The sequence below is a fragment of the Bemisia tabaci genome, chromosome 3 (assembly GCF_918797505.1).
Source record: "Bemisia tabaci chromosome 3, PGI_BMITA_v3".
In the NCBI taxonomy this organism is placed as follows: domain Eukaryota; kingdom Metazoa; phylum Arthropoda; class Insecta; order Hemiptera; family Aleyrodidae; genus Bemisia; species Bemisia tabaci.
The window spans coordinates 13,808,358-14,231,514 of record NC_092795.1 but is presented as its reverse complement, the minus strand read 5'-3'; the positions used below and the strand labels follow the sequence as shown (position 1 = coordinate 14,231,514).

At 38.2% G+C, this 423,157-nt stretch overlaps 25 protein-coding genes and 5 long non-coding RNA genes across 75 annotated transcripts; 18 read left to right on the top strand and 12 right to left on the bottom strand.

The window, feature by feature from the left end:
* Positions 1-46,965: 46,965 nt before the first annotated feature.
* Positions 46,966-53,445, bottom strand: LOC140224144 (uncharacterized). The gene is made up of 2 exons (XM_072297565.1): positions 52,468-53,445; positions 46,966-49,689 (listed from the first exon to the last, which is right to left on the bottom strand). Exons 1-2 carry the CDS (start codon positions 53,443-53,445, stop codon positions 48,616-48,618), a joined length of 2,052 nt encoding a protein of 683 aa, XP_072153666.1. The 3' UTR covers positions 46,966-48,615.
* A 14,564-nt stretch (positions 53,446-68,009) lies between these two features.
* LOC109033264 (protein D3) lies at positions 68,010-127,518 on the bottom strand. 6 transcript variants are annotated; one of them, XR_011899470.1, is made up of 10 exons: positions 127,015-127,518; positions 124,754-124,883; positions 87,300-87,440; positions 86,576-86,654; positions 84,958-85,108; positions 84,134-84,278; positions 83,576-83,750; positions 82,187-82,318; positions 80,181-80,369; positions 79,146-79,377 (listed from the first exon to the last, which is right to left on the bottom strand). XR_011899470.1 is itself a non-coding variant. In XM_019045805.2 (5 exons), exons 1-5 carry the CDS (start codon positions 127,222-127,224, stop codon positions 84,976-84,978), a joined length of 693 nt encoding a protein of 230 aa, XP_018901350.2. In that variant the 5' UTR covers positions 127,225-127,518; the 3' UTR covers positions 84,945-84,975. The 6 variants fall into 6 exon arrangements, 2 of the variants coding, with proteins under 2 accessions (XP_018901350.2, XP_072153983.1); XR_011899472.1 differs by having other exon boundaries at positions 82,187-82,309; XR_011899471.1 differs by lacking the exon at positions 83,576-83,750 and having other exon boundaries at positions 82,187-82,309.
* Positions 90,389-92,379, bottom strand: LOC109033265 (fructose-bisphosphate aldolase-like). The gene is given in 3 exon segments (XM_072297537.1): positions 90,389-90,411; positions 91,349-91,580; positions 91,583-92,379. Coding segments are annotated over 3 exon segments (984 nt in total). The 5' UTR covers positions 92,312-92,379.
* On the top strand, positions 92,499-102,177 carry LOC140224206 (uncharacterized). The gene is made up of 3 exons (XM_072297875.1): positions 92,499-92,995; positions 99,933-100,089; positions 101,348-102,177. Exons 2-3 carry the CDS (start codon positions 100,055-100,057, stop codon positions 102,105-102,107), a joined length of 795 nt encoding a protein of 264 aa, XP_072153976.1. The 5' UTR covers positions 92,499-92,995; positions 99,933-100,054; the 3' UTR covers positions 102,108-102,177.
* On the bottom strand, positions 93,026-109,620 carry LOC140224205 (uncharacterized). 2 transcript variants are annotated; one of them, XM_072297872.1, is made up of 3 exons: positions 102,918-103,050; positions 95,820-95,976; positions 93,026-94,565 (listed from the first exon to the last, which is right to left on the bottom strand). In XM_072297872.1, the coding sequence occupies exons 2-3, from the start codon at positions 95,852-95,854 to the stop codon at positions 93,806-93,808; spliced, it is 795 nt and encodes a 264-aa protein (XP_072153973.1). In that variant the 5' UTR covers positions 95,855-95,976; positions 102,918-103,050; the 3' UTR covers positions 93,026-93,805. The 2 variants fall into 2 exon arrangements, with proteins under 2 accessions (XP_072153973.1, XP_072153972.1); XM_072297871.1 differs by lacking the exons at positions 93,026-94,565; positions 95,820-95,976 and adding exons at positions 98,799-99,745; positions 105,491-109,620 and having other exon boundaries at positions 102,918-103,886.
* On the bottom strand, positions 115,200-120,208 carry LOC109033263 (protein D1). The gene is made up of 6 exons (XM_072297874.1): positions 120,066-120,208; positions 119,512-119,684; positions 118,115-118,241; positions 117,044-117,184; positions 116,108-116,183; positions 115,200-115,808 (listed from the first exon to the last, which is right to left on the bottom strand). The coding sequence occupies exons 1-6, from the start codon at positions 120,073-120,075 to the stop codon at positions 115,541-115,543; spliced, it is 795 nt and encodes a 264-aa protein (XP_072153975.1). The 5' UTR covers positions 120,076-120,208; the 3' UTR covers positions 115,200-115,540.
* Positions 127,519-127,798: 280 nt separating the features above from the next.
* LOC109033261 (uncharacterized) lies at positions 127,799-132,451 on the top strand. Its single transcript, XR_011899474.1, has 2 exons — positions 127,799-130,861; positions 132,289-132,451. It is a non-coding gene; the product is annotated as an uncharacterized lncRNA (long non-coding RNA).
* Positions 132,452-142,107: 9,656 nt separating this feature from the next.
* On the bottom strand, positions 142,108-148,228 carry LOC109033278 (protein D3). Of its 3 annotated transcripts, none has more exons than XM_072297869.1 (6): positions 147,978-148,228; positions 147,351-147,580; positions 145,694-145,820; positions 144,355-144,495; positions 143,523-143,598; positions 142,108-143,048 (listed from the first exon to the last, which is right to left on the bottom strand). In XM_072297869.1, exons 2-6 carry the CDS (start codon positions 147,552-147,554, stop codon positions 142,865-142,867), a joined length of 732 nt encoding a protein of 243 aa, XP_072153970.1. In that variant the 5' UTR covers positions 147,555-147,580; positions 147,978-148,228; the 3' UTR covers positions 142,108-142,864. The 3 variants fall into 3 exon arrangements, with proteins under 3 accessions (XP_072153970.1, XP_072153971.1, XP_072153969.1); XM_072297870.1 differs by having other exon boundaries at positions 147,351-147,575; positions 147,982-148,228; XM_072297868.1 differs by having other exon boundaries at positions 147,982-148,227.
* A 299-nt stretch (positions 148,229-148,527) lies between these two features.
* Positions 148,528-150,999, top strand: LOC109033280 (uncharacterized). The gene is made up of 2 exons (XR_011899469.1): positions 148,528-149,008; positions 150,406-150,999. It is a non-coding gene; the product is annotated as an uncharacterized lncRNA (long non-coding RNA).
* Positions 151,000-154,848: 3,849 nt separating this feature from the next.
* On the top strand, positions 154,849-172,259 carry LOC109038444 (uncharacterized). 3 transcript variants are annotated; one of them, XR_011899462.1, is made up of 5 exons: positions 161,771-161,785; positions 162,557-162,703; positions 164,103-164,304; positions 168,030-168,228; positions 171,821-172,259. It is a non-coding gene; the product is annotated as an uncharacterized lncRNA (long non-coding RNA). The 3 variants fall into 3 exon arrangements; XR_011899463.1 differs by lacking the exons at positions 161,771-161,785; positions 162,557-162,703 and adding an exon at positions 154,849-154,863; XR_011899464.1 differs by lacking the exon at positions 162,557-162,703.
* Positions 172,260-172,828: 569 nt separating this feature from the next.
* On the bottom strand, positions 172,829-188,615 carry LOC109038443 (uncharacterized). 5 transcript variants are annotated; one of them, XM_072297826.1, is made up of 6 exons: positions 188,481-188,615; positions 183,376-183,604; positions 182,589-182,715; positions 179,363-179,494; positions 178,413-178,491; positions 172,829-177,225 (listed from the first exon to the last, which is right to left on the bottom strand). In XM_072297826.1, exons 2-6 carry the CDS (start codon positions 183,571-183,573, stop codon positions 176,421-176,423), a joined length of 1,341 nt encoding a protein of 446 aa, XP_072153927.1. In that variant the 5' UTR covers positions 183,574-183,604; positions 188,481-188,615; the 3' UTR covers positions 172,829-176,420. The 5 variants fall into 5 exon arrangements, with proteins under 5 accessions (XP_072153927.1, XP_072153924.1, XP_072153925.1 ...); XM_072297823.1 differs by having other exon boundaries at positions 188,361-188,485; XM_072297824.1 differs by lacking the exon at positions 188,481-188,615 and adding an exon at positions 185,975-186,132.
* Positions 188,616-195,859: 7,244 nt separating this feature from the next.
* LOC109033279 (protein D3) lies at positions 195,860-202,462 on the bottom strand. Of its 3 annotated transcripts, none has more exons than XM_019045833.2 (5): positions 202,421-202,462; positions 200,787-200,925; positions 199,597-199,734; positions 198,044-198,125; positions 195,860-196,486 (listed from the first exon to the last, which is right to left on the bottom strand). In XM_019045833.2, the coding sequence occupies exons 1-5, from the start codon at positions 202,445-202,447 to the stop codon at positions 196,321-196,323; spliced, it is 552 nt and encodes a 183-aa protein (XP_018901378.2). In that variant the 5' UTR covers positions 202,448-202,462; the 3' UTR covers positions 195,860-196,320. The 3 variants fall into 3 exon arrangements, with proteins under 3 accessions (XP_018901378.2, XP_018901377.2, XP_072153957.1); XM_019045832.2 differs by lacking the exon at positions 202,421-202,462 and adding an exon at positions 201,708-202,158; XM_072297856.1 differs by lacking the exons at positions 199,597-199,734; positions 202,421-202,462 and adding an exon at positions 201,708-202,165.
* A 487-nt stretch (positions 202,463-202,949) lies between these two features.
* Positions 202,950-209,910, top strand: LOC140224203 (uncharacterized). Its single transcript, XM_072297867.1, has 4 exons — positions 202,950-203,552; positions 204,606-204,818; positions 206,468-206,696; positions 207,845-209,910. The coding sequence occupies exons 1-3, from the start codon at positions 203,432-203,434 to the stop codon at positions 206,578-206,580; spliced, it is 447 nt and encodes a 148-aa protein (XP_072153968.1). The 5' UTR covers positions 202,950-203,431; the 3' UTR covers positions 206,581-206,696; positions 207,845-209,910.
* A 5,215-nt stretch (positions 209,911-215,125) lies between these two features.
* LOC109042935 (protein D3) lies at positions 215,126-227,636 on the top strand. 5 transcript variants are annotated; one of them, XM_072297862.1, is made up of 6 exons: positions 215,126-216,220; positions 217,061-217,206; positions 218,183-218,306; positions 225,262-225,405; positions 225,707-225,791; positions 226,810-227,636. In XM_072297862.1, the coding sequence occupies exons 2-6, from the start codon at positions 217,066-217,068 to the stop codon at positions 226,925-226,927; spliced, it is 612 nt and encodes a 203-aa protein (XP_072153963.1). In that variant the 5' UTR covers positions 215,126-216,220; positions 217,061-217,065; the 3' UTR covers positions 226,928-227,636. The 5 variants fall into 5 exon arrangements, with proteins under 5 accessions (XP_072153963.1, XP_072153965.1, XP_072153962.1 ...); XM_072297861.1 differs by lacking the exon at positions 215,126-216,220 and having other exon boundaries at positions 216,235-217,206; XM_072297865.1 differs by lacking the exons at positions 215,126-216,220; positions 217,061-217,206 and adding an exon at positions 217,323-217,607.
* A 765-nt stretch (positions 227,637-228,401) lies between these two features.
* LOC109042846 (protein D1) lies at positions 228,402-237,062 on the bottom strand. Its single transcript, XM_072297851.1, has 5 exons — positions 236,686-237,062; positions 233,841-233,988; positions 230,550-230,711; positions 230,065-230,143; positions 228,402-229,399 (listed from the first exon to the last, which is right to left on the bottom strand). The coding sequence occupies exons 1-5, from the start codon at positions 236,893-236,895 to the stop codon at positions 229,234-229,236; spliced, it is 765 nt and encodes a 254-aa protein (XP_072153952.1). The 5' UTR covers positions 236,896-237,062; the 3' UTR covers positions 228,402-229,233.
* Positions 237,063-241,119: 4,057 nt separating this feature from the next.
* Positions 241,120-245,536, bottom strand: LOC140224204 (uncharacterized). 3 transcript variants are annotated; one of them, XR_011899467.1, is made up of 3 exons: positions 243,132-245,530; positions 242,256-242,397; positions 241,120-241,420 (listed from the first exon to the last, which is right to left on the bottom strand). It is a non-coding gene; the product is annotated as an uncharacterized lncRNA (long non-coding RNA). The 3 variants fall into 3 exon arrangements; XR_011899466.1 differs by having other exon boundaries at positions 241,120-242,410; positions 243,132-245,536; XR_011899465.1 differs by having other exon boundaries at positions 241,120-242,397; positions 243,132-245,536.
* A 5,847-nt stretch (positions 245,537-251,383) lies between these two features.
* Positions 251,384-254,593, bottom strand: LOC109041478 (uncharacterized). Its single transcript, XR_011899468.1, has 2 exons — positions 254,106-254,593; positions 251,384-251,709 (listed from the first exon to the last, which is right to left on the bottom strand). It is a non-coding gene; the product is annotated as an uncharacterized lncRNA (long non-coding RNA).
* A 226-nt stretch (positions 254,594-254,819) lies between these two features.
* Positions 254,820-277,650, top strand: LOC109042852 (uncharacterized). 2 transcript variants are annotated; one of them, XM_072297840.1, is made up of 8 exons: positions 254,820-255,264; positions 256,865-256,985; positions 257,363-257,500; positions 259,540-259,624; positions 271,713-271,849; positions 272,878-273,021; positions 274,516-274,600; positions 277,530-277,650. In XM_072297840.1, the coding sequence occupies exons 1-8, from the start codon at positions 255,094-255,096 to the stop codon at positions 277,531-277,533; spliced, it is 885 nt and encodes a 294-aa protein (XP_072153941.1). In that variant the 5' UTR covers positions 254,820-255,093; the 3' UTR covers positions 277,534-277,650. The 2 variants fall into 2 exon arrangements, with proteins under 2 accessions (XP_072153941.1, XP_072153940.1); XM_072297839.1 differs by lacking the exon at positions 277,530-277,650 and adding an exon at positions 275,128-276,025 and having other exon boundaries at positions 254,948-255,264.
* Positions 263,668-269,734, bottom strand: LOC109042838 (protein D1). Of its 2 annotated transcripts, XM_072297849.1 has the most exons (5): positions 269,402-269,730; positions 268,496-268,625; positions 267,053-267,214; positions 266,024-266,102; positions 263,668-264,602 (listed from the first exon to the last, which is right to left on the bottom strand). In XM_072297849.1, exons 1-5 carry the CDS (start codon positions 269,612-269,614, stop codon positions 264,410-264,412), a joined length of 777 nt encoding a protein of 258 aa, XP_072153950.1. In that variant the 5' UTR covers positions 269,615-269,730; the 3' UTR covers positions 263,668-264,409. The 2 variants fall into 2 exon arrangements, with proteins under 2 accessions (XP_072153950.1, XP_072153951.1); XM_072297850.1 differs by lacking the exon at positions 267,053-267,214 and having other exon boundaries at positions 269,402-269,734.
* A 1,680-nt stretch (positions 277,651-279,330) lies between the features above and the next one.
* LOC109042848 (protein D3) lies at positions 279,331-320,931 on the top strand. Of its 3 annotated transcripts, none has more exons than XM_072297855.1 (11): positions 279,331-279,514; positions 308,414-308,617; positions 310,041-310,167; positions 310,711-310,848; positions 312,927-313,008; positions 313,783-313,833; positions 316,675-316,926; positions 318,157-318,289; positions 319,051-319,186; positions 320,376-320,457; positions 320,804-320,931. In XM_072297855.1, exons 1-7 carry the CDS (start codon positions 279,452-279,454, stop codon positions 316,676-316,678), a joined length of 669 nt encoding a protein of 222 aa, XP_072153956.1. In that variant the 5' UTR covers positions 279,331-279,451; the 3' UTR covers positions 316,679-316,926; positions 318,157-318,289; positions 319,051-319,186; positions 320,376-320,457; positions 320,804-320,931. The 3 variants fall into 3 exon arrangements, with proteins under 3 accessions (XP_072153956.1, XP_072153955.1, XP_072153953.1); XM_072297854.1 differs by lacking the exon at positions 279,331-279,514 and adding an exon at positions 307,291-307,553 and having other exon boundaries at positions 313,783-315,170; XM_072297852.1 differs by lacking the exon at positions 279,331-279,514 and adding an exon at positions 307,636-307,659 and having other exon boundaries at positions 313,783-315,170.
* LOC109042842 (phosphatidylethanolamine-binding protein 1) lies at positions 284,894-305,947 on the top strand. 4 transcript variants are annotated; one of them, XM_072297847.1, is made up of 9 exons: positions 284,896-285,136; positions 285,998-286,121; positions 295,425-295,562; positions 296,717-296,795; positions 300,053-300,180; positions 301,530-301,653; positions 303,010-303,159; positions 303,928-304,042; positions 305,592-305,947. In XM_072297847.1, exons 5-9 carry the CDS (start codon positions 300,154-300,156, stop codon positions 305,869-305,871), a joined length of 696 nt encoding a protein of 231 aa, XP_072153948.1. In that variant the 5' UTR covers positions 284,896-285,136; positions 285,998-286,121; positions 295,425-295,562; positions 296,717-296,795; positions 300,053-300,153; the 3' UTR covers positions 305,872-305,947. The 4 variants fall into 4 exon arrangements, with proteins under 4 accessions (XP_018915320.1, XP_072153948.1, XP_072153949.1 ...); XM_072297848.1 differs by lacking the exon at positions 296,717-296,795; XM_019059773.2 differs by lacking the exons at positions 284,896-285,136; positions 285,998-286,121; positions 295,425-295,562; positions 296,717-296,795 and adding an exon at positions 300,726-301,064.
* Positions 320,932-323,632: 2,701 nt separating the features above from the next.
* LOC109042906 (protein D3) lies at positions 323,633-328,789 on the top strand. Of its 2 annotated transcripts, none has more exons than XM_072297860.1 (5): positions 323,633-324,195; positions 324,646-324,769; positions 326,282-326,419; positions 326,889-326,970; positions 328,565-328,789. In XM_072297860.1, exons 1-5 carry the CDS (start codon positions 324,136-324,138, stop codon positions 328,701-328,703), a joined length of 543 nt encoding a protein of 180 aa, XP_072153961.1. In that variant the 5' UTR covers positions 323,633-324,135; the 3' UTR covers positions 328,704-328,789. The 2 variants fall into 2 exon arrangements, with proteins under 2 accessions (XP_072153961.1, XP_018915428.2); XM_019059883.2 differs by having other exon boundaries at positions 323,634-324,203.
* A 641-nt stretch (positions 328,790-329,430) lies between these two features.
* On the top strand, positions 329,431-336,608 carry LOC109042905 (protein D3). The gene is made up of 6 exons (XM_019059880.2): positions 329,431-329,857; positions 330,540-330,606; positions 331,582-331,641; positions 332,428-332,565; positions 334,887-334,968; positions 336,304-336,608. The coding sequence occupies exons 1-6, from the start codon at positions 329,669-329,671 to the stop codon at positions 336,416-336,418; spliced, it is 651 nt and encodes a 216-aa protein (XP_018915425.2). The 5' UTR covers positions 329,431-329,668; the 3' UTR covers positions 336,419-336,608.
* A 2,796-nt stretch (positions 336,609-339,404) lies between these two features.
* On the top strand, positions 339,405-359,490 carry LOC109041662 (protein D3). 3 transcript variants are annotated; one of them, XM_072297857.1, is made up of 6 exons: positions 339,405-339,770; positions 340,432-340,558; positions 341,513-341,650; positions 342,973-343,054; positions 358,906-358,983; positions 359,246-359,490. In XM_072297857.1, the coding sequence occupies exons 1-6, from the start codon at positions 339,588-339,590 to the stop codon at positions 359,358-359,360; spliced, it is 723 nt and encodes a 240-aa protein (XP_072153958.1). In that variant the 5' UTR covers positions 339,405-339,587; the 3' UTR covers positions 359,361-359,490. The 3 variants fall into 3 exon arrangements, with proteins under 3 accessions (XP_072153958.1, XP_072153960.1, XP_072153959.1); XM_072297859.1 differs by lacking the exon at positions 359,246-359,490 and having other exon boundaries at positions 339,408-339,770; positions 358,883-358,961; XM_072297858.1 differs by lacking the exon at positions 358,906-358,983 and having other exon boundaries at positions 339,414-339,770.
* On the top strand, positions 350,616-352,877 carry LOC140224202 (uncharacterized). The gene has a single exon (XM_072297822.1). The coding sequence runs from the start codon at positions 350,624-350,626 to the stop codon at positions 351,380-351,382; it is 759 nt and encodes a 252-aa protein (XP_072153923.1). The 5' UTR covers positions 350,616-350,623; the 3' UTR covers positions 351,383-352,877.
* LOC109042903 (putative odorant-binding protein A5) lies at positions 359,319-376,905 on the top strand. Of its 8 annotated transcripts, none has more exons than XM_072297829.1 (9): positions 359,319-359,459; positions 361,987-362,256; positions 365,333-365,414; positions 367,126-367,214; positions 368,011-368,265; positions 373,723-373,843; positions 373,967-374,104; positions 374,733-374,814; positions 376,112-376,905. In XM_072297829.1, exons 2-9 carry the CDS (start codon positions 362,032-362,034, stop codon positions 376,230-376,232), a joined length of 1,113 nt encoding a protein of 370 aa, XP_072153930.1. In that variant the 5' UTR covers positions 359,319-359,459; positions 361,987-362,031; the 3' UTR covers positions 376,233-376,905. The 8 variants fall into 8 exon arrangements, with proteins under 8 accessions (XP_072153930.1, XP_072153933.1, XP_072153938.1 ...); XM_072297830.1 differs by lacking the exon at positions 359,319-359,459 and adding an exon at positions 361,443-361,567; XM_072297831.1 differs by lacking the exon at positions 359,319-359,459 and adding an exon at positions 361,488-361,634.
* A 1,232-nt stretch (positions 376,906-378,137) lies between these two features.
* Positions 378,138-382,886, top strand: LOC109042934 (protein D3). Of its 2 annotated transcripts, XM_019059916.2 has the most exons (6): positions 378,145-378,567; positions 379,061-379,187; positions 379,762-379,899; positions 381,243-381,324; positions 381,685-381,795; positions 382,778-382,886. In XM_019059916.2, exons 1-6 carry the CDS (start codon positions 378,376-378,378, stop codon positions 382,794-382,796), a joined length of 669 nt encoding a protein of 222 aa, XP_018915461.1. In that variant the 5' UTR covers positions 378,145-378,375; the 3' UTR covers positions 382,797-382,886. The 2 variants fall into 2 exon arrangements, with proteins under 2 accessions (XP_018915462.1, XP_018915461.1); XM_019059917.2 differs by lacking the exon at positions 381,685-381,795 and having other exon boundaries at positions 378,138-378,567.
* Positions 382,887-382,891: 5 nt separating this feature from the next.
* LOC109042913 (cartilage matrix protein) lies at positions 382,892-398,350 on the top strand. 5 transcript variants are annotated; one of them, XM_072297842.1, is made up of 6 exons: positions 382,892-385,642; positions 386,880-387,003; positions 387,365-387,502; positions 389,161-391,658; positions 395,200-395,813; positions 397,086-398,350. In XM_072297842.1, the coding sequence occupies exons 5-6, from the start codon at positions 395,402-395,404 to the stop codon at positions 397,664-397,666; spliced, it is 993 nt and encodes a 330-aa protein (XP_072153943.1). In that variant the 5' UTR covers positions 382,892-385,642; positions 386,880-387,003; positions 387,365-387,502; positions 389,161-391,658; positions 395,200-395,401; the 3' UTR covers positions 397,667-398,350. The 5 variants fall into 5 exon arrangements, with proteins under 5 accessions (XP_072153943.1, XP_072153942.1, XP_072153944.1 ...); XM_072297841.1 differs by having other exon boundaries at positions 382,892-385,797; XM_072297843.1 differs by lacking the exon at positions 382,892-385,642 and adding an exon at positions 385,787-385,924.
* Positions 398,351-403,381: 5,031 nt separating this feature from the next.
* LOC109042911 (protein D2) lies at positions 403,382-410,596 on the top strand. Of its 2 annotated transcripts, none has more exons than XM_072297820.1 (5): positions 403,382-403,957; positions 405,708-405,834; positions 406,761-406,898; positions 408,373-408,448; positions 410,447-410,596. In XM_072297820.1, the coding sequence occupies exons 1-5, from the start codon at positions 403,799-403,801 to the stop codon at positions 410,565-410,567; spliced, it is 621 nt and encodes a 206-aa protein (XP_072153921.1). In that variant the 5' UTR covers positions 403,382-403,798; the 3' UTR covers positions 410,568-410,596. The 2 variants fall into 2 exon arrangements, with proteins under 2 accessions (XP_072153921.1, XP_072153922.1); XM_072297821.1 differs by lacking the exon at positions 403,382-403,957 and adding an exon at positions 404,676-404,735.
* Positions 410,597-417,154: 6,558 nt separating this feature from the next.
* LOC109042860 (uncharacterized) lies at positions 417,155-422,093 on the top strand. The gene is made up of 3 exons (XM_019059809.2): positions 417,155-418,035; positions 419,182-419,791; positions 421,495-422,093. Exons 1-3 carry the CDS (start codon positions 417,760-417,762, stop codon positions 422,073-422,075), a joined length of 1,467 nt encoding a protein of 488 aa, XP_018915354.2. The 5' UTR covers positions 417,155-417,759; the 3' UTR covers positions 422,076-422,093.
* The last annotated feature ends 1,064 nt before the right edge of the window (positions 422,094-423,157 follow it).

Here is a 423,157-nt window from a genome sequence, read left to right as displayed (position 1 = left end):
TGGCCGAATCGGCTGCCCAAAAAGCAAGCCATTTTTGAAGGGTTCTATGAGAAATTCGTGATATTATCGGCTCTCAGGAAATCACCTTATGGCTAAAACTGGTGGTATAAATGTTTGAGTGCTTAAAATAATCGTATTTAAGAAACTAAGGCATTAAACTATGGAGTCAATTTCTTTTTAATAATATAACGGGATTTACTACCGGTGATTTAGCTATTATAGCCCCAGAATACTTTTAAAGCGCCTTCACGTTCCCGAATCTCGACGGATTTTTTTTTATTGGCTTAAACGACTCAAGAGACACTGTAGTTAAAAATATAAAAAAATTTCGATTTGGATATATAAAACATGTTTAACTCGTTGAGGCACACTGTGTATTGTATGGAGTACTGTTGCTATTCGACCTTGTCTTCAGGTCAAAATTCTTACAAGGAAGCCCCTTGCAAGAGGCGAATTTTTTGTAATTACTCCCAATTTTTTCTCCGTTATATAATGGAATTGCTTGTCAAATTCTGAGGTCAATTTTATCTAATTGTAATTTATACATTTCTTTTTTTCCCCTTCATTTTATTTTTTGTTTGGAGAATTCGAGGTTTTGTTGATTTCTTCAGATTTCGAATACTGTAACTTCTCTTCTATTCGGCCGATTTTTATGAATGAGATCTCTTTTAATTCGTGTTTTAACGGAGAGTAAGAAAAAAATTGCTAAGTACACGCGAAACAATTTTTTTTGAAAATTGGACGAATCCTAGCGTGACGGTGAAATGGTTAATGAAGCGTAAGTAATTGGGCGAGGGGCTGAGGATCCGGCCTCGCTTGGCGACCGTCATTAGCTATTGTTCGTCGAGACGCCGACGCAGTGATCAGGAGCGTGGGGAAGAGAGGGCTAAGTGGATTCCTGTATGAGCCACGTTTAGCAAATGGTCTAATGAGTCTCGAGGCTCATCACAGATTGCACTTACACTGATCTACTTGGCTGGTATCAGAGCAAGGGTACCAAATTTTGAAAAGTATAACAGGGTGTGGAGATCTGTCAAAGCAACGTTTTGAACAAAACGGAGTGAGTGAAATTCTCATTCTAAGAGTGCCGAACTGGTCAGCCATCCTCGAATCAGTTCGCTTGCTTCTGCTTATATATGCATATTTTAAATCAGCGCGTCGTACTCTTAGGCTTTTTTTAAAAAAACCAAGTAACGTAGACTCTTGGTATTCACTGCACATAAACTAGAGAGCCCCAGAATGAGAAACAACTTTAAATCATAATTATTGACGGATAAATAAACTTTTTACACGCTTTGGAAAATCTCAGAAGTTCGCGGTAGTCACTTTTCGGTAAGGAACTAAGGGACTCGGTTATTGTATCGAGCAGGGTTCGAAACGATCGCAAAGGCGATATACTACGTATACGCGCCAATTCTTGTTTTAGAAAAGATACCGGTAGGTTTGCGTTTCTTCTTTCTCCCGACATGTAGATTCACATACATGTGAAACAAAACTTTCATTGCGAACACAGAAATTGAAAGTTTTCTTTTACAATGAGGTGTGCGGAGGAATAAAACCTTACACCTCCATCACTTAATCACCTTTCGTGTTTTTGGTTTCCTTCTTGCCAATTCTCAATACGCTCCTTGTCACTGTTACCTCGCGTCATTTTCGGGTTATTTCCCCGGCCTAATTATACCCACAATAATAGTACTACTCCCTTTAATATATTAAGTACCATCCCCGAGATTTCAGCCACTTCCGAAAATGATGATTCATTGGAGCCTTTGAGTTAATAGATCACGATATTGCTTTTCAGTACCCACAGATGCGGTGATTAATGTGTGTCAACGTGATGGGCCGTTGATAGCAAAGAGGGCAGTAAGTGCCAAAATGAAGTTTTGGTAAAACGGGCTCAGAGGCATGTGACCGGAAATTTTATTACAGAAGCCTCCGTTCTTTCTCAAATTATCACGAATCGTCCGAAAGATTCCTAGAGATCGTTTGGATGATTAAAAATCGACTGATTTAATTTCCATTACATAAAAAGGGTATTTTTCATTTTCATGCTAGGTTATTGTTAGGCAAGACAGCCGTAAGTGCTATCTTCTGCATGCTTTCGTGGTTGCGTTTTGGACGCACAACAAACACATTTTCAGGTTAGAAATTGGCAGAAGAGGGCGGCACTTTACTGGAAAGCACTGTTCTCATTGGCTCTCATGCATCTACGGCTGTCTTGAAAAAAAACTGTGTCATTTTTTGTGCACTTACGGCTTTTACATACGTCTCGTTTTCATTAAATTAGGATGAATTTTGCTGTTTTAGCTGTCTCAGTAATTTCATCTAAAAGAGTTTAGACGAATTTTGAAGAAAACTCGATTTCGAAAATTTTGCACTTACGGCTCTCTTCGCTATCACGGCAGAACTGCTACCTTGCCTGAAACTACGTCATTTTTTGCGCACTTGCGGCTTTCTCATATGTCTCGTTTCCATGAAAATAAGATGAATTTTGCTATTTTAGCTATTTCTGTGATTTCATCTAAAATGGATTAGACGAATTTTGAAGGAGCCTTGATTTCGAAAATTTGACCCTTACTGCTCTCTACGCTATGACAGCAGTGAGGAGAGCGTTAGACAATTTTGTTTTTACTCTTAAAGGATTGGGGCCCACGTCACTAAAGCTAGATAAGCAGAGGGGGAGGTTCGGAAACTCCGAGTTCAGCGTTACGTATTTTCTGAACAATCCCTAATCGCACAGTGATCAAATACACACAATTTTGGCGTTAATAGTACCACTGAGACTATTTCATGGCCCAAAAATGTGCAAGAGGAACTGTAGACGCACTTCCCTCTCGACGGCGATACCATATTAAATAAATTAGCAAAAGCGTATTAAATCGTAGATTATGACATTTTCTCTTTATTTTCTCATGGTGTAGTATTTTGATCGAATTTTTTGCTTCACAAAAAATCTATCAGACGGGTCCTCCATCAGATCAGCCCTCCGCCCCCATTACCGGACGTGATGCACTAATCTCTGAAATATCGAGGCATATCATATCGACGGCTAAAGTGTGACAGCGCGTATCTCCATTGCGGTGTCTCAAAATCTCCGCTTATAATTTATTTTTTCAAGGAGGAACAAGTCAGCTTCATAGCTTGATATCTATACAGAATATCCAAACAACAGAGAAAAAAATTAAAGAAGTTTTGTTAAAATTACGTTGACTATAAGTTTACAAGAAAAAAATAATGTATGACTGAGAGTCTAGAATCTCGCAAACAGATATATGCGGTCTCGCACTTTAGGCATCGATATGTAATCTCTGAGCAGGTGAACACAGAACAATAACAAATCTTAACTTAATTTATGTCTGGCAAACGACTAAAATATACAAAATTTGTGGTTGATCGCACAGCCAGTCCTTGGTTGATTTTTCTTAAACCATCGAGTTCAACGTGAGCTGCCTATTAGAAATTAGAATACACGTCAGCACATGACACAAGTTCGTGGATTTTCCTCTTTTTCGACAGTTTTTTTAAACAATAATTTGAGGCAACTCTTTTTTTCGAGAGCTTTTTCTGTTCATATTTTCTTCTTATGCTTAATTTAAACTTTTTGCCGGTACTGGATCGCACAATTATTCAAATATTTTTTTCTTGTTATTTTACTCTATATTATAGCTCAAGAGCTTGAGGAGGCAGCATATTTTCTGCGGCAGAAAGATTTTTAGGTATATTCCCCGACAGCTAAAATGGCAGTTCAAATTTGGATTAAAATGCACGATTTGGCTATGCATAGACGATGCATCGCTTGGCTAACATAGGGGCGTAACTGCACATTGAAATGAGCCCGAAAAAGCTTTGAAATGTATGGAAGACAGGGTTCATTGTAGAGTGTAATTACGCCCATATGTCAGGTAGGTGACGATATGCATCCCTTCAACAAATGACAGTGGCCGGCTGCTCATGTGTCAGTTTGTGCATTTAATTCCGCATTCAACCGGCCAGTTTGGCCTTTTAATTCCAGGCGAACAGCCACCAGCCCTCGATTGCTGAACGAGAGCTAGACACGGCCGAAATCTGGTCAGACGCCACCCTGGAAAACCCGTACGCGCGGTGGGCAATTGAGTCAAATGATCTTTGTCGCGACCCTTTCTCCGTGGCCCGTGGCACCGATCCCGCATACATTCCTCTTTCACTTTTAACTTTTCCTTTCCGTGTTTCCGTCGATCTTGATGAAATGACGGCCGCGAAGCAGTATGAAGTCCTGCCTCTCCTCTAATTGACGACGCGCTCGTGGACCATCCTCGATTTTATAGTATGTTCAATCTTTGGGCTCAATTTGGCGACTTGGTTGGTCAAGTCAAGGGGCCTGCGACAGAGCGACGGATTTTGCATCGCATGATCGAGAGATCAGAAATTCAGTTATCTAAGTTTAAAGAAATATTTTACTGATAATCATTTGCGACAGATCTTGGTTATTATAAAGACAGTTTATTTCATTTTAATAATTTTGTCAACTTCTCAGGGAGTGGAGGGGGCGCGGTGCGTGACTCATTTTATTAAATTACATCACGTGGAAGTATAGTGACTCTCATTCACATGTTGTGTAAAATCTCATGGTATTACCCGCTGAATCGATGACTGATGATAAGTAATTTTCGGGAAGATGGTTTCATGGAGAAAAATGATTATTAGCGGTGTCTGAGGAGTATCTTACAAGCAATTTTTGTATTTTTCGTTTCCGCAAAGTATGTTTCTTGAGAATTTGCCATAGTCTGTTATATGAATCGAAGATTTGTTTTGGCTGTCGATTAATATGCAGATATGTTTTGGCTATTGTTTGGCGTTAATTTTTGCTTAAAAAATCACTGGCTGATTCCTCAAAAATATACTGCAGTATTTTGTATGTATACAGGGTGATCCAAAAGTCCCTTCCACCCCCTCTAACTTTTTACCTAATTGAGATAAAAATTTGAAACTTGGGGGATATTCCTAGGTCAAAGGGAGCTACTTTTTGGCCCCCTAAAATTTTCAGGGGGCCCCCCTTGGGGGGGCAACGGCCCCCAACTTTGAATTTTCAAATGGGAAGACCCCCTTTGTGATAGCTCGTTCGAAAGAGCATAAAAAAAGAAAACTTTTCGCGCAAACCCGAAGTCAATATCTCAAACCGTTTCAAAATGGCGGCCGGTTAAAGTTCAAAATGGCCGAAATTTCACACCGGTTATTTGTCGATGGATTTGCGCGAAAATCGGTATGTAGGGGTATTTTGACACGAGAAAAACGAATTTGACGTTAGATTTTCAAAAAAACCAAAATTTCCAAAATGGCCGCCGGTTAAAGTTTAAAATGGCCGAAAATTTTCACCTTGGTTTTTTCCTGATGGATTTGCCTAAAACTTGGAATTTGAGAGTATTTTGGCATAAGATAAACAAATTTGAACTTAGATTTATAAAAAATAAATTTTTGGTCATTTTGAACTTTAACCGGCGGCCATTTTGGAAATTTCGGTTTTTTTGAAAATCTAACGTCAAATTCGTTTTTCTCGTGTCAAAATACCCCTACATACCGATTTTCGCGCAAATCCATCGACAAATAACCGGTGTGAAATTTCGGCCATTTTGAACTTTAACCGGCCGCCATTTTGAAACGGTTTGAGATATTGACTTCGGGTTTGCGCGAAAAGTTTTCTTTTTTTATGCTCTTTCGAACGAGCTATCACAAAGGGGGTCTTCCCATTTGAAAATTCAAAGTTGGGGGCCGTTGCCCCCCAAGGGGGGCCCCCCTGAAAATTTTAGGGGGGCCGAAAAGTAGCTCCCTTTGACCTAGGAATATCCCCCAAGTTTCAAATCTTTATCTCAATTAGGTAAAAAGTTAGAGGGGGTGGAAGGGACTTTTGGATCACCCTGTATGACAAGTACGCTAAATTGACAGGCAAGACTGCAACAAATTCCAAAAATTTTGAAAAGCCCGGCATCCGGCGGCGGGCAGAGTGGGCCAAAGCCAAAACTCCTATGCACCCTAACTTGAATTCGCGAAGAAAGCAGTTTTTCACTTTGATGCTTGCTGTAAGTTGATGATCATAAATGCTTAAGGACAGGGATACGTAAGTTTCGGTACAGGTTTTGTGGGCCCTAGCGCGATAACAGAAGGCAAATTCACAGATTATTGAGAAGCCCAATTTATGGCTCTTAAGCTGGCCAAGTGATGAAGTATAACAAAACTCAAATCGATATGGAATATGGATCCCTCGGCGTGACCTTTGCTTTGTATTCCAATGTATCAGCCAGAGCTGAATATTCACCCTCTCAGTCGTACACTGATACTCATTAAAGGTTCTCTTTAATGAAAATGTTGTGGAATTAATTTGACTTTGATATATCCATGCAGAATAGTATGGGCCCAGTGCTAATCTACAATGCACTATTCTAGATTCCCGATACTAACAGATCGGGGCACTTTTTTAAGTGCTTCCTTTTCCATTTGAAAAAACCCAATGACGTTGCAGAACGAGGTGTTAAGGTCATTGAAGATTAATAGTGAATTTCAAGTGAATATGGTGGGTATTTTCAATAACAACCTGTTAAAGATTACCTATGGAGAGAAGTTCCCCCACTACAAAAGTCAAAGTTGCTCTTGGCTCTCGAAAAAAAAAGGGATTTTCAAAAATCATGAAGATATTTTGTGGCTTCCGTGTGCGTCAATGTACGTGAGAAAATGCTGAAAAATTTCCTCTCTTTAGGTGATGTTTATCATTACTGAAAGTAGGCACCGAATGGCGGAAAATCATGAATGCCACCTAGCTTGTTGGGCGTACCTATTTTGTTGTGAGCCCAATTGAGAGATTATACACTAGGCTCGTTAAAAATCTGAGAAATTTTTCGTTGCTGTCACATAAAAGTTCGTAAAGAAGTGCACCCGAACACAACTCTCTGTTTTCGTGGGAAATTTGAACCATCACTTAGAGTGAGCACCAAAAGCAAAAAATTGCTTAATTTTGCGAATCAGGTTGAACGCATAGAATTTTCAGCCTACTTCATTGGTCGAGGCTTTGTCAACAATTTGAGAATTTTTTGGTCGCCTTCCCGTAAGATTAATCAAAAAAAGTTTTGCCCGAACACGCAATTGTGTCTGTCTAATCAGCGTCGTAGGCACATAACAGACGATGGCAAATCGTAAAGAAAACATAATTTGCGGAATCGCAATGAACCAACATCTCCCCCCCCCCCCCCCCAAAAAAAAAAAAAACCCTGAGGCTCTCAAAAATGATGTTAAAACCATTCTTTTTCTGTGAGGTCCTCCGGAAAGACATCAATTCAAGGGGAAAATTAGAAAATTTGAGTAAGTGGAAGATATTGCCGCTCCTCGGGCGGAAGGGCGTAACTCAATTTCCTCGTGAGCTGCGGTTCACATATAAGTTCATGCTTTCTGGGGCTCATATAGAAACCGAGGTACACCCTAACGTCAAAGAAGCGACGCTATAAGCAACCCAAAACTTGGTCAATACAACAGTGGTGAGACATTGTAAATGGAGGTCATGCCTCTAAAGGACTTATCAATTGTTACTAGCCCAATATAGGGCTGTCCCCGAACCGATGAAATCGCTCGTTGGTTCGTACGAAACGATCGAGCGATCATTTCGTAATCGTTCACTTCGAAAAAATCGTTTCGAAAGCCTGTTTCGATCGGAATCTGTTTCGATCGAGCCTGCTCGATCGAAATCTGCTCGATCGAAATCCGTTTTAAATTATTATTATTTTTTTTTTTTTTTTATTTTTATTAAGTAAAAATGTACTACTGGCCCTTACGGGACATTAATTACGGGGAGTTAATGTTCGAATAAAGCTAATCTTAAAACTAATGTTATAAAATTTTTTTTTTTTTTTTTTTTTTTTTTTATTTTGAACCAATTACATTTTTTCGATTCGAGCAATCTCATTAGGATTCCCGTGGGAGTTTCATGCACCGCTGATGAAAGCTCTAAAACGTCTTCCGAAGAAAGTTCACGGGATAAGGGATCCCTGGCTAAAGTCTTCCCAGTAAAAATTTTTTGGAAGGAACAAGACCAGGTTCCACATATTTTTACGCGGTGATTACCTACTTACTTGTATATTAAAAAAGCCAAAACGGGTAATGCTCGAAAAAAAAACAGGAACCCTTCTACCCGTTTTGTAACTTTCTCGGGAATCTTTGATCCCTTATCGGGTGAAAGTACTTTCGATGGATGTAAGATGCTTTGGATTGCATATCAATGCCATACTCCGTTTCGTATCGCTGCGCTGCGCTGCGCTGCTTCGCGCCGGCCGTCGACCGCGTTTTTCATCTCCCTCTGGCTTCCCTTCCGCGGAGGCTGCCTCACATTCAGCCCGCGCACATTTTAGACCTTTTTGACCGTTTGCTTTCAATCGGTCGTGTTATGACTTATGAGTAACAGCAGCCTCCTCGCGTCAACTGAAACCTAAGTGACGCCTCATTCACTTCTTATCTTTCGGGCAAGGCATTTTGTGACCCATTCTCCGTTCTCGCTCGTTCCCTCGCACCTGATCCTCCGCTCTGCTCCCGGTCCACGCCTCCACGTTCGCCGGCATCTCTTTACTCACTTTTCCCCCTCATATTGCTCTTGTTTTTCCTCGATCTCGGATACCTTTTCGATCGAATGTCACCTGTTTCTTAGCCGTTACCTTTGCCTGTCGATCGCCACCACTGCGTTACGTGCAACGTGCCTATCTGCTTCGCTTGGCGTGGCCACCGGTCGCTGCCCGTCGGCCGAGTTTCTTCTCTCTTATCTCTCTCTGACTTCCCTCCTCGGGGTTCACCTCACTTTCGGTCCAGCGTACATTTTGACTATTATTTGCTTGAAACTGGTTATCGCGTCAACCAAAACCTAATTGGCAAACATCACACATCTTTTTCAGGCAAGGAATTCTACGGCGCGCTCAGCCCCCATCCGCCCCCCTCCCCCGCTCATCGGTCTCTCTTCATTTACCTAGTTTTCCTTGTTGTCGATTGTCTATCTAGGTCTTCACTGTCGCCTTTGTCTTTGTCCGCCGATCGCCAATTTGCCATCGCCACACTATTCACCGGTCTCCACTCAGATTTTTATTCACTATCACTTTTTTCCATTCCTTCCGTCTCTCTCATACAAATGAACTCGTCGCGTTGGCTGCTCCAGCATGTTTTGATTACCTTACCCGCTTTTGCTATTTCGTCCAATGATGCCGAAGCTTTGCTAATAATATTTTTCAGCACTTTAGTTTTCATTTTTTTAATATTACATTCTCTACAGCAAGAGGGGTATCCTTCATTGGCGTATCATGTCTGGAACCCCGTAGCCCCCTCCCCCCTCCGTATGGTATCATTGAAAAGTCGTCTAGCAGAAAGAACTCCAACAATCAGATCAATCTCCAACGCACCTTATGGACGGGTTTTCAATACACGCAGCAATGCACTTTCTTCTAGAGACTAAAATTTATTTTTGGTAAAGAAATATGGACTCAAAAAATTCATTTATATCGAAATTGAGACAGAATAATGCTAGAGAACGAAAAATCTATAAACATTGAGTTCAAAAAACAAACAAACGAAAAACCTCATTTCGTTCTGCCGCGACTACACCTCTCCGCTCTAAACTTATTGTTTTAGAGATTAGCCCCCCTCCCCCCGAAAAAAATTATGAATCTGCGTGCATTAAACGTGTCTGCCAAGAATTCATGCGAAGTCACGTACAAGAGTTTTCAGATATTTATATATTTTCATTTTTAAATTTTAAAGGATTTTAAAGTTTCAACATTGGAACTTTTTCTGCATATCAGCATTTAAAATGAAAAAGGTTTTCAACAGTGAGCCAACATACTGAATTAGGAAACGCAAACGCCTACATTTTTTTGCGGAGTGTCATACGCTTTCATGGTGCAACTGTCACTTCGCATTCATTTCATTCGGGGTTTTTGGGCGCTATGTAGACGCCAACACCGAATTTCACTCCTCAATTTTTAACAGTGTGTACCGGCCTTTTCCCCGAAACACGTAATTTGATCATGTGTTTGATTTCGTGAAAACATTTTTTATTTTACTCAATCTGGCGGTCTGACACTTACATCTACATCGTGAATGAAGCTGTAAGTCGATGAAGGAGGGGGAGGGATGATGGGATTCTCATATGGGACTCCGTCTGGCGCAATGGACGGAGGACGCGCAGCGCACGCGGCGACGGCCGACGCGGGCACGCGTGGAATCGCCGTCCCTAGCCTGCCTGAAACCTAGCGATCTACGATTTTCGCATTTTTTCCCCCCTAATTTCCTTATCATTCCCCTCTCTTTCTAACCCAGCTGAAATGCGGCATCTATTTCAGCCTATGCTCCCTTTTTTAACACCTAACCTATTTCGACACGTGACACGTGCGTAGTTCAGCCATCGTCTGAAGCGCTGATTTTGTGCACTTTCTTGTACCTAAGAAACGTCTTCCCTAATTTATTAAAAAAAAATTAAAAAATGAAAATTGGTAAATTTTACGAGTACGCAAGATGCACGTAGAGGATCCCGTAAAAAATCAGAGTCGGAGAGCTCAACGTAAAAAAATTTTGATTAAAGATGTAAAAAAAACTTGAGGGATTAAATTGAAATCTTGACGTCAAAAATTCGCGATTTTTTGCGCAAAAAAATCCGAAAAAAATTTGGAAGAACAAAGTTTTTACGTGAAAAATCTTACTTTCCGTACATTAAAAGGAGGTCAGAAAGAAATGCAAAGAAGACAGATTGAACTACGATTTTTTACGTAAAAAATTGACGTCTCTGAATTTTTTCTCTGACTTTTTCACGTAAAAAATCACGATTTTTCTTTTTTACCTCTTCGAACATCTATTTTTAATGTAAAATTTTTGATTGCGAAAACCAAAAAATTGAGGAAAAATATCTGTACTGAAAATTCGCTAAATTGGCTAAATAGGAAATACCTTTGGAGTATTTATTACTAGAATGATACGCTAAAAATTCGAATGTCCCCTAAATTTTTTTTGTAAAAAGAGTAAGCCCGAAAACTGGATACAAAATTGTTTCGAAACCAGAGTTTTTAAAAATCTGAGAAGATTTTAAGAACTTATCTTTATTAGATTGGTTTTAAACATTCTTAAAAAAATTGATGCATTTTATAATAAAATTTAAGAAAAGGAGAATGTCATTTCACTTTTGGTTTATTTTACATCTTGTTTTACGATTTTTTTTCTTTTTTTGTACATTTTAAGTCTTTGTGCTAGTAGGAGAAGAATGATTATAATTTCTCTTTGGTGTCCAAAAGATTAAGGTCAACCAACATCCGTGGAAAGTTCTGAAATAACTAATTCCTTGGGAACAATTTAGTATACTTTCTTTTTACTTGAAATTATGGACTTGCATAATTTTCCAAGTACTAAGTGAATAAACGTACAGCCGATATGCATGTGCCAGCCTCTGATTACAATTTACACCTGCTGGGGATCAAAAATCGCGCATAAGCTCCTTCTAGTGATGTGTAAATAAATTGTAAAAGAGGGACGCAAGACCAGCAGCTAAACAGTGGTGTCACACCCCCCCCCCCCCCACCCCAGGTACTTGACGAGGTTCCCCTATTTCATTAATTGGGTGTGTGCGGACTCCTTCTAGGAGATGTGAAGGGAAGGGGGCCGGGGGCCTCCCCCGAACTATTTTGACACTTTGATGTTCTATAGAGGCAATTTGAGGCTATAATCAGCAGTTTTGTCTCCTTTGCCACTGCAGAAACTTGCTTAGGTTTTATGGGTAAATATATCCTTTTTTTTTTTTTTTTTTTTTTTTTTTTTTTACGAATTAAACGAAACTTTTTTACAGAAAAACGGAGGGGGGGAGAAGAAATATGTGGGAGGGGGGGAGGAGAATGAAGGATTGGAGAGAAAAGAAAAAGGGGGGAGAATAGAAGAAACGAGGGTGGAGGAGAATATAACCGAGTGAAAACAGATGACACTTTGGCGGATTTACGCAAACTGCCCATAAAAAAAGAAGAAAAAAAAGAGAAAAAAACTTCACACCCCCCTCCCCCCATTTCAAACTTGATGAGTTGCTTTTCTGTAAACATGGCTACTGACATCACTGCAGCTAAATGATGGAGTAGGCGAGGAAAAGTCCGAATGAATTGTAAGTCGTCCCAGACAAGAAGCAAGGGCTGAAAGATAACAGACAGGACGGAGCATTAGGTTACTAGTTACTTCCTAAAAGTTCGATCCATTCGATTTTATAAAGAGAAGTTGATGAAGAGCTTCAGTTGAACGGTGGCGTATATGTATAAAGATAGTGAAAGAGGAAGGAGACGCGGATCACGCAAACGACAAAGGTGAGGAAGGGAAGAGAGTGGGCAGTAGCGGCACCGCACCGATAAGAGCTTCAGTCAAACGGGAGCTAGGATTGAGATCTTGAAAGAGGAAGGAGTCACAGTCACAGTCATGGGCGGCAAGGGGAAACAGAGATACCTAGTCAGCGGTGCCGTCACCGAAAGGAGAGGTGCATGAAACAAAAGCTATGCGAGGTGTGAGGAGCACTGGAGCAGGTCAGGCGCCAGGGGTCAAACCAAATACCGAACCGAAGAAGAGTGTAATTGTGTGATATGAGGAAAACGAACGGGGACGAGATAAGGACGATTCGATGTAGGATGATGAGGGCGTGTGTGTGTGTGTGTGCGTGCAGTACGGGCCGACATATGTATACTGAGCGGATGCAAAATTCGAACGAAATGGTCAAAACTGTCTAAATGCAGCTAGTATCATTATCACTGTCGCGGCACAGCGCTGGCGAGCGCCGAGCCACACTACCAAGGTCCATTGGATCATTATTGTTATTGGTAATGGGCATTTGGGCTAGGAGCTAAAGGAGCATTGAGATCGGGAGGTAGGGTAGCGTAGCGGACCTCTGATACTTTACAAATAAATGGTTAGTAAAAAATGGAGTGAATGCGATAAGCGCATATATTTTGAATAAAAATTGATCTGATAAAGTGACTTTAGTAAATAGACGAGAATCGAGACCTGGTATTTTCATGGTTTGTGTGGTTAAATTAATTTGTTTTGTTGTGGGAGGGGGAGGGGGAGGGGAGAAGATTGAGCACATGGAATGCTTTTTGGTAATTCTATGTATACAGAACACGTACCGGTAATAATATAATTTGCGGACAGAACTGCTACGGTACTTAAAGCTGATGCTGTTATTTCAATCGAATTCGAAACGAAGAAAAAAATTAGAGGAAGAGGAATTCTTGACAACAATATGAAAATTCTGCAATTATTTGCTAAACATGGTAAATCTTATTTCAACATTTCAAAATAACATTTCGATCGAAACGGCTTTCAAAACAAACGTTTCGATCGGGCATTCCGATCGAGCACTTCGATCGAGCATTTCGATCGAACATTTCGATCGAGCAGTTCGATCGAGCAGTTCGATCGAGCAGTTTCGATCGAAACAGGTCTTCGAACGATCATCGAAATAATCGATCGATCGATCGATCGGTTCGGGGACAGGCCTAGCCCAATATCAAAAAACAGCAACGGCAACGGTCTAGCCAGAGATTTGGAATTGGATGAAGATGGAGTTTCCAATCGACATCCTCTCATCAGTCATTAGGGGATAAAAGTAATGTGTGAACAATGTGAATGGCAACACGGCAGGCTCCTCGCCGATACCCTTCGCAGTTCGCACCGCGGCAAGGCTCCATTCAGCCTGCCTCGCTTCCCGTTCCCGGAACTGCTCCTTGCACCGGGGTAACTAAAGTATAGGCTCAAGGAAAATTTTTTGTTTCTCATTTTCTGGGATTAACTTTTCTCAATGTATTCGGATTCTGCATAAAATTTCAATCAAAGTGATATAAAAAAAAATCCAAAAAGTCAATTATTCACCCAGGAGAAAAATGTTTGGTATTCTGAATATTTATAAGGAGAGCAAATCAATTAATTATCAGAACTGAAGCTGCCATTTTTTTTTGTCCTGCCACCACAACGCCTAAAGTGGATCCAAGTCTGGGAGACGATATGGCTTGAGGAAGTGAGTGTACTGTTGGGTTGGGAAAGGCACCAGCAGGGAGCTATTTTGGATTACCGGAGAGAGCAGTTAGTCCAAATGTTGAATGTTATCAAGGAAATGGGCCTAGTGCTGTTTAAACGGAACATTTCATTTAATGAGCCCACCATTTTCGTAAAATTCGCAATGATGATCAGAAAGTCTATTATGTCTATGTATAGAAAAAATGAACCACGGTGAATAGAAATGGTTTACCAAAGGGTTTGTCATGTCGCAGTTTTTCAATTTTTCTCAGTTTTAAATGCAACTTTGACAGCTGGTCGAGTGTATTTCGTGATTATACTACGGTTTTAGGGGTGCACGTGTACCAGGAAATTGTTGAGCTATTTAATGTTTTTACCTCAGTGTTCCGCGGTTATCAACATCCATAATGTAGGGAGGAACCCAGTAGATGTTCAACGCTCCTGTGCGTGGGAAAAACACGGTTATTAATTCCGCATAGCACTTACGGCTTTCTTGCCTAAAACTAGCCGAATATGAATATAAATAATACCCTATTATTATGAATTTGAAATAAAATCGGTCAATTTTTAATCATCCAAACAATTTCTGGGAGTCTTTCGGACGATTAGTGATATTTGAGAAAGAACGGAGGCCTCTTTCAGTACAGTTTTCTGGTCAGACGCTTCTGACCCCGGTCTATTAGTGGGGCCGATAAGCGTAACAATCGTGCACTTCTGGAAGAAAGCATGAAAATTTCAGGGATTCATCTCTACCCTATAGACTTTCGATTTAGACATAGACCCCAAAAATCTGAGCCCCCTGGGGGGCAGGGGGCCCCCAAATTTTGAATTTCGTATAACTACTGAACGGCTAATGTTAGCGTAATTTTTTTACAGCAGGACGATGGGAAATTTTATTAGGAACAAAAATGGTTCTTATGAATTTTTCTGTGGGATCGATATTAAAGGCGTGAAACGGGAAAAACCATCGGGGGACGGGGAGCCGGCCGTTCTGAGGCAGATCCGCGCGCTGCGCTGCCTGCCCGGGACGCGCGCGGCGGCGGAGTACGGTGTTCCCGACGAAATAGCCGCTTGTCTCGGTTTAATCTCAACGGTGCGCAGTTTTAAAAATATTATAAATGTATCGTACTACCTATAAAGCCTTAAAATAGGGCTTAATTTTTGCAGGTAATATATGTATACAAGTGAGCGCACGGCAAAAGAAGGAGAAGGAGAAGGGGCTAAGTGCTGGAGTTCGGGGATGTTTTGTTGTACGGGTTTGTCAATTTTTATTAAAGCATCCGAGATAACTGTATCAGACATCAGTTGAACGGAATAAAATCTGACGCACAGTTGTCTCGTGAAGGGGGGGGGGGGGACTAAAAATCACAAATCTTTTTTGTTAACCACGATGACCTGAAAAATTATTTTAAAGTGTTTTTTTTTTTCTCTCTCTTTTTCTCGGTGCTGCGCCACCAGAATGATATCTAAATATGCTTACATACCCTAAAGTTCCCGGGAGACGGCTTCCAGCCAGACTTTTAAGACAGGGAAACTAATTTTGTAAAAAATGAGTATACATAAAAACATGCTTATTCTCCTCTCTTTAAGGAACATATTGGTACATCATTGCTACGTATAGGCATTTTTTAAGAGGACCAAAACCACCTTCAAAACTTGCTCCGAAAAAACGCCAAAAGAATCTTGAGAAAGCTTGATAGGGATAAAAGACCCCCAAAAAACATTCGTTGGACTGCTTCCTGTACAGTACAAAGAATATTATTAAGTAATAAATAGCCGCCAATATCCGCTAATCTGCAAAAACGTTCCATTTGAGTCATAGGAAGTCGCGCCTACTGGGGACCTATCCTGTTCTTATGTCGTCAATTAAATCGCGCATCATTCGATATCCCGCAATCTCGGTAATTTTGCAACTGATTACTGATTACTGATTTTGACTGATTTGTTGATATTTTGACGAGAAATTAACCTTTTGATAATCTCTAAAGCTAATTCGATCAGTGTTATACTGTACGATAAAGTTTAAGGTGTACGTTTTGTGCACTGCATATTTTGCAAGTCCCGTTTCTTGACAATTTTCTCCGACATACTTACAAATCAAAAATCGGTACGAGATTTGGTGGGTTGAAAAAGAAGAAATGCAATGAATTTCTTCCTGACGTACTGGTCCTTCTCAAAGTTCTTTAAAGGATCAGAACCTGCATGATAAATAAATTTCCTCCTACATTAATATTTTTTTCAATACAAATGTTACCAACTCCACTCCAAACTCCGTAGAACAAAATGAAAAATAATATACATGGATTTTTTTACTACTCATTCCATTTTTTATGTCTCGTGGAAAGTACCAATAATATCTTCAAGGGTGACTCGATAAAAAGAAGCGATAGGATTCAGATATCTTCTTTTAGTGTATTTTCCGAAGGAAATACACTATTTTATTATTCATTATAATGTATTGTTCTATTTTTTGAAATATGCATATTTGTTGAATAACTGAAAGAGTGGGGAGTTCATGAAAATGAAAACTTCTATTGACTGGCTGGAGGAAAAAAGAGGAGAAAAGAACATTGTCGGAATGTTTCGTATGTAACCTGTGCAATTGCGAGAAACCAATTAACATGAACGAAAAACGATATTGGAGGAAAATGAAGGAAATCTGGTATCCTCGGTGGCGAAGGGAATGTGAAGCCCCCCTCTTTACTCCTCAAGTAATGTCTTAGCATCAAGTTTTGCAAAATTCTTGCTTATGTAAGCAGCTTATGGTCCCATTCGCTGAAAGTAACGTGGAAAATAAAATAAAAATAAGTTATCAAGGATCCGCCATTTCCAATAGTCATTAAAAAGTGGGTCAAAATCGTATATTAAAACTTGTTATTTCGCTCTAATATCTTAAAAAATGTAATCCTTTACAAAACTTACGTGAGGAAAGGGTAATACACTCTGTACTGAGATCGGAAAAGCTCTGTATTCAGAGAAAACAAGACGCGTGATGCGCGATGACCGACCCCTCTTATTGACTCGGCACTTTTGCATTGGAGTATTTCGCCTTTGGCTTGTTTTTATGTGTTACTAATAAAAAGTAGGGCTTATATCACTATGGAAAATTATTTAGGCAGTACAGTAAATTCATAATTATTTTTAAAACTGCGCACCGTTGAGATTAAACCGAGACAAGCGGCTATTTCGTCGGGAACACCGTACTCCGCCGCCGCGCGCGTCCCGGGCAGGCAGCGCAGCGCGCGGATCTGCCTCAGAACGGCCGGCTCCCCGTCCCCCGATGGTTTTTCCCGTTTCACGCCTTAAATATCGATCCCACAGAAAAATTCATAAGAACCATTTTTGTTCCTAATAAAATTTCCCATCGTCCTGCTGTAAAAAAATTACGCTAACATTAGCCGTTCAGTAGTTATACGAAATTCAAAATTTGGGGGCCCCCCTGCCCCCCCAGGGGGCTCAGATTTTTGGGGTCTATGTCTAAATCGAAAGTCTATAGGGTAGAGATGAATCCCTGAAATTTTCATGCTTTCTTCCAGAAGTGCACGATTGTTATGATATTTTCCACTTATCGGCCCCACTATATCAAAATTTCATGTTTGCAGTCACTATCTCTTCGCTATTAGGTACAGTAGAATACCAGAGGGTCCGCCTTTCGCCTGTTCTGCGGTCAAACGTACGGGGATTAGTGTCAAATGTGAAGTATCGAGAAATCATGAAGAAACGTAATGCAACAAACAAATCGAAAGCACAATGGTATGCGGTTAAGCGAAGAATATTGAACAATTGGACTATATTTTCCGATTTTTTTTTCTTTCTTTTTTCTCTTTTGGAACTAACATTTTAGGCTCTCGTCATATCCAAGTGAAGTGGTCTAAGTATAATTCCAATCCCTCTCCACATCAAAAAATTAATTAAAGTAACTCGATTTTCAGTTTTTTTTTTTTTTTTTTTTTTTTTTTTTTCAAATTCATTTCCTTTACTCTCTTTGGATTGGAAATATCCGAGAATATCCCGTGTTCTAACTTCCTGAGGGCTTTTCAGTTAATAAAGAAAACTCATCACAAATAAAATGACGGTACATAAACTAACTGAGATCCCTTTCCGAATTACCCCGATTGAATATGCGGAGCATATCATAATCGATGAATATACTTATGTACGAAGTTGGGTTCAAACCAAACATGCAACTACTTTAACTCTGCGGAGTGCCGGGTTGCATACGCTTGATTTTGCGGGCGAAATCTAAGATCTGCCCAGGCTTTCGCGATAAAGTTGCGAATGAGGGAAGTTGCATTTATTCTTTACAACCTCCTCTTTTAACTAAATTAGGGAAAATTTAAATGTTTAGTTCTTTTACGTGTAAAAAAATCAGGTTATCTGGTATGGTCATATTTAACGAATGGCGGATGAAAGACTGCCTGAGGAGGTACTGAAATGGTTTCCTCTTGGAAGGAAACGTATAGGAGACGCCCAGCAAAATCTTGGATTGGTGGACATTCAAAATGAAATTACGAGGATCTATTTACCAGATGACCTCTGTTCCGATAGACAAGGATGGCGATTAGGTGTAGCAAAGCGCCCGCCGGGAGCACTGTAAAAGCGACGGGTAAATAACATAAAAAAATACGTCATGATCATTGATCATTGATATTATGGTCGAATCAATTGAAAGCAATTTTTTGTAGATTGACTAAGTAGGAATCAAAACATTTGTTTAAAATAAAACAATGTAATGTTGTCTAATAATATTTTAGCAATTTTTTTTTTTAAATTGAATGAGCCTCAAGATATTCAATATCCGTTCCCTGCGGTAAACCCGTTTCACGATCGTGAATTTTTATGACACATAATAATTGTAAGGAGCCTATTGTGTAAAATATATGAAAGAAATGAGCGAGCATAAACAGTTAAGGTTTGAGAGGGAATAGCGAAGTATAGAAAAAGTAGATGTTATTGCTCTCATGCATCATTTCAGTCGGACGGGACGAAAATGAAACACGAGAGGACGAGGCCAAACCAGAGCCACCATCCCGTGCCTGGACAAGGCTTTGAAATCGCGGAGGTTGAGCGAATTGTCGCCGACCGTTGAATCAACTCGAAATCACTGATTTAGAGCGAACTATCCGGCCGTGGATAGTTAACTCAAGATTTCACTTTCATCGGAGAAGAGACCGATCCGAGGTCCTGATTTTAACCGCATGCGTTTCACATCCCCTCGCGCCTCCGAAGGGGTTGACAGCGCGGTACGCGTTCCGATCCCCGTCCAGATTTCAATACCGAGGGAATTCCCGGTACAGTTGCCTCTTGATACCTGAGGCCGAGGCAACTCGGATATGAGCTATTGCGGTCTCTGCTACGATGGCCTGCGCGATTTTCTTAAGCTCCTCTTGCAATTCAGCGGGAGGGTAGTTGAAATAGGTGGTCATCTTGAATCTCGTGCGAAAATGAATTCGTGATTTAAGATCCTTAAGTCCTAAAAATATTGTTGGGATCTAGACTATGCTAGTGTCCCAAAACAAGAGAGAAAAAAAGGTCCAACACGAAAGATGGATGTCTATGAATAAATAAAAATATATATTGAACGTGAATCAAACAATGCACAATAATGACAGAACGGAAGAACCAAGAATAGCGCCTTGACTCGTGGTCGCGGGGTAACACAGGAGTAATCGCTAATGCTAGAACAATCTCTTTTAAATCGATCGATCTAATGAGCTTATGGGCCTAGGTGTTTGGGAGAAAATGAAGATGAGGTAACCATCTGCAAATAGGTAGCCGGACCCGGCTCATGGCGGTCATTAGGCTGGGCCGCGAAGTGTCGTCAGACCGGACATGAACCGGATACGAACTGTATCAGGTGATATGACTGAGAATAGTCGTAAGAGATAGATGTAAGGTATGTTAGGTATGTTGGGCGCACAACACTCCTCCCTCCATGTGAGAAAAAAAAATTAAAATTTGGAAGAAATTTTAATTTTTTTTTTTTTTCCTTTTTTTTTTTTTTTGACTGAGACGTTAAGAAAAGAAAATTAAAGTGATATAGAAAAGGTAAAACATCGTTGAAAGTAAGCTGATGAAATATGAAGAAAGTAGTGTAAATAGGAGACATGGCGATTGGAGGTTAGAATTGAACATGTATGTGCAGTTGAAAGTGAAATTTGCCCTTACTTCCAGCGTTAATTTAAAAATTGGTATATATCTACCTATATTAAAAGTACGAACATAGTAATAAATAAGCAATAGGACGAACCAAATCGTCCGCATAATAATATAATTGAAGTAAATTACTAGAACTTCTTTAGCTGGCAATGTATTGATATTGGTATGAGAGTCAAGTGAATGTGTGATACTTGGAGTATCTTATCACTAGTTGAATGCGTAATAAGGCGTTGAATGCAATTACTTTGAGATTAGTGAAATACATAAGAAACGAGGGTGAATAAATTAGATGTGCTGAATAAACACGTTTAAGCAGACTATCAAATAGTGTAAAAAAATTAAATGTGGGTAGAAAGTTGAAGAAAATTAGGTCAATTGGTCAAAAAAAAATTCATAACAATCATAATAGCGTAATGTGACCAAAAACTAGAAGGGGAGTTGAATACTTGGGAACACCTAAAATAATACATTTATAAAGAGGCAGTGTAAAGATAAAATAAGAAAATGTTGGTTTTCTTTGTATAAAATCGTCAACTTTTGACAATAACTAATTTAAAAAGAATAAAACAATTAAAATTCAAGTTAGAATATTTAAACGTGTAAAAATAATGCAAAAGTATTGAGAAGAGAAAAAAAAAACAAACAAAAATGCTAAAACTGAGAATTTGAGTAAAAAGTTCGAGCGGACTTAGGAAACTCGGAAAAAATTCAGTTTATACTTTTCCACACGTTGTGATTGTGAATGTCAGAAAAATTTGGAAAAAAAAAATCAAATTATAAATACATAATAAAATAATAAAATAATAAAATAATAAAATAATCAATCTAAGTTCGGTTTTGTGGTGATATGAAAGTTAATTCGTAACTTTCAAAGTTTTAGGTTCTTATACCTTGAGACCTTGTATTAGATCTTCTAGAAGTGATCACTGGTCGGGTACTACTCAGCTCCACTCGTTCGAACTCTTCGTCCGAATCATTATAGTGTGAACGAGGGGTGCGATTTCTAGTTAAATTGATATTAGTGATACAAATTTTAGACAGGTCAACTGGAGCATTTCTATTTGATTCTGGCCAGAGACGTCCAAATATTGGTAACCAGCGGAAGTTACAACATTTACAACAAAAAATATACGCCATGATCAAAGCGAGAAGGAGAATGGTAAAAGCTACATAAAATTGATACAATATTGAATGAGAAACGATATGTGGCTTGTTTATAGTTGCTTCTAATGTTTCTTGAAACTGGTCAAGTTTATGTTTTGTATGTCTTAATTCTTCCATATTAAGACCTGTAATGCTTATAGGTTTCATTAGTCTTGGCTCTCTTCCGAGAAATTGACTTTTGTAGACGCAACAATTGTCCAATGAAATATTAAATTTAGGTATAAAATTAGTTACATTAGAAGAATAGTTGGATGCTGATGTCAATGTGGTTGAATATGTGTAGAGTTGACAGCGCGGCTGGAGTGTCATTAATCCAGAGCCATTGATTGACACGTCTAGGATGTGGTTGGGGTCATCCTCGCATGATATAGAAGCCGGTGTTGGGCTGGTGATCGTGAAAAGCCAAGTATCTGGTTGAATAGGGTGCCAAATCTCAAGATTCGCCTTCAAGGTATGCGTTAGGCAATCCTCCGGAACAGTGGGTGGGCTTGCGAGCAGCCTTGTTGCGCACACTGGATTTTGAGCGGTTGAGTAAGTCACCAGATTTTCGCAGATAAATTCTCCATCAGCTGTGCGAGTGCACCCGGTCCTATCCCTAATTTGACAATATCTTGTTCTTGCCGCATTAATTAAAAGGTAGGGGTACTGAGTGTCAATAATTGAAATCACAGTTTGATGTTCAGTAAAAGCTGGTAATGGCAAGAGGTGGTAAAAATTGAATTTAATTCCGGTAACCAAAGGGATTTTTATCGAAAAAATTAAAAGGTCTCTGTCGTAAAAGAGCGGCTATATTACAAATGGTAAAATACTTATGGATATCATTAAAATCATGTGGAGAAAATGGAAGTTCCAGATTTTGTTTTAATTTAATTTTTTCTAATTCTATTTTAAAGGATTTAGGGGTTATTATACTAGGATGAATAACTTTCTGTTTAATAAATAGAATTGACTCGATAAGGGTATTCAGCTCGTCTCGAAGTTGGTCGATTAACGTGTTCAGGAGGTTCAATTGTTGTAAAATCATGGTTTGTAGGCTTAAATTGGTTATGTTGGCTCTAGTTCTTAATTGTTCGTCATTGAATACTAATATATTACTGTTTAAGGTTTCTCCTGCTTTTTGTAACGAATCAGCGCTCGAATTATAGTTTTTAATTGTATCAGAAATTAAGTTAACTTGGCTTTGAATTAATGTTTGAGTTTCTTTATTCGTATGTAATAGATTATGGATTGAGTCGGAATAGAATTGGGCATCTTTGGCATCTGGGATACCGAATAGCCAATTTGCTACGTAACTCACGCCATCAAATATGCCGCGGCGTCTCCTAGAATTGTGAAAATTATGACCTAGTAAATGCTGGGCTGTATCGAATTTTGATTCGAGCGATAAAACGGATTGATTTATTTCTATTAAAGTTGAATTACAGTGAAGATCAATGTGTTTTTCCTCCGTAACGTGGCCACACATATTAGCGGTTTTATCGGCAGAATTTTTAATTAATAGTAGTTTTTCGCGATAAAATGTGACATTAGGGAATGATAATAGGGTATAATGATCATTAGAAATTTTGGCTGTCCCTAAGTTGTTGAAATAAATACCTGATTGGTCAAAAATGGGGGTTATTGTGTAAGGCGAATTTGGAAAAACTTGTGATACATGGAGAATGGTTAAAAGAATTAGAATGATACCGCGATTCATGATTCTTCTTCTTCTTCCTCACTTTCAGAATCTGAAACACACGGTTTGAGTAAATTTAAGTGATATACTTTCGTTTTGTTTTTACCTATCTGTAACAGGGCTGTCTGGTTATCAAAGAGTTCAAGAATTTGGTAGGGTCCTTTATATTTTGGTTGTAAGCTTTGTGGTACTCCTTCTCTCAGAGTTTTATTCACAACATAAACTGAGTCATTTACTTTTAATTCAATGGGATTCAGCTTCCTATCATAAAATTTTTTTGAAATAATTTTTGATTGGTTTAAATAATCTTTTGCTAACATGTGTGTTTGATTTAATTTTAATTTTAATCCATCGCAATAATCTTCATAAGTGTATTTAAAAGTAGGAGATCGAGAGAGAGTGTTAGGCTAGGGTGGCCCTTATTTTGGACTTTTTGGAATTTAATGAGCAGCACCCCCTAGATTGGTTCTATTTGATGTAAAAACACTGTAAAAAAAATTTGAGGCCTTTACGTCAAGGGTAAATGGTGCCGAAAACAGGGGAAAGATGCAGCGCGTAAAACTGAAGAAGCGCATTTTTACGCTTTTCGCCGATTTGACTGCCGTTTTTAAGGGAGTTGTAGATGCTCAACACCCATTATTGATGGTGTTTCTAACACAACTTTTTGCGTAGATTTAGGATATTTTAACAGATTTGGCCTCAGGTAATTACCTACCCCCCTTACGGTAGGCTAAAGTGGCCCCAAAACGTCATTTAGGCTCCCGAAATCGCTTTTTTCCGAAGTTCGGCGCTTGTTACGGGCAAATGCAAAGGCTTCAAGAACTACAATTTTCTTGTATGTGGTACAACTTATTCCGTAGATTAAGTATATTTTAACATGTTTGACCTCAGGCAATTACCCCTCCCCCCTCCCCCGCCCTGCGCACAGTAGGTTGAGGGGGCACTGAAACGCGATTCAAGCTCCTGGAATCAGATTATTTCAAAGTTAGGCGCTCGTTACTTGCAATTTAAAAGACTGGAAGAAGCATAATGTTCCTCCACGTATAAAATAACTTTCAAATGCACAAATTTTAGGAAAAATACTGAGGAAGGGTGTAAAAAAACTTACAATGACTTTGGTTAGTCCGCTCTACAGTTTCTTTCGTAAAGTTGATTTTTTAACATTGGGAAAAGCTTTCCGATAATCGCTAACAACCTGAAGAATCCGTTGCCGCTCTTCGTCCGATTTTGTGAGTTTCTGGCTGTACTCTTCAAACAAATTTAACGCCGCGTTCGGCTGTGTCGTTGACAACCTTGATTTTTTTCACAATTTCGCGATTTTTGAGGTACTGAGGATTTTCTAGCCATGTTGATGGATTTTCTTTAAGAAAGTCTGACGAGAGATGGAATCGCTCAAACAATTTATATGACGAACAAGAAATAAAATTGGAAATATCTTTTCCTGAAATGTCTTCTGCTGATTGTAGTTTTGTTTTCTTCTCACCATCTTCGAGAGGGTTTTATTTAGATAAAGCAGTTACCATTTTCCGTTTGCACTCAACAGAAATATCTCTGTCAAAGAAAGAAAACGCTGCAGCTTCAGGGATCAGGTACCACAAATGGTTCATGAGATTTGATACCGTATCTTTTGTAGCTACATACGGTATCAAAATTCTGTAGAGCGGGTAAGATTCTGTACAACTGTAGAGCGGACTAACCAAAGTCATTGTAAGTTTTTTTTTACACCCTTCCTCAGTATTTTTCTTAAAATTTGTGCATTTGAAAGTTATTTTATACGTGGAGGAACATTATGCTTCTTCCAGTCTTTTAAATTGCAAGTAACGAGCGCCTAACTTTGAAATAAACCTTGAAATTTAAAATTTATAAATATTTTAAAAACCTTTTAAATACCTCTTCTATTTGTTTCTCGTGATCCTCCCAACTTGAGTTGGCCAGTACTACGTCATCAAGGTAAACAAAGCATTGAGAACCCTGTAGTCCCATTAAAAGGCGGTCCATGAGCCGTTGTTGTGTCGCACATGCTGTTTTTAACCCAAACGACATGCGTAACCATTCAAAGTGACCGAAAGGGGTAGTGTATGCTGTTTTAGCAATGTCCTCGGGTCGAATTTTCACCAAGTGAAAAGCCGATGAGACATCTAATACCGTGAAAAATTTACTGTACCCAAGATTGTCTAAAATTGTGGAAATGGAGGGGAGGGGGTACGCGTCACCGATAGTGACTTTATTGAGCGCCCTATAATCTACGCAAAGACGCCATTTAGTTTGCCCAGAAGCATCGGACTTTTTAGGAACCATTAAAATAGGACTGCTGTAAGGACTGTTAGAATGCCTAATTATTTTCTGAGGCAACATTTCATCCGTTTGTCTCTTAATCTCTTCGTAATGCCGTTGTGGAGGACGGTACAATTTACTTTTGATGGGGTTTCGGTCGGTGACTGGAATTTCGTGTTGAACAAGATCGGTGTACGGAAGAGAGTCTCCCGGTAAATGGAAAATTGCATGGTACTTCGTGCATAATTTAAGTATTCCGTTTCTCTCTTTCTCATTTAAATGATCTAAGCGTAAATTCTCTTTCAAAAGTTTCAATCGTTCGTTACTAAGGGTCTTATTATTAGTTTCTGACTGCACGTTTAACACAGGCTTCGGCGGGGGAGAAATTTCATCAAGTACTAGATTAATGCGGTGAATGTTGACAGTTTTGTGCGTAGTATTGAGTACCGTTGTAATTGCTCGCTTATTTTCTACTTTCACCACGGAGCGGGCCAAATAAACGCCGTCCGAGATTTGCAGTTCCGGGGTTATACCAAATTTTAAATCATTTTTAACATCAAGTTGAATCACCGATTCCGACCTTGGTTTTAACATGATAATGTTTGATTGGTTTTCATTGAATTCGCGATGTAACTTGATTGGCGTGCAAATTGAGTCAATTTTCAGCGTATACGAGGAAAAATCAATTAGAGCATTTTCATTGGTTAAAAAGTCATTGCCTATTATGCCATCATGCGGAATATTACATGGTAATTTTACAACATGGAATTTTATGGTAAAGTTTTGGTTCTCAGCTTTTAGTTTGATGACTGATGTCCCCTCGGTGCAGATGGGACTATTAGCGGCTAGTCCATTTAAAGTAATTTTTTCAGCGGAATTAATTTTGATTCGATGATTTTTTATGCTTTCGTAACGCAATAAACTGACGTCAGCGCCGGTATCAGTCATAAATTTTAAGCATTGATTATTTAGATTAGCCATTACAAATACGGTATTTTTACTTTCAGGATTAAAAAGAACGTCTTTCGGGATCGGATCAATTTTTGGGTCAGAAACGAAATCACCATGAGAACTTGAATCAAACCCTCTTTTTAAATTTGTATTAAAATGACGTGGGTCAAGAATAGATGTAAATGCAAAAAATATAAACATAAATTTGAAAAATTTCCGAGATATTTTCGTGGCAATATTATAACCTCCTTTTGTGATAAAATTATGTGCGACTTTAGATAAAATTTTCAATGGATAATTTAGCATAACTAATAAAAATGATAATATCGGGTAAAATTGCATCATCCAGAACTTAAACTTGGTTGAGACACTTAAAGTAGAACACAAAATTTGTCTAAAATTAGAGTCTACGTGATCACTTTTTTGAAGAGATTTGCCATTTCGATATTTCCACCATTTAAAATAAGATTTAAAAGCTTTACTTTTAAGACTGTAATAAGACTTAAAAAGATTATTACCAAATAAATTTCCGGGTGCTTCTACCCTAAAACACGCACTGTCTTCCTTTTCGGAAGAATCTGCCCCAAAACTGATTTGTATGTCATGCGAATCGGGACTGCTAATAGAATTTTCAGTATGCAAATTTGATTCTTCAGAGGAACTTAAATCTGTATGAAGGGAACCTAAGCTAGAATTTTGAATACCAAATTGACTTAAATTATGATTTGAATTTTCGGTTTTAATTCGATTTTTCGTTGTATCAATTTGTGACTTACTATCTAAATTTTTATTTTCTTCAATTTTCATGGTAAGATCTTTGCTTAAAACTGGATTAAAAATACATTTTGCAACTTCAGTCTCTTCATCACTATAGTCTTATAAACGCCAGTCTTACAGCTGCTAGAATTATTACTAGGCTTACACACGCGAGGCTTAGAAATGCTAGATATAGAATGATCAAAGTTTATATTTGGATTTTTAACTTCATTTAAGTTTAGATCATCAGAATTTTTTAAACTAAAATCAGGATTAACAAGATCGCGGTCTGATTTCGCACTAGTTTCAATAGTATGTTGATCAGGCAAATTTGAACTTAATTCTAACGTTGAATTTGATTTATTTTTTAAAATTTGATTAATATTTTGTGGATCCTGCGTTACAGAATCGGCCGTAGAATTAATTTCCTCAAACAATTTCTGACAAGAGTTAAAAATAGCAATATGTCTCGTGTCAGAGGGTTCGACACGTAAATCAACCTGAGAATTTAATTTAAGATCCTCAGTATTTTGATTAATCATTGAACTCGAATTTTGAATGAGTGCCGGACTTGGGTCTTGACTGTCATTCAAAAGTGGATCAACCCTGAGCGTATCATGAGATTCGACCAATTGTTCAGGGGTCCGTTGACACGTATTCAAATCAAAATCAGAATTATCTTTTATATTATTTGAAATTTGAGCACTAGATACTAACTTAAAACTATTTGGAGATTCGTTAGATTGATTAAAATTTCGGGCATAGTTTGCCAAGTTCGGGAACCCTTCAGACTGACGTGGACAGAAGGGTCTCATCAGTTTAAAGGCTGCTGCTGCTCCGAGCAAACGCGAACGTTCGAACCAACTTGATTCGAATTTTGTCCTCTAAATTGATTTTTCAAGAAACATTCTTCAGTATTATGACTACCGTGACTATTGTGAATATTGCAATATTTTTGCTGCTTATCATACTGGTTATAATTAGCATTGTAATTTGGGGCGGCATTAGAATTATGATTAAAGTTAGTGGGCCTTTGCTGCTGTTTTTGCAACTTCCTGCACGTGTCGATAACGTGATTATGCATCCCGCAATACGTACATACTTTCTTTGGGACTTGATTCACAAAATTAGATTGAAATTGATTAGGATGATTCTGATTTTGAAATAAGTTAGGATTGTAGTTTTGATAATTAAAATTAGGATTTTGACCTTGGTATGAAAAGTTAGGATTAAGATGATTTTGAAAATTAGTATTATAATTAGGATTTTGATAATTAGGATTATAATTAGGATTATGATAAAAGCTAGTATTCGGATTCGATTGTTGTTGAAAGTTCTGACTGAAATTACTTCTTTGAAAAGGGTTACTGTTTGGCTTAAATTGATGTGCAGCATTTTGAGATGGATTAAAATTGTTATTAAATTGACTTTGATTACGATTATTACTAGAATATACTTCAGAGTTAAAATAAATATTTCCTTTAGAAAATTTATTTTTCCCGCACTCTGAGGTATCGTGATTTTTCATTTTACAAAGATCACACCATTTATTAGACGCCGCTCTTTGAGCACTTGATTTTAAAAATTGTTCTTCCTCCTCTGCCTTATTAAGTGCTTGGAGCAAATTTTTGAGCGTTTGACATCTAAGAAATCGTGAAATCTCTGGAACTGAGTGATAAATAAAACGGCTAAGCGCTAATTCTTCGATAATTTCTATTTTCCCGGTAGTGTTTGAATTTTCTGATGATTCTAAAGTAGCTAAAATACGAGTTTTAGTAGAATTAATTCGGTTATAAAAATCGATCACTGATTCGTTTGTTTTTTGTCTCAAATTGTTCATCTCTTCCATTAATTGGACATAGCTTTTCCTATCCAAGTAAAAGACGTCGAGAGCCTGTTTCAATTCTTTCCATGAGTTTAAACTTTTACCTCTTATACACGACTTAACTGAACTGCTCAGTCTAGAATAAATAATAGTTAATAAGGGGACTGATTCGTCGGCAATCAGTTCGGCATTATCACAGTTTACTACAAAATCATAATATTCACTTGCATTACCATTAAACTCACCGAGTAAGTTACGCAAAAATTTCAAATCTGTAATTTTACCGGTAGGGCGAGCCATTTTGGGTGGGGAAAATTGAATACGGCAAGAAACAAAAAAATTGATCAAATTATAAGATAGGGTAAAATACACTGCACACACCTTTTGGATTTGATGATATGACGGCAAGCCCCAGGAACAGCTCCAAAAACAACGGACTGCAAGTCGCGGAGTGGTTTAGCACGTAAAAAAAATGCGTTTCTAGGTCGACTGCGCCAGTGTTGGGATCTAGACTATGCTAGCTCCTCTTGCAATTCAGCGGGAGGGTAGTTGAAATAGGTGGTCATCTCAAATCTCGTGCGAAAATGAATTCGTGATTTAAGATCCTTAAGTCCTAAAAATATTGTTGGGATCTAGACTATGCTAGTGTCCCAAAACAAGAGAGAAAAAAAGGTCCAACACGAAAGATGGATGTCTATGAATAAATAAAAATATATATTGAACGTGAATCAAACAATGCACAATAATGACAGAACGGAAGAACCAAGAATAGCGCCTTGACTCGTGGTCGCGGGGTAACACAGGAGTAATCGCTAATGCTAGAACAATCTCTTTTAAATCGATCGATCTAATGAGCTTATGGGCCTAGGTGTTTGGGAGAAAATGAAGATGAGGTAACCATCTGCAAATAGGTAGCCGGACCCGGCTCATGGCGGTCATTAGGCTGGGCCGCGAAGTGTCGTCAGACCGGACATGAACCGGATACGAACTGTATCAGGTGATATGACTGAGAATAGTCGTAAGAGATAGATGTAAGGTATGTTAGGTATGTTGGGCGCACAACACTCCTCCCTCCATGTGAGAAAAAAAAATTAAAATTTGGAAGAAATTTTAATTTTTTTTTTTTTCCTTTTTTTTTTTTTTTGACTGAGACGTTAAGAAAAGAAAATTAAAGTGATATAGAAAAGGTAAAACATCGTTGAAAGTAAGCTGATGAAATATGAAGAAAGTAGTGTAAATAGGAGACATGGCGATTGGAGGTTAGAATTGAACATGTATGTGCAGTTGAAAGTGAAATTTGCCCTTACTTCCAGCGTTAATTTAAAAATTGGTATATATCTACCTATATTAAAAGTACGAACATAGTAATAAATAAGCAATAGGACGAACCAAATCGTCCGCATAATAATATAATTGAAGTAAATTACTAGAACTTCTTTAGCTGGCAATGTATTGATATTGGTATGAGAGTCAAGTGAATGTGTGATACTTGGAGTATCTTATCACTAGTTGAATGCGTAATAAGGCGTTGAATGCAATTACTTTGAGATTAGTGAAATACATAAGAAACGAGGGTGAATAAATTAGATGTGCTGAATAAACACGTTTAAGCAGACTATCAAATAGTGTAAAAAAATTAAATGTGGGTAGAAAGTTGAAGAAAATTAGGTCAATTGGTCAAAAAAAAATTCATAACAATCATAATAGCGTAATGTGACCAAAAACTAGAAGGGGAGTTGAATACTTGGGAACACCTAAAATAATACATTTATAAAGAGGCAGTGTAAAGATAAAATAAGAAAATGTTGGTTTTCTTTGTATAAAATCGTCAACTTTTGACAATAACTAATTTAAAAAGAATAAAACAATTAAAATTCAAGTTAGAATATTTAAACGTGTAAAAATAATGCAAAAGTATTGAGAAGAGAAAAAAAAAACAAACAAAAATGCTAAAACTGAGAATTTGAGTAAAAAGTTCGAGCGGACTTAGGAAACTCGGAAAAAATTCAGTTTATACTTTTCCACACGTTGTGATTGTGAATGTCAGAAAAATTTGGAAAAAAAAAATCAAATTATAAATACATAATAAAATAATAAAATAATAAAATAATAAAATAATCAATCTAAGTTCGGTTTTGTGGTGATATGAAAGTTAATTCGTAACTTTCAAAGTTTTAGGTTCTTATACCTTGAGACCTTGTATTAGATCTTCTAGAAGTGATCACTGGTCGGGTACTACTCAGCTCCACTCGTTCGAACTCTTCGTCCGAATCATTATAGTGTGAACGAGGGGTGCGATTTCTAGTTAAATTGATATTAGTGATACAAATTTTAGACAGGTCAACTGGAGCATTTCTATTTGATTCTGGCCAGAGACGTCCAAATATTGGTAACCAGCGGAAGTTACAACATTTACAACAAAAAATATACGCCATGATCAAAGCGAGAAGGAGAATGGTAAAAGCTACATAAAATTGATACAATATTGAATGAGAAACGATATGTGGCTTGTTTATAGTTGCTTCTAATGTTTCTTGAAACTGGTCAAGTTTATGTTTTGTATGTCTTAATTCTTCCATATTAAGACCTGTAATGCTTATAGGTTTCATTAGTCTTGGCTCTCTTCCGAGAAATTGACTTTTGTAGACGCAACAATTGTCCAATGAAATATTAAATTTAGGTATAAAATTAGTTACATTAGAAGAATAGTTGGATGCTGATGTCAATGTGGTTGAATATGTGTAGAGTTGACAGCGCGGCTGGAGTGTCATTAATCCAGAGCCATTGATTGACACGTCTAGGATGTGGTTGGGGTCATCCTCGCATGATATAGAAGCCGGTGTTGGGCTGGTGATCGTGAAAAGCCAAGTATCTGGTTGAATAGGGTGCCAAATCTCAAGATTCGCCTTCAAGGTATGCGTTAGGCAATCCTCCGGAACAGTGGGTGGGCTTGCGAGCAGCCTTGTTGCGCACACTGGATTTTGAGCGGTTGAGTAAGTCACCAGATTTTCGCAGATAAATTCTCCATCAGCTGTGCGAGTGCACCCGGTCCTATCCCTAATTTGACAATATCTTGTTCTTGCCGCATTAATTAAAAGGTAGGGGTACTGAGTGTCAATAATTGAAATCACAGTTTGATGTTCAGTAAAAGCTGGTAATGGCAAGAGGTGGTAAAAATTGAATTTAATTCCGGTAACCAAAGGGATTTTTATCGAAAAAATTAAAAGGTCTCTGTCGTAAAAGAGCGGCTATATTACAAATGGTAAAATACTTATGGATATCATTAAAATCATGTGGAGAAAATGGAAGTTCCAGATTTTGTTTTAATTTAATTTTTTCTAATTCTATTTTAAAGGATTTAGGGGTTATTATACTAGGATGAATAACTTTCTGTTTAATAAATAGAATTGACTCGATAAGGGTATTCAGCTCGTCTCGAAGTTGGTCGATTAACGTGTTCAGGAGGTTCAATTGTTGTAAAATCATGGTTTGTAGGCTTAAATTGGTTATGTTGGCTCTAGTTCTTAATTGTTCGTCATTGAATACTAATATATTACTGTTTAAGGTTTCTCCTGCTTTTTGTAACGAATCAGCGCTCGAATTATAGTTTTTAATTGTATCAGAAATTAAGTTAACTTGGCTTTGAATTAATGTTTGAGTTTCTTTATTCGTATGTAATAGATTATGGATTGAGTCGGAATAGAATTGGGCATCTTTGGCATCTGGGATACCGAATAGCCAATTTGCTACGTAACTCACGCCATCAAATATGCCGCGGCGTCTCCTAGAATTGTGAAAATTATGACCTAGTAAATGCTGGGCTGTATCGAATTTTGATTCGAGCGATAAAACGGATTGATTTATTTCTATTAAAGTTGAATTACAGTGAAGATCAATGTGTTTTTCCTCCGTAACGTGGCCACACATATTAGCGGTTTTATCGGCAGAATTTTTAATTAATAGTAGTTTTTCGCGATAAAATGTGACATTAGGGAATGATAATAGGGTATAATGATCATTAGAAATTTTGGCTGTCCCTAAGTTGTTGAAATAAATACCTGATTGGTCAAAAATGGGGGTTATTGTGTAAGGCGAATTTGGAAAAACTTGTGATACATGGAGAATGGTTAAAAGAATTAGAATGATACCGCGATTCATGATTCTTCTTCTTCTTCCTCACTTTCAGAATCTGAAACACACGGTTTGAGTAAATTTAAGTGATATACTTTCGTTTTGTTTTTACCTATCTGTAACAGGGCTGTCTGGTTATCAAAGAGTTCAAGAATTTGGTAGGGTCCTTTATATTTTGGTTGTAAGCTTTGTGGTACTCCTTCTCTCAGAGTTTTATTCACAACATAAACTGAGTCATTTACTTTTAATTCAATGGGATTCAGCTTCCTATCATAAAATTTTTTTGAAATAATTTTTGATTGGTTTAAATAATCTTTTGCTAACATGTGTGTTTGATTTAATTTTAATTTTAATCCATCGCAATAATCTTCATAAGTGTATTTAAAAGTAGGAGATCGAGAGAGAGTGTTAGGCTAGGGTGGCCCTTATTTTGGACTTTTTGGAATTTAATGAGCAGCACCCCCTAGATTGGTTCTATTTGATGTAAAAACACTGTAAAAAAAATTTGAGGCCTTTACGTCAAGGGTAAATGGTGCCGAAAACAGGGGAAAGATGCAGCGCGTAAAACTGAAGAAGCGCATTTTTACGCTTTTCGCCGATTTGACTGCCGTTTTTAAGGGAGTTGTAGATGCTCAACACCCATTATTGATGGTGTTTCTAACACAACTTTTTGCGTAGATTTAGGATATTTTAACAGATTTGGCCTCAGGTAATTACCTACCCCCCTTACGGTAGGCTAAAGTGGCCCCAAAACGTCATTTAGGCTCCCGAAATCGCTTTTTTCCGAAGTTCGGCGCTTGTTACGGGCAAATGCAAAGGCTTCAAGAACTACAATTTTCTTGTATGTGGTACAACTTATTCCGTAGATTAAGTATATTTTAACATGTTTGACCTCAGGCAATTACCCCTCCCCCCTCCCCCGCCCTGCGCACAGTAGGTTGAGGGGGCACTGAAACGCGATTCAAGCTCCTGGAATCAGATTATTTCAAAGTTAGGCGCTCGTTACTTGCAATTTAAAAGACTGGAAGAAGCATAATGTTCCTCCACGTATAAAATAACTTTCAAATGCACAAATTTTAGGAAAAATACTGAGGAAGGGTGTAAAAAAACTTACAATGACTTTGGTTAGTCCGCTCTACAGTTTCTTTCGTAAAGTTGATTTTTTAACATTGGGAAAAGCTTTCCGATAATCGCTAACAACCTGAAGAATCCGTTGCCGCTCTTCGTCCGATTTTGTGAGTTTCTGGCTGTACTCTTCAAACAAATTTAACGCCGCGTTCGGCTGTGTCGTTGACAACCTTGATTTTTTTCACAATTTCGCGATTTTTGAGGTACTGAGGATTTTCTAGCCATGTTGATGGATTTTCTTTAAGAAAGTCTGACGAGAGATGGAATCGCTCAAACAATTTATATGACGAACAAGAAATAAAATTGGAAATATCTTTTCCTGAAATGTCTTCTGCTGATTGTAGTTTTGTTTTCTTCTCACCATCTTCGAGAGGGTTTTATTTAGATAAAGCAGTTACCATTTTCCGTTTGCACTCAACAGAAATATCTCTGTCAAAGAAAGAAAACGCTGCAGCTTCAGGGATCAGGTACCACAAATGGTTCATGAGATTTGATACCGTATCTTTTGTAGCTACATACGGTATCAAAATTCTGTAGAGCGGGTAAGATTCTGTACAACTGTAGAGCGGACTAACCAAAGTCATTGTAAGTTTTTTTTACACCCTTCCTCAGTATTTTTCTTAAAATTTGTGCATTTGAAAGTTATTTTATACGTGGAGGAACATTATGCTTCTTCCAGTCTTTTAAATTGCAAGTAACGAGCGCCTAACTTTGAAATAAACCTTGAAATTTAAAATTTATAAATATTTTAAAAACCTTTTAAATACCTCTTCTATTTGTTTCTCGTGATCCTCCCAACTTGAGTTGGCCAGTACTACGTCATCAAGGTAAACAAAGCATTGAGAACCCTGTAGTCCCATTAAAAGGCGGTCCATGAGCCGTTGTTGTGTCGCACATGCTGTTTTTAACCCAAACGACATGCGTAACCATTCAAAGTGACCGAAAGGGGTAGTGTATGCTGTTTTAGCAATGTCCTCGGGTCGAATTTTCACCAAGTGAAAAGCCGATGAGACATCTAATACCGTGAAAAATTTACTGTACCCAAGATTGTCTAAAATTGTGGAAATGGAGGGGAGGGGGTACGCGTCACCGATAGTGACTTTATTGAGCGCCCTATAATCTACGCAAAGACGCCATTTAGTTTGCCCAGAAGCATCGGACTTTTTAGGAACCATTAAAATAGGACTGCTGTAAGGACTGTTAGAATGCCTAATTATTTTCTGAGGCAACATTTCATCCGTTTGTCTCTTAATCTCTTCGTAATGCCGTTGTGGAGGACGGTACAATTTACTTTTGATGGGGTTTCGGTCGGTGACTGGAATTTCGTGTTGAACAAGATCGGTGTACGGAAGAGAGTCTCCCGGTAAATGGAAAATTGCATGGTACTTCGTGCATAATTTAAGTATTCCGTTTCTCTCTTTCTCATTTAAATGATCTAAGCGTAAATTCTCTTTCAAAAGTTTCAATCGTTCGTTACTAAGGGTCTTATTATTAGTTTCTGACTGCACGTTTAACACAGGCTTCGGCGGGGGAGAAATTTCATCAAGTACTAGATTAATGCGGTGAATGTTGACAGTTTTGTGCGTAGTATTGAGTACCGTTGTAATTGCTCGCTTATTTTCTACTTTCACCACGGAGCGGGCCAAATAAACGCCGTCCGAGATTTGCAGTTCCGGGGTTATACCAAATTTTAAATCATTTTTAACATCAAGTTGAATCACCGATTCCGACCTTGGTTTTAACATGATAATGTTTGATTGGTTTTCATTGAATTCGCGATGTAACTTGATTGGCGTGCAAATTGAGTCAATTTTCAGCGTATACGAGGAAAAATCAATTAGAGCATTTTCATTGGTTAAAAAGTCATTGCCTATTATGCCATCATGCGGAATATTACATGGTAATTTTACAACATGGAATTTTATGGTAAAGTTTTGGTTCTCAGCTTTTAGTTTGATGACTGATGTCCCCTCGGTGCAGATGGGACTATTAGCGGCTAGTCCATTTAAAGTAATTTTTTCAGCGGAATTAATTTTGATTCGATGATTTTTTATGCTTTCGTAACGCAATAAACTGACGTCAGCGCCGGTATCAGTCATAAATTTTAAGCATTGATTATTTAGATTAGCCATTACAAATACGGTATTTTTACTTTCAGGATTAAAAAGAACGTCTTTCGGGATCGGATCAATTTTTGGGTCAGAAACGAAATCACCATGAGAACTTGAATCAAACCCTCTTTTTAAATTTGTATTAAAATGACGTGGGTCAAGAATAGATGTAAATGCAAAAAATATAAACATAAATTTGAAAAATTTCCGAGATATTTTCGTGGCAATATTATAACCTCCTTTTGTGATAAAATTATGTGCGACTTTAGATAAAATTTTCAATGGATAATTTAGCATAACTAATAAAAATGATAATATCGGGTAAAATTGCATCATCCAGAACTTAAACTTGGTTGAGACACTTAAAGTAGAACACAAAATTTGTCTAAAATTAGAGTCTACGTGATCACTTTTTTGAAGAGATTTGCCATTTCGATATTTCCACCATTTAAAATAAGATTTAAAAGCTTTACTTTTAAGACTGTAATAAGACTTAAAAAGATTATTACCAAATAAATTTCCGGGTGCTTCTACCCTAAAACACGCACTGTCTTCCTTTTCGGAAGAATCTGCCCCAAAACTGATTTGTATGTCATGCGAATCGGGACTGCTAATAGAATTTTCAGTATGCAAATTTGATTCTTCAGAGGAACTTAAATCTGTATGAAGGGAACCTAAGCTAGAATTTTGAATACCAAATTGACTTAAATTATGATTTGAATTTTCGGTTTTAATTCGATTTTTCGTTGTATCAATTTGTGACTTACTATCTAAATTTTTATTTTCTTCAATTTTCATGGTAAGATCTTTGCTTAAAACTGGATTAAAAATACATTTTGCAACTTCAGTCTCTTCATCACTATAGTCTTATAAACGCCAGTCTTACAGCTGCTAGAATTATTACTAGGCTTACACACGCGAGGCTTAGAAATGCTAGATATAGAATGATCAAAGTTTATATTTGGATTTTTAACTTCATTTAAGTTTAGATCATCAGAATTTTTTAAACTAAAATCAGGATTAACAAGATCGCGGTCTGATTTCGCACTAGTTTCAATAGTATGTTGATCAGGCAAATTTGAACTTAATTCTAACGTTGAATTTGATTTATTTTTTAAAATTTGATTAATATTTTGTGGATCCTGCGTTACAGAATCGGCCGTAGAATTAATTTCCTCAAACAATTTCTGACAAGAGTTAAAAATAGCAATATGTCTCGTGTCAGAGGGTTCGACACGTAAATCAACCTGAGAATTTAATTTAAGATCCTCAGTATTTTGATTAATCATTGAACTCGAATTTTGAATGAGTGCCGGACTTGGGTCTTGACTGTCATTCAAAAGTGGATCAACCCTGAGCGTATCATGAGATTCGACCAATTGTTCAGGGGTCCGTTGACACGTATTCAAATCAAAATCAGAATTATCTTTTATATTATTTGAAATTTGAGCACTAGATACTAACTTAAAACTATTTGGAGATTCGTTAGATTGATTAAAATTTCGGGCATAGTTTGCCAAGTTCGGGAACCCTTCAGACTGACGTGGACAGAAGGGTCTCATCAGTTTAAAGGCTGCTGCTGCTCCGAGCAAACGCGAACGTTCGAACCAACTTGATTCGAATTTTGTCCTCTAAATTGATTTTTCAAGAAACATTCTTCAGTATTATGACTACCGTGACTATTGTGAATATTGCAATATTTTTGCTGCTTATCATACTGGTTATAATTAGCATTGTAATTTGGGGCGGCATTAGAATTATGATTAAAGTTAGTGGGCCTTTGCTGCTGTTTTTGCAACTTCCTGCACGTGTCGATAACGTGATTATGCATCCCGCAATACGTACATACTTTCTTTGGGACTTGATTCACAAAATTAGATTGAAATTGATTAGGATGATTCTGATTTTGAAATAAGTTAGGATTGTAGTTTTGATAATTAAAATTAGGATTTTGACCTTGGTATGAAAAGTTAGGATTAAGATGATTTTGAAAATTAGTATTATAATTAGGATTTTGATAATTAGGATTATAATTAGGATTATGATAAAAGCTAGTATTCGGATTCGATTGTTGTTGAAAGTTCTGACTGAAATTACTTCTTTGAAAAGGGTTACTGTTTGGCTTAAATTGATGTGCAGCATTTTGAGATGGATTAAAATTGTTATTAAATTGACTTTGATTACGATTATTACTAGAATATACTTCAGAGTTAAAATAAATATTTCCTTTAGAAAATTTATTTTTCCCGCACTCTGAGGTATCGTGATTTTTCATTTTACAAAGATCACACCATTTATTAGACGCCGCTCTTTGAGCACTTGATTTTAAAAATTGTTCTTCCTCCTCTGCCTTATTAAGTGCTTGGAGCAAATTTTTGAGCGTTTGACATCTAAGAAATCGTGAAATCTCTGGAACTGAGTGATAAATAAAACGGCTAAGCGCTAATTCTTCGATAATTTCTATTTTCCCGGTAGTGTTTGAATTTTCTGATGATTCTAAAGTAGCTAAAATACGAGTTTTAGTAGAATTAATTCGGTTATAAAAATCGATCACTGATTCGTTTGTTTTTTGTCTCAAATTGTTCATCTCTTCCATTAATTGGACATAGCTTTTCCTATCCAAGTAAAAGACGTCGAGAGCCTGTTTCAATTCTTTCCATGAGTTTAAACTTTTACCTCTTATACACGACTTAACTGAACTGCTCAGTCTAGAATAAATAATAGTTAATAAGGGGACTGATTCGTCGGCAATCAGTTCGGCATTATCACAGTTTACTACAAAATCATAATATTCACTTGCATTACCATTAAACTCACCGAGTAAGTTACGCAAAAATTTCAAATCTGTAATTTTACCGGTAGGGCGAGCCATTTTGGGTGGGGAAAATTGAATACGGCAAGAAACAAAAAAATTGATCAAATTATAAGATAGGGTAAAATACACTGCACACACCTTTTGGATTTGATGATATGACGGCAAGCCCCAGGAACAGCTCCAAAAACAACGGACTGCAAGTCGCGGAGTGGTTTAGCACGTAAAAAAAATGCGTTTCTAGGTCGACTGCGCCAGTGTTGGGATCTAGACTATGCTAGCTCCTCTTGCAATTCAGCGGGAGGGTAGTTGAAATAGGTGGTCATCTCAAATCTCGTGCGAAAATGAATTCGTGATTTAAGATCCTTAAGTCCTAAAAATATTGTTGGGATCTAGACTATGCTAGTGTCCCAAAACAAGAGAGAAAAAAAGGTCCAACACGAAAGATGGATGTCTATGAATAAATAAAAATATATATTGAACGTGAATCAAACAATGCACAATAATGACAGAACGGAAGAACCAAGAATAGCGCCTTGACTCGTGGTCGCGGGGTAACACAGGAGTAATCGCTAATGCTAGAACAATCTCTTTTAAATCGATCGATCTAATGAGCTTATGGGCCTAGGTGTTTGGGAGAAAATGAAGATGAGGTAACCATCTGCAAATAGGTAGCCGGACCCGGCTCATGGCGGTCATTAGGCTGGGCCGCGAAGTGTCGTCAGACCGGACATGAACCGGATACGAACTGTATCAGGTGATATGACTGAGAATAGTCGTAAGAGATAGATGTAAGGTATGTTAGGTATGTTGGGCGCACAACACTCCTCCCTCCATGTGAGAAAAAAAAATTAAAATTTGGAAGAAATTTTAATTTTTTTTTTTTTTCCTTTTTTTTTTTTTTTGACTGAGACGTTAAGAAAAGAAAATTAAAGTGATATAGAAAAGGTAAAACATCGTTGAAAGTAAGCTGATGAAATATGAAGAAAGTAGTGTAAATAGGAGACATGGCGATTGGAGGTTAGAATTGAACATGTATGTGCAGTTGAAAGTGAAATTTGCCCTTACTTCCAGCGTTAATTTAAAAATTGGTATATATCTACCTATATTAAAAGTACGAACATAGTAATAAATAAGCAATAGGACGAACCAAATCGTCCGCATAATAATATAATTGAAGTAAATTACTAGAACTTCTTTAGCTGGCAATGTATTGATATTGGTATGAGAGTCAAGTGAATGTGTGATACTTGGAGTATCTTATCACTAGTTGAATGCGTAATAAGGCGTTGAATGCAATTACTTTGAGATTAGTGAAATACATAAGAAACGAGGGTGAATAAATTAGATGTGCTGAATAAACACGTTTAAGCAGACTATCAAATAGTGTAAAAAAATTAAATGTGGGTAGAAAGTTGAAGAAAATTAGGTCAATTGGTCAAAAAAAAATTCATAACAATCATAATAGCGTAATGTGACCAAAAACTAGAAGGGGAGTTGAATACTTGGGAACACCTAAAATAATACATTTATAAAGAGGCAGTGTAAAGATAAAATAAGAAAATGTTGGTTTTCTTTGTATAAAATCGTCAACTTTTGACAATAACTAATTTAAAAAGAATAAAACAATTAAAATTCAAGTTAGAATATTTAAACGTGTAAAAATAATGCAAAAGTATTGAGAAGAGAAAAAAAAAACAAACAAAAATGCTAAAACTGAGAATTTGAGTAAAAAGTTCGAGCGGACTTAGGAAACTCGGAAAAAATTCAGTTTATACTTTTCCACACGTTGTGATTGTGAATGTCAGAAAAATTTGGAAAAAAAAAATCAAATTATAAATACATAATAAAATAATAAAATAATAAAATAATAAAATAATCAATCTAAGTTCGGTTTTGTGGTGATATGAAAGTTAATTCGTAACTTTCAAAGTTTTAGGTTCTTATACCTTGAGACCTTGTATTAGATCTTCTAGAAGTGATCACTGGTCGGGTACTACTCAGCTCCACTCGTTCGAACTCTTCGTCCGAATCATTATAGTGTGAACGAGGGGTGCGATTTCTAGTTAAATTGATATTAGTGATACAAATTTTAGACAGGTCAACTGGAGCATTTCTATTTGATTCTGGCCAGAGACGTCCAAATATTGGTAACCAGCGGAAGTTACAACATTTACAACAAAAAATATACGCCATGATCAAAGCGAGAAGGAGAATGGTAAAAGCTACATAAAATTGATACAATATTGAATGAGAAACGATATGTGGCTTGTTTATAGTTGCTTCTAATGTTTCTTGAAACTGGTCAAGTTTATGTTTTGTATGTCTTAATTCTTCCATATTAAGACCTGTAATGCTTATAGGTTTCATTAGTCTTGGCTCTCTTCCGAGAAATTGACTTTTGTAGACGCAACAATTGTCCAATGAAATATTAAATTTAGGTATAAAATTAGTTACATTAGAAGAATAGTTGGATGCTGATGTCAATGTGGTTGAATATGTGTAGAGTTGACAGCGCGGCTGGAGTGTCATTAATCCAGAGCCATTGATTGACACGTCTAGGATGTGGTTGGGGTCATCCTCGCATGATATAGAAGCCGGTGTTGGGCTGGTGATCGTGAAAAGCCAAGTATCTGGTTGAATAGGGTGCCAAATCTCAAGATTCGCCTTCAAGGTATGCGTTAGGCAATCCTCCGGAACAGTGGGTGGGCTTGCGAGCAGCCTTGTTGCGCACACTGGATTTTGAGCGGTTGAGTAAGTCACCAGATTTTCGCAGATAAATTCTCCATCAGCTGTGCGAGTGCACCCGGTCCTTTCCCTAATTTGACAATATCTTGTTCTTGCCGCATTAATTAAAAGGTAGGGGTACTGAGTGTCAATAATTGAAATCACAGTTTGATGTTCAGTAAAAGCTGGTAATGGCAAGAGGTGGTAAAAATTGAATTTAATTCCGGTAACCAAAGGGATTTTTATCGAAAAAATTAAAAGGTCTCTGTCGTAAAAGAGCGGCTATATTACAAATGGTAAAATACTTATGGATATCATTAAAATCATGTGGAGAAAATGGAAGTTCCAGATTTTGTTTTAATTTAATTTTTTCTAATTCTATTTTAAAGGATTTAGGGGTTATTATACTAGGATGAATAACTTTCTGTTTAATAAATAGAATTGACTCGATAAGGGTATTCAGCTCGTCTCGAAGTTGGTCGATTAACGTGTTCAGGAGGTTCAATTGTTGTAAAATCATGGTTTGTAGGCTTAAATTGGTTATGTTGGCTCTAGTTCTTAATTGTTCGTCATTGAATACTAATATATTACTGTTTAAGGTTTCTCCTGCTTTTTGTAACGAATCAGCGCTCGAATTATAGTTTTTAATTGTATCAGAAATTAAGTTAACTTGGCTTTGAATTAATGTTTGAGTTTCTTTATTCGTATGTAATAGATTATGGATTGAGTCGGAATAGAATTGGGCATCTTTGGCATCTGGGATACCGAATAGCCAATTTGCTACGTAACTCACGCCATCAAATATGCCGCGGCGTCTCCTAGAATTGTGAAAATTATGACCTAGTAAATGCTGGGCTGTATCGAATTTTGATTCGAGCGATAAAACGGATTGATTTATTTCTATTAAAGTTGAATTACAGTGAAGATCAATGTGTTTTTCCTCCGTAACGTGGCCACACATATTAGCGGTTTTATCGGCAGAATTTTTAATTAATAGTAGTTTTTCGCGATAAAATGTGACATTAGGGAATGATAATAGGGTATAATGATCATTAGAAATTTTGGCTGTCCCTAAGTTGTTGAAATAAATACCTGATTGGTCAAAAATGGGGGTTATTGTGTAAGGCGAATTTGGAAAAACTTGTGATACATGGAGAATGGTTAAAAGAATTAGAATGATACCGCGATTCATGATTCTTCTTCTTCTTCCTCACTTTCAGAATCTGAAACACACGGTTTGAGTAAATTTAAGTGATATACTTTCGTTTTGTTTTTACCTATCTGTAACAGGGCTGTCTGGTTATCAAAGAGTTCAAGAATTTGGTAGGGTCCTTTATATTTTGGTTGTAAGCTTTGTGGTACTCCTTCTCTCAGAGTTTTATTCACAACATAAACTGAGTCATTTACTTTTAATTCAATGGGATTCAGCTTCCTATCATAAAATTTTTTTGAAATAATTTTTGATTGGTTTAAATAATCTTTTGCTAACATGTGTGTTTGATTTAATTTTAATTTTAATCCATCGCAATAATCTTCATAAGTGTATTTAAAAGTAGGAGATCGAGAGAGAGTGTTAGGCTAGGGTGGCCCTTATTTTGGACTTTTTGGAATTTAATGAGCAGCACCCCCTAGATTGGTTCTATTTGATGTAAAAACACTGTAAAAAAAATTTGAGGCCTTTACGTCAAGGGTAAATGGTGCCGAAAACAGGGGAAAGATGCAGCGCGTAAAACTGAAGAAGCGCATTTTTACGCTTTTCGCCGATTTGACTGCCGTTTTTAAGGGAGTTGTAGATGCTCAACACCCATTATTGATGGTGTTTCTAACACAACTTTTTGCGTAGATTTAGGATATTTTAACAGATTTGGCCTCAGGTAATTACCTACCCCCCTTACGGTAGGCTAAAGTGGCCCCAAAACGTCATTTAGGCTCCCGAAATCGCTTTTTTCCGAAGTTCGGCGCTTGTTACGGGCAAATGCAAAGGCTTCAAGAACTACAATTTTCTTGTATGTGGTACAACTTATTCCGTAGATTAAGTATATTTTAACATGTTTGACCTCAGGCAATTACCCCTCCCCCCTCCCCCGCCCTGCGCACAGTAGGTTGAGGGGGCACTGAAACGCGATTCAAGCTCCTGGAATCAGATTATTTCAAAGTTAGGCGCTCGTTACTTGCAATTTAAAAGACTGGAAGAAGCATAATGTTCCTCCACGTATAAAATAACTTTCAAATGCACAAATTTTAGGAAAAATACTGAGGAAGGGTGTAAAAAAACTTACAATGACTTTGGTTAGTCCGCTCTACAGTTTCTTTCGTAAAGTTGATTTTTTAACATTGGGAAAAGCTTTCCGATAATCGCTAACAACCTGAAGAATCCGTTGCCGCTCTTCGTCCGATTTTGTGAGTTTCTGGCTGTACTCTTCAAACAAATTTAACGCCGCGTTCGGCTGTGTCGTTGACAACCTTGATTTTTTTCACAATTTCGCGATTTTTGAGGTACTGAGGATTTTCTAGCCATGTTGATGGATTTTCTTTAAGAAAGTCTGACGAGAGATGGAATCGCTCAAACAATTTATATGACGAACAAGAAATAAAATTGGAAATATCTTTTCCTGAAATGTCTTCTGCTGATTGTAGTTTTGTTTTCTTCTCACCATCTTCGAGAGGGTTTTATTTAGATAAAGCAGTTACCATTTTCCGTTTGCACTCAACAGAAATATCTCTGTCAAAGAAAGAAAACGCTGCAGCTTCAGGGATCAGGTACCACAAATGGTTCATGAGATTTGATACCGTATCTTTTGTAGCTACATACGGTATCAAAATTCTGTAGAGCGGGTAAGATTCTGTACAACTGTAGAGCGGACTAACCAAAGTCGTTGTATCAATTTGTGACTTACTATCTAAATTTTTATTTTCTTCAATTTTCATGGTAAGATCTTTGCTTAAAACTGGATTAAAAATACATTTTGCAACTTCAGTCTCTTCATCACTATAGTCTTATAAACGCCAGTCTTACAGCTGCTAGAATTATTACTAGGCTTACACACGCGAGGCTTAGAAATGCTAGATATAGAATGATCAAAGTTTATATTTGGATTTTTAACTTCATTTAAGTTTAGATCATCAGAATTTTTTAAACTAAAATCAGGATTAACAAGATCGCGGTCTGATTTCGCACTAGTTTCAATAGTATGTTGATCAGGCAAATTTGAACTTAATTCTAACGTTGAATTTGATTTATTTTTTAAAATTTGATTAATATTTTGTGGATCCTGCGTTACAGAATCGGCCGTAGAATTAATTTCCTCAAACAATTTCTGACAAGAGTTAAAAATAGCAATATGTCTCGTGTCAGAGGGTTCGACACGTAAATCAACCTGAGAATTTAATTTAAGATCCTCAGTATTTTGATTAATCATTGAACTCGAATTTTGAATGAGTGCCGGACTTGGGTCTTGACTGTCATTCAAAAGTGGATCAACCCTGAGCGTATCATGAGATTCGACCAATTGTTCAGGGGTCCGTTGACACGTATTCAAATCAAAATCAGAATTATCTTTTATATTATTTGAAATTTGAGCACTAGATACTAACTTAAAACTATTTGGAGATTCGTTAGATTGATTAAAATTTCGGGCATAGTTTGCCAAGTTCGGGAACCCTTCAGACTGACGTGGACAGAAGGGTCTCATCAGTTTAAAGGCTGCTGCTGCTCCGAGCAAACGCGAACGTTCGAACCAACTTGATTCGAATTTTGTCCTCTAAATTGATTTTTCAAGAAACATTCTTCAGTATTATGACTACCGTGACTATTGTGAATATTGCAATATTTTTGCTGCTTATCATACTGGTTATAATTAGCATTGTAATTTGGGGCGGCATTAGAATTATGATTAAAGTTAGTGGGCCTTTGCTGCTGTTTTTGCAACTTCCTGCACGTGTCGATAACGTGATTATGCATCCCGCAATACGTACATACTTTCTTTGGGACTTGATTCACAAAATTAGATTGAAATTGATTAGGATGATTCTGATTTTGAAATAAGTTAGGATTGTAGTTTTGATAATTAAAATTAGGATTTTGACCTTGGTATGAAAAGTTAGGATTAAGATGATTTTGAAAATTAGTATTATAATTAGGATTTTGATAATTAGGATTATAATTAGGATTATGATAAAAGCTAGTATTCGGATTCGATTGTTGTTGAAAGTTCTGACTGAAATTACTTCTTTGAAAAGGGTTACTGTTTGGCTTAAATTGATGTGCAGCATTTTGAGATGGATTAAAATTGTTATTAAATTGACTTTGATTACGATTATTACTAGAATATACTTCAGAGTTAAAATAAATATTTCCTTTAGAAAATTTATTTTTCCCGCACTCTGAGGTATCGTGATTTTTCATTTTACAAAGATCACACCATTTATTAGACGCCGCTCTTTGAGCACTTGATTTTAAAAATTGTTCTTCCTCCTCTGCCTTATTAAGTGCTTGGAGCAAATTTTTGAGCGTTTGACATCTAAGAAATCGTGAAATCTCTGGAACTGAGTGATAAATAAAACGGCTAAGCGCTAATTCTTCGATAATTTCTATTTTCCCGGTAGTGTTTGAATTTTCTGATGATTCTAAAGTAGCTAAAATACGAGTTTTAGTAGAATTAATTCGGTTATAAAAATCGATCACTGATTCGTTTGTTTTTTGTCTCAAATTGTTCATCTCTTCCATTAATTGGACATAGCTTTTCCTATCCAAGTAAAAGACGTCGAGAGCCTGTTTCAATTCTTTCCATGAGTTTAAACTTTTACCTCTTATACACGACTTAACTGAACTGCTCAGTCTAGAATAAATAATAGTTAATAAGGGGACTGATTCGTCGGCAATCAGTTCGGCATTATCACAGTTTACTACAAAATCATAATATTCACTTGCATTACCATTAAACTCACCGAGTAAGTTACGCAAAAATTTCAAATCTGTAATTTTACCGGTAGGGCGAGCCATTTTGGGTGGGGAAAATTGAATACGGCAAGAAACAAAAAAATTGATCAAATTATAAGATAGGGTAAAATACACTGCACACACCTTTTGGATTTGATGATATGACGGCAAGCCCCAGGAACAGCTCCAAAAACAACGGACTGCAAGTCGCGGAGTGGTTTAGCACGTAAAAAAAATGCGTTTCTAGGTCGACTGCGCCAGTGTTGGGATCTAGACTATGCTAGCTCCTCTTGCAATTCAGCGGGAGGGTAGTTGAAATAGGTGGTCATCTCAAATCTCGTGCGAAAATGAATTCGTGATTTAAGATCCTTAAGTCCTAAAAATATTGTTGGGATCTAGACTATGCTAGTGTCCCAAAACAAGAGAGAAAAAAAGGTCCAACACGAAAGATGGATGTCTATGAATAAATAAAAATATATATTGAACGTGAATCAAACAATGCACAATAATGACAGAACGGAAGAACCAAGAATAGCGCCTTGACTCGTGGTCGCGGGGTAACACAGGAGTAATCGCTAATGCTAGAACAATCTCTTTTAAATCGATCGATCTAATGAGCTTATGGGCCTAGGTGTTTGGGAGAAAATGAAGATGAGGTAACCATCTGCAAATAGGTAGCCGGACCCGGCTCATGGCGGTCATTAGGCTGGGCCGCGAAGTGTCGTCAGACCGGACATGAACCGGATACGAACTGTATCAGGTGATATGACTGAGAATAGTCGTAAGAGATAGATGTAAGGTATGTTAGGTATGTTGGGCGCACAACACTCCTCCCTCCATGTGAGAAAAAAAAATTAAAATTTGGAAGAAATTTTAATTTTTTTTTTTTTCCTTTTTTTTTTTTTTTGACTGAGACGTTAAGAAAAGAAAATTAAAGTGATATAGAAAAGGTAAAACATCGTTGAAAGTAAGCTGATGAAATATGAAGAAAGTAGTGTAAATAGGAGACATGGCGATTGGAGGTTAGAATTGAACATGTATGTGCAGTTGAAAGTGAAATTTGCCCTTACTTCCAGCGTTAATTTAAAAATTGGTATATATCTACCTATATTAAAAGTACGAACATAGTAATAAATAAGCAATAGGACGAACCAAATCGTCCGCATAATAATATAATTGAAGTAAATTACTAGAACTTCTTTAGCTGGCAATGTATTGATATTGGTATGAGAGTCAAGTGAATGTGTGATACTTGGAGTATCTTATCACTAGTTGAATGCGTAATAAGGCGTTGAATGCAATTACTTTGAGATTAGTGAAATACATAAGAAACGAGGGTGAATAAATTAGATGTGCTGAATAAACACGTTTAAGCAGACTATCAAATAGTGTAAAAAAATTAAATGTGGGTAGAAAGTTGAAGAAAATTAGGTCAATTGGTCAAAAAAAAATTCATAACAATCATAATAGCGTAATGTGACCAAAAACTAGAAGGGGAGTTGAATACTTGGGAACACCTAAAATAATACATTTATAAAGAGGCAGTGTAAAGATAAAATAAGAAAATGTTGGTTTTCTTTGTATAAAATCGTCAACTTTTGACAATAACTAATTTAAAAAGAATAAAACAATTAAAATTCAAGTTAGAATATTTAAACGTGTAAAAATAATGCAAAAGTATTGAGAAGAGAAAAAAAAAACAAACAAAAATGCTAAAACTGAGAATTTGAGTAAAAAGTTCGAGCGGACTTAGGAAACTCGGAAAAAATTCAGTTTATACTTTTCCACACGTTGTGATTGTGAATGTCAGAAAAATTTGGGAAAAAAAAAATCAAATTATAAATACATAATAAAATAATAAAATAATAAAATAATAAAATAATCAATCTAAGTTCGGTTTTGTGGTGATATGAAAGTTAATTCGTAACTTTCAAAGTTTTAGGTTCTTATACCTTGAGACCTTGTATTAGATCTTCTAGAAGTGATCACTGGTCGGGTACTACTCAGCTCCACTCGTTCGAACTCTTCGTCCGAATCATTATAGTGTGAACGAGGGGTGCGATTTCTAGTTAAATTGATATTAGTGATACAAATTTTAGACAGGTCAACTGGAGCATTTCTATTTGATTCTGGCCAGAGACGTCCAAATATTGGTAACCAGCGGAAGTTACAACATTTACAACAAAAAATATACGCCATGATCAAAGCGAGAAGGAGAATGGTAAAAGCTACATAAAATTGATACAATATTGAATGAGAAACGATATGTGGCTTGTTTATAGTTGCTTCTAATGTTTCTTGAAACTGGTCAAGTTTATGTTTTGTATGTCTTAATTCTTCCATATTAAGACCTGTAATGCTTATAGGTTTCATTAGTCTTGGCTCTCTTCCGAGAAATTGACTTTTGTAGACGCAACAATTGTCCAATGAAATATTAAATTTAGGTATAAAATTAGTTACATTAGAAGAATAGTTGGATGCTGATGTCAATGTGGTTGAATATGTGTAGAGTTGACAGCGCGGCTGGAGTGTCATTAATCCAGAGCCATTGATTGACACGTCTAGGATGTGGTTGGGGTCATCCTCGCATGATATAGAAGCCGGTGTTGGGCTGGTGATCGTGAAAAGCCAAGTATCTGGTTGAATAGGGTGCCAAATCTCAAGATTCGCCTTCAAGGTATGCGTTAGGCAATCCTCCGGAACAGTGGGTGGGCTTGCGAGCAGCCTTGTTGCGCACACTGGATTTTGAGCGGTTGAGTAAGTCACCAGATTTTCGCAGATAAATTCTCCATCAGCTGTGCGAGTGCACCCGGTCCTTTCCCTAATTTGACAATATCTTGTTCTTGCCGCATTAATTAAAAGGTAGGGGTACTGAGTGTCAATAATTGAAATCACAGTTTGATGTTCAGTAAAAGCTGGTAATGGCAAGAGGTGGTAAAAATTGAATTTAATTCCGGTAACCAAAGGGATTTTTATCGAAAAAATTAAAAGGTCTCTGTCGTAAAAGAGCGGCTATATTACAAATGGTAAAATACTTATGGATATCATTAAAATCATGTGGAGAAAATGGAAGTTCCAGATTTTGTTTTAATTTAATTTTTTCTAATTCTATTTTAAAGGATTTAGGGGTTATTATACTAGGATGAATAACTTTCTGTTTAATAAATAGAATTGACTCGATAAGGGTATTCAGCTCGTCTCGAAGTTGGTCGATTAACGTGTTCAGGAGGTTCAATTGTTGTAAAATCATGGTTTGTAGGCTTAAATTGGTTATGTTGGCTCTAGTTCTTAATTGTTCGTCATTGAATACTAATATATTACTGTTTAAGGTTTCTCCTGCTTTTTGTAACGAATCAGCGCTCGAATTATAGTTTTTAATTGTATCAGAAATTAAGTTAACTTGGCTTTGAATTAATGTTTGAGTTTCTTTATTCGTATGTAATAGATTATGGATTGAGTCGGAATAGAATTGGGCATCTTTGGCATCTGGGATACCGAATAGCCAATTTGCTACGTAACTCACGCCATCAAATATGCCGCGGCGTCTCCTAGAATTGTGAAAATTATGACCTAGTAAATGCTGGGCTGTATCGAATTTTGATTCGAGCGATAAAACGGATTGATTTATTTCTATTAAAGTTGAATTACAGTGAAGATCAATGTGTTTTTCCTCCGTAACGTGGCCACACATATTAGCGGTTTTATCGGCAGAATTTTTAATTAATAGTAGTTTTTCGCGATAAAATGTGACATTAGGGAATGATAATAGGGTATAATGATCATTAGAAATTTTGGCTGTCCCTAAGTTGTTGAAATAAATACCTGATTGGTCAAAAATGGGGGTTATTGTGTAAGGCGAATTTGGAAAAACTTGTGATACATGGAGAATGGTTAAAAGAATTAGAATGATACCGCGATTCATGATTCTTCTTCTTCTTCCTCACTTTCAGAATCTGAAACACACGGTTTGAGTAAATTTAAGTGATATACTTTCGTTTTGTTTTTACCTATCTGTAACAGGGCTGTCTGGTTATCAAAGAGTTCAAGAATTTGGTAGGGTCCTTTATATTTTGGTTGTAAGCTTTGTGGTACTCCTTCTCTCAGAGTTTTATTCACAACATAAACTGAGTCATTTACTTTTAATTCAATGGGATTCAGCTTCCTATCATAAAATTTTTTTGAAATAATTTTTGATTGGTTTAAATAATCTTTTGCTAACATGTGTGTTTGATTTAATTTTAATTTTAATCCATCGCAATAATCTTCATAAGTGTATTTAAAAGTAGGAGATCGAGAGAGAGTGTTAGGCTAGGGTGGCCCTTATTTTGGACTTTTTGGAATTTAATGAGCAGCACCCCCTAGATTGGTTCTATTTGATGTAAAAACACTGTAAAAAAAATTTGAGGCCTTTACGTCAAGGGTAAATGGTGCCGAAAACAGGGGAAAGATGCAGCGCGTAAAACTGAAGAAGCGCATTTTTACGCTTTTCGCCGATTTGACTGCCGTTTTTAAGGGAGTTGTAGATGCTCAACACCCATTATTGATGGTGTTTCTAACACAACTTTTTGCGTAGATTTAGGATATTTTAACAGATTTGGCCTCAGGTAATTACCTACCCCCCTTACGGTAGGCTAAAGTGGCCCCAAAACGTCATTTAGGCTCCCGAAATCGCTTTTTTCCGAAGTTCGGCGCTTGTTACGGGCAAATGCAAAGGCTTCAAGAACTACAATTTTCTTGTATGTGGTACAACTTATTCCGTAGATTAAGTATATTTTAACATGTTTGACCTCAGGCAATTACCCCTCCCCCCTCCCCCGCCCTGCGCACAGTAGGTTGAGGGGGCACTGAAACGCGATTCAAGCTCCTGGAATCAGATTATTTCAAAGTTAGGCGCTCGTTACTTGCAATTTAAAAGACTGGAAGAAGCATAATGTTCCTCCACGTATAAAATAACTTTCAAATGCACAAATTTTAGGAAAAATACTGAGGAAGGGTGTAAAAAAACTTACAATGACTTTGGTTAGTCCGCTCTACAGTTTCTTTCGTAAAGTTGATTTTTTAACATTGGGAAAAGCTTTCCGATAATCGCTAACAACCTGAAGAATCCGTTGCCGCTCTTCGTCCGATTTTGTGAGTTTCTGGCTGTACTCTTCAAACAAATTTAACGCCGCGTTCGGCTGTGTCGTTGACAACCTTGATTTTTTTCACAATTTCGCGATTTTTGAGGTACTGAGGATTTTCTAGCCATGTTGATGGATTTTCTTTAAGAAAGTCTGACGAGAGATGGAATCGCTCAAACAATTTATATGACGAACAAGAAATAAAATTGGAAATATCTTTTCCTGAAATGTCTTCTGCTGATTGTAGTTTTGTTTTCTTCTCACCATCTTCGAGAGGGTTTTATTTAGATAAAGCAGTTACCATTTTCCGTTTGCACTCAACAGAAATATCTCTGTCAAAGAAAGAAAACGCTGCAGCTTCAGGGATCAGGTACCACAAATGGTTCATGAGATTTGATACCGTATCTTTTGTAGCTACATACGGTATCAAAATTCTGTAGAGCGGGTAAGATTCTGTACAACTGTAGAGCGGACTAACCAAAGTCATTGTAAGTTTTTTTTACACCCTTCCTCAGTATTTTTCTTAAAATTTGTGCATTTGAAAGTTATTTTATACGTGGAGGAACATTATGCTTCTTCCAGTCTTTTAAATTGCAAGTAACGAGCGCCTAACTTTGAAATAAACCTTGAAATTTAAAATTTATAAATATTTTAAAAACCTTTTAAATACCTCTTCTATTTGTTTCTCGTGATCCTCCCAACTTGAGTTGGCCAGTACTACGTCATCAAGGTAAACAAAGCATTGAGAACCCTGTAGTCCCATTAAAAGGCGGTCCATGAGCCGTTGTTGTGTCGCACATGCTGTTTTTAACCCAAACGACATGCGTAACCATTCAAAGTGACCGAAAGGGGTAGTGTATGCTGTTTTAGCAATGTCCTCGGGTCGAATTTTCACCAAGTGAAAAGCCGATGAGACATCTAATACCGTGAAAAATTTACTGTACCCAAGATTGTCTAAAATTGTGGAAATGGAGGGGAGGGGGTACGCGTCACCGATAGTGACTTTATTGAGCGCCCTATAATCTACGCAAAGACGCCATTTAGTTTGCCCAGAAGCATCGGACTTTTTAGGAACCATTAAAATAGGACTGCTGTAAGGACTGTTAGAATGCCTAATTATTTTCTGAGGCAACATTTCATCCGTTTGTCTCTTAATCTCTTCGTAATGCCGTTGTGGAGGACGGTACAATTTACTTTTGATGGGGTTTCGGTCGGTGACTGGAATTTCGTGTTGAACAAGATCGGTGTACGGAAGAGAGTCTCCCGGTAAATGGAAAATTGCATGGTACTTCGTGCATAATTTAAGTATTCCGTTTCTCTCTTTCTCATTTAAATGATCTAAGCGTAAATTCTCTTTCAAAAGTTTCAATCGTTCGTTACTAAGGGTCTTATTATTAGTTTCTGACTGCACGTTTAACACAGGCTTCGGCGGGGGAGAAATTTCATCAAGTACTAGATTAATGCGGTGAATGTTGACAGTTTTGTGCGTAGTATTGAGTACCGTTGTAATTGCTCGCTTATTTTCTACTTTCACCACGGAGCGGGCCAAATAAACGCCGTCCGAGATTTGCAGTTCCGGGGTTATACCAAATTTTAAATCATTTTTAACATCAAGTTGAATCACCGATTCCGACCTTGGTTTTAACATGATAATGTTTGATTGGTTTTCATTGAATTCGCGATGTAACTTGATTGGCGTGCAAATTGAGTCAATTTTCAGCGTATACGAGGAAAAATCAATTAGAGCATTTTCATTGGTTAAAAAGTCATTGCCTATTATGCCATCATGCGGAATATTACATGGTAATTTTACAACATGGAATTTTATGGTAAAGTTTTGGTTCTCAGCTTTTAGTTTGATGACTGATGTCCCCTCGGTGCAGATGGGACTATTAGCGGCTAGTCCATTTAAAGTAATTTTTTCAGCGGAATTAATTTTGATTCGATGATTTTTTATGCTTTCGTAACGCAATAAACTGACGTCAGCGCCGGTATCAGTCATAAATTTTAAGCATTGATTATTTAGATTAGCCATTACAAATACGGTATTTTTACTTTCAGGATTAAAAAGAACGTCTTTCGGGATCGGATCAATTTTTGGGTCAGAAACGAAATCACCATGAGAACTTGAATCAAACCCTCTTTTTAAATTTGTATTAAAATGACGTGGGTCAAGAATAGATGTAAATGCAAAAAATATACACATAAATTTGAAAAATTTCCGAGATATTTTCGTGGCAATATTATAACCTCCTTTTGTGATAAAATTATGTGCGACTTTAGATAAAATTTTCAATGGATAATTTAGCATAACTAATAAAAATGATAATATCGGGTAAAATTGCATCATCCAGAACTTAAACTTGGTTGAGACACTTAAAGTAGAACACAAAATTTGTCTAAAATTAGAGTCTACGTGATCACTTTTTTGAAGAGATTTGCCATTTCGATATTTCCACCATTTAAAATAAGATTTAAAAGCTTTACTTTTAAGACTGTAATAAGACTTAAAAAGATTATTACCAAATAAATTTCCGGGTGCTTCTACCCTAAAACACGCACTGTCTTCCTTTTCGGAAGAATCTGCCCCAAAACTGATTTGTATGTCATGCGAATCGGGACTGCTAATAGAATTTTCAGTATGCAAATTTGATTCTTCAGAGGAACTTAAATCTGTATGAAGGGAACCTAAGCTAGAATTTTGAATACCAAATTGACTTAAATTATGATTTGAATTTTCGGTTTTAATTCGATTTTTCGTTGTATCAATTTGTGACTTACTATCTAAATTTTTATTTTCTTCAATTTTCATGGTAAGATCTTTGCTTAAAACTGGATTAAAAATACATTTTGCAACTTCAGTCTCTTCATCACTATAGTCTTATAAACGCCAGTCTTACAGCTGCTAGAATTATTTTTTTTTTTTTTTTTTTTTTTTCCTTTTTCTGGTGGGTTGCCCCATGCACTGCGACCTCTCGATCTATTGTGCCCAGTTGTTGGTTCCTGGTTAGTCCCAGAAGCCCTCCCCTTCAACAAGTTGGAGGAGAGTGCCCGCAACTAACTCAGGTGCTAGACAGTCATCCCAGGAGTTATCTCCTCGGATGTCCTGTCTTTTCTTTTCCAGAGCTTCACAGTCGAAGATGATATGCTCTGCAGTTTCCTCTTCTACCTCACACAGCCTACACTTTGGTTCATCCTTGAAGATACCCATCCTGTGCATGTGTTTCCGCAGGAGATTGTGTCCTGTCAGTAATCCCGACAGTATACCTAGCTGCTCCCTGCTACGATGCAACAGGTTTGCAGTCATTTTCCTTGAGTAGCCTTCCAGCATTTGCTTGGAATGTCTCATGCCTTCGGCATTCTGCCACTCTTTGTTCGCCTCTTCCATCACCCAGTCCCTCACTGTTGTTCTGAATCCTTTTTTGGTCAGTCCAAACACTGGTTCTGGTCCGATGTAATTTTCCTCTGATGCCTCCTTAGCTAAGCGGTCAGCAGTTTCGTTCCCCCTCACACCTGTGTGCCCACGAACCCACACCAATGTGACGTGGTTGTCGTTGGCCAGTCTTGTGAGCCTCTGTATGCCCTCCATGGTCAATTTTGAATTGACCTTGAAGTTTGATACCGCTTTTAGAGTTGCTTGGCTGTCCGAGAAAAAGGTGATCCTTTTGTCTCTCCAGCCTTTGTCTATAGCGTTATTCGCTGCCATCATTATGGCGTATAGCTCCGCCTGGTTCACCGTGGTGCTCCTGCCGAGACTCGCCTTCAGTTTGCAGTTTTTGTTTCCGTACACCGCTGCTCCTGTCTTATCTCCTGACTTAGATCCGTCAGTGAAGTAGCTAACTTCCGAGGCAGCCAGGGCATCGTCTACCATTTTCTGGTTCCCCTCGCCTTCGCTGATGCGGAGCCTGTATGGAATGTCGAAGTTGTACGTTGTTTTCATTTGATCAGAGACCATGTGTAAAGCCGGAGGGAAGCTTGGACTCTCACAGAGTGACTGGTGTCTTGGCCGCAGTTTGCCATCTAAGCTGTTGGTTTTCAGCCTAAAGGCTCCTGCTACTGCCTCCCCCTTCACTGCTAGGTGCAGGGGTGGCAGGCCTAGCATCACCTCCATTGCCGCTGTTGGAGTTGTTCTCACTGCTCCTGTCGTGTACAAGCATGCCAGTCTTTGCAGCGAGTCCAGCTTATTCCGAGCTCCCTTTTGCTCCGTTTTTTCCCACCATATGCATGCTGCATATGTTATGATGGGTCTTACTATCGACGTATAGACCCATTTGGTTATCGCCGGTTTCAGCCCCCACCTCTTGCCAACCGACCTTCTGGCCAAATTCATGGCCCTTTTTGCTCGGTTTATGATGTGCTCTAGGTGCTGGTTCCAGTTCATTCTTTTATCTAGGTAGACACCTAGATATTTGACTGTGTCAGCCACCTTAATTTCACTTCCAAAAATGCTTGGAGCTTGGATGTTACCTAGGTTGTATTTCCTTGTGAATGGGACCAATGTCGTCTTCGTAGGATTCACCCTGAGGTTCTTATCTCTGCACCACTCCTCCACGATCCTGAGAGCTCCGCTCATTAGGTCTGAGAGGTCGTTGCAGTGTTTTCCTCTTATCAGTATAACGAAGTCATCTGCATATGCTTGCGCATAGTATCCAGCCTCATTTAGACGAACCAGAAGTTCATCTGCTACCAGGTTCCACAATTTGGGAGAGATGACTCCCCCTTGTGGGCAGCCCCTGGTTGCGCGAACCCTTCTCGATTCTCCGAACAAGTCTGCATTTACATGACGACCTCTAAGGAGGGCCTCTACCCATCTGTATGTGGTGTTGTTCAGCCCTTTTGTCCTGGCAGAGTTTAATATCGCATCAATGGATGTGTTGTCGAACGCTCCTTCGATGTCGAGAAAAACAGCTAATGCTACTTCCTTGCTCTTCATAGCTCGTTCGATTTGCTCAACAAGGGAATTCAGTGCTGTCTCCGTGGACTTCCCAATCTGGTAGGCATGTTGGTGGCTGTGCAATGGTGCTACCCTCAGTAGCCCCTCACACATCCTTCTGTCAACTAGCCTTTCCAGTGTTTTAGTTATGAATGAAGAAAGACAGATAGGCCTATATGCCTTGGCCTGGTCGAAGTTCTTCCGGCCATGCTTGGGCAGAAAGACCACTCTGACCTCCCTCCACCCTTGAGGTATGTAACCAAATGCAAGGCTGGCTCTTAGGATCCTGATAAGCGCAGGTTGCAATATTTCAGCTCCCTGTTGTAATAGTGCTGGCAGTATTCCGTCAGGTCCAGGTGCCTTGTATGGTTTGAAAGATTTCACCGCCCACTTTAGTCTGTTGACCGTGACAGTTTCCCTCGCCTCGTGCCAGTCCAGTCTGCCCGTCCTCCTTACGAAGGTCTGGGTCCCCCTGGCCTCATTCGAGTTTTCGTCCTGTAACGGTTCGCATTCGGGGAAGTGTGTTTGCAGGAGCACCTCCAGTGTTTCCGCCTCCGTCTCCGTTAGCGATCCATCTGGTTTCATAAGGTTGCCTCCTTTAAACGCTGGGTCTTTTGCTAAGAGTCTCATGAGTTTAGCTCCGTCTGAGTATGTATCTATCTCTTCGCAGAACTTCCGCCAGGACTCTTTTTTCGCCCTTCTTAACTCTCTGTTGTAAGCGTTTAGTGATGTGTAGTATTCGTCCCAACTTCCATCTCTTCTCGCTTTATTCCAGAGTTTCCTCGTTTCCTGTCTTAGTTCGCCCAATTTAGGGCTCCACCATTCCAGTGTTGGTTCCCTTCTCTTGATCTCTGGACAGCTGTTGTGATATGCTGATGTGATGACCCCCTCTAAGGCGAGGGCTGCTGCATTTAGCTCCTGAATGTTGCCGTACCTCAATTCTACTTCTCCTAGTCTCCTGATGAGCTCTTTTCGATAAAGGTCCCAGTCAGTACGTCTAGGATTCCTGTAGAAGTATGTGCTTTTGGCCTCTACATTCAGCTTGAAGGTGATATACCGGTGGTCTGACAAGGAGACCAGCTCCTTAGCCACCCTCCAGTCTTTTACCCAATCCTCTGCGTTGCTAGATGCAATTGTGATGTCTATGACCTCACTCCTGTTTCTAGTCACAAAGGTTGGTTCGTTACCTAAATTCAAAACATTTAAATTAAAGCTGCTTATAAATTCAAGTAGTTGGTTACCTCTACCATTTGTGTCTGTGCTGCCCCATGCGACGTGGTGGGAGTTTGCGTCTGTTCCTACGATCAGTCTGCTCCTCCCTCTCGTTGCATAGTCTACCAGCCTCTGAAGTTCCGCTGTTGGTGGTTCTAATTCGTAGGGGAGGTAGGACGATGCAAGTATAAACTCCCTCGCCCTGTCCTCCCCTTCTCTTTTTACATTCACCTTCACCGCTGTTAGATCTGCAGTTATGAGGTTTCTTAGCGGCATAGAGTTTATTCCCTTCCTCACTAATATGCAGGTTCTGGGTCTGTTTTCCCCTGACAAGTCATAGACTAAGTCAGCGCCAGCCCCACCGAATCCTGCAGGTTTCCCTTTGATGGTCCAGGGTTCCTGGATGAGTGCAATGTCCAGTTTCTTAGTGAGGAAGTTTTTCACAAGGTTTGCTGTCGCAGCCTTGCTTTTATGCAGATTGATCTGCACGATCTTCATTCCCTGCTTTCTTTTTGTCCAAGTTCGTTAGCCTCACTGAGTTGAATCCGATGTAGATAACCATCTTCCTCGCCTCCAGGACTGCCAACGAAGCCATGTCCACTACGCACACCAAAGTTTGACCTTTCGTGGTCTCCTTTGAGTGTATAACTTTCCAGTCTTTGGTAAGAAGTCCACCGTTCTGTCCCTCGATCTTTTCCAAGATCTCGGACGGCTTTGCCTTCTTCAACTCTGCTGGTGCTTCGAAGATGACCCTGCAGCTTACGATGAGGTCCTTTGCAAGGACCGCCTTCAGCTCTGCCCCTTCCCAGGGTACCAGAGTAGCCGTCTTATCCTGCAGCCAAATTTTGGTAACCAAGTTTCTGCAGTACAGCATCAGTGCTCCCTGCTCGAATTTGGTTCCCTGAAATTGTGGCTTACTTTCTGAGTCTGGTTCTATCCTTGCTAGAAGAGCCTGCTGTACCAGCTCCATTTCTTTTTCGCTGAGCCTGCTCTTTGGATAGTCCTTCGGTACCACTGCCATTTTAATGCTGGTGACTACGCCAGAGAACGAAGGTCCTGGTTGGTCTTTCCAGCGTTTGTTTGGCACAGTGTTCTTGGCGGAGTCCGGTGTGCTGCTGTCCGATCTCCCTCTCTTGGAGGTTTGGCCTTTCAGCTGCAGCTCCCTTAACCTATCTGTTTGCGGCTGCGAGGAACCAGCTTTTTTCTGTTTCCGCTTTGCCGCTCCAGATTTCTTATTCGAGTTTGCAGGTTTAGAGGGGGGTTTTCCCTTTTCCTGCTCCCCGGTGGTAGCTGTGGGGGTGCCGGCTGAAGTCTGCGGGTTGGTTGTCATTGCTGACTTCCCCTCCGCTGCCTTCTCCTGCTCCTCCCTCAGTTTTCTTTCCCTTCTTCGCTTTTTGATTTGGGCTCCAGAAAGTTTCCTCTTTTTCGTTTTGTCCTTTGGCTCGGTCTCTCCGGTTCTGGCTTCCGCCACCCCGGTAGTTTCCTCTGAGGTTGCTGAGTCTTTCGGTTCTCCCAAAAGCCTCTCCTCCGTCTCAGAGGAGACTTCCATCACCTCGGATTCTTGCAGTGCGGCATTTTCGTGCCCCCCGCCTGTGCAGAGTTCTGAGGATGTAGCAGTGTGTTGCTTCTCCTCATTCCCCTGAAGTACCATCTCTAGGTCTGAGTCTGGTCGACTCTCCCCTGAGATGTTCTGGTTTTGTGGTGTTTCAGAGTGAATGTTATCCATATGAGTCCCACGAGATGTGAGGAAGTGGTGTGGTCCACCCTAGCAGAGCCTCTTACCAGGGTAAGGCTACATACGCTGGGAGGTCGCCCGGTATCCCAGGGCTCCGTTAAGGCACCATTTGCCCCTGGTGCCATACTCCCAACGCACGGGTCGCTTTACACGCTGGGTATTTGGGGCTTGGAGCGTTTGGTCCGCGACCTTTTATTCAGTATATTCAAGGCTACCCTACACAAGTATTACACGACGGCACTACCTACATAGGGAATCCAGCTATCCGCCACCTGCTGACGCGCCCACTAGGTAACGCCCCCAACCCGTGGGTGCTAGAATTATTACTAGGCTTACACACGCGAGGCTTAGAAATGCTAGATATAGAATGATCAAAGTTTATATTTGGATTTTTAACTTCATTTAAGTTTAGATCATCAGAATTTTTTAAACTAAAATCAGGATTAACAAGATCGCGGTCTGATTTCGCACTAGTTTCAATAGTATGTTGATCAGGCAAATTTGAACTTAATTCTAACGTTGAATTTGATTTATTTTTTAAAATTTGATTAATATTTTGTGGATCCTGCGTTACAGAATCGGCCGTAGAATTAATTTCCTCAAACAATTTCTGACAAGAGTTAAAAATAGCAATATGTCTCGTGTCAGAGGGTTCGACACGTAAATCAACCTGAGAATTTAATTTAAGATCCTCAGTATTTTGATTAATCATTGAACTCGAATTTTGAATGAGTGCCGGACTTGGGTCTTGACTGTCATTCAAAAGTGGATCAACCCTGAGCGTATCATGAGATTCGACCAATTGTTCAGGGGTCCGTTGACACGTATTCAAATCAAAATCAGAATTATCTTTTATATTATTTGAAATTTGAGCACTAGATACTAACTTAAAACTATTTGGAGATTCGTTAGATTGATTAAAATTTCGGGCATAGTTTGCCAAGTTCGGGAACCCTTCAGACTGACGTGGACAGAAGGGTCTCATCAGTTTAAAGGCTGCTGCTGCTCCGAGCAAACGCGAACGTTCGAACCAACTTGATTCGAATTTTGTCCTCTAAATTGATTTTTCAAGAAACATTCTTCAGTATTATGACTACCGTGACTATTGTGAATATTGCAATATTTTTGCTGCTTATCATACTGGTTATAATTAGCATTGTAATTTGGGGCGGCATTAGAATTATGATTAAAGTTAGTGGGCCTTTGCTGCTGTTTTTGCAACTTCCTGCACGTGTCGATAACGTGATTATGCATCCCGCAATACGTACATACTTTCTTTGGGACTTGATTCACAAAATTAGATTGAAATTGATTAGGATGATTCTGATTTTGAAATAAGTTAGGATTGTAGTTTTGATAATTAAAATTAGGATTTTGACCTTGGTATGAAAAGTTAGGATTAAGATGATTTTGAAAATTAGTATTATAATTAGGATTTTGATAATTAGGATTATAATTAGGATTATGATAAAAGCTAGTATTCGGATTCGATTGTTGTTGAAAGTTCTGACTGAAATTACTTCTTTGAAAAGGGTTACTGTTTGGCTTAAATTGATGTGCAGCATTTTGAGATGGATTAAAATTGTTATTAAATTGACTTTGATTACGATTATTACTAGAATATACTTCAGAGTTAAAATAAATATTTCCTTTAGAAAATTTATTTTTCCCGCACTCTGAGGTATCGTGATTTTTCATTTTACAAAGATCACACCATTTATTAGACGCCGCTCTTTGAGCACTTGATTTTAAAAATTGTTCTTCCTCCTCTGCCTTATTAAGTGCTTGGAGCAAATTTTTGAGCGTTTGACATCTAAGAAATCGTGAAATCTCTGGAACTGAGTGATAAATAAAACGGCTAAGCGCTAATTCTTCGATAATTTCTATTTTCCCGGTAGTGTTTGAATTTTCTGATGATTCTAAAGTAGCTAAAATACGAGTTTTAGTAGAATTAATTCGGTTATAAAAATCGATCACTGATTCGTTTGTTTTTTGTCTCAAATTGTTCATCTCTTCCATTAATTGGACATAGCTTTTCCTATCCAAGTAAAAGACGTCGAGAGCCTGTTTCAATTCTTTCCATGAGTTTAAACTTTTACCTCTTATACACGACTTAACTGAACTGCTCAGTCTAGAATAAATAATAGTTAATAAGGGGACTGATTCGTCGGCAATCAGTTCGGCATTATCACAGTTTACTACAAAGTCATAATATTCACTTGCATTACCATTAAACTCACCGAGTAAGTTACGCAAAAATTTCAAATCTGTAATTTTACCGGTAGGGCGAGCCATTTTGGGTGGGGAAAATTGAATACGGCAAGAAACAAAAAAATTGATCAAATTATAAGATAGGGTAAAATACACTGCACACACCTTTTGGATTTGATGATATGACGGCAAGCCCCAGGAACAGCTCCAAAAACAACGGATTGCAAGTCGCGGAGTGGTTTAGCACGTAAAAAAAATGCGTTTCTAGGTCGACTGCGCCAGTGTTGGGATCTAGACTATGCTAGCTCCTCTTGCAATTCAGCGGGAGGGTAGTTGAAATAGGTGGTCATCTCAAATCTCGTGCGAAAATGAATTCGTGATTTAAGATCCTTAAGTCCTAAAAATATTGTTGGGATCTAGACTATGCTAGTGTCCCAAAACAAGAGAGAAAAAAAGGTCCAACACGAAAGATGGATGTCTATGAATAAATAAAAATATATATTGAACGTGAATCAAACAATGCACAATAATGACAGAACGGAAGAACCAAGAATAGCGCCTTGACTCGTGGTCGCGGGGTAACACAGGAGTAATCGCTAATGCTAGAACAATCTCTTTTAAATCGATCGATCTAATGAGCTTATGGGCCTAGGTGTTTGGGAGAAAATGAAGATGAGGTAACCATCTGCAAATAGGTAGCCGGACCCGGCTCATGGCGGTCATTAGGCTGGGCCGCGAAGTGTCGTCAGACCGGACATGAACCGGATACGAACTGTATCAGGTGATATGACTGAGAATAGTCGTAAGAGATACGAGGGGCGTTCAATAAGTAAGTATCCCCCCCCCTCTAAAATCCATAAGAATGGACCAATTTTAAAAAACTTGGGCTCAAAATCTTCCTTAGGATATTTTGAGTTCAACAAAACAAACCGCAACAAAATCGGACCATGTGCGGCCGAACGCGAGCCGTTTGAACGCGCCGAGGTGCTCGACGCTCCCGCCGAATCTGCGAGGATTTGAAGTCCGCTACAGGAGAAGAGCTTCTCTGCCAAAGCCTCAGTCGTTCATCACTGACGAAAAATCAAAGACATTTTTGTAGAATAAGGGGCTTACCTCACTTCTCCACATAACCAGCTCGATCCAAGCAAGTCTGATACTGAGACTAAGACTAAGAGAACAGCTTTTGGATGCCTCGTGCGTGGAAGTCTTTCAGCTGACTGCGGATGAAAGAGTGGACGGCTTGTTTGACCTCTTCCACTGATTCAAAATTAACTCCTCCAAGTTCAGATTTCAGGAACGGGAATAAATGGTGGTCTGGTTTGCCATTTACTATCGTATCTGAAATCTGAACTCGGAGGAGTTAATTTTGAATCAGTGGAAGAGGTCAAACAAGCCGTCCACTCTTTCATCCGCGGTCAGCTGAAAGACTTCCACGCACGAGGCATCCAAAAGCTGTTCTCTTAGTCTTAGTCTCAGTATCAGACTTGCTTGGATCGAGCTGGTTATGTGGAGAAGTGAGGTAAGCCCCTTATTCTACAAAAATGTCTTTGATTTTTCGTCAGTGATGAACGACTGAGGCTTTGGCAGAGAAGCTCTTCTCCTGTAGCGGACTTCAAATCCTCGCAGATTCGGCGGGAGCGTCGAGCACCTCGGCGCGTTCAAACGGCTCGCGTTCGGCCGCACATGGTCCGATTTTGTTGCGGTTTGTTTTGTTGAACTCAAAATATCCTAAGGAAGATTTTGAGCCCAAGTTTTTTAAAATTGGTCTATTTTTATGGATTTTAGAGGGGGGGGGGGGATACTTACTTATTGAACGCCCCTCGTAGATGTAAGGTATGTTAGGTATGTTGGGCGCACAACAATATCAACTCAGGAGCAGAGATCAACTTACATTTGAAGATCCTCAGTCTTCTATATGTTTATAAGTAATCTTCTTCGTTTTCCTCGGAATTGTCTATTGACTTGTCGTCGAGGGAGGAGGGTTGGGTCGCATCGAGGTTTGGTCCTGTTATATCTTCGGTTTTATTGAGGGCTTGCTGTTTCTGTTTTAGGATGGTGGTTTCAAAGTCTTGTATGATTTTCCATTTGCTTTTTGATAATGTCATCAGATATACGGCATTCTCTGGTGTTAAAGGTTCTTTCAGTTGATTTTGTAGTTGTAATCTAAGGGGTTTGTCGGGGCGAGGCCCCTTTTTCGTTCTGTGAACTAGCAGTTAGTTCTTTTGGGTGTGAAAAACCCTGATTTTTCGTATCGTTTTCATAGCATTTTTTCTTGTATGATTTTTTCTCGCACCGCGTCAAGGACGGCGCATGCGGCACGTGCTGGGCCACGTGCGGTCCACGAAAGTTGCATAAGCGGTTATGCAACGGAACTTTCCATCGATTCTCGGCACGTGCGCCTCCACGTGTCGGCCACCTTCGTTACATAAGTGCGTTATGTAACGGAATTTTCCATCATCTCAGCGGTTATGCAACCACTCTTATATATACTCGGCCACATCAGTTGGTCATCGCCACTCTGCCACTCTCAGTCCCTTGGACTACACGGCACTCTGCCACGCTCTGTCTCATAGACTTCACGCTAGTACTTACTGTCTCTCTGCAGTTTTGCTACACTCTCTCTCCCTCTCGAGCACGCCTGATTGGATGCTCATTTCTCTCACTCTCTCTCTCTCTCGAGCACGCCTGATTGGATGCTCATCTCTCTCACTCTCTCTCCCTCTCGAGCACGCCTGATTGGATGCTCATCTCTCTCACTCTCTCTCTCTCGAGCACGCCTGATTGGATGCTCATCTCTCTCACTCTCTCTCTCTCGAACACGCCAATTGTGGATGTTCATCTCTTTCTCTGACTCACTCTAGAGCACGCCAAATGTGGATGCTCTCCTCTTGCTCTCTCTCACTCTAGAGCACGCCAAATGTGGATGCTCCCTTTTCTTTCTCTCTCTTTTTGAGCACGCCAAATGTGGATGCTCCCTTTTCTTTCTCTCTCTTTTTGAGCACGCCAAATGTGGATGCTCCCTTTTCTTTCTCTCTCTTTTCGAGCACGCCAAATGTGGATGCTCCCTTTTCTTTCTCTCTCTTGTTGAGCACGCCAAATGTGGATGCTCTCTTCTCTCTCTTGCACGTTTGAGTACACCAGATACTCCCATTCTCTCTCTCTTTTCTCCCGGGCGCTCGCTGATGAAACCCGCACCGACTGTCTTATGACGTCATCGCGACTCTGAGAGCGCCCACAATCCCTTCGGTAGATTGGCCTGGTCCTCCGAGTTCTCTCTCTGGCTGGGGCCGCGACAGGGTTGAAATGTATTGCAATGATAGAAGGTGTGTTCTGCATTGTCGATGGATTGAGTGTTGCATAATGGGCAAAAGGGGTTGTCTCTTTTTTTAATGTGTGCTCGATAGTACAAGGGATTTTATTGGTCTGATTGCAAGATATCGGTTAGAATAGTCTGCAGTGATGCCAAATCTCTCTCTTAATGCGCATGCGCAAGAGAGAAAAATTCGCGTGAGTTTAACTAGATCTGGCATCTATTTCACACACACTCTCTCATTCTGGCCATCACTTCACATAGTTAGAGTTATATAACATTGCAAACATCACAAGAAAATCCGAGTTTTCGTCCCTTAAGGGGACGAAAAGTTAATGAAAACACTGTCAAGGAAGTCCACACTATCGCGCACTTCTTTCAGATCACTTTCATAACAAAGTTCAAACAGTTAGGTTAGTGAAAAACACTACTTTCGCGGAGAGAGAAGGAACGTAGGTCCGAAAGCTTCGACGCGCAGTTGCCGGGGCCCGACTTCGCGGTTGCGTGAGCCCTGAAAAGCGTTAGGTTGTTCGGCTGAGAGGGCTCATCTTGACGGAAAGTTACGTCCTTTCGCGGTGCCCTTGTCCTTCGATTACTTTATCCCCCGAGGAACGAGGGAAGAGAAACGAGAGGAGAGAAAATAACTTGAAAGATCGCGAGTTCCATGTTCTACGCGGTAGGAATTAAAGCGTTGGAAACTGAGGAGTCACTTGTTATCACTCGAACACTGTCCGCAGGGCTGCCCAATGGAAACTCAGAAATAACGGAGTTGTAGGAGAGCAAGAATTGAACGAATTGGTTGAATGAAAGAGAGATTATATTAGATCGAATTTGAAGAGAAGTACAGATTTATGAAAGTTAGAATAGTCACACAGGGATGTGCTATAAGGGCGAGAGTGGCACAACGTACTAGTACGGGTCAGATGGTAAAAGGACCAAGAGAAACAGGCAGCACAAGATTTTATAGACTTGATGACGTCACGAGTGGCGAGGCAGCAAGTCTATACGCTATTGGCTGGCTATAATCAGTGGCGTTATCAGTTACAAGTCTAGTCATTAAATTTATAGGTGATGGCTGGAAGATAAAGACGAAAAGTTGAGAAGTGGACTAGATCCAGCCATCCTTAATGAGTATGCAGAATTTCAATGTAAAATTTAGAAGTTTGAGTAAAAGAAAGTTGCAAGTAATGCAGTGCCTGTGACAGTAAGACTAAATACATATATTGGAAAACCCACAAAAAATGTGTCCGATACTTAATGTTATCCTTGACAGAAATGTAATACTCAGTGATAGAAAATATTAATTACGAATGATGAATTATTGGAATTAAAAGAATTTCGAACGATGCTTGAAAATAACTTGGAAAAATTAATGTTATACTAGGAATTTAGGTCTTTGGTCATGGTTTCATAAGGACAACATATAAGCAGTCGTATTGCACTCGTAATCTTTGGCTTCTTCATCTAAAGTTGTAGAGTTATCCGCTTCAAACTACTTGGTGACTCAGTTTTGGGGAAGAAGAAATGGGATCATAATTCATAAATCTCTACAATATTTGATTCGGCATCTTAATGATTTGATAAGGTCACGTGTGTAGTACAGTTCTGATATTCATTCACGGAATAAGAGCACACTGTTTCAATCTCTCTGACTGCGAATGGAGGCAACCATGTCCAAAGCTCCACGCCGTATTGCGAGCCATATTAAATTACTCGTAAAATTTTCTACCGCCAAAAATTATATTGTTACAGAACTTAATGACAGTAGTATAGCCACTACTTGCAGATAAATATAAGGAGGTAATAAAATGAGATGTTAGAGAAATTTCCCAAAATTAGTCACTTTCAAGTTTTTAAAGTTATGCAAGAGTGTGGTCGAATTTCATCGGTTCAGAATGTTCGGTAAAAGTGTCGAGTTTATATTTTGTCAAATCTGTTCAATTTCAATTTTGTTTTTCTTGCATGTTTTAGCTCTTTATAAAATATATTTGTCTTGCCGAACGAGTTGTATTCAATTGTAGGACCAAATTCTCGTTTATAATTTCTATATTTGCTGTAAAACCTATTAAAAAAACATTATGAAAAGGAAAACATACTAGTCGTTATTGAAGTGCTGAAAGGTCCCCTTTCCGTTAAACAACTCGAGCCTGGTCGTTGTCTTCACTTTACTACTAACATTTTTGTTTCGAAAGTAGGTAATGTTTCTCAAGCGCAACTTAACTTTCAAAACTGAGTATCAGTTTTGACGTTTTCATTCGAGGCTTCATTATATTTACGTTTATTTAAAAAAAAATGTATGGGGGACCTTTTTTACTTTTACTGTCTGTTTTTTTTATTTTTCTGTTGTCCTATTTAAAAATAAAATTTGTTTTTTTACAGTTTCTTTTGTTTTTTTGTAATTTTTTTCATGTGTTTTTAACATTTTCAACCTTTATTTATGCTTTTTCTCATTCTTCTTTAATTTCTTTAGTTTGTTTTATTTTCTTTTAAGCATAATTTTTTAAATCTTTATTTTTTTTGTATAGAAGTTTTTATTTTTATTTTTCTCTTGTGTCTAACATTTTTTAAATTTGTTTTAAAGTTTTCATCCTTTTTCCTGTATTTTTATTGATTTATTCATTCTTATTGTCATGAGAAATTACAACGGACAAAGAAAAGTAAATAATGAAGAAAGTAATAAAGTAAATAATAAATAAATAAAGTAGATAATGGTGTCTCTGTCTTTTACACGTGGACACTAATATTGTTACTTAAAGGAAAAAATTGTTGGGATTGCTGTGGGAAGTATCCCTGAAGGAGATTTACGATGGGTTCGTGGAAACGGCAATGTTTCATTGTATTTGGATAAAAAGAAGTTTGAGGCCCATGGTGTTAGATTATAGTGTGTCCAAAACTTCCTCGTCGAGAAGCAAGTTCGGCGAACATCATTGCGACTAAAACAGATAAAAATATTGCACACATTTTTAGAGCGTTCTCACTGAATTATCAAGCATTTACAAATGTTCCTTCGCAAATTTCGTATTTCCGAAGTGGAGCGGAACTGTAGGAGATGTTCAGTTAGTTTTAATCGGATTTCAATGTTTTAATCGGATTTCAATGTTTTAATCTCTGTGATGGTTGCCTTACAAGATGGTTTTAGACTTACAATAGGCTAATTATTTATCCCTTCCGTGCATAAACCAACGTCACTGTGAATCCATCCCGTAGGAGCATATCAAGGGTGAAACTACCAGACCCCGTATCTCAGTTTGCAACGTTGTAGACGTTCTGTCATACTTTATTTTTGAAAATGAACACTACTAAATGTTAACTCTAGAAAACTTTCATGTTTTTTCTTCTTTGTGCTGAGAAAACTCAGTCAAATTTTCAAGAACTGATATTGACTTACTCTCCTTTAAAAAAATTAAGAGGCAGCGGAGATTTTTACATACAGCAAACGAAATACGTGGTCTGGTAGTATCACCGCCGATCTATGATATAGGAAGAGCTAGACGTTTCATTCGATCTTGCCCTTCAAAATTGCAAGTAAAAGACGATGCACACACTTATCGCGGAATTTTTTAAAATTGTTTCCAATGCAAACATGCGTCCTCCGATTTCTAAAAACTGTAAAAATTTTACCGTAGTTCATTACAAGCCTCATCCGAACATCAGAATATTTACTGCATGTAAACAATGCGTGAACGTTAGCATAGATGACGGGTAGATCTACCTCAATAGATGACAAGGTTACTGAAAATGACATGTACTTATTTTGTAAATCAATTGTTTAGTGCCTTAGGATCATGTTAAAAGCTGTAAAGGTATACTTTGTTACTTATTAATTCAGAGCACACTCCGGCAGTCCAACGCTCAAACCGGGATGTAGCGAGTCAATTGTTATTTCTTACTATTTCACCCTTTAATGCTTCACTGAAGACACCAAAATGATAGTATCAATCATTGATGATGAAAAAAACTTACCTTTGACAATACTGATGAGATGAGGAGACCGGTATGTTTTAGCTGGAGGCAAGGAAAGTAGACGTAGGATCCAGGGATCCTTCTTCGGTTACCAGACTTTATCGATAAATGAATCACATATTGCAGAAAGGGCACTATTGCAGAAATGTTAACTGTTCAGAAAATGCAAAAAACTGATTTGAGTAAACTATAAGCTTTTGGAAAAAAATTTTTCGAGGTTTTCTTTTGTCCCCCAAGTAGACTGACAATTTCCATAAAAAATTTTACATGATACTCTTTCTGGATTGTAAATAATGACACTTGAAGGAAGAGCATTAGTGCCCTTTCTGTAATACATGGGGGAAGGAGCCATAAAGAGTGATAGAATGAAGCCAGAAAATTATTTTAGCCCTTGTTTTTCATCTCAAATGTATGGCAATGATGCATGTCTATAGCGAAAGTTGGAAATTGTATATCTCCATTGCTACGTTTAAAAATTTCTGCTCTCTTTTTATACTACTTTTTTAAAGAGAACTAATAGAGATTTCCCCATGAAATTTTCAGAAAACAATCTTGATGGTGTGAATAAAATTTACACAAAATTTCAATAGAGAATACTTAAGAACAAAAAAAAGAAGACGAAATAAAATTGGCAATGTCGCAATTGATGGTATGCGATTTCGAACTTTCACCATGTGGTTTGCCCACAGCTCTGTAAATTCTAAAAATATTTCTGGCTTATTTCAAGTCAAGAAATTTAAAAAAAAAAAAATGTATCCTTTGAAGTTCAATAGCGTAGTAATCTTCTACCTACTTCCTCATCCAACCTGTTAAGGGCTCCTCTCACTTCCTACACTCAAGGTTCAATTCTCACTCCTTTCATTTTCAGCGTGAGTGAAGCGTGTAGCGTGATCACTGTCGTTTCGAAACGCAAAACTAACGTCTCAATCGTATCAAAACAAAACAAACGACGAGTTGCCGCTGCCGATGCGCGCGCACCCAGTGGGCATGTACTGCAGAAACGGCACTATATTGCTGCAACAGTGCCCTTTCTGCTCTACGTGAGGAACTTAACCCCTGTCAATAACACATAAAAAATGCGAATATAGTGCCCTGTCTGCACTACAGGATGTGTCTACATACACTAATGCGAAAACCGCAAAAAACTCAATTTCGAAAAAAATGTCGATTGTGCCCTTTCTGTAATAGCTGATTCAAATGTTTCTGTATAGTGTTACATTTAAAACACACGGGATTTTAAAATAACATACGTTTATAAAACGTGGGAACGTTCTGAATGATATTGAGGTGTTTGTTGAAGAGTTAAGAATGATTTACACGCATTGAGGAACATCCATGGTTTGAGCGTTGGACTGCCGGAGTGTGTTCTGAATTAATAAGTAACAAAGTACCTATACCTTTACAGCTTTTAACATGATCCTAAGGCACTAAACAATTGATTTACAAAATAAACTTACCTCCAAATAGTGACAAAAAAGTAAAAACTCATGAAAATGGCCAAATATTGAGCTAATGTCCATGTCTGTTATCACTAAGCAGATGTAAACAATCCCCATTGACTACGACAGTCTTCCTTAAAAATAGGGTTTATCCCGTTGGTTCTTATTTATCTAATGAAGGTTTTAACCATTTAAACGTACGAGGAATCCATTTCTGATTTCCATTTTGAACAAAAAATTATCGATTGACTCGATATTTGCATTTGAAAAGCGGCTGTCATTTCCTTACGGGAAAATACATTGTAAGTGATGAAGAAACCATATGGCTGTCGAACCATTTCACGTCACAAGCACAGAATATATAGGCTCCACCAATCACAAGTATGGCGGTTGAAAAACGACCGTTTTGAATGGATCGGTTCCAAAAACAGCTTTTTTTGAGTTTGAGAGGTCATTTCAAGGTTTTTTAGTAGCGCCATCGTTCTTTTCGTGAAATTTGCCATAAGAATCAGGCATCAATTTGCAAATCCCCGCACCTTGCAACAAGCCCATTGGTTCGGAATTTGATGGTCTATCCAGGGTTATATAATGTCAGTCCTGAACTCCACATACGTCCCGGTGACAAATACATAATGTTGTCTTGGATACATAATATTTTGATTTAAATGCATTTAAGTGAATGAAGCTGGCAAATGAGGACAGTAACTTCCCTAAGCCGACCAGAATCAAGTAAATGATGCCAATCCGTCCAGTGGCAAGGTGTGAATTATCTGTTATCTATATTAATCATTTGAAGCTATGGCAAAGAATCGATTATTAAGGTGTTCGTTGCGAACATCCTGTTTATCGATCATTTTTCATAGGTTCAACAGGCAGCTCAATCGATAAATCGCAAAGCACGCCACGCCACTGAATTCGTCGCCTCCCACACTAAGGCACTCCAACTTGTTTTCTGCAACTCCATTGCAAAACAGTTGGTTGCAATATCTACAAAAACAATTCAGTTTATCCAAGGATATGCTCAAGTGCAATTTCATTTATAAATGTAGCTTCTTTTTGCGTGCAATCACGGGAAAAATCATCCAGAAACGCCAAACCTCTCATCAGTAAAATTAATATTTGCTATAGTTTTTACAACGTTCGCATGCAGTTACGCTCTTTCATGTCGGGAACTACAAAATGAAAGAGGGACAACCACCATTATTCCAAATTAACAAATTTTATATTTAATTATCTTAAGTATATACAACGAAAAAGAAGTTATTAATATACACTGTATAAATATCTCTACTGGCAATTCAAAGGAAAATTATCAATGTGAGGCTGTTGAAGAAAATTGGTAAAAATGTGGTGCTAGATTGCATCAAGCTGAGGAATAAGTCCTTTCGAGGAAGTGCAGGACTTAATGATACTTTTTACGTTGTGCACTTTAAGTTAAATGGAAAATATCGTAAAATAGATGAACTTACCTATACACAAAAAGCTATCTTACAATGCTGATCTGGGAAAACAGATCATACACAGAGTTATTCAAAAGTTACGCACCACTGGCCATAACTTTAGTTCTAATTATCATATCGATTGGCGGTTTGTGGCGTCCTTCCTCATATCGAGGGGGAAACTTTTTGAGGTACTTTTCAGTACTTCACCCCGCCCCCCCCCTGTAACGAGGCAAATCCCGTTTCTTCAGAGGCACATACGTCCTCTGGTATAAGATAAGCCAACGTTACTGTAGTTGCCGGAATGTGCTCGCCGGCATCCCGGATTCGGGCGCCAATTTAAAAAAAAAAGTTTGGAAAAGGGGAAGAATGATAAAAAATCTCGTGTCTCAAATTTACAAAAAGAATGTCCTTTTATTAGCTAAATTTGTGAGGATCCTACTCAACCTACACTCAAAATGAGGATAATAATAATTTAGCCGAAATGCCACTCACTAACGTGCACCTCAAGGCTTAAAATTGCAGGATACATGTAAGAGAAGAGGAGGAGTGAAGCTGGGCGAGATGCTACTCACTAACGTGCACCTCAGCACAGAAGAAGAGAAAAGAGGAAAGTGAAATGGACAGAGGGCTCGACGAGATGCTACTCACTAACGTGCACCTCGAGTCGAGAAAGAGTTAGACAGATCAGAGAAGAGGTGACCCTCCGGAAAGGGGAGGGTGATGAACAATGTTTGGCTTAGAGGGCTATCAGATTGATTTGAAGCTATTGAAAGACGATCTCGACATTCGTTGCAAAATTTTTGTTACAAGAAAAATTAATTAAAATATAAAATTTACAGAAATGGATGTAGGAAAATTTCCTACAGAAGTTTATAGTAGTTTAGAATTTTTTACAATTTTTCGTTATGGGTAAATCTACGGAAAACCCTGATTTCGCAGTTATCTTCGAGAGAGAAAAAAAGGAGAAACAGTATTCCATTTCTTTTCATTATTCAAACAGCTGATGTACCGTCACCGGGCGTCGTGGCGCGGTGTCGCCAAGCCGTGACACATTTGTCGCTATTTTGGTCTACAAAAGAAGGGGAAAAACTTAAAACGGAGAATGAAATTCTTCGTTCCACCCCCCAGGGGGAGGGGGGCGGGGGGCAACTCAAAAATTTCAAATGGCAACCCCCATCATGTGATACATCGTTAGAAATAGCATGAAAAAAGAAAATTTTTACTAATCCTTTGTTTCTTAATCGGGAACTACGTGATTGACACTTACTTTTCTTTTTCGCCCGATGAATTTTTTCCTCGGTTGTCACTCTTACACAATGGCCATTTCGACTTCTGTAGAAGTCATCATCAGGTGCTTAAAACTAAGAACGAAAATAAAAATAAAAACCGAAGCTAAAAAATTGACGTTAGATTCCCCCGGTTTGTGGCGTCCTTCCTCATATCGAGGGGGAAACTTTTTGAGGTACTTTTCAGTTCTTCACCCCCCCCCCCCCAGGGGGAGGTGAAGCAACTCAAGAATGTCAAATGGCAACCCCCATCATGTGATACATCGTTAGAAAGAGCATGAAAAAAGAAATTTTTGGCGCAAACTGGAAGTCGATCTGACCCCCCTGTCAAAAGTTAGGGGGGTCCAAAGGTTATTTAGGGGGTCCGTACCCTCATTTTTTAGAGTAGCTTCGGCGGCTCTTGGACATACCGTTTCTCTTTTCAAAGAGTCCTCGAATACTCCAAGTCTGATACCGAAGTCTTCATATTGCCCCCGGGCCACCACAGCCCCCCCGTAGGGGAGGATGGGCCTGTTACAATGAAACATTGCATTAAAATGCGAAAAGTCACAGAAGAGCTTCAAACTTAGCATCAAATCCAAGTGGAACTTCTTGCCAATGTTAACGCAAACGCAGCCTGCGACTTTAAAGTGAGTTTTCAAAACTCTTAGCCCCCTGCCCCCCCCCCTCATTTTTGGTTGCAGAGCGGGTAAAAACCGGGAAATTCACTACAAATAATGCCCGAAACTATAATGTCCAACTTGAGGAGGACCCTTGAAACGTTGCGATCAGTCGGAGCATTGAAGTACAATGACTGCCACCCCCTTAAAGTACGGAAACATCCAAAACTCCCCCGCTGCCCCCCTCATTTTTCGTTGCGGAGCGGGTAAAAACCGGGAAAATCGCCAGAAATGATGCCCGAAACCACTGTAGAACTTGACGAGAACCCTTGAAACGTTGCGCTCAGTCGGAGAACTGCAACACAGGAACTGCCGCCCACTTTAAGGACGGAAACATCCATAAAACCCCCGCTGCCCCCCTCTTTTTTCGTTGCAGAGCTGGTAAAAACCGGGAAATTCGCCAGAAATGATACCCCGGTTCCTACCAGCTCTGCAACGAAAAAAGAGGGGGGCAGCGGGGGTTTTATGGATGTTTCCGTCCTTAAAGTGGGCGGCAGTTCCTGTGTTGCAGTTCTCCGACTGAGCGCAACATTTCAAGGGTTCTCGTCAAGTTCTACAGTGGTTTCGGGCATCATTTCTGGCGATTTTCCCGGTTTTTACCCGCTCCGCAACGAAAAATGAGGGGGGCAGCGGGGGACTTTTGGATGTTTCCGTACTTTAAGGGGGTGGCAGTCATTGTACTTCAATGCTCCGACTGATCGCAACGTTTCAAGGGTCCTCCTCAAGTTGGACATTAGTTTCGGGCATTATTTGTAGTGAATTTCCCGGTTTTTACCCGCTCTGCAACCAAAAATGAGGGGGGGGGGCAGGGGGCTAAGAGTTTTGAAAACTCACTTTAAAGTCGCAGGCTGCGTTTGCGTTAACATTGGCAAGAAGTTCCACTTGGATTTGATGCTAAGTTTGAAGCTCTTCTGTGACTTTTCGCATTTTAATGCAATGTTTCATTGTAACAGGCCCATCCCCCCCTACGGGGGGGCTGTGGTGGCCCGGGGGCAATATGAAGACTTCGGTATCAGACTTGGAGTATTCGAGGACTCTTTGAAAAGAGAAACGGTATGTCCAAGAGCCGCCGAAGCTACTCTAAAAAATGAGGGTACGGACCCCCTAAATAACCTTTGGACCCCCCTAACTTTTGACAGGGGGGTCAGATCGACTTCCAGTTTGCGCCAAAAATTTCTTTTTTCATGCTCTTTCTAACGATGTATCACATGATGGGGGTTGCCATTTGACATTCTTGAGTTGCTCCACCTCCCCCTGGGGGGGGGGGGGGTGAAAGAACTGAAAAGTACCTCAAAAAGTTTCCCCCTCGATATGAGGAAGGACGCCACAAACCGCAAATCGATATGATAATTAGAACTAAAGTTACGGCCAGTGGTGCGTAACTTTTGAATAACCCTGTATAAGCTTTTGTCCTTGCGTAACATTCTTCATCACACTCAATTTCAACACAATATTACAGGATTTCTCTTATTTTTTACCTGTCATCTGTTAATTAGGGTGAGTCCGGATTCCGTCCCGAAGACTCCGAATTGCGTCCGGCGGGACTCTCCGAACTGCGTCCCAGATCACGTCCATTTAATTCTTAAGGAAAAGGTGTAAATGACAACGCTGCTCACCTTTTTCTCATGTTGATACCAATGTCCGGAAAGCAGAATAAAATAAATAGGAATAGAGCGGTGAATGGTAGGCTTCGGTTGACATAAAGTTCCCATATTACAAAAACGGTTTGGCGAATGGTGATCAAGAGAGTCTCGTCTTAAACTGGAAAAGCAAATCATCCAGGGTGTAAAGGGCCCTTTTGTCTCTGTAGTTTCACTTGAAAAATTACTTTCTTACTGGAAAAAAATGTCTGCTGCTGCTTTCTTTCAGAGTTGCTGACTTTTGGTCCAAAACGTTGTCGTCAAGTTTTTTGGTGATTGTGTTTCGTATTAGATTTAATAATTTAGCCATCAATACTAACTTTTAAAAAACACCGGGAATTTTTCACTGAACATGTTCGATCATTATCGATTGACATCGCCTTTCAAATGCGGTGTTGCCACCTTCCCGATGTATGCGCCGGACGCATTTCGGATAGAGCTCGGGACGCAATTTGGAATGTCCAGGGACGCAATTCGGATACAGCCGTTAATTAGAGACACTTTGATCTACGTAAATTCAAAATAGATCCACATGGAATTTTCGAGAAATGCGGTTGGATCATCCGTCTTCCTCAGCTTGAAGAATCGAGATCCTCATCCTCACCGTCATTCGTGGTCATCATGATGATGATAATCATTATCATCATCATTATCATCACCATTTTTATCTTTGTCAAAATAGGTTAAATTTTTAAACTGGTGAGGTAATTCTCCGTTCACTCGATATGCATCGTAACTGTAATCATCACTACCCGTTGATGAGTTTTGTCTCCATTCTGCGATAAAAAAGTTTATTGCGATTGGATCTCCTAACTTGTATTTGTTCGCAAATTTTCTCGTTGAAAAGTGTCCCCTTGAAGTATTGTTTCGTCTGTAGGGGTAAGCAAAAGCAGGGTTGCGTCATCACATTCTGATCATTAATAGACATCTAAGTAATAAACACACTCGTTGTCTCATCAACTTGCAACGCTGAACATAGCCAACACTAAATAAGTAAAACAGAAAACAACCACGCACTATTTCCTGGAAATTATATTTATATCGTAAGAATGTGTCTTGGATAAAAAACTGAGATAAACCACTAACTCATCATTTCGCTTCTTTTCACCCTTCGGAGTATTAAATATCTACAAATTAAAACAAAAAAGGTATAATATGAAATATACCTACTCATGCTTCAAAACTGGTTCGTTGAATGTTAAATTTCCCGGCTGTTTGAATATGAGAAAAATATATCTGTGGAATCCTGCAAGAATAAAATTGAGATTTTGGATCAATGGTATGGATAGTGATCGTTTTGTTGCCCTCAAGTCGATTAGCATACCCTTAAAAAGTAGCACTCCACATTCAGGAACCTCAGGTACATTATGACGCCGACACTCACACAAACAAGGATTAATACCTCGGCTGCTTGTACAAACACTTTTGATGATAGGGCAATCTTTTAAGTGCTCAGCCGATAGGCAGCGCTTTTTGATTTCGACTTGCCTCTAGAGTACTAGTATACTAGTGCTAATTCGTTTAAATGGCGCACCAGCTCATCGATGTGTAGGCTTTTGGGGGGGGGGGGGGGGTCCAGTTTTAAAATAAATAAAGCTGTGAAAACTGTATTTTACGCTTTTAACGTAATGCGCAGGTAGTTTCGATCGTTTTTCTATAAGAAAATTTCTTAGCGGTAGAGTAATTCTTATCGAAATTGATCGTTGAACTCAAATGAAGCCTAAAAAAAACGCGCCTGATAAGCTCAACGGTGACTATCATTTTCGGGAAACGAAAAAAACGCGTTTACGGTTTCCTTGGTAACCTTTGTTTGCTATCAGCTGATGTTTTATTTCCATTACCCAGCCAAGTCGACGGAGTTTATACTTCCTTTCTTCACTAAATACATTGACTAACACCTGAGCGCTTTTCTAATACGACAGTATTAGAACTTTCCCGCTTGTTTTTTTTTTTTTGCTCGATTAGACATTTTTCTAAGCAAACAATTCGAATGAAAATACCATGAAAAGTGGAAAGAGGTTTTTTTTTTTTTTTTTTTTTTTTAAATCAATACCTATTGACTGGAGAAGCAGATTAGTATTGCATCTTGTTTAAATCGAACCTGTGCCCTCCAGAGGATCCGGTCCTACATATTCTACAAGCGTATCCCCGAACAGCATCAACGGATACGCTGGCATGTTCACGAACATCCAGTGATTCCATTCTCGCAACGTGTGGTTTTTCCTGGATGGTACGTCAGGATCTATGAGAGAAAAAAGAATGCAGATGCATATCGACGGTGAAACTACCAAACCACGTATCTCGTTTGCGGTGTTTAAAAATCTACGCTCACATTTTATTTTTTTGAAGTAGACCAAATCAATATCATTCCTTGAAATTTTCACGGAATTTTCTCCGCACAAAGAGGAAAAATCACAGAAATTTTCAAGACTGGATGTTAAGTAGTTTTTCATTTAAAAAATAAAGTATGACAGGAAGTCTGCGACGTCGCAAACCGAGATACGTGGTTTGGTGGTTTCATCGTCGATAGTTACTTGGCCCATTCAAGGGTATTTTGCCATGAGCATCTAGAGTTTTAAATATAGTATCGTCTAAACCCAGCCTCCACCCCGTAAATTTACACCACAGGAAATCCTTCAAACTAATACACTGGCTCGCCTCATTGCATAATGCAATTGAAAAAAGAAAACAAGAAGAAAAAATCCAACATGAGTATGTTGGAAAAGCGTGCCGAATAACTGAAATGTTGGACAAATACCTCTTATTTTCACGTCTTTGCTTTTTGCATCAATTGGTACTTTTTGCTAAATTTGGGAGAAAATATTGATTCATGAACGTTGAATGTAAATTAATTTTAAAGATTCCGTCCAATTATCTTGATTTTAAGCTGATATGCGGCATTTGCGCACGACCGTGATTTGGGCGAACTGCCGTGCATCGAAATCGCGTTCAGTTAATCTCTTTGGATTTCAAACTGTAACTTCTCTCCTATTCGGCCGATTTGTACAAATTAGGTCTCTTTTTATTTGTACTTCAACGGAAAGTAAAGAAAAACTCGCTAAATTGACGGAAAACAATTTTTGAGAAAATTTGGTGGATCCTGGCATCACGGTGAATGGTTAATCGGTTAATCGCCTCGCCGTCTTTTATTGCCTTGCTCGAAACCGGACACCCAAAGCTATATCGCGAGATAACTGTAGTGGTTTAAGTGGATTTCGGCAGGGGCCATGGTTAATACATAGTATAATGAGTCACCCGTTGATGAGTTTTGTCTCCATTCTGCGATAAAAAAGTTTATTGCGATTGGATCTCCTAACTTGTATTTGTTCGCAAATTTTCTCGTTGAAAAAGTGTCCCCTTGAAGTATTGTTTCGTCTGTAGGGGTAAGCAAAAGCAGGGTTGCGTCATCACATTCTGATCATTAATAGACATCTAAGTAATAAACACACTCGTTGTCTCATCAACTTGCAACGCTGAACATAGCCAACACTAAATAAGTAAAACAGAAAACAACCACGCACTATTTCCTGGAAATTATATTTATATCGTAAGAATGTGTCTTGGATAAAAAACTGAGATAAACCACTAACTCATCATTTCGCTTCTTTTCACCCTTCGGAGTATTAAATATCTACAAATTAAAACAAAAAAGGTATAATATGAAATATACCTACTCATGCTTCAAAACTGGTTCGTTGAATGTTAAATTTCCCGGCTGTTTGAATATGAGAAAAATATATCTGTGGAATCCTGCAAGAATAAAATTGAGATTTTGGATCAATGGTATGGATAGTGATCGTTTTGTTGCCCTCAAGTCGATTAGCATACCCTTAAAAAGTAGCACTCCACATTCAGGAACCTCAGGTACATTATGACGCCGACACTCACACAAACAAGGATTAATACCTCGGCTGCTTGTACAAACACTTTTGATGATAGGGCAATCTTTTAAGTGCTCAGCCGATAGGCAGCGCTTTTTGATTTCGACTTGCCTCTAGAGTACTAGTATACTAGTGCTAATTCGTTTAAATGGCGCACCAGCTCATCGATGTGTAGGCTTTTGGGGGGGGGGGGGGTCCAGTTTTAAAATAAATAAAGCTGTGAAAACTGTATTTTACGCTTTTAACGTAATGCGCAGGTAGTTTCGATCGTTTTTCTATAAGAAAATTTCTTAGCGGTAGAGTAATTCTTATCGAAATTGATCGTTGAACTCAAATGAAGCCTAAAAAAACGCGCCTGATAAGCTCAACGGTGACTATCATTTTCGGGAAACGAAAAAACGCGTTTACGGTTTCCTTGGTAACCTTTGTTTGCTATCAGCTGATGTTTTATTTCCATTACCCAGCCAAGTCGACGGAGTTTATACTTCCTTTCTTCACTAAATACATTGACTAACACCTGAGCGCTTTTCTAATACGACAGTATTAGAACTTTCCCGCTTGTTTTTTTTTTTTTGCTCGATTAGACATTTTTCTAAGCAAACAATTCGAATGAAAATACCATGAAAAGTGGAAAGAGGTTTTTTTTTTTTTTTTTTTTTTTTAAATCAATACCTATTGACTGGAGAAGCAGATTAGTATTGCATCTTGTTTAAATCGAACCTGTGCCCTCCAGAGGATCCGGTCCTACATATTCTACAAGCGTATCCCCGAACAGCATCAACGGATACGCTGGCATGTTCACGAACATCCAGTGATTCCATTCTCGCAACGTGTGGTTTTTCCTGGATGGTACGTCAGGATCTATGAGAGAAAAAAGAATGCAGATGCATATCGACGGTGAAACTACCAAACCACGTATCTCGTTTGCGGTGTTTAAAAATCTACGCTCACATTTTATTTTTTTGAAGTAGACCAAATCAATATCATTCCTTGAAATTTTCACGGAATTTTCTCCGCACAAAGAGGAAAAATCACAGAAATTTTCAAGACTGGATGTTAAGTAGTTTTTCATTTAAAAAATAAAGTATGACAGGAAGTCTGCGACGTCGCAAACCGAGATACGTGGTTTGGTGGTTTCATCGTCGATAGTTACTTGGCCCATTCAAGGGTATTTTGCCATGAGCATCTAGAGTTTTAAATATAGTATCGTCTAAACCCAGCCTCCACCCCGTAAATTTACACCACAGGAAATCCTTCAAACTAATACACTGGCTCGCCTCATTGCATAATGCAATTGAAAAAAGAAAACAAGAAGAAAAAATCCAACATGAGTATGTTGGAAAAGCGTGCCGAATAACTGAAATGTTGGACAAATACCTCTTATTTTCACGTCTTTGCTTTTTGCATCAATTGGTACTTTTTGCTAAATTTGGGAGAAAATATTGATTCATGAACGTTGAATGTAAATTAATTTTAAAGATTCCGTCCAATTATCTTGATTTTAAGCTGATATGCGGCATTTGCGCACGACCGTGATTTGGGCGAACTGCCGTGCATCGAAATCGCGTTCAGTTAATCTCTTTGGATTTCGAACTGTAACTTCTCTCCTATTCGGCCGATTTGTACAAATCTGTTGTTCTCTTTTTATTTGTACTTCAACGGAAAGTAAAGAAAAACTCGCTAAATAGACGGAAAACAATTTTTGAGAAAATTTGGTGGATCCTGGCATCACGGTGAATGGTTAATCGGTTAATCGCCTCGCCGTCTTTTATTGCCTTGCTCGAAACCGGACACCCAAAGCTATATCGCGAGATAACTGTAGTGGTTTAAGTGGATTTCGGCAGGGGCCATGGTTAGTACATAGTATAATGAGTCACGAGGCTCATCACAGATTGCACTTACAGTGCAAGACGCTCATTGGCTATAGAGTTTTGGCGGGAAAGAAGGTTCTAGAGTTGAGTCCTCCGAGCGTAAGAAAGCTCCTATGAGGTTTCTGTCAAATTGAATAATACGGTTTTGACAGAAAAATGTTCTCAAGGGTTTCCAATTAGCAGTTCATTAGATTTTTTGGTAAAAGACCATCAGGGCTTGACAGTGTAATGGTTCAAAGACAAAGAAACGGGTGCGAGGAAAAAAGTATTTGGACGACCCGTTGAATAGCATTGGTTGATCTGTGTGCTGTACTATGGTACATCCGAGTGATTTCAAAAAGCGAGCCCTACTGGCACGCTTAAAAGCAAGATGAATTTCTGAGAATTATTGGTTAAAATTTTGGCTGCAAATTTTTCGAGGCCGTTTCCCTTTATACTGAGAAGACCCAGACCCTTCCCAGGAAAGTGGAGGTTAAACCATCCTTAGAAAATTGCTCTCATGCTCTTGTCGATCAACAAGTTTGCCTTAAAAAAAATTTAACAGATACCGGCAGACATTTTCAACCGGTCAGAGGATAGAGTAAAGCTTTATAAGGACAGCTCGCCCAGTATCACTTTACTTTTCGCAGCTTCCCATTTTTTGTCGATCAAAGCTCAACTCTATCAATGTTGTGAGCCAAACCGTGCAATTCCCACTGAAGAACGTACTTTTTCTCTCTTTTTTCTTGCTTTAGTAAAATGAGCTAATAACATAATGTTTGATAGTTCATATTCAATAGACCTTCTGAAAGTAAGAAACTAACCAACCATCATCAACAAATATACAGCACCCTTCTCGATTGGCCATTTGATGAGGAATGGTGATTTGCGAAGATCCTCAGGAACCAACGTATTTCCGAATTTGGCTGTGATTCCATGCAACCAGTGAACCTGCCAACACTAGAAATTAGAAACGCTAGGAAGAGGGAAAAGTCGATGAGGTCGAGTGAAAGTTGTTTTCTGAAGATACGATTCTGAATAAACGATGTGAATTTTAAAGAGATTTTTAAATCTCTCCTTTGAAAATTGCTGACTGCTAAGTAGAAGATTATAGGAATATATTGTTTACGGTTAAGTGTGAAAATATGAAAGTATTCACAGTTTGCAAGTGCGCTCAAAACGTTACTTACTTACTTTTATCAGTATCCTTCACTTAGTTGTAGCCTAATACTCCTAAAGGTTTAGAATCATAGTTTTTATGACCACACAGTGGATCGAGTCAAAAAGAGAGGTCGGACATAACATTTTTGGCTGAAGCTGCAACTTTTGATGTTTATTTCGTCACATTTGAAATTTTAAGAGGAGCCTCAAAATGAAAATTTCACGAGGAAACCAATGGAACCATTTTTAGAACCTCAAAATTGTGTATAAAACGAAGTTAAAGCTTTTTTAGTTTCCAAATTTCGTCCGACCTCTCCTATTGACTCAATCCACTGTGAGCCACCTGAATCTTGCAATGCTTTAGTGGGTAAACTGAGGCATTGGTGAATTAATTACCGGTTGTGTAAGTGTTTTGTGTAGGATTTTCTATTCTCCAAGGGTCATTAGTTTTCCATTAATAGCGTCTTTTGCCATTTGCTCGAAGTGAGGGCTCATTTCACTTCATATTTTTCAAACATTGATAGGTGTTTTATTTTTTGTGCCGTCTCTGTACAACTAATACATTAATTATGATAGGCGTGAAGCATGCTGATGTCATAGAGTACAATAGAGTTGCAATATTGTGGAGCGCCGATGAAGAAACTTTTTGAGGCTGTTTTGTCCAGTACTACTGAGACTAGTGTGCGGCGACTGGCGATTCCGTATGCGCGGGGTCCCAGCACTCCCAGCTCCGGTCTTCACTCAGAAAATACAGGTATAAAATTTATTTTATAAAAACCGGGAGTGTCGTACATTTTTGAATTTTTTATAACTTCGGTGAACACAATTTGCCAAAATTCGCGGGAATAATGATTGCTTTAAATGAATGAATCCCGAAAACCACTCGCAGCCAGCGATTATCCCATAAGCCGCTGTGTCATAAAATGCCGAACGGTTGGTTCCCAGATGGTTCTCAGGAACTCAGAATGGCCCGTTCATGGATTGACTTCATCGGCGCCTCAGTACATTGGGACTCTATTGTACTCAATGGCTGATGCGTATAAATATTCAACGTACCTTAATTGCATGTTTGGGGTGCGCAACATCGATCACATCCGGGACAATTTGTGATCTGTCACCAACTGTTTGATTGTATCGGGTTCTAATTTACCTACTTTGATTTCCGGGCGGGAAGTTCCCTCCGAGTAGTGACAAAGAAGTAAAATGCATAAGATTCCAGAAAGCATATTTTCTAAATTAAAATAGGTTCAGAGCAGGCGAATGAGTAAATTTTATCTGATCGAATGCTAGAAACTTTGCCGAAAAAAGGAGAAACAATTGGAAACAATCGTTCAATTTTGAACCACATCAGTGTCTCCGAAGCGGGAGCAAAAAGGTACCGAATTCGAATTTTTGGGAGAATTGATCCATTAGACTCTACGAAATTTCCAATTAAGGTTCCCAGTGAGTGATACTTTTTGTCGCCCCATCTTGCACATGTTATACGAGAAAAAGTCACAAATATTCTGAATTACATCGGAATCAATAGAGTTGACCTAACGCGCGATTTTACCAGATATCTCGAAATGGCTGAAATATGAAAAAATGAATCACAAGACTACAGAGTTGCCTTACCGTTGCCCATCAATGATGATTCCCACGTGTTTCTGGTGCGGACTATCGCTTCCTTATCTTTCTCTCTTTGATTGTGAGAGTTGAATTACTCCTGGCCTGAGAACAACTGTCGTCGCACTTGACGTCGACAATTTCTAGAATTTTTCTGTAATCAAAGGCTAAGTGTCTTATGCCCCCGTGGCAGAGTGTCTTATGGTTCATAAAGAATTCGATGACTATTTATTTTACGGTGTGCTGTCACTTTTCAAAGCTTGAAAACTACATGCCGTAGAATGATGTTTTATTGACTGCAAAAATTGTAAGGATGTATTTAAAGTAATAAATTGAAAGGCCATATGAATTTTTTTTTAAAGAATACATTACGTCTTCGTGTCACGGCGAAAAGAGAAAAATTTAGAGCGCAATGTATAATCGCTTGTCCATCTGATAAAGATATGCAACCACAGTAATACGCATTTGTCGAATAACTCACGAAAGTTGAGCATGTCATTTTCATTATCGTCTCCAAAAAACTAAGTAGGAATTATACTGACAATGAGGGTATGAGTGCAATCATGCATCGGCTAAGCAGTAAAGAAAGAAACTACCCTATATGTAATCGGGTCACTCATTTCTGAAAACGTGTTTTTTAAATTTTTTTTTCAAAAACTAAAGTATTCTTTTGTAGCATGATGTTGCAAATTTTTATCATTTTTTTTTTTTTTTAAATGTTTACCAACATTTTTTCGAAAGCCACGACATGGATTTTTATCCCCCGAATCCAAAATCCAACATAAATTAATGTCATAGAGGGTTAAATAAATAGTCTTAATGGAAGGACGTACATTTTTAATAGTCAGTAGTCAAGATGTTTGAGGGTCTTTGGATGATTTTGTGAATCCAGAAGTGAAAAAATTTCCAGCAACTGGTGCAGTTAAATTGTACTTTTCTATGAATTCTGTCGTATTGTGGCACGATCGTCTGCTTTCGCAAGCCCTGAAAGAAAAACGAAGGATCATTCAAACACACAATTGTGGGAGAAAAACGGAAGATACGTGCGATTATGCGCTGCGGAGGGGCATATCGAAGGATAGAATAAGTTCGTTGTCTATTCCATATTAACACAAGGAATATTTTTGTCTTAGACAGTCTCGCAAAAATAAAGGCCTGTGACTGTGAATGTAGTTGCATTAGGATTTTGCCATTTTAAGGAATCGACTACAACTCCACCGGGCAAAACGCACCTACCAATGGTAAAATAGAAAAAACACAAACATTTTGGATTCCCGGCTCAGCGCCGCAGAGTCTTCTTCAACTTCAGTCTCCAAAAATGTACAATTAATCAACGTCATTTTCTGGAATGCTCCGTGAGCTTCCAATGGAGACTATTTTGCAAAAAATTGAATGAAATGCACTGACGCGTTTTTATTTTTTATTTTTTATTTTTTTTTGGAGCAACAGTGGGAGCAGTCATATTGAAAAACAAAATTTTGTGTTAGTTTTTTTCTTTCTAATTTTATCCTCGTATAAACCCTTCGTAAAAAGAGAGACGACATCCAAATTGAATCGATGAGTTACAAAAGGGCTCAAGCGCCCAAAATGAGAATAACCGTTTTAATTGATCCCTTATACATCTCCGAGCTCTAAAATATTAAAGCGATGAATTAATTAATCACATTATTAATTAATCTGCAATTTAAAACGGGTTGGTTCATACAGTTTCTACTGTTTTTTTCGTATTTTTGTATCTGGCGCCTGAGCCCTTTTGTAACTGACCGATTCAATCGTGAGCTGACAAGTGATTTTGCCTTTGCAAGAGGTCCTAGGTAGTAGGTACTCATGAAATCGATTCCAATGATTTATTTCAGTTTTCTGTTGTATGGTATTTTGATGACTAGAAACCTTATCGAACGGGAAAAATCAAGCTTTCGAACGAGAGGGGTTCATCTACGCTAGTAGTATTTTTTTAAAAAAATCAGGCTATAGGACTCACAATACAAGTCAGATAGGGGCTTACTTCAAATACAAATCCTAGGGGTGGTGCGAATGGACTGCATGTTTAAATTAGGAGCTACAGTTTCTCACTATAATATTAGAAAAATCGTATGTGCTTTTAGTTTCCCTATGCAGACAGGTGATTTTATGAATGAGCCAGAAAAGGTAGTTCCTCATTAAAACATGCAGTCCAATTCTTCTTCGAATCATCACGCATTCATAATTGGTCCGTTTGTATTCACGCGGAAACTTTAGCAAAAATCCCCTTCAAGCTGAGTCTGTTCTTTTATTTGCTGAAGCTTCCTTCAACTGCAGTCCTAAGTATCAAAGCAAGCCCAAATAAACCTTTCAGCCCTGCTCCTAAAATCTTAGAAACCCTTGAACAGATAATTTGTCTTCTAAAATCTTCCAATTAAAGTGGACTCATTTTTTAAAGAGGTGCTAAACCTAAATTTTTGCAATGCTTACGTAGAGGCCAAGTGTTTCCCTTCGTATAGTACTCGCCCATCTAACTGCTCCATCAGCAAAAATACAATGCGATGCATGCCTGTGGAAAAAAAATTAAAATGAAATAAAAAATAATACAATTGAATAATCTAGTATCCAATTATATTTATTACTGTGGATTATTTTCCTATCGCCTCAAAGTTTTAGTATACTAGAGGATTTTTTTTCTCTGTATTTCGTCAGCAGCATTATACGCTGTTTGCAAATTGTCTAAATAAAAGGACCAAATAGTTTTATGCAATATTTGACTGACGTAAATAAAAAAAAAATAATGTTTTTTAATGGAATGTTGCAGGTTCAAAGTGTGCCGCCAAGTATTCTCCAAACTTTTACAGTTAAATAGTAAAAGTTGTGTTTCTCTGATAAAATAAAATTTGATGAGAGTTTTCCAGAGTCACAATATATCAAGACTTTTATAATCCCATACTTTTCATCTCTTAGTTCTGCAACCTTTAAAAACATAAAATTAAACAGAGCAAATTCAAATTCTTAGTCATAATCTGTGGAAAACGGTTTGGAACTGGTCTTCAAAATGAATTGAATACAGCTAAGCTGCATTTATTTTCCTACACCTTCGTCTCAGTTTTCGAGCAACGAATAAGCCAGCCTACGAATGGGAATCCACCATTTTAACACATACTCCGTTATATCCATGCCTGAATGCAGGTATTACTTATCGACGTACCTGAATGTATATTCATTTCATCGGGTCCTACGTATACCATGACATCCTTTCCTTTAGCTCCGGGCCCTCCTAACAAATCTCCAAGAACCCAGTACCACCATTCTCTACCCTCTGGCCTTTCTCGGGTCGGAAAGTCAAGTCCTGCACAATGCCATTAAAATAATCACCATTACTATATTTCTCTTTCGATGAAGCCATCCCATTGCCGTGTTACGCAAGAGAGCCGTAAGTGCATCTCTGTATGAACCATGGTTAAAACATATTCTTATGTGTTTTCAGACTCATTTCAGGCTATAAATATGCCTCTCTTCCGTAAAATGTCAGCGTAGGTAAAATTATTTGCTGAGTGCACATACCGATGACTTACGCACTCGTGTAAACAATACGGAGAAAATAACACTTTATGATATGTACTTACAATCATAATATTAGCGCGTAATACACAATGCCTGAGGCGCGAAGCGCCTCGGAGGGTTGGACCGCGCAGCGATGAGAGAGTGTACCCCTTAGTTTATGAATTAAAATCTCATAGTATGGTAAGATTCACACCAGGATGAATTTTGTTTTTGAACTTCAGAAGTCACAGTTCAAGAGTCACAGTGATACATGGGCTTAAGCAGGGTTGGACTGGCTCGCGCCTGAGGGCGTAGATCCTTGGCTGGTGAAAGGGGCATAATGTGATATTTCCCGGTAGGGAATCCCCTACGTGGAGGGGAGTTCAGACAATTTTGGGAAATCAGCACAAGTTTACGCTATTTTCATAGGTTCAAAATCGATTAATCGAGCAGAGTAAAATTTGCAATTTGAACGTATTAAAGTAATCAATAGGCTTCTGAAATTAAAGAAAAAATAAAATATGAAAGCCGCTGGACGCATCCAAGCACCATTATTTCCAAAAGAACCGAGCCAGTGCTCGAGCACGAGCTTGAGACGTGAGTCTGCACGTCTATCCTGAAAAAGAATTAGACATAAACCTGAAAAAAGAAGAAAGAATCGAGTATCAACACAGCCGAAGACGAGAGAGACGTATTCGAGCCTCTTTTGAGCGCGCTATGCTATAGCGGGCTCATTGGAATACCCCTCAAGGCGGCCGGTGAATCTAGATGCTAGTCCCATTGCATCCTGGGTTATTTTAAAGCCTCCTCGTGGCGGGAGCGTAGTTGAATTTTTGCATCGTTATAATTAAATGTGGAGACCGTATAGGGTACTGGTAACTGTTGTTCAATCAATCCCAAGAATAAAGGAACCTATTATGACATTTCGTGTCCTGCTAAAGCTCTGTAATATTTAAGTAGATACTGGTTTATTTTGAGGAAATGGGTGTTTGAAAAAGTAACTTTTGGTTACACGTGCAAGCCCCAGGCCGTGTACGTTTTATAAGCGTGTTTCTGATTGGTCGTTAATTTGGTATATTGTGCGCAGTGAACGACTGCGCACCTATTCACGTCATGATTATGTAATTTTTCAACCAAGTCATGACAAAGAGTTCATTGTGGAGGAGAATGTACTGCCTGTTTCAATTTTGGAATCTTGGTTGGGGCTGGGGAAAAGATTAGAGATTCAAACCTGGCGGGTTACCAAGCGGTCCACCCTGGCCCCGAGACGCTAGCGCACTCTATCGGTCAGAGCAGTGAATATCCGAATTTTCTAGTTCCAAACCCCGCTACAAGAGCGCTCTACTGCGCCACAATCACCCGAAATCGCCCACGGATTTTAACATGGGATCTTACGGAACTGCACCATCCTTATGCGTAGTATACAGGGTTATCCAAAAGTCACTGACCACCCCTGTAACTTTTTTCCAAATTGAGATAGAAGTTTGAAACTTTGGGAATGTTCCTCGGTCTAAAGTAGCAACTTTTTGGTCCCCCCAAAATTTTGGGGGGCGGCCCCCCTTAAGGGGGGCGGGGGCTAACTTTTTTTTTTTCAAATGGCAACCCCCCCTTTGTGATACCTCATTCGAAAGATAATAAAAAAAGAAAATTTTTGGCGCAAACCGCAGGTCAAAATGTTCATTTTTGACAAAATGGCGGCCGGTCAAAGTTCAAAATGGCGGAAATTTGGCATCTCCGTTGTTTATTGACAGATTGGTGTGAAACTCGGAATTCTAGGGTTTTTTGAGATGAGAAAAACGATTCTGGCATTGGTTTTCCAGAAAAGTCAGTCTTTTGCAAAATGGCGGCGGACAAAATGGCGGCCTAGAGCGGGAAGTGGATATTTAGGCTGCATATCGTTGGATTTGCATGAAAACTTGGTATCCGGGGGTATTTTGGCACGAGAAGAACGAATCTTTCATTGGATATCTGAAATTTTGACAAATTCCAAAATGGCGGCGGAAAAATTGCGGGAAATCAGTTTTACGGCTGTTTACCGATGGATTTGCATGAAATTCGATATCCTGGCGGTTTTTGGCTGGATTAAAAGGAATATTTCATTAGATTCTTGAAATATCAAATAATTTCATGCTAATCCATCGGTAAAGAGCCGTAAAACTGATTTCCCGATTTTTCCGCCGCCATTTTGGAATTTGTCAAAATTTCAGATATCCAATGAAAGATTCGTTCTTCTCGTGCCGAAATACCCCCGGATACCAAGTTTTATGCAAATCCAACGATATGCAGCCTAAATATCCACTTCCCGCTCTAGGCCGCCATTTTGTCCGCCGCCATTTTGCAAAAGACTGACTTTTCTGGAAAACCAATGCCAGAATCGTTTTTCTCATCTCAAAAAACCCTAGAATTCCGAGTTTCACACCAATCTGTCAATAAACAACGGAGATGCCAAATTTCCGCCATTTTGAACTTTGACCGGCCGCCATTTTGTCAAAAATGAACATTTTGACCTGCGGTTTGCGCCAAAAATTTTCTTTTTTTATTATCTTTCGAATGAGGTATCACAAAGGGGGGGTTGCCATTTGAAAAAAAAAAGTTAGCCCCCGCCCCCCTTAAGGGGGGCCGCCCCCCAAAATTTTGGGGGGACCAAAAAGTTGCTACTTTAGACCGAGGAACATTCCCAAAGTTTCAAACTTCTATCTCAATTTGGAAAAAAGTTACAGGGGTGGTCAGTGACTTTTGGATAACCCTGTATATTTATCCATGCTTCAGGAGTGTGCCTTCCAGATATAGATAGATAGATAGATAGATAGAATACTTTATTTTTTATCCTGGGGAGGATTTAACAAAGGGGGGTTAGGTTGGGAGATCATTTACAAACATGAGATTACTTCATTATGCTACACTTATCTCTAGGATATGCTGGGCTTACAATTATGTACATGAAATAGCAGCGTTCATGATAGGCAAACTTTGTTTTTTGGTTCAGTTATTCATTTATTATGAACGATCTTAGACTCAGAATTGTCGCAAAATAATTATAAATATCTGTAAGCTGTTGCTCGTTTGACTCGGTACTAAGAATTAGGTTTATGTCTTTGTTAAGGTAGCTGTGTAAGTAATATTTTCGAGTGTTATGGTAAATGGGGCAAACAAAGAATAAGTGGTGCGCATCTTCAGGTTGTTGAGTATTACAAATTGTGCAAATTTCGTTAGGGTTAATTCTATGGTTCATCTGATTGATAGTGATGTTAAGGGAGTTAACATTTCTCGCTCGTAGTTGGCTGAATAGTCTTTTTTTCGCAAAACTCACTTTACGATAAAAATAATTATGGTTGGCATCAATATTCTCAGTGTTAATTAGGTTGTAATGGGGGACAAACTTTGTTTCATTTAACTTTTCTTTGTCTTTTTCCATTGTTAGTTCTGATATTTTTCTCTGAACTTCATTTACCATTTTCCTGATCGCAGCTGGCTCTGTGGTTTCTCTAAGAAATTGATATTCTTGGTCAATTTTATGTAACATGGCTTTTAATTGAGAGAACCAGTTGTATAAATACAACTAATAATTATATTGTACCTACTTTCATCCAGTTCCTCGAGTCGGGATAAGCATATTTTGGGGTACCTTGACTCATGCATATTTTTTACCCTGTGAAACCAGTTCAGGGCAGATTTCAATACATTTGTTTCTAGATTATCTTTGCCAGTTTCTGCCTTCCAGATATACATGGTGGTCATTGAGTGCCTTGTAAACAGCAGCTAGAACAGTTTCTGTAACCTTCTGGGCGCGGTCCAAATCGTGCTCACCGTCGGGAAGAACCTCAGGTTCGACAATAGGGACGATGCGGTTGGCCTGACAGATGGAGGCATAGCGGGCAAGGACAGTGGCATTTTCAAGGATGGATTGGTATGAGGGTGTGTTCTTTCCAATTTTCAAGACACAACGCGCCATTTTGCGAAGTCAGCACCGTCCTTCTTGTATTGAGCGCAACGTTCAGCCAGATCATCCAAACCTTGGGTGGTTGTCTCTCCTTCAGATCCGAAAAGGTTGACAACACCCTTATCAACCTTGATTCCGGGAATAATTCCTTTCTGTTTCAATAGGACGGGGAATGGAGTGCCATCATCAGCCTTCTGGTAAAGAGACTCGTGGAACAAGATAACACCAGATTCAGATTCCAACATTTGGGTTATATTTGTTTTCTTTTGGATTTTCATTAACAATTCTTTTCTGGATTGTTTTCCATTTTCAATCGCTACTTGTGTGAGTCTTTTGTCTGCATTCTTCAGGTTTCCAGTCTTCAAAATCTTGATGTTCTTTTCTAGATTTTCATCTACGGTTCTCAGTAGATTTTCGAGAGTTTCCTGGGTTAGTTCTTCATCTTCAGGTTGATCTTTGGTTTTTTCAAGTATTGGTTCCGTGCTTGATACTTTTGGGATAATTCCCTCAATTTTCTGGTTCTCGGCTGCTGATGATGTTGAAGGGATCTTTGTGTCCGACTGATTTTCTCTTCCTGAGTTTGTCTCCATTTTCTGCATGCGGCGTTGATTTCTTTCACAATTTATCAGATTGATTTTTTCGCGAAAGCAATGGTCTTTATAGCAGTCGGTGACGTTATGCGGGATGCATTTACAATATAAGCAGTTATGTCTTTGATGTGTTGTACATTTCCTCATCTGGACTCGCGTAGGAAGTGGAGATAGGGCGAGCAGCTGGCGCTATGCGAGATTACGCGTGAGGATGCGACGACCGGCCGGTGCGGCGGCGCGGCGGCGCGGCGTGGCGGCGCGCGACGAGCGCGGCTGTAAAGCCGGGTTTTCCTCCAACTGGCGCAGCGCACGGCGATCGCGTCAAAAACGCGGTTCCTGGCGCGAATGGCGCGGCTCTGTTCTCCTCGGAATCTGTCAGGCGTCGTGCGCTGAGTACAGCGTCGGCGTTTTCACACTGTTTTTCGTGTTTTTCGATATCAGTGTGGCGTCTATCGCTAGTGTGCTCGCACATGCGTTCCGCTGTGTTTTTTTCTCCATTCCAATGGATAATAGAAGAAAAAGAAAAGCTCTTGCTCTTTACCATCTTGCCCTGAGACGGCAAAAGTTATTACTTCTGTTGCTACTGCACCAAGAGAAAGGCAGGAACAGTGCAAGCCCTCTCTTCCAAACTAGAGCAACCGAGGGAGCATTCCACATTTTAGTGAACCGCCACCTCGCGGAAGATGACCGGAAGTTTCAAGAATATTTCAGGCTAACGAAGGAGGAGTTTGACTATGTATTGTCGTTGATAGAAGAGGACTTAAGAACGAAGCCAAGTAATCGTGTGCGCAACCCGATTACGCCTCGAGAAAAATTGGCAGTAACTCTTAGGTAAGTTTTCGTCTCTACTATTCAATTTTTTCAAAAACTATTTTAAGTAAAGGGAGCATCTCCTCCGAAAAAAAAAAAAAAAAACAATGAATTAGATTGCATTTTGCAAAAAGGAACCACAAGCATTGCAATGATGCTAAGAATGTGCAACTTCATCCTTTGCAATAAAATTGCGGAAATTGTGAAAAACTATGAAATTTATATGGTAATTTTTGTCTCAAATTTACAGTTTTTAGCGAGTAAAATAGAAACTATTTAGGGATAATCGGGTTTTTCCTCCAAGACAAAAGAAGTTGCACAATCTTAGAAACATTGCAATGCTAGTGGTTCCTTTTTGCAAAATGCAATCCAATTTAGGCTCTACCTTTCATTTGTAGTAAGTGGTGAGAACTGGAGTAAATTCCTTTCTTTTTTTTCTTTTCTTTTTTCTTTTTTTACCTTCAATAGTCGGACATATGTTAAAGTCTCATTTACTAAACAGTATCAAGCAACATGAGCTATTGAAATGTTTTGGACAATTTGGGATGCAATCATTATTTTAGTTCCTTTTTTACGGTAGAATACAGGCAATTGTGATGAATTTGTTTAAGGAAAATAAAAGGACAATGAGTTCATATTATAATTTATTCTTTAGTCAAAATTTATTCAAAACTATATTGTTACTTGTATATTTGACAAAATATTAAATTTGGAGTTGAAATTTTAATTTGTAAATTTAACAAAGCACTGAATTTGAAAGTTTTACTGTAACTTGTAAATTTGAAAAAATATTAAAATTATTTTAAACGTGATGGTACTGCCCTTACGTACTCAATAGTTATCGAAATTTAGAACATTGAACTGAGTATCTTCCGATCCACATTCCATGGAAACGGATGACAAAAGAGTCAGAGGAGACAAGACGGATTGACTCGATTGTTCAGTTCCATGATTGGAGCTGTGACTTGGCACTGACAATGCCTCAATTTCAGCCCTTGAAACAATTGAAAAAATGGCACTTTTAACCTTTGCTTTCACTAGGGGAGGCAATGTTTTTACTGTGCTGGATATGCCTCTGAAAAACACGTCAATGTCACTTTCTTGTGCTGGTGGAGGTGGAGGAGCAGGGACTGCTGTAGGTTGTGTGGGTTCTTTCATGATATTTCGCAGATCCTCTTTTTCCTTTTCGAGCTTACCCAATTCGGACAAAATTTTGTCTGCCACACCAGAGTTCTTCTTCTTCTTTTTGGCCGGAGGTTGAGGAATTCCTTGGCCGACAGCTGAATTGCTATTGGCAGGGAGCTGAGAAGTTTCTTTACCAATGGCTGAATTGTTGTTGGCCGGGGTTGTAGAAGATGCATGATCGGTGACTGGATTTTGGTTGATGACAGGTTGACGATTTGTTGGACCAAAGTCTGAATTCTCGTCCTCCGATCCTTCTTGGTCACTATTCTGTGGCATCGGTGTGGGATCATCCGGATCAGCGGCATTGTCAAATATTTCGTCTCCAACACCCCCAGTCAGTTCAGAAGAATCGTCCGCCGCCGAATTAATAACGTGAGACTCAGTCACCGGGTTGTTGGATAAAATTCTGGAAGGAAGGGGAATAAACTTTATAATCGAAGGGCTCATGACTTTCTAAACCTTAAAATGAGTTGCGATTCGCCTCAGGGGCCGTTCAAGCATTACATAATGCACTTAGGGGGGGGGGGGGGTTGAGCCAGCGTTACGGTGCGTTACAAGAGGGGGGGGGGGTCAAGCCCGGCGTTTCGTAACAAATCCGAGCCGGAAAGAAAAACTTTGAAAAAAACGTGCAAAAAATTGAAAATCCCGCCCTTCCCGAATGAATTTTTTTTAAAATGGGGGGGGGGGGAGGTCAGGTCAGCGTTACGTAATTCTAAAGAGGGAGATGTAAGGCTGCATTACAAGGGGGCGGGGGGGGGGGGGCAAAAACTCAGAAAAAGTGCGTTAATTAATAATTGAACGGCCCCTTACGAGAAATGATAGAACACATTATAATCACATTAAATGCCAGTTTTTTGGACTCGTCAGCTGCAATTATTAATGTTTCTTCCCTCTATAGATGAATCGTGTAGTGATGCTTACAGATTTGTTTCGCAACATGCGTCTGTGAGGTCAGGAAAACGGATTCTCGCCGAAACAAAAAAATTCCACTGTAAAATTTTAATCTTTGCCCCCCCCCCCCTCCATCTCTCTTCCATTCACTGTTTCATGTATTGCAAGAAAAAAATATTGATAGAATTGACCGCATTTTCGTTGAAAAAACGGCACAGAAACGCAAGTATGGTAACTTTCACCCAAGTCATTTTCACAGTACCTAACTGTATCTTTGCTACCGTTACCGTGATAATAATTTGGGCGAAAGTTCCCATCCGATATTGCCACGCCTATGCCGTTTAGGGTATGGTAAAAATTGCACCCTTTTTTCCGTGAGACTCACCCTCACACACACACACACACCCTCGCGGTTACACATCACAACTCACATCTAAACTCTCCTTGCCAAAAAAAACTTGAAATCATATGCTTGACAACCTTCCCCTAAAACTTCCATTGCACACAAATCGAATCGTCCACGTCCTCTTCAAAAAGCCACATCAGGTCTCGTTTTGACAGACATCAGTTGGACTACATTTTGCAATTTGGAACTATAAATTCTAGCCCGGTTTAAAAACAACGCATATGCCATTAGTTTCCTTATGCACATAAGTGTTTTTCCAGAAGAGCCAGAATTTATAGTTCCAAATTGCAAAATGCACTCCAGTTCATACCTAAGCTACTCAAATAAATTTTCAATACTAGTATGAAGTGAAAATGAACTTACTCTCTCTCAACCTCGACAGTCTCCATAAACGACATGTGTTGTAAGATCGGATTAGGATTGCGCTTTAAAGCAGCTGATCCGGTTGGTCTTTTCAAACTTTTTTTGTGCTTGTTATAGCAGTCTCTTGCTGCCTTCCACCTCTTTTTGCATACGTCCTCTGGAAAAATACAAGTCAATCGGATATCAATAAGAGCGCCGAATGCTAAAAGTGATGATGTTGCATAGCCTCTCCTTTGAACGGTAACATATGAGAGCATTTTGCGACGTTGCACTACATTTTGTTTCTTTTTCTTTCTTTTCATGAAAGATACACAGTTTCGAAGGAATTCTCATTTTTTTTGCAGGTTTCTCGGAGCCGGAGAATCCTTCCGAACTCTTCGCTTTTACTACAGAATAAGTCACTCGTACATCAGCATAATCATCCCACAAGTTCTCGATGCCATCGTCAAGCATGTGGTACCGATTCATCTCCCTCCTCCTTCTGACATCAACTGGGAGGAAAAGTCGAAAGAATTTTGGGAGCGGTGGAACTTTCCTAACCTGATAGCGGCTATTGACGGAAAGCACGTCCGTATTGTCTGCCCTGACGACAGCGGCTCTCTGTTCTTCAATTACAAGCATTTTTTTTCAATAGTTTTGCTCGCCTTAGTCGACGCCAATTATAAGTTTTTAATTGTAGATATTGGCTCATATGGAAAGGAGGGCGATGCAGGCATTTTTGCCAAGTCAAAAACTGGCCAAGAAATTTATGGCGATACTTTTTGTTTCCCCCCGCCTAAACCACTTCCTAATTGCACGGAAAAATTTCCCCATGTCATTTGCGGCGATGAGGCTTTTCGACTCCACCATCGTGTAATGAAGCCTTTCCCAAAAGAGCAGTCTAAAAATGACCAGAGAAAAACCATTTTTAATTACCGATTAAGCCGCGCACGGCGAGTGACTGAGAACGCGTTTGGTATCCTATGCTCGGTGTTTCGAATTTTCTTCCAACCCATTAATGTATTGCCGGAAAAGGTGGATAAGATAATAAAAAAAAAAAAAAATCAAAAAAATTGTTTTTTTTTTTTTTTTTTATAGCATGCAGCTATTGGGGGCCGTACGCGTGGCAAGAGGAGTACATTCATTGAGAAAATTATGTAATAAATCCTGTGAATACATGCTCTTTCTATGAAACAAATCCGTTTTTTTCTCTGTATATATTATTCTTTATTCCCAATCAAAACACCTGACTTCGATGTCCCCTCCTTCTTTTACAGATATGAGGCAAGCCCTAGAAACCCTTCCTCTCCCTGAGTTTCCTACAGAATATTTGAACCACGTATTTGATTCACAATCAGTTATAATATTGTATATCAATGGCCGAAGTGGAAAACCACCTATCTCCGTATGCGACGTTGCGGACTTCCCGTCATAGTCGATTTTTTCTTAGTACTTATACTACTCACCGCAATTTTTCGAAAATTTCCTTGATTTTTCTTCTCTGTCAGCAGAATATATTCTCTTTAGATTTCAAGCTACAAAGTTGGCTTGCTGTCCTTTGTAAAAATAAAATAGGAGCGAAAATGCTGCAACACCGCAGTTGAGATACGTGGTTTTGCATCGATTCGGCGATCGATATAAGACGTAAATTGAAAAGAGAGCATTACACTATTAAAATTCAACCTAATGAAGCGTTTATCTACTACTCTCTTACTTATTACAGGTTTGAATATATTCTAGAAGTACTGATGACTCGTAAAACGGTCCATCAAAATATCTTAAGTTGAGAATGACTCGGCAACATTGCTGGAAGACACTTCGAGTTCTTGGAGAGTATTCAAAGCCATTGAAAAGTGGCAATGAAACTTGGATGGTGTTATACAAAAACGAACCAACTGTTCAGAGTTTCCAATCGTATCAGTGATTTTTAGATTAAATTAACCCAGATAACAATTTAATGAATGAAATATGCATCACATTCCAGTGTTCTATTGTTTTTGCTGAAGAGCAGACGTTGATTTTTATTTTAATTGATTGTGCACTTGCATCATGACTTCAACTGAAACGTTCACGCCAGTGGAGGACGAGGTTCTACTGAATGAAATTGGAAAGCACCCGTTGCTTTTCGACCCTAAATGCTCCGAATATAAAAACAATATAAAGCGAGGAAAAGTGTGGGTGCTCATTGCCGCAAAAACTAGGCAAGCCTCGTAAGTACTGCATATTTCATTCATTAAATTGTTTTCTGGGTTAATTTAATCTAAAAATCACTGATACGATTGGAAAGTCTGAACAGTTGGTTCGTTTTTGTATAACACCATCCAAGTTTCATTGCCACTTTTCAATGGCTTTGAATACTCTCCAAGAACTCGAAGTGTCTTCCAGCAATGTTGCCGAGTCATTCTCAACTTAAGATATTTTGATGGACCGTTTTACGAGTCATCAGTACTTCTAGAATATATTCAAACCTGTAATAAGTAAGAGAGTAGTAGATAAACGCTTCATTAGGTTGAATTTTAATAGTGTAATGCTCTCTTTTCAATTTACGTCTTATATCGATCGCCGAATCGATGCAAAACCACGTATCTCAACTGCGGTGTTGCAGCATTTTCGCTCCTATTTTATTTTTACAAAGGACAGCAAGCCAACTTTGTAGCTTGAAATCTAAAGAGAATATATTCTGCTGACAGAGAAGAAAAATCAAGGAAATTTTCGAAAAATTGCGGTGAGTAGTATAAGTACTAAGAAAAAATCGACTATGACGGGAAGTCCGCAACGTCGCATACGGAGATAGGTGGTTTTCCACTTCGGCCATTGATATACAATATTATAACTGATTGTGAATCAAATACGTGGTTCAAATATTCTGTAGGAAACTCAGGGAGAGGAAGGGTTTCTAGGGCTTGCCTCATATCTGTAAAAGAAGGAGGGGACATCGAAGTCAGGTGTTTTGATTGGGAATAAAGAATAATATATACAGAGAAAAAAACGGATTTGTTTCATAGAAAGAGCATGTATTCACAGGATTTATTACATAATTTTCTCAATGAATGTACTCCTCTTGCCACGCTACGGCACCAATACCGTTGAAAAATTTCATCAAAATATCACGGATATCATAACCTTCAACGCCTTTAAAACCTCCAATAGGCGCCAGGGGAATCATATTGTGCTTGGGAAATTCAGTGGGGACATCATCTACTGCAGCCCCATCTGGTACAGCCGTATCCCGTTTCAAATTATGTAATGCGCAGCAAGCTAACATTATCTTATCCACCTTTTCCGGCAATACATTAATGGGTTGGAAGAAAATTCGAAACACCGAGCATAGGATACCAAACGCGTTCTCAGTCACTCGCCGTGCGCGGCTTAATCGGTAATTAAAAATGGTTTTTCTCTGGTCATTTTTAGACTGCTCTTTTGGGAAAGGCTTCATTACACGATGGTGGAGTCGAAAAGCCTCATCGCCGCAAATGACATGGGGAAATTTTTCCGTGCAATTAGGAAGTGGTTTAGGCGGGGGGAAACAAAAAGTATCGCCATAAATTTCTTGGCCAGTTTTTGACTTGGCAAAAATGCCTGCATCGCCCTCCTTTCCATATGAGCCAATATCTACAATTAAAAACTTATAATTGGCGTCGACTAAGGCGAGCAAAACTATTGAAAAAAAATGCTTGTAATTGAAGAACAGAGAGCCGCTGTCGTCAGGGCAGACAATACGGACGTGCTTTCCGTCAATAGCCGCTATCAGGTTAGGAAAGTTCCACCGCTCCCAAAATTCTTTCGACTTTTCCTCCCAGTTGATGTCAGAAGGAGGAGGGAGATGAATCGGTACCACATGCTTGACGATGGCATCGAGAACTTGTGGGATGATTATGCTGATGTACGAGTGACTTATTCTGTAGTAAAAGCGAAGAGTTCGGAAGGATTCTCCGGCTCCGAGAAACCTGCAAAAAAAATGAGAATTCCTTCGAAACTGTGTATCTTTCATGAAAAGAAAGAAAAAGAAACAAAATGTAGTGCAACGTCGCAAAATGCTCTCATATGTTACCGTTCAAAGGAGAGGCTATGCAACATCATCACTTTTAGCATTCGGCGCTCTTATTGATATCCGATTGACTTGTATTTTTCCAGAGGACGTATGCAAAAAGAGGTGGAAGGCAGCAAGAGACTGCTATAACAAGCACAAAAAAAGTTTGAAAAGACCAACCGGATCAGCTGCTTTAAAGCGCAATCCTAATCCGATCTTACAACACATGTCGTTTATGGAGACTGTCGAGGTTGAGAGAGAGTAAGTTCATTTTCACTTCATACTAGTATTGAAAATTTATTTGAGTAGCTTAGGTATGAACTGGAGTGCATTTTGCAATTTGGAACTATAAATTCTGGCTCTTCTGGAAAAACACTTATGTGCATAAGGAAACTAATGGCATATGCGTTGTTTTTAAACCGGGCTAGAATTTATAGTTCCAAATTGCAAAATGTAGTCCAACTGATGTCTGTCAAAACGAGACCTGATGTGGCTTTTTGAAGAGGACGTGGACGATTCGATTTGTGTGCAATGGAAGTTTTAGGGGAAGGTTGTCAAGCATATGATTTCAAGTTTTTTTTGGCAAGGAGAGTTTAGATGTGAGTTGTGATGTGTAACCGCGAGGGTGTGTGTGTGTGTGTGAGGGTGAGTCTCACGGAAAAAAGGGTGCAATTTTTACCATACCCTAAACGGCATAGGCGTGGCAATATCGGATGGGAACTTTCGCCCAAATTATTATCACGGTAACGGTAGCAAAGATACAGTTAGGTACTGTGAAAATGACTTGGGTGAAAGTTACCATACTTGCGTTTCTGTGCCGTTTTTTCAACGAAAATGCGGTCAATTCTATCAATATTTTTTTCTTGCAATACATGAAACAGTGAATGGAAGAGAGATGGAGGGGGGGGGGGGGCAAAGATTAAAATTTTACAGTGGAATTTTTTTGTTTCGGCGAGAATCCGTTTTCCTGACCTCACAGACGCATGTTGCGAAACAAATCTGTAAGCATCACTACACGATTCATCTATAGAGGGAAGAAACATTAATAATTGCAGCTGACGAGTCCAAAAAAACTGGCATTTAATGTGATTATAATGTGTTCTATCATTTCTCGTAAGGGGCCGTTCAATTATTAATTAACGCACTTTTTCTGAGTTTTTGCCCCCCCCCCCCGCCCCCTTGTAATGCAGCCTTACATCTCCCTCTTTAGAATTACGTAACGCTGACCTGACCTCCCCCCCCCCCCATTTTAAAAAAAATTCATTCGGGAAGGGCGGGATTTTCAATTTTTTGCACGTTTTTTTCAAAGTTTTTCTTTCCGGCTCGGATTTGTTACGAAACGCCGGGCTTGACCCCCCCCCCCTCTTGTAACGCACCGTAACGCTGGCTCAACCCCCCCCCCCCCCCCCTAAGTGCATTATGTAATGCTTGAACGGCCCCTGAGGCGAATCGCAACTCATTTTAAGGTTTAGAAAGTCATGAGCCCTTCGATTATAAAGTTTATTCCCCTTCCTTCCAGAATTTTATCCAACAACCCGGTGACTGAGTCTCACGTTATTAATTCGGCGGCGGACGATTCTTCTGAACTGACTGGGGGTGTTGGAGACGAAATATTTGACAATGCCGCTGATCCGGATGATCCCACACCGATGCCACAGAATAGTGACCAAGAAGGATCGGAGGACGAGAATTCAGACTTTGGTCCAACAAATCGTCAACCTGTCATCAACCAAAATCCAGTCACCGATCATGCATCTTCTACAACCCCGGCCAACAACAATTCAGCCATTGGTAAAGAAACTTCTCAGCTCCCTGCCAATAGCAATTCAGCTGTCGGCCAAGGAATTCCTCAACCTCCGGCCAAAAAGAAGAAGAAGAACTCTGGTGTGGCAGACAAAATTTTGTCCGAATTGGGTAAGCTCGAAAAGGAAAAAGAGGATCTGCGAAATATCATGAAAGAACCCACACAACCTACAGCAGTCCCTGCTCCTCCACCTCCACCAGCACAAGAAAGTGACATTGACGTGTTTTTCAGAGGCATATCCAGCACAGTAAAAACATTGCCTCCCCTAGTGAAAGCAAAGGTTAAAAGTGCCATTTTTTCAATTGTTTCAAGGGCTGAAATTGAGGCATTGTCAGTGCCAAGTCACAGCTCCAATCATGGAACTGAACAATCGAGTCAATCCGTCTTGTCTCCTCTGACTCTTTTGTCATCCGTTTCCATGGAATGTGGATCGGAAGATACTCAGTTCAATGTTCTAAATTTCGATAACTATTGAGTACGTAAGGGCAGTACCATCACGTTTAAAATAATTTTAATATTTTTTCAAATTTACAAGTTACAGTAAAACTTTCAAATTCAGTGCTTTGTTAAATTTACAAATTAAAATTTCAACTTTAAATTTAATATTTTGTCAAATATACAAGTAACAATATAGTTTTGAATAAATTTTGACTAAAGAATAAATTATAATATGAACTCATTGTCCTTTTATTTTCCTAAACAAATTCATCACAATTGCCTGTATTCTACCGTAAAAAAGGAACTAAAATAATGATTGCATCCCAAATTGTCCAAAACATTTCAATAGCTCATGTTGCTTGATACTGTTTAGTAAATGAGACTTTAACATATGTCCGACTATTGAAGGTAAAAAAAGAAAAAAGAAAAGAAAAAAAAAGAAAGGAATTTACTCCAGTTCTCACCACTTACTACAAATGAAAGGTAGAGCCTAAATTGGATTGCATTTTGCAAAAAGGAACCACTAGCATTGCAATGTTTCTAAGATTGTGCAACTTCTTTTGTCTTGGAGGAAAAACCCGATTATCCCTAAATAGTTTCTATTTTACTCGCTAAAAACTGTAAATTTGAGACAAAAATTACCATATAAATTTCATAGTTTTTCACAATTTCCGCAATTTTATTGCAAAGGATGAAGTTGCACATTCTTAGCATCATTGCAATGCTTGTGGTTCCTTTTTGCAAAATGCAATCTAATTCATTGTTTTTTTTTTTTTTTTTCGGAGGAGATGCTCCCTTTACTTAAAATAGTTTTTGAAAAAATTGAATAGTAGAGACGAAAACTTACCTAAGAGTTACTGCCAATTTTTCTCGAGGCGTAATCGGGTTGCGCACACGATTACTTGGCTTCGTTCTTAAGTCCTCTTCTATCAACGACAATACATAGTCAAACTCCTCCTTCGTTAGCCTGAAATATTCTTGAAACTTCCGGTCATCTTCCGCGAGGTGGCGGTTCACTAAAATGTGGAATGCTCCCTCGGTTGCTCTAGTTTGGAAGAGAGGGCTTGCACTGTTCCTGCCTTTCTCTTGGTGCAGTAGCAACAGAAGTAATAACTTTTGCCGTCTCAGGGCAAGATGGTAAAGAGCAAGAGCTTTTCTTTTTCTTCTATTATCCATTGGAATGGAGAAAAAAAACACAGCGGAACGCATGTGCGAGCACACTAGCGATAGACGCCACACTGATATCGAAAGACACGAAAAACAGTGTGAAAACGCCGACGCTGTACTCAGCGCACGACGCCTGACAGATTCCGAGGAGAACAGAGCCGCGCCATTCGCGCCAGGAACCGCGTTTTTGACGCGATCGCCGTGCGCTGCGCCAGTTGGAGGAAAACCCGGCTTGATTGATACGCGTGACTCAGCGCGGTGCGGCTCGGTTGAATGAAGTCTCGGTCAAGGACAGCGTAGTTGTTGCAAGTGAGTAAGAGCTTCTTTGTGCCGAGATTAGCGAAAGAGTGATGGCATTTCGATAAATTCACTATCAGATTGAGTTTTGTTAAGTCTCGATTTCATTCCTATACAGAAATTTTTAAGTTCAAAAGAGTAGTTTTTGCCCTAAGGACAACATTATGAAATTTTGTGTGCTCGATAGTACAAGGGTTTTTATTGGTCTGATTGCAAGATATCGGTTAGAATAGTCGGCAGTGATGCCAAATCTCTCTCTTAATACGCATGCGCAAGAAAGAAAAATTCGCGTGAGTTCAACTAGATCTGGCATCTATTTCACACACACTCTCTCATTCTGGCCATCACTTCACTACTTCACATAGTTAGAGTTATACAGGGTGTTTCAGACCACCCGTACCAGGCCTTTTTCTCGGTTGGTTTAGGTCGTACGAAGTCGGAGACTGCGGGGTTGAATAGGGAATTGACCCCAAGGAATCCGAATTTTGTGGTCCCGAAACCCCCCCACCTCCCCTTGGGGGGTAAAGGGGGGGTCACGATGCTAAAAGTCACGGTTCCCGACCGAATTGCGGATCGATCGCATTAGAATTGAAAAGCACGGAAAATTTCACGTGGAATTGACCCCTAAAAATCCAAAATCGGACCATCCAAGGCCCATAAATGATCCCCTAAAGAGGGGGACAGTACCCCCCTCCATAATTTCTCTTTGGTCTCAAAATTGACGTAAATTCTCCAGAAAAGGACGGTTTCCCAGGTAATCGACCTCGAGAAATCCAAATTTCATGGTCCCGAAGCTCCTCCAGCCCCCCTTGGGGGGTAAACGGGGGGGCCCAATTTTAAAAATCGGGGCTCCTTTCCGAATCGCAAATTGATTGCATCCAAATTGAGGAGCAGAACACATTTACATCTTAAGTGACTCCTAAGAGTTCTAATTGACCCCCCTGAACGGCAGAAAGTAACCCCCTGAGGAAGGGGGCCTCGCCCCCGCCAAAAATTTCTCAGGATTCCTCTTTGGTCGCAAAATTGACTTCGATTCTCCAGAAAAAGACAGTTTCCCATGTAATCGACCCCGAGGACTCTAAATTTCATGTTCCCTGAGCTTCTTGGGGTCGATTACATGGGAGACCGTCTTTTTCTGGAGAATCGACGTCAATTTTGCGACCATTCAGGAATCTTGAGAAATTTTAGGCGGGGACGAAGCCCCCCTCCTCAGGGAGTTGCTTTCTGCCGTTCAGGGGGTCTATTAGAACTCTTAGGAGTCACTTAAGATGTAAATGTGTTCTGCTCCTCAATTTGGATGCAATCAATTTGCGATTCGGAAAGGAGCCCCGATTTTTAAAATTGGGCCCCCCCGTTTACTCCCCAAGGGGGGCTGGAGGAGCTTCGGGACCATGAAATTTAGATTTCTCGAGGTCGATAACCTGGGAAACCGTCTTTTCTGGAGAATTTACGTCAATTTTGAGACCAAAGAGAAATTATGGAGGGGGGTACTGTCCCCCTCTTTAGGGGATCATTTATTGGCCTTGGATGGTCCGATTTTGGATTTTTAGGGGTCAATTCCACGTGAAATTTTCCGTGCTTTTCAATTCTAATGCGATCGATCCGCAATTCGGTCGGGAACCGTGACTTTTAGCATCGTGACCCCCCCTTTACCCCCCAAGGGGAGGTGGGGGGGTTTCGGGACCACAAAATTCGGATTCCTTGGGGTCAATTCCCTATTCAACCCCGCAGTCTCCGACTTCGTACGACCTAAACCAACCGAGAAAAAGGCCTGGTACGGGTGGTCTGAAACACCCTGTATAACATTGCAAACATCACAAGAAAATCTGAGTTTTCGTCCCTTAAGGGGACGAAAAGTTAATGAAAACACTGTCAAGGAAGTCCACACTATCGCGCACTTCTTTCAGATCACTTTCATAACAAAGTTCACACAGTTAGGTTAGTGAAAAACACTACTTTCGCGGAGAGAGTAGGAACGTAGGTCCGAAGGCTTCGACGCGCAGTTGCCGGGGCCCGACTTCGCAGTTGCGTGAGCCCTGAAAAGCGTTAGGTTGTTCGGCCGAGAGGGCTCATCTTGACGGAAAGTTACGTCCTTTCGCGGTGCCCTTGTCCTTCGATTACTTTATCCTCCGAGGAACGAGGGAAGAGAAACGAGAGGAGAGAAAATAACTTGAAAGATCGCGAGTTCCATTTTCTACGCGGTAGGAATTAAAGCGTTGGAAACTGAGGAGTCACTTGTTATCACTCGAACACTGTCCGCAGGGCTGCCCAATGGAAACTCAGAAATAACGGAGTTGTAGGAGAGCAAGAATTGAACGAATTGGTTGAATGAAAGAGAGATTATATTAGATCGAATTTGAAGAGAAGTACAGATTTATGAAAGTTAGAATAGTCACACAGGGATGTGCTATAAGGGCGAGAGTGGCACAACGTACTAGTACGGGTCAGATGGTAAAAGGACCAAGAGAAACAGGCAGCACAAGATTTTATAGACTTGATGACGTCACGAGTGGCGAGACAGCAAGTCTATACGCTATTGGCTGGCTATAATCAGTGGCGTTATCAGTTACAAGTCTAGTCATTAAATTTATAGGTGATGGCTGGAAGATAAAGACGAAAAGTTGAGAAGTGGACTAGATCCAGCCATCCTCAATGAGTATGCAGAATTTCAATGTAAAATTTAGAAGTTTGAGTAAAAGAAAGTTGCAGGTAATGCAGTGCCTGTGACAGTAAGACTAAATACATATATTGGAAAACCCACCAAAAATGTGTCCGATACTTAATGTTATCCTTGACAGAAATGTAATACTCAGTGATAGAAAATATTAATTACGAATGATGAATTATTGGAATTAAAAGAATTTCGAACGATGCTTGAAAATAACTTGGAAAAATTAATGTTATACTAGGAATTTAGGTCTTTGGTCATGGTTTCATAAGGACAACATATAAGCAGTCGTATTGCACTCGTAATCTTTGGCTTCTTCATCTAAAGTTGTAGAGTTATCCGCTTCAAACTACTTGGTGACTCAGTTTTGGGGAAGAAGAAATGGGATCATAATTCATAAATCTCTACAATATTTGATTCGGCATCTTAATGATTTGATAAGGTCACGTGTGTAGTACAGTTCTGATATTCATTCACGGAATAAGAGCACACTGTTTCGATCTCTCTGACTGCGAATGGAGGCAACCATGTCCAAAGCTCCACGCCGTATTGCGAGCCATATTAAATTACTCGTAAAATTTTCTACCGCAAAAAATTATATTGTTACAGAACTTAATGACAGTAGTATAGCCACTACTTGCAGATAAATATAAGGAGGTAATAAAATGAGATGTTAGAGAAATTTCCCAAAATTAGTCACTTTCAAGTTTTTAAAGTTATGCAAGAGTGTGGTCGAATTTCTTCGGTTCAGAATGTTCGGTAAAAGTGTCGAGTTTATATTTTGTCAAATCTGTTCAATTTCCTTGCCACATGAAGGACTCAGCGAGGATGGAGAAAATTTCAGCCGAGACAGAAATGACCTCTGTTTTGTTTGAAGCAATACTGATAGATGGACAGCTTTATGCAATAAGGAACTAGGGACGGGAAACTCGAATTCCTAGCTGAGTTTCGAAAAATTTACATTTTTTCAAATTTTGACAATGAGCTTGTTCAATAATTTTTGATTTTTGCATTTTTTGAAGTATTTACTACGCATAAGCCACACTGGTAAAAAAAAACCTCTTGGTTTAAGAGTGCAGTTTCTTGTCGCCGGATTTAAGAGTCTGGACTCTTGTTTCAATGCAAAATCCGCTTGGATCAATGCAAAGTCCGCTTGAAACAAGAGTTCAAGACTCTTAAATCTGGCGACAAGAAACTGCACTCTTAAGTCAATGCACTGCGGCATTGGTCCAAGAGGTTTTTTCTACCAGTGCACAGTAATTTTCTCCGATATCTTTCACATTTCTATCCACGAAAAACAAGTTTGAGGTTGCGTCTTCTGAGCTCCCTTTTATACGCGTGTCTCCGAGGAATGAAAGATCCCCCAGGGGATACTTATTCAAGTAAGGTCATTTTCGGCCACATCCGTCATCTTGGATTTTTGAATTTTCAAAATTTGACCATAAATTCGAGTTTCCCGTCGAAAAATACCCCCTGATACCGAAAATCAGAATGATCGATCGAACAGGAGCCGAGATAGCATTTTAGGCCACATCCGCCATCTTGGATTTTTGAATTTTCGAAATTTGACCAGAAATTCGAGTTTCTCGTCGAAAAATACCCCCTGAAACCGAAAATCAGCATGATCGATCGAACAGGAGCCGAGATAGCATTTTAGGCCACGTCCCTAATCTTGGATTTTCGAATTTTCAAAATTTCACGATTCACGGGTTTGTTGACCTATTTTCGACCCCGGGTTTATCGATCAATTCACGGATTTTTCGAACGAATCACAGGGTTGTCAATCGATTCACGGATTTGTCGATCGATTCTCGGTCGTCAATCGAATCAGTGCCGATCAAATCACGTCAATCGGTTCACGTTCCAACTTTTCGATCGCGATTCATGTCGGTCATGTCGGATTCATGACACCGGTTTTTCAATAATTTGTCGATCATGTCTGATTCACGCTTCCATTTTTCGACCGATTCATGTCAATCGAATCTACAAACCCTCCGGTCCAAATGGTATGTTAATATTTGCCACCATTCTCGAAATATTAGCAAGTCGGTAGGTATCCATGTTTTTGGCACACCCTGTTTTTGGTAGAATATCTTTCCGCAGGGACAATGCACTCCCCCTTCTCGTTTGATGGGAGGAAGGGGTGTTTTCTCTGTCGGGGTTAACCCTCCAGTGTGTAATAGTGACACCAGACTCGTATCCCCTATGCAATCAGTACTAAAACAATCTACAGTTCCTAATTGCAAAATGAGCTTCCCCGGATTCTTCATTTTGCAATAAGGAACTATAGCCTTTTTTTGTGATTTTTGGCAACAGTGTGATGTTTTTTAAGAATCTATGAACACAGGGTGTTAAAGGAACTCCATAGCTATCAAATGAACCATCAAACCGCAAAATTGATCGTTTTGAGGAAAAACGCCAATGGTTTTTGCAAAAATTGCTCTCCTGAAAACCTGCCGTACTGCCTATAGTTCCGAATTGCAAAATGCTATCCAGATAATGGTATAGTTCCCGAAGTTTTACACGACTCCCCGAAGTACGTATTACATTCTTATACTTTTTTAGAGCTTAGGGAATAAATAAAGATCAGGGAGCACCAGATGTTAGCCAACTAGGAAATCTTTGAATTTTGTTTTTCTTGCATGTTTTAGCTCTTTATAAAATATATTTGTCTTGCCGAACGAGTTGTATTGAATTGTAGGACCAAATTCTCGTTTATAATTTCTATATTTGCTGTAAAACCTATTAAAAAAACATTATGAAAAGGAAAACATACTAGTCGTTATTGAAGTGCTGAAAGGTCCACTTTCCGTTAAACAACTCGAGCCTGGTCGTTGTCTTCACTTTACTACTAACATTTTTGTTTCGAAAGTAGGTAATGTTTCTCAAGCGCAACTTAACTTTCAAAACTGAGTATCAGTTTTGACGTTTTCATTCGAGGCTTCATTATATTTACGTTTATTTAAAAAAAATGTATGGGGGACTTTTTTTTACTTTTACTGTCTGTTTTTTTTATTTTTCTGTTGTCCTATTTAAAAATAAAATTTGTTTTTTTACAGTTTCTTTTGTTTTTTTGTAATTTTTTTTCATGTGTTTTTAACATTTTCAAACTTTATTTATGCTTTTTCTCATTCTTCTTTAATTTCTTTAGTTTGTTTTATTTTCTTTTAAGCATAATTTTTTAAATCTTTATTTTTTTTGTATAGAAGTTTTTATTTTTATTTTTCTCTTGTGTCTAACATTTTTTAAATTTGTTTTAAAATTTTCATCCTTTTTCCTGTATTTTTATTGATTTATTCATTCTTATTGTCATGAGAAATTACAACGGACAAAGAAAAGTAAATAATGAAGAAAGTAATAAAGTAAATAATAAATAAATAAAGTAGATAATGGTGTCTCTGTCTTTTACACGTGGACACTAATATTGTTACTTAAAGGAAAAAATTGTTGGGATTGCTGTGGGAAGTATCCGTGAAGGAGATTTACGATGGGTTCGTGGAAACGGCAATGTTTCATTGTATTTGGATAAAAAGAAGTTTGAGGCCCATGGTGTTAGATTATAGTGTGTCCAAAACTTCCTCGTCGAGAAGCAAGTTCGGCGAACATCATTGCGACTAAAACAGATAAAAATATTGTACACATTTTTAGAGCGTTCTTACTGAATTATCAAGCATTTACAAATGTTCCTTCGCAAATTTCGTATTTCCGAAGTGGAGCGGAACTGTAGGAGATGTTCAGTTAGTTTTAATCGGATTTCAATGTTTTAATCTCTGTGATGGTTGCCTTACAAGATGGTTTTAGACTTACAATAGGCTAATTATTTATCCCTTCCGTGCATAAACCAACGTCACTGTGAATCCATCCCGTAGGAGCATATCAAGGGTGAAACTACCAGACCCCGTATCTCCGTTTGCAACGTTGTAGACTTTCTGTCATACTTTATTTTTGAAAATGAAAACTACTAAATGTTAACTTTAGAAAACTTTCATGTTTTTTCTTCTTTGTGCTGAGAAAACTCAGTCAAATTTTCAAGAACTGATATTGACTTGCTCTCCTTCAAAAAAATTAAGACGGCAGCGGAGATTTTTACATACAGCAAACGAAATACGTGGTCTGGTAGTATCACCGCCGATCTATGATATAGGAAGAGCTAGACGTTTCATTAGATCTTGCCCTTCAAAATTGCAAGTAAAAGACGATGCACACACTTATCGCGGAATTTTTAAAATTGTTTCCAATGCAAACATGCGTCCTCCGATTTCTAAAAAATGTAAAAATTTTACTTCAGTTGATTACAAGCCTCATCCGAACATCAGAATATTTACTGCATGTAAACAATGCGTGAACGTTAGCACAGATGACGGGTAGATCTACCTCAATAGATGACAAGGTTACTGAAAATGACATGTACTTATTTTGTAAATCAATTGTTTAGTGCCTTAGGATCATGTTAAAAGCTGTAAAGGTATACTTTGTTACTTATTAATTCAGAGCACACTCCGGCAGTCCAACGCTCAAACCTGGATGTAGCTAGTCAATTGTTATTTCTTACTATTTCACCCTTTAATGCTTCACTGAAGACACCAAAATGATAGTATCAATCATTGATGATGAAAAAAACTTACCTTAGACAATACTGATGAGATGAGGAGACCGGTATGTTTTAGCTGGAGGCAAGGAAAGTAGACGTAGGATCCAGGGATCCTTCTTCGGTTACCAGACTTTATCGATAAATGTTTCTGTATAGTGTTACATTTAAAACACACAGGATTTTAAAATAACATACGTTTATAAAACGTGGGAACGTTCTGAATGATATTGAGGTGTTTGTTGAAGAGTTAAGAATGATTTACACGCATTGAGGAACATCCATGGTTTGAGCGTTGGACTGCCGGAGTGTGTTCTGAATTAATAAGTAACAAAGTACCTATACCTTTACAGCTTTTAACATGATCCTAAGGCACTAAACAATTGATTTACAAAATAAACTTACCTTCAAAAAGTGACAAAAAAGTAAAAACTCATGAAAATGGCCAAATATTGAGCTAATGTCCATGTCTGTTATCACTAAGCAGATGTAAACAATCCCCATTGACTACGACAGTCTTCCTTAAAAATAGGGTTTATCCCGTCGGTTCTTATTTATCTAATGAAGGTTTTAACCATTTAAACGTACGAGGAATCCATTTCTGATTTCCATTTTGATCAAAAAATTATCGATTGACTCGATATTTGCATTTGAAAAGCGGCTGTCATTTCCTTACGGGAAAATACATTGTAAGTGAAGAAGAAACCACATGGCTGTCGAACCATTTCACGTCACAAGCACAGAATATATAGGCTCCACCAATCACAAGAATGGCGGTTGAAAAACGACCGTTTTGAATGGATCGGTTCCAAAAACAGCTTTTTTTGAGTTTGAGAGGTCATTTCAAGGTTTTTTTGTAGCGCCATCGTTCTTTTCGTGAAATTTGCCATAAGAATCAGGCATCAATTTGCAAATCCCCGCACCTTGCAACAAGCCCATTGGTTCGGAATTTGATGGTCTATCCAGGGTTAATGTCAGTCCTGAACTCCACATACGTCCCGGTGACAAATACATAATGTTGTCTTGGATACATAATATTTTGATTTAAATGCATTTAAGTGAATGAAGCTGGCAAATGAGGACACTAACTTCCCTAAGCCGACCAGAATCAAGTAAATGATGCCAATCCGTCCAGTGGCAAGGTGTGAATTATCTGTTATCTATATTAATCATTTGAAGCTATGGCAAAGAATCGATTATTAAGGTGTTCGTTGCGAACATCCTGTTTATCGATCATTTTTCATAGGTTCAACAGGCAGCTCAATCGATAAATCGCAAAGCACGCCACGCCACTGAATTCGTCGCCTCCCACACTAAGGCACTCCAACTTGTTTTCTGCAACTCCATTGCAAAACAGTTGGTTGCAATATCTACAAAAACAATTCAGTTTATCCAAGGATATGCTCAAGTGCAATTTCATTTATAAATGTAGCTTCTTTTTGCGTGCAATCACGGGAAAAATCATCCAGAAACGCCAAACCTCTCATCAGTAAAATTAATATTTGCTAGTTTTTACAACGTTCGCATGCAGTTACGCTCTTTCATGTCGGGAACTACAAAAGGAAAGAGGGACAACCACCATTATTCCAAATTAACAAATTTTATATTTAAATATCTTAAGTATATACAACGAAAAAGAAGTTATTAATATACACTGTATAAATATCTCTACTGGCAATTCAAAGGAAAATTATCAATGTGAGGCTGTTGAAGAAAATTGGTAAAAATGTGGTGCTAGATTGCATCAAGCTGAGGAATAAGTCCTTTCGAGGAAGTGCAGGACTTAATGATACTTTTTAACGTTGTGCACTTTAAGTTAAATGGAAAATATCGTAAAATAGATGAACTTACCTATACACAAAAAGCTATCTTACAATGTTGATCTGGGAAAACAGATCATATACAGAGTTATTCAAAAGTTACGCACCACTGGCCATAACTTTAGTTCTAATTATGATATCGATTTGCGGTTTGTGGCGTCCTTCCTCATATCGAGGGGGAAACTTTTTGAGGTACTTTTCAGTTCTTCACCCCCCCCCCCCAGGGGGAGGGGGGCGGGGGGCAACTCAAAAATTTCAAATGGCAACCCCCATCATGTGATACATCGTTAGAAAGAGCATGAAAAAAGAAAATTTTTGGCGCAAACTGGAAGTCGATCTGACCCCCCTGTCAAAAGTTAGGGGGGTCCAAAGGTTATTTAGGGGGTCCGTACCCTCATTTTTTAGAGTAGCTTCGGCGGCTCTTGGACATACCGTTTCTCTTTTCAAAGAGTCCTCGAATACTCCAAGTCTGATACCGAAGTCTTCATATTGCCCCCGGGCCACCACAGCCCCCCCGTAGGGGGGGATGGGCCTGTTACAATGAAACATTGCATTAAAATGCGAAAAGTCACAGAAGAGCTTCAAACTTAGCATCAAATCCAAGTGGAACTTCTTGCCAATGTTAACGCAAACGCAGCCTGCGACTTTAAAGTGAGTTTTCAAAACTCTTAGCCCCCTGCCCCCCCCCTCATTTTTGGTTGCAGAGCGGGTAAAAACCGGGAAATTCACTACAAATAATGCCCGAAACTAATGTCCAACTTGAGGAGGACCCTTGAAACGTTGCGATCAGTCGGAGCATTGAAATACAATGACTGCCACCCCCTTAAAGTACGGAAACATCCAAAACTCCCCCGCTGCCCCCTCATTTTTCGTTGCGGAGCGGGTAAAAACCGGGAAAATCGCCAGAAATGATGCCCGAAACCACTGTAGAACTTGACGAGAACCCTTGAAACGTTGCGCTCAGTCGGAGAACTGCAACACAGGAACTGCCGCCCACTTTAAGGACGGAAACATCCATAAAACCCCCGCTGCCCCCCTCTTTTTTCGTTGCAGAGCTGGTAAAAACCGGGAAATTCGCCAGAAATGATACCCGGTTCTTACCAGCTCTGCAACGAAAAAAGAGGGGGGCAGCGGGGGTTTTATGGATGTTTCCGTCCTTAAAGTGGGCGGCAGTTCCTGTGTTGCAGTTCTCCGACTGAGCGCAACGTTTCAAGGGTTCTCGTCAAGTTCTACAGTGGTTTCGGGCATCATTTCTGGCGATTTTCCCGGTTTTTACCCGCTCCGCAACGAAAAATGAGGGGGGCAGCGGGGGAGTTTTGGATGTTTCCGTACTTTAAGGGGGTGGCAGTCATTGTATTTCAATGCTCCGACTGATCGCAACGTTTCAAGGGTCCTCCTCAAGTTGGACATTAGTTTCGGGCATTATTTGTAGTGAATTTCCCGGTTTTTACCCGCTCTGCAACCAAAAATGAGGGGGGGGGGCAGGGGGCTAAGAGTTTTGAAAACTCACTTTAAAGTCGCAGGCTGCGTTTGCGTTAACATTGGCAAGAAGTTCCACTTGGATTTGATGCTAAGTTTGAAGCTCTTCTGTGACTTTTCGCATTTTAATGCAATGTTTCATTGTAACAGGCCCATCCCCCCCTACGGGGGGGCTGTGGTGGCCCGGGGGCAATATGAAGACTTCGGTATCAGACTTGGAGTATTCGAGGACTCTTTGAAAAGAGAAACGGTATGTCCAAGAGCCGCCGAAGCTACTCTAAAAAATGAGGGTACGGACCCCCTAAATAACCTTTGGACCCCCCTAACTTTTGACAGGGGGGTCAGATCGACTTCCAGTTTGCGCCAAAAATTTTCTTTTTTCATGCTCTTTCTAACGATGTATCACATGATGGGGGTTGCCATTTGAAATTTTTGAGTTGCCCCCCGCCCCCCTCCCCCTGGGGGGGGGGGGGTGAAGAACTGAAAAGTACCTCAAAAAGTTTCCCCCTCGATATGAGGAAGGACGCCACAAACCGCAAATCGATATCATAATTAGAACTAAAGTTATGGCCAGTGGTGCGTAACTTTTGAATAACCCTGTATAAGCTTTTGTCCTTGCGTAAGATTCTTCATCACACTCAATTTCAACTCAATATTACAGGATTTCTCTTATTTTTTACCTGTCATCTGTTAATTAGGGTGAGTCCGGATTCCGTCCCGAAGACTCCGAATTGCGTCCGGCGGGACTCTCCGAACTGCGTCCCAGATCACGTCCATTTAATTCTTAAGGAAAAGGTGTAAATGACAACGCTGCTCACCTTTTTCTCATGTTGATACCAATGTCCGGAAAGCAGAATAAAATAAATAGGAATAGAGCGGTGAATGGTAGGCTTCGGTTGACATAAAGTTCCCATATTACAAAAACTGTTTGGCGAATGGTGATCAAGAGAGTCTCGTCGTAAACTGGAAAAGCAAATCATCCAGGGTGTAAAGGGCCCGTATTTTGTCTCGGTAGTTTCACTTGAAAAATTACTTTCTTACTGGAAAAAAATGTCTGCTGCTGCTTTCTTTCAGAGTTGCTGACTTTTGGTCCAAAACGTTGTCGTCAAGTTTTTTGGTGATTGTGTTTCGTATTAGATTTAATAATTTAGCCATCGATACTAACTTTTAAAAAACACCGGGAATTTTTCACTGAACATGTTCGATCATTATCGATTGACATCGCCTTTCAAATGCGGTGTTGCCACCTTCCCGATGTATGCGCCGGACGCATTTCGGATAGAGCTCGGGACGCAATTTGGAATGTCCAGGGACGCAATTCGGATACAGCCGTTAATTAGAGACACTTTGATCTACGTAAATTCAAAATAGATCCACATGGAATTTTCGAGAAATGCGGTTGGATCATCCGTCTTCCTCAGCTTGAAGAATCGAGATCCTCATCCTCACCGTCATTCGTGGCCATCATGATGATGATAATCATTATCATCATCATCATCATCATCATCATTTTTATCTTTGTCAAAATAGGTTAAATTTTTAAACTGGTGAGGTAATTCTCCGTTCACTCGATATGCATCGTAACTGTAATCATCACTACCCGTTGATGAGTTTTGTCTCCATTCTGCGATAAAAAAGTTTATTGCGATTGGATCTCCTAACTTGTATTTGTTCGCAAATTTTCTCGTTGAAAAGTGTCCCCTTGAAGTATTGTTTCGTCTGTAGGGGAGAGCAAAAGCAGGGTTGCGTCATCACATTCTGATAATTAATAAACATCTAAGTAATAAACACACTCGTTGTCTCATCAACTTGCAACGCTGAACATAGCCAACACTAAATAAGTAAAACAGAAAACAACCACGCACTATTTCCTGGAAATTATATTTATATCGTAAGAATGTGTCTTGGATAAAAAACTGAGATAAACCACTAACTCATCATTTCGCTTCTTTTCACCCTTCGGAGTATTAAATATCTACAAATTAAAACAAAAAAGGTATAATATGAAATATACCTACTCATGCTTCAAAACTGGTTCGTTGAATGTTAAATTTCCCGGCTGTTTGAATATGAGAAAAATATATCTGTGGAATCCTGCAAGAATAAAATTGAGATTTTGGATCAATGGTATGGATAGTGATCGTTTTGTTGCCCTCAAGTCGATTAGCATACCCTTAAAAAGTAGCACTCCACATTCAGGAACCTCAGGTACATTATGACGCCGACACTCACACAAACAAGGATTATTACCTCGGCTGCTTGTACAAACACTTTTGATGATAGGGCAATCTTTTAAGCGCTCAGCCGATAGGCAGCGCTTTTTGATTTCGACTTGCCTCTAGAGTACTAGTATACTAGTGCTAATTCGTTTAAATGGCGCACCAGCTCATCGATGTGTAGGCTTTTTGGGGGGGGGGGGGGTCCAGTTTTAAAATAAATAAAGCTGTGAAAACTGTATTTTACGCTTTTAACGTAATGCGCAGGTAGTTTCGATCGTTTTTCTATAAGAAAATTTCTTAGCGGTAGAGTAATTCTTATCGAAATTGATCGTTGAACTCAAATGAAGCCTAAAAAAAACGCGCCTGATGAGCTCAACGGTGACTATCATTTTCGGGAAACGAAAAAAACGCGTTTACGGTTTCCTTGGTAACCTTTGTTTGCTATCAGCTGATGTTTTATTTCCATTACCCAGCCAAGTCGACGGAGTTTATACTTCCTTTCTTCACTAAATACATTGACTAACACCTGAGCGCTTTTCTAATACGACAGTATTAGAACTTTCCCGCTTGTTTTTTTTTTTTTGCTCGATTAGACATTTTTCTAAGCAAACAATTCGAATGAAAATACCATGAAAAGTGGAAAGAGGTTTTTTTTTTTTTTTTTTTTTTTTTTTTTTTAATCAATACCTATTGACTGGAGAAGCAGATTAGTATTGCATCTTGTTTAAATCGAACCTGTGCCCTCCAGAGGATCCGGTCCTACATATTCTACAAGCGTATCCCCGAACAGCATCAACGGATACGCCGGCATGTTCACGAACATCCAGTGATTCCATTCTCGCAACGTGTGGTTTTTCCTGGATGGTACGTCAGGATCTATGAGAGAAAAAAGAATGCAGATGCATATCGACGGTGAAACTACCAAACCACGTATCTCGTTTGCGGTGTTTAAAAATCTACGCTCACATTTTATTTTTTTGAAGTAGACCAAATCAATATCATTCCTTGAAATTTTCACGGAATTTTCTCCGCACAAAGAGGAAAAATCACAGAAATTTTCAAGACTGGATGTTAAGTAGTTTTTCATTTAAAAAATAAAGTATGACAGGAAGTCTGCGACGTCGCAAACCGAGATACGTGGTTTGGTAGTTTCATCGTCGATAATTACTTGGCCCATTCAAGGGTATTTTGCCATGAGCATCTAGAGTTTTAAATAGTATCGTCTAAACCCAGCCTCCACCCCGTAAATTTACACCACAGGAAATCCTTCAAACTAATACACTGGCTCGCCTCATTGCATAATGCAATTGAAAAAAGAAAAAAAGCAAGATGAATTTCTGAGAATTATTGGTTAAAATTTTGGCTGCAAATTTTTCGAGGCCGTTTCCCTTTATACTGAGAAGACCCAGACCCTTCCCAGGAAAGTGGAGGTTAAACCATCCTTAGAAAATTGCTCTAGCTACGCATATGGTCGCTGCTAATCTATCTCTTGTATTGGAATATGCTCTTGTCGATCAACAAGTTTGCCTTAAAAAAAAATTTAACAGATACCGGCAGACATTTTCAACCGGTCAGAGGATAGAGTAAAGCTTTATAAGGACAGCTCGCCCAGTATCACTTTACTTTTCGCAGCTTCCCATTTTTTGTCGATCAAAGCTCAACTCTATCAATGTTGTGAGCCAAACCGTGCAATTCCCACTGAAGAACGTACTTTTTCTCTCTTTTTTCTTGCTTTAGTAAAATGAGCTAATAACATAATGTTTGATAGTTCATATTCAATAGACCTTCTGAAAGTAAGAAACTAACCAACCATCATCAACAAATATACAGCACCCTTCTCGATTGGCCATTTGATGAGGAATGGTGATTTGCGAAGATCCTCAGGAACCAACGTATTTCCGAATTTGGCTGTGATTCCATGCAACCAGTGAACCTGCCAACACCAGAAATTAGAGACGCTAGGAGAGGGAAAAGTCGATGATGTCGAGTGAAAGTTGTTTTCTGAAGATACGATTCTGAATAAACGATGTGAATTTTAAAGAGATTTTAAATCTCTCCTTTGAAAATTGCTGACTGCTAAGTAGAAGATTATAGGAATATATTTGTTTACGGTTAAGTGTGAAAATATGAAAGTATTCACAGTTTGCAAGTGCGCTCAAAATGTTACGTACTTACTTTTATCAGTATCCTTCACTTAGTTGTAGCCTAATACTCCGAAAGGTTTAGAATCATAGTTTTTATGACCACACAGTGGATCGAGTCAAAAAGAGAGGTCGGACATAAAATTTTTGGCTAAAGCTGCAAATTTTGATGTTTATTTCGTCACATTTGAAATTTTAAGAGGCGCGCCTCTAGATGAAAATTTCACGAGGAAACCAATGGAACCATTTTAGAACCTCAAAATTGTGTATAAACGGAGTTAAAGCTTTTTAAGTTTCCAAATTTTGTCCGACCTCTCCTATTGACTCGCGCGCTCCACTGTGAGCCACCTGAATCTTGCAATGCCTTAGCGGGTAAACTGAGGCATTGGTAAATTAATTATCGGTTTTGTAAGTGTTTTGCGTAGGATTTTCTATCCTACTAAGGTCATTAGTTTTCCATCAATGGCGTCTTTTGCGCGAAGTGAGGGCTCATTTTACTTCATAATTTTCAAACATTGATAGGTGATTTATTTTTTTCGCCGTCTCTGTACAACTAAATATTAATTATGAAAGGCGTGAAGCATGCTGAAGTCATAGAGTACAATAGAGTTGCAATATTGTGGAGCGCCGATGAAGAAACTTTTTGAGGCTGTTTTGTCCAGTACTATACTGAGACTAGTGTGCGGCGACTGGCGATTCCGTATGCGCGGGGTCCTAGCTCCGGTCTTCGCTCAGAAAATACAGGTATAAAATGTATTTAATGAAAACCGGGAGTGTTGTACATTTTTGAATTTTTTATGACTTCGGTGAACTCAATTTGCCAAAATTCGCGGAAAATAATGATTGATGTAAATGAATAAATCTCGAAAACCACACGCAGCCCGCGATTATCCCACAAACCGCCGCGCGTGTCATAAAATGCCAAACGGTTCCCAGATGGTTCCCACGTTCCGGCGAACAAGGAACTCGGAATGGCCCGTTCATGGATTGACTTCATCGGCGCTCCAGTACATTGGGACTCTATTGTACTCTATGGCTGAAGTGTATAAATATTCAACGTACCTTAATTGCATGTTTGGGTGAAACATCGATCACATCCGGGACAATTTTGTGATCTGTCACCAACTGTTTGATTGTATCGGGTTCTAATTTACCTACTTTGATTTCCGGGCGGGAAGTTCCCTCCAAGCGGTGAAAAAGAAGTGAAATGCATAAGATTCCAGAAAGCATGTTTTCTAAATTAAAAAAGGTTTAGAGCAGGCGAATGAGTATCTTATCTGTTCAAATGCTAGAAACGTTGCCGAAAAAAGGAGGAAAAAATGGAAAAAATCGTTCAATTTTGAACCATATCAGTGTCTCGGGAGCGGGAGTAAAGAGGTACTGAATTCGAATTTTTGGGAGAATTTAGCCTTTAGACTCTACGAAATTTCCAATTAAGGTTCCCAGTGAGTGATATATTTTGTCGCCCCATCTTGCACATGTTATACGAGAAGAAGTCCCAAATATTCTGAATTACATCGGAATCAATAGAGTTGACCTAACGCGCGATTTTACCAGATAACTCGAAATGGCTGAAATATGGAAAAATGAATCACAAGACTAAAGAGTTGCCTTACCGTTGTCCATCAATGATGATTCCCACGTGTTTCTGGTGCGGACTATCGCGTTCTTATCTCTCTCTTTGATTGTGAGAGTTGAATTACTCCTGGCCTGAGAACAACTGTCGTCGCACTTGACGTTGACAATTTTTAGAATTTTTCTGTAATCAAAGGCTGAGTGTCTTATGCCCCCGTATGATTCATAAAGAATTTGATGACTATTTATTTTACAGTGTGCTGCCACTTTTCAAAGCTTGAAAACTACATGCCGTAAAATGATTTTTTATTGGCTGCAAAAATTTTAAGGATGTATTTAAAGTAATAAGTTGAAAGGCAATATGAGTTTTTTTTAAGAATGTATTTCGTCTTCATGTCACAGCGAAAAGAAAGAAATTTAAAGCGCAATGTATAATCGCTTGTTCATCCGATAAAGATATTCAACCACAGTAATACACATTTGTCGAATAACTCAGGAAAGTTAAGCATGTCATTTTCATTTTCGTCTCCACAAAACTCTAACAATGAGGGTATGAGTGTAATCATGCTTCGGCTAAGCAGTAAAGAAAGAAACTACCCTATATGTAATCGGGTCACTCATTTCTGAAAACGCGTGTTTTAATTTTTTTTTTCAAAAACTAAAGTATTCTTTTGTAGCATGATGTTGCAAATTTTTATCATTTTTTTTTTGAAAAATGTTTACCAACATTTTTATAAAAGCTACGACATAGATTTTCATCCCCCAGAATCCAAGATCCAACTTAAATTAATGCCATAGAGGGCTAAATAAATAGTCTCAATGGAAGGACGTACATTTTTAATAGTCAGTAGTCAAGATGTTTGAGGCTCTTTGGTTGATTTTATGAATCCAGAAGTGAAAAAATTTCCAGCAACTGGTGCAGTTAAATTGTACTTTACCATGAATTCTGTCGTATTGTGGCACGATCGTCTGCTTTCGCAAGCCCTGAAAGAAAAACGAAGGATCACTCAAACGCACAATTTGGGGAGAAAAACGGAAGATACGTGCGATTATGTGCTGCGGAGGGGCAGATATCGAAGGATAGAATAAGTTCGTTGTCTATTCCATATTAACACAAGGAATATTTTTGTCTTCGACAGCCTGGCAAAAATAAAGGCCTGTGACTGTCAATATAGTTGCATTAGGATTTTGTCATTTTAAGAAATCGACTACAACTCCGTCGGGCAAAACGTACCTACCAATGGTAAAATAGAAAAAACACAAAAATTTTGGATTCCCGGCACCGCGTCGCAGATTCTTCTTCAACTTATTCTCCAAAAATGTAGAATTATCAACGTCATTTTCTAGTATGCTCCGTGAGCTTCCAATGGAAAATATTTTGCAAAAAAATTGAATGAAATGCACTGAGGCGTTTTTTTTTTAGCAACAGGGGGCAGTCATACAGAAAAACAAAATTTTGTTAATTTTGTCTAAGTTTTTTTCTTTCTAATTCTACCCTCGTATAAACCCTTCGTAAAAAAAGAGACGACATTTGAATTGAATCGATGAATTACAGAAGGGCTCAAGCGCCAGAAATGAGAATTCGAGAAAAATGGGAATAACCGTTTTAATTGATCCCTTATAAATCTCGGAGCTCTAAAATATTAAAGCGATGAATTAATTAATCACATTATTGATTAATCTGCAATTTAAAACGGGTTGGTTCATACAGTTTCTACTGTTTTTTTCGTATTTTTGTATCTGGCGCTCGAGCCCTTTTGTAACTGACCGATTCAATTGTGAGCTGGCACGTGTTTTGCCTTTGCAAGAGGTCCTAGGTAGTAGGTACTCATGAAATCGATTCCAATGATCTATTTCAGTTTTCTGTTGTATGGTATTTTGATGACTAGGAACCTTATCGAACGGGAAAAATCGAGCTTTCGAACGAGAGGGGTTCATCTACGCTGGTAGTATTTTTAAAAAAAATTCAGGTTATAGGACTCACAATACAAGTCAAATAGGGGCTTACTTCAAATACAAATCTTCGGGGTGGTGCAACCGGACTGCATGTTTCAATTAGGAGCTACAGTTTCTGACTATAATATTAGAAAAATCGTATGTGCTTTTAGTTTCCCTATGCAGACAGGTGATTTTATGAATGAGCCAGAAAAGGTAGTTCCTCATTAAAACATGCAGTCCAATTCTTCTTCGAATCATCACGCATTCATAATTGGTTCGTTTGTATTCACGCGGAAACTTTAGCAAAAATCCCCTTCAAGCTGAGTCTGTTCTTTTATTTGCTGAAGCTTCCTTCAACTGCAGTCCTAAGTATCAAAGCTGGCCCAAATAAACCTTTCAGCCCTGCTCCTAAAATCTTAGAAACCCTTGAACAGATAATTTGTCTTCTAAAACCTCCCAATTAAAATGGACTTATTTTTTAAAGAAGTGTAAGGCCTAAATGTTTGCAATGCTTACGTAGAGGCTAAGTGTTTCCCTTCGTATAGTACTCGCCCATCTAACTGCTCCATCAGTAAGAATACAATGCGATGCAAGCCTGTGAAAAAAAAATTATAATAAAATAAAAAATAATAAAATTGAATAATCTATTATCCAATTATAATAATTATCACTGTGGATTATTTTCCTATCGCCTCAAAGTTCTAGTATACTAGAAAATGTTTTCTCTGTATTTCGTCACCGACATTATACACTGTTTGCAAATTGTCTAAATAAAAGGACCAAATGGTTTTATAAAATATTTGAATGACGTAAAGAAAAAAAAATTAATACTTTTTAATGGAATAATGCAGGTGCAACGTGTGCTGCCAAGTATCCTGAGAACTTTTACAGTTAAATAGTAAAAGTTGTGCGTCTCCGATAAAATAAAATTTGATGTGAGTTTTTCAGAGTCACAAAATATCAAGAGTTTTACAGTCCCGTGCTTTTCATCTCTTAATTCCGCTACATTTGCCGCAAAAAACATAAAATTAAAGAGAGATAATTCAAATTTTTAGCCATAATCTGTGGCAAACGGTTTGAAACCGGTCTTCAAAATTAATTGAATACGGCTAGGCTGCATTTATTCTCTTACCTTCGTCTCAGTTTTGTCGAGCAACGAATATGCCAGCCTACGAATAGCAGTTCACCATTTTAACACATACTCCGTTACATTCATGCTTGAATGCAGGTATTACTTATGGACGTACCTGAATGTATATTCATTTCATCGGGTCCTACGTATACCATGACATCCTTTCCTTTAGCTCCAGGCCCTCCTAACAAATCTCCAAGAACCCAGTACCACCACTCTCTACCCTCTGGCCTTTCTCGGGTCGGAAAGTCAAGTCCTGCACAATGTCATTAAAATAATCACCATTATTATTTTTCTCTTTCGATGAAGCCATCCCATTGCCGAGTTACGCAAGAGAGCCGTAAGTGCATCTCTGTATGAACCATGGTTAAAACATATTCTTATGTCTTTTGAGACTCATTCCAGGCTACAAATATGCCTCTCTTCCGTAAAATGTCAGCATAGGTAAAATTATTTGCTGAGTGCACATACCGATGACTTACGCACTCGTGTAAACAATACGGAGAAAATAACACTTTATAATATGCACTTACAATCATAATATTAGCGCGTAATACACAATGCCTGAGGCGCGAAGCGCCTCGGAGGGTTGGACCGCGCAGCGATGAGGGAGTGTACCCCTTAGTTCACGAATTAAAATCTGATAGTATGGTAAGATTTACACTAGGATGAATTTGGTTCTAGAACTTCAAAAGTCACAGTTTACGAGTCACAGTGATGCATGGGCTTAAGCAGGGTCGGACTGGCTCGCGCCTGAGGGCGTAGATCCTTGGCTGGTTAAAGGGGCAAAATGTGATATTTCCCGGTAGGGAATCTCCTACGTGGAGGGGAGTTCAGACAATTTTCGGAAATCAGCACAAGTTTACGCTACTTTCATAGGTTCAAAGTCGATTAATCGAGCAGGGTAAAATTTGCAAATTGAACGTATTAAAGTAACCGATAGGCTTCTGAAATTAAAGAAAAAATGAAATATGAAAGCCGCTGGACGCATCCAAGCACCATTATTTCCAAAAGAACCGAGCCAGTGTTCGAGCACGAGCTTGAGACGTGAGTCTGCACGTCCATCCTGAAAAAGAATTAGACATAAACCTGAAAAAAGAAAAAAGAATCGAGTATCAACACAGCCGGAGACGAGAGAGACGTATTCGAGCCTCTTTTTTAACTATTCTCTCGAATCTGAGCGACGCGACACCTCATTGACAACATACAGCAGAGCATTGAGAGTTCACGCATCGCGTCATAGCGCCTTCAATTTTTCAGATGCAGCACGGACGTCCATCAAGTACGAATAGTTGTATCTCTGCGCCGTCGTAAACGCACATCCTTTCCCTCGCTCTATTTCCATATTGTGTTCGTTTCCATTTGTCCTCTTTGTCGTGGTGCGTGACTACGTGAGTAACAGTTACTCACGAGTATTTGGGCCTCGTTTTTCAACTTTTCTCCCGAATCTCACCTGCAGTATAGAGCAGAGCATTGAGAGTTCACGACTCACGACATCGCGCCTGAAATTTTTCAAATGCAATGTGGACATCCATCTTGCGCGGGTATTTGTATCGCGTTTAGATGTATTCGAATTCGAAAAAAATATAGTGCTTTCATGGAATGAGAGGATCAAATTAACGATTAAAAAAGTGCAAAATGTCTGTAGAAACGTATTACCCGTCATAACGAGAACGTACATGCGATCTTTTTTGGCTTCGGCAAAATGTACTTTTTTCGGTCTTTGTTTCCATGCAGCGGGCTCAATATAATTTCCGAAATCGACATGGTACTCCTTACTAAAGGTCACCTACAAGTAAAAAGGAAGAGAACTGCTGTAACTTTTCGTTTATAATTTGGAACATGGGCCTGAAAATTACCGTGAGATGCACCTCAATCGAAAAAGTCTCTCGGATATAAATCGAATATGCAATTCCTTTGATATTGTTCGTGATCACTGAGGATGTTGTCTTTTAAGCATTGAAACAGAAACAGAATAAATTGAATCAGTGAGAACAAAAACACTCCAACTCGGAAAAATGAAAATAGTCAAGACACACACAAAACTGCATAGTAGGTGAAGAAGTTAGTTTAAGAAAAATATTTTTTTCTGCCGAAAGACAAGTACGAGGGTCATCCAAAAAGTAAGGTTCCCTACCTTGTATCTTCCGAATGAAAAGAGATAAATCAAATCGGTAAAAAAGACATTATTAAGCATACTCTAAACTTTCAAACAAGTTCAAGTTTTTGAAAATCGGTTGAAGGGTTTCCGAGAAAACTTAATTTTACTGAGACAACCTCCTGTCGCCGCGTGCCCACCTCCGGGGTCAGGATGCGCGGAAAGTCGATTATCTCAGACTCGGGTTATCGCCTCTAAACATCAAATCAAAAAGGACTTTGAAAGTTTTCATTGAGTAGACTGTACCTTACTTTTTAACGTAGTCTCCGCATCTTTTTTGACATTTCTGTTATCATTACAGTAGCTTTTTGACGCCTTCCGCGTAGAAGCTCTCGTCTTGGCTACGAAACCAGTCATTGACAGCGAGCTGCACCTCTTAATCAGCTAGAAATCGCTTTCTACCGTGGAAGTATTTCAGCTCGGGAACAGAGAAGTCACCTGAGGCTAAATTGGAAGAGTTTGGAGGATTTGGGGAAACACACACAAAGCAACTGATTTGTATGTGCAGATCGCTGTCAATGACTGGTTTCGTAGCCAAGACGAGAGCGCTTCCACGCGGAAGGCGTCAAAAAGCTACTGTAATGATACCAGAAATGTCAAAAAAGATGCGGAGACTACATTTAAAAGTAAGGTAAAGTCTACTCAATGAAAACATTCAAAGTCCTTTTTAATTTGATGTTTGGAGGCGATAACCCGAGTCTGAGATAATCGACTTTCCGCGCTTCCTGACCCCGGAGGTGGGCACGCGGCGACAGGAGGTTGTCTCAGTAAATTTAAGTTTTCTCGGAGACCCTTCAACCGATTTTCAAAAACTTGAGCTTGTTTTAAAGCTTAGAGTATGCCTAATAATGTCTTTTTTACTGATTTGATTTCTCTCTTTTCGTTCGAAAGATACAAGGTAGGGAACCTTACTTTTTGGATGACCCTCGTACTTATGGACACTTCAAAGGTCCAAGTTGGAACAGATGTACTAACTTCAATGACCTTTCTGTAAATTAACTGTCTGCAAGGAAATTGAGTATTTTCGAGTTAGCGAGTTGGTGTGTTTTCGTTCTCACTGATTCAATTATGCAAGATCACCAAACTTGAGTTTAACTATATGCGGTACAACAGTTGGATCCACAGTATCAGGCCGATGTCAAAGCTAAAAGGTATAAGGTTTGAAATTAATGAATTGATTGAAAAGCGATGACACGACGGAGGTTAAAAATATGTAGCTATGATTGAAACGTTGCATATCTCCGCTCAATCTTAATTTTTTCTAAAAAAAAGAAAAAGAAAGCAAAACATTCTTCCCGAAATTCTCTTCTCACACCTCACAATATTCACCGGAAATTTAAAAACGATATTCTGATTGGATTATCGAAAGTTATTGTGATTTCTAAAGTTGTAAGGTATTTCTCTGATGATTCTGAGTTACTTTTATATCCATTCAGACTGAAAGATTTTATACTTTGGTGTTAATAGTCGACCCGACCCGAAAGCTTGATTTTTCTAAATATGTTGCTGATTTGTTTAAATGTGTCACTTATTTTGGTTTATTACGAACTGTTTCAATTTCATTTTCAACTTCTGACAATGACCTCCGCGCAAATAAAATCTTTTAGTACATTTTTGTATGTTCATGATTTTTATACAGCACACCTTCATGCGATATTTTGTCTTCTTATTTGGTTACTTTCCCCCTCTCTCTGTAAGGTCCAAAGGTATCCTCCCCTCCGAGTTGATCATAAATAATTATTATTGATTGAAAATTACTTACCTCGAGGGTGTATTTTGGTGCAATGGAAAGTAAGTCCGGAATTATTTTATGTCTTTTGAAAGCAGTTTTAATTCCTTCAAAATTTCTTGGTGGCGGAGGCGGCGGCAATTCCACGCTAGATCTTGGCTCTGCCAATGTTACGATAGGCACTAATGAAAACAATTGAAAAAGCTTCCTTCCTAATTGATTTAAGGGTGTCCGAGTATGCATTTTATCCTTACAACAAGAGTCAACATGCAGTAACTTTTCCCATGTAGAAACCAACCTTCCTGTCGAGGTTAGTGTTTAATTTTTAAACTCTTCCTGTCATAAATAAGATTATTGTACACTGAAACTGTAGGTGTAATGAGACTTTGCGTCTAAAAACCAAATGAAAGCAAAATAAAGTGGAACATCTTTCATGAAGTTGGTGGGTCACGTTCACCGTGGCCTTATTTTGTAGTGATTGATGCTAAAATATAAAATTTTGATGCCAGATTGACGTTTGTTCACAATTTGGAAGTGTTTAATAAGCCTACAAATGATGTAACATCAAATCGTCTTTCAGCTACGGTATTTAGTGACCCAGAATTGAATTCTCCTCATATCATTTGGAGTTATCATTAGCCAGTTATATTTGGCAATAGCTAATGTGGCTTGGTTCGTTTCTGCTAAACGCAGTTCAACTAATACCAAAAATATTCTCCCCTCCCAGCGCGAATAAACTGGCTCACTTCATTTTCCAAAAAACGCCCAGAATTCCGGGCATATATCACTCGCATAAAAAATTCGTACATTGTCTAGGTCAAGGAAGTGTCTGCGTGATAGTCTAATTTGGGGGCTTTATTTGACTGTCTACAACTAACATTAATAAATTCTCAACGAGGACCAAGTTCTCGGCAAGAGTCCGACCAATTGGACTACATTTTGCAATAAGGAATCACTATTTCTGGCTCATTTTAGAAACATCATTATGTGCCATTGGATTCCCAATGCAGTTAGGTGCTTTTATGGAAGAGCCAGAGATGGTGGTTCCTTATTGCAAAATGTAATCCAATTCATGAGTATGCTTCCGTGCCAAGGAAAAACGCCGTATGAACCTTCATGCGTTGCCAAAGTTCCTTCGAAAAAAACACGAATTTTCGGCTTGACTTATGAATATTCTTCATCTAATTTTCAGATAATTTTGCTCGCAATTTCATCTAATGTCCCCGAAAATTTCATGAAAAAATATTCATAAATTTTCTCAGTAATAAACATTTCGATGAGGGAAATTTGGCAACTCTCGAATGTTTATTCGGCGTTTTTCCTTAGCACGGCATCGTGGGCGTAGGGTGTAAGAAGATTCGAGGGGGTGCTCAAAGAAAATCCTGAGTCCGAATGGAAAAATACGTGAACTGCACAGCAGGTACGTAGCCACGGATACTCAACGCAAACTACGTCAACTCGCTAAATCGATATATATATCGACCATCGACAAACGATAGTAAATATGAGACTGGTACAATTTGTTCTTTTACTTTCAGCAAAGTATGCTTTTTGAATTGTTACTGTCAATTGATCCAGAATTTTTTTGAAATTATAACTCTATTTGGACGCATTTTGAGGCTTCCGTGATGACAATGTTAGAGGGTACTAACTGAATGAACACGGTGTTTTCATTTTAGAATCTACATTGAAAAAGATATTCATCCTCGACGAAGATTTTTCCGTAACGTCCAGATTTTTTTTTTTTTTTGGGGGGGGGGGGGAGGGCAGCTGATACTATTTCCAAATCTAGGTCGGCCAGGTCCCTTCCGAACCTCCCCTTCGTACGCAGTGGCGTGGCGTGAATTGCGATATATCGATTGTTATGCCGTTTAAACCTAAGGAAAAGTATCGATAAACAGGGTGTTCGCAGCGAACACCTAAATAATCGATTCTTTACCACAGCTTCGAATGGGGAAATATCAATTGATCGCAATGCACGCCACGCCACTGTTCGTACGCCCATGTACGAAGGTTATCACAGGAATGAAAAGCTTAAATACCCGTTCAATATACATTTAATGGAGCGAATTAATAAGGAAATTACGGTGCATTGGATTTTGCATTTTATATTATATTCAGAATCATATTCTCTCTAAATTTGCAGCCATTTGTGGTTCATGATAGATTTTGCGGTACAGCGCATTTTTTCGTTTCTTAATCGTTCCGTAACTCCCGAAAATGTGAATAAAAATGGCAAATTTACGAACGCTCATCTTAGAATGCAGGATACAATCGATTCATTTTTTCAGTCATTAGTAGGATTATTGTGGAAATCTTGAAACGTCAGCGCCTAGTTAGTCATCAAGGACTGTTCATCCCAAAAATTATCTTTCAAAATTACTCTCCAAAAATTCTCTACGTACACCGATATCAAGATCCGGATCTACCTAGATACACAGAAAGAAATTGACCGCCTGAATTCAAATTTTAAGTCATTGAGAATGACAGTTTCCTTAAACATACATATACGTATATTGCTCCAGTGATAAAACTCAAGTCTCCCAAAATAATCTCCCTCATCGCTAAAATCCAAAATATATTGCAGCGGTGACGATATGTTGACACTAAAATCCGAGCATTCGCTGCAGGCGACTTAATGAAAACGGAACCGTTAGAACCATGCAAAGGAAATTGAAACGTAATCTCTCTATACTATAAGCTCCAAGACCTCCTGATTTTGCGAAACTGGTAACGCTTAGTTCCAGCGTTCTACCGGGCCGATTTTCATGATTTTTGCGGCTATCGACGGGCAATTGTCTCTAGATAAGCCAACTCTTTTCGGATTTTCAAAATATGGTCCAGGTTTTTTTATATTACGTGGTAAAGTTGCGAATTCTCCCATTTAAACAATGTAAATTTATACTTTTTGTCATAGTTCGTTTGAGCGTTCTACCGGGCCGATTTCCATGGTTTTTGCGTAAATCGACAGGTAATAGGCCCTAGATGAGCCCGCTGTAATCAGATTTTGGAAAAAGGACCCAGGTTTCATTAAAATCACGTTATAAAAGTGAGTGAGTTTACAAAATGCTCCGGTACTGCTACCGCTATGCGCGGGAGGATGCGCAGTGGTCGAGGAGGTTGCGCAGTAGCTGTGTAGCCTGCGCATCAGCTCTACACTTATCTACACAAGATTCGTGCTATAATTTATAGCGATCTCATGTAGAGCGGTGGCCGAATCATCTAAGACGTCTGATGCGTCCACTTTGATCTCGGTGTGGGTTCGATCCCCGACTCATAGATGCTTAATTAATACCTGACTATCAATATGTTCATTGTTTTACTGCAATATTTCATCAAGCAGTCATTCCAAAACGCGTCCTTTTAATTTTAAAGTAATTTTAAGTAAAGTTTAAAATTAAAGTATACCTCATATCGTAATTATTTCTTAGAGGAAAAATAAAACTAACACTGATAGGAGGGTAAAAATAGGGCCGCGAAGCGGCCCATCGATGGCGCGGAGCGCCTTCAGGGGGTTGGGCCGCGTAGCGGTCAGGGGGCGTAGCCCCCTAGTTTTTCCTATTTTGTCGGGACTGCGTATTGTCGGGTTGCATCTGTAGCAACAATAATTGCCCTCGGGTTTAATTTCTTTTACATACCTTCTTCGTCACCATCCTCGTTCCCCGTGACTACGTAGTCATATTACTATCTAATGAAATTTTTGTAACAAATACGTGTGGAGGGGATGGCTAAGCGTGAGAAAGGACGGCTCTAAGATCGAGAATTGCCTCACAGTTAGTGAGTGATTAGATCTGTCGTCAGTAGCTTCCTAAACGTCTGTGAGCTCGTGTGCCCTGCAAGTACTCATCTATCTATAAAGAAAACACTTAAATACTTTAACGTGAGTGACACTTTTGACATTATTATTTTGATTTTTTTGAACCTGTGTTTTTCTTTTTTCAGGATATTTTCGTTTTTTATATGAGACTCTTTGTTCTTCCTTTATTTTATTTTATTTTTTGTTTTGCACGAGATGGTTTTAAAATTTTAAAGGAAACACCCTGATCTGTGGTGCATTTTTAATCTGTTTTTATCGAATAATTTTCAATCAAATCGATATTAAATTAAAACTAAACTATTTCTTATACACATTCTTTTTGTGCGGCAACAGCCGCACAAGATTATGAATGCAAAGATGACTTTGTGTTGCGCTTCGTTTCGTTTTATTTTTCTTGGAAAAAGTCTGGTAGAAGTTACTTTGGAGTTTCCTTTAAAACTTTACCCTTTCAATGAGAAAACAATTCTTAGGCATTGGCATTAACGCACACTTCATAGTTTTCGCAAATAATCAAAATGAACTGGCTTCAGAGTTCCTTTTCTCCACCCCTTTATCTTCCATTTCTAAAAGCATTAGTACTCCATTGCACGGATATCAATTTAAATCAAATCCTAGAAGACTTTTAGTGGACTTGAAACTTTTTGAAAAAAAAATTATGTCTTCTAATGGTGACAGTTGCAAAACGCATGTTTCAATCGTGTTATTTCCAAATCACAGCAGTTTTTTATTTGTTATACACATGGCGAATAAATGATATCGTTTGAAATTTTAACGTATATATTTTTCGCAGATGAAGGTATAACAATTTCAATAAAAATGAGCTCTTTTGAAAAAGTAAGAAATAATAAGAAGTCTGCAAAACTGAAAATCTAATTTTATGGTTTGCGGCTTCCACCACCATTTTTTTGGTTTCTAAATAGGATTAATGGAAATACATGATCAGTTTCAAGGAAAAGTATGAAGAAGAAACCCAAAACAAAACAAAAAAAACCGAATTTGTGGCACATGAATTTTAATAAAAATTGCATCTAAGAATTCCAAAGGAGTTGCAACATTCAAATTAGACGCTTCTGTTGAGGATTTTATTTTAAACCTACTGAAGACCAATGATTAATGGAAGCCAGTTTTGTCCTTTGCGTAGACATAAATTTCATAAAGAAATACAACATTTTTTGTCCATAAACGTACTGAGAAAAAATGATTGGAAAATGTAAATAATTTAAGAAAAAGTAACAGCAGATTTGACGAAATTATATTAGCCCAACAATAATTATTGCTATTGTGTTACAATTTTTCTTTTCAAAATTCAAATAAGTTTTTTTTTAATTTAAAGAAATGGAAATCATTCATCGATGGAAAATTTAATCTTCATCGAATCACAAAAGAAACTTCATTTGAATTCAAAACATTCCAACAAATGACGAATGCCCATATTTTAATCCATCATTTTCAGGCGGGGTTTCACTAATATTAGTTTTCTTCTATTTCAGATGGATGACAAATATTACGTTGACAGAAATAGGGGAAAACAACAAAACCCTAACAACCCCGCAGGTGGGGGAATCGGACACCGGCCTCGTGAGGATGCAAAAATTTCCCCAGAGCAGAATCGAGCCATGCAACTGAATCAGAATAACCAGCGTTACCAAGGACGGAAAAGAAATGAGCGACAAGGTAATTTTTTTTTTCAAAGTTAGTCGAGGTTTTTAGTTAAATTTTAGTGAGGCCCATGCTTAGGGCAACTGAAATGGACTTTTGGCGGAGGGCTGCTGGTATCTCGAGAAGTGAGAGTGTGTGCAATGAAAATGTGCGCGAGATAATGGGTGTGGAGATTGACATCGTACACAATATCGTGCATAATTTTAATTAATTATCCTTAAATTCGTACCTTGTCAATTCCTTGAACATCTTTCTCCGCTACTGGGACTCGAACCCGGGACCTATTGTTCAAGTCAGACGCTCTGACCACCAGGCCAACCTGGCCAGCAGACAAGGTAATTTATCCCTCAAGTTGATCAAATATATATTTTGAGACTTCCCCCTTCCCCCTCTGACGTCCAATCAATTTCAACAAGCAAGAAAAAGTTTACACTTACTCGGAAAATAACTCAGTTTCTCGCTTCTCTGAATACAGACCTAGACGCTCTTAAACATTTTGTGATACGATGGGAGCAAATTTTATTCGCAACCCGCACAAACTGTATTTTCCATTTTTCCATACGTGTTTTTCCAGAAAAGCCAGATTTATAGTTCCAAATTGCAAAATCCAATTCGTTGTTTCTCTAACGGCAGAACGTGCCTACATTTGGACTACATTTTGCAATTTTGAACTATAAATTCAAGCCCGGTTTAAAAAAAACGTATGTGCCATTAGTTTCCCAATGCACGTAAGTGTTTTTCCAGAATAGCCAAAATTTATAGTTCCAAACAAAATGCAGTCCAACTATTAGGGAATCGAGCGCCTTAAAAATTCTGCTACAGTCTCATCCCTCCATTTTCTAACTGGGCGCCCTCTGCGCCTTCTCGGAGGAGGAACACAATGCAGCACCTTTTGTGGCAACCTTTCCTCTGTCATTTTCTTCACATGATCATACCGTATAAGTTGTTTCGTCATAATGCCACGCACGATTGGCACGTATTTGGCATCCATAATCTTCCGCGTCGTCTCATATCTGACGCGATCTTTTCTGAAAATACCATCGGATCTACGCCAGAAGACCACCGCCGCACAGTGGATCGAGTCAATTAAAGAGATCGGACATGAAATTTTTGACTAAAACTGCAAATTTTGATGTTCATTCCGTCACATTTTAAATTTCCTAGAATGCTTTTAGAAGAAAATTTCACGAGAAAACCAATGGAACCACTTTTAAAATCTCAAGGTTTTGTATAAACGGAGTTATAAGCGTTTAAAGTTTCCAAATTTTGTCCGACCTCTCCTATTGATTCGATCCACTGTGCGCCGGTTGCCTCTAAATACTACCGGGTCCGCTGTTCATAACTCATACTTCTTACTCGTAGGCGACAGCAGCCCGTAGGTGTACTTTTTACACTCGGGACTAATCGAGACACAGCCCAGTGCATCGATGCGAAAAGGGAAATCTGAATATTTTGGTTTAGGACGAGCTCAATCGGTATAGCCTCTTAAGTCCCCACGGCAAGACGCCTTCCCATTTATTTTAGGAGTGCTAGAGATCCAGTGGCAAAACGACTTGCCGTTTCGTGTTCTGATTTGAGTCGCCAGAGCGCTGGCCTGACACCATTCAATAACTTATAGACGAGGTCTAATGCTCTATTTTACGCTGCGAAAGGGAGACTCATTAGTTTGTTGCGATTTTTGACGGCGTTGAAAAGTTAATATGTGGAAAGTTAAAATTGACTCAGGACTGAAGCACTGAAAAAATTATGAAATATCTGGTGTTGTAATGTTGGATGCGCTTAAAAATGGTGATCAAAGCATCCATTCACTAATATGGGTTCTTGAGAAAATGTTTAAAGAATTTCGGCACCAGTCAATCTTTTGAGTCAGGATTGACAAACTGACTAAGGAATGTTCGTTAAAAGATAAAACGAGAGTTCAGATGAAATAACTGTATTGACGTGGTGAAGGCACATATCACAGATTTCACAAATTAAATGTCACTAAATTATACAGCGTTAAAGTTGAAACAAAGAGTTGTACTATTGATGGAATAAAACCGATGAGAGAGATTTACACGGTCGTGGGTCATAAGGATGTTAAAAGACCTGAGAGAGAGACGTGGGCGTGGGTCGTAAGATGGTAAAAAGACCTCCATTTTAGGCAACCCAGCTTATATAGTCTTGCTGACGTCACGGGTGGTGAGACAACAAGGCTACGCGTGATTGGTTGGCTATAATCTATGTAGGTATCAGTTGCAAGTCTAGTAATTAATGTTATGTGACATTACTGAAAGATGTAGAGGGAAAAGTGACAAAAGTTGAAAATGAGGACTGGATTGACTGAAACTTGAGTTAAAAATGGGAATCGAAAAATGTAAGGGAAACATATGCTGAGGTGTTGACATCTGGGTCTCAGGAGGATAGGTAGATATGGATAAAAGGCGGTATGGATAAAACGCGGCATGCTGATCTTGCATGGTGAATGCTCGTCTTACGGAAAGTTTAATTGCTTTGCCTTTTCCAAAAAAAGCTGCGTCGGACCGTTCGTTAAAGCCTTTTTTGCACACACACACAAAGATAAAATGAAATTTTCGAGATGGGTCATTTCTCAACTGAACGACTGCTTAAATCTTGCAAAATTAATCCCGAAAAACTGCTAATCATACTTCTGCTAATGCTACTCATTTTTGTCTAAAATCAGCTCTCACACTTGGAGAAAGACCCCTAAAGTTTGTGATCGCAATGGTGACTTTATTTTGAACTAGAGAGCAGGAGAGTTCATCTTCAAACAGATAATCTTTCCATACCGCCGCGGCCCTTACTTTGTCTTCCATTGAAGGCCGCAGGAGCACAAAAATGAAAGATACAACTATTTTAACTTCCGAGTAGTTAATATTGCGTATCAATCGAATTGAAGGCGAATCGTATTTCTCGCTCTCAAATCACTTCTTCCAGGCTCGTGGAAGTGATACTCAAATATATGATGCTATTTTTCAACCTCCAAGCGTCTCTATTTGTATCGCCATTGGGCTAACATTAGCGAATGCGACGCACGGGCTGATTGCTGGTACTTGTATTCTTTACAGCTATCTTTTAATAAACCATTCATCTTCCAATTCCATACAATGCCTTGCCGATTTCCGCTCACTCAGCGAAGCATACGGTGAAAAGAATTTCTTGGTTATTCATGTTTTCTTACGTTTTTTATTAAAAAAATAGACTTTCTTTACTCAGTTTTAGTAACTGATACAACAACTACAACAATTTTCAATTCATCGTTATAAATCTTACACCATCACCTTTTAAATCATGTATATCGACGGTGTAAGTCAGCAATCACAAAACTCGTTTGCGGTGTCTGAAAGCTCCTCCTCTATGTTATTTTTTTGAGGAGAAAAATTGACATCATTTCTTGAAGTTTATGCAGAATTTTCTTCGCACAGAGAAGAAAAATCACGGCAGTTTTAAAGAATTGCCGTTGAGTAGTTTTCCGTTTAAAAAATAAATGATGACAGGACCTCTGCGACGTCGCAAACCGAGTTATGTGATTGCCGACTTACACTGTCGATATATTGTCGTTTTTTGGCAAACCGGTTTCTCAGAAAGTAAGTTGTTGAGGTAAAAGTGCTTTAAAATTTTGAATCAGCATTATGTTGATTCATTTAAACTTTCTAGCGCGGTGTGCAAGAGGAGATAATATGAGCCATGATTTTTTTGAAAGAGTTTTAAAAGGTTCTCATTCATTAAAAAGAAGAAGAAGAAAAAAAGACTCAGATTATGTAATCGAGCGTTTGATCTTCGTAACCGAGCTTTGTTCACTAGTTCAGATCAGAGTGAAAAATTTGGATGCACGCGCTGACATTTTGATTTGACGAATCAAATATCTTGGGATATATTGACTCCAAATATCCCATTTCTCTGGCGCAACATTTTCCTTAGGACATTATAACTGACAAGCAGGGGCTTAGAAAACAAGGCGTATAAGTGCAGTTTTTGAAAAAAGTGAGATATTCACGAACTCGACTAAAACTAGTTTGAAAATATTTGTAAATTCTGTGGAAAATTCACAACTAAGAATCAACTTTAAAGCATAAAAAAAAAAAAATTCTGGCATAAGGCTCTATGTAATTTTGAAACTTTAAACACGTATTTCTTGAAATAGCAAAAACTGCACTTATGCGCCTCGTGCTCTAAGCCCCTCAAATAATATCAAATCAACAAGGGGCCGTTCGAAGATTACGTAACGTACTTAGGGGGAGGGGGGGATTGAGCTAGCGTTATGGTACGTTACAAGAGAGCGCGTAACAAATTCAAGCCAAGAGGAAAAAAAAACTTTGGAAAAAACGTGCAAAAAATTGAAAATCCCGCCCTTCCCTAATGGATCTTTTTACACCAGCGGCGTGGCGTGCTTTGCGATATATCGATTGATCTGCCATTTAAACCTATGGAGAGGAATCTATAAACAGGATGTCCGCAACGAACACCTTAATAATAGATTCTTCAACGAGCTTCAAATGAGGAAATATCGAGAATCCATCTTTCACGCCTCGCCACTGTTTTACACCTTTGTTGATCTCTTCCCGTCGTAGTTCAGCAAAATATTTAAAAAAAAAACCAGGGCCAAATTTAGGGGGTGGCCACATCGGCCGCGGCCCATGGCGGCAATTTTAGGGGGCGGCAAATTTTACAATTTTTAAATGTAAGTATTAAAAAAAATTGGATTCAGAAAAAAATTACAAGCAAGAAAAGGCGACAAAATCTCTCATTTCCAGAGAGTATAGTAAGTTCTAATTTTGTCGTCTTTCGGTGATACAAGAGACAGAACCTTTAATTAGTCGAGTCTGGAACGACGCGGCGCAGAGAGCAATGATGACGAGGACTTGAGATGAAAAGGAGAAGCCCTCGGCGCAGCGGTCGGCATTAACACACATCTGCGCCTACAAAACTGCATGAATACTTCACGCATTGCGTCAAACACAATGCGGTGAGCAGCGGTCGACGTGAAACGCATAGCGCCTACAAGCGACTGCATGAATACTTCACGCATTGCGTCAAACACAGCGTGGCGCGGTTAGCAGCGGTCGACGTGTTGCGTGAAACACATAGCGCCTACAAGACTGCATAAATACTTCACGCATTGCGTCAAACACAGTGCAGTCAGCGCGGCGCGGTGGCAGAAGTTAAAATCATTAAACCACATTTATGTTTGTTCTTTCATAATTTTTTTGTTCATTTCTTATAAATGGAAGGCCTTGTCCACACAAAGATAGGTTCACGGAACTTAACTTTCGCGCAAAGTTCCGTGAAATTTTGCTAGTAGTGTCGACAGGGCTTTCGCAAAAAAATGTTTCCAACACGAGTAAACGCGTCTTATGCACCCCTCCCCCTCCGGCACTTCACTTGATAGTTTTTATTGATGTTTCAAAACGAATGAGAAAGGGGCGGCAAAATACAGGCGGCCCATGGGCGGCAAGTAGATAAATCCGGCCCTGAAAAAAACCTGAATTTTATCACGCGGTTTTCTCAACGTTTTCTTGATTTTTTTTTTAAATTGCGGGGGGAGGTCAGGCAGCGTTATGTAATTCAAAAGGGGGAGGGGTGTAAATCTGCGTGACGGGTGCGTTACAAGGGGAGGGGGGTCAAAACAATTTGAAAAAGTGCGTTACGTAATACTTGAACAGCTCCAAACAGATTTTTTAAGCATAGGAAACTTTAGTTCAATTTCTTGCTCATATCACGTAAAACAACTGAAAAGATATTTTACACTGGACCAATGAACGAAAATGACAAAAAAGGCCCAGCAGGCCGATTATGAACGATCGAATTCAGACGGAAATTCTGATCGATTTGGGGACGCTATCGATTTAGAAAAGCATTGCGCTTATGGGCCGGTCAAATCGATAGGACACAAATCGATGCAAAAATGCAGAAATACGGCCCTAAATCGATCAGAATCCCGAAATCGATGGAAATCCAAATCGATGGGTCCGGACCCATCGATTTGGATTTCCATCGATTTCGTGAAAAACCGAGTTTTCCATCGATTTGGGTCACGCTTCACGGGATAGTTTTAAAGATGGCGAATCTCGTGCTAGTCATTGAGAACTACGAAGATGTTGTAAATGAAGAGATAGAGGAGCGAATACGAATTGAGGAGAGAAGAATATTGAGGATATTACCGTGATAAAATTTAAAATTCATAATTAAATTGCCGTGATAAAATTTAAAAATTTCTAAAATGGAGCATACAAAATATGTAAAATTGTGAATGAAGTTAAATAAGTTAAGAAATAATTTTAAAACAACATATACCTACTTCCATCTAACGATAAATTGTCTATGAGCCCCATAAGAACAGAGAAGATTTCTCCATGACAGCAGTTTGAACTTTGGCCTGCTCACTATCCAATAAAGAATTTTAAATTCTGATTTCAACTACTTACACTTAAGAATTAATTAATTTGCCACTTATTTTTTCGCAAGACTATGAAGGAAGTTTGCACAAATATTATAGGGGAAAGAAGAACCCCGAAGAGTATAATATGAGAAGGATTTTAGCTTCATTGAGGCTGGCTCTACTGAAACAATGGGCTGTTGAGTAGAAAGCAACACGGAGATTTTTCATGATTTGCTTTTAAGAGGGGAAAAATATGATGGGAAATGTTCTTGATTTCAACCGCCTCAGCTCTAACATGTAAAAATACATACCCAGCAAGACTGCGGTATCTAGGGAAATGAATCTGAGAGAATAAGAACTTTACACAAAGAAACAGGAAAAGGCGCATAAAAATTTGTAACTGAAACACCGACTTAGATATTTTAATTGGGATGAAAGTGCAGGTATACAAAGAAAAATTTGCATGCAGCATAAAACTGAATGGAAGAGTAAAGATTATTTTGACACCACTATTAAGATTTAAAATATGAGATCTCTTGAAGACAGAATTGTTAAACCTAGCAAACAGTGCTGAAATGAGATGTATCATTTGAAAATTGAGTTCACTGTGCATGGATGGTTATGGAGATGTCCAAGGTTCAAAATAAAAATTGTATGAAACGTATAAAACTACAGCTAGATAGGTACTTACAGAAAATTTTGTTGCTCTTTGCGACATTCTAGTAGATTCAAGTGATGAAAAGGGAGTTGATGAAACTTGGTGGAATTAATGGCTGTTTACAATCAAGTTATAGTCTCCGCAAATCCTTAAAATGTACGATAGAACAAGCGGAAGCCATAATTCTGAGTGACACAGCTATTTAGAATTGGTGAAGTCCATGGTGACTTGCTGCTCTGGCTAGCAAGTGTTTTAAAACATTTTGAGTTGAACACATAACTGAGAACAACTGAGGATAAACTGACCGCTTGCTGCTGTGAGATTGGACTAGTTGAGCTTGTTAAAAGCTGATTATCCTGGACTTTAGTAACTATCAGGACTCTCAGAGCCCCCTCATGATTGCACAGTTATTATTGCTTGATAAATCAATCCATAAAGGGGCAGCATATCAAGATAAATAAACCTCTGGTTAGGCATGCAGTCATGTAGATATTTCTCTATAAGGCTCTCCTATGGGTTCATTGTCAATCATCACTCGGGCCCATCATGGAAACTCTTAGGGACAAAGATGAAAATCAATGACGATTCATTTAATCAGTAAGGAATGGTAAAACTTTCTTCTCAAATAGTTTATGGTATTTTAATACTACATGTGTTTTTGCACTGTTGGACCAATACGCTAGTACTGGTTAGCTACGCTAACCTAATCGCAACCAATGATCCGATGAATTACAGTTGTGATGTTATGCGCAACCAGAGGAATTTGGAAGTGAATTCCTTAAATGGAGAAGTGATATTATAAAATCTTTGACACATGGTACCTGAGGATGTGAGATATAATTACTAATGAAATCACAGATGATAAATGATTTGGAAGCTACCCGAAGAAGGTTATCATAAGTGGCGATGTCTATGATGATCACTCAGTATCCGGCACGAACTAGTTTTCGAAAATTAGAGCACGCACTTGCTAGGGATTACACTACAAATTACGGATGAAATATTAATGACTAAATGTGAATAAGGACCTCGTGTATCACCATTGAATAGCTTTGATCGGTATTCAGAGAGCGAACCAACATCTCGTAGATCCGTCACACACACCACTTTGCGGTTTGCTAACCATTTCTCCAAAGGATAGAATGTGATCCAAATTGACTGCCTTATAATGGAAGTATTGTAATGATCTAATTAGTTCGATAATATCTTCAAAAAGTAAAATAACTGACAAGAAAACACTCATTCACCAAGAGACTAAGAGAGAATGCAGGGATGAGCAGTACATAAACAAACCTTTCCGAATCAACCGTTCATCGCGCGCGCTTTCAAATATTTTGAATATTACCGCGAATATTTAATTTGACGGACTACAAATCATCTTTTGTACACTTTTCATTGTAATTCTTTCTTCATTTTCTTGATTCTTTTCTTATTTATTGGATCTGTTGTCCAAAAAACGGCGCTTCCACTTGGAAGCCATTTTTTTTTTTTGGAAATCGATCGGAAATCGATCGAAAATCGATAGGCCTTAAAATCTGTCAGAAGCTCCTCAAATCGATCAGAATTCGATCGTTCATAATCGGCTTGCTGAAGTCCTGATGGACGAACTTTCCTAATTTTAGGTCACTAAGTCCGAAAACGACCTCCTATTATAAACTTTCTCTCAACAAACTTTGACAAAATGAGAAAATTTAAAATGTTTAAATGGGAGAATCTACAACTTTATCACGTAATCTATGAAAACCGTGGCCATAATTCCAAAGTCGTAATAAAGAGGGCTCATCTAGAAACTATTGCATGTCAATTTCCGCAAAAATCATGACAAGCGGCCCATGTACAATAAAGCTAGAACAAATTGTTACCAGAAATTAAAATATAGGGGGTCTGAGAACTTATATTACAGATATGAACGGTAAAGGATGTCCTGTAATTTCTACACAACTGGAATGATGCATTTAGAGATGTAACTATTATGAATTCATCCCTTACTGATATAATTTATTCGTTTGTTTTCAGGTGAAGCTACAAACCATGGCAATCTCATCTTGCGTCTCAACGTAAATATTGCAAAACTACATATCATGACCATATGTCTATGACTAACCCAGTAAATTTTGAAAAAAATATGTCTTTGAACCAATAAATTTTCTAAAACATTCACTTTGTTGTTACCTACTCATGTTTTTCCAAACGTTTTACATTTGCGCTTCAATGACAGCAACCTATAATTTTCAAGTGTTGAAATTTTACTTATTTTTGGCGCTAAATACTAAATCATTCAAATCGACAATTTTCATCTAGGTTTTCAATGAAAACATTAAATAAATCAAGAGAAACTGAACCCCTTTTAAGTAGTTCTATGAATATCCATGGTTTCATATATATGTATATGCTTACATAGTTCATGTTAATTTTAGAAATGGTAAAATATGGGGGGGAGGGGGACCTTATAAGGTACAAATTGCAAATCCAAAAGTATCCCAAAGGTATTTGCGTTCTCCCGCATCAAGTAACCGTGGGAGACTGACTGATATTCTTCAATCCCACATTAAATCAGTAATTTCTTTTTTAAGAGAACTTTTATGTAAGTTCATATGATAGTAGTTGAACTAGTTATGATAATTTGAGTTTATTTCATAGATCCTCGAGCTAAAACTTAGCGGGAAAAACTAAAATTATTGTTTTTAAATCTAAAATCTTTTGGTCGCGGTAAGTGAATAAGACAATGGGTCAGTCGCGCTGGTCACAAAATCGTGTTTTGATGCTTGTATACTTGCAGATTAGCTAAAAATAATAAGATCCGTCCAAACAGCAACTCTCTACGTTCAATATTAATACAATATTACGTTCGATATAATTATCGTGCTTTGAAAATTTCGGTTTGTAACGTCATCTACCACAGTAGTGACACTCTTGGTTTCTTCCACATTTCTTTCATTTGAGTTTCACATTGAGTAACCAGTGCAAATGTGTGTATCGCCGACTGATGAATCCAAGGTAGAAAAGATCATGGTATGCATAACCGCGGTGAATGTCGGATTGTCCAAAGTGCGATATCTCGGTTAATATTGAAATTAGAGAGTTGCTGTTCGGACAAATCTGATTTAAAAGTTTTGACCAATAGAAAATGAGTTTGAAAAAGCCTCAATGTCGACAATGGGCCACTCTCTTCCTCAAATCACACTAGCCTGCTTTATTATGCTTTATGTTGATTTTTATGCTATATTGAACAGGACGGCAAGTTTTCGGAAGATGCGTTTAAATGCTACCATAACAAGCCAATCGTAGTTGCTTCACCTATAAATGCTATAAATTAAGAAAAAACGTTTATTTATTATAACAAATATGATATAGGTAATCTAAAGAAACGCTAATGTGCCAGATACCACCAGGGGTAGGCTGGAGTTGGTCTTGGCTTCAAAGTGGTCGTATTTTTAATCCGAGGAGGCTGCCATTTAGACACAAAAAAATTACAGGCAATTGGTGGATTTAGGTAGTACTTGGCAGCATATCTTTTGGCTGAAAAGTTGAATCTTCGCTCGTCACCATACTTCCTGGAAAGATGTTACCGTAAGGTGCAATCATTAGTTTTAGGTCAAAAACTGAAGACGATCTGTCACGTGCGGTCTTTTGAAAATCCCTCACGGCTAATCACGACTGTGTCCTGGTTCAGGTGTAGTATCAGAGCTGTTTGCATGCATGTAACATGTTAAATCGTGCGCAACGAATCGTGAAGTTTAATACTTCACACAGCACTATTATATTATCCCATCTCCACTATCCGTGTTGGTAATTTTTAAAGATGTTTGAGATCAGCTTTCTAAAAATATTAGGGAAAAATAAAAGAAATAAGTTGTTATTTTGAAATTGACGGAATTTATGGGAGTGTTGTGTATGACTGTTCTATGCAATTTGTTGTTCAGAAATTCACTGAATATTTTAAGTTGAAGAGTACAACGGAGGATAGAGACAGTGGCGCGTATAGGCTGAAAAATTATCTCAATAGGATTTAGAATGAATATACTCACGGCCAGGTTAATCGTTTCTCCGCAAACTCCAATTCATAAGGCTGTTCATAGATTAAAAAGACGTATCTATGATACCCTGCAAACATAACGTTTTTAAGGTGATTCGATGGATGCCATATTTTGTGTCAGAACGGCATGCGATATATCGCATCAATTGGTTCCATTTTTTCAGCTACTCGTCATTTTTCTCCAATTTTGAGATCGCAATTCTGTTGTCAGAAGACAAAAGCACTCACCAATTTTGACAAAGAAATTCAACGTAATAAAGGCGTGGTGTTCTCAGAGCGAAAATATCGCATTCGAGTGCAGTTTCGATATCAGTATGGCCCCCCAGGCTACGTGCCTGCGTAAGGGCATAACTTGATTTCCGCATGAGCCCTGAAAGGCACTGAGTTATATGGACAACAGGCGCACGAGGAAATTAAGGTACGATCCTTACGTCAGAGGGGCGATGAATTGCGTGTCCGAAGGCTGATTTGGGAGAAAAATACGGGGTGTTCAACCGACCCAATCGGAGGGCCAAACAAATTTTCTAGCATCACAATTAGAGCTGATGGGAGAGAATTACATAATTCGGCCGTAGTTTTGGCTAAAATTGAATCTTGCTCTCATAGTTGAGAAAAAAAAAATCGAAATTTTAAGATTTTTTTGCATTTTTTTTAAAAATGGCTTTAAGAGATGGGATCTTCGGATGAGAATTAGACATTCTTGGCGGAGTTTTTACTCGGGTAGTCAAAAGTTTCTTTTAAATAATTTCTCTTCATTTAAAACTATGTATGCCGTGCTGCTATATTTCATTGCCGGTGGATTAAAATAAATTAAAGTGACGCACCTGTGTTGGGCTGTGGATTAGGTCCATGGTAGTCCGACATGTATGTTCCTCGTTGCAGGTTTTCAAACTGTATATTTCCCACGACGGAATGTTCGTACTGCCCTTGCTGACTTGAATCATTTTGAGATGCATAGTCAGGATCTACGATTTTAATAGATAGAAACAACTAATACAAACGCTTACGAGACTAAGTCTGCCGTGCTAAGGAAAAACGCCGTATGAACATCTCGGAGTTGCCAAATTTCTCCTCCAGAAATATTAATTTTTGAGACAAATAATGAATATTTCTACTTGAAATCTTCTGATAATTTAGATCACATTCCGAAAAAAATTCTCTGGAAAATTGGACGGAAAATTCTCACAAATTTTCCAGAAAATTCGTATTTTACCGAACAATTTGGCAACGAACAAAGATTCATACTGCGTTTTTCCTTAGCACGGTAGTAATATCCATATCGACGGTGAAACTCCTAAACCACGTGTCTCGTTTGCGGTGTTTACAAATCTCCGCCCTTGTTTTATTTTTTCACAGGAGAACAAACTAAAATTATTCCTTGAATTATTCCTTTGCTTCGTACAGAGAACAAAAAATCCCGAGGGTTTTTACCAATTGACCAATTTAAATTATTAAACTGTCAGTGCGTCTGACTCTAGACCAGTAGGTCCAGGGTTCGAATCCCGGTGGTGGCGACACATTTTCACGGAACTGACGAGTGGATCTGCAGAAACAGATTCTACCTGACCTTAATCCCTGAAAATTTGAAAGCCGGAGCATGGATGTGCAAAAATCCCCGATGTCACTGACAATAAAATAATCTCAACGTTAAAACTCATGACTACAGATGGCTGTAGATTCCTAAGTTACGAAATAAACAGGAATAGAAGCCAAATAAACTGCAAGAGAGGGAAAAAAAAAGAAAGAAAAAAAATGCGGGAAGTCTGGAACGCCGCAAATCGTACGTGGCTTAGGAGTTTCGCCATAGATATGTTTAGTAAAATGTGTGATCAATTTGATTGTTGGTGAAAAAAATCAGATGTCAGTCAAGAGTTTGAAAAAAATGTGCAGTCATAAACTGAGATATTAGTCCCTTCCGCACGCGTCAAAGATTTTGGAAATCAATGAAGAGAACGCGACCACTTTTACCCACGACCCTCTAATCGTGTGGGCTCATTGATTACCTCGAAATCTATCATATCAGGTGAGCATCAGTTTAGATGATGACCAAAGAAGTCTGAAAATTCCCTGAATCTTGCGTTAAAAACTCGTAGATTCAAGGTTCTATATTAATCCTGGTTTTTTAGACTAAATGGTAAAATGTAAAAGGAATAATGAACTTACCAACCATAACGAGTAAGTAATACTTCTCTTCTTCTGCGCCCCATTCCATCATATAGGGTTCTGTCGCGCAATCCTCAGCGTTTAATTCGTTTCCAAAATCTGGGAATACTTCCGTCTCATAATAAATCTGTAATTCCAATCAAGAAATATTTTAAGAAACGGAAATTTTGGAAATCATGCTGCGGTGAACCCCTAGGCTTAGAGATGTCATTAAGTTTGGAAATCTTTGGCGAGTTTTAACAATTAAAATCATTAGGAGAAATGTATAGGGGAGAATAATTCCTATTACGTTCCACTATTTCGTAGAGGGAAATATCCATGCCTGAATGCAAAAAACACGTATCTCAATTTCAACGTTTGAAAATCCCTTACTATGCTTTATTTTTTTTTTTTACGGAAACCTGATGTAAACGTTACCGTGCAATTTTCTTCGTGATTTTTTTTTAAATTATAGGGAAGAAAATTCCAAGCAAATCTCACTAAAAACTGTTGGCTGGTTTTCCTCTAAAAAAATGAGACATGAGCGATGACTCTCAACGTCAAACTCTGAGAAACGCGTTTTTTACCCTAGCCGTCAATTAAAATAGCTGAAGCACTCCATTAGAAGTGAACGTGAGAGTGGTGCTAAATTCTAACTTTTGCATTTTATTTCAATGTTACTATTCAAATATTTTGTGCGGGGAGATTTGAGTGAAAGTTATTGGCGTTTCGCTGTGATGACCTTTAAAAAAACGCAAAGATTGGAACGAAATTCACTCGTTTGTCGAACATCACGTTAAACGCAAATACGTGATACAATCATTTCAACTCCTGTGCGACTCAAATTGCATCCATCGAGTTGAAGGCGAACTTGATTTCTCACTCCAGTTTTTAGATATTCAGACGTGACCGCGAGAGCGGTCAAAGCGGTGCTAAATGCCAAGTTTTCCATTTTATCTCAATGTCACCTTGACCCAGTCAAACAGTGCAGACTGAATATTTTTTTTCTTCTTTTTTAACGATTTGATTAGCAAATTACAAGTTGGAAATGTGGGATGCGTAATATTCTTCAAGGCAAGGAGGCCTGAATAAACAGACTAAATATACAGAAAAAGAAAAAAAGTTAATTTATTAGACAGTAAGATCAAACATAAAAACTCTAAGTGATGGGCTTGGAGGTCAAGGCGCAAAGGTGCAGCTTTTGATATTGCGAGAAATACGTGTTTGAAGCTTTGAAATTACATGGATCTTGATGGCGGTAAGAAAGTTCAAACTGACTTTTTTATGCTTAAACATTGGAATTTGGGAGCGAATTTTTCACAGAATATGCATTTTCATTATTTATTTTATTGTATTTGATTTTTTTTTCTAAAAACTTCCCGTTTGGTTGGGAATCTGTTGCTAAGAAATCGAATTCAGTCTAATCTGGTTATTTATTCATCCATATTGACCTAGCTTTGTAGGTATAAAATAAAATGTCTACATATTGTTAAACAGGTCTACAACGTACGTACGTGATTTTTTCATTTTTAATCTCGTAATTATTTCAATTACTCGGCGCTGAACAACGACTTGTGACAGAAATCGACTTGATGATCGAATGTTCCATGGAAACTAATGAAAATCGCTCTGTGAAACTACATAACCTCTTTCAGGTAAGTAAATTGCATAGACTTACCTTTATAGCTTTCTTTGGTGCTACATCAAGGACGTCCGGAATTATCTTAAATTTTTTTAGAGCACTCTCTATTTCTTGAGGTGTCTTTTTCAAAGGATCCGCTGGTATGATCTTAAGGTACAAACAAATTAGAAACGTGACGAGTATAGATGTCCTTTCGATGAAGAGCACATGATACGGGAGCTGCATTGTAATTTGCCTCATGGAGTCCTCTTTTGATTTTGTCTGACCTTAAAAACCATACATTTTTTATATTACAACTGTTTGTACATATACTTTTATGGGTAATAGTGATTGTTGTCCTCTCATTTCATGTGATTGCGAACAGTTGTAATGAAGTGTAATGTTTGAAATGACAGTTCGGAATGAAACTTGTGCGTGTGTATACCTTTGATCCTTATTAAGATAAATCAATTTAGACCATTTTTATGAAAATACACTCAATAATTGTAATTACCATGGCTTAGCTGTGCGCAGTTGATTAAATCAATTATTTATTTACGTTTTCTAATTCGAAACTAAAGCTTGTGAATTTTCAATGAGTATTGTGAGTAAATGCCAGTATGTATTTAAAAACGAAAAACCTCTAGTCTAACAACTATATTCGACTATATTTTTCATACATACTTACATTTTTCCGTCTTTGGACGTAGTTAGCACAAATACAGCACTCATGGATACCTAAGTCTCGAAAGCACACAATTCACAGTGATGCACAAAATTCTGCTAATGTGAAAAGTTATACGAAACTACACGCAGTTCATTCAGTCCAGACGTTCATGTTGAGGCCATGTTTTTGAATGTCACCTTTTAACTTTCACGGTAAGGGAGAGCGTCTTCACTTGTCATAATAATTAATTACTCATTCCGCCTTTCAACCAATATCAGATAATTTTTTGATTTCTCAGTCCGCACCTCCTCTCAGATGTAAATATGATAATCGTCATCCGTCGATTAGGCTGAAGTAACCTTTTTTTTTGCGTATTTAGGGAATTTAGATCAACAGTACTATTGCGGTGTAAGCTCTTTAATTCGCCACAAGTCGAAAGTCTCCACGCGAAAAATTGAAAGTCTTTTTTACTGAGACTCTTTTCCATTGTTGCTACGGGTCGACGTTGTTAAACAAGTATGTATTAAAACCTTTTGTGTCACTTCAATGATCGATTGAAAGTAAGTTGGATGCTTTGAATGTAGCCCACAGACTCACTAAAATTTTTTCTTTTAAGTTCCCTCACTTCCACCATTATAATTTTAACTTATAATCAAAGCAGAGTCGACAGATTTGCTGTGGCTGGATGATCATAATCTATGAAAACACAGCTAATAGTATACACTAATAGTGGGAGATAACTTACTCCGCCAGTATTTGATTTTAATCAAATTCATGTGACTATCAATGCCGAGACACGAAAATCTCGTTTTTGTCGGTTTGTCATTTGTGGTTTTGTCGGTTCTCATCGGATTGTCCCGTTCAAAAGTAGTCAATGTTCCAAGCAATATGATAACATGTGCGGATTAACTTGTTATGATATACTTTGTTTCTCTTCTCGAAAAAATAAAAAAGAATCAATTTAGGAAAAAAAATGAATTATAATGAAAAAAATATAACAAGATATCGGAAATTTTGAAAGAGTTCAATCAACACGATGAAAGTACAGGTTCTACATTGTTTTATTATTAATCTCATTTTATTTGGGACCATCTCCTCTGTAATTCTTCATTGATGAGAATGATCGAATGGATAGTTTTTACCACTTCTTACTGAATTAACGGTACCAATGTATAAAGCTTGGTCAAATAAACCTAAAAAAAATTACTGAGCATGTGTTTGAACATTTATATCCACCGCTTCTTAAATCATTCCAGGCTGAATTTAGGAGTTTTTGGCCTCCTTTCCCATTGTCATGTACCCACGTAGATCTACAACTCCCTGAATTTTACGTCATGCTTTGCATGATCATCTCTCCTCTCTACGCAAGAATCAGCATTTTTGTCGACTTTATCTACCAAAACTATAAAATAATATTCACGTCACGCAATATCAGACATTCTTTCCTCAAAGCATGATATTTAAAAGACCACACTCGTGCGAGGTAAAGTAGCATATGGTCGCATAATCTTTCTGAATTTTGATAGATGTTACCAAGGTTTTACGGCTTAAAATTTATCACTCGAAAAAATTTAGCCAAAAAGTGTGACAAATCCTCCCATAAAAGTTTCGAGGCTTACCTAAAGCTCGCAATCAGATTTCCTGAAGAATTACCAGACGTATACGGTTAAATCTACTAGAAGTCAGTACAATATTCGTTGGGGAGTACGTTTTCGTCTCGTGGACGCAAGAATGTAGCTCTGTATTTCGAACTTGCAAAATTGACCAGAGCAATTCAATTTTTCATAAGAGTACCTCCATGCAATTTCTTCAAAATGATGCTGATTTTAGCGTATAATTAGAAGAAAAATCTGTGTTTTAAAGTCAGAAATGTTCTTCAGTACAATACTTGAGTAGAAATTTTGCGGCGCGACGTTGATATATAGTCACGTTCTGTTGCTTAAATAGGGACGATATAAGCCAGCGGGCTTATTTTTGAAATTTATAGATAAAGCTTTAGATAAAGGAGACAAAGATGAAATGGAGCCATCGTATTGGTGGAAATGCGTAGTTGTAGCAGACTTTACCTAAAAACAACCAACGAGGGACCCCATACTCCTGCAGTCGGTCCACTATTTTCCCCCAGTTTGTTACAACCACCCGTTTTGACCAATATAGGATTGCTCCATTTTTCCTTTGGTTTCGTTGTCTATTGCTTTCTTTATTCAATAAAATGCGTTTATTTCTTTAGTGCGAACTACGGTTCGATTGTTGATTCGTTATCGAATGACTTCTTTATTTTGCTATACTATATTGCTTCTTGCTATGGTCTTTATCGATCGTTTCTTTCGATCCCGCAGATTTTTTAGTGCCAACCAGTAGTAGTAGTGCTTTTTATTACGCGCAGTTTTGTTTTTTCTAAGCTCGACTTCCTTTTGCATTTATACGAAGACTTCGTTGTTCAAGGTTTGCACCATTCGAAAAGAGACGAGCTGTCCTACCTTCTATCACCGGAGTGTTCATAACTTTTACCTGCCAGCCAAATTGAATGGAAAGTCACGAGAGGGACGCTAAAGGTAACAGCAGAAAGGTATTGCAAGATAATAAAATTCGCGTCGAACGAGAGAGCGAAGAATTTCAAGACAAAACTTCAACGTCCGATTCTCCTTGTTTCTGCAACCGCAAAGTGGCGGGGGTACACTGTAACCTTTGCAAAATGTTTACACCGAATGTGCGATTGAGGAAGATATGTCCCCGCCACCCAAAAACTGTATGGCTGATGGACTTGCAAGTCTGTCCGAAATGTTTCAAAGGAACAAATCTTCAAGAATTTTTGCAACTTCGAGTTGAAGTGAGACCAAAGCTAAGTTCAACCTCTAGTTCCTCTGATTCCGATCTGTGATATTGACCCTTTCAATTTTCAATTATATTTAGTTTTAATTATCTTCAGTTTAGATTGATTTTGTAAATTTATGAGGTATTTATTTTATCAACTTAAGGTAGTTTCTTCTTAATATCATTATTGTATTTTTTTTTTCTAAATAAAGTTTCAGAAAAATATGTATGTATACTTAATTAGGATGACCAGATTTGCAGGTGCTCACCCTCGATAAAATTGAGGGGTTTGGCAACCGTGAAGAGGATCGTTCTTTAACATTGAGTGCCAACGATGATACTTCACGAGTTCCGATAACTGCGGCTACACTTTCTCATGAGTCTATTTGATTATGAGAGTATAATTACTATCAGGAGGAAGTATTAAATGACGAAAAACACTGACGAGCAGACAGACTTCGTAAGGTGTATATTTCAGTGTTTTACATTTTAGATTTGATGACGAATTTATTTCACAGTATTGTTTCTGCCTCTATAAAACGTAATTTACCTTTTATTACACAAATTTAATGGATAAATGTAACTACGTTTGGCGCAATGCAAGAAGTATTCATGCAGTCTTGCAGGCGCTAATATGCGTTTAAAGCCTGCCCCTGCCGCACTGTGTTTGGCGTGATTATTCGAACTCGCGTTATAATAATCGCGGCATCGAAAAATGGGGCCTAAAAGGCTTATGCTGTGTTTCGACGCCGTATGAGCATTCCAACGTTGCCTCGTTTCTCCCGATGAAATATTTTTTTCCGAGAGAAGTTAGGAAGTTCTCTAAGTTTGCTTTTTAGATTGAATGGACCATTAAACAAGGGACGAATTTAAGCACTCTGATAAATGATTCCTCATCAGAATTTCACGTAGTCCACGATTCGTAAAACTAAAACTACTGAAATCAACTCCTTTAGCTTTATTCACGTTTTTATTGTACATTGGTTATGAGAAATTTGAACTGCCCAGTCACAAAAGAAACGATACCCTACGCGGGTCAAATCGTGGACTACAACGGCTTCAGCAGACGACGTAATCGAGCATTGCTTCTTTCTCACCCTGTGTTATTAAAAGTTTGTACAGCTTGCTATAAGCTGAGCCGAAGCGCCAAGATTGAGGTTGCCATATTTTCATATTGCACACTGGAAAAAAAACACATTGGATCTAAAGTCCAGACTCTTGAAAACATTGACAAGAAAAAATACTCTTGATTCAATCGGATTTTTGCTTGAATCAAAACGAAATCCGCTTAAATTAAGAGGCTTGGTTATCTTGATTTAAGCTAGATTCTGATTGAATCAAGAGTACTTTTTCTTGTCGATGTTTTTAAGAGTCTGGACTCTAGAAACAATGTGTTTTTTTTTCCAGTGCAGAGACTGTCATTGTGACGTTTAGCGTACAATTTAACCCAAGTAATCTATTATTTCTTCCATAAGCGGAAAATTTTAAATAATTAATAAGAAAACGTTATTACCACAGTCAGGAGTTAATCTAGGGTTAGGATTTTAATAGTTCGACGTCGAGCGATCGAAATCCACATTGCCTTTAGTGTTCCCTACAGGTGTATCTACCGCTTTAGACCTACTGCTCGCGGTGTACACAATATCCGATCAGTGTAAAGCCGCAAGCCTGCAACCCTAGGATCAAAGGATTTTGGGAATATTTCTGCAAAACTTTTTCCTGCTGTTTGTTAAAACATTTTTATCAATGTTTTTAAATGAGGAATAAGCTAACTTTATAGCTTGAAATATAAATAGAATATTATGCTGAAGGAAAAGAAAAATTGGGATGGTTTTAAAGAAATTACGTTAAGTAGTTTTCATAAGAAAAAAAAGTATGGCAGGGTGTCTGCAAATCACAAAAGGAGATACGTGACTTCCCACTTCGGTCAACGATTTGTTAATATCTTGTTCAAAAGTTGATCTTCCTTGAGTTCAAAAGTTGAACTTCCCTGTTGTATGAATTGTTTTTTACTTAAACTTTTGAAAAAAAAACAAGTGACGTTTACTCCTAGGTCAAACTTGGTCTAGTAGTCTTACGGAATTATATATTGTGATGATTATGATAACTGATGCTAAGTTTTCAAATGATTCAGCTTAAATACCCTTAGAAGACGAAATTCAGAGTAAACGACTCTTCCTCGAGCAACTACAATTTAAACCACTGAAAGAAAAAAAAAAAGTTCGGTAAATATGGAACCACGATCCTGTTCGGTACACACAACCGAATTATTCGGTCTGTTCAACCGAATTGTTCGGTTTGTGCAACCGAACCATAATAAATTCTTACAGTTCGGTTCAGTGGACCGAACAGTTCGGCTGAGCAGACCGAATAATTCGGTCGTGTGTACCGAACAAGATCGTGGTTCCATATTTACCGAGCTTTTTTTTTCTGTGAATAAAGCAATTTTTTTTTTTTTAAAAAAATAGTTGATAAACTGTGAAACTGTGATTCTTTAGGAATGGTACAGTATTTATACAATACCTTTCTTTTTTGTGAAGAATATGTATCAAATATCTCCGTTAGAATAACAATCCTGCGGTAAAAAAACGGAAACATTTTTGTGGAATATAGCAACCAGCAAGAATTCTGTTTTAAGAAAAATTTAAATCAAGTGCCGGGGTTTTTTAGTATGAGTGTTACTGTTACACGCGATGGCAAAATTGCTCAGCCCGCGAATCGAAAAACATTTTTGCCCCGTTCGCGGACTGGCCATCCCCGTTGCCAAGTCTGCAAACTGGTCGATGTTCTTGACCAGCTGGTAAAATTGGCGGCCAGTCCCCGGTCTGGTCGGTCAAAAGGCTGATAATTACGCGTAGGGGCAGTTGTTATTAATTGTAAATGCCGCAATCACACGCTGAATGTGGAAGTCATCGGCCCGATGCCTGGCGCAAAATTCAGCATCGATTCATCGACAATCGGATAATGTCGGATTTGTTTGAAATATTCGAATAGATTTGATACACATCTGGATGAAAATAACTCGAATTTGCGAAATTTCAGCTGGGTGATGACTGCTGACTTCCATATTCAGCTGCCAAATTCAGCACGTGACTTCGGCAAAATGCAATCTCTACGCTACCTGCGGGGAATGTCCCTCACGTGCGCTAGACTGAGTCGACTCCGGCGCCATGATACAACTATTCGTGTTTCACGAATGTGCGTGTTGCCCATTCAAAAATTGAAGGCGCTTCAACTTTTTTCACTTCTTCTCCAGAGACAAATATATAATCGAAATAATACCAGAACGGCTTGTCATCTAATAATCATTGATATGAAATAATAATCATTAATGGTGAATTTAATAAAATTATTCTGAAAGTTGCGTTAAAAAAATTTGAAAAACAAATTTCATTCTTGGGACTTCGGTCTTTGGTCATAGTTCCGTTCGGATCACATAATAATATAAGCAGTTGTATCGGGCTCCTATAATCTGTGGCTCCTTCATCTAGAATTATCCTCTTCAAACTTCATCGTAATTCAATATTAAGGAGCCATTAGAGGGAGCATAATTTAGAACAGTCTATAAAAGATATGGCATTTTAATGATTTGATAAGGCCACGTGTGTAGTCCAGTTTTGACATTCATTTACGGAATATGAGCATACTGTTTCGAACTCGTTAACTGCGAACGGATACAACCATGTCCGAAGCTCTGCGCCGTATGGTGCACCGTATTGTATAAACATTTTCTACCGCAAACTATAATAATGTGATATCGCTTGATGACAGTAATACAACCACTACCTGCGAAAAAATTTACCGAGGTGATAAAATGAAGTGTAAACGAGTTCCCAACAATAGTAAATTTTAAGTTTTCAAAGTTATGCAAGGGTGGTCGAATTTCTTCGGTTCAGAATGTTTGTTAAAAGTGTTAAATTTATATTTCGTCAAATCTGTTTAACTTCCCTGTGCTACATTAAGGACTCAGCGAGGACTGAGAAAATAATAGCAGCAGACAGAAATGACCTCCATCTTGTTTGAAGCAATGCCGATAATGGATGGTATAATGTCCGAAGTTTCACGCGACCCCCGAAGTTTGTTTTACATGTAAGTTCATGAACAGCATATCGACGGTGTAAGTCGGCAATCACATAACTCGGTTTGCGACGTCGCAGACTTCAGCTGCCATACTTTATTTTTTACACCGAAATCTACTCAACGGCAATTCTTCAAAACTGCCTTGATTTTCCTCTAATATCCTCCCAAAGCGTAGAGAGTAAAGTAGTCCAAATCTAGTCAGAAATCGAGGAACACTAATTCAGCTGGAACTAAACTTCATAATTTAGGAATCGACAACGACTTTGGCTGTTATGAAACTTGTCAGATGAATCCTATTGAATGTCGAAGTCAATCGGAAACCTATCAGGAAGAGAGTGAATTTGACCATCCTGTTAAGCACCATGTGAAGGGTCATGAGGATGAGGAGCACTACAACAGTGATGACAATCATCCCTCAGAACATTATGTTGAAGATAATCAGGATGAACCATACAATTCTGAAGCTGAGGCTGAAATTAGTGATGAGAATGAGCAGAGTCATGAATTCAAAACCTCGCCAGAACCTACTCTATTAGATAATGAAGAGGATAATTTTTCAGAAATTGAAACTGAAAATTATGATTTTTATCCAGAAACCCGTCATGTTCTAGTTGTAAGAAAGGAATTTCACCCAGAGTTATTTGGATTACATTTTGCAATAAGGAACCACTATCTCTGGCACTTCTGTAAAAGCACCTTTCTGCGTAAGGAAACCAATGGCATATATGTTGTTTCTAAAATGAGCCAGAAACAGTGGTTCCTTATTGCAAAATGTGGTCCATTTGATCCTGACAAGTTCATGGACAATTTTGGCTCTTCAAAAGACGATGAGTTTTTACCGTTTTTGAACATGGACCCAATATAAATCTTGCTTATAAATTTTATCAAGATAATTCACCTCGTCCCAAAATAGCTGTTAGTAAATCCAGGGACATGCTGCAGACCGTCCAAAGTGCAGAATCCTCACAAAGCCGTCAAAACGGCTGTGTCTCGAAAGAGGAAGAAGATGGAAGTTCCTCACCTACTATCTACTATCCTACTACTACTATCCTACTATCTACTATCCTACTATCGTAGATAATGAAAAAGATCTCAGCAAAAGGCCCCGTTTGCCTGGATCTGGTCGGTTAAAAATCCCACCAAAATCTTTTAAACCATCCATCAACCAAATCTCAAACGCTAAAAACTGAAACGTATTTTGAGTGGCACGGAGGAGACGAGTTGGCTGAAAATGCAGCGTCTGTTCCTTCTGACACTTCTGATTCCTAGAAATTTTCTCCATTGTTAAAACCAATCTATAAGGAAAAGGGTGCTTCGTCAATTGAATCAAATGAAGCCTTAAATAGTTTATCACTCGCCTGAGCACAATCCCTTACAAGCATTGGATTTCCCTGAAAGCTTGATTAAAGCTCTACCTGATACTGATAGCCTAATACTATGCTGAACTAAGAAAAAAAAACTCTCTTCAATCCATAATAACATAGTTGAATTTTTAGTTTTTGGGAGGTCAAGTTGGACAGTTTTCGTAGAATTGCCCATTTACGCTTGGAAACTATTTTGCTAAACATGTCAATATATTGTTTTATTTTGTTTTTAAAATCTTTATCCATACTTTCTTGGAAATTTTAAGGATTTATCTTGAAAATAGAAATATTAGTAAAAATTTCAAGTGATTTTGTTCATTACGTTATTCGTAAACAATTGTGCAAGTTTCAGAAGTTTGGCAACATAGCGTCTAAGTCCCAATGGTGCTTGCTTGTGATACTATGGCTGGAAGGTAATGAATCGTATTTTATCAATTTAATATGTATGTATCGAATATTTTTTGTAAAGAGCCTTGTTAAAAATGGGTCGAAATTCGCCCCTTTTTAGGCCCTCGATTTTGCAAACGGGAATTGTGCCAAATTGTTGCATATGATGCCCTAAGTCTCTGGTAAAAATTTCAGCTTGAGTTGAAAAGCGGTTTCGGAGATACAGGGGGGTGAAGTGGGGGAGTTGAGCGGCTGGCGTGCGCTATTTCCGCGGCTGTACCTCGTCAAATTTTTGTTTTGATGTCACCCGTTACATGTTTTTCTATGTAATTTTTTACGTACTTTTCATTTCTGACCTTAAAAATTACTTACAACCACTTTCCAAGACGCTAGGGGGTGAAAATAGGGGTTGAACGGCCAGCGGCGCGCTCTTTCCGCGGCTGTTCCTCGCCAAATCTTCGTTTTGATGTCACCCATCACATGTCTTCCTACGTAATTTTTCGCGTACTTTTCATTTCTGACCTTCAAAATTACTTACAACCACTTTTCAAGGCGCTAGGGGGTGAATGTGGGGGTTGAGCGGCTGGCGGCGCGCTCTTTCTGCGGCTGTCCTCGCCAAATCTTCGTTTCGATATCATCCATTACATGTTTTCTTATGTAATTTTTCGCCTACGTTCCATTTCCGACGTTAAAACTTACTTAAAACCACTTTTCAAGGGGCTATGGATTTTCCGGCAGTTGTTTTTTTTTCTTTTTTTCTCTTTTTTTTTGAGTTCTTTTAATTTATTTTGTATTATTCCCTAAGATCTATTCGGGCGGTATATTTTCAAGTTTTTTTCAGTGTACCTCACACGTCTAACGAGAAAATATATACGCATGATTTCATCCGAACATAAATGTTTACACGCCAAAATGACATAGCAAATATGGGAAAAAATCTGAGATATGCCTCGGGCAGTACATTAATCTGATTAATAAAAATTCTGTCAGTTAGTTCATTGGTTATTTACTCAATAGGTATCATCCATCACCAGCCTACATGTACAGCCATCAAGTAAACCTTTCATGAGGGGGGAGGCACATTTTTAAATCGATAACTTGCCATAGCTCTTAATTCTTCATGCTTTTCTTCACATAATTAAGGTGACGATTGGTCTTTAAGCGTGAACGTGTAAATGTATCTGTGGTCATAATATCCTTAAATACGATATGTAGGCTGGTGATGGATGATACCTATTGAGTAAATAACCAATGAACTAACTGACAGAATTTTTATTAATCAGATTAATGTACTGCCCGAGGCATATCTCAGATTTTTTCCCATATTTGCTATGTCATTTTGGCGTGTAAACATTTATGTTCGGATGAAATCATGCGTATATATTTTCTCGTTAGACGTGTGAGGTACACTGAAAAAAACTTGAAAATATACCGCGCGAATAGATCTTAGGGAATAATACAAAATAAATTAAAAGAACTCAAAAAAAAAGAGAAAAAACGAAAAAAAACAACTGCCGGAAAATCCATAGCCCCTTGAAAAGTGGTTTTAAGTAAGTTTTAACGTCGGAAATGGAACGTAGGCGAAAAATTACATAAGAAAACATGTAATGGATGATTTCGAAACGAAGATTTGGCGAGGACAGCCGCAGAAAGAGCGCGCCGCCAGCCGCTCAACCCCCACATTCACCCCCTAGCGCCTTGAAAAGTGGTTGTAAGTAATTTTGAAGGTCAGAAATGAAAAGTACGCGAAAAATTACGTAGGAAGACATGTGATGGGTGACATCAAAACGAAGATTTGGCGAGGAACAGCCGCGGAAAGAGCGCGCCGCTGGCCGTTCAACCCCTATTTTCACCCCCTAGCGTCTTGGAAAGTGGTTGTAAGTAATTTTTAAGGTCAGAAATGAAAAGTACGTAAAAAATTACATAGAAAAACATGTAACGGGTGACATCAAAACAAAAATTTGACGAGGTACAGCCGCGGAAATAGCGCACGCCAGCCGCTCAACTCCCCCACTTCACCCCCCTGTATCTCCGAAACCGCTTTTCAACTCAAGCTGAAATTTTTACCAGAGACTTAGGGCATCATATGCAACAATTTGGCACAATTCCCGTTTGCAAAATCGAGGGCCTAAAAAGGGGCGAATTTTGACTCATTTTTAACAAGGCTCTTTCATTGCTGGTAATGAGTTCGTTCACACCTGATTCCATAAGTGATTTCAAATTATTATTCCTCTCGGAGGGAAGGGAGCCTATGATTGCCGCCTTCTGACTTAGTTTTCTTTTATTTCTACAAATTGAGTATTATTTATAGTGTGCTTTATTTATTCTCTTTCCTTGTCGTCATGTTGAAAGACACTTACTTAAAGAAAAGGATTCACACCATTTGTTTTAAATTCTATGCGCTAACGTGGGCAAATGTTTATACCAATGACTCGTGATCTTAAATAACTTAAACAAATTTTTGTTTAAGTGTTTTTCTTTAATGCTCCAATTTGATTTTTCAAAAGTAGGGCAAATAAATACCTAATTTTTTTATATTTTGATCAATTTAATATTCTTTTCAACCTCTTTTACATCATCCATTTCAGAAAACCCACAAAATTTACACATTTTTAGTTTTCTGTGTTGCATGATTGCTTGAGTTGAGAAATGTGTATCTCCGATGCGACATTTCAAAATGTCTCTTTATACCAATTAATCCAAATATCTATTCAAAATTTTCTGCTAATGTTTTAAATAAGTGAAGCAAATTCCTAAGAAGCTTCTGTGAAAACTGTTAGGATCTTCTCTTTTAAATAAAAATAAATAAAACACAGGCGGATGTTTGCAATTATACAATCGGAGGTACACATTTTCAATTTCAAACTTTAGTATGAAATACATTTTACTCTACATTTTAAATCAATTTGAACAATTTTTAGAATTCTGCAAAATTTTTATATTACTTTTACATCCGCTTTAATTGAAAAATCCCAGAAAAGGTTTCCTAATTTGTTTTCCCAAGAGATACCTAGTTAATTAATTTTTGTTCCAAGTCCCAAATCTTTCAAGGCCACCAGGGCGGTCACAGTAATAGCAATGACTACTAGAAAAGCTTTCGCGAAACTCGTAAATTCAAGAGCCCCCTTGAGAACTATTAATTTTAGGAGAGAAAACTGTTTTCTTTTTTTTTCTATCTTTTTTTCGTCTTTTTTGCTGAATTGAAAGAGGTACAGTTTCAGTAAAAAAATGATCAAAAAACTCTTTGATGAAAAAGGTCTGCTACGATTTTCAAACAAGTAAATTGTTAAGAAGAAAAAGAGTGATTAATTAAGGTTCATAAATAATTAGTTTTCACGTCGTATTTTCTTCTGGACGTATTAATCGCTAGCGCCGACTTCATACATTGTTTTCCATGGGGAAAGATTAGGTAATTTAGGCGGCTTGGGAGGCGCCGCGCCGTGCTAGGCGCTGTCTTTCTTAAGTTCCCCTTCGATTTTGCCGCATAGGCAACGAATATACCAAGGAGTGTGAATCATCTATTCGAAAAACATTTATGTAGAACAAGAAGATTAATGCGATACGAACCGCCAACCGATATTGGTTAACCTATATATTGGTAGGAGGTAGGCGTTGCCTATCTGAAGTGCGCCTTCACTTTTTCTGCGTAGGCAACATGCCAATCTGAAAGCACGAATCGCTTAGTCCTTTTTTCTGCCAAAAGAGAGAATGAAAAGCCATTTTATTGATTCGACTTTCAACCCAGAACATGACAGGTTCAAACATTCATCCACCATCTTTTCCTCGAAATTTTATCTTCTGAACTGCAGGTATGCCTCAAAACGGCCCAATTCTATTCAAATGAAACATTTTTTCCCCTTCTCCCAACCAAAATATCCGCAAAAAAACTATTTAAATCATTTTGAGACCTACTATCGATAGAAACATGGAGGTGAACATTTTTTTAAAGATCAAATGCGGCCTCTGAGGTGCAAGACGAAAGGAAGAATTACTGCTGACAGAAGAAAACGAGAGACCTTAACCTTCAGATGCCCTAGCTGGGTCAGATTTGCCGTGCTAAGGAAGAACGCCGTATGAACATTCGAAAGTTGCCAAATTTCCTTCGATAAAATGTTTATATTTGAGGCTAATTAAGAATATTTTTCCTTGAAATTTTCAGACATTTTAAATCAAATTACAAACAAAATTATCTGAGAAATTGATAAACAAATATTCAAACATTTTCCTGCAAATTAGTGGTTTGCCACGAAAAATTTGGCAACACCAGGAGGCTCATACGGCGTTTTTCCTTACCACGGCAGAGATTTACTCGATGCTTTCTAAAAACAAGTGCCCTGCGGGTTGTATAGGTCCGGTGCATACAAGCTTTAGACATAGGTCTACAAGTAGGTACATCGTCAAAAATAATCAGGCATCAAATTGAAAAAAAGGAAAAATCGATTGTCAGGGAATTTTTCTGGACAACTACCCCTAGAAAATCCAAGTTGGGTCAAATTGACCCAACATCTTTTCTGGAGAAGTTAGTGGGCCGGTACACAGGAGCTTTACGTACAGATCTACAAATCGACGGTCTAAGTCCTCAACTACGTATCTCGTTTGCGGTGTTTGAAAATCTCTGCTCCTTCATTATTTATTTTAAAGAGAGACAATCGTCATCATTCCTTGAAGTTTTCGCAGAATTTTCTTCGCACAGAGAATATAAATCATGTCAGTTTTAAAGATTTGCCATTGAGTAGTTTTCCGTTCAAAAAATAAAGTATTACAGGAAGTCCGCGAAGTCGCAAACCTAGTTATGTGATTGCCGACTTCCGCCGTCGAAATACATCCTAGAAAAGACCTCATTAGCAGCATAGAGCGGTGGAGCATTGCAAATTCACTTCTCGCCCCATCACGCTTTCAATTTTGCAGATTCAACAAGGACATTCATCAAGCACGAATAGTTGTATCTCTGTGCCGTCATCAACGCGCCTCCTTTTCCTTGTGTGTTTGCTTTATTTTTAGTGGTGCATCAAGGGACGCGTGAGCAACGCAGCCGAAGATTGAAGACGTAATCCGGCCTCGTTTTTAACTTTGCTCCGGAATATGAGCGACACCTAATCATCATAGAGCGAAAAATTACAAGATCACGCCTCGCGCCATCGCGCCTTCAATTTTGCAGATGCAACACGGACATTCATCAAGTACGAATAGTTGTATCTTTGCTCCGCATCAGCGCGCATCCTTTCCCTTGCTCTATTTCCACATTATTTCAATGCCTTTCGTTTGTCAATGTGTTGTCGTCGTTTGTGGTTTTTGTAGAGAAGACTTCGAGTCAATTTGACCCGACTTGGGACTAGGCGTTTAAAAAAAGTCTGGGCCATCGAAGGGTTAAGAATTATTTTCCTTAATTTCTTATTTCGTTATTCATACACGACGGGAAGTACTAAAAATGCTAAAGAGTATGAGAGCCAAAAAAGTTTTTAACATTTTTGTAAGTCCTCCCCTGGTTCTTTTCTTAGCATTAATAGGGTGTTCCTCAAACCCTCTCTTACTGGGCCCTTAAATTGTTTTACATCACTTGAAAAAAAAAAGAAGAGAGGGGGGAGGGAGAGAGGGAGGGGGAGAGAGAGAGAAAATAAATCATAAATCTGGCACTTTAAGTAGATGACCTGTTCAGAAATTTTTGTAGAGGCTTTACCTACAGCGTTTTCCTTAGCACGGTAGTATGGCAGAAACAAGCGTCGCGTCGCATCAAGTTGTGTAGCATAACAAATGATCCAGAATAAGCGCGTGTCTGTATTGAATAAGCGTGATCAGGAAAATATACTTCCCAGAACTTGGTGCCACTAATTAGCGTTCGTTTTCTCGAGTGTTTGAACCGAATTAAAAAATTAGGTATTATTATATAGTATTCCAGGTTGATTTTTGCGCAAATTCACTTACCCACACATAATATATTTTTTTAACTTTAGGTTTTTTTTGGTCCGTCATCGACCGATTAACCTCATTTAGGAGCAACGGTCATCAAGGACTGTAACGGCTTGTTTGAACCGGCAGGACCACCATGAGCAACAGAAAAATGAACTTTATCTGAGATTACTGCCTGTTACCGAGCAAAAGTAGGTGTATTATAAAAATTCACCGTCCCCAATTTCTTAATATATTCGTTTTAGACATGTAAAACACGTTTAGAAGAAGAAATGAGGAAAAATCAAGAGGACAAGTTTAAGTCAAATTTCCGTTTCCCGTCCATGGATTCCCGCGCTCATTTACACACTCACACAAGCGCCCAGCGCCAAACCTGGCTTCACTTTTTCCCCATGCTTTTAGATACGAGCACTCCGTCTTTATGTCTTTGGTTCAGCTAAACTAATGTCATAACTCATAACGCCGCTAGTCGTTATGCGTTACAGATCTAGAACCTCTCGCAGCTCCGTATCGTTCAGAGTTCCTCTATGCCGTGCGGCCGATGATGCTCCATCTGCACCGGTCGTCCCTCGTCTTTCACCACGCGCGCTTGCTCGCTCGCGCTTGCTGTAGTCAGGTTTTGGAGGTCGGACCCAGGTTTTTTTATATAGAAGTAGACCAGGGAGCGTAAAAAGGGGGGCAAAATTTGAATTTCCCGCCAATGAAAAATGGCGGGAATTTCAAAAGCAGAAGATTGAACTGAGCGGAAATGTGGAATCGTTAGTAGGGTAAGGTAAGCGAATCGAAGATATGCTTCTTTTCTGCAGACTATCCAAAAGTGACGAAACACTTCTTTCCGTTTGTTCCGTTTCGTTTTAGTCTTGGCGTGAAGTTTGAAATAAATGCTGATTTTTTTATTTGGATTCTTATTGGTTCAATCGCTCCCAGTCAGAAGAAGATTGAACAAATGAGAGTCGAGTATAAAAATATTTTTATTTTTTTTTGGTCGTTCTTATGTCGAAGCGGGCTTAAGAGAGCGCGAAGCGCCCTCAGGGGGTTGGTCCGCGTAGCGGCCAGGGGGTACAGCTTCCTAGTACGATCTAGAGACTGATTCAGTTTTTCCAAACTAACCACTCTCATGGTCATAATTTATAATGTAATGAAACAGTGATAGTGCGTAGAACAAAAATCTGAACATTCCTCTCAGATGGCTGAATGACCATAGAAACATAAATAGTACTGGCATATCGACGGCGTAAGTCTGCAAGCACATATCTCGTTTGCGGTGTCTGAAAATCCCCGCCTCTACGTTATTTATTTAAAGGAGAACAAATTGACATCATTCCTTGAAGTTTATGCAGAATTCTCTTCGAATGGAGAAGAAAAATCGTTGTAGTTTTCCGTTTAAAAAATAAAGTATGACAAGAAGTCTGCGAATAAGTCGCAAACCGAGTTATCTGATTGCCGACTTACACCGTCTATATCTGAAAACGTAATGTCTTTAAAATTCATTATATTCATTTATTACGTTTGACAACAATGGAAGCTTTTACTTTGGGGTTGAATTTCTTTCCCACGTCCTTGTCCACGTCTACGTCAGTTGTTTTTCAGGTCTCCATACTGTTATGCGTGGAATTTGCGATAAAATTGGAGAAGAAAACTCGCGGGGCGAGGAGGGAGATTTCGTGACACCGAGACTCTCAGACTTGATGATCCACCAGAGACGTCCTGAACGTCGAACCGAGCACTTGCGAAGTACCCACATAGTCTAGTGTTGGACTTTTTCTTAATTCCTCCAAGAAAAGCAATAGACGTGAGTGACTTGTACTAACATTCTTATTCATTAATTTTGACTTATATTTTTCCAGGCTGTTTTCGTCACTTTTGTGAGTGTTTGTATTTACTCTTCGAGTTTTTTCCCAAACATAATATGAAATTCCAGATCAAATTAAAATCAAGCTAGGATATAAATATTTTTGCTATCAAGGGTATATGTGAAGGGACTTATCCTTTTTTTGTTGCGCACGAATTTTGATTGAAGTCCGATGAAATCCTATCGATCGGTTCAGATATTTAAACGCAGGGACGGATCCAGCAATTTAGCGACACAGGATTTTCTCCATTTAAACCTATGTTGAGTGATAGATTTTTTTCGGAGCACCTGGTCCCTTCAAGAATCGATACATCTCCATAGGTTTAAATGGAGAAGAAAAAATGTTGCTAATTTGCTGAATCCGCCCATTCTTAAATGCCTTCCTGATGAAATCATCTACTGACTCATAGCCTCATCTCGTAAATCTTACACAGTTGACAAACACCGAAAAAACATTGATGTTATTTTAACCTTCTGTATGTAAAAAGAGTGTGCGAGAACTCACAAAATGCTGAATAACCCACAACAGCAGTTAGTTTTACATCTTGACATTGCTGAAGTAACCGCTGTAAGCAGTTCATTCAGGATTTTCTAAGATCTCGCACCCTTTTTTTACATCCAGAATGTTAAATCAACTTAAATTTTTCTTCGGTGTATTCGTAATAGTTTAATACATATCGACGTGAATCACGACGTTTCATAATAGTGTGAGATACTTACATTTAATTTTAATTAATTTTTTCTTCGACATATTTACTTAATGTTTTTTTTAAAATCCGGAAGCTATTGCTGTTACATGGCAAAGGGAACAATCGAAATTTTTAGAAGTAATCAGGATCAGAAACTCTTTACGAAAATTAAAAACAGTGAATCCCATCGCAGATCGAGATATAAGTAATGTTTTTGCGTGTGCTTATTTCGCGTTACATTTTAAATATTTTTCTTATAGTTACATCTGTTAAAAAATAAAATTAAAATTACGGTTTTAAGATTTTATAGCATGCGTTTCTCTCTGAATAAGTAGATTACAATGCGGATTCAATATGAGTGCTTTATAAGGTTGTCGCTTATTTAGTTAAAGAGTCTAAACAAATCATTCTTCATTAGGTCACTTTTCCTGGTCGAGGTTTAACTTAAAGTAAATAACTGGATTTCATGTACAGCATTTCATTTTCATAAATTTTTCTAGCTTATCTTATTTTTTCTCTAAAATTGTTGACAAAAAATGCTCTTTTAAACCATTATCATGGTCACCAGATGGTTATTACTAAATCACCATATACCTCCATTATTTACGGAAAATAGGATACCTTAGGGTGGCCCAATTACACACAGCAAAATTTATTTTGCGAATTTTTTTGGTCTTACCCCCTAGAACTGTTCCATTTGATCAAAAAACACTCTCTGCCAAGTTTCAGCCAAAGCGGATAATATTAACCCGTGCCGACAGAGCCATCTTTTTTATATGGGATTTTACATTGAAAAACACTTTTTTCCAGAAAAATCCATTTTTCGAAAAATGTGTAATTTCTAGAAAAAATCTGAGGTCATATTCGGCTTCAGCAGGAAAAATTGAGTGGGAAATCGTGTATTGTGCACTTCAAAAAAAAAAAATTTACCCCTTGTTATAGCGGCGAAACAACTGAAACATCTGGAAAACGCTAAAAATGGATAAAATGACGGTGATAAATCCAAAATAATTACGTACGTCTGCATCCGAAAACAAAGCTAAACATATGATAGGTGATTCCTATGTACTTTTATACGCTGAGTCCGAAAATGCTATCCATTTTTGTTTATTCTATCAGGATTTTCCGGAAAACCGATTTTCTTGTATAAAAAGAGGGTTTTCCGGGGAAAACTCAAGTTTCAGGAAATAAACCTCAACATGTGACGGATGTTTTTTATGTGTTTTTCAACGCTGAGTCCGAAAATAAAGTCAAAGTTGGTCCATTACATCGAGGTTTTCCGGGGAAAACTCAATTGTCAGGAAATGAACGATCGACTTGTAATAGAGGTTTTTGATGTGTTGTTTAACGGTGAACTCGAGAATCATAACCGTTTCCCTCTATTCCACTAGGAGTTTCTGAGAAACTAAATTTTTCCCGTAAAAACGGTAATTTTCTAGGGAAAACTCGGTAAATCGATTTTCCGGAAAACCTCGATTTAATTAAGTAACTTTAACTTAATTTTCGGACTCAGCGTTGAAACACACATTAAAAACATCCGTCACATGTTGAGGTTTATTTCCTGAAAATTGAGTTTTCCCCGGAAAACCCTCTTTTTATGCAAGAAAATTGATTTTCCGGAAAATCCTAATAGAATAGAGAAAAATGGATAGCATTTTCAGACTCAGCGTATAAAAGTACATAGGAATCACCTATCATATGTTTAGCTTTGTTTTCGGATGCAGACGTACGTAATTATTTCGGATTTATCACCGTCATTTTATCCATTTTTAGCGTTTTCCAGATGTTTCAGTTGTTTCGCCGCTATAACAAGGGGTAAATTTTTTTTTTGAAGTGTCCAATACACGATTTCCCACTCAATTTTTCCTGTTGAAGCCGAATATGACCTCAGATTTTTTCTAGAAATTACACATTTTTTGAAAAATGGATTTTTCTGGAAAAAAGTGTTTTTCAATGTAAAATCTCATATAAAAAAGATGGCTCTGTCGGCACGGGTTAATATTATCCGCTTTGGCTGAAACTTGGCAGAGTGTGTTTTTTGATCAAATGGAACAGTTCTAGGGGGTAAGACCAAAAAAATTCCGACATTGCCAAATTTGGGCCACCCTAAGGATACCTTGAGCATAGCATGATGTGAGAGAGGATGAGAACAATATGTTTTAAGATAATTCTACCAATGCCAAAAAAATGGAAAAAATGCCGAAGGAAACTTTTTCTCATGAAGAGAGTGCAAGGGATTTTTTTTTTTTTTTTTAGTTCTAAGAAATAATGATTTTCGACCAAACCCGAGTTATACCCGCAAATGTAAATGCAATAATTGAATCAGTACGGAGTAAATGTTGCGTAACCTATATTATGCAGTGATGAACAAGAAGGTAAAAAATCTCGCGGTTATCACGAATTAACTTTGGGAGAACATATGGTGACTGTCATGTTTTTAAAATAATTTTTCAGTTTTCAGCATTATTTTTTATTCATGCGAGTCTCTTTTTGTTCTGCTTACTAAAACGATTGTTTTTCTTTTTCGTGTGTCTATGATCTTTCTCTTAGTGATTCTTAATGCCTCCAATAAGTTGTATGTATCAAGTTAGTTAGAGGTAAAGTTGTTATCCTCGCTTACTGATCATCCCAGAGGTTGCTTCAAAGCGTTCATTCATATCGGGACTGTTGCAAGGATAATTTCTAGAAGTCACAAATCGAGTGCTCTCCTTAGTGTGTCCATCATTATAGATAAATTATTTTGAAAAAAGATGAATACGTCATTTGAAATTAGTTTTTGTTGTGAGTCATGGTATTCTATTTTTATCTGAACTCATTTTCTTCCCTTACTTCTACTGCATTCATACAATCGTAAATGTTTTACAAACTGCGATTCTTTTTTTTTCTTCTTCCTCTTTTATTGATTTTACATGGGTAAACATTTGATCCGTATGTCTTAGACCATTTTTGCTGCATGAATTTTATTTTAATTTTTAGGAAAATGGACCAAAGACAAAGAGACAGAAGAGCCGACGATCTTAACCCGAACAATAAGGGGGGTGGAGGTTATGGAAGTCGCCCTCGCGCAGACGCGCAGCATTCATCAACCGAAAACCGGGCAATGCAGTTGAATCCAAACAATCCACGTTTCCAAGGAAATCCGCGGGATCAAGCCCAGAATAAATAAACGCCCAAGGTAATCCTTTGCATTTATATCGATAGAAAACACTGCAGGGGTCAATATTTTTCTCCTGAGCTTGTGGTTATTTCAATCACATGAACAAGCGCGGGAGGTAGTGCCGATCCCCAGAAATATTATTCACACTGCATGTGAGAGGCTGAGGCGAAGGGCTCCCGAATCACCAATGGAGATGTTGCATGTGTGAGGGATTTGCGATTCGACCATTGATTCTTATGTAAAAGTTCGCGAAAAACACGATGGTGCCACTGGTTTTCTCTGAAATCATCTCCCAAGCTCAAAAAAACTCTTAAAGTGAGGCCAAAATGGAGGGGATATCCCACGCTACCCTCAGAGTCCACCTCTACATCAAAACAAACTCTCCATGCAAAGATAGGGAGCAAATACATTAGCAGTGATGCCGTGTTTTCAGTTTTAGAGTCCCCAAATAAAATGGCATCACTGCTAATGTATTTTCTCCCTATCTTTGCATGGAGAGTTTGTGTTGATGTAGACGTGGACTCTCAGGGTGGGGTGGGATATCCCCTCCATTTTGGCCTCAACTTGAGAGCTTTTTTTGAGCTTGGGAGATGATTTCAGAGAGAACCAGAGGCACCATCGTGTTTCTTGCGAACTTTTACATGAGAATCAATGGTTAAATCGCAAATCCCTCACACATGCAACATCTCCATTAATTTATTCAAATCTTTCAAACTCACGGCATGTCCAAAGCTAGATTTTTTAAATATTCTTTTATAATATTTTTTTTTTTTGTAAATTGAAAAAGAACAGGGTGCAAAAAAGAGCATCCCGGTAATTTTTGTACATCCGCGACACAGCTCGTACTTTCCGCGCTTTTTTTCTCCTCACAAGACATTCTGGTTGATGCTACAAGATCCCTGGAGCACACATAAGAAAAGTCCAAGACGACCTTTTTCGCCACGTTACGTTTTGTCACGAAATTGTTTTCCGGCGCTTGGATAATTAAAACTAAACAGCTGTTACATCGGGCCAAATAAATTCTGCAATTTTAATCTGTAATTTTTTTCTGTAACTCTATTGAACTTATGATGTTTTCTGAGTTTGTTTCTAGACGATTAAAAAAAAAAAAAAATTGTGGACAAAGCAGACGGCGGACGTCATTTTGTATTAAGTATACGAGATTCGTTGTAGCCGAGCAGCTTTGCTCAATTTTCTCTCGTTCGGAAACTGTCCCTGGTAGAAGCAAATTTAAATTCATCAAAAAACCGAGTGAACTTGCCAAGGGAAACCGTTGACACTTTCCCGTCAAAACCGTATTATTTCATTTTACAGGAACTTCAAATAAGCTCCTCTACGCTAGAACGACTCAAATAGCTCGATGATTAAATTAATATACAATTTAAATTTAAATTAATAATTAGGCAATTGACCAGTTTCCAACTGTTTATCAAAAACATAGTCTAAAGAAAAAAATTTAGCAATAGAGAAGGAGAGGTAGAATAATAAATACATAAAGAAATATAGTTAGTAATATTTAAGTGCTGTACATAAAACAGCACTTCCCCGCAGCTTCTTTCCCGCAACAACTTTTCAGCCAATGAGCGTCTTGCGATGCTGTCGAGTCTACAATAACAGTCCATTTCACGAAACCTGAAACTTTGTGTTCGGCATTAAAATCCGTAAATTGGCAACGCATCAGTCGCCAGTCGCTCACGCGATGACCCGACCTTTTTTCTACGCGGCATCTCTTTAGTTCACCGATGAGAGGCCGGCAAACCCGTCCACTGTGAGGGTAGGAACATTAGCACCCTATATCCCTCCTTAATGACCCCTAGTACCGGAACAAAAATTTCTTTGCCGTTGAAAAGTTCATCTTACAGCGGGAAAATTGAGCTTTTGTACGAAATTATGATAAAAACGCATTCAAATTCCGTCCAATTTTCTTGATTTTAAGAGGATGGAATCGCGGTGGTAAAATCAAGATAATTGGACGAAATCTTTAAAGTTACCATAAATATTTAAAATTAATTTACATTCACTGGAAGAAAAAGTCGCTTGAATCTAGACTCCAGACTCTTAAAAACATTGACTCGAAATAAAATACTCTTGCGATTCAATCGGACTTTTCGCTTGAATCAAAAGGAAATCAGCCGTAATCAAGAGGCTCGGCTCTTCAATTCAAGGAAAAATCTGATTGAATCAAGAACATTTTTTCTTGTTAATGTTACCAAGAGTTTGGACTCTAGATCCAAGAGACTTTTTTTTTTACCAGTGTTCAACGTGCATGAATCAATATTTTCTCCCAGATTTAGCAAAAAGTACCAATTAATACGAATAGCAATGACGTGAAAATAGTGTGTGTCCAACATTTTAGTTATTCGGCACGCTTTTCCAACGTTTTCATGTTGGAATTTTCCTCTTGCCTTTTAGTTCAGGACCTAGTCTAATCGAATCGCCCATTTCTCAAACTCCTTGCTCTAATTATTTTGGGTTGATGCAAAGAAAGTTTACACCGAGGAAAATGTGTGTTTGAATCAGATTAAACTTGAAGGATCCTACTTAACAATTTTTGAATAATTAAATTAAGCACATAGAAAGTCAGTGTGCTGGCGGGTTCCGTATTTTTATGTGAACAAATTTGGTAATAGTAGGTATACGCTAAACGCGTGTGATGAAACCCTTAAATAAATAGCAAATGGCGTAGGACGTAGTGAATTCGTAAATAGTTTTCTAGTGTATCTCGATATGCGAAAATGTTCGGTCATGACCTCTCTACCATAAAATATTCATATATTATTTTCCTCAATAATTCCAATTCGTTTGAAAAATTCGAGTTGCTCTAGAGAAGAATTGAATGAAGAAGTGCCCAATTGTTTTGAAAGGAATGACTGTTGAAGTGTTGATTCGAGAGAAATTAGGTTTTTACAGAAGACATTAAGTAGAGCGTTTTTCTCAGCAGACGTGAATAATGGATCTATCCACCGATACATCCTACTGAATCGACCCTTCATCTATTACAAGTTGGCAACACTGTTTTTTCTCCATTTAAATGTATGTTAAACAAAAAAACTCTATATAGGTGAGGCAGCCTGGTTCACCTGGAATCGATATATTCGATGGCTTTGAATGGAATATTAACAGTGTTGCCAAATTGCAAAAATAGTCTCTGTTATCGGTGAAATCTAAAAGAACCCACAATGAGCACATTAAGAACGTCTGAAATGCGCTGCAAAAATCATAGCAGCTAGTAATCAGGGTTGCTCGAGAGATATCGTCGGTAAAACTGCAGAGATGCGCTGGACGTCCAATGATATTTTATTTACCGAATAGAAAACTTCTCAACAGATTTTTTTTTTTTTTTTTAACTTTGGTGATATTTTTTCTCTTTGTGGAGTATGTTCTACAAAATGGTCAAGCCATGACATTGCTTTATGTTCCTTTGAAAAATAATATTTGGAACACCGCCACCGATATACGCGTTTCTGCAATTACGCCGTCATAATGAGAGAAAATAAACAATTTTGCAAAATGTGCACTTTTTCTGATTTTTGAACCCCCTTTTGTGTAATTTGTACGTTTTTTTATTAGATTTTGAACATTAATTGTGATGTGTACCTTTTTTTTTCAGATGGACCTCAGCTTTTTAGCCACGGATAATTATCTGCTTCAATTTTTTTTTGACGTTCCATCAATTGACAACTTGTACTTGCATTATTACTGCTACTACTACAATTTTGCGTGAATATTTTCTAAATCTATAAATACAGCTTATTTGGATGACAATACATATTTTTTTAAAAAAATAAAGCACCTTGCAAATCCTCATTTTTTAATTTGGTTCTCACCTTCGTGGGTGGCATTCTTTTTCTGCAATCACAATTCTCGGCATCAGGTTTCAAATATTTTGGTTTGCTGCTGCCGGAATATCTTGAGAACAGATAATTAATAAGAGCAATGTAAAAGACACAGAAACCCTTAGCTTTTAGGAGTTACAATTTGTTTCCAAATTTATTCTAGCGCTTGCGAGCCATATCATTTTCTCACCACCCGCCGAAACTTTATATCATGTTGACGCGATAAAAGTATTTACTTAATATCTTTCAAACTGTAAATTTTGAACATGCGGTGGCAAAAGGTTGGTCTGGAAAATAAAGCGTTACTTGATAATTTGCTGACCAAAAATGGAAAGAAAAACAATGTATGCTTACTTTTCAAAACCCCTTTTTTTAGACTCACTTATTTTTTGAGATATAGTTATTCTAGAATTACTGATAATCCAAAATAGCTTTTGCGGCTTTTTTTTGTTTTTAAAGAAGAAAAGGAAATAATGAACACACACACACATTTACTAGGTGATCCAATAATCTATGACATTTTAAGAGGAACGATAATCCTTCGCCAAAATCAGGAAATCTCTTTCCTCAGGAGCTGATGAAAGTCTAGAGTAAAAAGCTTGAAGCTTGAGTGCATCTGAAAATACTTGAAGTGCGAAGTTCTGGAGGCAGGATTTTTCTTCTAAATGTTTCAAATCTCAAGCTTGTTTCATTGATGGGATACGATTTTTTTTTATTTATTTTCAGTTTTAGAAAGCAGAGTGAGAGATCAATCATAAGTTTTTTTAAAAAATTTCCAAATCCTGGTTCCATTAGTAGAGTTTAGCTACAATTGCCCCTCAGAAAAGTAAAATGACAAAACATAAATTTTCAGGTGAGAAACTTTTCAAGGAGTGAAAGAAAAACGTTGCAAGTTTACACTAAATATACAGTTAATGCAACCTAATATTTACAGTTACATGAAATGTGAGAAACATGCAATTGCTAGGTTGCCATTTACAAAGTAAGACTTAGGAATAGAATAGTGAAAAATACACACATCGATGGAAAAATACCTAGCCACGGATCTCGATTGCGACGTTTAAGAATGTTTTCTCATAGTTTTAATGTTTTCAAGATAATATATACTGCTTGGCATGTTTTTTCCGCGAATCCTCAGAGAATATATTGTGATCTTGTGAAGAGAACGAAGGAAAATGAAACGAAGTTCTAGGAAAAAAACATTATCAGGTCTTTAAGAAAATGCAAATGTGACTGAAGATTTACAACGCCACCGGTGCAAACTGAGATGAGTGGTTTAGTACATGCACCATCGATGTTTATAAACACATTTTGTGGTAAGGAATTTATTACGTCTGGCTCATTATATATACCTAGAAACAATTGATGTGCCATTTGATTCCCTGTGCATTAATTAATTTTACTGATGAACCAGAAATAGCAGTTCTCTACTGTAAAATGTAGTCCATTCACAAAATAAATGAACATATTACTCGAATGGACAGTTTGTATCTTGTCATTTCTCTGACGTAAAAACGACTCAATAGACTGACTTAGTGGCTACGCAATTCGATATATTATCAAACCCTTGGTTCAAATGCAAACATACATAGCGACGGTGAAACTACCAAACCACGTATCTCGTTTGCGGTGTTTAAAAATCTACGCTCTTATTTTATTTTTTTGAAGTAGACCAAATCAATATCATTCCTTGAAATTTTCACAGAATTTTTTCCGCACGAAGAGGAAAAATCACAGAAATTTTCAAGACTGGACGTTAAGTAGTTTTTCATTTAAAAAATAAAGTATGACAGGAAGTCTGCGACGTCGCAAACCGAGATACGTGGTTTGGTAGTTTCACCGTCGATAGAACTTTGCTTATGATTAGCGCCATTTCGCACTCATTCCCGCCCTTTGCACCATAGTGGTAAAATGCGTCCAAGTGTTTCTTACAATCGAAAGTTCTCGTATTTAATGAGTCTTTGATTGATTCAAGACCGGTCAATGACTGAATTTTAATAAAATGACACAATTAACTCATGAGGAATTTGCACATGACGTTATGTTAGTTTGTTTTGGTTCGAACCAAGAGCTCGATATTACATCGAATGACGCAGTCACTAAATCAGTCTATTTCAATATGAGCCCTGGAAAGCATAAAGTCACATGGATATCAGGGGTCATCACAATTATTTGTACTACTCCCTTACGTCTGACTAGTAACGATCTGCTAATCAGGAAACTTTAAGGTAGAACTTCATATACGTATCTTAAAATTTTCTAAAACTGTCACATGTTTTGCTTAGCACTCCTCACTACAGTGGCAAATGACGAGAATTTTTCTGCTCATAAGTACAGTATGTGAGCCATAAGGGCTAATATTTCTACGAGGAGAATATATGCTGACCATCAGTCATCAGCATGTCTACTTTGATCGGAATTGGTTCGGAATTCGATCGTCTATCCAGGGCTTTAGAAGGCTTCCAATCATTGCTTCAATATGAACTCACCACACAACGGTCAAAAGCTCGAAGAAAGTTTGGTAACTTGCAACACGTTAGTACAGTCACGAACGTTTCTTGTATTTTCTTTCTTTTTTATGAGCTAAGTTCGAGTTAGCGGTGCTCAACATTTTGACAATTAGATGTATTTCTATCAAATGGAGCTATGTGCATGAAGAGTTAGTTAGTTATTATAATTTTGAGACATGAGCCCTGAGACTCATAAGAATACATTCATAACAGGGCTCACTACTCACGTCATAATGCACATAGTTTCGTTTGACAGAAATACGTCCAATTGACTACTTGTCACGATTTTTCTCACCTTTTTCCTTTTCTTTTTTTTTCAACGTAAGGGAGAATAGGCAAGTCAGCTCGGCCTCACATGATTTATAAACGACAGAGGGGAGGGTTGGAAGTCCTTTATAAGTGCCAACGACGGAGAGTAAGAAGTCTAAAAACTCAGGAGGAAATGCCGTAAATAATTTGTGGGCTGCTCATCTTGAACCCTCATTTGCATAGCTATGGGTCGTTTACGCTTGCTGCAGAATATTGTTTTATGGTTTAAAATTATGGAATGATAAAAAATTAGTAGACTGGTGCCAAGCTCTAACGATTGCTCCAGAGATCTAGATTTGCTCCAAGTTTTTACATTCAATTTTATAATAGATTTGAAAAATGCAAATGATTGCTGTTACCCATCGCAGCATTGCTCATACCATTCTTTACTTCCACCTGGATTTTATCGATGATATTAAGAGCAAGCAGTGAGACTTTTCGCATCATTGATTAAAAAAATTAATGGAGAAAGAATGATTTGTGCTATACCTCGATATGTAACAACAATCACTACATTTTTTGAAGGACGATGCCGTTTGTCAGAATTATTGAAACCGGGCGTTTTGAGTTCGGATTTAATGCATTATTTGGAGAAATCAGAGTCAAATGGTCTTATTTGCGTTAAAACGTATTGCTAACAAGTTCCACGTTAGTAGCATGCTGAGAAAGAACGTAGAAACGTTAGAACATTTACTTTGAATTAAAAATAAAATTTTAGAAAAGTATTAACAAATGATGCCCTACAAAATGGGGGAAAATCTTGAAAACAAAATAATTCATCGTCATTAAAATGTTGCAGCGCAACTAAAGGACTTTGGCTCTCACTCCATATTTTTTACTGATCAATCAGTTTTACGATTAACCTGCAACCTGTTAAAATGACCCATTGTGTTTTTGATATTGTATTTATTGAAGATATTTTGACAGCTTATCTACCATCAAATTTTGACGGGCCGCAGTATTTTGTTCAAAGTAAGATCAGAATGGAGTGCCACCATTCATCATTCCCTGCCACAGGAAACATTTTTGCCAAGCTTTCATTTTAAAATGAAGCAAATTAATGAGTTTAAGACTGATGACTCCCGACACTTTGATGCTACTTTGATCGGAATTGGTTCGGGAATTTGATCGCCTATCCAGGGCTTATAAGTTCTTCCTAAAGCAGGGGCGCGGCGCGGCGTGGCAAGAACTTTTTCTTGGTGGTGGGAGTAATCCGCGGTTAAAAAATTCTCACAGGAGGAAAAAGGTGGACTCAAAAGATTAACAAATGTTTAAAATCACGGAAAATGACGTCTTTTCAGACCCTCCTGTAGCTACGCTGTGATCACTGGCCTGAAGGCCCTTCCTTTTTCGCGAGGCACCGGAAAGGTAATTCGAGACCCTTACTTCCCCAAAGCGCTATAACATAATTTATTAATGGCACCTTCTATTTCTTTTGGAAGGTCACCATCTCCTCCAACAGTCATGCCGAGCTATGTTTAAAAAAAACGATGTATCCCTCAGCCGACCATAGGGGGCACAAGAAGGTCAGATTTTCGATGAATGTGCTTTAGTGTCACCAAATGTAGCCAATCTCAATTTTGCTTGAATCCTCCACTGGCTGAGTTCGTCTTAAAACTGGTTTCTCACTACTTCTTTCATAGCGTGCTCTCACAGTGATGCGATTTTTAGCTGGTGAAATTGTTGACGTTGACTTGGGACTGCTTATTCTGAAGCAATTGCTTGCAGTGGTCCTGTTTTCATTCATAGAAATAATCGCCGAAGTTGATTTAGCACTAATTCGGTCATAACGTTCACTTACCGCGATGCTGTTTGCAGTTGGCCCCTTTGTCAGTGTAGACTTATCACTAGTTTCTTTAAATTTATCTCTTAAGGTGGTGCTACTTTCAGCCGTTGGAATAATAGTCGATGTTAATTTAGTGCTAATTCTTTCATAGCGTCCTCTTAAAGTGGTGCTGATTTCGGCTGGTGAATAAGTCGGCATTGATTCACTACTACTTTTTTTGAAGCTTCCTCTTAAATTAGTGCGATTTTGAGCTGGTAAAATTGTGGGTGTCGGCTTGTTATTACGTCTTCCGTAGTTACCTTTCAAAATGGTGCTTTTCTCAGTCAATGAAACTGTTGAGATTGACTTGGCTCCTCTCTTACCGGTACTTTTTTCATGTTGGAAAATCGTCGAGGTTGGCTTGACATTATTTTCGCCAATTTTCTCCCCTAAATTGGTGCTATTTTCAGCTGGTGAGTCCACCGAAAGTCGCTTTGGTGCGTCCACTAAGAAGAAGTTGCATGCGAACGGATCACCGAAGTTGTATTTTATTGCAAAGTTTTTTGACGAAAAGTAAGCTCTTGCAGGATCCGTCCTAAAATACAAGAATACAATTGATGTCTAATCCCAAATGAGGAGACATTATGGTAATTAAAAATATACATTTACACGCAGGGACATGATTCTTTGATGAAAATAAGCCAATAAGCATCTAGTAATTGTATATTTCCCATGAAATGCGCGCTCAGTGTTTGCCAAAGAGATGCCATGATGAGGATTATCAGAGTGAGTTGAATAAAATGGATGGGAACTCAGTATGAATGTATAGAACTTTACGAAAAAATTACGAGAGAGACATCTTTAAAGTTGTATGTGAATTGCTTTTTCTACAAGAACAGCTCAAAATTACTCCTATGACGTACACAGTGGTGATTTTTCAAAGTTGGCAAATCTGTTTTTCCTCCATTTAAATGTATGACAACAGGATTACATTTTGCAATAAGGAACCACTATTTCTGGCTCATTTCAGAAACAACATATGTGACATTAATTTCCCTATGAAGATACGTGCTTTCATGGAAGAGCCAGAGATAGTGGTTCCTTATTGCAAAATGTAATCCAACAATCGAACAATGTATTATGTTCAATTGTGTATGTGAACATTTGATTCTTCTCACCTAAAATCGATATTTTCAAAGGTCTGGTTACACGATCAAATTGAACCATCAAATTGGGCCTCCCATATATTGGTCGCATCCTCACCTTAGGTCTTTTTCCACCAATCAGAGCTTCAGTTGTATGGCTAAATTTGATCGTGTAACTGGACCTAATGATAATGGCTTTAAAGGTAGGAGAAAACAGTGTTGCCAACTTTCAGGAATCGTCTCCATTTGACTATTAAATGTTCATAATTTTACGGATGGGGGGGGGATCGGATCTCCCTTTGGAGTTGCCGCAGAGCCCTCATGAAGGGTGCTTTTTCATACGCCCTCCGCGAAAAATTCCAAATCCTGCCCATAAATGTCCCATAAGCGCAGTATCCTGTCCCGACTCCAGAATTAATTAAAGCCAAGACTTGACCAGGAGTGATAATTTTTCTAATCTAGTATTTACCTTTCATTAAATAAAAAGATACATTTCCAATGATATTCTATACGCAATGAATGGTGAAAAATATTTCTCGAATAAGGTGTTTAAAAATGTTAAAGGTTATTTTAAAAAAAAGCAACCCATGTTAGAGGGCTACGCGAAAAAATTCCGAGAAACAAGCTTAAAACTTACGTATACTGTAGTTTCCGCTCCTGAAAGTTGACTCTGCCTTGAGGTTGCTTATAGACTAAAAAAACCAGTCGATGTGTCCCTTTAAAAAAAGTAACAATGATAATAAATAGGTGTACTTCCAGATGAACGAATCAATCAATGATGCAAATGGCAGAGAACCTTTCAACATCAATTTTATTTCTATGAGATTTCGTTGAATAAACCATCTCAGTACCTAATTTATATTTCCCCGTAAACAAAGACAATGTATTGATTTCCCCTAAATTAGAATATATTTGAAAGCACATTTGACGAAATTTTCTGTCATCGCTTGGTTTTATCGATTTAAATTTCTCATGTACACTAATAAATAAAACATAATGAATCAAATAAATAAGGCAAATCCCTTAAAATTAAAAAAAAAGATATCATGGAAGCGTCATGTTTGAAAGTCCTTTCAAATTTGTCGCATTTTGTGCTCAAGAGCTTCAGTTTCAACGAAAATTAATCAATTAAAATGACGTGACATTTTCATAGATTTGGAAAATGACATTAGTCTTCATGGTATTGAAAAAAGTGTCGAAGTTTTTGTAATACCAAAATAATGTATAAAATTCCAACTTCCAGTTTCTTACATGTGACGATTTGATTGATATAGTTCTGTTGAGAAAAAAATCCATGCCTTAATTCATCCAATAATATCGATTGACATGCCTATTTTTTGGGTCTTTCAATAAAAAAGGTGCATAATGTATGAATACGACATGAGAGGTCAACAGTCTCACTTCTAGTTCTGTCATCGACTCATCGACCGTACAGGCGCAATATTGGATAATGGGTGACGCAATTTGATCAAAAAAGCTTAATCGGAATTTGAGCTTATTGCATAGGAATAAGAGCCCGAAGAATTGACTGCAAAAATATTTAAAAGTATCGCACATTGATTGCGGGCTTGGCTGAAAAATACTTGCCTTCTTCAGGATTAGGACGAATATAGGGAGCTAAGATTTCGCCTTGACTGATTGCTGGTCCCGGTATATTTCCCAACAAGAAGTGCAACCACTCCCTTTTTATCGGTGATTTTGGAGACGGTGCATCAAGATCTGTAATTTTACACCAAAAAAAAAGGAGAAGGAAAAAAAAATATAATCACCGACAAAAATTTAGAATAGTTCACATTTTAAAAAGCCAACTATATATTATAAGTACCGAATGAAAAAATATTGCATTTAGAGAGTGTCACAACACTTGAAGCATGATTCATCCATCCAAATCTGCATTGTGAGGCTAGGTAACCTTGGATCTCCATTGCAACGTTGAAAGTTTCCAAATAAATATTTTTATGCGGAAGAATTAACCTTTTATAATCCGTTATTTGACGTATACTTGTTAATGGTAGTTTGGAAAAATATATCATACTCTTATAACTAATTATCATAAGGGTTTTGCGTAATGCATAACACCTGAGGCTCTATGCGCTTTGGTGAAGTGTGAAGTTGTCTAGGAGCGGAGCCCTCTAGTTCTTCATAAAAAGGGTTGGTCTTCTTTTAAACTACCAAAAACATATTTAAACACCGCAATCAATAAATAGTGTTACGTACAGGCTCGGACTGGCCATAAGACCAATCTGCCATTGGCAGATACGCCCCCTTGGCACGCCAAACACGCGCCTCTCTGACAGATAGCAAAATAAGAAGAGAGAAAAAATTACGACCGAGAATATATGCGGAAAATTTCTTAAATGAACGGAAGAAGATAGAGTTAGGAGCGAAGAGAGGTACTTTTACGCATAGTGGTGAACAGAGGTCAAAGAACTACTTTCTGAAGCGGAAACACTTTTCTGTGAAATTGTCACCTTTTTGTTGACATACAGGCGCTTTATCCCCCTCCTTCATTCTCTATGTGTAACTCCCTTAGAAACGATAGCCGATTCGATTTTTAGACATACGCACACTTTATAGACATCATAAGAGACCTTTAAACATATTTCTTCCTTTTCAAAATGACTATTGATTTGGACATATCATAACATATCTCGGGCAAACTTAACCTTAATTCATTTCGAAATTCAAAAGTAAGAGACATCTAAAGTGTAAACGCGATGATGCAAGATGGCGTGAGTCGTGAACTCGCAATGCTCTGCTCTAGTTTAAAGCAACATTACAAATAAGACAAATGGAAACAAACACAACATGTAAATAGAGCGAGGGAAAGGATGCGCGTTAACGACGGCGCAGAGATACAACTATTCGTACTTGATGGACGTCCGTGCTGCATCGGAAAAATTGAAGGCGCGATGACGCGAAGCGTGAGTTCTCAATGCTCTGCTATGTGCTGCCAATGAGATGTCGCTCATCTTCGGGAGAAAAGTTAAAAAAGAGGCCCGAACACATCTCTTCTACCTTCGGCTGTGTTATTCACGTAGTGCTTGAAGCACCATTACGAATAAGACAAACGCAAGCAAATACAAAATGGAAATAAAGCGAGGGAAAGGATGCGCGTCAACAACGGCGCAGAGATACAACTATTCGTACTTGATGGACGTCCGTGCTGCATCGGAAAAATTAAAGGCGCGAAGACGCGAAGTTCTCAATGCTCTACTATATGCTGCCAATGAGGTGTCGCTCAGATTCGGGAGAAAAGTTAAAAAAGAGGCCCGAATACGTCTCTTCTACCTTCGGCTGCATTGATACTCGTTCTTTCTTCTTTTTTCAAGTTCTTGTCTGATTCTTTTTTAGGATGGATTTATAGACCCACGTCTTAAGCTCGTGGAAACCGCAGCACTGACACGGTTCTTGTGGAAAAAACGGTGCTTGAATGCGTCCAGTGGCTTTAATTTTTTTGTTTTCTTTAATTTCAGAAGTCTGTCGGTCATTTCAATACGTCCAATTTTACAATTTTTACTCTGTACGATTAATAAACTTTGAACCTGAAAATAGCGTAAACTTGTGCTGCTTTGCCAAAATTTTCTGAACCCCTCTCCACGAAGGGGATGCCCCATCAGAAAATATCACATCACGCCCTTTTAACCAGTCAAGGGTTTACGCCCTCAGTCGCGAGCCAGTTCGATCCTGGTTACCTACATAGTTTTATGATCGCAAATATAATACGTTCAGCCACAGGTTCAGACAAATGAGTATTCTTTTTTATATACGAATCTATTAGCTGTTTAATTATACTTCATTTTGCAACAACGGACTACAATGTCTGGCTCATCCAAAAAAGCACCTACCTGCGTACAGAGTAATTATTGGCACATGTTTCTTCTCTAAAATAAGCCAGAATGATTGGCTCGTAATGGACCACTAGACAAGGTACGAATTTAAGCATTCTGATACATGTATCTTAACCAAAATTTCACGTAGAACACGATTCGCGCAACGAAAATTACTGAAACCAACTCCTAACGAAGCTATTAACATTTTTATTTCACATTGGTTACGAGGAATTTGAACTGCCCGCTCACAAGAAACTCAAAGCTCTACGTAAGTCAAATCACGCACTACAACGGTTTCAGCAATCTTCTCAATCGAGCAATGTTCATTTCCCACCATGTGTTTTTCAAACTATAAGTAATTTGCTATAGCTGAGCCAAAGTGTCAAGATTGAGGTTGCCAGATTTTTTCATCGCAGAGACGTTCATGATAACGTTTACGAGCGATGTGAATCACGTAGAGCATTGAGTTTTCATGAGCGCGTGCTTTGAATTCACGCACCAAGAATCATTAATATCTTCGGAGGGAGTTGATTTCGGTAATATTCGTTGTGCGCATCGTGTTTTACGTGAAATTTTGGTAAAGAAACGTGTATCAGAATGCTGAAATTCGTACTTTGTCTAGTGGTCCATTGCAAAATAAGGTTTATTTATCTACCACTATTTATGGTTCATTTTAGAAACAAGCATGTGCTACTAAATGCTCTATGCAGGCGGTACGTGATTTCTTGGATTAGAGATGAAATCGTGGTTTTTAATGCAAAATGAAATGCAATTAGAATCTGCGGCAGCTGACTCATAAAAAAATGGGCACCTATTGAGTTTTGAGGCAACAGGTTAAATGAGAGGAGACGGAGGGGTATGAGAAAAGAACTTTTAAAAGTCTTTCTCACCGTATTTCTCATAGAAGCAGAATTTCACAAACATTTTGCATGATTTCATCTCTTATTTAATTACGAACATATGTTTGAGGGCAATATTACCTACTAGCAGAAGTGTGTAAAATTGGCTTCCTTCAAAAGGCCAAAGGATGGCATATGGATTGCTTTTCAAAAATTGAGCTTCGATTTTATTTCCGAAATTAGGAGAGTGACCGAATGAATATGTGGCCTGTAACAAACAAAAATACTTTTAAAACGGAGGTATATATTTTCTCACTTTTTCACATATAGACTGTTAAAGGAAGATAATAGCGATAGTGCAACGTATTTCGTTAAAGTCTACATGAGAGTCTCACCAGGATATGAGGAGGCACAGTAAAATTATCCAAAATTCCATCATGTGGCGATTTAGCGGTTTTGTCCTCAGGGCGGCAGCGGCACTCTCAATTAAAACGTTTAAAAAAGGCCTTATGAAATATTTGTTTTAGTGGTCAAAAGTCTCGCCGAAATTCTGTAACTTGTTTTTCTCTGGCGTGGGAATTTTTCAATAGACTTACGTCATGCTGTTCCTGCGTTATTCATTAATATGCAGACCTAGGTAAATTCATGCATCGGGTATCTTTAGTAACGGAATAAAGCATTGGAGACAATCAGACGATTAGTATAAATATGTATTTAAAAATTTTACCTCACTAATACAGAAGTTCAGAAAATACCTCAAATTCTTTCGATCTATTTCAAATTGTATGGTTTCTAATATTGGCCATTCGTCAAAATAATTTGGGTACCACTTAAAATACTTACGTAGTTATGTCGCAGCAAGCAGGAACGGTTAGACCTTTTAAACAAGATTTTTCTTAAGTCATTTTTGACGGAATTATCAACGAACCTTGATAACATGCGGAGGAGGTTTTTTCAATAAATCTGGAATGATTCCAAATTTTACTAAGGAAGTATTAATATCACTCGCTTTCCTGTTGGAAATTTTAGCCACGCTTGGTCTCAATAGAGTCAGAAAAATTATCGTAGCTGTAAGGTAACTTTCAGTGGACCCTATTGACACTGAGATAGTCGTGTGTTTGGCCATGATCAAATAAAATAAATTGCAGAGGGTAGATCTGAAAAAATATAAAAAAGAACTTGTATCAGTGATTAATGGCAGGGGTAATTAATGGGGTTTTGGATTCTTGTTAATCAGGGTTAATTAAAAATATAAAGGAAGTTTAAACAAGCAGGAAAGTCCAACACGAGGTGCTCCTACTTTAATCGACGATTTATGGGAGGAAAAGGAAGTTTAATCGATGAGTGACAACTTGAACTTTTTAATAGAGGGAAGCTATGAATTATATGGTTCTGAAAGGAAAACAAATTATTTTCTCTTGGTTCTTAAATTCAGGGATTTGATGAGTAAACCCTGTTTAATAACAATTCTGGGCCTAACACAATATGGATATAAAGCAAGAGAAACGACCGCGCGTTGACGACGGCGCAGAGATACAACTATTCGTGCTTGATGGATGTTCGTGTGGTATCAGCGAGATTGAAGGCGCGATGGCGCGAGGCTCCTAAGTGCTCCGCTCCTTATTGCTGCTAGTGAGTTGTCGCTCAGGTTCTTGAGAAAAGTTAAAAACGAGGCTCGATTACATCTCTCCTATTTTTTGCTTTGTTGCGCACGTAGCCCTTGAAGACCCGTTACAAGTAAGACAAACAGAACTAACGCAATATGGAAATACGAGGTCTCTTAGATTAGAAACCGGATTTTGGTCATAACTAGCCCACAATGCGTCCAAATTACGTTTTCTTGAGCTTTTCTGATAGCTGGAAATATACTTAAGAACGCTACGTTCACAGATTTTGTTTATTTTGATCAGTGTTTATTCTGTGTCATCTTGAATACGAGTAAGTCAGGTGCGTTTTGCGATTTTCATCATGCGATCACTGATAGAGCAAAGATTCAACATTAAATTTTGTTTTAAACTCGGTATACCTTGTACCAAAACTTTTGGTATACGCTAAGTAAAGTTTACCATGATCATTGTATGAGATGTTCCCACTGTTTTGAATGAGTTAAACGATTCAAAACTGGTCAGGAGTTCGTCAAAGATGAGGAGCATGGGAATCGACCCTCAACGGCAACTGACATTTGTCACGTGGAAGAAATGCGGGCAAAAGTGCTCGAAAACGGTCGTTTCGAGCTTGTTGAACAGAGTAATATTTCTGAAGGCTCTGTACATACAATTTTGATAGAATATGTAGACACGCATCGAGTTTCAGGTACACTTGCCCCTTGATTGTTGTCCGTTGAACGAAAATCCAACCAAATGTCAATTTCCCTTTAGCTGCTTGAACGTTCTAACAGTGATCCTACATTTTTGGATAGGATAATTTTCGGTGACAATATTTTAGTGTACGGCTACGATATGGAGACGAAACTCCAATCGTCCTTGTGGGTTGAAAAATGTAGTGCAAGACCGAAAAAAGAGAGACAAGTTCGGTGAAACATAAAAATCGCAAAACACCCTTGAGGTTGCCTTACTTCAAGCCACATACCAACGAAGCTCATTAGGATTTTTCAAACTTGTGAACGTAGCGTTCTTAAGTATATTTCCAGCTATCAGAAAAGCTCAAGAAAACGTAATTTGGACGCATTGTGGGCTAGTTATGACCAAAATCCGGTTTCTAATCTAACAGACCTCGTAAAGCATGGGAAACTACGCGCGTCAACGACGGCGCAGAGATACAACTATTCGTACTCGATGAATGCCCGTGTTGCATCTCCAAAATTGATGGCGCGATGGAAAATTCATTCTAAAGAGAAAATACAACTACATCCCCGCCACGGAGAGGCCTTAAATATAACCCAAGATGCAATGGAGCATTCATCATGCATCAGCCGCGAAGTTAGGCAATCAGACCATGAAACACGATATATGCATACCACGCTTGAATCTCGAACTTTATTAAGAAATAAAAAAATTAATATATTGTTAACGTTTAGAAGTTAAAATAAATACATTTTTAGATTAATTATAAATCAGTAACCAGTTATCAGTGTAATGGCTCGAGGATCCAGAACAACAAACCACAAGAGAACAATACGAATCGCTGTCCGATCGGGCCTCCGAGGCCCATCCGGATCGAGCTTCCAGTGGCGTGGCGTGCTTTGCGATATATCGATTGATCGGCCATTTAAACCTATGGAAAAGTATCGATAAACAGGGTGTTCGCAGCGAACACCTTAATAATCGATTATTTACCACAGCTTCAAATGGGGAAAAATCGATAGATCGCGAAGCACGCCACGCCACTGCTTCCTAGGCTCGATCGGAGAGGACGGTAAAAGGACTCAAGGGTAAGAAAAAAGAGAAGCCACTGATTTAGGGGGTCGCGGTGGCCCGCTAGCCACCCCCGCACACTCCGTCACATCACGGTAAGATTACTGATTTAAACATCCATCCCCAAAAGGAGTGAAAACTGAGAAAACTTACATTGTCTGGTTTTCAGGGGACGGTCTTCAGCTTACTGAATAGGGACTACCAATCAAGCGTCGTCCACTCCCCCTCTACCAGAGGCGCTGCTCTGGTGAGCGGAGAGCGGACGGAACCTGCCGGCGCGGCGGCTTTGATTTTAGCTGTTTGGCCTGTTACATCAGTTCTAGAATTCTTGCATAATTTTTGACTCATATCTAAACGGCACCCCCCCCCCCCCCAACCTGATAAAGAAAGGAGGCCTCTTCAGTGACGCTTAAAGGAAAGTTTTAAAAAACTCAGTGGGCATGGTTTTTAAGTTAACTTTTAATTCTTGAATTTCAGTGGAATGGCTATTTTTGTGCCAAGAATTTTGTTCTAAAAATTTGAAAAAGGTAGATACCCTTGGATTCTAGAATACTCTAAAATGAAATTTTTAAATTTTCCTATTTTTCTCACTATTTCCATAACTTATATATCATTCTTTTTCTGGCATCCCAAAGTATATTATTTTGTTTCCCTTTACTCCGAAAATGTATGAAACCATCTCTTGACTGCTTAAAATGTTATACTAAAACCGACCCCGGGTGTTATATAGTCATAGCCAAAAGATGTTTATGAAAATATTGAAATATTGAATATATTGAAATGAGAAATTATACTTCACTGTAAATCGAACGTAGGCCCCTTCATTTATGAGTGATGCAACAGTCATGACGTGTAAGAAGGTATGTTTAGCCCTTGCAGGAGCCTATTTGCATTTTTATCAAAAGTAAAAAAAAAATAGTCAGTATGGATTGATCTAAGCCTTCTATGTGCTCCAAAACAATATGAAATATTTTGTCGCACAAAGTCCAATATTTTTCGATTCAGGTCCTACAAACGCTTTTAAAAGAGCATGAAAAAAATACTCAATCGGCTGGCTAAAGCCCAGTATTTTTCTTGAGAATAGTCTCCTCCTTCAATGAGAGATGCAACAATTGCGACATTTGTGTGTGAAAAGCCCTTGCAGAAGCCTTTTCATTCCACTCAGCTAAATTTTGAAGAATCACTGACTTGTCCCACCCATGATGACCTTGTCTGTCCTTTTCTCCCTCATTTCATCTGTCTCTCTCTTAGTTTCTCATGACATGTATTTTAAGGCCTCAAGCCAATGCTTGCATACAATCAGACACACCATCTCACTTCTTTAATATCTTTTTTATCAGTGTAACGGATGGCTGATGAAATGAAGCCTAAAAGTTGCTCTCTCTGGCCCTGTGTGGCAACGTACTTCACTTCGCGTTTACCACCTCAGCTATGACTATCTGTCAATTCTTAAGATCTCGCAAGTCACTTTAGTATATTTTACCAAGTGCAGAATTTCCATCCAATGTAATTCGGTGACGTGAATAAAGTGTTCATCTTGTTTATCCAACAACTTCCAAGTGTTCCAAAACCGTTTAATCGAAGACATAAACTTAATTTTTGCTCTCCCATGAACTTCGCTATTTCTTGAGCGCGTTTGAGGATTTATTTAGATGTTTTCAGTCCGTCTAAAACTCAACCGACCCGCTTACCGTGACATGGTCAAACGTAACAAATCCTCCTAACGTGACAGGAGCCATCTCTACTTTTTGGAAATGTGTAGCTCAATCAGGACTGATGTCCGAGACGAACCCTCTGTACCAAGTCCAGACCTCAGTCCCTCTTACCTCGGAGATGGATATCCATCATCCACCTCTGAGGTGACTGGTGCTACACTTAGGTAAGTCTCCCTCCTGACATCAGAGATTCTTACGTTCAGAAACACCGATCACTTACGTAAGTCCTTCTCATGACCTCAGTGCGGCTTACCTCAGTGCGGCTTACCTCAGTGCTGACCTCTTACCTAAGTGTTGTGTCAAGTCCTCAACACTTACCTCAGAGCAAATTTCACTGACGTCAGAGCAAATTTTATTAATGTCACAGCAAATTTCACTGACATCAGAGCAATCTGCCACTGACCTGACACTTGCCATTTTTCCCAGGGTTTTTCTCACTATTTTCATAACTTATATGCATCATTCTTTTTATGGCATTCCAAAATGTATTATTTTGTTTCCCTTTATTTCAAAACTGTATGGACTGTATGGTTGTAAAACTGTATGTACCAAAAGTGTATGGTATCTCAGATCAGTAGATTGATTATTTTAGATGAAATTCCTGCCTGCGTTATATTTTACATCAGTAATTTATGATTTCCTCTTTAAGTTTGGAATCTTGATAAAAAGTCTATACAGCTTGACCGCTTAAAATGTTATACTAAGAACATCCCTGGGTGTTCCACATTCATAGCCAACAGATGTTTTGAAGCCGAATGCATCTGAAATGCTACTCTTACATTATGAGCCTCATAAAACAAGAATTGAGAATAAAATATACTCACTTATTATAATAATAGAGTTTAAAATTTGACTTTCTAAGTGGGCTGTAGGGCAAAAGAGAGTGTCTGGAACAAAGTAGGAAGTAAATGGATGAAATTGTACAAAAAATCATTCAAGCATACCTGTATTAATATTCAATTATTGCCAATATTATTAGTTCAATGGAAAACACGTATTACGAGAACAAACTGCACAAATTATTTGCATAATATTCACTGTTTCGCGGTCGAATGCGGTCACACGTGATGAGGCACGGTTATGAAGGCGTTTTGTTGAGAACCTCTTGCTTATCTCAGATCAGTAGATTGATTATTTTAGATGAAATTCCTGCCTGCGTTATATTTTACATCAGTAATTAATGATTTCCTCTTTAAGTTTGGAATCTTGATAAAAAGTCTTTCCTCTTGGATAAATATGAGCACAGTGAACACCAACAATGTATTGCAGCACAAGTTTATGGATGCGCTCATTGCGCTTGGACTTTAATCGGTCACTTCAGAATGTTGTCACTCAATTTTCTCAACTATTGAACATTTGAATGTAATCAATTCGTCTCATCGTCAAATATCATATACCACTCGCTCTTACGCCTGGCTGCGTCTGTTCCTCTCAGAAAACAATTTAAGAATATATAATGTGAGGTTACCAAATTTGTTATTTTTATGCGGACACTGGTTTTTTTTGGACACACCCGCGAAGATTTTTGTGTGATGAATCCCTTGATTTTTCAGAAATCAGCATTCAAAAGTGACTCACGGGTTATCTCCGGACATAGGTTCCACTGAATATCACTTACAACTAATCCGTGCTGAAACGTCAATTACTGCGTGAAGTATGTATCAGCTTATTACTCGTTCAGTATTCACTTTATAAAGCGTTCGCTCAACATGCTACTTTAACGACACATCACTTGACTTTCTCGATGTCTCCGAATGGATCCTCATCTTCATCTTTTCAATTGAAGCACAGATCCTATTCGATAGTGGTTCGGTGTATCGTTTCGTTCAAAACAATAGAACACAACCTCAAACAAAAATTTTAGGATTTCATTTGGAAAAAGCTGAAAATGAGAAATTTCCTAAAAATTTCACTTTTCATTGCCATTTGATACTTGAAAGAATAAAAATTGGATCACAAAAGACCCGTCACCTTAGATTTGTAAATTGACTTTTGAGGCTATGTTTACACATTGAACCAATCGATATCGATACAATATCACCTGTTTGATGTATCGAATACGATCTACTACCATTTGAGTTGTGCATTAAAAGGAGGTATTAAGGAACATTTGGTGTTTCGTAATAATCTATCGTAAGAAACATGTTTCCTATGAGTTTCTGTTCTGGCGCACTTTAACAGAAAAAGTCTACGTTTAAATCAAAAGATTTTTATAAAGCCGTATATGCAGTAGTTTGAGACTGGTAAACTTGTGCCAAAATTGGACGCATATAGAATTATTATTAGAATTATTTAAAAGAGGCTGACACCTTGAAGAGAGTGGTAAGAGACTGAAGCAAAAATCACCCACGACTTTATTTTAATGTCAAAAATCAGGTAGGGATTTTAAAATCTTAGAGAGACAGTCTCACTGGAAAAAAAGGTCGTGTGAACTGAGCGGTCGATGTTCCATACCATCTCAACTATTTTATTTGTCAAAACCGAGTACGGTTCGATGGGAACGTTCATAAATTAAGCAAACCCCCCTTAATTATTACGTAATGCACGACGGACCCCCTCTCCTTACGATCCCAAAAATTGGTGAAAACTGTTGGATAAAATTTGATGTATTTTCTCTGATAGTGTGACAAATAACTTAGAAGAACCATGGATAGTAAATTTTGCATGGATATTTTGTATTTTCATCATTGGAGAGGGGCACATTACGGTGGCACTGACCCCCTACCCCCTTACAACGCAGCGTATAGCAGCCCCCCCCCTCCCACAGCGTTACGTAATTCATGAACATTCCTTATGGCCGAACTTCGTTCGTCAGTGCACCTTACCACCGAAATCAGGCTGCACGAACCGCAAGTTCGGGTTGACGAACCGAATATTTGGGATCATGTAAAACACGAGCATTCGGTTCAAATGACCGAGCTGATTTTTTTAGTGACTTTCACGTGGTGTTATCGTCACAAATCACCCAATTCCATCAGCATGGAAGTTTCAGAAAAAACCCATATCTGCGCCAGACTATTGATGAATTATTTCTTTTGACCGCTCGAACCGTCACTTAAAGCAGCGCTGGAGCATCAAAATTCACCAAAAGTGGCCTCAGAGTTTCATGGCAACACTAAATCTACTCCTGTATGGACCCTCTAAAATCAATCAAAGAATACAAACTATTCGTCGCAATTACATGGGTTGAAAGTAAAATTGTCTCTTGCGGCATCTCACGCTTGATATACAATAGTATAAATTTACGACGATGGGACTATGTTTCTCGAATGAAGTAAAAAAATCGCCTACGCAAAAATTCACCTCTTAGTGGTGGAATATTGGACCAATTTTTTCCGGCATTCTTCTCAAATTTTTCACGATTTTCCCTTACAGATTTGAGTAAATAATTCGGCGGAGGGTAACCGTTCCAGCCAGTATACATTACTATCCTTACATCGGCAGCAAACATGATGGCTAGATATGCGAATAATACCAAAAACACAAATAAAAATTTATCGAGAAAAAAAGTCCGCTTCGACGAGCAGAAGAATGTTAGAGTTGAAGTCGAATCACACTCTCGATCCACCTATCTGGAGTATGACGTTACCGGCGCCTACAAGAAGCTTTCCATGGAAGATTTTCCGTGCATCTGTAACCGCAAAAAATCGGGGGTTTATTGTGGCTACTGTAAATCTTTTACACCGGATGTTGGTATAAGGCAAACATGCCCTCAACACCCTCTCACTCTCAAGCTTATGGATTTGGTGGAGTGTCCCAAGTGCTCTAGAGATGCGGACCTTCAAGAACTCCCTGCCGAGGAGAATGCGTGAGTAGTATACAAATGGGCACTCTGACGACTTTGCAACCTGGGGTCAACGACCGCACCCGCAAAGCTCAAAAACATTATCCAGACGCCGATTTGAAACATTTTTTTTCGAAAATCGGATTTTTACATAGCATACCTCTTTTTTCTTCATCACTACCTATATTTCTATGTGAATCTATTTTTGAAGTCAAAATGTCGATTTATCAAAGGCTTGCATTGATGAATCAAAATTTCTTAGGATATACACACAAAAAAATCGCTTTTCCGGACAAAGTATCGCAAGAAACGATATTTTAAATCGATATCTTAATTTTTTAACCACAAAAATCGATTCCTTGACTCAAATTATCTATTAAAACACATAGGGTACTTGTCAATTGTGTCTTTTCTATCATCCAGAAATTATCTTAGAAAAAAAAAACACGGTAAAAACGAAAATTTGAGATTTTGGAAGTTCGAACCTCATGTTTTCGATGAATTTGTTGTCTTATGGAGCCAGGATTTTTTCCTCGTCATTTGATGCCAAAAGGCAACTCACCTTCACTAGGTATCCGTTGTCAGATTTCAAAAAAAATGTTTTTTCGAATGATGAGTCATGAAACGCGATCGCTGCGACGCCGAGGATCCCGGCATTCCGGCCATCATCTAGTACTTACCCTAACTGAAGAATGGTCAGTGTACGCTGCTTTAAGGGTAAGTGCCTTGTGTAAAAAAGTTTACGTGAGCACTAGTTTACTTATGCATTAAAACTTTTGCCTATATATCACAAATTAATAGAATTTGATACAGTTAATGTTAAAAATTACTAAATTTTTCTCAAAAATCGAATGAAAAATCGATATATCGATTAAATACAACGATATATCGTTTTGAAAACCAGTAAAATCGATTTCTCGTGAAAAAATACGTAGGAAAACATGTGCTTGATGATGCAATTGCGTGCTTGAGGGCACCTACACCGACCCGAATGAGAAAAAACCTGATTTTTTTAGGTATTTTAATGATGCAAATATTCGAAGGGCTTGAGCGCCATGTTCCCGTTGGAATTACGGCTGCGGACAATTTTTCCCGTAATCTACATGCAATTTGGCCACCTTTTTTCCCTATCCGGATTGTATAGCGCTCAAGTCGGGAATTTCGATCACCCCTATTGTACAGTAACCTCCGATAAGCCACTTAATGAGGATATTATTTTAGAATCACAAGTGAAAGGATGACAGGAGAAATAAATTAAAACTGTCGACCCATAGTTCTATGTTTACTTAAAAAAACACATTTTTTAATGAGACTAATTTAGGTCACCACCTTTTCATACTTTGTTGACTTACTTTTAACAAAATGATTTTAATTGGTCGCACACACAAGCAATTATCACGTTGAGCTTGTCGTCACTTGTTACTTTAGAAAGTAGTTTATAAGTGAGGTTCTGACAGAATTTACAAGCTTGCCGTCGAAATACTTGATGCAGTGGTCAATGCGCATTCGAGTTTCCTCACCCCCAAGATACTTGTAGGAATGATTCTTTAGAGCAACGCGGATGATGATTTCGTCCAATGGAAAACTAATGGCTTTAGCGTGATCTAAAAGTTTGTTATTGTATAAATTGTTCCCTCGGGAATCCTTTCGAGTTAAATGGTAGGCTTTACACGAACTTGCGTACTCGCGCACGTGGTTTATACACAATGTCACCCTATTTTTAGTTGCAGCTTGCTTGTGGCAGAATTTGCAGCTACCCGTAGACATGATATGTCAGAAAAAAGGTGAGATTTTGTTTTTATTTATACGGGTACTTACCTGGAGAGGTAGAGGGGGTTACTGTCGAGAGAAGGAACTGGTGACTAAGTTCATCGACGGCGAACGCTTGCGCAAAACACATGATTGTCGGCACATGGGGTGACGTTGAACTTGGGAGGGTCTCTGAACTGTTGAGGTAGGACGACCTTGTATGACGTAGATGTCTAGACTAATTAAACAATATTAGCGACGGTTTGATGTCATTGTAAAAGATTTATTATTGTGGTAGGTTATTTTTGGTGCTCTTACGAATTTCGGTCCGTTCGATTGGATCATAATTCTTCGGGTACTTACCTGGGAAGGTAGAGGGGGAAACTGTCCAGAGAAGGAGGTGATAATCATCGACGGCGAAACTCTTGCAAAAAAGGAAAGAAAAAAAACACATGTTTGTTTAGTCTCCGAAATAGAGTGCCAGAGTGTGGTAGTTCGGTCTGCGGCTCTTCCCAAATTTTTCCCTCTCGATGTAGAAAATGACACCGTCATCGGAAGCCTCCGTTTACCTACAATCCATCAAAGTAAACAACAGACTTCGCGTCCGAAAAGTTTGCCAAGATTCGGAAAAGTTCAAAAAATACTCCATCTGCAGATCTGGCATTTTCAGAGATCTTCCTTTCTCGGAAATTAGAAGGTAAGTGGGGGGATTTTTTTTTTCCAAATGCAAAATTTTACGTGAATCCTAATTTTCGCGATGAAGTGAGGCCAGTTTTACACATAAACCCACGCTTTCTAAGGCTCATGTACGAATCGATGTACGCCCTCACATCATAGGAGGGACGATTTATTTTCATACTTCGAAAAATAATGTATGGGTTTCTACAGAGATACGCTTAAAGTCGTGTTCATACTATTGCGCTTTGGGGTAGTTGACCTCAGGTTGCAAAGTCGTCAGAGTTCACGTAAAACATGATTTTCCCAATGAACTGAGCCCAGTTTTACACATAAACCCACGCTTTCTAAGGCTCATGTACGAATCGATGTACCCCCTTACGTTATAGGAGGGACGATTTATTTTCATACTTCGAAAAATACCTAATGAATGGGTTTCAGAACAGAGATACGCTTAAAGTTGTGAACATACTACTGCGCTTTGGGGTCGTTGACCCCAGGTTGCAAAGTCGTCAGACTTCTCATTTGTATACTACTTGCGTGACGCCCTCCTTAATAGGTTTTAAATCAATTTTAGCCCATCCTGATTTTCTCTAATTAGTAATTTTAAGATGTGACACCAATTGAATTTTATTTTTTCTTTAGTTTGTAAAAAAACCCAAGGAACTATCGCGAAATTCCATTTATTCTTGTTATTCTTGTTAGAGTTTTACACTATTGGCACACACTTTTGAATTAGTCTCAAATTATTCTACAGGATTTAAAGTAAGTAACTGCCTGTGATATGTTATCAACGAATGTTCTAATTCTTTCTGCAATACAATGTTTGTTTGACCGATTAACATCATTTAATCTATTATCTCCATAACTAATAAATAACACAATCATTTTTCATACACTCTGTTTATTCAAAACTTGTAGAAAATTTCATTAATCCATAGATACTTAAATTCTACAAGCAACTTTTAGCATGCGCAGTATGCAGCCAGAAAATAAAGCGCGAATTGCGGAAACGAAAAGCCGAAAATAAGTCTAAAATGTAAAATGAAATATTCTCCTCAAGGCGCTGAGTTGGATTAAGGTTGGTCAGGAAATTAAACAAATTGAGTGACAGAGCGTCGAGTATCACAAATAGATGAGGACACTCATATTAGAATCGTGATTTTGAGGTCCTATGCCATTGAAACCTTCAGTACACAAAGTCCATCAAGGAGCATTCGTATATTCATTCACATTATGATTGCTCTCTCCAAAATCCTTAAGACAGTGACTACAGTTCAACCACTGTACAAAAATTATTACATATGATATACTATCGCCACCAGCTTCGGACTGATTCTTACCCCCAGGCAATGGGCGTTACTAAGCGCCAACGTTCATGCTGTATCAAAATTGTTGTTTTATGTGCGAGAAATAGGAAATTGAACATTTTAAATATAATGTTTTGATTAAAGAATCTCTAAAGAGCGAGGGTGTCGCTGTTGCAGACGAATAGTAAAATCAGGCATTTTGTCAAATGCCTAGGCAAATAGTCAAATATTCTAACTTAGATTGAAATTCTGATTCTTCTCTTAATTTTAGACAAAATAATGCATTGCTCCTGCGAGAAAAAATCTCGGTAAAAATCTGCATCACACAATAGAATTTTAGACAATTTTTAGCTCCTGAACAGACACTTATCCTGTTTTCAGCATGTCATAAAATACGGAATTTTTAGAATGTCAGCATTTAAAAAGTAGGAGAGGCGATTGAAGAGGAAGAGCCAAAAAGAGTTCGTAGGTTTGATAAGTTATTTTTCCAAAAATAGTGAAAACTCGTGAACTCTTCGCCATTAATTCATAAAATTTTGTAGACCGTCAAAATTTAACTATCTGCCGAGGCATTTGACAAAATGCCTGATTTCACTATTTGCCTGCGACATCGCTACCGTAAATATTTTCCCGACGATAAATCCTCAGAGATCTCAGATCCTCAGGAAAAGACGATGTGACTTGAAGCGCCTTCAGTTTCGTACGATACTCTACGCTTTGTTTCACAGTTAGTTTAGTTGCCGCGCCGATCTAAACCTAATTCATGTCAAACTTGAAACTGCTTAAAATAATAGAAAACAGACAATAGAGAAGCAATTTGAATTTTATTTGCGATTAGGCAGTGCTATTTTTGACTCGTTAAAAAACGATGCACTTTCAATTAGCTTCCTCATGCAGATGGGTGTTTTAATGTATGAGCCAGAAACAGCAGTTCCTCATTGCAGCACGTAATCCATTTGGCTTTATTATAAAATTTCTGGACAGTATGAACTTGTGCCTCATTCTGATTTAAAGTACAGTACGAATTATTAACCAAAATATAAAATAGGAAATAAATTAAAGAACCGAGCAATTGAAACTCGCACAATAAAACTCAAATTCACGATAAATTATGAAAACTAAAATTACTCACATAAACTTTATACACACTAATTCTATCCTATGAAAAAATCTCCACTCCCCCTCCCCCCCTAGCAAAGGATTATTCTCAATAAAAATATTGATTTGGTCCTCATCCTTGCTATTGTTACTGATATTTATTTTATTTCATAACCATTGGGCTTCATCCTCGTAAGATTCGTATTCGTCCTCAGGATAAGTCACTTTCGGGTTCCATTCAGTGAGGAAGAAGTTGAGAGCTATGACGTCACTCATACCGTACTTTTGGGTGAAGTTCTTTGAAGAGAAGCATTCACGAGATCGGTCTGAAGCTCTGTAATATAAAGAAAAAAAGATGCGAAAATTAAAACTAGTCTCATTTATTTATTAATTCACATAATATGGCGCGTATACCCTCATATAATCTGGATGTAGCTTTTTCAGTGAGTTTATACATATGCATGTTACAACGAAGTATAAATGAAAAAAGGACCACTGCTTTTCTAGCACAGAAATGGACAGTTATGCTAGTCCAGAATCGTGTTTTGATTATTGTGAGTTATATGAGGGTCGTCTGGATAGTAATCAATTTCTTCTATACTAAGACTGATGGAGGACATTTGTAAACAGCGTTAAGTAGTCAATACTCTCAGCTTTCTAACGCGCCATAGATTTTTAAATTTGGTTCATTACCACGCCCTACGACACCTAACCTCCATTGCCCTCTCTCTGGTAATTGAGCACCTTAATATTTTTGCTTCAATCCCATCCCTCCAACCGCGCATTGGCGCCCTCTGCGCCTTCTCATAGGAGGAACCCAATCAAGGACCTTCTTCGGCAATCTGACTCCTGCCATTCTCTGAACATGACCATATCAAATGAGCTGTTTCGTCATATGTCTTGCACGATGGTCTATTTTGGCATCCATGATCTCCCGTACCGTTTCATTCCTGACGCGTTAGGTCGCTCGAGGTCAGGGGTCATTGAGCGCCAAAGAATTCTATAATGCGACCCATATGTATGCGTGTTCATTATGACTCTAGAAAAACTCTAAAACTTTTTGAGCCCTCCTGCTCTCCTTGAGTTGACCAGGTGTAGCTTGACTTTTCCATGTACTGCAATCCAGAGAGTCCAGACCCACTAATTATCGAATAAAAGTGCAATTTTCTAGTTAAGAAATGTGTTTCCTCGTGCACGGAGAAAAAAACTTCGTGCATGGGACCCGAAGTTGAGGTCATATGGATCTCTGAAGTTTTCGGATCACGCATCCGAAAACTTGAGGTCGAGCTGCCGAGGTTTGGGTCAGACATCGAGGCACTTCGGTATGCACCGGAGTACTTCAGATGTGTGACCCGAACCCTTCGGTATATATCGAAGTACTTCAGATGTCTAACTCGAACTTTGGCAGCTGGACCTCAAGTTTTTAGATACGTGATCCGAAAACTTCAGAGATCCATATGACCTCAACTTCGGGTCCCACGCACGAAGTTTTTTTCTCCGTGCACGGTAGTGCATACTATGGTTTCATCCACTTTTCTTTCATCAGAGCTCTAAGTCGAGCCAACCAGTACGTGCAAATGCGTGTAACAGTATTTGACGAAGCTTGGAAGAAACCATGGTATTTGCCCAAATTGATCATACTCATTCTTAAATACATGTTTTTGCCAAATTGGACTGGCTAAGCTGTATGGAACATGGTAATTCATTAAAAAATCGAGCAACAAGCCAAAATAAACAAGTAACGCAGTCGCAACGTTTGCTTTGTTTCTTGTAAGTTTTGTATTATTTTTCATAAATGTTCATATAGTTTGAAATATATTACTTGTTTATTTTAGCTTGAAGCTCGATTTTTTAATCAATCCCCATGCTCATTCTTTAGTGTTTTACTTACTTTTCATAAAGCCGCGGTACCCAACTCCAGTCAATTCCAGGCTTATGCTGCTTGTACACGCTAACTTGCACTCTTATTTCTCCTGGGAGTATAAAATCTTAGTTAATTACATGCTTAAGTATACGGCAATGATTAACTATGAAATGCAGTTGATTGCATGTAGTAGTACATCGTAGGTATGGAGAGGAAAGTTAGTTTCATGTAGATGATGAAACCGCAGGAGCGGGTATCTTGGTTTGCGACAATGCGGACTTCCGTCCTACTTTATTTTTTAAATGGGAAAATGGTACTCATTTCTTGAAAAATTCCCTGATTTTTCTTATCTATGTGAAAAATACTTTGTAATAATGTTAATCACTAACGTTGGTTTGTTCCTTTTCGATAGTATAAAATGGGAGCAGTTACATTGAAAACACCCCAAACAAGATAAACGTTCTTGCAGTTTCAATGTCAACATGTAAAAATATCAATAAGCCCACGGTATCGGTTCAATAATGAATCGTTGGATTCTTCAAGAAGTGATATACATGATGCAAAAAATTGTTTTAGAAGTCACAAAATGTTCATTTAAAATTCACGCACCGGCTGGCACTAATTTGTTTACTGTGACAGAGCTTTCTGGGAGATGTTGAGCAAATAACTATTCGCGAACACTGAATTTTCATTCAGCACCACTGAGAAATTAGCAAAAATCGACAGTCTGATACTGGCAGGAGAATTTAACCACCTTAGATGAGCAGGGGAGGCTGGAAAGTACTAGTGGAAGAGCAAAAGGGCGGGAAAAGTTGTGTAAAACGCCATTTGGACTGCATTTTGCAATTTGGAACTATAAATGCTGGCTCTTCTGGAAAAACGCTTAAGTGCATAGGGAAACTAATGGCACATACGTTGTTTTTAAACCGGGCTAGAATGTATAGTTCCAAATTGCAAAATGTAGTCCATTTAAAGGACCAAGAATCCGAAGTCACCGTCTCCGCTTGAAATGGCTGGACCTTCTTCTGCCGCGGTATCAACTTTTTGCTCTCGGCCGATTTTTCGGTGGTGTTGGACGAGTGTAAGGTGTTCGAGCACGAATGTCTGTTAAAAACTTAATGCTGATATGTTAAGCCACGTCTAACACACGTCTAACTGTCAGTGTGATATACAAGATTAGTCAGGTATTTCAAACGCACTACCACCTGCAACACACCTCTCTTTCCGTCTTGTGGATGTAAGTGACATAGTACTCTGAATGATATCACACACCGCATTTTTCCCGAAAACAGTTACCTGCGAATGTAATTTTCTAAAATTATGACCTTAAAATTTCAGCCATGACAACTCACCCCAAACGTCCTTTAGTTTCATAGTATTTTCTCTATGATTTGAGTGTGTAACTACGGCTTGGAATTGTGACTGATACACAATGAAGTTGGTAATGCTGCAGTTACGTGTTTTCATCAAGTTTCATCGCCTGATTTTATTAGGTTACGGTTATCGGGCATATTTAACCCGAATATGGATTACATGGTCTATGTGCCTGGGCTGAAATTCCTTGCGAAAAATTATCGTACCTGAGTCTGCCCACGGTGTTGGCCTTGCGTAGGAGGTCAACGTTTTTCCTGCAGAAATGTTTGTCTGTGGAATGTTTACGACTAACCAAACTTGCTTCTCAACTTTATACCGAGAGGAACGGCACGGTGCATCGATTTCTATGAGAGGGGAACAAACACAACAAAACCATTTATTTTCACAGAGACCTAAAAAAATTTAGAATAGAGAGTGGTGGCCGAGAGGTAAATGCACAGCCCTTACACTGAAAAAAAAAAAAAGATTGGCAGAATATACCATTTCTTCACGCTGTATTTCACACAGTGTTAATTCAGAGTCAATTCTGCCAGAAGAAAGGTAAACGTTACTATATACTGGTACAGGTAATCATTCCTCTAGCAGAATAGACTTGAAGATCGGTAGAATTTACCATCTCTTCACGCTGTGTGAAATACAGCGTGAATGAATGGTAAATTCTACCAATCTTTTTTTTCAGTGTATGATTTTTCAAAAATATTAATGTAATGCAATTATTTACCCCTGTCAACCGAGACGAAACCTACAGAGAAAAAATACGAGCGGATGGATACGAGGAATGAAATCATTAAAAAATAAGAGGTTCATTACAAATTTCATACTCTTCTTTAAATACTAAGCAATACAAGGATTCAATGTAAAACCCTGGACATTTTATCCCTTTAAAATGACACGTAGGAATGCTGCGCTATATGACAAAGAATAAGGAGTTATTTCAAGCCTTTTCACTGATTAAATAAATGATATACTACGTGATTTTTACCATGCGACTATAATTATAATTTTAAACACACGCCCCTTGTTCACGTTTTTTTTTTCAAAATATTTTATGAGTAATTGTTTCTTCTCTACAATTTCAAAGGCAAAAGGTGAACGGTACGGGAGTAATTTATTCATGTCCTGTTTTTCATCCAATTTAAAATAGGTATACGTTCTCATTTGTGTTATGTGACAGATAAACATAGTTTTAATAATTTACTGTACCATGACTGCAGTCAGTCTCAATCTGCAAAAAAATGTTGTAACGCCGCGCCATTAAGCTACCGAAAACTGGAGTGCTCGTATTTTCTGCGTATAGTAATCGCGAGTAGATTTACGCAATAGGAGACCCTAGGGGGGAGGGGGGGGGTTGCTCCAAATTAAAATTTGGATTCTTGAAGTAACTTAGACAGTTTACCTGAAATTATTATTGTATAATTTGTGTTCGGCTCTGCTTTCCACTCAACGGTAGGTATGTTGATTAGGTCTTGGGGTCTAATGACATTGCCAAAATTTGATATAATCTTCTCACCAGTTTCATTTGATATCCACGTCACCTAGATTCAAAAATAAGCATGATTCGACCGGCCTCAAAGGCTGAAGAGCTTTGCGTAAAATGGTAAATCTTGGAAATTTCTAAAATATAATTTTTGGTTACTTTTAGGTCAAAAATAAACGATGGCACACAAGTGAAAAGGAAAACTTGGTTGCTCTTAGACTTAGGCTATGGTGGCTTTCTCTCTGATACTTCTCAATGTTATGCAAAAGTTTATGCTTCATTATGATCTCTATGTTTCTATTACGTAGAATTTGAGTAAAGAAAATTAGTCCGAGTCTGTGTATTGATGTTTTATAATTACAATAGCATTCTATGTACACAATAGAATTTTTTTAATTTTATTCATTGATATTATTTTTTCTGGTTACGTCAAACATATAGAAACTCCTGTGCCTAGTTGTCCGTCCAACGGAACAAAATCATAATAATTTAGTTGCTCTAAACACTTTAGTGCTTCGTACAAAATCAGAAAAAAATAGAAAAAGAAAGAGAAAAGTTTAATCATATTTTATGGATTTCCCGATATATAAGACAGAGATGCTAAGTTTCATGATGAATTCCGAATGCAACTGTTCGTGCTTAATTGGTACCCGTATTGCATACACAAAAAATGAAGGAACTTTGGTTTGATAGCCTCTGGTTACCTTAACTCAGAGATCAGTGGAGCGTTTGTTGGTCGCAGACTGTGTTCTTCTCATGTAAAATATACCCATGCAATTATAGAGCTAATATATGTTTGGTGAAACGTCAAGTTAAATAAGTACATAAAACAGGAGTTACCTTCAAAGTTTGATTTGGTACGGAACTAATGTAATCAGGAATCACCTCGTGTTTTAGCAACATAATTTCTCTTTCTAACTCGGTTTTTATAACGTGAATCGGAAATTGAATAATCGTAAAAGCAAACTTAAAGAAAAGCCATAAAATAAGAACTGAACGTATTCTTTGTAAATTGAAAGATAGGTCAAAAATGTGCATTGTTTTGGAAGATTTTTCTGATTTATAGAATTGTATCAATTATTCAAAAACACAGCAAAAAATTCGGAGTTTTCATAGTATTTGGGTCTTAAACGAAAAATAAAGAAATCCCCCATTTTACCGGAAAGGCAAGTCGGGTAGAGTAATTTATTCACAGGGACCATAATGAACACATTTCATAGACTCAAAAGTTTGTTTCTCACAATTTCTCTACAAAAAAGTGTAGGCGCAATGCACTGAGATAAAAGAATGGAAAAAATGAGATTACTTATCTGGAATTCTCGATATCAGTAATCAATGAATTTATTTCATACTGAGGTTGCTAAATGTACCAACAGATGTATTAATCTAATGCACATTCGATTTAAGTTTTAAACAAAAAATAATAACAAAAATGAACAAGAGTCATTGAATTTCACTTTGTGCTGAAACCCCTAAGAAAATAGATTAAATTATTACATTGTTTAATTGAGCAATTCGTAAAGAAGTTTGAGTGATGCATTTTTATCTCTTACCGTTAACTCATCAAAATGAGCGTACATGTAAAGTCTGATAGAAGTAAATTATTTGCTGGTATAGCCAATACTGCCGTGGTAAGAAAGAACGCCGTATGAGCCTTCAGGCGTTGCCAAATTTCCTTTGGTAAATCACGAATTCTCTAGAAAATTTGTCAATATTTTTCTTCCAATTTTTCACATAATTTTGTTCACAATATCACCCGAAGTTTCTAAAGATTTAAGGAAAAATATTCATAATTTTCCTCAAAAATAAACATTTTATCGAAGGAAATTTGGCAACTCTCGAATGTTCATACGGCGTTTTTCCTTGGCACGGCAGAATAGTAGGACAGATGAAACTAGCCTGCAGGACATCAAGGAAGCAACAGTTTTGTAATCGACGTTTCCTGTCACATTTTTGGCTCCTTACAAAAAATACAACATGCTCTTCATGTCTAATTTAGATAGGTGCATTAATACATGAAGGTACACTAATGTATTGGCTGGTTTTTAGGGAAGCATTCTCATGCAGAGTAAAGTTCCTACCTATGAAAGACTTGCATCTCTAAAAGCTTCAATGTAAGGATCCGATCGTCCATAGCAATTGTTACTTGGAAATCTTTTAATCTAAACAAATAACAATCAAAACAATTTCATAAGATCCTTCAAACTCGCAAATGCTTCTTCATCGATATGTAAAGCTAGTTTGTATGGAGTCATGGATTAATACCATTTTTGAGGAAGAAGACTAAGAAGTGAGAAATGGTATCATGAGTGAATGAACCTCATGTGAGGTAACTCAGAAAAATTAACACAGTAACACACCAAAAGTAACTTAAGAAACACAAATATTTTTATCAGTGTGTGTCTTAAAGCTCCATTAAAGTTTAGAGTGATAAATCTTTTCATCTATATAAGACTTGCATCAATGTTAGGAGACCTGGTTTGACGTTGCACTCCCAAAATTTTTAGTATGCAGTATAGTAACATGGATATTGTGCTTCCGTTTTAGTAAGTAAAATAGAAAACATGAACTACATTGTCTTATTCACCGTAGTATTTTGTGTTCTAAAAAATTCTGCATCTTCAAGAGAAAGCTTATTTCACCGAGTGCAAGCTGTTATTTTTGATATGGATGGACTTTTGTTCGGTAAGTTTGTATCATATAGTCGGTGCGTTTGTTTTACGGGGTTTTTTTTTGGGGGGGGGGTGGGGGACCTCCACTTAAAGACATTTTAAGGTCGTAAAAGTTCCTAGAAACGCTTTAATATTTTCTTCGAAAATCTTGAAATGAATCTTTTTTAACCTGTTCAAACAGGAAATAAACTAAGACGTTTTCTCCGCCAAATATAAATAGACAATTTGATTTTAGTTGCTCGATTAATGTTGAGTTTGTTTTTAGAAAAAAGAAAAATATAAGCTTTCCTCTTAAGCCTTAATAAACTTTGAAATATTTTGGTATGTGTGTTTGAGGTTGATCTGGCGTTTTCTGTACGAAAAAGGGTAACTTTATTTCAGCGTTGAAAATTTCCAATCGTGAATTTGTATTTTCACACAGAAACTCTTGGACATTTTTACCCGAAAATATCACTGATGTTTTGTCTGATTACACTCCAAAATCAAGAATATTTAGGACGGATATTGCGCTTTTATATGAATATGACAAAACGAATTGTTTGTGTCACTTCTAGAACCTTTCATTGGAGATACGAGTAAGTTTCTCTGTCTAGGAAACGGCGGATTGTCAATGCCGAAAGGGGTCCGGTGATTCAAATTACAATATTTTGCCTCCGTAAATTGTGTCCATAATCAACGATCAGCAGTAGTGTATGATAATTTGGCAATCGTGCAAATTTGCCACTTTTCGCGGATATTTGACATTAACTTTGCTTATTCTGTGTGCGCTAACTCTTTGAGTTCTCGTTTACATCACGTTGCGAAAGGCATCAAAAATCGTTCGATTGGGATTTACATTTTCTCTCTCTCTCTCTCTCCCCCTCTCTCTCCTTCTCTCTCTCTCTCTCTCTTTTCTTTTTCTTAAATCAAAAATGTTTAAGCTAATTTTGCTGCTCAGAAACGAGATGTTACTAGCTTCTTTGTAACATTATAACAGGGCGACTATTTCTTCCTGACTTCCTCTAATTTCGCTTTTCGATTAATTTTCGATGACTAGCTCATTTGTTTTAAATACGTTTTTTTCCAGATACAGAGAGTATTTATTTTAGCGTCCATTCAGAAATAATTGCAAGGTTTAATAAAACGTATACAAAGAGCATGCAATGGGATATCTCAGGAACAAATTTTTCAACCAAGTCTCTGGTGGATAGTTTCGGCTTAAACATTACACCTGAGGGTTATTTAGAAGAATATGAGAAATTGTGCATTGACAAGTTATCTACGATGGAATTCATGCCAGGTAAGTGGTAACTGCGATTGCCAGAGGAAAAATATTGTAGATACTAGCTGCTTCAGCTCGTGTCGCTCCCCTCTGCGCCTAGTCAGGGGGTCCGCCCCCTGAAACCTCCGATCACTCGCCTCGCGAGTGATTATTGCTCGTTCCGCGAGCCAAAAGGTCACCTCGCGACCTTAAAAAATGTTGAAAATATTGTACTTTTTAAAACTAGCAACTTACGAAAAACTTAAAAACAATCAATGAGAAGTGATTGCTGTTCCCATCGCCAACAATACTGCTCAGCTATGCGGGGAAAAGTTAGTCAATCCAATCTTTGTAATCGCCGATGAAGTTTTATTGTCGATGGTAATGCACAGTAACTTCAAAATCACTGAAAACTGACGAATATGAAAAAGATTGACAGCAGTTAGGAGCTAAAAGGCTTGAAAGGAGGATCAACTACGGGCATGGTAACTTTATAATCACTGAAAACTGACGAATATGAAAATAAAGTAACTGCAGTTAGGAGATAAAAGGCTTGAAAGGAGGTAAGACAGTCAACTATACCGCTCTTCGTCTCATGATTTTGGGGATGGATCTTTCAGAGCTAAGAAAACCACTTGAAGGCAAAAATAATTGCTGAATAACATCATCCAAAAAATGCGTCGAACATTCTTCGAGAAGGAGGAAGAGGGGGGGGGGGTTCTACCTATTGGCATCGGTCACTTCACTGCCTCTCTCTAGAGGAAAAATGTATCAGCCAAAAATCAGGAGTAGGATTTTCATTTATCTCGTACAGACGGATGTGTTACAGATTCTATCGGAAGGTCGGAACGGGGATGATGGGGGGTGCTTCCCACCAAAATGGGCCCGTTCCAGATTTACTGGACGAAAAGCTGGGGAAAACTCATCCAAACAGGACGGAGAGGTAGAATGTTCATGGAGCGTTAGCAGTCAGCTTTCAGCGCTGCTACAGAGTGATTGGTGCATGCTGACAACTCTCCCTTAAGAAGTGAGGAGAGATGGACCAATCAGCAAGTAGCTTGCATAGAGGGACGCATACACACAGAGATCACTCTCATGGGAGGGATTAGGGATAAAAGTTTGAATAGCTTCAAGAAAACTTTCAAGAGCAGATATTGAAAGTTTCGGATTTTCGGTATCATTTGGACACAAACAGCTTTCGTTTGCAACAAAAATCAAGGAAATCGGTCCGGCGGCCGGCGGTTCCTCAGAATTAAGGATCACAAGGTTTCAACCCTTACAATTTTATTTATATAGATTAGAAGGCGCAATTTAGGTTTTGTTCCCTTTTTTAACGTGTAAATCCCTCAGGAAGGTATTTTTTCTCTCGACATCACGAGTGATATGACGGTTAAAATTGTTGGAAATCTGACAGAATCCACCTACAGTTTGAACTATTAAATTCATCATAAAATGCCGAATCAAAATTACCCATTGGATCGTTTATAGCACGGTTGAGTCTTTTTAATGGGCACTTAGGGGCGGCCGTGGTCCTTTGACCGTTTCGCGGGTCAACTCCTCAAGCGCTTAGTTCCTCATGTGTTCTGCGTTAACGCAATAATCGTATGGTTACATATTAAAGGGTAAGATTAGTGAAACCTGAAATAGTCGGGTAACTTTTGACAGTAATTTTTTTCTGTCTTCTACAGGAGCAGAAAAACTCGTAAAGCATCTTTACTCCCATAAAGTGCCCATAGCCATTGCGACTGGCAACAACGAAAAGTTCTTCGATGTAATACCCACCCACTACAAGAATTTTTAAGGATGTTTCATCATATAGTTACAATAAGTGATCCTGCAGTCAAAAATGGAAAACCTGCTCCAGATATATTTTTGGTTTGTATGCAGAGATTCCAAATGTCACTCAAACCAGAACAGGTAAATTACAAAAGATGACGGTTTTACAGTTTATGTGATTGATTGACATGTTTTCCATTATTGTCTTGAGGTACAAATTATGATCGAGGCAAGATGCGTTGCGCGGTAGCATAAGCAGAGGTCTATAGACTTCTTTAGATTACCCATATAATCAGAGTATGGATACTGGAAGATCCACTCGAGATTGGTCCAGCCGTCGTATAACATTACGGAGCTCCTAGGCGAAAAAAAGGAGCGTTAGCATACTCACCCTAAAAAGATACTCTAGACTTTTTCTCATAATTTGTATGATTGCTTGTATATAAAAAAGAATGTATAATTTGATACATATATTTTACAATACTTAAAAAAGCTAAGCCAATTTTTGTGTACAAAGATTATACTGGTAGAGGAAAAATAGCAAAGAATTTTCTCTCAGTTTTATCGATGGTGGCAATGAGCAAATTGCTAGCATGGCCTCTGAAGGAACGAGAGAAAAAAGAGAATGGCGGGTGGTTTCACCTCTTGTTGGTCTCTTAACCTCTACGATTTTTACCCAGTCCACATCAAAATTATGAAAATTACGCAAAAAGGACTGGCTTGCAAAAGACAACTACATACTCTCATTGCGAGAAACCACTCAAAGATCAACCTTAGGATTTTGAACCTATTCCAATTGGAGTTTTGATGTACCTGAACATTTTTTAAAGACCTGACACGTTCATTTCAAAATTTGACTCTTCAAAAGCATGTCCAACCACTTCTTTTTCTTCTCCTTTTTCTTCTTCTTCTCCTTTTTCTTCTTCTTCTCATTTTTCTTCTTCTTCTTCTATTTCTTTGAAACTAAATACTGTTGTGAATAGAATTTTGAAACAATCAAGTACCGCGGCTTTTTATTGACAACAACAGTACTTGAAAACATATTGATTGCTTGACAGAAGTGAACATATTGAAGAAAATTGTGATGCGATATCTACTATGAAAATTTAAAAATTATTTCTTCGATTCGATGAAAATTTTTCCATGTAATGAATTTTACTGACGTCTGGATGAGTTTCGTTTTATCTTAGACGCTATTAATTTTCTCAATTCACTTCAATAATTTGAGTTTCGTTTTATCTTAGACGCTATTAATTTTCTCAATCACTTCAATAATTTGTTTTAAACAGGTATTAGTGATGGAGATTCACCGCAAGGTGTACTAGGTGCTCGTCGCGCAGGTATGCAGGTTGTGATGGTACCAGACCGAGTTGCCTGATTCTTTCGAATAAACGCAACAATTGTATGAACACATTGGAAAATTTTGAACCGTGTGAGATTAGACTACCATCTTAAAACATTTAAAATGTCTCATTTAACTCTCTAAAACTGTTTCAAAACTCCCTCTGGTAGCAACGAGTAAATAAACTTTCGATTATATAAATATTCAATAAATATTGAATCACTTTGTCAACACTTTCTCATATTTAATTCTCAAACTCCAAATTTTTATTTACTTTTATACTTCTCAATAGGGATGGCTGGATTCTGCTCACTTTTCGTCTTTTTAATCCTATCATCCAGCCATCACCTATAAAATTAATGACTAGACTTGTAACTGACAGTTCCACTGATTATAGCCAGCCAATTGCGTATAGACTTGAAGTCGGACCTACCGCGACGTCATCAAGTCTATAAAAGCGTGAGCTGCCCAATAATCTGGGTCTATTCCATCCCTGACCCATATGTACACATGTTACGCCTTTCAACCCTTGAGGCGTTTATTCTTAAAGTGAGACTTCTCTGTAAATTATTCAAAATTTCAATACAAAATTTTCGGCTCTCACAAAATTTCAAAAAATAAAAAATATTGAACAACATTTAAACATAAGTTGTATGGCTGAAAATAGCCACATTTCTGGTTTGCCTTGCTGTGATTTTGTCAAGCTCGTTTTCATCTTGAAAGCACCGTGAATGGTTGAAACACATCCCGTAATTTACAGGAAAACTATATTTAAACCACAACAAGATTTTCAGGTTTAATATTGCTTGGGAGTTCCGATTGCAAAGTTCTTTGTATCTTCCATGTGCATCGAGTGTTTTACGAGCCAGATCGATCTCAACAGTGAATACAGTGATTCTTCCATTGGTCACAAGAATGGCCAAAGAAATGGAAAACGAGGGAGAATATAAAGACCCCTTGAACTATTGTTGCATATGCGCCTCTGGATCAAACATTCTTGAGGAAAATAGTCTATTGTTCCACCTCTGCGCTGCATGGTAGAAACACTTTAAGTACTGAAACACACTTAAGCGGTATTGTGACATTCCTATAAAAATATATGAAAGTTTGAGCTTTTTTAACAAATCATAAAGATATTGACATTTTGTTACTTGAAGAAGATTAACTGGCACTTCTTTTAGAATACTTTATCTGTATAATAAATGATCGTTTTCACATTTTCAGATGCAGTGATTTCTCATGCAATAGTCATGCTTTTTTTCATAGCTATATACCCTTATTTATCGGTAGTTTTGGTAATTGACTTGTTCCTATAATAAATTTAGGATTTTGACCTCCTATTCTGTCATTGCATTTTCATTACATTTTTTGTACGTGTGTGCGTTTTTTAGGGGCACAGTTTACTGATTATGACTCAGCAAAAGCTTTCTTGGGACATTTTAAATGTCTCTATCATCTTACTATGCTTTGTCATGTTTAATAGACAAACAGATATTGGACAAGTAACTCAATTCTTGAAATACTTTCTCGTGAGACAACAGTTTTTCAAGAATAAGAAAGAAGAAGGGGCGGCAACTATAGTTGCCGCCCCTTCTTGTTCGTTTTGAAACATCGGTACAAACCATCAAGTGAACGTGCCGGAGGAGGAGGGGTAAGACGCGTTTACTCGTGTTGGACACATTTTTTGTGAAAGACCTGTCAACAATAGCAAAAGTTCACGGAACTTTGCACGAAAATTAAATCCCGTAAACCTATCTCTGAGTGGACAAGGCCTTTCATTCATAAGAAATGAACGAACAAATTACAGTGGACTCTCGATAATTCGAACCTCGATAATTCGAAAACCTCGTTAATTCGAAGGAAAGTCCGTTTCTCTTGAAAATCTCTCGATAATTCGAAGAAAATCAATGCATTTTTCTCCCCTCGTTATTTCAAAATTTTTAAGCTGGCGCGGCCCTCTATAATTCGAAATTGCAAAGAAAATTCTCTCTGTAATTCGAAGTGTGGGAAGTAAATATGGACATATTTCTATCAAACGGAACTAAGCGCCAATTTGAGTTCCTTTTGAGGAATTTAGAATCCTGGATAGCGCGTGCTGTCAAACGGACCTAAGCGCCATGGAAAAGCATTGCGAGTATAGGACGGAATAAGCTGGACGCCCGATTCCGCCTCCAGTCCAAGCACCCCTCTACCTTCCTCACCCTATGGCGCTTAGTTCCGTTTGATAGGAATACGTCCATATGTTCCTCCCTCTATAATTCGAAATAAGTTGGTACATTCCCTCTACAATTCGAAGTCAACTGTTTATGTACCTGGGTGTCTGAAAGAGCTGATAGGATTGTCAAAATGTAAACATGTAATTAATAGTTTTAAAATTGAATATAAATAATTAATACTCAATAATAACTTAGTGTAATTTTTACCTCCGTAAAGAAATAAACTGATATTTTTGGTTCCTTTTGACGTAAATCCGTCCATTTGCCTCTCTACATTCGAACCTCTCTAATTCGAAATTTCTCCAAATCAATCTCTTTAATTCGAACTCTCTTTATTTCGAAACCTCGCTAATTCGAAGAAAAAGTCGATTCCCTTCAATTTCGAATTATCGAGAGTATGTATGAAAGAATAAACATAAATGTGGTTTAATGATTTTAATTTCCGTCACCGCGCCAACCGCACTGTGTTTGGCGCAATGCGTGAAGTATCCCTACAGTCTTGTAGGCGCTATGCGATTCACGCCGACCGCCGATGCTGACCGCACTGTTTTTGACGCAATGCGTTAAGTATCCACGGAGTCTCGTAGGCCCTAATGTGTGTTGCCTGCGTGCCGAGGGCTTCTCCTTTCCGTCTCACGTCCTCATCATCACTGCTGTCTGCGTCGCCGCGCCGCTCCAGGCAAAATTGCGTGTTTGGTTTCTCTCTAAACTAGACTAATGAAAGGCGCTGTCACTTATATCGCCGAAGGATGAACAAATTAGAAATTACTACAATTTAACTCTCAGGAAATGAGAGATTTTTTCGCCTTTTCTCGTTTGTATTTTTTTTCTAAATCAGGTTTTTTTTTCTTGATACCTGCAAAAAAATTACACTGGAAAAAAAAAAAAAAAAAAAAAAAAAAAAAAAACGCTTTGGATCTACAGTCTAGATTTTTGAAAACATTGACAAGAAATAATACTCATGATTCAATCAGATTTTTGCTTAAATCAAAAGGAAATACGCTCAAATTAAGAGGCTTCGTTCTTGATCTAACAAAAAATCCGACTGAATCAAGAGTATTTTTCTTGTCGATGTTTTTTAAGAGTCTGGACTCTAGATCCAATGTGTTTTTTTTTCCAGTGTACAACATTTGCCACCCCATAAATTTGCCCCCATGGGCCGCGGCCCATGTGGCCACCCCCCAAATCCGGCCTTGAAAATTATACAACAAATAAGGTATTGCTCTCATCGGCACAATTAGATTTCCAATGCACTATGAAAAGCATATCGTCAAGAACCTTGCCCAGTTATATCGTGTCGAAATGAACTCATCAAAATTTGCAGTTTTAGACGAATATTCATGCACAACCACTCCTGAAAGCCGATTATTAAAATTTATAGACAAAGCTATAGACAAAGCAGATATAAAGAGTATAGAAAGATCCTTTTGGTTGAAATGAGTGGTTCTTAAAGACTAAGGGAAAAAATGATGTAATAACTAAATAGTCTCTCTTGGGTTGCCAACCTTCGTCTATTACCAACCTCATTTGTCCTTTACAATCACCAAAATCCACCAATAGGATTCATCCATATCCCTTTTGTCATCTTTGTCTATAGCTATGTCTATCATTTTCAATAATCGGTACAGTGAAAGCCTAATTTGTCGTTTCCCGCACGAAGAAACGTAACTCCGTTTCAATGTTGCCAAATGTCCCTTTGAGAAGTTGTAATAACCCACATAATCTTGGGCATCTTCATCTGAAAATTCCACTGATTTGTCCTGAGATTTTATGTCCGATAATTTTATGAACGAATTTAATTGAAGTCACGGGAAATTACGTCACGATATTATATTTAGTCCTAGTTTCCTTCTTTTTTTTTACCGATAGTAAACGACGGTCCCTATTTCAAAATCTTCGTTATTTGGATAGTTGTTTTTGTTTATTATGCTGAAAATGAGAAGGGAGTCATAAAAAATGACGCATCGTCTTGGTGTAGCAGCATAAGCGGTTCTAGACCTTCATGCTTGGGGGTGCCCAGAGGTGGAAAATGTCGGGGGGACGGTCAATCAGGAGAGGCCTAAGTTTCGGCCCTCAAGTTTTGACCCTTTCCTACCCTCCTTTCTCTTTTTCTCTCCTTCCTCTCTACTTAAATACCTATAAATTCAATGTAGAAAATTTTTAGCAAAACTTTCCATCAAAATTACAATCTTACCATAACAAAACAATAGAATCTTTGTAAAACACGGGTATCAATATTAATTCTGTTTAAAAAATTTTCAATTAATTGCTGAGATTTTTTCTCAGTGTCAGCAAATCTTTAAAAGCAGTATAATTTCACGGCTCCGATACCCGTACTGAATTTTTGCTTGGGGGTGCCTGGCACCCACTGGCACCCCCGTAGAACCGCCTATGTGTAGCAGCGATTTTAGCGTTCGTCCGACCCTTCAGAGTTGGCAGGGCGGTCAAGACATCTCCGCAGTTTGACGCGCCTTCAATCCGGCGAAGCTGCAACAAGCTTACACCCGTGGTCAAATAGTTGTATGTCACGCCTGCCATAAACGAACTGAAATATCGATGGTTCCACGCGAAAAGGAGCTTATTTCCCTCGATTGCAACGTTGAAATTCACAGATAGTGCTTCAATTTCAATCAATATTAATTAAAAGTACGAACAGATTCTCTGAAAAATTTACAATAATATAATAAACGATTTCAATTGAAGTCATTAGAAATTTCGTCGCGATATTATATTTAGTCCTATTTTCCTTTTTTTCTTTTTACCGGAAATAAACGACGGTCCCTGATTTGAAGTCTTAGTTATTAGGAGTGTTATTTTTGTTTTTATCGTGAAAATTAGATGGGAGTCATAAATAAAGACGCATCGTATAGGTGTCCCAGCGATTTAAGCGTTCATCTAACCCGCCAGTGTTGGCAGGGCGGTCAAGACATCCTCGCAGTTTGACGAACCTTCAATCCGGCGAAGCTGCGATATGCTTACACCCTTGGTCAAAAAGTTGTATGTCACGCCTTCCGTAAAAGAACTCAAATATGGATGGTTCCACGCGAAAAGGAGCCTCTTTTCCTCGATTGCAACGTTGCAAACTACAGTTAATGCTTCAATTTTAATTAATAAGAAAAGATACACACAGATTATCTGAAAATTTACAACAATTTTATGAAAAATTTCAATTGAAGTCATGGGAAATTACGTCGCGATATTATATTTAGTCCTATTTTTCTTTTTTCTTTTAAGCGAAAATAAACGACGATCCCTGTTTCAAAATCTTAGTTATTTGGATAGTTATTTTTGTTTTTGATGGTGAAAAATAGATGGGAGACATAAATAATGACGCACCGTCTTGATGTACCAGAGATTTTAGCGTTTGACCCACGTGATGGAGTTGGCAGGGCGGTCAAGAAATCTTCGCAGTTTGACGCGCCTTCAATCCGGCGAAGCTGCAACATGCTTACACCCGTGGTCAAATAGTTGTATGTCAAGCCTGCCCTAAACGAACTTAAATATCGATAGTTGGGGATGGCTGCCATAAACGAACGGAAATTTCGATGGTTCCACGCGAAGAGGAGCTTATTTCCCTCGATTGCAACATTGCAATTCACAGATAATGCTTCAATTTCAATCAATTTTTTTTATAAAATACGAACAGATTCTCTGAAAAATTTACAATAATATTATGAACGATTTCAATTGAAGTCATGGGAAATTTCGTCGCGATATTATATTTAGTCCTATTTTCCTTTTTTTCTTTTTACCGAAAATAAATAACGGTCCCTGATTTTAAATCTTAGTTATTAGGATAGTTATTTTTGTTTTGTACTGTAAAAATGAGAAGGGAGTCATAAATAATGACGCATCGTCTAAGTTTCGCAGCAATTTGGGCGTTCGTCCCACCCTTCAGAGTTGGCAGGGCGGTCAAGACATCTTCGCAGTTTGACGCGCCTTCAATCCGGCGACGCTGCAACATACTTACACCCACGCCTGCCGTAAAGGAACTCCAATATCGATGGTTCCACGTGAAGAGGAGCTCATTTACCTCAATTGCAACGTTGCAAACCAATGTTAATGCTTCAATTTCAATCAATATTTTTTAAAAGTCGGCGCACAGATTCTCTGAAAAGTTTACGCAGAATTTTTCAGGGATATTCTCCGAAGTTAAAATGCTAACCGGGATGGAGGAATCATTGTGTTCACCGTTGAGGTCGATCTGAGGCCTTGTCCTCACGAGCGCGGTTCGCGGAACTTATTCCCAGGGAGCTTGTTCCCGGAACAAGTTTTAGCTGAGCTAAAAACTTATCCCTCCAAAACCCGGAGCTTCCCCCGTACTCCGAGCTTCAATATACATATGTTTCTTTTGATGTGAATTTGTTTGTTTTTGTTTTTTACGTCCTTTACATGTCTTGACATTTATTTTTGTTACTTTGGCGGCCGTAATAATCTATTGTTTTGCGATAATTGTGTAGTTTGAAGTTCCGGTTTCAGTTCGGGCGAACTTGTGTGGACCGCATGCCTCGTTTCAAGGAATAAGTTCCGGGAACTGAGCAGTTCGTCGAATAAGTTCCCCGAACCGCGCTCGTGTGGACAGGGCCTGACTCGTAAAACACTCGATGCACAAAGAAAATACAAACAACTTTGCAATCGGACCCCCCAAGAAATATTAATTCTGAACATCTTGTTGCAGTTAAAATAAATAAGTTTTCCTGTAAACTTTGGGATGTGTTTCAACCACTCACGGTGCTTTCAAGATGAAAACGAGCTTAGCAAAATCACAGAACAGTAAATTAGAAATATGGCTTTTTTATACATAAAACTTAGTGAATGTTTAAACGTTGTTCTTTTTTTTTTTTTTTTTTTTTTTTTTTTTTTTTTTTTTTTTTGATCACAAAATTACTTGGAAAATTTGAGACTTCTTGTTTACAGGATGTGCGGCAATTTCGTTATGCAAGGGCCGCGTTACTGGTGATAAGTTTCATGATGTAATCAATAGATAAGATTAAAGAGCTATTTCTCATTCCATGTTTCAAATAAAAGCAACTTTGAAGCTTGTAATACGTGTCTTGCTGTGGTGAAAATGTGTTCTGGGTGATGCCGATATTTAAATCAATTGCACTTTTAATTAATTACTCTAAAATAACATGGTCAAAGCTGCGAGTCACTTAATTGTTTAATATAATTATTTAAACTGTTTGTTGTGATAGCCAATACATATTATTATAATTTTTCCGAAAATAATGATTCGGTTGTTGAAAATTGTCTGGTAAACATCGGTCGTGTATTACTTACAGTTAAACAAACAAACAAACAAAAAACAAAAAAACGCTGAGTGTTAAACTTTACGCGTTCTTAGGAGTGCTGAATGCAATACGTTGTTCAGAATGGCTCGATGGACTATAGAATGGGATTCCTCCCCTAATAAATGGATCAAAAGACCGATCTCAGTACTACACGAATGGATCAATAGAAACCACGGAGACACAGATTATTACCTCACTCAGTTTTTGTCCGGTCATGGAGCTTTTGCCGACTGCTTACACAGGTTCAAGATAAAACAGATTCCAAACTGCCCGTTTTGCCCAAATGAAAGGGATACACCAGAACACACGTTCTATAAATGGAAAACAAATTACAAACAAAGACAAAATCTGGAACCACAAATAAATGCCCAACTTACCCTGGACAACACCATTACACTAATGATCCAAAAAAGGCACCCCTGGAAAATTATACACAAATTTATTAAAGAATTTCTACAATGCAAACAACTTGCACTAAACTTGGACCAAGATGACAGCAACCACCAACCCCCTTCTTCCCTCGACGACACGCCTCAACTACGCAATTCGGAGGTCAACAAACACACTTAAATAGACAAATGGAGATTGAGGACCTCCAGCACTCCAAAATATTAGATTTAAGATACTTTTATGGGAAAAAATTTACAGGGGGGAAACACACTATATAAATGTAAGTAATAAATCAATATAGGCTCATATTAGAATGTAAAAGAGGCCTTCGAGTTAAGTTCTGTCCAACTTAATTCCACCATGTAATTATCAAAATAAAACAATAGGTTGAAAAATTTAAAAAAAAAGAAAAAAAAAGTTGTTCAGGCGTTATGACTGCGTTGTTCTGGCGTTGTGAGGCGTTGTTGATGATATAAAGTTTACACTCGGTCCTACATATGCTACGGTGTCTGCCGCGATAATCAAAGAGACATTGACAAAAACGCAGATTATTCCTGATGCGCTAGAAAAAGCTCCCGAGCATAATGCTAACGTGAGTATTGACGGATCACTGATCGCCGGTGATTGGCCCAAGCCTAATGATTCTTAAATTTGTCGCCAAAAAAATGGTTTTTTTTTCTTATCTTAATTAAAGCTGATTGTTTGGTTGATTGAGCTTAAGATTTTTTAACCGTTGTTCATTTTTTTTTTTTTTTTTTTTTTTTTTTTTTTTTTTTTTATCACAAAATTACTTGGAAAATTTGAGACTTCTTGTTTACAGGATGTGCCGCAATGTCGTTTTGCAAGGGCCGCGTTACTGGTGTTAAGTTTCATTATGTGTGCAATAGATGAGATAAGATTACAAAGCCATTTCTCATTCCATGTTTCAAATAAAAGCAACTTTGGAAGCTTGTAATAAGTGTGGTGCCGCATGAAAACGAGTGTTAGGTGATGCCGATATTTAAATCAATTGCACTTTTAATTAATTACTCTAAAATAACACGCACAAAGCTGCGAGTCAATTAATTGTTTAATATAAGTGCTTTAACTGTTTGCTGTGATTGTCAAAACAAATTATTATAATTTTTTCGAAAATAAAGATTTGGTTGTTGAAAATTGTCTGATAAACAGTGGTCGTGCATTCCTTACAGTTAAACAAACAAACAAAAATGCTGAGTGTTAAACTTAATACGTTCTTAGGAGTGCTGAATGCAATACGTTGTTCAGGCGTTATGACTGATGAGGTTGAAGATATAAAGTTTACACCCGGTCCTACATATGCTACAGTGTCTGCCGCGTTAATCAAAGAGACATTGACAAAAACGCAGATTATTCCTGATGCGCTAGACAAAGCTCCCGGACATAATGCTAACGTGAGTATTGACGGATCACTGATCGCCAAAAAAAGAGGTGATCGGCCCAAGCCTGATGACTGATGATTCTTATGTCGCCAAAAAATTGATTTTTTTTTCTTATCTTAATTTAAGCTGAATGTTTCTGAAAACAAGAAAAAGAATGCTCAGATTAAGCAACAAAGCATAGCTTAAATTAAGCAGCAACATTTTTCAGTCAAGAAAAATACTTTTTAGAGGCAAATTTAGGATCCTTGCTTTTCATATGATTTTTTTAAGCCAGCGATCATCCGTTATCCCTCGCACATTTCCATACAAAACCAATTGCGTGGTTTTGTTATGATACAATTCTCAACTCCAATTTTCCTAAGGACTCATTTGTCACGAGCATGCCCTCTGATTTCCGCTCATCTTTAGTAAAGGTCAATTTTAATCGTCTTTTAGATTCTCGCCTTATGTAGTTCACATTCTCTTCATCCTGCAATTCTATCGAGCGACAATTATAACATTAATAATAATTAGTGAAGTTGTTGATGAAAGGACTCATTTAACATGAATATCTCATGACAGTCCATCCAGCCTGTGAGACGCAATGTAATCGGTCGGACAAGTCTTACTTCTGGAGGTTGATAGGCAGACAAAGTCATCTAATCAGAAAAACTTCGCTATCGCAATGAATATTCGTAGGCATGCTCTGGATATACCTGTTCTAATTAAGGTTGCTGAATCCAAAATGGCTCTACATTACCTTAATTTTATGCTCCAAATCGTTAAAATGTTGAGTTTTCCCTGGAACAGCCACATTTTTTTAGTAGAAATTTTGGTTTTTTCGAGCTGATCAGGGCAAATGTAGGTCATTTTTGGGATGAACCTTAAAAGTCTACCGGAAAAAGATACTTACCTTCATGTTTCATATCAACGCAAAGTTTTCTTGTTGACCAGTGATATCTATAGAGAAAAGGCGATTAATAATCATTCTTTCCAATTCGTCTTTTAGATCATGTGGTACGATTTGCCGATGGGATTTGGGAAGACTCTGGCCCCGTTGCATGTCAAGTATTTTCCAACGTGGTTTCAATGGCCTCATGATCCCAACAAATTATACACATTCGTAATGACAGGTAAACTTACAATTGAAAAATTATTTACTTTTGCATGGTGGGTAAGATGCAGGCGGAATACCATACATTCCGCTCAAAGAAAATTCACATCTCGACCGAACCTCGTAGGCATATTATAGTGCACGAGATGAGGCTGAGATTCAAATGTTCGTAAAATATTACACGGTACAAACATTAGACATTCTTGTATTTTATGCAAGCGAATACAAAGATTCTAGCTAAAGTAAATTTTCATTTTATTTTTATTATCATTTCGTACAAAGTTGTTGAAAAACTTGTTTAACAAATATAGTTCCTTCATTGAGAGAATGTTCAATTCTGTATAATACTGTGCAACACCTCTGTTTTGAAATAGTTGCTTCAGGCGCCGCCGCACGTCGCACAGTGCAGTGTCCTTATGGCGCGTAGGGACAAAAATCATAGCTCGCAGACAAAAGCACATAGAGAGGTGAAATTTGGTATGAGAGGTCTTGAACATATAGACTATCGTCAGATGAGGCCAAATTTTGTTAATGACACTTTGGGGCGGGAGGAGGGGGGCGGGAGCACTGATACTTGAAGGCGAGTGTTTGGGCGGTAGAGACCGAACTCATAGCTCAAAGACAGAAAGACATCGAAAAGTGAAATTTGATATGAAACCTCCAATACATATGCGCTATTGTCGGATGGGGTCAAAATTTCATAATGACACTTGTGGCGGGGTGAGGGGGGGCGGAAGCAGTAATACTTGAAGACGTGCGTTTGGGCGGTAGGGACAGACATTTTAGTCCGAAGTCAGTAGCACATACAGAAGTGAAATTTGGGTGCGACCGCTTCTACCGATAGGCCATCGTTAGATGAGGTCAAATTTTTTAAATGACACTTGCGGCGGGGAGGGGTGGAGCGGTCGCAAAGTTACTAAATAGTGAGCGTTTGGGCGGTAGGAACCGAACTCGTAGCTCAAAGACGGATGGGCACAGAGAGAGAAAATTTGACATGAGACCTCCTATTCATATAGTCTATAGTTAGATGGGATTAAATTCTTAAAGCAGCACCTGGAGGGGGGGGAGGGCTGTAACAATTATAGTGAGATCCATTCTGGTCGGAAGAAGACGGTCATGGCACATTCCCCATAATTGGATCTGAAATTACTGGTTAACAACAGGCCCTGTTACCTTTACCCAGATTAAACCTTTTTAACACGTATTATAATTTTGTTTAAATTTTTGTGTGAGAAAAAAGTCGCAAAAACAAAAATTGCTCAAAAACTAAGATTATCCCAGGGAAAATCGGCTATTCCGAAAAACTGGAGGACAATGCGGAAAGACGGATAGAATTTTCGGGGGAAGGGGGGGTTGTATCAGAGTCTTGTATAGAATGAACATAATGTCTAATAACCACATGTGTATGTGACTTTTTTTTCTTTATCAGAAAGGAATCATGAAGTTCGCCCTGAACAGGGGCGAATGTGCAGTTCAACAAGTATACCCGATTCCCGACTTGAGGTCACAAAAATGAAGATTCCGTCGATTTGGGGCACTTTGGGGCTTAAAACTAAACATAGTCTGAATCTGGAGGGTACTCTAAACAACATATCAAAAAATTGCATTGATATATTTCGATATATTTTTTAAATCTATGTTTAAAGACACGATCATAAGCCAATATGCCGCTCAGTGCGCGCCTGAGCCCTGACTTGAGGTCACAAAATGAAGATTCCGTCGATTTGGGCACTTGGGGCTTAAAACTAACATAGTCGAATCTGGAGGTACTTAAACAACATATCAAAAATTGCATTGATATATTTCGATATATTTTTAAATCTATGTTTAAAGACACGATCATAAGCCAATATGCCGCTCAGTGCGCGCCTGAGCCCTGACTTGAGGTCACAAAAATGAAGATTCCGTCGATTTGGGGCACTTTGAGGCTTAAAACTAAACATAGTCTGAATCTGGAGGGTACTCTAAACAACATATCGAAAAATTGCATTGATATATTTCGATATATTTTTTTAATCTCTGTTTAAAGATATCATCACTTCTCATTTATCGATCACGTGGTTGATTTCTGACATGAAAGGACGGACGCCATATTTGTCGTTAAATTAGAAGTCCAATTGAGTAGAAATCAAATAGATTGTGGATTTGAAACATCATTCTAACAACTTATCAAAAAACACGGCTGAACTCATGCATGCACACTGACTCTCTTTGGTTTCACGTACGGCTGTTATAAAAACAAGCCAATATGCCGCTCATTGCGCGCCGAAGCCCTGACTTGAGGTTACAAAAATGAAGATTCCGTCGATTTGGGGCACTTTGGGGCTAAAAACTAAACATATTCTGAATCTGGAAGGTATTTTGAACAACATATCAAAAAATTGCGTTGATATATTTTGATATATTTTTTTAATCTACATTTGAAGATGCGTATATGAAATAAATCGAACTTTTGGCATCATCAACGGAAGACCGGGCTGAGAGGCCCTTAATTTAAGAATTTAAAATGATCAACATAGTTTTTGTATAGAAAAACATACCTTATACCTAAACATTCTACCTTGTTTCGTTCTGTGTAGGGTAATATCAGTTATCACCCGTCATAACACATGATGCCCGCTGCTGGATCTCTGCTAATTGTGCATCCGCGCAGGTTCCGTGATTTCCCCTCCCCCTCCCGGCCCTTTTATAGCATTTTCATGTCAAGAAACTACGAATTGTTTCTTCCCATCCATCCATTTCTTCAATCCAGCGGTCATTTTTATTATCCAACAAAGTCGAATTTTCGATTTTTGTCCATGGGACATGCCCTGTGCGGCGGGCGGGCGGCCAGCGTTAAAACGCGCATAGGCGCCTACAAACCTAAGTGGATACTTCAAGCATTGTAGCAATGTGTGAAGTATCCACTTAGGTTTGTAGGCGCCAGTGAGCCTCTTGCGCTGGCAGCACGCCGCATCGCTCTGTTAGGCTTTAATATTTATACTCGCATAGTCAGCGTTTTTTAACTCATAATTTTGAAATGTTTGCACACTCTGCATTGATTATTCTCATTTAAATTGATGGGAAAAAATATGTATCAATTTATCAACGGAGAATAATAATGTAAAGTGTGTTTTCAAATATTGGTGGTTCCGTGTCAAATTTATTGATTTCCAAAGCACTTTAATTTTTTCTTTTATATTTTGTGCTTTTATTGTGCTGCAGCGAGGTGTACGCGCAACCAAACGCTCAAAATTTGACGTATTTGACTCTATAAGATCGATGTACAAATGAGTTAAAACTAAAGATTGCGTGCTTTTTGGTTTTTTCCCTCTTTTATTCATTTTTGCGGTTTCTATCGGCACAACTGCGGCTCATCTTACTCTATAGTATAAAATCATAAGGGTGCCGTGTCACGCTGAGGGTGTCACGCTGAGGGTGTCACGCTGAGGGTGTCACGCTGAGGGTGTAACGCTAATCAAGTCACAAACCGGTTTCTTCCTCCACTCCCCGCTCCCCTCCCGCCGCGCACGCTCACATGACTTGAAAGCAATATTTTCCATTAGCAAAATGGTCTGCAATATAACTTGCTGCAAGTCCAATTTGATAACTTCCCGAGAGGGTGTCAAGATCTTCGCTCCTCCACTGTTCTAATTGTTTAAAATGATCTGTCGTCAGGTTTTCAAAAACTACTTTTTTTCGGAGCCATTTCTCGTCCTCAACAATTTGTTGCACAATATTCGGCTCATTTAATTTTTGGAGCATTTGAATGGCAATTTTTGCGTCGTCACCATCACTTTGCAGGCGTTGAAAATATAAATTATGTATCGCGGACACTATGCGATAGTCGTCAAACAAATTGCCGGATCCAGGTATATTGCTTCTCATTTTATAGAGCGTTTTCAATATAATTTTAATAATACTTGTACAACATAATAGCGTATATTGTGTGCATTTATCTGTTCAAATGATCATTAAAGGTAGTCTTCCTCGGTTTGCGTCGCGTGGCATGACGGGAGGGGGGTGGGAGTGAACTATCGTACTCCGGAGCGCTGCCCCGCGGAAGCGGACCCCGCCGCGCCAACTTTGAAGAAGCATAACTCGGAGACAAATCGTTTCCCCAAGATGATCTTGGGCTCATTTTAACCGTCAGAGAGAGGGCTATAAGTTGAACAGTTTTTTGTTCATCTGCATGCGATCGTCGCTGCTCTAAACTACAGAAATCTGATTTTTGGACTCATGGAAAATTTTTGACAGGCCATAAATTGGTCAAAAATTGACCTAACTATTAAACATAATATACCAAAAGAAAGCTCTTTAAACGACCTTTCATTTAAAAAAAAGTTCAAATCGATATCTTAAACCGTTCAAAAGTTATAGCCAAAAAACCGTTTTTCATATAACCCCCCGCCCCCCCCTCCCCAGGGGGGAATTTGGAAAAAATTCAACCATTTTTGGGTGTCCCTGACCATGCCCTTTGATACCTGAAAAGATGAGGAGATTTCATTCTGGGCCCAGTTTCAATGGTAGATGGAACAACCTCTTTATACGGGTGGCAGTTTTCATACAAATTTCTTGAAAACTGCCACCCGGGTGGCAGTTTGCCGTCGCCCCTCCCGCCGTCTCCAAACCGGGGTTTCCCTAACTCTTAATGATATTTTAACGATCTCACGATATCTGCTTATTAGAGGCGCGAAGCCCCTCTGGGGGGTTGGACCGCGGAGCGGCCAGGGAGCGCAGCCCCCTAGTTGAGATTAATGTCGCTTGGAAAATATTTTACAAATATTTGTAACGTTTTAAAAAAAATGTTTTCAAAATGAAGTAATAATTTCGTATAGAAAAAATTAAAAAAATAAAAAAAGTACATATACATATATAAGGTATATTGTACATCGAATATATCAAGGATAGAAATAAAACCATATATTCACCAATGGCAATTTAAAAAAATGATTCAAAAGGAGAAAGTAATAACATTTCAATTAGAAAATGAGCAACCATAACAACACCTCCTTCTCTCTCAATTTCTCATTTCCATATTGTCGATATAATTTTACATATCGACTAAAATATAACGCTTGGACCAAGTCACTGTTGCTTATTTTGCGTGGGCGTAAACTACTGGACAAAAAAGGTGTGCGGACAAAAAATCGTCGACGAAATGTCCTGAAACCTCTTGTTGATTTTCCGACGGTTACTTTGATATTTTAACGATGAAATTTGGAGTGACTATAAATTCAACAAGATCGACAAGATTGCGTGTGGTCACATCACGAACTATGTATAAAGACCAGCCAAGAGACGTCCACTCTCTCTGTTTTAATTTTTCACTGTAGTCTCTATTAATTCTTGAAAATAGAACTTTTTTGACTTTTGAAATTGTTTTGTTTAATCTAATGTCTTATGTCCAGATCATTAAAGAAAACTTACATTTTTTCCGTTAGAGAAGCTAGAACTTTTTCCCGCCCTAGATTTAGCAGGTTCTAAATGCGTGTTATTCGTTGTCATTAGATCAAATAGGCAAAAATAGATTTTATATTTTAGGACAGTCGCAACTTCAGAAATTTAGTTGCGAGCTGCCTTTCTCTTGTTAGCACTTAATATTACATTTCACCGATGCACAATCGCTTAAGCTATTCAATGGAGAGAGGGTCTTGTTTTGTTTTGCCTTATTGTTAACGTTTTCCATTTTTTGGATAATAAGTTTTTACCGCAGTTGAATGTACTACGCACTGCTTACTAAAACTAATCTCATTCAGACGTGCTGCCGTGCTATGCTAAGGAAAAACGCCGCATGAACATTCGAAAGTTGCCAAAAATGTTGAGGAAAATTGTCAATAGTTTTCCTTGAAATTTCCAGACTTCTTAGATTAAATTACAAACAAAATTACCTGAGAAATTGGAAGAAAAATATTCACAAAGTTTCTTGAAAATTAGTGATTTTTCAAAGGAAATTTGGCAACGCCTGAAGGCTCATACGGCGTTTTTTCTTAGCATGGCAGAATAATAATCAATACATCGGGCATTCAGATTCCCATAGGTTTTGGGAACACTTTAATACATTTATCGAGAATGTAAACTAAGCTATTAGACAGTACCAATTTCAGATCCGGATTTGTGTCAGCGAGAAAAAAAAGGAAGAAAAAAACGCATGAGAAGAAAGCAATTCTTAGTGAGGTAGTTTGAAGGGTTTTGTGTGTAAGTGCATTTGGATGTAGAATTTGAAAGTTATTGCTCCCGACGTAGCTGTTTTCTCGACGACACAATGGGCCTGTTGCATGCAAGAGATACAGCCGCGCGAATAGACTTTATAGAGGTTAAATGACACGAAAATTACGATGGTCACATTGAAAAAGTCTGAAATACACTCCTTACTGAGCAATTTGCGTTGTTAGGAACGCGCTTTTTCAAATTTCCCGCGTCTGGGGGCAATTTTCTAATCACCGGAAACGAGCAAATGGCGGGCTCGGTGATTTCCGGAAGATGCCGAGTCGTTGTTGTTGTTGTTGTTGTTATTTTTTCCTTCAGTTTGTTCACAAACCCAACGTGATCTCTTATAGTGGTCCATATACGCTTTATGCGGTCACCAAATCGATCAACTTTTAAATATCCAACGCAATCCTTCTACATTTCATTTCACGATATCACGAGCTCCGATTTTTAGGTTATGTTGTCAGTTTTAGTTGACCGGAAATAGCTGCGAGTTGCCGTTAATTGTTTCCGTAAAAAAACTGCCCCCCGACGCGGGAAATTTGAAAAAGCGCGCTCCTAACAACGCAAATTGCGCAGTAAGGAGTGTATTTCAGACTTTTTTAATGTGACCATCGTAATTTTCATGTCGTTTAACCTCTAAAAAATCTATTCGCACGGCTGTATCTCTTGCATGCAACAGGCCCATTCTCAAATATGATTCTTGGGTGTAAAATTACACTTGCAATCAGGAGAATGAACCTAGAAAGTGTGTAAATGTAGTTAAGAATGTGCTTTTTTTATAGATCTTGACTACCCCACAAAGAAAAGTCCAAGCGGGCGCGAGTTTTTGATATGGTTAATCGGTAATATTGGTGGAGATGAAGCTATGGCTGGAAAAGAATGTGTCGATTATGTTGGTTGGCAAGATACTTTAAAGCAGGATCGAGGTAAACAAAAAATTTTAATTCCCTCTTTTTTTAAAAGGAGACCATGCAACATTTAATCAGAGCTTCATACCTTTGTTTCCTAGCGAGGCATGTAATTTAGTGCCAACGTACTTTAGGCTATCGATTTTTGCGATTCCCATTGACTCATATCTATTATCAATGAACCATCACATAAAGATGTATGATGGAAAGTATTTTACTTTATTTTATTTTATTTTATTTCATTTTTTGTCCACTCTGATTTTATCATGAAATTTCAAAGAACCCAAATGCTATGAAAATCATACCTTTTCTTTTTCAGATCTGCATAGGTACATAGTAACAGTTTTTGAACAACCCGAGAAATTTCCTATCAACTTTACCGCAACTAATTATTTACAATCAGAGTGAGTTCTTAAATTGGATTGCTTTGTCATAAGGAAGTAAATTTGAAAGTCTGTAATACTTGTTGTGCTATCTGAAATACTCAATCAATTCAAAATGCAAAAAAGGCGTCGAAACAAAGAAATACGAGTCTTGCAATTAAATTATTACTTTATGTTAGAGAAAAAAAAAAAGAAAAAAAAAAAAAAACTTGCCGTATGGAGTTAGACTACAACGGCCGAGGTCATTTGAATGTCTCATTTCATTGTTATGATGTATGTTTTTTCTGGATTTTCTCGGAACGGATCAAGTAATGAACCTTTGACTTCACAATTGAATGTATTTTATTTCCGAATCGACCGTTTAGTCAGCACTCACCAATGGAATTATAATTAGGCGCGGGTGTTATGCATGATTTTTTGGGAAGTATGTGGATAATTCGATACAAAAAAGACCATATACTTTGAGAAAATTTGTTTGATAAAGATACATAGTTTCGATTCATATCGGACACCGAACATTTGCGGTGCAGGTAACTGAATTGTTCGGTCTTACGGATCCGAAATCGGTTTGTGTGACCGAAAATTTACCTATACGTAGAAAATCCACTCCATACAGATTTATTTTGCATCAGCACGTCCATTTATTAATAGGACAGAATAAAACTTTATTTATACTAGAAGAATGAAACAGAAGATTTATACGTTACTCCGCTGATGAAAAAAAAAAAAAAAAAATATTTTGACGGAAAAAAAGGGGATAGGGCTTAGGGACGCCCAGTGGAAGGGTGGCCACAGGGATTTTAAGTGAAATGAGGGAGTGCCAACTCTCTTAAAGGCTGTGCGAGGATAGGGTGCTGTGGCGGTTGGGTGTCGCAGAGCGCCAGAGAGCACTGGAAACGCGGATCTAGTGCGTGTAAAAAGGGTTTAGATTCAATACCCTCGTTACACTCTTAAATCCTTGGCGCTTTACTAATAATCGAAGCTGGTATTTTTTTTCTACATAAAAACTAATCTCCTTCGTGCTATATCTTTGTTTCAGGGGAGCAATTCAAAATAGAACAAAATTTTCAACCCGCAAATTTGCTACTTCATATAAATTAGGAGACCCCATCGCTGTAGATTTTGCGTTTGTGAATGTCTCGGGGCCTACTGAGTAAACTTATTATGCCTAATTTAGAGTAAGAAATTGATATCCAGATATACTTAATAAGATATTTTCATTCTATGTGGGTTGTAGCGCATTAATGCGAGGGAAAAAAATCATTTCTTGTGAGACAAGTGCCTATCTTCGGATAGCATGTCCTCAAGACACATAGGAACTTGACACTTAACTATTTAGATAGAGCAGTCGAGAAGAAACTAAGTATTTAATCAAGTTTATTTCATGACCTCATTGACACAATTTCTCTTCCTAACTGTCTTCCATAATATGAATTGGGTATTCAATAATCACGGAAGCGATTTTGAAGGAAACCCAACCAAAATCAGAACAGATTTTGTGAATAGAAGTGCAATATATTATTAAAAATCACATTATATATTGCAATATTTATTTTTAAAAAAGTATTCTTAACACTTAGTCACACAAAGCTTTGAATTTTCAAAATGTATGCGACTCAAACAAAAAAACAAAAAAATTATAAATGTATGTACATTTTGTCGAAAATAGTTTTACCTAAATTAACAAATGTCAATGAATATGGAGGCAATTTTTAAACCCATCCTAAAAATAATTTCGGGCTGAATTCAAATTATAAAAAATCAACATTAAAACTAGACATGCTTTGTGATTCAATGTAAGGATGATCGGTGCATTCTGAACAATGAAATGGAAATTCTAAATAAACTAAATATTGTTAATTTTTATACAGAGTGAGATAATCTAAAATTTCGATCATTTTCTTCGACTATTTCAATGATTTGACCTTTTCTCAAAAATTACTAACAAGATGCTAAAAGCTCAAATTTCAATCTCATGAGAGTTACTTCCCTTTTTTATGTTTGACACCTCCCTTCCCTCTTCATCATTTCAATAAGAAAATCAGTGCCTAGGTCATATGCTTGTAGGAGAAGAATATTGTTCAAATGTCGATTCTCACAATTTTTTTATATTTTCAAATGTATTTCACATCAAACCTGATCAACACGTTATTTCTCAGTCGTGTTCATATACGTGTGTATTTCTTTGAGCTCGGCTATTCTCTTGTTTTCGTATAAATGTGCAAATTATACGTACATTATAGTTTGCTCGAGGATTTGGCTGCGTTCAACTCAATGATTCTCCACCGTACATATGATTGATGTTAGGCTGATAAGCTAGTTGGATTCATTTAATTAGTTTGATTTATGGGCATAATTTGGAGAAAGAGAAGGAACATAACGTGGCATTTTTGGGCGCTTCTGGGTACCAGATGGGCCCTTTCCAGCCGTTCGACTCCCCCGATGTAACATGTACTATACTACATACCGTTTTGCCTTATGGGTAATGACGCCATTCTGGTACACCCGGGAAAATTTGATTTTCTTCTGCATCTGGTATTCGTAAAAGTTTTCGTGAAATGTTTTGCTTTTTAGCATAACAATCTCGCACGGACGTATTACCTGGTTAAACTATTTTGGGGCTTTTTATTTATTTATTTATTCATTTTGGGTCAAATTTGGAGAGCTATTTGATAACTTTTAGGGTATTGACGGAGATTTTTTAGGATCCTTCTCCAAGCAATTTGTTCCTCCTCCAGACAATTTTGCTCCCCCCCCCCCCACACACACACACTTACACACCCTCACTCACACTAAGATTTCCCTGAATTGACGCATTTGTACTTTGAAAAATGTTCTCTATAATTCAGTGAATATGTGATTTGAATTTTGAAAGTTAGAGCTGCACTGAAACTGTTTCCAAGTACCTAAGGTTTATTTAAAGTTGAAGAATAGCAAAATAAAAAACTTTAAACGACAGACCATCCTGTATAGAATCCAAGACAATTTACCCAATTCGATCACCGAACTTTTTCGAGCATATTCGCACAATTGAATCAGTGAGAACGAAAACACACCAACTCGAAAATCTGAAAATAATCAAGACACACACAAAACTGCACCCTGGGTGAATAAGTTAATCTATAAGAAAAATATTTTCGGTGCCGCCGAAAGACAAGTACGTAAGGACGCTTTAAAGGTCAAAGGTGGAGCAGAAGCGGTCACTCCTATGACTTTTTTGAAAATTGACAGTCTTTAATGAAAATTCATCATTTTCGAGTGCCGATTTGGTGCAAATTCGTTCTCACCGATTCAATTCAGAGGGTGCTTTAATTTGTGATTTAGAGAGAGATCTGCTTAAATTCATAGAATATACTACTCAGATACCAAGTCTTACAAGTTTTTTTTATTTTTTTATTTTTTAAGATCGCAGATCATCATTAGAAGAGTAACTAAAGAGATCTCTCGTAGTCAGGTTTCAGTATTATAAGTTCAAATTGAAAGTCGTCAATTCCGAAGGCTCCGATGTTGTCGTTGGTTGGAGCTTGACCCATTCACAAAGGGAAAAGCTGACCGCGATGGGGTCGCCTAAATTATACTTCTCAGCAAAGCGTCGAGTTGAAAAATTGCCTCTTTCGATGTCATTTGGCCTGCGAAAGAAATGAAACATTGATTTTGAAGTCGGCGAGTAAAAGTTCATTGTATTCTTTTTGATAGGAAATATTTCTTCATGTGCGTTTTCTTCTCTTTCTTTATTTGTTTTTACCTCAATAAGATAATCATGCACTCCACTTGAACAACCTTTTTGCTAATTATTTTCTCTCCACCATCAAAATATCCGAATATCATCTGATTTAGAGGCTGGCCAAAAAGCCTGCTCTTTTCATTTTTTTGCCAGCTAAAGTGGCATTGAAGATGCAGTATGCGTATAGTCTTAAAGTCCTCTGAAAGCCTTTAAAATGAGACATTTGACTCTGTATGCCAAAAATTATCCGACTGGCGGAGTTTTGAAAATAGCATGTTAAATCGTCTACTAGAGGAATCAACCTCTGGAACTTAGATTGAACAGAATCGTCAATTGAGTCAATATTTGACTTACAAAGGTCTTAAAAATCTCATTTTCAAGGTAATACTCGTAGTAATAAAAATAAAAACGAAGGTTTTGTCTATCATATAGGTGTGAAAGAGACTCTTCACCTAGTTATTTCCTACCCATCTAATGTTCTAATGATTTCACTACGAACAATTTCCTCAGAAAGTATGGTTGATGAAATATAGGTAATAATACTAAAATATCGCCTTCCACATCACTTACTCAGGAGGTAAATATTTTTCCTCGAAACGTATTCGACCCGTTGGCTGCTTGTAAACCAGGAAAATATAACGATGAAAGCCTGAAAAAAGGGATAACTTAGCCTTAAAAGTTTTTAATTTTTAATATTCACAAATGTATAAACAATCTTCTACAATGAACTAGAGAAAACTTCTCAGCGTGCCAATGTGACAAAATAGGCGAAGGTAGGATGTCTATTCTGATCCAACCAATCACTGTCAACTGTGACAACAAGTGATTCGTGATCTCTTTTTTGTTTGTTTCAAGTTTTCCACTTAAAAGGTAAAGACGACGCATTAAGTGATCTTTCGTTTTGTTTGTTCATGCATTTGCTGATTTTAAAATTATACGTAGAATTGCTCAGCTAAAGACTTTTTCACGGACAAAATATGTGCTTCTCTTTACCTCCCCAATGAGCGGAAAGTTTCTTATATACCTCAATACAATTATTATAGAACTACACTCACCAGTGCCATTTTGTGGATTTGGCGGAACGTATCTAGACATCATATCTGATTCAAAAATATCAGGTAAAAAGTTACCTTCCTTAACCACCACATGAATATTCCCAACCAACCAATGATGCCATTCTCGCATTGATGGCCTCTGTTTTGAAGGATAGTCAGGATCTATGTAACCAAGATAAATTGTCATGATTAATCTATAAAGCAACATCTATAATGGACCACTAGACAAGGTACGAATTTAAGTATTCTAATACATGTTTCCGAACCAGAATTTCACGCGAAACACGATTTGCGCAACGAAAATTACTGAAATTAACTCCTAAGGAAGATATTAACGTTTTTATTTCACATTGGTTATGAGGAATTTGAACTGCCCGCTCACAAGAAACTCAAAGCTCTACGTAAGTCAAATCACGCACCACAACGGTTTCAGCGAGCCTCTCAATCGAGCAAACGTTCATTTCCCACCATGTGTTGTTCAAACTACAAGCAATTTGCTATAGCTGAGCCAAAGCGTCAAGATTGAGGTTGCCAGATTTTTATATCGCAGAGACTGTCATGATAACGTTTAGCGCGCGATGTGAATCACGTAGAGCATTGAGTTTTCATGAGCGGGTGGTTTGAATTCACGCATCAAGAATCATTTAATTTCTTCGTAAGGAGTTGATTTCGGTAGTTTTTGTTGTGCGCATCGTGTTCTACGTGAAATTTCGGTTAAGAAACCTGTATCAGAATGCTGAAATTCGTACCTTGTCTAGTGGTCCATTCATTTAGCAACAACCACCATAATATTCAACTTCCCAGATGAGCCAACGAGAATGCTCCCCGCTGGATCATTACATTTAGTGATATCTCATTACCAAACTCAAAAGTTGCATAGGTCATTGAGCTCATACATTTCAAAGAGTTAGTGAATTAATTTTACGAGTATAGTTCCAGAAGAAATGTTTCACTGGAGGCGTGCTCGACACGAACACCACCTCACACACCTCAAACAAAACACCAACCTTACTTGCACTCTGTGCCGTATAATTCGCACGTGCTTCCTCCGGTAAATTAGTAAGGGACGCTGATATTCAAATTGCCATCTAATGCTATAGAAATATTACATCAATGAGTTTCGGCAGTCTAAATGCAGCTCACGCTACCTCGAAAACAGCAACATAACTGCGCATAGACGCTGACACTTCAAAGCGTTTCTCGCATATTCTGAATCCTAGGAGTAAAAGTTGCGCTCTAAGTGTGTCGTTAGTGATTAATGTTGCAAGAAGACAGTTCCGACAGGAAAATGGGCGATTTAGTCTTTTAGACTTCCAATTTAAAATTTTTCTGAACATAGGTTATAATAGTTAAACCATATTTTCCTCCGTATGCTGTCCTGCTGAAGGGAATCATATCACCAATTATTGACAGGCTTCCAGAGACTATAGCCTTTAACTTTTTCTCGATTGCATAGCGACCAATAACCTGGACTCGTGTTAATTCTTACTTTTCTGACGTTGATAATATTTGTGTTCATATTTTTTTCCCTCAAACGCGCAGAGCTCGGTTTTAAAGTAAAATGAAACAGATGGGTTTACATAACTGCAGGTGCTTATATCGTCACCTTCAGGTCAAAGTATCACAAACGCCATGCGACGTTTAATTTCCGCAACAATTTTATTTTTTTATAGAGAAACCTTTCAACGATACTGTCCGAAAATTTTACTGAATTTTCTTTGTGCTACCAATAAAATTCAGTGAAATTTCAAACCAACTCAACTAACAAATTCTCTGTAAAAAAATGAAATGACGGCTGAAATTTTTAAACGTCACATGGCGTTTGTGATACTTTGGCCAGGAGATGACGCGATATGCCGTCTTTTTCGCGATACACTGCTCTGTTTCAGCAAGACAGTTGTAACAACGCTCAGTGACGCTTCTTGAAAGTTGATAACACTGTTTTTGTCCGCAGTTTCAAATTCAGCATAAGTATCCATTCTGTGCGACGCAAGCTGCTTCATCAAGAATCTATTGTTTAACAAAAAATTTGGGAGAGTAAAATGATAATGCTACCTTGCTATGCTCGCCATTGCTGGTAGTGGCCTAATGCAGTCGGTTCTCAGCAGATCGAGAGCCATTTTAGAAGGAAACATCTCATATTGAGGACACGGTACGAATGGACGTATTTCTTCTTAAAAAGGAACTGAAGGTGGGTGGGAAATATGGGATGTGCTCTAGAAAACTGCATAAGAAATCATGTAAGATTGGACGTGATTCCTTTTGTGAAAATGGAATGGTGGGATTTTCCATTAAATGAATTGGAAATAAGCGCCAAAATGTCTATGCGGCTCTCATGAGCCATGAGCATGTGACAACGGGGCCGGATTTATCTACCTGCCGCCCACGGGCCGCCTGTATTTTGCCGCCTCTTTCTCATTCGTTTTGAAATATCAATAAAAACTATTAAGTGAAGTGCCAGAGGGGGAGGAGTGCATAAGACGCGTTTACTCGTGTTGGAAAATTTTTTTGCGAAAGCCCTGTCGACACTACTAGCAAAATTTCACGGAACTCTGCGCGAAAGTTTTGTTCCGTGAACCTATCTCTGTGTGGACAAGGCCTTCCATTTATAAGAAATGAACAAAAAAATTATGAAAGAACAAACATAAATATGGTTTAATAATTTTAACTTCCGCAGCCGCGCCGCGCTGACTGCACTGTGTTTGACGCAATGCGTGAAGTGTTCATGCAATCTTGTAGGCGCTATGCGTTTCACGTCGACCGCTGCTGACCGCGCTGTGTTTGACGCAATGCGTGAAGTATTCATGCAGTTTTGTGGGCGCTGATGTGTGTTAAATGCCGACCGCTGCGCCGAGGGCTTTTCCTTTTCATCTCAAGTCCTCGTCATCATTGCTCTCTGCGCCGCGTCGTTCCAGACTCGACTAATTAAAGGTTCTGTCTCTTGTATCACCGAAAGACGACAAAATTAGAATTTACTATTAATTTAGAAGAATTTACTATGATTTAAAAACTAATTAGAATTCTCTGGCAATGAGAGATTTTGTCGCCTTTTCTTGCTTGTAATTTTTTTCTGAATCCAATTTTTTTTATACTTACATTTAAAAAAGTGCAAAATTTGCCGCCCCCTAAAATTGCCGCCATGGGCCGCGGCCCATGTGGCCACCCCCTAAATCCGACCCTGTGGGACAAGAGCATGGACAGGACTCATGAGTTAATGCGGCATCGTTTCGATCCTCGAGCCCGGTCGCTCGTTCGTTTTAGCAGAAAAAATGATACCGATTGATCTCTTACCTGTCATTATTAATGTGTACATAGATGCATTATCACAAGGCCAGTTCAAATGATAAGGATACATCCGCATTACCTTGGGATCCAAAATATTTCCGAGCTGTGGCATCAAAAATTTGGCCTTTTTGGCTTCGCTTTCACGAAACGATGCCTAATAACAGAGCATGAATCGGATATTAGTACATTCAAAAATCACATAGAACAAAATAAGCATTTCATTTTTTTTCATAACCTACGTATGCTACTCTTTCCTCATTGTATCTTTCTGTCCGGAAATTATAGAATGGAGAATTTGCAGGTGTCTGAAATTTGATGAATTTCGTGTTTACGTGAAAACTACTGAGTGAACTGAACACAAGGATACCCTTGAATTGAGCAATTATTGGAGAAGATATGACAAAATGATCTAATCTGCTAAAATACGCGTGTTTAAATGGCAAATTCTCCATTACTGTAATTGTTAGTAGAAGTATTTACGACGAAGAACATGTCAGTTCACTGTTTCCTTACAAATTCAGAAGGAAAATATATTTTTGAACTCTAAGGCTATTGCCTGTTATGATCACTGAAGATTTAGAGGTCTAGGCTTGAGCTGGTCAGTTCCCAAGGCTTACACTTCTTAGAACTCCTTAACTTTTTAGAGTTGTCAAGGAACTCAAAAGTTTCCTCATTATGGTGAGAGTGAAGTCTGTACTCGCATCGAGTTACTTTTCTAATATACTAGACGACAGACTCTACTCCAAAGCTCAATGGATGTCAGTAAATCTCTAGTATTGTTTCGTTCCACGAATTTTTCCAAGGATTTTACTTTGGATTCTTTTTAAGTCTAAGTTGGTGTGACCATGTGACCTGTCATGTTAACAGCTCAATGTGCAAGAGTGAGTGTGAAACACCTCAAGATGATGCTCATAAATTTATGGCTACATGTTTACTTCTTAAGTATCATATGGTGTTCCCACTTTTTTTTTTTTTTTTGATCAAAATGACTTTATTGCAAAAAAGAATTTACAATTGGAGGGTACTAAAGCCCTTTGGCATACATCCCCCGGTAAATACAGAATTACAAATAAGTTCTTAAAAGATAGGTCAAAAAGCATTTGTCACAAAATTTGGGTCTAAAGAAGTTCAAATAATAAATAGTTCACAAAAATTGGTTCTTAAAAATGTTCTGGGAAAAATTTGTTCTGAAAGAATTTGTTCTAAAAAAGAAGAGAATTGCTCGATCTACCCTGACCACAAAGAAATCCAATTAATTATCAAGAAAAATTGTCAAAAATATTTGTTCACATCTCCAAAGGAGGAAAATTGTCGCCGAGTCCGCCGCACACAGGGGCCCGCCCCACGCAAGGGCAGAGGGCGCAGGCCACCTCTCCCCCCCGCCCCCCAGCCGTTGGTTTTTAACCGAGGGGGAGGCATGGAACCGTCTCTTCACCAACCCCCATCGCCTCTGGCTTTCTAGGAGGTGCTACTGGCCCCGGGAGGAGAAACCGGGGACAGCGCTCCAGACCAGATACTTAGGGGGGAAGGGCTGGGGGCTATAAGGTAAAGAGGGGAGGAACACGTCAGTACTTTGGCTCAAGCACAGGCCCCCCGGCAAAGTGCGGGCTGGGGACGAGGCAAGACGGCAGACCACAACCCCCAACCCCAGCGCAGGACCAGCCCCCATGCACCGCGGGCCCAAGGACCGATAAAAGGTTCAGAAAAAGTACAGAAAAGAAACTCCCAGCCCAACCCAAGACCCCCCACCCCAGAGGACCGCCCCCCTCCCCCCTGCTTAGCTCGTAAGCCTCCCTAAGGATATCCACTGGCTCAGGTGGTAAAACCTTCCTATGGTCAGTCGGAAGCTGAGAAGAAAAAGACGCCCGCCCCCCAGAAAAGAAAGCCCCAACGAGCCGAGAGTTCAAAGTGGTAAAAAGTCTAAAAATTAAAATTAAAAATGGTCAGAGTAGATCTTTGAAGGGTTCTAAAAAATGTTCAAAATATTGGATCAGGGTTTAGTTCAGAAAATGAAAACTGTTCAAAAATTTAAAATTTGTCAAATAACAAAAACAAAGTCTGATTTTACATCCGCAGATGAATTCCAAAGTCCAAATCGAAAGTGTGTCACTTCTACGCTAGGTAGGCCATTATTGTCCGGAGTTCCATTGTCCTTGATTCGTGTCACATAATTCCAGGCGGGTCTGGCGGGGTCTAGTCTCTCTTGTCCGTTCTCTTTCGGTTTCTTCCTGCTTCACTTCACCATGTCGTTTCTTCTTATCTGATAAATTCAGATTATCACTTGATTTGTTCACTACCGTGTGTCTTATCAATGAGTTTAATTACTTAGCAGCGTTGCAAAAGCAGAAATTTCACCGAAAAGGTCAATAAAATGATCACAAAATCTTCAATATCTTGAAGGATATTGAGGATATTAAAAAGGCACTTTTATAGAGAGGCCGTCTCCCTAAATGGAGTCGTTTCGTGTAGGTCACAAATTTATAGGTCAGAAATTAACGAAAATTTTGCACTTAATTGCCGGAGCGGTCACGCAAGTGACCGCCCGGCTTCACGGTTTGAACATGACTCCGGTGTTCCCACTTTGTACACTCTGTTTGTCACGAAAATATTTGTAGATGTGGAAGCAACGTCTAAGTTATTTTCTAAATTGTCAAAATAGGCGGAAAAATACTATCTCCAGTTTCCCTGCTTCAGTGGTTTACTCGCCAGGCGCGGGCCTATTTACGCCCCCACCCTGCTTCCTTTGCCTCATTCCCCAAAAGAAAATTATTTAGGTTTATTTTTCTTTTTTTTGAAAAAGCCATCTGATTTCCGCCCATTTGGTATTTTTGCTTAAGAAAAGTGGGCTTACCATTAAAAAATGTTTTGGGGCCTTATCGATAACATCAGGAATAACAGCGTGTTTTAAAAGAGCTTCCTCTATTTCCGCAGCTCCTTTTGTGACTAGAGGAGGTATTGCTGTTGTAGGTGTCAAGGCTCTAATTCGCAAAACCCATAAGGCACAAAGAGCGTTCAAACTATATTCGAGCCGGAATGCTCGAGTTATCTTTAAAGTAAACATCTCGAGAGAGTCAAATCATTTTTTTGTTTTTAAACTAAACTCTGAGCATATTTTCGTGGTGATTTCAAGAAGGAAACGAATTCGGCAAAATCACTGCACAGCAAAGAAGGAAAGTGTCCAATTTTTAACCATCATGAAGTATAATTAGTTTTCTGGTACAGTCAAGAGGTGCGAAAAATTTAAAAAAAAAAAAACAAAAACTTGAGACTCCTTGCATGCCTAAAAGCGGGACTTAACACGTGTTTTACCAGCCATAATTATTTGACTGAGATGATTACAGCCTCCTGTGCCTACTCCTGCAAGTATAAGTCACATCAATTGACTTAATTTGATTGTGATTAATGATACACTGACACAATTTCGTCTTGACGGACTCTGAAGTTTTCATAAAAAAAAATTCATCAGTATCACTATCATGTCACTTTTTGTATCCCTGACATGGCAAACTTTATCCTCGTTTTTCTCAATTTCATGACCCTATCGAACCGAGACACTTGCATAAAAAATACCGTTGATGTGTGAAAAATCAAGAGATTACAGTAGAGCAGGGCTTTCGAACTCACATTGCTCTTTAAGGATGTGCTTGAAGTATCATTAAAATTGAAGGCGAAATGAGACATCTGGTCTTGACTCCGACGCGCATTAGTACATTATTTAGTTAGTTAGTTAGTTAGTTAGTTAGTATAATTTTAAGACATTCAGCGTCTCAGGCCATAAACGTCTTTACAGATAATTTTGAAAATGGGAGTACAAACGAAAATTTAGATTTTTAAATTAAGAGAGGTGAAGAGTTTCAGAATTTTGGTGGTAATATTGGGTTCATCGCATGTAAGTGGGTTTGTATTTCTGTTGATTGTAGAGCAGTAGATCTGTGATTGGAGATATCGGAGGGCAGAGCAGTCCTTAAGTATGTGTTTGATGGTTAGAGGTGATGAATTACAGAAGTGGCAGATGGGTTGATTTTCTCTGGAGATGATTTGACTGTGAGCGTGAGTGAACTAGTGTGACCTATCCTGAGACGCGCAATTTGGACTTCACATGATCTTGTTTTGTGGTTAGATGTTCTTGGATATGGCATGGGGGCTCTACGGAGAGAGGGCCTCAACTGAGCTAACACCTGAAATATGAATTTGTGTTCCTCAGGCAAGATGTGCCCGCCTTAAAAGTGGTAATCAAAACTGGAGTCTGGCGAAGAAATGATCGGGGTCAAAGATTTCGTTTTTGCTTTTCAGTGTTAAACGCTCTTTAATGCACTCAAGACACGGAGTTAAAATTTCTGGTCATAAGAATCTACATTTAATAATGTAAGTGTGAGTGGCCCTATAACGCTTACAATTTAGCCCTACTCTGGAGCTGAGTCGTTTCTATAGCTGGCATCAGTGCCTACAAACTTTAACAGTGCTATGCTCGAATTTTCCGCTGTGCATTCTCAAATTCATGTGTTGCTACCAAGCTCAAATATTGGAAATTTTCGATATTTCTTGCGTTAAAGGCTGCAGACATAACTCTTTTAAACTGTGGTATGGACCGTACGCAATACATCAAATAGATGAGGTTGCATCCATAAAGATTGATTCAATATGTTAATATAACCTCAAATAAAGTCCATCGCGTAATCTGGCGTAACGGCTTTTTTAATCTTATGAGTACAATACGGCAATAAAAAGTGAAATTGATAAGAATTTTCTCGTTTTCAGCTTATCCGGCTTAAATCCTTAAATTTTTGTTTCAGGTAATGCTTTGAACCAAACAACACATCGAGCCATATCGAATACGATCCATAGGGTAATCTCACTTTTTCCCTCGCATCTAATCACATTTTCCCTGACTTCAACACGTTTTTCGAACTGTGTCTCAATACCTATTTTTCATTTTACTTTGTTATTGATGATATGCAAATAATAAAGACTGCATACCTATCTTGCAATTCATAAAAATACGGATCACAGTAAAACTGCCTTCAAGCGTTGCTCATCGTGTCAAATATCTACCTACGTAAACTTGTAAATGAAAAAATTATTTGTCTACTACGTTCTTATTCATTAATACAAATGCATTTTTACTTCTAGCGGTTCCTTCTGCCAGATTTTTACCAATCGCGGAGGTACTTACAGTTTGGCCATTATTCACAAAAGTAATCCAGACTTAAGAATGCCGTGTCGGAAGAATAATATGACTGATCGCGTGAAAAGAATCAGGTACAAAACCAAGAGAGTTTTAAGGAAAAGAAGGCGCGTTGAAGAGAAAAACGCTGAATTTCGAAACGAAAACTCGATTCAAGATTTCCCTTGCATCTGCAATCGAAAGCCGACAGGAATTTACTGTCATCTTTGTAGGAGTTTACACGCCAAATGTTCGGTTTAGACGAACATGTTATCGCCATCCACGCACTATCAATCATACAGATCTGCTGGAGTGTCCAAATTGTTCTGAGGTGACAGATCTCCAAGAGCTTCGGGAAACAAATCCTCTCTGATTTTTCGTTGGTATTGTTTTTGTCCCTCCGGTATTGATTTTCAACTTATCTTATCGTGTGTAACATGTTTAAGTTATGATTGATATTTCCTCTCGAAATTGTTGTTGATACTTTTTTTCTCAGCATGTGATACTATGATTGTTCTTTCTAAGTTAATGATTTAGCCTCAGAATCAAATATTATGTACCCAAGAATCAGCATTCTTGTTTCAATTGTCAAAAATAAAAAAAATAAAAAAAAATCGTTTTCCTAATATTATTTCGTAACAAATTTGTCATCCGTTTTTAGACAAAAGTTTTTCTCTAATCATGTATGAATAAATATAATCCCTCAATAAATGAAAGTAAAATGTAGAAGGAGGTGATTGGCTCATTCAGCGGCGTAAACTTCTAGGTGTTTAGGACGCTTGGTACCTCCCTTTTCCATGACCTGCGACTCTACCGAGGAAAATCTCATATTCAATTGCTCCTCATATATTTTTCCCCGTATTTTTCCTGCGAGGAATTTGTGATTCAAAGATGTAGCTCTCATGAGAAATTTCAGTCCATTCCACAAAACGTGTTGTTACAAGAAACTATAATGTTTTGCAAGGAGTTGGCTTAGTAGCTTTAGTGGAGAAAAATGAGTTAGGAAAAATAAAAGAAAACTGATCGAAAAGTGTAGTCTTTCATTTAATCATTATTATCATTATTGAAGCAGAATCAACGAAACTACATGAATAATGCCCAATTGCCGCTTAGTTTTTATTTTTAATACGTAGCAAAGTAAACAATGTAATCTTCCAAAACTCTCCTCAATTCTTCCTTAAATTATAAAGAGGAACTTTTCAAAAGGTGAAAGGAAAGTGTAACTTTTTGTTTCTTCCTCTTTAAGTAATAAATAAAGTATAAGAAAAAAGTAAGTAAAGTCTAAAGTATCCAATTTGAATCCGATCAAACCCGCCCAATCATACGTTACTTCACCCACCTTTCAAACAGAATTGCAGAGATCAAATTCCGCGCTTCGAAAGTACACCTCATAACAATCTCATATCAACCAACAATTAAAAAAAGGAATGATTGATTTGATTCGTTATAGAAACTTGTGTCCCATTAGCTTCCACATACAGATGGGTATTTTAATGTATGAGTCATAAACAGGTGTTACTTTTTGCAAATTGTAGTCCACTGGCTTTATCATAAAATCTCTGGACAGTATAAACTTATTGTGTCTTATTCTGATCCAAAGCACTGCACGGACTATTAGCCAAAATATAAAAGTAGGAAATAAAATATAGCACAGAGCAATTAAAACTCGCACAGTAACAATCATATTTATCCATATATTTTGAAAACTAAAATTACTTACACACGCTTCTTATATATTTTACATATCACATATTATTATTTAAATGCTGTATTTGACACTATACAGTATTAAAAAGTTCCCCCTCACTAGCGAGGGATTTTCCTCAACAAGAATATCGATTCTGACCTCGTCTTTACTCTTGTCATTTACATTTATTTTATTTCATAACCATCGAGCCTCATCTTCGTAAGATTTATATTCGTCCTCAGGATACGTCACTATTGGGTTCCATTCTGTGAGAAATAAGTTGATAGCTATGACACTATGACTGATAGACAACTACACCTGCTGAAATAGAGTGGGAGAGCGAAATTAACAAACTGAAAATAAAATATTGTTAAACATTCATGCAATCTACTTATATAATCTGAGGGTCTTGAGAATAAAGAATTGTAACAAGATTATTGGCATTTTCTTTACAGTTTAATCTGTTAATATAATTTTCATAAACAATAATGAGAGTCTTAAAATTTGAATTTAGAAAAAGAAAAGATATTTCAGAATGAGTGAAATTAGATATGAAAGGATTCACCAAGAGTCCGTGAGAAAAGCAGTTGAGTTGAGGAAAGATAGAACTTGATCAAGAAGAAAATCATACTTGAAGCCAGAGTATCCTTGAGACATAACAAACCAAGACCAAGAGATCCGATCGGGCCGAGGCTCCCGACGAGATTGAAAATGTTAACCGAAAGAGAGTAAGAACTGAAGCGTTATCAAAAAAAAATGAAGAAGATGATGTATGTTGATAGGAGATAAAGTGGATTTTTATCGGTTTATCAGATCTTGGAAATTCAGAAGAAAAAGATATGTTTCAACTCTTAGGCTATTGCCTGTTATGATCACTGAAGATTTAGAGGTTGAAGCCTGAGCTGGTCAGTTCCCAAGGCTTACTATTTTTGATCCCCTGAGCTTTTCAGAGTTGTCCAGGAACCCGAAAGTTTCCTCATTATGGTGAGAGAGAAGTCTGTACTCGCATCGAATTACTTTTCTAATAAACTAGACGACTGACTCTACTCAAAAGCTCAATGGGTGTCAGTAAATCTGTAGTATTGTTTCGCTTTCGGCCTTTTTAACCTTTACTCAACAAGTGCAGGCCCATTTACGCCCCCACCCTGATTCCCTTGCCTCATTCCCACAAAAAATGACTTGAGGTTTTTTTCCCCTTTTTTTTAAAAAGCCATCTGATTTCCGCCCATTTGGTATTTTTGCATAAGAAATGTGGGCTTACCATTAAAAAATGTTTGGGGGCCTTATCGATAACATCATAGTATAAGTGACAATTATTGAATTGACTTAATTTGATTGTGATTAATGATACGCAGACACAATTCCGTCTTGACGGACTCTGAAGTTTTCATAAAAAAAAAATTCATCAGTATCACTATCATGTCACTTCATGTATCCCTGACGTCTGGGCAAACTTTATCTTCGTTTTTCTCAATTTCATGACCCTATCGAACCGAGACACTTGCATAAAAAATACCGTTGATGTGTGAAAAATCAAGAGATTACAATAGAGCAGGGCTTTCGAACTCACATTGCTCTTTAAGGATGTGCTTGAAGTATCATTAAAATTGAAGGCGAAATGAGACATCTGGTCTTGACTCCGACGCGCTTAAGGACGACCTGTTTTCGATTGAACCGAGATAGATATCCCCGATATCCGATCTTCAGAGAAACTGCAAAATCAAGCTATTCACTATGCAACGTTGCAGATTTATTGTCGTAAATAAATTTACCGAAATATGATCAACCAACCGTGACACTTGGTCTATTTGTTTAGTTTTTTTATGCCGTTTTTAAAAGCGGCAAAATTTTCTCACCAAAATTTCCCACCTACGGAGGATCCTAAACGAGAATCTAAAACTGTTTTCTCATAAATTATGGGACCCCTCCCACCCGAATTCTCTAAAACAGGGCAGAAAATTAACTATTTTCTAACGATTTTTGGCCGATAACTCGAAAACCGTTGATATTCAGGGTAGCTATGTGGTATTTATGAGTACTTCAAAGGAGATAAAATTGCGCTTATTATCAATTCAACCCGTACTTTCTCTGATGATAAATGGGCCCAACACAGGGTTTTCAAAAAACAAAATTCTCAAACTTTCGTTTTTTGCTTGTAACTCTTTTCAAGAAATTTTAGAAGATAAGTTTACCTGTCTAAAATAAATTATACCCAAAATGCTACAGTTTTAAGTATCAACCAGACCGGAAGTCTGCAATGCTGCAAAGGGAGGTACGTGGTTTAGGACTTCAGCCAGGAATATACAGAATTACATTCTTTAAATGCTTAATACTAAAAGTTTAAATGTGTCTACAAATTCTAGAGAACTTAGCCATCGACTACGGAAGTCTTAAACCTAGTTATCAAAATACTAGCACCGCAAACTAATAAGTTTTGCAATAATACCTCACATACAACACAAACGATTCTTTTCAAACGTGATGGATACTTGATTTTCCAGAGTAGTTTTCACAATAATCGTTTATAAATATATAAGAAGCATGTTGCGCTGACTTTGATTAATTATTTTTGATGACTTGAATTATTATACTCCCTTTTTCTGATCGTGCCACTCTATCCTCTCTATCGTTTAAAATTCAGCTGTTGTTTAGAGTTTAGGTATTTCATTTTATTTACGTCATATCAATTCTGTAAGTGACCAATACATGCTGATGATTTTTTTGAACGATTGATAGCGGCTATCAGACATCTTGTAATATCATTGATCATGGCGTGATAAACTCTGCTTGTATAAAATCCTGGATCATTTTCCATCCTTTATCCGCGGACAGCGTGTCGCGCTTTTACAGTCTGCTTTAACATGCTTTAAATCTTACTTATTGGTGATTGTTATGATGTGTTAATATTTATAGCCGTGAAATATTTTTCTCTTTATTTCATTAAAATTTTCGGTCAGCATTTCACATATTTTCCATTTGGTTTCATCGTGATGTGATTGTTGCCTCTAATGAAAATCAAAGGCTCGATGAAGCATGGCCTACTGATGATGGTAAACTTTAATGGACTAACTTATTGCCCCGGATGACCCAAGCTGAAAACTTTCCCGGGAATATTTTTTGGGGGTTCTTTACAGCATAACACATTTTTCACTTTATAGTCAGAGTGGAAAGAGAAAAATACGTTGTCATGATAAATTTGATACTAAAGCAAGAGGCAATCTCATTTTTGGTTTTCATGAATGGTCTTCTCATTAATGCGACCGCATGCAATCATTCAGCCATCGAAGAGATACATACCATTGCAAAAAGACTTAGACTTTACCCTCATGTTATCAAAACCATTCCTTCGAATATCGTTGAGGTAAAAACTTAACAAGCCTCTTCCTATAGAATCAATGATAAGAGAAACTTAGCATTTTTTTTTTTTTTTTCATTCGTAAAAGTGACAGTCGTTACTTTCGTCGTTACTTAAGTCGTTACTTTTTTTTTTCTTTCTTAGAAGATGACAATACTTCCTCTCTACCCTATCGGAGCGAGAAAGTAACAAGTAGCTCCCGCTACCTGCTGGGGTGGGGAACTCCCCCCTAGGACCCCCCCCCCCCCTGCAATATTCTTTATCAGCTGAATGCTTCAGCATAAGAAGTCGTGCGGCGCCATTAAATCTGCCGTTTTTTATAACTCCCAACATGTACCGTGATACCTTCTTTTCAATTGAAATATTATAACCACATTCATTATCACCTACCTCGTATAGTGGTTAATTACATATAATTTTCACATTTCACATTTCTTTGAATTCAATCAATCTACTTCCATTGGCTCTTCCCCTAAAAAAAGATTAAGAAACATATATTAACACGACATCCTTAATTGTATAAGTTTGTAAAAATTAAACAATAACCCATATAAATAAGCCTATGAAAACGTTGAACAAATAGTCAGGATATATGATATTTTATTTAATTTTTACCATTTTTTTTTTACCTCCATATTGGATTGTTAAACGTTACCAAATTATGGCTAAATGACTAAAAAACTATTCCAAAAGAAGGAAGAAAATTCTACTCGTAGCATTGCTAGATTGTCTTGGCGCATGCATGCGAAATGTTGAAAATTGTTTCAATTCATTTTTGAGGATTATTTTTTAAAACAATATCATCCATACCAAAATGTGTAAATATGTGATGAATTTCGCTGTCACCAATACCACGATAAATAAAGTAAGTGATTAAAATTTCAAATACCGTGTTTTGACTAGTACCCTGTTCATTCTCAAATATGAGTGGTGTTGAATAAACATCGTCGAAATTTTTAGCCTCAGCTGTAGGATTGTAAAGGCGTGATTTTGTCCTCAAAATTTGAAAATGAGTTAACGCTGCTCAGCAGTATGTAAAATTTTAATCCTTCTAAGTCCCCCAATTCTCCATTTTCTTCAATTGAAGTGGGCGAGTTTTTTGCCTCTTCTGTTATTTAGAGAGGATTTTTTAATTTAAGGACTTTCGGAATTGAAAGTTGACCCATGAGACAACTCCTGTATCAACTATTTTTAAGTCTGTTAGGAGGTAAGTAAAAAAGCATGAGCAAAATGGCGGAAGAAATGAAGAGTTAATCAAGTTGCAACATATTCTGTGGTAGAAAAAAACCAAAAATTAGTCCAAAAAAAAAGAAAGGAAATAATCCTCAAAAACCGAAAATTTGAAAAACTCCAACCATTTGAAACCACACTGAAAACATATTAGTCATCCAGAACCATCTACGAAAAGCATCCACAAACGGAAAACCCATTAAAAAAAACAGAAATTAGAAAAATTGCAAAAATTCCGTATCATGACTAAGAAAACCGCGCTAAAAACATACCACTTATCGGGAACCATGTTGTGTTGAAACCAATAACTCTGAGCACACATTCATTCTCCGAACGTATTTCAAAGGAGCAAATTGACAATTTAATGAATTCTTGCAGCTGTGATGGAGCAGATGATCGACAAAAAGATTTGCCATTAGTATTTTCATTAGTAAATTCATTCTGTGATCAGGCCCGCCACAAGGGGGGGGGGGGTACTGGGTCTCTGGTACCAGGGCCCGGGCCCCGGCGGGGGCCCGTGTTACCCGTGAAAAACCACTACGAATTCACATGCAACCCTCGTTTCGTAAGAAAAAGTGAAAAATATACCCTAAAAATTTCGCAAAGGGTGAATAGATTTTCAGATATTCACGCTGGGACACTGTAGAATTCTTCTTAAATTTTCAAAGAAGTATACTTCTTGAAAAATTTCTATCTATTTTCAAGATTTTCAGTGCAGAGGGATATTTTTAGTAACTGCGTTTCATTTTCTTCCGTCGTCAGATGCTAAGAGTCTCCAGTCTGGGCATCCTCGACTTCAATGGCTCATGGCTCAACTCCCTTGCCCTAGACAAACGAAGGGGGAGTACAGGGGGGCCTGGCCCTCTTAGAACTGAAAATAGTTTCACACGCCCCCTCTCCCCTCGAAAAAAAATACACATTTTCCAGATGTTTTGAATGCAACAATTCGCAAGTATTTTGTGCTGAAAGTAGAAAAAAAAAACATGATTATTCCGCAGAAATTGATGGAAAAATTCTTAATGGAAGCTTCAAAATGCGTCCGATTAGTCGTATAAATTCTAAAATTTCTGGGGGGATGCCCCCCGGACTCCCCCCCCCTCCGTGCTTGGGGCTCGGACCTCAAATTGGTACCAGGGCCCGAGATGGGATGTGGCGGGCCTGTCTGTGATGAAAAAGTCCTAGATAATGTCTTCCAGAATCTACTAAGTCATTACACGTAACATGAAATTTATCATCTGTGTAATTGTCCAGCCAACTGATAAATGTGCCTCGTGGGACGGCCAATGTTGAGTTTCATCGAATTTTTATCCATCTGCCTTCTACTTATAACCCTTCAATAGCCAAAATATTTTTCTTGTTTTAAAATTTTATCACGTTTCCCTCCTCAAAACTACATGTTCAATCTAGTTATTCTAATTTCATTGTAATAGGGAAAGTAATTGATTTTTTGAAAATGAATGTAATGAAGAATTTGATTAAGAATTCAATAAAAACATCATCTTTGCCTTCAAGAAATCTTTGTAATCATTTCGAGGTATCATTCTATTCTTGCATTTTATTTATGGCAGTCCTTCTGTTAAGAAATAAATTTTCAATACAAACAAGATTAAGTACGTCTCTCTCTGAGCATCACCTAAGACTCTCCTATGAAAACAGTAGCGCCTAATGAGCCTGACAGGTCGGAAAATCGTCCCCTGAACTTGAGATTTTGGCCCAATTTTTCCCAAATGGAATTTCTGATCATTCAACCATAGTTTGGTAGCGTTTAGCAATCTTTTCCAGTTTTACGCTGATAACTTTTTCTGGAATGGAAAAATCGAAAATCTGTTTGCATGACATGAAACAGCATAAAAATTCAAAGAAATTTGTTTTTTATGTTCTATTCCAGCATCAAAATTGATGGATCTTTACGACCTGCTTGGGGGCATTGAATCTCTCGTTCGCGGAGACCACTGCGCGGCGCCCGCTTTGGGTGCTATCCAGCGGACCGATTATTGAAACTGATAGACAAAGAAGACATAGGGAGTATAGAGCGATCCTATTGGTTGACATGGTTGGTTCTCATAGACTAAGGAAGAAAATGATGGATTAACTGTCGGGTCTTTGGTGGGTTGCCGTTAGTTAGTCCATTACCTACCTCCTATGTCCATTGCCACCACCCGCTTCTACCAATAGGATCCCTCCAAATCCCTTTTGTCGTCTTTGTCTATAGCTTTGTCTATCAGTTTCAATAATCGGCCTGCAGCACGGTTGTCTAACATGCCTTCTTATTTTAAGGGGCCAATCGATTTGAAGTATTCGTTGCAGGTAGGTAAAAGATGGGTGCTTGTATAAATACGATTTGTCCAAAATCTTGTCAAGCAAGTTGCCTACTCTCCTCCTCAATACTTAATGAAGTGATTTTGAAGAGGCACCTTGTGGCAGGCATTTTTCCGTCTGAGAGTGAGCTGGAGGTCTGCGGTGTGTTTAAAAGTATGAAGAAATCCTTCTAACATCCAACAGAGTCGGTTTTGTACATTTTTGACTTAATCGATTAGTTTTTTGGTCATAATTGAAATATTTAATCATCAATTACCAAAATCAAAATTCCGGCTCTATTAGGTATAATAAATGATGCAATTATTGTCATTTTCAAAAAATCCCTAGATGTCCACCTCATTTAAAGCCTGAGAAATGATTGTAAAGAGATGAAAACATGGCGAAAACTGATTTATTTTTCAGTAGAGCAATACTAGTAAAAGTGAGTGGAAATAGTTGAAGGTGCAAGTGCATCACTTTCCAGAGGATCTTCATCTTATCCAATTTTTTCGAGTATTTTTTATCATGATAATTACAAAGTGACTACCTAATCTTCTTCATGAGATTTTCCTCTATAAAATTAGTGGAAAAAAAAATCTAAGAAACATTTTACAGCCTTTTTTAGATGAAGTGGCCCCTTAAATTTTTCACATATAATGGCCTTCTACCTTAGTCTCTGGTGATTTGTCTTTTGTGGCTTCTCTCTTAGAAAATTGAAAGTGGCACAGAGACCCCACAAGAAAAACTTTCCAAATGTTACTGAAATGCGGTTGTCCATTGTCGAAACATAAGATATATTTAATCATAAAAATCCTTCATCCATAATGTAAATTTTTGTTTTCGAGTCAACGTTGAAATATTTGACACGAAGGAACAAACTTATTTGGACAGAACTATTTAAATAAATCCTCATGCTGTTTAATGCAAATTCCTTACGATAACTTTATAATTGCATGGATACGTGGGAAGATTTAAACCGTGAAGAACACAGGGAATCAATTTACTTGGGAGACGTAACTATATCCGTGTCATTTTACTTTTTTAGCGATTTATCTCTGGTACTTTATCCTTAAAAAAGAGGAGTCCTTTACTATTAAGGAGGAAATAATACCGGAAAAAAATGGTTGTCAACATCCACGGGTCATTCAACAATGCTTATTATGAACATGATGAGAAACGGAAGATTGTACCACCCAGGAACCGCCTTTTTCCTGGTCGTTGATTATTCAGTTTACTTTTGGCCTTTCTATAACCACTGCGATTAACAGTGCCTCTCACGTTTTTTCTTTTATCATTTACTTGTAAATGATGAATCTAAACGCTACCCACCCACATTGAAAATACCAAACCTTTGTAGCGAATATTCATTGTATTAAACTCGAGTATCTCTTGTTTAATTGTTTCTTACTTTTTGATGATTTATCCAATTGTGTAAAATTAGCAGACGAAAGAAGATTTGATGCAATGGAAGGAAGATCACACCCTTCTTCATTTTCCTCAGTCAGACATTTGATGCGAAATTTTTCGGCAACTTTGAGAAAAGCCTTTAAACGGTTAGAGTCGATGTCAGCTTTACCTTGGTGCATGAAGTCTAGTAATGATAGCATCTCAGTAAATGAAATATCATACAACACAACGAGATTTTTATCTGCGTTTTCATTAAACATGTCCTGCAACACAGAGAAAATATATTATTATTTTTACACAGTTAAAAGTAATAATCCTTTTCCGTTGTCTAGAATATTGGCAGGAAAACAACAATCCATTGAGATTGATGTTACGAGACAAAAGTAGTCACATGTGCAATCAAGAGAGACCTATGCTGCAGATTTTATAGTTTGAGCTATTCTTTGCTAAATGAAGTAACTAGACCTTAAAAACCTTAAAAAGTAGGAGGGGTATGCAGAATTGAGGAATTCAAATATTATCCTGAAGTCTTTAAAATAACTTCATTTGAGAATTGACCGGACCAGTTATGGAATCATGTGAACAAGCTTGCGTGAAAAAGGTTATGTGAAATGAGTGTTTGGGAAGAATTTCTCAATGTCCTTTCATTCAAATTTTTTCTGCTTGGTGAAACTGCACTTGTGCGCCTTCTCTTTCAGCCTTTTCAAATGTGGGCATCAGGAAATCTCAGACATCTCTCTTAAGAACCGAAAAACTATATTTGCACCTCTTCTTGTTACCTCTGAATAGTGGCAATCTATGGAGCTGCCCCGATCTGAGCTTTCCAAGCACCTCTCGCACAAATCATCTAAAGAATTATTTTTCAGGTATGTGACTGTCTATGTTACACCCCTTACCACATTGATTTAATTTTTGTGCTTGTACTTTACGCCTGTACTGCAACCGAAAGCCGACAGGAATTTACTGTCATCTTTGTAGAGTTTACACACCAAATGTTCGGTTTAGACGAACATGTTATCGCCATCCACGCACTATCAATCATACAGATCTGCTAGAGTGTCCAAATTGTTCTGAGGTGACAGATCTCCAAGAGCTTCGGGAAACAAACCCTCGCTGATTTTTCGTTGGTATTGTTTTTGTCCCTCCGGTATTGATTTTCAACTTATCTTATCGTGTGTAACATGTTTAAGTTATGATTGATATTTCCTCTCGAAATTGTTGTTGATACTTTTTTTCTCAGCATGTGATACTATGATTGTTCTTTCTAAGTTAATGATTTAGCCTCAGAATCAAAGATTATGTACCCAAGAATCAGCATTCTTGTTTCAATTGTCAAAAATAAAAAAAATAAAAAAAAATCGTTTTCCTAATATTATTTCGTAACAAATTTGTCATCCGTTTTTAGACAAAAGTTTTTCTCTAATCATGTATAAATAAATATAATCTCTCAATAGATGAAAATAAAATGTAGAAGGAGGTGATTGGCTCATTCAGCGGCGTAAACTTCTAGGTGTTTAGGACGCTTGGTACCGCCCTTTTCCATGACCTGCGATTCTACCGAGGAAAATCTCATATTCAATTGCTCCTCATATATTTTTCCCCGTATTTTCCTGCGAGGAATTTGTGATTCAAAGATGTAGCTCTCATGAGAAATTTCAGTCCATTCCACAAAACGTGTTGTTACAAGAAACTATAATGTTTTGCAAGGAGTTGGCTTAGTAGTTTTAGTGGAGAAAAATGAGTTAGGAAAAATAAAAGAAAACTGATCGAAAAGTGTAGTCTTTCATTTAATCATTATTATCATTATTGAAGCAGAATCAACGAAACGACATGAATAATGCCCAATTGCCGCTTAGTTTTTATTTTTAATACGTACCAAAGTAAACAATGTAGGTAATCTTCCAAAACTCTCCTCAATTCTTCCTTAAATTATAAAGAGGAACTTTTCAAACGGTGAAAGTCGAATGCAACATTTTGTTTCTTCCTCTTTAAGTAATAAATAAAGTATAAGAAAAAAGTAAGTAAAGTCTAAAGTATCCAATTTGAATCCGATGAAACCCGCCCAATCATACGTTACTTCACCCACCTTTCACACAGAACTGCAGAGTTCAAATTCCGCGCTTCGAAAGTACACCTCAACCAACAATTTAAAAAAAGGAATGATTGATTTGATTCATTATAGAAACTTGTGTCCCATTAGCTTCCACATACAGATGGGTATTTTAATGTATGAGTTATATACAGCTAGGTGTTACTTTTTGCAAATTGTAGTTCACTGGCTTTATCATAAAATCTCTGGATAGTATAAACTTATTGTGTCTTATTCTGATCCAAAGTGCTGTATGGACTATTAGCCAAAATAAAAGTAGGAAATAAAATATAGCACAGAGCAATTAAAACTCGCACAATAACAATCATATTTATCCATATATTTTGAAAACTAAAATTACTTACATGGTTATGAAATAAAATAAATGTAAATGACAAGAGTAAAGACGAGGTCAAAATCGATATTCTTGTTGAGGAAAATCCCTTGCGCTAGTGAGGGGGAATTTTTTGATACTGTATAGTGTCAAATGCAACATGTAAATAATAATATGTAATAGGTAAAATATATATGCTGAGCCTCATCTTCGTAAGATTCATATTCGTACTCAGGATACGTCCCTATTGGATTCCATTCTGTGAGAAATAAGTTGATAGCTATGACACTATGACTGATAGACAACTACACCTGTTGAAATAGAGTGGGAGAGCGAAATTAACAAGCTGAAAATAAAATATTGTTTAGCATTCATGCATCTACTTAGGTAATCTGAGGGTCTTGAGAATAGAGAAGTGTAACAAGATTGGCGTTTTCTTTACAGTTTAATTTGTTAATATAAGTTTCATAAACAATAATGACACACATAAATTTTGAATTTAGAAAAAGAAAAGATAATTCAGAATGAGTGAAATTAGATATGAAAGGATCCACCAAGAGTCCGTGAGAAAAGCAGTTGAGTTGAGGAAAGATAGAACTTGATCAATAAGAAAATCATACTTGAAGCCAGAGTATCCTTGAGACATAACAAGCCAAGACCAAGAGATCCGATCGGGTCGAGGCTCCCGACGAGATTGAAAATGTTAACCAAAAGAGAGTAAGAGCTGAAGCGTTATAAAAAAGAAAAAATAAAGGAGATGATGTATGTTGATAGGAGATAAAGTGGGTTTTTATCGGTTTATCAGATCTTGGAAATTCAGAAGAAAAAGATATGTTTCAACTCTTAGGCTATTGCCTGTTATGATCACTGAAGATTTAGAGGTTGAAGCCTGAGCTGGTCAGTTCCCAAGGCTTACTCTTCTTTGATCCCCTGAGCTTTTTAGAGTTGTCCAGGAACCTAAAAGTTTCCTCATTATGGTGAGAGTTGAAGTCTGTACTCGCATCGAATTACTTTTCTAATATACTAGACGACTGACTCTACTCAAAAGCTCAATGGGTGTCAGTAAATCTGTAGTATTGTTTCGCTTTCGGCCTTTTAACCTTTACTCAACAAGTGCAGGCCCATTTACGCCCCCACCCTGATTCCCTTGCCTCATTCCCACAAAAAATGACTTGAGGTTTTTTTCCCCTTTTTTTTAAAAAGCCATCTGATTTCCGCCCATTTGGTATTTTTGCATAGGAAATGTGGGCTTACCATTAGAACATGTTTGGGGGCCTTATCGATAACATCATAGTATAAGTGACAATTATTGAATTGACTTAATTTGATTGTGATTAATGATACGCAGACACAATTCCGTCTTGACGGACTCTGAAGTTTTCATAAAAAAAAAATTCATCAGTATCACTATCATGTCACTTCATGTATCCCTGACGTCTGGGCAAACTTATCTTCGTTTTTCTCAATTTCATGACCCTATCGAACCGAGACACTTGCATAAAAAATACCGTTGATGTGTGAAAAATCAAGAGATTACAATAGAGCAGGGCTTTCGAACTCACATTGCTCTTTAAGGATGTGCTTGAAGTATCATTAAAATTGAAGGCGAAATGAGACATCTGGTCTTGACTCCGACGCGCTTAAGGACGACCTGTTTTCGATTGAACCGAGATAGATATCCCCGATATCCGATCTTCAGAGAAACTGCAAAATCAAGCTATTCACTATGCAACGTTGCAGATTTATTGTCGTAAATTCATTTACCGAAAGATGATCAACCAACAGTGACACTTGGTCTATTTGTTTAGTTTTTTTATGCCGTTTTTAAAAGCGGCAAAATTTTCTCACCAAAATTTCCCACCTACGGAGGATCCTAAACGAGAATCAAAAACTGTTTTCTTATAAATTATGGCGGACCCCTCGGGGTACGGATTCCCATCCTCAGAGCTGCTGGGAGGTTTAAATCCCTCCTGGCGGGGGTTAGGTACTCCGGAGGCAACGGGGTGCTCCTATGAGGGTGGGGTCCGGCTGGACACTGCTGCGGGGGGCCCTCTCGCCTGACGAGGTAATGGCCGTAGGCTGACCGTTGGGTGGGAATTAAACTCGGACAAAAGGGGATGCGTAGTGCGGATGCATCTCAAGGGGAGTGTCGTTAGTGTTTGGCGGGCCTACCGTCATAGGCCAAACCCACATAACCATTCACACTCCCGGACCGAGGTCCCCGGACAGCGATGCCCGGGGACGTTCCACTCGGACCGGGCCGCGATTGGTATCTGGTACCTGGGAGTGGGCCTGGAAAACCCCCCCGGGGCTCGCCGGATCTGGGGGCACTTCGGTTCCCCCTCAATCCAGTGCGGGAGAAAGCAGATTTTCACTTCCGTTTAAACAAAAAAAAAAAAACAAAAAAAAAAAAAAAAAAAATTATAAATTATGGGACCCCTCCCACCCGAATTCTCTAAAACTGGGCAGAAAATTAACTATTTTCTAACGATTTTTGGCCGATAACTCGAAAACCGTTGATATACAGGGTAGCTATGTGGTATTTATGAGTACTTCAAAGGAGACAAAATTGCGCTTATTATCAATTCAACCCGTACTTTCTCTGATGATGAATGGGCCCAACACAGGGTTTTCAAAAAACAAAATTCTCAAAATTTCGTTTTTTTGCTTGTAACTCTTTTCAAGAAATTTTAGAAGATAAGTTTACCTGTCTAAAATAAAGTATACCCAAAATGCTACAGTTTTAAGTATCAACCAGACCGGAAGTCTGCAATGCTGCCAAGGGAGGTACGTGGTTTAGGACTTCAGCCAGGAATATACAGAATTACATTCTTTAAATGCTTAATACTAAAAGTTTAAATGTGTCTACAAATTCTAGAGAACTTAGCCATCGACTACGGAAGTTTTAAACCTAGTTATCAAAATACTAGCACCGCAAACTAATAAGTTTTGCAATAATACCTCACATACAACACAAACGATTCTTTTCAAACGTGATGGATACTTGATTTTCCAGAGTAGTTTTCACAATAATCGTTTATAAATATATAAGAAGCATGTTGCGCTGACTTTGATTAATTATTTTTGATGACTTGAATTATTATACTCCCTTTTTCTGATCGTGCCACTCTATCCTCTCTATCGTTTAAAATTCAGCTGTTGTTCAGAGTTTAGGTATTTCATTTTATTCACGTCATATCAATTCTGAGTGACCATTACATTCTGATGATTTTTTTGATAGATTAATAGCGGCTATCAGACATCTTTGTGACATCATCAATCATGGAGTGATGAACTCTGCTTGTATATAATCCTGGATCATTTTCCATCCTTTACCCGACACAGCGTATCGCGCTATTAGTCTGCTTTAACACATTTTAAATCTTACTAATTGGTGATTGTTATGTTGTATTAATTTTTAAAGCCGTGAAACATTTCTCTCTTCATTTTGCTAAACTTTTTGGTCCGCATTTCACATATTTTCCATTTAATTTCATCGAGATGTGATTGTAGCTTTTAATGAAAAATCAAAGGCTCGATAAAGCATGGCATACTGATGATGGTTTTAATGGACTAACTCATTGCTCTAGATAACCCTAGCTGAACATTTTCCCGGAAATATTTTTTGGGGGTTATTTACAACATAACACATTTTTCACTTTATAGTCAGAGTGGAAAAAGAAAAATACGTTATCATGATAAAGATACTAAGGCAAGAAGCGATCTCATTTTTGGTTTTTATGATTAGTCTTTTTACTGATGCGACCGCATGCAATCATTCAGCCGTCGAAGAGATACAGACCATTGCAAGAAGACTTAGACTTTACCCTCATGTTATCAAAACCATTCCTTCGAATATCGTTGAGGTAAAACTTAACAAGCCTCTTACTTACAAAATCAATGATAAGAGAAACTGAGCGATTTTTTTTCGTTCGTAAATTTAGTGAAAGTCGTTACATTCGTTAAGATTTGAAATTCATTAGATTTTTTTAGAATTTAAAGAGGGTAAGAATTATATGAAACAGTAAAACTCATAATCATTAATGACAAAATCAATATAGTGAGCATATATTCTAGCGAATTTTAAATAGTTATTTATTTATTTACCTTGGAAGAGGGGATACTTCCGGTAGCCAGTATCACCGGTGGCCAATGCAACGTTAGCAATACATTAAAATATCCAAGGAGAGTTTTTTTTTTAAAAATGTATTGTAAACTTAGTTTTTAAGATTTGATTTTTTGGAAGTAAATAACACCACATAATACAAGTGAGTAATTTCAACACGCTTCCCGAAAATAATAAATACTTAACCCTCTATCGCATGAATTAATTTTGGACCGCAGATTTTGTAATACATTTTTTTTTCTGAAAGATCTTTGAAAAAAGTTGAGCCCCAATTTTTTTTTATTGGCGGGAATGGGCTCTCTCCCCCCCCCCCTCAAATGATCCCCCAAAGTGGTAGTTACATCTACGTAGGTCCATGCAACTTTGATTAAAAATAATAAAAAGAGAAGTTACATACATGTGGTTCTATGCAACTTTGGTAAAAACCCTAAAAAGGAGATGTTACACGAAAACCGTGCTTAAGTACATTTCATTGAAAAAAAAAAATATTAGTCTTAGCAGACATTAGATATAAATAGAACACAGTTTTCACCAGCATAAATTAAATTACTGGTGAATATTAGCCATATGTTTATTGTTATTGGCCACAATCGGTTGCTTGCGGAATGACATAATATGTAACTTGTCATTTTCGCCACCTGAGTTAGTTGCATGAGATCAAATACATGTTATTCGGTTTTAAATCAATTCATTAAAAACCTACTTTGCATCTAATATTTCCTGTTGTCACCTAAAAAAAAGTATGAGGTGTGCTGCAAATGCACATATTTTTTCATTGTCATACGACCTTTCTTACCAACCTAAATTCTTCGCAGAAAATATGTTGCCAGAGGCTCAGAGCCGACCTACGCAGCCCAAGGTTACCGAAAAGACACCTTGTTTAACCAAATTTAACAAAACTGGAGTAGGTTCCGTGATTTTCACCCAATTGAATTCAACCTTGGGCTTGCATAGATGCATTCAGAAACTTTGCTACGCTCGTGCAGTATTTTTAAAAAAAGAAAATACGTTTAATTACACATTCGTGTGCATATGCAATAGAGGGTTAATACCCATAAAAAATTAGTAAAAGTAGAAGAAAAGACGTGACAAAAGATGGCGGCTTACCTTCATCTACTTGCCGTAAGACTTAGTAAATGAATAAGGAAAGAGATTGTGAATTTCGGTAATTTTGGGGATGAAGCTCTGAATTTTTCGTACTCCTGTGCTGTTTGATATTTTGGATTCGCCCCTTCTCGTAAGGTTCACTGTGCGCAATCTCATTGCAATGAGGAAAAGGTATCGACCTGAACTGACTTTTTAATGTCTGTTAAAAAAGTTTTCATTTATTTTAACAACAGGTAACGTACGGTGGGCGTAAACTAGAATTAGGTGGGTTGTTGCATGCAGACGACCTTAATGACCCACCTCTTGTTTCATGGCCTACAAAGGAAGATGCCCTTTACGTTTTGGTGCTTTCAGGTAAGCGGCTCACTGACATTTCGTTAAAATGATTTTAAAACATGAGTAAGCACGGTTAACTGGAAAATATTTATCGGGTCCATTTTTAGCGATACAGTTCCGCATATTCACCGATTCATAGTTTTAGAAGTCGACAGTAGCATAAGTTTGCCCTTCTTTGAATCAAAATACTGAAAATAAAGCGAATGTGTCCGCTTTGTCTTCATCTCTGATTGGGATCCAACCCAAAGATTCGATACACCAATATATCAACACATGTATTTTTTTTTAGGAATTAAGACATGATTATGATGCTGAAAAGCATGCCTTAAATCTTTAGCCAAAACGTTGACGAATAATTCAAATAAGCACAAATTATTTTGATAATTGCTTTTCAGGTCCAGATGCTAGTGACTTGGACAGTGCACAAAATTCTTACGAGCATTGGTTAATAGGTAACATCCCTGGCACGGATTTAGAGAAAGGAGAGAAACTTTCTGAATATGTTGGACTGGTGAAAACCGCTTATAGACAAGGTAAGCCTCCTGCTATTCTTTTTTTGGACATTCAATTGGGGAGCGATTAAAAAACCAGGTAATTATTTCGGAGCGACTCACATCAATGATATGGGTTAACTTGACTTTCTGGACGCGCTTCGCGCGTCCGTCACGGCTGGCCGAGGGGCTGCGCCCCCTGAACCCCCGGTCACTCGCCACGCGAGTGATATTCGGCTCGCTTCTATGATCAGTTGAGCATCTGATCACTATGATGTATACATTTTGGAGACTCTCAAGACGAAAATGATTTCGTAACAAAACCTTGTTACCGGAGCGTGCCTTCACTTGCACATTAATAAATGTGGAGGTGAGGTAATGATGGGGATCGATCATTTCTTCAAAAACGCATTTGCTTGGGACGTCAGTCCCGTGGGGTGGAGGACAGTGACAACCGTGGATCTCCTTGCGCGATTTGACTTGCTGAAGTAGCAAAAGTTCATCTTTACTTCCTAGGAAGATTATCGGTGGCGTATAGGGGTCTAAAAAATGCTCAACGATAGTATGGTTCGAGTTCCGAATCGCTATGAGCCCACTTATGTGTGTATTTTTTCTAAGCGTGCCAGTAGGGCTCGCTTTTTGAAATCACTCGGATGTACCATAGTACAGCACACCGATCAACCAATGCTATTCAACGGGCCGTCCAAATATTTTTTTCCTCGGACCCGTTTTCTTGTCTTTGAACCATTATACTGTCAAGCCCTGATGGTCTCTTACCAAAAAACCGACTGAACTGCTAATTGGGAACCCTTGAGAACATTTTCCTGTCAAAACCGTATTATTTCATTTGACAAAAACCTCATAGAAGCTTTCTTACGCTCGGAGGACTCAACCCTAGAACCTTCTTTCCCGCCAAAACTGTTTAGCCAATGAGCGTCTTGCACTGCAAGTGCAATCTGTGATGAGCCTCGTGACTCTTTATACCATGTACTAACCGTGGCCCCTGCAGAAATCCACTCAAACCACTGCAGTTATCTCCCGATATAGCTTTGGGTGTCAGGTTTCGAGCAAGGCAATAAAAGACGGCGAGGAGAGGGTCGCCTCGTCGAACCTATTATCTTCCACGCCCGATTAACCATTTACCGTGACGCCAGGATCCACCAAATTTTCACAAAAATTGTTTTCCGTCTATTTAGCGAGTTTTTCCTTACTTTCCGTTAAAGTACAAATAAAAAGAGACCTCATTTGTAAAAATCGGCCGAATAGGAGAGAAGTTACAGTTCGAAATCCAAAGAGATTAACTCAACGCGATTTCGATGCACGGCAGTTCGCCCAAATCACGGTCGTGCGAAATGCCGCATATCAGCTTAAAATCAAGATAATTGTACGGAATCTTTAAAATCAATTTACATTCAACGTTCATGAATCAATATTTTCTCCCAAATTTAGCAAAAAGTACCAATTGATGCAAATAACAAAGACGTGAAAATAGTAGGTATGTGTCCAACATTTTAGTTATTCGGCACGCTTTTCCAACATATTCATGTTGGATTTTTTTTTTTTAGTTTCATTGCGTATAATTTTCTCTGATGTTTTTGTTTTATTCTCTCTGAGTACATAAGTAATTATATCCTCATTTCATTTCCTTTCCTTTCTTTTTTTCCTTTTATGTAGCATATGTGTCCATTTACAATTATCATTTTAAAATAGCTTTCCTCTAGTATACATTTGATGCTCCAAACGGAACCAATTTTTTTTAATGACATTTCTGACTAAACCATGGCTTTTCGCGGGAAGGCAGCCTCTCGTCCCTCTTGGACTCTTCTGTTGCTAGACAAGTTTCTTTTTCAGCACTTTTCCCAGGTCAAATCCATGTAAAATATTCACATTTATCGCACAATCTGGCAACCTCTCGAGTGAAATAGGAAAAGGTGGAACTGTCTGAAAGGTGGAATCCCTTGAAGATTATATTAATGATGACACCACAAATTGGTTACGATAAAGGTCACATGTTAACCATCTATTACAACCGTGGCATTACATCTTAGAATCATTATAGTGTGCATGTCTTCTATTTACAGGTGAAACTCATCGCCTCATTTTTTACGTCTTCGAACAGCCTGATGGGAAGCATTTACAGTTCGAGGGAGAGCGAATAAAAAAGGAGTGAGTCATTTTTTATAAAAAAGTAGAGGTGTCGTCAGCTAGGTTGACGGTTGTTTACTTTCGGTTTGCAGGCGTTTTTGCGTCACTACTATCCACATGAAAACATCTGGCTCTCTCAGAAGCAAGAACACAAGCTTTGATAAGTTTTCAAACACTTTCAAACCTTGTAATACTTTAATTTTTAGCCACACAGAAATCACAACCACAAAAAAGTCCTAAATCATAACTGATAAGTATTTTTTTTACGATACGATCATGAGACTGATGTTTTTAGTGTGGATAGTAGCGAACGCCGCTTTGTTCAGAGGCCCAAATTCGTCGTTGGCGCTTGCAACCCGAAAGTAAACAACCGTCAACTTAGCTGACGACACCTCTAGTAAAGAAGAAGATTCGAAAATATGTGCACGCACCAGACGTGAAGAATCATAGCATAGATCTCCCGTCTTCCATACTTGAAAGCATTTCAGTGTGGTATATTAGGCTAACGCTAACTGCAACTTCTCGTTTTGACCGGGTAAACCGAGGTCGGTCGTCTATGATCCCCTGAATTATTCAAAGCTGACTTATTTAGAGCGTCATGTCGATAGTTTGAGTGTCCCACGAGTTCTGCACAGTTTCCTTTTTCGGACGAACGATATAAAAATGCGGTTTATGCGCAGTAGTAAATTGATTGCAACTCTCGATAAGAGAAGACCAACCCGAGCTTTGTAGGTCAAAAATTAACCAAGTTACAGCGTTTTGAAAATGACAAGTCGAGATGAACCCACCAGCATTTTTAGCATTTTTCCTTGAAGAGAAAACAAAGATTTATAGATTCCCAATGGTTTTCTCAAAATTTTATATAACGTTACCATGAGCACCACCACTTCCTCTTCTTCACCGGTCGACTGAACACTAGTTTTCTCCTCGAAGTACCTCTATATAAGTACTCTCTACCTAACGCCGCGCCGCGCCGCGATCGTTCCTCCCACCCCTGCAAATATGTTTTTTCAAAATCTTCATTCCTGAAGTTGCTCAAGAAAGTTTCAGCAGCTCCCTTGATTTCATTCACAGAACTGGACCTTTTGCCTCCTAAGCCCCTCTTCAGCGAGGGAAACAACCAAAAGTTGTAAGGTGTGAGTTCTGATCTATGGGGGAATGCGGGTGACGGACAGTCCCATGTTTATTCATAAAGTCATAGGTGAACTGGGCCGCATGTGAGCAGGCGATATCCTAGTGCAGGGGCTTTATCCCCTCCATCTTTAGCGGCATCTAACGTAATTTCATCTGTACAGAGCAGTCACATTGATTGTCATTATGTCTGAAACTTCAATCGCAACGCTTTCTTTGTAGAGTTTTTGACTTTTTAAATATTTGGCTCCATTTGAGGAAAAAATGCTAAAACAGCAAAACATTTTTTCTAGCAAAACAGTCACATGTCTATAAAGAGTCTGCCCGAAGTAATCTGGTTATACGAATTAACTGCCACGTTTAAACGCTACGATGTGTAAACTGGTGTAGGAACGTTTAAACGCTACGATGTGTAAACTGGTGTAGGAACGCCTCGATTTTAATGCACTCAATAAAACCGGACCACTAGTTTGGGTGAGATTTTAAGCATTTCAAGACAGGTCTTCTCATCAAAATTTCACGTAGATCACGATTCGTGCAGAGAAAATTACCAAACGTTCTTACTAACTGAGATACTAAGGTTTTCGATGCATAAATTCAAACTATCCGCACATAAAAAACCATAATCTACCCGCGTTAAAGCGCACACTAAGCGTTACCATGCCAGTCATTGGAATATAAAAATATGACGATCTTTATCTAAGCGCACAGTGGATCGCGAGTCAATAGGACAGGTCGGACAGAATTTAGAAATTTCAAACGCTTAAAACTCTGGCTATACACAACTTTAAGGCTCTGAAAGTGGTTCCATCAGTTTTCTCGTGAAATTTTCTAGCAGACGTACCCCTTGAGAGGTAAAATGTAACGAAATAAACAACAAAATTTGCAGTTTTAATTAAAAATTTCATGTCCGACCTCTCTCACTGACTCGATCCACTGTGATGCGCCTCGGCTCAGCTATTGCAAGTTGTTCACGCTTTGAACACCACAGAATGGGGAAGGAAAACTTCTTTTTCAGAAACCTGCCGTGACCGTTAAATTGTGCGATTGTGTTCAAATTAGACTCTCGTTTTTTATATATTTCAATGAAGATTATTTCCAACCAATAATGCTAAGCACGATAAGAACGTTAACATCTTGATTGGGACTTGGGACTTAATTATGGTAATTTTCACTATGCAAACTGCTTGTTCTACGTGATATTCGTGACAATATTATACTTTCAATAGGACGAAAATTGTACGTGGCTAAGAGTATTAGTGTATGACAATTAATATTCTGCTCCCTGAAATATCAAGATTATTTTCTCCAGGTAAAAATTGAAGTTTTAATCTGTGCAGGTTAGAGGTTACAACATTATTTTATGTCGACATGTTTCAGGGACACTGGCAGTATCAGAAAAATGCTTTCTCTTGATGCTTTTGAGAAACATTATAAACTGGGAGACCCGTATGCGATCCATTTCTTTGAGATTTTCTTCAATACGACACATATGTGATGATGTATGATATTTCTGCAATGAAATCATTACGTGTGCGCAAAATTTGTTAAAAATTAATCTCCGTTTCTTTTTTTCTCGTTATCTTTAGTATCACCACTAATGATACTATTACTATTACTATACTTCTTTACTTTTTAGAGGGAGATTAATCTAACCCTTTGACTGTCAGCCATGTAACTAAACAGCTCTCTGATCGATGGGAACTCGACTGCCGTTCGAAAAATTAGAAAGTGCAATTGCATCGTGCAGGGTCGATCTTTCAAAATATGATCTAAACAAAATTGATTCTTCGAAGCATCTTTGAATACAGCCCTCTCCCTTATTTTCTCGCCTTCTGCACTTCTCAGACATGTATCCACTGGGCATACGTCCAGTTCCAAATTGCACGGTCTTCCAGGGTTGGCTGCACAACAGGGGCGCATTTTGTGGGTCGAGAGAAAATTGATTTCTTCCTCCAATAGTGTTTTTTGTCTCTTTTTTTTAAGTACTCTAGTTCGTCGAAACTGCAGTCTACCTCTAAAATTTTTATGAACGTTATCATCGAATATTGGCGACGATTATGGACCGTGACTGGTGTAAAGAGGTTATCCTCGCTTACTGTTTAGCGCTAAATGCATCCATTGCCTCAGAAATATTCAAAACTCAAAAAAAAGAAGAAGAAAAAAAGGTCAAGAAGAGATTTCAAGAGGTCTTGGTTCTTCCAAATAAGAGTACGCGGCTCTCCTTCTTTTATTTATCATTTGTATGCAGCATGAGGTGGTCTAAAAATGTCTCTTTCTTTTTAGAAGCAAAGATTCGTAGAAAAGTTTTGCTAAAAAACAAAATTGTGCAAGAAATTTGAAAGAGATTATTGAATTTAAAAATAAAATTATAAGATTTCACATTTTCCGTAAGCAATTGAGATTTCGATATTTTTCATGTTATACCTAAATCCAGCACTAAATATTACAGAAAAAACTCTTTATTACATGACTTTGGTCAATAATCGTCATCAAAACTAGGAAAAAACTAGGATTTTCTTTAGAAGAATTGAGTCCCGCAGTTCCAATTTGGGATATTCTTGGAAAAAATCTTATGAGGGAAAAAAATCTTATAAAGAGCATCGACGGTAAAACTACCAGATCCTCTATCTCGGTTTGCAACGTTGCAAATTTCCTTTCATCCTTCTACTTTTTTGAATAAAAAAGTACTCAACATCAATATTCTTGGAGACTTCCGTAATTATACTTCTCTGTGTAAAGAAAAAACTGTGTGTAGTGAAAACCTCTAGGAAAAATGATGGTTCGTTCTCCTTCAAAAAAATAAAAGGGAAGCGGAAATTTTTAAACATTGCAAACGAGATACGTGATGTGGCAATCTCACCATCAAGATGCTCCTATAGTGAGGCGTTTATCATAGAGATACAGTTAAAATATAAAACTCCACCAAAAAGTTTAAAAAAAATATGAAAAATTCAATATTAAAAACTGTGCAACACACATATAATAAACACCCAATAGTAGTAGGTGCAAATATAATTTAATACGCATGTCGGAAATGTTGGCCATCGGTTTGATTTTTAAACTCGAAATCATGAAAAATCAAATTCCTTACATGAACTGTTTCTATGTTGGATTCTCTAAATTACATAAGGTATGCATGTTTCAATAGCTATGGGTGCTTAAGCACCTTTAAAAAAGAGAGATTTACAAGAATGGGGCGCCAAGAACGGAAACGAGGAATTCATAAAATATGATCGAAGAGCAGAGGTCCTTGAACTCCCATTTTCATTACACTCTCCACATGACTGACACAATTTTGAGAGAATTCTTAACTGATAAAAATTTTAATGCTGTCACACATTTCGACGGTGAAACTACCATAACACGTATCTCGGTTTGCGGCGTTGTAGACTTCCTGTCATACTTTATTTTATTTCCTGGAAAACCACTCAACGTCAGTTTTTGAAAATTTCCGTGATTTTCCTTCTTAGTGCAACGAAAACTCTGTGAAAACCTCGAGGAATGAAATTGATTTGTTCTCTGTCAATAAAATGAAATGGGAGCGGGGATTTTGAAACACCGCAAACGAGATACGTGGTCTGGTAGTTTCATCATCGATTTGTATGTAATATGAGAAAGTGTTGTTAAACTGACTCAATATTCGACACGAAGCGATTGATCTTCTAAGCGTGGTTATCCCATGTCAGGATTGAGCATATTTCCATCGTCCCAGTATTCCGTGGGCAATTCCCAAGTTTCCGCTGTTGTCGTTGGCAGGGGTTTAACCCATTGACATAAGAAAAAGCTGACAGCGATCGGATCGCCTAAATTGTACTTCTTAGCAAAACTGCGTGTTGAAAAATTTGCCCTTTCGCTGTCCCGGGCCCTGAAAATGTCAAAAATCATTATCAGTTAAGAATTTACCGTATCTAGTAATATCATTCCATGAGAAAACCAGCACATTTCATTTCGAAGAGATATTTTATTGACTGATGATTGCATGAAGTGTATTGAACCTCAATCTTTGTGAATATGAGAAAATCCACTCGCCAGCACTGAAAACTTTTGCAAGGAATTTTTCTGATATTTTCTTTTACTTCTTTATTGTTAGTTACCACTCAGGTCTTTTTATAGACTTCATGGCTAATCGCTTATCTAAAAAAATTATATTTTGTCAAATGACGACTTAAGATAGGCAAATCCGTACTATCATTATGGTCGGTTGATCATGAATATCCACCATTCAGCGTTTGAAGACGCGAAGTTACCTCCTGAGAGCTTGTTTAATTTTAAAACGGCAATTAAGCTCTTTTTTTGTCAAAATTATGAGTGATACCTCCACGAATCACCATTCTTCTAAATGCTATTTTTCGCGACACTAAAATTACTTTCAAAACTTCGTTACTACCCTTATTCGTCACAGTAAACAGTTTTACGTTCAAAAAAAGAAATCAATACTAACGGTCTTCAGGCCTCATGCATCAAAGTCAAAAGTTTCATTACATTTTCAACTAATCAATTCGATAATTGCATTTTGATGTTATCCTTTATAATAATATATGAAAGTTTGAGCTATTTTAAAAAATCATAAGGATATTGGTATTTTGTATTTTATTTTTGTTACTTGAAGAAGATTAACTGGCATTTCTTTTAGAATACTTATTCGGCCTGAACTTATCAATATTGAATCTGTTTAATAAATGATCACGTATATATATTGTGGCAGAGGCGGGTCCAGCAATTTGGCAACACCGGATTCTCTTCATTTAAACCTATGCTACATAATCGATTCTTGTTTGAGCACTTGGCCCCTCCAAGAATCGATACATTTCCATAGGTTTAATTGGAGAAATTGCAATGTTACCAATTTGCTGGATCCGCCAATGTATATTGTGGTGATTTCCTACGCAATAGTCATGATTTTCTTTAAATTGTTCCTCTACAATTGGTGCTCCTGACATAGCTTTTCCTCAAATAAATAATTTATGATTTTGAATTCTCATTCCGTCATTGCATTTTCATTGCTAGTAGTAGCAAAATTTTAGTAGCCAACAGTCACTAGCCCCGCGAGTGACAGAGGGTCCAGGGAGCGAAGCCCTCGACTAGCGGCGCAAGCGAGCGTAGCGAGTTGAAGCAGCTAGTTACATTTTATGTGTATGCACGTTTTTTTAGGGGCACAGTGTGCTGATAATGTCTCAGCAAAATCTTTTTTGGGACAACTTAAACGTCTCTATCATCTTACGGTTTGCCATGTTTAATACACGATCAGATTTTGGGCAAGTAACACGACTATCTTGAAATACTTACTTGTAAGACAACAGCTTTTCTTTGAATTCAATTCGACCCATCGGTTGCTTGTACACCAAAAAGACAATGCGATGGAAACCTGAAAAAATAAACTTTAATTTATAACTTTGCATTTGACATAAAATCATACAAAAATGTGCCATTCCTCTCATCGGCACAATTAGATTCCCAACGCACTTTATGAAAAGCGTATCGTCAAGAACCAACAGCAAGTTATCTCCTTTCTTATATTATTATATCAAAATCGCAATTGCCGAGTCTGGCTCAGGAGTTGATTTTTTCATTTTTATGTTGTTCAAAAAATTGAACTAACTTGAAAAATCGCAGTTTTTCTCTTTAAAATAAAAATAAGATACCTACATTTTGGTGATCTATCTTAATGCACGAACATAAAGGTAATCTCAGATACACATTAGGGTGCCACCTAAGAATAATTTTTCCGACTTTATCCCCCCCTAATTTTCCCCTTGCATCTCTCTAATGAAAGAATAATTGTAAATGTATGTTTCAATTTTTTTTAATTACGCTCGTTTTTATAGTATGGCATTTTTCATGTATACAGTTCTGTATATATATTAAAAGAAAAAAAAGAAAAAAAAAGAAAAAAAAATCTGAATGGGATGAAGTGCGGATTCACATAATTTAAACTTATGATCCATACTTATAGTTTTAAGGGGCGAGGATGTAGAGACTGACTTGAACTTTTGTTGCGTATGCGCCTCTAGATCAAACATTTTTGAGGAAATTAGTCCATTGTTCCACCTCTGCGCTGCATGGTAGAAACACTTAAAGTACAAGAACACACTTGAGCGGTATAGTGAAACTCTTTTCAGTATAAATGCGAACCCGCGATCGTCGACAAAACTCAACAAATATGTTTAATTTAAAATTCGGTACTTTTGCAGTTTTATTTTCAGGCAAACTTTGCAGTACTTTTAATTAAATAGTAAAATGTCTAAATAAAAACGGGCTTGGGGGCCTTTTATGGGGGGATTTCCCCGTTCAAGATCAGAAATTAGCAAAGCTTACCGGTTCCCTTCTTTGGATACGGCGGAATGTACTTAGACATCATGTCGGATTCGAAAACATCCGGTAAGAAATCGCCCTCTTCAACCGCCACGTGGATGTTGCCAACCAACCAATGTTGCCACTCCCGCATCTTTGGTTTGTATTTTGAGGGGGAGTCAGGATCTGTGAAGATAGATAAATCGCTCACTATGTAGAAACGGTCTCGAAATAATTAAGCCTGCTCGGATCGCAGGAAACAGAGGGGAACGGCCGCCATTTTTAGGGAAAATGAGTGAATGGTTATAATCTGAGTGATGAGCCTAATCAGTTTCTTTGACGTAAAAAAGTGTTAGGACTTGTTCCCTAAAATTTTTGTCCTACCTGAATTTCTTAGATGAACATTTCCAATTAATTGTAGTAGTACTGCAACATGTGGATTGTGGGTTAGTAACCTTATTTATTGGGGCACTACCACCGTTTACTGGAAATGCCCGTATCATCCAAAAACAAACATACCTCTTGTTTGTTCATGTAACGTATCACATACCTTCAAAAACGATATATTTAATCCAGAATTTTGAATTTATATTAGGGATGCTTAGCTTTGGGCGTTTGAATTTCACAAAAGGAACCCAACGTCGCAAAAATTGCGTAACTACAAAAGAATTATTCAACTTCTGATGGTAGTGTCAAGCGGTGGCGTATTTATCAATACACCAATACGATTTTTAGCGTTTTCCTGTCGGACGCTAAGCATATCTAGGTAACTGTAGGTTAAAATTTCTAAAGCAATTAAAATTGTTGGTTACAATTTTTGGTAACTGTGGGCACTTATTCGCGATAGGAACCACGATCCCGCCTAATTGAGAACGGTTTGCACTGAAGGGGTCCAGTTCGAGTCGGTTTCCTTCCGTAAATTCACTTACAATCTTGAAAGAGGTCAAGACAAAAAAAGTTGTGAATTTGTTTTCCTCTGTGAAATGATTCCGTTCAATTCATAAAAACATAGAAAGGAACTAGCCTCATGAAATACTTAAAGTCATAAATATATTCAATTATTTCGGTCAGGTTCAAAAACGCTTTTCAGTCATTATAAGTGAAATTTCGAGTGTTTTAGGGGATTTGTAAACACGGGAGCGCTATAACTTTTGACTTGATTTTCTCAAAACGGCTAAAGAGCGGTTTGGCTCCTTCTTTTTAAATGTGATCAAATTTTGTTAAGATAGCGACGAAACCGAAGACGGTGAAAAGTTGGTCGCAGGAATTTCAAGAGCAATTCGCAAGCCTCTAAGAAAGAAAAAAGCGAGCTCATTCGGCTGAAAATTCACTGACAAATTACTTTAGATCAGTTAGGTATAGGTATTATTTGTCACAAACAGAGTCGGCCTCAGAGAAGTTTAAATCCTCGTGACTTTTTTCATTCCGTACGGGACACAGTAAAAATCAAACAACAATACTCCTTACCTGTCATTACTAATGTGTAGAGAGACGTATTGTCACATGGCCAGTTTAAAAGATATGGATACCAGTCCAGGTAATTGGGGTCTAAAACGTTTCCAAGCTCAGGCATCTCATCATTTTCTCGAAACAGGGCCTGTGCGAATAAAATGTAGAATTATTCAATACAAAATACACGATCATATTTATTATCAATTCCAAAATATTCAACTACTGCGATCTTTGTTGCGATCCAAAATGGCTATGAATGCGCGTAATAATTCCTATTCTCTTTGTTTACATCGGATGACCGGTCCCCTTGTATCGAAAACAATTGACTGTGTATCGAAAAAGTGACCCGGCGTGACAGAGAGGTCTCGGAATTCGGGACCTGGGCAATGCTCAAAAGTGGTGCCAGCTCTCCCATTTACATTACGACTATATGTACTCTATGTTTTTAAGAGACATAATACGCGGAATTTTGCCGTTCTAAGGAATACATCACATGATACTTTCTACGTTGTTAAACTTCTTCCAAGAAAGTAAAAAAGGTATGAGAAACTCCAGAAGTTCTTCATTTGAAATATAAATAGAATTCTTTCTGCAATCTCATTTAGTACTCCTGCGCACATTTCAGCTAAAAGGATTCAAAACTTTCATCAAATATAAACATTTTATCCGATGAAATTTGGCAATTTTTGAATGTTCATAAGATGTTATTTTTTAGGATTGCATTATTCTTGCTATTCATTTTTAAACAATTTAAACATGTCGTCGTATTTTTCAAGTAGGCAGCAATTCAAAACGCTTAAAGTCACTGAAGGAAAGGAATAATCATTACAATAACAAAAGCACAATTACGATAAAATATATCTTATTAAAGAAACTGAACGGAAATTACAGTTGTGTATGCAATTTTTGGATAAAACTTACCATCAAAAAGTGTTTGGGAGCCTTATTTATTACATCAGGAATGATTTCATGTTTTAAAAGTGCTTTTTCTATTTCTTTGGCCGTTTTTGTGACCAATGGAGGAATCACTGTGTTCACCGTTGAGGTTGATCTGACCGGTAAAACACTTGATGCAAAAAGAAAATACATACAATTTTGCAATTGGAACACCCAAGAAATATTAATCCTCAACATCTTGTTGTAGTTGAAATAAAGTATTCCTTTAAACCGCTAACCTTTTCTTGGACGACTGAATGAACAAATACGTGCACCATCAGCTTAGTAGTAATAATTTCTTATCACTCCTCTAAATAGCAGTAAATGCAAATCGTTTTTTTGCGCGTGTTTCTTGTTTCTGTTGAAGGGGTGGGGGGGGGGGGGGTGGGGCGTACAAATCGACGACGAAGCGACCCTTTTAAATTAATTAAAAGTAACATTTGTGATTTAGCCGAAGTAAGTGGGGGGGGGGGATATGAGTCGAGATTATAGTTTTCAGCTTGTTCGCATAGTTGCGATCGTGATTTAGAAAAATGATTCACTTTCAAATTTTATAGATGAATTGAATATTGTGGAATAATGTTTACTTAATCATTCAAGAGTGACGAAGAAAGAATGCAGCGTATTATTTCTCCACCATTGATGAAAAAAATATGTCTAATTTCTTGAGTGCACCGACTAGTGTGATATTTATTTTGTTCCCAATGTGAAAATAATACAACATATCCTGGACTGGTTAACCAGTCCAGGAGTTCCGCCATCGGATGCTCTAGTAGGATAAATTTAAAAAAAAATCAAGAATTGTGTTAGTAAAGGTAATAATTTCAATTTTTTGCAAGGATGTGATGTTACCTGGTTGGTTTATTTTAGAAGTGGACTATGGAATTCATAATGAAATCGGCAACCTGCAATTGCCTATATTGAAAACGGTGTACTTTCATTCTGAATCAGGTGCATGCACTTGTTGTTAGCTTTTCCTCTCCCACCCCACCCAAAATCGATTGCGGTGGAATAAAATGCATGATCGATACTGGTAAGAGGATTGATAGGTACACTTTTAGTTTCATTAAAATATTAAAAACCTAATTTTTCGCCATTGTGACTACCCACCGAGATAGGGACTCGAGTTCACGGAGGCATTTTTCTCAATAGAGCGATTTCTGTTAAGGAAGGTCCAAAAATCAAATTTTGAGAATTGAACGGAAATCTTCCTTTAGTATCCTGAGAAAAAAATTGTGTGCATGTTAGCTCACTTTAACGCCGATGAATGAAGTTACGCCTAATTTAGCAATTTTTTACTCCACACATGACATTGCGTCTTTTAAATTGTAAATTTCAAACTGGCATAACCCTGATTTTGTTCCACATTTTTGTTCTCAAATATTGGTAAACTGCTCCTTTATTCGTCGACACTAATAATTCAATTTTGTCCTCTGCGGAACACGGGTATTTTTTTTTTTTTTTTTTTTTTTTTTTTTTTTTTTTTTTTCGTAGACGGTCATGACTATTTTTACTGAAGTTTCAAAATGAATAGATCTCTGAAGTTGTCAAAATTTAGTTCAATTCTACGTTATTTAAACGTCAAAAATATTACTTATGTATATTTTGAATGCGCACTTAGTCAAGTCATGTATAGTATAGATTTTTTCTCTTTTAATTTTAAACTTACAGTTTTACAATCGTGTTTTTCTTTGAAATTATCAACAAAAATGCTGAAAATTAAAATATACATTGTTTTTGCGTTACTGCACACAATGAGTTGTACAAATGTCGTAACTCAAGATTTGGACAATATTGAGTTTTCACCTGGTCCAACATGGGCTCCTGTATCTGCAGAGGAAATTAAAGAAACATTAACAAGGACAAAGATAATCCCTGACGCGCTAGATAAAGCGCCTGACTATAATGCAAATGTGAGTATCATAATGAATTTTGAAAAATTTTAAGTGAATTGAATATAAACAGAATTTTTAAATGCATTAATTCTTCAGACGATTTAAATTCTTGGAGAACCTTATTTTTGGAGGGTCAGAGTGGGAGATGATTTAAAATGAGACTTTTGAATAATTGCACTCATTTAAGTTTGAAATATTTTGATTTACATGCATGTGTCAAAAAATTATAGATTAAAATCTGATTACTGTAATTATTGACCACTGTATGATCTACTTTAGACAATTTTTACAGGATTTTGAACATTAATTTTCCATTTTCGATCTGAAAATGATGTAATGCGTCATTTTAATTTGTCTTTGTGGAAACTAAAGTGATAAATTATTCATTTTCACGCTTTTAGATGTGCCTTTCAGATCTTGTGGTACGATTTACCTATGGGATTTGGAAGAACTTTAGTTCCATATGAAGTAATTTACTTTCCTTCATGGTTTCAATGGCCTCATGACAAAGAAAAGCTTTACACATTTGTAATGACAGGTAAAATACTCAATGAAAAAGCATTACTTTTAACAATGAAACACTGAGTAAATATATTACTGAAACTGTCACTCGAAAGTAAAGAGTTAAACAGAAGGCGGGTCCAGCAATTTGGCAACACCGGATTTCCTCCATTTAAACTTTTACTAAGTAATCGATCTTTGTCGAAGCACCTGGCTCCTCCAAGAATCGATATATTTCCATGGGTTTAAATGGACGAAATCACCTCGATGGGTCGATATCTGACTTTTAAGTGTGCCACTAGGCAAAACGTTTCCACGGATCTGGGTATTTCCTTGGAAATTTTAAAAACATCTAGTGCGACACACATAAGAAATAAAAATAAATAAATAAAAAAAAAAGTCAATTTGAAATTTCTCGAGAAGTTGTGTTCTTTGATTTTTATGAAAGTTCGTGATGATTGTTAAGGCAAAACGCAGTATTGAAATCTTTCGATGGTATGGTACATGTGGAAACTTAAAATTTGCCAAGCAGTGCTTTTAGCTGCAGTATTTTTACTTTGGTGCCTTCTAGTATTTCCGTAATATATATTAAGGGGTATCAAAGTGTGGAAAAAGAGGGAAGCTTTGATAAAAATAATCGGCATGCAACATTTACACAAATAACGGAGAGGAATATGAAGAATGCATTTTACGGCAAATTTGTTCAGGAAATGAATGCATAGTTCCTGCTTGCGTGCTAATTGTTCTCATAAATATTTGAGAGGGAATAAAATAGAGTCAAAAATAAGCCAGACATATTTGAAAAAGAAACACTAAGAAATGGCCTCGAACTGTATGCACCACCCTCTTCATATTTGAAAACGAAGATAAAAATGGACTGGGGACTCATAAATCTACTATCGAAGAAAAAGAATTAATTAAATTTTAATTAAATCAATTAATTAATTTAATCAAATTTTTCTGTTAACTGAAAAGTCGTGAAATAAATTAGTTTACCATTTTGCGCTCAGGAATGTAAGCAAAAGCTTCAAGTTTGAAAAAAAAATAAATTATATTCTTTTGCAGATCTTGACTACCCAACCAAGAAAACTCCCAACGGGCGGGAGTTCCTGATATGGCTGATAGGTAATATCCCTGGAAATGAGGGGTTGGCTGGCAAGAAGTGTGTTGAATACGTTGGATGGCAAGAGGCTTTTAAGCAGGATCCAGGTAAGGGCACAGGATCAGGAAGAGCAAATTAATTATGACTTTTTTAAGTATCCCTATTAATTTGAGAAAATCTCTCAATTATCTAAACGCGCCATGTTTCATAACGAGCTTATTGTAACGGCTGGCGTGCTGCAAGATAATTTGGGACCCATTGCTTCGTGTGTTATTTTAAAACCTCTTTGTGGCGGCGGGAACGCAGTTGAATTTTTGCACAGCGATAAATAAAACTGCACAACGTTTAGAGCGCTGGTAGGGCCGGATTTAGGGGGTAGCTATATGGGCCGCGGCCCATGGCGGCAAATTTAGGGGGTGGCAAATTTTACAATTTTTTTTTAAATGTGGGTATATAAAAAAAATCGGATTCAGAAAAAAATACAAACGAGAACAGGCGAAAAAATCACTCATTTCCTGAGAGAATAGTAATTTCTAATTTGTTCGTCTTTTAGTGATACAGGAGACAGCACCTTTAATACGTCGAGTTAAGAGAGAAACCAAACACAAAATTTGGCCTGGAACGGCGCGGCGCAGAGAGCAATGATGACAAAGGACTTGAGATGCAAAGGAGGTGTTCCCGGCGCAGCGGTCGGCATGTAACACATATTAGTGCCTACATAACTGCATGAATACTTCACGCATTGCGTCAAACACAGTACGGTCAGCAGCGGTTGGCGTGAAACGCATAGCGCCTACAAGCCTGCATGGATACTTCACGCATTGCGTCGAACACACTGCGCGCGGTATGCAGTGCTCGACGTGAAACGCATAGCGCCTACAAGACTGTAGGAATACTTCACGCATTGCGCCACATACAGTGCGGTCAGCGCGACACGGCGCGGCGGCGGCGGAAGTTAAAATTATTAAACCACATTTAGGTTTGTTCTTTCATAATTTTTTAGTTTCTTTCTTATACATGGAAGGCATTGTCCACACAGAGATACGTTTTTGGATCTTACTTTCGCGCAAAGTTCCGTAAACCTATAGTAGTAGTGTTGACAGGTCGCAAAAAATGTGTCCAACACGAAAAAAAGCGTCTTATGCACCCCTTCCCCTGTTCGTTTTTATTGATATTTCAAAACGAATGAGAAGAGGGCTGCAAAATACAGGCGGCCCATGGGTGGCAAGTAGGTAAATCCGGCCCTGGCGCTGGTAATTGATTTTTAATCAATGACAGCATGAAATGAATTCATTGCACCTCTTCATGTCTCACTACAATTAGATCTGTAATTTGGATGTAGCTATAAATATGCTCGGTGCAAATAGCTTTTTTGACATTTTTTTTTTCAATTACGCGTGCAAATGATCCGCCAATGGTGAGTTTTGTATAGCACCAGCCACCAGGAACGAAAATTAGATTAGGATGAAGAGTCGATTTCCGTGGTTTCGTATGGGACTCTTGAGGCGCGTTCAAAACCCCCTCTACGTATTTATTTTCATACTAATTTTATTGACTTACAATGTGCTGCGAGTTTCAGATTTTATTTTATGTTTTTTCAGATTTTCATAGATATATCGTGACAGTTTTTGAACAACCCCAGAAACTTCCAATAGATTTCAATTCAATAAAATATTTAAAATCAGAGTAAGTTATCTTAAGTTCTGCGTTTTTTTTTATAAAAAAAAATAAAAATCTGTAAACATCGTTAAGCAAAATTTGGCTTACCTCTGACCAAAATTTCGAGGAATAAAAATGAATTTCGGAGCCAAAAAATTTGAATAAGGGTTACACGGCGTGCATTACGATATATTGATTTATCTGCCATTTTAACCTATGGGAAAGGATCGATAAACAGGGTGTTCGCATCGAGGACCTTCATGATCGATTCTTTACCATATTTTCAAATGGGGAAATATCGTTAACTCTCCATGCCTCGCCACTGGTTGCACGGTGTGAAGTCTCATTTTTTAAATTTTGATTTTAAAGCACACATTTTTTTTAGTTCAGGTAAAAGCCGAAGGGAAAAGAATCACATCTTCTTTCGTACATTAGCTGAATATTTTTATCACACTAGCATACCAAATCTTCGGTAGGCAAACGGGGGAGTAGTTTTGAATGTACTCATTTATTTCTAGAAACCATACTGTTTAATTTTTGATCGTTTGTTTCAGATCAGCGATTCAAAATAGGACAAAATTTTCAACCCGAAAGTTTGCGACTACATTTAAGTTAGGAGATCCTATCGCCGTAGATTTTGCGTTCGTTAATGTTTCAGGACCGACAGAGTGAACAGCGCTACATGACTAAATGTAAACATGCACACGAAGACATCTAAAATTAATGCACCTGAGAAAAATCAAATTGTTGCGAGAAAGCAGCTTGGCTATTTCATCATCTGGTTTTGCAGTTTTACAATATTAAGACATTTCATGTTCCAAGACTTTAACGTGCACGTTGAAAATATGAAGCATGAGGAAGGAAGCATACACATTTGTATGAATGTAACAGCCCACTTGGAGCTTGAGGCACGAGAAACGCCTTCATTTTTCATGACAGGCAAAATATCCTTGGAGCAGATAAACTTGCATTTAGGCGCTACCATTGACAAGCAGTGAAAAGTATTCAATATTGAGGCTGTGTCGTGACACACAGTGTAACTTACACTTCGTGGTAAAAAAACTAACTTTTGAGACCTTTTCACCGCATTTGAATTGTACACTTTGCCTAATTTTTTCTCGAATGATACATTCTTAAACAAAAACTGAGGATTATAATGCCATTTATTTTTGAAGCGCCCCCGTAGGTTGTAAAGAATTTACTCATAAAATGGCAAAAGACAAGAAATTGCCTAAATTCATGTTAAAAATTATAAAAAAAAACATGAGAGGCTACTAGGCAACGTGCAATGCACGAAGTTATACTAATTTTAGTTTATACCGTTAGGATATGGTGTGACTTAAACAATTTGAGTCGCTTGATTAACTTCATTGCTTAAAGTTTGGTTTTTTTTAGAATATTTTGTCCCGCATTTAAAGTTAGATGAATATTTAACTGCTATTTTTTACAAACTTAATTGCGTTTTATTTCTCAATGAGGGGAGGGCGAAGGGTCACTCAACCTGCCGTAATGTAAGGACAGTGGGTCAACAAACTGGCAGGTATCTTGAACTAACGATCCCCTACTAAAGTAAAAAGAGAAGAAACCTGTTTAGAATTAAGAAAAAAACAGGGAGCTATCCTTTTGAAAATATTCTTTTTGAGTTATTCTGAATTGAAAAAGTACAAGAGATTGTTCTATTTCATGGAGAGATCTCGGCTGGTCTTAAATAATCCAAACTTTTAGATCTTTTGCTCGCTTGAATTTATTAAATGAAATTATTAATCCCCTGTACTTCCACCGCTCACAAGGAACTGACGTCAACTTACTTAACTTTGATTATCATTATAGATGGTGGTGACACAGTTCCGTATTGATAGGTAAGGTTTGATAAAGTGATTTCCCTCAATATCATCTGAGATTTCAGACTACTTATTCATTTCAACTGTGACAATTCCTTGTGAAGATTCTACTCAGGTGAGGTGACAAGTAATGCAACATAACATAACCTTTTTCATTGGGATTTAAATATGAGGCACGCAATCATAGTTGATTATTTTGCTTTACGACGAGACGCAGTATTAATCTTGCCTTTTGTGTTTGGTTTCTTGATCGATGCTATCGAAGGCAATCAGTCAGCCGCTAGCGTCGAGGAGATTCAGTCGATTGCAAGCAAACTACGACTATTTCCTCAAATAATCAAAACCATCCCGTCCAATATCGTAGAGGTAATGCCATTGTCACAAATCTTACACCCTCATCATTAATTAAAAAGTTTGAAAACTTAAAATGTTGCACACCGTTTTTTTGAGGAGTGTAAATCGACAGCTAAACTCGTAGGTACAAAATCAACATGCTCACCATATTTGTGGTAAGGTGTGAATGATCGATCAGCGATAGTTCCCCCATTTGAAGCTAAGGTAAAGAATCGATTATTAAGGTGTCCGTCGCAAACACCCCGTGTAAAGATCCTTTACGATGGGCTTAAAAGGCAGATCAATCGATATATCGCAAAGCTCGCCACGTCGATGCACCAAATAATTCATAGAGAAGTTTACTCTCCTACTCGATTACGGGATAAATCCTTTCGGAATATTGGGGGGGGGGGGGGCAGGTAAGAAGAAAAGAACCTGAAATCGGGCATTGTTCGGGAAATTTTAAAATTACCTCTCTTCCTTCTTCCATATGAGTTGCGTGGATCCACCCCCAATTACATGATCAACAATGGGACCGTTGGAAATGTCATCGCAATAAATACTTAAATGATTAAATAAACAATGATTTTTAAAATTGGTGCGATATCAATGCTGATATGAAAGGTCAGCCTGAGATTTTCACCGTGTAACTCAGCAAATACAAAGATTTTAAAAATAATAATTTACGAAGGCCTTTCAAAAGGAGAATTTACAGGCTAATCACTGAAAAGTTTGCCAAAACGAAAATGCTTATGGGGAAATATTTTTTCTTTCAATATCAGGTAACGTATGGTGAACGTAGGCTAAAATTAGGAGACTTAGTAAATGCAGACGATATTATCGACGAACCTCTCGTATCGTGGCCCTCAAAAGAAGGCGCGGTGTATATTATGATACTATCAGGTAAGAAATTCACGGATAAATCGTTAAAAATAAATTCAACTTCGGACTGAAAAAATTTCAATTAACTAGAAAATCACGAATCAGTAGCAGAATCAGGAATTCGATCTTACATTTTACAATCGAAATTTTAATTTGAAGGTGAAACTGCGTATCACGGTTGCGGTGCTTTGAAATCTCCGCCACTACTGTTTTTTTATCTTTTTATTTAAAAAAAAGGGGCCAATATAACATCATGACTTGAAGATTTCACTGAATATTCTTTATAAAAAGAAGACAAATCATAGAAATTTACACAAAATGACTTTCAGTTATTGTTAATTTAGAAAATAAAGTATGAAAGAAAGTCTGCAACGCCGGACACTGAGATATGCACTTCATCTATGGACTCACAATCGAATTATGAGTATCAAACCGCCTATCTCCGTTTGCAAAGTTGCAGACTTCCTGTCATACCTCACTTTTAAAATGGAAAATCCTTCAACGGCAGTTCTTAAAAAATGGCATGATTTTTCTTGTCCGTGCAAGGAAAATTCTGCAAAGTATTCGTGGAATGATATTGATGATATCCCTTTAAAAAAAAAAAAAACATAGATAAAAAACGAGCCGATATTTTAAAACACCGCAAATGAGACGTGGTTTGGAAGTTTGTCGATGTATGAAATACGTCTATTCTTCACGGGGTCGAAGTGACAAACCGTAGAGAAATTCACTTCGTTTACCTTTGTTTCAACGTTATGCTTCCATAATGAGAGCAGGCGAGAGCAGATTGAGAGGACAGGCTCAATCTAAACCGTAAACTGAAGAAATCAACTTCTTTCGTTACTCTTTTCACTCATTACATTCACATTCTAAGAATCGTTATCATCCGAGACCTCCTTACCTTCAGCATTACTTTAGAATATTTTACTAAAAAATACAGTTAGAAAAAGGTATAGTGTTCATCTTTCCTTTCAGGGCCAGATGCAAGTTACTTGGATAGTAAGAAGAATTCTTACGAACACTGGATAATTGGTAATATTCCCGGCACGGATTTAGAGAATGGAGATAAACTTTCTGATTATGTTGGGCTAACGAAAGCCGCTTACTGTCAAGGTGGAACATTTTGATTTTTCTTAATTGTGACTCCTTTTTTTGAATTTTGGTTTCATTGTGTCTTACTTTAAAGGAGCATTTTGAAAAAAAGAGTATAAATCGAACTTAAAATAAGATTGCATGATTTTATAACAGAGCATCAATCATAGATGATACCAACTAATCCGTTGCGAATGAATTAATGGAGATATTGCAAGATGCATTGTGCGACGAATTTTCGAGCTTGAAGAAGCGCTAATACGCTTTTCTGATTGAAAAATCGAAGCTTGTTATTGGCCCGAGATATGACCTTACATGAAACCAAACCCATAGTTTTAATCATCGTCATTCCAACCGAAATCAAACAAATATGTTAGCGCGATATTCTTCCGTTGGAAATGGGGTTTGGTTTTTTGGCGACTTCGAAAGCTATTTACTCAGATAAAATTTGATATTTTCCCTTTGTTTCGACAGCTTAACCAACAATTTTTTGACAAGTTTTGCTAATATTCTCTGACTTTTGGTCTAATTTGACAGTTTTTCGACGCCGTGTACTTAATTATGTAAATGTATTTCCGTAAACGCCGGCAGTTAGGCGTCGCAGAGCGCCAGAGAGCCCTTTGAAAGCGACTCTTATGTATGTATACCTTTCGGTTAACTTTCCTTTCCTTGCGTTAAAGTCTCCGCGGCGAAATATATAACCTTTTGTCGAAAGATTGAGATCGATAATATGACGTATTGTACGATATTTTTTGTTAATCAAGGTCACTATACAAACGAAGCTCTTATTCCTAGAATTCTATAATGTGTTGTTCTGTTTGTGTTGTCCTGGTTTCGGGACATTTTGTCAACGATTTGTTGTCCGCGCACCTGTTTTGCCCAGTTGTTTAAGTCCTTGTGTAAAATTGGCATCAAAGACTTGGTCCAAGCGTCATTTTTTATAGTCCGTGTGTAAAATTATAATGACAAAATTGAAATGAGTAAATTGAGAGAGAAGGAGGTGTTGTTATGATAACTCATTTTGTAAATGGAATGTTACTTTCTCCTTTTGACTCATCATTTCAAATTGTCATTGGTGAATATTTGGTTTTATTTTTATTCTTAAAATTTTCCATGCAACAGCATCGATACTAATCTCAATGAGCCGTACTTGTGTTGAAAGGAACTAAAAATATACAAAAATTAATCAAAGAAAAAAAAAAGAAACACACAATCTTTGGTTTTAACCCGTTTGTACATAGATCTATCAGAGTCAAATAAGTCCTATTTTGAGCGTTTGGTTGCGCGTACACCACGCTGCAGCACAGTAAAAGCAAAGAATATAAAATAATAATATAAAATGCTTTGGAAATCCTTAAATTTGACACGGAATCATCTGAATATTTACAAAACACACAGTATGTTTTCCTTTAATAAATATTCCCCCCCCCCATCGATTATTTAGATGAGGATAATTCTTCCAGAGTGTGCAAACATTGCAAAATCATGAGTTGAAAAACGCTGACTCTGCGAGTTCAAATATTAGATCCGAACACGGGTCGGAGCGTTGTGCTACCAGCGCGTGTCGCGCACTGGCGCCTACAAACCTAACAGGGATACCTCACGCAGTGCGCAATGCGTGAAGTATCCCTGTTAGGTTTGTAGGCGCCAACGCGCGTGTCGCGATGGTCACACTCGCCCGCCGCCGCGGGGCGGCGTACCACGCCCCTTGAAGCAACTATTTCGCAACAGAGGTGTTGTACAGCATCATTCGAAATTGAAGACGCTCCAACGTATCAAGCATGATAGGCATCCTTTGAGAGTACGGAGCTTTCCTCGCAAAATAAATAAAGATACTACGGCACAAAAAGAGAGTGGTAGTCACAAAATTCACTAAGTTCTCGCGTCCGTATTTAATAACGTTTGGCATAATTTTTGAATTTCATCAGAGAAAAAATGACTCAATTTAGGCAGAAACATTCTTGAGTATGCCGTAAAGAAGATTTTATTTTGAATTAAGAATAAAAACGCGGAATGAAAGCGGGTTTCTGCTCGACGTGAGTGACTTTTCTTTTTATGTAAGCGTATTTTCTTCTTCATACGAGCGTTTTTTTTAATGATTCATAAGAAAACCTTCAAGGCGGTAATTGAAAAAATCTCTATAAATTTTGAAGCACGCTTCCGACTTTTTAAGAAGTAGAGCGAATTAGTGGTGCGTGGTCTGAGCAGCATCAAATCGAGCTTTGCTAAATTTCCTTTTCCCTTCAATGTTTAAAAGTTTTGATTTCTCTCTCGTAATTTGGATTCCTTTCCATCTTTTTCTTTATGGCGCCCGAACCCAGGGTTCTCACTGCAGTTCATCCGGCACCGTTCCGGTACCGAAGTATAGCGACGGCGGATTTTTTCCCAAGGTTTTCTTGTTGAGGCCTCGAAGACCTGACTCTGCTTTGCGCCGAGACGAATACTTTTGGCCATGTGCACTTTTTGAACTTTCTTTTTACATAAGGGACCAATTAACTTTGGGTGTCAATAGGTACGTGGACCAAAACTCTCCCACCAATAAAACGCGCGGACGTAAACAACTGGAAAAAACAGGTTCGCGGACAAAAAATCGTTGACGAAATGTCCTATAACCGTGTTTCTTTAATGTTCATAGGCACTACTCACCGACTGGTTTTTTACGTGTTCGAACAGCCTAGAGGAAAGAAAATGAAGTTCGAAGGAGCTCTGATTAAAAAGAAGTGAGTCCTTATTTTATTTGAAAAGTAAGAAAAGTCGGTGTTCGTGCACTGATGTTAAATTTGCCAACTATTATTGAAGTTTCTCCTACATCGCTTTGCTACCGTGGATTTTTGTTTCCACCGAAATGACCAAAGGTGTCCATACTTTTCTGACGCATGACTGTCCTTACCGTATGCTGACAAACTTTATTAGACAGTTAATCATCACACATAGAGTGCAATAGAGTCGCAATGTTCTGGAGCGCCGATGATGTCACTTTATGAGACTTTTTTGTCCAGTACTCCTGAGACTAGTGCGCGGCGACTGGCGATGCCGTATGCGCCGGGTACCAGCTCCGGTCTTCCCTCAGAAAATACAGGTATAAAATGGGTCACTAAACCATGAACGAATTTTGACTTGCGAATACAGTTTTCTGAAGGAAAATGACGCGTATAAGATAATTAGAGATTAAAAGATTTTAATTAAAAGAACATTAAAAACGCGAACAAGTAACTCAATTACCGAGAAATGCGCAGTTCAAATCGCTCAACTTATACGCAAATTTCAAACGCCCCGGTTTCGCGCCGCACCGAATGATGTCATCCGGCACCAATTAGAGGCGGGCACGGGTTTCCACGACGTCCGTCAAATGTCTATCTACTCTTCGTATATGAGAACAATACGAAAGTCGAAATTATATCTTTTGAATTCAAGACTAGAATCTCATTCATATGTTAGCTGTAATAAACAAGCAACAACTCCACATTACAATAAGTTTTATTTTAACAAACATCAGAGGAAAATGAGAGAAGATCGCGATATGACTACCGCAGTACATCAACTGCGTCAGTCTCCCGCCATTCGGGTGCGTTTGAGATGTCTTGCAGTTTTTAGATTTTTCAAAAGCGGTTTTCTCCGCGATTTTGGCTCCATGCAAATGCGGAAAAATCACCGGGTTATCTCCTCACATAGTACTTTCAGAATATTCAATAAAATAAACAAGGTTTAGTGAGCCATTTATTTCATAGAGACCGGGAGTGTTGTAAATTTTTTAATTTGACACAATTCGCCAAAATTCGCGGAAATAATGATTAATTTAAATGAATAAATCCCAAGAACCACCCGCAGCCCGCGATTCTCCCATAAGCCGCCGTGTTAAAAAATGCCAAACGGTTCCCAGATGGTTCCCACTTTCCGACGAGAAAGGGGCTCGGAATGGCCCGTTCATGGATTGACTTCATTGGCGCTCCAGCACATTGCAACTATATTGTACACTGAAAAAAAAAAAAATATTGCTGAAATTGCCGTGCACGCGGGTATTTCATGGCATGGTGTAGCTAAAAAACGAACGTGCAAACCATGCAGGTAAAATCGCTACACAAATTTCAGCTAACTTACACACACGCGTGTAGCTGATTTTGCTCTCTGAAAAGCTACGTCTGTTACCTTTTTAGTTATTCTTCCGTAAATTTCGCTATTTTTCCGTAAATTCCGCTATTTCAGCCTAACTATTGAGCTATTTTTACTGTTCGCAAAGTACCAATACCAAAAAATGCAGTTACACTTCCAAGCCACTCGATGCAAGATTAACTGCATGAAGGCGCGCAGACGTAGCAATTCGTGCTAGTCGTTCACTTGATTCAACACCGTGCACGGATAAGAAAGCTTTACGAAGTGAAGCAAATTTTGCTCCACCCTAAATCGGTGAATTACCATCCTTTTTTCTCAGTGTACTCTATGTTAGCACAACAGTTAATGACAGAGTCTCAAAAGTAGAAGCTTCCGACGTTTGCATATACCGCTGGAGGGTGCCCACTTGCCTTTAATATTTAAATATAAATGGAATGTTTTGAATATTAGTTATGAAAAGGTACAAAAGTCCTGATTATTTGTTTCAGAGACACAGGAAGAATTAGAGGAATGCTTTCCATGGAGGACTTCGTGTTGCGTTACGACCTAGGAGATCCATACGCACTACATTTCTTTGAAGTATTCTTCAACAAGACAAAGCTGTGATCATCATATTTACTAAGACTTCTGTTTTTATTACAGTGACAGTCATGCACTAATATGTGCTCAAAGTCCGTCACGAATCTTGTTTTGTTGTTATTGTTTTCCTATTCCACCCTTTCGAAGAGGACTGTGGTTAAATCCTGCTTTCATCTTCGGTTACGTGACCAGATTGGCCCGAATTTGACATACTTAAAATCTGGAGGGTCAGACTTTGACGAGTGGCATCGATCTATTCAAAACTGATTGACGCAAAATTGATCCAACAAAAATCAATTTATTGAATGGTCTTCAAACGTAATCTTCCCCACACTCATTGTGTTTAGCAATAAATTAATTTAATAAATTAATTGATCTCTTGACTTCGATATTTTTCACCGTAACCTAAGATCAATAACCCCTATCCCCCAAAAATTGGTTTTCCGTTATTCTGGATGATGAGCAAAATTTAGCTTCTCCGAAAAATAACGCAAAATAATAATAAAAAATAATACTTGAATAAATATTTTATACAACTTATAAAAGGCGTTATTTTAGATCTATTATCTCAAAAAGTATATGCTAAATTGAAACTTACCCGGGATAGTACTGAACTTGTGTGGCATTTTTGCAAACGCCAACCAATAACGTAAATAACAATTGAGTTCGAGTCAACGACAGGGCTAGATTGACGTCGATGTACAGGATGCTTTGTGCACTCACGATACCATGGATCTCGTTCTGGTTCGTGTAAAATCTAGCGAAGTTGCAAATCTGTGGCTCTAGATTGCTTAGAAAGATCACAATGTCGATGAAGAATATGTTCTCAGAGAAAATCAACTTAAGACTTTGACCAGTCCCATGTTCATCCTCCTTTTTCACGCATTCAAATTTCAAATTTCAATTTTAGTCGTAATTTTGGCATGAAAATGTTCATCTAAACGCGTAAAGTGAGACTTAAAAATGAAACGACATACTTAATTGCCTATTTTTCCCTCACATACTGACCTCTTTTTTGGCCGGGCCCAGGCACAGTGAAGTTTTCCAAAACACTGAAAAATATATACCGCACAAACAACAAACTAGAGCTGCTAACACTTTTATACAGTTCCATGTATGACTAAAACAAAGATGAGATTGCATTGTTAAAAGGAAAATGCATCCTGTTTATGCATAAATGATCATCTTCAGAAATCAAAAACAATAAAAAAAAAATCTGAATGTCATGGACTCCTCGCAGCTGCCAAACTGTTTTTATTCATAAGTTTCTTCACAATTTTGAATATTTTTCGATGACTCAAGCTGCTTTGAAAGAATGGTGGGGGTAATTCTCACGTGAACTATAAATAATCGAAAATAGAGATCAATGAGCCCTCATCCTGCTTTCTCTTTTTAAATGACTGTAACGTTACGTTTTGAGAGAATGTTTAATTGATAAGATTTTTACTGATTTTTTGGCTTTCGATGAAAACACGGTACCATCACTTAAAAAATGTTCAGTTCTTATATCCAAGGTGTAATTAACCTGTTGTCCAATAGAATCAGTTCCAAAAGAAAAGGGCCAAGATATATTTTTTACCTGTTTGTATTCTCGTGTAGCGTAGAAATTGGTGTTATATCTGCGGAGAAAATCCCAAAATTCAATCCGGATTATATGAGAAAAGCACTGACCGAATATAAAATATATCCATACTTATTACCAGATTTACCGAAATATCCAATCGAGGTGAGTGCGATCATTATGCCTCTTTAGTTCTTACGCATTCCGTATGAAAACCTTTTTTGTTGATCAATTAGCCCTGTAGTAAAATGTATAACGTATAATGAGTATAATGTCCAAGTATAATGTATTATTACAAGCATAGTGTTTAATTATGATGCCGCTCTATTCAGGGGCCCGGTGCGTTTAGAGTTTATACGTGAAAATTTTGGCAAAGTTGACGTACTTGATTAACGTGAGTTCAGCCGTAATAACCATGTTTTTAAACAGAGAGGTGAAGGAGAGATATATTGAAATTGATTTTTAATTCTCTAAAGATAAGGTCAAACATTTTTTTATATCGATCCATTAAATTTTTGGCGTATACAACTCGCGTAATGTAACCCATGAGAGAAAATTTCCTGATGTAACTAATTCGACCTCCCAGTAGCTTGACCTGCATATTCTCTGAATGAATGAATGAATAATTACTGCTGCCTAAACCTTTTATTTCTGATCAATTTGCAAACAAATTTTCGGTTCTGTCCACAAGTTTTCTCATTATTCTTAGAAAGACCGCAATGAGGAAGATGGAAAGATGAGGAGGAAGAGAAAGAGAAAAATTTAAAATTGACGAGAGCAGTTAGACGAACGGATGGATTTTAAAAAAGGATAATTGAATATTTTGAAAGCTCACGATAAAATCAAGGAAATCATGTTTAACCTGCTTATGTTTTCGAGACTAGTGAATTTTAAAAACACTATTCTTATAATGAGGCATTTTTAAATGTATGAAAAGGCGTTACTCTAATTTCAATTGACATAATATATTGGATGTATTCCTAAAAAATGTCTAACTAAGTTAATAATTTATAGAAATCATTTTAGGTTTACTTCGGAGAGCACGAAGTAACTTTTGGGAACAGACTTTATTGGAATGATACGAAAGACGAACCAACGTCGGTCCACTGGCCTGCAAAAAAAGATAGAGAATATATTCTCGCGGCGATAGGTGAGTGAACTACTTCGAATGTTTGACCGAAACAAAAATGTCTATTTTTTGGAATTTTTTTAAAGCTCATTTAATCTACAAACCCTCCTCTTCGTATCCTTTTTTTCTTTAGACACAAATTATAGCTGTTAAAAGAATCGAGAGGCTAGAGCTCCCATACTGTTTCTACATGCAACAAGGACGTCGGATGGACAAAGTTAGTTGTATCCAGGTATTACTTACATCATAAACGACGTGTAGCACTCGACGGCATAATATCCTGCTTTTTTGATTGATTCTTATTACATTTTCCCCTAGTGAGATCCTCATTGTGATTAGGGAAGCATTTTTAATAAAATAATCGACATTTTTGAAAAACAATAAAAGCTGTAAAAACTTTTAAAACTTTTTTTTGAAAAACTCACGTTTTCACTAATTTGTTATTTTTCGGACGCGTTTCGGTATGATGGTGGCCCGGGTAGCCGCCGAAACGCGTCCGAAAAATAACAAATTAGTGAAAGCGTGAGTTTTGCAAAAAAAGTTTTCAAAGTTTTAGGGAAGCATTGAAATGATGTACCAATGGAAATATTTAAAAATTCCAAAGTTTTTTTTTTTTTTTTTTATTTATTTATGTAATCAGAATAACGATGTACACAAAAAGATTTTAGACCTGTGGGGTCTTTTAAATCTTAACTTTAACTTATATACTAGATATAAATAAACATCTGCTTTTACAATGGTTAAAGGTAGCTACAAAATATAAGGAAACAGAAAATTTAGAAAAATCAGAAAAAGGGAAATATTAAGGCAAAGAAGAGCAACGAAGAGTACTTTGTGGTAAGCGGGCCAGGGGCCCGAATTGAAAACTGTAAGAAAATGAAGTTACGAAAAATGATGAAGTAAGTGCGGTAGATTACTGAGGTTTAAAGAATGATAAGAAAAGCAGGAAAATAACTAAGTTTAGCTATGTCAAGCCTCACGGGCAACGTGAGAACTTTTGCTTTTAGCAAGCATGTACCCCTTCAGCCGACATAGGCCATCAGGGGTCAGAGGCAAGAGCCTAACACCGGCGGAAAAGGGGCGAGCTCAGCTCAAACGTTTTACGTCTTTTTAAACGTCGCGGGGCAGCAGACCAGTCCAAGAGCGATATCGCTTCCGGATTAGAGTGTCTACCCAGCCGATCTTCGTAATTCGTGTAAAGTCTAGAAATATAGACTTCCATGGATTCTATCCCGAGCTCGCCTCTAATATCGGCATTACGCTCGTACCATCTGGCCCCGGTCATTTGGCGCAAGATTTTATTTTGTGTTATCTCAATTTGATTTAAGTTAGAATTTGCTGCGCAGGCCCACATCTGACTGCCGTATGCCCAGATTGGCCTTATCATGGACTTATATAAGAGAATTTTATTATTTAATTTTAGTTTGGAACGCTTTCCTAAAAGCCATAACATTTTTCTATGCTTCAATTCAATTTGCTTACGTTTAGTTAGGATATGATCTTTCCATGATAATTTACTATCCATGATAAGGCCAAGATAAGGAGCCTTCGAAGAATGGGGAATAGCAGTGTTCTTTAGGATCAGAGGTGTGTGAACGTAGGGGCGTAATGTAAATACCACGTTGACCGACTTAGTGGCGTTGAGCACAGTACGATCGTTATCTGTCCAATCCTGGATGTCGTCCAGGCTCTCTTGCAGATTTCTGACCGTTTCATCGTATGTGGGAGCTGAAGACGCTACGGCTGTATCGTCAGCGAAAATACCCAGTTTGCCCTTTTTGGGCTTTGGAATATTAGCCGTAAAAAGACTATAAAGAAGGGGAGAGAGTACCGACCCTTGAGGTACTCCTGCTCTAATCATTTTAAAATCTGAGTAAGAGTCCTCGAAACGAACCCGAAAGAAACGATCAGAGATGTATGACATCAGCAGTTGAACATGGTTGCCCGGTAGTAATTTGGAAAGTTTAAATGACAGTTTCTGATGCCACACCCTATCAAAAGCCTGGGCGACATCCAGGAACACGACATTGCAGTATTGTTTTTCTTCTAACGCTTTTTCAATATAAGCGGATATTCTGTGTAGTTGCTCTATCGTACTGTGTCCAGGCCTAAATCCAAATTGTTCGTCTGGGAGTAAGTTTTTCTTTTTAACTATACTAAAGAGTCTCTTTATGTATAATTTTTCGAAGAGTTTGCAGATTAGCGGAAGGAGGGAGATGGGTCTGTAAGAGCTAGGAGCTGAAGCAGGTTTGCCCGATTTAAGGAGTACAATAACTTCTGCTTTTTAGCGGCTCTGGTGCTTGCACTAGAGCTGCTATTCCGGACGGTCCCAGCTGGGGAGTATCAATGCAGCATGTTACATTGTAGAGACCGCGCGTTGGTTGATGGGAATCGGCGCCATTTTCGGCTATGTTCCTTGTCATGACTTTATTTTATTGCATACTGTTTTATTGTTAGTCAATGCTATGTTGTGTATTGTATTTTTGGAATCATGGTGATACAGTCAACAATTCAAAACTTGTTTGTGCTTTTATCTCGTGATGGAAAAAATGTACTTTACGTTCAAAATTTGAAAATTTGAATTTTAAAGTTTTCGCGGTTAAGGAAGCTTTAACTACTGGGTTGGAGCTTCCTAGTCATATTACTTGATATCAGCTGATAGCAAACAAAGGTTACCAGGGAAACCGTAAACGTCTAAACAACTATCGTGGCCATTGGGGCGATTATTGAAATGATATCGACTGTATGTCGCCGCTTACGACAGGACATAGCCCTATCTTAACTGTGTAATATATCGCAATTCGATATTGTTTTGATTTTTAAAAGGAGCAATTCATTCATACAGTTCCGATTAGTTTTGGCGAACGGGCCCTTAACCTACGACACTCGGCTCATGGGAATTTTTTAACTTGTCCTGGACGGACTCGTCTGTAGCGCCTCGTTCTTCGTTGTGTGTGTGATTTCGTGAAGAAGTTTCTATGGCAATTTGCTTTTATTTGTGAGCTGTTTTTTCACGGGATTTTTGAATGTTCTGTACGAATAAATTCGGTGAGTACCTCATTTATCCCTCCTTCCAGTAAAATTATTTCAACTTTTCCTTCTCCCTCATTCTGGACCCACTCATGGGCTGATTATTTATGAAATTGATCTTCGAATACCTTTTGATGAGCTAGGGAAATGGAACCATCTGCATCTCATGGACAATAAATAGTTGCCGTAATTAAGGTCATCCCGTGATTAAGGTGCCGTGATTTAAGTCATAAATTCTTCATCTAATTCTTGATTCATCTCCAAAATGTCTGCTAAAGCTTTCATGCGCTTCTCCTTGTATGCATGAATGAGCAAATTGGGTATCGAACAAGCGGACACTTTTTGAAAATTTAGATGATTCTGGACAATATCGTACAGAAGTCCACGAGCTGCAGATAGAACCATTACCTCTAGCTCATCAAAAGTTATTCGAAGATCATTCAACAACCTCTTTGACAAGTTGCAAAAACTTTTCGTTAACAATAGTGTCACACGGTACTAGGAATATTTACTATTTAACGAACCTAATATTTCCCTGACTCAGTCCTAAATTATAGAAGTATGCGTTACTTTTCCAGTAATCCAAAAAAACAATTATACAAAAAACCAATACCTACACTTTCAGATATAAAAATGCAAATTTTTTGCAGCCTCGCTAAACGACTTATCAACCAGAGATTTTTTAGGAAGCGGACCTCCAAAGAGCTTTCAAAATTAAAAGTATACAACAAGTGATAATGCCATGTATTCGCCATATCAAAGCCCAATACACATTTATACACCGGCTACGTAAATCTGCTAAGTTACAAAACATGAATCGACAGTTGTCGGATTGTACATCAATGACAAAATGTGTCTAGGCCCTCATTCTTGACTACAACTACTGCCCCCAGAGCCGCTCTCCGACGCCAATGCGTTGGAGCTTCCTGCTTGTTTCCATTGCAGGGGTATGTATTTTAATTTAATTACAGCATTAAAAATGGCTGTTAATTTTTTTATAGCGGCAGGAGGAAGTTGTTTTAAAACCACTGCTGATATCAAGTCATATCCTGGGCTTTTTTTAATTTTTGTTTTATACTTAATTTCATTAAATGTATCCTCATAAGTAATTTTTTTGATTTTTTCGTCTGGAAGAAATTCTAAATTTTCTACTTCAGCTTCTAATTCTCTTTCTTTTTCAGGGCTTGAACTTGGATTGGGCTGAAAAACAGATTCTAAATGGGCAGCGATGGTATGCGCCTTATCTTGGCTGCTAGTAGCCCAATCGCCGTTATGCATTTTAATCGGAAAACTAGCTTGGAAAGGACGTTTTAAGCCTTTTGTTGCTTTCCAAAGTGAATAGTCGTTTGTTTCACTAGCGCTTAGATTTTTAATAAATTTTTCGAATTGTTCATTCCTATAAGCGTTTATTCTTTTTGAAACTACCTTATTTAGTTGATTATAATAAGTTTTGTCCGCAGGGAAATGGGTTGTCTTTTTCCTCCGCGCAGCTCCCTTTTTGTGGTCTATGAGTTTTAAAATTTCTTCGGGTAAGGTACACTTGGGGTATAAATTTGCATTATTCCTTGCAACAGGGGTAGAACTTTTGGCAGCCTCCTGTATTAGTGAAGTTATCGCTTCTGCCTCTTTATTGAGAGTTTCATAATTATTTATTTGAGTTGAATTATCAATTCTAGATGTGAGTAATTCTCTAAAATTATTCCAGTTGGTTTGAGCCGAAAAGAGGCAAGGGGGTCTTTTCGTCAAAGTGGGAGTAGCAAGAATGGATAATTTAACTGGAATATGATCTTTAGGTTTTTGGCCTTTTTTACATTCTAAAACATCACAAACAGTTTTATTGTTTAAAGAAAGATTATTAAACACAAAAAAATCAAGTATGTCAGGTTCTTTAATACCATCAGCCGGATAGAAGGTAGGCTTACCAGGAGTTATGAAGTCTCCACCAATTGAGTTTACCGCTGTTTCTAGGCCAACACCTTTAGGATTGGTGAGGCGAGATCCCCACCTAAGATTTTTAGAATTAAAGTCTCCGCCGAGGATAAATCGTGGGCCCATTCTTTCTAGTAATTCAGAATAATGGGTTGTTTGGCAACGTATACCTGGCGGTGCATAAATTGCACCGACATTAAAAGAACCGAGCGATGATTCAACCTGCACAATCACAACTTGAAATCGCTCCGTCTCAATGATATCAATCACTGAATGTTTTATGCATTCCCTTATAGCTACAGAGGCCCCCCCTCTCGCCTTATTGGAAGGATGACGAGCATTATAAAATCTGTATCCTTTAATGAATCCTCTATTTTCGTTTGCAAAATGTGTTTCCGAAAAAAGAGCAATATCAGTTCTCAGTTGAGACATGGTTTCACTAAAGGCTAGGGCCTTATCAGGAGTAAGGCCGTTAGCATTCCAAGTAATAATATTTAAAATACTTTCCGTCTTGTTATGATTCATCACATTAGTTGCGAGAATTTCTGTTGATAGCTTGACCGAGTAAGGCCGCCTCGTATTTCTCTTGTCTTTTGCTCATTTCCTCTATCTGTTTCCTGAGTGACTCAATTGTCATTAAAAGTTGGCTTATCAATTCCTCTTGATATTTATTACCGGATTGTAGTGGGTCGTTAGACGCCACTGCATTTGCAAAAGTAACACTCGGTTTGATAATATTTCTATCACTGAGAGATGGATTTGATTTATTAGAGTTCTTTTTATTGGGTTTATTTTTATCTGGAAGGGATGGAAAAGAGTCCCCAGGACCTGACTTTTTCTGATTTCTCCCCTTAATTGATTGAAGTCTTTCTTTTTGCATAGCTTTAGCGAATGGGCAGCCTCTGTAGCTAGCAGGGTGGCCCCATCCCCCACAATTCGCACACCTCGGGTTAGTGATCCTTTTAGCCCAGGGACTGGGACTATAGTTTGAAATTTTAGGTTGCACAGATTTAAGTTTTTTATTAGCTGGAGCACTGTCACTCGTGGAAACAGATTTATTAGCAGAAGATTAATTGTTTTTGAGTTCTTTGATTTGAGCTTGCATAGAGCGAAGAAGGTTATTATTTGTATTGTATTTTTCAACTAGATCACGTCGATCTTTGGATTGTTTTTGGATGAAATTATTTAACTCGGAGACAACGGTCTGTGCTTTAACCATGTATTCTTTTACTGAATCATGGATGTTAGGATTATTTAAAATTGGTTGAATGTTAGCTGAGAGAATTTCACTTGAGAGCACATTAATGCTTGGGTTGTAGCTTTCCGACGGGGAATTCTCCGAAGGAGGAGTAGTATCTGCTACCCCTGCCATGGCAGGGGTAGTTAAGATTTAGGTAACTAAATAAATTTAAAATGGATTTTATTCACTTTGTGAACACTAGGCCTATGGCCACGTAGCACCGAACAAAGCAATAGATTAGAGTTGATAAGGGAGCACTGAGAGAGTCGACGTCTTGACGGTTTCGCTTATCAAACAGCACTGAAAAAAATTCCAAAGTAAGAATATCGTCGCGTGCACCGCAACGCAGTTATCCATAGAGTTTTTCTATCTCACTTTCTCCCACATTTTCGGTCTCTCTCTATGAATTCCAAAACGGAGCATCGAGCAAGCTTCTTTCACTCCTTGCTGTGATCAGTCGACCGCATCTTTCTATATCATATTTTTATTGAGTAGCGGAACAAGACGGATTGAGTGATAGGGATTTTTGGACGCCTGACTCCAGGGCGCTGCTACAACGACTAGTTACTTCGGTCTTGACCATCGACATCTTTGGGGCCGAATTTTGTCGGTCCTTCCATACATATGAGTCGCTTTTATAGCGCTCTTTGGCGCTTTACGACGCCTAATCGCTACAAAGCTCGGTCTTCCCACAGGTCATCAGGGAGTTGACACTCCCTCATCTCACTCAACACCCCCTGTCGCCAACCTCTCACTGGGCGTCCCCTACGTCGGTCCTTCCACCGTACTTAAATATACTTAGGACGGGTCTCAACTGCACTAAAGTCCGGCTTAGCGCTTCTGATTGGCCGGTGGTGCGGTTTGAACTCATCGATGGCTGTTGCACTTCCGTGTGGAAAAGCCGACAAAATTCGGCCCCACACTGAAAAAAATGAGTTAGCGTCAGTTGACTAAAAGTGGTTTCTATACACTAACTCATATTGTGTGATTTGGACACACATGATTTTTGGTTTCTGTACACTAACCACTATTAGTGCTGGGAACTAATTCCGCTACTCTAATTCGCATTCGGTAGGGTTGGGTCAACCTAACCTCAAAACTGAGAGAGGAGAAAACGGCTTAGCGAATGATAACTGGACAATACTTTCAGGAAAAGAAGATTTCTTAAAAGATGAGAGGTAAAAATCAACTGACCGGTTCCAAATGAACGACAGAGGAAAGGAATATCCCATAGGTATGTGCAAGTAGACAGAATTATCCTTTAGAGAGACACACACTCACACATGAAACGGTAGCGAATGTTCACACTGAATAAACATATCTCGTCCGAACACTTGAGATATTCTTTTGAAATTACGGGAGAACACGAACTATAGAAGTAAGCAGTAAGTTCACAGATTTTCGTAAAATATAAACTGAACGCGGAACGCTTTAATCGCAATTTAATATAGAAGATTGACGACTCCAACGAATATCATGCTTGTTTACGTTTTGAATCGAACAGACGATTTCTAACCCTAACAGGTTTATTTATGTTGCTTTCGAACGTTTTCAAGAAAGAGAGGACACTATAAATCATACCGGGAGTATTTACATTGTCAAACGAGCCCGAAATTTCACATTTTAATTGATTTTCACGAGCTGACGCGATTGAGGCTGTTGTACCGACGCCACTTTTTCGAAACTAAATAAATGTAACGGACAATGTGGCAGTTAGTGTTGAGGGCGAATTAGTTTGACCCGAAGGTGAATTTGTCTTACCACAGCGCTAATTTTACAGCTAGTGCTGTTTTCCAATTCTGGTTCGCGCTCTAGTAAAGTCAAGTCAGCGTATGAAGCGAATTGATTGGTGCTTCAGTACAATAAATTAGTTCTGAAGCCTAATTTTGATTCTACTTGGCGAGAACTTACCAAATTAGTTCTCAACGCTAACTACTTTTTTTTCAGTGCAGGTCTTAAACCTCCAACTTCCATACGTGCTCCCGAAAGTCTTTCCTATTGTAACGATTCCATCTCTTAAATATATTCGGATCAAACGTCAATCTAAACAATCTCTTGTTCAATTTCTGCTCTCCCTCAAACCTCGCTATTTCTAGTGCGCGTTATGGGGATTTTTAGATGTTTTAGTTAGTCTAAAACTTAACCAACTAATCCCACCAACGTGACAAATATGTACCATGGTTTTAACGTGATAATTAAAAACCTGGTAAGCGCCATCAAATCCATGGTTCTTTTGCTAAGATTGTGCAACAGTTGCTCTCATTTTACACGAACTCAATAGCTGGCGAATAATAGTTATTGAATCAAAAGATCTCAAAGATGAGCACGCGTTTTACTATACATAAACGAGTTCTTCCAATGCATCGTTGCTGAAATGACAACCGCATTAACTTGCAAGTCAAGGTGAAAAGATTAGATCGGCCTATTACGTCCAAAGTGAATTCCAGGTCCAACCTTTTTTCCTGGTCATAGCTAGGATGTTACTTTTATGGTACCAATTTTTTGAATCCCGATGACAATACTGCATCGCCATCGTCCTATGAAAACCGAAATACTCACTAACACAAATGTAACATTGTATAACTACGGCTAAAAAAGGAGGTGAGACCTGAAATCCACCACGAGCATTTCTAAGAGGAATAATTGTTTTGTTTCCCTGCTTGTTTTGGTTTTATTTATTCATTTTTTATTTTAAAAGAATCAAACATTTCTGAATGCCAATAATTACAAAAGTACACAAGCATGTTCGTTTACTAACTCAAGTGCGCAGAAATGTAATAAATTGGCATATCAAGGGCTATAAAGTCAACAAAGTCGCATCTTTATTGCAACGTTTCATTTTTATAAAGGGAAATGAATCAAAATTGCTCCTTGATATGCACTCTAAATACTGTAGACGAGTAAAAACAACTGAGTTTCGTGACACTTTACAAAATACCGTCGTTGGTTTTTTTTTTTTTTTTTATATTCCTTAAATAGACAATGCGCAAAAATTTGCAACGTCACAAACGTAAATGATCATTCCAACCACAATCATTGATACGTAGAAACAGTCAGAAGCAACTAGGAGTCAAATATTTTCTGATAACTCTGAACGTGTGTTCCTATCTTGCTTTTTATATTAGGTCCGGATGGTACAGGCATATGGAATCTGCGGTGTTTTTTTGAGCACTGGCTAGTTGGGAACATTCCGGGAGATGACGTAAAAAAAGGAAATCTGCGAACAGAGTATCTCGGAACTGTCGGACATTATCATGGAATAGGTGAGGTAGCATTGGTGGATTTTTTGGATAAACGATTATAACTTTAATGACTTCATTTTTGCGACAGGTGTGGATGGTAAGCGCCGATTTTTGATGTGATTGTGGCTTGTTGTTGCTTTCCGGACACCTCCAGTGGACCATACTTTTTTAGGAAGGAGATGCCAAATATCTCTCTTTTAATATTCCACCGCACAGTGGATCGAGTCAATTAGAGAAGTCGGACATGAAATTTTTGACTAAAACTGAGAATTTATGTGTTTATTTCGTCACATTTTAAAGTATAAAGGGTGTATCTGGAGGAAAATTTCACAAAAATACCAATGAACCACTTTTGGGACCTCAAAGTTGTGTATGAACGGAGTTGTAAGCTTTTAAAGTTTCCAAATTCTGTCCGACCTGTCCCATGGACTCGACATACTGTGCGCCGTCCCAGCTCAAGTAAGAGCATCTGTGACCACTACTTGCATCACGCAGTGTCAAAACCGCACAACTTTCCTCTTTAAATTTAATAAAATTTTTAGATGAGATTTTTTTGCTACATTTTTAGTTACAGTGTGAAAATAATATTCATTGAATATTGCGAGCGATATTTTGCATGCTCATAAATACACTTTTTTATGAGCAGCAGTTTGCTTTAATTAAAATTGATATAAATATACGAACCAAGTGAGAAGAAAACACTAAGAAGTGGCCCGAACACTATATATAACAAGGTGGTGAAATGATGCTGGGTCCACACCATTTTCGCGGGGAAATCAAAGCCAAGAAGTTCTAAAATTTATAATTAGAGTCAAAAATAAATATTTTTAATTGTAATGAGTACCAGCAACAAAGTGACGGAGGAGAGTGTTCAGCTCAGGCAGTTTGCATTATGGAATATTAAATTGGAGTCACGGCGAGAGATCTATACCGGTTCCGGTGTTTTTAGACCTCATCAGCAGCCCAACTTAACATTGCTCAAAATTCAAAAATAAATCTTTTCAACTCTAATGAGTACCAGTACATAACTGGGGGGGGGGGGGGGGGGGAGTGCACAGCAGTGCATTCATAGGCCATTCCTTTTTATTCACATACTGATAATTTTTAACAATGGGTCTTTATTCTAATTTTATTTACAAATTTAATTAGAGAGTTCCCTTTACGTTTTGTTCCAGGTTGGTTCCGAATCATTTTTGTTGTATTTGAGCAGCTAGAGAAGAATCTTACCTTTGATGGTGAAGTGCTCTCCATATTGTGAGTTCATTTTATTTTTAAAAAAATAAAATAGTCCGTGGAAACTGGGTCTTTTCATTCATGATGACTGATGAAAGAACGACAATTTACGAATCCAAAATTATTACCACAACTCGGTAGAGTTGGAACTTATATATTAAATTCCTTGAAGACAAAGTTTAAGCGTGAGGGGAGAGGTGCCGACGACGACGCCCGGTCGGATGTGAGAGGCAATAGTCCGGGGGGGGGGGGGGGGGGTTAACTTTGGCCCTGTGCATAGCTCCGCTATACGACTCGGCAAATCACGGTGATTACGAATTTCTAGGTATTTTCGGAGGGATAAAATATTATAAAAAGGAAAAAAAATGCTGTACGATTAGAAGACAATGGGTTATAGGACATTTCGTCAACGATTTTTTGTCCGCGCGCCTGTTTTTTCCAATAATTCATGTCCATGCGTGTTTTCGGCACTGGAGTTTTGGCCCACGTGCCAGTTGAGACCCAAAGTTAATTGGTCCACATGGGAATACAAACGACAATTGCTCACGACGTTTGTGGATGACATGTATAATGTCTTTGAAGAATGATGATTTGCTTGTTTTTGTGTTTTGTCTGCTTGGTCCAACGGAGAATAATATAAAATTGAAATTTTTGGTAAAAATGAGGGAGCGTTAATTCCATGCTACAAAATTCACTAAAACTCTCTAAACCTCTTTGGTGTAACGGGACTTAATTATCTTTCAAGAAATTCCCACCTTGTTATACCTGAACCGGATGAACCTCTTGATTTGCCTTAGCTAAAGGCTCTTAGATTTTTCCTGTGTACGACAAGTATCTTGATTTGATTTGCGAGGAAAGATCTGTACTTTTAAAGGATGCGTATCATTCTTAATACGTTCAATGTCGTATAATACCGTGCAACACCTCTGTTGTGAAATAGTTGCTTCAGGCGCCGCCGCACGACGGGCGGGCGGTCATATCAGCGCGTAACGCGCATTGGCGCCTACAAACCTAAGTGGATACTTCAAGCATTGCGCAATGCGTGAAGTATCCACTTAGGTTTGTAGGCGAGAGTGGAGCGGCGTGCTGCCAGCATGAGAAGCTCACTAGCGCCTACAAACCTAAGTGGATACTCCACGCATTGCACAATGCTTGAAGTATCCACTTAGGTTTGTAGGCGCCAGTGAGCTTCTCACGCTGGCAGCACGCCGCTCCACTCTGCCAGGCTCTAATATTTATACTCCCATAGTCAGCGTTTTTAAATTCATGCCGATTTTGAGATGTTCGCACACTCTGCATTGATTATTATTCTCATTTAAATTGATGAAAAAAAAAAATGTATCAATTTGTCAAATGAGAATAATAATATAATGTGTGTTTTTTAAATATTGGTGGTTCCGTGTCGAATATAATGATTTCCAAAGCACTTTAATTTTTTCTTTTACATTTTGTACTTTTACTGTGATTGCAGCGAGGTGTGCGCGCAACCAAACGCTCAAAATTTGACGTATTTGACTCTAAAAGAGCGTTGTACAAATGGGTTAAAACTAAAGATTCCGTGCTTCTTGGTTTTATTTCTTCTCTTATTCATTTTTGCAGTTTCTTTCGACACAACTGCGGCTCATTGAGATTAATATCGATGCCATCGCTTGGAAAAGGTTTTACAATTATTTGTCATGTTTTAAAAATATACGTTTTTCAAAATGAAGTAATAATTTCGTAAAAAAATAAAATAAATAAAATAAAAAAGTACCAATACATATATAAGGTATATTGTACATCGAAAATTTTAAGGCTAGAACTAAAACCAAATATTCAGCAATGACAATTTAAAAAGATGAATCGAAAGGGGGAAGTAAAATTTCATTTAAAAAATGAGCAACCATAACAACACCTCCTTCTCTCTCAATTTCTCATTTCCACATGCCTCTATATAAAGCTGATGTTACCACTCACTCTGCCCCCCCCTCTAGCGAAAAATTGGCCGAAGCGATTTCCTTTAACTTGGTGCACACTTAACTATTGTTGTGAGGAGTTGATCAAAATTATTCTGATTCCAATCCGCTGCCTAGGACGCGCCTGCGATAGCGAAAAGTTGTTTCTCCCTATAGAATTGCATTGAAGATATGTGGTTGTTTACGCGCACCGCGCCGAACGGGTTCAATCCTGTCACGTGACGTCACAGCCTTATAGACGAAATTTCAGGTTTTAGGAGGTATTTTTCGACGGATTTTTGTGAAATCTGGTGTCAGGGTGTCTTCTAAAATTTCAAAATCCAAGATGGCGGTCGTGGCCTAAAATGCTAATTCGGCTCCTGTTCGATCGATCCTCGTGAAACTCGGTATTCGGGGTACTTTTCGAAGGGAAACTCGAATTTTTGGTCAGACTTTCAAGATTCAAAAATCAAAGATGGCGGCTCTGGCTTGAAATGCTATCTTGGCTCCTCTTCAATCGGTTTTCGTGAAACTCGGCATGAACAGGTATTTTTCGACGGGAAACTTGATCTTTTGGTCCGATTTCAAAAATTTAAAATCCACGATGGCAGCCGTGGCCTCATATGATGTCTTGGCTTCGATTTATTTTCGTGAAATTCGGTATCAGGGGGTATTTCTCAACGGGCCAATTTTTGGTCAGATTTAAACATTTCAAAACCTAAGGAGGCGGCCGCGTTATATAATGAGGTCCCGGCTCCTGGAACTGGAACATCAATTTCTGTAAAACTTGGTGAAAAAGAAGATGAAGACGAAGATGTTGTCTTCTCATCGATGTTAAAAAGAATGTGGGGCGGTGGCGGCTCGCGGAGCGAGTCGCAAGTTCATCGCGAAGCGAAGAACTGGGGTCCAGGGGAACTCCCCGGCTAGGCGTGTTAGCTCACGAACAGAGCTAATCACGGCTAGTTGTCAATATAGTTTTACATACGGACTAAAATATAACGCTTGGACCAAGTCACTGTTGCTTATTATACGCGTGGGCGTAAACTACTGGACAAAGAAGGTGCGCGGACAATAAATCGTTGACAAAATGTCCTAAACCGGACAATGTACCTACTTTCTGACAATGCCAGAACTTGAAACAGTTCAACAAAATCATTAACCAGAGGTCAAAAATAAAATTAAATGAGTTCAAATTTTTTGCAAACTTTAATTATTACTAATACACTTTGATAGGGCAAATTCCGATGATATACAAATGAATGATATATTAATCGTGAATTACTCGTAATTAAATCAAGCCTTACGGTTTATTTTCATAATATATTATTGTTCTTATTTTTCTAGCACATATGGCCCAGTTCGGGAGGCTTTCAACATTAAAGACTTCAGAGAGTACTTCCATTTAGGACCACCATTGGCAGTTAATTTCTGCGTCGTGTATAACAATGTCACAGATCTACCATACTGAGAAGGTAATAAATCCAGTAAGCTGGGATACAGGATAATTAGTGCGCCTGCATTTTCGTCTAATACTGTGCAATACTTCTACGGTGGTATAGTTGCTCCGAGCGCCTTCAACAGCATAACTTTGACAGTTTGGCTTGATGGCAGAAGATCACGATTACTGCTAGCTGAAATCACACTCTAGCGCGGGTGCAGTTTTAAATTTTCTCGTCACCAACGGTGATATCAAAAACATTCATACCTTGATTTGCGACGTTGCAAGTTTTTCAATGCCTATTTTATGTGGGTACAATATAAACGCTATTTATTGAATCTGCCGTAATTTTTCCAAGATTAGATGAAAATTGTTATTTTAACTTGAAAATTAAGTACGGCGGGAAGTTATATTCATGTAATCCAAACTACCTAGTTTTTAAGTTCATCCGTTGATGTTCACCACTATTTAAACGAGTGTTATTTTGAGGAAACTCTGTTTCTGATCGATTAATTATAAACATTTAGATAGACACTTTATTTACTTGGTTGATTTTTTACTGATGAGTTTTCTTTCTAGATTTAAAGTTTCAGATAAAAACCGCAGTTACAATCGTTGAACATGTTACGATTGTTACGCTCAAGAGTGGTCTGGATCACCATCCGAGTTCTGTTTTGTTTATTTGTAACTATGGAAGCGGTTGAAAGGAAGTCGATAAAACGGGAAAATACTAAAACTTCAAATTCTACTGATCAAAATTCGACCACAATTACTCCTTCCACTACTCTTAAAGGCATGAACGTCAAAAAAACTACACCAGCAGTGTCTGATTATTCAAAAGAAATAGAGACTGTTTTGAAAAAAGAAAAACTGATCGGACCTAAACTAGTTACTAGAGCACCAAAACATCTTCTTAAAGTAAGTAAGTTTCTCAAAGGGATGGATGTATTTTTATCTGTCTATTTATTGTCTTTAAGTAGATGTCATAAATCATGAATGAGCTAGGTATAGATTGGTTTTAGAGACGATCAACGGCCCCAAGTTATTATTGTCCCGGGTTTAATAGGATCAGCGAGGAGGTTATTTTACTATTTTCTAAGTTAGAAAACTACTTTCTACTATGGAGCAATTATCAAAACTTTCCACTTTACATATACAGTTGCTCTTACGGACATTTCTCTTATCCCCTATTATACTATCCATACTTTCAACATCTCTTTTTTGCAGCAGTAATATTATTAAGCTACGCGTTAAGTCGCCCTTTATCTGCAGAATGAACTAACAATTTAAGTGCGTATTTGTTAAGAAAAAATTCAGATTTGCCTCTTCTTCTCTTTAAAAACCTCATTTTTCTAATGAAGTTTTTTTTATAATACTTATCAGGTGTCATACGGTGGAAAACCAGTGCATCTAGGAACTTCATTTGACTCAGACGAAGTAGTGAATGAACCAACACATATCAGTTGGCCTTATGAAGACAACACGTACTATACCTTCATGGTGATTGGTATTTATTTTAATTCCTTTTAAAGTATTACTTTTTAATATTAATTGACCAATTCATTGTACACAAATTGTATGAGCAAATAAGATCGCACATCGCTCATCATGGTGGGCACAAGCAAACTAGAGTCGTCCCAGGTTGATTTTTGGAGATTGCTCCGTATGCTTTTCAAACAGCGCATGTTCGCTAGGGTGTACAAAAAAACCCCTTTTTTCGAAAACTTTTGCTCCTTTCAAAATTCTTGGTGCTGCTGGACCTTAGTAAATATGGGTCAAATTTTGGTCTCGCACATTTCTACGTAGATCTCAAGCCCCCTTTTTTCGAAAAATGGGCCGATTTTGAGAAATTTTTTTTCAAGCTTTCTAGTTTATAAGCTTACACTTGCGAGCGGTGAGCGAATTGGAGTATCACCGATGCGACTTGAGTTCAATTCTGGCGGCCGCCGAATTCAACATATCAACAGATTTTCAACATAAATATTCGGTCCTTTCAATCTAAAAATTTGGTCGACTTGACGGTGGGAAAACTAACACAAAAAAAATTAACCAACAGCTTGTGTTACTTCGTGTTTCACTTCCCATATTAACACCAATAGATTTCTTTTTCTTACTGTGTAATTTTTTAAGGCATATCTGAAAAAGGCATCAATAAATGAGGGAAAAAAGGAATGAAAAGTTGACAAAATCTTGATGAAAACACACAATAAGATGCATCCATTTTGAAATCAAGCCTCTTAAGCGCTCAGCCGATAGGCAGCGCTTTTTAATTTCGACTTGCCTCTGAGTACTAGTATACTAGTGCTAATGCGTTTAAATGGCGCACCAGTTCATCGATGTGTAGGCTTTTTGGGGGGTCCATTTTTAAAATAAATAAAGCTGTGAAAACTGTATTTTATGCTTTTAACGTAATGCGCAGGTAGTTTCGATCGTTTGTCTATAAGAAAATTTCTTAGCGGTAGAGTAATTCTTATCGAAATTGATCGTTGAACTCAAATGAAGCCTAAAAAAAACGCGCCTGAAAAAATGAGCTTAACGGTGAGCTCATTTTCGGGAAACGAAAAAACGCGTTTACGGTTTCCTTGGTAACCTTTGTTTGCTATCAGCTGATGTTTTATTTCCATTTCCCAGCCAAGTCGACGGAGTTTATACTTCCTTTCTTCACTAAATACATTGACTAACACCTGAGCGCTTTTCTAATACGACAGTATTAGAATTTTCCCGCTTGTTTTTTTCTTAATATGTAGTCCAAAACTTATTTTCATCAACACCTACATCAGTGACAATGATTTTTGCAGGATGTCTTAAATCGATGATCGAGTTTCACAGATTTTTTCTTTTACGTTTTCCGTTATTTGAATAGGGCCTGACGTACCATCAAGAGAGAATCCAGATCCTGAGTTCCTCTCTTCGTGGGAACATTGGATGATCGGAAATATTCCTGCGAATAACTTATCGGCAGGTGATGTGCTATCCGAGTACGTCGGTATCACTGGCCCCGAGTATGAAATAGGTGAGTGTACTTCGCCATCTTAAATGTTAAGTACATCAGAGGGAATATCCAACTGGGTTTTTACAGGTCACATCCATTCCCAAAATTAGACATAAGTTATTTAAAATCATCACTTCTCTGACGCCAGGGCGTATCTAGATTTCCGCATGGGCCGCAGAAAGCATGGAATTATACGGAGAACAGGGCTCACGTGAAAGTCGGTACACGCTCTTACTTCAGAGGAGCGACGAAATGATTGTAGAAACTTAAGCAATTTTGGTGGAGGATGGTTCACGTGAGAAATTGTAAAAAAAAAGAACCTGACTTTTGAAAGATAATATTTAGCTAAAAACTAGAAACTTGAAGCGTATTGAAACGGAATTAAATAGTTTAATAACGACAAATGATGTTTTCCGAAATCTGTCGTCGTTGATGCAAAAAGGAATATTTGATTTTAAGTTGAAAATTTCGTTTCAACTGTTTCGGGCTCCAAATTTTGAGCCTGATCGCTAAAATTACTAGCCGCATGTTGGCTCTCACTGGCCAAAGATGGAATTGGGTGTAATTTATATCTAATCCATAAATTTTAATCTGATCTCATGTTTGCGACTAAATGCACACAATTCATCTGAGCCTACGCTCTGTAAAAAATTCTTCTCACCCTTAAACAAAGTGAATTCCGATATAGCCGGCAAATTTTCCAGAGTAACATAAGACCGAAAATTCATCTAGGTATTAGGCTACAAATAAATTTGATACATTTAATCGGTGATTTCGTTTGTTTTTCAGGGACTCATCGATTGGTGTTTTTAGTTTTCAAACAGAATCCAGTGAGGCAATGGACCCTGGAGGGCATGACCGTTAATCAAACCATAATGTTCGAGGAGGGCTTACTGAAGAAAAAGTAAGCACACTTCCAAACACTGCTTCCTAGACTTTACAGACTATTATTATTGTTGTTAATGAGCTTGTTATCATCAATTTTAAGTCCGTGTGTAGGAAAATAAGGGGGGACGGAAATAATAGTGATATAGGTACAATCAAAACTTCAAAAGAAAATTGAGTTACAGAATTTGTCCTCTGGACATGGTTGCCATAGCATTGTTCGTCGTAGATATGTTCACCGTTTCTCCGGGGAATATGAGCCAGAACACAGAAAAGAAGTGTTAGGAGTTATCCCCTAAAATTTTGGCACTACCTTAATTTGTTGGGTGATATGGACATTTCCAATTAAACCTTAATTTTGCGATCCGAGACTACAATTTCTGTTTCAGCTTAGAAACACCGTTTCCCTATGTACATACGTGTCTTTAAGGTTGAGCGAGGAATTGTGGTTCAAAATTGCAAAATGATAGTACCACAAGATTTGGGCTATAACCTAATTTTCTGAATTTATTACCACAATGGGCTTCGGCTTCTAGACAAGGTATGAATTAAAGCACATCACTACGTATTTTCTCCTCAAAATTCTACAGATAAAACGAATCACACAACGGGTCTGTGAAAATCCATTCCTGAACCAGATAAAATTGTTTTCTATCAACATTGGTTAGTTGGCAAAAATACGATGACCTCATTTGTATAATCAAACTTCAACTTAATCAACTTAATCTATATTTAAAAGACTTGTTAATATCTCGTTCAAGAGTTGATTTCAAAATTTCTCGTTGTGAGAATTGCTTTCTATGTACGATTTTGAAGAGACGTTGTTTTCTTCTTCAGATCTTGTTGGGTGTCCCATTAATTGGAGTATCACCACAATTAATTAGAAATGCCCATGTCATCCAACAACCCCTACATCTCTTCTTCCATGAAACTCTTGGAACGTATGTAAATTTAAAAGATGTAATATATCGACGATGTAAGTCGGCAATCACATAACTCGTTTGCGGTGTCTAAAAATCTCAGCATCTATGTTATTTTTTCAAAGGCAACATAGAGCGGAGCATTGCTAGTTCACCTCTTGCGCCATCGCGCCTTCAAATTTGTGTACGCAATACGGACATCCATCAAGTACAAATAGTTGTATCTCTGCGCCGCGGCGCCACATCAACGCCAGACCTTTTCATTGCTCTATGTCCATGTTGTGTTTCTTTCCATTTCGACGGCTCAAGTCCGCAATCACATATCTCGTTTGCGGTGTCTGAAATTCTCCTCCTTTATGTTACTTTTTTAAGGAGAGCAAATTGACATCATTCCTTGAAATTTATGCAGAATTTTCTTCGCATAGAGAAGAAAAATCACGGCAGTTTAAAGAATTGCCGTTGAATAGTTTTCCGTTTAAAAAATCAAGTATGACAGGAAGTCTGCGACGTCGCAAACCGAGTTATGTGATTGCCGTCTTACACCGTCGATATACGTAATTTCAGCTAGAAACAATGCTAAAAAAAAGCGATTTGCAAGGTGGCAGACTTATCTCCTCTTATTAATTAACCATATCCTACTTATGGCAGGGTAATCGGTTTGATGAGATCGTCGTTTTACCCGAGGAGGATACCAAAGAAGTACAACATGGTGTTGGACCCAATTGCCGTCAACTTCTGCGTCGTGCACCAAAAGAAACCCGTATACGTCGAGCCAACTGAGCCTCCGGATGAGACCGAGACGCCGGAGGACTCGGAAGAACAAGAAGAACTGAGGAGGGCCAAGGCTGAAAATCGGACGGTTGTATTCAGTACAACAACCGAGGAAGTGGGATCCTTAATCTTGGACAGATCCAGAACTTGGTCTTAATGCCGTAGGAAATCATTAGGGAATACTGATGTATGCTTGTAAATCTGCAAATACATGTTTTGATTTTCTCGTTCTATGCAAAAGCTTAGTTTTTTCCCCGAAAATAGATCGCGTTAAGCAGAAAGGAACCAAGCCACATCGACTATTGCCAAATTCAATTGAGCCATATTTAACTTTTTTACATGAAAACGGTTGTGCGGATTTTTGTGCAAATTTTAGTAAATTTTCTGCTCAGTACGAAGTTAACTCTAAAAAAATTTCAAAGAGATCCGCACAAACGTTCTCTTGTAAAAAATCAGTGGCGGGGCGTGAATGATCGATTATCGATATTTCTCTATTTGAAGCTATGGTAAAGAATCGACACCCTGGACACCCTGATAATCAATCCTTTCCCACAGGTTTAAATGGTAGATCAATCGATATATGGATTGCATTTTTCAAAATGAACCACTGGCATTGCAATATGCTAAGATTGTGCAATTTCATCTTTTGCAAAAAAATTGCAAATAGATAAACACTAAAAATTTAGATGGTATTAATGTCTTAAATTTACAGTTTTTAGCGAGTAAAATAGCTATTAATGGATAACGGGGTTTTCCTCCGAGACAAAAGAAGTTGCACCATCTTAGCAGCATTGCAATGCTAGTGGTTCCTTTTTGCAAAATGCAATCCATATAGCAAAGCACGCTACGCCACTGTAAAAATCAAATAGCCCATTTTTTGGCAATAGCTGATGTGGCTTGGTTCTCTCTGCTAAACGCGGTCCAAAAAGAACTCCTCGGCTTACGAGCAAATCTCAAAAATGATGTTATGACAGAAAAGCATTCCTACCGCATAAGAGAATCTATCTCTTTTTTCAACCGAACATTGATATTTTTTTGAATGTGTGATAGGGTTCCACTGCTTCCCCCAAAGAAATTTAGGAGTGAATAAAGTAATTTTTATTTCCTGCGTATTTCGTCAACCATGGTTACATTGCACACGAACACACAACTAGCGTCAAAGTCATCAAGTTGATATTTGAAAAAATTCACTGCGAGGTAAGATATGTAGACAACACAAGAGCAAGAGACAAATTCTTGAACAGAAGACTCGAGACGCCTGCTTCACGAAGAATGCTCCCTGGCCTACCTCGGAAATTGAAGGCGTGATAGCAACGTGCGTAACCGTAACCTCCATTCTACATTCGAAGTACTTCTGCGCCCTGTAAATGTTCGATCAGTATACGCCGCTGCTCTTCAGCATATGTTTGATCATTTTGATGCCAGTCCGCAGCCAATTGTTTAGAATAGCAACATAGAGATAAAAAGTAGACTTTATCTATTATTAAATCTTGATACTGCATGAGTGACCATTTATGTACCAGTGATAAGTAGCACATTTCGTATGATCCGAAGCCACGATGTTGGCATTGAAAAAAAAGAAAAATGCGCCATAGTAGTAGCACTCTCTAAGACACAGTAAGAGCATGGGTTCCCTAAGAGTCAGTATAAATAGAGTGAGAAATATTCGACGAGTTCGGTATAAATTATTGTGTTACCGATAATCGTGAAATTTCTACCAAATAAGCTTCGAATCATCTACGTCTCTCTATTCCTGTAAGATTCTAAATTTTTGAAAAAGCTGTTGTAATGGGCGTGTCTAAAGAGATACAATTGTACTCAAGTTGACCTTATGACGAGGTGAAAAAAATATTCTTACACACCAAAATAAATTGTCAGAGAAGCCAGTCAAAAATTGAATAAATTGTAGTCATTTGACAAGTTAATTGGCCAATTGATGACCAAAGTACGAAACACGTATATCCGCTGCGGTGTTTCAAAATTTCCGATCCTATTATATTTTTTCGAAAAAGAACAATACAACCTTTCAGCTTGAGGTTAATACAGAACACTCTGCTAAAAGAGAGAGGCAAAATCGTGGAAATTTTGAAGAAATACGTTGATTAATTTCCAAGAAAAAGTGAAAAATAATAACAGGAGGTCTGGAACGTCGCCAATGGAGATACGTGGTTTCGCACTTAGGTCATCTACATGTTCATTACAGTGTCACCCCCATTGTACTCAACACAGTGTCGAACGTTTCCTCGAATTTGACGAAAAAATGCAATGTTTCCATAATACGCCTGCAATACAGTGATTCCTTTTTTCACATCCAATGTGACAGTTTCCAAACGGCAGAGTTGTCATTAAGTTGATCACAAATGGTTTAATAACCGCAAAATACCCTTTTTTACACGTTTGTCCGGCCACACGCACTAATTAAAGGATATCAAAGATGAATTCAACTTTTTGAAAGCACTCTATTATTAAAATTTTTTCGTGTGCCCAAATTTATTTCAGGATACACTCATTCAGAAAAAATATAAAAATTTTGAGGCTCATCATTTTTTTTTTTTTGCTTGAGATTTACGTTCCTTTGCGTCAAGAACTTTTAAATAATCCCTCAAATTGTAGACGAGTTTTTATGGAAGTCACAAACATTTCTATTAGCTCTTTCTAGATTTTACCCCTCTGTTACATCCGTTATATAATTTTTTCAGCTTCAAACAATGATGCGAACCTGTCAAATATTGATGGCTACAGTTGCTAGTATTACTGCTTCTTTATGGATATTCCTTGCTCTGACCCGGGAAGGAATCCTATGTATGCATGCAAGAACTCCTGAGGCAATTGATGCTGCGATGCTCAGAGATTACTTCATTCCGGATATACTCGATTTCAACTCTCCCAACGATTCGATATGGGTATGTTTCTCACGTAGTCATTACTTATAACTGAAGAATAAATCAGATATTGCAAACATTTTACAGGAATATGGAGTTGGTTGCATTCAATAAGTGTTACCTTTCGAAGACATTTTTTTATAATTTTAGGAAGAACAAAAGAGAGAAGCTTATGTCATGTAGTATTTTTAAAAAAAAAAATAAAAAAAAAAAAAAAAAAAAAAAAAAAAAAAAAACTTATTCATGAGAGGAAGTTTGAAAGCACGATATACATTTGTGTAAATGATTAAATATCGATAGTCTGCAACAATATTGCCGACTGATGTGCTGATGAGGCTCCGCAGAACGCATTGAGAAGTAGAATTTATCGCTAAAACTTCTATTCATGGAAACTTTTACTGTTGCGAACTGAATCATCTCTTACATGCAATTTGAATCTCAATTTACTTTCTGCTGACTGAATTGACCAAAATGTTGGATAATGGCCCCAGCTCCACCATGGTTCTCAAGTGAATTCATAAATATGCGTTTCTGTATCAGTGACGTGGCGTTTCTTCGATATATTATAGTTTGATCTGCCATTTAAACCCAAGAAAAATTATCGATAATCAGGGTATTCGCAACGAACACCTAAATGCTCGATTCTTTACCATGGCTTCAAATGGAGAAATATCGATAATCGATCATTTACTCATCGCCACTGTTCTAAAGGTGCACCAGAGGATAATTTTAAGAATTATCAAGAGAAGGAACCTTAAAGTCAAATTTTTCATGCTTGGAGAAGAAGCTATGGTGGTTTTGATCTCTGTTCGTCTACTGTTGAGATCCATATAAATGTCCCAGGCAAATAGTGAAATCAGACATTTTGTGAAATGCCTAGGCCAGTAGACAAATTTTGACAGTTTACGGCATTCTGAAAAATTATGGCGAGGAGTTCACAGGTTTTCAATATTTTGGGAAGAATAACTCTTCAAACCTACGAACTTTTTTTGGCTCTTCCTCTTCAACTACCTCTCATGTTCTTAAATATTGAAATTCTAAAAATTCTGTATCATGACATGCTGAAAATTTTAAGATAAGTGTCTGTTTAGGAGCTAAACATTGATTAAAACACTATTGTGTGATGCAAACTTTACTGAGAATTTTTTCTCTCACAGGAACAACGAATTATTTTGTCTAAAATTAGGAATAAAATCAGAATTTCAATCTTAGTTAGCATATTTGACTATTTGCCCAGGCATTTGGCAAAATGCCTGATTTTACTATTTGCCTGCGACATAAATATCGTTATGTGGGACACAGAAATGAAATCGTTAAAAAGGACCAAGTGCTGCATGTGTTCATTACGTTGAAGTACTTGAAGTCCTGGGTCTATACGATTCGTCAAAAGAAAATAAAAATTCCTAAGGCTATTACATGGTTTTTAAATGATTTTCCCACACAGATAAGGTACGGAAAGAGAGAAGTAAACTTTGGCCTTGGTTTGTTTTCCCCTGATGAGGTTAAAGACATGCCTACCTATTTCAACTACCCTTGCTCAAAAGACGTCTACTACACGATGACCTTTACAGGTGAAGCTGCAATGTCTTTTTAAAGCTCTCTTACAAACTTCTCTCCATTCAGCGAGGAAAGAAAACACGTAAAATATTCCTCTCAATTGCATTTCTCATTGTTTTCAAATAATTGTCAATCAAGAAGTTGACTATTTAGAGAACTTGACTGGAGCTAGAAACAACCGGACGTTGAAAATTTGAGAGGTATATTAGATATGGTATTTAATTGTAAGAATGTGGCAACAAAAAGCACCATAATTTCATTAATCAGACATTAAGCAGTTCGTAATGACTGATATTTTATTGTTGAAGGCGCATTGTAGGCTGTTAGACGCTTTGTAAGGGAATTGAGTTCATCGAATCAATTTGCGCAAAATATCCTACGAAAAATATCAATTTTTTATTCAAAATATCTGTACGAAAAAAACTAGTCTCTGAAATCGGCCTGTGATTTTCTTTAATTTTATTTTTTTGGATGACACTTTGATCTGGATGTAGCATGAGCTTCATTTTCACTTGATGAAGAAAAAGAAATACGAGATGCTTTTCTTCGGTTTATAGGATTGGATATGCCGACCAGAAAACACCACGATGAAAGAGAATACAGACACTGGCACATCGTCAACATCCCTGAAAATCAGATTAATCAAGGCGATACACTTGCAGAATACATTGGACCTATGTATACCAACGAGGACGGTGAGCTTTAAGTCTTTGATATGGACGCAGGTGCTAAACTGCCTGAGAAAGGTTCGTGAGATTTGAGTGTGTGATATCCAGGCCCGCCACATCTCATCTCGGGCCCTGGTACCAGTTTCCTGGCCCGGGTCCCTAGCGCAGAGTAGAGTACCTGTATAGCGAGAGTATGGACATATGTGAAACTCCGAAAATCCATCAGGCCTTCACCGATGCTTCTGCGGATAAAGTTAGGGCCCAGAAATGCAGCCAACCTATGAATTTCACTTATTCAGAACGATTTACTAATATTATTGTTACGAACCGTCGTTTATTAAGCACGTGTTTGACTCAGTTTTTGCATAAATTTACTCAATTTTGCGGAAGAACGCTCATTTATGTACATTCTTGGCCATCTTGGTTAGAATTGGAACCTGCAGACTGGCAGTGAAATTTTGTGCGATAGAAGTTGCTTAGAAGGGTGGCTGCACTTTTGGGCCCTAAGCCCTCCATGAAGCGATCTGTCCATACTCTCGCTATACAGGTACTCTAGCGCAGAGGGGGGTCCCGGGAGCCTCCCTTCCCCTCGGAAAATTTTTGAAGTTATAAATCTATTTGGACGCATTTTGAAGCTCTTATAATGGAGATTTTGGATCAATTTCTGTAGAATAATTACGCCTTCTTTTACTTTCAGCACCAAATACTTTCGAATTGTTGCATTCAAAACATCTATAAATTTATTTTGAGGGGGGCAGATGAAACTTTTCAATTCTAGGGGAGTCGAGCCCCCCTGGACTCCCCTTTCGTACGTCCATGGCGAGGGAGTTGAGCCATTGAAGTCAAGGATGCCCAGACAGGAGCCTCTAAGCGTCCGAAAACGGAAGAAAATGAAACGCAATTACTAAAAATATCATTCTATATATACCTACTTAAAATCTTGAAAATGGATAGAAATCTCTAAAAAAGTAAGAAAAATTGTATGGTGCCCTAGTGTGTTTTTGAAACTTTATTCACCTTTTGCGGAATTGTTAGGGTTATTTTTTCACGTTTCCTTACGAGACAAGGGTTACACGTGAATTCGTTGTGGTTTGTCACCTGCGTCACGGGCCCCTCCAGGGCCCGGGCCCCGGTACCAAAGACCCAGTATCCCCCCCCCCCCCTTGTGGCGGGCCTGGTGATATCAAATAGACGATAGAGGTCCGAGACTGAGGGTCGTAAGTTCGCAACTGTTTCAATGGCTGCAACCACGAATTATGAAATACGGGTTTATACTGGGTGATCCAAAAGTCCCACACCACCAGCACCAGGCATCGCCTCCGTATATTTTTTGAACAAATTGAGATAGAGACTTGGAAACGTAGGGCTTACTAAAAGATATCGAATCAGCATTCTTTTAGTCCTAACCACTAAATGCGGTCATAAATTTTCTGCTCGAGCAAACTCAAAATTATTGATCACGTCGTAAAATCATATTAAATTCTATATTAAAAAATCTACTAAAACAAAGAGCAGCAGGGTCTGCCATCATGATCCACACACCAATGACATCTGTGGGCAGGATTCAGTAAATTTAGATTCTAGAACTAAACCTTGTAAAAAGCGGTCTCGGCTCAGAATCTTATATTTGACATGTATAGGTAATGGCGTTTTTAGAGAAAACAATCCTTCATGTAATTATATCCACTTGTACTCTACATTTTGCTACACGGAACAAACGAAAATGCAACCTTAGGAATATTATAACTATCTTGTGTGACATGTATGTAGCAGTTGTAGCACGCCCAAAAAATGATATTGTGAAACTTCTTTTTTAAGATAAAGTAGCTATAGGTGGAACAATAAATAAATTACTGGCTTTCTCAATGTTAAATTCAGTACTTATTCCTTTCAACAAATGGCATGCACCGAAGCATATTTATTCAATAAACAATTTACAAAAGAAAACTTTATGCGTTGGCCTCCTTTAAAAGCAAACTGAAAACACGCATAAGTGCTTTTTGTGAAACGAAAAATTGTCGTTTTTTACGTTTTTTTTGTATTAAACATTTGTTTGTCTTTTTACGAGATAGCTTTAGATAACTTCCAGCTTAATTTTTTTTCAGGGCTTCACAGGTTCATATTTTTTATATTTGCACAACCTAACAAGACAAAAATGCACTTCGACGAGAAAAAATTGACGAAAACGTAAGTATTTTATAAAGTCCTATCAGAGATATTTTTAGTCAAAAGAGAAAAAATATTGACTTGTTTGCAGTTTCAAATAAATATTCCGATGGCTAAATTCTATAGGCATTCGTATTTCGAAGTATGCCGTTGATAATTTATTTTCGTTCCTAATTGTCAAAGCAAAAATAACTCCTCAAAAATTAGCTCTCGTTTTCTTTTTGCTTTACCCTCTCATGATTGTTTCCGTAAAAACGTCAAACCATACAATATTCGTCATTTGTCCATTAATAACATGAAAACGATCAGAGACTTTGATAAACTGTAATTGATTTACGGATTTTCAGAGCCATGGGCATAGATTTTCCTTTTTGAGCGTAAAGTTCATGATTTGAATCGCGATCCCTTCATATGAAAGAGAGTACTTATGAATACACTTATTTACTTGAAACAAGCTCCGTGGGTGGGGCTGCATGCTTTTGTATCCATGCAGGTCGTCATTATATTAGCCTTCGTGTAAATTAGGCCGTTTTTGTACAATTATTTAAATAAATAAAATAAGTAGCAAAAATTGTATTGTCAATTCAGTTAGATCCACACATTTTTCAGTTGAAACTAAGGGGTAAATGAAAATTATGGACTCATATTTCTCAGGTCAGTAATTTAATTATTCTTAAAATTTGTGCCAAAGTTCAAATAAGCACCGGATCATCTTCTTTAAAGACTTTCTCGCCTAATTCAACATTAACTGGCTTTAAACTAAATAACGTTTGATCACTGAACATTATGTTGCAGAGTTCACGGGAAGGAGCGGGTTAATTTTCATACAATGGAGTTCGCTGAGAAGTACGGACTGGGAGAGCCACTTTGCGTCAATTATTTTTTAATGGACAGGATGGCACCAACAGAGCCTCCAACTCCACCCATGATTTGATATTTATTGTTTCTGATATAATTTAATTTAAATATTCGAGAAGTTATCGGGGCAGAGAACTTAGTAATCTCTTTCTGGTCGGAAGGGATAGTTTCAATAAATTTTGATTCTGAATATGTGAGAATTTTTCAAAAAAATGATAGGCATTTTCCATGAGCAGTGGCGTGGCCAAAAATTTTCATACGAGGGATCTATGGTCAAAAATGTCTGATGGAGCGGGGGATGGTAAAAAAAAGGAGAAGCTTCTGGCTCTCACAAAAAGTTGGATTTTGTGACAAGATTCCATCTCTCTTGAATCCCTTTCTATTGGGTGCGCCATTGATGTATGAATGTGTAAGAGTGAGTTAAGCTTCTCTTTACAGAATTAATATGCTTAGAGTACCGAAAAACTGGTCCAGCTTTCCTCTTGGATGATTGTGGTGCCAATACGTCGATAAGATTCACATTAATGTTCCGTTTGGTTTTTTTAATGAAGCTTGCCATTAATGTTCCGTTTGGTTTTTTTAATGAAGCTTGAAGATATAATACTCTAAAAACTGATGGCAAACATGATCAAATCAACATTTAAGGCCAAATACCGCCTTTGCAAAAGTAACGCGTTAATGCGAGTGAAAATTAAGTGAGAAAAGTAAGATTTCTGTGGATTCATACGTGAAATGGTGTGGCTACAATAAACTAAGACTCTTGTTCTCAAACATGCTTGACAACAAAAATCTGTTAAAAATGAATGAATGTATATAATTTTAAACACACTAACGAACGCTTTATTTGAATTTGCAAGAGATTCGAAAGGGGGAAGGGGCAAAAACCCCATGCAAGAAATTTGAAGAGTGTACTTTTTGCTGTACGCAGTCCAAAGAGACTGCGAAACTTGTTCTCTAATCTACCAAATATTTTGTTCTGGACGGTTTTTTCATGCTAGTTCGGTGCTTCATTGAATTTTAATAATGAGCGTTTATTCAAAGCATCATTAATTTCGGTCAGGCTTTTACGTAATATGAGAGTGAGAAACTTCTAATCAAAAGAATCAATAATAAAATCAATTACAAAGAAGACACTACAAAGAAAACAGTCATGCATTTAGTTTTCGAAGTTTCAATCAAACATAATCCCAAGCGTTTTGTCTCAAACCAAAGTCATTCGAATATAAATTCTTTCGATACTTAGTTGTTTTCGTTTACTTTGTTTTTGCTTCGTGAAAATCTTACTCATGAAGACCTATGTAAAGTTAGAGTTAAATTTTGTATAGGTATGTGACATTTAGCTATTTTGAATATTGAGATTGGAAAAATGAGTTTCTTCACAGGGCCGGATTTTCTTACTTGCCGCCCATGGGCCGCCTGTATTTTGCCGCCCCCTTCTCATTCGTTTTGAAACATCAATAAAAACCATCAAGTAAACGTGCCGGAGGGGGAGGGATGCATAAGACGCGTTTACTCGTGTTGGACACATTTTTTGCGAAAGCCCTGTCAACACTACGAGCGAAAGTTCACGAAACTTGGCGCGAAAGTTAAGTTCCTTAAAACTATCTCTGTGTGGACAAGGCCTTCCATTCATATGGAAAAATGTGGTTTAATAATTTTAACTTCCACCGCCGCGCTGCGCTGACCGCACTGTGTTTCACGCAATGCGTGAAGTATTCATGCAGTCTTGTAGGCGCTACGCGTTTCACGCCGCCCGCTGCTGACCGCACTGTCTTTGACGCAATGCTTGAAGTATTCACGCAGTCTTGTAGGCGCTAATATGTGTTACATGCCGACCGCCGCGCCGCGCCGAGGGTTTGTCCTTTTCATCTCAATTTCTCGTCATCATTGCTCTCTTCGCCGCGCCGTTCCAGGCCAAATTCCGTGTTCGTTTTCTCTCTTAGTCTTAACTCGACTTATTAAAGGTGCTGTCTATTGTATCACAGAGTGACGACAAAATTAGAGATATACTCTCAGGAAATGTGAGATTTTGTCACCTTTTCCCGTTTGTATTTTTTTCTGAATCCGGTTTTTCTTTATACCTACATTTAAGAAAATTGCAAAATTTGCCACCCCCTATTTGCCGGTATGGGCCGCGGCCCATCTGGCCATCCCCTAAATCGTGCCCTGTTTCTTCATTTGTATTTGCGGTCCATGCATGCTAAAATATTTCTATAACGGTTGAAAATAAAAATTGTATTACGTGCGTCTGAAGTGTGGTCAAGAGCAGCTTCAATTTTCTTTTTATTTATTTATTTTTTTAACACTTCAGAAGATCATGTTATCATATTGCTTTTTACAATATTAAATTTGTTTTCTATTACTTGCTGAAGGAAGGTTTTAGTTTAGTGATTATAACTGGACTCAAAATATAAAGTCCAAATTGAATTAAAATTGTAGTGTTTACAACTACTCGTACCTAACAACCTCCTTAGAAAATAAACATGAGTTACACCAGATAGGAGCCAAATATTTCGAATGAATAATTTACCAGAATTGACCACATACAAGTCAGTTGGCACAAATTTTGTACACATAAAAAAGAGTTAGATGCGAAAATTAGCACTTTTCAAAAAATGCATTATTTTTTTACCACACGATACCATATGTATTCATCTTTGTAATAATGGCTCATACAAATTGCTCCTTTTTAATTCTTTTGAGAAACTGCGTTGTATCGTTTTTATTTTGTATCTAGAACATGCCAAGAGAATCTTCAATTTATTTGAAAATATTGTGCGACCTAGAAATGCAAATTCTGTAAGAATATATGTTAATGTTATGTTTTAGGTAACTGAGGAATATTCAAAGTCATTTAATATGTCAACTAAGTGTTTATCGACGGTGTTTCTGGCAGGAGCAAGTATTCTTATCGTGTCCATTTTAAACGTTGAAGCCAAAAAAAGACCAAAATGGTGGATGACCACTTCCAAGCCAGTCCCCACTGCCAGGCCAAGAACACAACCAGAGATAGAGGCACTGCTGAAAAAAGACGGTATTATACCCGATGTCATCAAATATGCACCTAATGACACAGTGCAAGTAAATACGCACTAATTGTTAACTATACTTGTTCCATTTATACTCAGTAAGGAGGAAACTTAAAATTTAAAGGAAATGAATTAAAACGTTTCTTATAGCTTTTATACTTAGTATATAAGTGAGCTAATGAAGAAAGTATCAAAATCTCAGACGCATATACTCGTATATGTATACGCGTTTTTTCTTGAGTCTTACGGATACCAAACCAGCCGATGAATCTGCATGTTTATTGCACACACGAGATTGAACCAATTGAGTCAGCTTCCTGTGTGTGACGTAGCAAGAAAATTACGCTGAGTACATCAAAAAGATAAAAAATTCAGTCGTCAATGCACAATATTTTTGTACAGTATTCTCTCGCTATAACGACACTCATTATAACGAAAATCTCTCTTTTGCGGAGGAATCGTCCGGTCCCTTGAACGATTTTCTCGCTATAACGACACTCATTATAACGGAAATCTCTCTTTTGCGAAGGATTCGCCCGGTTTCTTGCCGATTCGTTATAGCGAGAGAGTGCTGTAATTCAGATTGCGCATTTCTATAAATTTACCACGTCAGTGTGCAGTTTTTTCAGCCGAGAGCAACCAAGTTTGTTAAAAGAGTCTTGTAGAAAAACCAAGAAGTGCGTTACGCGATCTAACTTTTCAGTGTTAAACGATTAGTACTTACGTCTTGAAAGCGTCAAGAGGAGAAAATGGGGTCGAAAAATTCAAAATTTACCGTGAAGTATTTTATGAACGATCCCTTCCATCAAAAATTACTTGACGTACTTTTCTGGCTTTGCGTTTAAGTCTCCAGAGAAATACTGACTATGTGTATGGAGTATCACAGATGCATGCATACAACATACCTTTTTTTAAATCGAAAACGCCGAAATTTTGCATTACTGTTTTATTAACAGTCCTCAGTAACAAAACTTACTCGTCCAACTTTTCTAACTCTGCGTTCAAGTCTCCAGAGAAGTGCTTAAAATCTGCAGCCTTTTATTTCTATCGTAAATCGTCTTCCGCGCTGTTAAATCAACTCATCTAGGTTGAATATGCATGATACTATTTTCAGCCCTCAAGTGGCTCTAACCGTAACGCCATCGGCTTAAAGCACTCTGATATTACCGGTTGCCATTGCGCTCCGTGCAAAGCACAGTTTAATTGCTAGTTAAGCACGTGTACGCAGTAGGTAAGATTGAGAATTCACCGTTAGTTCATCTTGTTCAATTCTTTCCTCTAGGTTGTGTACAATAACAATGAAACAGTGGTTGATTTTGGCAATGAGCTGACCTTCAAAGATGTAAAAAACGCGCCAACCTTTGTTGACTGGTTTTTGCACGATGAGTACGAAGTTTACACATTAATGCTGCTAGGTAAGGGTACATTCGTAAACATTAGACTGAGTTCAGTAGAGAGGAACGAACTTTGTTAACTTACCTCTGAAATTCAATTTCTCCGACAAATGATTGAATTTATGTATTATTCTCTTTCTTGTGATGAAAATAGCATAATATTCAATGATATTGAAATAAATAAAATGAGTAAAGCACAAATACCCTGTAAAATTACACTAAACTCAGGAAAAAGAGATGTTCCACCCACTTAGGTTGAGTTTTTTGTCTGAAGGAGTCTGCTTCCTTTACAAACTCAAATTTCCAAAAAGTTCGATTGTTTCCCGAAGTGAGCGGGGAAGAGATGCACATGTTTTCTTTTTCAAATAAGTGCTTTGTGCATGTTCGTGTTTCATCCGATTACTAGGATTAATCAATTTTTATTTAATGCGGGTCATCCGGTCATTTTGACCCGCAGTTTGGTCGTTACAGTTTCAAAAACACGTTGGTAGAATTGAGGCGGATAAAAATTGCACCAAAATGGCCATCATTATTACATGTTATACTTTGTGCGAAATGCCAGGAGTGAAACAACTTTTTTGAAGTTTAGCCAAAATAGTCCGTTTTGTATAACTAAAACGGAATAAACTGTAAGATGAACGCCATGAGAAGATTCTAAGATTTTCCTCAGAGTTTGTACCTCATTTCCTTCCGTATCATCATAAAATACTTACCAACTATAACACAGCAGGAATTCTAGTGTAAGTAGATTGATGAGGAATATATTTCTATTTCTCCAAAAGGACCAGATTCTCCAACACGAGAGAATCCATCACCGCTGCTACAAACACTGGCTGGTGGCCAACATTCCCGAGGAAAGAATTTATGCTGCAGAAGAATTTGCCTCCTACACGATTTCCACTCGGGCCTATGAACCTGGTAGGTATTTAACTCAATCATATTACACCCAATTCCCCCACCCAGCTCAATTGGAATTTCTCAAGGTTCGGCTTCAATTTTTTGGCGCGATGCATTCTAGGTAAATTCTGAAGCTGAGTATAGCGCAAATTCTAAGCATGAGGTGAATTATTTAGAAAAAATCTAAATTAATTGCAGCCTCTAGGTTAACCACGAAGAGATGTTTAGTCAAGAATACTGATTCCGTTCAATTATCGATATCGATACATCGTAATCGGTTTCAATTTAGAAACAGTCTTTTAGACTTAATTTTAAGATTTTGTAAGATTATTCTCGGAACGATGATTCATAATGAATAAGCTAGATTCTTAAAAAAGATTTTCCTAAAACAATCCATCTTGTAGTTGAAATTAGAAGTATATCGATCGTGCTCAGGATGCACTAAGCCACGTGACCAGAAATGCGTGATAAAATTAATTCTTGGATAGAGAGACGGGTTATCGATTTCTCTGTCCCTCTTATTTCGAAAGAAACATGCTGGAGATTTCTAAAACCCACCCCCGAGTCCATGAAAAGCTCTTAAAAGTGAGGGCTTATCAAAGGGAGTACATTTACTTCCATAACTAGTCAAACGATGCAAATGGCTGCACAGTTATGAAGCAGTTATACAGGGTTATTCAAAAGTCCGGGGCTCCCTTATAACTTTTGAACACGGTTCGCCATAAAAAAATTCCATTGACGTAGGAAGATTCCCCAAATTCCGAATCTCTAGCATGTTTTGTTCAAAAGTTATAAGGGGGCTCCCGGACTTTTGGATAATCCTGTATGAAAAGGATTGCCGATCTGTAGAGAGACTTCAAGTGTCAAATTCTAATTGTCCTGCAGCTTTTGCCTTCCTTGTAGTGTATTCAGCTCTCTCTGATCTTTGCATGGAATTATTAAGTGGATGGAGGTAAACCTTCTGATAAGTTAGAACCTTGGCGCCTCCTATCTTTGGAAAATGAACATGTTGAGGTTGATACTGCCGTATTAAAAAAAAAAAAAAAAAAAAAAAAAAAAAAAAAAACCAGAGCTTACTGTTTGGAGTGAATTTGACACAGGCGGAGACTCAAAAGTGAGGAAAATTGAAAATGTTTCAGTCTTTTGGATATTAACCCCCTATTTATACTCTAGTTTCGGCTTTAAAAGAGTATTTTTCAAAATTTTACAGGCGTTCACCGATTTGTTTTTGTGATGTACAAACAGCCCGGACGGTATCAGCTGGAGTACCGAGGAGAGAGAATCTACAAAAAGTAAGTGCCTCTTTTCTTCCAATCAGTATTTTCAACCCTTTCTTTATGATTCGAATGTCTGAGAAATCATTCATTCAAGAAATATATGAATAAAAACACTCAAAAGCCCAAAACAATAACTGCATAGTACTCATTAAAATATGGTGTTGATATGAAATTAAAATTGAAGTTTCACAATAGGCACTTACCATTTTGTTCACGGAAAATAGTTAAGGGGGAAATTACTATAACGCTTACACGATTGAGCTCATCTCGCTAAACCTAGCTAAACACCCAATTTTGTTACTGTAAGTTGAAGTCATTTCATCAGCTTGTTTTAAAACAAAAATTTTGCTCTATGTCCTAGTGTCATCGGAGGCAGGCGCGTCAATTTCTCTGCAATGGACTTGGCGGAAAAGTACAATCTTGGGACTCCAAGTGCTGTGAATTATTTTAAAATTAGAGTTAAATAAAAGTTAGGAACTGAAATGAAAACATTTTTTTTTTCACTTCAATCCCCTTTCTACCTTTAAAATTTTTCGAAATCAGTAGCATTACACATTCAATATAACTTTGTTGTAGTTTTAGACTCTGAACGAGATTTTTACACTGCTGATCCATAGCTCACACCCTCCTTCTTTCTTGTATTTTCATTGACACCCATTTCTGTCAAGTAGTGTCATCGTTGGTGAAACGAGGAAATTCAGTCCTCGAAGGCAACTTCTCAAAGAGCGCTCAGCCGATAGGCAGCGCTTTTTGATTTCGACTTGCCTCTAGAATACTAGTATACTAGTGCTAATTCGTTTAAATGGCGCACCAGCTCATCGATGTGTAGGCTTTTTTTTTGGGGGGGGGGGGGTCCAGTTTTAAAATAAATAAAGCTGTGATAACCGTATTTTATGCTTTTAACGTAATGCGCGGGTAGTTACGATCGTTTGTCTATAAGAAATTTAATCAGCGGTAGAGTAATTCTTATCGAAATTGATCGTTGAAAATAAAAGAAGCCTAAAAAAAGCGCCTGATGAGCTCAACGGTGAGCTCATTTTTGGGAAACAAAAATACGCGTTTACGGTTTCCTTGGTAACCTTTGTTTGCTATCAGCTGATGTTTTATTTCCATCTCCCAGCCAAGTCGACGGAGTTTATACTTCCTTTCTTCACTAAATACATTTACTAACACCTGAGCGCTTTTCTAATACGGCGGTATTAGAACTTTCCCGCTTGTTTTTGTCGAGTTGAATCTGAATTTAGATTTCCGTGTTGTAAATTTACGAAAAAACTCAGGTTTTATCCGAAAAAAATTTACATATATCTGTATAATTATTTTGTGCCACTAGAGGCGCTATGGCCATATTTTGATCAAAAATCGTTCTGTTGGATTTGCCAGCAAAAATACGATCTCGATCTTGAGGAGGCGAGAGACCACTTACTTATCATGGTGATGATGCAATACTCGAGAACGAGGATTTTGTACTCGAGCATCTCCCATCGCACATCGGCGTCGCCTTCACTTCCATTCATGAGACAAAGAGAGACCTAGAGTCCCTTTATACTGAGAGTCAAGACAATGTGAATCCATTTCTGATTGGTTCCCGTATTTTAGGCCTTCACAGTGTCACAAACGGGAATAAAGATTACATTTTCACCGATTGCAAAGATTATAATCTGGAATGGACCAGGGAATTACGGGTTCGGCAAGGAACAAACGGAATGAGAGAAGGAACGGAGAGAGGAATTTGAGAATGGGCCGATCAAAGATTACAAAAAACCAACAAAAAACGTTCAATTTCTGTAATCTTTATTCCCGTTTGTGACTCCATGAGGGGTGTTGTCTTGACTCTCAGTATAAAGGGACTCTAGAGAGACCCTGGGCGACGGTGGAAACTCTTTCTTTCGGGAATTGGACACTTTTTTGAGGAAAATTATGAGGGAGCAAAAGTCATCAAACCTACTGGGTTTATGATGAGCTTGGAGCCAAACAAGTCACTCAAACTTCGGTTTGTTTACAAAATGAAATTCTCAACACTTTAATAAACATCCACCTAGTAGGAAGTTCAACAGTTAAATGTTAAGTCCCGATAATAAAAACTTTCCCCATTGTCGAGACAGCAACGGAGGGTCTCTCTGTGTATCTGCTTCTGTTGGCGCCCGCGCCAGCACAGCCGCACACAGCGCACCAATCCTGAGCCACGAGCGCGCGCGAGATTGGTGCGCTGTGTGCGGCTGTGTTGGCGCGCGTGCGGCGCCAATGGAAGCAATAGCCGCGCCAGTAATGGGCGGTGCTCAAGCGAATTTTATTCAGAGGTTCGGTACTACTTTTATGCCCGTACCTCCGAGCTGTCATTCTATTTGAGTTCGAAACTCTCGATTTGACGACCAACGAATCGCAATGTTGGTGCGTGATTTTGGTACCACCTGACGAGGTGGTTCTAAAAAAGGTTCGACCTTTCAAAAAACCAACGTATCTGATTTATCGAATCTGGTGACGGAGTCCACTGGTGTTGGTGATTGATGAGACGAACCGGGACAGAACATCCCAAAGAGGTTCGGAACACTAAATAAAATTCGCTTTTCGAGTGCAGATGAGGTTTTGTTCTCGGGTTCCGAATTGTCACCATCACCTCACACAAACTGCCTTGATTGACTTTTACTTAAATAATTGAAATTCAATTTTGAGAATACCTTTACTACCGTTTTTATAAAGTTGATTGTGTGGGTGAAATCTGGCATGTTAAACCTCGAACAGCAAAGGAAAGTCTAAATAGTTCCCTGGAAACATTACACGTATGTCTTATAAACTGGAAACATTAAATTTCAACCCAGGTTTAGTTTGATATATTCGAGTATTTTTGCTCTCTGAATGTTGGAAGGAACAATCCTTATACAAGGTATCTTGCAAGAGATAACTTAGGTTTCAGTTTTTTGTCATCCCTTCCCCTGAGAACTATATGTATGTATAAGCCGCTTTACGGCGCGCTCGGGCGCTCTGCGACGCCTACCCCTGAGAACTATTACTGTCCAATATTTGTGTGCATAGTTATTTTTATTGCTAGTGATTACTTTAAGACTACACCTATTAAGAGGAAAGGTCAGACCCTCTTCTTTTCTCCCTTTCCTGCGTACATATGTTTGAAAGGAACTCTTACACAACACCTTATCGTTTTATCATTTTCATCATTGAGTGAAAAAGTGTTTACACGAGCATCGGCAAATTATCAGATCCTTCTTTCATTGCTAAGGTCGAGTTACATGTGAACCGCGAGATGTCATCGACAATTTGAAACTTCTCTTAGTTTTGGCAAAAGTTAAATTTGCAATCCCCAGATATTTCATTTTGCTCAATTCTTACGACGTCATTCCTGTTGAAGGCTCTTATAATAGGCCTCGCAGTTTTTTGTGCTTATTTGAAATATTAATAAATTATTGTCATAATCAATCAAGTAGTGTTTCAATATAATCCGATTTGCCATTTAACCTGACAACTATAATTATGGCGGTCCATCTTTATGAAACAAGGATGTGGGAAACTGTTCGAGATGCTGCACTTACAATCATCAGAGCCATAGGCAATGCAATATGGTATGTCTACCGACGATTGATGTAGTTCTTCTAATGACTCCATATATGAAGCGACTTGTTTTGTTCATCGTGAGCATATCTTCAGTAGTGCAATCTGGTCTTGTACCCCAAAAATTCATTCATGGGTCCATCAAGAAGGCTTTCGTCGTTCCAGATGCTTACACTCAGGCTCCTGACTACGGTATCGAGGTTCACAGCTTACTTATTAAAACTTTTGTTTATTTATATCAGCAGTATTTTAATGTTGCGAGGGATAAAAATAGCATTCAATGCGTCGTGCAGATTTAGAATTTAATGTATTTTGGAATCTATGGTCTTAGTCAAATTTCACAGCGAAAAATTTGTTTTCACCAGCAAATTACTGGGAAGTTATACGACTATCGTCCTCTTCTGTTCCCCAGTTTCACTGTTGCAGTCAACTGGTACATTGTCAACACTATGTAATCGTCTGCATATCAAGAGTAACGATAGTTGTAAGAGCTGACTTGAAATATTTTATTATAATGACCTCACTAAAACTTCAAAATACCATGAATAATTTGTCAAAGAATCTAAGTCAGGACGCGATTCTCAATTTATAATCAATTTCTTTTTCGTCTGACGAATGCGTCTCTTTTATTTTCTTTCTTAGATATGGTTTGGTAATCACCAAGTGGAGTATGGAAATCACTTATGGATTGAAAATCTCAAGGAAAAACCCACGCACATAAACTGGGTTCATAATAAAAAAGATAGATTCACCTTAATAATGTCAGGTAATGATTTTACTATAATTTCTCAAATAATTCACCACTTTTAACTTACATTAAAAATGGCTGCGAAAAAAATGCCGAAAGAAACGTGGCAGCCATCTTCATTTCGCCCAACTGACCGCTATTCAATATCAGCCTCTCTCCTGAACTTTGATGCCAAAAAATGCTGATCCTGCTGTTCCATTGTGTACTGAGGCTGATATCATCAAGGTTGCGTCTGGATATTCACAGGGAAAATATGACCTCTCAGGCCAGACATGAATTTAAATATTTGGTTTCATCAATTACTTTATATTGGGGTTCCTGTAAATACCTACGGTCACGACAATTCGATACATCTATGGTTTTTAAAAGAGCCACGTAAGCCATCAGAATATATTCACTATCAAATATGGCGGAAAAAAACTAGAGTCCCCTTATACTGAGAGGCAAGACAATGTGAATCCATTTCTGATTGGTTCCCGTATTTTAGGCCTCCACAGTATCACAGACAGGAGAAAAGATTACATTTTCACCGATTGAACAAATTATAATGTAGAATGGACCGGGGAAAAACGGGTTCGACAAGGAACAAACGGAATGAGAGAAGGAACGGAGAAAGGAATTTGAGAATGAGCAGATCAAAGATTACGAAAAACTGCCAATTTGTGTAATCTTTATTCCCGTTTGTGACTCCTTGTGGGGGAGTTGTCTTGACTCTTAGTATGAAGGGACTCTGGAAAAAACTATATAAATCGGGATTTGAGTTCTCGACGAAACGCTCCCTCCAATGTCCCCAACATTGATTCTCAAACAGTTTGGTTCAACCACTGTGCCAAATAAAGTATGCAATATGAAATTATAATGCGACAATTCTGATTCCGAAAATGGAAAATTCACGTTTCAAATAACATTTTCTCATGACTACTTTTATTGAGAAGCGAACTTCAAACCATCATTTTACTCCCATTTCGTTTAACATTTCATGGAATTTTGTTGTCAATATAATTTTAAAATACAACTGTCTAAGTAGTATGGCACTAAATCTCAGTTCGACGTATTTATGCTAAAAAGAACCAGATACATAGACAGTATGCTCGTTAGTTGAAGGCCGTAAAAATTAATTGGAATTATAAAGCGCGAGGGACGTCAGCAGCGACGAAGACTCCAAGGACACTCGAGACTCGTCAACTCATGACCCCTGTCCATAACACTCTTGTCACGTGCCCACGGCTCATGAGTAAGCATATGATTTGATGTCAAATCCCACTTTTTCATTTTCTTAAAAGGAATCGCGCCATCTTTTAAATTGTCTCTTATGCAGCTTTTACCAGCACACCCCATCTTTTCACACACGTTTCTTGTTCCTTTTAATATTAACACGTACAATTTTGAATCTTTCGGCACTAAGTTCCCTCATTCTGTCCGTGGCCAGTCATAAAATTTCCTCTGCCTCGTTATCGTAAAAATGAAGTCAAGAGCCCAGTCAATACTAAAATTGTTGGTAAAATTTGAGTAGTGTGTAATGATTTTCAGGGTTAGATGCTCCGTCGAGTGACGATCCTCATGACCGTGAAGCGCTGTACTGGATGGTTGGAAACATTTTAGAAACGAATATCGAGGATGGCGAACATTGGGCACCATATGTTCAGCCTTGGCCTCTCCAAGGAGCTGGTAAGCGTAAAAGTCAGAGTTTCATCCATCAATTGTTGAAAAAGGCGATGTACAATGTACATTTTCAAAAAATTAGTTCCTCGCGAAACAACATCGCAGGAAAATTTATGACCTGCGATATGAAAGCAACTTTACTTGAGCGATTGTTGTTTTCTGTACTTTCAAACTGGCTTTGGAAGTACGAAAAAATTACTCCTTATGATTCTCGCGAAAAAGTAGAGTTGCCATGATGAAGCAGGACCGGTTGCTTTGACAAGAAATTACTCCCGACGGAAAGTCAAAATCAAAAACAGAGATGTAGACTTTGATATGTTTCGACCACCCTCTCTCGAAATCAAAATAATACATCGGTGATAGGCTGAAAAGAAAAACTGGAGAAAGTAAAAATGGTATATGTCTAAAATTCAACAACAATCAGTTCTACGAACCTACGCATGTATTTTTACGAATTTTATGTATTCTTTTGCAGGACCACATCGCGTGATTTTCACAATATACAAGCAGTATAGAGGTAGAAAAATTAATTTCAAGGAGAAAAAGTTAGGACACAGGTATGAAAAATCATGAATATCAAGCTTCAAAAATGCTTAATTCAATTCATTTCTACAGGACCTGCCAATTATTGAAAATGATAAATCATTACGCATAATACTTTTAGTTGAAAATAATCACACAAATCGATTGATTATTTACGTTGTCGTCTCAGCATACTTAAATTTTGTTCAGCAGGGCCGGATTAAGGGGATGGCCACATGGGCCGCGTCCCATGGCGGCAAATTTTGCATTTTTTTAGAAGGTCCTATTTTTTTTAGGTATAAAAAAAATAGGATTCAGAAAAAAAATTTCAAATGAGAAAAGCGTCTTTCGATGACACAAGAGACAGCACCTTTAATTAGTTGAGTTAAGAGAGAAACCAAACACGCAATTTGGCATGGAGCAGCGCGGCGGCGCAGAGAGCAACGATGATGAGGGCTTGAGATGACAAGGAGAAGCCCTCAGCAAGGCGCACGGTGAATCGAGTCAATGAGAGAGGTCGGAAAAATTTGGAAACTTTAAACGCTCATAACTCCGTTCATACAAAAATCTGCTGTTCTGCAAGTGGTTCCATTGGTTTTCTCGTAAAATTTTCTTCCAGTATCACCTCTTGAACTTTAAAATGTGACGAGATAAACATCAACATTTGCAGTTTTTGTCAAAAATTTCACGTCCGACCTCTCTGATTGGTATGCTGACAGTACGTCTACAGAAAAAAGGGCTACAAAAAAAGGGCTATCTTTTTTAGTCTACAGTCAAAACGTCTACATTAAAATGCGTACTTAAATTATGTCTACAGTCAAATATGTCTACGCTATTAAAATGTCTGCGGTTTGTTTGTCCACTTAGAAAATGTCAAAATATTTATGTTGGCCACTAAAAATATATAAAATATATTTATAAAATTAAAAATTGAATAAAATATTTATAAAATATACATGTTGATATTTATATGGTGAATTATTCGCGAAGTGTGACTCACATTTTTTACGCATCAGCTTCTGCAGCATCCAAGCTCTTTGGGGATACACTTTCAAATGAGATTCTTATCAGACGACATAAATACGTACTTTGACGTTTTTGGAGTAGGCAATCAAACCGAAGACATGTTAATACCGCAGACATATTTTACTATAGACACTATTTTAATAGGCATTTTCATGTAGACATTTTGACTGTAGACCAAAGAAGGTAGCCCTTTTTTTGTAGCCCTTTTTCTTCTAAACCTACTGTCCGTAAACCCTCTGATTGACTTAATCCACTGTGCGGCGTTCGGCGTGCAACACATATTAGCACCTACAAGACTGCGTGAATACTTCACGCATTGCGTCAAACACAGTGCGTTCAGCCAGCGACACGGCGCGGTGGTAGGCTCGAAACGCATAGCGCCTACAAGACCGTAAGAATACTTCACGCATTGCGGCAAACACAGTGCGGTCAGCGCAGTGCGGCGAGAGATCCTTTTCAGCTTAAATCGAATTTTAATGGGCAATTTACTCACTAAATTATACCTTATTGATTTACTGAATTCCCACCAGTAATAAATAACGCTTATTTGTTTAACTCAAAGTTCCATTCAAATCCGATACTTATACTTTTTTTTTCTTACAGAATTATCGGTGACGAACGAAAAAACTTCTCTACCCGAAAATTTGGCGAAAGGTACTCTTTAGGTGCACCGTGGGCCGCCAATTTTTTCGACCTATTTGACAATTCAAGTTATCCTCCTTGGGCTAATATAAACAATTGAATTCAATGATTTTTATTTTCAACAAACATTTTCCTGTACATAATGATTGTGATGAAATTAGATTAAAAAAAGAAAAAAAAAAAAAATGATAACAGTTATCGACTAAAAGTTTTCTCAACAAAGCAGTACGAACTTTAGTAAAAGTGTATAATCGTAAATAGTAAATTTATGTTACACTAAGTATACATGCACGTATATATAGGTATATATATACTCGAATTACAAAAGGGAATTTTCAGATTAAGTAAATGACAGTCTTATGTGTTTTACACTTGAATATCCTTTCTTATGCTAATTTTTTCATAAATTGTAAATCTTCACCATAAATCGTTGCCTCTTTGGTGTCAAGGCGTTTCTCTATTTTCACCATGAGCCCTAGAAAGCATATAGAGTCGTACGGAGAGCAGGGCTCACGTGGAAATTGAGATACGCTCTTATGTCAGAAAGACGACGAGATATCTGTCACACTTTGAGCCCAAAAACTTTTAAATTCTTGTCTTTCCTTAGCATATAGCTCTTTATCTTTATTTTTTATCTTTATATTTATTCAAGATATTCGAGATGAATTGTTTCGATCTCAATAAGACAAGAAGAGAGCTCTAATGTATACGTATAACCGTTGTTAAAATGAATAATTTCAATAGCAACCTAGACATTTTTTAATAGCAAGGCGGTATCACATTGATCAAAATGTATAACTCCTAATAGAGATAATTTTTAGTGAGAGACCCGTGATAAACGCTGGTACACGAATTAATGTAAATAGGACGAACAGTTGACTTGCATATTAATGCTATGCTTGTCGTGCCATGATGGAATAGAAGTTACTCCTCGAAAATGATAATTTAAGAAAAAGTGCGTGTTTACGTTTTGTTGGACGAAAACAAATATAAAAAGCAAGATCTGACATGTGTCGTGGAAGGTGATACCTTAAAGTGAGGGCTGATGTTTTTGCGGGTGGAAGAATGCATGTTCTGGACATTTGTCAATATCTCACCATACTTTACGGGGTGCAAATTTTTAAGAGCAATGCCGAGGCATCCTTAACAACTGAAGGGAGTAGTCCCAGAGTATACCATGAGATTAAAAAGATTTGTAAGGAGCATGGCATAATTCATGACGTCATTGGTGGTGCTCCTGAGCACAAAATGAAGGTAAGTTCCATTTCTCAGTTGGAATTCTGGTTATAGCAGGGTACATTTTACTAGTTCTAAATAGTTATACTTATAAGTTTCTTCCGTAAGATGGTAGACGTCAGCCACTACGGATTAAAGAAGCCTACAATTTACGGATTAACCTTATTACCGCCATTAAGCAGAATGAAAAGGATGTGTTTGATATTTCGTGGAGGATAGGGAATATGACAAAATGTGGTATACAAATATGAAATAACTGATAATTCCGAGCATTTTACAAACATAATTTGCGAGAGTAAAGTAAAACTAACCATCCCTTCTTGTCACCATGATATCCGAAGCTTATTTTAAAGAATATCGTAGACCATGACGAAAGGCGGGCTGAACGGCATATACCACGATAGTTATTTATTTGTTATTTTTCAACCAATGCTCATGAATTTCAAAACTATAAATGTAGGTTAAAAGGACTGCCTTTGGTTCAACCAATTGGTTCACACAGTGGGACATCATTTCAAACATTCAAATGCGTTTTTCTCCAGACGCTTGACATTTGGCTCATGCCCTTCGGCTGGCATAATCCTAACATATGACGCTTGAATACTGAAAGAAAAAAGTTACTTCTAGACTGAATATGTTTCTAGAGTTACAATGTGTTCTTTAACAACTTATTAGTTTCATTATATATATGCTTTTCCAGGTAGCTTATAACAAGAACGATTATATAGACTTTGGTACATTTTTGACGGTAGATCAAATAAAAGAAAGGATGAGGCTATTCGTCGGTACGGTACCGACGGATAAATGGCTATTCGTCGGTACCGTACCGATGAATAAATGGCTATTCGTCGGTACCGTACCGATGAATAAATGGCTATTCGTCGGTACCGCATCGGTGACATTAATTAATAAAAATGTGTTGTCAAGCCTTGGTCCGAATGGACAAGCAAACGCCATCTACGGTGCTCTGTTGTAATTACACGGAGATACTAAGTGCTACAAATGTACAACTATTGTCAGTTCATGGTAGCTGCTCCACGGCTTGCGAATCTTCTGTATCTGTCGCTGCCCCAACTATAACAACGATCATAGTGCAGAGAGCTATTCCACCACTAGCGAATCTTCGGTTTCTGTTGCTGCTCCATCTGACGAAAATGTCAGTGCAGAGAGCTTCACGAAGCCAAAATTTAAGAGTAAAGTTATTTCACGAGGGCGACCTAAACTGCCAGCAAGACAAATTTGTTCCTTTAATCGCACCGTTGCCGACCGACAATCTGTGGAAAATCCCCCCGAAAAACGAAAACGAAAGAAAACACCTGCAAATGAAACTAAAGGCCCCACCACCCGAAAAAACAAGCGTTCTTGATGATTCTTTTGACAGAGTAGTACATTTCAGTATTATGATGATTCATTTGACAGTGAAGTACTTTTCAGTAGGTATTATGATTATTTATTTGACAGAGTAGTACATTTCAGTATTATGTGAGAGTATTAAATACATAAATTAAATTTGGAGAATATTTCTTTACAACTCGTGTAGGGTTTTTTTTCCATCTTTCACCCAATTTTTAGCTCTCAACTTCCACCAAAATATTATTAAGAAATCATATCTTTAATATAATTTACGTACTAAAATCAAAGTACGGTACCGACGAATAGCTATTTATTCATCGGTACGGTACCGACGAATAGCCATTTATCCGTCGGTACCGTACCGACGAATAGCCACTTCGTAAAAGAAAAGCCAACATTGATTGAGTGGCCATGTTCATCAAATTTGCTGTATACACTCATGCTAATAAGTAAGTCTTTTAGATACATGAGGAAAGATAGACTGAACACTGACTTTGACCAACTGTAATAAACTCAAAGATATCAGATATTGCACAGTATGGTTAATTGAAAAATTGAGTTCTTCAACGCGACTGAAACTTTCTCTTAGCACCTTGATTAAATGTGTCTAAAAGGGACAATGCGTTCACATTCCTGCCTCAGGGCCTTCGTCAACAGGCAAATGACGATGGCGTCTCTTCACGAGGGCAAAATGTTCACTACAGTGTGACTCGCGTTGAGCAAGGTCGAAAACTTTAATTTTGAGATTTCTATGAGAAATTCTCTCACAGTGTCCTTAAAATTAAAGCATGAGAGATGCAGTGCGTGTATTTACTCTGAGGGAGTAAAAATGCATTATAATCAAGTTATTTTCAGACCTAATACGGCAAACTAGAATTAGAGATATTTGCGAACTTAAATCGTTCGGATGTTGGTTTAAGATTTTTGGTCGGTTTTTTTTTGTCCTCGAATTTTTGTAGAACTCTCCTCTTGGCTCTGGCATTGACGAGAAATGTTGAATTTTTGTGAATTCTGTGGAATTTCCCGTAAATATTGATTATTTGGCGATTACTCATCAAACTATCAGATAAAGTTAACGTTTTAAGAGTTAACGTGCTACTGAGCAATAACGGTGTAACTCCTTCGAAGCAACGGGTACGTTATCTCCCAAACTTCAAATAGCAAGTTTACAATTAGTAAACTGTACTTACACCTCCTTGCATCATATGACAAATTTCGTTAATTTGATCTTTAAGGTCCAGACTATCCAACTCGAGAGAATCCGAAAGAAAAAGAATGGCAATACTGGCTGGTCACAAACATTCGTGGAGGGGATTTAAAGTTTTCGCAAACACTAACTGAATATTCTCCTCCAACAGAAATACATGGGAAAGGTGATTTTATTAACCTGTTTATTTTGTGCAAATTCAACTGCAGTGCAAGCTGTGAGTAATGAAGCTGCCAGTTGTTATTTCGAAAATCGTATGCTTGTCACGATTTCTTGGGGAAGTCATTTTTTCTCACTTCCTTCTCTGATGATCCAATTAAATCACCCGTTCCTGTGCAGAAGCTTTGGTATCCAAATTTTCTTTCTTGGACAGAGCAAAAGTGACAAAAATATACTGAGCGCAACTATTAGTGCTCCAAAGCCGCTCACATTGCCACCTCTTTTATTGAAGGCGAAATATAGAGAGAATGAGAAACTCTCACAATCAGTGGGAGAGTAACGTGTGTTGCTTGGCTCTCTACGGTTCTTCTTCTTTTTTTTTCTTTTTTTTATTATTTAGTCATAATTATTATTTAGGAGTAATTTAAAAACAAGCAGGAAGCTCCAACGCATTCGCGTCGGAGAGCGGCTCTGGCGACAGTAGTTGTAGTCAAGAATGAGGGCCTACACACATTTTGTCACTGATGTACAATCCGACAACTGTCGATTCATGTTTTGTAACTTAGCAGATTTACGTAGCCGGTGTATAAATGTGTATTGGCCCTTGATATGCAGAATGCATGGCACTATCACTTGTTGTATACTTTTAATTTTGAAGGCTCTTTGGAGGTCCGCATCCTAAAAAATCTCTCCCACAGTATTTTTTTTAACTTGTCGTTGTGATTGGGCGCCAATTTCTTTCAATTGAGTGATCATCTTCTTTTTTTGTCAAATAACTAGCTTGTGCAACAATAAGACTGAAACTGACTGTAACTGAAATTTTGTCTTTTTAGATATTTGGTTATTTTGTATTTATTAGATTGTATATTTTCACAGCCCTGTGATAAGAAACTTTGGAATGCATGGTTGATAAGTCGTTTAGCGAGGCTGCAAAAAATTTGCATTTTTATATCTGAAATTGTAGGTAATGGTTTTGAATATCGAATTGCGATATATTACACGGTTAAGATAGGGCTATATGTCTTGTCGTAAGCGGCGACATAGAGTCGATGTCATTTCAATAATCGCCCCGATGGCCACGGTAGTTGTGTGCCGTCTGCCCACGTAGCAAATGGGAGGCGAAAATGGAAGTCATCAGTGCATCGGTGAGTGTTGAACGTGAAAATTGCGCGGGCCGCGCAAATTTCGCGATCATCGATGTGTCGGGGCTGAGCATCCATCATTTTCTATCTTGTTTTGAAGCTATGTGAGTTGTGATAAAGTACATAATTTTTTTGTATTATATTACTGTATAAATAGTGTATTTGTACAGAACTCTGTACAAAATAGTTTCTTGTAAAAAGTGTGGACTACTGCCACGTCGTTTCTATACAAACTCCCAATACGCCGCAAGTACCACAAATGCCCATGTTAACCAAATCACCTCATCATCCATTTTTTAAGGACACAATTTTTAATTCAAATCAACTTACTTTATCAAAACTCCAATCGTTTATCCAATAACATATATCGAGTCATTTTAACAAAATCAAAGACGGCATAATATCATTTATCACACAGCCAAAAACCTAACCTAGAAACCACGATGTTTACAAACTCAAATTGGAGAACACTCATTGGTCCAATAATAAAAATTGATTTGCCGCCTTTTTTCTTTGCAAGCAAAACGTGTGAACATGTCTGAAAATGGGATCGGGCGTCAACACTCAACGATGCACTGATGACTTCCATTTTCGCCTCCCATTTGCTACGTGGGCAGACGGCATTAGACGTTTACGGTTTCCTTGGTAACCTTTGTTTGCTATCAGCTGATATCGAGTAATATGACTAGGAAGCTCCAACCCAGTGGTTGGAGCTTCCTTAACCGCGAAAACTTTAAAATTCAAATTTTCAAATTTTGAACGTAAAGTACATTTTTTCCATCACGAGATTAAAGCACAGACAAGTTTTGAATTATTGACTGTATCACCATGATTCCAAAAATACACTACACAACATAGCATTGGCTAACAATAAAACAATATGCAATAAAATAAAGTCATGACAAGGAACATAGCCGAAAATGGCGCCGATTCCCATTAACCAACGCGCGGTCTCTCCAATGTAACATGGTCCAATGATACTCCCCAGCTGGGACCGTCCGGAATAGCAGCTCTAGTGCAAGCACCAGAGCCGCTAAAATAACCACGCGAAATGTTCGTTAATAAGCACGTAGGGCGATTAAACCTCTTGTTTTGATGATCATGAGCTTCATCCAGTTTCTGTTGCACAGGATTTTTCTTTCAATCATTTTCTGAATCTTCAAAAAATTTTGCTCGCTTCTTTCAGAGCCTCATCGCATGATATTTTTCGCATTTCAACAGCGAACGACGCAGGAGGTCAATTTTACTGAGCCTTATTTGAAGAAAGAGTAAGTCCTTTTTTTCTTATTTACGTTGCTTTTTTATTCCAAATTTTTAATTAAATACCATGGTAAATCATCAAATCGATCCAATGTTGTTAATATTTGGGTTTTTAGAACTACACTTAATTTTATTATTTTAAAAATAAGTAATAATGTAAAATTTTGCACCCTTTTCTCCTTGATTCACATGAAGAAGAATTTTTTTTCACAAATGCATACGTAAAATATACATGGCGACGACTTAGTCCGCAATCACATATCTCGTTTGCGGTTCTGATGATCTATCTGCCTCTCTGTTATTTTTTTAAAGGAGAACAAATTGACATCATTCATCGACATTTTTGCAAAATTTTCTTCGCACAGAGAAGAAAATTCACGGCAGTTTTAAAGAATTACCGTTGAGTAGTTTTCCATTTCAAAAATAAGTATGACAGGAAGTCAACGACGACGTCGTAAACCGAGTTTTATGTGATTGCCGACTTACACCGTCGATGTTTTAGTCCACGGCCACTGCTGTCCCTCTATCAGATTCAGAAATGATTTCAAATGTATTTCAATTTCCATGCTATTGTGGTAGCTTTCGCAAGATCTGTTAATCGGAAAAAGGTGGGGGTTTTTGCATACTTTTCACAAGTTTCTATCACATCATTGTACCTGGTATTGTAATACGTAAGCCATACATGTGCACCGGTTTCGGTTTGCTTAATTGGGTTAATTTTGTAATGTGTATTAAAAAATTGTTAATGCACATTAAAAATAAAATTCACTATCGAGCTTTTATACGCGGTAGCATTTTCAGGAGAGGTTAGGCACGTTGTTATTTGTGTTGTATCTATTTCCATATTGCTACAATCGCATTTGAATGATGAAACCTTCAAAACACGTATCTTGTTTTCGGTGTTTAAAAGTCTACGCTCCTATTTTATTTTTTTTGAAGGAGAGCGAGTCAATATCACTCCTTAAAATGTTCGAACAATATTCTTCACACTGAGAAGAAAAATAACCGGGCTTTCTCAAGAAAAGACGTTTTGTAGTTTTCTACGTCGAAAATAAAATGTAACAGAAAGTCTGCAACATCGTAAACCGAGATACGTAAATTGAGAGCTTCATCATCGATTTGTGATCTACAATTTTTTATGAGCAGCAAATAGAGAGTTCTTAGGATGTCACCGGCTTCTTTCTCGTTCTATAGTAACAACCCTGGCCATCAAATATGACTATTACTGCAACACTGGGCGAGTTTTTCTGATATTAGAACCAGAATATGGAACCAAAGCAAGTGTGGGTCCAAGGGTGTGTTCGTGTGTGTTTCTTTTTAATAATTTCTCATTTTATTTCCAGAGCACCCTCCAAGGAACGGACGTATTTTGAAGCTCGAGAATTTGCTGACAAATATAACTTCCCTGAATTGATTGCAATGAATTTCTTTCTGATGAAACCTACGAATAGCACGTAGGGCATTAAAAGAAAGGTTGCCTTATTTTGTTGTCACCATCCCTTTTGTGTCCTTTGCTTTCACGGAGCGATTACAAAATCTCTAGTAAGAGGAAAAAGACCAACAAATACTGCGATACGACTCATTTTTATTTTATTAAAAACATGAAATAGGTAAGTAAAAAAAAAAACAGTAAACACAAATGAACATAGTTCTCTGCGTCTTTTTTTGGGTGCGTGTCCTGATTGGTGCTAAAATTCAAACATCAGACAATCCTTGCCTCAAATTTAAAAATTAATAATTGGAGATAATATAAGGTGATCGTCTACGGGGAAACCGAGCAAGTTTTAGAAGCAAAATTTTTAGCAAAGCGATTTATGTCGATTGTGGATATGTGGATGTATAGAAATGGATCATATTTGGAATGGAAAATTGTTTTTTCAGATGTTGACGGAAGACTCTCTTCTGTCTCGCATGGGATGGATATTGCAACGCTGCAGTTTTTTTTAAAAAAAACTGCAGCGTTGCAATATCAATGTAGGACTACAATGTAGCACTACAATGTAGTTTGGCAACTCTGTGTCCTACACGTGACAGATTAAAATATTTCGTAGCTTCATCTCGGAACCACGTTTTCTGAAATAGAAACTTCTAGCAGTCATAACTTCGGCGTGGTTTTGACATTTTATGCGTTTTTTGCCCTCAAATGATTATAGCAGAACACTACTCTTTGCTCCAGTATGCATCACATAGCCATGAGTTTTTGTCTCCTACAGGGTAAATTTTTCTTGAGACGGTCTCATGTAATCAAAAGAAATTGTGAGGTGACAATTTGACGTATTTACGCAAAAGAAGTTTATCCACGACGATGTAAAGAGATTTCTTTTGCGTAAAGGTGCTCATTTGAAAGACTACACACTTTTAAAAAAAAAAAAAAACACTCCAGGAGCTGCTGTTAAAAACTCCAAAGACTGATTATTCTTGAAAAAATGCCTATATTCTTAGTCTGAATAAATTTTTTTACCCTCCTCTTGCCTTTGTGTGATTCGCCGGTTCTCAAGAGTGAAACAGAAGAAAATAAAAGCGATGACTTCAGAGATGAGTCCCTGAAGTCATTACTTAATACATGCACTACATTTTGCAATAAGTAACTACCATTTTAGGTCATTTTAAAATTACTAGATGTGGCATTACTTTCTCTACGCAATAATTTATGTGTTTCTATGGCTGAGGCAGTTATTAGTAGTTACTCATTGCAAAATGCAGTCCAAAAAATATTCAGCTCAAAAAGAGAAAAAGTTCAATTGTAAAAATGTCATGCTCTTTAAACGAGAATTTGATGTTTTTTCCTTGCGTCAACATTGAAAAATAGTTGCCGATGATGTTCTCTGAACCTAAACAGTAATTTCTAATTTTGTCGTCTTTTGGTGATACAAGAGATAGCACCTTTAATTAGTCCAGTTAAGAGAGAAATGAAACACGCAATTTGGCCTGGAAAGGCGCAGCGCAGAGAGCAATGATGACAAAGGACTTATTGAGATGAAAGGAGAAGCCCTCGGCGTAGCGGTCGGCATGTAACACATATTAGCGCCTACATAACTGCATAAATACTTCAAACATTGCGTTAAACACAGTGCAGTTATCAGCTGTTGGTGTGAAACGCATAGCGCCTACAAGACTGTATGAATACTTCACGCATTGCGTCGAATTCAACAGTGCGATCAGCAACGGTCGACGTGAAACGCATAGCGCCTGCAAGACTGTGGGAATACATCATGCATTGCGCCAAACACACATTGCGGTCAGCGCGACACGGCGCTGCGGTGGCGGAGATTAAGATCATTAAACCACATTTTTGTTTGTTTTTTTACAATTTTTTCGTTTACTAGTAACGCTTAGTTCCAGCGGTCCACCGTGCCGATTTTCATGATGTTTGCGGTTAATGACGGGCAATTGTCTCTAAATGAGCCCGCTCTATTCAGATTCTCAAAATATGACCCAGCTTTTTTTTACTTACGGGGTAAAGTTGCGAATTCTCCCATTTAAACAATGTAAATTTATATTTTTTGTCATAGTTCGTTTGAGCGTTCTACTGGGCCGATTTTCATGATTTTTGCGGTAATCGACAGGTAATAGACCCTAGATGAGCCCGCTGCAATCAGATTTTGGAAATATGTCCCAGGTTTTTTGATATAAGAGAAGACCAGAAAGCTTAAAAAGGGGGGCAGCATTTGAAATTCCCGCCAATAAAAAATGACAGGAATTTCAAATGTAGCGAAAAATTGAACTAAGCGGGAAATTTTGAATATTGGTCGGTTAGTAGGGTAAGGTAGGTGAATGGAGGGTATGCTCCTTTGGCACAGACTATCCGAAAGCGATGAAACGCATTGTTTCGTTTCGTTTCAGTATTTGCGAGAAGTTTGAAATAAATGCCGATTTTTTTATTCGATTTTTAATGGTTCAATCGCCTCCGGCAAGAGGGAGATTCGACAAATGAGAGTCGAGTATGAAAATCTTTTCATTTTTTTGGTCATCCTTTTGTCAGAGCGAGCCTGAAAGAGCGCGAAGCGCCCTCCCTTCTGGGGGTTGGGCCGCGTAGCGGCCAGGGGGCGTAGCCCCCTAGTTTCATATAAATAGAAAGCCTTGTCCACACAGATATAGATTTACGGAACTTACTTTCGCGCGAAGTTTCGTGCATTTTTGGTAGTAGTATTGACAGAGCTTTCGCAAAAAATGTGTCCAACACGAGGAAGCGCGTCTTATGCACCCCTCCCCTGTTCGTTTTTATTGATGTTTCAAAACGAATGAGAAGAGGGCGGCAAAATACAGACGGCCCATGGGCGGCAAGTAGGTAAATCCGGCCCTGAACCGAAATTTAAATATGAGTCAGGTTTAAAAACACTACCATGTCTAATAGATGGATGATTACATCTCTCACTACAGTTTCTCTGAAAGCTATCAATCACTCATCTAATTTCATAATTTAAACTCCTCTATTCTCCTTATACTCCTCCATCTTCCTATTGATTTTCCTGCCAGTTATGTGATACTTTAGTATTGCAGCGAACACGGGCTGCGCTTTGAAAGGAATGTGCATGGAATTAGAATGAAAAATCGAGAAAGTTAAGAGTAGAGTAGCAACAAATTTATATGCGGCCAAGACAAGTAATATTTCACTGGAGTGAAAAAAATGCAGAGTCAAAACATCTATCAGCCCTTCACTCTATTCTGGTCAATTGGATTTTTAAAAAGCAGTCTTATTGTAGCAACGACAGAATATACGTATAAAGACCATTATGAAATGAAAGACATATGTGTGGAGCATAAAATTATCCCCGATGTGATCACTGAGGCACCTGAAGATGAGATAGAGGTAAGTTTTTTTCTTAGATTTTTCCCTGTTTATGATATAATTTTGCGCTCTTGTTAAGTATTTAGGATTGATTTTTTTTGCCTCGAAAGTAATTTGAAATTAAGTTCTGGCAACTGCTGCCCGAAAGTGGCAGGAACGGGCCGCTAGCCCAGTGATGTCCAATTATTCCGCATATCTTCTGCATTATAGCGGATTGACCGATATTTTTAAGTGGAAATTATGACTTTGCAGAAACTCGGAAATCGATTTCGAAATTTTGAAAAAATAATTTTCATTTGAGCCTGGCCCATTCTGATGGGAGGTGCGGAATCTCCCCAAGAGTAATTGTAGCAGAATAGGTACCTGATAAAATGCGGTTCGCGCACAAAAATTTGCATCGTACTATAGTTAAGTTTACGACTCACGAGATATAAAAGAATAAAGGCACTTCCACAACTTTTATACGTATTGTATTTTCTTTTTGGAAACTGTGCATCTGAATTTGTAAGTATTGGTATTAATTTATCAATTTATTGAAACTTAAAAAATAATTTTTTTTAAAAAAAAAAAAAAAAAAAAAAAAAACTTCTTTAGAGATTATTAACCCTTTTCTCCGCTCAGAGCATTTGGATGTAGTACGTATTGAACACGTGAAAATATAATGACATTTTTCGCATTTCAGCTAGCGTATAATGAATACGACTATGTACACTACGGCACTTATTTAACAGTAGATCAAATCAAAGAAAAACCCACACTGCTCAGATGGCGTTTTTTACCAAATTTACTGTACACGCTCCTGTTAATTAGTAAGTTCCATTAAACTAGAAATAACTAAGAATTTTAGGAGTACCTATACAATCGGATTGTTCAACATTTAAACGCTGGAGAATAGCTTAGCCTGTGAATTGAGGTTATAGGCAACGCGTATCAACGTGGGTATACTGTACGCCAGTGAAATAAATCTGTGCTCAACCATTGCGTAAGATTCAAATTCTCAAAATGTCTGAGCATACTTTACGGAGAGGCATTTTGTTCGATCAGTTGGGAACTGTACCCGAAAATACAAATAGAACAAACGTTTCGTATTAATATTTCAAACAGATCCAGCATGGAAAAATATTTATGCTACTTTTGGTTAAGATAGGAAGTGAAAACACTATTCAAATTCAAATTTTTTGTTAATTTTGGTACAATTTGCGGTGAATTCGGTGCATGAGAACAAATGAGAGACTTGAAAACCCTAGCCAACCGCTGCTTAGGTTATTTTGTATTTTACTTCCCGTATTAACCGAACTTTTGTGTTAAATTTTCTCTCCGTGTGTTTGGCATTGACAAAAAACTCTCTTCAATCCTTTAGCATGACTCAAAAGTGCGAATTCAGTTTTTTAACACTCTGTAGTAAAGCGTAGGGTTCCAGTTTTCGCCTGCAATCTTTGCCACTTTTGACGTGATTTTTGCTTAAAACAGTTCATAACTAAATTTTTTGGGCAAAATAGAGCTGATTTCTCATTTGTAACTCACAGCTCCCCTTACCGCGATAATTCGCATGCAAAAGTTTAATATTGATTAGGTTCATGACGAAGTAACCAAACTTCAATCAACACGCAACCACAACCCTTTCTTGGGGACAGCAGTAAGGGAGGGGACTGAGGAGTGAATTTTGAAACAGTAACGAATATTTGCTTGAAGGAGCGGATAATATTTAGTCGAATAATATTCTCCTCCACCTAACACCAGTTTTTCTTCATTTTATTGACAAGGCCCAGATCACCCGACTCGAGAAAACCCCGATGAAAAAGAATGGCAATATTGGATTGTTTCAAACATTCATGGTGGTGATTTAAAACTATCACGAACGCTGACTGAATATTCGCCTCCGACAGAAATACTCGGGAAAGGTAATTTATGGAACGGTACTTTGTCATCATTATCTACTGCTCATATCCACAAGACTCATGTCCAGCATCAAATTCCCTCTATCTTTTATTTTTTTGTGGGATTCCTTGACGGGAAAAGAATGCATTTGAACTGCATACCTAATTTTCAAATTTCAAATTTCAAACCTCACAACAAATGTTAACAATATAGCAGAGAAGTAATTGACGGTTGCTTTTATGAGCCTTATACGAGCCATTTTAAAAAGGTGTCAAGTCGGACTTTTTTCCAAAACTGAATATTTGACGGAAAACCAGCCATATTCCACCCACTCTGTGTGGAGAAAATTCTGTGAAAATTTCAAGAAATAATCCATCTTTAAAAGAATGAAATAGGAGCGATGCTACTACTTTAAAAGCTCTCGGGAATTTATTTCAGTTTAGAGGTTTTGCATAGAGAAGTAAGTAGCTGAATACAAATTCAAATTTAAGAAACTTTTGAAAAGTACCAGACTAGTCAAATATAACTAAAATATAAAATTTAAAACTCACTAGTCTAAGGGTTTGTTAATCCGGCGCGTTTCAACAACTCCAGTCATCTTCAGGGACGCGACACATTTTTGAATAAAAATGGTCTCATAGCGCCCGATCAACCGAGGTAACTATCAGTACAGGTGTGGAGATTTTTACCATAACACCCCGGCCGCTATCTAGTTCATTATTTTGTACAAACTTGTGGTCCTCTGAATAACTAAGGTCTTATAAATGAGTTTAGACATTATGCGACTTTCAGAATATTTTATAGTATGAACATTTACATCGAAGAAGTGTTACGAAAGATGCGCTAAAGTACTTACTTTTCGAATCTTCAAGAAATCGATTGTGTAAAGTGCAGTACTCAGCACTTTAGCGATAGGATTGCAAAATAATTTCAAAAAGGAGCACCATAGAAAAAATGAGAGAGAAGTGGTCGAGAATGGTATACATTTTGCAATGTAACTGTTTTAACTTTGAGATCACTTGGTTAGGATTCAAAGTCATTTAAGGCGTTTAAATTTATATCAGTTGTTACGAATCAGATATCGGATTGGTATCATAGAAATGTAGGATTTTTTACAAAAGCAATAAGCACCCCAAGAAAAGTTTCTCCAGAAACATGTTTTGAAACACACGAAGATTATCTCGCACGTCAAATACGCAAGAAAAACCTCTCTATCCTCTTAAGAAAGAAAAAACAAGTTTCAGAGATACCGAAGACGTTTATTGCTTTGGGAAAAACTGCGAAAGAAAAATTGACAGATTTCTGTTCTTCTACTTACATTTAATTTTTCATTTTGATTTCTCAGAGCCGCACAGAATGATCTTTATGGTGTTCTTACAATCAGCGCCACGAGCTGTAAATTTCAATGAACCTTACATAAAAAAAGAGTAAGTATCAAAATACTCGTATGGCGTCGTAAATTTTTTCCATAAGACATGATTCGAATTTCAAATGTCAAAGCAATTATCTAAATAAAGCCTTAGTAGTGTATATATGAGGATATGCCAACACTTGACCTTTGACATTTAAGGCGACACCAGAGGGAATCGGTGTGACATCACTAGCGACTGGTTAATTGTTGCGGGTTGCCTACCTATCGTTACCAGTGTTGTAAAATTGTGCAGAAAAATGGCGATTATTACCAGTGTTGTAAAATTGTGCAGAAAAATCGGAATTAATTTACGGTGAGGGGTGGGGTATGGTGCATGATTTTACAACCATGATGTGTCGTCACTAGCGACTGTTGCGGGTTGCCTACCTATCGTTGCCAGTGTTGTAAAATTGTGCAGGAAAATCCGAATTATTCCGCGATAATCTGGCAACAATGTTATCATGTTACGAGGTGTTGTAAAATTGTGCGGAAAAATCTGAATTTTTTTAGGATGAGGGCTGGGGTATGGTGCATGATTTTCCAACCACGGTGTGACGTCACTAGCGACTGGTTAATTGTTGCGGGTTGCCTACCTATCGTTACCAGTGTTGTAAAATTGTGCAGAAAAATCGGAATTAATTTACGGCGAGGGCTGGGGTATAGTATATGCTTTTACAACCATGGTGTGACGACACTAGCGTAGACTGTATCGTTACCAGTGTTGTAAAATCGTGCAGAAAAATCTGATTTAACCGGGGAGGGGTCTGGGTCACTTGAGAGTTGACTGGTTAATTGATCCGGCATGCCTGTCACGGGCGACGGGTAAGTTTATTCGTTACCAGTGTTGTAAAAATCGGGGTTATTTCGGGGGAGCGTTGGACCATGATATAAATATGAAAGCATTCCTTTTAACGGTGTTAGTTTTGTTTCGAGTGTTAAAATGAAATTTTTCCAACAACCTAAACGTCTTAAAATCGAAAACAAAGACCCCGATGTTAAGGCGAAACGAATACCACGTCACAGTGATTTGCTTCCTGATACGATCAGATGCATAGTTTGTGGTCCTTCCAATTGTGGGAAAACCAATGTTGTATTGTGTCTGCTCCTCGAAAAGAACGGGTTAAAATTTGAAAACGTTTATCTCTATTCGAAAACCCCGTTCCAACCAAAATATGAGCAGCTTCGTCTTATTTTCGATCAGATACCCGATCTCGGGTATCATGTTTTTGGGGAAAATGTTGAAATTGTGAAACCTCGCGATGCGAAGAAGAATTCCATTTTCATTTTTGACGATGTAGCTTGCGATAAGCATGATGTAATGCGAGAATATTTCAGTATGGGACGACACAGTGGCGTCGATTGTTTCTATCTGGGACAGACTTACAGTCGTATACCGAAGCAGTTGATTAGAGACAATTCGAATCTTTTGGTAATTTTTAAGCAAGACGATACCAATTTACGTCATGTTTACGATGATCATATAACAACAGACATGAGTTTCAATACGTTCAAGACAATGTGTTCCCTATGCTGGGAAAATAAGTATGGATTTCTAGTCGTTGACAAGGACAGCGAATTGGAGACGGGAAGATATAGGAAAGGTTTCGATGTGTATATAAAACCGTAAATTTCCCTCGGCTCATCATCATTCGAGAAGATGGAGCTTATGAGCGAAGTAGCCGATGCTCGTGAAATTGTGAAGAGGAAATTCGCCGCTTTGCGACGCGGTGAAGCCGAAACCGAGATTCAACTCGAAAAACGATTCAAGCCTATCTCGCAACCGTTGAAAGCGTTACTCAACCATCATCAACAACAACAACAACAACAACAACAACAACAACAACAACAACAACAACAACAACAACAACCTAAACAAGAGTATCTGGAAGAAAAGCAGGAGGAAGAGAAGGAGGAGGAGGAGGAGGAGGAGGAGGAGGAGGAGGAGGAGGAGAAGGAGGAGGAAAGGGAATCTAATGATGATGATCGCTTAGAGGAAGAAGAAGAAGAAGAAGAAGAAGATCGAGAAATTACTCTCGAAGAATATGTGGCCAAGGAGCAATTTTCGAGTCGAGTGACCCCCTACATCTACGGAATGTTGAAACATGGAGGCGATTTCGATCACATGTACGGGGTAAGATACGACCCGGATCAGAATAAATATAAAATCGGTGGTGAGGTAATCGATTTCCAGCGAGACGATGACACATTTATGATTAATAACGCGCGATTTCCCTATACTTCGGGATTGTTGGAGCTCATTTTCAAGAAAAAGCCGGTAGATTACACCACCGCCGATCTGGAACAATATAAAAGGATACTTTTACTCACAAACGCTCATAGAGTATCCTACGCATCAGACGGAGCGATTCGAAGCAATAGTTCGAGTAAATATAAACTTGTGAAGAAAGTGTTAACATCGCTGCCCGGCGGCGACGACAGTGAAGGAAACTCGCCGTCAACTCCGAGGAATAAGAAGAAGAAGAAGAAGAAGAAGAAAACCGGTAGAGGCGTTTTCGTGCCTCTGAAGCGTGATCGAGACTACGTCTACTGGGACGATCCGAACGAATTAGTCGAGCGATTGTCTTTGTTGATTGCTTCCCGCGCAGCCGGTCATAGCGGACTCGAACGAGAGATACTCAGTATCGAGGAAGAGCTTCGCGAGAGTGGTTATATTCTCTAGTGCTGTTACTCCCTCCGTTTTAAGTGCTTGTCATCATCATGAGCTCAATCGAATGGGTCTCCTTGGACGTGGTGGAAAAAGATCCAATCTTTGGAAAACTCAACCTTCCAAAAACACCTCAGCAGCAGCAGCAGCAGCAGCAGCAGCAGCAGCAGCAGCACCAGCAGCAGCAGCAAAGTCCCGAACTCATCGATCTGACCGGGATCAATAATGCTCGAAACAGGGGTAAACAGAAGGTGAAAAATGAGGACCCGTCAATGCCTGCGATATCTGACCCTCTCTCGCAGCTGATAACAAGAAACGAATTGAATGAAGTAGACGCCAAGCTGAGTACTGAGCAATCTATGTTCCATGTCCTCATCACAGATCTCTCCGATCGTGTGAGAGAGAATAAATTCGAAATAGGTAAATTCGATTCGCAGTTTCGTGTGCATGATGACAGATTCGAACATCAAAAGAATAAAATTGAAATGTTGAAATCGAGAATCAACGAGGTCGAAACTACATCGATAAAAACCATCCAGGACGTTCTAGATCATTTGACCGCTCGAGTCTCCTCTCTCGAAACGCAAACATCGACCGGGCTCGATTTTTTCCGCTCGAAACTCGAGGAACTAGAAGCCAGAGTGATTCCGATGGAAAATTTACCCGAGAGGTTTGAGGAAAGCGAGAGAAAATTGAGCTCTCTCCTCGCCCCGCTCACCCCGCAAATCGAGGACATTCGAAAACAATTGGGATCGTTGGAGCTTCTACCGAGCAGAGTCGACGAGCACGAGCAAAAGCTGACTCGATGTGAGGAAACCAGCAGGGAGCAACTCGAGGAAATAAAAACCAAGCTCGTTGCCTACGATCAAACCATACCGGCAAGAATCGAAGCGAGCGAGAAGAAACTGACCTCAGTGCTGGAGACGCACACGAATCTCGAGGAATTGAAGCAGACACTCGATAAATACAAAGGGATCAACGTTGTCCTCTCGAAAACGGAGTATTTGGAAGGGGTCCACCATCGACAGAGCGAGTACCTGAGCCAGCATGCGAACAAGATCCGAGACCTTGAGGGGAAGATATTTTCACTCCGGGATGGTTACAAAGTTCTCGATGAGCTCATCCTCGGACAAAGTGATCGTATTTATTCCCTCGAAATGGAGCAGCCGAAACAACTCGTAGAGTTGGAGAGCAAAATGAACACTCGACTCCAGACACTCGAAGACGATCAGCCTAGACTCGTCGATGTGGAACGTAAAGTAGAAGAATTGACGTCAGTGAAAACAGGCTCATCATCTTCGCTGATTAACGATTCGAAAACCCCATCGGAAGAAGAAGAAGGAGGAGGAGGAAGAGGAGGAGGAGGTGTCATTGAACCTCTCGCATCGAGCGATACACCAGCATCACCGACGGGTGAGGTAGAACCCGGGGAAATTGTTGAAGAATCATCGTCAACCACTCCATCGCTGATTAACGATTCGAAAACCCCGTCGGAAGAAGAAGGAGTCATTGAACCTGTTACATCGAGCGATACACCAGCATCACCGAAGGGTGAAGAAAAAAACGATTCAGTCCTCGTTCACTCTCCTGCCGATGCTGACGACGACGACGACGACGACGCATCGGGTACGATGGAAATAAACAATCTAAAGTTAAAAGAGACGGTGAATAAACTCGACGAAACCTTGAAAAATTTGATTGTAGAAACTGCTCGAAGCGACAGTTCTCAAACCCCCGCTCTCGATTCGAGGAAACGAGGCGCAGAAGTGGGGGAGAGAGAGAATAAACGTAGGAGACGGCGTTGAAACATTTCGATCGTGAGTTGCAAGAATGTCGGTGGACAAGTTCGGACACGCAAACATCCCGGCATCGTCGGATCGATGGAATGCTCTCGTTCGTCAGATTGCGAACAATCTCATATCGGCCAGAGCGCTGAGTCTAGACTCTCTTCAAGGTGAACATTACGATGCAGGTTCGAAGAGAATAAGTAATCTCTCCGACCCGAGTCGATAGTCGCGACGCTATTCCACGTGCTTGGTTCGAAGAGAAACTCGAGGAAAAATATTCATACCTCGAGAAGGAGTTGACTAATATTCGACAAATGTTTCAAATTCTGACAAAGACAGGGGCCACATTCGGGTCGGACACTGCTCCAGGTAGCAAACCAACCCTGATTGTTCTACCGACGACGACGACGACGACGACGACGACGACGTCAGCAACGACTTGAGAGAAATGATGCCAGAAGAAGAAGAATTTGTGTATTTGCAGTGTCAAAAAGTTCAAAATAGACTTCGTGTGCGCGTAATTTCCAATAATTATTTTCAAAACTTAAACTGCCAGTTTCCGCGAGCGTTACGGGTGGAAAATCAAATTTATCGAGTTCCCGCGAAAGATGTGAGGATCGTCAAAAATCTGAACAAAGATTTCTATTTCATCGCGAAGAAAAATATAGCGTTGATCGGCGAAAATATCGCTCCTCGAGAATATGTGAAAATTTTCACCGAAGAAAATGACGATACCTGTTGCATTTGTCTCGATAATAAAAAGTTCTACGTTTATATTTCGTGCGGACATTTCTACGTGTGCAAACGTTGCCAAGACTCGCGGAATATTCCAACTTGCCCGATTTGCAGAGCCGTAATCGTCGAGGCTGTGCCGTTTAGCGAATTGAAAATGTAGTATTTTCTACTCGTCATTACCAATATGAAGCTGGCAGAGTCGACTCCTCCTCCCGCGGGCAGCAGCAGCATCAAGGAGGGTCTCGTCGAGGAAGTACACAAGCCGGCTCGACGGAATTTCCCGCGTCGGAGCGTTATCGTGAAAGGAATCGGGGATCTGTGGCAAGGCGATCTCGTGGAAATGATACCCTACGCCGGGGTCAATCGAGGATACAAATACTTGCTCACCGTGATCGATTGCTGTTCGAAATTCGCTTGGGCTCAACCCGTCAAGTCAAAGTCGGCCGAGGATATCACGCGAGCGATGGAAACCGTACTGAAGACGACGAGTCCACCGAGACTGTTCCAAGTTGACAACGGCTCGGAATTTTACAACAAGAATTTCATGGCTCTCATGAAAAAGCACAATATCCATCTCTACTCGGTGTTTACGAAAATCAAGGCGGCCATCGTGGAGCGATTCAATCGCACCCTGAAGACTAAAATGTGGAAACGCTTCTCGCTCCAGGGTAGCTACGAATGGATCAAAAACATTCAACAATTAGTCGGCGAATATAATCGAAGCCACCATCGCTCGATCGGGATGAAGCCTATCGAAGCTGGCCCCAGCAACGAGAAGGAAATATTGCGTAAGCTTCGAGGTAGATCGATTTACGCGACAGTGCCGGGTGCTCCACCGCCCGAATCCAAATTCAAGGTCGGCGACCGGGTTCGGATTAGCAAGCAGAAAGCCTTGTTCGAGAAAGGTTACACACCGAATTGGTCGAACGAGCAGTTTATCATCGTCAAGGTTCAAGGAACCGATCCGGTGACGTACATTCTAGAAGATATGGAAAAGCAGCCAATACGAGGAGCCTTCTACAAGGAAGAATTGCAAAAAACCCGCTACGAAGACGTGTATCTCATCGAGAAAGTGATTCGTCGGAGCAAGGGCAGGTGTTATGTAAAGTGGTGGGGGTTCGATTCGAAATTCAACTCGTGGATCGATGAAAAGAATGTGGAGGGGAGCGCAGCTGCTCATTCGTCAAGATGATGATGTTTGAGTCGAACAGTTGCATCAGCAGGAGCAACAGTCCGGATCGTTTCGATACTCAACTGCTGCTTACTCTGATAAATTTTCGAAAAGAGTGTCTCGCAGTGCTGTCACGGAGTGATCTAGTGCGTATCGACCTGTGGATCGATAAATTAAACCTTTTAACCTCTATTCCCATCGCGAGGGATCACTACATCAATTGCCCGGGAGCGCTCGAACCATTCGCGGCGGCGGCGGTGGACATTCCGGATACTTGCGCGTGCAACACATGTGCAATCATCGACCACAAATTCGAATTACTGCGGAAGGAGTACGGGATTTCTATGCTATAATGGCCATGCCGGCAGTGAAGGACAGTGAAATTCAAATGTTGGTTTCGAAAGCGGTCCATTTCATGAACGTTAATCGTCATAAAATCTCCGAGTACGACTCTCATCTCCTGAACAGTGACATTCAGCTCGTCATGCGATTGTGCGACGAGGAGAAAGCCCCCGATCAACGTCATTTCAAGGACTTGTGCAAAGGCGGGCCGAAGACATCTTGTATCTGCGATCTTTACAATTGTATAGTGTTTCAATTGAAACATTTGAATAGATTTTATAATCATTCTCCGGACTGGAGTAGTATGTAATCTTTAAACGCTTTGTGTGTATATAATTTCTCTCTCTCTCTGTATCCTTTAACAAAAAAAAAAATAATAAAACAATAAAACTTGTACATAAATTTCGGATTTTAATTTCTTTCCTCAGCGTCACCATTTTTTCTCGAAGGGAGGGGAGGGGAGGGGAGGGGGTCAAACCCAACATCATCATCATCATCATCATCATCATCGCCATTCGCACGAGTATAAAGAGTGGGAGGGAGAGGGGGCTTTAGAAACAATCATATGTTTTCTCCTTGAGAATGGATCATCGACTCGATTTCCTCGATGGAATTGTTTCCACTATTGACGGTTTCGATGGTGGTGGTGGTGGTGATGAAGATTCGAAAAGAAAAGAGAGGGTCGAGTGTGTGAAGCGACTCGGCAAGGTGGTGGTTCGTTTCATAAACAAGTATTTGCTCAAGCTCATTCTTAGAGCAGTGTACAAACGTATGAGAAGCAACTCGTTCCATAATGATGATGATGATGATGATGAGTGACAGTCTCGGTCACGATACTGTGAATTGAGTATAAATTTCCACTCGTAGAGTGTTTACCGTTCAGTAATGAAGCGCAAGTGTAAGGGTGCGGGGTTGCTCAACGATCTGATCGATCTGATCCCGGGTGAGAAACATCTTCCGTTTTACAATTATTGCGGTCCATCTACGAAACTAGAAGAGAGATTGGCACGCGGAGACAAGCCAATCAACGGACTGGACGAAGCTTGCCGTTCCCATGATATTGAGTACAGTAAGACTTCGGACACGAAAGAGAGGAACAAAGCAGATCTAGTGTTGGCCGATAAAGCTTGGGAACGCGTCAAGGCGAGTGATTCTTCGCTCGGCGAGAAAGCGGCAGCTTGGCTCGTCACGAACAGTATGAAACTCAAAGCCAAACTAGGTATGGGCTGTGGAGAATGTGGTAACGATGGTGTTGAGAAGAAGGAGAAGAAGAAGAAGAGTAGTGTCAAGTCGGGTGTCTATAAGCAAGCGGATGGATTTCTTCCTGATCGTGCTCACCCCGCATCGAGGAAACAAGATCCAGCTAAAGTAGAGAAGAAGAAGAAGAAGAAGGCAACGCCTCCCTCGCCCCGTATCATACCCGTTCCGGCTACGGGTGGTGCTCTGATGAAAATCCTAACATCTCGCATCGGGTTATCGCCCGAGTCGTCGAATCAAGCCATGGGTAAAATCGGAATTCACATGGCCGGACGGAAATCTCGTCATCGAAGGACACGGATCGGTGAGGGTCTCTACCTGGCTCCGTACAAGCAAGGTTACGGTCTTTACCTGAAACCGCCATCAATGGCTGCTCGTTTAAACTAATCAAGGAGCTACCGTATCGACCCCTCTCGGATCGAGATTTATCGCGAGCGATCGAGCGTTTGAAAATTCCTCATTTTCGCGGTGTATTCATGCGCGATGAACTTTTACAGTCGCTGATTCGACCGCGTCGAAACGAGTGTGCGATAATCAATTTGGATTCGAGTCGAGGTCCCGGATCCCATTGGGTCGCTTACTGCAAGAAAGGTCGAAGAACTCTGTACTACGACAGTTTCGGTGACCTACCCCCTCCCGTGGAACTCGAACATTATCTAGATGCGGATGGCTCCGACCGACGTTATAGAGTATAATTTCGAGCGTGAGCAAAAACCAAACTCAGTTAATTGCGGTCATTTATGCTTGACTTTTCTTGTGCGAAGCAACAGCATCAATTAAATAATCTGAGTAAAAATGTCTGGTATAACTTTCATTCTGTCTGGCCGGAGCAGTGTTCTCGAAAATAGATTTTCCCCACCTTTAAGTCTCGGTGCCGGTAACGGATCGAATCGATCGTCATCATCATCATCATCATCATCGTACGAGATCGGATTGGTCGACCTGGTGTTCTTCAATTCCATTCCCAACGTAACCGAAGCGAACAATAAACTCATTTTCGTAAAATGGAAGAACGAGGGTGGAGGCGTCTCCGTGACTAAAGCGGTTAAGCTCGCGATACCGCCCGGTGCCTACGAGTTGGAATCTATCGAGAAATTCCTTCAGGAAAAATTGGGTACCGAAGCGGGATTCCAATTGAAAGCGAACAATAATACTCTCAGATCGAAAATCAAGTGCGCGTACGGTATCAGTTTCGATGTCGAAGAGTCGATCGGTCCGCTATTGGGATTTTCGAATCGTTTGCTGGTGGCCAACGAATGGCACGATGCGGATAGACCGGTGGACATAGTACCGATCAACTTGATCCGTGTGGAATGTAATCTTTCCAGCGGGAGTTACGTGAACGGTGAGGTGGCTCATACGATTTTCGCCTTTAGCCTCAACGTAGCGCCCGGATATAAAATGTCGCTCTCACCGCAAACGATCATTTACAGTCCGATCAACGTAGGCTCCATCGATCACTTGCGTATCGATCTCGTGGATCAAGACGGACGCCCGGTGAATTTCGGAGGAGAAGAGGTGACGCTACGTCTTCACATCAGAGAGAAGAAGAAGAAGAATCATGGGTAAATTTAAATTTATAAATAAACGAGTCGCACCGGGATTCGCACCAGTTCGCGTGACGAGTTTGGAGCCGAAACAGCTCACCGAATACAATAAACGGTTGCTCGCACAATTCGGCTACGTTGTACTCGACAACGAGGAGAAGAAGAAGAAGAGAATATCAGATATCGAAATGGAGGCGTTCACACTGGACCCGTCGCTAAAAAACGTGGTTTACTATCAATACCATACCTATAACCCGTACAACGCAACGTTCAAGAATAACGATGAAATTCGTCTACCCATCAACAGCCAGGATCTCTACACCGTGCCGGGCGATTCAAAAAGAGGTTGTTCCATCTACCATTGAAACTGGGCCCCGAATGAAATCTCCTCATCTTTTCAGGTATCAAAGGGCATGGTCAGGGACACCCAAAAATGGTTGAATTTTTTCCAAATTCCCCCCTGGGGAGGGGGGGCGGGGGGTTATATGAAAAACGGTTTTTTGGCTATAACTTTTGAACGGTTTGAGATATCGATTTGAACTTTTTTTTAAATGAAAGGTCGTTTAAAGAGCTTTCTTTTGGTATATTATGTTTAATAGTTAGGTCAATTTTTGACCAATTTATGGCCTGTCAAAAATTTTCCATGAGTCCAAAAATCAGATTTCTGTAGTTTAGAGCAGCGACGATCGCATGCAGATGAACAAAAAACTGTTCAACTTATAGTCCTCTCTCTGACGGTTAAAATGAGCCCAAGATCATCTTGGGGAAACGATTTGTCTCCGAGTTATGCTTCTTCAAAGTTGGCGCGGCGGGGTCCGCTTCCGCGGGGCAGCGCTCCGGAGTACGATAGTTCACTCCCACCCCCCTCCCGTCATGCCACGCGACGCAAACCGAGGAAGACTACCTTTAATGATCATTTGAACAGATAAATGCACACAATATACGCTATTATGTTGTACAAGTATTATTAAAATTATATTAATATAATAAATAGAAGAGTGGAATCTCACCGAATTAATCATCACCGCAATCCATAGGATCATCGGCAGTGTGATCCGCATTTTCATCCTCATCTTCGTCGTCTGAAAAGCCAAAATCGACTTTTCTGAGAGGGAAGCACTCGTTCAAAAAGGCTGAAGGCGCTGGTTTTTTGTGATAGCGCCCGTAAAACAAATACCACAGTATAGTTACGACGTGAGCACAAGGATTGATGGTACGCGCACCGTTCTTACATGTGCAGTAACTTGCTTTAATGGCCTCGCTGGATTTTTTACTGGTGTCGATTAATATAAATATATGATATTCTTTTTTTGATTTATGCCTCGATAGGATTCGCGATCGAAGAAAAAGAGGCGAATTTACGGAAATATCATATTTTTGAAAATCTGGCAAAAAGTTATCCTTCGTCACTTGAAAGCAATATTTTCCATTAGCAAAATGGTCTGCAATATAACTCGCTGCAAGTCCAATTTGATAACTTCCCGAGAGGGTGTCAAGATCTTCGCTCCTCCACTGTTCTAATTGTTTAAAATGATCCGTCGTCAGGTTTTCAAAAACTACTTTTTTTCGGAGCCATTTTTCGGTTTCAACAATTTGTTGCACAATATTAGGCTCATTTAACTTTTGGAGCATTTGAATGGCAATTTTTGCGTCGTCACCATCACTTTGCAGGCGTTGAAAATATAAATTATGTATCGCGGACACTATGCGATAGTCGTCAAACAAATTCGGCACTTCACTTGAAATTACCGATGAACGAAAGTGTCGAAATCTTTTAATAGAACTATTCACTACTTCAACCACCCAACGAACTTTGGTGCATAATCTGCTCTCGTTGGCGTCCTTGGTTGAAAGCTGAGCGTTACCTTTTTTTAAACAAGGTATGTAGACTCGAAAACCGGCAGCTTCTAAGTCAGATTTTACATTTTCAAACCCGCGATCGAGGACAAAAATATCGCCGCGTTTAAAAAATGACTTGAACCATTCAGTGGACATTATTGCTTTAAGGATATCGGCATCACTTGTACTACCCGCCCAGAAATCGTTGGAGCGGACACGACCGAGAGTGTTAATTATTGTTCCATTCGTAGTCACGCACATCATGGGTTTTAAATAATTTTTCTTTTTATGCCCGGAGTAAGTTGCTCTTTGAAATAAAAAATTAACACTTTTGAAAAGATAGATATACGTTGCGTCCCACACCGTAATTAATGTATCATCACTTTCAGCTACACCGTATAAAGTTCGAGCAATGTTCGTTGTTTCTGCGAGTGCCTTCTTCCGATCAACACTGTCTAAAATATTCACGCAATGAGCAAGTAATAGGGCGCGACATTTAGAAATGTACCGACTAACTGTGCTCAACGAGACCGTCAAAATAGTAGCAATGACTCGCATACTGAAACCGCAGTACAAATGAACAAGATACGCACCAAGAAGCCGACAGCCTTCATCCTCATCTTGAGGAACTATAGATTTTGCGAGATCTCGAAAATCATCATGCTCCAAACCAGTCAGTGTAGTTACACTTCCCGTTTCACTAAAAAAATTTTTATGAATGTGATCCTCGACAGGTCCGGAAAATTCACATACGCGCAACTCATCAATCACTCTCGTAATTTCGGTTGGTGTAAGTTCTGCACTTTTCAGATCTTGTTTAAAAACTTGATTGATACAGTCCTCTTCAAAGTCGTTCTCAAGTATATGATTGGCACAGCACCTACTTCCTTCGTAAATGAGCAATCTATACTTCCTTAATGCCAGCGCACGTAAATGCTTAGGGATTCGCTCCCTACCCGCCTCACTTTTACAAAAAACACAAAAACGCTCGGTTTTTGGCGTACTCTTAATGTCCAACGTAACCGATTCCTTTTCCGACGAGTCGTACTTAAGGACGTTTCTTGGCCCCGCTGGTTTTTTGTAGCACGGTTTGCAAAAAACTAAATCGTTTGAATAAACTTTTTCTAAACGCGGTTTTTTAGCCACCGATTTTCCGCACACGTGACACTTTTCGTCCAGAGACATCGTAATAGCGTAACGAACACCGAAAAACTGATGGACGATCCATTTCATACGATTGATCTATGATCATACTTACCTGCAGCTCCTTATCAGTATTTCATCTTTCAGACGAAATCAGGACTGGCCGTTGACTTGGAGATACAGATATGTGCACTTGTGAATATGCAAGATAACGTTGTACGCCGTTCGCCGACGGTGCGTCGTCATATTGCAACAATGGGCGACGCAATTTTACTAAATTTTAAAGCCTGCGTTATACTTGAAAGATGGACCAATTTAAAAAAAAATATATATTCTTTGCGGCAAATTAACACCACAGTGCCGGATCCAGGTATATTGCTTCTCATTTTATGGAGCGTTTTCAATTTAATTTTAATAATACTTGTACAACATAATAGCGTATATTGTGTGCATTTATCTGTTCAAATGATCATTAAAGGTAGTCTTCCTCGGTTTGCGTCGCGTGGCATGACGGGAGGGGGGTGGGAGTGAACTATCGTACTCCGGAGCGCTGCCCCGCGGAAGCGGACCCCGCCGCGCCAACTTTGAAGAAGCATAACTCGGAGACAAATCGTTTCCCCAAGATGATCTTGGGCTCATTTTAACCGTCAGAGAGAGGACTATAAGTTGAACAGTTTTTTGTTCATCTGCATGCGATCGTCGCTGCTCTAAACTACAGAAATCTGATTTTTGGACTCATGGAAAATTTTTGACAGGCCATAAATTGGTCAAAAATTGACCTAACTATTAAACATAATATACCAAAAGAAAGCTCTTTAAACGACCTTTCATTTAAAAAAAAGTTCAAATCGATATCTCAAACCGTTCAAAAGTTATAGCCAAAAAACCGTTTTTCATATAACCCCCCGCCCCCCCTCCCCAGGGGGGAATTTGGAAAAAATTCAACCATTTTTGGGTGTCCCTGACCATGCCCTTTGATACCTGAAAAGATGAGGAGATTTCATTCGGGGCCCAGTTTCAATGGTAGATGGAACAACCTCTTTACGTCGAAGGAACGATCGACGTCACGCTTAAGACAGGGTCCACGGCGGCCGATTTCCAATATGAAATGACTAATAACGCTCTTTTGTACCTGTTCGAGCAAATCAAATACGAAATCAACGGTGAGGAAGTGGATCGAGCCCGTTCGGTCGGTGTTACGTCAACGTGTAAAACCCTGTTGACGAGCAGTCCTCAAGAGCTGAACGCTCTCCAAATCGCCGGATGGGGAACGCCAATCAGATGCGGTTCGGACAATACTTTTTACGGGATGATACCGCTCAGCATGGTTCTAGGCTTCAATCCCGATGTGAAAACACCGCTGGTCCGTCTTCGGCAAGAACTCATTTTGATCCGATCGAGGACCGATAAAAATTGCTACCTGATCAAACCGGGCTGCAAGGACAAGGGCTCGATTTCCATCTCTCTGCAAAAAGTTCAATGGATCATGCCTCAAGTTAAATTCAATCTGGCAACAGAAAAAACGCTTCTCGACAAGGTCAAGAACAATGTTAGTTTATTGCTCCCGATCACGAGTTTCGAGACTTTCATCTACCCGCAACTGCCGACGAGCGATAAAGACACGTGGAAATTGATGACGACGACCAACGTGGAAGCTCCGTCGTATATAATTCTGGTATTTCAAACGAATCGTTCGGATAGCGAGGAAAGCGATGCTAGCAAATTCGATCACGTCAATTTGCGCTCTTTTAAAGTGTATCTGAACAGCGTTTGCCTCCCGTACGAGGCTCTCAACGAGAATTTCGAAAAGGAAAAGTATTTGAGTTTCTATCAAAACTATTTGAATTTCATCACAGATTTTTCGAACGGTGAAAAATTATGCGAACCGGCACTGACCATGACTCAATTCAAATCGCAAAATCCCATGTTCATCATGAAATGCATTTACGAGGATATCATCAAGCCTGGACCGTTGGACATTCAAATCGAGGTAGAGTCGCTCAAAAATTTCCCGGCTGGGACAACTGTTTACGCAATTTTAATCCATAAATCTGTTTACGCCTATCAGACTCTGTCGGGTAATATAAAAAGAATATTGTAGTTTCAAAGAAAATGAACGAATGAATGTAACACCTTAGTTTGTAGAAATCTTTTGTTTAGAATGTAAAAATTGTGAATCGTTCGAATCAATAAACACTGATAATATAATTATTATTACTCCTTGTTTCTCGTTTTTTCCTCCTTTTTTTTTTTAATATTTGCGGGGCAAGTTTTAAGGTTTTGGGAGGTAAACTTATCACGTTTCGCCCGGTTGGGTAGGCAAACCGCAGGGATTAATCGGTTGTGGTTAAGAAAAGCTAATTGTTCCTATCCATCACCCCCGATTTTTCTGCACAATTTTACAACACTGGTAACGAATAAACTTACCCGTCGTCCCTAACAGGCAAGCAAGCCGTATCAATTAACCAGTCAACTCTCAAGTGACCCACGCCCCTCCCCGGTTAAATCCGATTTTTCTGCACGATTTTACAACACTGGTAACGATACAGTCTACGCTAGTGTCGTCACACCATGGTTGTAAAAGCATATACTTTACCCCAGCCCTCGCCGTAAATTAATTCCGATTTTTCTGCACAATTTTACAACACTGGTAACGATAGGTAGGCAACCCGCAACAATTAACCAGTCGCTAGTGACGTCACACCGTGGTTGGAAAATCATGCACCATACCCCAGCCCTCATCCTAAAAAAATTCAGATTTTTCCGCACAATTTTACAACACCTCGTAACATGATAACATTGTTGCCAGATTATCGCGGAATAATTCGGATTTTCCTGCACAATTTTACAACACTGGCAACGATAGGTAGGCAACAGTCGCTAGTGACGACACATCATGGTTGTAAAATCATGCACCATACCCCACCCCTCACCGTAAATTAATTCCGATTTTTCTGCACAATTTTACAACACTGGTAATAATCGCCATTTTTCTGCACAATTTTACAACACTGGTAACGATAGGTAGGCAACCCGCAACAATTAACCAGTCGCTAGTGATGTCACACCGATTCCCTCTGGTGTCGCCTTAAATGTCAAAGGTCAAGTGTTGGCATATCCTCATTTCTATACTACTAGCCTTCACTTTTCCTTTGCATATTTCGATTTGATTTTGAAAATTGCGTTGCTAAATTCAATGTTCAGTGATTAGAATCTAAGTAAAATATTTTTTTGCTTAAAGAAGAGAATAATTCAGATTTGCAGATTGTCTTTTAGTCTGATGCGAGTCATTGTACCTTCATACACACAAGTTTAAAAAAAATCATTTTACAAACAAATTTTTATTTCTCAAAATTAGTACCTGATGCGGTTTTTCCGCAGGACCCGTCGCATACCTCCGGAACAATTTGATCTCGGTCTTTTTCAGCCCATTGGTCGTATGTTCCCAATGTCGCTCAGGTACAAATTAATTTATTTATATATTTATTTAGCTTTTAATTTTATGGAAAGAATTTTTACTTTTCGTACGGTAAAAGTCAAAGGATTACTGCTTCAGGCATTGAGTACTAACTAGCATGATATAACGACATAAAATATCGATATTATGAGAGATATGCGCGAATCAGAAAATCATAAACTATCCACAATTTTACAGGTTTTGTTGAGTAATTAAACTGATTTTTGTGCATTTATTTTAAAACGGATTTATTTTTATTTTCAGAACGATTTCTAAAGAACGTGCGCATTTTAACACAAGAGAATTCGCCAAGAAGCATAATTTTACGAAGCTGGTTGCGTTGAATTTCTTTTTGATGAAACCTACAAAAAAGACTTAGAATCTACGCATTACAGAGACAAAGACATGATTGATTTTGAAAACCTTTAATCTGTGTAATGAGCTCTAATCTTCAGTCGATTTATCCTCAAAATATTCAGTAAGTTGGAAATATAATTATTCTCAACGAGGGTTCTCGTATTATTCCTGAATCTTTTGTTCACAATTGAAATTGAGAAAAAATATGTAATTCATTTCAAACTCCTTTGCATTCAATATCAATAATATTTGAATCAGGCTTGGTCGTAATCACCTCGTAAATATTTACAATATTAGAAGATATATGCAATGATGAGTATAGGTATAGGATAAGAGCTTGAATATCTGTGCAACGGAGTGAGCCTATGAATAAAAAATAATACCAAGTGAACAGTACACCAGCTAGTTGTCAGAGTCATACTTTCCATACTTTCGTGCACGCTAAACATGTTTAAAAATTGAGTGTAGCTCATTTACAGTCACCTTCACGTTGATTTGAGTGATTACCTAGAGTGCATTGTGTGTGGAGAATCAATATTTGTTTTTGATGCATTGACGCCATATTAGATAATTGAAGGACTGTAGACTGCAATCTAGACGATTTTATCATTCACGATAAGAAAAAAGATCCTAATTTTAAAATACTGGAAATGATAGTTTTGTCACTATCAAGGTAGTACAGGGTGTTTCAGACCACCCGTACCAGGCCTTTTTCTCGGTTGGTATAGGTCGCACGAAGTCGGAGACCGCGGGGTTGAATAGGGAATTGACCCCAAGGAATCCGAATTTCGTGGTCCCGAAACCCCCCCACCCCCCTTGGGGGGTAAAGGGGGGGTCACGATGCTAAAAGTCACGGTTCCCGACCGAATTGCGGATGGATCGCATCAGAATTGAAAAGCACGGAAAATTTCACGTGGAATTGACCCCTAAAAATCCAAAATCGGACCATCCAAGGCCCAAAAATGAGCCCCTAAAGAGGGGGACAGTGCCCCCCTCCATAATTTCTCTTTGGTCTCAAAATTGACGTAGATTCTCCAGAAAAAGACAGTTTCCCAGGTGATTGACCTCGAAAAATCCAAATTTCATGGTCCCGAAGCTCCTCTAGCTCCCCTTGGGGGGTAAACGGGGGGGCCCAATTTTAAAAATCGGGGCTCCTTTCCGAATCGCAAATTGATTGCATCCAAATTGAGGAGCAGAACACATTTACATCTTAAGTGACTCCTAAGAGTTCTAATAGACCCCCTGAACGGCAGAAAGTAACTCCCTGAGAAGGGGGGCTTCGCCCCCGCCAAAAATTTCTCAAGATTCCTCTTTGGTCGCAAAATTGACGTCGATTCTCCAGAAAAAGACGGTTTCCCATGTAATCGACCCCGAGGAGCTCAGGGAACATGAAATTTAGAGTCCTCGGGGTCGATTACATGGGAAACCGTCTTTTTCTGGAGAATCGACGTCAATTTTGCGACCAAAGAGGAATCTTGAGAAATTTTTGGCGGGGGCGAAGCCCCCCTCCTCAGGGAGTTACTTTCTGCCGTTCAGGGGGTCTATTAGAACTCTTAGGAGTCACTTAAGATGTAAATGTGTTCTGCTCCTCAATTTGGATGCAATCAATTTGCGATTCGGAAAGGAGCCCCGATTTTTAAAATTGGGCCCCCCCGTTTACCCCCCAAGGGGAGCTAGAGGAGCTTCGGGACCATGAAATTTGGATTTCTCGAGGTCGATTACCTGGGAAACTGTCTTTTTCTGGAGAATCTACGTCAATTTTGAGACCAAAGAGAAATTATGGAGGGGGGTACTGTCCCCCTCTTTAGGGGATCATTTTTGGGCCTTGGATGGTCCGATTTTGGATTTTTAGGGGTCAATTCCACGTGAAATTTTCCGTGCTTTTCAATTCTGATGCGATCCATCCGCAATTCGGTCGGGAACCGTGACTTTTAGCATCGTGACCCCCCCTTTACCCCCCAAGGGGGGTGGGGGGGTTTCGGGACCACAAAATTCGGATTCCTTGGGGTCAATTCCCTATTCAACCCCGCGGTCTCCGACTTCGTACGACCTATACCAACCGAGAAAAAGGCCTGGTACGGGTGGTCTGAAACACCCTGTATACCAATCATCAAATTGTGATCGATTCTGTCTCACAGACTTTTTAAGTGCAAAAAATAATAAGCCCTCCATTCTGCTTAATGACAGTGCATCGAATTCTTCATCTGCCTTTGACGCCAAATTGTCGATGTAAATATTTAAAGTGAATCTATTCTTTCTAATTTACCCGTACTTATTATAGAATAAGTACAATCAGGTAGGTATGACAAAATATTACCGGCGTTCGGAAAGTTTCTATTTTTCCAATTTTAAAATGTAAATGTGTATTCCTCTGTAAAGAACATTTTGGAGGTATTGAGAGTTGATATCTGCATTAATAAACTTTCAAATTTGAGGCCTTAGTTAGGCTCAGACTTCTACTAATGATTCAAAGGCTTGCCCCATCAAAAGAGGCCCCCCCACACCCTAAGAGACCTCAAAAGGGCCCTAAGACACCCTGTAAGATTTTTTTTTTTCTTTTTTTTTTTTTTTTTAATTCTGATGTGATACTTCTGATACTTTTAAATTCTGATGATATTGCGATACTAAGATTCTGTTATTGTTTTTAGAGTTTACAGCTGTTTTCACGGCCAGAGAATGAGTTCCGGATCATAATGATTTTAGTTTTTAACATACTCCTGGTCAAAATCTGCGCTGCGGTCGACGACGCCGAGCTTCAAGTTCACGCTGGAACAGACGTGGATATTTTAGAGCTTCGACATAACATCACAGATGATTACGATGGCAGTGGAGGTTTGCCGTACAGATACCGAGAAAAATTCCTCGAGAATGGGATTATCCCGGACGTAATAACTCTTGCACCTAAAAATATTTTAAAGGTATGTCAGATAACAGAATGAAAGTATGGCGTTAATACGCAGACAAGCTGAAGCATACGCTGAAGATCCTCATGTTCATGATTGTAAAGCATGATGGTGTATGAGTGGCAGTTTTTGCATGGAGTGTATTAGCAGCGAGGGAAGGGCAGAATGAGCGGGGCACACCCTTAGCAAAGTGTTCTAAAAATTACATTTCTCCAAGATACTACTTTACAATACACGTGCGGATATACTCAAAACGTAGATTTCTGATAGGCGAAAATCATTAAGTCATGCTCGTCCAAACTTCAGAGTTACAATCGACTTACGGATTCACCAATTTATCAATTCAGATAAACAATTTTTGAATTTGACTATCGCCAACTATTTTTAGTAAAGTGAAATTAAAGCTCATGTTGCCTTTTTTTGTGAGACTGTTGAATGTTCCTTCTCTTACTTGTCTTGCTTCTTTTTTATAACGTGCGAAAGTATTTTTTTTATATTTTTATAAAAAACAAAACAAAAACTTGGAAGAATGGGTACTTTCAATATCCAATATCAATGGGTGATTGGTCGAAGTCAACAATACAGTATCAGATTTGAAAGTAGATTTTTACATAGATTCATCAAATAAACATCAGTGATTACACAAATTCAAAGTCAATATTGATGATTCTATAATTTTTGCATCTCGTATTGTTTACTTTATATTGAATGTCAGACACGCTCAATAGACTAAAAACATTGAACAATTGTTAAAAGAGACCAAGTTGATTAATAAATGATAATCATATTCAACTCTACATTTATCTGAGATACTGTATATTTTTGACTCTCAATGAAAGTATGACACCTAATATTTTATGTTTTAGGTTAAGTGGGGGTGGAAAAGCATAAATTTAGGTACAAAAATGTCGGCAGAGAAATTAGAGGAACCACCGAGACTTAGTTGGCCTACTGAAAAGGGGGTGCTATACACATTATTGATGATAGGTAGGTCTTCTTTTTGAGTTTGTGCTAGTAAAATATTAGTTGAGAAACTAAGGGGTATTTTATCGTATAATATTGAGCGTTAACATGATCCAAGTTTGCGAAATACGCATTGTACATATAGAGGCACCGTGCGTAAGATCAATTCTGGAGGGTTAAAAATCCATCCCAAATGAATATCTTTTTTAACTGAAGCGCAAGACAACATGGTCCCCCTCCTCTTTGAAAAAAAACACTTTCATCTGGAGGATGTATGCATAGTTTTGAGTAATATAAATAAATGTACAATATGGCAACTCAAGAACATATATAGGGTCATTCAAAAGTCACGCACCACTGGCCATAACTTTAGTTCTAATTATGATATCGAGTTGCAGTTCAACACGTTTTTCCTCATATCGAGGGGGAAACTTTTTTAGATACTTTCCTGTTTTTGACCCCCTCGAGGGAGAGGGGCAACTCAAAAATTTCAAATAGCCACCCCTCTCATGGCCAATGGTGCAGGACTTTTGAATAACCCTGTATAAAATAGGACAAGAAAAGGCTGGGGCGATAGATTTTTAGATTTTTCAATTTTTTTTTTCGACGGTTGATAATGACCGGGAGACCGGTGGAAACGTCCCATGTTTTGAAAATTGTGTTTTTCAGCCTCGTCCCCACCTACCTGTCTTATTTTATATCTTGAGTAATAGTACCAGAAAAGCTAACTGACGAAGAAAATTGCACGATTGAACTACAGCCCTGAGCTGACCCCTTCAAAGAGTATGACGGCCCATTATGGATCTACTTAAACCTCTAGGATCTATCCAAGCTTCTCCGCACGATAGCTTTCAAGTATGACATGCGCTGGTGTCTTACATAACTTTGGCTTCAGAATGTTTTCTGATATATGGTAATCAAATAATCGCGAAATCGAATCTTCACAGGTCCTATACTTGTGATGAATTTGAGATTAAAACCTAGCTTGAAAATAGCTAATCGTTCGCTTGGAATATTTTATCTGTTTTATTAGAATATTTTAATTTTCCTTTTTTAATATACAGAATATCTTTTTAATTGCACCATGTAAATGTAAATAAATTAATAAATAGCAAAATTTTGATCAATGAATATTGCCTTGCCGCGTTATTTACCGCCCTAGAAGTATACAGTCGGACAGTAAATTTTATAGTGACAAAAATTGAACACAACATCAATCAAATTAAATACTTTCAAAGTATTGCGGGTCCAATTTCCAGTCTTTAATCAGAATTAATCAGGCGACCAATAGTTTATTTTTCAACCGCTTCGATGTATAGCAAGACTAGTACGTGGACATCTGGACTTATGTAATTCGGACATTACTCATCTGACTTGGAATGTACTCTCGAGTCTCGAAAATTATCATTTAGAACTTGCTCGATCAAATAGAAAATATCACAAGATATTCGCGCTTTGTAAAAACAGTTTTAAAGTGATATTTTAATAAGGAATTATGGGATTTCTTAATCATAGGTCCGGATTTGCCAACGAGAGAAATGCCTCTAGAGAGAGAATGGATTTATTGGCGAGTAGGAAACATTCCGGAGAATAATATTGATTTGGGAGATGTGATTGATGAATATTGCAAGCCTCCTACAGGATTTGAACGATGTAAGTATTCAATTTACTACGATGAGGGGGGCGGATCTGCAAATTAGAGTGAACCTGTGGAGCTCTCCTGACCCAAAAATTTAAGCTCGATGTATTAGTCCCACTCTTGATATTGAAAATTATTTTAAAAAGTAAATTGAACGAAACAAACGATAAATAATGAAACATCACATTTAAGAGAATAGCGGAATCACAATATTTGGCATTCGCGCTGGATATCCTCAGTATGAAGTGCGAGCGGATCCTGAATTGCAAGGTGTTAATTTTTATTTTTTAATTTTTGTTTTTAATATTATTGACTTACTTTTGCTTTGAGCAATATATAAGGAATAATCATTATTTTGCGACTCCGAGGCACAATTAACGAGCATCAATAAACTTGAGTGCAGAATTTCCGATTCTTTTGTCTCCGTCCAAAACAATTCAGCTCAATCAAATGGACTTCGTCTAATTAGCCATATTAATTCCTTTACAGCACCTCGGAGATTTGTATTGCTTATCTATAGACAACCAATATCAGACAAACGCATTAAATTTGAGGAAGTCAAAAAACGAGAGTAAGTTTATTCATTTATTTTTAACAGTGCTCTCATTAATAGGAAAGGTCGAACTGCCGACGAAAAGTGTATCATAATTCACCTGATGTGGTCTAGAAAGAGTTAAAACTCGTGGTCCAAAGCAGTAAACCAGCTCCGTCCATACCAAGGGGGCACTACGCGCAACTAAACGTCACCTTGTTTGGTGAACAAAGATAAAAAGACCAAAATATGTTCGTCACATTAAGACCATTTAATATGGTTTTTATCACTATCAGAATGTATAACACCAGCCTTTAAATTGCGAAATTCCCGCCTACAAAACTTGGTTTGTATTAGATATGTTGTTACTGTTACGACTATGACCTATTCAGCCCATTTTAAATTTTCAGCCTCATGTTCCACGAACGAGCCCATTTCTCAACTTTGAAATTTGCTGAAAAATATGGATTTGACATATACGCACACGCGGGCAACTTTTTCTTCGTTCACGGAAGTAAAATAAAGTAGTTTCTAACGTGAACACAAACAGTTTGATGTTTTGATGTTTTTTGACAAAGCCTCTGATGATGATTTGATACCGATGAAAGTGGAAAACGACAAACGAGATCGATAACCTATTTTGTTACTCGAGTACCTTTTTGTTTTGCTCATCGAGAAGAACTTCAAAAAGACAAACAACTTTTCAAGCTTTCCCGCGGTTTAGCTTCTATGACACTGAATATTTGCAACTATGCTTTTTTTTAAATCGGTGGCATTGGTGAAAATAAACTTTTATTATCACTATTAAATCCGATAAAAAAATGTGTATAGAAAAGAGTATGCCCAAAAAGAAACTGACTCTCGCGGGCAATTTCTATATCAGTGCTAAAATAATATGGTCGTTTTAGTGCACTGAATTAAAATAAAAGCTCCAGAATAAGTTTTTTTTCTTCTTAAATTCAGTGTTGAGAATCTAAGGTTACCTCTCCTTCACCTAAAAGCGCTGATATAAGGGGTTGTAAACATAGACGTTAAATCTCATTAGAATAGTTTTCTGGGCGTCACAACAAAAAATTACTCCGATCGAATTTTAGGGGGAGGGGGGTCAATTTGAAAAAGAGGGTGTCAGAAGCTTCCAAATATGGTTTATTTTTAGTACCGGTATTCAACCAGAGTAATCCTGTGACACGTAAATGCCATAGGTGATGATGCTCAAGTTTATCCTTAAAGTTTTAATTTGTTACTTGATTGCCAATTCCAAGCTGACCATAACCGAGCAACACCACGGAGTGCAGCTCAGCATATTTTCAAGTTTGTAAGTATGACGTTTTTCGATAGCAGAGAAATTATGATGTTGTAGGGTTAGTTTTCCAGAACCGCTGCAGTTAATCAGACAATAGATAAAACCTCTCTTTTTTATTACTCATGTTGTCTCCTTTCGTGATTACTCTGTCTAGACTAAGTCTATGCATAATAAATTGATTGCAATGGCCCATTCACCTTTATTACGTCTGCATATACTTCAAATGAAATTACGCAAGAGATGCGAAAAAAAAAAGAAAAAATACATTTGTTTGTCTAGACGCAAAATGAGAAATATTTCATTCGCAAATCATGTAATTATAGTAGTTAGACATATTTAGACCATATGATAATAGAACATAGAACATCATTATAATTAACACTTCCAGAATTAATGATTACATAATTCGTCGCCCATGAAATGATTAACTTAACTCTTCCGCTACAGAATCAGATAAGGAGTCCCTCTCGGAAGTCTGTAAAGGACATGTGAGAGACAGCTTAATCTCACCGTATAATTATAAAGCATCACTTACTGTGAGTAAAATATTTATATATTCTAATTTGAAACAAAATAAAAGATGTATAAAGTGTTGTGGAACATTGCTTGCAACAAAAAAGATAAGGTGAATACGAACTACTTTTGTGAAGTTGGAAGCATTGCACAAACTTTTCACCCGAGATATCAATGATTTTATGACAGCATGTAGATCGATACTTAAGCTGAAATGTGTAAAAGTTACGAGCTTTTAAGATTTAGAATTATTTATGAAAAAGAAATATGACAGCTAGACAGTGAAAGTGGAAAAGATCTTGTTTATGGATTGCAGTGTTTAAAAGAAACCCCTAGTTCATTTCTTCAAAAGGAAACCAACTAATTGTATTTAAATGATGCTTATGGAAAATCTTCAGACAAGGAAGTATCACGCAAAATTTTATTAAAATAATTTCAGTAATTTTTCAATTTAAAACTGCTATTTTTATAATTATTAATAAAACAAATTTATGAAATAATATAATATAAATTAGTATTATATTGAAATAATTCAACAATGTCATAAACCGCTCTGAAATTTTTTAGATATCAAATCATCGGGTGGCTTGTAATAAAACATCATTGCTAGTTTGCTACTTACGCGTATAACCTGACCAGAATATCCTATAAAATACTCTATAGCTACATCATTGGGTAAATTTTATGTACAGTTAAATTTTACTTGATCCTCAGATACGATTCTGTTCTCTGCTATCTCTGAGGATAATTTATGCCTTCGCTTTTCTACTTCCACCTGTAAATCTAACTTATTGCGTTTCTTTTGGACGGTAATGTTAGTGTCTGACGTCAGAGAGAATGAATCTGGACATATTTTTTTTAGTTTTGAACGTATTCGTCTTTTTGCAATGTAATGCTGCTATTGGTGTCGAATTTGAAGTTCATCCCAAATCTGATACTAAAGTTTTTGAACTGCGACATAATGTCACGGACTTTGATGACAGCGGAGGTTTGCCGTACAAATACCGGGAAAAATTTCTCACTCACGGACTAATCCAGGATGTTATATTTCTTGCGCCCAAAAATATTTTAAAGGTATGTCAAATACTTTTACAGGGTGTCTTAATACATATGGCTCACTTTTGTAGCAATTTGTAGCGTGTATTTATGGTTGGAATCACACTGCAAACGGATTTAGCTTCGGTGTGAGGATCGTATTTTGCTTGAAAATTTCACAATTTCTGAAAGCATCAGTTTTAATCAGAAAGTGAGAATCAATTAATTTATTGGCACTTCCAATAAAACAAGAAAAATATCCTATGAATATGAAACGTTTACGAAGAGACAAATGCGTATCATTATAACTGGAAAAAAGGTTTTTTAGCCGTCTTAAACTGTGTCGCAGCGCAAAGTAAAAAGATAATGAAGGAGATAAAATGTGGAAAATCTGTCTCAAAAAGTATTCAGCAGTAACTTCTCTCTATAAAAAGAACTCAAAGGACCGTCCGATTTCCTCATTACAGAGAAGTTCCTGGTTCTCGTTAAAACGATAGTCGATCAGAAAACTCCGAACTCCGAACTCCGACATTAATGACTCAGTAGACTTAGGCACCATTCAGGGGTGCGAAATCTCTACGATATTTCGGTCCTAAGGACTACTGAGGAGGGCAAACTCTTGGTGTGCACTGGTCGAGAATGGTGTACACCGCGGTCGCGGTCGGTCCGGCATACACCGTGAAATTAGAATTTTTATCGATCAAAGCGTGCAACGTACCGGACGCGCAATGCGTGAGGTATTCCAACAGTTTTGTAGGCGCTAACATACCTTTCGCCGACCACGCTGTTTGGAGCGATTCGATTAACTGGGAGAGTCAGCGTCTGTCAACTTGTTACTTAGCCGGTCAGGTTGGCCTAGTGGTCAGCGCGTCTGACTGTAGGTCAATAGGTTCCGGATTCGAATCCCGGCGGTGGCGTCTAATTTCCACGGAATTGATGAGTAGATTTGCTGAAACAGATTCTACTCAGCCCTAGTCCCTGAAAATTGGAAAAGCCTGGAGCATGGATGTGCCTAAATTCCTTGATGTCTACAGACAATAAAACATAGTCTAAAGTTGGCTGAAGGTGCTAGCCACAAAGCCATACAGCCAGCAGAAAAAAAAACCTTGTTACTTGCCATTGAGTTTTTGTACACTTGTATGGATGCCTGTCATTTAAAATGATAAAGAAAAATTGAATGCATTTGGAGTAATTTTCCTCTGTTTATTTACGAGCGCTTATCGCCATGCCACCATGCTCGCAATTCTTGTTAAAACAAAGTCAGCTGCTGGAAACTCGTAAACAACGGCAGTCTTCATTATTTACGCATTCGAAAAGGCAGATTCCTATGAGCCTGTACTTTGACCTATGAGCCAGTTTGACTTCTGGGCGCTACAGAGAGAGTTGCTCCATTGCCACGCTTATTACGTGGGAAGGAAAATACAAGTATTTAATGTAGAAAGTTCAAGGGACCGACTGATTTCCTCGCCATAGAGGGGTGCTCTTTTAACGGTAGTCGTTACAGAGAGAGATTACTGTACTAATCATAAAACAGTCTATGCATTAAGAAAGTGGCTACTAACACCGACTTTTTTTTCCTGTTAGTTTTTTCTTGTTTCCATTTACAAGAGTGGTAGTTGTCTTGACGTAGTGACATGCTTTCATGGAGAGGCATATCGAGGGCTAACGAGCAATAACGCCTAACTGACAATTTTGACAGAAAAAAGTTATCAATTTTACCACATTCTACAGTATAAACTACGCAAGCTGATTATCTTAGTTTTTTTCCAATGCTGCAGGGACGCGCTTCAATGATGCTGGCCCGTATGAAAAAATTACAAATCTAACCTTGAACTTAGAAGGTGGCGAAGTTTTTTCTTTATTCTGTAAAATCGTCAGTTTGTAGAAATGCGGTATTGTTTGTTAGCCATCGATTTATAATTTTATAATTTATAATTTTATAATTTTATAATTTTTGGCCGGCAACTTGTCATAAAGGAAACTAAAAACTTCCTTGTCAGTGGCAAGGATATTTTTTCTTATTTTAACTGGGAATTCAGTTTGCCAGATTACAGATTTCAGTACCTATTGAGCTAACAAGAAATTCAACATTACCAGTGCAATTCTATAACTTTCTAAATTTTTTAGATCTGACAAGCAAACAAAAAATGACCTTGGACATTCAATGGGACTCGCAACGTTGTACTATAAGTATTCAACTTTATTCGCAGTTGTGTTTTTTTAAGCTACAGTAAAAGGTAGGTGGTAGTACACTGAAAAAAAAAAAGGGTCAGATTTTAGCCGAACTGGTCAGTTCAGCGGCGATTAGGCTAATAGGCAAACTGTTTGAAGTAGGAAACAAAACCTTTGAGCTCCTAGCATAACCAAGTTTATGTGCTATCTAAACCCTATTTTAGATTCATCACAAACCTAAAAGTTTATGTTGTATCTAAACCACTTCTAGGTAGTAGCTGAACTAGTTCGGCTATAATCCAAACTGGCCATATACCGTCACAAACTGTTTAGGCAGGTGCAGTGACGAATCACGTGCGTTTAAAAAAGTCCGTTACTTTTTCAGTCTCAGTTGAAATGCTAATGGCGTCGCGAGTCGGTCGTATCGAGTCGGTTAACGAATTAAAAGTAATAAAAATTGATTATCTCAAGTGCTGTGCTATTTCAAATTCACCGCTCATTCTCGGAATCAGTGGCGCTCTCTGAATGCAGTAGAACTTAACTCTCAGTCAGTCAGTGCTGTTGATGTCAACAGGAACTGATAACAATAACACCATCCCGGTGGGTGAGTCAAGGTATTATGTTACTAATTCTTTAATCATTAAACTAAACACATCTGAAAGCATTATTGCTGATCTTTAATCTTTCAAGTAAGGCAGTATTCCTTCGTTCAAGAGTGTAGATGTTTAACTAATCTGTTCGTTCGAGCGGCGTGCTGCGTGACAAGAATTCGCGATGAAACCGGAGGACTTTAGTCTGACAGTGATTCTTATCATCAGTTTGTTAAATCAAGAAACATCAGCATTATCCAAATCATCATTTGATCGCTCGATATCGGTGTTATTGTTTTAATACATGGGATAGTAACAGTGTGTACCTATCTATGAGTCGCTCGTAATTAGAATCAGGACCTCATGTATGTATCAAAGCTCAATATTTTGGTTTCTTTCAGCGGCACATAGATTTTAAGGTGACAACTTTTTCTCAGGTAACTCATCTGAAATATTTTTAACTTCGTATAACAACTTAGAAATCAATTTACATCTCCGCTCAGCGCCAGAACACAATTGTTTATTTTTCATTAAAGCTAACCTCAAAATATATTTTCATTCTTTATCCGCCTTGGTTTTTCATAACAGTCACTGCGTATCCAATATATCCATGAAATGGACTGTATTTTGTAGGAAGGTACCAAGTCGCATCAAAATCAAATTCAGGCAAAGAGGTTCAAAGTTTTACCACTTCATATGACTCAACCAGAGATTAGTTCTGGAGGAATTCTTTCAAAGGCTGCCCTGAAATCATTTTATTTCAACTCATTTCTCCATCTTCTCTAGAATATCGATCCATCAAACCTGCTTAGTTCAACATTATAGTTTCTAGCTCTTTACTGCAATTAAATTGCGGAACTATAATTTGACAGTTAGCAGAATATCCTTCAATGTACCCACACTTCCAACCTGCAGAACTTACTTTGCAGATAACTGAACAACAATGATTAGCACGGAGGAGAAGTTCGTAAGTACTTAAGTACATATACACCTACTAGCAACTTTACATATCTAGCCCCATTTTCAGTTACAATATTAATAGTATGTTTCATTTTCATGGAACCGGTTATGACTCCAGGTTTGTCTTCCTATAAGCTGTGTTTTTCTGTGCCCATTATTCAGGAGTCAAGAGTAGAGGATTGGAAGTCTGGAGAAGAACCGATCCACTTAATGCTACATCATTAGCATGTCCAAAATTTTAATTTCCAGAGAATTATGTGGTGATGAAAAGCCAGAGCCCTGTTATCCTCTGATTTCTTGTATTTTAATGATTTGAGTTTAGGTATCAGATTTGTAATGGGTGGGTAGTGTACCTTTTTGATCGATTGATGATAAAAAAATTGATGGATGCTTGTCCTACTTTCAATTTAAATTTACAAGTACCTGTTAAATGAATTCATAACGAAAATCAATAATTTCAGTGATATTATTTTTATGCTGTCTACATACACTGGGTTCTTATTCCGTGCCAGGATTGTTATCATTTACCAAAAAATACCTTGAAACTGAGCAAAAGATTTTTTCTGGTATGACCTTTTGGAACTGCATAATAAGGGAATAATGCGTGTTTAGAATTTGACTAGGCATTCTATCCACTTTCCCCCTTGTAAGCTAATCTTTTTTATTTAAGACCTTCACATCATTTTTTCCTATTTTAGAGAGAGTAAGGAAATGCTGATTATAACAAAATTTGAGGAACAATTACTTTCATCCCTGTTGAATGAAAAAAAATAAAACGAAGCACCTACCTAAAAAAAAAATAAATAAAGTAAAAAAATGCCATGAAGTAAAAAATAAAATAAAGTAAATTCATAAAATAAAGTAAATTAATAATATTAAGTAAATAAATAAAATAAAGTAAATTAATAAAATAAAGTCAATAAATAAATAAAGTAAATACATAAAATACCTGAAGTCTAAAGAAAATCAACCAAAAACACAAAATGAAGTAAAACAAATGACGTAAAATAATATAAAGAAGTGAAAAAATAAAATGAAGTAAAATAATGCATTAAAATAAAAATCGAACAAAAGCTTTGTAAATTGGTCAAGATATCCTGGTTGTCCTAGCAATTGGAAGCTAAATGCGGGTTTTTCGTCCCCGATCATTAAGTTCTCGGCATGGCTCAGTAGGTAGGATCCTCGTCTTCGGTTAGGTAGGTCCCAGGTTCTAATCCCGACATAGGCCAAAAAAATTCTACACGTAAATATCGAGAAATATGCCTCTAAAAGTCTCGTGGACCATATTTTTCGCGGTTTTAGACATTATTTCCGTAAATAATCCATTTTGGGGGGCTCTTTTCAACTGTCCCCTGGCTACAAACCCCAAAATTTGCTGCCGATGCTTCAATTTAGCGATCCAAACCAGGTTTAGATTTATGCCCAACTAGTTTAGATATTAGCTAAACTTCCGAGTCAGCGTAGATACCAAAATCGGGTTTGCCTACTATCCAAAATAACTAGCTGGGGCCATATCAGCTATCCGGAGTTGGTGTTGTACACCGATATTCCGGCAAAAATCCAAACCCTTTTTTTTCAGTGTAGTCATCCACTTTTTTCTAATTTTTTTCAAAAGTGATGAAGAGGAGATTCAGGTCATAAATCGTGATAGGGATGGTTGGTAAAATAGGGATCGAAATGTGCTTTGCCTATTTGATCAATCTTTGAAACCAACTTAAATACAAGTCTTTCTTCTTTTGATACAAATTTTGCAAATGATGCTTTATTTTTAAAGGTTAAATGGGGCTGGAAGAACATTTTCCTCGGAACAAAAATGCTGGCAGAAAAGTTGAGGGAACCACCGCAACTAAGTTGGCCTACGGAAAGGGGAGTTTTGTACACTCTCATAATGACTGGTAATTTTTCCTTTCCATACTGTTTTTTTCCTTTTTTAAATGATAATCATCAGATACTTTACACGACATAGATTTTTTATCGTATAGGTTATTGATGTCCAACATGAATTTAATTCTCCTAAGGTCCTGATTTCCCAACGAGAGAAAACCCTGCTCACAGAGAATGGATTTATTGGCGAGTGGGAAACATTCCTGAGAATGACGTACATTATGGAGATGTGATTGATGGTTACTGCGGGCCCTCGATGTGTTTTGAGCCAAGTGAGTTCCGAAAGAATACTATAATTTATGTATAATTGCCTGAAGAGATAAATATTTCCATTTGCAACTTAAGTTAAGTGTACGTAAGGGGACAAAGTTAAGATCTCGATACATTGATAGGATAGGTACGAAAAAATTTACAGCTTAAAATATTCGTGCAGATAGGTAAGTCTACGAAACAGTCCATCTAGCATTTACCAAGTATCCATTTTTAAACTTTCAACTCCTTACTTTTGCCCATATGAGAAAATAAAGCATTATTACCATGAGTAGACATTTCCATTTTACTACGTTCACGTTTTAAAAGCAGGTTGTAATAGTAGAATATATTTATTAAATAGAGAAAGTAAGTTAAAAATAATGAATTTAAATTGAAAAAGTTACCAGACACTTATTTTCACCTTTACTTAACTTCGGTTCCACCTTGAATGCTGAGCGTAATTGCTTTAAAAAGTTTCATCATTCGAATTCCCGAATTTTATTTGCAGGATTAAATTTTGATCGTAATCTCATTCTATCAGTTAAGTTTTTTTTTTCTTTTTTTTAGGAAAGTGTACATTGTAGACATATTTTAAGGAATTTATTTCAAAGACTTTTAATTTAATTATGATTTTTCTTTACTTTGCAGTGCCCCGGAGGTTTTTGTTACTTGTCTATAAGCAGCCAGTAATAGACAAGTGCATTCAATTTGAGGAGATAAAAAAACGGCAGTGAGTAATTCTTCTTCATTTCACTTATACTCCTGCGTGGGAAATTCAATGATGAATGCATTTATTTTTTAAATTATTTTGGCACTAAGAGATCTGCCTTGCTCTTTAATCTTCTATACACTTATGAGCTCCGAGACCTCCTAAATTTGCATATTTGGTAACGCTTAGTTCCAGCACTCTTTACAGTGCCGATTCTCATGATCTTTGCAATTATCGACAGGCAACTGTCTCTAAATGAGCTCGCTATATTCAGATTTTGAAAATATGACAAAGGGGTTTTTTTTTTATACTACGTGGTAAGGTTGCGAATTCTCCCATTTAAACAATGTAAATTTATATTTTTTGCCACACTTCGTTTGAGCGTTCGACTGGGCCGATTTCCATGATTTTTGCGGTTATCGACAGATGATGGTCCCTAAATGAGCCCGCTGTAATCAGAATTGGAAAATAGGACCCACAGTTTTTTATGTAAGAGTAGACTAGAGAGCTTAGGAAGGGGGGCAAAATTTAAACTGTGCGGAAAATATTGAATTTGGTCTGTTAGTGGGGTAAGTGAGTCGAAGGTATGAATGCTCCTTTGCTACAGACTATATCCAAAAGCGACGAAACGCTCCGCTCCGTTTCGTTTATCAGTGTAGGCGTGAAGTTTGGAACAAATGCCGATTTTTAATAGTTAAGATGTACCCAATGTAGGTAGTTATGACCATGCTTGAAATGACAATCTCTCGTGATTCAATGGAGCAGTTACTTTACAACTCTTCCCAATAAACCCCTTTTTTTCGCGATAAAAAATGTAGAGAAAACGCTGTAATTTGAGCTGATTATTTTTTGAGACTATGTCCGCATATGATTAATGTCATATCTCACCTCACGCACTTTTAGAGCGCAACAGAACTGTCTTGATTTTTATATTCGACGGTGAAACTACCAAACCACGTATCTCGGTTTGCGACGTCGCAGACTTCCTGTCATACTTAATTTTGTAAATGAAAAACTACTTAACGTCCAGTCTTGAAAATTTCTGTGATTTTTCCTCTTCGTGCGGAGAAAATTCTGTGAAAATTTCAAGGAATGATATTGATTCGGTCTACTTCAAAAAAATAAAATTTGGAGCGTAGATTTTTAAACACCGCAAACGAGATACGTGGTTTGGTAGTTTCACCGTCGATATATTGTTAATGCCTAACGGAAGACAGCTGATCTTCTTCGCACTCTCGCAAGGTACATGAACTTATTTGGCGTGGACAATACCCCTAATTACATTCTTCAAAACTCAGCAAATTTCTTCAATTTCCAGAGTCATTTTCCACGAGCGAGCCCACTTTTCAACTCTCAGATTTGCTGAAAAATATGGATTTGACATTTATGCTCATGCGGGAAACTTCTTCCTGGTCGACGGAATAAATACCAAAGTTTAAGAGCTGCATAGATGAGAGCTTTTGCTGACAATGAGTTCAGAATGTCAACCCCAAAGTATGACTGCTGACTTACATCATATCCTGATGGGCCATCTCTCGGCCTAACCTGGTTTGGTTTTAAAATTTTACAATGTTAAAGTTGTCAGACTGCTCAGCGCTGTGATTCGCTGTCGAAGAGATATCGTGCAATCCGCGCTATGAGTATTTGTGGGTCGATTATTGAAACTGATAGACAAAGCTATAGGCAAAGACGACAAAAGGGATTTGGAGGGATCCTATTGGTGGAAAGCAGGTGGTGGCATAATGGACATAGTAGGTAGGTAATGGACTAACTAACGGCAACCCACAAAAAACCCGACAGTTAGTCCATCATTTTCTTCCTTAGTCTATAAGAACCAACCATGTCAACCAATAAGATCGCTCCATACTCCCAATGTCTTCTTTGTCTATAGCTTTGTCCATCAGTTTCAATAATCGCCTCGCAGGTAAGTGCATGACCATGACGTTTTGCGAATTAATCAGATACCTCCGACACTTCATCGATTTTAAATGTAAAGTTGAAAAATTGGTGTTTTTTTCTCTCTCGCGCTCTGCTGTGGCTCTAAGCAATAATTGTTAAATGCAAGCGTTGTTTGCTTTTGTCACTATGATGGTATCTAGCGTCAAATTTTCATTCAGTTTTACTTTTTTGTATCGTTATCACTCCTTTTTCCCCTAAAATCTGGCATACGAAGACGTTATTCCAAAAATGACGACCTTAAACAACTCCCCCCCCCCCCCCCCCCCCCATTCCGATTTACTACCTTCACTAAGTTGTTGTATTGAAGAACTGCGATGCCCGGATAATGCTTCAGCCTCCTCGGATATTTGTGTCGAGGGGTAGGGAGGCAAAACCTTTTTTTTTCCTTTCCTCAAAGGCAAAACTGTTTTTACGTCATTTAAATGTTTGTAAAACAATCGATTCTTGGTGAGGCAGCTTGTCGCACCTAAGATCGATATTTTTATGGATTTGAATGCACGGAAAACTGTTTGCCAACTCTCTAAATTCGCCAATGGGGTCTCTCGTTAAGCGTGACCTTGATGAAGTATTACATTCCATCAATATGGTATCGCCTTTCAGCAATCGTCTCAAACAGTTGGCAATGTGAGCATTATATTATCTGACCAAATGTTATTATTTTGGTTGGTGTCAAAGTCTGATTGGCAAGGGTCGATGTGCATCAATATTACTGTCAGAAAATATAATGGAGTATTTAAAAGCCCTGTTATGTCATTATATGTGTTGCAAAACATTTAAAATACTGCAACAAACGTAATTCAATGCGGAACGTAGTAGGTATGAACCGAGGGAGTTTTTGTAATTAGCACTGTTGTAAATTATCTCTTCGAAATGAAAAAGGACGATTGATTTATAGTACACCGGAAAAAAAAACACATTGGATCTAGAGTTCAGACTCTTAAAAACACCGACAAGAAAAAATACTCTTGATTCAATCAGATTTAAGCTTAAATCAAGAACCAAGCCTCTTCATTAGAGCGGATTTCTTTTTGATTTAAGCTTAAATCTGATGGAATCAAGAGTGTTTTTTCTTGTCAATGTTTTCAAAAGTCTGGACTCTAGATCCAATGTATCGAAAGAATTTTAATTCGCAAATTTATTGAGAATTTAACGATCTTTCATTTTGGTTGAAATACTGATTGTCAAAAGACTGATGAGGAACGATACATTTCAGATTTTTTTTACAAAGATCGCAATTTTTTAAGGTTTTTTTTTTACTTGGTGGCTGACTTTTAAGAAAAACGTGCTCTTATATGTCAAATTTGATTTCATACGCTTAATAATACAGAAAAAGCTACTTCAAAAGCTTCAGTCAATGATTTTGCAAGTGAGACCCCATTTTCGGCCTATACGGCACCTGAAATATAAGGATGGTCATATCATTATGTCACCTTGTCATAAGTCAATATAATCAATTATGTCAATCACCTTGTATAGCCCGTTATCACCGCGGAAATAATCAAAGAGGTAATGAGTGGGCAGTGCTAGGGTTAAAAAATCACGTTTATTCAGAAAAAGCAAGACCTGTAACAAGTTGTGTCTGATGCCTCAAATTAAAGGCGAATATAATCGAGAGTGGAAAAAATGCAGACTCCGACAATCAACAAATATTTTCCCCTGCTCTGTGTGATTCAAACTTGTGCTAAGAGCTTTACTGCTTCAGCTGTAACAACGGAACAATACAGCCTCAAAACATATTATGAGATTAAAAGGATCTGCAAAGAGCTCAATATCGTCCCAGATGTGATCGCTCAAGCTCCCAAGCATTTAATAGAGGTAAGCTGTTTTTGTCCAGTTTTTCGTTAGTTTTTGAGTATATTTTAGTTATTCTCCGTTCCCTTAGCTAACGTCAATTTCAATGCTCTGCTAACACAAACGTGCAAATTGATTAATTTACTGAGCAATTAGTATCATTATTTGTTGAGATTAATAGATTTTTTTGAAATAGTATCTCTATAGATAATATATGTAGAGCAATCGAAACTAAGGCAAAGCGGTAAACGAACCTTTACAGAGCAGGATCACTTGCGTACTCTCTTACCGTTTGTAACTAATACATTTTCAAAAAAAAGAGAAGAAGAAGAAAAAAAATTAAATTTTTTCAAATAATGGTGTTATTCCGCACACTTGAAGCTCTTCAGTTTTAACTGAGATGACACTGATTCCGGAGACCAGCAAAAAATGAATACATGATATTTTTTCATACAAATTGACAAAGTTAAGTTTAATCTTAAAAAAGTACAATTTAGTGGTACCTCTTGCTTTTCAGATTGCCTATAATAAGGTTGATTATGTAGATTTTGGTAACTATTTAACAGTAGATCAAATAAAAAGAGAACCAACGCTGGTAAGATGGCCACGTTCGCCTGAGCTGCTGTATACACTCATGCTGATAAGTGAGTTATTTTTATGTAAATATGAATGTATTTCAATACACTTAATAATTCACCCTTACATGCACATGATAATTACATGGGAGTGATACACTCTAAATTCCCAATCTGGCTCATCTGGCCACTCCCAGTATTAAATTGAGTCAAATTAAGTCTTACGAAACTTGAAGGAATACCCCTGTTGATACTGCGAAGTCAAAAAGTGACCCAAGGTCTTATGCAATGTTTCATAGATCGCCGTAAAGAGATTATATTGACTAGCTGTGCAACATAATATTGAACGTATTTAAACGAATTTTCTGCATCCTTGGCAAATTAAGAAGTTAAATTAGAGCAGTCAGAAAGTGTCTGGAACAAATTCTAAAAGTGGATAGTGGATAAGTGGCTTATGAATAGCGTTAAGCAAGAGCAAGTTCTGACAAATTTTTCTATAAACTTGCATTATTCTTTTCATGCTTAGTTTCAATTATTTCTGTCAACCATATAACAGGCCACTAAGAACTTCTGCATGATGTGCATCTCTACCAAAACGACAGCTTTTTTGTTTGTTTGTTCTTTACTTTATTTGATATTTTAGGTCCAGATTATCCTACGCGCGAAAACCCTATTTATAAAGAGTGGCAATATTGGCTTGTTACAAACAGTCTAGGTGGCGACTTAGAACTAGCAGAAACGATGACTGAATACTCTCCGCCAACTGAAATTCCGGGAAATGGTAGAAAATTTCAATTCTTTCACCTGCAGTCACGTAGTGACATATATTCAAATTTGAGCTCGAAACGTCTGATTACGTAAAACGACACTAAAAAAATGTAATGGCGCAGTGACAACCTTGCAATTGGGTTTCTTGGGCGTCGTGTTTATAGTTAGATAATTTTTCTCCACGGTTCGGATTTGTAATCGGGGTAGATGTTGAGGTTGATACCTAGATTGTAAAAATTAAACAGGCATTCAATATACAACATTTTTTAAAGATCCTCACAAATAAAATCAAGCTAACGAAGCCAAAAGAGGAAAAGAAACGCTTACATTAATCCGTTATATAAAATGAAAAATATTTTTAAAAAGCTCTAAAGTGGCATTTCAAGCGTGGCAGTTGGGCTCGCTTTTTTATTTTTTTTTTTTTTTCTATGTAGAATACCTAAAAAGTTTTATTTTTATATCAGAAATTATTTTTTCGAGGAACCAATTTTGAAAGGAGACGATCGTGTAAAATATATTGTTGTACAAGAATCTAGTATTTTTAAAACAGAGAAGAAGTTTCAAGATTTAGGAAGTATTGTAATCAAGCTGGTTCGCGCCCGTTGAACTCACTCCACTTAACTGAAACGTCCTCCGAAAATTGAGTACCAACCGCACGCATCAGCTTGAATGTGGTTGCAGCACGAAATGAAAAAAATTCCACGTCATAATCTAGCGCTATGTTTCTTCTCCCGAGACGACCGTCTCTGTCCATTGTAAGAATCGTCTCTTTGCTATTGAGCTTTTTCGTCTAATTAAAGGAGTCCCTTTGATTGAGATGAGCTTATAATCTGTTTTTGACGGCTTGTAGAAATTGAGTTTTGATATCATCAATATATGCCAGGAGATGCCATCTTTATATTATACAGCTACAAGCAAAATCTTGGAAGCACTATTACTGACGAACTGCCAGACCGATAAGGATGATCTTTACATGTATGTCGTCTGTAGTAGATGTAGATGTGCAAAAAAATTATGAAACCCCGAACTTTTAAAGCTCATGTCACTTAAGTCCAATGTTAATAGCGTGAGAGGTATGTCGTTTCCGCTAGGAGCGTCAAGGTGTGAGATTCTACCTGAGTGACTCGAATGTATAAAAATGGAAGAACATTTTTGCCTATACATATGCGTCTAGGGCCCGCGAAGCGGGCCTGAGGGCGCGAGGCGCCCTCCCGGGGGTTGGCCGCGTAGCGGTCAGGGGGCAGGGCCCCCTGGTAAAAAGATAATAAGTACGACAAAAATGAAGTCATCAACGTAACTTGCTTTATTCTTAAATTGGCACCGTCAATATGAAGGTTTGTTTATGTTTTTTTTTAGAACCTTGTCGCATGATCTTTTTAGCGTTCACGCAGCGAACAGAGCATATTGTAAATTTCACTGAGCCCCGTCACTCGAAAGAGTGAGTATAATTTTTCTTTTTGCCTATCAGCCATTTTATATTCTCCCAGAAGATAAGCGCACGCCATTCGCCGTAGGTATGATAAAGTTGGTATTATAAAATCAAGCCGCTGAAATGAGCGCATACCTCATTCTTGTTGAAACCTCATTCTTGTTGAAATATCAGGATTTAATTAGAGTTTTAGCCAAAACCAACGTCTCTGTCTTGTTTTCTCTTTAAATGAATTACAGAATAAGACACATGCTTTTTTAAATCATCGAGATGAAAACGTACAATATTTAGACGACTGGAATTTTAGAATTCTCCTTGAGTTATCTTACTTTTTCAACAATTTATATATTATACCAAACTACTTTTCAGGGTGATTTGTGAGGAACGGGCGAACTTTAAAGCTGCAAATTTTGCGTACAAATATAACTTTCCCGAATTGACAGCAATAAATTATTTTTTGATAAAACCTACGAATAGCACGTAAGTAAAAGAGAAGAGAGGATGCCAACTATTATTATAATCTTAAATTCGTTTCAAACATGTATTTTTCAAGAGAAATATGATAATCGGAGCTCTTTCCCCCGAAATTTTCGTTGCGCTAAGCAAACAATTTTCAAAAAAATAGACCCCACAAATCTAAAATTAAACACCTTAGCATTCAAAATTATTTAAGAAGAGTCTTCGATTCATGAAGAGCTTTTGAATTTTCTACAGTCCCTGTTTACCGTATGGATAGCCAAATATGAATAGAAGGGTGGACGAACAATTACGTAAGTTTGACTACAACCAAATGAAGCAACGACGTATTTATTAACTGGTTTCAGAATGTCTTTAACCGCGAATATTTGGGTCAAAATGTAATTTTATAATGTCTCTATACTGTGGCACTCCACTGTAAACTGAGTAAGTAGTGTAATCGTAAATGTAATCTTTCAATTTAAAAATGTTGAAAAAAAGTAAAAGCGTTTGAAAACTTATAGCAAAAGGGAATTGAGGATAAAAACGGCTCATATTAAAGCAGTCAAAGTATCAAATGACGTAATGCGCTAAAAATTGTCAATAGAGTATCCCATGCTGATGGATTTTTTTGGCTTGCACATGCACTAAGACAACCAAAGAGTAGAAAAACAGAAGAGGTAGTCCCTTGTGCTGACACTTTAAAGTGAACTTTTAGCACTGCAAACTCGTATAAAACATGACCGACTGGTTGGAACTTTATCTTAAAGGTCTGTTACAGTAATTATTAAGGCATGCGATTCCCATAACTATCTCAAAAAATTGAATCATCTCTAAAAAAAACTCATTTTTTTTTTTTTTAAAGGAAATCTACATTTTACTGAGAGACATTTGGTCGTAAAAAACCAAGCACGTTTTGTTAATCAGATCTAAATATTACATATATTTCAACTATCAGGTCTATTATGAAGATCTTAGTGTTTTAAATTGTTTTTCTTTTTTGCAGACCTGCGATATTTCTCTGATAATCAACGAAACCAATTTCCAGTCAACGCAAGAAACAGCAAAAGACAACATGCAAGAAATATGTTCTTTCTGCGGAAGCCTGTTCGTTGTATCTGAATCACATGGAATTTTTCCAAAAGAGTGGGCCCGGTGGCTTTGGTGCCGATTTTGTCATGACATCTGCCCTCAGGCCACCTTAAAAAAATACTTTGAATCTGCACACCAAGACCAGCCCTCTTGCTCGTTGAGCAGTTCTGTTGGATTGTTGCAACACCAGTCAGAGGAAATACTAAGTTAAAGGGCATCAAAGACATCATGCTGTCATAGTGTGCGCAAGCATCGATTTTTGTGTATAATTTGCGGTGATAAATTTTCGTCTCAAAAAAGTTAGGATGATCACAATTCGCACACATTTATGAGAGGAAATATTCAATTGGACGTATTTCTATCAAACGGAACTATGTGCATTAAGACATGAGCCCTAAGACCCATAAGAATACATGCATGACAGGACTCACGTCATAATGGACATAGTTCCGTTTGGTAGAAATACTACCAATTGCGGCAGATGCCACTGAAAACGAGAGCGGGGACAAAAAGTACAGCTTGGCATTTGTTCGCGAAGTTTTTATTTTGAGCATGCTTTTCATTTACATTAGGAGAAAAATCACATCTTCCGTAGAAAAGATAGTACATAGTACGCCAGGTGCTGAAAAGTCTGAGATGGTTATGTGTGAGATATGTAATACGAGTGATCGCCGTTAGACTAGGTGATAAATCATGCATATTTTTTTCGACTATTCTAGTCCTGTAGATTTGTTCTCTTCAATCTTAAAAGTTCAGTTTGGTCATCAAAATTTTGGAAAATAATTTTTGAATTTCTCAGACATAATGAATGTCACGCGTTATTTTAAAATTGAGAAGTTTCGGACCCTCTTTTCCTTGTCATCTATTTTTGGGAGTTTATTTTTTTATGAGAGTATTTATTGTAAATTTTTATATTCATTTTTTCCTTTTATTTTGCACTTATCACGTTCAGCAATATCATATACTCCTTTTTTTTCTCTTCCTAGAAAATGACAGAGTTTATGAACGGTTCCTGTCCTAATATGCGTCCCTAGAAAATATTCTCTCTCATAACAGGTTGAGCCCTACACTAGGGATGAAGTTACCGTTAACATTTCAATCAATTTGTATCAAACAGTTTTTTGTAATTTTATTGTCTCTGAAAAGTGAGAGTATGTTTATCCGACTGATTAAATGCAGTGATAGGTAAGGGTTGCTTTTGAAGCGGAAAATGTTTAGGACTTTGGAGCACTTGGACGCTCACTAATTTTCATTATTATTTCATCCGTGTTTGTTCATTAAGTAAGTAATATTGTTTTGAAAGTATGTGGAATACGTTTAATGCCCCATAGTTACTAAAAATCTTTCTTATTCTCTGGATTCATGGATTGTAGGGATTTATAACATGGTTTACACAGTCTGGAAATAACCGAAAAGTAAATCGATGAATTCTCACGAAGAACGTCGTATTAATAACAGAGCCGGATTTACCTGCTTGCCGCCCATGAGCCGTCTGTATTTTGCCACCCCCTTCTCATTCGTTTTAAAACATTAATGAAAACCACCAAGTGAACATATCGGCGGAGGAGGAGAGGGGTGCATAAGACGCGTTAAATCGTGATGGGCACATTTTTTGTGAAAGCCATGTCAACACTACTAGCAAAAGTTCACGGAACTTTGCGCGAAAGTTAAGTCTCGTAAACCTATCGCTGTATGGACAACGCCTTCCATTTATAAGAAATGAACGAAAAAATTATGAAAGAACAAACATAAATGTGGTTTAATAATCTTAACCTCCGCCGCTGCGCCGCGCTGACCTCACTATGTTTTGCGCAATGCGTGAAGTATTCCTACAGTCTTGTAGGCGCTATGCGTCTCATGCCGACCGCTGCGGACCGCACGGTAATTGACGCAATGCGTGAAGTATTCATGCAGTTTTGTAGGCGCTAATATGTGTTACGTGACGACCGCCGCGTCGAAGGCTTCTCCTTTTCATGTGAATAAGTCTTCGTTATCATTGCTCTCTGCGGCGCGCCGTTCCAGGCCTAATTGCGTGGTTGGTTTCTCTCTTAACTCGACTAATTAAAGGTGCTGTTTCTTGTATCACCGAAGGACGACAAAATTAGAAATTACCATACCTTTACTCTCAGGAAATGAGATACTTTATTGCCTGTTCTAGTTCGTAATTTTTTTTCTGAATCAGATTTTTTTTGATACCTACATCTGAAAAAATTTCAAAATTTGCCGCCCCCTTTTGCCGCCATGGGCCGCGACCCATGTGGCCACCCCCTAAATCCGGTCCTGATTATTAACAGGCAAGTTCTATTCCTCTAGTTTAATACCTTCAAGAAGAGCAGGATTAGGTTTCCCTATTTTTCCTGTAAAATTGACGTTGGACAAAAAAACGTTGAAAAAAAAGTAAACGCGTTTGAAAACTTATTACAAAAGCGTGTTGAGGATATAAACGGCGCGTACTAAAGTAGTAAAACTACCGAATGACATTACGCTAAAAATTGTTAACAGCAGAGTATACAGGTGGATGTTTTTGACTTGCACGTACACTTGCTCTAATTGATGTGTATCTAATCATAAGCAATCAAATGATGATTGTAAATCTGATGTTTAGTCATTCAGTCACATAAAATCTGGTAACTCCCCATCATCATTCCCCTTCCACCGACATGTTGCCCAGTTTATGCATTGCAATATGCCAGAACGGGAAAATTTTTTTATAAATCTCGACTTCATTTTAAGGGCTCTCGAAATTGAATGTACAGACAGATGTTCCTTACGTGCTCTGGTAAGTTTGCAGCACAAATAATCATTTTCCTACAGTGTTTCCTGTATCACTCATTGAGCTCATTTGCTATAACCTACAAAGACATCAAAGCTGAACTAGGAAGAGCGAATGTGGTTCCTGACGTAATTGACAAAGCGCCAAAAAACGACATCGAGGTAATCGAACATTGTTGATATTCATAGACTAAGGCTTGTTACTTGTGCCACAATAAACCAACTTTAAATCTTTATTTATCAAGACGAATACATATCGTATTTTGTGAGTTTTTTCGAGAGTGATTATGTTAAGTATTGAGGTGCTTTGCCCCAGGATTTCTCACAAATACGTTGTTACAATTCTTTTCGATTTGGTGGCTCCAGTTAGTCTTGGAGTTGCATGGTCTTTGTTCAGGAGGCAATCATTTTTCCCGCACATTTGCAGATTCTAATTTAGATCGAATTAATCGGAGGGGAACTAACACAAGTACATACTAGTAAAAATCTTGCGACTTAATCTTTATCTCAAAAATACCCACAAGCTCAAATTCTTTCGGATTTTTCGACCAAGGGTTGTCAGTTTTAAAGGAAAATCTTACCAATGAAGATGCATTAAATTTTTTTAAAAGCACAAAAAAGCGTTGCACAGTTTGTAAATAATTGAAATCGTGTCGCATCCCTTTTGCCATGTGCGATCCAATTATTCCTCAGAAAGCTGTAAATTCGTATTATAACGAGATGATACTATAATGCGTCAAACTAGTTGCACTGAAAAAAATGTTAAAAATTAATATTTTTGACATTTTTTGAGGTGTAAATAATTTGTCAATTGGTGGTGGCATTTTTTTTAGTAGAGGAATAATGTAACCTTATCATATAATTAAAAAATCCAAGTATTTTTGAATTCAAAAAAATACTAACTTAAAAACCCCAGTTATTCAAAGGAAAAAAAATGTTCTTAAAATCAAAAATAATATCGTTTTAATTTTAGAAAATATTCTCTTTTGGTCAGTTATTACATAGGCACTTTATTGATAAGTATAATCAATGATAAAAATCTTACGACCGTATGTGTATAAATAAAGAACAAAATTAACGAGGGTTTGTAAAGCTTCATAAATTGGCCATCATTTTTGAGATATTCACTGATTTCCTTCCGCATGACTTCTATTTATTTTAATGGTGATTAATTATATCGCAAAATTGGAGTAAAATTAATGCTGTCCGTTTCCCCCGACGATTTTACGTTCTGATTTTTTCAGATACGCATCAATGGAACGTCAATTGATCTTGGTACTAGACTCGATTTAAACTCTCTCATAAAGCCTCCAGAAGTCTTAGAATGGGAAGTTCAGAGACATGGAATGTACACACTCATAGTCACAGGTAACTTTACAGTGCAACGTTAGAACAATTGTGACGAAATTAAATGATTTCCCTCTAGAATTCTTTTGAGTTGTTGGTAAAGAAATCAGCAACCGATTGAAATATGAAGAGGAACCTTCTCTCTCGAAGTTCTGATCAGTATTTGATGCTGATTTCCATTATTGCATGTGCTTCTGCATAAAATGCTGCTGAGGTAATGAAGTATAAAACAATACAAAAATGTAGTAGTAGTAAAATAATTTTATTTTAAAGCGGTGCTTTAGCATCAAGGCATTTAGAAAGAGAGGAAAACGAGGAAATTGAGTAGGATGAAGAATAAGTGCCTACGTTAGACAAGTCGTAACTGTGGCTTATTTTTCAGGACCAGATGTACCCTCATGGGACGAACCATTTGAACGTGAATACATGCATTGGCAGATCGTAAATATCCCTGGAAAAAATTATACCCAAGGTGAAACACTCGTCACATACGTAGGGTCGCAGTTTTGTTGCAATCCAGGTACGTTATCCTGTTTAACTAAATAAGAATTGGATCCGCAATTCTGGAATTTGGGATGCAGGAATATGGAAATTGGGCATGCTACTGAATGTATGTAATGTATTTATGCTTGTACGGTAAAAACTTATAAATTAGCCGAAATCCCACATGACGTCACGTCCCAAATAGATCTTTTATTTAGGTATAACGCGTTACATGACGTCATCCACTGCATGCCAAAAGAATGTGTCCCATTGGGGGCCTTATTTTCTTGTCCCAACTTTTGCCGAAAATTAAAATAGCTTTAATTATGGTCATGTATGCCCATGTCAACTTTTCAGCATGTTCCCTAGCTGTGAGGGTGCGTCTTCGATTGATATGTTTTGTTCGAAAAGTTTTTATTTCGAAATTGCTTCTCATTTACATAAGGAAAAAATCACTTCTTCCGTAGAAAAGGTAGTAGCACGTCACATGCTCAAAAGTCTCAATCGAGTTTCGGGTATGTGTGAGATATGTAATGCGAGTAATCGCCGTTATAGGTTAGGTACAAATCATGCATACTTTTTCCAACTATTCTAGCCTTGTGGATTTGTTCTCTTCAATTATCTTGAATGTGCAGCTAAGTAATTTTGGTCGTTAAGAATTTGAGACTGTAAATAATGCAAGTTGTGCTAAAATTCAAAGGTTTCAAGTCCCTCCATTTTTGTCTCATATCTATCATATATGAAAAATAAGAGCACTTTCATCCGACTGATTCAATTCAGTGCGATTGGTAAAGGTTGTTTGAAAAACGAAAAATTTTATATTCTTTGGACCACTTGAAAGGTTCCATTAGATGGTTTTTATAATGATATTATCAATGTTTAATCATTGAGTAAACAATATTGTTATGAAAGTATGTGCCATACATTGAAATGCCTGCCACATAGTTATTGAAGATATTTTCTAATTTTCTGGATTGGCGTATTTTAGGGACTCATAGAATGGTTTACACGGTCTGGAAGCAACCACAAAGTAAACCAATGAATTTTTCAGAAGAACGTCATATTGACGAAAGGCAAGTTCTATTCCTCTCGTTTAATACCTTCAGGAAGAGCGGTAAAAAGTTTCCCTATTTTTTTTTTGCAAAAATGGTGCAATTTTACATACCTACATTCAGGCGCTTTCACAGCGTGGCCTCGCGCTCTGCGACGCCTAATCGCCATTGTCCCCCATCCTCCCAGAGAGCAACAGGCAATTGGCACCTTCTGATCTCCTCCTACACCCCTTGTCGCCAACCTTTCAAAGGAGGTCCACGCCGTCGCCTCCCGGGAGGAACCCAATCGAAAACCTGCTTACTTTAAATTTTAAATGCCATTTTAAATCGGATAAAAAAGATTAGTTGGCTATACTTCTATGGAGCATCAGAGAGATTCGATAATTTTTAAATTGAGAAGTACGCAGCGAAAAACTCGAAATAAGCAAATTTAAGTTACCTTCTGTACATATATGAGAACGAAAATTAAAATGTTCTCTCAAAATTATTAATATTAATAATTTGTATGCTGCACCACGCATTAAAGTTTAGTCAAAAACGTTTTTTTTTTAAAGCGTTATTGTAAACAACCTTAATTTTTATGAGATAATCTTATGGAAATTCTCCTATACAGAATTGTGACTCACTTTATTTTTACTTCCAGGACTCACTATTTACGGCGTGCATGTTTCAACACCCGAAAATTTGCCAAAAAATATAATATGACTCTTTGGGCTGCAAATTTTCTCATCGCAGAGTGCTACATCGAATGAAGTATGCCGAGGAATTCTCAGCGTAACAAGCCGTTAGAAATGTCAACCCTTTTTGAGGAACATGGAAGAAAAAAAAATAATAAATGTACCAAATTTCAGCTGTTCCATGTTGTTTAGACAATTATTTTTTTATTAATACTACCTTATTAGGGGAGAAGGCAATATGCATAACGCACGATGATCGATCCACTCATTTGTGATTACTTCAGCCGTCACAACCGTGCGACACGAACCAGGTGCTTCGATGCAACTATTACTGATCTCTGGGTGTCCATATTGCATATGTAAAAACATGAAGGCGTTTTCCTTGTGCTCAGAGCAGCGCGGGCACGCGGTTCGTCCCTTAAAGTTACTGTACAGATATTGTTGACAAACGACCACATCAGTACTTCTTCGCACACCGATAATGAGTCCAAAAAGACGGAGTTTGGATTTCATGTCCAAAAGAGACGGGACGGCTGTTGGACATCGAGGAGACTTGCGCCCGAAGAGCGATCGCAATTTTTGAGGATTTTACGGTTATGATAAAGACGATCGAAAGTAATACCACTAGCTATATGGCCACAAAAAAAAAAGTTGTGCTGATAGCTTGTCACTGTTGCGTGTTGCCCCAAATATACTGAAAAAGCAAATTACTGTTATTGCTTATCACATTGTTTAAGGATGAAAAACTAGCAAATCTCGATAGCATCTTCACTTCGCCCTTGTACATTCTCTTTCTCTACAGTAACAGGTTCAACATCAAGAAATACACTCTGATGATAATTAATATTTTACTCGGGAACAAGAATCTTGCGTAATTTTCAAAGAATAATTTGTTGGTTCTTTTCTGTTCTTTTCTGTTTTTTTTTTTTTTTTTTTTTTTTTTTTTTTTCTTTCTTATATAAAATGCCTCTTTTGATCGAAAAAATCTTGTTTTGCTACTTAGAGGTTGTAAGTTTTGTTAAATTACTTTGAATGCATTTATATTTCAACATTTGTAGAATATTCGAGGCAGTTTTTCTCATCAACGAAAAGTATGTCTGAGCTACTTTGTGCTTTTTTTGTGCAACTGGTGAGAATTAAATCAGACCATCGGTAGGAGATTGAAGCAAGAGTGTTTGAGACCATTTAGATATCCAACAATCACAAATGAAATGATTCGCTTATTTTACAATCAAACATAATACGCGTTAATTAATAGTGCAAAAAAATACTTATGCGAAGCAGTGAAGAAATTCTTTGAAATACGCATAGTAAGGGTGAAATACTTTCTAGGAAAAAGATTTATGAAATAAGTAACAAGAAATAAAACAAAGTCAATGAAACAACTTTGAAAGTTGCAAAACTTAAATTGAATGTCATTGGGTTCTCCCTGCTAGACTTGGTGCGTTCGATATATGGGCGAAATGAGGAAAACATTATTTCGCATTCTACATCAGCCCTCCTCAGAACTTTTCAGACATTTTGCGAAATAATTGAGTGGCATTTCTGTCATCCTCGAAATTGTATTGCTATATAACACATTTTACATACATAGTGCTCAAAATTGCTTCCGAGGCGTCTCATTTTCCAATTTTCTTCCGAGGCCCCTTAACGCCTCTTCGGAGCTATAGGAATGACCTCCCCCCGCCCATCCCCCCAGAAATGGTAACGGAGAGTCTTTCCACCTTCTGAATGAAGTGTTTCTCTGCCTTCAACCACCAAAAATCGCTCGATCCACTCAAGAGTCAAACTAGTTTTAATTTTAAATAAACAAAGTAATTTTCCGCCATTGCCGATACCATCTCAAGAATGAAGTATTCGAACACTCAAGTATTACTACAGACCACTCAACAACTCACAGATTATTATTTACCTTAAAGTAACGACTAAATAGATGGCTCACGGCGGCCTAAGCCAACGGCCTCTTCAAATCCGTAGGCATAGGTACTCGAAATTCTGAAACTTATTTGGCAACAGTCAACCCGGTTTGAGAAACACGGTTCTCTCCCCGATCCAGTCCCCTGCCTTCCTAGTTATCGTCAACCAGCCGGGTTTTCTCGCGTCTCTTTGCAACATGTTTGAAGTAGTACGGTTTTTTGTCATGTGTACAACGGCCACCGGTTTTGTAGTCGATCGGACTCTTGAACCGATGGCCTCCGGTCGCGATGTCGTGGAAACGGTGATTTATCGGATCCAGCGAAGTCGTGTGTTTCCCGACGACAGGGACTTCCTCCGCCGCGTGGCCTACACCGAGAGCAAGTTCGGCGAGGAACCCGCGACCTATCGTGAGGGCTACAATGGGGGCATCTGGCAGTTCGACCGGTTCAAGACGACCCAACTCGACGCTCACAATAACGCCACCAGCCCGCAGCTTAGACGCATTCATATGGCCATCGATGATACGTTCGGCATCAACTGGATGCAGGTTGGTGGACAGTACTACCGTGCGAAGGAAAAACGCCGTAGAAACATTCGAGAGTTGCCAAATTCCTCGGATAAAAAGTTTATTTTTGAGCAAATTTATGAATATTTTGCCTTGAAATTTTCAGGAAATTTAGGTAAAATTGCGAGCAAAATTATCTGAAAAATTGGAAGAAAAATATTTATAAAGGTTCCCAAAAATTCGTGATTTACCAAAGGAAAGTTGGCAACGCCTGAAGGTTCATACGGCGTTTTTCCTTAGCACGGCAGAATATTGCAACTGGTAATTGACGTTGTATGTGCAAAATGCCTACTGTGTCGTGCTGAGGAAAAACGCCGTATGAACATTCGAGAGTTGCCAAATTTCCTCCGATAAAAAGTTTATTTTTGAACAAATTTATGAATATTTTGCCTTGAAATTTTCAGAAAATTTAGGTAAAATTGCGAGCAAAATCATCTGAAAAATTGGAAGAAAAATATTTATAAAGGTTCCCAAAAATTCGTGATTTACCAAAGGAAATTTGGCAACGCCTGAAGGTTCATACGGCGTTTTTTCCTTAGCACGGCAGAATATTGCAACTGGTAATTGACGTTGTATGTGCAAAATGCCTACTATGTCGTGCTGAGGAAAAACGCCGTATGAACATTCGGGAGTTGCCAAATTTCCTCCGATAAAAAGTTTATTTTTGAACAAATTTATGAATATTTTGCCTTGAAATTTTCAGAAAATTTAGGTAAAATTGCGAGCAAAATCATCTGAAAAATTGGAAGAAAAATATTTATAAAGGTTCCCAAAAATTCGTGATTTACCAAAGGAAATTTGGCAACGCCTGAAGGTTCATACGGCGTTTTTTCCTTAGCACGGCAGAATATTGCAACTGGTAATTGACGTAGTATGTGCAGAATGCCTACTGTGTCGTGCTGAGGAAAAACGCCGTATGAGCATTCGGGTGTTGCCAAATTTCCTTCGATAAAATTTCATAATTGAGGAAAGTTTCCCATGTTTTTCCTTGGAACTCAAGCTGAATGCGAATAAAATCTACTATCAAATTGGAAGGCAATCAGGTATTTATGAACTTACCAAGAAATTTGTGTTTTGGCATAGAAAATTTGGCACCGCCTGAGGGCTCTTACGGGGTTTTTTCCTCGCACTGGAAAAAAAAGAATCTTACATTTGCCGCCAAAAAGTATTTCTTCTTAAGTCAAGAATTTTTCTGGTTAATAATAGCTACTTTCTTGCTTAACCCAAGCATTATTTTTCTTGTATCAAGTTACAGTCAGCTTAAAGCAAGAAAAAAAAAATTCTTGGCGGCAAATTCAAGAATCATCATGCTTGATCCAAGCAACTTTTTTTTCAGTGCAGCGTGGCAGTACTATAGAGGAGAGAGGACGTTCAAAGGGTTTAGTTATGCGCTGGTCACAGAATCGTGTTTTGATGCTTGCCTCTTGTAGATCAGCTAGAAATAATAATACCTGTCTAAAAGACACTTTTCTGCGTTCAATATTAATCGAGATATTGTGCTTTGAAAAGTTCGGTGTATGACGTCATCCACCGCTATAGTGACACCTTTTGGTTTCTTTCACCTTCCTTTAATGCATATTTTAAATTTAGTAACCAGTATACAAACGTGTGTTTTACTGATTGATTGAGGCAAGGTAGAAGAAATCAAGGGTGTCACTATTGTGGTGGTTGACGTCATTGACCGAATACGGACATTTCAATAATTTTGAGGTTTATATAAGCCAATAAACCATCAGAAGAAGAAGAAGAATTTTGAGGTTGCCGGCCAGGTTGGCCTAGTGGTCAGCGCGTCTGACTCTAAGCCAATAGGTCCCGGGTTCGAATCCCGGTGGTGGCGACAAATTTTCATGGAACTGACGAGTGGATCTGCAGAAACAGATTCCACTCGGCCTTAATCCCTGAAAATTTGGAAGCCTGGAGCATGGATGTGCTTAAATCCCATGATGTCTAAGGACAATAAATACTGTCTATCGATGGCTGTAGGTTCCAACGGAATATAAGCCACCAAACCAGCAAAAAAAAAAAAAAAAAAAATTTTGAGGTTAGGTGATGGGGCTCTCAGGGCCCAAAAGAGCAGCCAATCATTGAATTCAAATTATCTAGAATGATTTATTATTACAATTGTTACGATCCGTCGTTGGTAAAGCACGTATTTGAATTAGCTTTTGTATAAATTTACTCATTTTTTCGGAAGAATGCTCATATATATGGACATTCTGACCATATTGGTTTGATATTGGAATCTGAAGATTGGCAATGACAGTTTCCGTTTTCAAAGGTTGGGTGTTATTTCGGACCCCAAAAAGCTCCATATTTTGGCAGTGCGTACTCTCCCTATGGGTAATCTAATCAAAACACGATTCCTTAATCAACGCAACTGACTTGTCGTTATGTTACGCATTTCCAGGAAGAAATAGTCCAAATGTTTGTCGCAAAATGGGAAAGGGGGCTAAAACGTAGTGCTGGCAAGGGCAGCACGTATGCACGTCACATAACAATCCATATATTACGAACAATTTGGTAGTTGACCATTGACCATCTTAACAAAAAAAATTGATGTCAGATTTTCTTAATTTCCTTATTTAATGTTTGTTTAAATAAAGGGGACGCACCTATGCAGTAAGGAACTAATAGTTCTATACCTCATCCATAAAAACACCAATTTGCATAGGAAACCAATGGCACACTGTTGTATCTAAAATTTGTTAAAAATAGTAGTTTTCCAATCGCAAAATGTATCCGGCTCCAGGAGCCGTAATGAAGATGTTGCATGTGTGAGGAATTTGCGATTTGACTGTTGATATTATGTAAAAGTTCGCGAGAAACACGATGGTGCCACTGGTTTTCTCTGAAATCAACTCCCAAGCTCAAAAAAAGCTCTCAAGGTGAAGCCAAGATGGAGGGGATATCCCACCCTACCCTGAGAGTCCACCTCTACACCAAGACAAACTCTCCATGCAAAGATAGGGAGCAAATACATTCACAGGGCTGCCACTTTATTTAGGGATTCCAAAGCTGAAAACACGGCAACCCTGCTAATGTATTTGCTACCTATCTTTGCATGGAGAGTTTGTCTTGGTGTAGAAGTGGACTTTCAGGGTAGGGTGGGATATCCCCTCCATTTTGGCCTCAACTTGAGATCTTTTCTTGAGCTTGGGAGTTGATTTCAGAGAAAACCTGTGGCACCATCGTGTTTCTCACGAACTTTTACATATGAATCAATGGTCAAATCGAAAATTCCTCACACATGCAACATTTCCAGTATGGGCTTGTAGCACTACCGTGTGTTGAGGGTCAGGAGACCGTAAGTTTCGCATTCAGGAGCCAGAGCATCGGACTCTGAGCCGGGAGCACTTCTTGCTACGGGTTTGGAGGCCGTTGCTCTGGCTCCTGCATGGGGACTTACGGTCTCCCCACCCGCATCGCACGGTAGTGCTGTATAGCCCGTATTTACGGCTCCCGGAGCCAGAGTTTTTTTTTAAAGTGTAGTCGAAATGGTCTAATTAATTATATATCGTCACAGGTAAATGAGGAAGACATGCTGAAACCACTCTACTCTGGACTCGCCGCGAGCATTTACATCGAGTTAATAAGGCTATCCGGAGGTCGCGCAATCCCTGAAGTCATCCAAGGTCAAGATATATTCTGGAAAGACCATTACAACACGAACGGAGGCAAGCACGGCGATTTCGAGAAGCGGGCACCACGAGCTCCTCGAAAAAGACATGTGTGCAGCCGGCGGGAAGATAGACGTCATGCTGGTCGTCGACGGAAGCGCGAGTATAGGCCAGCCCGCTTTTCAGACAGCCCTCGATTCCTTGGCACGCTTGGTGGGCATCTTCGACCTTCAGGAAGCCAACGTCGGCATGGTCACCTACTCGACCACGGTGACCGGTCTGATTCCGCTGGTGAACAATTTCACCACGGCCAGACTCCAGGAGGCTATTCAAAAGACACCTTATCCGAATCAAAGCACGAATACTTACATCGGTATGATGGGAGCTATCGAGGAATTTAGAAATTTATCAGAAACTCGGGCAGAGAGAGGTGTCCCAAGACTGTTGGTCGTCTTGACCGACGGATGTCACATTCAAGGACCCGATCCAGGCATCGCAGCGCTGGAAGCTGCCAAAGAAGGTACCATAACGAAAGAGAACAGTTTCATTTTCATTATTCTCAGTGTAGTAATCGTAGTTGAGGGAGTTATAGGGAGTGCGTTAATGAACCAAAATTTACTATTTGGTACCGAGCTTTGTCTCCTAACGATATCAGGATTTCAATTTCCACTCACATGCAATTACAGAAGCGGATCCAGCAATTTGGCAACAGTGGATTTCCTTCATTCAAACCTATGTTAAATAGTCGATTCTTATACGAGCACCTGGTCCCTTTAAAAATCGATACATTTTCATAGGTTTAAACGGAGAAAGACAATGTTGCCAAATTGCTGGATCCGCCAATGTCACAAAGAATTGTAACTATGAGAATGTTCCAAGATCAAGAGAAGCTGCGTTTTGGCTCCCTTAAAATTGTCAGGTCGCGTCCCCTTAAAAGGGGAGGGGCAGTGAAACCCAACTGTTTTTTCCAATTAGAAATACCTCCTTTGTGATGCCTCGTCCGAGAGCGCGAAAAAGAATTCTTTTCGTGGAACCCCGAAGTCATCATCAGAAACCGTTTCAGATGGTGGCCAGTTACAAATAGCTCAAACCGGCCCAAAATTAGTTTCACTACGCAATAAGAACCCTGCGATCTAATTAACATTTAACCCATTTCCTTTCCACTGTAACGCACTAGTGATGCAGACTCAGTTCTCTCGTCCCCCATAGCGCTACGTATTTTTTGAACGGCGGCCCTCAATGGAGATGTTGCATGTGTGAGGGATTTGCGATTTGACTGTTGATTCTTAAGTAAAAATTTGCGAGAAACACGATGGTGCCACTGGTTTTCTCTGAAATCAACTTTCAAGCTCAAAAAAAGCTCTCAAAGTGAGGTCAAAATGGAAGGGATATCCCACCCCACCCTGAGAGTCCACCTCTACACCAAGACAAACTCTCCATGCAAAGACAGGGTACAAATACATTGACAGGGCTGCCACCTTATTTAGGGACTTCAAAACTGAAATTACGGCAACCCTGTCGATGTATTTGCTCCCTATCTTTGCATGGAGAGTTTGTCTCGATGTAGAGGTGGACTCTCAGGGTAGGGTGGGATATCCTCTCCATTTTGGCCTCACTTTGAGAGCTTTTTTTGAGCTTGGGAGTTGATTTCAGAGAAAACCAGTGGCACCATCGTGTTTCTCGCGAACTTTTTCATAAGAATCAACGGTCAAATCGCAAATCCCTCACACATGCAACATCTCCATTATTATATTCAATTTATTTGAAGAATTCTTTATTTGTTTGTCCTCAGGTATCACAACATGTGCTTTCGGAATCGGCGATGATATTGACGACGCGGAGCTCCTCAGAATTGCGAATAATAAATCCGATTACAAGTTCTGGACAGACTCGTATTACTCGCTGCAACAGCAGATAGTTCTCATCGCTCGGCGGGTCAAGACCATTCCGCAGATGCTCAAGATGGGATTTGAAACGAGCGACACGCTCAAGGAGGCTGATGAGAAGAGGTTCTATAGATTGAAGGTATCAAAAAGGGGTACAACGATCAGATTGCTCGACGTAAGAGGTGAATCGAGTGGCTATTGGACTTACGCCGACGAGCGACCGTCCAGCGCACTCTATGATGGGGTTATATACGAAGGGGATACGTTCATTCCGCCGCCGCAACCTGTTCCCGGAGATCGAGAAGACACTATAAGCAGCTCCTCGATGAGTGATTTGAAAATTGCAATAGAGAGCATTGAGCCGGATAGCTGCCTGAGTATGTGGAGCCTTGAAGGAGACGCCACCGGATCCACGGCCGTCAATCGTGACTTTGCGTGTTTTGGGCATGTTGTTGTCTATATTTTCGCTGCTGTTCTTTTGAAATAGGTGCTCCTTGCAACAAGGAGACGTCTCGGTTATGATATCCAGCACTGGAAAAAAACACATTGGATCTAGAGTCCAGACTCTTGAAAACATTGACAAGAAAAAATACTCTTGATTCAATCGGATTTTTACTTGAATCAAAACGAAATCCGCTTAAATTAAGAGGCTTGATTCTTGATTTAAGCTAGATTCTGATTGAATCAAGAGTACTTTTTCTTGTTTATGTTTTTAAGAGTCTGGACTCTAGATCCAATGTGTTTTTGTTTTTTCCAGTGAGGGATAAAAAATGATTCATCTAAAAATATTGGGTGGAGCGGATATACTATACAATTGATTAATACATTCGAACGCGTTTTTGCTGGAATAAATTATCTCCCAAAAATTCGAAAATTTTGAAATTAAAAAATTACAGTAAACCACGTACAGCCCAGAGAATCAGTATTATTGTGCACAATGTGCTTCAGAGATGAGTTGGTTCTAAATCAATTTTCTGAACTTACAAATCCTCTGGTTGTTGATTTTTTTGCGTTACATCAAACCCACTATACTTACTTGTCTCGGAAAATATTAAGAGAAGTGATTAGGTTATTATTTATCTAATGCATTTGCACATGTAGGTTTTGCTATAATTGCTTCTCCCTCGGAATTCTTTTCCCTACTCTTTTTTTGTCGGGTTTTTTTTTTTTTTTTTTTTTTTTTTTTTTTTTTTATTTTAATATATATATATCATCGAAAAAAAGCTAAGCTAAGGATTTTGTTGCTTTCAACTCAGTCGTGATCCTGAGCTATGATCAAATTTCGCGCCATCACCTACCTTCCAGCGGAAAATTGTGTTTGAGGATTAGAAGTTGAACGTACAGTAAAGTCGAGAAATTTGACAGGAGGGTCCATTATTAATCGAAAATTCCGACTTCATGGCGCAGCCCCCTACGTCGACGCTCGTTGTGTTCTGGACGGGAAAAACGAGCACGTGATGTCTCCTGTTCGGAGGACTGGTTAATGAGGATAAAATCACTATCACATTAGGTATATGTGAACTCTTCAATTCCCCAATTTTTTATTTTCTTTTCCTATGGTTCATTTATCCATCAGGTCAAATCTCGTGATTTTTACGGATATTTACAGAAAATAATCTCCTTGCAATTTCGTTTTCTAAGTGTTTAAATAACCTGGATTTTCCAATAATACGTGATGAAATTGTACATTTTTCAAGTATGCCATGTATATTTTCGTTTTTCGTGATTTTCCGTTCCGGAGATATTTTGCGTTGATTTCCATGATTTTGACAGCTGCTAAACCAGTAGAAAATTGAGCTTTCTTTAAACTTTGAAATATGAAGTAAGAATAAGCGCACTATGAAGGTTAGACCGCGGCGTGGACCCTTAATTTATACGTGTCGCGTCACATCTTAGATATCGAGCATTCAAGTGCCTAATTATTTCAAGTGACCGCCGAACCACTTGAAGATTATCATTTAGGTACATTAGACCGTTCTATATGAATAGTTCGCGGTGAGAGGTAACCCAGCAGGTAGGAGGGCCACTTCATTCACGTTAAAATAAATATCCGATTCTCACCAAATTATCAGACAACAGTCTACCGACCTTGAAGTGCACCCCCCCCCCCCCTAAATAAAAATTTGGGACTTTACTTAACTACTACTCCTACTTCATAAATTTCCTATTATGCGTGCGAGTCAAGATAACGTGTACTTCAAATCGTTCTTGAACTTCTAGTGAATTCATCCATCGTGATGGAGAGCCCCACTGCCCCCCCCCCCCTCTCCACTCTTGTGACACATTTTTTTTAAGCGTTCGATACATTTAGAAAAATTTCCAGCTAACAATTCTTGACGAGTATTTTTGTTGATTCAACCAGAAATCTCTCAAAATTGACGAGACGTCTCTTTGGAATAAAATAAATGCTTATCGTTTGAAACACGAAGATTTCCTGCGATAAATCAACGAGAATTCTTGTCCGGTGATTATTAACTGGAATATTTATCGATCCAACAGAAAGTTTGTCTCTTTGTATAGTTCTCCGAGTCACGCATGGAGTCGTGTATTTCACTCCTGTTTGGATTCGTTCATCTTGGCCCTTGATCGTGTGAACTATTCTTTCTTTCAGTTATACTACCCTAAAAAGCATTGGCTGTTATAAAAAAAAAAAAAAAAAACTAAACAACTTGTAAATTTCAAAGCGGAGGATTTTTTTAAAGAAACCGTTCAAATATCCTGGTTAGAAACCCTCGCAGTTGCTCTTTACGTAAAAATGTAAATTTTCATTTTAGCAAATTGTAACATAAATTTTCAAAATATCTTTCGTACAGAAAATTGAAGTTTTTATGCTGCATATTTTGCAATTTACTTTGTGTTTAGCATCAATATGTGTAATTTTTAGAATTTAAAAAGATTTTAATATCCGTTTTTTCCGTACATCTTTTCTAACACAAATTTCACGTGAATCTAAATTTGAAAAGAACAAATATGATTTCCTGTATTATACATTTTAATAATTTTAGTATACGTTTTTTGAAGTCTGGATTCGACAATCAATGCTAGAAAGGCTTTCTCATTCCAAGTAAAAAGCCCATTTATAACAATTGGAGCCGGGTCCTTACGGGTGAGAACTGGCTCCATAGGATCCGCCGAAGTCGTGTGTTCCTTGATGATGAGGGACTTCATTCATCCTGTGGCCTATTACCCAGAGCATGTTCGGCAAGAATTCGGGGACCGACCGCGCTGGCTACCACGGAGGCGTTTGGCAGACAAATCGGTTCAATTACACCCACACTGACGGCCCCTATCAAGGCAGCAGTCCAAAGCTTAGGAGCATCCACGAGCCGATCAAGAAGAGCATGGATATCGATTGGATGCAGGTAAAGTTACTAGACAATTGACCAAAACTGAATAGGTCTATTAAAATTAAAGATATCAGGGCAATAAATTGGACGTATTTCTGTCAATGGAACAAAGCGCCATCGGGGGAGGAAGGTAGAGGGGGGCTTGGATTGGTGGCGGAACCGGGCGTCGGGCTCATTCGTTCTTGTACTCGCAATGCTTTTCCATGGCGCTTAGTTCCGTTTGATAGAACGCGCTATCCGGGATTCTAAATTCCTCAAAAGGAACTTAAATTGGCGCTTAGTTCCGTTTGGCAGAAATACGTCCAATTAAGCGATACAATTTATAAATTGAGATATCAATGGTGAGTCGAAACACGTTCAAAAGCGGTGTTTAAATCGCCGATCCAATTTTGTTTGATCAAAGGAGATTCAACTAACGCTTTGTTTGAAAACTAATGGATTATTTTTCACACAGGAGAGAAAAATTAGGGAAGTTTTCAAGAAATGACGTTGAGTGTTTGTTAATTTGTAAAATACATTATGAAACGTATTGAAATATTCGGTTTCCGGCTGCTAATGCGAAAACAAAAGTTGAGCTATTTGCCGACTTTACATATATATGCAATCATTGCAAATTGTAAATATATTAATATCCTCTGATTGCACATTGATTTTTTATTAAAGCATGGCCTGAGTCGCAATCATTGCATATATTTGTAAAGTCGGCTAATGATTCAAATTTTGTTTTTGAAATATAAATTATACTGAGGCAACATTACGAACAAGACAAACGGAACCAACACAACATGGAATTAGTGCGAGGGAAAAGACGCGCATTGATGACGGCGCAGAGATACCACTATTCGTGCTCGATGGATGTCCGTGTTGCATCTGCAAAACTGAAGGCGCGATGGTGCGAGGCATGAATTCCAAGACATTTCGAGAACATGTATGCTCTCATTTCTTAAATAAAAGCCAGAATTTTACTACACACGTGGCCTTATCAAATAATCAAGATGTCATATCAAATTTTGTAGTCGATTCTGACTGTGCTCTCTTTATTTGTTCCTCCATACATATATTAGGCTGTATGGAGGATTGAACTGTCACAGGTTTAGTAATCCTGCGGCTCAGCTGGTAGCCTCTGCCTCAAAGGGGGTTGTCAGGGGGGGGGGGGGGTCTCGCCTGGTATGACTCGTTCTCTTTAAAGTCATCCTTGCTGTCGGTCATTATTTTTAAGGATAGAAGTCGCCTGAACTTAGCATTAACTTTCACTTGAGAAGTAAATAAACCAAGTTATATATCATATAGAAAAAATGTTCACGGTCCACTGATTTTTCACTACTAATGAGCATATTTCATTTTTTTAATTAAAAAAAATGAAATACCAAGCTGCCAATTGTCAAAAGTACAACTTTCTTTCTTTTTTTAAAAAAATAAATACTTTGTCACGCAGTCTTTTTTAGTTCTTGCATTAAATAGATCATCATGTAACGTCATTCCTCCAATAATTTCAATAACTTATCTATTGCTTTGTTTCAGAGAAAAGCATGAACATGTGAAAGCTAGATTTTCAACGTTGAGTTTTGCAAAAATAAATATAGCCTCAGTGATCCATTAGCAGCATACTTTTTCTTAGTAGATTTGGACGATTTATTTCCGGAAGACATCATACAACCATTACAGAACTTGAGAAAATTAGAAAAATGACATATTACGTTGTCATTTGTTTGTATACTATAAAGTTTAGCTATGTTGTTTTTTATTTCTGTGTTTGAATTAAAATTATTGACGAGATAAAGTATCATGAGATTCTGTGCGAAGTTTGCAATTGATTATTCAATATGAAAAACCCGTTTTGTTGTCCCACTAATTTTTTAAAACATTTGGAGCAAAATTGAAAGTAGGAAACGTGCACTGGGAAATTAAAAGACCAATTTTCCGATTTCCGATTAATGGATAGACATGGATCAAATCATAATGACAAACATTATATCGACGACTTAAGTGCAAAATCAATTACCTTCATTGCGATGTTACAAAATATCTGCTCCTATTTTGTTTTTTCGAGGAAAAGTAATTCAACTATGAAGCTCGAAATTTACACGGAGAATTCTGCTAAGAGAGAGGCAGAATCAAGGAAGTTTCCAAGAAGTTATGTTGGCTAGATTACCAAAGGAAAACTCAGTATGACAGGAAATCTGCAACGTCGCGAATGAAGATACGTGGTTTCGCACTCCAGCCATCTATAATAACCCTTTTAAGTGCTTCAGGGTAGATAAGATATTATAAACGGCCTTTACCTACCGATTATTGAATTTAATCAGTCGGATAAAAATAATTTTATGTTTCAATAAATAAGTAAAATTTAAAAGAAAGAAAGAGAGGAAAAAAAAAATAGTTTGATATTCGTGGAGTGAGATTCTAACAAATTCATTGGTTTGGTTATAGTTCAAGGCCAATGGGCGATATGAAAGAGAGCATTGTCTAGTGATGCATACCTGAGCGGAGACGGATTATGTCATTCTCCAGGAGGAGAGAGGGAGGAAGTGTGATCTTGATTAACGTGATAGGTGAAAGAAAAATAGAAAAGAATGATTTTAAAAATATTGTATAACTCAATTTTTCATTGACAGTGTTAGTAAACCGTAGCCTCGCATGGAAGGAATGTGCGTAATATTACAAAATTTTGTAGGGCGTGTTAGCGTCAAGCTTTTTTTCTCTTCTTTTTTTCTTACGAATTTCTTTCAACAAACACTAACTGGTGTCTTACACTTCGCCTCAATTCAGTTCTATGTGGTTTTCAGGCATTCTCGTCTGTTCGACAACATAATAGTAATCTTGAACGTACGTCAATAGTAAAAAGACTCGGAAGTTTTAGTTTCAGCTTTAGACATTCTTTTTTTCCTTCTCCTCTCCTCTTTTTCCAAAATGCCTGCTTCTACTTCCATAAGAGATCCTCCGGTACCTACACTAAACAACGGAGAGGCGTGAATGATCGATTATCGATATTTCCCCATTTGAAGCTATGGTATAAAGAATCGATTGTTAAGGTGTTAGTTGCGAGCACCTTGTTTATCAATCCTTTTACACAGGTTTAAACGGCAGATCAATCGATCTATCGCAAAGCTCGCCGCGCCACTACTCCGGTGCTCCATAGTGTTATTATGTGTGCATTTTTTCCTCCAAACGTCCTTCTATTTCGCGTTTTCAAGAAATGACCCGTGAAGATTAGAAATTAGACACGTCAGAGCGGGCTAACTACTGGATAAAGACCTCTTGTAGAACTTATTATGTTTAACATCGCAGTGTCCATTTTTATCATAGGACTTTTTCACTTGAACCGTGTAGTTTTTGCTGAGTTGCCTCGGGATGGAATCACAAAACTGTACAAGGAGCGGAATATTATACCAGATATATTCAAGGACAAAGCACCGAAGGATATTGTAAAGGTGACTATTTTGTGTGTGTAAATAGTATGGAGATTTAACAAGGTGGTAAAATAGTGCTCGGTCCACACTTTTATGCGAGGAAAAAGGTCCGAAAAGTTCAAACATTTTTAATTAGAGTCAAGAATGTTGAGCTCTAATGCACATCAATACAAGACTGTAGGAGAAGAGTGTTCACTTGGTCAGCTCACGTAGATGCATTGGGATATTAAACTGGGGTCACGCCGAGAGATCCATAACGTAATGGGTATATTATGACACCTCATCAAAGATATAAGGATTTATTAAGTATGATTTCTTTTTGGATTCAAAGACATTTCTTGGAATGTTTAATTTAAAACTTGAGTAGAAAAATAGAATAACTTTAGCACAGGCCCTGAACTTCTTGGTTTAAAAATAAATTGAAAAAATAAAAATTAAATGCAGTTTTTGAATGAAGTAGTTGTCATCCAAACAGTGAGGCATTTTGTCTCAGAAGAAGATAAATAATCTAAAAAAAATCAAAAAGAATATTTTCAGAAGATAGGTGCAAAACCCGAGAAGACAAGGAAAATCCAATATGCCCTGTACTGTTGGAAATTGACTCTGTGAATTCAGTACTAATTTCAGCTCCTTTGTAACTTAACCAGATATTAAAGTCACCAAAACTGCGTCAGTTAGGCTGGTCATTTAGGCGTCATAAAGTCGTCGTAAAGTTGTCTGAAGTCGGCACTTGCACCCTTTGGAAGAGCAATAAATGTATCATTCGCATCTTCAGAGAAGTGGTAGGAGTGAGGGTGAGGTAAATATATGTATATTTTCTTGTAAGGAGGAGGATGTTAATGCATATCACCTATTCAAAAGCAAAATGATTTGCTTAATTAATTACGGTAGCACACAAAGACTAGTTTTTTCTGCTTCTCAAGTTTCTATGGAGCAGTCATTTATACATTCGCACTATTGGCTATATGTATACATTAATCACTCATAAAACTGGATGAAACAGTGAAATTATTTATCAAAATTTAGATATGTATTCATATTTTTTTTATTTTTTTAAATGTCTGTGCTTCTTTAATAATCCCTACTATTGGACACACAAATAATGCGGTGATTAATCAATTATCCGTTTATTTATGACTCTCAACCACCAAAACATAAGTCTATCACAAGTGTAATTGATGTATTGTAAGTCACTAAGGTGTAGTTGTGAAGGGAAGATTTGTGAACCTGTCACAGGTATTGAAATACCAGCAACTTGTTCATTTCTTAAACTTATAAATTTCTTATGCATATTCAGTTCACTCATTAGGGATGGCTGGATTTCCTACACTTTCCTCTTTTTCAGTCCTATCTCCCAGCCATCACCTTAAATTACCCATTACTTTTATTACTGAACTTGCAGCTGATAGCTCCACTGATTATAGCCAGCCAATAGCGTGTAGACTTGTTGTCTCACCACCTGTGACGTCAGCAAGTCTATAAAAGCTTGCGCTGCCCATTTCTCGAGGTCCTTTTACTATCTTGACCCGTAGTACTACGTTATGCCATTTTCTCTCCTCTGGCATTATTTATTCTAAGTGTGACTATTCAATCTTTGTAATTCTGTAATTCTCTTCCAAATTGAACTTAATATATCTTTCGGCCGTTTAAACATTTTCTTCAATTATTTCCTGCTCTCCCACAATCTCTCCAGTCAAACTCTCAAACCCTGACAGAATCCTACTCGATTTATTTGATGCTTCAATTGGTTTTGCAATCATTAATTTCTCAGTGCAGGTACCAAGATGCGAGAGAGGTTGATTTCGGAACAAATCTGACGCTGTTACAAACTATAAAGAAGCCTGACCATTGTGAATGGCCAATTGAGGAGGGTGCCTATTATGTGCTGATGCTACTCGGTACGTAAGTACAATAATAACTGACAATGAGTCATTATAATCTATAAATCTTGCAATAACATAAAAATTCAAATAAAATACAATATAAGTTTTAAGTAAAAACACGAGTGCAATATCATCCAATTCCGATTGTCATGACTATTTTAAGATGGAGGAAACTCTTTTGCTTGGAGCAGCAACACGTGTCATATAATCGCGTTTTGATGGTTTAAGATTGCAGAGTAGCAGCACATAAAGGGACATTTTCAAATTTACATTTATATCTACAATGTCAACAGAAGTATCATCTTTTATAAAGATGATGAAAAATGGCGGGTGAAAATAACACATCCGAAATCCACGCCCTCATTTCCAAAATGATGAGATGAAAAAAAAACCTGCACCTAAATGCATGGCCAAAAATGAAGAGCCATCTCATCTCTTAACCCTCATAAACAACGAAGAGCACTGGTTCAAGATCTGGTAAAATTAAATTCACTCAGTCTCGTTGGCTGTTTGCGTAGCTAAAAATCTTTTCTTGCGACGGCCTGTGCGAAGCACAGAGCAACCCTTGAAGTTGCGATTAACGATGTGTTGGAGCTATTTTTTTGCCTAACCGTTGAAACGAAGAATAAAGGAGAGATCTTAAAGTGTGGCTCCAAAGAAGTGGTACCTATAAGGCTTCATGTTATTGATCTTTAATCTTACTCATTCATTTTCATGCTCATTTCGTTTTTCACGTAAATGTTCTACTATCCCAATTTTCTGGAGGGTCTCCCATTTTGAAAAAATTTCGCCTTAGCTATGACATTGGCCAGTCTCTTAACCTCGTTTTACAGTGAGAGCTTCTGAAGTATTCAAAATGGTATTTGTAAATTATTAGAAATAAGACAACAAATATTGAGAAAACCCATGACAAAGTAAATTGAATATTAAAACCGTTCCAGGTCTCGATTCTCCGACGCACAAATACTGCTATGAGCGAGAATACAATCATTGGCTGGTCGGGAACATACCCGGGTCAAATTTCGAGGAGGGTGAAACAATAGCAGAATATCAAGGAGGCCAAATTGCATATGAACCAGGTACGAAATGTCCCTCCTCTTTCCTCCAAAAAAGGATCGAACATTTTATTTTTTCGTAATAAATTTTAAACAAGCAGTTCCAACGCCAACGCGTTGGAGGGCGCTTCTTTAACACTGCGCATGCGAGGAACGTTTTCATACGGCCAAGCGAGAGTATTGCGGACGGACGATGTATAACAAATTGCCTACGTGAAGGTGGTCCGGCAGCAACATACCCGCCGCTAGTCTCTGGAAAACAATAGAAAATAGTAGTTGCGTACGTTGCCAGCGAGCGCGCTGCGAGCGCATCTGTTTCAATTACCTAGCATCGAGTCAGGCCTCTAACTTTCTATTCTCTCTGACATAACCTTAAACCTTCAACCCCGCAAACAGCTGACGCTTGACGATGCTGCGCCGAGAAAATGAACCAATCACAAAAAAGCACAGTAATACGTCACTAAAATGAAGAGATCACGTGACTGTTCGTGATTTTTTCGAATCAATCTGAAACTACAACCTCGAATATGAGGCATTTAAGCATAACGAAGCCCCAAAATAGTTTAACCAGGTAATACGTCCGTGCGAGATTGTTATGCTTAAAAGCAAAACATTTCACGAAAACTTTTACGAATACCAGATGCAGAAGAAAATCAAATTTTCCCGGGTGTACCAGAATGGCGTCATTACCCATAAGGCAAAACGGTATGTAGTATAGTACATGTTACATCGGGGGAGTCGAACGGCTGGAAAGGGCGCATCTGGTACCCAGAAGCGCCCAAAAATACTCGTCACACAACTCACACAAGAGCCGAGCTCCAGTTTTGCCTAACCTAGAAAAAATGTGTGTCTCGATTTTTTTCCTCAGGACGGAATACAGATCTGGCTTTTCATAGTTCTATTTTTCCGTTCTTTTTTACTTTCATGACTTTTCAAAAACAAATGGGTACTCGTATTTGAGAACTTTTTCCCTACAAAGCAGCCGTGCATGCGCGTTCTGCATAAATAAAAAAAAAAAACTCGTCCTGATTTCCCTCGTACAAATATTGACGATTTTGGTTTTGTGACACTTTGTCGAGTGACATGATGAATTTTGTGCAACTCACTTTTTTTTCTCATAGTCTGGAGCTATAGTAAAATTTTCTTCTTTATACAATGGCCATTTCGGAATCAATAATCCCTTTTCAGGTACACATTAATGTTCACAAATATTTTTTTACATCGTTTGACGAGCGAAAAATATTCGTGAACATTAATGTGTGCCTAATGATGGACTATTGAGTCCGAAATTGTCATCGTATAAAAAAGGAAATTCCACTGGGGCCAAACAAAAAAAGTGAGTTGCACCAAATTCAATATTGCCGATGTAAAAAGTTGCAAGTAACTTTGAAGATCGAAGCACCGTTCATATCACTCGAACCAAAAATGTCGTGCAGGTACACGTTCAGTCCGTTGAATCGCATTATCGTTTTGATGTTTTATACTCTTATGATTCTAGGTGAACACAGAGTAGTTTTTGTGGTCTACAAGCAACCAAGAAAAATCGAGTTCAATGCGTCTCATGTAGAAGAAAAGTAAGTATTAAAATTAATCAAAGCCCTTGGTGCCAAAAAATACGTAAGCTGTCCAAAAAGTAATGCTATAATTGACTTTTAGAACGAACGAGAAAAGCTACAAAAAATCGGTGCATATATTCGTGTGGACGGAGTAAAAACCGATAAAATGAGACCTTGTTGAGCTCTTCTGGTCAAAAACTGACCGAAATATGACGTTTCTCCCGCGGCATGTTAGAGACCGCCTCCAGGATTTTAGGGGTACTTTTTGCAAAGAAAAAAACCAGTGACTGGCAAGGTATGGTGTACCGACATTTTGCTCCACAAACTGCCGATAGGAAGTATTATTGTAAAGTATAGGCAAGTTTCGTGAAAACATTGCGAAAAAGCGCCCTGAACTGAAAGACTCTTAGATACTCCACCAGGATAACGCTCGCCCCCATATGGCAGCACCAAGGAGTTCATAGAGAAAAGAGGAATCGTGACCCTCCCCCAACCCCCCTACAGCCCGGACATCACACCTTGCGATTGCTGGCTTTTTCCTATATTAAAATAAGCCATAAATGATAAGAGGTTCAATTCTACCGATGAAATTCAGGCTGAAGTTCAACTGATTCTCAAAAGCCTCGCTCAGAAAGAATTGAATTTTGGTTAAATGGGAAGAACGCCTTCGTCTGTGTGTGAAACATGAAAGGAAGGTACTTTGAAAAGGAACGCATATACCTCCAGGCCCGCCACAAGGGGGGGGGGGGGATACTGGGTTCCTGGTTCCGGGGCCCGGGCCCTGGAGAGGCCCAGGCCACTGGTGAGAAACCACTACGAATTCACACGTAACCCTTGTCTTGTAAGGAAAAGTGAAAAATTGACCCGAAATATTTCGCAAAAGGTGAATAAATTTTAAAAAAACATGCTAGGACACTGTAGAATTTTTCTTACTTCTTTAAAGATTTCTATTTGTTTTCAAGATTTTTAGTACAGATTAATATTTTTAGTGACTGCGTTTCATTTTCTTCCGTCGTCGTGCTAAGAGTCTCCAGTGTAGGCATCCTCGACTTCAATGGCTCAACTTCCTTGCCATAGACGTACGAAAGGGGAGTCCAGGGAGGCTTGGAGACTTGGACCCCCGTAGAGCTGAAAATAGTATCATCTGCCCTCCTCCCTCCCCGAAAAAAATTTCAGATGTTTTGAATGCAACAATTCGAAAGTATTTTGTGCTAAAAGTAAAAAATAAAAATTCTGCAGAAACTGATGTCGTGGGAGCTTCAAAATGCGTTCAAGTAGATTTAAAATTTTAAAAATTTCCCGGACCCCCTCTGTGCTGGGGGCCCGGGCCTTAAAACTGGTACCAGGGCCCGAGATCGGATGTGGCGGGCCTGTGTACGTCTGCAGTCTTTAGATGAAGAGTAATTGAATGTAAAAATCATGGTAGGATAAGTTTTTTTGTTGATTTCTTTTCATAGGCTCAATTAACTGACATTCGTTCTTTTCTTTGCAAAAAGTACCTCTAAAATCCTGGAGGCGGTCTCTCAACATGCCACGGAAGAAACGTCATATCTCGGTCAATTTTTGACAGAGCTCAACAAGGTCTCATTTTATTGGTTCTTACCCCGTCTACACGAATATGAACACCGATTTTTTTTAGCTTTTTCCGTTCCCTTTATTACTCGATTTATTCCGTCGATTATTGCATTACTTTTTGGACAGCCTATGTATGAATATATTATATTATATACTACTCTTATATATTCCAAGATCTTAAACATTATAAAGCATGTCTTACGTAATTAATCTGGAAATGAGAACGTCCACCTAGAATTCCTCTTGAGCATAAAGATTCCACACTTGAGCCGTATGATCAATACATATTTATTACGTTCGGGAAAGTGTGACCCCTTTAATTACAGAGCAACAGTGCAGTGCTGGAAGGAACATTTATGGTATACTCTCCAAAAAATTTCCGAAAGCAAACCAAAGGTCTTATTCAGAATTAACATATTTTTATTATTTTTTCTCTTGCAGGTCTGCATACTGGGATCGAGTTTTATTCACTCATGAGGGTTTCTCGAGAGAGTACAAATTAGGGGATCCTCGAGCCTCTAATTTTTTTACCATGAAGTTTCAAAATGAGCAAGATTATTAAAGATAATTGAAGATGTAATGTTAATACAATTTTTTTTTTATTTTGGTAATCTTCCCTTTTAAAGTTAACTTTTCCCAAACAAATGCGTGAGTTAGTTACATCATATGCTTTCAAATTAGAGTAAAAGAGAGATACAAAAGCAATAAAAGATGAGAATTGACCACAAGTGGTCTTCCCTCAGGATAGAGAGCAGAAGGCCAGAAGAGGGGCCGGAATGGTCTCTTATTAACTCAGAGACGTCATGAAAAATCAAAGCTCATCGCTATAGAATTGGTTCATAAGATAAAAGATGAACAGGTGAAGTTGTACACGCACGACTACTGCTGCACTCAACTCCTACACCAACATCCTTGGCTCGCACTAGTAATGCAGCATTCCTTCTGTGCTCGCATGATTTTCAAAAAAACATCTAGCTTAATGAGAGAAGAGGCTGAGTCCCTTTTTTTTCCAAAACGCAAAAAAGGTAGGGAAACGGAGAAGAAAGTGTTGCAATCTTGAACTCTGGTCAGGGGTCCGAAGTTATAAACTTGGTGCTAAATAACAAGAAATTGCAAATGTACTAAGTGAAGATGCTATTGAAATTTCCTTGCTTTTCATCGTTACAGAATTTACCAAAGGACCAAAATAAGCAGTAATAATAATCTGATATTTAAGTAAATCAGTAGAAAAGACGATAGTAGCTACAAACGATCGGCACATAAAACTATTTGGTGGCCGTAAACCAAGTGGTATTATATTGTCATGGTATGGGGTCGTTTTAAAGTCACAAGAAATAACGTATGTAACGCACGAGCAGGAAACCGTTTTTGCATACCTAGGATCCTGAAAATCACGTAAATGACATCGTTCTAGTGTTGTGTCGCTTTAAAGTCACAAGAAATATCGCATATAACGTACGAGTAGGAGGCCGTTTTTGCATTCCTGGGGATCCTCAAAATCACGTAAAAGACATCGCTCTAGCATGATGTCATTTTAAAGAAACTAGACGATTCTAATGAATCCTTTGGCCAAATGGCCGTTTGGGACGCCACGGAATTTACAAAATTACATGAAATACATCGTCCTAGCATGGTGTCGTTTTAAAGTACAAACAAGTTGGTTTTTGCAATCGCTAGCGATAGCAATATTCGTCATGGGAACTTTTGCTTCTGGGATATGAAAATTTTAAGGTAGGTACAGTTCGTTTGTAGTATCTTCAGAATTGAAGGGGCTATGTAATTTTGTGTCGACATCTCTTTTTTAACATTTTTAATTTTTTTTCTTTGCATACAAGAAAGCTGTTATTTACCAATTATTTATTTTCGTTGGATTATGTATGGTTTTTGGAAGTTAACGCATTTAACTTTCAGTTTCGTTTTTTCGGCGTAAAGTATGATATTTTTACTCTACGCATATGCCCGAATACGCATCATAACGACGGTGAAACTACCAAACCACGTATCTCGTTTGCGGTGTTTAAAAATCTCCGCTCACATTTTATTTTTTTGAAGTAGACCAAATCCATATCATTCCTTGAAATTTTCACAGAATTTTCTCCGCACGAAGAGGAAAAATCACGGAAATTTTCAAGACTGGACGTTAAGTAGCTTTTCATTTAAAAAATAAAGTATGACAGGAAGTCTGCGACGTCGCAAACCGAGATACGTGGTTTGGTAGTTTCACCGTCGATAAGTGACCTATGTGCTTCCTAAGTTGCCATTTTTTTCATTCAAATAGATGTAACCGAAATGTTAGATGTGTACTACCTATACTACTTTCATGTCATTGCTTTATTTATTTATTTACTTTTTGCGTAGGTATAAATTGTTATTTTTTGCTGAATTTTGGAGAAAATATTGCTTTAAGAACGTGGAATGTAAATTAATTTTATTGAAAAAAGAAAATACCATCATTAATTTGGGCGAACAGAGAAAATATACATCAATATTTGGGTCAACATCTCCCTGATTATATAAAGGATGAATATATTAGTATTTCTGTATCAAAAAACTTAGCTTTTGTCTTCAGAGATACGATGATTCTAGTCCCAGTCAATTTGTTTTATTGAAAAAACAAAAAAACAAAAAATAAATAAAAAAAAAAAAAAACAACTGAAATGTTAGCATACTATTTTCATGTCTTTCTATTTGTATCAATAGGTACTTTTTGCTTAACTTACGAACGTTGAATGCAAATTAACTTTATTGAAAAAAGAAAATAACGTCATTAATTTGGGGGAACATGTGGCTGATTATATGAAGGAGGTATATTCCAGTATTTTTGTTTAACATATTAACTCACGAGAAAATGTTCGTACATTTATCATCTAGTATTAATTATTTTTTGATGATTGGTCTAAAACATTCAATACAACCATTAAAAATTATCTCCCATCGCCGGGTATCGAACTCCCGATCACCTATTGCCCGCACCTTATCAAAAATATGGGGCGCCTCAGTCGACTAGGCTATCACAGATCGGCGAATGGAGGGGAAAAAATAGCATTTAAAAGACTCGGACGATGGGCGGGACTTATCACAAGAGTTGTCCTTGAGCGATTCGGCGATTCGCGTCTTCGTAGCTTCTGGAGAAATGAGCTAAGCGCCTTTCTCTGTGAGACATTGTTTGCCTATGCTATCATGTGTCTCAAGGTTCATATCAGCAGGCATTTGCCATCGCGGCAGTAAGCTGAGGCAATATTTCTGTATTCATGGAATAAATCAATCAATCGAGTTCCGATTTTGGCTCATATATCCGTAACGGGTCCTCCAGAGCAGTTTTCCACCTTGCACAATAGTTATAATTTCTTTATTTCTATTTGTAAAATTTGAGGTGGGATAATGGCGGCTTCTCAAGAGCAACGAGGTAGGCGATCTTTTGCACCAACGAACAGAAAACTGATGGCGAAAAATAACCAATCAGAACCTCCCAAAAAAAAGAATTTGCCTAAAAACGGAACTTCGTGGATCTGCGCAGATTTACCAGTCAGACACGACATCTCAAGTGGAAAAAAACTCGCTGAAAGCGAATTTTAGCAATCAACACAACTTGACGTAGAGACATGATTGGCTAAAAAATACAACGGTTTTTGATACATCGGAAAATCAACCAAAAATCGGAGACTGGGCGAAACGCTCAAGGTCGCAGAGGTATAGGGAATCCCATAGCGAAAGCAACGGAACGATTCTAATATCATGGGGAACTCCGTTCCCATGACAAAAAATAATGCGTGAAACACACTAACAGAAAGCCGCGTTCGCTCCACTAAGAATCTTCAATATCACGTGAAATAAATCCTCCTGGCATGGAGCCGTTTGAAAGTCACAGAGAATTTCGCGAGAAACGCACGACGAGATGACCGTTTTTGTCCCAAGGAATCTCCTAAATAACGGGAAATACATCATCCGAGCATGGAGACGTTTTAGAGTCACAAATAATATCTCTTGAACGCACGTCCAGATTGCAGTTTTTGTGCCGCAAGGAATCTCTAAAATCACATGAAATGCATTGTCCTAGCATGAAGCCTTTTTAATGTTACCAACCAAATCGCGTGCATTTTTCGGCCAAATGACCGTTCTTGCACGCCCAGGAATCTTCAAAATCACGTGAAATACGTATACTTTTAACGGTTCTAATCATCACCGTGAAATTCTCAAGCCCAGCAAATACTATCTCTTGTCGGCGCATCTTAGCGCAAAGTCTCCTCGATGACCAACAGCCGTCCGTCTCTGTTGTGCATGAAATTCTGTCATAGAGGGGGCTGAATACGACTCATTATCGGTGTAAGAGGAAGTACTGATGAGGTCGTTTGTCGACTGTATTCCGACAGCGACTTCGAGGGACGAACCGCGTGCCCGTGCTGCTCTGAGTGCAATGAAAGCTGGAGCGCCTTCATTTCTTCGCATCTGCAGCACGGACACCCACAGAGCGGTAATAGTTGTATCACGGCGCCTGGTCCGTCTCGCACGGTGGCAGCGGAGCGGCGCGGCATGGCGGCTTGAGCTAATGAAAATGAATGAATCGGTCATGGTGCATTTTGCATACTGTTTGCTCCGTATATAGCGTAGGGTTACCTTTCAGTCAGAGCTTTCAACATGTATGTGAGTATTTTTATAGGAAAATTTATTTTTGAATGATTTTTTGCCTGTCAAAGAATTATTATTGCTTTTATCTGTCATTAATTCGTCTCTTCATCGCACGAGAAATCAATCTCCTTATATTAAACCCTAAAAGAATGTCCAAACTATAAGATATTAATGGAGCAACGGTTTTACTGCTACTTTTAGGTTCTCAATTTTTTAAGTTTCTTTAAATTTATTAATATTTTGACATTTACAGAATTTTCGAAGCTGTTTTTTTTTTCTTAAACCAAATCGGCATCTTTTATGTTCAAACTATGAAGCTTTTAATACACGAACAACTCACATCATGTCAGAGCTATTATTTTTGCGCAAATGGTGAGAATATAATCAGACCACAAGAAATTGAAACAAGTGTGCTTGAGACCAAGTAGATACTCAACAATCTGATATGATATATGATTCATGCTCACCTCATATTGAAACGAAATATGCGGCAATAGTGCGAAAGAATAATTTTAAAGTTCAGACATTATTTAAAAACGTATAACAGGGGCAAGATATGTTCTAGAAATAGCTTCTATGAAATATGTAATAAAAAAAGTCAATTAAATTATTTCAAAAGTTTTTATGTATTAATTGGCATTGTTTAAATTGTATTTTAAATATGTGTACGATAAGTCTCTTGATTTATTTTGCGAGGAAAGATCTATACTTTTGACTGTCATTCTTCATACGTTCAATTTCGTATAATACCGTGCAACACCTCTGTTGTGAAATAGTTGCTTTAGGCGCCGCCGCACTGCGGGCGGGCGCCCGGGCGGCCAGCGCGAGCCGCGCATTGGCGCCTACAAACCTAAGTGGATACTTCAAGCACTGTGCAATGCGTGAAGTATCCACTTAGGTTTGTAGGCGCCAGTGAGCCTCTCGCGCCGGCAGCACGCCGCTCCACTGCTCTTGGGCTTTAATTTTAAATTTATACTCTCATAGTCAGCGTTTTTTAACTCATGATTTTGAAATGTTTGCACACGCTGCATTGATTATTCTCATTTAAATTGATGGGGAAAAAATGTGTATCAATTTATCAATGGAGAATAATAATATAATGTGTGTTTTTTAAATATTGGTGGTTCCGTGTCAAATATATATAGGTACTTTTTTTATTTTTTTAATTTTTTCTTTACGAAATTATTACTCCATTTTGAGAACATTTATATTTTTAAAACGTGACAAATATTTGTAAAACCTTTTCCAAGCGACATTAATCTCAATGAGCCGCGGTTGTGCCGACAGAAACTGCAAAAATGAATAAATGAGGGGAAAAAACCAAGAAGCACGCAATCTTTAGTTTTAACCCATTTGTACATCGATCCTCTAGAGTCAAATACGTCAAATTTTGAGCGTTTGGTTGCGCGTACACCTCGCTCCAGCACAATATAAGCACAAAATGTAAAAGAAAAAATTAAAGTGCTTTGGAAATCATTAAATTTGACACGAAACCACCAATATTTAAAAAAACATCATTATATTATTATTATTATTCTCCTTTGATAAATTGATACATATTTTTTTCCCCGTCAATTTAAATGAGAATAATCAATGCAGAGTGTGCAAACATTTCAAAATCATGAGTTAAAAAACGCTGACTATGCGAGTATAAATATTAAAGCCTAAGAGAGTGGAGCGGCGTGCTGCCAGCGCGAGAAGCTCACTGGCGCCTACAAACCTAAGTGGATACTTCACTCATTGCACAATGCTTGAAGTATCCACTTAGGTTTGTAGGCGCCAATGCGCGGCTCGCGCTGACATGACCGCCCGCCCGTTGTGCGGCGGCGCCTGAAGCAACTATTTCACAACAGAGGTGTTGTACAGTATTATACGAAAATTGAACGTATGAAGAATGATAGGCATCCTTTAAAATTACAGATCTTTCCTCGCAAAATAAATCAAGATACTTATCGTGCACAGGAAAAATCTAAGAACCTTCAGCTGAGGCAAATCAAGAGGTTCATTCGGTTCCGCACTAACGCGGTGGGAATTTCCTAAAAGATAATTAAGTCCCGTTACACCAAAGAGGTGTAGAGAGTTTTAGTAAATTTTGTCTCATGGAATTGACGCTCCCCCATTTTTACCACAACTCTCAACTATATATTATTCTCCGTTGGACCAAGCAGACAAAACAAAAAAAAAAAACAAGCAAACCCTCATTCTTCCAAGACTTATACATTTTCATCCAAAACGTCGTGAGCAATGGTCGTTTGTATTTACATGTGGGCCAATAATTAACTTTGGTTCTGAACTGGCACGTGGACCAAAACTCCCGTGCCGAAAAAACGCGTGGACGTAAATTAATGGAAAAAACAGGTGCGCGGACAAAAAATCGTTGACGAAATGTCCTATAACCGTAGTTCCTATTTACTAAATTCAATTCGATCATGCGCAAAAAGAGGAGGGCGCCGCTTTCCCATTCTGCCCCAACCCACCTCCGATAGTTTCAAGAATTCTTCGAGTGAATTGAGGAACATATTTGTCATCTTGGAAGTGTTTTCATTAAGAACATCTCTTAAAACTGCTCCTGATGGGCCCTATTTTCCAAACATTTTTGGAGCTGTTAGAACACCCCTCCCACTTTTTTATCGAAGAATTCGTCTATGCCCTTCACACCTCCCTTGATGAGATGTCCTTCGGTTTTCAACCACAAAAAATCACTAGATCCACCCCACATTCCAATTCGTATTATATTTAATTTAAGAAAGCGATTTTCCGCCGTTGCCGATATCATCTCGATTGAGGAGTATTCGTTCGTACACTCGAGTATTATAATAGACCACTCAACAACTCACAGATTCTTATTTACATTAAGTTAACAAATCGATGGATGAATCACTGCGGCATAAACCGACAGCTCCTTCAAATCCACGGGCATAGCTCCTCGAAATTCGTAAACTTCATAGTCAACATTCTACCCAGTTTGAGTCAAACGGTTCTCTCACCGATCCAGTTTGCCGCCTCCCTATTTATAATTTCCGAGAAAATTTTATAGGTTACTTCGCGCAACATGTTTGAAGCAGTGTGGTTTGTCGTCATTGTGTGCAACGGCCACCGGTTTTGTAGTCGATCGGACTCTTGAACCGATGGCCTCCGGTCGCGACGTCGTGGAAACGGTGATTTATCGGATCCAGCGAAGTCGTGTGTTTCCCGACGACAGGGACTTCCTCCGCCGCGTGGCCTACACCGAGAGCAAGTTCGGCGAGGAACCCGCCACCTATCGCGAGGGCTACAATGGGGGCATCTGGCAGTTCGACCGGTTCAAGACGACCCAATTTGATGCTCAAAGTAACGGCACCACCCCTGAGCTTAGAAGCATCCACACGGCCATTAGAGATACGCTAGGCATCAACTGGATGCAGGTAATCAAAATCACATCAGATCATGCGGTATTTGCTAAATGCCTTTCATGGGGGACGCTCAAACATTATACTTTTCATTTTTGGGAAGGAACTGTCTAAATTTGTGTCACAAGATGGGAGAGGAGAGGGAGCTGAACTGCCGTACTAAGGAAGAACGGCGTATAAGCCTTCAGACGGTGCCAAGTTTCCTTCGATAAAAACAGAATTTGCTAGGAAAATTGTCAATATTATCGTCCAAAATTTTCAGACGATTTTTCACGCAATTTAATCTAGAATATCTGAAAATTTCAAGGGAGAATATGCACGAATGTCGTCAAAAATACATGTTTTATCAAGGGGAATTTGGCAACTCTCGAATGTTCATACTGCGCTTTTCCTTAGCACGGCAGTGAAGCCCTGCGGTCACAACGGATTATTGAGCGATTCTCATCACGTAAACATCCATATTACAAAAAAATGTGTGGTAATGACCAGTGAAGTGGCATACTTTGCGATTATAGATTGATCTGCCATTTAAACGCATGGAAAAGGATCGATGAATAGGGTGTTCGCAACGAACACCTTAATAATCGATTCTTTACAACAGCTTCAAATGGAGACCGGGGAGGTATCGATAGTCGATCATTCACGCCTCGCCACTAAATATGACCAGTGACCATCTTAGAAAAAAAAAATTCAGATTGCCTTCTTTTGCTATTTTAATGTTTGTCTGGATTAAAGTGGACACAATTTTGCAGTAAGGAATAAATAGTTCTAGCTCATCCATAATAACACCTATGTGCATAAGAAATCTAATGGCATATACTTGCAGTGGCGATTCTTGAAGTCAGCAACAGTGTTATTCTCCATTCAAATGTATGTAAAACAATCGACTCTTGGCGAGGCAGCTTGCCTCACCTAAGATCGATATTTTTAACGGATTTAAATGATGACAAATAGTGTTGCCAACTTACAAAATTGGACGTATTTCTATCTAACGGAACTATGTGCATTAGGACGTGAGCCCTGTTATGCATGTATTCTTATGAGTCTTAAGGCTCATGTCTTAATGCACATAGTTCCGTTTGACAGAAATGCGTCCAGTTGACATTGCACAATACTATTTTCCCGTCGCAAAATAGTCTATTTTATTGCATGTTTTCCCAGGCGAAGGAGGAAGACATGCTGAAACCACTCTACTCTGCACTCGCCGCAAGCATTTACATCGAGTTAACGAGGTTGACCAGAGGTCCAATTCCTGACGTCATCAAAGCCCAAGATATGTTTTGGAAGGACTACTACAATACTAATGGAGGCAAGTACGGAGATTTCGAGAGGCGGGCCCAAGAACTCCTCGAAAAAGACATGCGTGCATCCGGCGGGAAGATAGACGTCATGATGGTCGTCGACGGAAGCGCCAGTATAGGCCAGCACGCTTTCCAGACAGCACTGGATTCCATGGCACGCCTGGTGACCTTATTCGACCTTGAGGAGGCAAACGTCGGGATGGTCACCTACTCGAACACAGTGACCAGTCTGATTCCGCTGGTGAACAATTTCACCACGGCCAGACTCCAGGAGGCTATTCGAGGGACACTGTATCCGGATGCAGGGACGAATACTTACCTCGGCATGATGGCAGCTGTCGATGAATTTAAAAAATTGCCAGAGAACCGAGGAGAGAGAGGTGTTCCAAGACTTCTGGTCGTCTTAACCGATGGAAATCACTTGACAGGACCCAAGCCAGGCATTGCGGCTCAGAAGGCTGCCAAAGCAGGTATACCAAAATCGAAAAGAACATTCTCGTTGTTTTTATTCTTAGTGCAGTGATCATAGTCTAGGCAGTAAGGGAGTGGGTTTTGAAAACTTGATAAGTGCCATCAGCGGGTCGATTTTGGAATTGTTATAGAAGGTCTCTACGTCCCCATCTTAGGGAAGTATAAATTATCGACCGAAGTCATTCGATGACGATTCAGCAATCCAAGCGCAAGTGTTACTCAGATTGTCGTTGGAGTTACTCATTTTAAAAGAACCTAAATTCCTCGGTTTTGTGGACATTTTATATGGAAATTTCCTTTTAATTTTGATCTAATTTTCGGGATCATATTTTCTCCTTCTTAGTCCGTTAAATTTACGTCAAAAGAGACGAACAATTACTGAAAGTTAGAACATATGATGACGCTTACAATGATAAAAAAAGTTCCGTAACAGATATTGGATACCAAACATTTCCTGTTCCGATAACCGAAGTTTTCAGCCATAGAAAGGTACTAAGATTTGGTTGCTATGACCAACTACTTTGGTTCCCTGAAGCGGTAAAATTCAGTGTTCAATACAAACCAAACTTCAGTGTCAGTTACCGAGTTTCTTCTCTCGTAATGAAAGGTGGAGCCATTATCCGAAACCGTTTCAAATGGTGGCTGGTTATGAAAAGGTGAAAATGACCAAAAATTATGGTCTGTTCGAGATTTGAAGAACCGTGGAAAATCATAATAATTGCACTATATTGAAGCGAGGTTGTGTTCCTCAATGATTAAGTCACTAGTCCAGCATCGCACAGCAGCGGGTTGATCATGAGTCGCCTGCCACTGCGCGCGGGACATTGCTTCGGGTATTCTACGCTCCTAGCTGGCTCAAACTCCGGGAAACACCAGAGCGTGCTGACCGTGCTGGCCTATAGCCTCCTGCGCGATATGGCCTTAAAACGCGGAGAGTAGCAGTTGACAGGGGTCAAGGGTCAACTAGAGTCCCTTTATACCCAGAGTTAAGACAACTCGATTATCAGCTGACTGGCAGCCGGCCTTGTCTGGCCATGGAGGCCGAAACGAGTGCACCCAAACGAACGATATTGAGGGATCAGGATCAGGAATCCTGCGATGTCTGTCACACAAAAACAACAACATCAACAAATTGATCAATTAAAAAGAAAATGAGATTGGTTTGTGAATAATTTCTTAATCTGTTTTCATTTTGGACCGATGGAAATAACAATTTACTCTTGATAAACCACAATTAGGTAATATTTTCATTATTCTTGTTCACATTCGAGGTACCGCCATCTTGGTGCACTCGTTTCGGCCTCCATGAGCGAGAACCAATCAGAATTGGATTTTTTTTAGGCCACTTTCAGCCCAACCAAAAGTGAGTTGTCTTAACTCTGGGTATAAAGGGACTCTAGGGTCAACTTGAGACAATCCTTACAAAAACCCACATGCCTCACATGCCTTTAGATATACCTTGCAAAATAGTGCTTTTAATTCTGACTGCCGGCTGTCCTTCTATCTTGAACAGACTAAAGTTTCCCCTTCCAATGAGAACTCTGCAACCCAATTTACTATAACGACCCATTCCTATACACTGTAATGCGAGCGTAACGCAGGCTCAACCCCCCCCCCCCCCACCCCCGAGCGCTGTCTATTTTCTAAACGGCCCCCAACTATCAGATCAAATTTGAAGACCTCTTTACATGTTTTCCAACAGGTATCATACCATGTGCTTTCGGAATCGGCAATGATATCGACGACTCGGAGCTACTCGAAATTGCGAATAATATATCCGATTACAAGTTCAGGACAGAATCGTACTACTCGTTGCAACAGCAGATAGTTCTCATCGCTCGGTGGGTGAAGACCCTTCCGCAGACGCTCAAGATGGGATTTGAAACGAGCGAGACACTCAAGGAAGCTAACGAGAAGAGGCACTATCGATTGGAGGTACCAGAGAACGGTACAACGATCAGACTGGTCAACGAAAGGGGTGAATCTCGTGGCTACTGGACTTACGCTGACGAGCGACCGTCCAGCGCACTCTACGATGGGACTATTTACGGAGGAGAGACGTTTATTCCACCACCGCAACCTGCTCCCGGAAATAGGAGCGACACTGTGAAGACAGCGTCGATGAGTGATTTGAAAATTGCGATAGAGAGCTTTGAGGCAAACAGCAGGCTGAGGATGTGGATTCTTGAGGGGGATGCCACCGAATCCGCGGCTGTCAAACTTGACTTTGCATGTTTTGTGCATGTCGCTGTCTATATTTTCGCTGCTGTTCTTTTGAAATAAATGATCCTCGTCATGCAATGAGGAGGTGACTTCATCGTAAAGTATAATGGAGATGTTGCATGTGTGAGGAATTTGCGATTTGACTGTTGATTCTTATGTAAAAGTTCGCGAGAGACACGATGGTGCCACTGGTTTTCTCTGAAATCAACTCCCAAGCTTAAAAAAAACTCTCAAGTTGAGGGATATCCCACGCTATCCTGAGAGTCTACCTCTACACTAAGACAAACTCTCCATGCAAAGATAGGGAACAAATATATTGACAGGGCTGCCACCTTATTTAGGGACTCTCAAAACTGAAATCACGGCAACCCTGTCAATGTATTTGCTCCCTATCTTTGCATGGAGATTTGTCTCGATGTAGAGGTGGACTCTCAGGATAGCGTGGGATATCCCCTCCATTTTGGCCTCAACTTGAGAGCTTTTTTTGAGCTTGGGAGTTGATTTCAGAGAAAACCAGTGGCACCATCGTGTTTCTCGCGAACTTTTACACAAGAGTCAACAGTCAAATCGCAAATTCCTCACACATGCAACATCTCCATTGGAGTGGACGGGCGAATTAATTGATACATTTGAACATGTTTCTGCTTGAATGGGTTATCTCAAAAAAAATTTAGTTGAAAAGAGGGGAGGGACTTAAAGGACAAGGTGCATAAGTGCAGTTTTTGAAAAAATTGAGACATTAAAGATTTCAAGTAAAACTAGTCATAATGCAAAATTCGCATCCAAATTCCAATTTTTAAGCATGAAAAGGTCAGTTTGAACTTTTTGTCCGCCACAAGGATTCATGTAATTCGGAACCTCAAACATGTATTCATCGAAATAGCAAAAACTGCACGGATGCGCCTTGTCTTCCAAGCCCCTCAAATGTACCTCAATGAAGCTCATAAATACTATGCGCATAGGTCTTTTTTATTTGATGCGCATGTGTGTATAGTACCTTTTAAGAGCATGCGTGAGATATCATATAAATTAACTGTAGAATGGATAGCGGAAGTAGCTTACTGACTAAAAAGCACAACAAATGTATCGCCATTATTTTAAGGGGTATCGCAAATAGACGAAACGAGTTAAGTTTTTACTTT

Excerpts from the sequence above, each read along its gene's own strand:
- LOC109033278 (XM_072297869.1), bottom strand. The coding sequence starts at position 147,554 with ATGAGGCAAATTACAATGCAGCTCCCGTATCATGTGCTCTTCATCGAA. Across the intron at positions 145,821-147,350 it reads CACCAAAGAAAGCTATAAAG|ATTTATTATGAGACGGAAGT; the intron begins GTAAGTCTATGC and ends TTGGAATTACAG. Across the intron at positions 144,496-145,693 it reads TTACTTACTCGTTATGGTTG|ATCCTGACTATGCATCTCAA; the intron begins GTAAGTTCATTA and ends TTAAAATCGTAG.
- LOC109033264 (XM_019045805.2), bottom strand. The coding sequence starts at position 127,224 with ATGCATACTCGGACACCCTTAAATCAATTAGGAAGGAAGCTTTTTCAA. Across the intron at positions 87,441-124,753 it reads GTACGTTCTCGTTATGACGG|GACTTGACTTTCCGACCCGA; the intron begins GTAATACGTTTC and ends GGCATTGTGCAG. Across the intron at positions 85,109-86,575 it reads GGGAAACACTTGGCCTCTAC|GGCTTGCGAAAGCAGACGAT; the intron begins GTAAGCATTGCA and ends TTTTTCTTTCAG.
- LOC109042838 (XM_072297849.1), bottom strand. The coding sequence starts at position 269,614 with ATGTTGAGGATTAATATTTCTTGGGTGTTCCAATTGCAAAATTGTATG. Across the intron at positions 267,215-268,495 it reads CTACACATTAGTAATGACAG|ATCCTGACTCCCCCTCAAAA; the intron begins GTAAGGAGTATT and ends CTATCTTCACAG. Across the intron at positions 266,103-267,052 it reads GTATCCAAAGAAGGGAACCG|GTTTCCATCGCATTGTCTTT; the intron begins GTAAGCTTTGCT and ends TTATTTTTTCAG.
- LOC109042913 (XM_072297842.1), top strand. The coding sequence starts at position 395,402 with ATGTGTGCAGCCGGCGGGAAGATAGACGTCATGCTGGTCGTCGACGGA. Across the intron at positions 395,814-397,085 it reads GCTGGAAGCTGCCAAAGAAG|GTATCACAACATGTGCTTTC; the intron begins GTACCATAACGA and ends GTTTGTCCTCAG.
- LOC109033263 (XM_072297874.1), bottom strand. Across the intron at positions 117,185-118,114 it reads ATATTTGTTGATGATGGTTG|ATCCTGACGTACCATCCAGG; the intron begins GTTAGTTTCTTA and ends TTTCTCTCATAG. Across the intron at positions 115,809-116,107 it reads GAACCAGTTTTGAAGCATGA|ACGAAACAATACTTCAAGGG; the intron begins GTAGGTATATTT and ends TCTCCCCTACAG.
- LOC109042846 (XM_072297851.1), bottom strand. The coding sequence starts at position 236,895 with ATGTTTACTTTAAAGATAACTCGAGCATTCCGGCTCGAATATAGTTTG. Across the intron at positions 233,989-236,685 it reads CCCCAAAACATTTTTTAATG|GCATCGTTTCGTGAAAGCGA; the intron begins GTAAGCCCACTT and ends CTCTGTTATTAG. Across the intron at positions 230,712-233,840 it reads GTACACATTAATAATGACAG|ATCCTGACTATCCTTCAAAA; the intron begins GTAAGAGATCAA and ends TTGGTTACATAG.
- LOC109042906 (XM_019059883.2), top strand. The coding sequence starts at position 324,012 with ATGGTATGTCTACCGACGATTGATGTAGTTCTTCTAATGACTCCATAT. Across the intron at positions 324,204-324,645 it reads CTCCTGACTACGGTATCGAG|ATATGGTTTGGTAATCACCA; the intron begins GTTCACAGCTTA and ends TTTCTTTCTTAG. Across the intron at positions 324,770-326,281 it reads ATTCACCTTAATAATGTCAG|GGTTAGATGCTCCGTCGAGT; the intron begins GTAATGATTTTA and ends AATGATTTTCAG.
- LOC109042911 (XM_072297820.1), top strand. The coding sequence starts at position 403,799 with ATGTTTAACATCGCAGTGTCCATTTTTATCATAGGACTTTTTCACTTG. Across the intron at positions 405,835-406,760 it reads TTATGTGCTGATGCTACTCG|GTCTCGATTCTCCGACGCAC; the intron begins GTACGTAAGTAC and ends AAACCGTTCCAG. Across the intron at positions 408,449-410,446 it reads GCGTCTCATGTAGAAGAAAA|GTCTGCATACTGGGATCGAG; the intron begins GTAAGTATTAAA and ends TTTCTCTTGCAG.
- LOC109042848 (XM_072297852.1), top strand. Across the intron at positions 310,168-310,710 it reads CTACACGATGACCTTTACAG|GATTGGATATGCCGACCAGA; the intron begins GTGAAGCTGCAA and ends TTCGGTTTATAG. Across the intron at positions 313,009-313,782 it reads GAGAAAAAATTGACGAAAAC|AGTTCACGGGAAGGAGCGGG; the intron begins GTAAGTATTTTA and ends ATTATGTTGCAG.
- LOC140224203 (XM_072297867.1), top strand. The coding sequence starts at position 203,432 with ATGAACTACATTGTCTTATTCACCGTAGTATTTTGTGTTCTAAAAAAT. Across the intron at positions 203,553-204,605 it reads TATGGATGGACTTTTGTTCG|ATACAGAGAGTATTTATTTT; the intron begins GTAAGTTTGTAT and ends GTTTTTTTCCAG. Across the intron at positions 204,819-206,467 it reads TACGATGGAATTCATGCCAG|GAGCAGAAAAACTCGTAAAG; the intron begins GTAAGTGGTAAC and ends TGTCTTCTACAG.
- LOC140224202 (XM_072297822.1), top strand. The coding sequence starts at position 350,624 with ATGAAGCGCAAGTGTAAGGGTGCGGGGTTGCTCAACGATCTGATCGAT.
- LOC109038443 (XM_072297823.1), bottom strand. The coding sequence starts at position 188,470 with ATGATTTTTTGTACAATTTCATCCATTTACTTCCTACTTTGTTCCAGA. Across the intron at positions 183,605-188,360 it reads AAACTCTATTATTATAATAA|ATCTACCCTCTGCAATTTAT; the intron begins GTGAGTATATTT and ends ATATTTTTTCAG. Across the intron at positions 182,716-183,375 it reads CTCCTCCGCATGTTATCAAG|GCCACATATTCATTCGGTCA; the intron begins GTTCGTTGATAA and ends TGTTTGTTACAG.
- LOC140224205 (XM_072297871.1), bottom strand. The coding sequence starts at position 103,279 with ATGCGTTCCGCTGTGTTTTTTTTCTCCATTCCAATGGATAATAGAAGA. Across the intron at positions 99,746-102,917 it reads AAATTGGCAGTAACTCTTAG|GTTTCTCGGAGCCGGAGAAT; the intron begins GTAAGTTTTCGT and ends TTTTTTTTGCAG.
- LOC140224144 (XM_072297565.1), bottom strand. The coding sequence starts at position 53,445 with ATGTTAAAACCAAGGTCGGAATCGGTGATTCAACTTGATGTTAAAAAT. Across the intron at positions 49,690-52,467 it reads ACGAGAAACAAATAGAAGAG|CCGCTCTTTTACGACAGAGA; the intron begins GTATTTAAAAGG and ends TTTGTAATATAG.
- LOC109042905 (XM_019059880.2), top strand. The coding sequence starts at position 329,669 with ATGCATGTTCTGGACATTTGTCAATATCTCACCATACTTTACGGGGTG. Across the intron at positions 331,642-332,427 it reads GTATACACTCATGCTAATAA|GTCCAGACTATCCAACTCGA; the intron begins GTAAGTCTTTTA and ends TTGATCTTTAAG. Across the intron at positions 334,969-336,303 it reads GAGCCTTATTTGAAGAAAGA|AGCACCCTCCAAGGAACGGA; the intron begins GTAAGTCCTTTT and ends TTTTATTTCCAG.
- LOC109041662 (XM_072297857.1), top strand. The coding sequence starts at position 339,588 with ATGCAGAGTCAAAACATCTATCAGCCCTTCACTCTATTCTGGTCAATT. Across the intron at positions 343,055-358,905 it reads GAACCTTACATAAAAAAAGA|GACCCGTCGCATACCTCCGG; the intron begins GTAAGTATCAAA and ends GTTTTTCCGCAG. Across the intron at positions 358,984-359,245 it reads ATGTTCCCAATGTCGCTCAG|AACGATTTCTAAAGAACGTG; the intron begins GTACAAATTAAT and ends TTTTATTTTCAG.
- LOC109042842 (XM_019059773.2), top strand. The coding sequence starts at position 300,768 with ATGTTACGATTGTTACGCTCAAGAGTGGTCTGGATCACCATCCGAGTT. Across the intron at positions 301,065-301,529 it reads CACCAAAACATCTTCTTAAA|GTGTCATACGGTGGAAAACC; the intron begins GTAAGTAAGTTT and ends AATACTTATCAG. Across the intron at positions 303,160-303,927 it reads TGGCCCCGAGTATGAAATAG|GGACTCATCGATTGGTGTTT; the intron begins GTGAGTGTACTT and ends TTTGTTTTTCAG.
- LOC109042852 (XM_072297839.1), top strand. The coding sequence starts at position 255,094 with ATGATAAAGATACTAAGGCAAGAAGCGATCTCATTTTTGGTTTTTATG. Across the intron at positions 259,625-271,712 it reads GGAGAGCGAATAAAAAAGGA|ATGTGCCTTTCAGATCTTGT; the intron begins GTGAGTCATTTT and ends TCACGCTTTTAG. Across the intron at positions 271,850-272,877 it reads TTACACATTTGTAATGACAG|ATCTTGACTACCCAACCAAG; the intron begins GTAAAATACTCA and ends ATTCTTTTGCAG.
- LOC140224206 (XM_072297875.1), top strand. The coding sequence starts at position 100,055 with ATGTCGTTTATGGAGACTGTCGAGGTTGAGAGAGA. Across the intron at positions 100,090-101,347 it reads ACTGTCGAGGTTGAGAGAGA|AATTTTATCCAACAACCCGG; the intron begins GTAAGTTCATTT and ends CCTTCCTTCCAG.
- LOC109042903 (XM_072297829.1), top strand. The coding sequence starts at position 362,032 with ATGATTTTAGTTTTTAACATACTCCTGGTCAAAATCTGCGCTGCGGTC. Across the intron at positions 367,215-368,010 it reads ATTATAAAGCATCACTTACT|TGTCTGACGTCAGAGAGAAT; the intron begins GTGAGTAAAATA and ends CGGTAATGTTAG. Across the intron at positions 373,844-373,966 it reads GTACACTCTCATAATGACTG|GTCCTGATTTCCCAACGAGA; the intron begins GTAATTTTTCCT and ends AATTCTCCTAAG.
- LOC109033279 (XM_019045832.2), bottom strand. The coding sequence starts at position 201,905 with ATGCACATTTTTGACCTATCTTTCAATTTACAAAGAATACGTTCAGTT. Across the intron at positions 200,926-201,707 it reads TACCAAATCAAACTTTGAAG|GTGACGTGGATATCAAATGA; the intron begins GTAACTCCTGTT and ends TTTTGAATCTAG. Across the intron at positions 196,487-198,043 it reads GTACCGCGGCTTTATGAAAA|AGCTTCAGACCGATCTCGTG; the intron begins GTAAGTAAAACA and ends TTTATATTACAG.
- LOC109042935 (XM_072297861.1), top strand. The coding sequence starts at position 217,003 with ATGCTGAGTGTTAAACTTAATACGTTCTTAGGAGTGCTGAATGCAATA. Across the intron at positions 218,307-225,261 it reads ATACACATTCGTAATGACAG|ATCTTGACTACCCCACAAAG; the intron begins GTAAACTTACAA and ends CTTTTTTTATAG. Across the intron at positions 225,792-226,809 it reads ACTAATTATTTACAATCAGA|GGGAGCAATTCAAAATAGAA; the intron begins GTGAGTTCTTAA and ends TCTTTGTTTCAG.
- LOC109042860 (XM_019059809.2), top strand. The coding sequence starts at position 417,760 with ATGGCCTCCGGTCGCGACGTCGTGGAAACGGTGATTTATCGGATCCAG. Across the intron at positions 418,036-419,181 it reads TAGGCATCAACTGGATGCAG|GCGAAGGAGGAAGACATGCT; the intron begins GTAATCAAAATC and ends ATGTTTTCCCAG. Across the intron at positions 419,792-421,494 it reads TCAGAAGGCTGCCAAAGCAG|GTATCATACCATGTGCTTTC; the intron begins GTATACCAAAAT and ends GTTTTCCAACAG.
- LOC109042934 (XM_019059916.2), top strand. The coding sequence starts at position 378,376 with ATGCAGACTCCGACAATCAACAAATATTTTCCCCTGCTCTGTGTGATT. Across the intron at positions 378,568-379,060 it reads CTCCCAAGCATTTAATAGAG|ATTGCCTATAATAAGGTTGA; the intron begins GTAAGCTGTTTT and ends CTTGCTTTTCAG. Across the intron at positions 379,900-381,242 it reads AACTGAAATTCCGGGAAATG|AACCTTGTCGCATGATCTTT; the intron begins GTAGAAAATTTC and ends GTTTTTTTTTAG.